Below are 540,895 nucleotides of genomic sequence, written 5' to 3' on the forward strand. Positions count from 1 at the left end.
TGGCATATTCTAACTGACCTAACCACCGACTTCTCCTAATGAAAGAAATAAAGACGTAAGTAACATAAGGTAAGTAAGTATCACGGAATTTCTTAAATCAGCCTTTGATAAAACTCTGTATGGGTTTGGTATCAAACGGTCGACCTTTTCTATTATCCCTACAGATAGTCAGATGGCGGCCGCCGTAGACGAAAGCGTTGGTGCGTGACTACCATTCGGAAATGCACAGGTTCGAAACCCCGCACAGGAAACACCATTTGGTAGAAAAAGTTGTTTCTAATAGCAATCGCCTCTCGCAGACAATGGCAAACCTTCGAGTGTATTTCGCTATGAAAAAGCTTCTCTGCCAATCGGAGGCGGCGTAAAGTCGCAACGTCAAGACGCACACTACCCATAGGAGCTTGGCCTAAAAACCGCCAATTATATATGGTGAAAAGGTGTGGTCGAAATCGTTATCCGGCTCTCAGAGAATTTAAAAAAATTAGCTGATTGGCTGACGTAACCGAGGTCATGATAGCGATTTGTTTACGAAAACACTGAGTTTTTGTTGGTGATATACGAAAAAAGTTCTACTGAACAACGGCTGATTGAATGCATTGAACTGATTGAATACGTGTGCAATGAGCGGCCGGAGTTCTGCTGCCGAGTCCCCGGTGATGTGGCAGCCAAAGTTACTTCCACAATTTTGTTTTTCCCCATAGGTGATGGTCAAACCTGATAAAGTATCATCCTTGGCTCGTCAAATAGTTGACTGCTTAATAATTAGGAGTTCAGCTGCCCTCACTTTCGGTAGGGAATCTAAATGAGTGTTTAGGTGTTCAGAAATCAACCTGTAGTTTTATTGTAATTGACATTTTTTTGTCATTGCGATAGTATGAATTGCAGGGGGATTTTTAGTTCGGAATTAAATTATTGATAGATTGCAGGCATTTGTGTTTTAGTTATAGCATTTTTATTTACCTCTTTTATTTTCATTTTTTATAAAGATATGGTTCATGCTACAACAAAAATCATATAACTTAAAGTTTAAAACCTTGCAAAAAATTTCAAGCTTTTTTGTCAGGACGGCCCTCGGTGTATTCGAGAGGAAGATTCTGCGGAGAATTTATGAACCTTTGCGCGTTAGCGACGGCACAGATGATAGGACGAGACGTACATATGTATGATAAATAAATATGTATGTATATATGGACATAGCACAGCGAATTGAGAATCAGCGGAACCGCTGGCTATGTCACGCCGTACGAATCGACACAAACGCAAAAGCTCTCTGTTTCGGAGGACTAAGTGGACAAGGACTTGGTTTCAGTTGACATTTCTAATTGGCGTCGATTGGCACCTGAAATAAACCGGTTGAACATGGCAAAAGCCACTTAGGCGGTTAGTGCGCCAATAAAGCAGAATCAGTTGTCACACACTTACACAGTTCTTTATATACCTACATATTTTGCTTGCACCACCCAACTTACTGCAAACAAATTAGTTACTAATTTCATAAAGTGCTGAAATTTGATAGTCTTCACGACAGCGTAAGTACATATTTTGATGTACATGACAGTTTCAAGGGATGAAACCAAATTATAAACTAAATTAAATTTGTTGAATATTTGCCTGTCAATCATTAAATGAAACCCTAACCTCTTAAGACATATGTACACAGGTATATGTATATCGCAGGCGAAATGAAATCCTTTCGCTAAACAACCGCTGATTTATTGAAATTTTTATTTTCACCATCCAACTGCGAAACCACAAATATACTTTCATATGTACATAAATACGCAGCTCAATAATGGCAGAGACAACAAAAAATATCACGCCAACTACCTCAACCTTCAGAAGGATAACAGGTGCAATCGCTGGGATTATTAGCCGCCCTTTTTGCTATTTACCACTAGAAAAAAAAAACAGTTAAGTATTAGAAAGTACAATTTTAATAATACTGCTGCGGTTAAAACCCATCAAAAATATGATTGCGTTCATCTTACTTTTGTAGTGTTGATCTTTTGAACTTTTGTTTTTCTAGTGACGTTAAAATTGGCGTTGTTTTTAGTAAAAAACTTTCTTCGCTTTGATGCGGTTTTTCGTTAAAAAAATTGATTCGCTTTAGGAAGCTCAAATTGAAAACGATTTCTGTGGAACTATGGTATTTTTTTGAGGTTATGGGCAGTTGGTTGGTGCGTGACTACCATTCGAAATTCACAGAGAGAACGTAGGTTCGAATCTCGGTGAAACACCAAATTAATAAAAAACATTTTTCTAATAGCGGCCGCCCCTCGGCAGACAATGGCAAACCCCCTAGTGTATTTCTGCCATGAAAAATCTCCTCATAAAAATATCTGCCGTTCGGAGACGGCTTGAAACTGTAGGTCCCTCCATTTGTGGAACAACATCAAGACGCACACCACAAATAGAAGGAGAAGCACGGCCAAACACCCAAAAAGGGTGTACGCGCCAATTAAGTATATATGTATATATATGAGCAGTTAAGGCCAAGGACTGTCAACCAAACACAGGATCTAAGCGCTAATTACATATATATATGTATATAGTATATTTTTACTCGTTTTTTCTATCTAATCTGTACAATCCTATATTCTATCATTCTTTATCGAAACTACCAAGCGTCAATCACATACAGTGGCCGACAGAAGTCTACATACACCCCTCCCTTTCGTTGTTTACAAAGTTGGCCGAGGATATAGCAACAAGTGTGTTCCTCCAAGAACAATTCAAAGAGCTCAGAACAAAAACGGTTTTGATAGTACAACACCGCGAAAAAAGCCTCTTATTTATGAAAAAAAAACCCGTAAACTTCGCCTGGAGTTCGCCAAAGCACACAGGGAAAAGGGGATGGATTTTTGGCAAAAAGTATATTCGGTAGCGATGGAAGACTAAAAGGGGGAAAAAATACTGCACTGAATCCGAAGAACTTGGTATCAACAATGAAGCATGGTGACGGCAATGTAATGGTTTGGGGAGCTGTTGCTGTATCTGGAGTTGGAAGATTAGTATTAGGTCAGTCCATTAGTTCGTGGGTATTTTACCCATAATTTCACTTTTGTACGATTTTCGCATACTAAAAATTCTTCGCGGAATATAACGGAACTATTTATATTTTCTTTGATATATTGTGCATTCAACAAGTGATTTTAATCGCGGATAGAAGCACGTGTTGTTAAAAACTAAAATGGAATCTTCGAACGCGTAAAAGAGGCATATTTTGTATTTTTTTATAAAAGTGGTAAAAATGCAACAACTGCTGCTGCAGAAATAAACACTGTCCACGGAGAGTATACCGTGAGTGTAAGGACTGCGCAGAAGTGGTTTTCAAAATTCCGAAGTGGTAACTGCGACTTGGAGGATGCCCCGCGCGCTGGTCGTCCCGAAGTCTTTAACTCCGACGCCTTGATCAAACTCGTGGAAGCTGAGCCAAATTTGACAGTCGATATGATAGCTCAGAGGTTAAATTCATCGCATGGGTTTCAAAGTTGGGAAAATGGGTCCCGCATAGACTTTCCGTCGCCAACCTTCAGCAGAGAGTGAATGTGTGTTCTCTGCTGCCGTATCGTTACTGGTGATGGGAAATGGGTCCTTTACAATAATTCTGTTCGCAAACGCCAATGTTTAGATACGTATGAAACACCAGAACCGACCCCTAGAGATGGCCTTCACCCTAAGAAGATTCTCCTGTCTATTTGGTGGGATATGGCCGGTATTGTTTATTATGAACTTCTGGAACCAAACCAGACGATAACTGATGATTATTATTCCCATCAGCTATCAAACCTTAATGAGGCACTTAAAAACAAATCGACCGTCTTTAGTGAATACACGCAAAGTTTTGTTTCTCCACGACAACGCAAGACCTCATACCGCAAGGCAAACATTAGGCAAGCTGAACGAGCAATGAGAGCTAATGCTACATCCACCATACTCTCCGGATATTGCACCTTCTGATTATCACCTTTTCCGTGGACTTCAATCTCAAATGAGTAACAAGAACTACTCCTCAAAAGAAGCTATAAAAAGGGATATCGAAGCGTATTTTGGTTCCAAGGACAAAAAATTGTTTGAGCAGGGAATTAAAAATTTGCCTAAGCGTTGGGAAGGCATTGTAAATAATGAAGGAAAATATATTATTGATTAATAAATACTTTTTTATTAATTTTGAAACCTCCTTTAAAAAACGCACGAACTTATGGACTGACCAGATATTTATTGAAGGTAATATGGATCGCTATATATAAAAATCACTATTGGAAGTCAATCTGAAATCTTCGGTAGATGATTTGGAGCTTCGTCCAGGTTGGATCTTTCAACAGCATAACGATCCAAAGCACGCAGCACACATTGTGAAGGATTGCCTGCTTTACCATGCTCCAAGGAAATTAAATACACAACTGCAAAGCCCAGATTTGAATATTATTGAACATGTCTGGGAAATTTTAGATCGAAAAATTAGAAAAAATCCGGTTTCAAACGTTTCAGTACTCAAAGAACGACTAAGCTTGGAACAATATAACTTCTACAGAGTTAACAAATGTAGTCACCTCGATGCCACGATGGCTTCAAGCTGTAATTGATGCTAATGGTGGACGAACTAAATACTAAGAAGCAATATTACTCAGAGTTAAGTGAAGTTTCTCACACTGGAGTAAGATATTTGTGTACTGTATGTGGACTTTTGTCAACGTTGGTTTTAGGTTTTTTTGCCATAGCTTTGCTATTTTATGTTAATGTGGATGGATTTTTTTAAGTTTATAATGATTAGAGAAAGCTTTCAAATAAAACTGTGTAAACACATTTTTCAGTGAAGTTTTTGAACTTTTAATCCAGTGGAAATGGGGGGTGTGTGTAGACTTTTGTTGGTCACTGTATATATATAAAGCATATTTTTACTCGTTTTTCCTATTTAATCTGTACAATCCTATACTCTATCATTCTTTATCGAAACTACAGTGCCAATCAAAATAGTAGCAGCGCGACACCTTGCAAAGTTTTGACTGCGTATTCATTTTCTAATTAATTGTTTTCGTTTTTTAGTTCACACTACATATAACAAAAACCATACAGCTCAAGTTTCACGCTTTGTACACGTTTTTGCATATCGATTTTTTGCTAAAATTTTTTATGACTTTTAAGCAACATTGAAGCTCTACTTTCACAATTTCGCGCCGAATGTTATCTTTCAAAGTTGCAATTGCCTTTTGTTAATTCATATAAATTCTATCTTTGATTTGGTTTCACCAAAAATAGCCAAACGATCTTGAAGGCCTTGTTGTTATATAATATGATATTCTGAAATTATTGTTGGGTATGGGGATAAGTTTCCGTCCTTTCTTAGCCAAAGATATGAATTATTTAAGCAATTAAAAAGTACATGATATTATGTGAAACAAGTGCCATTGGAAGCTACAACTTTACTCCATCTTTCAGGCAGCATACGGATTCCTCTGACGAAAAATTCGAGTTCTTTTGATTTGATCCAAGTGAACCGCTCTCCAATAAGGGCTGACTGCATTGATCAGTACATATAGTATTCCGAGGGTGCAATGACTGGGGAATACGGCGGGTGGTGCAAGATTTCCCAATTCAGTCCCTCTAAATATTTCTGGACCTATTTAGCAACGTGTGGCCTGGCGTTGTCATGCAGCAAAATCAGTTTGTCATGTCTACCGTCTACTGTAGATGGCACCCTTCTGATCCCACCCGAGGCACAACATAACCTTTGAATTATGAATATTTTCTTTCGCTGTCGATGGACCTGGTTAACCTGGCAGGCTCCAACATTTTCGGCGCTTAGGGTTATCATAATAAAGGCTATACCAATAACAGGTGTTAGGTGTTAAGCAGGAGAGATGAATAACGATTTTTTATAGTCGCAATTAGATGGTATTGATCTGGACAACGTTTATGTTTAACAAGATGGCGCTACGTGCCACACAAGCAACGAAACCATTGATCTTTTACGGGAATAGTTTCCGGACCGTGTTATCTCTCGAAGAGGTGATCACAATTGGCCACCGAGATCTTGTGATTTAACACCTTGTGACATTTTTCTTTGGGGCCACGTGAAAGAGAAGGTCTACGCCAACAGCCCAGTGTCGATTCAAGACAGACAGTGTGAACTTAAGCTATGAAAATATGGGCATTGTCTACTCATTTATTTTTCAATTTCTTTGCTCAATTTGTGCATGACGGTTTCAATAACAAACGAAAGACCTGCCCCCCAAATGAGGCGTCCTCGTAAAGTCGTATCTGACCGAACGCTACTTTCGTGTTAAACAAGGAAATGAATACTCTAACCTGGAATAAATAAATACTGGTGTGTCGTGAGGAAGTATTTTTGGTCCGCTCTTATACCTTTTATACAGCAGACCCTTGCCGATACCCGAATAGCTGGATCGCCACTTTCACCGACGACACTTCTATTCTAGTAACTGGAAAAAAAGCTGAAGGAGCTGCAGCCAAACTTCAAATTGCAACAAATGCTATTGAAGAATGGACAAAGACTTGGCACATAAAATTGAACAATACCAAGTAAGTTCGTGTAAACTTTGCCACTTCTAAGTGCCGCAATACCACATACAAACACTGCATAATGCTCAGTGCTAAGTTTCGATGGGAGGAGCATATCATATAAAACTTAAACGGCATGAAATCCATCTGGTAATGGCTAATTGGACGAAGATCAAAGCTCTCCATACATAATAAAATAGTTATATATGTACTTATATAAGCACATTATAAAACCTGTGTGGTCCTATGGCACGCAATTATGAGGATGCACCAGTGAAAGTAACATAAGCAGACTTCAACGACTCAATTCGTTCGCAATGAGGATATTCATCGTGGCCTCAAGATCTGAAAGATCTACGCTGGCTGATGTCAATGTCAATCTTCCGATACACGCGAATGAGGAAGCTAGCAAACTCCTCAGCACCTCAGTCCTAGCCCAACAGCTCCACCGAATTAAACCACATGATCTAGCGTGATGGCTGCTAACTTACAAAAATTGTCTAATGAAAGACTCTTTATAAGCTTGATTTCTACAAGGATATTAATATGGTATACACCTCGCGGTAATCAATACAACATCAGCAGTTTTGCTAGTTTTGACTAGTTTTATTTTTTTTTTTTTTTGACAATTTCGTTTTTTATAAAAGTATAGCTCATGGTCAAACAAAAATTATACAAAGCCAACTTGCAGGCTTTATATACATCAAAATCAAATTTTTATTCCCATTCCACGATGTTTAATTAAAATTTCTATAACTAAAATTTCTATTTCTATATGTATATTTTAACACGTTGACTGCCAAGGCCATTTTCAGAAAACTGGCCAAAAATGACATTTTGATTTTTTCACATTATATTACTAAAAACTCTATTTCTAGATCATTGGTATCATCAAAAATCAAAAATGATGTTTTTTAAAGGAGAAAGAGGACCTACGAATTATCCCGTAGTTGGCGTCTGGCAAAGAACTCGCTACGAATTATCTCGTAGTAGGTAGGTCCTTTTTTTCCTAAAAAAAAAACATCATTTTTGCTTTCTATAGTATTTTGTTTATAGTTAATATTATTTATTATAATTATCACAATTTTATTATTATTTTCTTTCTTTTTAGATTTATAAACATTCTCTAAAATTACTGTTAATATATAATTATCAAGAACCCAATATGGATAAGAAAAGGTCACTGAATCAAAGTGAAATTGAGTACAACGCAAATCTAAGTGATTCAGAAGATGATTTTAGCGATGGTAGTAACGACATTTATGAGCCTTCTGAGAATACAAGTGATAATGAAGATGAAGTCATCTCCGAACCTGAAGACGTCTCCGAATCTGGTAATAATGACGATGATTTTCAAGCAACAACGTCAAATGAGAATGCTGATTTGTGGACAGAAGTTCAACACAATCCTGAATTATTTCTTTTCGAAGAAAATGTTGGTGTGAAATTAGATACATCAAATTTTACAGTGCAAACGCTGGTGGATTTATTTTTTTCGGATGAGTTTCTTGCTTTACTGGTAGAACAAACTAATTTATATGCTGCGCAAGAAATTGCAACATTGGAAAATGGGAATCAAAATGCTATAAAAAAATTTAAAAGGGTATCAAATTCGTAAGACGTAAGTGCTACAGAGATGAAAGTTTTTATTGCACTTTTATTGCAAATGGGACCTTGTACTTTTCCAACAATAGAACATTACTGGAACACAAACAAGCTATATAATGTAAACTTTTGGTGCACACATATGAGCCACAATCGATTCAAGTTGATACTTCGTTATTTTCATTTGGTTGATAACTCACAACCATCTACCGACAGATTATACAAGGTGAGACCAATCCTAAGTAATTTCAACGATGTTATGCGTGAAAACTATGTACCAAGTAAAAATATTTATATTGACGAATCCATGATGCTATGGCGGGGAAGATTGCTTTTCCGCCAATACATAAAAAATAAAAAACACAAATATGGTGTCAAACTATATGAACTATGTGAGTCCGACGGTCTTGTAATAAAAATAAAAATTTACAGCGGAAAATCTGAGGAAACTACCCATAATGTAGGTCACACTGCTGACGTTGTTTTACATTTACTTGAGGACTACCTCGATAAAGGCTACGCGCTTTACATGGATAATTTTTATAATTCAGTTAGTCTTACAAAACTGTTATATACACGAAAAACTTATGTGTATGGAACCCTACGAAGTAACAGAAAAGGAAACCCCAAAGATGTGGTAAATCGTAAACTAATAAGAGGGGAGTGTTTTTGGCAGTCAAATGGTCCTGTTACTGTATGCAAATGGAAAGACAAACGAGAAGTCCTTTCCATTTTAAACATGCACGCTATTGAAATGGTAGAGGTGCCCAATCGCAATGAAAGAATTTCTATGAAACCGAATATAATTCGAGATTATTGTACAATAATGGAATGTTTGGCATTGACCGATCAGATCAAATGATTTCGTACGACTCATCTCTAAGAAAGACTATTAGATGGCACAAGAAGGTTTCACTTCATATTATAGAGATATATATACAAAATGCTCACAGAATTTACCAAAAAGTAACTTCATCTAAAATAAAACTGATAAAGTTCAGAGAAGAATTCGTCTTGGCGTTGATTGGAGATTTTCAACCAGTTTTAAAAAAAAATAGATCTAAAGAGCTCCATTATTTAGAGTGTTTACCACCAACAAAAAAAAAAACAGCGTCCGACAAAGTCATGTCGTGTATGTACCCAAGAAAAAAAACGCCGAGAAACGCGTTACTTCTGTCCAGAGAAGCCAGCCCTTTGTGTGGAAAATTGTTTTCAAAACTTCCACAAACAATAATATATTACTTTATTTCTTGTATTTGAGTTAATTTTTCCATTATATTGAAGGAATTTTTGCATTATATTGAATGAATTTTTTTTTAATGAAAAAAAGCTCACGGAAGCCACACCCAATTTTTTTTTTCTTTTCCCAGAAGCCATTTATCGATACTAACACTATTATAATACGGTTTTACTCGTAGCTACACAAAAAGTGGTAGTTTTAGGAGGTCGAGATAACTCGTAGTTGGCTTCCTGGCAGGGAAATCATACTACGAGTTATCTCATAGTTGGCAGTCAACGTGTTAATAGTTCAAGTTTCAAGTTACTTAAAACTCCCGTTGATTTTTTACCCGCATCATTTTTTCCTTGATAGTGTAGCACATTTTTTCCATATAGCAAATGCACGAATTTTCTTTATACATATATTCTCTTTCTATTTTTGTTTGTATAAAGTAAACCATTGTGGGACGCCTAAGTCTCGAAGCCGCGCCCATTATATTTATGTATGGATGTAGTATACATAACTATGTACGCACGTGTATAAGTAATGAATACATACAACTAATGGTATTGATTTTCGGATTTTGTATCATCTGATCTAGTTTTTTTCTTTTCTTGCAATATTCGCATTTTATTCTATCGCCGTATCGAAATTTAATATGTTTACACGATTAAATCGATGTCAAGACGGACAAATGTCTACATATTTACAATACTTGCACACAAGTACATACCAAAATAACTTACTTTAGGGTGAAAACTTTGCTTAATCCTAGATATTGTTGCTTCTTAGTATTTAGTCGATCCACCGTTAGCATCAATAACCACTTGAAGCTGACGTGTCATCAAGCCAATTAAATTTGTCAGCTCTGTAGATGTTATACTCTTTCAGACTTCTATTACGCGCTCTTTGAGTAAACTGCGCTAGAAACGAGTTTTTTAATGCGTTTTGCGTTCCAAAATTTACCATAAATGTTCAATAATATTTACATAAATCTGAGGTTTGTGGCGGTGTTAAACACACCATAGTAGAGGTTGAATCGATTGCCCACTGAGGACCACACTCAGGCTCATAGCCTATTGTGATGCCGCGTGGGTAACTTGTCTTATCTCCCTTAAAACCACTGAGTGCTTTTCAAAAATTTTAGGAGATACCTGACTTCCTCAGTCCTGAGATATTCCCATTCAATAAATAATTGTCTACCTAAAATAGTAAATCTACATCTGGATAAGAGCAGGACAATGGCATAGGAAATGCGAGATCGTTCCTTCCACTTCCTTATCTCGACAGTTTCTGCAGAAGTTACGCCCCAAAGGATGGGTTTGTCTGCCTATTAGGCAGTACCCTATTATAACTGAAATCAGTGTGCCAAGACTATGCTTATTTTGTTCGTTAAGCATTGAGAGTCGGCCATAACTATCGGGCGATTGTACAGGTGGTTTCATTACGCCATCTTTCATTCGCTGCTCTTACAATTTCATCAAAGATAAGTAGCTTACATGTCTGTAAGGGTATGCCTATGTCATTGTCTGTGTACCTACTCAGTAAACTTGGTGCCAAGTTTCGTTAGTTCTGGGCCAGGAGCCCATGTTACCTTTAGGTGAAACGACTCAGCTATCTTGTTAGGGCATGTACTTCATTTCAAGGTTACCTTGAAGGTTGTCGTCTGTTTTGTGAAGGACCTTATCGCCGCCTGGGTAGCAGTGAAAATGTAGATATCAGCTCCAGGTATCGCATCACACTGCACCAGTGTCACGGCTTTTATTATTGCCATCAAACTGAAGAATCAGATGTTTGAAATATAGACCTCCGCCCACCCTGTCCTCGAGCCTTGAGCTATTATGTACTTAAATACATGGATAGACCTTCCCTGTCTTACATTGTCCCATTCCCACTCTTCCTTGAGAGTAAGAGTATTGTGAACGTTATAATGGCAAGCGCAGGCGAGAGTGCATAGTCCACCAGCATAGGAAGCCCTTTAAAATGCCAGTTGGGTTTTATCATGGCCGTATCCCGGCCATGGCGGCCGCCGTAGCCGAATAGGTTGGTGCGTGACTACCATTCGGAATTCACAGAGAGAACGTTGGTTCGAATTTCGGTGAAACACCAAAATTAAGAAAAACATTTTTCTAATAGCGGTCGCCCCTCGGCAGTCAATGGCAAACCTGCGAGTGTATTTCTGCCATGAAAAAGCTCGTCATAAAAATATCTGTCGTTCGGAGTCGGCAAATATCTATGTATATCGCGTGTTTGACCACTTACTTAAAGTGTTCCGCACGCTGTGCGGCAATATACATACAGGGTTTGATTGAAAAGTAATGAGCCGTATTTTTTTAAGCAGTTTTATTAAACCTTTTGGCTTATACAACTAATATTCTTCAAAATAGGACCCTTGAGCGTCAATACACCGCTAGTAGCGGTCCTTCCACTGCAGGAAACATTTTTAAAACTCATCCGCCGGAATCGCGTTCAATTCGGCTGTCACAGTTTTTTGGATCGCCTCGATAGAGTCGAAACGCCTCCCTTTCAGCTTTCTTTTCAGGCGCGGCAACAAGAAGAAGTCCGGAGGGGACAGGTCTGGGATGTAGGGATGGTGGGGAAGCACCGGAACCCCCATCTTGGCCAATGCAGAGGTGCAGAGGAAGGCGGTGTGCGCCTGTTTGCGTCGTCGAAGGCCTTCCAGATCGCTGTTCGTCTTCGACGTCCTCCCGGCCTTCCTTGAACGACTTGTGCCACCGTTTTAGCTGGGTACTGGACAAAGATTGGTCCCCGTAAGCCTCCTTGAGTAGCCCAATGGTTTCGGTACTCGTTTTGTTTAGCTTTACGCAAAATTTGATCGAGTAACGTTGCTCCAACGATCGCTGCATTTTCGCCACTGCAAAATCCTAACACACTTTTAAAACAGCTTTCACGCGCGGACTGGGCGGATGTTGACTGCACCTCTGTTGCCAGCCGGTCCCAGAGTTTCTAGTAGAAGGGGAAGGTCCAACGACCATTTTCCCCCACCAGCCGATTCGGTTGATCGCTTGGCAGACGCTCCGCGCGGGAAGGCTCATTACTTTTCAATCAAACCCTGTAGTATATATAAACTAAGTTCGAACGAAATTTTGATTATCTCTTCCTCCTAATTATTTCTCCACAATACTAACTAAAAATAAACAAGTAAGCAGCCGAAAGCAATTGCTGGGCATCGACCGCGGCCCAGTACTATGCCAAAACGTATTAATTTCACACTAATATACAGCTGCCATACTTCCACTTCCACTTTTTTAGTGTCCTAACCACTATTTCAGCTGTACTCTATGTGCACCAACTGATGGCGACCCAAGGAAATCCATCTCATAAATTATGCATTAGCTTTTATTTCATAACATTTTTCAACATACGAAAATATAATTTTTGTTCATGTTACGAGTATAATGCGTGCTACATTGTGGATGGAAGATTGTCAAACATACCTTTTTCGTTTTCGTTGTGCAGTGAAGCAACGCTGCCAAAGAAACGTTTATCCAAGATTTGTAGCAATTGCAGAGCGGTCGAATGCACTTCAACGCGTGGACAACCGGTCATTAGAAGTGTGACTGTGATGACAGATGTGTAGTGGTCACATGGATATTCTCTGTAATAAAATAAAATAAAAAAACAAGTTATATAAAATGCACTCAAACCTACTACTTTGATACTAATAAGTACTTAAAATAAAAAAATAATGCAATAGAAGTTGCAAGCAGAGGTACTTAAAGCGATTAAGTGGGAACGATGGAATACAGGCATCCTCGGTGCAGAAAAATATTCCACAGCGTCATTTTCAATAACTCAATACGTTCGATACGTTCAGGTTTTCATCAACGATTATGGCCTAATATACGCGCGTATTAGAACCAGCCGTTGCCGGATCGGAAGCCATCGCTATGTGCGTCAGTAAATGAGTTGAAAAGTAGTCACAGGTAGCGAAATCGGAACTCTGGTGGCAGCCGTAGGCAAATGGTATGGTGCATGACCTTTTGAAAGTGCTCAGGTTTGAATCTCCATGCATCCAAACATCAAATGAAAAAAAAGGAAACGTTTTTTCCAATAGAGGTCGCCTCTCGGTAGGCAATGGCAAACCTCGAGTGTATTTTTGAACTGAAAAAGCTCCTCATAAAAAATCATATGCTGTTCGGAGGCGGCGTAAAACTCTTGAGCCACCATTACTCGTACATTCCAAAAAGTCACCGTGTGTTGTGATTGCAAGACTCGGCCATCAAAAAACTATACTCTTAAGATGGCTAAAAGATGGAACTAGCATAACTGTCCACAATGAGCGCTGCCCACATAAACAATTCCAGCAAGACGGTGCAGCATGGCATTCGTTTTTTTGGGCGTACGTCAAGTTACTGATATAAACTAATATAAACGACTTGGAAGTCAAAATTCGGTGTGTTATTGGTGAGATAAGGTCGGCAAAAAAAGCTTTTAGTAATCGATTACATGCTAAAAGATTTGCAATGAACGGCCAGTAATGAGCTCATTCATTCATTTCAAGTGTACTGGCAGCGAAGTGATGTTACAGTTCACAACTTTCGTCTTGCAAAGGGGGTCCTAAAAGCTGTGGAATTCACAGAAAATAGCCCCACTCACCCTGCAGTCCAAGACTGGCAATCACGAACACGAGGATTTTCGGGCGGCAATCAGACGAAGGCGGCCTAGAAAACCGTTTCGAAGATAATTCTAAGGATTTTTTTGTCAGTAATATATAGTGCTTTACGATGTGAAAAAATTGATTTTAATTAAATGGATTATATTGGAAAATATAAAATGTAACATCATACTTCGCGTTCATTAAATACTTTAGACCGCGAACTTATCAGCCGGCACTCTTATATTGCGAACCAAGAAGCTTAACTCAACACCAAACAACTTTTCGCTTTCTCTTCTTAACTGATAACCTATTGTCAGTGAATGAACTGCGCGTACAGCACTCCAATGCTCCTCGGGATTAGATTGGTGAAGGATTGTTTACGATGTTGTTGCTTATGACGTTATAGTACAGTAACGTAGAAAGGAGGTTTAGATATAGACATAGACATTGTATAATTCAAATGCTCAGAATGATGAGAGGAATCGATTTAATCATGTCAGTCCGTTCTTGCGCACAATAACTCAAGCCCAAACTAATGCATTTCAATGAAATTTGTTACACATATTGCAGATTGGTCAAGGTGTTGTTTAGGTTTGGATTGAAAATAGGCGAAAGAGTGGGTTAGTACGAATGATGAACTCAAAAATGAAAAATCAATACAAGACAAGTTAAAAAAATGAGCGGTGCCACGCCCGCGTATATCTCGATAAGTGGGTAATAAAACGCGCCCAAACTTATTGAACTTATTGCACGTATTGCTATTGTTCCTCACCTAAATTAGATCCAACATTTAGAAATATTATTACAATCGGTCAAAAACTGCTTGTATGTTAATTTTCGTATGTTCGTCTGAGTCCAAATGTGAACAGCCCTTCCAAATTTTACTAAATTTAGTAAACAGTTCGCAGATATATGTTTCAAGTTCGGTCCGAATCGAATTTACATTTCCTTCTTTGTTTTCTTTCGAAGTAACGGCAAGCAATTAAAAACAATTCAGCGAGCATGAAAACTGACTATCTATGAAATCACATGTGTGCTCGTACGTACGAGGGCTGTATGTTAAGTGTCTGGCCGTGATACACAAAAACAATTTTTTGTTCAACATAATCCCCTTCCAGCTTGATACTCATAGACCAACGTTTTCCTATCTTTTGTATCACCTCTAAAAAATATGATTCCTGTAACCCTTCACAACACACATTAGCGTCAGCAATGACCTCATCGGTTTTTCATATTTGATAATACTCACGATCTCAGCAATCTCAAGCACTTTCACTCTGCGATCGTTTATCACAATATTGTGAATTTTTTTTTTTTAATTTTTAATTGGTAACCTCATTTGTAGGCCAGGTAATTATCACACAGCCCTCATACATACAGTTTATCTCATAACTCTTTTGACAATGAAATATTGTAAGTAGCATTATTTTCTCATTAGATTCAATTATGGCATAACACATGCGCTTAAAAGTCCCAGGTCTAACAAAGAAAACACGTTTTCTTTCTTTTGTTCAAAATTAGCTTTATTCATCAACGTAATTTTCATTCAGAAAAACGCAATCATTCCAGCGCCGCTCTAGCATTAAATACCACCTTTGTAGAACGATTTATCTTTTGCCTCAAATTAGGCCTCAGTTTCAGCAATAACCTCTTCAGTCGAGCGAAATTTCTTACCGGCGAGCATTTTTTTTAGTCTGCCAACAGCCAGTAGTCGCTGGGAGCCAAATTTGGCGAATACGGTGGATGTGGGAGCGATTCGAAGTTCAATTCCTGTAGTTTTGTCATTGGTTTACCATCATCAACACGTCCGTAAGCAAACGCAGCATCCACATTGTACAGAGCTTTCTCATAGTCAAATGCTCATGCAATATAAAGCCAACACTTTCTTTTGATATTTTTAGGATGTCAGCTAACTCATGCAATTTCACTTTCAGATCATTCAAAACGATTATGTGGATTTTGATGTTTTCTGGTGTTACTGCCTCGTGTGGGCGTCCACTGCGTGGTGCATCATCGATGGCAACGATTGAGTCCTCATAACACTTTTAAGCAGTGTAAAATCAAAACAAGAAACTATTTTTGATTGTTTTGAAAATAACAAAAGTGGCGTCACCTTTTAGGGCAATAATTCACGAACTAATGAATAGAACATCATGAAATAATTATGAAATATCATTTGAATAGCTGTTTTTTTTTTGAGGTTTGTATTAAGAAGTACTGAAAAAGCGGTGTATGGAATAAGCCAAGTGCCATCTATGTGTTAGGCCCGGGACTTTTCAGCCCATGTGTTATTACTTTGAATTCCTTTTTTTCTAGCAGAACACTTTGTTAACACCTTCTATTGGATCCTATAAATAAAATGTTATTTGAAAAGATTTGGAAGCCCGCCAGTGTGTGAAAGTAGGTCACGAAAAACAGAAGAGTTCTCTTAAACTCAAATATTCGTCAAAATGTGCAAGAAAAAAGTCAGTACTATCGCATGTTCATGTTGGCAAACTACTTTCTTTTGCTCTAACTCACGCTTCGCATTCAGTGAAAATAATGAAGAAATTCGTTATATTTTGAAATTTTTGTATAAATAAAAAATAATTTAAAAAAACTAAAAAACACGCTTTTATTGATGATTGTAATATTTACTATATCAAGCATCCCTTGCTATTACTTCATTATAGGTCTCTTTGTCATTAAAATTTATTTTCTACTTTTTAGTTCGATTAGCAATAAAAGTGTGTTTTTTAGTTTTTTTAAACTATTTTTTATTTTCTACTTTTTAGTTCGATTAGCAAAAAAGCGTTTTTTTTAGTTTCTTTTTTTTTAAACTATTTTTTATTATGAATGAAAATTATTGTTATCATTGCAGTCAGTGAATTAATGATTCGATATATTCGTGTTATATTTGATTCCTTTCTTATCGACTGTGAGTCTAAAGCTATGCAGTTATCGGCCGTGATAAAGAAGTAATCGGGATGAAGAACTTATTCCGTGGAGGGAGCCTGAGAAACGGCTACCCCACACCATTGGCCAGTTTTTTTCGATTTAAAAGACCAGAATTATGGGCCAACAACTCTTGGTTTTTGCATCACGATAATGCACCGTCTCACACTGCCGTCCTTGATAGGTGTGCAAAATTCCAAGTCGATCAGATTTTTAGAAGCCAGTGAAAATTAAGCTCAAAGACATACATACATACATACATACAACCCGACCTAATAAAAGTGTGTTAAAAAGGGAAGAATGCCACGCAAGCCACCAACGAAATTTGTGAAGTTTACGGAGACGATGCTGTATCAGTTCGTGTAGCACAACAATGGTTCGCTCGCTTCCGTTCTGGAAATTTCGATGGGAAAGATGCACCTTGCTCCGGCCGACCTATCATTGAAAAATTCCGATGAAATTATGGAAAAGATTGACCAGGACCGTCACATAAGCTGCCATGACATCGCCAAGGCACTAAACATTCATCATCAAACGGTTTTGAACCATTTAAAAAAGGCTGGTTACAAAAAGAAATCAAAATGTTTGGGTACCCCATGAATTGTCTGTGAAAAATTGAATGGACCGAATTAACATCTGCGATTCTTTGCTGAAACGAAATGAAATCGAACCATTTCTGAACCGAATGGTAACAAGAGACGAAAGGTGGATCAAATACGACAATAATGTGCGAAAATGATCATGGTGCAAGGGTGGTGAAGCTCAACAAATGGTCGCGAAGCCAGGATTGAAGCCTCGAAAGGTTATGCTGTGTGTTTGGTGGGATTGGAAAGGAATCATTCACTATGAGCAGCTCCAGACTGCTCGGAACGATTGATTCTATACTTTAAAATAAAGGGCGTCGTCTTCCATCAGGACAACGCTAGGCCACACATCTTTGATGACTCGCCAAAAACTGGGAGAGCTTGGCTGGGAAGTTTTGATGCATCCACCATATAGCCCTGACCTTGCACCATCGGACTACCATTTGTTTCGGTCAATGCAGAACTCCCTTAATGGAGTAAAGTTGGCTTCAAGAGAAGCCTGTGAAAATTACTTGTCGCAGTTTTTCGCCGAGAAACCACAAAGTTTTTCACTGATGGAATAATGTCTCTAGAAGAAAAATGGCAAAAGGTGGTCGACCAAAATGTTACATATTTGGTTTATTAAAGTTCATTATAAATATAAAAAAAAGTAGTTGAAGTTTGAGTAGAAATACGAAAAGACTTTTTCGACTACCCAATATTATGGACCTGTATTTGGGGCAAAGATGTGGAATTAAAATTATTGAAGACTATTTGGACATTTTACGTAACAAATTGAAAGGAAGTGGGCAAAAATTTGGACTCACTGATCCAGAAAATCCAAATACATTGTTATTCAAATTGTACTAAGATGATGTATAAATAGCACGAGTCTTACAAATGCAGGCTTTGGTTGCTACATAATTGCTCAAAAGCGCTAGATATTACTGCCCAAAGCCCAATTATCAACCCAATTGAAAATTCATTGTCGCATTTGAAAAAGAATGTGGCAAACAAAAACAACTTGATACGATGCATTAAAAAGAAATGGGAAAAAATTTTACAGGAATATGACCTAAAAATACTAATTTCATCAATACCCACATTTACCATTGTCAAATATTTTCCTATGAAGAAATGTATGAGAAACTGTATGTATCTAGTGGCATAGGTATGTAAATTTGTGGTCATTAGCCAGTACGAAAAGTTAGGCGAAGGAGAGGATAAAACCTTTTGGGAAATCCATTGAGATGTAAAGGAATTTTAATTTGAAAGAAGCAATCACGTTCACAGATATTACTACAGTTTATGGAATCACATGCACATACATAATATACATGTGTACATGTCAGCATATGTAAATGGCCACATGATGCATATGCAGATTCCTTTTCAAGCAAATCATTTTTAGATTCCAAAAAGATTATACTTGAACTTATGTCCTTACATATGTATGTATGTATTTTTCAAAGCAAATCCCGTAGTTGGAGCCTAGCTGAATTTATTTGTACCAAATTTAACACACATCGGCTAGTCAAACATTTGTTTATCCAGTCTGGCCCAATTGAAAACAAAAAGATAGGTCTTCACACCCATCTCATTGCTTCATTACTTGACAGATTTACATACATTTTACTCTTGTAGTACCAGCCCTTCAGGCGTTGTGGTTTTCGAAGTTGTTCAGACTTTACTAGCGTTGTAGGCGTGTGGCAGCGAATTTTACTCGCACGATCTTAACGAATATTAGCTTAAGCTAATTCGCGCGAGTGAGGTGGTTTTAGTGCACGGATTCTATTCGCGTATAATAGCCTTCTATGAACTTTTAACTTGCTTGCGCCAAGCAGTTGACTTTTAAAAAGTGCCGTCTTTGGAATATTAATAATGTCGGAAACTGAACTATTTTTATTGGAAAACGTTCCCGGAACAACCGTCAGGTGACGCTCTAAGTCAACTAATTTGAGTTCTGTTTTTGTTTTTGTTAGGTAACCATATCAGTGAATTACATTCCTGCCAAAATTTATCACCATGGCTTAAAAACATTTGTAAAAGTTACCTTCAACATGCGGCATGGAACTCAACACCCTCGCTCACTAAGCGATAATACACACAAGTATCTCTGGTGGTTAAAGATAAATTAAAAGAAAAACTATTAAATGGGCTAAATCAGATCTCGAAAAAGCACACACATTTGCTCGGCACTTATCCCGAATTTTCACACCACTCGCTAAGCACTGGTCAAAAATTCAAAGACTCCATTGAACTAATTTTCCTAATAGGTCCACGCATAAAAAAATTTCAAAGAAAGAAGTAAAAGCGGCAATAAAAAAGCTTAATACAAAGAAAGCCTCCAGATATGGTCTCATCACAGGAGAAGTACTTAAACAACTGCCAGAAGAAGATTTCCAATTCAATCAATTCGGCTTCAGAAAGATACACGACAGGCGCACACACTCGCAAATAGTATTCACAAAACTTTTGAGCAGAAAAAGTATTGTAAAGCCGTATTTCTCGACATATCCTCAGCCTTTGACCACGTTTGTGCCCATTTACACAGGGAAACATTTGGAAGGGAAACATTTTGTTCCGGGTTGAAGGACAGCCGCGGAAGAGAGAAGGGAATTTGTCTCCCGTACTGGCGACACGCTTTGTGCTTCTTATTCGTAATTCCAATCTTAGAGGAAGTTTTGACAGTTGCCTCATTTGTTTTCTTCTTTTGTGGGAGAAAGTTCTGAGTTATGTGTTGGTTTTCAATCAAACGGAAGATATCTACGATGACAAACATCCAAACGCTGCTTGGGAAGTGCAGGATTATTTTTGCTAGAAAAGTAGGTATAATTTAAAAAAGTTATGGGACATGTTTATGTTGAATTCTAATGTTTCCCCCCATTTCTAGATACTCAAGTTAATTTCATTGAAATATTTAAGAAATTGTTGACGAACGTTTTCCGCTTTACATGTTAGCGGGTTGTAGAATATATTCGAACCACAAGATGCTAAAGTGTTACAGTATTAAAGAGAATTTCCAGTGTTTCCCTTCCAGATGTCTCCGTATGTAATTCGGCACTATGGCATGACGAATTGCTAAGCAAAATAAAAACGAGGTTACCCATAAATTGTTACACTTTGTCAAGCAAAAAGAAGAACACTCTGAACTTTGTGAAAATGTAGCTGGTGTACCCCCGGGCAGTATGATGGGCCCAATCCTATACTTGCTCTACGCAGTTTTCGCAATTGACTCTAATCTCCAGAAGGATTCCTTTAAACTCCAAAAATTACTTGATATTTTAACTCAATGGTTGGAATATTGGATAATAAAATCCAAAGAGGCAAAATCAGTTCAAGTATCTTTTACTCTCAATCGAAGCATTTGCCCTCACGTGAAACTCAACAATGTAATCATACCCCAAAATAATGTATCGAAATATCTTGGTATGCACTTCGATAGTTTACATACAAGATTACATGGAAACCTCATAATTTCACTAAACATAAAGCACTTGGAATCAAACTCCGAAATCTGGTACTTAATCGAAATTCTCATGTTTCTCTCAAAAGCTCTTACTCTACTCAGCCATCTAAAACCTAATATGGACCTATGGCATATAACTCTGGGACACTGCAGCTAACTTTAACATCCAAGTACTCCAAAGATTCCAGTCAAAAAACCTAAGAATGATTACAAACGCACCATATTACATCACAAATGCCCAAATACATCTGGGTATCAAATTTCTCACAATAGCTGAATAAATAAAAAAGTTTACCACATCACTCAATATAAGACTCCAATCGCACCCGAACTCTTCAATTACAGAAATAACTTTCACGACGATCTCTTTTAACAGACTGAAGAGGAAGTCAACAACAGACTCATTATGCTAATAAGCAAAAATCTATAAATGGTTGCATCACTGGGTGCTTTCCATGCATGTCTAGTAAAATGTCCTAGTTTTAAATAAAAGTATTGCTAAATGTTAAAAAACAGATAGTAATAAATAAATGGATTCAAAAACAAAAGAAAGTTATAGCTCCTGGTGACGCTTAAGCATGGATGTCCAGTAGCTTATATGTATGCCATAAGTAAATCTACCTCTTGCACGTGTTTTCGATTTTTCAATCATTTTTTTTTTAGCAAAAAAGTTATTCAAAAAAAAATTAGATATGTCAAACACTAAATTTTCTTATTTAATATTACGAAGAAAGTTGGATTTATTTATTTTATGTTCGTCACACGCACTTCCAGACTAATTTATGGTATAAGTGTTCTACAATTGCAAATTGTAGATAAAATATCGGAACATAAACAAGGAATGATAATCTACGTTATGTTGAATATGGGAAACGAGAAAAAAAGGTTCTCAACAACATCGCTTCATTCCGTGTGAAAAAATGAAGCACAAAGAACATTTTTGTTTATTTTTTATTTTATTTTATTATTTTATTTTTTCGATTTGTTTTGCTTTTTCAATAAATATACAAACCATGAAGACCGTTCGCTCAATTCGTCGGTTGTTTTTTTTTTATAGGTTTCTCAGCATTATGAGGCTTTTCACTAGAGAGCATGAGCATGCAAATGTCAAAAATTTGCGTGATTGATTTTGAATCTTTGTATGCCATTTCCAAAGAATAACAAATTGAATAACCTACAGTTATATAAATACCGCAATAAAAAATGTAGAAAATCATCACATAATTGTTCAAGCCATTTGTTTTTTCCCCCCAAAGGATACTTCACATTCTTTATATATGAACGTACATATGTACAGGGTTGCCCATATTCGACGGACCCGACGGATTTCGATGACTCTTTGGGCCCATTCGAATCGACAAGGCTTATCCCCAGGCAACAATCTTTGCGTCAATTGAATCTTATACGGGAATAAATGCAAATCAATGCGGATAATTCGTTGTAAAGTGGTCCGAGCAATGCCCAACTGCTGAGAAGGGCGATTTTGGGATGTCCTTGACGGCGCCTTGGTCGGTTTTGATTTGACCTCTTTGGATTAGAAAGAGCATCACCAGTCGAAAACCTTTCGTACAAACGTTTAATGGTGTTCTTAGAAAGCGCACTTTTCACATTATTTAATTTTTTATATGCACGTTGAGTTTTTACAATTGACTTCTTTTGTTGAATGTAAATTTCAACAATTTGGGAGCGCTCACGTGGCGTGTACTGTTCCATGGTAAAAATCTGCTTGGACTGACGCTTCCAACGCGATATGTCATTAAGCGATCTGACGTCTCTGTCAAAAAATACAGGGTTGCCAGATGGGTCCGTCGAATATTGGCAACCCTGTACAGTTTGTCAAGAATATCTTTGCATAGTGAAGAACAATTTTAAATTTTAGCTTTGATCGAGAATTCCAACAACAAATAAAAAAGCATATCAAAAAATGTATACACACATTCCATTACTGTACTTGTCTACGACTATTAGACGCCAACAATTATTAATAAACTCACACATTACAAAAACAACAACACAAAAAGATGTTTACTCTATTTAAAAAGTGTCAAAAAAACTTTGCATAACTGATGAAAACAACAAAAAATGCAGTTATTTTCCGCAAATTTCATTTGTTTTGGTTTTTTTTTCCAAATGGTATGGAATGTGAAAGGGGTAAGAAATTTTATTTATTTTATTTAATATATGAAAAAATAACAATAAATTATTATTTTACAATAAAAGGAGCACTAGCTGCCAGGGCTTACGGCTCACTATTCTAATAAGAATATTTTTACTACAAAAGTTAAGCTATTAGAAAGTAAATTTTCTGGAAACGATTATTAGGCACTATCAACATAAGAATTAAAGAAATTAAGTTATGTGAAAGATAAATTCATAGGATATACATAGATGTTTAAGTAAAGAGACTTATGGTTTAAATCAATTTTCTCAGATCCGCTCTAATTAAGTAATCTGTCATTTTCTCAATGTTTTCCTGAGAAGGAGTCTTTAGTATTTCCGATGGAAGATGGTTGTTGAAACTTGTGTTCCTGAGATTCATAAAATGCGTGCAGTCGTCCAACAGGTGTTTAACTGTTAATGTTGACAGGGTGCAGTAGGGGCAGGAAGGTGGCCTCTCACCAATTAAAATGTGGGAGTGTGTACCGATTGTGTGTCCAATACGGAGTCGGATGAATGCAGTGATGTCCTTGGTACGGCATATGGCTTGATAGTTGGGTTTAGCGCCAGTTGTATTTAAGCTTGCATAATGGTGTTGCACTGTTCTCCATGCCTCAGTTCTTTTTGCTTCCAAATATTTATTATATTAATTAGTCCGCAGATGTCCTTCTTAAGAATACAGTCAAATGTGTGCAACGGTTCCATTGCTGCAGCCTTAGCTTTTTGGTCGGCAAATTCGTTCCCTTTAATACCAACGTGGCCAGGAATCCACATAATTTTGATTTTATATTGATGCTCAATTAATATGTTCCGTATGCTTGAAATAAGGGGTGATTTGTTTCTTATGTTCATGATGCCTGATATTGTAGACTTGCTATCCGAACAAATGATTGTTTTTTCATTAGTTTTTGTTGCAACTATTATGGCATTGTATATTGCTATAGCTTCTGCTGTGTACACAGAACAGTAGTAAGGTAGTTGACCCTTCGTTATTGTTTCACCATCAGCATTCACTACTGCAAACGCGGTGTGGTCTAGAGTTTTTGAACCATCAGTGTAAATCATTTTCCATTCAGGTCTAAATGGTGCGACGTATTCTCCAAACCTACGCTGGTATTCTAATGAACTGGTGTTGGATTTGGGAAATGCAGCTAAACCAAAAAGGACTGAAGACTTTCTCAAATGCCAAGGCGGTGAGCTAATTGGGGGCCTTAATTGTGGACGTGAGGTTATTCCCAGTTTGTTAGCATATTCCAGTGCTCTTAGTATAGTTGACTTGCGATTTTGCACTTTCCTTGCAGTAAATAGTGATGAGGTGGCCTCATGTAGAATGTTATTGTTGCAAGACAAATCATCCAGAAAAATCGCCGATATGTTCTCCCTCAAAATTAGAACTGTATATAATATAATAAACCGTGCTGAAAATGAAGAAAGACTCGAGTTGAAAGGGTCTACAGGCAGACCAAAAAAAGTGACGCAGCGAATTGAACGTAAAGTTATTAAAACTATTTATAATAGCCCTCTCAAGCGGAAAAAGACTACGGGTTAAGGGGGGAAGCTGGTCTAGAATTTTGAAAAAATCGAAAAATTTTTTTTTGTCTTAAAAGGTGCTTTAGGGTCTTAGAAATAATATACCAAATGAGGGATGCCAGCAAAAATGTCTAAATGCCCAAATTTTTCATTCGACGGCAGTGCCTCGCAGGTATGCCCCGAACGCTACTTACAACTTTAAACGCGTTTTTCTCGAAATCACTTTTTTTAAACTGGCCGAAGACATAACTCGAACAAATCTTTACCGATTCTTACGAAATTTTGACAATACATTCGAAATACCTTTCTCCGGAGACGTACGTAGGATTTTTTATTTATATTACATAGTTTTTTTTTTAATCAACAATTTTATGTCGTTCTTTATAGTGAAAATTGTAACTTTTTGTTCAAACGTGCACCATTTCGCGAAAAAACAAAATATCGAAAAAATCCTACGTACGTCTCTTTCTGTTGTTATATAGAAACTAAAAAAATTTTATTTTTTGATCCAGGACAAAAATTAAGGAGTTTACGTCTTCGGCAATGGACCCACTAGAAAAAAGGCGCCTTAGGAGAACTGCTGGACAGCGGCCATTTTGAAATTAATTCAGACGAAAAATTTTGTATTTGTACCATGAAAGCTATATTATTAAACCTATTTCACAGATTTTCGATTGATTCCTTTGTTGAGTCAAAATAAATTCATAAAATATGCCCATTTTTTGCGCTCTAGACCAGCTTCCCCCCTTAAGAGTTTCTCATGAAACTGTTCGAAAAGTGTTGCAAAAACACCAATCGCACCCTAAATACAAAAGGGTCACAACTCAAAATTTTCCACACTCGAGCTTGACTTGTTTACAGTAGCACAGAAAACAAACTATGTGACATATCACGCTGAAATTTGCCATGTAAGCTTATAACAGTCCTACCAAAAAACAAAAAAATTATTTTTGCCATATGTCATTCGCGGACCGTTTTATTGATAACGTCTCGTTCATATTTGAGCAGAAGGAACATTTTGAGTTGTGACCCTTTTGTATTTAGGGTGCGAAATATTCTTCAAGAGTGGCTAGGAAAAAACCCTGTTATCAGCACAAAACGTTGATAAAAGATTGCGATTTGCCACCGAGCACATATCACTTCCCACAGAGTACTGGGATGACGTTATTTTCTCAGATGAGACAAAAATGATGCTCGCCTACCATGGTAGACCCCAGAGAGTTTGGCGTAAGCCATATCGAACTTTGTTATCATTTAAATTTAATTTTGATTTCCACGATTTTTTTAAACATTATTTGCAAAAATTTATTTTATTTGGGCATCTTGCGTTTGGAAATGCTATGAAAGCTAAATTCTCTACTTTTTTCATGCTCCCATAAATGCATTCGAATGAAATGAAAAATAAATGAAATAATATTTTTTTTATTATAAATATGCACGCGAAACTATCATAAATGCAGTAATTTGGCAGTTTCAAAGAAACAGAAACGCAAAACAAAAATAATCGTAAAGCTAAATACACACCAGGCAACCGTTGCAGCAACACGGCCATGTTGAAGCAACCGTTGCCTCGTGTGTAACTGTGTTGCCAATTGATTTTCGTGTTGCTGCAACTGTTGCCTGAAATATCAAATAAATTTGATTTTTGGGATAGGTTGCTGCAACCGTTGCTTCGTGTGTATCATTGTTTACTGCTTTTACTGAACGAGTTCGTTGAACATAAGCGAAGAAAAAAGTTCGTGCGGAGTAAAATAAAGTGAAAAAGGAAAAAATGGCAATTGAAAATAATGAAAATTATGTTAATTTTATTAACGAATATAAAAATTTGAGAGAGCTGTGGGATATATGTAAGTAGTGAAAAATATAAAAATAAAAATTTTAGAAAAAAAGCATACGAACAATTAAAAAATGAATACAATAAAATTGATAAACATTTGAAGTCCGCAAAAGAGTTTCCTGTTGCAAGATACCGCAAAGTTATTGCCAGTCTAATTTCTGCTGATATTGCCTCTCTCATTATGGTATCTTGTTTCGTTATTGTGGCCTTTACGAAGTCCAACAATTTTCTAAACAGGGCTTCGTCCATCCTCATGTAATTTTTATAGTCCGCTGGCTCATTTTCCTTCAGTTCTTTCAGCAGCCTCTCGTTCGAAAATTCGATTTTTTTTAAAAGCCAATTTTTGGACCAGATTTTTTTTCTCTTCTTTTGTTGCATCTCTTCTTCCTCATTTTCGTACAAAAGTTCGTCAATTATAATAAGAGAAGTAATTTTACGCATTTTGTCGATCATTTAAAAAATTTAATTTTACGTATCTTCCGCTTGTACCTTTCCTGCACCACAGTTATACACAATACTGAGATTAAAGCAACGGTCGCAACGTGTTTCAGCTTACTGCAAAAGAAGCGGTTATGTTACACATAAACATAGTTATATGCAAGCATGCCATATATACATGTGGCTAAACTCTACACGAAAATGGCTTAAAATTGTATAGGTCTATGTAGTTCAATTTTCTGTCGGTATATTATTGGTTTGTTCGAAGGACCAATAATTCTCAATATTTATTATTAATTTTTTTTTTTCATTTCATTTATGTGGCTGCCACGGCTGTCTTCGCAATAGCCGGCATTAACAACAGGTATTTGTGCAAAATTCGCATCAGGCTCATGCGTTAAATATTGAGTTATTCAGATCGATGCCAGTCCCATTTTTTACTCAATCTTGCACGGTGAGTGCCTCATTTTAGCCAACACTTCCTTTCGATAAAGGCACTGTTGGGGCTACATAACATTAACTTGGGAAAAAAGCCTGTTTGTAGACATTTGTCAAAACATTCCATAAAAGTTAGAGTGTGATTTTTATACCAATAAGTAACCAATTTTATAAACATTTGTTGGCATTAAATAAGTAAAATAAGTAAATTATAATTAAGTAAAATACTTCTTAAGCTAATAAAAATCTGCAAATCAATGATGTGAAAGAAATAGGTGATTTAGTGAAAAATGCGCTGATATTTACTTATGCAATAATAGACACATACCTTGCACTAAATATTGATGCCAAAGCCAAAAAGCAAGCATCCGCTTCACGCGGGGTTGATGTGTAGCAACGATCAATAACCCATTCAAGTAGCACACCACTGTCCGGATTCGACTCAAGCAATAAAACGACTGTATCACGAGCCATCAAATATATCTATGAATAAGGAAGAATAACGTTTTAATTTTAATACAAATGCCCAAACTAAATAATTATGTAAACACTAATTTTGTTATAGACATAACGTGGCATAACATTTAATAACTTTAATATAACATAAGTATATATAGTACATAAGAACATAGAATTCCATAAAATAGTGTTATTTGCTTAGATTCACCACTTCTCTGCTCGCCAAACGAACCATTTTTATATGAAAGCAACAACAGTTTAGCGATTTCCAAACAAGTTTGTGCTCAGCGATCTCCGACATGCTCAAGTAATTGATTCTAAGTATCCATAAGTAGGGATATTTTACGGATTATGCTTATTCTTACCAGATTTAATTGTTCATTGTCTACTTGTATAATTTTAGATGAATTCTGTCTCGTTTACTTCTCTTTGATCACAACAAATTGCTTTCAAATTGTTTTCTATACAAGCTGTGAAAACAAAAATAATGCAGTGCTGCCAAATCATATGCAACGCTGAGTTCAAAGAAAATTTGTTGGTTCGTTCACTACGCGATAGGTGATAGATGAATTGAAAGCAGCTAGCACAAAGAACATAACACCGTATTTACTTACCTTTTCATCTTTGGATGTCAGCAACATATCCAGCCATTCGTAAATAATACCATAATCTGAGAGATATGGTGGGTGAAATATATGTCCGCAGCAAAGTAGAGCAGATAGTGCCTGTTAGATAAAAATATGTTGAGAAAAAATATTAATATAAATTAATGAATAAACTTAGTAACAGATGAATCATAAATAAAAAATAATTATTCGCAACACTATTCTTTAAATTTCATCGGCAATTTGTTCTTGACTCAAATTTTATGTGAACAAGGGTTGTTATTTTAGTATATATACTCAACCATGTTGATCTTCCTGATATTCAGGTTAATGAATTATTTATACATAGGTAATATATGTTAATGAATTATGTGTATGCAAAGGAATCCATATTGTTATTGTTGTTGCAGTATAAAACATTCTCCGTAATTTCTTGACGAATGTTGTTGAATTGACTGTCCTAGAACAGATATAAATTCAGGTCGTTCCACCAGCGTATAACTTACTATCAAGGGGTGATTGAATATGTTGATTTAAGAGTACAAGTGAAGAGGGAGCAAGCAACATAGGAACCCCTTTAAATGCAGAGCATTTGTTGAGTACGTCGGGGTATTCATATAATATGGATAAGAAGTTTAACCTGTTCAAGTATGCAGAAAGTACTGTGCTAGGTCTTCATCTACAATAAGTGTTGGTTGGCCCCCAATGTCGGATCTTTAGAATAAATGACATGAGTGAATTGCCTCCAGTGGGCGTTAATAAACTCAAAGATATGCCTTCTAACTTTAGTCTGAAAAGCGACTTGGCTTATGGTCGAAACTGGTGGTCTCTATAGTAGAACCTGTTTACAGAATCATTCATATTCGAGTGGATATCAATTTCACTACGGATGAATTTACGTGACCGTCATCTATACTATCACGACTTTATAAGTAGATCTCCAAGAATAATACTTGCATTTTGGTTAGGAAGAACAAAAATATTTTTAAATTTGAGCGGATTCTACCTTCTTCTTAATAATTTGTCCTCTAGTCGGTGTGGACAATTGAATAACAGCTCCTCTTTACCTCTTACCACTGGCGGCGCAAAGTATAAAAATATCAGTATACTGTGAGATGATATTTTAAATCTAATATTGTATTTCTATATAGCTCTTTATATAAAAAAAAATCATATACTATTTCATTATTCTAATCCCACATCAACATAAATTTGCTAAACAAGGTTGGACAAAAATGATGTCATTATGTGAATGTGCCTTAATTTCTGTGAATTGTGTAAAATGTTATTATGCTTTGATATCTACATTGTATCAGGTCAGTCCATAAGTTCGTGCGTATTTTACCCATAATTTCACTTTTGTACGATTTTTGCATACAAAAAATTCTTCGCGGAATATAACGGAACTATTTATATTTTCTTTGATATATTGTGCATTCAACAAGTGATTTTGTTAAAAAATAAAATGGAGCTTTGGAATGCTTATAAGAGGCATATTTTGTATTTTTTTATAAAAGTGGTAAAAATGCAACAACTGCTGCTGCAGAAATAAACACTGTCCACGGAGAGTATACCGTGAGTGTAAGGACTGCGCAGAAGTGGTTTTCAAAATTCCGAAGTGGTAACTGCGACTTGGAGGATGCCCCGCGCGCTGGTCGTCCCGAAGTCTTTAACTCCGACGCCTTGCTCGAACTCGTGGAAGCTGAGCCAAATTTGACAGTCGATATGATAGCTCAGTGGTTAAATTCATCGGAGAGTGAACAACAGAGAGTGAATGTGTGTTCTCAGCTGCTACAACGGCTTGAAAATTAAAGTTTTTTGAACCGTATCGTTACTGGTGATGAAAAATGGAAATAAGGATTTGGAAGATCTTTGGTTTTAGTAGGATGGCCACATTCCCTATGGTACAATGGATATTTTGCGCGCTAAACTCGCTAATCGTATTATTAACCGTCTCGGCGATGTTAATTGGTCACCTCTGAGATACGATTGGCGCCGTTAAAATGTTTTTGGTGGTGGTGTGCCGTGAAGGACTGATGTGATGCAAACAAGCTATTAACGATTCATTTAGGGTGAGTGTCGAACCAGCTGTTCATTAGATAGAACCAGAAACCGTTACTAAGATTTTGGAAAACTGGATTAACAGATTACACTACATACTGCGAGGCCAATCGAGGCAACTATATGATTCAAATCGGTTTCTATAAATAATTTAGATATTTGTTATTTCGAATAAATCAGTAATATAGCGCAGAAAATTAATTTATGTTAATTTTTTTGAATTAAAAAAAATACTATAAACAAGGTGAAGTCCAAAATAAACAAGAATGAGGTAAAATAGAAACGGCAGGAGCTTTGTTCTGATAACTTCGAGTATATTTATTCGAAATAATCCCCTCTGACCTCGATACACTGCTTTGCGCAATCTATAAGCTCTTCGAAAGAGTGTTTCCGGCCGTTGGCCGGACCATAATAGAAAATTGCATTGACGGTTTGGCCAGTTGGCACGAACTCCTTGTAGACAATTCCCTTGAAATCGTAAAAACAAATGAGCATAGACTTGATTTTTGACTGCTCTAAACGATTTTTTGGGTAGTGGCTCGTCTGGGACCTTCAATGTTGTAAAGGAAGTTCTCACCTTTTCTCGCCTCTTTAATTACGTTTTTCGAATGTGGAATTCTGAGCAATTTTTGGTCCTGAGTTAAATTGTGCGGACTGAAACCTTTCGTAAGCCCAAATTATCAGTTAAAATTCAATTCCGATTCCATTGATTTCAACGATCATTTTTCATAAATTTACGAACAAATTTGATGAAGTTTTCGGTGACTACTGGAAGTCAGCTAGGGATATAACTTCCAACACATTTGCTCATTAAAAAGATGGCGCCATCAAAACCATTTTTATGACGCCAGTCTTGTTTATTTTGGACTTCACCTTGTAGGCCACCCTACAATGTTTGGGAAAATGCTAGCAAACTTTATTATATTATTAACATTTAACTGTGGAGGTGAATTTATTGTGCATAATCTGCGACCTAGTTGCAAATTTTACCACTAAACGTAGATTTTTGAAAATTATTTGTTCCTTGACGTTTCTAAATGAATATACAATATACATACTTTAATATTCGCAAAAATTATTAAAAACATGCCAAAACCTTTATCGAAATTTATTAGCAACAGTGGAATCAGTATTAAATATTAATTTGGTAAATTTTAAACATTTCTGCATAACTATTTTGCTACCGTATTGAAAAACTGAATGTTGAATGAATGGTTGACTATTGTGCGTTTTCTTGTCCTATTTTGTTTAGGGCAATTCAATTTTTATTCATTGCTAATATATTGAATTGAAATAAATATAATATATCAAACTCAAATCTAATAAAAAAATTATTTATTTCAAATTTTATTTAAGCATAATTCAAATTCACGACCTTATAATAAAAAACCGAATATTAAAGTTACCCACTATATCTACAAATTTAATTTTTGTAATTTTAAGTTCAACAAAATTCACACTTTTTTTATTTTTTTTTTTTTAATACATCATAAATTTATAAAAATAAAAATTCTAAAATATAAATAAAACCAAAACTTAAAGCCGTCCAAATATACAGTCACTCACATCTTATTTGACGCAGATCCTATTTTTTTGTAAGGTGCTGTTACATGTTATTATATTTTGTGAAAATGGAAAAACAGAGTATGCAGACATCTTATTTATTTTGCTTTATTTCACTTCTCAACATAAAATACAAAAAGTGTGCACAAAACATAGAGAGTTCACGCCACAGCCTAAATTATGCAGTTAAAAGTAAGTACCGTTATTTCCGACACAAGTTTCAATAAACGAAAAACACGAACAGGAGTTGCCTACATATATGCCGTTATGTCTGAATTTGGTGTCCCTGCAAAACTAATACGGCTATGCTGCAATACCACCAGCGCCGTCAGAATTGGGAAGGACCTCTCCTAGCTGTATGATACCAAACGAGGTTTCAGACAGGGTCAGTGCAGTCGTCTGACTTCCTTAACTTCCTTACTTCCTTGGAAAAGATCGTGCCTGCGCAGAACTTAAACGCTCAGGCACAATTTTTTATAAGAGCGTACAATTGTTGGTGTATGCCGCTAATATTGACATCTCCAAACTGGATAAAGAAGCAAAGCGAATGGGTCTGGTGGTGAACGAGGGCAAAACGAAGTACCTCCTGTCATCAAACAAATAGTCGGCGCACTCACGTATCGGCACCCACGTCACTGCTGACAAATATGGTTTCGAGGTTGTAAAAGACTTTGTTTAACTAGTAACCAGCATTAACACCGATAACAACGTCAGCCTGCAATCTAAACAAGAATATCTCTTGCCAACAAGTGCTACGTTGAACTAAGTAGGCAATTGAGTACTAAAAACCTCGGTTAGCATGAGAAAGAAACGACTGGCGCTTTGTTAAACTCGGCCAAAATCGCGTAAGCGCTTATCACGCCAATCAAGAAGAAGAAGTTTCAACAAACGTATTAGTATGCAAGAGTTTTTAAGGTAAGTTTAACATAAAGCATTATTAAATTTTAAGTACGCTTGTTTTTTTAACCATAGGACCGCGTTTTTCAATAGAAAAGCGTGAGTTAGTTTTATTTTTCCTTAAAAAATAAATCTGTTCGCGAAGTTCATATTAGCGGAGTGTTGAAGAAGACGCCGAAATGTCGATTCGTCGTTGCGCTCAACTTGTTGCTCAAGGATCTTGGCTTACGTGCCTATGAAATACAGCTCGCATAAGAATTAACCATCGTTTGCGTAGCCATTTTTCAGATTGGACTCATTTAGATTTATTGAACAAAGCAGTCAAAATTGGATTGGTCGAATGGACCAGGCAACTCGTAGCCGCAGCAGGTGGCATATGCATAACATACGAGTATTCAAAAAATAAATACCCTGAAATTATTTACCAGATTATAATAAACAAATCATTTCAACAATATTTCTGTTTTGTGTTATCATTATAAGTTCTCAAGCTCTTAAAAAACGTTAGATAATACACTTTACACTTTTTTCCACAGATTTGAACCAAATGCAATTAAAAAACTAAAGCTAACATTACCTGCAAAGCGCTAAATTGTAGTTTTTCCTCATCTGGAGTATGACCAATCTGTGATGTGAAACCCAATGGTTTTGAAAATGATCCGCACCAAGTGGCGAGCAAATTGAAGAGACTCCTCTTTAGCTCGCGCGTCAGAAGTGTGCCACACGATTCCACTAAAATGAATTTTAAAGTGTTAAGATAAACAAAAAATACATTTTTTTAGAAATGTATGTACATAAATCTCTACAATAAAAGGACTTTTGCCGACTGACCGTTCATTCCAAATAAATTCAAATATGAACACATAAAACAAAACTGGTGGGAAATTATGTTTTTATTGAGCAACCCAATATTTATGTCATGGCTAAGAAAGTGCATATGGTGAAAAGGGATGGTAAATTACATGTACCTATGTGCACCGCAAACACTTGAGATGAATTTTAAAAGTGTAAATTTATGTGCATATACCCTAATACATTCGAGTTTCGGCCAGTCGGAGATGCAAATTTCTTGTAAGATAGAAATAATTTACAGTGAGAAAACTTACGAGAAAAGTTTTTAATCATTTTGCGTATGAAATTGCAAAAATGCGCTTTCACTTCTCGAATGCTGGTATTGTCCTTATCTGTTTCAGCTAATAGATACTGAATGGCTCCCTCAATGTATTCCACAAACGTAGGATGTAAGGACATAGTATCCCGTTCCAACACACACGTACTGCATATAAAAATATATATACGCATATATTTATTTAACATTTTCAATTCAGCATTACTTGCAACATATTTTTACATGCGGCCATATAATCTTGAAAGTACTGCACTTTTATTGAACAAAGATTATAACACCAAAGTCAAACAAATTTTTATTTCACAAGTAAAAGTGTAAGAAGCTGATTTCTAGTAGGATAGTTTTTGAGGAACATTTCAACTATCTAGTTTCTCTTTTCATGGGTCAATTTGAACTTTTTTTTAAGAAAAGCATAAAAAGTCTTTTGAAATCCGCCATGCGAGGACTAAAATATTTTACAAAAATATTTGTCAGAAAATCTTAGTTGAGATTACCGAAAACACAAAAGCCGTCAATATAAACGTTTACTCATAATTGATAGAAATACTCGACTACAGATTTGCATTTATATATTGATTTCAATGCTTTGTTTCCCATATTAAAGAAATAAGCCTGGAATTATAACTTCAAATATTACCGTAATTTGTGTTTAATATAGTTGAATATTTCACCTAATTATAGGTAAATTCTTATATTAACGACAAAAATGTTAAAAAAAAATTCGTGAAACTCAAATATTATATTTAAAAAAAATTTTTTGAGTTTAGTTTAATTTAATTTAGTTTTATAAAGAGTCGAATTGGCACCCAAAAAGGCAAGTTAAGTGGTTAAGATACTCCAAGAAAATGAGCCTCGTGTAATTCTACCGCACACTTACACACCAGTATAACAATATTATAATATGGTATAGCAATTACATAACATACAATATAATATTTAAATCAGAAATCGACCCATTACACATGAAATAAATTTGTGTGACTAAAATTTTGACACACTGTAAACAACTTTTGTTCTGCTCAAATGATCTACTTATGACTTGCTTTCAGGATTAATGGCCACTTTTCTGTTCCAATCAAAACATCTTAGTTTTTTGTACTGCGTAATCACGCATATTTGTAACAATTACTGTGGCCGTCTCCTTCAAAACCACTTGCCTTACTCCAAATGTTCCATTTTCTGCAATTTTTTCCAAAACACGTACAAGTTGCAAGCGTAAAGCATCTCGGCGACGTCGACGTCGCATGTTTTCTTGTTTTCTATCAACTGCTTCGCGTATATAGACAACCAGCTCTTCCATTAAATCCCTGTTGAAAGTTAATCGAAAATAAAATGTAAATCAAAAGTTAATTATGCAGTTATTTTTTTAATGAAAATGTGCGTGCTTTGACATAGGTAATTTAAATTTCACGCCTCTATAAATGTTAAATATCATATACTAACAACTAAAACGTCCCAACTCAATATCGTTAATATTTTAGAACAAATCATGATAAAATGACTTCTAGTGGGTAGTTTCAGTTAGCTCTCTAGCAAAACGTTCGAAAAGTTGAAACTATTCTATTTGTGGTCAAACTGAGAATATGTTTATATAAAAAGCTTTCCAAATTATTCCAAGCTATTATTGAAGAAAATATATACTTTGCTACGAAAAATCGAATTTCTTCCAATCAGCATAGATCTGTAACAGGTAGGTCCAGGTCAACTGTTTCCAACCTGGCCCCGGCTGTCTCGGCTTTCACTCGGTTTTCCTTCTATAATTAAAATCGTATCTAAGTGAAAGGAGTTGTCTTGTTGCTATAGAGCGTGAAACTTCTGCTCCCCTCATTGCAACTTCTGGGGTAACTCCAGGTAGTGTTTTGGGTTCTCTACTTTTCGTCTTATTTATCGATAATATTAACAGATACTTTTAATTTTCCAGGCACCTATTATATGCAGAAATCCTAAGAATACGAACTGGGATTTTTACAGGGATATACTATCAAAAACACCAATAATACCCCGGAAATACAAGTCAAACATCGCGCTTGAGAAAGGGGTTGAATTGTTTACAACTACTCTTGACAAAGCCTTTAAAAGATCCTGCCCTCCAACACGTAATAGACGTAAGGTGAAGCCTCCTTGGTGGAACAGGGAATTAGGAGCACAAAGGTGTAGAGTACATGAATTCTATAGATTAGCCAAAGTGGCTGACGATGAGTTCTGTTGGAAAGAGTATAAGGATCTGCTAAAAGTATACAAGAAAGAGATACGTAAAGCCAAGAGAGAATCTTGGAAAGACTTCTGTAGCAGTATGGAAGACACTAACGATGTGGCTAGACTTAGGAAACTGTTATCCAAGAATCCGTCTACGCCAAGAACAATACGAAAAACTAACGGGGAGTGGGCTGACAGCTGTGAGGACTCTCTAGAAGACCTAGTCAGTACACACTTTCCAGGGTGTGCGGATACTGCAGATCTCGAACCTAGAGGAGATATTGTGCACGAAATCCCGACGAACATAATTACAAACAACAAAATAGAATGGGCTATACAAAGTTTCGACCCATATAAATCGCCAGGACTGGATGGAATCTTCCCACCATGCTCCAAAAGGCAAGCCATCTTGTAGTACCATGGTTAAGAACGATATTCAGGGGATGCCTGAGGTTCCTGTATTGTGGAGAGAAGCGAGAGTTGTGTTTATTCCAAAAGCGGGAAAAAGCAACCGTCTATACTCAAAGGAATACAGGTCCATTAGTCTGACCTCATTTCTCCTGAAAACGTTAGAGAAGATTTTAGATACATACATTAGAGACCCAATTGCGCCGGACGAATTATCCAAGGCGCAGCATGCTTACACTAAAGGCAGATCCACTGAAACTGCACTTCACTCACTTATACTAAACATAGAAAAGGCGTTAGAATATAAGGAGTATGCTCTAGGAGTATTTCTAGATATATCAGGAGCCTTTAACAACGTGACAAAAGATGCTATTTTAAATAGCATAGAGTCACTTAATGTGCAACCCGCGGTTTATCTATGGATAAGGCAGCTATTAGCTAGCAGAAAGATAAAAGCGGAGTGGAACGATGCGAGCGTCACCAAATATGCATGCAGAGGTACTCCGCAAGGTGGGGTACTATCACCGCTATTATGGTTACTTGTAGCAAATGAAATTCTTAAGAAACTTGACGGAGGGGCACCTAAACTAGTGGCATATGCCGATGACATAGCTATAGTAGTTACGGGACACCGTCAGTAATGTGATGAACAACACTCTCAAAACGATACACCAATGGGCATCTCGCGCAGGGCTAGGGATAAACGCCGGAAAAACGGACATGGTACTTTTTACCAGGAAGTACAAAGTTCCGGCGTGGAACCTACCGAAGCTAGGCAACAACGAACTACTTCTCAAAGACTATGCGAGGTACCTCGGAGTAATACTGGACAGCAAATTGCTGTGCAAGCACAACGTTGAGGCGAGGGTGAAGAAGGCCAGTAATGCATTGTACGCATGTAAAAGAATGCTGGGCGTTACTTGGGGTCTATCACCCTCTCTAGTGCATTGGTGCTACACAGCAGTAGTCAGACCGATATTGCTGTATGGAACCTTAGTATGGTGGACTGCGACAAAAAAACTGACATACTTAATGCCGCTAGAAAGGATTCAACGCTTCGCTGCTCTGTGCATAACAGGAGCGATGAAGACCACTCCAACGGCGGCGCTGGAAATGATACTCAGCATGCCACCTATTGACCTTATGGCGGAAAACCTGGCAGCGAAATCCGCGAGGAGGCTAATGGCTGCGGGGGTATTCACCTGCAGAACCTTCGGTCACAGCTCAATAGGAAAGTGGAGCTCAGGTGGCACGGACTACGTGACTCCGTACTTTAATTAGGAGAGAAGGTTTCGCACTACAATTGAAGTGGAGGGATGGCACAAAGGCATGAAGCCTGGCCATAGAACTTTTCACATCTATACAGACGGCTCGAAAACTCCAGACGGAGTGGGAGCGGGTATTTACTGCTCAAAACTAGGAATAAGGCAGCCTATCAAGTTGCCAGACCACAGCAGTATTTCCCAAGCGGAAGTTTTTGCTGTGGGGAAGGCCGCGGAGCTAGCCTACCCTAGAACAAGAAAGAACTCAACAATTAATATATACGTGGACAGTCAAGAAGCAATAAGAGCAATAAGCTCATATTGTATTAAGTCCAAAAATGTTCGACGGAACAGGGAGGCCATAGAAAGGCTAGCCGGAAACAATAGGCTGCATATCTACTGGGTACCTGGTCACAAAGGCATTATGGGGAACGAAATAGTAGATGAGATAGCAAAAAGTGCTGTGAGACTACCATTTGAACAAGAGAACGACATACCAAAACCGCTAAACACAATATACAACGAAATGGACGACCACATGAAAAGGCAAGTGGAAGCTAGGTGGAATAACTTGACCACATGCAAAACAGCAAAAGTCATGTGTAGAACTAACGACAAAAAACTGACTCCATTCGTACTTACGCTCTCGCGAAAGGAATGCAGAACTATCATAGGTATGCTAACAGGCCACAATCTATTGGCTGCATATGCGTACAAGATAGGGATTGCTAACACGGACAAATGCAGAAAATGCAGAGAGGATGTTGAGGAGACTTTAGAACACCTTCTGTGCGCTTGTCCGGCATTATTAAAAACGCGACTAAAATGCCTGGGAGCCCCACTGTTTGAGGGTCTGGAAGACGTCTCAAAAGCGGAGCTCCTAGCCCTAATTAGATTCGCCAAAAGCGCTGACATCCTACATGATGTCTACTTCAGGTATTCATAGAGGTCGGTCTCCATCTGGTATCGCTAGGGACCAAAAGGTCTATGCGCGGGTTATTGCCAACCAGGCTAACCTAACCTAACCTATTATATGCAGGCGACTAATAAATGTTTGCCTTAATAAGAAGCCCTTAGGCTGACCTTAATGAGCTTGCTTCTTGTGTGATCAATTTAGGGGTATTGAAAATGAAATTGAAATAAAATGAAGAAAATTCAAATTGATTGGGCAATGTTTATCATTTTTGTGTAGAACCGTTCATAACATTTATTTTTTTAGATAATCCCTTTCAAATGTTAGCCGCAAATGTGGCGTAATTCGGCCACCCGTAAACACCAATTTTGAATGGCTCGCTGGAGGACTTCGGTTGGTATCTCGTTAATAACTTTAATAATGTTGGCTTCCAATCACTCAATGGAAACTGGTTTATCCACAAAGCATTTAGGCTTTAAACACCCACACAAACAAAAGGTGTGATATCACACGCCAATCCAACCAAATGTTGTGGAGATCACGAACTTCAATTTCTGGCGTGATAGCGTTCGCCAGCCTCGTGTTTGAAGAAATATGAGCCGATCACATCTCCAGCCCATAGGCCGCACCAAACGGTTGTTTTCAATGGATGTTATGGCTACTCTTGAGTGACTACGGGTTGCTCTTCAGCCAAAATGGATCTCATCGCTGTGCACCATAAGTTGGCCTGAGCCAGCGATGAACACTTTTCACAGTACGTCGATTGTCCTAATACGAATTAAAAATTGTACGATTTCTAATCGTTGTTCAGACGTAAGGTCTCCATGATGAAATGTCAATGAATACTGAAAAAAAATTTTTATTTAATTTGACAGCAGTCACGCGAGAACTGTCAAACACAATTGGGAAAAGTAGCTCCAATCTGATCCCCCTTTATAAAGCCCTGCGATGTATTCATACTTGATGCAGCACACACCGCCCAAATATGTACCGAGATTTAAAAGAAAGGCACTACGAAAAGCATATGTTCCCTTTTGACGAGGTGACGGATCATATCGAATCAGATATAATGACGAGCTCGATCCAATGATAAAAAACAGTCAAAGAAAAAGATGGTTAGGGCGTATGTACAGAATGTCTAAAAACAGAGCTGGCCTGCAGAATTGCGAATCACAAATTCGAAAGAGGAGCGATCGAAGTAGAAAGTTATAATTGCAAAAACAATTGTCTGCACAAAGCTGTAATGCTGCAATGCCCAGAAGTGTAAAAAAGTAAATTTAATACTTAAGCTTCAAGCGATTTGAATTTTAGTTACTATACTGGATATTGCACTCAGATGTTACCAAATTTGAAACCTTTTGCCAAAGATACGAATGAATTTAGTAAGAAAATAAGTTTACATAGACCAGCGAACACTAAGTGATTGTTGTTTATTAATGTAAAGAAAATTTATACCAAACAAAAAGTTGGTGTGCTCGAGTGTGGCTATCCTAAATCAAAAACACGCTGCGGGTGGAGCCGTAGATAGGTTACATACAAAGTTGAGCTCTCCCGAAATCTTTATTGTTCTTGAAATTCAACATGAACGCGGATGTAACAGTCGGTATTAATAACCTTTTCAGACCCATGGCTAAAGTAGCTGTAATTTTACAATTTTTGGCCAATAAATTTTTTTATGAACTTGAAACAAAATTAGACTCTTAATTAGGTCTGTCGTCATCCTTTATAATATTTGAGGGCTACTAAAATTTTCGCATTTTATAAAAGTTCACAAGAAAATTACAATAATTTTTTTTTTTTTCAATAAATATAATAATTTTAATTTAAAATATAGTTTTTATTACAATGATTCACATCTAAATTTAGAATTTATAAAAAATATCTCAACTTACTTGCATGCCACATTTTCACAAAAACCAGGATGATGTAAAAAAATTGTGAAGTAGAGGTACTTTAATGATCGAAATGGCGTATTTAAGATATAATACTGTCAAAAAATATCAGGAATTGTTCATTGAAAAAAGGCGCGTTATAAAGGGTGATTTTTTAGCTATTATCTTTTTGAACAGTTGGTTTAAATAGCTTACGCATGTTTCGTTTTATCAAAAACACGGGTCTATGAGTGGTATAAGGCTTTTGCAGAGGGCCGAGAAGTCGTAGAAGATTTGGTCGCCCATCAATATCTTCAACGGATGAAAACGTCGACAAAGTCAAAAGAAATGTTAGCGTGTCTCACGAATTAATTCGCAACAATTTACACCATCAATTGGGCATTAGACGCGTGGCTGTGCGAATCGTTCAAAGAGAGTTGAATTTCTTTTAAAAAAATTCATCGGAGGAGGTGTTTTAAGACATGCTTGAGTTCGGACCCAACGTTTATCCAGCGCATCATAATAGGTGATGAGAAGTAGGTATATGAGTTTGACATGCAAACCACTCGTTTTACTCGTTTTCTTTGATTATCATGGTATTGTGCACTCGAAATTCGTTCCAAATGATTCTATGGCAAATAAAGAATATTATTCGGAAGTTATGCGACGTTTGAGAGAGAATGTGCGTAGGAAACTGCCCAATTTGTGGAAAGAAAACTTATGGATCTTGCGTCATGATAACACATCGTCTCATATTGTGAGCACTTTTTTGACCAAAAACTCGACAAATATCATCGAACAACTACCGTATGCACCGGATTTAATCCCCTGCGACTTTTTCCTTTCGACAAAACTTAAATTGGTATATCGAATGGAGCCTATTTTGAAGGAGACAAAATAATTTTTGATGATTAAACAATTATTTTGTGTTTTATTGAACAATTCCCGGTACTTTTTTGACAGAATGTATAGGGAAAGAAACGCACAATCGACTAAGATCGGTCATACTTTTCGACTTTACATACAAACAAATTTGTAACAAATTCAAACACAATTGCTACTTCAAGACCGACTGAAAGGGATACAAGTATTGCGAATTTAACTTCATGTCAAAAAGCCCAGTCTTTATATTGTTACCTCCTTTTAAATATTTTTATGACATATTTTGAGTTATGTCATTCTTGGCAGCATTTACTACAAAGCTTATTAAATTCAAATTTTACTTACTTCAGGGCTTCGTGATTTATCATTCCAAGTGCATTTACGGCCGCATCACGCACGTCAGCCACCTCGCAACGCAGCAGAGGCACAACCAGCTTATAGAGCGCTTGAGGCGATGCTGAACCCATAACAGATTTATCACTACGGTCGGCGTTTAACGAATCAGGGGATGAGCTGAAAGAGCACGTGCGGAGAAACGAAAAATGATTTAAATAGCATTAGCTAATATTTATATGATTTTATATTAAGTCTATATATGTATTGAATCTTCTTCCTGCTTCGTTTAAATCGGTGGCAAAAAAACTGTCCAAATGATTTTTTTTTAACTGGAACCAAACGAGTAGCTTTAAAGGCATTTTATTATTTTATCTTTTTATTTTTTTAAGGCAAACGTTCATACTAGTTTTAGCGCATTGGAATAATCACTAAACTCAGCTAACTAAAATGCAGCGATTCAATTGAATTTAAGACAACCAAAAATTCTTAAAAATTAACACGAAATCGGCGATTCCAAAAATTAATTAACCAAGTTTGCCACTACTTGAGCAGTTTGTATATTATAATTATTATAAGAAAGCATAATATCGTAACAAGAATAATTCTTCCAAGAAAAAGTAAAACTATTGTACATTTTAATTATTAAGTAAGTGCGTAGAGTAGGGCGTGAGTGTGGAAGCACAGAAAGCTTTTAATATAAATACTGGTCAACTACTTTGACAACAACTATTATTCTACTCAATTATTACATGCTAATAAGTATAAAGGGTTTATTTTTTCGAAAAAGTACCAAACTAAAAAAGGAGAAAGCAAACCATATTTCACAAGCCTTAAAACAAGTATACTCTTCTTAATAGTTGTTAAAAGTAGGAAAGTTTATAAAGTTCAATTCATATACAAGGTGAAGTCCAAAAAAACAAGAATGAGCTAAAATAGACACGACAGGAGCTTTGTTGTGATAACTTCGAGTTTATTTAATCAAAATAGTCCCCTCTGGCTTCGATACACTGTTTTGCGCGATCTAAAAGCTTTTCGAAAGAGTGTTTCAGGTCATTGATCAGAATCCGGAATGTCCTTCAGGATGTCGGTACAAGCCTTTTAGATGGCCTCTACGGACACAAAACGTTTTCCTTTTTAATGGCCAAATGCAACATTCCGAATAGGTAGAAATCACAGGGAGCCATATCAGGGGAATACGGTGAGTGATTGATGGTTAAAACGCCACTTATATTCAGTCACAAGAGTGGATCGATGAGATGGCGCATTATCATGCAATAAGCGCCAGCTTCCTCCTTCGCGGTATTCAGGGCGAATTCGACGAATGTGATGCAACGAACGCTTCAAAACGCCAAGATAGAAAATTGCATTGACGGTTTGGCCCGTCGGCACGAACTCCTTGTGGACAATTCCCTTGGAATCTCAAAAACAAATGAGCATCGACTTGATTCTTGACTTCTACAAACGCGATTTTTTGGGTGGTGACTCGACTGGGATCTTCCAATCCACACTTTGACGATTAGTTTCAGGTTCATGTTGGAAACACCACGTTTCATCACCAGTTACAATATTGTAAAGGAAGTTCTTGTCTTTTCTCGTCGCTTTAATGAGGTCTTTCGAATGTTGAATTCTGAGCAATTTTTGGTCCTCAGTTAACTTGTGCGGAATGAAACGTGCACAGACCTTTCGTAAGCCCAAATGATCAGTTAAAATGTAATAAATTGATGTTTTGGAGATATTCAACTCCGATTCCATGAATGTCAACGAGGATTTCGGTTCATTCTTGATAAATTTACAAACAATTTCGATGGATTTTCGGTGATTACTGATTTTCGGCGGCCCGTATGTTCATTGTCATTTATGTTCTCACAACCATCTCTGAAATGTGTAAACCACTCATGAACACTGGCACGAGATAGACAATCATCGAGATAGACAATCATCGCCATTTTTTCAGCAATTCAAATGTTTCGGTAAACGTTTTACCGATTTTAAAACAAAATTTGATATTAACCCTTTGGTCGAAACTCATTTTTGTACCGATGACACAAACATACTGACACTTTAGACGCAATAATTACGCTTCCACTGAACCGAATGCTACCAAGGTTTCACTAGAAGTCAGCTAGAGATGTAACTTCCAACGCACTAACTCATTAAAAAGATGGCACCAGTCTTGTTTATTTTGGACTTCACCTTGTATAAGGATATATGACATATAAATGACTAACATAGTCCTAGACATATCTTATTTACTATAACAATTGTCTTAGGCATAAGTTTTCATTCGTTGATGCTTCAATAAGCGCGACAAAAAAAATCGTAACTGAAACATTGAGGCAGCCAGTTGTAACGATAGCAGGATTAGCAGGTCTTTAACGTTAACTGGTGCCTGAAATTATATTTCGAGTACGATGAAACACAGGATGATCCACATAGGTTCTAAACTAATTTTTTTTTTTCAGTATATTCTTAGTTTATTCGAAGGAGCGAACATTCACATTATTCTCGGCTTGACATCGCCGAAACGGCTGATAACACGATTGCCGATCTTGGCGCGTAAAAGATCGATAGTGGCATCGGTTGTATGGCATAGCGCGCATTCCTGCTGAAATCAAATATCGTCCAAGTCTACATCTGCAATATCCGATCCCAAAAATCATTTATCATGCCTCTGAAGCGCTCACGGTTGACCGAAATGGTGTTTCCAGTAACATTTTCAAAGAAAAATGTGCCAATGATGCCACCGCTCTAACCGCTATAAACTTTCATCCTCTGAGAATGCAATGGCTTCTCGACGCTCATGTTCAGGTCTTCTAGGAACATCATCTGGATACTACTTTAATGCCTTCCGGAGCAATTACTAAGCAGCAGATATACAAATTGAAATCTTCAAGGGTCGAACTCTGCTTTTTTTGATTATGCGATGGAATTATGAATTTCCTTTCCTGTTTACAGAATTCAGCTGAGTATACGAAAATATAACATGCAGTGACAATTGACAGGGCTTGGGAAACACAATTTTTAGGTGGAAATATTCAACCGTTTATTGTTGATATGCAAGGGCACAATTCCAACCGAGGAAACGCATGGATTGCCATTATGCTTTGGCCTGAAACAATTGTTTAGCATACTATCAGTTTAACAGCTGTGAATTTTAGAAAATATCTTTTGGAAAACTACTAAATAATTGCCTGTGGACGAGCTAATTTTGAGAGGACTAACCCTGATAGATACTTGTCAAGACAAACAGACAGAATGCGAAGCTAGTGCTCAACCAGCTATGTAAATGTTTCAAGAACTTAATCATTGATTATCAGTTCGGTATATAAATAAGTGGTTAGCGATTAACGAAAATAATAAGCTCCTATTGACACCTGCAAAACACCCAAGTATTTTTCGAAAAGGCCTGACAGGGTGATAACAAAATACCTTCTCAGGTACAGGAGTCTTGATAAAACTAATTACAAGTCACAGTTCATGGGGTCAACATATGGTCACCATAGGCATCATTGATGACCCACTGTGTACACCTTGTTTCGAAGATAGAGATAGCTTAGAGCTGCCCGGCTTTCGCCAGACTAATATGGTATATTTTTGGGTATTCGCATTCGGCGGAAATTAGCAGAAACTAAAAGCAATTAGCTTCAGATAAAGCGATCAGCTAGCCAGTCTTAAACTACGGGCTCCGATTTGGTCTGCGAGAGCTAGTCGAACGTAGTGGAAGATTCTTCGTATGCCTCAGAAAATTGCAGTTTCGTTGTCGCCACCACCCCCGCAACGAAACTCTTATGCTTCCCATCAAAGAACATAATATAATGTTATGCAATTAGTTTATATTGACATCTACCGGAAGTCGAGCCATCCCTAGCTACCTCCTTGAGCTAAAAAACGAAGTTCAGTTATATGTGGGCAAACCGTCAAACTATCAGCGGCATGCATTGAGAGTCAATTATCATCTACATCAACCCTCGTCCCATGAATACCAGAATCGGATACTAACACCCAGCCATTACAGACGACGAGCTCGAATTACCTTGCAAAACCGACGTAAGTCTGCCAAACTTACATTTCAAATATTGTACCAGATGAAAGTCCTACCTATCCAGAATGGACCACAGCATAAATACTAAAAGAATAGACTCCGAACCCTTCCCATGTCCACCCAAACCAAACTCATGTAACATCTCCCTCCGTCTTGGCCGAGCCGGTCGAAACAGAACATATTCTCGTACCACAGTTAAATTTACACCATGACTACCCATGAGGATCATCGCCCTACAAGAACATTGAGAATGCAGAAGTGGTTTATTGAAAGCGGTATCGACCGATCTTCCGTATAAGTAAATATGCCTTAGAACTGACATCGACAAAAAACTCGTCCTACCGCTGCATCCCTTATCTGAAATGCTGATTCAGTGGAATGCACAAAAAATAACTTCAAAAAGGCAAGCTTCACAACATATAAATATATTTAAAAAGAACTATAACTTATAAACACTTGCTAAGGGCATGCTAGAAAGCAGAAATATATGGTAATCGTTAGTTGACATAATAGAAGACACCATGAGGAGGCTAGTTCGAAATGTTACGGCTTAACTGCAGTAACAATGTTTGAAAAACTGCTAACATAGCAGAAACAGCACTGGAAAATATCCTTTTTCAAAAACTTTTGTGGCTTTGCTTTGTCTACAGCTAACTCGCATCTCAGCTGAAATGTGAGTTTCAATTTGCTGTTCTGTAGTCTTGACTGTGAAATTTTAAACAGTTTAGTGGGAGCGCATTTTCAAATTCTCGTTACGATTCGTACGTGCTGTTACTTTAACGGCCAAAGCTATGTATGTAGGAACAGCAGAGCACAGTTTTTTTAATTACTGCAGTTACTTTTCGAGCATACATTCACATGGCAGCTGTTGATAGCTGTTCAGAAATCTGAACAAAAGCAAAGCGACAGCAGAAGCAACAGTGGAATTTTCTTACTTTCCTTTTGCTGTTGCTGCGTTTTTGTATTGCGCAGATCTTCACAGCACAGCAACGTAGCATTTTTTCATGCCGCTATCGCACTGCTACCATCTTGGCAGCAAATGGACAGCTTCATTTTTCTGTTTACTTTCGCGTGTTAGTGTTGGATTTGATCATTTCCGCAGCCGTAGCAAAATTTAGTGGGTCCCACTATTGGGACCAACATGTCCATATGATTTTCAGTAAAATCATCTGCTCCTTCAACTTCGTTCTAATCTAGCCATTGACGCTTGCGCACAGTAACTCATTAGCTCGTCTTGCGACAATCCGTGAGGGTCGCACTTTGCATGCAGTGTACAGTGGTACATACGCGCTTGCTTAGCTGGTGCAATGTGAGCTACTCGCCTGTGCTCTGCAGCTCTTGTGATAGATGCGAAGTAAATACCGCATGTACTGCAGCATATTTTCTCTAAATCATCACGTATACTTGGGAAATAGAGATCATAAGGCGTGCTGATAAAGGCATTCAGCGGTTGAATCGGTAGGCGTATTAGAAATAGAGCAAATGACTTTCCGTCAACCTTAGTGATAGGGTATGGAGGTGGCAGAAAACGGTCGTGAAGAATCATATGCAGATCATTCCGGCGTGGGCTGCAGCAGTTCTGATAATCGCATTTCACAACCTAAAAAAATTAAAAACAATTTCCCTTTGTAACTCTTAATAAAAATTTGTTGACATTCGCGCTCGTTAAAAAACTAAAAAAATAATAAAATAGGCACGCATAAAAATTTGATATGAATCAACTGCAATGTACCTGGAGTAAATATTGGCTCTCTCTAAACAAAGAAGGTTGGAACCTGTCCGATTGTCGCTGCCACTCAGCTCGTACGCTCTTGTTCATCGAGTCGCGCGTTCGGCTGATAGAGGCGCGAAAACAAACGACGGGCTGCACTGTACCGTAAATTCAGATTAAATTGAGATATTTGGTATAAGACAAATATGGTGGTTTGACAGTAGTAATGTATAATGTCGAAGTATGAATGAAATTATTTTCTTTCGAACGAATTAGTGAATGATCTTAATCATACTACGATTACGCTTAAGATTAAATCTTAAGCATGTACAATCTGGATAATGGACCAAAATAGTATAATTTTTTTTGTTTCAATCAGAAAAAAAAATTGCGTCATATTTGCCGAGACCGCCCCCTCTCTCCAACGTAAGATTAGATGAGATTTGATTCGACCCCCTCCCCCCTTAAACATCTCACGTAATTTATGGACGCCCCCTAATTGATTTCAAGCAATTAGTGCTCAGAAGTACATATGAAGCTATCAATACCATTTATTTGACTAGCATTTTCTTCTTTTTTCTATAGCATTATTTGACATACGATTTTTTTTAAACAAATACGAGAATTCCAACTATAAGCACATTCGCATAAGCAGCGGCATCACACACACACATATATTGTATTAAGCAAGGTTTAAAATAATTTTACAATTTCTTCTCTCAAACACAAGACTAGCATTGAAAACTTACTATTACACATAAAATACGTTGTTTAAAATGCAATAAGAATTTACTACAATACTAAGTTATTACTAAAACTAACAATTAGATACTTGGGCTTTTTAGAACATTTAATAATAACAAAAAAAAAAATCTAATTACTTATTATATTGGAAATTTACTAAAGAAATCAACTATAAACATTTACATGTCCATCGAAACTAAAGGCAAAGACTCCCTTACAGGAAGAAAATTTAGTTTTTTTTTCTCTATAGTGTGTATTTTACCCAAGTCGTTTCTGTCGTGCCTCCTTACGGCCATAAGATAGCGGCAGTGTAAAGCGTGTAACAATCCCTTCTGGTCCAAACACGTTCGACGGTATGTTATCCAAGGAATCGGATAGAGACCGTGAGTCCGATTGATCTTGTAGACTAAAATTATTAATGAATTGATTTGTTGAGGCTTTTTTTTTTGTTTGTACATGGACATGAAGAGTCTTCATGCCGAAAGACTGTCGTGTTTGTTATAAAAAAAAAACATGAAATGCTGCGGCACTTCTTTAAAATGAAGGGAATCATTGATTAATGACGATGTTATGTGTACAACTTGTATCGAGTTTGCCCTTAGAGCACAAGTATGTTCGGGTCATGTTTCATGGTAGAATGCAACGATAGGGAATTTATTTATGTATCTAATTTATACCGAACATATTACATAGAATACAAGTAGTGTGAGAAAAAGCAAATTAAGTTATAATATTAAATAAAGTCTTAAAGCTTGAATTACAAAATCCCAACATTAAGTGGAAATGTATGAAGTGAGTAAAACTTAATTGCTAAGTGCCAAAAAGATATATTTATACATTGATAAAGCAACAGATAATAATATAAAATTTTACTCATGCCCAAGAGATGAATTAGAAAAGTATAATTAATAATAAAAATAATTAAATTGTAAAAATTTATGGAAATGTCTGAGTGAGGTCAAAACCAGACTTTATAGGTACACATAGCCGGTGAATATTTTTGTATATGTAACGTAAGTGAGGTGGAATTATACACGAATTACATTAAAATATATGCAAGTATTTTGCCAGCCTACACCTAAGGCTGTGCAAATTTGGCGTATTTTGAAATACCTATTATATGGGGAGAAACCATGATTATTCGACTTCGTTATTTTTCAAATTATTAGACGAAACCAAAAGTCATGCATGTACCTATTTTGATTTAAATAAAGTAGTTTTTAAAAAACACAAATATATTTCAAAATTAAAATTTAATTTGTTCATTTTCAAAATTTTTTAGAGAATCCACTTTTTTTTGTGTTAATTATACTTTAAACCAATATATAGTAATTTCTCCTTATAGATTATTGAAATATAAAATTTTGCTCAATTTCTTAAACGAAAATAATGTGTAAAAAAGTATGGTTATTGACCGATTTTGCCCATTTTAAATTGCAAACTATTTATACTTTACATTGTACAGGGTGGGCTATATAGCGTTTGCTTTTTGAACCACCGATTTTTTTTTAAATGGTAACACAAATGACATGTCAAATGTGTTCATAATTTACTTAAAGGTTTGACATTTACGAAATGGGACGCTATACGCTTGAACAAAATTGGGAAATATTGAAAACCTATTTCCAAAGTGGTGAGTCTTCTTCTTCTTTTCCGATGAAGCTCATTTTAACATCGGTGACTACGTCAATAAGCAAAATTGACGGATTTGGGGATCAGAAAATGCACACGTTACTGTAGAGAAGCAAATGCGTCCACAACGAGTCACTGTTTGATGCGGTTTTTGGTCTGGCGGCATCGGCGGGCCATTTTTTTTCGAAAATGAGCGAGGAGGCGCGGTTACAGCAAGTGGTGAGCGTTACCGTGACATGCTCAACGAGTTTTTGTTTCCAAAAATTTAAGAGGATGACATGGACGACATTTGGTTTCAACAGAACGGTGCAACTTGTCACACTGCCAAAGTTACACTCGAACTTTTGGCTACCGTTTTGGAAAACCGAATAATCAGCCGAAATTCCGATATCAATTGGCCGCCTCGGAGCTGTGATTTAAGCCCGTTGGACTATTTTTTGTGAGGAGCCGTTAAGGACAAATGCTATGCGAACCATCTAGAGACGATTGATGCTTTAAAACACGAAATCGAAGTTACCATTCATGAAATTGGAGCCCAAACAATCGAAAATGTGCTTAAAAATTGGGTTGATCGAATGGCCTACTGTAAAGCCAGTCGTGGCAGTCATTTGAAAGGTATTATTTTTCATTCATAAATGACAATGTTCAATCTTCAAAATAAAAACAAAAAGTTTGAAAAAATATTGATTAGTTTTTTTTTTTATAGCCGATTCAAATAGCAAATGTTACATGGCCCACCCTATACATTGAGAAAAAAGCGATTGCCACAATTTTCATTAGTTGCTAAAATAAAAACTTGTGTACACATCTCAAATCTATCGATATATGAAAGGCGTTAGTGATCAACGACTTTTTTTGCCTATTTTAACCAAGAGCAACTTGAATACCTAGCTTCCTTTGACGAATCTTTTCTTAATTAGAAATATGTGACTTCAATGACGTCAACGATGATTTAGATGTGCTTAAAAGGTTCATAACTGGTGGCGAATCATGGGTATATGGTTATGGCATCGACCCCAAAGCCCAATCGTCTCAGTGAAGGAGTCGATAGCAGAAAATCGCCGCCCACGCAAAACACTTGTCTTATTTATGCCACTCACAAACAAACTAAACATTATATTGCTAAAGTCGTGAACATATCTTCGAGACGAGTGTACCAACATGGAATGTACGTAGCCCGAGAAATTTGAAAATTTAACTTATTTTTTTAACAGACCTCGTACGTGTTTTTAGCTGATTAAATTTATTTTAAATAGCAACCCTCCCTATATCTCGATTTTCACTCAAGTTATCTCTTGCACAGACGGACGGATAGACAGCAGCTTAGTTCACTCATCTTCCCCGGTATAAAACATTATTGAAAACGCTAAATCAGCATAAGTAACATATGTAGGTATAATAAAATAATACACCTCTTAACTTTTATGTGATTCTAAAAGCATATTTCCACCGTTCCTTAATTTGTAGGTTACGCCTAAATGTGGGTTAGCAGCACTTTTAAAAGTTCAAATTCCAGTGGAAGTTTTGTTGTACCGAAACTTTATTTCAAAATAGAGTTGATTCAACTTTGTTGGTGCAGCAGAAAATGTTATGTTAAAAAAGATAGCCGTGCCACAAATTTTAACATTTTTAAAAGATGTTCCAGTTGCACCCAGATCCGCAGTTATACAAAATTATACAAACAAAAGATGGATAACTCCAAATATTTCAAAAAAATTGTGAATTTTTTTTATTAAAAGATGCTCTAATATCTATGTAAATACTATTTTTAATTTTAGTGCATCTTCTCTAAGTGCGATGCGTACCGTACCGAAGGTTTTCGTTTTGATGCGTTTTTATCGAAACTATATTTTTCAAATCATAAGAAGAATAAATTTGACTATACATTCACAATTATATTTTGCATGGAAATACGATATTTTTCAACACAATCAAAGTTATTGTTGTTGTTGTGGCAGCTTACTAAGCCCAGTCAATGCGATGTGATTACCGGTCGTCTTCATCTAAGGGTAGACCCAGGAAACGTACTGTTTCGACAGGTTGGGTCCAGAGGGAAAGGAGTTTTAGGTGAGTAGGTTTGATGAGGCATGTAAAAAGGTGGTTAATGTCGTGCGATGTGCCTTGCTGGGTCCAGAGGTTAAGTGGTTAAGAGGTGTTAAGTGAGTAGGTTTGGTGGGCCATGTGAAAACGTGGTTAGTGTTGTGCGGAGTGCCTTCACATGTTGGACATTTGTTGGGTATGTCGGGGTCGATTTTAGAGATGTACGAGTTTAACCTGCTACCACGGGTCTCACGGGGCGGCTGAAGCTCTTCGTATGTAATAGGTGGTGGTTGGACTTCGATGACGGCACTCAGAGGTCGGCAGTTTAGGAAGTTGGTAAGTGCCTCCCGATGAATGTCGTTTAGTGTTTGTCTGTATACTGTCTGGTCCAGTAGTTGTAAATGCTTTTTGTCCTGAATCTTGTCACACTAGTTGAAGAGATGCTTCCTGACGTGCCTGAGAGGCGACTCAGGTTCTAGTAAGTGTCTGCAGAGGCGACACCCTCGCTAACACCCAAGGAGAAACCGCTTGCTTAGCATTTTATTGCGCTTCTTGACGGAGAGCATTAATGCCTCACTGTGTAGGTATATTGCAATATTTTGACATGTCTGTAGCTAGCTCTATCTGGTGCACCGTACCTAATACAAAGATCTCTTTAAATCTGCTGTTTGAGTAGACTCTATTTCGACGACATGATATTTGAAATTAAATTGGTGGAAATAGGCTATAACCTTTGTAACTCGTTTGTTTTTTTTTTTTTTGCTTTAAAAACTTATAAAGTTTGATGTCGTGTTAAAAGCACTGTATACACACGTTTTGGATCCACCAAAAGTTTAAAAAACAATTTAACTACATCTTACATTCAAAATATACAGCATAAAAAATTACATAGACGTGCACAAATGAAATGGTGAAGAGAATGAATCTTGTTTTTCTATGCACACAAATAAAATCCAACAAAAATAATGTTTAGTTATGTATGTTTATGTGAACAAAAAATTTAAAATTAAAAATAACCGCACATTGAAATTAAATGCATAAAAAACGTACAGGACGATCAACCACTGGTTATGTTACGATGTTACGAGAGATAATCAGACAACAGTACTTTGATTTATGATTAAAAACAAAGGCCAATTGATATCTTACCTCAAACTTAAATCAGGCGATGCACAGCGCACCGCTACACTAGGAATTTGTGGTACCAGACGCATAGCATAAGCAACTTGATTGCGCCACAATTTTAAATAAAGATCCTTTTGACTTTCGGTGGGCATTTTCTTTGTTGGCGCTGAGCTGCGCAGCAAGGAAGCGCGATTGTCACTAACAGGTCTGCAAAAAGAAAAGGAAAAGTATAAAAGCAAGAATTACCAAAGAGAACGTATTTAAGCCAAAGCCACTCACGTGGGATCGATCACACTGTAGAGTGTGGTCAAACGAGCGTAGCAGATAGGCCAGGCTTGCGCAACGGCGGAGGGGCACTGCTGTAAGATACGATTACGCTCCAAGAAACCAAACAGCACCACAGACCAGGGATCAAATTGTTGCTGCTGATGTACAGATGTACTGCCCTGTGACAGGTTGAGCGTTGAAGTGGATGATTTTGATGTATCTAATAAAACTAAATATTTACCAACTTAGCAAACGTTTAAAAATTATTAGCAAAAATTAATAATTTACCATCTGTAAGTCCCGCCAACCATACGCCACTCGTACGTTCTGCAATCCATTGCAAATCAATAGCATTCGCGTTTAGAATTGCTGTCTTCTCCGATGGTGGCAAATGTGGTAAGCACTTCTCAAGAACCTATAAACATGAAATTAAGTATAATGGCAGTAGTATGCTTATAGGCAAACTCTCTAACTCACCTGTGGACAAGACTTGTCAATTACATCGATAACCGGTGGTTCGGTCTCCGGTATACCAAGCGCTTTCATAAGATTTTTCACTTCTTTAAGAATCATTGCAGCTAACTTTCGCAAGAATGGACGATAGTTACATAGCAGAACCAGTGCAAATCCCTCTACAAAGTGCAGCGTGGTAACCAACGGTATTTCATTTTTCTTAGCAGCGTCACCAATATTTATGACAGTTGTTTGCGTGATACTAGACATGCCACTGGAAGTTATACTCGAAGCACCACTTGAATTCGTATTTACGCTCTTTACATTACTAGCGCTGGAAAGCTGACTAGTGGCAGTGTCTTTACTAGCAATCGTGGCACTTAAGCCAGTTGCCACTGGTACGCCACCGACACCAACACTACTACTGGCAACACCGGCGGGCGCATTTGCAACACCGACAGTGATCATTGTGGTTTTGAGCGCATTCGTGCTGGAATTTCCATTGCCATTGACATTTATTGCACAACGCCAAATGTTCAGAAATACAAATAGCATTCTGGTACAATTTTCCAATAACTGCGGATAAGTGTCGGTGACATCGCGCACTAGGAACTGTGTGTACCCGTGCACGACATCCTGACGCCAATCCGGAAAGTCAATTACCAATGTTTGCAACGACTGATGTGTCAATATACGCAACTCCTCGTCCATATGCACGGTCAGGCGAGAAAGCAAGTCCACCAACTCCTGTGCCGTCATTGTTTCTGGTATAAGACGAGGTACAGCTGCGACGCAGGTACGAAATAAATCAATGCGTGGTTTACGCTCACCCGATAGAATTTCGTCGGGCTCTTTATTTTGATTTTGCGTGTTAGTCATCATCAATGGGCGACCGTAATGTACGTCCAATGCTCGCAAAATGTCCACAAAAACACGACGTACGTGCGGAAAATAAGTCGACATGCCAATGCTGCGGGCAGTATCATCCGTGAGCATTTTGTTAATGTAGGTTTTCTTCACCCTCAGTGTATTACCGGAGGGCAACACTGGCACAGTGCGTGGCATCGGTGGTTCGCCGTCTTTTTGTTGCAAAGAATCGGCCACAACCAGAAATGCGCGTAGGCCAATGCTCATGCGTTCCGGATTTAGAATCAACTAAAATTAATCAAGCAAAGGGAATAAGAATTATTTAAAATATTAGCCAGCAATTAACGGCGCTACTCACCTTAATTGAACGTCCTACGCATAGTAAATCATAAACAATCTCGCGCATGGCGAAATCCAAACGCTCTTGTGCAATAAACTGTATGATCTTCACAAAAATGTTCAGTGGAGTATCACGTGGCACGACACCTTTCGAGCCTCTGTGGAATGAAATGATTCAAATACATTTGTTGTGTGAAATCGTTACTTTTTTTTCAAAGTCCAGCACTTACTTTGGAAATAGTGAATTTACAATACTTTGTAGTCTCGAATGTGTCGCCGAGTTGGATTCGCATTTGATGCGAATCATGTACACCCATAATAGACGATAAAGCGACTCCAGTGCTACCCGGCTCATTTTCGAATCACGATTTTTTAAATTGCTCAGACACATGGCCAAAAAGTAATGCCAATTTGAAAGGAAAAATGTTTTCTGCGAGACACATAGCAAACAAGTGACTAAAGGAAATAAAGCTAGGCGGTGTTTCGACTTTGTTGAAGCATCCAATGTTTGTACGTATAGCAGCTCAACGAAATTTTTCACGCAGGGGACATTAACTTCATTTTTCACAGCCTATAAGATTTTGAAAAATTAAGAAAATAATTAAATTTGTATTTAATAACTTTAACCAAACCCATAACTCTCAAAGCAACATGTTGAAAAACAAGTAAATGATCGCTGATTTTACGAAACATTTGATTAATTTTTGATAGCATCTTTTCACAGATTTCATAAAATATGTAATATTACAGTAAAATAATTGGTGGCATTGTACAATTATTTTTGATAGCAGTTGAACCACAGCAGGCCACGACAAATCTCGGCCGTTCAGCGGCGCCACATCAGGACGCAAATCACAAATTGGCGGGGAAATTCGGATATACGCCCACATTATATACACCGTATATTCATCATCTACTATATACTATGAAGGTGACAACACCGAATGACGTAAAAAATTTTTTACATTCATATTTTCCCAAAATGCTATAAAGTTTCTCACACAAATGTCTTGAATGTAAATCACTACCCCACACAGTGGAAGTGTGCTGTCGTAGTAATGGTCCCAAAACCAAACAAACCTGAAAATAACGTCAAGTCCTACCGCCCCATTAGTTTGCTCGTAACATTCTCTAAGATATTCGAAAGAATATTTTTGAAAAGAATGTTACCTGTAATTGAGGATCAAAATATCATTCCTGAACATCAGTTTGGGTTTAGAGTTGGGCATGACACACCAGAACAATGCCACAGAATTGTGAATGTTATTACAGATGCGATTGAAAGAAAAGAATACTGTTCTGCAACCTTTCTTGACGTACAACAAGCATTCGACAGAGTTTGGCATATGGGACTACTCTTTAAAATTAAAAAACTTTTACCAGCACATTTTTACTTAGTGCTTAAATCTTATCTAAGCGACAGGCACTTTTATGTAAAGCACCAAGATGCGTCATCTGAAATATATAGTATCAACGCAGGTGTGCCTCAGGGTAGCGTTTTAGGGCCAGTCTTGTATACGATATTTACTTACGACATGCCGACAACAGAAAAGGTAGAAGTGGCGACTTTTGCTGATGATACAGCTTTCTTCGCATCTAGTGAGTGCCCTGCAGAGGCCTCCTCCCTGCTACAAAATCACTTACACACTTTGGGAACTTGGCTCAATAAATGGAAAATTAATATTAATCATGAAAAGTCTACTTATGTTACATTTACACTAAGAAGAGAACAATGTCCTCCAGTGTATTTAAATGGTCATCAAATTCCTACTAGCGACACAGTCAAGTACTTGGAAATGCATCTTGATCGACGCCTTACATGGAAAAATCATATTAAAGCTAAGCATCTATACAGCTTTGGGGAACTGCTAGTAAGTCCAATGTGAAGATTTTACAACGCTACCAGTCAAAGACCTTGCGAACACTTGTTAATGCACCTTGGTTTATCACAAACGAAGCCATACACATGGATCTAGGTATTCCATTTGTTAAGAGAGAAATCTCAGTATATTCTAAGAGATACATTGAACGATTGTCAAATCATGTAAACACAAATGCTATTTGCTTGTTGGACACAACCAATGAAATTAGACGAGTAAAGCGCATTCATGTCTTAGACTTGCCATTCCTTTAAATTTGTCAATTTAATAATAATAATAAAAAAAAAAAAAAAAAATGAGCTAAATATGAAATTGTTAAAATGATCCAATAAATTTTTAAATTCTACTATAAGTTATACATAAAGTAAGTTATACAATTTTCGCGTAAAAATTAAATCTAATAACATAAAATATGCATAAGAATTGTAAAAAGAAAAAATTCTATAGTTTTCTATGTAGTTTTGCACCAGTGTAAATACTATGCTGTCATTAGGTAATAAGATCTCTTTTGCTGAATATCTGTATTCTAAGATAGATTGCAAATAAAGTATTTCCATTTAAAAAAAATATTTTCACCCAATGAAGGTTATATGCATGTTTTTATGATGGAACTCCCTTCCCACAGCGCCCAGGCCGCGCCTCCACTCTCATTCGTCACTAATAATCGAATATTTGCTTAAATTGAATCTAAAAAATCTTAATTTTTCCTATTTCCCACTATTTATTGCACACTCTAGACTTTATAACCCGCATAAGCTGTTCAACTATGACCCAAATGCAAAGTTCAAAAACGGTTTGAGATAGAAAATTAATAAAAATAATTTTGCTTGCTATTTTTCTGATTGGCTGTTTTGATTTTATTCAACGAGGCATAGCAACGGATTGTAATATTATGGTTATTAATAAAAAATTATTTTCTATGAAATTGTTTGTAATGGTTTTATCTACATATCCTAAATCCCTCAAAACTACCACTATGCGAGCGGGGCCGCGGGTTAAAGCTAGTATCATATTATATATACATCATATTCATCGATATCAAGGAACTAGATCGGAATGTTCCAGCAAGGGACCATTCACATTTTGTTAGGGTTATAATTTTTAAAGGAAATTATAAATCAATTTCTAGCGCAAATTTAAACTCCCTATCCATTTTGCTTTCATTGGTAAAATAATTTCCATGCCCAACATAAAATTTGTATTTTTGTCATATTTGAACCGTTATCTGGAATTTTTGCTGAAATGTATTATGAATATACTCGTATTATGTGAGATATACACTTTGATCTAAAAATATCTAGTGCCCTCTTCTCTATGGGGGCATTAGATTGTACCGAATGTAAAGAGTAATCAGATTGGCGCTACTTTTTCCAATAGGGGTCCGTCCATATTTCTTCAAAGACAAGACTGCACCATTGTAACAGTGAATGGCGAACGCTATCGCGCCATGATAAAATATTTTTTGATGCCCGAAATTGAGGTCCGTAATCTCAACAACATTTGGTTCCAACAAGACGGCGCTACTTGCCATACAGCTCGTGAAACAATGGATTTACTGTCCCGTCGTTTCGGTGAGCTATTTATCTCTCGTCTCGGAGCAGGGGATAGGTCACCCAAATCGTGTGATATCACACCTGATTTATAACTACAGGAAGCTTCTTTTCGCTAACCATTAGCAAATGGCGAATAGATGAAGCAAATATTATAAAAGAGCATATTTCGGCAACGCTGGAATAGAGCTGCCTCAAATTACATGTGTTTGTAAAATAGTGAGTTATACCAGTTTTATGAGGTATAACCATACTTGCTAGCTTCAAACCTTGCTCACATGTAAGTTTTTCTTCGATTGAGCCGAGCAGAGAAATGGCGAATAGAAGAGGCCTTATATCTAGTGGCGTTAGTTCAAGGATCGCCACTATCCCAGCCATGGGGGATGTGTGCATTGCTTACATAATGCACACGTATGCTAGCCGTTGAAATTGTGCGAGTAATTACCTCACTGTGAATATCGCCAAGCAACCGGTCCATCCATTATTTAGTATAGTATGGTATATAGCATAAGAAATGACTGTGGACTTGGAAGGGTTAATGTTGACGCCAACAGTAACATACCATCTTCTCGTCAACAAAGAGTGCAACAACAGAAGTTAGTTGCTATTATTAACACTATTGTATAACACAAAAATATACCTCTTGATTACACAACAAAAAAATAATTAAGGCAAATAAAGTTTGTTTCCCATGCATTTTTCAATATTTATAATACTTGCCGCCGCTACTGGTACTATAATCTCCACAAACAGGCCCGCCAACGCATGTTTGATGTCCTTATCTTTAACTTCGAGAAAATACTGCCCACATTCGTGCATGAATTGAAAGGAAGCCTCGAACTCCTCAATAGGTACCATCTACATATTAACATAAAAGAAAAATCCATAATTCCATTACATTTATTTACATATTTAGTAATGTTTTACCTTGACGCGAAAAAATTTCATACCCATCAGCAGGCTTATAATGCTCTGCGTTGTCGTATTTGAAGCCTCCTTAGCTCGCAACTCCTTCAATTCACTCATGAACCGCTTGCGCACTGACGCAAAACGACTCTGGGCCAAAACTCCAATCACTTCCGCATACAAATCGGCTATCATATGAATATTGTGCGCATTGGGATTATTTTGTAAACCTTCCTTGTACTTAAAATGCTTGAAAGCTAAATTTTCAATATTTCGAATGAGATCCTCATGTCCGGGATGAAAGGGCAATTGTTTGAGTATTTCAATCAGAGCTAAACAAAATATGAATTCGACGGCAGCTTCTCGGCGTTGTAATTGAAATTCCAAATCAATTGCGGGCTTAGGTGTAGCATTCTTCTCCATGCGTTTGAGATCATTTTTAATTTCGCCATCTGAGAGTTGGCGGCGATGCCAGGCTAGTAATGTGTGCAACAGCGAGGGCAGGCAGTGTTCGGCCACTGATCCAAGCGCCGATAGCAACTGATCGAACTGTTGATCCTCACCACGTTGTAATAGTTTTGATAATTGTTTTTCGGCACTCTCCAGCATAACCAATTCGATCTTTTTCTCCGCTTGCACCGTAAAATCACTAAACAAATTTCGCATAACAATTTCTCCTGGCCTTGGCGGCGCCGATATCTCATTGCCGCATGACATTTGTGACCCACTCTGCGACAACGGCATGTCTAGAGCTTGCGTGTATGGTATTACGTTAATAATTGACGTACGCGAATGGGTACCCCAAGGAAGGAGTGCTTGTCGTGGTGGTATAACGATTGGCACTGAACCGCCAAGTGTAGTATTTGTCGTCGCAGTTGTTGCCACTGAAGGCGTTGATGTTATGATTGGAGGCGTTTGGGGAGCGCGCCCACTACCGTTGTTATCATTCCCAGTATTACTTGCACTAACGCTATTATTATTGCTATTGTTGATAGCACTATTATTTGTATTATCTATATAGACACCATCAGCGGAATTATGCTGTGACTCGTTTATGGCACTACAATCAATATTGAAGTGTTGTATCGGTGTGTTCTCGTCATTGATCGGCTGATTGCTGGCAATGTTTATGGGTGAATTCGCACCGCCGCCACTGCCTCCCGCACCAACACCGCACGTGCGTGTGGATTTCGGTGTTGATGTGTATTCGTTTGGCGAATTTGTAGAGTGCCGTTGGGTTTGGGAATCGATGTTGGCACATCCAACTCCGCTTGCGCTTTGATGTGTGTTACTAGTATTGTTATCGTTTGTTGACTGCTGCTGTTGTTGTTGTTGCTGCTGATAACCATCGTCAAAGAGCTTTTGGGTAGAAATAGCTACAGTTGGACTATTTCCCGGAGAATTCAGGATGCAAGTAGCGTTCGACTGTGCTGACGTCAAGGCTACATTTTCATCTGAATGTTGATTAGCACCTAAAATAAATGCAAAATATAATTTCGAATGAATTACTGAAAACGTCGAAATTTAGTCGAATATCTCGGAATTGAACATAAAATGTTTTTTGAGCTAGATTTTTATATACAGTGACTAGCAAAAGTGAGTCCATTATTATTTTTTTTTTTTATATTTGTAATTTTTTTTGGGTTGGAATTTTTTTGTTATTTTTATAAATATTGCTCATTCAGCACTTCAATTGTATTCAAACTGTATACCTAATTTAGAAAGATTCAAAAAATGTTCATCTCAATTAAAAAGTTTTAATCTGAATTCTTAGAAAAATCCTGTTTTATAAGACAAAAGTAATAAAAATTGTATAGGTGTAGGTGTTTAGCCGAGCACCTCGTCGTATTTGTGGCGTGCCTACAATTTTAAATCGATTCCGTACGGCAGTTTTTTTTTTGTATGAGGAGCTTTTTCATGGCGGAAATGCACTCAGAAGTGTGTCATTGCCTGCCGAGGGGCGGCCGCTATTAGAATAAACTTGTTCCATCATTTTGCTGTTTCATGCACGGAGACTCGAATTTTGGTATAATAAAGTGAAACTTTTATAACTGAAGAATCGCGTTAATTGAAAAAAAAAATTTGTTAACGATTTTTGCGTTTTTTTTTTGCCTATGTATAAAAAGTGCAATTTTATAAAAACTGGTGCCTTTGGTGCTAGTTGCATTAATTGCATTAATAATAAATAATATAGTAATTTCTACCCATATTTGAGGTAAATAAACAAATAAATTTAAAAACGAAACTGGAGTTTATTTTGTTTAATTTGCTTGTCAACTTTTCTGAGCATTTTTTTCCACACGTTCATTTAAAAAAAAAAAATTAAAAATTCAATCAGTTTCGTGGTCATGCAACGCGTAGCTGAAAATTTTCTAAAGATTCAGATTAAAGTGTTCAAAATTTAGATATAAATTTGTTGAACTTTTCTAAACTTTGTGTAAAGTTTAATGTGTATGGTTTTGATTCAAGAATGAACGATATTTAAGCAAAAAATAAAAATGCTTCCAACTCGAGAAACATTGAAAATATTAAAAAAATCATCAAGCGTTCAGTTATGCTCGTCACTGTAGGTGTGATGAAATGCATCGTTGCAATCTCTTATCAGACATATAAAATGCTATTATCCAATTGCGACGCTAATAAAAATTTTGATGAATTAAATATTTAAAATCATTTTTTCGTTGTTATTCCATTAGTTTTATTAACCCTCGCTTAGACAGCCTACCAAATTTTACTATATATAATACAAGAAGTTATCTCAAGCAGGGTGAGGAAGCAACATACAACGTTATGAAGTCTATTTTTCATCTTTAAAACAAACAAATGAAGTCAATTTTAATTTTTATTTCACTTCCTTTGCACTCGACATATGAAAATTGTAAATTGTGATACACGTTGAAGTTCTCAATGATATTGCCACCGTCACTATGTCGAGGGCTTTTGATTTGTCCTGCAATACTAAAATCGTTTTACCACAATATTGTACTTACCCATAAAGAAGGCACAGAAAGAAGAGTTCAAAGAGAATTTTTTTTCATCAAATCCGGTTTCAGAGACATTGCACAACAAAGCTTAAACACACGTGACTTAAGTGTAATTTCAGGTGAAACTAAATATAATTGAAGTTAAAAATTTTGATTTCTTTCATCCCGAAGGAAATGAAGGTGCGGATTGAATCGAAGCAAATTCTCTCCAGGCATGAAAGACCAAATAAGATGACAAGTTTTTTCTAATAGCGGTCGCCCCTCGGCAGGCAATGGCAAACCTCCGAGTGTATTTCTGCCATGAAAAAGCTCCTCATAAAAAACTTTCTGCCGTTCGGTGGCGGCATAAGCTATAGGTCCCTCTATTTGTGGAAAAGACATGAAGACGGACGCCACAAATAGGAAGAAGAGCCAATTATATCTATATAAAGGGTTTTTCAATAAGGGTGGGTAGATGTTGAAATGGAATAAAATGGCGTTTGCTGTGTGGCACGTAGCGCCGTCCTGCTGGAACCACATGTCGTCTAGGTCCATATGGTTCAATATGGGCCATAAGAAATTGGAAGGGCCACCACGTCTACCGAAAAATGGGCGCAATGCGCGCAACGTTTGCGTTAATGAACACTCATTTTGATAATAAAGTTGTATCATTTGAACGTGCTGTTCAATCGTGCAACTTGCCATGATGATTTGGCATAAACAACTGAATTATAAACAAAAGATTTGACAGATGTCCCCAAAACAAAATGGATGCCACAAGGCGCCAAAATCGACCCGCGCCAATTGAAAAACCCTTTATATACTTCTCCAGGTCATACTTAAACAACATTTGGTGGTTTTTCTTCATTTAGCGCAGTTTTTGACCAATTTTGCCTCTTTTAAATTAAAATAACCTACCTTATATCAAGACTAACTCCTTCAGATATCTTAAATTTTACTCCACTGGTTATTTGCATGAACAGAACTTCAGATTTCACACGCCCTTTTAAACGTATATGATTCGAGCTTTATATTCTGCGATCTTAAAGAAATGTTGTGCATTTGAGCGCAAAAACAAAAAACATAAAAATTGAGTAGGTCAAAGAAGATAGTGATAGAGCGCCAAACTGCGAACTAGAATATGCTATACCATATATGCCGATATTGAGTTACTGAGCCCCAATGGCCAAAAGGTCGATGACAGCCGCATTCCTGCACAAGAGATCCGCATTTGAGGGATCAGATATTCATACAAAGTGCGTTGAAAAGTCTCAATACTCTCGCGACGTAACATTCTGTATCAGATATGGACGTCGTCGATTATAATATGCGCTAAGTCAACCCAGATGGCGGCCGCCGTAGCCGAATGGGTTGGTGCGCGACTATCATTCGGAATTCACAGAGAGAACGTCGGTTCGAATCTCGGTGAAAACACCAAAATTAAAAAAAAAAACATTTTTCTAATAGCGGTCGCCCCTCGGCAGGCAATGGCAAACCTCCGAGTGTATTTCTGCCATGAAAAAGCTCCTCATAAAAATATCTGCCGTTCGGAGTCGGCTTGAAACTGTAGGTCCCTCCATTTGTGGAACAACATCAAGACGCACACCACAAATACGAGGAGAAGCTCGGCCAAACACCCAAAAGGGTGTACGCGCCAATTATATATATTATATATACCTATATAAGTCAACCCAGAAGCTCAGAAGCTTGGACGATGACAACATTCGATGAGGCGTCCCTTGGAAGAGAAAGAAGCCAGCCCAAAAAAGTCGGTTTAAGTTATTTCTACTAAGGGCATATTCAAAACTCTTTTCCTGCCTCAGGTCCACAATCACACTTACTTAGTGCTTAATCCGTACTGAGTATGCTCGCTCATTTATTAGTATCTTAGACGTAGACCACTTACGACCTGGAGGGCGACGGATGAACCGCCTCTTATCAGCTCGTCAGCACCTTGTTTTTGCCGCGCTAACACGGCAAAGATACAGTTTCTTGCCATAACCTGAAGAATGTCATAGATCTCCTGGCTATCTGAATAATAGCGATAAATTCATCTTTTACACCATTTGAAGGTTTTAAACTGAAATAGTTGGATATTCAGATTGAAACACGATAACCCACATACACTTATCAGTTCCCGTTCTCTCGTAATTTTTTAACCCATCATCAAGATCAAGAATAGGGATCAATATCAAGTTTACAACTTATTCGGTCTAGAAATCTGACTAAGAAATCTGCCTGCCCGTTTAGTTATTCGTAGTTGTAACTCCCTCAAAGCTGTTGTTCCTCGTAAAAAAATTTGAAAAAGGATCAATCCTAAAAGGGCATGTTGCATTGCTCTCTTCGATCAACCACGGAGCAAAAACATTACAATTACAATCATTATGTAAATCGGGATTTAAATTGCACTTTATGTAACTTAAATGAATTAGAAGACATCACACATTTTTTAGGAAAATGCCCGATACTTAAAAGAATTCGTCAAAGATTTTTTGGAAAATTTAGTTTAAACCGAGATGAAATCATAGACATTTTAAATGGTGTTGGCCCTTCTGGATATAATAATTTATTTAAGTTCATCACTGGTGCTATAGAATATAGAAAATTAATTTTAAGCGAATTCAATATATAGTACCATAGTAACATATGTAAAATGTAAGATTTTTTTTTTTTTTTTTTTCTTTTTTCTTCCGACAAACGACCTAGAGTCACTGTCGTACGTTCTAATGTTAATGATTAAAAATGAAATGTAATGAAATGTAAAAGTCGAACAATTAATAATAATAATAAAATAATAATAAAATAATCATTATGTAAATCGATAATATAAATTTTGAATTCAGAGCACATGCGTTACCAAAAATTATTCTGCAGGCCCAGAGCACTCGTGTGGCTTTGTTTACTTTGTGAAGTCTTATAATCAACTGGGTGTCTAGCAGGCTTTATGCTCACTTAATTAACGATCTCGTCAGTTTATTTCAACTCTAACTTAGACAATCATTTACCACTAGCTTCAATCTTAGTTTTTTCTTTGTACATCCCCCCTAAAAATTTTAAATTAATAAAAGTATGTGTAAACAATTTTTTTTTTTAGGAAACATTTATACTCAGGTAATTGAATAAATTGATCCAGTAGAATCCGTTCTCAACTAGAAAATGCATATTGATTATTGCTCTGACAACTCTGACAAGACAGCTGTGAAACTTGATGAGGCACTTAATGAGTTTGGAATAGGATGCAAAAAAATCACGTTATAGCGAACTGAAATTGACAAATCATCCCATGATTTCAAAACATTATATGAATTGATTAGTTTTGTAAGTTTGTATAAGATATATTGCAAAGATGAGAAATAAGATTTCGCAATGTACTTAAATTCATTTAGAATATAGACGAGTTGGTCAGAATGAAGATGGTACTCTATGAGTGCATTAACTACGTATACATTCTGTCAAAAAGTACCGGGAATTGTTTAATAAAACGCAAAATAATTGTTTAGTCATCGTGCGCTTTTCAAATGAACAATTCCCAATATTTTTTGACAGAATGTAGACACTTCTTTTGAATGAAGTTCTGGTGTCGGACTTGGTTCTTTACGATTGATATTCGGCAGTTCTCGTGCTTATACCTGAAATAGTTGGTACCGTAGTGAATCAATAGTATCTGGAAATTAGCGCAGATAGCATTGTCAGCTCAAATAAAAGATTTTCCTTGGTATACAAGCATATTTTAAAGGCACTCATATTAATTTCCCGCAATAGTTTTCATTGTTGTGTAAAAGTAAATATAGGGTGTTCAACAAAACAATTTTGTTTGCTCGAAAACCCACCACGACAATCGAAAAAAAAAGTTTAATTTATTTTTTCCGAACTGGAAGAGTCTTATAGGCTTGCTAAATGGGTTAGTGATTTGTGTTTCAAAAAGATTTGAAAATGAAAACGTTATAAGTACAAACTCTTGGCTTTGATTAGTTCATAGGAGCATTTTGGGCGATGTTCTGTCGCAATCCGAAGAAGTTTTTTTGCCATTTCGTAACCATGAACGAAACATGGATTCATCCCGCTCGTGATACACCGGCAACCAAGGGATGGTCGATAAAGCTGGTTTATTTACTAAATTGAAGCCGGCTTTCATCGGTTGACCAACAAGCGTCAGTTTTTTGGTAAGCGGGTAGTGTCATTCACATCCAATGTCTGGATGACTTTTTCTCGACATGCTACATATCATTAACCCTAGCATAATGTAGCTACGCTCCAGTGAACTGTTTTAGAGCTGTAAAAAAGTTTGAAACAGAAGAACGCCTACAACAGGGGGTCGGGAAGATCCTTAGCACATAAGACCACACATGGATTGGGATTGAATTGCTCATTTTGATGTAGTAATTATTATTAAATTATCAAACCCAACTGTTACACTCCCCCCGCCCAGCCGACACGAGGGGCATAGTACGCATGACGGACGGTTCATTTTTGTTTTCATGTAGGGCCAAAAAAAGACAGAAGTTTGTTAAACGGACGGTTCATTTTTGTTTCCATGTTGGGCCAAAAAAAGACAGGAGTTTGTTAAACGTCCACATCTAACAATATTCTAGTACAGAGAACAAATTCATCAGCTGAATAAAAAGTTTGAGATATACGGTAAAAAGCGGGACCGATAAATCAAAAATGCTGGAATGAAAATGCTTCATTAAGCTGGCAATTTCCTTTACATGGTTTTAAAAACTAGATCTGAAGTGCATTGTCGTTCGAGTAAAGCAAGAACACCAATGATTCGAATATCTTATGCTTCAGTTACGCACTGACTGGCTGCTCACAAGCATAAACTAAAGTAAGTTAGAAGGGCTCACTTCCGCCCGAACTTTATTACCCACTCACATTTTAGTAAAATTTAATTAGGGTTGGCTATTGATTTTTGAAATCAATCAAACACCATTTTTCTAAATTTTACTTGCGCTGTATTTCTATTTTTTAAAGTTCATGCTTTATGCTGTTTTGAAAATAACGAACAGACATTATTAAACCGATGTGACTGTAATGTTACAATTAACCGTTATGTGAACAAAATTATAATACCTTTGAGTACACGTACCCGGGTATAAAAAGTAGCTGGCATAGGATGAATTTTTTAAAATACTCATTTTTCGTCCTTGCACTTGATTAATTTTTTCATTTCATTTGGGCGACTCTTTTCAGTATAATTTTATTTAGAAGCTGGTTAAAATATCTATTATTTACTAAAATATAAAACTTCATCTTAAGTTAAAATTTGGTTTTAATTAAAGTATATGGCGCTCTTTCTCTCTGTTTACCAGCTCTTTCACTTCATTACTTACTTGCTGGACTGCGGCTCATGGCGCGCGGCTCCAAACGGTTGGAAACTCAATATGAACACGCAGATGTTTGTATCTATGTAAATTAGCTATTGCGGATTCCAGACAATCCAGTTATATTTCAGTAAAGAGTTGTAAAAAGCCCTTTAGTAGCTTATGGACCATTGAATTCTTCTGGCCACCGTTTTATAATTGCACCTGTTGCTTTATTAATTGTGGCATTACTATGCAGGTTTAAATCAAGTTAGGTATCCATTATAGGCGGCCGCCGTAGCCGAATAGGTTGGCTACTTTTCAGAGTACGTAGGTTCGAATCTTCGCGAAACACCAAAATGAAGAAAAAGGACATCGCAATGTAAAAAATCTGAGTTACTCATATGGAAAAAATGCAGTCGCCTGACTAGTTGGGTCAGTGGCTTACACTAGTTCTGAAGTAGTTTCCAACTAGTATGTATGCATGTGTATAAGTAATAATTTCAACATCAATAATTGCGATCATTTAAAATCTGGCAAGCCTTTTCCATGTATTTGTTCTACGCAGTTCTCTTCATATAGCGATTTCATTCGTCATAGCCACCTTTCCCTTTATATTTGTTTCACTATAAAACGCGATTTGGCTTGCAAATACAGACGTAAACACGGGCAACGGAAATAAAGTTAGTAGAATGCGCAAAATATCCAAACGAAACTGCGAATGCTAAAATGGTAAAATCAATCAATAGATTTTTGTTTTTTCAAGTTCAATTATGGGCACGCTTTTGCTTCGTGCGTTATGCTTCGCATTTCTTCTCCTTGACGCCTTTTGACATCTACCTGACGGCAAGTCATTATCGCCTTCGTATGCATACATACTATGGAAATATTTGATTCCAACATTCGTTAGGGCTCTCTTTACAGCATATTTATTTATATAATAAAGGGTATGCACTAGGGCGCGTCGATTTAAAAATCGCTCATTGCTCTGTGAAAATCATATTTTAGGAATCAAAATAAGAAACCTTGCCGAAGGAACCATACCTCTAAAACGAATTCTGATGTCCCTCAATTTGGGTCGAACGAAAAATCCCACTTTGACCCATTTAGAGTGCTCCAATCGAGTCCAAATGTATGACCGACCCCCACTAACTTTGGACGGCCGATCCACCGATGCCAGTGGCACACTCCCTGGAACTCCCCTAGGGGGTTCCCCATACAATCATTTCAAAATATTACCATTTTTGGCCTTTACATGAGAAAAGAAACTAAAAAGTTCGACCCAAATTGGGTGACATCAGAATTCGTTTTGGAGGTATGGTTCCATCGGCAAGGTTTCTTATTTTGATCCCTAGAATATGATTTTCACAGAGCAATGGGCGATTTTTTTGCCTCTCCACAAATCGACCCGACCTAGTATGCACATTACATTGCATCACTCCCCATATAAAACAGAAATTGGTATTGTTTTTCCATCTGAACTATGAATTTTAATATATTTTAAGACTTACGCCAATATATTTCGGAAAATTGTTAAGATTTACGTGGCCTGGACCGATTTTAAAATACCTCCAAATCGACTTTTTTATAAATGAAATTAGCTTTTCAGAATATTTTTTCCAAATTAATCACCTCAGAGTTTATGCTTAAAAAGTTGCAATGTTTAAAAATTTTATCAACCAAAATATTGAGATTTTTGCCTTTTTAGAGAATAAGTTTAAAGATAACTCGGCCAAAACTCGACCAATTTAAACTTCTAAGGCATCAGTGAAAAAGTATTTCCATCATCCATTTCCTTTTTAGTAAAATTAATCAATTTACGTGGCAGAAAAGATTTTTCAGATCGCAATGCTTAATTCCCTCATAATAATAAACCAATTACGTGCCGAACTATTTTTCGCAAATATCAGCACACCTCCGATCCGTTGATAAAATTTGTAAACATTTTTTGAAGATCCTTTAATCTTACACGTTTCTATCATTTGTAGTAATTTTTTGGGAAAAAATTTTTTAACTTATTTTATTTAAAATAAAATTTTGCAGGTGTTTTCTATCGGTCTAGTTCACGTAAATCTTATAATTTTTCGGTAATATCTTGGCCGAAGGCTTAAGATATAATAAATTTCATATATCCGACCTTTGTTTCCGTGTGGCTCCCGAATGTACATACCTATTGTATGTAGAAAGTGAAGAAATTGGTTAACAAAACCCAAAAAAAATTAAATAAATATAGATAAAAACAAAAATCACAAAAGCTTGTCAGAAAACTGCGGCTATTGGAAAGATAGAAATGTAATATAATATATCAAAATTATTATTGCAGTAAAGATTAAGCAGAATCGCAGTAAGCAGAAAACAGCTGCGTTCTTAGACCAAAAATGGTTTGTCTTCCTTGCTGGGCCATCCGATATTCTCGAAGAATTCCATTAGAACCCTTACATAAACCCATAATATAGAAAAATAGTGTTCCCAATTGGGCAATATAGTTACAAAATAGATGAGAAATCGGTTCTTCGTCTTCTTTGAGATGGCCATATTTTGCCATCCAAGTTCCCCTGTCATGTAGCTTTCTTGTACGAGTATATAGCTCAGTCAAGGGGTTTAAAGAGAAGAACTTAGTTCTGTTAAGCCATCTTCTGTAGCGATCGCGAAAGTTCGCCGCAAGTCTAAAATAAAAACACAGCTGAGTGCAGAGCTTTAATTGCAGTCTGGCTGTTGTTTAATAGGACGGCATCTCTATGAAGTTCGTTTACGTGCTGCTCCATGATAGTTGAGACGAGCCAAACAATTTTAATTTTTTTTTTTTTTTTTTTGAACGGGAGGCGTATAGCAGAATGTGCTGCTCCAGCCATTATTGAGATTTTGCGATAAATCGTTTGGTTTATACTTAAAATTATATTGGTTACGTATGTAAAAAAAAATATCTGTAGTGTAATTGGAATGGGCGGTGGTACGAAAAGAACTTTGGTGGTAGAATTCCGAAACAGTTGGGGGAAGGAAGAGAAGTTGATAAAACCATCTCTTGATCTTTGAAACAAGAAAACAACATGCGTATATTTGCTAAAACACAAATGGAAGAGAAAGAAACCTCCGTTTGAAACATTTTCTCCAAATTAATATACTTGGAATTCAGCACACTCAACTTCTGATATCATAAACAGTTGAACACAGACGATTGAGCACAGGACGGGCCTTATAAAAAAGGGAGGCAGAAACTGGGAGAAGGCATCAAGTGGGTGAAGGCATCAAGTGGGTGAAGACATCAAGTGGGAGAAGACAAGTGTGACGAAAAATCACCTTATAGGCTAAGGTGCACCTTGTGACCCTAGCTCCAAACGATGCTGTCGAATATACTGAACAGAAAGGCATAAATTTGTGTAGCTAAAGACGTCTTGAAACTAAACAACTACTTTTTCAAATTTCGATTAATTTGTAAATATCTGTAAATATCCATAAGTTCGTGCGTTTTTAAAGGTGGTTTCAAAATTAATAAAAAAGATGTTTAAAGTATTTATTAATCAATAATATATTTTCCTTCATTATTTACAATGTCTTCCCAACGTTTAGGCAAATTTTTAATTCCCTGCTCAAAAACTTTTTTGTCCTTGGAGCCAAATTACGCCTTTTTATAGCTTCTTCTGAGGAGTAGTTCTTGTTACTCATATGGGATTGAAGTCCACGGAAAAGGTGATAATCACAAGTTGCAATATCCGGAGAGAATGGTGGATGCGGCAATAGCTCCCATCCGAGCTCGTTCAGCTTGCCTAATGTTTGCCTTGCGGTATGAGGTCTTGCGTTGTCGTGGTGAAACAAAACTTTGCGTCTATTCATTAAAAACGGTATATTTTTTTTTAGTGCCTCATTCAGGTTTGATAGCTGATGGGAATAATAATCATCAGTTATCGTCTGGTTTGGTTCCAGAAGTTCATAATAGACCAAATAGACAGGAGAATCTTCTTAGGGTGAAGGCCATCTCTAGGGGTCGGTTCTGGTGTTTCATCTTTATCTAACCATTGGCGTTTGCGAACAGAATTATTGTAAATGACCCGTTTTTCATCAGCAGTAACGATACGGCAGCAGAGAACACACATTCACTCTCTGCTGAAGGTTGGCGACGGAAAGTCTATGCGGGACCCATTTTCCCAGCTTTAAAACCTTTCCCAACTGAACCAGGTGCCTGTGAACTGAATTTAACCTCTAAACTATCATATCGACTGTCAAATTTGGCTCAGCTTTCACGAGTTCGAGCAAGGCGTCGGAGTTAAAGACTCCAGGACGACCAGCACGCGGGGCATCCTCCACGTCGCAGTTACCCCTTCGGAATTTTGAAAACCACTTTTGCGCATTTTTACCACTTTTATAAAAAAATACAAAATATGCCTCTTATACGCAACCCGGTGATGATCAAACATTTTGATACCTTTCAAAAAGAAGATTTCTGGAGGCGTTCAAAATATGCCTCTCTTTCCTCAATGGCCTCAAAATTCAACGTGAATTTTTTCCCTTGAAGGAATCTCTTAATTTATAGAAATAAAAATTAGCCGTTGGGAGCCAGGGGTTGAGAATACGGACTAGTGGTTCGGGGAGGGTAAGTCACACAGCCATCACGCGGTTAACAGTTTCACAACTGGATGTTATTGGCGTATTAAATCAACATGCCTCTGGTCTCTGTCATTTCACGCAACTTAACTTTTAGGTAAATGTAAAACAATCTTTTGAACTATTTTAATATTTCCGAATCCAGAGTGAGGTCCTTAAAAGGACGCCCGCATTGTTCAACATCTGCAATTGTTGCGAAGTCGCGTAATTTATTTTAAGTTATTTGTTGCGGAGTCCCACTTATTTTAATTACGTAGCTGTTGTATAAGCTGTGTTCTTTTGTATACGAGTTGAAAAATAACACTCGTTTAAAAGTCGAATTATATACAAAGCCCTTCGTATGCGTTATTTGTGTATGATTTTCTTTTACGCGTTTTGTTTTGAGCGAGTTGAGTTTCTTTGATGGTTGATTTGACAGCAAAGGGATATCTGTATCTCTACAAAGAAGAAAATGTGAACCCATTAGATGACATTATATATAGCCCGTGCTTATGTCACATAAGTGAAACAACTGTAAAAGTACGTTCACATATGCATTAATTACCAATAAATCCACAAAATTAATCTACCCGTTCACATATTGCAGATTACCTGCAAAATTGACAATCAGCTGTCAATACTGTTTTGAAAGGTTTTTCTTCATAGAAATTGCTTTAGTGGATATTTGGAGTTTTGGCTTTGTTTAATTATTATTAACGATATGAAGAAAATACAAGAAGATAGCTAATATAATTATACAATTGGCTACTAGTAATAAATAGTTAAAGGAAATCCGTAAACGACGTTTACTGAGGTTACAAAAAATTATGGCAGCCATACACCTATTGAAATTCGATATTACATTTTGTAATAAATAATAAGTGGGCAAAGCGTTTTTGGACACACGTTTTTATCTGTCATATGAATACATAGTTAATAACACATTACAAAAATTTTATTAACCTGGCTTTTTGCCGGCATCCATTTTATTTAGTTTTTACTTTGCCATTCGTAAAAATAATTATCTATGGAAAAAAGTATGGTAATAATCTAGGATTATTTTATAATTTCAGATTTTGGGAGAGTTATTTTGTATGGGTAATCTCGCTTTCTAAATACGGATTGGGAGTTAAGCACGAAATAGTAGATAATCTATGTTCTCATATGTGAACGTATTAATAGATGAAATAGTAACCCATGGGAATAATTTGAAGAGGGTATAGAGCTCGATAAATTTTACGAAGCCGCATTAGAGTACATCTCAGATTATATTATTAAGAGACTTAATTTAAACCCAAATTCCGGACGAGATTGGATGCTCAGATGGGGAGAAATTTGATCCAATTTGAACCAAAGGCAAGTTAACGGAAACACAAAAGCAATACAAAAAATATTACTGTAAATAAAAAACTTTATGAAATAACTACGTAAGCTAGTGAGTTTTATTTCAAACATATTTTTTACATTAATTTAATTTTAATTGAAATATACATAATACATGATATTCTTAGGTACTTTCACCCCATTGGCTTCCTATGGGTTAATGGAAGCAAACTACCAACACATATAAAGTACATTCCAATATGAATTGTCAAATAAGCATGTCGTCAATGGCTGGCTCACTGTGTACACGGTGCTATGTTTATTAATGATTATTAATTAAAACTTTACACCCGTATATTTTAGGAAGCTGGCCTGGTTATTACCACCACAAATACAGATTCAATTAGAAACAATATCTGATTACTGGGTAGTCTGATAAAAAAAAAAAATAAATAAAGAATTGGCGCGTACACTTCTGTTAGGTGTTTGGCCGAGCTCCTCCTCCTATTTGTGGTGTGCGTCTTGATGTTGTTCCACAAATGGAGGGACCTAAAGTTTCAAGCCGACTCCGAACGGCAGATATTTTTATGAGGAGCTTTTTCATGGCAGAAATACACTCGGAGGTTTGCCATTGCCTGCCGAGGGACGACCGCTATTAGAAAAATGTTTTTTATTAATTTTGCTTTCACCGAGATTCGAACCAACGACCTCTCTGTGAACTCCGAATGGTAATCACGCACCAACCCATTCGGCTACGGCGACGGTCTGATAAAGGTAGCTGTAAAACACAAACTAACTGACGCAGCACGTTCAAATTTTGACAGGAGTCAACTAACAGATGCCTGTTACCAGGAGCAGTATTTCTTTTTCAGTAAAGAGGTCACGGACTTATTGACCCGCCCTCGTAGCAGTGCTATATCTCGAACTTGCATGAACATTAGTATATAAGAGTGTATTTCTACCATGAAAAGTCGCTTATAAAAAATCACTTGCCTCATAAAAAAACAGTAGGTTCCTCCATTTGTGAAACAACAGCAAGACGTTTGCCACAAGTAGGAGGAGGAGCTCGGCCAAACACTCCACAGAAGTGTGCGCACCAATTATATACTTGTTTTTATAAAGATTAGTTTAGTATCGAGATTTTTTCAAAATTAGGAAGTTTTTCATAGGAGATTTTTCAAAAAACACGAGAGAACTGATTATTTTAGGAGGGTTCTAAAAGGATTCAGAAGATGTGATATGGATCAGCTTAGAGAAGGGTGTATTAATAACACACAGAATGATTTCAAAATTGTAGAGCTCATTAAATAAGAACTCAAGCAAACAATACCAAGGCTGACATTGGCGTTGGAGATTTCAGTACGACTTTTGATGTCAAAATCGCCTGCGGCAGCAAAAAGTTAGAGACGATTCCAAATTTATGCAATGAGCTTTTCAGCGATGTGTTATAGGGAGGTAACAGGGTTTTGGAAAGCTCGCTCTAATAATGTAAATAGAACAGTAAACACAGCTAATTACCAACAGATATTAACTTGGGCCAAATTTAATATTTTAACTTGAAGAAGAATTTTGCAAATAAACGAGAAAAACCATATTGCCAAAACGGTGGTTATACACTTTTACGCATGTTTACAGCTCCTTTATTTTTTGTTTCACCCGATATAACGCCATAGAAGCAGAAGTAATGCAGAATCTATTGATTGACATATATCAGACATGGGCCTGTCACCCCAGGAGCATTACCTAAACATTTGTGGTGAAGTTTTATGCTTTTACAACAACCACAACAATAAAATCTATTAAATGTCGGCGCATACAAAGCCGTTAAAAAGTAATGGAGGCTCTACAAATTATGCGGTTTGGTGGTTTTAGAATATCTAATATCTTAATAACCTAAGACGATTTTCTAATGTTATTAGAAACAAAATTCTGTAAATAAAAATTTATTTACTACTTAAAATACTTGTTATTTACTGCTATTCACTATTTAAATAAAATAACACTAGTTTTATTTATCTGGATTTCAATGTTCGCAACTGTATATGGCAATTGAATTCAATTGTTGTTGCAACAACATTAAACATTCCCAATGAACTTTTGAGGAATGCGGCTGGAGTGGCTGTCCTTGACCGCTGTGGATACGATAACGTACGAACGTGGAAATTGAATTTTTACATAGTTTCAGTCAGAGCGACGTTATCAACGCTTTTAGTGCAACTGAGTTTGCGCCAAATTTGCCTACATGATTATTTTAATTTTTTTCAATTTTATTGTCATTAGGTCATAGCCTGGCAACACTTCATCTTAGACGAAGCGTTACAAAACCTTAACACTTTTATGAGTTGGGTATGAAAACAAAGCAAAAAATCGAAAAAAAAACAGGAGCGAAAATAAAACTGTATTAATTAGCGCGCGCGCACTGAGTCAAATAAGACTTTGCTGCGTGCCGCTGCTTTACATAAAATTTTGAGCTCAGCGAGAGACAAAAATATGACGCGTTCCACCACACATCGCACCGACGCACCCGCATTGTCGTCCAACTGACTTCAATTCGGAGCATTCAAATACACGACAGGCAAACTGGCGTAAACTATTCATACATACATACATATGTACCTATGTATGTAAATTTTATATGAACCTGGCTACAACAACAAGGCTTAAATCACAAAAAAAAACCAAAACAAAAATAATCATCTCCAGTAATAGACATTTTTGACGCAAATGTAAATTATAAACAATTCGGACCACAAATTCGAAAATACACATACATATGAAGTTAATTACATACAAAGAAAACTTACGTACATATGTAACTGTATATTTAGATAAGTATGTGTGTATAGGGTAGTCTAAATACAGGTTTATTTTTAAATCATATGTTCTTTTGGCTTTTTCCCGCTCAAAACTTTCAGCCAGTATCATATCTCCATAGAACGAAATGAGTCGCTTTACGCTTGAACTACATCAATGAATATTGCAAGCCCATTTCCGAAGTGAGTGCTCGGTGGGTTAATTGAAAGAAGGCTTTGGACGTTGCGCATTTTAAACTCAGCGATTTTTAGCATAGAAAAATCCGCACGTGATTTTCTAGAAGCTAACACATTCACAAAGCGGCAGTTTGTTGTGAATTTTGGAATGTGAGCATCACTTCAATAATTTTTTCCTCAAAATAAGGATGAAAATACCATTTCGGTCCACGATGAACGACTCCAATCATGGCTGGCCGAGTCTTCGTGGACTGAAACTGAAGATATCAATTTGGACGATAATTGGTGTCAGCAGAATGGTGCTCCATATCAAACAATCCATCAAATAATTGATGATTTGCGCCTTAAGTTCGGTAATCGTGTTATCAAAAGTACTTTGCCATTGACTTGTTTGCTGTTGTTGTTGTCGAAGCAGTTTTCTAAACCCTGCCAGGGCGTGTTAGTCACCGATCATCATCGTCTAACTCATCTAACAGTAGGCAGAAACTGCTAACAAGGCTTGATAGGATTTGGTGGACAAGATGAACTACTGCGAAAGCAACCGGTGTAGCCACTTATAGAAAAACGTTTATTTTTAATAAAGTCATCATTTATCTGAAAAATTTGAGTTTTGCGTATTTTATTTCATTTTTATGAACATATACATACATATATAGAGTTGGAATATTCTTTTCACTTATATTGTATTACACTAATTACTTCTACTTTCACTCCAAGAAATCTAATTTTGTAATTGTTTTCATTCACAGGAGTTGTGCAATAAAATTTTGATTCGATAATTTTAAAATCACTTCGCAACACTCAAAACAAATCGTAATTACTTCTATTTATGCATATATGTGCATATATATGTATGTCTGCACCATCAATAATGTTGTGTGTTATTCAAGTTTCGTCACAACAATTTTTTCGATGAGAATAATTCATAATACAAATTTTCTACACGAACCCGTTCACGACATGCAAATGCGACCACAGCTAATGATAAACTGCTGCCGCTAAAATGAGCTAAAATAAAAGTCAAACCTTTGGAGAGCAAAAAAATCGTTTTTTTTTCCTATAGGCAGCAAAAACGAACAAGCAAAGCAAACCAAAAATAATTTCAAAACGTACTAACACAAAAACATAAAAACAAAATACTACATACGTTAAAAGCAGCGATAGAACAAAGAGCAAAAAAACGTAAATTATTATTAACACCAGCCAGCCAGCCAACCAAACATTCAGTGGGCTAACCACTCACATGTAAAACACGTACATATATACATTCATATGTAAGCGGCGGGTGCGATAATGCGAAATCCAAAAGCATTTTCATTCCGATAAATAGCCACACACCCTCTTCTTTCCTATCCACTGCAACAACACCGGCACTAGTTTTCCGGTACACGAACGAAAATTCTATTACATACATATGTATATGAAAAATGAAATGGGAGAAGAGAAAGCGGAAAGCGGATACAAAACAAGTGGTCATCAAACATTCGATCAGCTGTTTGTGTAATGTTTACGAGTAATTGCATTACGTGTTTCATGTATGCGCTGTTTCTTGTGAGTTCTCTATTGAAATGCTAATAGAACACTTCTTAGTTTTGATTGGATTTTCAATAAGGAAAAAATACGTTTAACAAAATAAAAAAATTACCCCGGCATTAAAAATAAATTCATATTTTCATAGATTCTGATAATTCAATTTACATGTAAGCCTAACTTTTCTAATATTTGCAGAGAGTTACTTACATACATATATCATAGGTACTTTATAAATTATATATGTACGTACATATACATGTATGTATACGAACGTATATAAACGTACATTCTTCGCAAAAGATCTTCCTTCAATACTTGAAAATATTTTGTAAATTACACAATAATAACTGAAGTCGAAGCAAGCAAACTTGTAATATAAACAAGTATTAATGTTTCTAGACCCCTACGAGAAAGAATGCGCTTGATATGATTCTAGATACTCAGTTCGCAAGAAAGCGGATAGCAGATGCTTCACCAGCATTAATTTGAATGCATAAAGTGGGTAAGTGTGTTTTAAGCCAAATAAAATGGTCGAAGCAGATTTTTGCATACTTCCACAACTTAACTGCACATTGGAAGGGTTTGGCTTTTGTCCTTTTCAATCTCTGTCTTCTACTTACCCATATTTCGTTGGCATGGTTATTTCAACTAATCCTATCGCGGTTATTGTCTTTTTCTCGACACATCAGCGTCTTGCAAGCTGAAATTTAAGCCATCATGTACGCGTATACATAAGTAAGTCGTGATATAGTTTGAGACCGATCTGTTAGAATATCTCATCATCAATATCATCCATAATATCTTTATGAAAGATGAAGCTAAATGGTATTAACTGCAAATCGAATATCACCAAACTCTATATTATTATTGTGGTAGAAGAATAAAGCTTCACGGGCTTACGATACCAGAATGAGCAACGTGACACAAAAATGATAGGGAAAATGATTGATGCTACTACAACAACAACCAACCCAAAATTGTTTGAGAAAGTCTGGCGAATGGAAAGGGCACACTCGAGTGCTATAGCAACAATCAAAAAACTTTATATATGTATGTACATATGTAGGTACCAAACTAAAATCATAGTAAAAAAAAATCTTCTAAAATAGTCCTATGCTCTAATGGCAGATGTAATTGTGCAAAGTTATTTAATTCTTTACGCATCAATATAATATCACGTAATTAGTTCTCCACTTTGCTAACTTTGAAAATATTTAAGATTCTGTAAGTATCAAAAAATGGAAATTCTCTTTATGTACTTCTAAGGAAAATTTAAATGGCCGAAAAAAAAAATCACAAATACAAATAGTTTAGTTAGACGTTCTCACGACAGTTGGTATTTCATTACCGAAACAACAATAATATAGTTTTTTTTTCTTTGTTCACTCTGCTCGGGAGCATAATTTAATTTACTAACTGCTAAGTAGTTCGACCGCCTTAGCCGAATGGGTTGGTGCGCGACTACCATTCGGAATTCACAGAGAGAACGTTGGTTCGAATTTCGGTGAAACACCAAAATTACGAAAAACATTTTTCTAATAGCGGTCGCCCCTCGGCAGGCAATGCAAACCTCTGAGTGCCATGAAAAAGCTCCTCATAAAAATATCTGCCGTTCGGAGTCGGCTTGAAATTGTAGGTCCCTCCATTTGTGGAACAACATCAAGACGCATCCTAACGAGACTTAAACCGCCAATATATTCCAAAGGTTCTCAAACTCAAATTTTCTTTATATCTGAGCTGAAAAAATATCGGAGCAATGTTGTTTTGATATTGGGTTTTCCGTTTTACCAAATTTCTTTGCACCGAGGTTTCACTTTATGATTTAGTATCCGGACCAAGTTAATTTTAGGCATTCGTACAGCCAAGTATGGCCCTACGTGAGTTAGCGGCAATATCAAATTGAAGCGCTAATTGGCATTTCAATAAACACCAGCAAGCCGCAATGAATTAAATTTAAGTTGGCTCTTTCCTGAAATTAAGATTTTCACTGCCCGCAATACGCGTAAAATTGGGGTCATTAAGTATGCGCCCGTAGTAAAATGAGGGCAGTAGCACTGCAAAATTGCAGCTCATCTTGAGACTGTCCATTAAGATTTATTGTTTTAGCTATAAGCAATGCAGTATTTTCGAAATATCCAGAACGACATTTGTCCCATTTAAAATGTAATTAAATGCCAAAATAAGAGCTTCTAAACAAAGACTACTCACCTGAACACAATCGATCTTCTTCCTGAGATGCTTCAATGCCTTCCATTTCGATTAAGTTTTCTACATACAAATCAGCGTTATAAGCGAAAGAACTTGTGTAATTTTATTAGCCTCAAATTCTTCTAAAAACGTAATTAATCTGTAGAAAAGAGATTGCAAAATTTTTCCGTAGACCAAGTTGAAACAAACAAAGCAGCCATTTTTCTTTCCAATTTGACAGTTCATTACCTCTTCGCTGTCAATATATTGCTTTCTCTCTACAACCGCGTAAAGAACCAAACAAAACAAAATAAAAACCGGTGTGTTACAGCCATAAAGACGGACGAACTGATTGATGTCTTCTTTTTAGAAAACTGCTGGTTACCAAATACCTTTTCATAATATCGATCCTAGATTTTATTCGGGGCAAAAAACAGCCGAATCATGATTCAATTCCTGCATAGTTCACATAATTAATTTTGTTTACTCCCATTTTGTACCTACTCATTCGTAAATATTTACGAATAGTATAACGTAGCAAAGGGCAACTGGGAGAAAAATCGGTTTGTTCGTTTCCAGTTTGAAGGAAATTCACAATAGTTACGACTGAAATTTATTGTGAATTTGGCAGGTTTGCTGAGCTAGTTTTCTAGTAAATATTTGCAATATCGTTCAGTAAATAGTTCTATTCATGAACGCATTTGTAACATTTGCTCGTACAATCACATTACAGCAAACTACATAACTCTTAAATTCGAGGAGAAGTTGTAAGATTTAACTCGATATACTTTTCCGTGTAAGAATTGGCATTAAAAAAACAGTTATACCGAAGCATAAAAAATGCAAATAAAAAGCTTAATTTAGAAAATTTGTAGTCAAAAAACTTCAATAGAAACAAGTTAATTTAAAAATGGGTGCATATACTACCGTAAGATCGTAGTAAAATTGGCAATATTCTATTTTATATTTTAACTTTTGTGAATTACAAGCAAATTTTTACTTACGCCAAAGTGCATTTTCGTACTTTTGAAAGAGAAAAACTCTTCTTTGAAAGAGAAAAACTCTAAATTCTTAAAAAAATAGTTACTATTATATAGCTAAATAATCTCTCTGAAAGAGAAAAATATTTAAAATAGTAAATAATCAGCTTCTTTTTCCAATTTCTCTGTTTTGCTGGATATTTGCGGATGTCAACGCCAAAAGTTGACAATTTCAGAAATTTATCAAACATTAACCACATTAAAATTATGGAAATGGAAAGTTATGAAAACTTTCTGAGCTATCAAAAGTAAGGGGGAGTTGAAATACTATTCTTTTAAATACGTACATATATATTTCTTAATTTGTAGTCAAATCTTGCAATTTGCGTATTCGATTAAAGGGCAAAGTTTGCGAACATATAACTTGAAAACTCTTATTAACTGAATAGTGGTGGTGTTAATTTGCAAAATAAGCACTAAATCAATATTTTTTGGTAGTTTCATTGGAAAATTTATATTATTTTTCACAAAAAATCGAATGGGCCATCGTAAAAATAACTATCCTTTTTCAAAACTAAAATGAGCACATTAGTTACTTCGTTAATTACAAAATGTTAAAATATTTAAATATTGTGTGCCGAAACAGAAACTTAAACCAAAGTAATTGTACTTTCAATATTTCCAACGCCAAATTTTGCAAAAACCCACTTCGTTCTAATTTGAACTAAATCACAATGGGACACACCGTCTCTATTTTATGAATTCAATTATATCACAGGTTTTCTAATAAACTCTGTCAGTGTTCTTTAATTTATATACATATATATTATTGAACACATATTAACACCATTTATTGTGTATCCAAAGTGTGATGACAAGTTTTTGTCAAAATTATACGGCTGGCAACTCTTATCGGCTGTCAGGTTCTCAAATGGATCACAAAGGATAAAATACTGTGCTATCTGGTGAGGATTGTTGGTTAAAAATAAATGCAATTTCGTTTTTGATGCACACGGACAATTTGACCAGCGCCTGGGTTCATTTTCATCCTCAAGAGTAAAGCTTTAAAACAATTGCATTTAAACATGACGAAATTGCCTGGCTGTAAATTAGAATTTGTTCGCGAAGACGATTTCGTAGAGTATTTCGTTTTCCCATTATTGCCAGATAATTTAACAAATGTACAGGAAGAAAGTAAAGACCTGGAGCAACTGCGAACGCAATTATCCCTGTTTGAAAAACAATGCATGGAGTTCGTGAGTGGACGTGTTGAAAACTATGGCTATATTTGGCACAAAGATGAATTTCAATTACAAACACGTTCAGAGTGTGCGCAGGAGAGACTATTGAATGACGAGATTAACGATATTTCCCCTGGTTCTCCCAAGGGTGAGTGCGTAATATTCTTTGTCGTGCGGTCTATTTTTATTTTTCTGTCTACTTATAATTTAGCACATGCTAATATAAATCATAATGTATTTTAAATGTAGCGCTGCCTCTTCCACCACATCTGCATGGCGTTACACATTATGGCGACAATATCGAGGACGAGTGGTTCATAGTGCATCTCTTGCATGAGCTGACACGTGAGATTCCAGGATGCGTGGCACGTGTTATAGACTCAGATGGGGAATTTCTCTTAATTGAAGCTGCTGATGCGCTTCCTGATTGGGCCAATCCAGACAGTTGTGACCAACGAGTATGTATTCGGAACTATAATTTTTTAATTGATAATTAACCATAGTTTCTGTAGGTTTACATAGCCAATGGAGAGATACATTTGGTGCAAAATCCGCCATCTAATTCCGAAAAATTGTTACCAGTTACGACGGCCATTGAAAAAATTCGTAAAAATCACACCCTTTATCGAGTTTCCAAGGAAATTCAAGACAGCATAAATGAACGTATGAAAGAATTTAAAGGAAATACCAATACAGCGATACATCGCCAAATCGTACGTTTGCCTTTGGGTGTCGCAGGGCTGCTTAAAAAGCGTCCGTCGTTAATTTCATCAGCAGTGCGTGCTTTCTGCGACCGTGATGCTATTGATTTAAAGGCTTGTCGTTCAATGCGCTTTTTCCCACCGGAGCAGTGTGTTCGAACCAATATTCGATTCACTCGTTGTCTTTATGCTATGCTTACGCACACCCAATATAAGCCCGACAGGAAAGTTGGATGGGTACTAAGTGAGTCCAACTATAGTGAAGAATATAAGGAGCAGATATTAGGCATAAAAATTGCCTGCGGTTTTGAAATTTTGGCCTCTCAGGCTAAAAGTTCAAATCAGGAAGAAAATGGACCAGCCTGGCGCACTTATGTCAAAAGTTTAATATCAAAAGGCTATTTTCGAGATAATTTGGAAGGGTCGGAGGAGTATAAACGGCTTTGGAATGAAGCACGCACATATTTTACGAAATTTAACGAACGTTTTCGTACGATGCCATTAGTCGGACAAGAAATTTTGAATTTACTTCAAAGTATAGATACTTCGACCGATCATTTGTGTGATGACGAAAACAATTTAGAAGTAAGCAAAACTATTACATTTCCCTATTTGTTAATTTACTGTACGAATAACATTTTCAGCCAAGTGATTCTGACGACTGGCTAAATATTAGTGCAGATAATTTAGATGCCATGTTAATGGAACGTTATGGTCCTAAAAAACTGTATAAGTCGAATGGAGGCATCAATGCCGAAGAATTCACAAGAAACTTTACTGATTTTCTCGAAAAAGAATCAACATATGAAGGTATAGACAATGAAGGTGATGAAACAGATTCAGATTCTGATGAAATCGAATCAGGAGCAAGTGCTACTCGACAACAAAATAATGATTTAAAAACAAAGCTTAGAAAAAATCATTCCATGCGTCAAGCATGTAATCGAAACTCACTTATTAACGAAACTTTAATGACCAATCACAACAAAAAAGGCACAAACATAGAAGCTGAAGATAGCACACATGTACGAAACTTTTTAGATTTTGTTATCCCGGAAGATAAATGGGATTCTAATTCAGAAATGAGTGATTATGAAGATGATAACAATTTGGAGCACAATTTCGAATCGATGGCGAATAGTGACAAAAATATTGATGTTCATATAAAAAATTACATGGACCAAATGGACAAAGAACTGGCAAAAACTACGATTGGGCAATCGTTTGAAAATAAGAGCGCTTCTAATGTACCCAAAGGAACAGACGATGATTTTGATGACATTGAGTCATTCCAACCAATTAACATTAATGTTAACACATTAAAAAACATAGTCGATAGTTATAAATCGCAGTTGGGTGGACCGGGACCAGTTTCGAATTTGTTGAGTGCTATGGGTGTAGGTATGTCAACTGCAGCGACACTCGACAGCGATGATGATGAAGTCGCGGATGAATTGAAAGAATCTAGAGTATGAACGTCGTAAATTCATCCAACTCTTATATATACATATGAAGATTAGTTGGCATAAACTGTGTGTAACTATTTGCATCACAATGTAATTTTCACATACTTGTACTTATTTCAAAGTCATTGGCACTTGTGTTTAAATTAAGCATTTTTTCATTATAACTCTACCTAATGTATGCAAATATATACAGCCCATATATCAAAAATGCTTTCTTGCATTCGTGCAGTAATTATTTATTTTTCATATAATTAAAATCTTTACAGTTTTGGTGTAACAAACAACGTTGAATAAAACTAGCATAGTGTTTAATCCTTCGACGCAGGGACAAAGTTCCCATAGTCTCGCCTTATATCCATTGGCTTGTGAGGACGCTCCTCACGGCTATGGCCACCACGAAAGTTAACGTTGTAGGGTTCATTGTTTACTCGTCTTTTGTTATATCTGTATGATTGATTACCACCACCCTGGCAGTGCCTATCCTGGCCACGCTTATTCCATTTATATCGGCTATAGCTATTGCGTTGCCCACCCCCGCCACCTCGATGGCCGTAGCCTGCTCCCGAAAAGCCCCAATTTTCGATTATCGGAGGGTCCGGAAGCGGTTTTGAACAGTGATTAAAATATTCTGCATCTTCGTCTGTAAAACGATTTTCGAATTCATCTTGACATTCATCTAAAAATTCAATATCTTTTTCTGTAAGCCGATTGATTTTCCGATTTGGGTCCACCATGTTTATTTACTGATTATAATAAAAGTACTTATGTATTTTTTCGTGCTTTAAAAATTAAATTAAAATGTTAATCGTACTTCAAGGTAGATTGATAAACACTAAAGTAAAGGCGAGTCGAGAAATTTTAGTCGATTGCTCAATGTTTTGCTTGATGTTTTCTCTCATAGGCGAGTTGCCAGCCGCCAACAGTACAGATCTATTTTATGTATCGGGTTTATTAGAGATTAGATTAGATTACAATAAAAAAAATTATCTGTTTTGTATTATAATTTTTAAGTTCTCAAGAAAACGTTCTAAACAACGTCGCGAAGATAGGTATAAGCTTAATAATAATAATACGTCCACATATAAGTAGATTATCTATTTTTTCACGCTTAAAAAGCAAAATTTCCCAAATGAAATTTCTCACAAAATTTGAGATTATAAAATAATCCTAGATAATAACCATACTTTTTGACATACAACCCTGTGTTTTCTGTGTTATCGATAATTATTATTACGAATGTAAGGAGAAACATCAAAATAAAAACTAAATGAAATGGACGCCGGCAAAGAAGACAGGTCTGTAAGCATAATCCTACTAAATTTTTGTTAATATTATTAATTATGCATTAATTTTGCAGAAACGTCGCCTCAGTAAACGTCGCTTTCGGATTTTCTCCAACAAACCAAAAACACTGAAATATTCCGCCAAAATATTTGCTATGAGGAAACACCTTTCACAACAGTATTGACAGCGGATTGTCAATTTTGCAGGTAATCTGCCATATGTGAACAGGAAGATTAATTTTATGGATTTATTGGTAATTAATGCATATGCAAACGTACTTTAACTGTATTACCAATCTATCGAAACAGTTGATCTACCAGTCGCGTTTAGTGCGTAATTCCCAAGGAACGTAATTCGCTCTGTAAGTAATTCATGGATGACTTTTCTTGGTTTAATTAACGTTTTTTAGTGATAATTTGGTTTACCCATCCGTTCTGGCTCGACAGCTAATTTCAATAAACTCCGATAAAAATTAGGGTAGAGAACGTTTTGTTCCTAATAGGCCCGTTACAATGGGTTCGTTCTGTCTGTTGCGGCAACCAATTTGAATGATAGACATTCCTACGACAGTCGGTTCTACGGCTAGGCTTAACTAAGTAGTCCTGAAATGAATGTGCGTCCCGATCTCGAAGTTATGGTCGCACTCACTGTCTACGACTGCCATAAATTCTATTAAAACCATCTTTCGTTTTAATAAGCATTCATTTAAAATATATTTCACAACCAACAAAAACCTGTTTGTACAAAACGAAATATGATGAATGTTTTCGAAAAGAATATCTGTTGCTTTTTTGTTTCCATGCGGCAATACGGTCATTATGGTATAACATTACGTTTTACAAGTCTCGCCAGTCAACTGGAATTGAGAGTAGCCAAGGGCAAATTGAGGATCTTTTTGAGATATGCTACTCACAATGAATCTAGGTTTTTCAGCATCATCATGTTAATTCCTCTACGCAGTTCCTTCTGTTTAATGGCAAGAGGATCTGCGACAGTCGGTCGGACATGCCAGGTAACATCAGTTATGTCATGAGCTTCTCTCAGGCTGCCAAGCTCGCTTGTGGGTTGAAGTAACCCGAGAGCCAGAATGGGCTCCGGGCCAAAGAAGTTGTCTACAGAGCCCATCCTCTTTAGCTAGTCAGAGGTTTCGTTACCCGCGATACCCACGTAGTTACCGACATAGTTCAGACTGGATTTTCAGAACAGGGGGACCAGAGCTTACTCACAGCAGCGATGAAGTTGCAGATCTTCAGGTGTTACGCCCATTTGATCCGCTTATGCTGGGTAACCGCTGCCGAATCTCCAAATTGATCAGCCTGCTCGTGGTCACGCTCGTTTGTCCCGGATACTTCCAGTTGAGATAAAGTGAGCCCCAGCACCGATGATCGTCTTGCGGAATACGTCTTTGCCTACGCGCAAATCGGTGGGGATGGGAAGACCGACGAAGATTTCTTTGGTGAATTCCGCGAGCCCCGTCCAATTAACTTTGTTAAAGTGAACGTAGGAGCGGTAATTACCGCAAATGAAGCCGGTAGATTTTCAATCGGGACCAAGTTATGTGATTGATCAGGCCAGTGCTAGCAATTGTTAGGTCAGGCGAGTTGCTGCAATATCCCATTATCCTGGTGAGGTCGTTGTTTACTTTGCTGAATGTCGAATCGTCTATCTGATCTGCCAACAGCTGTCCCCTACGATCATTTAGCAAGCTTGAATGCCAAAGATCGTGGTGTCCATTGAAATCACCTACAACCAAACGATAAACGCTAAGCCCACCATTATCTCGCTTGCGATCTTTTCGGTGCACGTTGTAGCCCTCTCTGATAGTCAAAGAGGAACTGCCATGAAATTTTGTTCTTGGACCGCAGCTATTACAATACTATGTCGATTAGTAAAGCCGATTGCTTCGTCGATTTTACTCGCAATTGTAGGAGTTTGAAACTCTTCTGGATGAGAATCGCGATTCGGAGTGTGAGAGACGGATGGGTTTGTTTACGGTGGTCCTGTCGTACATGGCGCTGTTGTTATGGCCTGATGGTGCTATTCGGCCGCGCAACACTTGGCGATTGCAGGTGCAGAGCTCTACAGCAGAGGGTAACGTACTTACGAGTTCTGGGCAGGCCAGAGCATCTCCGAAAGTGGGATCAGTCAAAGCAGGAGTTGCACTTAGGTGATTTCAGGTTCCGAGGTACTCTGCTCTGACACACGGAACAGACTGTGTGGGTGTCCACGACGGGAATTGGAGCGAGAAGGTGGTTGGGGTGTAGAGGCGGAGAGTAGTGTTGCTCGTGGGAGCTCCGAGGAGCCCCATAAATTATATTTGTGGTCCTGGATGGTTGCATAAGCGCATTGCGGAATGTAGAAGCCGTGTGGGTTAAGGGCGCCAAATGGCGCGAGCAACATGTGCCCGCAAACAGTGTGGACCACTCTCTATGTCGTCTTAAGGTCTGAGCAGGTAAGACCTGGTGGCATCAATTGTTGTACTACTTGTATCTAACCGATGTGTAGTTTGGTCCACCCGAACAGCCCCGTGTTTAGCAAACACAGCAAGAATAGGCTTCGGTTCCAGGGTTAGGTTCTATGCCAACCCTAAGGAGAACCAGTGGGAGCAGTCTTGATACATGGAGCTACATCAGTGACGATAAACTAGGTGTGAGGCTCAGCGAACTAGACAGGGTTAGTTCCCAGGAGTGAAAGCCCTTGGTCGGGAAAAACCCGAGTCATTCTGCTAAGTAGTGTATTAGTAAAAAGTGATGCCATGGAAGTGTATTAGTAAAAAGGTGTGAATGTATTACTGTTGTATTTGAAAAACTGTCAAGTAATCCCAGAGTAATAATCTGCATTATATATACATATATAATTGACGCGTACACCCTTTTTGGGTGTTTGGTTGAGCTCCTCCTCCTATTTGTGGTGTGCGTCTTGATGTTGTCCCACAAATAGAGGGACCTACAGTTTTAAGCCGACTCCGAACGGCACATATTTTTATGAGGAGCTTTTTCATGGCAGAAATACAATCGGGGGCTTGCCATTGCCTGCCGAGGGGCGACCGCTATTAGAAAAATGTTTTTCTTAATTTTGGTGTTTCACCGAAATTCGAACCTACGTTCTCTCTGTGAATTCCGAATGGTAGTCACGCACCAAACCATTCGGCTACGTCGGCCGCATTAATCACCTATAAATCCACCAAATTAATCTACCCGTTCACATATGGCAGATTACTTGCAAGATTGGCAATCAGATGTCAATACTACTTTGAGAGGTTTTTCAGCATAGAAATTATTTTGGTGGAATATTCCGTGTTTTTGGTTTCTTTAATTATTATTAACGTTACGAAGAAAATATAAGGAGAAGAAATAGCTAATTTAATTGCGCAATTGGTTGATAATAATAAACAGTTGGCGGAAATCCGTATGTAACGTTTCCTGAGCTTGCAAAAAAGTATGGCAGCAATGTGCATGGGATATTCTATATTACATTTTATAATAAGTAATAAGAGGACAACATGTTTATGGACACACGCTTTTTTCTGTAAAATGAATCCATAATTAATAATATTTAACAAAAATTTTATTAGAATTATGTTTACCGACCTGTTTTCTTTGCCGGCAGCCATTTCATTTAGATTTTATTTTGGTGTTTCTCCTTACATTCGTAATAATAATTATCGAGAACACAGGGTTTATTTTATAATCTCAAATTTTGGAAGAGATATTATGTAAGAGAAATTGCGCTTTTTAATTACGGATTATGAGTTAAGCGCGAAAAAGTAGATCATCTACTTATATGTGAACGTATTACAACTTAACTTTCCATTTTTGTTATTCTTCGATTTTCGCTTCAGTCTACATAATCTTGTGTTCTATCAAGCTTGATTGATAGTAGCTACCATTTCATAACTATTGTGAACTTGTAATGCTTCATCTTTTATTTTGGATACACTAGTTGCTAAGTGCATTGCCATTGCTTAAATTGTGTAAAATGTACTGGTTTTTATAGGACAATGTAAAATTAATTAAAAAGCGCTTACTTGAAAATTACACTGAAAGAAACTGAGTGGTCTTTCAGTAAACACTGCAGTTTCAACACCGTGCAACCTCTATACCACTGTCATGCCTTTAGCATTATCTGGACCTGTCACCAGGAGCCCTTTGAATCCAGCCTATAGAAATATCACAAAACGGATTTCATCTATGCACCAACGTTTATACCGATTTCTTCATATACACCAATCTACTTCACCGTACGACCTACATTTGGCACAGTAACTAAAATGTCTGACAACATTGCGGTTCGGTGGTTGCGCCGCTACAAACTCTTCTTTTTCTTGGGTCTTCTAATACTAGCTCTACAGGTCTTTCTTGCCTATAAGTCTTTGAACCTATCTAATTCCAATGTGATCGCTGTAAATACAAATGCGTATTTGGAGACTAATGATGTGACTGAGACTAATCATGAAGGTAAAAAGCGTTCTATTGCTAATGGCGGTGCAAACCAGTATTCTGCCAGTGATGATGGGGACGCAAATGGTGGCTTACAAAATAGAAAAAAATCGGTTCGCCATATTGATGCCAATGTGCAGTGGCCGGAGATTGATCGCTTTGGCATTCAGCCTAAGTGTAATATATCTGCTAAGGAGGCTATCTCTGCATTACAACGAGCCAAAACTATAGATTGTCGTAAGCAAATTGCCCATATCGCATGTACCATCCAGGCAGGGAATTTTTATGCAGAGCATTTGGTCAGCCATTGTCCCGCTGGCAATCATACAGCAAATGCTTCCCTTGGTTGTTATCAGGACGAAAAAGAATATCGGCTGCTATCGGGTTACTTTATCAATTTCAAAACAACCAACTCTCCACAAAAATGCATACGATTGTGCCTTCAATCGGGATTCCCTTATGCTGGCGTTCAGTACGCTACAGAATGTTTCTGCGGCGCTAATCCGCCGCCTTTATCAGTCAAACTGCCTGATACTAGTTGTAATATGAAGTGCTCTGGTAACCCACGAGAGATTTGTGGAGGATATTTTAGTATTAACGTCTACGAAACAGGAATTGCCAGTAAGATTTCATAATTTATTTTTTCAGCAATGATTTGATATTTTTTCTTTTCAATCCATAGAATTCACACCGCATATCGCTGAAACTAAAATTACGAAACCAGAGATTGTGAGAGTCCGAATTGCATTCTTGTTGACTCTTAATGGGCGTGCTCTACGACAAGTGTATCGGTTAATTAAAACCCTCTACGCTCCTGATCATATATTTTACATACATGTGGATGCGGTAAGTAAGCTGTTAATATGCACAACTTCTTAAATTTCTTTAGTGATAATGTCACGAGTCGAAAAATCATCATTATACGATAACATCATTTGTTCGAAATAGTCTTAACACCAAATTTACCGAGTCACATACACAAATTTTCTTTAGTGCATGTGTAGTATGTAAGTATTTTTTTATTTTAACTAGGGCAAAGTTGTGGTTGTAACAGCATAAGAAATTTAAGTAACAATCATGATGAAATTATTGTATATTTATACTATATAGCAGACTTGTTTACCATTTACGTCTGTTTTTATCTTTTTTCAAGCGTCAAACATACCTGTACCGCAAGTTGCTGGAATTAGAATCCAAGTTTCCAAATATTCGTCTAGGCCGAAAACGCTTTTCTACCATCTGGGGCGGCGCCTCTTTACTAACAATGCTACTGCAATGCATGGAAGATCTATTGGCTAAAGAATGGCAATGGGATTTTGTTATAAATCTTAGTGAAAGTGATTTTCCAGTAAAAACACTAGATAAACTTGCTGACTTTCTTACCGCGAACAAGGGATATAATTTTGTGAAGAGTCACGGACGTGAAACTCAGCGATTTGTGCAGAAACAAGGTTTGGATAAGACATTTGTGGAATGCGATACACATATGTGGCGTATAGGTGACCGACAGTTACCCAGTGGCATTCAAATCGATGGAGGTAGTGACTGGGTGGCACTATCACGACCATTCGTGCAGTACGTAATAACTGAGTCCCAGTTTGATCCCCTATTGCAAGGGCTTCTAACAATTTTTCGCCACACATTACTGCCAGCTGAATCATTCTTTCACACAGTCCTCCGCAACTCGCGCTTTTGCAACACATACATAGATAACAACCTTCATGTGACGAATTGGAAACGAAAACTCGGCTGTAAATGCCAATACAAGCATGTAGTCGATTGGTGTGGCTGTAGTCCGAACGATTTCAAGCCGGAAGATTGGCCGCGGCTGCAAAGTACCGAGAATAAGATGCTTTTTTTTGCACGAAAATTCGAACCGATAATAAATCAGGCCGTCCTAGTTCAATTAGAGGAGTGGCTTTTCGGCCCACATAATAAAGAAGTAGTCAATTTACATGGCTACTGGCAGTCATTTTATGATTCTCTTGATCCGCCGACTACAGAAGACGATTTAATGCGTACCATTGGCGATAGTTTAGTTCGTATAGCATCACATCATATACAGAGACGGCCTGGTCGTCTATTAGAATTAACGCACTACTTACTCAAAGATGAATATAAGGGTTTCTTACTGCACTATCAAGCTACAGAGAGCTTGCATAACCTCACACTCGCGTTTGAAACCCGAATTAGGCCAGCAGTGTACGTAAAATATGCGAAGAATTCCAAGCTGGCAAAGAGACTACGTAATTTCGAAGTTAGTTCTGATTTCGATCTGAAAGAACAAGTCGCCCGTAATTTTGCCAAAATGTTAGGCCCATTCTCTGAGCCTGTAGTAAGTTTTACATTAACCGGTGCTGGTTCGATGGCGCATAACGATGCAGCACATTCGTACAACCTAACGCTACTGTGGATTGATCCGCTGGGCCGTTTGCAGGACTTTAACGAACTGCATATAGAAGACTCGCATACGGACGCTATTAATTACTCTAAGGCTGTCCTAAAGCACCCACTAATGCCTGGCGTGTGGACTGCCAAGTTAATTGGGCGTACCGCAATATATGCACAAACCAAATTTCTTGTTGTGCCATTGTCAAATGCACGTGGTAAGCCTATCAAGCCAGAGCGAGCAAAAATTGTAAATGGTGGGTCTGAGTCATCATTGACTGCAGATTTCGAAATACCAGCCGAATGGCGTCAAAATTTGCCAACACCAATGGATAATCAGAGGCTCAATAAGGAGCTCGCAAAGGCGCAACGAAATGGTGAAGAACTCCGATTTTGGATTGACGAGCTGGTGGGTAAATTTTTCTTTTTGCGGGAAACTTGCGTTGCTGAAGAGGGTGCGCTTCAAATGAGCCAGGAGCCTCCACATTTGTGCCGGGACACACCATGGAGTTCTCTGGCACCCGATCCGAAAAGTAATGTTTATACTTTGCTCAAAAGTTGATGAACGTATGCGTTTACGTTAATCTAAGTTTTTTTTTTTTTAATATACTATATTTAGTGTTTTGCATTTAAAGCAGCTTGTAATTCATAAAAGATATGTACATATTATTTAAAAATATATTTAGTATGATCGCCACATTAATGCCATATACCAAATAGTATATATCTGTCCTTTTGTAATCAAACCAAAGGTTGCGATAATTGCAAATTCAATGATTCATAATCAACAATTGCTTCAAATGTTTTTGTTATAGTTTTGTAATTTTAAATTGCATATAAATAAGTGTAAATGTATTTATATATTTTCGAGCACGTCTTTTAAAAATATAGTTAATTAGCCAATTTTTTTTTTCAAACTCGAAACGCATAATTTTATAGAAAATATATAGTTGAGAGATTGCAACATATTAGGGTGGTACATGGTGTTATAAACTCAGTCTTGGTAAAAAATACGTACATACATATGTAATATGAATACTATTAATGTAACATTTAAGTCGTTTAGAAGTTTACGTATTGTGATACAAAAGTTCGTTACTCAATCTAAATACATCTTTGCAGAAGGTTCTCATATTTGCACTTTTTTATTATTGTAATATAAGAGCACGTTTTAAATTATGCACCTATACACATATCTTTAAACATACATACATATATATGCCTATGTATTTTCGTCATTTTAACCTACATACACTAGATATATCAGAAAATAGTATTCAGTCTATGCTTTTCTGACTTCAAACACTCGAAATACAAATATGTACGTATTTTACTACGTCTACTCACTGTCGACCACATCCTTTCATTTACCAACTTTGAGCAGTTTTATTTTATATGTTTACTTATCATTTCAATATAGGAAAAATATATTTGAAAAAATGTTAATGTCGAAAATATGCGATACTTTTTACTAATTTTTGAAAATAAACTATTGATAGCCAAACAAAATTTGTAATTTATATACTCCATTGGGTATCCTTTGGTTGGGTCCAAAGTGCTTTATAAAACAGATGTATATTAGTAGAATTCCATCCTAAGCTGAAAGTCACCATTTAACACGAAACAAAAGTTTTTATAATTTTAGAATTTATTTTATAAACATATAAAAACTCACACTGACTTTGAAATAATACAACACCGTACGGCATTCCCCGAACCTTTTCGTTTATCAAGTATTTTTCTAATATTTGTTACACATTTCAACGCAACACCAGGGAATACTTTATAAAACCATATGTGACCTGGTTTATGAAAAGGTACCTTACGTGTCAAAAAATCATTTTGCACTTTTTTGTTGATTCGAATAGTGTGTGAAAGGCTCTTTAAAATGTTGAAAAGCAGAAAGTCATAATTTGTTTAAAAGTTTGTTAAAAGTAAAAAAAAAAAGAAAAGTGCAAATACGAAAAAGACTGATTTTTTTGTCATGATACAAATTAGAATAACAAATACAATAACTTTTTTTTATTCATTTATATATAAAAAAAATGTTTTTCACTGCTTCTGTGATTTTATTGATACAGTGATCTATGCTGAAGAAAATAAGCCAAACCGGATTGAAAAATATTAATATTTAAAAAAGTTGCAAGGGTTTTTAGAAGTTTAAACTTTAACTGCTGTTTTCTCGAAAACTTGTTTTCGCACGTAAGGTACCTTTTCGTAGACCAGGTCATGATTCAATGATAAAAGGTTTGCTCAGTAAGCAGCTTTCTCGTTCTCTCTTGACAAATCGGCTCCCTTAGCAAGACATTGGGTTGCTAGCTCTAGAAATTTTGAAAGAAAGTGGAGGAAAAGTAAAATTTGTAGAAAAAGCATTTCATTTTCAAAATGGTCTGCTTACGAGCAGCCACTCGCTCAAGAGTTTTTATCGGTATGTTCAGGACTATGGTAGTATGACATGGAATACATACCGCTTAAGTTAGGACATGATAGACTATTTGACATAATCCAAGATCGATGAGTGGAGAATTTACAAAGCTTTATTTCTTGTGATGTGTTGATTTAGAAGGAATTCATGTTTTGCTAGCATTTCCCAAAGAATTACGACAGGGAGAATAATTGGATAGTCCCGACGCGACCGATAGCATTGCATACTTCACTATAAAAAGTTAGGATTGACGGAGCTTGTTTCCAAATAGCCCACCTTACCATAAATGAATGAAGTGTCCAGAGGAGGCTTAGTAGAGCACAGTACCAGAATGAAAAAGCTACTTATAAAAAACCATCTGCCAGAACCGTCTTAAAACTGTAGGTCCTTCCATTTGTGGAACAACATCAAGACACGCGTTTCAAATAGGAGAAGGATTTCGTCCAACCTAACATAATTGTACGTACCAATTATTTATTTATTTTTAACAAAACAGTTTCATATTGGCGAAGCTTCGCAACTTCGCGATCGCTTTTAAATTTAATAATAAATTCACAAAATAAAATCTTGGATTAAGTGAAATAATTTCTTGTTTTAATATTTGACGCAATTTCCGCTTATAACTTCTGTTTGTACCGTTATTTACATTCAAATATTAATTAAAATTAATTTTTTAAAGCGTTCGCAGTTTATTTCCATTTAAGCAAGAAAATACTGTTTTGCTACCATTTTTACCAAAAAGGGTTTAATTTGTTCCACTTTATTCACATTTTTAAATACAACCTTTTGTAAGGGAGTGTCAAAAATCGAATGTCACTAGTGAGCAAACCTTTAATAATTGAATCATGGACCAGGTCACATATAAAGAAAAAAATGTATGTATTTCTGAATATTTGCTTCATTATAAAATTGTGTTTATTCTATTATAATTTTTGGTAGCTTATATGAAGCACACTTACTCTTTCTTTAGCTAATTAATAAATAATAAATTTAGGAACAGTTTATATGCAGAGATCTTCATCTGGATCTTCCTCATCATCATAATCGTCTGCAGCATCGGGTGTGTATATAATTGAGCTTTCTTCTGTTTCAGATGTTCTAAAATAATACAAATGAAGTGTATTAAATATTTGTACACGCATAGAGGCACAGATATTGAAACATACTTTTCGTAAGGCATCTTAAGTGTATTGCGTGCAACCATTTCATCTTCATTTAATTCAATTTTGAAAGTACCACCAGCTGGGCTTGTTTTTGGGGGTGAAGCTTTGGCCTGCACATCTAAGTTTTGCACTGGCTCAACTAGAAACTCCTTTTTAGTTTTTGTGTATGTGTATCGTTTGTTAGTGACACCACCACCTGGCTTACGCGTAATGATGGTTAAAATATTGGATGTTTCTAAGTGTACATATAAGTCAGCCATATATTCGAAAGCTGATATCAAATATTCTGCACGTGGATATGTAAGATTAGCTGGTGTTATCCAGAGAAAGAGACGTTGCACCTTTTCGCAAATTCGGAGTTTATGTACAAATTTAATGATCTTAGCGACGCTTTGATAGCATATTAGATCGGAAAGCGAGGGCAACAACACATTGCATTTTTCTTCCTTCGAGCATTTCTTTGCGAAATTAGTAAATGTCGTCCAATCTTTTAACTCTGAACTGAGAGGTAGAGTTTTCACTACTAATTTTTCGTTTTTTTCCTGTTCTCCTAGAAATTGGTAGAGTATGCGATGTGATATCTTTTCCAGGCCGGTTTCATCTAAAATTAGTTTGCATTATATATAACATTTTAAATGAACACCATCTTTACTTACCGATAATAACCACAAAATGTTGTTTGGTAATTATCAGATTTGAAAGCATTTTTGAACCGAAAAATATAGAAAGCAAAGGAAATAACAAACTTGCTGCAACACGCCAATTTTTATATATTTATAAAACTGTAATATTCTTCTTCTAACTACGAATACAAGTAACAATAGCTTAGTTTTGAGGTGACCAAATTTAGTGAATTATGAATGTAAGTATTATCATTGACAAGCAATCAACTGTTTAGTTTTACATTTCTTATCGAAATATCGAAAACAAATTATTGTATATCGGGGAACAGGAAGATGCTTGTGAAGAAGCTTGCGGGAAAAAAGCTACCACCGCAGACGAATGATTAGTGAGTGAATACCGTTGGGAAGTGCAGAGGTGCACAGGTTCGAAGCCCCGCGTAAGAAGTACCAATTGATAGAAAAAATTTGTATGTTGTTGTTGTTGTTGTTGTAGCAATAACTTTGCGCTGTCAGTGTAGTGTAATCACCGGTCGTCTTCGTCTAGCTCATCTAACGGTAGGCCCAGGCAACTAGTTGTTTCGACAGGTTAGGTCCAGAAGTTTAGATGAGTGGGTTTGATGGGGCATGTGAAAAGGTGGTTAGAGTCGTGTAGGTGTTGCATTGGGCACATTATAAGACATCCTGTCGCGTCCTTATGACAGTGTTTTGGTAGGTTTGTAGCTTCGTCCACTGCGTATCACTGGTTCCAGGTGCCCAGACAGGCGCAGCATAATTTAGAAACGGTCGGCCGGTTGTCGAAAGTCGACAGCTACATCTCTGTGTCTTTGCCCCAAGTGCTGCCGGCAAGCGATTTGAGGACCTTGTTGTGATTCTGTACTTTAGTTGCAATAGCGGTAGTATGCGCTGAGAAGGAGAGCAAGCTGTCAAAGCTAACTCCCAATATTCTGGGGTTGTTTACCGTCGGAATTGGTGTGTCATCGACTTTCACCTTAAGTTGCAGCTTGGCCCCCTTTGTCCAGGTGGTGAAGAGGGCGCCGTGGAATTATTGGGGGGAAGTTGTAAGTTCCTCGCAGTGAAGAAGTGAGAAAGGCAGGCGAGGTAGTTGTTAACCTTGGAGCACAGGCCATCAATGTCATTGCCCGACTTAATTATCGTGCAGTCGTCGGCGTAGGCGACCAGGGAGACTCCCTTTGGTGGCTGGGGAAGTTTCGAGATGTAGAGCTCCTTGCCTTATTTTTCTCTGTTTGGATGTTTGGTTTCGAAATATCACCGACGACTGCCGACCACTCAGTTAGTTCGCAGTCCACCTCTTCAGCCCTGGCGGGAGTGTCGACTGTAAAATGTCATCTAGTAGCGTGGCGTGCCTGACTGTGTCGAAAGCCTTTTTTAGATCCAACGCTACTAGGGCAGTCCTCTCGCAGGGGCGGGTTTGGTTGAGGCCGCGGTTTATATATATATATGATATATATATATATGATATAATTGGCGCATACACACTTTTTGAGTGTTTGTCCAAGCTCCTCCTCGTATTTGTGGCGTGCGTCCTGTTGTTGTTCCACAAATGGAGGGACTTACAGTTTCAAGCCGACTCCGAACGGCAGATATTTATGAGGAGCTTTTTCATGGCAGAAATACACTCGGAGGTTTGAAATTGCCTGCCGAGGGCGACGGCTATTAGAAAAATGTTTTTCTTAATCTCTGTGAATTCCAAATGGTAGTCACGCACCAACCCATTCGGCTACGGAGTCCGCGGTTTACGCGGTGAGACTGGGGTCAGATGTTTCGTAAAGAGTGGGAGTAGAAGGTCTTCAAGAGTCTTCACTACTGAGGAAAGGAGAGTTATAAGACGATAGGACTCCCCTTGGTTGGCGGGTCTCAGTAGTGGGACCACTCTCCCTGATTTCCACTTGTCAACAATGATGGGAGTGGCCATAGACAAATGGACCCCGCTTTCTCAACATCAGCTTGTTTAGTCCGTCAGGGCCAATAGCCCCCTGAACTTAATCGCTGGAGAAAGCAAGTGGCGCACTGTGGTATGTCAGTTTGTGCATCCGTCTGGTGGCACTACGTTTGGATCTGTCGGCCGGAGGATGCAGAATGAATTTCCTGGTTAAAAAAGCTCGCGCATCCACCTTGTCGTTGTGCTTCGTCGGGTTCGACAGGGACCTTACGGTGGATCAGAGCTTGCTCACACCAGAAGTGAAGTTGCAGGACTTCAGATGCTCTTCCCATTTAGTCCGATTATGTTGGGCTACCAGTTGCCGGATCTCCAAATTGAGATCCTTTATGCGAGGATCACCGGGATCGGCCTGGCGTAGGAGATCACGCTCTTTCGCCAGAGCAGCTGCTTCAGCTGGGAAATTAGGACGTATGTCCCGGATCCTTCCAGCAGGTATGAAGCGAGTCACGCAGGCTGTGATTACCGTGCGGAATGTGCGTTCGTCTGCGCCCACATCAGTGGGAATGGGGAGAGTGGCGAAGGTGTCTTCAGTAAATTCCGTGAATCTGGTCCAATCAGCTTTGTTAAAGTTGATATATGACCAGTGACCCGCGGAAACAAAATCGGCAGGTTTCTCGATCGAGATGATAATGGGCAAGTGGTCTGATGCAAGCGATGGCATAGGTCGCCAAGTTATGCTATTTATCAGATCTGCGCTAGCAATTGTGATGTCAGGCGAGCTGTGCAATTGCCCACTACCCTAGTGGGGGCGTCATCGTTTACTGTGCTGAATGTCGAATCGTATATCTGCTTTGCCATAAATGTCCCCTGCGATCATTTGGTAGGCTTGAATGCCAAAGACCGTGATGCACATTAAATTCACCTACTACCAATTGGTTTTCACCTCTGATGAGCGCACCTATGTCAGGGTGATATCCTGCCGGGCAGCAGGTGACGGGGGGTATGTAGTATAATATCTAATATTTCGAGCTCGGCATCGCCTGACCGGACAGCTATACCTTGACATTCTGTCCCTGCGGTCGATGCCTTCATCAATGAAACGATACTGCACTGTGTGGTGGACTATGAACGCTAGGCCACCACCGTTGTCTCGCTCGCGATCTTTTCTGTGCACGTTGAAGCCGTCCCTGGCGTGCAGTTTTGTCTCTTGGACCGCAGCTATCTTGATACCTTGTCGGTTCATGAAGTCGACTATCTCGCCAATCTTACTCGTAAGTCCGTCGCAGTTAAATTGTAAAAGTCTAAAACTCTTCGGGAGTATGGTCGTAACCCCGCGGGGGCAACGTAGTCGCGTGCCCTTTCACGGGTGGTGCATCCGTGCAAGAATTGCACTGGACTGTTGTCAGGTTCCGAGGAACTCTGGTCTGACACACGGAACAGACTGTATGTGGGACCAAGAGCTGCTGGTTTGTCCCCGCACTGGGATAGGAGCAGGAGGGTTGTGGGTCAGTAGGGGAGTTGTGTTGCACCTGTGGGCTCCTTGTCGTTAAGGTATGATTTGTGGCGGCAGTTTGACGTGCCGGCACTGAGGACGGTATAGCCGATGAGGTAGGGGCCGCCCACTCCCTGTGAGTCTTAAGGCCTGAACAGGTCTTAAGATGGCACCACCCGTTGCACTTATTGCACCTAATCGAGGTGGAGCCGTTTGTGGCAAATGCAGCAGTAAAATACCTCTGGTCCAGGGTTGGGTTCGATGCCAGCCCTGACGATAAGTATTTGGAGCAAACGTGCTGCGAGGGATTGCTGCTGTGACGAAAGATTGGGGGGTGGGATACGGGTCACTAGACAGGGCTAGTTAACTGGGGCGGCAGCCCTTGGTCGGGTAAAACCCAAGTCTTTCCGGTAACGTAGAATCGGCTGCCATAAGAATGAAAAAAATGTCTAATAGCGGTCGCTTCTAGGCAAGCAAAGGCTCCTAAAAAAACATCTGCCGTTCAGATGCGACCTAAAGCAGTAGGTCCCTCCATTTGTGGAACATCATCAAAACATAAACCACAAGTTGGAGGCCCAATACCCAATAAAGAATGCTAACGCCAAATACATATTTATACCATTAACCTGAAGTACTTTTCGATAGTAAGTAAATAAAAATACCCAGAGGTACAACAACGTAAAATATCTAAATTCATACCTGAAATCGAAAAATTAGCTGACTTAAGTCTTTTTTGGCAACTTTCTTACCACCTAGCCATTCTTCTTCACAAAACTGGAGAATATGATGGAAGCGGAATCAGACAATTTTGTTGTTGCTATTGAATGACATCACGAGCATTTCAACATTCTCATGGCTGCCGATTTAAGTACTGGAATGGCTCGTTTTTTTGCCGACCAAGGCCTGTGATCCAGTAAACTAGCGCGCTGAACCTTATCTCTTACCTGTCGTCACACTGTAATTAGTGCAATTGGTGGTGCCATCTTAAGAGCTTTTCGTTTAATGCGCTGGTGCCTCCAACTAGCACCACAAAAAGAGCCTCCACAGTTCCTCGGCGCTCATCCGAACAACATCACTTCCTCCAGCAACATACGTCCCCATTTCCCAGTTGGAACAGCTGTTCTAGAGAACGAGCCTGACCACTTATCACAGACCGGCTTGCTGATATGCTATAACAAAAACAACGAGTACATATGAATGTACATATATCAAAGTCATAACTCTGTTTGACGGCTCAAATTTACGACAAAAAGTCAATTGTTCCTTGCGTGTTGCGATAAATCCATGTTCCATCCATAATTTTGTTCTAGATTGTGAACAAAAGCGATATTTAGATAAATTTTTTATCGATAATTTATGTTATACATAGTCCAGTTATACATAGTCAATGGCGAAGTGTCTCTATAATACATTGCAAGCTTGCCTTGCTCCACATGTTTTTTTGTTTCAATGTTTCCCTTTCCTATGAAAAAGTTCATTGATTTTTTTTCCAAGAACAAAACTATTTCACAGATCAATCAGAAGATTATGTTCTTTTGAAACATTTTTCTTGACAGTCAAATATTGTAGAATTTGAGGTGCATTGATATCTGTTTTAATTTCTAGTTTCTAAATAATTGAACCACCTTCGTTTTTTCGGAGTGTAAAGGTCACATACATACAAATAAATGAGGGTTGCTTAATATTTCGTTTAAATCTAATTTTGGTTAACCGTGAGCATTCCGTCCACTTGCTGTTTCATATGTGTAGAAACTTGGGAGAGGATGCAATTCAAAGAGAATACTTGTTGATTCCATTTCCTGCGGGAAGCAAAGGGCTAAAGAGAGCCTCTTGTAAATGCTTATGTATGTAAATATGTACGGATATACGTATTAACTCAACGAGCAAGCGCAATACTTTTGCAAGTGAAAGTTCTTGAAAGGGTTTCCAAATTAAAGAAAATAATCCTCCTAATAGTGAACGTACATTCTCGTACATGCATTTGAATCTCAGTGTATATACATACATATGTATATACTTGTATTGTATGCATGTTTTCACACCTGACTAGTAAGCTTTGTATAGATAACACCGTGTGACAGGAAAAGTTACCCAGGAAACACTTCATACGTGCATATGCATAGCGAAATATTCGATTTTTGTCGCTGGGTGTAATTAATGTGCAAATATATGAGCAGTTAGTTAAATTTATTTATTTAGTAAATTGTTAATTACACAGGCCGACAGCATCTCAGACCCAGAAACCGGACTATATATTTTCGAAGGATTTTGATGCGATGAATCGAAATCTGGCCTCAAAATTGCTCTATCAGCTCTGGTTTTCGATATATCCTAACCTAAAAGTGCAAAAAACACCTATTTTGCCCATATTTGAGGTTATATAGCCTTGCAGATGTTTTCTTTCACCAAAAAAATAGGCTGGCATCTTTAAGTACAAGTCTTCTTCTTTCAAATGGCGTTTTGTTTGCTTTTTTTTTACAATTTTGTCTCACACCATAAGTGTGCTAACTCACCAAACCCCTACACTATCTAGGGTCAGGTGGCTTAAATTGTTTGTGGTTTGGTAGGGATGGTTTCTAGGGATTAGGAGATACGTGGGGGTTGGTGGATTAGGAGTTAAATGGTTAAGCCTACTTGTGTTATGAGACATCAAGAAAAGTAAGATTTTTTTGAAGAAAGATATGTGACTAAACTCACTGTCTCCAGGGTTAAGTGGGTTAGCCTGCTTGCGGTATGGTAGAGGTGGTTTCTAGGGGTTAGGGCTGTGTGTGACTAGGTACCCAAAGGTTAGATAGTGTAGGGGTGTGGTGAGTCAGCACACTTATGGTGTGAGACAAAATTTTACGAAAAATAAGACTCAATTCAAGAAAATTAGTAATCGACTATATCATGTCTATGTTATCTCAATCGATTTTCAGGTGTAGGAAAATTTAGAAACATGAAAATTTCAAAATGCGATATCCCATTTGAAAAAAGAAGGCTTGTATTTAAAGATGCCATCCTTTAATTCTGGTGAAAGAAAACATCTGCAAGGCTACATAACCTCAAATATGGGCAAAAACGGTGTTTTTTGTACTTTTACGTTAGGATATCTCGACAACCAGAGCTGATAGAGCGATTCTGAGGCCAGATTTGGATTCAGCGCATCATAAACCTTCGGAAATATATAGTCTGGTTTCTGGGTCTGAATGTTGGTTTAATTTTGTCGGCCTGTGTTATTAATTTAATTTTATTTTGTTATTACAACTAAATTTTTAATGATAAATAATTTAAATTAAATATAGTAATTTAATAAATTATTTAAATTTTTCATTAAGTATTAAATTCAATGAAAATCTTTAAAATGAAATAGGCTGTTTTTTACTTTTAACGAGGAAATACTAAAATATTTTATTAAATTTGAAATTTTATTATTTATTTATTTATTTATTTTAGAATACTAATTATGTATGTACTTTTCACATACTAGTAAAAAATACAGATTAAATCTACCCTAACCCTTAACGGACCAATGCCACCATATAAACGGCATAGCAGTGTTACTTACTGAATCCAGTGCTGCGTGTACGACGGGATATATTATATCATTTTATTATGTTTATCACTCTTATTGTTGTCATATAATGTTTTTATTTATTTATTTATAAAAAGAGAATCAATTATAAATATTTGCTACACTTAAATTTAAAGCACTGGCTGCCAGGGCTGTCGGCTAGTGTTATCATATTATATTTGCAATTAGCGCGTTAGGCATTGCATCAGACCACTTCTGTAAATTTCGTTTTCAGTTGTTATCTCATTCCGTTATCTTTTGCAAAAGAACTTAAAAATACTACATTAAATGTCCGTATCAAAAAGCTTCGAGAAGACGAAAAACAAAAATTGTTTAACTATATTTTCACTCTCAAGCCAAGTGATACTCGACAATTCCGAGAGTGCTTCAAAAGATACAAGGTTCCTCTTAGTACGAAAAATAGCTTGAGCCTTTTGAGAAGTAAACTGGAAATTTTTAAATTAAAATTTAGTTTAAGATTTCTAGACCTTGCCATCGGCCCATTAAATGCACAGCTTTGTGCAACAAAATGAGACAAATAAATAAATTAATTAATCCATGATGCCTCTTAGAATTGTTCTGATAGGTTATTGTTTGTTTCATTTTATGACAGATCAACGTTCAAATTCCTCTTTTTATAAGAAAAATCAGCTTAATAAGTAGTTTCTGTTTTATAAGCAAACTGAAAAAATTTTCCCCATGTGTAAAATGGTACTACTTACTTTGCGATGATTTCGTAAAATACGTAAATTAACATAAACTAATAAAATTATGAATTTTAAAATTTACTTTTCAAATTAGAGATTACGAAGAAAAACTGGTTGTTGTTGTAGTCGCATAAACATTTGCCATACATGCACGGGGAAAGCTGCTTTAGTGACAGTCCTTGCCCTAATATAAATCCGGGTGGTTCCAGTAACGTAGAACCGACTATTGTCGGAACGTAGAAAAATTGGTCAGTGAGTCCGAAAGTTCTCATCATCTTTTTTCTGCATGTTACTTTTGAGATGTCGCAGCAAAAAAAAGGTATATGTTGAAAATTTCTAATATCTGGAGTCTATTCAGTTTTATAATACTCTTGGACAGACGTAAATGTAGCCTTAGCCATGTTTGCCTAGCAATTTCACAGGTGTTAACGCTAATCTATCTTTGATTTGCAGACCTGATTAATGCGTCCTTAATGAGAAGCTTACAAGTTGCGAGAGGTATCTCCATAAAATTACTTATGTCTGGCATACAGGTACCTTCTCTTGCAAGTTGGTCTGCCCTACAGTTCCCTGGTATATCTCTGTGGCCTGGAACCCAGCATAAGATTATACGATATTGTTTGGCCATCTCATTTAGAGATTGGCGACAACGTAAGACACTCCTTGATATTGTTTTGAATGCATCCAGGGTTCGTAGGGCAGCTTGGCTGTTTGATAGAATGCAGATATCCGTTTATCTTTAGCAATTTTAAGGCTTCATGAATAGCGTTTATTTCCGCTTGAAAAACACTGCAGTGGTCCGGTAGTTTAAAGGATTTACTAATAGAAAGCTCTTCGCAAAATAACCCTGATCCTACACCGGTGTCCATTTTAGACCCGTCCGTGTAGATCTTAACGGGTGTGTTGGGTGTTGGATCTTCTTCAAACCATTCCAGTCTAGAAGGGATTTTCATTAGGAAATTCCTTTCGAAGCAGAGAATGGGAGGGTGATAATCACAGTCACTGGGTATATCCGAGTAGGAGTCTAAGATGGTTGAAGGTCCATGTGTGACAGTCCAAATTACTTACGGTAATAAATTTTAAAAACTACATTTGAAAAACTTTTCTGTCTTTTAAGCACAATACAAATTTACGTAAATTTTTTTTTTTTTTATAAAACCTCATGTATTTTCAAAAGATATAAGGCACAAATGAAAAACTTCATAAATATAAAAATTCCAGCACGGCACTTTTCTCGCTCATGAGGAACCAATAGCAATTGCTCATCATTCCTTCGCCTCAGAAACCTTTAAACGTCATGCGTTACCTTCATTAATTGGTGGAATCTTTCGGCATGCTCATTACCTTCATCTCCAGGAATTCCATATTTACCCCTGCAAATCATAACACTGAGTTTATATTCAACCAATAATAATTTTTTCTTACCTTTCTTCAATTATAACAATTATGCTGTGTGCTTTTCTTATGGCCAAGGAACCAGTTACTACTACTACATTCCCATGGCAGCCGGTTCTACGTTACCGGAATTACTCGGGATTTTCCCGACCAAGGGCTGCCTCCCCTGTAAACTAGCCCTGTCTAGTGAACAGTATATCACTCTAACCCTTACGTCACATGAGTAACTCCTCGCAGCAACCTTGTTCCAAATACTTCTTCTCAGGGCTGGTATTGAATCCAACCCTGGACCAGAGCTATTCTATAGCTGCGTATACCATAAACGGCTCCACCCGAACTCCACCTAGTAGGTCGTAAGTGAATTTAATGCGCATCACGATTCAAGGCATTCAACGTTCCAAACGATCGTAGGGAACAGGTACTGGCAGAGCAGGGTAGTGGGCAATTGCAGCAGCTCGCCTGACATAACAATCGCTAGCGCTGGTCTGATAAATAGCATAACCTGGCGACCTATGCTATCGCTTGCATCAGACCACTTGCTCATTATCGTCTCGATTGAGAGACCTGCCGACTTCGTTTCCGCGAATCACCGATCCTATATTAACTTTAACAAAGCTAATTGGGCCGGCTTCGCGGAATTCGAATACACCTTCGCCGCTCTTCCCTTCTCCACCGATGTGGGCGCAGGCGAACGCGCATTCCGCAAGGTGCTCACAGCTGCTGCGGCACGCTCATCCCCGCTGGAAGGCTCAAGCACATTCGTCCTAATTTCCGAGCCGAAGCAGCCAGATTGGCAAACGAGCGTGACCACCTTCGCCAGGTCGATCCCGGGGATCCCCGCATAAGCTATCTCAATTTGGAGATCCGGCTACTCGTAGACCTGCAACCTCACCACTGGTGTGAGTAAGCTCTGGTTCACCGTAAGGTCTCTGTCGAACCCGACGAAGCACAACGACAAGGTGCCTATCACCTTCAACGGTTGCACTTCGTCGGACCCGAAGAGATGCACGAGCTGTCTCAGCCGACTTTTTATACTGCATCCTCCGATCAATGGAGCCAAGCGTCATGCTTCCAGAAGGCTGCACAAACTGCCATTGGCCCTGACGGACTGAACGCGCTGATTTTGAAGCACCTGGGATCATAGGGAGTAGGATTTCTCATTAAGGTTTTCAATTTGTCCTTGGCCACTCTCAATATCCCTGACAAGTGGGAAAGTGGTCCCACTACTGAAACCTGGGAAACCCGCCAACCGAGGGGAATCTTATCGTTCGATAACTCTCCTTTCCCCAGTAGTGGAGACACTTGAAGCCTTCCTACTCCCACTCTTCACAAAACACCAGGCGCCAGCCCCAGCCCCACATCAACACGGTTTCCGACGAGTGCATAGCACCACCACAGCACTCACCGCCATAAACGCCCAGATAAACCGCGGGCTTAACCAAAACTGCCCCTGCGAGAGGACTGTCTTAGCAGCGTAGGACCTAAAGAAAGCTTTCGATACAGTCAGCCATTCTATGCTGCTAGATGATATTTATCGGTCGACACTCCCACCAGGGCTGAAGAGGTAGTCCGCAAACTACCTGAGCGGTCGTCACTCGTCAGTGATTTTTTGATATCAAATATCAAAGCAGAGGAAGATTAAGCAAGATGTACCGCAGGGTGGTGTCCTTTCGCCGTTCAACTTCTACATCTCGAAGCTCCCCCAATCACCAGAGGCGACAGTGTAAGAAGTAATGTAAAGATGAAAATTTTGGAAAAGAAAATTTGAAAATGAAGCCGCAAATCTTGTTCCCCCTTATAATTTAGAACAAACTCACTCGAACATCGGAGGCAAAAGTCTAGGCAGGAGTGTTGAACCGAACGAAGTGATGTGGCTCAGGTGAACTACGATGAGTCGTACAGATTCCTCTTGCGGTGCTAGATGGTTGCATCAGCAAATTACGCGAGGTAGAGGCAGTGGGGGCTAAATGCGCTTGATGGCGGGATCAACATGTTACCACAAACCGTGTAGAACATTCCCTATGTGTCTTAAGGAGACACATGGGGGACTCACTAATACCGACCGTTAATAACCCCATAATTTTGGGTGTCTCCTTCGATAGTTTGCTCTGCTGTTGTTGTTGCAGCAGCATAAACATTCCCCATGCATATACGAGGAATGCTGTGAAGTGACAGTACTTGGCCGGATATAAATCCGGTCGTTCCGGTTACCGACTGTCGTAGCGCATAAAACCGCAATCACCACTAAGGCAAAGACAGCCATCATTGGAGTCCAACCGCTACCCATTGCAGACGAAGAGCTTCAGCTGCCTCGTGAGACCCGTGTAACTTTGGCTCAATTGCAGCAGGTTCAACTTTTACTTGTCCAGAATCGACCCCGACATACTTAATAAATGTCCGACCTGTGAAGGTACCCCGCACGATACCAACCCCCTATTCACATGCTCTCTCAAAGTCACTCTCCTAACACCCCTCTCCCTCTCTGGATCCAACCTATCGAAACAGCATGTTTCCTGGGCCTACCGTTCGATCAGTGACTACATCGGTCTGGTGGGGCCTAGCGAACTCCTACAACAACACCAGCACCAACATAAGTACTAAGACAAATTCAGTCACGGATTGGAATAGTCTTTCTGTTAAAAATTTCATGTCTCTCATTTTTTATTTTAAAGAACCGAAACCGCCGCAAAAGAAATGAAAATTGATTTTTTTTTTTTCAAAAATGTATAACTTGTTTTGATTGAATAGCCAGCTGTAGAGTTCATTTTTACAATAAGTAAATAAAAAACGAGTTCGAAACTGAACAGAGTATTTGTTTTGCAGAACACTAAAACTAGATTCACTCGTATTTTAGTTAATTTTCAATTCACTTTCACTCGTATTCCAGAACTTGCCTGAATACATTATATGATATTTCATAATATCTTAAAGCGATAAAAACTCAAAGCTAATGATTTTATAATAATAATTTCCCCTATTTCCCCCCTTGGATCCCCCCAGCCTTGTACATATGTATGTATTTTCAATTTTATGCAACTAATAAATACTTATTTCTTATTTAGCGCATATTTTTAATTTTGTAATACTTATTTTTCATGCGTACTTATTTTCGAGATAGTCAATATTAAAGATTCTCTTTGTAGTGGGACATTCCAACTTTATTTGAATATGTAAATGGAGTCATTGTTTTTTCGCATCAGCACACCCTCGCTTTCATGATCCATATGGTACACATGCACTTGCATATTTGAACATCCACATCGATCCAATTTCTGCTGGAGCAAAGAGCTCAACTAATAGTAAGAACATAAACAACGGAACATTAACATGATTGCCGAAAGATTGCTTGAACAGAATTTAGTCAAATTGTTTTCAGTCCAAACCAATTAAAATATGTATGGTATATGCATATGTATATACATATTTTTAAATGTAGATATGCATATAGTATGTGTGTTGCGCGGTATAATATACAATCAACAACGTGTCAGCGCCAACCAAAGAGCGGCCGCTTGGTTCGTCATCCACACAGCATTTATTTCATTCAACTACCTAACAGTAGAACATTCGTTTGAACTCTTTGGTTGTGCGCGCAAGCCGTGAACTTTTTCTCTCCTTAATTATATTTCGTTTATAGCTTTTTATTTATTGTTTATATTATATTTTGCGTCTGTTTTGACGAAGCGATCTCATTTAAATTTTGTGGATCGATACTATTTTATAATTGAATTTTTAATATTTAAAATTTGTATGCACTCACAAAAGCGTTTTATTTATTTAGCAAATATTTTTTCTAATATGAATAACACAAAGGAAATGAAAACAATTGTTTAAACAAATAGAGAGCGAAACAATTGCGGTTAACATCTGGACTGTAACTTGTAACCAATACAACTTTATTAAACGTTGGTGGCAGCGAAGTGACAAATCACACTTGCGGTAAGTTTACCTTTAGATTCTCATGGCAGTGATCTAATTACATTGTAGCCACGTAGATTACTTACAGTTAAGTAGTTTTGGTTTGCAAATTTAATTGTCCGTGGAAACGGTTTGTGAGAGAGAGGTACTACAATCAGTGTTGTCGCGTCTTGTGTATATGTTTTTTATGCATTGCATAAATCGGTATAAGTTTCGAGATAAAATATCTAAATCAGTCAAGTAAAGAACTTTGTGATGCTGCCAATCATATAGTTATGGATTTTCACAAGTTTGAGTTTGCAAAAAATAAAATAAAGGTGCATATATGAAATTTTTTTATAAAGAGTTAGAAATATGAATGCGAAATTAGCTGTCTGCGGCCACCGTAACCGCACTTACTGTGGGCATGATAGAAAAGGTTTTTAGAGTAGCGGTCGCTCTTTGACAAACAAGACAAAGCCCAGAGTGTATATCTACTATGAAAATGCTTTTCATAAAAACCATCTCCCATTTGCAGGCGGCATAAAATTGTAGGTCCCTCCATTTGAGGAACAACATCAGTATGCACACCACAAATCGGAGGAAGAGCTCGGCCAAACCTCCAAATAAGGATGTACATACTAATTATATACTTTATATATAAATATCAAACGATTTTAATTGCTTATCGAATGCTTATACGGATTATATAATTTATGGGAGGTACGACATTTATTAGCTTTCATATTTCATTTACTTCTTAGGAAAGGATAAATGCGAACTTTTTCGAAAATTTTTTATTTTAAATTTTATTTATTTATATTTATTATTACATTTTATTTATACACGTAAAGTAATGCAATAATATATTGTAATGAAATTTCAAAATGCGTTATTGAATTAAGGACAGAATATAATGACACAACTATAACATAAAATAAATATATTTATTTAAAACAAATAAGAAAAAAATTTGTTTTTCAGATGTTATGAGAATATGTCATGACCCACATATTCTCAAGCATCGGTCGAGTACGTAGAGAGCATGATTGCCACTGTGGTAATTAGTTAACAAAATTGGATACATTCATTTCGTAACTTTTCAAATAAGAAGGTTAATTTAGTTTTGTTCTGCAAGTAATTAATAGTAATTATTAAAAGATTTAAAATGAATTAATATAAAGGTTACTTTATTGTATTTTTTCTATGTAAACATTTCTATATATAATATTTATCAGCATTGAGGCGAAGCATATGAACTGACGTGTTTTTTGAAACGTTAATGAATTACGTACGCCGTCTTGTTTACTGTACTCTTAACTCCTTGAAAATGAACAAAATGTGATTAAACAATACTACTCAGGCCCTATGAGATATTGGCGCGAGAAAGAATTTCGAAAATTACCAGATTTGTAGTTTTTGACAAAACAACACCCTCAACTGTTATGACAACTCATAACTTTCTTCTGCTTTTAAAGCTAAATTTAAATATGTTTAATATAATATTTAATATATATATTTATATATTTTAAATACATTTACGCATTTGAATTTAGGAAGAACTGTTCTTTAAGTATGAATATGTATATGTATGTACTTGTGTATATGTATATTCTCAGAAATGTAAGTATACGCTACATTTTTTGCATTTTAAGCCTTTAAAAATTTTTGAGCCATGCCTTTATAATGCCAAGCACCAACTATTTCTGCTTGAATTTAATACAGTGGCTTTTAAGACACATATAATATGTATATAAATATTATTACTTAAATATATATTAATTATTTGGCTGCCGAAGTATGTGTTTGTTTGCATTTTTAAACGATTTTAATATTTATTAGTACGTTTATATTTCTAGGTAACTTTTAGCAGAAGGGGTCGATGGTTTCAAGAATTTTTTAAAAATATGTTTCCGTAATTGTAGAAATCGTCTTAATTGTGATTTATACAAAAATTTGGTATTTTTCCATTTATTTTAATATAATTTTGTAAAAAAAAAAGAATATAATTACCAATATTTCTTAAGTAGGAATGGATGGCTTGAAGTCATTTTGCAATGCCTAAATGATAATACAATCTTAGGGAAGAAATTTGTAATGGATTTGAAGGAATAGATGGCTTGAGCCTAACTCCGTCGTATACAGCGTCGTATGCGAAATTCGAAACATTTTGGGGAAACTTCGTTTAAATTTAATTATAGGAAATCCAGTCAATGGGGCACTGCTTTCGAAGAAGTTAAAGTGTTTGAGTAGAGAGTGCCTCTTCATGGGATGAAGTATTAGCTTAATGCTTGCATTGGAAGACAGGAAGGAACTAATTGGGTCACTCAACATAGTGTCTAGATAGTCTAAAACTAGCTGAAGAAGGATGAGTAGATATTTTTAAGCATTTTACAGAGAACATATAACATAATTTTTGCAAATATAGCAAAAGTTATTGAAATCAATCTTTGCTTACTAGGGCCAAAAGCCCCAACAGAAAGAGTTTTATCTGTGCTTAATAAAGTTTGGACGCATGAGCAGCCGCAGATGAAGATATATACATACATATGTACAATTAAATGTATTTGAATAGCAATATGTAATTATGATCTCACTTGCTTAGAGTTTAAATAGTACTTAGAAAAAAGACATAATCTGACAAAACACATTCATTCTGTTGTAGCATATCAAAATATGTAGAGTTGATCTCTAGAAAACGTTGTTGGCCACTACTTTATTTTGCTTTGATCTGCTTTTAGTAAATGGTGTAATCTGTATGTAAGTGCACGGAAGTGTGTAAACTGAATATTCAAAAACTTATTATCGGTTTGTTTAATTTTACCCATGATTTCACATATACATATGTATTAATTATATTTGTGTATGCAAATCTTCAATTTAAACTTTGAAAATAGCTTATATATATCATGTTTTGACGGTAACATATTGAACCGCTCTATTTTATGGCTATTCTGTTCTTTTGACATTAAAAATATATTTACCATATAAATAGATCAACTTTAGACAAATTAATATCTAAAGAAATGTTTAAAACATTTGAAAAATAACATTTTTCACTCAGCACTTTCTAAAATTAAAACTGCATAAAAGGAATTTCTGGGCTTCTTTTCTCAGATATCTACTTGTTTTCGTACCTATGTATGTATATCAAATCGCTATCTATTCAATGAGGTACCACACAAAGGTGCATAAATACAACACTGATAAGTTCTCACATCGATATACGCTTGTGCTCGTGCTTCTGTTTGTACATACATACATATATTTTATCTGCCTAAACATGACAAAGAGCAACACAGGGCAGTTTATTTTTGTTTCACAGCTGCTCTTAAAAAGCAAAAAGCTCAATTGTTTGCTATTACATCGTTGGTTCTCTTTGTCGCTCGAGCGTTTAACTCCAACTTTTATTGGGGGTACGAAGCGAATAAAACATCAATATGTTACAAAATCGTGGGAGTACATAATTTTGTTGTTGATGAAAATTCATTGCGTGGCCTCAGAAACTTCTCGCTTCCGCATCCTTTTAGTTTAAAACATAGATTTTGTGTCACCAGTTGTGAAATAAATCGCTGCTATCAAACAGTACAAAGATTTTTTTGTGAATAAATATAAAAATACAAACAAGATATAATAAAGTCAAACACTTTTTAACATAATTGTATATACATATATGTAAATATGTACATGTGAAGTGTACGCAACTTATCATCTGTTTCAGTGTGATTTGCAAAGCGTATTGTTATTAATGGCTGGAATTATTAATACAGTTTAAATTCGCACAAACAAAGAGAAAGATAAGCAGGGTTCAGCTTTAAAAAAAAACAGGCACACAGTGAGGCTGTGCACAAATTACAACCATGAAAATCCCAATTTTCGTTATAGGCAAGTCAGATGAATTGTACTTAATCTTATACCTATATACATATATAGTATCTACTTGTTTGAATGTATTATATTCATATATAATATATTATAGAAATGTAAATGTTTGTTTGTAGTTTATATACTCATCCAGTGCGATGAAATTTTTAGTTATGGGCAATATTCTTTTTGTATGGCACAATATTCTTTAAAAAGTCTGGCAGTAAAAATTCAGTATTTTCAGATTCTACTTGATACAATTTTTTGTTGCGAGGTGATGTAATGTTACCTATGATGTTTCTTCATTACATTAGATATGTATGTAAATATCGATATTCAAACATTTGCAACTCGTATCTGTCTCGATTGAGAGACGTTAGCCCCCCGCAAGGTAACATATGTGACAGTGTTTTGACTTATAGCGTTGTTTTAATTTATAATAATGAAGGGAGTGATAGGAACACCCCGATATAGGGTGGGCCATATAGCGTTTGCTTTTTGAACCACCTATTTTTTTGAGAATGGTAACACAAATGACATGTCAAGTGTGTTCATAATTTACTTAAAGGTTTGACATTTACGAAATGGGACGCTATACGCTTGAACAAAATTGGGAAATATTGAAAACCTATTTCTAAAGTGGTGAGTCTTCTTCTTCTTCCGCGGTTACAGTAAATGGCGAGCGTTACCGTGACATGCTCAACGAGTTTTTGTTTCCAAAAATTGAAGAGGACACACTGCCAAAGTTACACTCGAACTTTTGGCTACCGTTTTTGCATTTCGATATCAATTGGCCGCCTCGGAGCTGTGATTTAAGCCCGTTGGACTATTTTTTTGTGGGAAGCCGTTAAGGAAAAATGCTATGCGAACCATCCAGAGACGATTGATGCTTTAAAACACGAAATCGAAGTTGCCATTCATGAAATTGGAGCCCAAACAATCGAAAATGTGCTTAAAAATAGGGTTGATTGAATGGCCTACTGTAAAGCCAGTCGTGGCGGTCATTTGAACGATATTATTTTTCATTCATAAATGACAATGTTCAATCTTTAAAATAAAAAAAAAAGTTTGAAAAAATATTGATTAATTTTTTTTTTATAGCCCATTCAAAAAGCAAATTTTACATGGCCCACCCTATATTATTGTTAAAGTGCTAATTATTTTCACTCCTTTTTGAGTTTTTTTTTATAAAACTAATTTTTCCATTGAAAATATAACATAAAATATTTTTTTACAGTACTTTTAAAATACAGAATTATGGCCCAAAATACATATTTTTGTGGTATAACCCTGAATATTAATTCAACGTTATTTTGTTTCTACAGAATTTTGAAAATGCAAAATTATGACCCAAATGAATCCAGAATGTTTAGAATTCGTTTCACATTTTTTCCATAATTTTTACCCAAATGATTATTGTAATGCAGAATTTAGGACCATTCCGTTCGTGAGCATGTCTGGTCACGAACCCTCTAGCTGGTGTTGGGGTCGTGATATTCTGAAAGTTCGTATATGTACAATATATGGTTTGTTTTATCAAAGCACGGCGGTTTGAAGCCTACATATATACTTCAAAGAAACTCCAATACTTAACTGATTTCTGGATCTAGTCCAGTTGAGCCACAGAAAAAATGTGATTAATTTATTGCCATTGGCGTAGAAAAAGGGCATTGCAGGTGCTTTTGTTATTGAAAGCTTCTACATTTAGACTCATAGTTATCCAGTAGGCATCATGGAGTTTGTTGTTGATATTTTGTCAATCCAGCTTATTCTCATAATTTTTCTATAGCCCCACATTTCGAAGGCTTTTAGTCGGTGTATGCTTATGGAGTTCAACGTCCAGGCTTCGCATCCATATAAGAGTTTTGACCATACATAACATCTTAAAAATCTTGTATTTAATTCAACTGGTATGTCCCGACGTGCCAGTATTGTTTTAATCTTCATGAAGATCGCTCTAGCCATTTCTACTCTGCCTCTTATTTCATGGTCATGGTTTGTTTGTTTGTTTGTTAACAGTACTAAACGCCCCGCTAGTGTAGGGCATATCACCGGTCTTCTTCATCTAGCTCGTGTAAAGGTAGGCCCAGGAAACATGCTGTTTCGGCGGGTTAGGTCTAGAGGGAGAGGGCTGTTAGATGAGTCGGTTTTAGAGGGCATGTGAAAAGGTGATTAGTGTCGTGCGGGGTGCGTTCACATGCGGGACATATGTTTGGTATATCGGGGTCGATTCTGGATAAGTCGGAGTTTAACCTGCTACAGTATCCAGAACATAATTATGCCAGTGTTACACGTGTCTTACGGGGAAGCTGGAGCTCTTCATCAGCTATAGGTGGTGGTTGGACTCCGATTACGGCATTCACAAGACGGTAGTTTAAGAAGGTGGTGACGGTCGCCAGGTGAATGTCGTTTTTTCATGGTCCCATAGGTACTTCAGCCATACTCCTAGATATTTGAAGTTATTTACTTTCTCTATTGTTTTGCCCGATATGATTAGTCTCGCATAGGAATTGTCTCTACTGCTTTTATTTACAATAATAAATTTGATTCTACCAATATTTACATATATTTAGCCCGAAGTCTTTGCTGTGTTTTTCCACTTTGCTTACAATAGTTCGGAGATCCTGGATATTGTTTGTTAGTAACGATGTTATTGTATATCACATTAACTTTAAAACCTATTTCTGCGTCATTTAATGCTTCTACAAATATTTTTTTCTGCGTAAACGTTAAATAATAGTGGCGATGGTATGCAACCTTGTCTCACTCCTCTGCATATTTTTGTCTCACTTGTGGTGTTGTCTCCGAGTCTAATTTCTGCAGGCTGATTCCGATATAAGTTTTGTATACATTTGACGTCGTATTTGTTTATGTCCAAATGTTTCATTATTTTAATTAGCTGGTTATGTTGTATTTTGTCAAAGGCTTTCTCGTAGTCTATGAAACACATGCAGATATCTTGATTGGCGTCCTGTGATTTTTGTGTAAGCATTTGGTTCTCTGGTTCCAAGCCCTTTTTAAAGCCAAATTATGTTGTTCCCATAGCGGCCTCTCATTTTTTATAAATTCTGTTATGAATGATTTTTAGAAAAATGTTTAGTGTATGGCTGATTAGACTTATTAGCCGACAATCCTTGCATTGTTTTGCATTGGTCTTTTGTGGTATCACAGTAAACGTGAACTTTAACCGTGAGCTTCGATATTTAACAGCTTCATATGTGGTTAAACATTTGCATCTGTTATCTATAAGTATGATAACATCAGCTGAGATTTCGTCACAACCTGGTGCTTTTTTGGTTTAGATAATTTTATCACATTTTTTATTTCAGACTAGTTATTTTAAGTAATGAATGATCTGTTGAGTCATTTATAGTATGCTAACATTTTCATTTCCTAAATCCTCTTTGAACAATTCATAAATACTTATGAATTATGCATAAATACTCACATTCAAATAAAACATAAAAAGTTTTTCTTGAGAGAGATAGCATTCCACGACTACTACGTAATTGTTACACTTTGTGGAAGAAGAAAAATGAAGAAAAAGTTTTTTGTAATAGAAAAAGCCCTTCATAAAAAAAAATGCCGTTCGGAGGCGGTTTGAAACTGTAGGTCCCTCCATTTGTGGAACAACATCAAGACGCACGCCACAAATAGTAGGAGGAGCTCTCGGTCAAACACCCAAAAAGAGTGTACGCGCCAATTATATATATATGTATATATTCAATTAAACTATAGTTCATTCTTTAGCAAAAGCCATATACATAAATCGAAATTTCAAACTTTGTACAAAATTCAAAAAAATTCATCAACTTTTCAACTTTTGTATAGCCCATTCAATTTTAATAAAACAATTTTAAATAAACAAAATTTCTCTGCCAAAATCTGGGATTATAAAATAGTTCTAGATAATAACCATACTTTTTCACATACAACCCCGTGTTATCGATAATTATTACTACGAATGTAAGGATAAACATCAAAATAAAAACTAAATGAAATGGACTCCGGCAAAGAAGATAGGTCTGTAGAAATAATTTTAATAAAATTTGTGTTAGGAATTATTAATAATGCATTCATATTACAGAAAAAACGTGTGCTCTTAAGCGTATTTTCCTCTAAATCTATACTAATATTATTAAGAGGAAAACTTTGTTTGTTTGTTTGTTTGGTTGTAATGAATAGGCTCAAAAACTACTAGACCGATTTTAAAAATTCTTTCACCATTCGAAAGCTACATTATCCCCGAGTAACATGGATTATATCTTATTTTGGAAATAGGGCTCGAGATATAGGTCAAAACGTGGACCCGGGTAACCTTCGCACGTGTATGTACAATATGGGTATCAAATGGAAGCTGTTGGTGAATGCTTTAGTTCAGAGTATATTTCATGCCGCTCCGTGACTAGGGTCTCGAGGTAGAGACCAAAACGTGGACCCTAGAATGAGTTTGTACAATATGGACATCGAATTGAAGCTGTTGGTGAATGCTTTAGTACAGAGTATTTTTCATGCCGCTCCGTGACTGGGGTCTCGAGATATAGCTCAAAACGTGGACCCGGGTAACCTTTGGTTGTGTATGTACAATATGGGTATCAAATGAAAGCTGTTGATAAGTGCTTTAATACGGGGTAATTTTCATACCTATTGATGACTAGGGTCTCGAAATATATGCCAAAACGTGGACCCACCGTGTCTTTGCACCGAATTAAACCAAACTTACGCACATTGTTAAGTATGTTAGTATTAAAAATGGGTTTCGTAAAGTTTGGTTGTATTTCGGAGCACTGGCAACGGGTACAGCTTTCTTTTGAACCAGCCATAATGTCGCTTAGTTTTTTAACGCTTGGGGCGGAACTGAACTGTCAATGACTTACAATGTGTCAATATTTCTTTCTGATTTGGATGCCATAAGGAAAAAACGTAAAATTGTTTGTGAATTTTTTTGGAGTGGATTTTTGGAATAGTTTCTTACGAAATTTGAGAATTTAATGTGAAGTCCGAATGAAATTATGTGTTCGTGAAAAAAAAAAAATTTTCGTTTTTTTTTTTGAAAAATATAAATGGATAATGGTTAAAAAAGTTCCAATACTTAATAAAACATATAAATTGAAACGAAAAATTCATGGATGATCAGGAAAAAAGACGATTGTTTCTTAGTTATTCATATGCGTTGATTTGAAATTTAAAAACAATCTTCTTTTTTCCTGATTTTCAATTTATATTTTATATTGGAGGTTGAATTAGTTTTAAAGGTGACACACAGATGGCGCTATTTATCACTTTATCGCGTTGGCAATACTGAATATATATTCATGACAAAGCCTCATCCCTAGGCTTTGTTTATCAGTATCTGTCATTTCGCTGAAGTATAAACAACGCAGTGTTTTCGTGCTCCGAGTATGTCAACTTTCGTGCCGTCGAAACGCAATTTGCGGGAAGCTTTGCTTTTCTGCTTCAATTTTTCAATTTGAAAAAAAAATACAGCCCAAGCCCGTGAATTGCTGCAGGAGGCCTACCCAGACCATACTCCGTCGATTTCAACATGTGAGTACTGGTTTCGACGATTCAAAAGTGGTGATTTTCACACCGAAGACAAGGAGCGTCTTGGCCAGCCCAAAAAGTTCGAGGACGCGGAATTGGGGGAATTGGTAAACGAGGACTCGTGCCAAACCCAAGAAGAGCTTGCTGAATCATTGGGCGTTGATAAATCAACCGGTTGCAAGCGTCTAAAAGCGATGGGAATGATCCAAAAGCAAGGACATTGGGTCCCGTACGAGTTGAAGCTGCGCGACGTCGAACGGCGATTTTTTACGTGCGAATTGCTGATCGAGCGACAACATCGGAAGGGTTTTTTGCATCGGGTGGTGATTGGCGACGAAAAATGGATCCATTACGATAACCCAAAACGCAAAAAATCATGGGGTTTGCCCGGCCACGCATCAACGTCGACGGCCAAGCAGAATATTCACGGCAAGAAAATCATGCTCTGCATTTGGTGGGATCAGGTCGGCGTCGTATATTTTGAGCTGCTCCAACCGGGCGAAACAATCACAGGGGATCGTTACCGACTGCAATTGATGCGTTTAAGCCGGGCATTGAAAGAAAAACGGCCGGAAACGGTAAAAAGGCACGACAAGGTTATTTTGCAACATAACAGCGCTCGGCCGCATGTTGCTCAACCTGTCAAAAAATACCTTGGAACGCTTGGCTGGGAAGTGTTACCCCACCCGCCGTATAGTCCAGACATAGCTCCCTCCGATTATCATATCACCAGCGGTTCTCCTCGTACGAGGCTACCAAAATATGGGTTGAGTCATGGATAGCCAAGCAGCGGTCAGAATTTTGCAGAAACGGCATCCGGAAATTGCCCGAAAGATGGGCGAAAGTTGTAGCTAGCGATGGCCAATACTTCAAATAAAATATTTTGTACCGTTTTTTCACAATAAAGCCCCAAATCTTCGAAAAAAACCTTTAAAACTAATTCAACCTCCAAAACCATATATTTTCTGTTCTAAACCATATCTATTCTATTTTAGTGTGCCCAGCGAAGGGGGCTGGGTTTGCTAGCACTTATTATAAAATGTTATATCGAATGTCGCGTGCATATTGCTGCCATAATTTTTTGAAACCTCAGTAAACGTCGTTTACAGATTTCCTCCAACTGTTTATTATTAGCAGCCAAATGCGCAATTAAATTAGCTATTCTTTCTCCTTGTCTTTTCTTCATATCGTTAATAATAATGAAACAAACCAAAAACACCGAAATATTTCACCAAAATAATTGAGTTCACCAAATGTGAACGAGTATATTAATTTTGTGGATTTATTTGTAATTAATGCATATGTGAACGTACTTTTTTTCCAGTTACTCGTTCGACTTTGACATAAAGTAAAACAATTAAAGTAAAGTAAGTATAAAAGTTAGAAAGAAATACCATAATGATAACCGCACAAAAACAAAAAACATGAATTGCATACTGCACTCAATGATAAATTAATTTGCGCAAAGTACTTGTTTAAATACAGTCTGGATGCCTCGAGTAAATACAATGTTGCTCAGTATTTGGTGTGGTTCACTAAACTCACAGTGTTTTACCTTAAATTTTTTAACACTTTGAGAAACAGTGTATCACACATACACGTTCTTATGGGTTTTATGAATATCAACAAAGCGTATCTTCAGGGTTGATGCTCTGCACATCGCTATTTTACACAACTTGATTGATTTAAATTTGTTTCAAAAAGGTTTATACTATGTTTACAGACTGCTACGTTACGTTAACTATCAGATGATGATTATTTTTGTATTTTCTTCTTGAATTCAAGTAGCATGAGTTTATCAATTTTTCCTTAGATATTTTTAGTGAGTCATATCTCCCTTGGAAAAAGTTTTTTTTTAAGTTTGGTGTTTAGTGAAGCCAGTTGTGTGATACAGCGCTCCGAAACTGAGGTAAAGAGAAAATTCGATCAATTTTTCAAATTTATGCCCCCTGTAAAAAGTTAAAGCATGCGGCAAAAAAAATTGTTCTGATTATGAACTCAGTATCGAATTGTTAAATAGTTATAAATGAATGTTAAAGGACTTTAACTATTTAAATAACTCCCTCTATAATACCTATATTCATAACATGGAACTGAACATTAAATCCAATTCCAAAACCTTCTGGAATTACATAAAATCTTGTTGGAGTAGTGCCAGTGTCTCCACCGGCATCATTTTAGATAATAGCCAAACGTGAGTAATAGTCAAAATACTTGAGAGTTTTTAAGTCGAATTTGGTTGATGAATAACTTGATCATCCGTGCGACTTTTCCACTGACTTAAACTACGCCTGGAACTTTGGAGCTCTATGTCTTTCTCAGGAGGATATTAGTAATTCTTTACTTGAACTGAATCTTCCTCTTAAACTGATGCTGATAGACTTTCAGCAGTTTTGATAAAAAATTATCCGTCCTTGGTCTATTCGCGGAAATTAATATTCAACAAATCTTTATCGTCAGGTAGTTTCATTGGCGCATGGAAGCTCTCTGCCCTTCTTTATGGCGATAAAAATGACATTAAAAATGATAGGCCTATTTAACAGCTATCGACTTTTTCCAAAATGTTTGAGCACGCGTTCAATGCAAAAATGACCTCTGTGGTTAAATCTTTATTGAGTTTGTTGACAATAGATATACAGTATTCCGTCTTTCTTGGCTGGTTTCCAGGCTGACTGTATTTACACAGACTTTTCGAAAGCTTTCGACAAAGTTTCTCACAGAGTCTTAATTAAAAAATTAGCTTATTTCGGTTTTCGTTCTACTTTCCTGCAATGGATAATCTCTTATTTGTGCAATAGACTTTCGCTGTAACAATTGATGGTACTTCATCTACCCCTTTGTTGCCAACTCTGGTGTTTCGCAAGGATGTATCTGGGACCGCTCTTATTTGTGTTATTTATTAATCATACCCAAAGTTGTTTCTCATTTGCAAAATTTTTGCTTTATGCTGATGACCTTAAGATCTTCTCAGTGTTCAAAACTCAAGAGGATGCCGTTAATCTTCAAACCGATATTGATCGGCTTTATTAGTGGTGACAGCAATCATGTCTTTCGCCGAACTTGTCCAAGAGCTTTTGAATGTTCTTCTCGAAAATATCTAACATTGTGCACACTAAGCACAATATCTGGATTTGTGTACTTCGTCAGACGGAATGCCACTAAGTTCTTAGATCCCTATACCAACAAGTTCATCTATACATTAATCCTGTTTTTATTTGGATAGCATGTAGTCAGCGAGCTATCAATAGAATCAAACGCGTGCAATTTTTTCTCAAATATGCCCTTCGGTCTCTGAATTTTATTGAACCCATGCCATCATAGGTATTCTGCTCGTCTCATGCTTATAAGTCTCAAGTTCTTAGAAATTCGTAGGTCAATACTGTGTTTGTCCTTTACTTATAATATGATTACTGGAGTCATAGATTGTCCTTACTTGCTGAAAAGGGATCGATTAAATGTTCCCCAGCGATCTCTTTGGAACCTCTACCCTTTTTATGGGGAAAACTTTAAAACTAAGTATGCCAGTCATGCTCCCATTGTTCGCGATTTACTTGAATTAAATTCCATTTGTGGAACAACATCAACACGCACACCACAAATAGGAGGAGGAGCTCGGCCAAGCACCTAACAGAAGTGTACGCGCCAATTATTTAATTTATTTTTTAAATTCCATTAATAAAGGCGTTGTTTTTGATTTTTAGCTTACACGAGGTGCTTTTTTAAATTTTTTGAATCCTATATTATATGTAGTTGTTTTTAAATATATATAATAAATGTATCCATAGTTTCATCTAAGTGACTTTTGCATCATAGTCTGTAAAAATCGAAGTTCAGATTTAAATAAATAAGTAAAAAAATAAATAAATAAATAAAAAATCTAGGGTCTGTCAGACTCACGCACGGTAGAAGTGAAACTTCTAAGTTGGTTGTTCCATGCATGGGAGCCCCGGTTTAGATCTCTCCCCCCTCTCTCGTGTTAAATTCAGGTTTTCATTTGATATATTTATTTGATATATTTACTTAATATATATTTACCTTGGATTGCCATGTATTTCATCAGGCATATTGGAGGCAACTATCTGTTGATGAGTCGCATCTGATGCGCAAGTTTGCGTCACATCAGTCTCACTCTGACTCATTTTGCCCGTAACTTAATTGTTCACCAACACACACTGAATTTCCTTCGATTTAGCGATATTGTTAAAAACTATTAAGAATATCGCTTCGTTCAGTGCGAATCACAGGTCAACGCAATATTCTAACCTCGCTTCACACTTACTGAACGGCTGATGCACGGCGTGGGTAGTTTGCTATAGAGCAGTGCTGTCCATCCCTTACATCAATTGATGACACGTATTCTTACTCTCCATCGTTCAGTCGTTAGCAAACCAGCAACGAATAAACAACACGTTTGTCCTCGACGCTTAATGTATGCAATACAATGTATTGTGAGAACTTTTTTATGCTAGAAAGTGCCTTTGGCGACTTGCAATGCCTTTTATGTTACAAGTCGTTCAAAGGAAGCTATAGATGTAATATCAAAAGGCATTTCGATTCCTCCCACAAAAATTTTCTACTCCAATCCAATATTTATTTATTTTGGTTTAACTTTCCCACTGGGCTGCTCCCATTCTCTCGTTCTCACTTATACACTCACATTTTTCATTTTGGACAGCACTGCTATAGAGCAAACGGGAGAGAAAGAAAGGCATTCGAGAGAGAAGGGGAGAGACGGCGTGTCTCGGTGGCTCCCTCACATCGTTCAGCGCTTGCGATGCGAGAGAGCGACAGAGAGAGCGAATAGGCGAGAGTGGGAAGGAGCAGCTGCTCCTTGGCCCCGCCCATTTGACGGATTTCGGTAACGCTCCGAACTTACCGTTTCACTCGCCTATTTTCAATCTGCCTTGGGGCCCCGACGTGCCTAAAGAAGTTTCACTTCAATAAATAAACAAATAAATAAATAAATAAACAAATCAAGCCAATTGGCTACTTTTTTAGGGTATTAAAGTCAGCCATTGGAAATTTGAAAAGTACGTAGTGTAATATATCTGCTAAGTGACCACCTACATTTTAATCACTTTGAAGAAATTTTCGATGACATTTTGGCACAGTGCCTGCTCAATTCAACAATCCAATTTCTATCTCGTTTTTTGATTCAATAATTAATTTTTTGCCATTGGCTCTTACCCATTCGGTAGTGAATTTAAGAGTGTATACTTGATCAATTTGTTTCCAGCCCTCGGCCTCTGTCTACTCCGTTATGGCTGTTTATAGCACAAGGCAAAGTTGTCGGTTAAAGGGTTAACAAATGCAATTGCACAAATACCGGTAAACATTCGAACGTGTACTCGTACATATTTACGTACTTAGATACATAAAAATACATACACATGTATATAGGTAAGTAATAATTTTTACGAATGCAAATAAAAAAAGAAAAACAATGAAATCTCGGTACATATTTATACATACGTATGCATGTATTTAGTTCTTGACGGCAATCATATTGATTGACTAACTGGTTACCGTGAATCATTAAAATTCAAAACAGGTGTAACCGTGGCTGGCATTCTATGCACATATTAAACATATATAAGTACGTAGTATATATGTATGTATATACTAAAATCAGCAAAATGGTATTCAAATCAATTGCCACAAAGTTTCAATTGTTAGATTCCATATTGGTAGAGTTCTTTTGTACTCTTTTGTTTAGTTTTCAAAAAATTTACTATCGCAATTTGGAATTCACTTCGAGATCATATCAACTTCCTGATACTTTGTGTCTCAAAATGGTATGAAATGTAAGATGTACATACTTACATAAATTCATAATATAAAAAATTTCAGTTATCGGAATTGGGCGTGGTTGCTAATTCATTTCACTTGTTGTTTTTACTTGCGATCCACGAGCACGGAGAAAAGATGCTTCTACATAAATTTTAATTAAAGATTTCTGGAAACGGTTCCCCATTTAGATCACCCATTTTGACATTTAGGTAGTTGCATACGAACATGATTTAGTTATTATAGATGCTAGAGAAATTCGTCTGAAGGTTAATCTCTACCGAACCGAACTAGTATGTTTTAAGAGACACCTTAAAATAGACATCTTCAGCACCCCATCACTTTTTGCCGAGGTCTAGAGGCCCACTGTCCTGTGCGAACAGGGGGCATAGCTGAGCTCCAAGCTGTCGGGGGGGTCGGCAGATTGCGGATAGCAGGAAGGCCAACTACAGGTTAGTTGTGAATAAGTCTTGACAAATAAGCAACCCTCGACAAGGAGCGCCAGAGGAGGAGGAAGCGGTATCTCCGTTGATACCTCTGCGACAAGGGAACTAAACACCGTATTTAAAAAGATGCCCTTCGCGAGGGCGCTATGATCAAAAAAATCCAGGAGCGTCGGACTCAAATTGAGCGGTTCTCCTGGTCAGCGTCTGTTCTCCATAGCAGGAGCGGCTGATTAGAACAAGTTAGCCTGGCCTTTGGGTCATCAGGATTGATACCAGTAAGATTCTGATTATGGCATACTGGTTTGGAAGTCTAATAAATAAAAAACAACGGAAACATTAATTCCGAAGCTGAAGAAGCCTTTAAGCGGAGCACCGTTGTAAGAAAGTCCCCTCCACAGGAAACAGGAACAACCAAACAAAAAACGGAGGACAACGCACCGACGCTTGTAGCGAGCCAACGCCGTACAAGCAGAAGCGGCACTCCGTCCCCTCCTGCACCGACTCCGACGACCGGTGCATTATGTGAGCTGGTAGAGCGTCTATGAAAGGAAATCGACGGATTACTGTCATATGTCGAACAGCGGAAAAATGCACACGGTGACATCAGAAAAATGTGTGGCATAATAAAACGCGCACACACTGACTTAATCACACAGCTCGAAGTCGAAGAGCGAAGAGCCAGGCTAATATCGACACCGGTGCGGATAACCCAAGCATAACTACAAACAAGTGTGAAACTATCCGCTAAAAGAGCCAGGGATAGAGATAGCCCTAAAAGTGTCACAGTGCAGATAGCAACAAAGTCTCCATCTGCTAAAAAAAGTAAAGACGACAGCTACCCGCATGCATTGATTCCTCCCGGGACCAAGGAAGAATGGACGAAAGTCCCAAGAAAAAAGAAACCTAGGAGGGATAAAAAAAGGTGGCAGATATATTAGACCCATGCCTGATGCGATCATCATCGAAAAAAAGGCGGATAGTATGACATACGCGGACATGCTGCGTTTGGTGAAAAATAGCGTAGAGCTCAAAGACCTCAGCGACAAGGTAAAAACCATGCGGTCTACACAAAAAGGTGAACTTGCGATCGAACTAAAGAGGAGCAAGGCTTTTGGAGCACCAAGCTGTCGTGCGACCATAGAAAAAACCCTAGAAAATATGGCAACGGTCAACCTCAAGACGCACAATATTACAATTCACTGCAGAGGACTTATTCCGGATCTGAGCACAGGAAGCGGAAAATGCCCCCGATATCAAGAGGCGATGCGCAAACTTAAAGCATGGAGATATTGCAGCTCAACACCAACCACTGTCGACCAAGGCAGAATTACACTCGGAGGTTTGTCATTGACTGCCGAGGGGCTACCGCTATTAGAAAAATGTTTTTCTTAATTTTGGTGTTTCTCCGAGACTCGAACCAACGTTCTCTCTGTGAATTCCGAATGGTAATCACGCACCAACCCATTCGGCTACGGCGGCCGCTCGTCAGAGTTTCCAATCTTTAATGAGTCAATGGTTGCCTTTCTGTTCGTGTAATTGACTTGAATTGTTTTGTCGCCATTAATTGCTATGTTCCATTTTTTGAACCAGTTCAGTGTTTTGTTAAGGTCGTTTTATAAATTTGTTTGTTCTATTTTCGGGTCTCTATGAGATGCCGTTAATACAGTGTCATCTGCAAACGTCGCAATCATGCTATTTGCTAAAGACAGTTCCGGTAAATCTGCGGTGTGGATAAGATACAAAGTGGGTCCTAATACACTGCCTTGGGGAATTCCTGCGCTTGTTCCTGTAGCTTGTCACATCTTTATTGGGCTTTGGGATCGCAATGATTTCGGAAATTTTCCATGTCTTTGGGAAGTATTTGAGCTTGATAGCAGCATTAAAAACGTTCCTGAGATAAATTATTGCTCTGCACTCACAATAGTACCAAACTGAAGACAACACAATAGTTTGTGAGTATCGGACTATTGAATATTCTCCTACGTTTCATTCCCCCCACAACCGCTTTCGAAGACAGTGGGAGGAGTGAATACTATCAATGGTCTCTTGTGTCAATAGACATAAACGCGGCTCCACCTTGAAGAAATGCTAACGCGGTTCCAGGGTGGAAATCAGCCGAGGAGGAGTATTGTTATAGTGTTAGTGTGGCATGCTCCATATACCATTGGTGTGATGGCACCTTTGATGATGTTTTACATATTTTGATTTACACCTCCTGACTAAAAAAAAATGGTACAAATAAAAAATTACTGAATTTGGCAAAATTTCTTAGAGTTGTTCTGGACTTTCCTGGACAAGAAATATCGTTGAAAGTTGATGAATATAGCTTAATGCGCTTTACTTCTATAGTATAAACAGCGGGGAAAGGCTGCGGTTCGGTCGGAGTTAAAAAGTATGTGTTATCAAATACTATCTAGACACATCTTAGACATATTTTTGAAGTATTTTGAACTTATGAGTGCTTCAGGTATGCCGGGGAAATTACCATGCCTTCAGCTTAAATAGAACCGCAGAGGAAGATAATTGGGTGGGAATCGGATATCTTTATAACTGATGACAAGTTTTCCATCTCTCCATTCGATTTAAAATCAATATTTGAAATAGATCAGTGAGAAAACCCAGAAACTTTCACTGCTTACAGACCTTCATTCGACCGTATTCACTTGATGTACTTCTACTACACTCGATGAACGAACAATACGGAGCTTACCTAACGCTTACTGAAACTCTTAAAATCGATCAAATGGATTCTCACGTGACTCAGGGGTGCATTGCGCTGTTGGCTATAGTGTCGTAAGAGGGCGGCGACCGACCCGTAACCGAATGGGTAGGTGAGTGACTACCTTTCGGGAGTACGTGGGTTCGAATCTCCTTTCATGAACATCAAATAATAGAAAAAGGCAATGGCAAATCTCCGAGTGTATTTCTGCAATGAAAAAGCTCCTCATACAAACAATTTGCCATTCAGAGTAGGCTTAAAACTGTAGGCCTTTCCATTTGTGGAATAATGTCCATACACACACCACCAATAGGATTATTATTATATTATTATTTATTTATTTTATTGTGAGAGGAAATAGATATAGATAAATTAGTGCTTGCCTCATAAAATGTGTAAAATTAGTTTTGCAGTTTTAAGCAGCGAACTATGTATTAATGTATTTACAAAGAAGATATTCGTTATATTCCGCGAATAAATGTTTGCATGCAAAAATCGTACAAAAGTAAAATTATGGACAAAATAGGCACGAACTTATGGACTGACCTGATAGATACCAGCAAGGGCAAACCCGGATTTATGGCATATTGCTTATTTTTAAGTAACTTCAATACATCTTTTTTTGGATAGGCTATGGAATATGTTCATATGTATACGAGTATGTAGCGTATCATGCCATCGCCTATGATGTTCGCCATCCGCTAGTAATTTGCTTTCCGTAAAGTTGTTCACAGAACCTTCCTCTCGGAAACTCCAAAGGCCGTTTCTTCGGTTGCTGTCACGGTTTCGTGGAGTCTATGTGCCACAGGTGCCATCGATCCAATATTCAGGATTTTGATTTGATTATAGTTTATTCACTGATCCGATTGCGATGAAATTTTGGTGTGTTAGCATGCTCACCCTGGAATATTTATCTAGTTTGTTTAGAATCAATATACCGGCCACCAATATTTATAGAAATCAAATACATAAAACTTTAAACTCATTAGCCGATTTGATTTATATTGCAATTTTGAAAAGTTCAGCTTAAAAAACAAGAGACATGAAAATGCATTCGCATCAGTTTGTAAGCTTGATCTTTAGAGAAATAAGAATTGGTTTCCTTTAAACAGAATTGCAATGTTATACAAAATCTGTCGTAACTGACCACGGACTGCCTTCATATCTTATCAACCAGTGGCGTCATTTATTATCCATCATGGATTTTGACATTAAGCTTAATGGAAGCCGATTTATTGCGTATAATCTGACAGTGATTTAGGATTATCGGTCTTGAAATGAATTAAAAACAAAAAAAAAACAAAAATATTAAATTTAGTTTGCAACTCGGTAAAAAGACGTCCGAGACGTATCAAATGATCTAAAAAGGTCATAGTGATGTGTGTTTATCTCGTACCACTGAGTGATACCTTTGAGTGGTTTAAAAATTTTTACGAAAATCGAGAAGTTGAGACCGTCCGTCGTCCAAAATCTGCTGTGAAGGAAAATGTGCATGGAAGAAGTCGAAATCTTTATTGCGTTACATGGAAAGGTTAATGCTGTGTTCCATCTCTGTGTTATGCTGTCATCCGTCCGCCCTGTTCGACCAGAATACTGTGAAAATGGAAGTTGACGCTTATTGTGCGATCATCGATGATAATACTCAGATCACCGTTAAACTTAAAACACTCTTTGGCCAAAAATGCAATTCTCTCTATTAATCACGCCCCGTATTTATCTCATTTAGCACAGGGTGACTTCTTTCTGTTTGGAGCAGTTAGTCACTAAAGGAATTCGATATGTAGACATTGAAGGCATTCAAAAGTCGACGACCGTCATACTGAATAAGATTTGTAAAAACGAGTTGAGTAGGTTCTTCCTGACCGTTCATAGAGTTGTAAAGTTGAAATAAATTTGAATAAACTAAATCAATTATGCCAGAATTCTTTTTAATTTTCCCAATTTTGCACTCGTCCGGAAACTTTTGTAACAGGCCCTAGATTGACGATACAGAAAACTATCCATACAGAAAACTATCTATATTATTTTTGTAGTTGAATTAAAATAAAATTTAAAATGCCGGAAGGTTACGCCGGAAAAGAGTACGTTTACATAGATGACCAGAGAATACTAAGCAAAGATTGCATTCATTTAGATTCAGGGATGTAAAGACAATCTTTGTTGGACTAAAGAACCACAGGGTGAGGTGTGTTAGATAAGTGGGTTTGATGGGGCATGTGAAAAGGTGGTTAGTGTCGTGAGGGGTGCCTTCACATGCCGGACATATGTTTGGTATGTCGGAGTCAATTCTGGATAGGTAGGAGTTTAACCTGCTACAATATTCAGAACGTAGTTGTGCCAAGGTTACGCAGATCTCTCAGGGTAGTTGCAGCTTTTCATCTGCTGTGGTTGGACTCGGGAGCTTAAGAAGGTGGTAAGGGCTTTCCGATGAATGTCGTTTATTGTCTGTCTAAACACTGTCCGATTCAGGAGTTGTCGATTCGTTTTGTCCTGAATCTCGTCGGCGTAGTTGAAGAGGTGCCTCCTAATGTATCTGGGAGATGGCTCTGGCTTTGCGGTAGCACCCTAGCAGAAACTGTTTGCTGAGCAGTTTGTTGTTCTCCTTTACAGGTAGCTTTTGTGCCTTTTTATGTCGGTGTTGTAGAGAGGACATCAGGAGGCAACCCGTCGCTGTCCGAATAACAGTGACTTGGCATGTCTCAAGCTTTATCCACTGGCGACCAGACAGGCACAGCGTAGTTGAGAACCTGCGGCCAATTGCCTTAAATGCCCATGGCAGCCGGTTCTACGACCAAGGGTTGCCGTCCCAATAAACTAGCCTTGTCTAATGCACCGTATCTAACTAAATAACAATCCATTGTATGGGTGTTTCAAGACGAGTCAAATCAAATAAAAATGTTCGCGCACGTAAAACTTCGAAGCAAATTAGCGCTTGTTTCCTCGGAATAATTGTACGGTAAATTCTGTAAGATATTGAACTATCTGCGCGCCAGAAGTGTTTAGAAAAATACGGGAAATAAATCACAAAAATCGAATCATTCTCCACCACGGCAATGCAAGCACTCACACAAAGGAGTTTTTGAGCACTCGATACATCTTTTTGATGGAAGTTTTCTGTTGCCCTCAATCGCGGTTGTTGTGGTCTTCATGAACAATATTTTGAAAATATTCATTTGTACTCGTCTAAGTGTCTCAAAATTGACGTAGCATTCCCTAAGTATTAATACTTAAATCTACGTGGTATAAAGAATTTGAAAAAAATTAATGGGTTTTAAATGAAAAATTAATTACCTGGGTTAATCAAAAATTATTTAAAAAGCGTTTCTATTTTTACGGCCTGATGCTGTATTTGCCAGAGGCATTGAACGGCGGGTAGACACACGGTTAGTGGTTGAGCTGTTAACGGCTATCGCTTTTGGCTTGTGCGAGCTTCATGCCTAAACAGCGACAGCTACCCGATTCAGTCGCTGGAAAACCATCAAAACGCTGTGTTGGTTCGCGTGGCAGTTTGCACCATCATAAATTTTCGTATTTTTATAGCAACACGTTGAACAATTCAAATATAGTTTTCACAGTTTATTTTCAAATCGATTGCCTATATTACGTGTGTGCATAGACCATTTGCGTTGGTTAATTTAAGAGAACGTAAAAAAAATAAATAAATTAAGTAAAACAGAAGGCGCTGGATATGCATTAATTGCTATAGTTCATTGTTATTGTTTTTAGTGTGTTGTTGTCGTGGTTGCACAAAGTGTTGTCGGCAATTAGTGTGCAGTGGAGAATTGCGTGCGACATACAAAGCAAAAGCGTTGCACAAAACGATTAAAAGCTAAAAGCTGAAACAAAAAAGTTTAAAAATCGAATTAAGTGGAATTTATAGAAATCATGCCGTCCGAAAACGAAAAAGATATTGAAATCGGCAACAAAGTCGAAAATGTTGGTGCCAGCGACAATATGGAAAGCGTTAGCACTCCCACCACCCCCGCCAATGCCGCTCCCTCTGATACAGCAGCACCAAGTGCAGTTGTTGTTGTGTCCGTTAAGCCAGCTATGGAGGAATCGGCTCCAGCCGATAACATTACGAATGGCAACTCGAATGCGATAAGTGCGGCGACGGACGTAGCATTAAACAGGGAGGCAGCAGCTTCTCAATCGCAAGAGCAGCCGCCGAAACACGAATCCACCGCCATGCAGGCAAATCTGCACCCGGTCATGCAACCAATGCAACAATCTATCGCAGGTAAATGTGCACTCGCTTGGTATGTTACCACTCATTACTTGCCGCGACCGCCGCCCCCTTGACATTTGGCTATTAGCAGCAGCAACAAGTACATTTGACGGCGGCTGTGGCAGTAAAAGTTGTTTTGCCGGCCTGTACATATCTATACACCACACACACATACACGCACACACAATTCATTTATGTACCGTAATGTATACATATGTTTGTGTTTATGCTAACATGTATTTTTTTGTATGCGGTATGTATGCACGAATACACGTAAGAGTATAAGTATGTGCAACGCCGTCAAAGTTGGCTCGGCGCATTAAATGTGGCTGGGCGCCTCTGGAGCAGCGGCGTTCGTGTTTGCGCTCAATTTCACTTTTTTCACTTTGGTAGTTTACAAGTTATTCGTGTTAAAGTGAATTTTCCATGAATTTCCAATGTTAACTTTTATGTGAGTCTATGCCACCTCAGCATAAGCAAAGCGTTGTTCGTCTCAAGTAAAAGTAATTAGCGTCTGTAACCCGATCGCCTTGCCCTTTGTTGAGTGGCTTAATTAATTATAATATTATTAATGGGGCAAATATCTGAAGTGTCGAGTAAATGCATATCCAGTTTACAAACATTCCATCCTATATCAATATATACATATATATATATATATATATATACCCTTCGACTTTTTGTGGGGTACAGTGAAGGACCTGCTATGCTATGCGAACAAGTCATCAATGCTTCAGGACCCTAAAGCGAGTATCGTGCACGCCATTCGTGAGATGACCCCAGAAACCGTCATCAAGATCTTGGAAAACCAGGGTCATAGGGTGCACTTTAGCCAACCGAGACAGCCGCATGAATGAAATCGTTTTCCATTGATAATGGGAAAGTTTATTGATTTTGGATTAAAAAATGCGAAGCAACTATATGGATCCCCTTGTGGTTGTTGTTTTAGTATAATAAAGACTCCTCATACATGCACGGGGAATGATGTTGAAGTGACAGATCTTGGTCGGTTATAAATCCGGGTAATTCCGGTAACGCAGAACCGACTGTCGTGGGGACGTGTCGTAACCGATTGGGTTGGTGTGTGACTACCATTCGGAATTTACAGAGAGAACGAAAGTTCGATTCTCGGTGAAACACCAAATTAAGAAAAACATTTTTCTAATAGCGGTTGCCCCTCGGCAGCCAATGGCAAACATCCGAGTGTATTTCTGCCATGAAAAAGCTCCTCATAAAAAAATCTGCCGTTCGGAGTCGGCTTGAAGCTGTAGGTCCCTCCATTTGTGGAACAACATCAAGACGCACACCACAAATAGGGAGAGGAGCTCGGCCAAACACCCAAAAAGGGTGTACGCGTCAATTATATATACATTAGACCGGGTCGATTTGTGGGGAGGCAAAAAAATCGCCCATTGCTCTGTGAAAATCATATTCGAGGGATCAAAATAAGAAACTTTGCGGAAGGAGCCATACCTCTAAAACGAATTCTGATGTTCCCCAATTTGGGTCGAACTTTTTAGTTTCTTTTCTATAACTCACTTAAATTAATTTTTTCATTTACATATGTTCTGACTAAATAAATTTCTTAAGCAAAAAAATAGATATTATTATAAATAAATAATAAATATTATTATAAATATGTAAATAAAAATAAAGAAAAAACATAGCCATTTAGCTGATTTTTTCATGTAAAGGCCAAAAATAGTGATATTTTTAAATTGGGGGACATCAGAATTCGTTTTAGAGGTATGGTTCCTTCGGCAAAGTTTCTTATTTTGATCCCTAGAATACGATTTTCAAAGAGCAATGAGCGATTTTTAAATCGACCCTCCCTAATATTCATATATAATCGTAGTGCAAAAATGAGTTAATCGGATTAATCTAGCCAAAAAGTAATCTTAAGTGAACAAAAAAACCATGAAAATCTATAAATATCTTAAAGCGGTTTACAAAGAAACTAAATTATTTTTTGCATGCATTGGTAGCACTAAAATATTTCGTAATTAGTTGGCAAAGAAAAGAGCTGTGAAGAAACATATAGTGCACAGTGGAACACGTGTGGTCAATAATAGTAAAACTGAGACTAGTTAGACTAAGTTTAATATTTTGCTGAGGACCGATCATAAATACTTCACTAAAAAGAGAACTAAAAATTCCTCACAATATCCTGTTTTCAATATAAAAATTCGTTCCTAAAGGTAGAAGTTAAAAAAAATGTCTTTTTTTTCGAAAATTACTCCTTTTGTAAGTTGTCTTTAGAAGGCTGTAACTTTTTTATGTATGAATCAATTTTCTGTAATCAACTCTGAATATGCTTACCTCAGTTTCTGAGTATCAATTCATAAAAGGCATTAGGTGCAAATAAAGGAAAGGAGCAAATGAAAACTTCGACAACAAAAATAAAAGCACAAACTTGTGCACGAAGTTTAAATATTGCCATCTGTTTGAGTATAGGTGTCGCAAAATTTATCATCCAAGTTGGTTTTTAAATAACTTTTTACTAACTATTTTTTAGTTGACCTTTAAGCGCTTCATTGCTTGTCTGTTTGTATACTGCAGCTATTTAGTTCATAATTTGCAAAAATTATAAATTTCCGATTGAGAGATTAATTTTGTATTATAAATCAAAGTAATTTTCAATGGCTATTATTGATTTTTATTGTGGCGCCTGCCTTAAAATTTTTTGAATTGATAGAAGCCTAATTTAAAAAACTTTAAGAGCTAAGCGAAGATCGGAAAAAGTTTGCGAGCATGCGTTTTTTTTCAAAGCTACGAGAGTGTAGACGTAATTGCGAATTTTTTGGGAAAAGGGATGGCAATTGGCTCCAAGCCACAGTTGATGTTTTCAGATTTGAACCCTTGATTTTGAAAGTGGTATGAGTCAAAAATTTTAAAAATCTAGTTCATCAGCTATTTCATATCAAATCCTAATAAAATAACATAATCTGAAGAGATTAGCAGTATGCCATGAAAATTAAGTCGATAAAATGTGTTTATTTTTTGGTTGGTAAACAAAATACGGTTACTGTTTTTTTAATAGTGGTATAAGTCAGTCTGTTCACAAAGTTTGGCAAAATATTTAGTAATTTTGTCATGTCTTCAGATAACGGTTCAGGTCAGGTTCAGGATCAAGTAATCTGTACTGTTTATAGTGAATTGTAGACATAGGTATACGGCGAAGAAGTATAAGTAAAGCTGCCAAAAAATCGAAACGAATAAGACTAATATCGTCTTCAGATGAATCAGTTCAAACTTTAAAAGTGAATTCGGAACCCTTACACATGGAAGAAAGCAACATGAAATCAAGAAAGAGAATACGAAATCAACGTAATTAAGCAAAAAATATAAGAAAAATTAAGATAAATAGTGAAGAGCAATATGAAACAAAAGAGTCTAAGCATGTGAGGGGTAAACTTTTCGAAAATAAAGATTGTCTTCGTTCCAAAAAATGTACTCGTATAAATGGAATCGGATATGAAGACCGGAAAGCTAATTTTCATTCTTTTTGGAAATTAGCCAGTTTCGAAAAACAGAATTTGTTTCTGTATCCAAAACTTTCTGTTTGGGTAGCTTATTATAAGCGCAACATGTATGTATACAATTTAGGGTTTCATAATTTCCACAATGAAAATGTTAAAATGTATGCATGGGATGAAACAATCGCCTCAAGAGGTGCACAGGAAGTTGCGTCCTGCATCTTAAAGCACATTCGGTATATTACTATTCAAAAGCATGTCATAGCATACAGTGATGCCTGCTCAGGACAATATCGTATCATTAACATAGCTTTAATTTGGTTAAAAAATGTTCAGTCATCTGATAATAATGTTGAAACAAATGATCATAAATTTATAGCATCCGGCTTTTGCCAAATGATCGCGATTTTGGTTTGATAGAAACTAAAATTAAAAAATCGAATTATTTATACATATCTGAGTATTATTACAATTTAATAGAAGTATGTATTGTAAAAAGAAGAACCCATTTTTGGTAGTACAAATGACTCAGAAACATTTCATTTCGACAAAACAACTAAAATAATCAATGAATAATAGAAAGAAAAACACCAATGGGCAAGCTGTGCCTTGGCTAAAAATACAATGGATCAGATAACTAAAAAATGCTGCACATAAGATGTTTTATAAAACTTTCTTGGATGACAATTCCGAATTCAAAGTATTAAACGTCTCACCTAAAAGAGGAAGACCTTGAATATACGAAAATATTGATTTGCTCCCATTATACACAACAATTAGACCAATAATAGAAGAAAAACGTAAAGATATGATGGGTTTACTACCCTATATCCCATCAATTTTTCACAAACACTTTATTTCCCTAAATACTATATTAATGAATAATTTACTTAGTTACTGTGAAATGAGTTTGAATAAAATGTTAATTACTAATAAAAATATTTCCTTGATGGTATAAGTCATTTATAAAGTCATGCAGTTAATTTTGAAAGTGGTATAAGTCATTTCAACCTTTCAAAACCACATTTCCTTCTGAAAATGGTTATAAATTTCGGAATCATAATAAATACTTGTTTGTTGGCACTACTTTACTGTCGAAAAATCATATTTCGTAATACAAAAATATTTTTAGTCCTTTAAAATGCAAAAATCTAAATATTTCAAAATCAAGGGCTCATTTATGCGTTTATAGAAAAAGCAAACGTAAAAACTAAATTACTCAAAAACGAATTCTTTTTAACACTTCCGCCCATAAGTGTGGGAGGCGTAACCAAAAAGCAATATTTCATATTTCTTTTTTTCTAAATGAAAGCAGACAATAAACGAAGTTTCATTAAAATGGGAGCATGTTTACTATTTGTGGCCGCCATTTATATGGTGACGTGACACTGTGCAACGAGAGCGAAAAACAGTAAATAATACAGAAAAATATATACAGAAAATGAATGACTGAATGTTTAACGATTTGTAAGCAAAAATGTATTCGAGTCACCCAATAATTACCGCAATATTGCAATCCTGTTACTGCTTGCTTGCTATTCTGTTGCTGTTGGTTCGCTGCTGCAGAAGTTATTTTGATTACAACGTGATATTTAAAAGAGTTGAAAAGAACTATGGATAATTAAATCTATATATACAGGGTAGGCCAGGTAAAATTTGCTTTTTGAATCGGCTATAAAAAAAAACTAATCAATATTTTTTCAAACTGTTTATTTTATTTTGAAGATCGAACATTGTCATTTATGAATAAAAAATAATATCGTTCAAATGACTGCCACGACTATCTTTACAGTAGGCCATTCGATCAACCCAATTTTTAAGCACATTTTCGATTGTTTGGGCTCCAATTTCATGAATGGCAACTTCGATTACGTGTTTTAAAGCATCAATCGTCTCTGGATGGTTTGCATAGCATTTGTCCTTAACGGCTCCCCACAAAAAATAGTCCAACGGGCTTAAATCACAGCTCCGAGGCGGCCAATTGATATCGGAATTTCGGCTGATTATTCGGTTTTCCAAAACGGTAGCCAAAAGTTCGAGTGTAATTTTGGCAGTGTGCCAAGTTGCACCGTCCTGTTGAAACCAAATGTCGTCCATGTCATCCTCTTCAATTTTTGGAAACAAAAACTCGTTGAGCATGTCGCGGCAACGCTCGCCATTTACTATAACCGCGGAAGAAGAAGAAGACTCACCACTGTAGAAATAGGTTTTCAATATTTCCCAATTTTGTTCTTGCGTATAGCGTCCCATTTCGTAAATGTCAAACCTTTAAGTAAATTATGAACACATTTGACATGTCATTTGTGTTACCATTCTCAAAAAAATAGGTGGTTCAAAAAGCAAACGCTATATGGCCCACCCTGTATAATAAAGTACGAGAATATTGCCTACCATAATTTATGCACACTGTGTTTGTTTTGTTAGTGATAAGCAACAGGTTGTCGACGTGTGTGTTGCAATTTTATACAAGTTTTTGATTATAAGATGATGCTTTCTTATAAAAAGCAATACTGCCGCAATTATTGAAGTTCTTATATACCCTAAATATGTTCTTGTTTGCAATTCTGCATATACATTTTTCACAATAATTAAAATTCGTATATCCGTTTATATACATATCTGTTTAAGCAAGTTCATTACAAGCTAATTTTTTGTTGCTTATTTTTTCTTTTACAAAACTCGTGGAGAAGTTTTTCATTAAGCGATCAGAGCAGTGGCGATATTTTGGATTTTCCAGCAGGTTAAAGTCCTACTTATCCAACAGGAACAACTCCTCGCAGCAATCTTGCTCCAAATACTTCTCCTCAACCCTCAATCGTATCCAACCCTGGGCCAGAAGTATTCTATTGCTGTGTATGCCATAAACGGGTCCACCCGGACTCCACCTTTGTTAGGTGCAACAAGTGCAACGGGTGGAGCCACCTTAAGACCCGTTCAGGCCTTAAGTCTCACAGGGAGAGGTCCACACTGTATGTGGCCACGTGTTGCTCCCGTCAGTAGGCGTCCGTTGCCTCAACGGCTAAATGTCAACGACAACGTTGGGGTTCTTTCTTTGGAGTTATTTGAAAGAAAAGGAGTACGTCGATAAGCCAGCAACAATTTAAGAGCTAAAGGATGAGATGATTCGGCACATTAACGGCATAGAACCCCAATTATGCCTCAGCGTCATCGAAAATTTGGACCATCGGATGGAGGTGTGCCGCCGAGGCCTCGGCAGCCATTTGGCTGATATTTTGTTCCATACGTAATTGAGCTATTGAGCCAATCATAATATCATAATAAAGAGAAATGACAATAATTTCCTATAAAAGTTGTATTTTATTCAAAATCAACGCCAGCCTTTGAAACTTAACCGCCCTTTATATATAAATTCTACATACCCCCTGTCTCCTGCTGCCCGGCAGAATATCACCGACTGGTCGTAGGTGAATTTAATGCGCATTACGATTCAAGGCATTCAAGCCTGCTAAACGATCGTAGAGAACAGCTAATGGCAGAACAGATAGACGATTCGACATTCAGCAATGTGAACAACGACGCCCCCACCAGGGTAGTGGGCAATTGCAGCAACTCGCCTGACATAACAATCGATAAAGCTGGTCTGATAAATAGCATAACCTGGCGACCTATGCTATTGCTTGCATAAGACCACTTGCCCATTATCATCTCGATTGAGAGATCTGCAGACTTCGTTTCCGCGAATCGCCGATCCTATATTAACTTTAACAAAGCTAATTGGGCCGGCTTCGCGGAATTCCCCGAAGACACCTTCGCCGCTCTTCCCGTCCTTACTTATGTGTGCGCAGACGAACGCGAGTTCCGCAAGGCGCTCACGGCTGCTGCGGCCGGCTTCATCGCCGCTGAAAGGCTTAAAGACATCCGTCGCAATTTCCCAGCCGAAGCAGCCAGTTTAGCAAACGAGCGTGACCACCTACGCCAGGTCGATCCCGGGGATCGCCGCATAAGGGATCTGAATTTGGAGATCCAGCAACTGGTATACCAACATAAGCGGACCAAATGGGTTGAGCATCTGAAGACCTGCAATTTCACCACTGATGTGAGTAAGCTCTGGTCCACCGTTAGATTTCTGTCGAACCCGACGAAGCACAATGAAAAGGTGGCAATCACCTTCAACGGTTGTACTTCGTCGGACCCGAAGAGATGCGCGAGTTATTTTAGCCGACTTTTTACACTGCATCGTCCGGCCGACAGAACCAAGCGCCGTGCCACCAGACGGCTGCACAAACTGAAGAACGACAGTGCGGCGAGGTTCAGGGGGCCATTAACAAAGCAAAATCATCTAAATCCATTGGCCGGCTAGTGCATAGCACCCCCACTCACTCGCCGTCATAAACGCTCAGATAAACCGCGGGCTTAACTAAAACCGCCCCTGCGAGAGGACTGTCCTAGAAGTGTTGGATGGAGCTACTAGATGACATTTATCAGTCGACACTCCCGCCAGGGCTGGCCCGCAAACTACCTGAGCGGTCGTCACTCATCAGTGATTTTTCGAGATCAAATATTAAAGCAGAGGAAGATTAAGCAGGGGGCTGTCATTTCACCCTTGCTGTTCAACTTCTCCAACTCCCCCAACCATCAGAGGGAGTCTCCCTGGTCACATATGCTGACGACTGAATGATAATGGCGACGGGCAATGACATCGATGGTCTGTGTTCCAAAGTGAACAAATACCTCACTGACCTTTCTCGATTTTTCACTGCGAGGAATCTCTAACTTTCTCCCACTAAGCCCACGGCGACCCTCTTTACCAACTGGGCAAAGGAGGTCAAACAGCTTCTCAAGGTAAAAGTCGATGACACACCAATTGCGACGGAAAACAATCCCAAAATTTTGGGTGTAATCTTCGACAGTTTGCTCTCCTTCTCTGCGCACACAACTGCAATTGCCACTAAAGTCCAAAATCGCAACAAGGTCCTTAAATCGCTTGCCGGCAACACTTGGGGCAAAGACAAATAATTGTTGCTATCGACATTTAAGGCAACTGGTCGCCTGAAACCAGTGAAATGCAGTGGATAAAGCTCCAGACATGCCAAAACACTGCCATTCGGACAGCGACGGGCTGCCTCCTGATGTCCCCAACACAACACCTTCACAACAAGGCCGATATGTTACCTGTTAAAGATTATTACAAACTGCTCAGAAAGCAGTTCCTGTTAGGGTGCTACCGTAGGTTGTCTGTGCTTGAGCCTGAGCCGCCTCCCAGGTACGTCAGGAGACACCTACTACACTACGCCGACGAGATCTAGGACAAAACAAACGGACACCTACTAGGCCAGACAGTGTTAAGGCAGACATTAAACGGCATTCACCGGGAGACTGTTACTACCTTCATAAGCTCCCGTCCAGTGAATGTAGTAATCGGAGTCCAACCACCACCCGTGGCAGATGAAGAGCTCCAGCTTCCCCATGAGACCCGCGTAACACTGGCACAAGTACGTTCTGGATATTGTAGCATGTTAAACTCCTATTTATCCAGAATTGACCCCGAAATACCAAACTTATGTCCGGCATGTGAAGATACCCCGCACCAGAGAGAACGTTGGTTCGAATCTCGGTGAAAACACCAAAATTAAGAAAAACATTTTTCTAATAGCGGTCGCCCCTGGGCAGGCAATGGCAAGCCTCCGAGTGTATTTCTGCCATGAAAAAGCTCCTCATAAAAATATCTGCCGTTCGGCTTGAAACTGTAGGTCCCTCCATTTGTGGAACAATATCAAGACGCACACCACAAATACGAGGAGGAGCTCGGCCAAACACCAAAAAAGGGTGTACGCGCCAATTAAATAGTATATACATACATACAGGTATACATAAGTGAGTAGTGTGATGGGAGTGTTTCCATTGTAGTCGGTTCTACGTTACCTGAACGACCCGGATTTATATCCGGTCAAGGATTGGCACTCCAGCAGTGTTCCCCATACATCTACGGGGAATGTTTATGCTGCTACAATACCAAAAACATGGGTCTGTTTTCTCTTCAAGTTGGTACGACTGTACCGAATTTTTGTAAATCAGTGGATGATGGTTTCAGTTGTCAAGAAAGAGTTTTTAAGCTTCTTAACCTAGTGGTTGGTATGGAATTAAAAAAAAAACTATTTGACAAGATAAGACAACTAGTTCAGCTTCAACATTATAGACGTGCCAATTATTAAAGGACCTCATAAAGAGCCAAAACAAGCAGATGATTGATTCCATCTACATACATTTACATATATTCGTCTAATCTTTCTGGCGATCATCCTTAAATTTTAAAGTAATAAAATAATACATCTTTTGCATAAACCTTTAACTAGCCATTTTGCAACTGGTCTCTCCCGAACTAGTATAACTTACCTCTTTATAAACCAGCTTATGAGCTAGAAGGTTTGCTGATTAGTTTGGCTTTTAATGCTACATAGAATATCATTTCTAAAAATTGGCCAAAGTACAATGGCTGAGAACAACAACATTTGAGTTAAAAATAATAATAAGACAAAATTACTCCCACGCAATTAAAGCCAAGTTCTTGATAACCTTGATTTTTTGGCGCTTGTTGCGTTAATTTGCATGTTGGTACATACAAAGACATGTATATGCATACATCAGTATCCATTAGGTTGGTCGAAAAGTAACTAATATGATAACTAAAAAAATAAGTTTTCCTTTCGCTACCCCCTAAATTTATGCTATGGCCAAAAAACTGAGGCACCTGTTTTTTTATTTTATGATATATTTTATTTAATATATACCCGTCCTGCTGACCTTTTGAAAATTACTATTGAACTCCCTTAGCAGAATGCACTACTTTTACTATTTTACTTTTTTTATACGGTACCCGAAGTCCCCCCAACATTTCAAAAACAATTTTAATTAAAAAACCAAAAACATTTACTCCGTAGTTTCTTACTTTTAGTACCATTATTTTGACGTTTGTGAAGAGAATTTGAAAGAGGAGATTAAATAATATAATATAAATAAATAAACTGTTTATAACAAATTAACGGAATAGTACATTCCCCCACAGGAAACCATTGGTAATTTTTAAAGCGTTCGTGACAAATATTAAATAAAAATAAATAAAAATAATAGTGGTCATATAAAAAATGTAGGAGGTAGCATCAAGAAACATATATTGATTTTTTTTGGCCGTCCTAATATGCATGTACATACATACATACTCTGTAATCTATATATGTATATAAATGTGAAAATCTGTCCCTATATTCGCTTAAAACTCGCGAACGGGCTCACCTATCCAAACCAAATTTTTAGGCTTTGTTTGGACTATTCAGTAGATGGTTTGTGTTTTAAAATTTTAAGAATCGGATACCAGGGTCTCGAGAAATAGGCCAAAACGTGAACCCGGGTAACCCTAGGATGTGTTTGTACAATATGGGTAGCAAATGGAAGCTGTTGATGATTCTATAGTATAGAGTATTTTTGATGCCGCTCCGTAACTAGGGTCTCGAGATATCGCCCAAAATGTGGACCCCGATAACTTAAGGATGTGTTCGTACAATATGGGTAGCAAATGGGAGCTGTTGATGATTTCTATAGTATAGAGTATTTTTCATACCGTTCCGTGACTAGGGTCTCGAGATATAATCCAAAACGTGAAACCGGGTAACCCTAGGATGTGTTTGTACAATATGGGTAGCAAATGGAAGCTGCTGATGATTCTATAGTATAGAGTATTTTTGATGCCGCTCCGTGGCTAGGGTCTCGAGATATCGCCCAAAATGTGGACCCCGTTAACTTAAGGATGTGTTTGAACCGGTACCTTACCTGTATATAGGTGACCACCACAATCAAATTTTAAAAAAGTACAGAAAAGGCTATTGTGACATCTTTAGAAAGTATGTTGAATGAAAAAAATCAACTAATTCAACTGTTTAAACATTTTACGAGTTCTATAAAGAAAACTTAATATGAAAAATTTCTTGCGATATAAAACAAACATTTTATGTATGGTGGTGCGAAGCCCACTGGGTGATGCTAGTATTTCTATATACATACTTTATACACAGTTTTACGCATACCCACTACATGTCTACATCGATACTGGCATGCATATACATATGTATACATGCATACGTACTCAATTGTTTGACTACATATTTATATGGTGAGTGAAGAATAATAATACTATATCTCCATTTTTCAATTATTCATTTACATTCCCATATTGCCTCGGAATAATCACAATTATGCATGCCAACACGATAAAAAAGTTTAAATATGTTCAGGCAAATATGGCCATAAAAAATGCTTGGCACAAAAAATGCATTTTAAAAAATTTAAAATGAATAATAGAATAAAATGTTAAAGGTTGCTGGTGCATATTATCGGCCAACGAGTTTTTTTATCGGCGATTGCACCATATCAGACCATGGAAAATATATGAAATATTATGGCATTAAGGGTAGTCAGATGCCCGAAAAAATGATGATTTTCAATAAATTTTTTTTGCTAGTCAATCGCTTTATTTTCCAAAAATAAAAACATAGCATTAATACATAATGTTTCGACTTGAGTTTAGCAAAATTAAAAAAAAATTAATAATTGTAAAAGTTATCGCTGTTTGCTCTGTCTGCCCGTTTCTCCAAAAGTCCCTTGCGGTGATCATCACAAGTCCTTAGAGATTCATCTAAAATCGCTCGGACAACAGAAATTAGTTTTATTAATAGATAATCTTGTGCCTGATGAAAGTTTCTTTTTTTCAAAATTTACAATATGGCGGCCTCAGGAAATATTTTTCAGATTTTCGAGAAAAAAAAACCGACAATTAATTATTTAAAAAAATCGAAATTTTGAAAAAAACAAATTCTTCGATCAGGCGCGAGTTTTTTATGTTTTTCAAAAGCAATATAAATTTTATTGAAATTTACCAAACGGTCTTTAAGTTACAGTGATCACCAGTTCAAAAAACATAGTTTTGAGAAAAACGCATTTAAAGTTTTTGTTTGTTTTTGCCCGAGCGCCTTTTGTTAATTATTGAATAACTCGAAAAGTATTTATCGGATTCAGTTCAAATTTTCACACAATATTTTTAATATTTTATACTTGAAGAAAATGCAACAAAAAATCTATTTTCAATTCTGACTACACCTAACCCTTTATGAGGAGACACTTGACGGTGAGATAAAAGTGTAAGAGCTGCCCTTTGTAGAACAGCGTTATGTCGCACTACATAAATTAGAGGGAAAATAGCCACCCTTCACCGTTGTATGCGTAAACCTATATACTTACATACATACATATTTACATAGGAAATTTGGTTGCAGGTGGTATTATAAATTTGAGTTCAACGAGAAACATCTTTCAAAAAAGTCTAATTTCTGACTGATGGGCTACATAGCAAACTGGGAGTAAAGTAGTTGAAAAGCAGTAGGTTTGGCTGCAGTACCCTCCAACAAATTTAGCGACTAATCTCTAAAACGAGTATTCCGGAATAAGTCTCCGTGGGGTATAACTGGGTATTAATTCAACAATTTCGAATCATTTCTTGGATTCAAGATTGAGAATGAAACTTAAATAACCACTGCACCAACACTTGACGACAGCTTAACATTCAGAAGACTCCGGTTCGTGTTCACTCTCGGGCATGTGAATTTTTCAAATCAAAAATTACAGTAAATTACTTGTAGTAGTTGAATAAAAAAACTCAAATATTAAAATTTCAAAGCATCTATGTAGAACGGCAAAAAATTGTAAACAAGTTTGTTTTTGTCTGTGCTAAGATTTGTACTCTGGACCTGAAGTGTGATGCGTCAATGTTATAAATTTCTGGCTATTGCTTTGCCATACATGTTTATGTTTGTATATAAATTATGAATTTTGAGGCCGACTAGTTTCACTTTATACATACATATTTGGGAACAAAAGGGGACAATTATGCTAAGTTCCTAAGTTCCTACGGCACATAATTCGATCTCTCATTTGTAATTCGTTTTTTAATTCGTGTCACGTCGAGGTACTGCACACTTAAAACGAACATCTTCGTTTTCACCAATACACAAGTCCTTGGTTCAGCAATTCCTGCACCATTTCTAAAAGGATATGGGTATATTTCGACAGCTACACTGCTTGTCCCATACCCTATTAGTGCCTTTCGCCGGCCTTCTGCTATTTGTTGGCGCTATTTCTTATAGCTGTAATATGAAGGGAGTAAATTAATTAAATCTTCGCTATAAAATAAAATAAAATCTTAGTTTAAACTTACCCGTTTTCGCCATCATCTATATGCGTAGCAAATAATAGTAATAAAAAGCTAAGAACAAGAACAAGCAGGAGAGCTACTAAGTGCCTTTCGAATACGCCGTGGAAATAGTGTAGTTCGCGAATTACTTAGGTGTGAATTACGTGCCATGTGAACGAAACATTTTGTCCTCACAGCACATGTTTAATCAAACGGGAACTGTTAATTTCATATAAACAGAATAAAAGTGGCAGCAGTCGCATTTTTGGGAGGGTAGGTTTACTTACATACATAAACTATTTTTTCGCACGAATCGTGATACAAAAACAAAACGTAATAACTTTTTTTCTAATCAATGTATTTAACTTTTTGTTTTTTTATTGTATAGATAATTCAATTTTATTTTATGTAACTAATTAGTTTTGAAAATAATAGAACGTAAATGACCTCCATGCTCATTCACGCATATGCGACACCTGATGAGAAAATTGTTCATTGCGCACTGAAGGGTTGAAGTCGGGATCGCCTCAATTATTGTTGTGATGGACTGCTTCAATTCAGTCAAATTACTTGGTTTTGCTTTATACACCTCTTGTTTGAGATAACCCCATAAAAAAAAAATCTGGTGCAGTGAGGTCAGGTGACCTTGGGGGCCAGCGGAAAGTGGAATTTCTGGATATCAATTTATTTCTAAATTTTCGTTGAAGCTCCTCCATAACCGGTCTGGCTATATGTGCAGTTGCTCCATCTTGCTGGAACCAAATGCTGTTAAAAGGGATACGTCTTCGCCGCAGTTCTGGATAAAAAAACTCCTTCAACATGTTTAAATAACGGTCCCCATTTACAGTCGCTGTTACACCGTTTTCTTCGAAGAAGTATGGCCCGACAATGCACCTTGATGAAACTGCGCACCACACTGTGACTCGTTCTGGGTGCAATTCCATCTCATGGAGTATTTGCGGATTTGATTGACTCCATATACGGCAATTTTGCTTGTTTACATTGCCGTTTAGATCAAAATGGGCCTCATCAGACATAAACAAGCAATTTATGAAGTTGTTGTCTTCTTCGGCCATTTCAATAATTTTTTGGCAAAATTCCAGGTGAATAGGCAAATCCAGAGGGTTTAATTTGCTTGTGATTTGAACTTTGTACGGAAACAAGTTTAAATCATCATGAACTATCCACTGCAATGACCGTCTGCTAACTCCAATTTGCGCCGACAAGTTACGAGTCGAAACTCTTGGATTTGCCTGAATTGACGATGCTACAGCCGCGATTGTGGCTTCGACCCGAACATGGGGATCTCGATGGTACGGTCTGCGTGCGATGCTTCCAGATTCAGCAAACATGTTCCCCAGCCTCATAATGGTCCATCTGCTCGGGGGAGTGCCGCCAAACTCCCGCCTAAATTCCCTTTGGACGGAAATGATGGACTGCAAAGCATGGTACCGCTGCACTATCCAAATCCTCTTTTCGGTATCCCAAGCCTCCATTTTTTGTAAATCTAAATACTAATCTGCAAAATAAAAAAAAAAAAAGCCGATTTCTATCACACGAGCTTACTCATATTGAATGGAACCTTGGTTATTTTTACACTTTTAACGTTTTTAATATTTCTCGCAGTTGTAAGTGCAAAGTGATGTTCATAGAAGATTGAAGACTTATTAAATTTTCTTTTTCATTAGCGGGAAAGCAGTTGAGCGAACACTCTTGGTATAGATATGTGAATGTACCTGTTTTTGCAAAAAAATAAGTATACCGGTAATTTGTCTTCCTCAAGTATCCTCTGGAGAGCAACCAAACTCTAATTGTGTGAGCTAATTGTGGGAAGGCAAGTCCTTGGGGCTACTCTGAAGTGCTCGTTTTAATTGCTCATCCGTGCCTGCAAATGTTCATGTATAAGTATACATACATATGTGCACATACAGTGACACAGTAAAGTCTACATACCCCATTGAAAAGCGAGGTTTGGAGATTTCTGTGAACATTGTAGCATTAGAATATATTCCAAACAAATCCAATATAACAACAAGCAATAAATTTTAACAAAAAAATTTTAATCCAAAAATATTTATTAACAAAAACAAACAAAATTCATTTTCCAAACACAGAAAAGTCTGCATACGGCTTTGTAGTGGAGTACACAAAATGCAGTTCTGTACTCAAACAGTGCTACCAATCACTTCAGGCGTCTTTACTAGATACCGTTAGTTAGAAAGAAGTTTAGTTCTTCGATATTAATATTTTAGCTGTGTTAATTTAACCAAAATGGGTAAAGAAATCTGTGTTAAAGTACGTGAGCTAATTGTGAAATATTATAAGGAAAAAAAATCTTTAAGAGAGATTGGAGAACTGGTCGGACATCCAAAATCAAGCATTCAAACAATTATTCGGAAATATAATCACACTAATAGTGTAGAAAACAAACCAAGAAGTGGCCGCCCACCTAAACTGACTCCTCGTGCTAAGCGAAAAATATTGTTAGACGTGCAAGAAAATCCAAGAATAACAGCAATAGAAATTGCAAAAACCCTGAAAAATCAGGATATTGCTTCAGTGCATCCAGAAACGGTGAGACATTTATTGAGAAGCAATGCAATCCACAACCGTGTGCCTCGAAAGAAGCCATTCATCAGCAAAATAAATATAGAGAAACGAGTCGAATTTGCTAAGAAATATATTGATGCATACGAAGATTTTTGGGCTAATGTTTTATTTAGTGACGAAAGCAAGTTCAACTTGTTGGGCTATGATGGCAAACAAAAAGTATGGCGTCGAAATAATGAAGCATTATTGCCCAAAAACTTGCTTCCTACGGTGAAGCACGGTGGTGGCTCCATAATGGTTTGGGGCTGCATGTCAGCGGCTGGGGTGGGTAATTTAACAATTATTGATATTAATATGGATCGCATAGTATATTTGGACATTCTCAAAGATAATTTGAAGCAATCCGCGAGTAAACTGGGTCTTATGGCGGGTTGGTACTTTCAGCAAGATAACGACCCAAAACATACTGCTGGTGTTGTCTAAGAATGGCTACTATATAATGTGCCCCACCCCAGTCACCGGATTTGAACCCCATAGAGAATTTATGGGATGAATTGGATCGTCGCATTAGGAAAAGGACAATTAAAAAAAACAGGACCTCAAAAATACTTTACTTGAAGAGTGGAATTTAATTTCGAATAATTACACAAAAGTATTGGTAAATTCCATGCAAAATAGATTAAATGCTGTTCTAGAAAGTCGTGGCGGACCCACCAAGTATTAATTCGGTTGTCTTTTTATTTCCTTTTAAGTGAAACACATTCTTTTTACAAAGTATGCAGACTTTTCTGTGTTTGGAAAATGAATTTTGTTTGTTTTTGTTAATAAATATTTTTGGATTAAAATTTTTTTGTTAAAATTTATTGTTTGTTGTTAGATTGGATTTGTTTGGAATATATTCTAATGCTACAATGTTCACAGAAATCTCCAAACCTCGCTTTTCAATGGGGTATGAAGACTTTACTGTGCCACTGTACATATAGATTCATATTAACGGTAATGTTTCCAGATGTGAGATAGCACCAGGTATGAGGGAATATATCGAAAATTTTCATATTTTTGCGAAAAACGCCCATTTTTTAACTTTGTAAATATCTCGAAAATTTTATATACGTATATATGAGCGAAAAATAGTAAATGTAAGTGCTTTTTATTTAATATATTAGTGATTAAAGAATTTGTATCTTAATTCACAACCGTTATGTGTCTGTACCTCGAAAACTAATATACATGAAAAACTTACATAGAAATTGGATGGTCTGGTGCGTGGGTAATTATTAATTATTTGTAAACCTGCGATATTAAAAAGTCTAAAATCAATAGTTCGCAATTTTTAATTAATAATTTTAATTAGTGCACGTAAAATGACTTCTGTACAGTGAATATTTAATAAATATATAAGAAATAAAATAAAGCTTATAGTTTATAAAAAAGCAGTATTTTTAGAAACAGCCTTCAACTTTTTACCACAATTCTTAAAATGTTGATCAACATTACAAAATCAGATTTTCAAGGAAATTTTTGGGTAAGTCGTGTTGTAGCACATATTACGGTGCAAGTTTGAATTTTATGATAACTTCTAAATTGTTGAAATGAAATTGAAATTTGAAAAGTCGTATTAAAGATTTGGAAAGTGTTAGGATAGATAGTCAAGGAGGGAAGCAGAGAAGTAAAAGAAAGAAAAATATAGGATAGAATAGAGATCTGGCTAGACCTGTGAGAATTTTCCCGATTCTCTGGTATATCTGAAAATATCCTCCGGTTTGAGAGAACGAATTTTAATCATTCTCATGACATCGAAACCCACAGGGGAACTCACATCCTTGCTCTAGCAAATGCAGGAATTTTCACAGAGAAAATGCTTAGTACTATCCGCCTCCTCTAACCAAGTCAGACAAATCGGGTCCTCAATGACTCCAGTGGTGGTCATTTGTTGACCCCATGGGTTGTGTTCTGTAATAATACCGACCATCAACCTAACGTCTTTCCTTTCAAGTTTTAGTAGAAAGTTTGACAGTTTTCTGTTCGGACTTGTCACAAACACTTTGCATTTCTGCAGCGTTCTAGACCGCACCATCGCTCTTTATGTAAATTGCTTCATAATCGCTCAACTTCATGATTCCCGCAGCACTGATTCTGATTACTGGCTCTGGTCACAGTTGGCTAATCCATCGGCAATTTCATTCCCTTGAATACCGCAGTGTTCGTTCTGCCTTGCAACGAAATTAAGCTTCTTCTTATATTCTTGAACAATTTGTGAGGTTTGCTTTGCGTTCTCCAGAGCCTTTAGTGCAGCCGGACTAAAGACTTCAATCTGTTTCTCTTCTAAATTGTTAACATTGTTGATTTTTTTTTTAAATTTTATATTTACATAAATATATGATAAATTACAAAACAAGTAAACATTTCAAAAAGAAAGTGCACGATTTTCAGTGGCACTTACTGTAAATTAACATGACATTCCAAATTGTTGTTGCCAACATATCACTCCCTTCGTTTTAAAATTTAATGTGTTAACAAGTGGCAAGCAGGTGAAATTCGGAATATATTATCAGTTGCATTAGTAAATATAATAATTATGTTTTATGATATGTTTGCTCTGTCACTTAGTACCAAAACATTTATTGACTTATTGAAGGTATGTTGGCCTAGTTTTTGTTAGTGTGTTAATATTGACATTATTATTGGTTATGCTCCAGCGGAAGTCAACCAACAAACAATTTATGGATTCCATCTCGGAAATGGTCATCTTTGGGTGTATTCAGTGATCAGGTCCAATTTTGATACTTTTATAAGAATCAAAGCGCTCTTCAGAAAAGGCTGAAATTCGGAATATGTTATCAGTTGCATTAGTAAATATTATATAATAATTATGTTTTATGTTAATTGTAATTGTAACTGTTAGTACTATGTTGTCTGTAAGAAATTTTGTACTTATAGATATACTAAATGAATAAATAAATCCGCTAGACAATGCTTACCTTCACTTAATGGATAGAAGAGGATAGAAAATGCCACTAATTCGCCTGGTGCGAGTGCAACATTTTGAGAAAATAACACGTAACCTCGATGAATACGAGTATGCTTGAAAAATTTGACAGTTCTGGTACAGGGCAGAGTAAATGTAATGCTATCACGAGAAAAGCAAAAGCTGTGTAAACGATGTATGAGGCCGTATGGCTGCTGAAGGTGTCGGTGAAAAGTGATTTAACTCAAGGTGTGGTGCCATAAGTATAGCCGAATGTGCAAAGCTTGTACGCGGCATACCCAGACGATTGCTGCTGTTATCAAAGTAAAGGGTGGACCTTCTAAATATTAACATTTGCATCAATAATTCCTTTTATTTGTACTGATTTAATAGTAAAAAATCATTAATTCGCTTTTTAAAACGTAAAATTGAGTAATTAAGAGTGCCAATGGTGTATATGAAAGCTGTTAGTGAATTTACATAGATGTATTTTTTTTATGGATTAATCGTACATGTACACAGTTTTCTTGTATTCGAACTTCTGCTAATGATTATTAAATTTTCTTGCATTACAGGTAAAATGGATGAGGACGCCACTCTCACTAATTTCAAGGTGTTGTACATCTTGACGCAGCTATGTGGCGTAACGATGATTATTTTAGTTGGCTGTTGGGTTGGCATACATTTCGGCGGCGTTGGCGGCACCGCCAATCCCAAACTGGAATTCAACTGGCATCCGCTATTTATGACAATCGGCCTAATATTCTTATATGGCAATTGTAAGTAACGAACCAACCCAAAATTTATAATGCATATATAATTACAAGTGTACAAATGAAGATATAATATGAAGCATATTTGTTCAAACATATGTATGTATGCACATAGGCGAACATAAATGTACATGCTGACTGTTATACAAACATACAACCTACATACATACATATATACATGTATGGAAAAAGAGTCGTAAATACCTACAGCCATACATACAAATGTACACACATATCTAGTTGCATATGAATATGTATGACTGTATGTACAGCTTTTAACAACTAAATGACATCGATGGCATAATGGAATATGTAAAGACTTTTTTATTAATGTCTAAGTAATTGATAACGGTTATGATAGTAACCATAAAATTTAAATTATTTATTGTGAGTTTCGAAATTGATGTGAGTTATATAGTTTCGAAAATTTTCGGAAAAGTGAGATAAATAGAGAATCCAACCGAACATTTTCAAGGGCCTAAGTAATAAATGGGACTGGCTTTTTAATCTACGTATAGATTATTTTTATATATACATACATGCTTATCTTTCAATCACATTAAATTTCAGCCAACAACATATACAATGTCTGTAAAAATAACAAAAAAAAATTTTTTTTTACATGTGTAGATGTATTTACTAATTACTAAATACTCATAGTTGAATCATTTTATTTTGTACTGTAAAAACAGTAGTTTAGCGGCGTTGCCACCTTGCAAGCGGCACCGTCTAGAAAGGTGTCTAAAAAATCATTACTTAAGCTATCATAAAATTTGCGATTCACCGGAAATAACTGCTAAAAACCATGCAAATTGCATTGCCATGAGATATGCGTGAATTTTAGTGTGTACCTCACGGTAAAGTAGTACTCAGTTCTCGCTGTGAAAATGCCGCGCAATATGATATCAGCAACATTTTTTCACATCTATTTAAAATGCACATTTCAGTGAAAATTGGGCGAAAACTGACAATTCGTTTGCGAATGAAATGCCTGAGTTGGAATATTCCGAAGCTATGGCATTTTTAGGGGAAACGTCTATGCAAAGAGTGTTAGTAAATCTTCTTTACTTTTTTTGTAACAATAAAGAATATAGATACATATGTGTGTTAATTTGTTTAAAAACACTTTTCTTGCTAAAATTTGCCAATTGCTTCTGAGGCGATGCTCATAAATTTTGCATTTCTTCCCATTCTCATTAATGTTGCTAACAACATTTCACGGGAAGCCAAATGCATCTTGCTGGCGGAATTTCACGGCTCTGAAGTTAACATTAGCCTTTAATGAAAAATAATGATTTCCAATATTATTACAGCAAATTATATCGTTATCATCTATTTCTATCCCAAATCTGTTTTGAATGTTTTCTAAAGGAATAAAAAGTAAAAATGTTCGGGCAAAATTTAACTTTTTGCCCAAAGCGGAACCGATGTCAAAGAAAACTTTGTAAAAGTACCACACATGATATTAACCACTTAACCATACGCCCTCTTAAATCCAGTCACCGAACACCCACTCACCTAACACCCACTCTCGCTCTGCACCAGCCCGTTGAAACCGCATGCCTTCTGGGCCTACCGTTAGATGCGCTAGACGATGACGATCACTAAGACGCCGAACTGGCAGTCTTTGATGAACTGCTGCAACAACAACAACTGAACTTTTGTGGCTGAACATGGCCGAAACCGAATTTCGGTCGGCCTTTAGAATTAACGAATTGATTACTATTCGCAAGTTGTATAACTTTGATTCCGCCATTTTTCTCACGAAATTTAGAGCGTTATTTTGAACAAGGGATTTCTTACATATTTATTTCAAAGTATTTTGCATCGATTGCCACTATTTTTTCCACATTTCGGGTAGCGAGGGAATTCCCCAACGAAAGACGATCTTATGAGACAATTCGTTAATTTTTTCAAGTCAGTTGCAATAGAAATGTTAGATGGTGACAAACAATTTTAGAAGTGCCTAAGGCCAGAAACACAAATAGCAACCCTCTTACAAAACGATGTAGAAGAGCTTTCCGTATTTGCCTTTGTATCGACAAGCGAAGAACCAACTTTGCAGATCTCTCGGCTTCAACTCATACGGAACATACCCATTGAACCACTGCCATGACTTTGAGATATGAGGATTGTTGGGCCACTTCTAATGATTTTGCCAACTTTTTATTATTTGACGGTAGTTCTGTATGGATGTGAAACATGGAACTTAACAACAAGCATATCACAATCATTGCAATCCTTCCTAAACCGTTGCCTACGAAAGATAATGCGGATATTCTGGCCTGATATTATAAGCAACGATGACCTTTGGGCGGCTACCGGGCAAACACCACTTCACATAGAAATTATGCGTCACAAGTGGAAATAGATCGGACACACTTTGCGCAAACCACGGGATGACTTTGCAAGGACAGCGCTAGACTAGAATCCCCAAGGAATCCATAGGTGAGGGAGACCAGCCAACACATGGAGGCGACAAGAGCCCGCAGCAGAGGCGGACAGAGAAGGCCGTTCTTGGAGTCAAATAAAACATCTAGCTCTGAATTTTATTTGAGGCCCTATGTTTCATCTAGGAACTATGGGAAAAATATATATATAAAGGGTGGTTAAGTTTCAAGGGCCGGTATTGATTTTGAATAAAATACAATTTTTTTAGAAAATTATTGTTATTTCTCTTCATTATGATAATATTGGCTTAATAGCTCAATTAAGTATGGAACAAAATATAAGTCATATGGCTGCCAAGGCCTCGGCGGCACACCTCCATCCGATGGTCCAAATTTTCAATGACGCTGAGGCATAATTGAGGTTCTATGCCGTTAATGTGCCGAATCATCTCATCCTTTAGCTCTTGCATTGTTGCTGGCTTATCGACGTACACCTTTTCTTTCAAATAATCTCAAAGAAAGAAGTCCAACGGTGTCAAATCACATGATCTTGGCGGCCAATTGACATCGCCGCGACATGTGATTATTCGGCCATCAAATTTTTCGCGCAAACGAGCCATTGTTTCGTTAGCTGCGTGACAAGCGGCACCGTCCTGTTGAAACCACATATCGTCCACATGCATATCTTCCAATTCGGGCCATAAAAAGATCGTTAACATCCCACGAAAGCGAACACTGTGGAAAAAATACGGCCCAATGATGCCGCCGGCCCATAAACCGCACCATACAGTCACTTTTTGTGGCTGCATTGGTTTTTCGGCAATCACACTTTCACTTATCATTCGCCCAAATGCGGCAATTCATCTTATTGACGTATCCACTGAGGTGAAAATGTGCCTCATCACTGAAGATGATTTGCTTCGAAAATTGGTAGTTCACTGTTGGCATTTCCTGCCACCATTCTGACCATTGACGACGCTTGAAATGGTCAAGAGGCTCTAGTTCTTGAGTCAATTGCACCTTGTAAGCGTGTAAATGCAAGTCTTTATGCATAATGTTCATCAACGACGAGCGGGAAAGGTGCAATCGTTGGGCACGACGGCGAGTTGAGGTGGACGGCTCTTCAACCATACTATCGCGAACAGCGATTTTTCTGCAGTACGAGCTGTACGAGCATGCACTGGTGTTTTTACATCTCCTACGGACCCGGTTTGCTCACTATTTGCACAATTTTTCCGATTGTAAGCACATTTGGACGATTAAATTGACCGAAAAAATCCCGAAGTGCGCGATATGCACTTTGATTTGAACGCCCGTTTTCACAATAAGCCTGAATAACTTTAACGCGTTGCTCGATTGTGTATCTTTCCATGGTTATTGAGTTAGTCTGAAATTGAAAAATGTCAAATGAAATGCAGAAAAAAACTTGAAGTTTAACCACCCTTTATATTTATTATTTATTAACTAAGTTAATATATTATTAACTACATTCCCACCATAAGTATTTAAGACCTATCGATAAACCTCTGCCGTTCGAAAAAAGTAGAAAATAAAAACTTCCCCTAAGTTATAAATGTTTTTTTTCTGCGTTTGTCATCACGTTGTCAAGCATTTCGGGTTTTATAGCGTCGATTTCGGTTGTTTCGGTGTAAAGCGACCCAAGGTTGAAATTGTACTGAATTGACGTATCGAAAACATGTACATATGTTGAAGTCAATCGGTTGGTAAATGACAAAGTTATTCAGGGCTTACATACGGACATAAAAGATGGCGCCCCCTGTATTTACTTCGACCAGCGTTTACCACTACACCCATCTATCAAAAACAGCGGTAGCAAATACTACTGTGATCAATTGGAAAGATTATTTTGATTATTTCATATACTTATATACATATATTCTTTCAAATCTATTTCGTCTTCTTAATCGTAATATCCATCCAAATAATTCCTGAACTAGATTGGTCTTACCTCATTTCGACTATTGCAGAAGCTGCACGAAAGAATGGGAGGAAAAGTCTGTCTGGCATCAACTCTGTTACTGTCCCGCGTGGCATTCCACTATGTTTAGATACTTTGGCTCATTGTTCTTGAATGATACTGATATAAGGGCCATCCAGATCAATGGGTTTGCATTTAAAACAAAAGGGTTTAACGACCCTTTATAAAACGACCCCATATAAACTGCTGCTGTATTACAATGGATTGGCAACGGCCTAAGTGAGTTGGTATAGAGACCGACTGTCACTTCTACCTACCTATATCACCATTGTGTTTTTTTTGTTTAATATTTGATGGAATTATTTTACATACATACAAAAAAATTAGTTCACGTTTTTCTTTTAATCTAAATCACATTAATATTTGTTCAACGATTTGCAGCTATACTGGTATATCGTGGCTTCCGTAATGTCCGCAAGAAGACCCTCAAGCTATCACATGCTGGCATCCATTTGACAGCCTTTGTCCTGACTGTCATTGCTTTGATAACCGTCTTCGACTCGCACAACTTAGCCGATCCACCAATACCAAATATGTATTCGTTGCACTCTTGGCTCGGGCTTGGCGCCGTCATCGTATTCGGTTTGCAGTATGTAGCAGGATTTACAGCTTATCTCGCCCCAGGGTGGCGACAATCACTTAAGGTCGCCTACATGCCATTGCATATTTATTTTGGCCTATTTGGATTCGTTTTAGCCATCGCAAGTGCACTAATGGGTGTCACCGAAAAGGCTCTATTCGCTATGTGAGTAAATAATGTGAAAAAGTTAAAAAAAATAAATATTTTTAATAAACTGAAAATAAATATGTATATTCATATATTAACATGAAATTTTATATTTTTCAGTTCGGATTATTCATCGTTCTCAAATGCTGGAGTTATGGCCAACTGTATTGGTGTATTCTATGTGATTTTCGGTGCCTTGGTTGTGTACTTGGCCACTGAATCATCTTACAAACGCGAACCATTGCCTGAGGATGCTGTTCTATTGACGGGTGTAAATGAGTAAATGCTGACAAAACATGGGAAAGGGTGAAAAAGCGTGAAGATAGTCGAAAAATGAAAACCTTACGTTCGTTCTTACCGTTATATTTTTAACTTTCTACGCTATTTTGTTATGTGAGTAGCTAAGACTACGTTGCCAACTACAAATCTACTAAGGCAATGCAATTGCATACATTAATTGACTTTAAAAACATACATATACTTGTATTTATTTTCATATTGCATACTACATACATACATATATGTACTATATGAAGTAACTTGCGTACACAAACAAGCGCACATTCACAAAAAAATGCATATGGACATACATATAAAATGTATGGAAAATGTATGCATTTACGTTAGGTGCTTTATAAATTTGAAAATTTCGGTGCTTAACTTAAGTATTTTCTGTTTACTTATATGCTTTAAATATATACATACATAACATACATACATATATACACTTATATTTATATACACATTTACATACATCCACTACTATACTTATAACTGTTAACGACTTGGAGATGCCGAACATTGCACAATACCTGTGGTGCTTTTTAAGAGGTTTATAAACGCTTTATATAAAAACAAAAAAAAAATAAATAAATAAATTCACAGAAACAACGAGATAACCAATCAAGCATGCATTAAAAAAAATATTGAATTATATTATATTTGTTTAACTAATTAATTTTGTACGAAAAGATGTTCATTTTGGATCTACAAATATGTATTATTTTATTTAGTACGTGCATACTTGCTTATGTACACATAAAGATATAAAAATATAGAGTATGAATAAATATACATATAGTATATGTACATGCATATAAACAGGAAAAAAGACAAATATCCATAAGTGTTGTTGGATGTATTCATGAATTTATCGTAAGCATTCATATGTATGTACAATATATTCAAATTTATTGAATAAAGAAATATTTAAAGTTGATTTGAAATATCTGTTTCAGTTATAAATCACAATCCAATAGCTTAAACCTCTCCTGTTGGCTACCATTGCATTGTGGGGCCTTTATATAGAATGAGCATCTATTATTTATAGGTTATGAACCCTACAGTCAATCGGACTAGTTTTGAACTAGAGGGGGCCCTGTGGCAGAATTAGGATTTAAAAGCTAAATTTAAAAAAATGTTACTAATGATAAAAGATTATTTCAATAACTATAATAAGCGCAGATTTTTTTAATTTTTCTCTAAATATTGACCGTTACATTGCATACACTCTTGGAATCTGGTACTTCGTGCCACTCACTGGGGAAGTTTTTTTTTGTGTTTTTTTTTTTTAGTTCATAAATATTTACAAATGATTAACACGCAACTTAATTATGATAACATTACACAATTTTCACTCTACATGACAAAAAGCATTTCTATGGAGGTATGAGATCGCTAGGTTTAGTGCGTCTGAGCCTTCGTATTAATCCGTTGGTTTCAATTAAATTAAGTGCTTCTTCATTGATGTGGTTTAATAGTCTTTCTTTGTGGGCAACTGCAATCTTTGCGATTTCAGTGTTAACGGAGTTTATTTTAAGGTCGCGCTCAATGTCGGAACTTCTGCAGTACCATGGTGCTTTGACAATGCACCTAAGGACCTTATTTTGGAAGTGTTGGATTTCGTTTTTCGTACTTTGACTGGCGCATCCCATAGCTGCGCACCATAACTCCATACTGGCCTTAGTATCTGCTTGTGAAAACTACGTGTACAGATTTTGTTTGGTTAAGTTCAATTTTCCATGTATTAGTCCACTGGCAGATCTTATTTAACGCGGTTTGTAATGTGGCTGTCGATTCGTTTTCAGTTTTACCAACTGCAATCAAGGTGGTGTCATCTGCAAACGTTGCTGTGACGTAATTAGGATCAGACGGTAGGTCATGTGTAAATATAAGGTACAGCAGAGGCCCAAGAACGTTGTTTTGAGGTACTCCTGCATTTATTTGTCGAAGACTTGAATAAACATCATCTTGCTTGACTCGAAAATAGCGCTCTGATAAGTACGACTCCAAGATTTCGTAGTATTGCTTAGGAAGTATTAATTTTAGTTTAAAAAGCAAACCTGTGTGACAAACTTTATCGAATGCCTTTGCCACATCGAGGAATACGCCAGAACATACTTTTTTATTTTCGAGTGCGTTTTCTATTTCGTGCGTGATCCTGTGTACCTGGTCGATTGTAGAATGTTTAGTTCGAAAACCAAACTGATGTGTTGGAATTATTTTTTTTCGTTCTATTATTTTATTGAGTCTTTTAATCAACAGCTTTTCAAACAGCTTTGAGATCCCTGGTAGGAGTGATATAGGTATATACGATGAAACTTCGTGTCCAGGTTTGCCTGGTTTTTGGAGCATAATAACCTCCGCAGTTTTCCATAGAATAGGAACGTAATGAAACTTAAAAGATGCATTCATTATGCTAGTGAGAATTTGGATGCTTTTAGGGGGAAGCTGCTTGAGTATTTCTGCAGTGATTAGGAGGGGATTTTTTATTTTTTAGCATTTTATTTTCTCTTTTTAGTTCGGCGCTCGTGACTCGTGGAATTTCTTCAAACTCTTGGAGCACGGATGTAGACAGGCTTTCGGATGTTGCCTCATGAGGTGTAAAAATATCAGCTAGATAATCTGCATATAGTTCTGCTTTCTGGGAATTGTTATTAGCCCATTTTCCTTCTTTCACTCACTGGGGAAGTGATGTTGGGATTCCATTAACCTCGCGATCGATACTTTCTTTTAGTGCTGAAATGGGCACTGGGCTTATCAGTTTGTTAGGGGAAAAACCACGCCATGGACTCTCTTGGCCGTGTGTCGCGTGGAGCCATCTTGCTGAAACCATGTCTATGTGCTGAATGAAGGCTGTTCTCGTATTATTGGCAGAAAATAATCGTTCAGCTTGCGTCGATAAGCGACACGGCCCACAGAAATCACTTGCACTCGACGATTTTCGTAAAAATATGGTTCAATTAATGCACTGCTTGACAATGCACATCAAACCGTCATTTAGCACTGTGAAGTGCTGGTTAATATTTTAATAGTAGGTTCTGCCGTTTAAGTGACCAATAACGTCAGTTTTGCTTATTTACACTTCTATTTAAATGAAAATGGGCTTCATTACTACAAAAGATAGTCTCCAAGAAATGTTTACGCAAATTGTAATCGTTAGCTTTAAGCGCACGCACGATTTAAATTTTTAGGGTGCAAAGTCTAAGATCCTTCCTCAATATTTCCTACGCAATAGTGTTGGAAGTCCCAGGGGAGAGGATTATCGTGTAAACTTTTAGGGACGAATTCAATATTTTCATTTGCACTCAATGCCTGGCTGGGCCCCGGCCCTGGGCTAACTTATTGCCTAGAGCCTTTGCTCCCATGGACAAATCAAATCTTAACTTGGCCTATCTAGTTTGTCTTCTAAATTAATGCTCACAACTGCTATTTTTAACATGGCAAGAAACTACGGCATGCCAATTATCAGCCTCCACTGACTGAAAAAAGGAAAACCCACTACAACCAACACTTTCGGGGAATATCAAAATGGTAAAAAGGATAAAAAATGATATTCAATTTGGGAGAATTTTCTGGTATTAATACATATTTTATCTACTTAAAGAGATTATATTCGTATGCTTAGCTATCCGTAACTAATTGAATTAGCTAAAAACTTGGCATCTTCCTAGACTTCATCGGAGCAGTCTTCAGCGTTGTAATCATTTTTCGTAAAATATTGCAGCGATTTGGCGGACGTTTTCTGGACTTGTTTTCAAATTTTCTGTACTCAAATACATACAGTCACTCACACCTTATTTGACACAGGCACGATTTTTTTTTGGAAAGGGTTCTACATATATTTCGCAATATTTTGCGAAAATGGAAAAACAGAGTATGAAAACATCAAATAGTGAATGAATGAATGTAAGGATGTATTTCCGAATAAGCTGACGTCATTATATTTTAATTCATATCTCTAAAACTGTTTTTTAGCACGCACCTCCATATATGTACATGCTCTTGGGTAACTGTTAGTCCCCTCATCGAGAAAGGATTCATACAAATGAATATTTCCATATCGCTGTTTCAATCTCGTTTTTCATTAAATTCTTATTGACAAGTCTTGTTCCATTGTACAGTTTTGGCTGCTTCACGTTGTGCAACATGATTATCACCGAGCCGAGGAATTCAGTTGAATAGCTGGCGACTTCAATTGATTTAATTGTTATATACAAATCATCAACATCCTTATTCTTTGCTGCCAATAGCTCGTTCGCTCAAATAAATAAGGGTTCGGTATTTCGCACCGATATTTAGGAACACTTACTTTACTAATTCTTCTTTTATATCGCGAATTCATACAAATCAGGTGGAAACGAACAAAAATCAACCTGAATTTTGAAAATATGTAATAATTGTTTGTCATTTTGTCAGCTCCACAAAATCGACGACTTCAAGCAAGTATTTACTTCCACAAAAATAAATTTCATCACCAGCTGTTGATCTTGGAATTACTAGCAGCATTTGTCAAAAATCGTTGGCCAGCAGTATAATCGTACCTCGACGATCCCAGCCAGTTCTACGTTATCGGAACGAGTATGATTTATATCTGGCCAAGAACTGACACTCCAGCAGCACCGTACACGCATGAGAAATTTTTCTGCTCCTACAACAAAAATAACATAATCATACCTCCAATGAGGTTCTGAATATTGCGTAAATTTTTCAACCATCGGCCGAGTTTTTCTAATACTCGTCTGTGTGGCCGAATTTGATGCATCGCAGCCGAAAGCAATTTTTGTAACAGTAAAAATTGACTTCAAATAAGAATTTTAGCAATAATTTGACTCCAGACCCTTCTGCTGGGTAAATATTTTGCAAAAGTTGAAGTCTCGAATATGAACCAATTCGAACCATAACGGAGCACCGCTAAACTATTGGCTGTAATATCAATCTTACGTATATTACCAGAGCCCGAAATAAAACTCAATAAAATAGAGAAAATTTTAAAATTTATTGCAGAAATTGGACCCAGAGAAATGCTCTGAATCCATGAAGGGGCACAATAAACCCTTCAGGCAGCAGGGTTAAACTCCGTTTATAATATATTAATAATAACATTATTACTAAAAATGCCAAACTGGAATATCTGGTTAGGGTTACTGAGACATCCGCTGATATTGAATTGCAAGCTTTTTTGGCCATGACCACTAATATAAATAGTTTGTCACGTACAAAAATAAGTATTCGACCACGTTACCCTTAACGAGGGGGTGTGACAGCAGTTCAGCTCAAAGCTAGTAACACTCAGCGATTATGAATCCAGTAACGAATATATTTTCTCCATCTCACTGGTAGCGCTTCGTTTAGTTGTACAGATAGTACAGCGAACCACGTGATTTGCTGGCAAAACCTTCGGACTTCTGGTTTAAGTGTTTCAAGTCCATAATTCATGTATTACATAAATTAGACATTCTAAAATAGCAAAGAATAGAAGAAATAACTTCAGTAGCCACAAAATGGCTAGTAGACTCAAATTGGCATACTAATACTGTCCGAAGGTTATCCAAATTCCCTAAAACCCTCGAAATCTTTGAAGGCGGTTTGGAAATCGATGTTGCTAATTTTAAAGCATGCGCTGTGCAAACCAAAAAGATTTATCTAAAAAATTATCCCTCGTATTACGTGTAGGATTTGCTCGCTTGTGTAAATAGTACAGGTCATCCCCGTATAAAACGGGTGCCATTTCTAAAAATCGCCGTGTTATACGAAACAAAGGATTAGGCAAAGAGGGTTAGGTTTTAAAATTAAAAAAAAGCATGCTAGTACATTAGGTATGGGAATAAGTTTCCGTCCTCTCTTAGTCAAAGTTACGATTTTAAACAATTGAATAATACATGATATTATGTGAAGTAAGTGTCATTGGAGGCTACAACTTTGTTCCATCTTTCAGGCAGCATACGGATTCCTCTGACGAAAAGTTCGAGTTCTTTTGACTTGATCCATTCATTGAGCCAGTTTGGGATGCTCTCGTGTCACCGAGAGGGGCATTCGCTGGTTGACGTTCGAAAAGGGTAGTCGTCGGTTCGTTGAAGGTGCGAGTGGATGTTCCTGACATCTGTGTATTTCTTTTAATTAATTATAATTTATAAGTTTTTTTAAATATAAATTTTAACCAGAATAAATATAAATTGGCTATTCTTGACACTCGTAAGAAGTGAACAACTCTCCAATAAGGGCTGACTGCATTGATCGGAACAAATGGTAATTCGAGAGTGCAATGTTTGGAGAATACGGCAGGTGGGGCAAGATTTCCCAATTCAGTCCCTATAAATATTTCTGGACCAATTTAGCAATTCCACATTTGTGGAACAACATCAAGACGCACACCACGAATAGGAGGAGGAGCTCGGCCAAACACCTAAAAAGGGTGTACGCGCCAATTATATGTATATAGTATATATACCTATGTATGTAATTTAGCAACGAGTGGCCTGACGTTACCATGCAGCAAAATCAGTTTGTCATGTCTACCGTCCCAAGCCACAAGCCGGGAACAGCAGCAACACCAGAAATCGTACAAAAACTACATGATATCGTATTGGAAAATCGTCGAGTGACTGAAAGATATTTAGTAGAAGCCCTAGGCATCTCAATGCGCAGTGTAAGCGATATTTTGACTGAAGTTTCAGCAAACTGTGTGCACAATGGGTGCGGTAATCGCTAACAGTGGAACAAAAACGCATTTGAATGCGACTTTTTCAGCAACATTTAGAGCATTTTAGAAAGGTTAGAGTGGAGTTTTTGCGTCGATTCACCACTATGAATGAGATCTCGGTCTAGCAGCATGATCTTCTTTATCATCAAAACAAGAAGATAAAGGGTGGTGTGAAATTCCGAAATGAGTTTGAGTCCAGAAGTCAGAGTTAGCATCAGTTTTTTGGGATGGGAAGGAATTTTGTTAGTGGAACTGGTGAAACAATAAATTCTGAATATTATTGTAACCTTGTAGACCAACTGAAAAAAAATTCGTAAGAAAAGACCCAGTTTGCGAAAGAAAAAAATATTTTTCCAGAGGACAAGCATTTTGTCACATTGCATTTTGACAATGGCTAAAATCCATGAATTCAAGTTCGAATCGTTGGAGCATCTACCGTATTCACCAGATTTAGCCCCAAGCGACTTCCATCTGTTTCCAGACCTAAACAAATTCATTAGTGGAAAGCTTTTTTCATCAAATGTTGAGGCCATAACTGCTGTTGAAGCGTATTTTGCAGCCCTTCTAGATTCTAACTTCTCACAAGTGTATTGATGCTTAGGGAGACTATACTGAATAATATGTAAAGCTCATTTCAAGCCATAAAATTGTGTTTTTCTTATCGAACCGCAAAACTTATTAAACAACCTGGTAAGTACTGTTAGAATTGATGGCGATGCATTGCGGAGATAATTTTTATATCGCCAGCATGACCACTACGAAAGTAAACAACGAAAATGATGAATTTAAATTTGTAATGAGTTCACCGTTAGAATTTTATTGACAGATAATATTGAATAAATTGAATAAATAGGTGGAGCGCAGAATTATGATACCTAGTGTATATGCAAGTTGATTGCGCACTGCTAATAAACAATTTATTTTATATTTTCATCAATGCGTACGAAATTTAAAGACTCGTCAACATTAACAAAATACGTAGGAATGTGACCACGCCCTTTTACAAATGTATAACCTCGATAAGTACACTTCACATTGTAAGATTTTAATATTTTTGCAGTATTCTCAGTGACTTGTATGACACCTGCTTTACCCGTGGAATCCATACGCGAAGCCATATTCACGGCATTTCCCCAGATGTCATAATGGGGCTTATAGGAGCCCACGACACCCGCCATCACAGGACCATTTGAGATACCTTTGGTAAAGAGCAAACAAATAATTAGCAACGAAGCTATTTGCTGATATATTCATAATTACCAATACGCAAGGCACCTGTGTCCGCATCATTATTTTCGCATTGCAAGTTCTCGATGTTGAAAGACCGCATTGTTCGCATCAGTTCCAAGGCGAATTCTAGCATGACAAATACTACATCATTATACTCCTCCGATTTAGAATTGTTCTTATTGTGACCCTCGTACTCTTGCAGTCGTGTGTATTGTAAATCGCATTGGCTACTTGTTGTAGGCAATCCTTCCTCGCCTTGTGGCTCTTCCTCAATATCAAGCTGTCTGCTACCTACATTGAAATAGTTATTTAATAAAATACTTTTATTGAAATACCTCGATGGAATTTCTTACAATAGTGACTTCTCCGTCCATTGGGCAGCAGCGAGGAGCTGCGGTAAGCTGTTTGAGTTTTGCGGTGCTCTGACCGCTTTGGATCCAGACCACAAGCCGCCATATATGTCCAACCGGCTACTTTAATTTTTTCTATCTTTCTCGCGCCTCTATAAGTGCTCAACTGCAAAGAAAGCATGCGGAGTGGTGAGTATACTTAATTGGTATATACTATAGATATGTATGTAGATAATAAATAATAAAATGATAAAATAAATAATAACTTTTCCAGCTTTTAACCGATTTTTGAAAATAAGCATTCGTTTTACTTTTACTAAAAGTGTTTGTTTTTATAAAATCAGGGCTAGTATAGCTTCTTTATAAAATAGTGTATTGAGAAAAGGAGAAATAAATTAATTGCAAGGAAAAACACGCATATTTGTGTTTTAAGTTTTCTTAAGGGGACAGATACCTGTTCAATTTCGAAAAAAAAATTGTTTCATAAAATGTTGATATAATCTTTTAGAAATATGCCAAAAAATATTTAGAACGTAAATTTAAGTATATCGTATATTATAGATCGTCAACCGTGACGACTCTATTCTTCGCGTTCGAGCGCTGGGAGAGGTATAGTTACGTTGCCGACTTTAGACGCGTTTTTCTCAAAACTATATTTTTCGAATTGGCGTTCACGATAACTCGAAAAGTTATTAATCGATCTCCCTGAAATTTTGAACACATATTTTTTTATGACATTACTTTCTATGTGTATTTGAAGTTTTTGAAAATTTTGCGAAGAATAATTTTTTCGAAGCAAAAATAGTAAAAAATTCGCTCCAAAATTCATTTTTTTAAACATTTTATTCCGTGAATTTTTTCCCCCATTTTTGTTTAATTCATATAAAAATTATGACATTAATAAACAAAAAAAATTTTTGGTTTTTTGTATTCAGGCCACTGACCCCGATGCTATCATACAATGCCCGCCGATTGAGAAGCTCCGCTGCCACCTTCCTGGAAGAATTGAGTGTACATCCGCGATTTTAAATGATTAAAATAAAAAAAATTTATATTATTTTAATGTATAAATAAACTGTATGCCAATTTTCAAAAAAACATATTGACTTCTTCATTTTAAATAATTTTAATGAGAATCAGGGAAATTATGGCCGTTTACAGGTATCTGTCCCCTTAATATACATACATATACACCGTTATTCTTTCTAAGCCATGTAAGGAATTTAAGATCGATTGATAATCAAAAATATAAGTTATAGGCCTATAAGTGGGCTTATTATAAAGGTTTATTCTATAGACGCCAATAATCATGTAACTATCAACCATACGAGTATTGCTACTCTCCGCATTATCACTAAACAAATAAGCGAATTACAAGAATCTGTGTCTTATTTTCATTGACTATGAGAAAGCATTTGATCGACTAAAATAAAGTAATATATGGTGTGCCCCACTACGGAAAGGAGTCAATTAGAAGTTTCTCGGTTTAATCATCTTATCTGAACCCATACAAACTGAAGCCGGCGTGAGGCAGTGCTGCATTTTGTCACGCTTTTTTTCCTCGTCGTCATTGATGAAATTCTAGCCAGTTCAATTGAAAATATAGAAAGAAGGGGATTGTTGTGGCACCCTATTTCAGTGGAACATCTTGAAGTTTTAGATTTTACCGATTTTACCGGCTGCTTTTTCAGTGCAGATCAGATATGTAAAGCAAACTGAACGCCCCTGTAAAGCTTCAACACTGCTGAACTCAAAGTCAATGTAAATAAAACGAAATATTTGACGATAAAAGCGAGTGACACGTCCTTCAATATTGGAGAAAAAGGGACAAAGTCAGAGGCTTTCAATATCTTGAAAGGCAATTCACGGCAGATAAGCGATGCAAAAGTGATGTTTTCATAAGGCTGCAGAAAGCAAGAAACGCATTTGCTAGTCTCCGACCAGGGTGGCAGTCCAAATAAACCAGCGCGCACACCAAACTTGGAATCTTTAATTCAAATGTTAAGTCAGCCCTTCTCTATTCTTGTGTCTATCAGAAGAAACCGTTCAAAAGCTGGAAGTGTTTGTAAACCGCAGTCTGCTCATTTGGTGACCATACAGTTGGATATCGAACACGGACTTACTCGTACACTCAAAAATCACAGTCTTACACTAGAATCAGCGGAACCTAGGCAGTCCTAGGGACCCATGGCGCCGTTCCAGCGAAAGTGAAATAAAAGCTGTGAACAAAAAACTGACATGGCAGCAAGTAAAAGCAAAAGTAGGAAACAGAACGAAGTGAAAAAGTTTTGCTTCGACTCTATGCATTTGAAGCAATAAACATATCGCTTATTTACTTCAATAGTGTCATAACTCAAAAAACAAAATTATTCAGGAGAGCAATTTATAGATTTCAGCTTTCTTTTGTGGGTTAAATAAAAGGTAAAGTCGCAGATTTTCTATGCAAACTAGTGATATGTCATATGTAGTATACATTATAGAAGAAAATTCGACCGAAATGAGCGATTTCCTACTTTTTCTTGAACAAAAACTTTTCTGCTTTGAATTATGTCATTATTTCTGAAAATATATAGAAATTTCTCCGTCGTAAAGTAAATGTGTCATTATTGTTGAGAAATAAAATACAATATTTTTACATTTAGACATTTTATTTTCGAAGTTTTTTAACTAAAACATAAATTAAATAGAAAAATTCATAGCATTAAAACATATTTTTATATGAACTTCATTTTCAGTTTTTAAAAATGGTACTAATAATAAGTACAGGAAAATACAGGGAAAATTTAATCACAAATTGCTATAAAATTCTTGATAAAAACGTGGAATCAAGTTCTTTTTAATTAATTCGTTGATATCTTCTCTTTTATTATTCGGAATTCTGATTTTGGAGTGGTAGGCTTTTTGTAAAGCAATCGATGTGCTATGTTTCTTCTTCGATTTGATTATAGTGACTTCTCTGAACTTCTCCTCAGCGTATAATGTTTTGAAAAGCACAGAGTTGGGTGAACCTTCAAGATTTTCACTTCAGAGAGTTTAATTTCTCCCATATTCAATGGACCCATGTCATTAGAGAGTAATTTGATGTCAAAGAAGTCTCCATAAGACATTTCTTGCACTAAGAATGGGTGGCCTGTTTTCTTTGCTGATCGAATTATAGTAATGAATGAGTCAGTGGTGTATACTGGACCACTTTTAAGGATTCGTTTAGTTGCTCTCTCAATAAGGGAATGTGCTGAGTCACCTTCGTTTTGGGTATGACCTTTGATGATGTACTTGTGGGTGATGGGCTCTATACCCAAGTAGCGAACGGCATATAAATACAAGACAACCATGAACTTGTTTTTCTGTTGTCCAGCACAATTATCGGAATAAAATATTATTTCATCTTCATCAGTCTTTGCCAAACTTTTAATGTATTCAAAAACGCATGTTCCCTATTCGTTATTTACATTTATACCGGCAGCTCTCACCACAAGGAGGTTTAATTCCTCTTTTGTTTCGAATGATTTTTTTTAAGCTTACATAGTATTCACCACTATTTCTCTTGTTTTTGACAATGTTTTTCTTCCAATTTTCCGGCTGCTTCCTCTTTTTTTCCCCTTTCATCGCCGGACTAGCCAAAATGATGGGAGAATTGTTTTTGTTTGAAGTTGATGTGCTTGGCTGTAGATCAAAAGAGTTTTGTTTAGCTACTGGCGTGCATAATTCTAGATCTGGAGAATCTTCCTCGAAACAGTTATCATAAATTTGGCTGTTTACCGCGGTCGGATATGGCGGGTTATCTTCATCATTGCTGTAGTCAGTATCTCTGGAATCGTTAGCGGAACCTGGAAATTATGTCACGTCAGCTAAGGAATTGTCACTATCTTCTGACAACGATGATGAAGAAAATGCGCAATTATTTTTGGATAACGACATTTCCAAGTAAGCTAAAAAAAGTCGAAATTCGTCATTTATTATCAGCAAGAGCGTATCATTTTGCGTTATTAGAAGGTGTTTTACATTATAGCGGGTACAATTTTCGTAAATAATGACATATTTTTTATTAAAACAAAATCGCATTTTCTACAGAGCCCATTTTTTGACGAAAAAAACATCACAAAACAAAATATCTAATTACGCAATTAATTTGTTTTCAACAACAACGTCACATATTGTATTGCGCAAATTATGAGGAACTAACATTTTTCAGCAGTACAGTCACAACGCGAAATAATATAGTTTACATGAGAATTAGCATAAATCGCTGTAATTCAAAATATATCGTTTTTTTGGAAAAACTAATCAATTTTACACGACGACGACTGAAGTTAAACTGAAATGTGTCGATGCCGTTGTAAAAAAATAACGCGTCACAACAAGTGGAATAACGGCACATTTTCATCTCACGCGCTGAATTTTCTACTAATCACAAAGACTTTTTTATACAATATTAACCATGATATTGAGCACATTTTTTCGTATTTAACTAAAAAATCTTGTTTTTTGAGTTATGACACTGTTGAAGTAAATGAGCGATATGGTAACGTTTAGGCCAGTCATTAAAGCACCTTTTAAACACGTTTGAAGTGTTTTTCTTCAGCTCCTTCAGCGAATTCTCCGTAATGACCTCTATCGACTCAAAGCGGCGTCCGCGGAATGGCAATTTAAGTTTTGTGAAAAGAAAAAAGTCGCAGGGGGCTAAATCCGGTGAATATGGTGGTTGTTCGATGATGTTTGTCGAGTTTTTGGTCAAAAAAGTGTTCATAATATGAGCATTGTGAGATGGTGCGTTAACATCCAACTTTCAAATAATATTCTTTATTTACCGTAGAACCATTTGGAACGAATTCCGTGTGCACAACATGAAAGAAAACGCGCGCATGACTTTCACTTTTTACCGACTTTGACGAGGTTTTGTGGTTTTCGTCTCATGTGGATAGCGCCATTCAGCCGCCTGTTGACTGGTTTGTATGCCAAACTCATATACCCACATCTCATCACTTGTTATGATGTGCTGGATAAGCATTGGGTCCGAATTCACTTGCTCAAGCATTTCTTCAACCACCTTCTTCCGATGAATTTTTTGAAAGAGTCGAGCAGCCACGCGTCTCATGCCCAATTGATGGTGTAAAATGTTGCGAACTGATTCATGAGACACGCTAAGGTCACGAGCTACCTTCCTCAAACTTATATGAAGGTTTTCCAGCACCATTTCTTTGATTTTGTTGACGTTTTCATCCGTTGAAGACGTTGATGGGCGACCAGATCGGGACAAATCTTCCACGACTTCTCTGCCCTCTGTCTTATACCACTCATAGACGCCTTAGACCACTTTAGACATTTTAAATATCGATTCTTTTATGCTATTACATTCAACCATTACGTGAACAAAGCACCCTTGTGCGCAAGTGCGTTGGTATAAAAATTAGTAGTATTGCGAAAAACGTCATGGAATGTAATTCACTGGCCAATAGAAAAATAATACCGATATACCTCGTGACATTTGGGAAAGAACAGTGAAAAGCAGGTAAGTTCAACCTCTTCGATTTGTGTTGTAGCAGAAAATATAACCACAACAGCAATCACAAAAAAAATTCTAACGTCACATTCCTCTACAACATTTGCTCATTCTGCATTGCTCTTTCTGCGCGAAAAATTTCTTTCCCGCACATCACTTTTATATGCAAATATTTTATTACTTACCACTTCGTCAAAGTCGCAAATAATCTCATTCAAAACTCGTATGCCCACTTGCTCTGTGTCATAATTTCGAATTGTTGCAAACATAACGGCAACATTATCATACACTTCATAGTAGAGTTCACTCGTCATTTGTCGTGACATATAAATATCAGCTGTAATAAGGTAAAAAAATGCTCTGAAAACAGTTATTCTACGGTGTATAAAACTCTGTTTCACTCACCGACGTGCGATGGTAAAATATTGTTGATTAGAATGGAAATGGTCTCGTTCGTAACTTTAGCATCGTCCTGCTTTTTTAATAACTGACGTTTCCAGCTAAAAATAAAACACAGTACGGGTATTATCAAGAGTTTTAAATTAATATTAAATTTTAAAAAGTCCAAATACAAGCTTTTGGTTTTTTTTTTAATGAACTACTCGCAAATCGGGAGGCGGAGGAGCCGATTTTGTCGGATTTTGATCGAGTTCACTAAAACAGATATGTCAAGTCTGCTATCTCATCCTAATTGGCAAAAATCTCAATTATATATGGAATACGCGTTGATTTACTTTTATACGAGTATAGCTGAAAGTTGACGAAATGAAAATTCCCTTCGTCAGAAATATCGATTTTCGGGCGATCCCGACATTCGATGCCATCTGCTTTAAAGTTTTACTGAGAATCGATAGTGAAAAGGGAGGTATTTTCCTTTCAATTGGTGAATCAGTTGAACCTTATATGTATCTAATATATAATAAATGCTATTTTTTAATATACAGTGTGCCACTTAAGTCACCATAATCTTGTTATATTTGCACAAATCAGCCTGTAACTTGGCCAAATTTTTGTTAAATTTAAAAACGCGGCTACGGTGAGTGCAGTAATTCCTTGTGCAAAATGTTCAAGAGAATAGTGCGCTAAATGTCGAAATGTTGTGGTTCTTGGCCTGAGTTGCATTGGTACCCATCACAAAGTGATGCAGTGTTGTTATCCAGCAAAACTTGATTCCGGCCAAAACTTCACATTGTTTGAGCGACAAGTATCAACTCACCTTAGCATTGCAACAAGTTTGCAATATTACCTGTGGTTCTTCAAAAGATGGCAAGTTACTAATGGTTAATTAAAATACTGGATGTAGCTAGAAAGAGCTGCCAAAATCAAAAGCAGCTTGTATTTAGCCCACCCTGTACTTACTTATAATCAACTTTTGCAATGAACTCCGATTGCCTATCCATTAGCTGGAATATTCCCAATGTTATGCACATCACAAATATATGCGAACATTCTGGATATAGATGATCATTAGTTTTAAGGCTCTGACCATAGACGAACCTATATGAAAGTGTTACAAGGACTGTATAAAAAATTAGCGTGAAAACTCCAACACTCAATTTGAGAATAAACGGAATACGTGTGAATAGGAAGGTTATGCATATGCTCAGCATGAAGGATTCTGTGACGGCCTAAAATGAAGTAATGCGTTATACAAAGTTCATGAATCTTTATGTCTTTAACGAACCCAAGCATTGAAGGAATAAATTTCATCTTTGATATTATCAACTGCATTGCCCTCGTTACTGTTATTGCTATCTATCTGAAAGGAAAACATATTAGTTGCACACGCCACTACCAATCTAACTAGAAGTTTTTATTAATATATCGTGGGTTATCGTTCCTCATACCATTTGCAACAGAATGCCACTTGAGTTCAGAATAAGTATCACTAAATACATGGCGCTGCGCGCAATGACACTGCTTTGAATGCCATCTGAAAGTTTATAGAACCATTCACTGACTTTTTGCTTTGGTGTCGATGACTCCGTCTTGCTAATGAACATAATCCACAGCTTCTTGTACCACACCAATGCCAAGAATAATAACATTATAATATTGCTAACTCCAACCAGCACCCAAAAGTTAAACGTTTGACTATGTGAAATAGATAAACATTAATATTAATTCTTAGATATGTAAATTCAATTGCACTTTACTTACGATGAATTGACCGCCTGCATTAGGTTGGTACACAAGAGCGTTATGTAGGAAACAATCACACTGTATTTCAGCATAATGTCTGGCTGCTTCATGAACATAATCTCCCAGCGCCAGTCTTTGAAAAATAAAAATATCGACGTAATATTACTTCGAAACTTTTGTCCATCCATTTCGTTTTGGGTTAAACGATTATCATGGCCAAGGCATATTTTAGAAACCCTAGTAATTAGATAATCATTGAATTTACAGTTGCAGTCGGGAAATTGGGAGGTTTAAAAAATAAAATTTTCTCACTTATTTCGAGATTATAATATATTTATTGGATATGGGAATAAGTTTCCGCCCTCGTAAAGGAGGTGTCCTGTTGATACTATTTTTGTGTTCGCTCTAGTAATATACTGGTGATTTAAAGGTGTATATGTGAGGTCTCAATTGCAGTAGTTGACATTCGTTTGAAGCGTAAATATCCTTTTGACGTGATAACGTCTTACAATTCGATTTAGCCGGCTGCACGCACGAAAAAATGTGTCGTTACCTTGCTCATTGTTGTTACCTTGAATGAACTGCAAGCGAAAGCGCGGAACGAACGACAAAGCAAACAAAGCAAACGAACGGCAACGTTCGACATCTTGCTCTCTCCTACTTAAGTGAGCGTATATACAGTCCTGTGCAAAAGAAACCGGACAGCTAATTTACCCTATTTAAATTTCTATAGCTTGAGTATAAAGCTTCTTGGCGGTAAGTGGTTTTTTGTGTATAAATAGAACAGTTTTGAATTAATTTGTATCATAATTTAACCAATAAGTGAAATAGTTGATACGTGGCAAGTGTTAATATCAAAAATATGCCAAGATCGAAGCAAACGGGAGCTGTCGTTAAGGGGCAAATTATTGCACTATCATAGCAAAAATTGTCCGTACCGTCAAATTGCTGCTAAAGTAGGCTTCAGCAAATCATCTGTTGCCGATTTTTTAAAGAAATTTGCAGAAACGGCTTCAACGGAGCGAAAGAAAGGATCTGGACGACGAAAAAAGACGTCGCCTGCTGAAGACCGGATGATTAAGCGGATGTGTATCCAGGACCGTTTCAAATCTTCGGCAGACATCTGGAAGGAGTTCTTGGATGCAACTGGCGTCGAAATAGATTCATCTACTGTGCGTAGGAGAATGATAAATGCCGGTTTTGTAGGAAGACATCCCGCAAAAAAGCCGTTTTTGAACGAAAAAATGCGTCAAAAACGATATCGATGGGCCAAAACTCATGAAAACTGGACTGTCGAGCACTGGAAGAATGTGATTTTTTCGGATGCATCCAAGTTTAACCTCTTTGGATCGGATGGTATCCACCATGTGAGGCGCAGATCTGGCGAAGGATATAAAACTGGATGCATACTGCCTACTGTAAGACAGTCAGTTGGTAGAATGGTATGGGGCTGCTTCAGCTATGACGGAACGAAAACACTGACTCTTATTGATGGTCGGGTGAACGGAGATGCTTACATTTCAATTTTAAATAGGCATTTAATACCTGTCATTGAGGAGCAGTATTCTCTAAGAACGGACGTTATATTTCAGGATGATTCTGCGCCATGCCACCGATCTCACAAAGTAAGTTATGATTTTTGTTAAATCTCCCGAGTGTTTTGTTTAAATGTCGAATCAAAAAACCAATGATTTATTCCTTATTTGTTGCAGGTAAAAGAATTTATGGGAAAAAACGGAATTGTCCTATTGGAATGGCCGGGTAACAGTCCCGACCTAAACCCAATTGAGAACCTCTGGGCCATTGTAAAGAAGCAGGGAGCTGAAAAAAAGCCGAAGAACAAAACTGACCTGGATAACATTATAATGGACACTTGGCAGAACGATATTTCGGAGGAATTGTTGCAAACCCTGGTTACATCAATGCCGAGACGTATTAAAGCGGTAATTAAGGCGAAAGGCGGTGCGACCAAGTATTAAAACTTCAAATCATAACATTTATAATGAAATAATTAATTTTGTTTTGAATTAATTAGCTGTAAGATTATATAATAAGGATAAACTAATAATAAAACATTCGCTATTGACTATGCTAAAACAAATAAAGTATGAAAATATTAAAAACACGTATGAAATTTATTGATTTTATTTCATACTTTTGTATTAAAAACACAATGGAATATAACCACATTCAAACATATTTGATAAAATCCATACTACTTCAAAAAATGGAGTTTTCAGACTGTCCGGTTTTTTTTGCACAGGACTGTATGTATGTATATGCGCATATGTACATATATAAATTCACGTATTTGTACTTGAATATGCCTTCTTTTTGATTATTATTAATTTGATTTACTTGAAGAATTTAAAATAAAACCAAGTTTGTTAATAATACCTGTTGCCTTAATGTTATTAATATATATTAATTTTTTTATTATATATGAAGGAAAAAATTTATGGTAATATTTACCATATACCTTATAAGATATGTTGTATACCAATAATATATGCATATAAACATGCATATACATATACAATTTCGCGCAATTTTCAAAAAGAACAAATCCATATGTAAAGATGCATACAAGTCATATGGACATATCAAATATACGAATCTATTCCGTACGCAAGCAAATGTAAGCTAATATGCTTGAACTGCAAGCGAGAGCGCGGAACGAACGACAAAGAGCACAATCGGCCCCCGCGTTCGGCAACGTTCGACATCTGGCTCTGTCCTACTTGAGTGAGCATATATATGTATGTATATGCGCATATGTAGGTATATAAATTCACATACTTGTATTTGCATATGCCTTCTTCCTGTGTGCATGGTAATGAACCATTTCTCTGTTGAGAATAGGCCGATGATAGGAAAAGTAGGAAATGAAAGGGAGTGTTTCGAGTGTAAAGTGTCTTGAAAAAGGCAAATGGATGATGGTGCCTCTTAGTGTTGTTGACTTATTAACGTCTGATGCACAATCGAAATTGAAGATATCTTTCATGAATTTGATAAATTTTTCGTCATTTTTCACGTTTGTGTAAATGTATTGTAACTTGACCTATTCCATTGCAATTCCATTTACCTCCTCCTCTATATCCATACAAAATATCTATCAAACAAATAAAATTAAAATTTTGTTTTGAAAATTGCAACCATTCCATCAATATTTTCTTATGACGTTGTCACGTTAAACTATCGTCAGTAAACCAACTTTACAGACAACCTCTTTTTTTATCTGACGTCAAAGATGTCTACACTCGCCCCGAAAAAACAGCATTTGCGGGAAATCATTCTTCATTACTACCTTTTAAAGAAAAGTACAGCTGAAACGTTGATAAATATTTACGGTAATCACGCCCATCAAATACAATTTGTAAAGAGTGGTTTCGATGCTTCTAGAATGGTAATTTCGACGTGAGAGGTAAAGATCGCGAAGGGGAACCGAAAAAATTCGAAGATACTCAAGTACAACAATTATTGGATGAAGACGCATGTCGAACCCTTGATAATATATCTAAAGGTCCAGAAACCAGATAACTGAGTGCCTCATCAATTGAAGAAGAGGGATATCGAGACGCATTTGGTGACGTGTGAAATGCTTCTTGAACGGCAGAAAAGAAAAGGTTTTCTTCAACGGAGAGCGGTTCACTTCTTACGAGAGCATCGTAAACTGGCTCATTGAATGGATCAAGTCAAAGGAACTCGAACTTTTCATCAGAGGAATCCGTATGCTGCCTGAAAGATGGAGTAAAATTGTAGCTTCCAATGGCACTTACTTCACATAATATCATGTATTTTTTATTTGTTTAAATAATTCGTAACTTTGACTAAGAAAGGACGGAAACTTATTTCCATACCCAATAAATTAAACTATAAATATTTTAAACTAATATTTTTGTTCTCGTTGTAATATCGTATATGCTTGGTTGTCTTTGACCGGATATATATCTGGAGCATTCCGGTGACGTAGAACCGACTGTCGGGGGAAACGATTCAACAAAAAATAGCACAACTTAATTAATTAATTAATTATTAATTGGCACTTACACCCTTTTTGGGTTTGTTCCACAAATTGAGGGACGGTTTTAAGCCGACTCAGAACGGCAGATATTTTTTTATGAGGAGCTTTTTCAGGGCAGAAATACACTCGGAGGTGTACCATTGCCTGCCGAGGGGCGACCGCTATTAGAAAAAGAGTTTTCTTTATTCCGGATGGTAATCATGCACCAATCTATTTGACTACGGCGGCCGCAGGGAGTCATTAGGAGACCTCTAAGAATGCCGACGGAAAAATGTATCATCTAAGTTTGGTGAAAGCCGGACAATTGCAAAGAAAGTCCTCCGTATTTCGCCCATCCTCCAAGCAAAATGTACACAGTGAATCGTTGATAATGACTATGGTGAACATTTGCCGTATTTATGAAAAGTGCCTCATAATAAGTCCTATCAGGGCCCGTAACTCACTCCTCCTCTGTCTGATAAAGAATTTTGCTACCACCGTGTCAGGTCTTTTTAGGAAACACTTGGTTATTTTGCATTTGTCAGTACTGCAGCACCGGTTTCAAGTGCTTTATTAGTGAGAGCCTTGTTGTACTTGAATGTCGAGCTGGATGCTCCCAACAACCAAGGATGAAAGATTACAAAGTTTGATAATCCCAAGTAAAATTGTGAGAATAACTTCGGTCGCCGCGTAATAGCGTATTCGTTAACGGTCTGATGTTGGATGTTGTTTTGAATCTCTCCACTACTTTAAACAATCGCAGTTTGCCAATTCATCAGCGAGTTCGTAGCCTTGAAAACTGACGTAGTTCTAAACTAACTCCATCTTGCAACGGAGTTTAGCCTCAGATCACATTCCTGAACTATTTTTGATAATATGAGAATGGTTTCTAAGACCTCTAGAGCAGCTCGGTTGTTATTGCAGACTCTGACAACCAAGTCTTCGCCAAATGCCGTCCTGCTCCAGTACCACTTTCAGTCTTTGAAGCATCAATGAGGAAAGCTCTTAACGAACTCTTGAAGAGAGTGTCTGGATATCTCCGCGGTTTACTTGTAGGAATAACTCCCCGAATAAAATGTATAGAGCTAACCGGCAATTATATTGAAGTGCAAAAGTTTAAAGTTTAGGAGCTTATTGGTCCACCCTCGTGGATATATATGTATGAATTAGAGCTTATAAAGTGTAGTTCTTTTTAAAATAACTACTTACTGTATCCTGCCAATGGGCATATTGTCAACCTCTCGGCTCATCTCTAAAGTTGCTTGATTACGAATTTGATTATATTGACTTATGCTATTTTGCATAAAGTTCATTGAGATATCACTTCTGGATTCCTATTAATAAAGAGCGCATAAAAAACACTGATAAACGAATATTTATTTATACTTACCGCTCCCTGTTTCGGTTCCAAACGTTTTCGCATTGATGCTGTTGGACGTTTCATCGTTATGTAAGACGTTGACTGAAAAACACAATAACATTTTTTGTAGGTTTTAAAATTAACTACGATACTTAATTTAAGAATAAATTACATATACTAACTTTTGAGGATGGCGGTTTTATCAAAAAAGTACGAATCTGATATTTTTGAAGCACCGGATCATCACGTGCCTTCGCAGTGCCCTCCTCATACATCAGCTCACCATCCAATTGTTGCAATGTTTGCCCACTAACATGCACCCGGCCAGCCTCGCCTGTAGATTCCAAGCGATTGGCTATGTCAACATCTTTCGACCAAATATCAAACTGCCACTTATTTGCACCAATGACGCCAGATAAAATATTTCCTGAGTGTACGCCAATACGCATATCAATATCCAGCTTTCGTTTCATCCTTTGGGGGGAAAGTTTAATTCAAGTGTTGGGAAATCTATTTTTATTTCAAATACGTAGTTACATTATGCATATGGAGTTACCTTACATCGCGTATATCTTTGATCATACGTAAACCAAGGTAAGTGCACGATCTGGCATGGTACTCGTTGGGGATGGGAACGCCGGCCACGCAGTAATAGCAATCGCCCAAAAATTTAATACGCAAAACATCATACTCCTGCAAATGAAGTTTCTTGTGTGATTGCTCGTGGAAACGGGAACGACCCTATTATGTTTTCGTTTTTTTTTTACCTGTGATGCTGTGTCGAATTTGACAAATAAATCATGTAAAGTCTCCACTAAAGTTTTTACATCCAACGTCGTAGTCAGATAAGTGTAGTTGACAACATCCGCATATAAGATTGAGACATCATTGTGTGGCTCAATAAAGAGCTTTCTATGTTGACCAAAGTGCAGAAGATGTGGACAATATTGAAGACATTAGTTTAGTAAAAAATTTATACCTAATAATACATGGTTCTTGATAGAAAAGCTGTACGCAATCATGCAGCTGGAAATCGTAAAAAAATTATGGAATAAAACTATAACCATGACCCTAACTACGGAATAGCACTAACCAACGAAAGTCGGTTTTGATATATGTAATTTGAGAATTTTAAAAGTATCTTTCTAGAAACTGATAAATTGACACCATATCAAGGCGACAGGAACAATATCTCTGTTCACCAATCCTGTAGCCATAACACCAAGACTTCAGTAAGGGTAAGGCTAACACATATGAAGTACTATGAAGAGAAGAAGGCAAAATACATCTTAAGGCCACAGTTCATGCCTCAAATACATATCTATAATCTGCCACATAAATACTTTACTAACTTTAGCCGAATATAACAAAGTGTGCCAGTTGCTTATTATTATTGTTAATTAGAAACACCAGGTAAAGCCATTCCCTTTTTATCCACAGATTTCGCATTAAATACTTTACACGATCCATGTTGAATACTGAAGCGTTTCTATTCACTTGTAAACAATGTAGATGCCGAATCTTCACTCGATTGTTTTATCTTTGTAAAGTTCATGCAGCTCATCATTGTGTCGTCTAGAATACTCGGTGGAACCAAAGTGAAAAGATACGTCAATTCCCCAAATCGTCCAAACTATTATGCCGTGAAGAATAGGGAAGGCTTGATGAAGGGCTTATAAAGTGTGGATTTGACTCATCGAGTGAAGACTTTTGTCATGAACTCTTGGCAAGAAAGGTTGTCTGTTGGATTTTAAGGCTTATACGAGGTGTGTTCAAAAAGTATCGCGAATATTGAATTTCCGCAGGTTACGTACTATATATTCGAATTTCGATTTTTTTAATAATAACACAATTAGTTCCTAAAATTACACAAACCGAAATTGGTGTTTGCATTAAACTATACCAAACTCATAAATATTTCTGTATCAAGAATAGGTATATAAAGTTAAAATTTTAGTATTTAAATAAAAATGTTTACTTACTCGGTATCCAGCTGTCGCCATAATGGAGTTGGCGTAGAACTATGGAAAATCAAAAAGTTTAATTAGTACAAATTTTGAATACTCAGACCTGTCTCTATAAAGTTCACCAGCTGGTTTCTGGTACGACGACACGGTACATATCAAAAAGTGTGCTCCAAAAAGTATCAGAAGCTCATTATCTTCACACCGCTGTATGAAATTAATACTGCGGGAGCCAGTGGTCGATTTTGGACTGCGTTTTTACACCGTTAAATTCTTGACTATACTTGTGACTTAGCTGTCATGAATAACGAAAGTAAACGTCAGCTGGTGCACCCGCGGTGGGTGTGATTGTGGGAGGGTACGAAACGTGTCGAAAAAATATGTCTACCAACTCATTTTATACCGGCTGAATTTTTTTTCATGTATTGTTGACCTTTAGTAGAATAAAAAAACAATAGTCAGCTGCGCCGTAGAGGGGGGAAAATTCGTCAGCTGAACGCAATACATTCTTGCTTCGGCTGACGGCCTTCCCACCGCTATAAACGCAGCTGACCATCATTATTATATTTTCATGTGTGTCAAAAATTATGTAAAAAAAAATTCAATCGGCATAAGTAGTTTTACTTTTTAATTTATTTTACAAGTTCGCCTGTTCAGCTGACGTATTTTCCCTCCTCTACGGCGCAGCTGACTATTTTTTTTATTCTACTAAATGTCAACAATACACAAAAAATATTTCAGCCGGTATTAAATGAGTTGTTAAAAATTTTGTTTCGACACGTTTCGCAGCATTCGACCGACCGCTACTGGACCAGGTTGGTTTCGTCATCCATCGGATGGCGTCTGCCTTCAGTATTGAAATCAGTCGGCATGAAATGATGAGGCCAAAATGACCCCTGGCTCCCGGACTATAGCCGCTGTACACTTGAAAAAAATTAGAAATTTTACTGCATAAAAGTTTCGTTGGAGCATTTTCCTCTGGTGATCCACACATAATCAAAGAGTGGTAGTTTGATATCTAAGTATTTTGGAGTGGTGCCATTGTTGACCAATTTTCTTTTCGGAAATGCTTTTGGTAACGGCATTTCGTTTATGGAGCGTACCGTATGCAGTGAAAACCGAAGTAGCTGTTTGAATGAAGTTATACCTTACAAACAAAATTTAAGAATGGACCGAGATTTGTTTTTTTTTTGCATTTTAGAATGAAATCAGCCGATTACCCATTACATATGTACGAGGAGTGGCAGTTAAATTCCGGTAGTTTAATTAGAACTATTAAGAAGTTTGGTTTATTTTTTAGGCATGCTGTTTGGAAGTAAGTTTTTTAGTGATCAGCTTTCAGAGTGACGGCAGAGATGGGATGAGTTGAGTAATAAACAAAGAGGGTAGTGGATGAAAAAATGTGGTGAGTGGTTAACAAAAGTGAGCATGTACAATTTGCGCCTGACGGAAATGCATTTTTTTTTTCGATAGCCGTGACATCATTCAACGTGAATTTGCTTCTGCTGGACAGACATGTAGTGTACAAGTGTAAATACGCCTTCTATTCGTCCCTGCCCTGCTCGCTATTTCTATGCTCGATTAGCTTGACGAAAAATTTGCATATGAAAGCAACAACAAAGTTATAGAGCAAGATTTGCCTGTAGAAAGGTTACAACTACTTTATGGCGAATTGAGTAATGTAGGTGGCGCCATTAAAAAACAAACATTATTTTTCGCGATTTTGACAAGTCTGACGTCAGCTCCCTTCGCAATACAAAAGGAACGAACAAAACAAACAAAAGTAGGAAAAGTTGCATGTTTGTGAAAATTCAGTGAATGGCTTGGTAATATTGTGATTTGTAAGATTTAAACTAATCTAACTAATGAAAACGAAGTTCCGTGTGTTAAATTGTGAAAGCACAAATTAATATAAAACCTCTAAAGGCAGCTTTATTGCAGCGTTGCCAACATACGTGTTATGTATATATGTGTTGTAATATCAGTCGCCTCATCTATTCCCCATTTTCCTCATTTCTAAAGCTTGGCGAAAAGAAGACGCCTTATGTAGGTGCTCTAGAGCGGCTCGTATTTTCAACTTGCCGCGTGAAAGGCTCAATCTTGCACCACGGCAATGCAACGACCCACTCCTCTGTTCATTGTGGAAGAGTTTTTGGCGAAAAAACGCATTCCATTATAGCTGCGGTATCGCCCACTGGAAATTTTTTGATTGGTTTTTACGCGAATTAGTGAACAGCTATTTGCTCATACTAAAAATAATTACTTATTAAAAAAAATATATTGTAATATTACAATTTCTCAAACTGCTTCGAAATATCAAAACAATTAATGTAATTTCGAACGTGTTTGTGCAAACTAGCAGTGTATCTAGTTTTTTTGTTCTTATTTTTTTAAATTTTATTATTTTTCATTCACAATAGATTTTAACTGCCGTTTTTCGGCAGAGTTGCCATCAGAAATGCCCTTTATCCGCTTAAATTATAGGACTAAGTACAGTAGATAGATGATGTGGATTAGTTATACTTAATTCCTGAGATAATTCCGAATTAAGTCGTTAGTACCGATTATCGCCACCGTCTGTCTATTTTATAATATGAAGTCGCATCGCACGGCAACGCATTATCAAGGTGGCGTACATGAAGTCAACGAAGCTGTAACCGCATTGCTGTGCGAGATACCCTCGGAGGACTACAAATGGTTCATTCATTCATGGGACTAACGTTGGAATCATTGTGTAGAGTGAAGGGGAGAATATTTTGAAGATTGTTAATATAATTTTGCGGCCGTCGTAGCCGAAAGGGTTGGTGCGTGACTACCCTTCCGAATTCAGAGAGAACGTCGGTTCGAATCTCGGTGGAAGATCATAATGAAGAAAAATTCAAAAGGCAATGGCAAACCTCCGAGTGTATTTCTGACATGAAAAAGCTCCTCTTAAAAATATCTGCCGTTCGGAGTCGACTTGAAACTATAAGTCGCACTATTTGTGGAACAACATCAAGACGCACGCCACAAATAGGAGGCGGAGCTCGGCTAAACATCCAAAAGAGGGTGTATGCACCAATTATATATGGGCAAAAAGTAAGGTGAACTTATTTGTCAAACTTCGGGGGATTAAAATTTCGCTCTAGTTATTTTTTCATGAGTTGGTAGCACTGGGAGTTTCATGTGAATTTCATTATCAGTAATATATTTACGCTTGTGTTTACCAAACGACCAAGAGTGCATTTTTCGATTTTTACAATGTCTGATTTGATTGAGCAGAGAAGTGCCATCAAATTTTGTTTGCGGAATGAAATTTCAGCTGCGGAAACGTTTAGCATGTTGTAGAAGGCATTTGGTGATTCGACCATGTCGCAGAAAAATGTTTATAAGTGGTACAAAGACTTCAAAGAGGGTCGAGAACGTGTTGATGACTTGGAGCGCTCCGGACGACCATCGACGTCAACAGATGACCAACACGTCAAAAAAGTGAAGGAGTTAGTGCTCAAAAATCGTCGGTTGACTGTTAAAGACCTTACTGATATGATCGGAATATCAGAAGGATCTGTGAAAACCATTTTGAAAGACCATTTGGACCTACGAAAAGTCAAATCTCGTTTGGTACCGAAAACTCTAAATTTCTTGGAAAAAAGTCGTCGCGTTGATGTGTGTGAAACAATGCTTTCAGACTATCAGGACAAGCTCAAATGCATCATTACGGGAGATGAGACTTGGATTTATGCTTACGACCCTGAAACAACCGACCAATCAAGCGAATATCGTGCCAAAGGTGAGGCCAGACCGAAAAGAGCACGTCAAAGTCGTGCAAAAATAAAGGTCATGATGACAGTTTTTTTCGATTTTCGTGGTGTGGGGCACTATGAATTCCTTCCACCTGGCCAAACTGTTAATAAGGAATATTATTTGAGCGTGAAGCAATTCGTCTAAAAAGACCAGAATTATGGGCCAACAACTCTTGGTTTTTGCATTACGATAATGCACCGTCTCACACTGCACTCGTTCTTCGTGACCATTTCGCCAAAAATTGCACGCATATCGTTCCGCAACCACCGTATTCGCCTGATTTGGCTCCGTGTAACTTCTGGCTATTCCCAAAACTCAAGAGACCACTCCGGGGAACGCGTTTCGAGTCGATTGAGGAGATAAAAGCTGAATCGAAGAAGGTGCTGATGGCTATATCGGAAATGGACTATTTGGCATGTTTCGGGGATTGGAAAAATCGTTGGCATGAGTGTATTGCATCGAGAGGGGATTGTTTTGAAGGGGATGAAATTGATTTACAAGAATAAATAAAGAGTTTTCATTTTACAACCAAATTCCCCTTACTTTTTGCCCACATTCTTAATATAATTTTGCTCGTAACTTAATTTTCTTGTATTTTATTGACAAATTCCCGGAATTTAATTGCAACATCTCGTATATACATACATATGCCCATACATACCCCACATCATCGTTTGCTGATCGTCTATGGTTTTTATTTTCTTTCATATGTTCGATACGTATTTTCACGTCCTCTTCAATTTTATTAGCAATTTGTGCTGGTATAATACTCAAAAGTAGACTTTTCTAAAATATACCAAATGACATACTTCAAAATGTTTAGTAACGTACAATATACGAATACAGATCTATGAAACAAATTTACCTCTTGATCTCTAGCCGCTCGTAACACTAAAGTCTCTTCAACACATTGCCGCTTGTCGATAAATGTCGTACGAATAGTCACTTCACGTGTCAGACGAAAGAACAGACCAAACATATTGACACAGGCCAAGAAAATGCCTTCCGATATGATTTTTGGCAAATCAGTTTCTTTCAAACCATCAATCCGACGACGATATATCACGAACGTAAAAAGTATAATGTAGGATATTGATACAGTCACACCTAAAATAAAAGCATGTAAATCTTCGGCGATTGGCATAAATATGTAGATGGTATATATAATGAAACTGTAGTACGTCGGTACGGTAATGTTATAGTCTTTGACGGCGCGATAGATGGGTATAGATATATCTAAAAGTAAAGCAAAAATACATTTTAAATTTCGATTGAAGCCCCGTTCGAAACATGGCTCCTCACCCATCACTACAAGCGCAGAAACTGCCAAACAAACTGTTGTGAACGCCAGCCAATCATATCGTTTATTGGCGGCAAAACGAAAATTGATTAGCAACACAAAAAGGATAACTATTGTGCAGCCCATGTAAATTCCTACATCTAAGTAAATATCTCGTTGATCCTGGAAAAATATTATTTTTAGTTTTTTATCTCTTTGCATAATAAATATTAGGTTAAAAACGTACAGTTGTAGGAAACGATATTATAAGCAACAATGAATGCACCATTGCGGTAAGTATTAGAATAAATATGAAAATTCCCAGATGGCTTAAGCGCAGACGGTTCATGTAGGATATATAGTATTGTTCCAATTCCAGATTGCGGCATTTTTTCTGGAATCCCACAAGGAATATAATATTTATATTGTAGTATAGATAGATATATTATAGATATGTACACTAGAATATTGATTTTACCTTCAGGTAGCCCAGCTCCCATTTCTTTTGGTCCACCAAATTTGTTTCATGGCCTTCATCCTGAGCCCGATTAGCCTCGGTTGAGGATTCTAAAAACGAATTCATATTATCTGCCTTGTGTACTTAGTTATTTAGCATCAGTGTTCTAAAAATTAAAATATGTAAAATATTTAAATATCTGTTTAGACAAGGGAAAGAGATCTTTTAAAACAAATTATTATTATTGTATTTCTTGTGAGGGCATCTAACTGACAATTACATGCGTGAGATTGCGCAGATAACTCGTCGCATCTTGAAAAAGTTTGAGCGTAAGCACACCTTTTTTGGATCTTAAGCCATGCACCAGGCAGAGCTTGGTACGAAGCGAAGAAAATCTATTTGGCGACGATCTGCTGCAGTTGGAAATGCTGGAAAATTGGGCCGCTGAAGAAACGGGAGAAAAGGACGAGTTGGTGTGGCTGTCTTTGAATGACAACGAAATGGTTAACCCGTGCATGTTTACAGATGAGCTGAAAGATAATGGGTTCGTGTTTGGGTGTATTCTTCGTAAACTTCGTTTTGCAGACTTTGAAGCAACGTTTCCGGATTGGAGTAGACCGAAAAAATTTTTTTTTAGGATCGACTTCTAATAGTGCGGAAAAGTGGCACTGTTAGACTAATAAAATGTATGCCAAATTTCAGCCCAACCGAACGATATCTTATGTCGCCAGCCGAGGCCTCAAGTATTGAAATTTCAGTTGATATTCTGAAAAATTTTATTTTTTCAGGATGCTTTTCTTTTCTCTATGCATACATTCCGGAGCACATTTCATACCAAAAATAAGGACTATAAACTTATTAGACATACATTTATACCAGATTAAGCACCTGTACACTATAAAATAATAATAAAACGTTATTGATTGTGCAGTTTTTTCCTACTTTTTATTGCGAAAATACGAGTACATAAATATTTTTGTAGCCCAGAACCCGCCAGGTGGTGGTTGCTGCACTTTTTGTTCCTATTTTTTTTTAATTTTATTTATTTTATTTATTTATTTTTAACAGGGTTTGTTCTTTTTTCATGTTTGGTATTATTATAAAAAATAATAAAATAAAAGGTATTTCAAGAAAACACTTAAAGCAATAATTCATTTCATGTTTACCAACGTTTTTTCGTTTTGTCCACATTTTGTAATACGAGTATTGATAAAAAATTATAAAATAAAAAGTATTCCAAGAAACTCTGCGTTTTATAAACGTAAAGCAATAGTTCATTTCATATTTATCAAATCAGAGAGAGTATTGTGCTTTGTTGTCAAACTGAGGCATAGTGTCTAAGATTATGAAGTTATTTTAAACTATGTCATTTGAATTACCCTGTAGTTTTGTTTCCTTTGCTATTATCTATGCTTCTTTATTTTGCTGTTTACTGTTCGCCCATTTGTCGCTCTCTTTAATTTGGACTTTGAATAAAGTGGACGTGCAAATAAGCTGAGCTCCTGATTTTTACTAAGCATTTTTTGGTGCCTCCTGTGAGGAATGATAAATTCACTATAACATCAGCTTAATTCGCACGATTACGGTGCACAAAGGCTTCGCGTTGGATTAGGCCTGATTTCCTGGATAATTGCAGATAACTTATTCGAGGTTGGAACATGTCGGAGTTAAATCTACGCCAGTTCCATGCGGCCGCTATTTTGCGGATGTATGACCAAACGAAAGAGGCGAAGGCTGGTGACCTCAATGTCACTCAAATTGATCAGCGTATAAAATCTGCTGCCGTCCATTTTGATCGGATGCTCACAAATCATGAGGCGTTGGTTGGCGCAGCCAAGGAGGAGGACTTAGAGGTACACTCAGGATGGTGGGACTCCACCGAAGCTGCCTACATAGATTTGTGCGCAACGCTGAATCAACGACGAAGGGAGTTGGAGGGTGAATCTCTGCCTGCCAACAATTCGCACAAAGTTTCGCCAATGGAATTAAAATTAGAGCCGCTGTGTATACCATCGTTTGACGGATCCGCTTATAAGTGGCTTGCATTTAAGGATGCATTTGAGACATTGGTTCATCAGCGGGATTTGCCGGTGGCATACAAGTTGGGGAAATTGCGCCAGGCAGTTAAGGCAGAGGCGGTTCCGTTGGTTGGAAGTTTGTATTCGGGTGGCTATGAAGAAGTGTGGACGGCGCTGAAAAATCGATATGACAACCCTAAGCAATTAGCGGAGATCCACGTTGCTAGATTTCTGAACATGAAGTCACAGACTGAGGATACGTCCAGGGCGTTACTGGGTGTCGTTGATGGGGTAAACGAGTCCTTGCGAGCGTTAGCGGTAATGAAGTTACCTGTCGACAAATGGGATGCCCTTACCGTCCCCATTGTGGTTTCTAAACTCTCTACTCGCACACAGCGAGAATGGTGCATGAATTGCTCCCCTACCGAGCTATCCACTTTAAATGAGTTGCTGGCATTTTTAGAAAAACGAGCGCACAGTCTTTCGACAGAACTTTGCCCGGTAGCGGATCATCATGAAGTGCTGCATTCTCCGTCAAAGCAGAAAAACACACTCCGTCTTCTAAAGTCTAACCTCGCCACAACTGATGATGGCAACTGTCAACACTGTAGAGGATCACACAAGGTTATGCGTTGTCCGGTGATTCTAGCCTTGAAACCAGAGCAACGTTTTGAAGCTTTAAAGCGATCGAACCTATGCTTTAACTGTTTGCGGTCCGGGCATTCATCCAAGCTTTGTTCCTCTGGTAACTGTCGCCAGTGCGGCCACAGACATCATACTATTTTTTGCCGTCACAAATCACAACAACCTATTTCAAGCAACGAGGTAGATTCGTCTGTGGCTAGGCCAGACATAATATCCAATCCACCATCATTATGACTAGCAAGCAATACAATCGTTACTAGTGTCGAGAGGGGAAGCCAGACTGTTCTATTAGCTACAGCCCGTGCTAACGTCATCGGCAAGGATCTCAAGCAACGGGTGTCTCGTGTATTATGCGATCCCGGATCTCAAGTAAGCCTGATCTCGGAATGTTTGGCTAATGGGTTGGGTCTTTATAGGAGCAAGTGTGAGATTATGGTGGAGGGAATTAGTGGAGTTGCATGTTCGAGGACCAAGGGTAGCGTCCGATTTACGATAAAAAGCATTTTTTCTAAATTTGAACTGGACATTCATGCATTGGTTATTGGTTCGATCACTTCCGTTACACCAGCGGTTAGTGTCGATATTGGGCAATGGAGACATTTGGCAAATCTCCAATTGGCAGACCCACATTTTGGTACTCCGGGTCATGTTGATGTACTTCTTGGTGCTGATGTCTGGGGTTCGATTGTAGAAGGGGATGTCATACATGGAGGGTATGATGAACCTCACGCACAGCTTACCCGACTTGGTTGGGTTGTATTTGGGCCAGCGTCCGTTCCGGGCCATTCTAGTACAACAGTTGGCAATTATTGCGCGCAGATTAGAGACGAGTCTTACTTGGAGGATCTCATTTGTAATTTTTGGAAGCTCGAAGAAGTACCGGTGACAACTAAGAGCTCGGATGATGAATGCGAGCGGTTCTTTGCCACTACACACCAACGTATGGCCGACGGACGCTATGTTGTGAGATTGCCATTCCGTCAAGATGGTCAACCGTTAGGCGACTCTTACGTCAACGCTCGACGTCAGTTCTCGCGTTTGGAGCGACGTCTGGCTGCGGATCCGGACATGCATGCAAAATATATAGCGTTTATGAGGGAATATGAGTCCCTTGGCCATATGGAAAGAGTTGTTCAGCCAGTTGTTCAATCCGGATGCTATTATATTCCCCACCATGCTGTATTGGGAAAGTTTAGAGTGGTGTTCAATGCATCCGCTCCTACCTCCAACGGGCTTTCGCTTAACGATATCCAACTGGTTGGATCCCCCATTCAAGATTCGTTAATCAACATTATCCTCCGCTTCCGACGCTATGCCATCGCGATCACAGCCGATGTGGAGAAGATGTTTCGCCAGGTTCTCGTGGCAGCACAAGACAGAGACTTTCAGCGTATACTTTGGCGTGAATCTCCATCAGAGGAAGTAATTACTTACCGGCTGTCTACTGTCACGTATGGCATGGCATGCAGTCCTCATAATGCGATAAGGGCTATGCATCAGTGTGCGTACGACAGCTTCGACAAGATTCACGATCGCAATATGGGCATCCAAGCGCGAGAAGCCATTCTCTCATCATTCTACGTGGATGATTTCCTCACCAGTTGTAGCACCGTCGACAGTGCTATCACTTTAGCAACGAATATCGACACCATACTGACCGCTGGAGGCTTTAAGTTAAGGAAGTGGAATTCTAATGACGCCGCCGTATTGATTCCATTAGGGAAGGGCTTATCACCGACGGAATGCCCTATTGATGCACCAGTGGCCTCTGTGCTAGGTTTGCGATGGAGTCCAGTCGACGACATCCTGCTGTTCAACGTGGAACTCAAGCAACCCGGCGGTGTATACACCAAGCGCAGTGTGCTCAGCGAGGTGGCGAAGTTGTTTGACCCAACAGGATTCTTGTCACCCGTAGTGGTGGTGGGGAAGATATTTATTCAAACTCTTTGGTCCGCAGGTATTGATTGGGATACTGCTCTAACAACGGAATTACGAGAAATTTGGCTAACATTTCGCAATGACCTTACTGCTCTCAACATGCTTCGGATACCTCGTTGGCTTGGGATGAAGGAAGGGTCGACTACCACGCTTTATGGGTTCTGCGATGCCAGCCAAAAGGCATATGCTGCTGTGGTGTACGCTCGAACAACGAATTCTCAGGGGGACGTTCACGTAGCTTTAATTACGGCCCGAACCAAGGTGGCACCCCTAAGAGGAGCCACTATACCTCGCTTAGAGCTATGTGCGGCACAGTTACTAGCTGAGACTCTTCGAAACGTCCGAAGTGCATTAGGATTAGTCGACCAAGTAGCATCTTTGTGGTCAGACTCGACTATCACCCTCTGTTGGTTGCGAAAACAGCCTGAGACGCTTAAACCCTATGTATCAAATAGGGTCCGGCGAATACAAGAGTTAACTTTGAGGGATGAATGGCATTATGTACGTTCCTCGCAAAACCCCGCGGATTGCGCTAGTAGAGGCATATCTGCTTCAGAACTTTTGGACCACCATTTATGGTGGAGTGGTCCCAGTTGGCTACGGGATGACACAATAGATCCCACCTGTCACCCTAAACTACGTGATTGCGATGAAGCTGTAGTGAATAGCGAGAGAAGGGTACAGTGTTTAGCCGTCACAGTCACTAATTTAACATTGACAACGCGACGTTTAGACGGGGAAATTATTCCGCTTACAGATCGATTCAGCTCGTTAAAAAAACTTATACATACTACGGCGTTAATACTGAGGTGGCTTCCTAGAAGTCGGAGTTTTCGCCGTTCCACAATTGACCCCCAGGAGATGGAGACGGCGTTAGAATGGCTTATGAGGATCGATCAAATGAATGCGTTTCCGAAAGACATTAGGTGCATACAGGGTGGGTCGGCATTACCCACTGCTAGTAGTATACTCCCGTTAAATCCTTATCTAGATGACCACGGACTACTACGAGTTGGAGGCCGCATTTCGAAATCTGCGTTAATCGAGGCACATAGACACCCAATCATTCTTCCGAAGTCAACGGGGCTAGTCCGGCTGCTTATTACACAGGCACATATCGACACTCTTCACGGCGGAACTCAGCTGACTCTTCAAACTCTTCGATGTCGCTTTTGGATTATTCATGGGAGAGTAGCAGTACGTAGTCTGATCCTCAAATGTGTCATATGTCGTCGCAACCGGGGAGCTGTTTTAACACAACAAATGGCCTCGCTACCTCGGCATCGGGTTCAGGCAGCTCGACCCTTCATTGCGTCCGGTGTTGATTACTGTGGCCCGTTCAACTTGCGTATTGGGACCAAAAGATCGCGGACTACAGTGAAAACGTACTTGGCGATTTTTGTTTGTACGGCGACGAAGGCTGTTCATATTGAGGTTGCTGATGATCTCTCCACACAGGCTTTTTTGGACGTATTTACTCGGTTTGTTAGCCGGCGAGGTCCATGTAGGGACTTGTACAGCGACAACGGAACTGCGTTCGTTGGAGCTAACCGCGTTCTGAAGGAAGACTTAGCCGCCTGGTTTAAGGAACGGAGTATTCAGTCACTGGCTGATTTGGGTACCCGGTGGCATTTTATAACGCCGAGCGCTCCACATCAAGGAGGCCTATGGGAAGCAGCTGTGAAGTCTGCAAAGCGGCACTTAGTACGCGTAGTGGGTACGCAAGCACTTTGGTACTCTCAGCTACAGACGTTGGCGACTCGCATCGAGGCTTGTCTGAATTCTCGCCCACTCGTACCATTGCACGATGACCCGGATGACAAGTATGCATTAACTCCAGCCGACTTCTTAATAGGATCTCAAATAATAGCTATCCCAGAGCCAGACGTTTCAGAGATTCCTGCCAACCGAGTGAAGCACTGGCAATGGTTACGGCAGATGCATCAGCTCTTTTGGAAAAGATGGAATGAGGAGTATTTGGCAACTTTACAGGCGAGGACAAAGTGGCAACGACGGGTTCCTAACATAAGACTGGGTGACATCGTGGTAATACGCCACGAAAATCTACCACCTACTCATTGGAGACTAGCACGCGTCACTGAACTCCACCCAGGCACCGACGGAGCAGTCAGAAATGTTACACTGGCAACCGCACATGGTTCGTGCACCCGGGCCGTGCAGAAGCTATGCCTTCTTTTGGAGGATCACATTGAAACCAACGTTTCAACCGGGGAGGATGTCTAAGATTATGAAGTTATTTTAAACTATGTCATTTGAATTACCCTGTAGTTTTGTTTCCTTTGCTATTATCTATGCTTCTTTATTTTGCTGTTTACTGTTCGCCCATTTGTCGCTCTCTTTAATTTGGACTTTGAATAAAGTGGACGTGCAAATAAGCTGAGCTCCTGATTTTTACTAAGCACATAGTTTGACGGGAGGTTAAAGTACACCGAATGAATCCATCCCGAGCGTCACTTCCGCATACTTGAAGCGATGCTTCAGTAATGAGTTTCACCATTCACTCCACCGCAAGTGTGTGGTATGGATATTTAGAGAACGCCCAATTCTCATACACATTGTTGGATGATAAAATCTCCGTAAGAAGTTCATTTGTTACGTTCTTTAGAACGGGGAGAGATATTATATTTTCCGAAGACCAGTTTATCATTTTGCTATAATCATCAGCATCAAAATCGATATTGGGTAGAGTGCGACATGCATGTAGTAAACTGTTTCGCTCTTGCAAAATTTTTGCGAGAGCATCGAGGCGAATTTCTCGTCTCTAATCAGTCATCAGTCCGGATGTTTTCCGGAAGAGCATAATATGCTTTCCAGAAATAGAAACATTAACAACATCTAAATATTGTATTTAGGTGCGAGTTACCGAGTCCGTCTGATAGTTTCAAACAGGAACCTTGGCCCTTTTTCAAGAGAGCTATTATTTCGTATTTTAAACCACATTGGGACATAGACGGTCAGTAAATATTTTACAAGTATTCTGGACCACAGAATTTTTTATTTGTAATTTGCTTGGTCATCTCATCGTGGCGTCGTTGTCTTTACATAAGTTTCTTTGTTTTAGGTATGCCCACTATTCCGATACGGCTTATACGAGCCCTCTTTGGTCTGACAGAAAAGCTTGCTCTTTTTGAGGAGCTTTTTTTTCTCTTGGACATGAGCAATTTGTAAAATTTTGACTCTTACAAGTTGAAATATCAAAAAGTCAGCAGCACTTTTTTTCAAAGCAGGACTTCTATGTGCAGAATACAAACCCTTTACTCATTTATCATGTAATTCGTTTTTCAATAGGTGCGCTTCAACTTTTTTCCGATAGGGAGGGCGAACGACGCAATATTTTTTATTTTTCGCTTGTCATTTGTAAACTTCATTAGTATACATTTCATCATGGAACGCTACACACTTGAGCAACGATTGCAAATCGTGCAAATTTTTTATGAAAATAATCGTGCAAATTTTTTATGAAAATTTATAAATTTTCCAAAAAATCATCTTCAGTGATGAAGCTCACTTTTGGCTCAATGGCTTTGTCAACAAGCAAAGCAGAAAGCAATCCACACGTGATTTATGAGGCACCGTTGCATCCCGAAAAAATCACTGCGTAATTGGCCCATATTTTTTCGTTGACGAGAACGATCGCCACGTTACTGTGAATGGAAATCGATACCGCGACATGATAAACGATTATTTTTGGCCGCAAATGAATGGTATGGACTTAGACGACATGTGGCTTCAATAGGACGGGGCCACAAGCCACACAGCACACGCTACAATTCATTTGTTGAACAGTAAGTTCGATGAGCGCATTATTTCCAGAAATGGACCGGTCGAATGGCCGCCGCGCTCGTGTGATTTGACGCCTCTAGACTATTTTCTTTGGGGTTATGTGAAGTCATTGGTCTACAGTAACAAGCCGACGACGATTTGTGAGCTCAGAGCCAATATTGAACGCGAAATTGCTGGAATTTCGGCCGATTTATGCAAAAGAGTAGTCGAAAATTGGGTTCAACGATTGGACTTCGTAAAACGTGCACGCGGTGGTCATGCAAAAGAAATCGAATTTCATACTTAAATGTATATGTTCAAACTCGATAATAAAAAAAAAAAATAGTTAAAAAAGTCAAACCGTTTGTGTTTTATTCAAAAAAAAAGTTGAAGCGCTCTTACTGAAAAACGCTTTATATTACGCGTGAATGTGAAACTGTGGGAATAGAAGCTTTGTTATAAATACAAATGATTTTCTTGGCAACTTGTCCGGCTATGATCGAAAATGTCGGCTCTCTGTTTCCTCCTGACTCTACTCCCACTTCCCGTCTTTGAAAACAAGATCTCATTACATCTTCATAACTTGGTAGTTGATTGTCGACTTATAAACTTTTAATAAAAGATTATAATTAAATGCGTTTATACGAAACAATATCTTTCGAATAAAGCGGAAGAAAAAATAGACATAGTAATTGCTGTAACTTCAATTCAACTCGCAGTACAAGGACAAGCTACTGGGAGCTCCATAAACTTATTGCTTAATCAAACAAACAAAGTGGAGTGTAGGGAATTAAATTGTTTCGGTGGACCTTCTCATTTAAAATTTGTATTTAACATATACCGGTATGATAACAAATAGTATTGTATTTTCGAAAAAGTTAAAATTGTTCAGAATTTAAACTGAAATTTCAAAATTTGAGGCCTTTGCTGGCGACAGAAGATATCGTTCGATTGGGCTGAAATTTGGCACAAACTTTATTAGTCTAACAGTGGAACTTTGCCGCACTATTATAATTCGATCCTAAAAAAAATGTTTCGGCCCACTCTACCCTACATGCCAGAATATACACCTTCCCTCTACCTTCGCTTAAGCTGCTCAATTTTATTTTATATTGTTTTGTTATCTTAATAAACAACACTAATACAATAAAAAATTGCTATGCAAGGTTGTCAAAAAAGTCTTGCGGTATTTTTATTGAATTTTCAATTATTCATAAAATTGGTTAATTGGCGACTTAAGTCAAATATGCGTCGTTTTGTTCGATGACGAGTTCCCAACGAGATGCCAACTTCATAATGCCCCTCTTATAGCTCGCTTCCCTATTGTCAAAAAACTCGGAGAGCCAATTTTCACAGGACTCTCTTGTGGACAACTTCCGACTACCAAGCTCGTTCGCCATGGACAGAAATAGGTGGTAATCACTTGGTGCGAGATCCGGACTATACGGTGGATGCAAAAGAACCTCCCATCCGAGCTCCCGGAGCTTCTGGCGCGTCACCAAAGATGTGTGTGGCCTGGCGTTGTCCTGATGGAAGACAATTCGGCCTCTGTTGATCAAAGATGTCCTCTTCTGCATGAGTGCTGCATTCAAGCGGTCCAGTTATTGGCAGTACAGGTCCGAATTGAGCGTTTGGCCATAGGGGAGCAGCTTATAGTGGATGATTCCCTGCCAATCCCACCAAACACACAGAAGAACCTTCCTGGCCGTCAATCCAGGCTTGGCCACCGTCTGGGCAGCTTCACCGCTTTTCGACCACAACCGTTTGCGCTTCACGTTGTCGTAAGTGACCCACTTTTCATCGCCAGTCACCATCCGCTTCAAAAACGGGTCGATTTTGTTGCGATTCAGAAGCGATTCGCATGCATCCATACGGGTAAAAATGTTTTTTTGCGTCAAGTCGTGTGGCACCCATATATCGAGCTTCTTTTTGAATCCAAGCTTCTTCAAATGATTTATAACGATTTGATGACTCATGCCCAGCTCTTGGCCGATGCTACGGCTGCTACTATGCCGGTCTCTTTCGATCAATTCAGCGATTTTATCGCAATTTTCGACGACAGGCCTTCCGGACCGTGGCGCATCTTCGATCACCTCTGCACCAGAACGAAAACGTTGAAACCATCGTTGTGCGGTGGAAATGGAAACTGTATTGGGTCCATAAACTGCACAAATTTTATTGGCAGCATGAGATGCATTTTTGCCTTTATCGTAGTAGTACTGTAAAATATGCCGAAGTTTCTCTTTATTTTGCTCCATGTTTGCGACGCTACAACTCACGAACGACTAAAAGCAAACAACAATTAATCAAACACGTGCTAGCACGTGGAAAGAGCTTTCCAAAAAGCTCTAGCGTGAACCGATCCGACGAATACAACTAGAACTACGCGCTTGCAAAGACAAGCTTGCGGAAATACCGCAAGACTTTTTTGACAACCTATATATTATTTAATTTAATTTAAATTTCATTGTGGTGATATTCCTACGCAAATTCTGAAATTATTTTCACTCGCATGCTTGAAACGGGAAAAGTTTCTTAGGAATTCTTAAGGTAGTGTTAAGCCGTCTGAACTGCACGTCTTACGCCAAACAGTGGAGCAACCCATGTAAACTAGCCGCCACGGCATGATGGCGATGGGAACACTATTGTCATTGAGGCGTTGAACTACCTGACACCTGCTTGGAGGTGTGTTTCAACCAAGAAAATGCTAAGTGTAAGCACTTATGTAGTTGTGAAATCCCATCAGCGACTGTTATAGTAAGCGGCTGTTGGGTCAGCGTCTGACTCAGAAAGAGCGGCTGAACCACCCCGGAAGGTTGACTAAAAGTAGTCAAAACGGGTATTTGACGACTTCATACTACAACAACGGATACTGGATTCTGAGCCCAATAGGATTCTGGTATTATGTCACTGAAAACCGATTTGAATTGATTATGTGAGCTGGTAACTGTAGTGACTGTCCTATTAGTATGCGGATTGAAACCTCACAGAAACTGCGGTATAGATATTGCTACAATTGCCCCCATCCCGGTAAAACCGTGGCAGGCTTTGAGGTACGTTTCGTCGCCGTTAAGTATGGGGTACAGGTTAGGTTGAGCTTGCTCCCTATTAACGCTGTCAACCCTCGCGTCTGCCTCCCTGCTTTGCAAAGATAACCACGAGGTCTTAAAGGCGACTGTACGAACGAACCGGCAAAGCGACCTCAAGGGGGGACCCTTTAAGACAACCAAACAAGAGTAATCCTCTGAAGCAAACAACGGAGCACCTAACTAAAGGCATCGAGATACCGTCACCATTTCAAAAATGCACACAAACAGCGAGATCCCCAGTACGTGTAACCAAAATTAATCCAGAGATGGAGGTTATCATCGTGGATACACCGAATACGATTTCTGCCTCCACTAGATAATGCTACATACCGCCAAGGAGTACTCCCATTGACAGCTTTTTTGGGTCTGTTTCGGCTATGGACGACAGAGCTGAATTGGGCACACAACAAGATATGCAATCAGTAGGAGGTGCAGCTCTTATCCAACCGCAGACGGTGACCCAGCAGCCCCAATTCATGAAAGCACGCTTAATGTCTCTAGGAAGAGAACTTATTAAGTTGCAGATGTTCTGAACATCGCAGAGAAATATGCATAAAGGCGGTGTAGCATCATCAAACGACTTCATACTGAAGTCATGCTGCAGATGGCCCAAGAGAAAGGCGGAGGGGGTTGGATGAAAAGAATACTCCAACCCAAGAGATGAAGGCTCTCCTTGCTAGTACCCGTATACTACAAGCAGCAATACAGGGCGTACTTAGCGGATATTACCAGCAAGGAAGAGCTGTTGGATGCTCCAGAGACACAAGCTGAAGTCAGAAGGCCAGAAGACTCTGCAACAAGATTGCAGAAGACGCCAAGATGGTACTAGACCTGAAACATCTTCGGGAAAAATGGGTCCGGTGCTCGCTATCGCAAGCAACATCCCCGATTAAATGCTACAAATGTTGGGAGTATGGACATGTAGCTTCAAAATGTAAAAGAATTGATAGATCAAATCTTTGCTGAAGATGCGGCGAGGTTGGAACACAAAGTGTTCTAGATTCCAGGAGACAGCTCATAAAAAGCGTTCATGAGGATAGTACACATTAACCTCAACCATTGCAGAGCTGCTCAAGATATATTGTGGAGGGATATGAGCGAGCTTAAAGCTCACATCGCTCTAATCTCCGAAACATGTTCTGCTATTGACACCTATAACTGGTTAGCTGATAGCCAGGGCTGTGATCTAGACACCGGGAAATAAAGCGCTGCAACGCAAGCCAGATGGTCCACAGAAGGGATATGCATGGGCGCAAGTAGACGGCCTTTTCATTGTAAGCTGCAATGCATCACCCAGAATAACCTTAGATGAATTCGCGGATATGTTGACGCGGATAGCAACAGATTTCCAACACAGAAGACCTATCATCATTGCAGGTGACTTTAACGGGTGGTCGACCACGTGGGGAAGCCTACGGACCAACCCCAGAGGAAGAATACTAGAAGAAACGTTTGCTAGTCTGGACCTGACGCTTTTAAACACGGAATCTTTTCTAGCAATCTGGAGCGGGGCGTACTTTGCTGCTGAACCTCCAGAACTGCGAGCAAACCAAGTAGCAAAACGATTGGAAGAAGCCTGCGATGCAACGATACCAAGAAGCAGAGAAACTTCAAACCGGGAGCCTGTATATTGGTGGACAGACGAAATCGCGAAACTTCGAAAACGATGCAACAAAACTCGCAGAAGAGCTAAAAGAGCTTTCATAAAGAAGCCTGACACGCATTGCAACAAGCAATACAGCAAAGCAATTTCCGTTGCTTTATTGAGTTAAGAAACTTCGCAAATACTGACCCATGGGGTAAAGCATATAGCACAGTTATGAAGAAAGTGAGAGGACCAGAAACCTCCCAACCCACATGTCCTCTTGCTGGGAAAGGTGGCCCATTACCTATTTCTACCCCAGAGCCCTGTAAAGGTAATGGATTTTCATCCCTCTTCTCCCCCGCAGTCAGAAGAGTATACGGTCTCAAAAGAAGAGGTATTGGCCACTCTTTCGAGAATCAGCGACGCAAAAGCTCCAGGCTCAGATGGTGTCCCCAATATGGCTTTCAAAGCAGCGGTCCAAGCGAGTCCAGAAGCTTTTGCTGAACTCTACTCTGACTGTATCAAGTCTGGTATATTTCTCAGGCGACAACGTTTAGTGCTACTACTAAAACCAGGCAAATTGCCAAATGATCCATCAGCATACCGACCCTTATGTCTGTTAGATATAGTGGGGAAGGTACTAGAAATAATCATCTGTGGGCGGTTGCAGAAATACCTAGAGGGGCCAACAGGACTTGCAGAGTGACAATTTGGCATCAGGCGACCAAGATGCACTGTCGACGCCATTCGACTGGTGGTAGAAATAGCGAGCGAGGCTATTAACAGGACAGGTGGCGCATCCGGCTCTATGAAATATTGCGCTGTCATAACGTTGGACATAAAGAACACTTTCAACTCAGCAAATTTGACGCTAATTCTTTCAGCACTGAGTGGTCTTGGAGTGCCTTCGTATCTGCTTCGGATTATCCGGAGCTCTTTCGATGGCAGGATTCTTGAATACGACACAGACGACGGACCTCAGAAATACACAGTGACAAGCGGAGTACCGCAAGGCTCGGTTCTCGGTCCTTCTTTGTGGAATGCAAAATGGAGCTGCCCATTAATATAAGGGAGAGTTTGACGGTAAATGTCGGAGGTTTTACCATCCAGTGCAAGCCGGTTATGCAGTACTTAGGGGTTATGATTGTATCGCGCATGACCTTCAGAGAGGACGCGGTGAAAGTCAGTACGAAAGGCGCCGTAGTTGCAAATGCTCTAACACGGTTGCTGTCGAACATTGGGGGAGCCCAAGGTGCAGGAAGGAGACTTCTATCTACTGTTATATGCCGCTCCCATTTGGTCCCAAGCCCGAGAAATACACCTATGAAGGGCCAGGCAGGTTTATAGAGTGAGTGCTTAGCGAGTAGCCTGTGCATACTGGACAGGATCTGATGATGCAATTTGCGTGATTGCGGGAAAAATTCCACTAGTCATCCAAGCACGTTAACTAAACCGTCTCTATCCAAGGCAACTGGTAAAACCTACAAGGGACCAAAAATTAGCACAGCAAATGGTGTCACTTGACGAATGGCAGTGAATATCGGTTTATTCTTCTAAAGGCCGCTTGACGCACGAACTTATCCCTAACCTTAACACGTAGTTACGGCGAGAACTCGGAGAAGTGGATTAGTTCCTCTCCCAGATGCTGAGCGGACACGGGTGCTTTCAGTATTATCTGCATAGGTTTGGTCTCTCCGCTTCACCACTCTGCCCTACCTGCCCAGAGAATGTTGAAGACGCACGACACGTACTCTTCCACTGTCCAAGATTCCCAAGAGAACGTGAGGAGTTAGCCGCTATCCTTGGAAGACAGCCAAGTGAGACTAATTTAACTGGCAGTATGTGCATTTCAAAACGTTGCTGGGATGCTTCATGCAAGTTTTCCAAGAAAGTATTGCGTACGCTACATAAGCGACGAAGAAAGGCGAACGATAAAGCTGTTTGAGTACCGGCAGCTAGAACAAAATAATATTAATGTCCTGTGCCGCGTCTGATCAAACCAAACTTCCCGACAAGTGCTAAAGCTAAACAACAGTCGTCCTGCTCTGACTTAGACATACCTATCATTGGCGCGACGGCATCAATTGAATGTTTCTGACATTTTTATCCTTCAATCCCACAAAAACAAACAAAAATAGAATCCAATCTAAAAAGTCCATCCCGTCGAGTTAAGTAGTTATTGCCACTATTATGTGACCACAGATTATATATGTATATATATTAGGGTGTCCCAGGCTACAAGGGGGAATTTTTTTTTTCGGATTTTCAATACGCATACCCTTTATTTTTTTTCCATTTGACTTTAAAAACTTAAATATAAAATATTGTTGAGATCGGATGTCATTAACCCGTGCCGACTTGACGTCAAACTTTAAGTTTAAAAGTTAGTATAAAAGCTATAGGCTCACAATAGAGAAAAGTTTAATTGAATTTTTAGATTAAGTAAATAAGTAAAAATAAAACACATATTTCGTATTTATTTTCCCTTTTTTAAAAAGGACATCAATCATCGAATTGTCTTTTCAAAGTTTGCTTTTTATAGTCGGGATATACCTGTCTGTGTTCTTGTACGCAACGTAATAAAAATAGTTTTTGCTCCTCTTGAACAGTGACCAAACCATGGAAGTCTTGCATTAACTTAACCGCTCTTTCTGCCGTATCATTAACTGCTTTCGGTCCTAGCAGCTTCCTTTTAGCCTGCAGAAACGAATCATCATTTGACCACGAAGAGGGGCACTTGTTCAGAAAACTGTCATCAATCTGGAGTCGAACAGGAACTTGCTTTCGACAGAGACGAAGTCATCAATGTTTTTCTCTGAAATTAACACAGATAGATCAGTTATCAAATATACCTATTAGCAAACTTAGTAAAAGAACAAAATCAAAGCTTAATTAACGTACCAAAAAATGGGCCACAGAGTTCTTCTTTGGATGCAATGTAACGTTTATTGTGGACTGTTGGGTTTTCTCTAGTTAAGTTAGCAATCACTTTTACTTTAGTTTCTAGATCGACATCATCATCAAATAAAGCCAGAATAGATACTTCATCTGTCAAATACCACAAATGCTGGCAAAACTTCTGCAAAGCTGCTTTTGAAATGCTTTTGTCTATTGTTTCTTAATTTTTCAGGGCCTTCAAAAAACACAAATCCTGATACGGCGCCTTTACTGCCAAAATACATTGGAGCCAGGGTTTTACGTAGGATGTCACGATGAACAGACATACGTCCAACAGAGCTGCCTTATCCTTGTTTGAAATTCTGAATTGAGAGCTAAGTAACGATATTTTTAATAAATAAATGGCTCTCGCCAACCATCAAGCCTGGTGCATAGCACCTGGAGGCCGAATCTTAAATTCCTTCGCTGAATCTCCGCCATGAAATATAATTGAAAGCTCAATTATTTCGCGATAGTCATCTCTAACGATTTCTTTGGTTAATTCAGTTTTGCACAATTTTAGCAGTTTGTCAATTTCCGAAACATTAAAACAAGAGCTTTTCTGTACAGCTTTGTATTTTCTCGGGATCGCCTTTAAGTACTTATTCGTAAACGTGATGACGGCAAGCAAAAATAAGCACTTCTCTGCCCAGTTTTCTTCGAGAAGCACACATGCTCCATTTATGCGGCCTTTTTTAGAAGCAGTAGTATCACAACAGAGAATCTGCACTTTGTCTTCACGGTTCCAGTTCATAATAGCATCCCAAACTGCGTCTGCCTGTTCCCTTCCTGTCGAGCTATCCAATTTCGGAACAGCAATAATTTTTTCTTTATTATCGTATGTAATAACTACCGGTAGGCGTTCTTCTTTACTTTTACGTGAATCTAGAGCTGGCAACAGTTTTCCGTCCCAGTGAACAGTTACCGCGCCTCGGACCTTGTTTTGAAAATCAATTTTTATAGCTTCAGCCCGTTCTTTTCGCATTTCCGTACGCACTCTATGGATAGAGGACTTGCTTATAGGGAATTCATCCGTATTGTGCCCCAGAGCCTCAATAGTAGCTTCAATTATAAAGACAGAATCCCTCACACTTAACTGACACCTGTCTAATGCGGCAACTAACTTGGGAGTTATGATATTTTTCCGCATAGAAGTTTTATCGGGCTGAGAGGAGACTTCTCTTGCGCTGGGCCTATTTTCTTCTAATTCTATTATTTCAGAATCAGAAGATGACTTTTCTAGTGGTGGTTTGCAAGTTGATGTTGATAGTGCTAAGTATGAAAAATTTTTAGCACGTCGCTTTTCCTCCTCGATGATTCTAAGGCGCGTCCTTTCCTCTTTTTTTGTTAGTTTTTTGTCCACTCCGGCTAAGTGACCGGGCCGACCTGCTTCTCTTTGGCGCTGCAAGAAGATCTTATCTTCATTTATTTTAATCGATTGAAGAGCATTGGCATATGCGATGTCAAACAAATTGTTTAAGTTTGAAACAAACTCCTGTCGACGCTGTTCAAACACTTCTTGAGTTTTTTTCGCATTTTTTTGCAATTCTCTCCAAACTTGGTATAAGTTAACTAGTTTCTGAACACAGTTAGATATTGATCTGGTCGGTATACGTGCCTTTTCCCAATAAATAATACACTCACGAATTGTGAGATTTGCACTTTCATTGACACCTAAGTTCACTTCACGAATATTATAGAACAAAACGGCCAGTACTTGCCCGTTAGAGGGAAGTTTAGAACCGGTAATTTGATGTTTTACGTCCCCTATTAAAAATATCTCTTTTTTGGAACTTCGTAACTTCACTGACATGTTGACTACACGAAAAATCCGCGATTACTAATAAAACAAACAAGTAATTACACGCAATCAATCCGACAGTTCGCCCGCGCCGTACTATACAAGTACCGTTAGGTTTCCGCGCAACTCGGCACGGGTTGCCGTGATTCTAAATAGACGAAACTTTATTTTTAGATGTTTTGAGACCATTCAAACAAAATAAGAGGGTATGCGTTAAAAAAAAACACTTTAATTTTTTTGGGACACCCTAATATATATATATATATATATGTATATATAGTTGCAAATGTAAAATAATCAATAATCAAATGTACAATCATGATGAGATTCCTCGAAGGATATGATCCCCATAAATAGATTAGGCAATTGCTTTTGTACCTCATGCCACCAGAATTGAATATTTGGCCCGACCTCATAGCCAATGGTACTACCTACTTCCATTTTGCTTCAGACTGAGGGTCACCTCTCCCGATTTAGTTCGTTACACTAACTAATTACACACCTTTGCCGCCTAAAGACCTCGTTTGAAAAGTCCACCATAATCTCAGCATAACCACTAGCTTAAGAAACCCTACTAAAATTATACCATCTTTCAATCCATCTAATCCCCACACTCCGAAGATTCCCCTGCCCACCTTATCGCTGATTTGAAGAGCCAACAGCAAGAAACCCAGTGCTACAGAACTTTTTGGACATGCTTATCTCCATTGCATTTTTTTGTATAACATCGTTATCAGCATTAATTATTGTTTCCAATATTAATATTATTAATACATATTAATTTGAGTGCAAAAGTACGAGTGTGCTAACTATTTATTTAAGCACACTTGTCCTCGTTAATTACCAACGTACCACCTGTAAAATCATTTGAATGAAAATGGGATGTACATATGTAGCTTGTCAGGGACACAAAATCAAATACTGACTCTTTACATTACTATGTAGCTGGTATCATTTCAGCTCGCCTCGTTAACACTATAATCGATACCAGTCACCAAATGAGGAGCATCGAGAATGATATTATAAGACTTGCGTAACACTGGCAAGACTTCTTCGAATTTTGGTGCCACTCAAATAATAAAATTCTCTGCATTTAACCCAAGCCCTTTATTTTTATTTGAAAACAGAAAAAGTGCTGGTTGAAGTAGCAATTCGTAACTTAATTCATGTAATTTTGCCATTGGGAGGGTGGCTTGTACGGCGGTAATTTATATTTTCCTTACCAAATAAGTTTCTTAGTCTTTGATTGTTGTGATGAAAGTATGCTTCGTCCACGGTTACCAAACAGTGCATCAACTTTTTCGAATTCCGATTGAACATCGTCAAACACTCCTAACCTCTTCAAGTTCGAGTACCTTTACTTACCGTTCGTCTGTTACCATAGGTAGGTAGGTAAGATGGCAAGAGTACCCCAGGTACACTACAAGTAGCACCTACGTGCCGTTTTGATACCATAATGTGAACCACTACCTGTGAAGGGATTTAGGGAGGAGAGAAAACCGTCTACAGCCATCCAGTGCTGTTTATGTAGCGGAGGAGAAAAAAGGGATCTAGCCTGGAGAATTTCTTCAAGTCATCCCCAAAGGGCACGCTAAGGAATCTCAAGCGCCTAGCCGCCAGAGCCGGACATTTGCAGAGAAAGTGTTCCACAGTCTCTTTCTCTGCACGATCCCCACAGCTTCTGCAATAGGGGTTGTACGGAATTCCAAGCTTCTCCGCATGAGTGCCGATCACCCAGTGACCAGTGAACACCGCAATGAGTTTGGAAATTGAATGGCGGGGGATTCCCATCACCTTAAGCGTTCTGTTTCTATCGTATTGAGATGACGATGAGACAGACCTCCATCTGTCTTGTGCTTTTTTAGAAAGAAATTGTGTAGTTTCCCTTTAACGACGGCCAAGGGGATACCGATGTCTGAGAAGGGGACAGCTGCAACCGGTTCTGCCAACCCCTTCCTGGCAAGCTCATCGGCAATTTCATTTCCCTCTATATTCCTGTGCCCAGGAACCCAGATGAGGGAAATGTTCGAGACGTTTGAGTTCCTCCTCATAAAAATATCTGCCGTTCGAATTCGGCTTGAAACTGTTGGTCCCTCCATTTGTGGAAAAACATCAAGACGCACACCACAAACAGGAGGAAGAGCTCGGCCAAACACCCAAAAAGGGTGTACGCGCCAAATATAATAGGACTATGAATAAGTTCGTGCGGTTTTTTTTCGAAATTTGAAACTTTATTGACGTAAAATGGTTACAAATTTAATATTCAAAATATTGTCCATCGCTTACTACTACTTTTTCCCATCTTTCTGGCAATTCACGGATTCCCTTTGTGAAAAATTCGGTCGGTTTTGCCGCAATCCACGAATCGATCCATTTTTTGACTTCATCGTAATTACGGAAGTGCTGGTCAGCCAGGCCATGTTGCATCGATCGGAAGAGATAGTAATCGGATGGCGCAAGGTCTGGACTATACGGCGGGTGGGGTAGGACATCCCATTTGAGCGTTTCTAAGTATGTTTTGACCACTTGTGCAACATGTGGCCGAGCATTGTCATGTTGCAAAATAACTTTGTCGTGTCTATCGGCGTATTGCGGCCGTTTTTCTCGCAGTGCTCGGCTCAAACGCATCAATTGTCGTCGGTAGACATCCCCCGTAATCGTTTCATTCGGTTTCAGTAGCTCATAATACACAACACCCAGCTGGTCCCACCAGATACACAGCATAACCTTCAGGCCATGAATATTCTGCGCCGACGTCGATGTTGAAGCATGGCCAGGGTATCCATACGTTGCCCGACGTTTTGGATTGTCGTAATGGACCCACTTTTCATCGCCAGTCACAATTCGATGCAAAAAACCCTTTCTTTTGTGCCGTTGAAGCAGTTGTTCGCATGCCATAAAACGGCGTTCAACGTCTCTTGGCTTCAATTCATACGGCACCCAATGGCCTACCTTTCGGATCATTCCCATGGCTTTTAAACGTTTGGAAATGGTTGATTGATCAACTCCCAAAGTTTTTGCAACCTCTTCTTGCGTTTGAGCCGGATCTTGATCGAGCAATTCCTCCAATTCGGTATCCATGAACTTTGGCGGCGCACCCTCGCGTTCTTCGTCTTCCAAGCCAAAATCACCACTTTTAAAGCGTGCAAACCACTTCTGGCACGTTCGCTCAGATAGAGCATGCTCACCATAAACTTCCACCAAGATACGATGACTTTCGGCTGCTTTTTTCTTCATATTAAAATAATGAAGAAGAACTCCCCGCAAAAACACATTATTTGGCACGAAATTCGACATTTTCAAGTGTGGTAAAAATATTGTTGTTTACGCTTCAAATAAAAAACTTATACTGACGTTTGTGCCTTACGACAGTAGCTCTCCAATGAATGTTTGGAAATGTGGATCGATGGAATAATAATCAAGTTACGCCATCTGTTGTAAAACCGCACGAACTTATAAATAGACCTATTATATATTTAAAAATTGGCCTCAAGGCAAGCTTACAAAATGATCAGATCAAGTTGTATACCAATAAGAGCGAGGACTTTTCTCTTGATGGACGCGATAACCGCTAAAGCGATTTTGGCCAAGTTTAACAAAGCGAGCCGGTCGTGTCTTTCTCTTGCTAACCGGAGACAGCTGGAAACAATCAAGTGAAGCCAAATCTTTCTCCACCTGATCTCTCCAACGCAGAGGGGGCCTTCCTTTTCCTCTGCTACCACCAGCTGGTACCGCATTGAATACTTTCAGACCCGGAGCGTTTGTATCCGTTCGGACGACATGACCCAGCCAACGAAGTCGCTGGATCTTTATTCGCTGCACCATGTCTATATCGTCGTAAAGCTCATACATCTCATTGTTCCATCGCCTGCGATACTCGCCGTTGCTAACGTGCAAAGGTTCCGAAATCTTACGCAGAATCTTTCTCTCAAACACTCCAATGGATTCTTCATCAGATGCTGTCATCGTCTAGGCTTCTGCGCCATACGATAGGGCGAGCCTTTACTTCACTTATATTATTTTTAAGAAAAAATAGTTTTTATTAAGAGCGAAGAATTGAGTGAAGCCTGCAGCAACATTAAATATCCGGCTAGAGCGAAGCATGGAAAATAGTCTTGCTCCGAAGAAAAATCTAAAATATGAACTGCACACTTTTCCTGTACATAATCAAAGTATTATTTAGGGTGTTTCGAAACAATGCAAAACTTGTGCTGATATGTAAAAATGTATGCATGCGCTTTGCAACTTTCGAATAATTTGTCATATATGTCCATATGTTTGCATACCACTTTAATTTCTTATCATTTTAACCATAAACATTGTGTCAACAAAGATTTCTCAAACATCAATTACAAATAAGGCAGAAATATAAATATATTAAATGATTTTACCTATGTATTTCAGATTTCCAAATTTGGTAATATATGCCGTCGTTCAAAATCTTAGTTTTATAATTACTTCATAACAGAATGAGAAATAAATAATGATTAAAGTTTTAAATGATTCTTACTTGACATTTACACATACACATACATCACTCCATTGCCCTCATTACCGGTTTTTATAGGTCTTTATACAATGGTTTTTAAAGCAATCAATTGATCGCAAATCAACAAGTACACTGAATTTGCCAACCGGATGCAAAAAAAAATTTATTTTATTCAATTTGTATTGATTGTAATTACTTAAAAGTTGAACATTTAATTCCATGTGAATTATGAATACTGCCCGACATCCATATGTGCATATGTGCCAGCTGAGGCACGATCGTCAATATCAATAGCTCAATAAGTTGTATCATAAATTGCTTATCATGCTAATAAGCAGTTCGAACTCTTGATATATGGTTCTCTGCTTGTCAAAACACTGAAAGTGACACTGAACACTACCCCGCGATATACTGCTGGCGACAGTAATTTAATTTCAGTCCCGCTTGATTTCTTGAGCACCTTAACGATCTAAATTCGACGAGGCACTGAAATGTGTAACTCTTTAGTCAGAGACTGAGTTCTCCATCACCTTGGTGTTATCAGTTGCAGGTGAGAGTTTCTTTTGATTTGCCTAGATGGAGAGTATTCAGTTAACGAAGTATTTCTTCTAAGTAATAAAAAACAGTTGATAAAACGCTAAAAAATTATACTTGAGGTGGTAAAGGGTTTTCCAATAACAGTTGTTATCTATCGCTATCTAGAGATGATTAACGATTTTTTATGGCCGGAATTGGATGGTATTGATCTGGACAACGTTTATTTCCAACAAGACGGCGCTATCTACCACACAAGCAACAAAACCATTGATCTTTTACGGGAAAAGTTTCCGGACCGTATTATCTCTCGAAGAGGTGATCACAATTGGCCACCGAGATCTTGTGATTTAACACCTTGTGACTTTTTTCTTTGGGGCCACGTGAACTAGAAGGTCTACGCCAACAGCCCAGGGTCGATTAAAGACCTCAAAGATGAAATTCGTGAGGCTATCGAGGGCATAGGGCAGCCACTTTGCAATTCGGTTATGGAAAATTTCATGAAAAGGATATTGTCCTCTAAGCGTGGTCGTGGTGATCATTTGCCTGATGTTATTTTCCACTATTAACGGCATACCTTCCTGTTTATAATGAAATAAACATTCGATTATTTGTATTAAAAAATAACATTTTTGTTTGAATATTAAAATAACACCTCTTATTAGATAACCCTATATTATACACGTACATACATATGTACATGCGTGTACTTATACGACAAATATTATGGGATGAGCGTTTGATACCAATTTTCGATGACATGATTGAAAACCGTTAAGGGCGAAGATTTAAATGTAATTAAGTAGTATTTAATTAATACTTCAATGACTTTAGAAATGCTTCTTAGTTTTTTTACTGCAAAACTAATAACTAAATACACAGTACAACAAATTTAGATTTTCTGAAGTTCTACTATAGAACCTCTTCTTTTCGCCAAGCGAAGTGGCGAATAGATGAAGCAAATGGTATAAATGAACATGCATACAAATATTGGCAACGCGGGAAAAGAGCTGCCTTAAATGACATGTGATTGTAAGACAGCGAGTTATACCAGTGTAATGAGGTACAACCATACTCTCTAGCGGCGTATCTTGCTCGATAACTTTGTTGTTGCTTTCAGATGCACATTTTTCGTTAAGTTAATCGAGCATAGAAATGCGAGCGGGGAAATGGCGAATAGAAGGGACCTATAGAAACTGTAAAACATGACATGTTCTGTACTATAACTTTTTTACACAAATGCAAAATTAATCATTAATTTGATTTTTGAATACATTTTTTACTAAATACAGAACAAAATAGTGGATGTGTGAAAGTAGTAATTTTGAGTAGTAGCAATCTATATAACATTTTCAACCTTTACGAGCTCCATTGCTTGTCTGTTTGTATACTGCAGCTGTCGAGTTCGCTAGTCCCAAATATAATTGACTTACGACGCTATTTGTAGAAATTATAAATCATATAGAGTGATTAATTTTGCGCACCTTGCACATAAAATGTCTACTTGTCGTGTACCTTCACTGTTATATGGTTCCTTTCCTGTTCCAGACATATTGTTGGACATTGATGTTTGCTTTAACACTAGCGGCGGCAATTAAGCAGCTGAAAAATGATGGGAACGTATATGAGCATGCACCACTCAGGATAAAGAAGCATTAAATATAAAATACTAGCTTACATCTGAAAAGAGATAAAATGCAATTACGTGCCGAAACTTCAAGCCAATCAGAGCAAAGCTGAGTGAGTTATAGCACTTTTACTAAAAGCTTTTATGTTAAAGTTTCAGGTCAATCAGAGAAAAATTGAGGGAGTGACAGCATCTTTACGGAGGAGGTTTGACAGGTTTGCTGTTTTACAACAGATTCTCATGATTTTTTCATATTACAAAAAGCTGACGCTTCCGCAATTACGTGCCAAAATTTCAAGCCAATCATACCAAAGCTGAGCGAGTTATAGCACTTTTACTGAAATGTTGTATGTCAAAGTTTCAGGTCAATCAGAGCGAAATTCAGGGAGTTTCAGCATCTTTATGAAGGAGATTTCATTGTTTTGGTGATTAACAAACGATTTTCATAATGCTTGCATATTAGGAAAAGCTCCTGCTTCTTTAATAACGTGCCGGAATTTCGAGCCGATTAAAGAACACCTGAGCAGTTATTGCACTTTTACTGAAAGGTTTTATGTCAAAGTTTCAGGGCAATCAGAGAAAAATTGAGGGAGTTACCGCATCTTTACCGAGGAGATTTTACAATTTTGCTGTTTTACAACTGCTTTTCATGATTTTTGCATGTTTGTAAAGGCTGATGCTTAAGCAATTACGTGGCGAAATTTCAAACCAATTGGAGCTCAGCTGAGCGATATAACTCGCGAGTTATATCACTTCTACTGAAAGGTTTTCTGTCAAAGTTTCAGGCAAATCAGAGCGAAACTGAGGGAGCTGCAGGATCTTTAGGGAGAAGATTTCACTGTTTTTTTGTTTTACAACCGAGTTTCATGATTTTTTCATATTTAAAAAGCCAGACGCTTCCGCAACAAAGAGCCGAAATTTCAAGCCAATCAGAGCTCAGCTGAGCGAGTTATACCACTTTTACTGAAAGGTTATATGTCCAAGAGTCAGGGCTATCAGAGCAAAATTGGGCGAATTGCATTATCTTTGCTGAGGAGACTTGACAGTTTTGTTGTTTTACAACCGACTTTCATGATTTTTTCATATTAAGAGCTGACGCTTCCTCAGTTACGTGCCGAAATTTTAATCCAATCAAAGACAAGCTAAGCAAGTTAAAGCTTTCTTACTGAAGGCTGACGTATCCGCAATTACTTGCCGAAATTTCAAGACAATCAGCGTTCAGTTGAGCGAGTTATATCACTTTTACTGGAAGGTTTTATGTCAAAGTTCCGAGAAAATCAGAGCAAAATATAGGTAGTTGCAGCAACTTTACCGAAGAGATGTGACAATTTTATTGTTTTGCAACCGGTTTTCATGATTGATGATATTGCATATCTGAAAACGCAGATAGCACTTCCTCTGAAAGGTTTTATATCAATGTTTTAGGCCAATCAGAGCAAAATTGAGGGAGTTACAGCATCTTTAGGAAGGAGATTTCACTGTTTTGTTGTTTCACAACCGAGTTTCATGATTTTTCCATATTTAGGAAGGCAGACGCTTAAGCAATTACGTGCCGAAATATCAAGCGAATCAGAGCTCAGCTGAGCTAGTTATAGACCTTTTACTGAAAAGTTATTTGCTAAAGTTTCAGACCAATCAGAGCAAAAGAGGAGATTCGAGTTTACAGCATGTTAACCGAGGAGATTTGACAATTTTGTTGTTTTACAACCATTTTCATGATTTTTGCATATTTGGAAAGCTGACGCTTAAGCAATTACATGTCGAAGTTTCAAGCCACTCAGAGATCAGCTGAGCGAGGTATATTACTTTTACTGAAAGGTTATATGTCCAAGAGTCAGGGTTATCAGAGCAAAATTGGGCGAATTGCATCATCTTTGCTGAGGAGATTTAACAGTTTTGTTGTTTTACAACCGACTTTCATGATTTTTTCATATTAAGAAGAGCTGACGCTTCCTCAGTTACGTGCCGAAATTTTAATCCAATCAAAGACAAGCTAAGCAAGTTAAAGCTTTCTTACTGAAGGCTGACGTATCCGCAATTACTTGCCGAAATTTCAAGACAATCAGCGTTCAGTTGAGCGAGTTATATCACTTTTACTGAAAGCTTTTATGTCACAGCTTCAGGCCAAAATTGAGGGAGGTACAGCATCTTTAAGGTGGAGATTTCACTGTTTTGTTGTTTTACAACCGAGTTTCATGATACTTCTCTACCGAAGCGATTTGACAGTAATGTTGTTTCACAACCGAGTTTTATGATTTTTTCATATTTAGAAGAGCTGATGCTTCCTCAATTACGCGCCGAAATTTCAAGCCAATGAAAGACAAGCTAAGCAAGTTAAAGCACTCTTACTGAAGGCTGGCGCATCCGCAATTACGTGTCGAAATTTCAAGCCAATCAGAACTCAGCTGAGCGAGTTATATCACTTTTACTGGAAGGTTTTATGTCAAAATTTCAGGCCAATCGTAGCAAAATTGAGGGAGTTACAGCAACTTTACGGAGAGAAGTTATAGAGCTTTTACTGAAAGGTTTTATGTCTAAGTTTCAGGGCAATCAGAACGAAACTGAGGGAGTTTCGGGATCTTTACTGAGGAGATTTGACAATTTTGTTGTTTTACAACCGGTTTTAATGGCTGTTACATATTTAAAGAGTGCTTTTGTCAGTACAAAACAAACGACAAAACATACAAAACTAGAACACATAATATGGGTGTGAAAATTTAGTGACTGCGTTGGCAATATTGTGACTTGTGAGGTTTTAACTAAAAAAACTAATGAAAATGAGGTTCCGTGTGGTAAATTGTTAAAGCTACAGTTAATATAATGGCTCCAAATGCAGTCTTATGCGTTTTTTTATGGAAGACGCCGTAGCAAGAAAGTGTGAGTAGGTGCGTATAACTTCTTGCTTTAGGTAGCTTCTATTGCTTTCGGCTACTCTTTCTCTTTACAAACAAGTAATTCTCCTTTCTTTTGTTTGTTTATTCTTGGGTACCGACGAAACAGCGACTTCAGAAGGGGCACCCTTGTATTCTATCAAACTTGAGATGACAAGTAGCCAAGAATGATAGAAAGAAGATTGCGCCCATCAGAGCGTACGTGACGTCACGTTTGCAGAGTTGTGCAGTATTGCCAACCATTTTCTCTTCGCAATAAATTTAGTGCTTTTTTATACCGAAAATGCGACAATTTTTAAGTTTGGTGTTTGTTTCTTTTTGTTTTTAATTTAAGGCTACCGAGACTTTAGGTTGAAAAAAAACTGTATTATTACACAAAAGAAGTTTAAAAAAGGCCACTCTGAGAAGATTTTAGTGCTAATGAAAATTTTTTTACTCTTATAAAATTTGATAATATGAAAGTGTAAATTTAATTTTTGGCTCCATTTAAGGCTATGCAAAAATATTAAATGCCCCTCTCTCAACTCTTCTTAAGATTGAAAACCTTTTTACACATTTTAAAAAGCCTTTGAATTTATTGAATGCGAATTGAGACCATAGAGGTGTAATCGTTTCTTCCGGTCATCAATCCTTAGTGAGACATAGAGCATCATAGTAAAAATAAGCAACAAAATACCAGAAAATACTAAAGAAACCATACTGACATTTTTGCAAAAAGAGTACCTTACCTAGTGGCATAACTTCAAATATAGCAAAAAAGTCGTTCCCTTAACAAAAGAGTTTCGCTTAACAAAAAAAACTCATAAATTAAATTGTACATAAGCATAACACATTTATTTAAAAAAAACGCACATTCTACAGACAATTTGTCACGCATACAAAGTTCTTACTTAACACAATAAAAATTTCGTGTTTTATTTTCTTTAAATGGGCATTTAGTGCGTTTTTATATCCAAAGCTAGGCAATTCTGCAGTAGCGAGAGAGAGATTTGACTGCCGAAAGCAGAAGAACACCAACAACACCGGCAATCGCGGGCAATGCCACCAGATGTTAAAAAAAAGTAAAGCTAAATAAAACTGAGTGAATTATTTAAATAATTATTAAAAAATGTATATTTTACAAAATTATAAACATGACATTTTAATTAGAACAACTAGAAAAATGTCATGAAGAAAGAACTAAAACTCCGAGACACAAAATAATAAAAATAACAAAAAAAAAAATGATAAATCAAGTTACGAAAATGATAATCTGGCTATACTGGAGCTAAAATCACGTAACTAGTTGTCAAATTCGCTGAGCGCAAAGTAACGGGACCACGATGGGCGCCATCTCATTATTCTTTGCATCATGACAAGTAGCTAGAAGCAGAGATGCATGCGCCAAAAGTATTCAGGCTTAAGTTGAGAGTGTGAACCTGAAAACGTAAAGTACCTATATTAAGAGTTCAAATTAAATACAGCAATCAAGTTATTTTGTCATTAGTTTTGACTTCTATTTAGCAATTCAGTGATCGAATTCAGAAAAATTATAGATAGATGTTTTATTTGGAGAAAGTAAACTTTGTTTGAAATATGTTTGTTTGTTTTTTGCTAGTTGATCAATACGCTTTTATATTCACATCACCATAACGCATTATACTATTTGCTCTTTCTTTTTTATTGCCTCGATTTAAACTAATTAATCGCAACTTATTAAATAAAACGCGACGCTTTAGATTGTTTTTCTAAAACCATTTTAATATACTTATAAATATTGGAAAATTTTCCCAAACAAATCAAATATCAGCTTAAAATTCTTGCTGCAATTTCTTATGCAGCTGGTTCTATCGGGTGCTTATTTAAGAGCTTGAAAGCTTTTTTTTATTAATGCATCTTATACAATTTACAGAGACGTTATAATATTGCCACTAGCACGTAAATAATAATACTAAAAATCAGATTGAATGTAAATTTATAAGCCGTAAGCGTAGTATTCGGCTGAAGTAAGCTGGATTAAAATGATAATACAAAACAGATATTTAGTTGGAAAGATTTTCTCTTTTATTGTAATCTGGTAATTTTATTTATTATTAATATATTATTTTCTTTTAATATTATATCCAGCATATTCCCGCCGTGGCAACGATCAGTCCAAGTTTTGACTATTTTTCCAATAAATCTAAATGAGCCCAAACAGGAAACATACAACTTAAACGATAATCAATTGGTTTGAATTTTTGCACGAGCTGCATTTTATAGACACGTAAGCCGAGATCCTTCGTAAAATTTTCCACATAGTCGAATGGTAAAGGCTAACAACTGAATAATAGATTTTTTTTATTTCAAAGTAAATTCCCACAATTTGGAAGAGTTGTTCCTGGCATTAAACGATTTATAATGACCCGCCAATTCTTACTGAACAAAAATATCGCGCCGTGTTTGGTATAATGTAACATTGGCAATTGTAGGCAAAGTATAATGAATTATTTTATGAAGTTTGGTGGAAATATTAGGGGGTCGTTCAGAAACAACCTTCATAACTCCCAACTATTCCGGAAATAATAGTTTCGTAATCATTTGTCTGCAAAGTGCCTTCGGGAACTTCTCTATAGTTTGGCACATTATAATATATCATTTTCTAAACTTCACTAAAATTCTCAAAATATACACTCACGCGCGTGTTTGTACTCACTTTTATACTTCTATTCGAAGTGTTACAATGAAAATTAAATGTAAATGCATTTACCAATATCATGCATTCCAATTTTAAACTAGAATAACAATTCATTGGAATACATTGCCACAGTATAGTGTTGCCGGATGAATGTAAAAATATGAAAATGAGGGTTATTTTTTTGAACCGCGGCCAAAGGCCTCCTACGCAGAAAAAAATTCTATGCAAAAATTGTACAAATCTACAAAAAGCCTTCTAGCCGACGCTCCTGTATAATTCAATTTTATATGTTTATAATGCAAAATATTTCTCAGTTCTTAACTAAAGCAAAAAATACTGTATATTTACGAACAACCTTCCAGTGAACGTCTCTGCATGCGAATTTCGTTCTTATTTCAGGTGTCTGGCAACATCAACTTTTCGCAAAATTACACAACTTATAAGCCTGCGGAGGGTGCATTTTTAGTTTTAAGATAGGGATACACCCCTGTATGCCCCCATTACAAACATTTTTTTCAAAGCGTATTACACTATGCCAAAGATTTTCGAAAATGTCAAGACAGTTTGCCATTCGCAGCTGTCGAACGATATTTATCGATATCGATAGTTCTTACGCAAATAAAAAGCACCCTTTATTAAAAATATTTAGTAGTACTTCCAAATGGTACGGAAAAGGCCAACACTGATTGCCACAATTTTGACATTTGTCTGATTCCACCAGATGGTGAATTTACATTTTCAATGCATTTTTCTGCGTTCTACTATTCATTCCGTTTATGTTAGTCTGTTCTATGGTTGCGTTTTTGGTTTCGTTGAAAGAAAAGTTAGTGAATTTATATGTTATTGTAAATAAAGGCGAATGTTTAAACAAATCTCGGTTGAATGAGTACAACTAAAACTTAATGAAAAATTTAACATAATGGATAATAAGAAGGATATTTACAATTTGTGGGTGCAGTATACGACCAAGGCGAGTACAAAAACATAAGTGAACAAAAAACAAATAAATAATTCCCATAAAATGGGTAGTTGATTTGAAACTGTAAATTTTGTTCAAGTGTAACTTGTGGTTGTGTGCCACCGTATCAGCGGATCATTGTATCACAAATAATTGTTGGGCGTGTTTGAAGCATTAATCATCATCTGTAGTATCTCAGTAGGTGATTGGGGCTATTGGCCACATCGTAAGAATGGACAATCAAAATAAAATTGCATACGTCTAAAGCGGCTTTATAATTTGAACATAAATAAACATGAAATGGACTGTATATGCATGTTTTATCAATTTATCTGTTTATTATATATCTTTTCTTGATTGACTATAAGATTATATAATGCAGCACATTATGGATAAACATAATTTATATACTGATAACAAAACCACCCGGCCGCCCACTTACAAAAAATATTAGGCTCAAATTGCATTACAACGCTGTCGACTCATTCCACCCAGTAAATAAATAAACGCTTGCTCTCTTCGATTTCCATTTACGCTCATTCGACGCTAATTGTGCTCTCGTTATCTCTCTCTCCAAATCATGTTTTCAACTTTGTTTTTTTTCCGGCTTTTTTTTTTGTTTTGCATGAAAACAGAATGATGAGTCCTATTTTCGTGAATTCATTGAACGTTTTGTGAATATCTGGAAGAGTCAATTACCGGTAGATTTTACACGTGACGGTCTACCGCTTTGGCATGAGGTGCATCCGGATAATGGCCCACACCTGGGGCGCCTGCCGGATGAGTTGCTACCAGCAATAGGAAAATTTATTATAATCGCCCGCGATGCTAGCGAAAATGTATGTACGATGTATTGCACAATATATAAATTTGTTAAGAAATCGGAAGTTAGAGTATAGTTGTTTTTTATTCTATTTCAGGGCATCCTCGACGATGAACAGATACGTCAGATTGCAGTGTTGGTTGATTGCTTGGTGATAATATGTCGCCATTTTGATAACATTTTGGCGGTTATAAAATATGAGTATAAATCGAATTTAATCGCTATATTAACGAACACTTTCAAAGAGGTAAGCAAGGCAGATAAATACACTAGTAACAAGATAGATTTTATATTGTATTCATATTGGGAAATATGTATGTATTTATATTGCAAGTACATATCTCTTAAATGTAACTAAGAAATATCAATTTCACGTTCTTATCCCGCCTAAAGTTTTACTAAAAGCTAAATGTTACGTAGGCAACGACCACGGCAGTAGGATTACCGGAATTATATTTGACAAACCAATGTCAGTCCAGCCAAATGTCTTAATATTTATTGATCGTGTTTCAGGATAAAATGATGAATGAATGATGCTTCAGGATAAATATATGAAATATAATATATGCATTATATTTGGAAACAGTTACCCAGTCATAATACATTTCTTTATTGCACGCAATTTGAAGGTATCATGGGCCAGGTCCCTGAACGCGCTATTTACTACTAAGGTGTGGAAACTGGGACATAGAACTGAATGCGCAGTTATGCAAAGCCCAAATAACCTCTCACTGAGTTTCACGTTCAATAATCTCTTCTCAACTCAAATAATAAGCTCATCCAGCAATAATGAAGCTGTCAAGGAGACCCTGCTCATCATTTAAGGGGTTATACGCAGTTATGACTTTCAAAAAAATCGATTTTTTTATTGCATTTTTGTAATGTACATATATTCAAAAGTATACGCACGAAATTTGAAGTAGATCTAAGCAATACTTTCGGAGTTATACCTAAATATGTAAAGATGCCTCGGCACGTTTTAAGGTAGATATTGAAACTTTAAACGTGTTTTTTTCAAAACGGCATTTTTCAAGTCGGTGTACACGATATCTCGAAAACGGCTTGTTTGATCGGTCAACCGTTTTAACTCAATCTTTAAAGATACATTTTCTAGTAATTAATCGTTCCTTTTGTAAATCTGATACTTATTTTCCATTTTATAATCAATTTACGGCCAAATTTTAACGTAAAAATCGAAATCATTTCTTTTAAAAGCTGCCATTTTGTGAAAATTCACTATTTTGATTAGCCGATCGATTAATTACTAGATAATCTAATATATTAACAAAATTTGTTTGGTTTTTTGATTTCAGATAATCCAATCCTGAGTTACGATGTACACCGTAAATCGTCTTTTTTTAAAGGAGGTTCCAGAAATCGCCTGCAGCGCTCTCTATAACCAACATTTTCATAAATAAAAAATTTTGTTACGTTCTTGAAGGATGCTTTTATAACCGCTAAAAATTTTCAATTTAAAATATTCTGAAGTTTCTTCAGGATAAATCCTTGACAACCCGTCTTTTATTTGCTTCATAACTGCGTATAACCCCTTAAAAAATGTTCTTCAAGTTTATAATGAGCTACGATCATCGCATATATGAATATATTAAACAGTCGGGTGTACCTGGGAATAAACGTTCTTTTATTTTATTTGCTAAAAAAATTGCCACTTTTAAATGTTGAAGATTCAATTCAACCATTTTTATTAACAAATTCATAATAAGACATGCATGTCTTTGCTGTTAACTAAAGACGTAATAACATATGGAATATGCACATTGAGCAATCAGTAATGAATACACCAAGAAAGATAACAAAGAACCTGTATGTGTACGATAGTAGTGGTATGAATAATTGCCTGTAATCCAAAAGTGTAAAAAACAAAAAAAACAAAAATAAAAAAAACGGTTACCTGCGACGTGAGTGAAATATTAATACATATATATACAATAATTGGCGCGTACACCCATTTTGGGAGTTTGGTCGAACTCCTCTTCCTATTTGTGGCGTGCGTCTTTGCTGTTTTTCCACAAAGCTGAATCCGAACGGCAGATACCTTTTATAAGGGGCTTTTTCTTGGCATAAATACACTCGGAGGTTTGTCATTGCCTGCCAAGAGTCGGCCGTTATTAGAAGAAACTTTTTCTTCATTTTAGTGTTTCACGGAGATCCTACGCACTTCCGAATGGTAGAGTCACGCACCAACCCATTCGGCTACGGCAGCGGAAATATTAATAGGGGAATTTAATTTGACACGTTAAAATGACTATTTCTTACCAGTAGATAAGTACGTACATAATCCCTATGTTCTGTGGGATTTGTCTGTGGCTAGAAAGAAGTTTTATCTATAAAGTATTTTACATCCACATACATATTTTTCAATTTTCGTAATACAAATTAAGCAATGGTTTTTTTTTCTGCAGTGTATGTCCCGCCAACAAGCTTCCATAGAAGTAGTTCATCTCTTTTGCAGCTTCTCTCAATTTTTGGAAGTAATGTATGATCCATACTTGACTTGGCGTAGCTTCTTGCGCGGCGTTTATGCGGATTTTCACAAGATACCATACAAGCCACATACGGTGCATGTTGAAATTGTGCCTTTTATTTATGGTTTGCAAAATATTTATTTTAAATGTCTGAAATAATAAAAAAAAAACATTTTCTTGCAGATTGTTTCCAAAAAGATGAAATCACCAAATTTCCATCAATTGGAGAATGTTTGGTGAATGCTTTGGGTGCTGTCATATGTGGATCTCAGGTAGTATGAATGTTTATATAATATTATCTACTGAAATAAATACAGTGTAGAAAATCGTGTTTTAATTTTTATTTTTGTAAGCTTTTAGTCTAACATATGTATGTACATACATACATGCGCGTACATACATTGAAGGCTTTTTGGATTTGAAGTAAATTTTTGATTTTTGCTATCATGTACTATGCCTTTTTCAATATTATGCATAAAGATTAATTTGCAGTAAAGAAATTGTTAAATAGGCTTCTAACAAAAACTTTTCACATCAGCATACATAAATGTTTGTCTACTTATTTATTAATAAATTGGTCTTTATGCATATTTCTATTGCTTTGTTTGCTCTTGACATCAACATAACATTATTATTTTATTTTTTGTTATTAACCACCCTCATTGTAAATGCTTCTATTTCCTTATTTCATATTTAAATTTACTGTGATGTGCTTTTGTTGCAACTTAACAACTTGAATTTCAAATCCATTTGTACCTGTATGTATAAAACGAAAGCAAATTCTGTACAAACACACTTGCAGAAATCGCTAGCATCTTTCGCATCTAAAAGTACAACAAATTGTGGTGAAGGGCAAGAAATCTGTGATAATTTGGTGAGTGGTTCTACAAGAAACCTAAAGCAACACTGATTAATATTTGTACCTATTAGTTTTTTAACTTTGTATTTGTTAACAACTTTCTATCGCTTTATATTGCTATTACTTCAATTGTAATTGTATTTGTGCTAAAAATGTAATTACTGTAATGCTGTTCAAATTTCCTAATTGTAAATTGGAGAACGTTATTAATGGAAACCTTTCAGCTATACTTTCAAAAAAGTTTTATTTTTGTGACGAATGAATGGTGAAGTTTTAACAGTACGTCAGAAAAAATATTCAGTCTCAAACATGCAAATACCGAAGTTTCTGCTTATGTTGTAGTAATATGCGAGTAAAGTCGTACTCATTGTCGTGAGAAAGTTCCCATATCATTTTCTTCTTCTTTTTTGATTTTTTCCGTGAATCTTGCGTAACGCCTGTCGTTTAGATCCTAGTCATATTTTATTTTATTATTTATTATTTTATTTTTTTAGAATTCGCTCATCTCAACTATTATTTTTTCTCCCGGGTCTCCAGGACTCCTAGACCTATAGGACTTGTATAGACCGTATTCAGAAATTTTTTCCAATTTTAATCAGGGCTACACATTGACCTTAATGTTATCAATAGACGAAAAAAAGTAGTTTATTTTTTTATATCAATAATGTGAACGTTATGTGCTTAAGGGGTTACATGGGTTTCGTCGGGTAAAATAAAAAATAGTTTAAAAAAACTAAAAAACACGCTTTTATTGCTAATCGAACTAAAAAGTAGAAAATAAATTTTAATGACAAAGAGACCTATAATGAAGTAATAGCAAATCGAACGATCAGTCATAGTCAACTACCTCAGAACAGAATTATAACAAAAATTAAGATACAAATAGAGTAATTCAAATTAGAGTTAAACGCGTGGGATGCTTGATATAGTAAATATTACAATCATTCTATTGGCAACTACCTATGTACAGAGGGTTATGAAAGTGAAGCAAAATCGATTTGCTATTACTTCATTATAGGTCCCTTTGTCATTAAAATTTATTTTCTACTTTTTAGTTCGATTAGCAAACAAGCGTGTTTTTTAGTTATTTTTTTTAAACTATTTTTTATTATGAATGAAAATTATTGTTATCATTGCAGTCAGTGAATTAATGATTTGATATATTCGTGTTATATTTAATTCCTTTCTTATCAACTATGAGTCTAAAGCTATGCAGTTATCGGCCGTGATAAAGAAGTAATCGGGATGAAGAACTTATTTCGTGGAGGGAGCCTGAGAAACTGATTTACAAGAATAAAAAAAGATTTTTCATTTTACAACCAAATTCACCTTACTTTTTGCCCACAGGTAAAAAAAGAAAATATTAATCCTGGCAATCCTAATAAGGATAATGGAAAACTTTTATCAAATTATTGCATTGTCATCGGTCCTTGATACGTGTGCAAAATTTCAAGTCGATCAGATTTTTAGAAGCCAGTGAAAATTAAGCTCAAAGATTCCGTTACATCCATACATACATACATACATACAAACAACCCGACCTAATAAAAGTGTGTTAAAAAGGCCTCTTTTTAATATTTTTTTTTTCTATGTAAAAAATTATTTATTTAATTGAAACTTTTTTTCTGTCTTATAGATACATATTTAAAGAATAATTTTTGAAATTTTCAAAAAAAAAAGTTAAAACTCTCCATTGTGACGTCATTTCCGATGACCCCTCGAAAAAAAGATGCGTCCGCGTTGTCAGCATAACTCCTGATAGGCTCATCAAAAATGAAAAAAACAAAAATAAGTGTTTTAGTTAAGACCATAAACTCGTGCTTAAACGAAGGAAAGAAAAAAAGTTAAAATTGGAATTTTGGCAGACATTTTTCCAAAAAAATGAAAATGTCGGTCTAATCTGCTTGACATTTTGTTTTTTTTCAAATAGTTGTAATTGAAAAAAAAAAAAATCCTTCGTTCAAGCACGAGTAAATTGTATTTCGAACACCTGTGTAAAATTTCATCAAGATCGGTTGAGTAGTTTTCGAGAACATTTGACAACCGACTTTGAAAACCAGGTTCCGAGAAAAACGCGTTTAAAGTTTTGAGTAACAATAAAAGTGGCTTGGAGCGCACACATTCCAAAGGCTGTATCTCCGAATTTATTGTATTATTCGGATCGACTTGAAAATTTAGGATAATATTCCTGAGATGTAGAAATTAATACGCCAAAAAAAAATCGATTTTTTGAACCAACGAAACCCATGCAACCCCTTAACAAAAAACGATTTCGTTTTGCTGATTATCATAGAAATTCGTCAATAAAAATTGTGTTTTGTTGATTATCGAAAAAAATTATCAAAATGTGTTTGCTTTCTAGTTTTCCAATACTTTGCTTTGACAATCAAACGTACAGAACATTGTTGTTGGTGCCACCACCTTTAATAAATGCGCCTTGGGATATATACAATATAACCCTTTGTCAATTAGCTCACTGGCTACTAGGACCTTCGGTGATTGAAATAAAATGATACATTTTTTTTGTTCTTGATCATCAAAAAAAACAATTAATTTTTGCTTATTTTGTTTGATACATTGACATATACATACAAGTTAATTGAGTTGTCTTGAAGAAAAAATGCTCATTTAGAACTTTTCAAATAATTATAAAATCCATAATCTTCCCGAAACGGAAAACTTCAGCAAGAAAAGTAGTTAAGAATAAAAATTACTCATAATTTATATAATTACATTTTAAATTTGATGATCAGAACTAAAAATTTTACAAAAAACATAACAAAATTCGTTCAAAAATTAATAGATAAACATTGAAAAGAATTGTCATTTGAAACATTGTCAGCATTGAATAATTAATTTTTATTTTATTAAAATATCTGTTACCTTGATTATTTAAAAACTAAAATTCCAATTTTCGCATAAATTCTACAGAAATGGACAAAGAATCTTAAGTATCAGAAACATCGGTATATTTCGCGTAATTTAGCTAAGACTTATGGATTGTGTCCCACCCTTCCTTTATACCGGTTCAGTATCTACTTAAATGTAATCTGCTCGAATAAGTAATTTAAGAATGGTATACTTATTTTTTAACACGGCCATGAGTTTTGTTTTTTGGTTCGGGAGTTTTTTAATTCTTATAAGCAAAACCGCTTCTGCATTAGTGTAGATTGAAGATTATACATCAGACTTGTTGTTGATGTTGTGGTAGTAGCATAAACATTCCCCATCCTTTCTTACGGGGAATGCTGCTGGAGTGACAGTCCTTGGCCGGATATAAATCCGGGTCGTTTCGGTAACGTAGAACCGACTATCGTGGAAACGCCATACATCATCAACGCCATATATTTTTGCACAAGAAACAAAACAAAAAATACATAAATAGTTTAACTTATTTACTTACTTACTTTACCTATTTACTTTTGTTATCCTTTATACAAGGTGGCGCAAAATTAATAATCCGATCGGATACTTATGAACTTAGTAGTTGCAGTATACAAAGAGATAAGCCATGGAGCGCGTAAAGGTTAGAATAAGGATTTTGATTACACAAAACCTTTTTTTGTTTATTTACTGGAAAATTTGTTAAAAAAAAAGATAATTAGTTTGGCGCCACCTTGTGTATTATATTAATTTTCATCTAACTATAATGTCATTCGGCTTAATGAACATATTCTACCAATTATAAATTATTGAATAGCATACCACCAAAAAAAAAATTTAATTGCTACTGACAAAAATAATATGAAACCATTATTCGCTACAGCGTAATGGCATGCGTGCCATTTGCCCGGCTACCGTTTCAGTCATTATGAAGATTATTTCTCAATGGGAAAGTGCCAGCGAGCTGCGTGCAGTTGCATTGAAATGCTGTGCTCTAATGGCCATTGTATTACAAAAGTCTAGTCCTGAAGAAGTGAGTATTGCGACGAAAAGTGTTGGAAAATTTTCACAGTTAAAATTATTGTTGTTTACTTTTTTCATCTCCTACAGCGCCAAATAGATTTAGTTACTTTAATCCAACTTTACTGTGATGCTATACAAGCGCTATTAAATACCGATCATTTCACAAGCGGCAATGGTGCGGCATTTGAAATCGCTAGCGATGATGAAGCCAGCGATATGATTGTGGATGTGAATGCGCTTGCGGTTACAGTGGAAAATGTGTGTCTCTTTCTAGCCGATGGCCCGAAAGCGCAAATTATTTGTGAAACTATTGCGGAGACTGCGCTCGTGGATACGTTGATAAGCATTCCAAAGCAAATGAAGGTGAGATTTTCAAAAATATGAATTTTTTGCCTACTGTATTTTGAATTCCTTACAGGCCTGGAATATGGATTATACGCCAGTGCTTTGTGCTACTACAAAAGCATTGGCTGTGATTACACGCAATTCGCCGGCAATAGCCGAGCATTTGCGTGTGTACGATAAAATAGAGAAATTTTTTAAGAGTTTAAAAGTGTTAGTAGTGCCTACGGATAAACTTTTGGATGCCTGCTTCAATATGGCCTATAATGAGCAAACTAATCTGCTGGTACTACCGGAGGTTGTGGTCAAATTGATTGAATGGCTGCCGGAAATGAATGAGCGTGAACAAATCTATCTAAGCAATGTGATACTGTGCGGTTGTACCAGTAATTATGCGACGTACGTATAGCATACACACACAAAAATACATTTATTATATCTCACACATTTTCATAACGAACTATAACTTTTCACTTTCTCTAGTAAATCCGCCGCTTGTGACAATCGCACTATTAAAGCCGCTTGTGAGTGTTTACATCAGTATGAAAAACTCACCGAAACCTGCATTCAAAACTTCATTAAGCTCATTGAAGAACTAAGCAAAGTTAGCATAATTCCCATTGAGTTAAAACGAGTTTTTAGTCTTTTGCGTGAGGAGAGCGGCTTTCCACAGTCAAAGCAATTGCTACAAACGCTAGTCATCTGCTCGTTGCATAGTCTCAAAAGTAGCAATGTTTGTACACAGTTTTTTACAATCAGTGCACCGAGTGATGGCATTATGGTGCCCGATATCAAAAACTGGACCATGTCTGGTTCATATGGTTTCATTTTTCATATACTATTAAGGCTGCAAGAGAAGCCGAACAACAAATATGGCAAAAACGCAGCTAATACTGAGGCTACAAAGGATGGCGATCACCCGAATTGCCGACGCATGTTGCTCAAGTAAGCATTTAATATTTTTATTCTCTCTTACAGTTATTTGACTAATTTTGTTTTTAGTTTGCGCACTGCCAGTCACACTGGATTTGAAGTGTTCATACAGAATAGTGGCAATTTGGTGGTTGCTGCTTTAACGCGTCGCGAATATCTCACATCTGTAGTGCATACGAAAACATTGCTGGATGGTCAATGGCATTATGTTACTGTCGTGATCACACCACCAAAGCGCCCTTTTTCTTATAGCCAAATAAATGTTTACATTGATTTCATGCAAAAGCTAAGTGCCACACTCAAAGTGCAGGCTATCAATGAGGTATATATATATATATATATACATATGTAGCTGTAATACAATACACATTTACATAAACATATGTAGCTATAATATGATACATATTTACGTATATATTCATATTCACTTTTGTTGCCATCCAGCCTTTCAACTTTTGCTCAATCGGCTCTGCAGCTTTGCCACATCGCGGTCATCCTGTTCCACATCATACGTCCAGTGCTACCGGTTCTCCCTTGCCGCGCTCATCATCACAAGAGACGAGCAGTTCATATAAAGGTGTATTGCCTAGTCTGCTCGAACGCACACTGTCAACTAATGTAAGTCACTTTCAATTTACCTAATGTAGTTGTAGCGGCATACTCTGTTGAAGTGATAGGATTCTGACCCGGATTTGAAATCGGGTCGCCTCGGTATCTAAACCCGTCTGCTAAGGTACACAATTTTATAATAATCCCAAGAAAGCTGTTAAAAAGGCATATACTCCTCTATTTATTCAACATTTTACACAAGAAACTTCCGAATTAAAGTCCACATTTGCATAATTTGTATGAAGACGGAAAAAGAACTTGTGAACCGAAAGCATCTCGTTAGCACGAAACTCGATTCTACGCAACCGGAACGATCAGATTTAATCTGACCAAGGACTTTTACTGTAGAACCACTCTCCAAATACTCAGGGGGAATGTTTATGCTGTTACAATAATAACAACTACAATCTAGACGCCTGCATACTGCCCTCTTAATCGGATGCTCTCAGAGTTTCCTAAATAAGTTCCTATGATTGCCTTGGATTAGAAATTGTCAGATCATAAAAAAATTATTTAGGTACAAATATTAGTTGGGGTAAAATAATCCATTATTTTTGCATAACATTTTTGCGCAAATAGCTTAAGGCCGGCGGGCCAATTAGATGTCCTAAATTCAGTAGTTTTCGCGAAGCGTTGTAGGATGAGAAAAAAAAACAATTAGCCAAATGAAGTTTTGGGGATAGTTTAATATATATTTGAACTAAAAAAAAAAATTTGTACAATCTCCAACAATATATTGTAAGCCGAGTTATCAATAGATTCCCAGAGCGCCTTGCCACTGAAGTATCCAACTTCTGTACAAGATACAACTTGCAATTTTCATCTGAAAACAAAAAAAAAAAGATTATTAATTTTGATGTAATTATCTTCGATGTGAACTAAGAAAATTGGGAGAAACACGTAAAATTTTTGGGGAAGGTAGAAAAAAAAGTGGTTTTTCAAGGGGAAAAAAACTCTTCAACTGGGTAAAAAAGTCGCTTAAAAAAAGTTTTTGGATGTTTTTTTTTAGTTCACATAGAAGAGAAAACAATACTGAAGATAACGCATTTTGAATGAAATGGATAGCTCGTTTAGTTTTTTTGCAATCGTGTACATAAATTAGGTAAAATCGTGAAAATGAAAAGCCGAGAAAACGCGCTTCAAACTACAACAATAAGCGCACGGTTGCTCGACGCCGCACTACGCTCGGCTCTGTAGCTCTGCAAATACTTGGAATTTAACTCTGAAAATTTGTGTCTCATGTTCTTGAATATCTAAGCTATTGATTTCAGGAAAAAAAAATCTATTTTTTTGACCTTTTAATTGGCCCGCCGGCCTTAAAGCTGCTTTATGGCCGATCTTTAGCTTCTGGGCGATGCTACGACTACTAACAGCAACCTTCGGCTATTTCTCTGTTTTTATCAACATTTTCTTTAAAATCAAAAATGGCTGAACGGAATCGACGACACCAAAATTGCACGTAATTAGCTGTTACAGTAACAGCACCATAAACATCATTCACAATTTCATCGGTTGGGCTTGCATTTTCGGCTTTATCAAATAAAAACTGTAAAATGTCTGAATTTTATCTTTGTTGACTTCCACTGTTAACACCCTGTAATTCACAACTGAATGGAACAAAAAACAAAAAAAAAACAAAACAAAACAAAAACTATTTTGTTTTTAGTGTGAGAGCATAAATTTTAAATTGCCCTATCGATACTTTACGAGATATCGATCACTACAGCTATCTTCCGAGCAAATAATGGATTTCTTTTTCCCTTTTCTTTTATGTTATGCCTCTGTTGAAAACCTGATTAGTTATCTCTTACGTCAAAACAAACAGGAGCCTTTTTCATGTAAAACAGCAGCCAAATCGAAATGAGAAAAGTTTTTTTTTTTTTTTTTTTTTTTTTTTTTTTTTTTTTAGCAAGTGCAGCACTCAGACATTTATTGAGTCCATTGTACTACACTTGGATTCCCTCTTAATTTTCTTTAAATCTGCCCGATCTCCGAAGAAATCTGAGTAGATCTTGTGGTGCCAAGGATTCGCGCGAAGGCGGGGCAGACACACAGGGAGTGGTTCGCCGTCTCATCCTCTTCTTCACAAGCTGGGCAGAGTACACTGTCTGAGATGCCAAACCTTTTCATGTGCTTTGCCCACAGAAAGTGGCCCGTCATCACGAGAAATGTTAATATTATTGTATATATTTCAAAAATAAATGGTACAAATCCATTTTCAACATCCAGAAATAATATTAATTTTATTATACTCAAATAGTAGTCATTTATGTAGTAAAATTACATGCATATTCCTAAATTCCTTAAACAATTGCCAAACCTAGTACAATTAAATAATTGTTTTAACCAACTAAACCGTTAAAATTTTAATACCTCGATAGAAGAAAACGTCGACTTACATCACTTCACTGGTTCATGTAAATATCTAATACAAATCAATCCCTTCTCATTCCTTCTACTTCTCGCACAGGTTTCAAATTATTTCACACTACCACTCCGAACACAGAGTTCGTTCGATCCGAATGTTAAAAACTTTCCCATCGGCATGCAAGACACTGTGTTTGGCGAGCAAATTTGTCTGCGTGGTGAAGTGGGTGCTGTCCTCTTGGCAGAGCCCACCACAAATATTAAAACCATATTCGATGCGGGCATACATTTCCCTTCGATATTCTCGCAAGACAATGATTTGCTCGAGCTTACATCGCGTTTTGTATTCTGTTATGCACCTGGTGGTTACTGGAGCCAGAGTTGTCTAGATCTCATACCGAGCGGTCGATTCCCATCGCTAGTTCATGCACATCATTGTTCCATAGTAAAAATACAGGATACAATAAATAGTATAGGTGGCGTACAAGCTATATTACCGATATTGCATCGTCTCACAAAGCAACAGGACGATTTTTCATTGTCCAGCGCAGACGGCAATGATTCTTTGAGTAGCGGTGAACAGTTGCGTACACCGACCGCAGAGGAATTCTCCGACTGGGAAATGTTATCATCAAATTCCTATACTGGTACGTTGTGGTTATACATAATTATAATAGTTTACTTTTTAACTGCTTTTTAAACGTTTTCAGAATGGAAAATGATACAATTTCCTATCGCCAGCTTTATCTGTTTCCTACGATACCTCACCCATTGCCATGAAAACAACCAGGAGAATATGCTGAATAGTGAATGTCTGCCAATGATTGGCGCTATGCTGCGCAAGTGTTCGCCCAGCTTATTTGATGTGAATGCACTGATGGCAACGCATCTTTTCATTGAATCACTGCAAAATCAGAAGTCGGAGAGCGGCAATGCGCACGGAAATTCAACACTTTTGGACGTGCTATACACCGACATCGCTTTTAACTTTCACATTTGGGTGCGCATGAACTTCGAAATAACCTTGGGACATGTGCAATATCTTAGTGCTATGATTAAGAATGATCGCAAGTTCTTTCGGAAGAAATTCGGTATACAATTCTTTTTGGATGTTGTGCGCGATCATTATAGCACGCCGGATAGCATTACACCAGATGATGCGAAGACCATACGCTCTGCCATGTATGCGATTGTTTGCTTTTATCTGCAAAAAGATGTGAATATTAAAGAAGTTTCTACAATGATTTCATTTCTGGCATCGGTGCGACGGGAAAACGTTTTAATTGAATTTTTGGAGATGTTGACATTCCACGTAAATGGCAAAAACTGCAAAGATCAAATGATTTTATTACTCTATGAACCGCAAACGGCAAATTTGCTGTATAATTATTTTGTGGATAAAAGTTATAGCACAGAGGTGCAAGAGGCTGCTATAAGGGTTAGTTAAAAAACTGTTAAAAAATGAAGGATCATTTATCTAAATTTATTTATATTTAAATTTCACTTTTTTCTCTTAGTTCATTAACAGCTTGCTCAGGACTTTGTTCGTTAATCAGAAATACAAACAAATATTGCGACTACATGATAGTGCTACCGACAAGTCACTCTTTCCTGGCTTATTTTCCTACACCATACCTATGACGCTCAGCTCCACCATACTCTTTCATTTGGTTGACGAAATGTTGTGCGGTGAAGCTGATTACGCGGGCATTGTCTTCCTTGTGCATCATGTCAGCACCTGTGAGTTGCCTGTTAAGTTGGAAATTGCGAAACGTCTACTGCAAACCACATTTGTCAAACAGAACTCGCCGCAGGCCATAGCCAAACAATCGGGCTGGCAGGAGTCCATCGCACGTCTACTAATATACAAACCGATTACGAATATAAAACCTGATGAGGAGAAACGCAAGAGTTTTGGCATTAGTTTGGATGTGTTGTTGGAAGATAATGACGATTTTGCGAATCAATCGGATTTGATTAGTTTCTGTGAACAGCAAGTGGAATTAGATCAATTAGGAAAACACCCAGACGATGAGCAACCCGATGGTGGTTTAATATTGAACGAAATACAAGCGAGTGTCACTGAGGCAGCTAATGTGATTGAAAGTGAAATTAAAGGTAAGAAAATTGTGCACCCAGAAAATTCATCAACTATCACTATCGCAAAGTGAATTATGATAAAGAGAATAAGTTGCCGGAACATGTTAAGTGTCGCATCAGACTACTAATTCACAAGTACCATATAATTGTGAGCAGTGCACCTCCTACATATGCTAGCTTTAATTATTTTCCCTTTCAATGGACACCTGAATTGGATGATTCTATTTGCTGCGTCTGCACACGGTATGTGGCCACGTGTTGCTGCCGCCAGCAGGCGTCTGATGCCTCCACGGCTACTACTCCCCCTGATAGGGCGGCACTACCAACCGCCACCACAACTAGTACCTCTACGGTAAGGAGCCTATCGGAGCAACACCTCTCCCCTGACTTAACCCATCCCCTTCCCTCCTGCTCCAACCCCAGTGCGGGGACAAACCAGCAGCTCTTGGTCCCTCGCACAGTCTGTTCCGTGTGTCAGACGTGGAATGCCTCGGAATTTGGTATCAGTCAACTGCAATTCTTGCAATAGCTGGTGCCATTTTCGGAGATGTTCCGGCCTGCGACCCACCCGTGAGTGGACAACTGGCTACGTTGCCCCCCCTGCACCCGCAACAGCCACCGATGGCGCGGCCGCCTACCATAATCAGGCCGCAACAACTACAGCGGATTGCACAGCAGGCCCAACGTAGGTAACCCCAGGCGTCCCTCACCCCCCGAGTTACTACGACCATACCAAGAAGCTTCAAGCTTCTTCAATTCAACTGCAACGGACTTGCGAGCAAGGTCGATGAGAGAGTTGACTTCATTAACCCACACATGCCTAGCGTTTATAGTCCACCACACAGTGCAGTATCGCCTCATTGATGAAGGCATCGACTGCAGGGACAGCACCTTAGAATGTCAAGGCATAGCTGTCCGGCCAGGCGATTCCGAGCTCGAAATATATATAATGTTTACATACCCCCTGCCACCTGCTGCCCGGCAGGATATCAACTTGATATAGGTGCGCTCATCAGAGGTGAAAACCGATTGGTTGTAGGCGACTTCAATGCGCATCACGATCATAGGGGACAGCAATTGGCAGAGCAAATAGACGATTCGACATTCAGCACTGTGAACGACGACGCCCCTACCAGGGTAGTGGGCAATTGCAGCAGCTCGCCTGATCTACCAATAGGTAGCGCGGAACCCATGTTACCTTTAGGTGAAATGACTCAGCCATCTCGTTAAAAGATGTGCGGCATTTCATGGCCACCTTGAAGGTTATCGACTGTTTTGTGAGGGATGTTATCGTCGTCTGGTTATCAGTGAAAATGTAGATATCATTTCCAGATATCGCATCACATTCTTCCAGTGCCGCTCTACCAAAATCCCGTTGCCACTCTTCTCCCGAAGGTAGGAGGGTCGTGAACGTTGTAATGCAAGTGTAGGCGGGAGTGAATAGTCCACCGGTCCGCGAAGCTCCAGGAAGTTTAACCTGTTAAGTGATTATGTCGTATATATGCGTCAATTTCAAAAGTTCATTTTTTAGTTAATGTCGTATATGTGCGCCATGCCGAAAGAGGAAATTGCATTTGCTATAAAATTTCAAGTTAAGCAAAAAACGAAAATTTCCCTGTTATTTTGACATTATAAAGTAAGCATGAACACTAAATTTCCTGATAATCGTTATCATAATCGTTCAGCCAACCAACGCGCACGGTGAATCCAATATTTGGCTAAAAACCGGTTTTGCATCCTGGTCTTCGCTTGAAAGTAATTCAGCACAGTAAATCGAGCTGCCCAAGAAAAACAAATGGCTTAACAGGTTAATGTTGCATATAATGCTTTCGATGGTGTGCCAATTTTTGTGATGTTCACATCCTTCTGAAGGGCATGTCACCATATTACAATACCATAGAAGTACCAATGCAACGATAGAGCACGACAATGCACAGTGGCATACCACTCGCCTCATTTGCTGAATCATCTTGAGCTGTAGATGTTGTTGTTGTTTTAACAGCATAGGTAGCCCTGTCAGTGTAGGCATATCATCGGTCATCTTCGTTTAGCTCATCTAGGGGTAGGCCCAGGAAACATGCTGTTTCGACAGGTTGGGTCCAGAGGGAGAGGGGAGTTAGATGAGTCGGTTTAAGGGGGCATGTGAAGAGGTGGTTAGTGTCGTGCGGGGTACCTTCACTAGCCCTGTCTAGTGAACCGCATATCACCCCACCCCTTGAGCTGTAGATCTTCTATATCGCTGCTGAGGTTAAATCTGCGTAAAAAATAACCATATTTGAGTTCTTTGAAGCGATGGACGCGTTCTGAGAAGAAGACTCCTGTTTCGAATAACATGGGAGGTGAAGGTGATAATTCCATATTCGCGTTCGATGCCTTACCTCGACACACCTTGTGTACACAGGGTGGGGCAAAATTTATTTACAAATTGCATCGCGTCTCAATCATATTTGGCAATTGGACAGCTGCTGAATACAAACAGACAAGCAATGAAGTGCGGAAAGGTCAAAATAAAGATTTCCATAACCCAAAATCAAGTTTTTTATTTAGTAAAAAGTTGTTCAAAAACAAAATTAATTCAGAAGATGATGATGATGATGATTTATTTCCTTGGCAAAGCCTTCGCTTTGGAGTACTTTTCCAGTAACACTTGTACAAAACTTTTTTTTTTGTTTTATTAACGCATGCGAGCGTAGAGTCCACGAACTAAATCACTTAGGAGTTAAATAATAATTTATAATATATTAATATATGTAATTATTGTATAAATGAACTTGAAGCAAAGCGTCTAAAAATTTAATATGCCTATCTTTTTGTATACCAATTTATTTTACAGAGTTGGCCGAATCGGTTTCTGGTGCTGTTGTGGAAAACGTTTCATCTGTTTTTTCAGTACTACGCCAAACAACTCACGATATTCAAGATACTTTCGAGTCATTGACTTTAGGCGGTTCGGCTGACGCCGAAACAATGGTAATAAATAATAAAATACTTCACTGAATAATTTTCTTTATATGTGATTTTCTTATTTAGAGTCTTTCACGTCGGCGCACAGAATCTATAAGTTCAGATAGTTCAACACAATCGCCAAAACGCAACGTAAAGAAAATTGACGCAGAAGTAAGTATAATTTGTTCTTGCTGACGCTGTTGAATCTAATAGTTAAGTAAAAAATATCTTTTCTAAGAACAAAACGACTGATTTTGAATTTCCACCTGATGCCGATGTGGATGGTGAAGAACAGCTCGTGTACCTGGTTTCAAATATATTATTCACTGTTTTCTGGCGCGGCGTTAGCAATGACCATCCACAATGTTGGAAGGAACGCGGCCAAGTGTTGGGCTGTATAAATTTGCTGGCACTCAACAACGATCTAGTCACATCACATCTCTCGCTGCGGCTACGCATTCTGGAAATGGCTGTACAGGCATCACTATTTGATTTGTCAGAAAATGGCAATCAAACATTGATAAATCAAGAGGTGCGCAATATTAAATTATATACATTAGGATGGCCCGAAAAAAATGTCACTGTTTTTTAATAAATTTTTTTTTTTAATTTAGTCGCTATAAAAAATTATATAAATTATTTTTTTTAAACAAATCATATAAAATATCCTTTAACTTCGGGTAGAACGTAGTGCGAAGGCGAAGCTAGTGAAGTAGTTACGGCTATAAGCAAATTTTTTAAGATTATTCCAGTTGGTATTGGAGTTCCTTAGGTCGGCATCTGTCATACGTCGCTAGGAGGTCTTTTGTCCACCGCAGCTTCTTGTGCCTTGCAGATTCCGAGAAAGGACAGCGCTGCAGACTTCGCGCGTATCTTTGCGCAGTGTATGGCCTCTCCAACCAAATTACCTGCGTTTGATGGTTAGGTCGATGGGGAGTTCATTGCTCGATTCCAATAGGTCCGTATTAGGAATGATAGGAATGAAGCTTTTGTCTGTATCAGCTAAAATGTTAGCGCCCAAGACTCGCTACCATATATCAGCATGGACCTTATATTGGAACTGAAGATCCGAAGCTTTACTTATTTGCAACCGAGATAATAAAAACCCTTCTTGTGGTTGATTTCCCTCGGTTTTGTTTACATCAAGGCCAACTTAGATTGCACGTGCACTGAGCATGTCTCAATTATTTTTTATATCCGACCTTTTGGCAGCAAAACAAAGCATAGTGGGGCATTTTTTGGACAATCGTTAAGCGAAATTAAAAGAGGTGATGAAATAATATCGATCTGTAAACAAACTCAATGGCAATTTTCACATCGTTGGCAGCGCGGATAAACATTAACTGAAAAAGATAAGAAAATATGTCGCTTGTATTTAATCATAATACATCAACAAAAGAAATTTTGTTTGGCCATCCTAATATACATGTGAACACATACCAGTTTATACTAATACTTCTGTTTTTTCGTGTTTAGAACGCCTCACAAATTCTACGCATGGTCTACGATCTTGTGGTGCTCGGTTCGAATGAGGATGAATCAAAGAAATGTTCGACAAAGTTGTTAGATGGCGTTTTAGCTCTGTTGGATGCTTTAATGATATTTCAACAAGGCTCTTCGGACGATTGGTCAGACATGATACGTCTATGTTTGGGCTTGCTTCTGAAATGCTCATATCATCCTAATCCAGGTGTGGTTGCAATGGCTACGGCAAAGTTGCATGCAATTTTACAGAGCCGCAGCACAGAAGATCCCAGTGAACTGGCGTATTTGTTGTTCAGCATTAATCGTGCATTGGATAATGCAATTGAAGGTTTGAGCTTTGAATTATTTGCAAATTATTTCAATAATCTATTGCCGAATCATAACATTTGTGTCTCCTTTTTTTACCAATACTAAACACACTTCTTTTCGAGTACGTAATCTTGAATTAATATTCCGGAAAGAGTTTAATTCGATCATAAGTCATTCGGTTCACCATAATCATTTTCACTTTACTACTAATTCTCTTTTTACACGATAGATATGCTCTCAAAAATTTCGTGTAAAAAATCATGTAAAAAGAGAATTAGGTGAAAACAATATTAAGAAACTATTATGTTTTTAGAGTTCACTTAAGAATTCATTTCGTGCTTATACATTTTAATTCATTAAATATATTATAGAAAAATATTTAAAAAACCGCGAAAGGAAAATCTACCGAGTCTCAGAGACTTTTCTTGAGACTAATTTAAACATTTCGTACATGTGTCGAAAAATCTCATTCTATAGGGTTTTCCATACAGAGGTGTTATTTTGATATTCAAAGAAAAATGCTATGTTTTAATATAAATGATCGGATGTTTATTTCATTATAAAGCGGAAGGTATGCCGTTAAAAGTGGAAAATAATATAAGACAAATGACCACCACGACCACGCTTACAGGACAATATCCTTTTCATGAAATTTGCCATAACCGAATTGAATCGACCCTGGGCTGTTGGCGTAGACCTTCTCGTTCACGTGGCTCCAAAGAAAAAAGTCACAAGGTGTAAAATCACAAGATGTCGGTGGCCAATTGTGATCACCTCTTCGAGAGATGACACGACCCGGAAACTTTTCCCGTAAAAGATCAATGGTTTTGTTGCTTGTGTGGCACGGAGCGCCGTCTTGTTGAAAATAAACGTTGTCCAGATCAATACCATCCAATTCCGGCCCTAAAAATCGTTAATCAAATCTCGATAGCGCAATCCATTCACCAATAACACCTGTTATATGAAAACCCTATATTTGCTCTATGAGATTCAAGAAAAACTCATAAAATATTGAAAATTGAGTTAAAATAAAACAATTCGTGAAAAAAAAAAATTTTTTCTTTTTAACTCGTGTTTGTGTAAAGAGGGAATTAGATGTATTTTGTATCTAAATTACATTACTTTCTCGTTATATATATTCCAGTTGGCAATCCGGAGGAGTATTCATTTCTGATGCCAGTTATGAAAGCGTTACTCGAAAAATGCCGAAACGCTTTTAATTTGGACACAAATTTACCTGATTTACCGCCTACCTCTTCGGGCCCAGTTTTTTTCAACGATTTTCAAATGTACAGCACAAGCAAAAAGTGGCGGAATTTTATCGAACGCATCGTAAGTAGAAGCTCTAATACAAAACAACTAACTATAATTCTTATATAAATATTTAAATATTTTTATTAGTGCATAATTTACTTTAAAACCTAAAACATAAATTATAAATAGATAAAAATGTGGCGCAATACTCCTTTCTATGCTGTCACCAGCCGCATTAATTTTGTTTTAGAAATGGCGAAAGCTCGCCAATAAAGCAGTGAAACTAGTGAATGAATTAACTAAATTTGCGACTCAAATAACAAAACATACGAATTAAAAAAAGGAAACTGGTGAGTCGAAAGAAGGAGATTGGCCTGTGAAGAGACTCGCGAGCGGAGCTTTTTAGACTCACAAATAGGGTTTTCATAGTATACGCTTTACATACTCGTAGAATATACTACCAAGGGCAGCAAAATTCAGTATTTGATACGTATTTGATAAGTTATTAAAGTCAAATTCTAATTTAATTCTTATTTCTATTTTCCCCACCCATATACCGTACTCAAAAGAGTTTATGATTGCTTGGCAAACTCTTCACAAATGTTGCCAGATGTCGTTCGTAGTTATCGTTATGAGGGCTTTTGAAATAAGTCGTTTCAAATACACTTTTCGTTGTACGATGGGGTGCTGTTTCGTCTCTCGCAGAAACCTTTTGCCTCGTAACAGGAGGCGTACGTGTTGGCTGCCGCTGAGGATTCGAGCGCGTTCGGTACAAAGTCTGACCGTTTTCATTCGGTGTCATCGGAGTGCCACCGTAATAACTATACGAACGCGATTTATCTACCGATACTATTGTACGCTTCTCGCCTTTGTCATTTAATGGAGTCGTTTGGCGCGTGCTTGTAACTGTACTTGCAGGTGTATATTCCGCCATTGTTTGTTGTCGATTAGAGGTCCTAACAGCGTTAGGTCTACGCCCTTTTGGTCGTAACATGGTAGGGGTAGGTGTGGATGACGTTTGTCCTTTCACTGCTGGCAGGACTGTTGGTGTACTTCCACCACGGATACGTACTGGATTCCATGCAGTACTGACGTAACTATGGTCGTTCGCTGTATCTGGCGATATTGTGGGTAGAAAATAATTACCCTCGTTGCTGTTGGGTTGTGCACGCACTTGATTGGATTCATCGACATCAGCGTCCTTGTTTAGGGTAAACTGATTTTTATTTCGTTGACTTGCTTCGAATGCTTCTTCCAGCTCGGGTGTGTCTAAAATGTGCTTGGGAGTGCTGTTGCGCATATGTTTACGCTTGCTTGATGCTCTGCGCCCCTTTATGGTGCTGGAAGGAGGTACGTTGTCGCCGTTGTCTTGTTTCGGTGTATGTGTAGCGGGCGCAGTTACTGTTGGCACTGGTGAGGATCCCGATTGTGCGTGACCATTCATGTTGTGGCTTTCAAACGAGTGTGGTGGATAGGTTTCATGTTCCTCGTTGCTCGATGCCTCGAATGGTATTGGATCGTAAATAGGCACTTCATAACTTGACTTGGGGTAATTATATGCAGGCGGCATATAATTCGAATTTATGGGTAACTCTTCAGAGGGTGTTATGTAGTCGGGCTGAGGATATTCTGAGTGCGAAGCTGTACTGGTATAGTCCGCATCAGGCGGTTGTTTTGGAGACTCGGGTGCGCCATAAAACGGTGGTGGTTGCGTTTCAGGTACTTCAAAAGCACCTGATGGCGGATGTATAGGCGGCTCAGGCTCTTCATAAGATGGAGATGCAGGCGAATCAGGAACTTGGTAAGGTGGAGGTTCCTGCGATTCCGGAGCGTCATAAGATGGCTGATCTTGAGATTCAGGAGTTTCATAAGGTGGTGATGGATGTGGTTCATAGAAGTCATAAGATGGTGGCTCTGGTGGCTCAGGCTGGTTATATGAAGGCGGATCAGGTGATTGAGGTATTTGGTAGGTGGCTGGTGGATGTGCTGTAGTTTTGGGCACGCTATACGTAATTGGAGGATGTACTGGTGGCTCAGCAAAATTTCCGGATGTTGGGTGATAGTTTTCTATCAACGAAGGCTTTTGGTTGGATGGTGGTAAGTTGATTTCATAAGATGGCGAATATGTAATCTCGACATTTGTTTTAGCCGGCGGCTCGGCAAAGCTGTGATGACCTGAACTTTTGCTGGAACTGTAACCAGAGTTTGGTATTTTTTTATCATAAACATCGTAGCTATTCACCGTTGATGGATTTGGTGCGTGATAATCGGGTTGCTTTGTGGGTGGAGAAAAAAGTAACGGTATATTTAGATCCGGCACACCATACTTTGTAGCCGGTATATGAATATCGGAAGGAGAATTTGCTTCCGATGAAGTGAACTCGTAGAACTTGTTGCCATTTGCCGAGGAGGGCGTATCATAGCTGCCCATCGGGTGCATATCATAAACCTTTTCTGGTGGACTAAACGTGTGCGCTTCTTCAAAATCACTACTGCTAGATATTTCATATGCTCCACCATGCTGTTTCGGTGCATTTTTATGAAATGGCTTACTTTTTTTCGTTTTCGTTGTTGTGTACGAATAGGTGGGCACCTCCTTATCTGCGTCATAACTGCTGTATTCTATATGTGATACCTTCGGTAACTCTTGAAAAGCGTGACTGGCATGACTATAGAAATCCAAATCCATTGCTTGGGCCTCATAATGATTGCCGTTTGGTGGACGCACTTCATAATCGGCAGAATTAAAGTGATTTGTCAGATCCAATTCCTCGAAATGTGAATATTTCGGTGGATTTGAAATGTCTGGCAAATATTGCTTGGTTGGTTTATAGTAGGAGATCGGTTGACCGACATTGGAATGCGTTGAGCCATATTTATATTTAGGCCACTTGTAACGCCTACGCGATTTTGTGCCGCGCTTCGTTGGACGCACCACATGTCGGATAATGGTGAAAGGATGTTGACGGCGCTGGCGTACTAACTTAGCTGCCAACGCCGGCAAGGATACGTTTGTTGGTGTTGCTGTTGTTTCGAATGTGTTAACGAACGGTGTTGTAGTAATAGGCGCTATTGTTGTTGTGAAAAATTCTATGGAACTGGTTGTTGTTTCCGTGCAAACATCGCACACTGAGAGTATTGCAGAACAAATCTAAGGGAGAACAAGAAATTATTAAAATTAAAAGGTGTTTTTTAATGGCGCATAACTTTAAACTTCTAACACTGTTTTCTGTGGCAGTCGATTTGACCATTCTGAGGATAGTTTAGCCTTAGTGACGTTTGCAAATTATTCAAATTTGTTTCGAAAAAGTGGTCAACATTTGACGCGTTATAGGCGAAGTAGCGGCTGAAGGTACTATGAAAGATGTGTGAAAATTGGATCTGCCTGTGGAAGGGAAATGCGCAAAATCAGCCAGCCCATAACCCTATGGCAAGTAGCGACATCGTGTTGGAACCGTATCAAAAAGTTGTTTATCATGGCGCGATAGCGTTCGACACTCACTGTTACATAGGCGCCAACCTTGTCTTTGAAGAAATATGGGCCGGTGATTCCTCCAGCCCATATGCCGCACCAAACGGTTGTTTTCTATGAATGTTATGACTGTTCTTGAATGGCTTTGGGTTTCCCTTCAGCCAAAATACGTAATAACATAACATGATTCAATAATAAAAGGTTTGCTCAGTAGCTTTCTCATTCCCTCTTGACAAATTGGCTCCCTAAGCAAGACACTGGGTTGTTAACTCTAGAAATTTTTAGCAAAAGTGGAAGAAATGTAAAATTTGTAGGAAAACATTTCGTTTTCAAAAGGGTGTATAAGCACTTGCTCGGTATGTGAATAACCAAGACGATATGGAAAACATACTGACATACAGCTTAAATCAGGATATCACAAAGCATCTTTTTGGGGCAATGGATGTGAAAGATGGACGTTTTGACAATTTGAGTCCAATGCCTTTCAAATACAGGTGGGGGAAGTACTTACTACGTTACTTTAAAGATACATAAGTTACCAACAAGAGCTCATTTAGCAATATGTAACTAATCATAGCCTCCTGATGGCAGATGCCTTTTTTTGAGGAGTTTCTTCATGGCAGAAATACACTCGGAGGTGTGCCATTGCCTGTCGAGGAGCCTCTGCTATTACAAACAACATTTTCTATCATTGGTGTTTCATGCCCGTGGTAGTTTGTCAAGTAGTTAGGAATGAATAATCGCGACTTGGGGGTCAAAACTCCAAACTTACGTGGGCATAGCATAGTAAAGCAAGGCGCAAGGAATTCATTAGGGCCATACTGCTTAGGTAATATAATAGCTTCATATTGGTAAAACTTTCCAACTTCGTGATCAGTTTTCAATTTAAAAATTAATTCACAAAATAATTATCAATCTGGGTTCCACTTAATAACATTTTTTTTTAATATCATTCCTGGCAATTTCTGTTTGTACCTGTTATAATTTAAGTAAAAAGAAAACGTTTTTTGCTACCATTTTTACCTAAGAGGGATTTAATTTTTCCACTCTCTACGCCCTTCTTAAATGCGACCTTTTGTAAGGGAGTGTCAAAATTCTAATGTCACAAGTGAGCAAACCTTTAATAATTTAATCATGATAACATAACAGGTGTTTACTCAAAAATTCATTACTCAAAAACATCTGATTTTAGCAACTGAGCATGCAGCTCAATTGAAGTGTGAGGTACTCTCTTGATTTGGAAAAAGTTACAATAAAAGAAAGAAAAATACACTTTTTGAAATATTGAATTTCGAAAAAATATCACACTTTTTGTTTTTTTGCAAAATAAAAAGTTTTCAACTACTTTTTTACTATTGTTTGTACATGAAGTCGCTCGTGCAAGTAATGACGATCATTTTGAACGTAGAATCATTAAAATCGGTTCATTTTTGACGAAGTTATGAGCAATTAAAAAAAGTTTGTCTTATAAAATTAAAAAAATTGATTTTGAGTCGAAAAACAAATTGCTGATAAATCTTGAAAAGATTTTTTTTTTCGGGCGAACAAAAAAATACCTGTCTCACTATTTTGACCAGAGAGCAACATATTTGAGTTACATCGAAATCGAAGAACATGTCCCGAATAGCCCGGTTGAATTGAAATGGAAAGCATCAACTATATTGTAGACCTCTTTATGAACCTCCCATCCCCTATGTGTCGGAAACTGTCATGATATTAGACTTTGGCCCAACTGAAAAATTAAGTTCTTGTTGAAAATTGTGCTAAGAGAGCGAACATGGCGCACAGTAATCGATGCGTTCCGAGAGAAATCGAACCATTCTTAATATGCTGGAATTATCGATGTTTCACTGAATCACTTTTAATATTAGAAATAGCAACAAATTGTTAGAAGTGTCCTATCGCTTCCTCAAGTCACACAGAATTTGTCTAAACTTGCTCCTTCAAGCCATTACCATTTTATCAAGTCTGGCATATCTTACCATTTCTCAAATTTACTGCTATAATTTAAGGAATCATAAATTCGTTTAATCATATTCTGATAGAAGTTGATGCCAGCTCTTTGCCACCGGTTTTGGCTAGCTTGACACGCATTCCTTCAGTTCTCAAGACTTTTTTTAGGCTACATTACTTATCGCATTCATTGCATAATAGTTATTTATCGATGCCAACATAGAACTGTAAATGCTCCCATTTGTAGGGCAGCGTTAATATGCTCACTAGAAAATTGGATAGAAAGTTTCGATATCCAAACAACATCAAATATGAACTGCAACAGAAGTAGAATGTCAAATATAATTAAAAAAAAGTATGATTTTTTTGTTATTACTCAAAGACTTATAAGTTTTACGCACGTAATCTGAAGCTATTCATAATTAAATTTAACGTTCAGCTACGTGCAAATCGAAGTAAAATGTTGCGACAAGCAAATGTCATAACAATACAAAAATACAAATGAAATGAGTATTTCTTTTTTTCATATTTATAATTTTCATAATTTACCTCTGTATGAAAAAAACCGTTCGACTTTATTTTGATCGTATATTTTTAATACTACATGCACATGTCTGTATATATATTTATGTGCCATATACGCACAAAGGGTGAGTTGTGAGATATGGTATATTCATATCCAATATTTATTTACTTCCGATTATAGTTCAGTCCAACATTTTCGAGCTTTGGTCATAAAATTATATCGAATATGGCAATCGCAAGAAACTCAGTTTGTTAAAGATTATTCACTTACTGGAAAAAATTGTTAAATTGTTAAAATAAAATTGCTGCAAAGCGAGCAATTTTCATAGTATTCCATATACTCGTATGACACTCAAATAAGATGCAGAGCTTTCAGGCACTTTGTAATTTATTTTGAGTTTTCAAGGTGCAGCTCGTTCATTCCATTGCTTTCATTTCATTCCAATTCCTCCTATGTATTTCTTTTCTTTATTTTTATTGTATAATTTAACTTCTTTCGCTTAGGGCAGGCAATACGCACAGTTTGCAAAACGCGAACAGTCTTCTGATTGCTACGAAGATTGGTTCGATTCGAAATAATCCAAATGACCTGGGACATACTACTGTGGGCAAAAAGTAAGGTGAATTTGGTTATAAAATGAAAAATCTTTATTTATTCTTGTGACGAAATGGTCACGAAGAACGAGTGCAGTGTGAGACGGTGCATTATCGTGATGCAAAAACCAAGAGTTGTTGGCCCATAATTCTGGTCTTTTTAGACGAATTGCTTCACGTGAACGACGCATAACGCTCAAATAATATTCCTTATTAACAGCTTGGCCAGGTGGAAGGAATTCATAGTGCACCGCACCACGAAAACCGAAAAAAACTGTCATCATGACCCTTATTTTTGAACGACTTTGACGTGCTCTTTTCGGTCTGGCCTCGCCTTTATCACGATATTCGCTTGATTGGTTGGTTGTTTCAGGGTAGTAAGCATAAATCCAGGTCTCATCTCCCGTAATGATGAATTCGAGCTTGTCCTGATAGTCTGAAAGCATTGTTTCACACACATCAACGCGACGACTTTTTTCCAAGAAATTGATAGTTTTCGGTACCAAACGAGATTAGACTTTTCGTAGGCCCAAATGGTCTTTGAAAATGGTTTTCACAGATCCTTCTGATATTCCGATCATATCAGTAAGGTCTTTAACAGTCAACCGATGATTTTTAAGCACTACCTCCTTCACTTTATTGACGTGTTGGTCATCTGTTGACGTCGATGGTCGTCCGCTCCAAGTCATCAACACGTTCTCGACCCTCTTTGAAGTCTTTGTACCACTTATAAACATTTTTCTGCGACATGGTCGAATCACCAAATGCCTTCTGCATTCTAAAAGTTTCCGCAGCCGAAATTTCATTCCGCAAACAAAATTTGATGGCACTTCTCTGCTCAATCAAATCAGACATTGTAAAAATCGAAAAATGCACTCTTGGTCGTTTGGTAAACACAAGCGTAAATATATTACTAATAATGACATTCACATGAAAGTTGGCCCAGATGTTATTAACAGTGCTGCCAACTCATGAAAAAAATAACTAGAGCAAAATTTTAATCCCGCGAAGTTTGACAAAAAAATTTACCTTACTTTTTGCCCACAGTAGTATCACTCGTAGACTGTAAGGTCAGGATCAATAAACAAAATTTTGTTTATCTATTTATATTGCGGCTTTGTATTATTGGAATATGTATTTTTTAGTTTTTCCAATCGTATTTAAATAATGAATTTTTTTAAAAAGTTAATAGTGAGTTGTAAAAAACAAAATCCAATTAATTATAAAATATTTGCGCATGTCGAAGTAAAATGTGATTGGGAAGCTACTTGCAAGATCAAAAAATGTTCAAGTAATCTCTCCGCCCAGTTAAAAAAAAGTAGTTTCGAGAGAAACGAGTTTAAAAAGGTGCTGCCGAGGAAAGATTGAAAATTAAATCTTTACCATAAAATTCAAAACCTTTTCCAAAATCCTAGAGTTGTGTTACCGATCTAAGTAGCATGTGGACGATTATTGTAGTTTTGGAATTTAACATTGACATGTCTTTTTTCGGATTGTTCTCATTTTAGCGGCATAAACATTCCACATACATGGAGTGACAGTCCTTGGCCGTATATAAATTCGGGTCGTTCCGGTAACGTGGAACCGACTGCCATAGGTGCTAATACTATGCAAAAACCAGTTATGTTATTTATATTATATCATTAAGTTCATTTTAGATCATTCAATTGATTTTAAATGATGTAAAAAAAATGCTACGTCCTCCGCAATTAATCGACACATTTTTATTTCATCTCGCTCCAGTAGTGCGTCCTGGGCGTTTCTAAAATCAGCTGAAGCACGTCGGTTGCTGTTTGGTCGATTTCTTTCGTCACACCCTGTACTATATATGCATATATGCTTCATATATCGAATTTTCTATTGTGTAGTGCATCTGTCTATAATCGGTAGACAACATACACAGCTGTGTGTCGACGACTTCATCCATGCGAATGCGTGACAATGCAATACCAAAAGCTATAGATACACATATCTCACATACATATGAATGTATGTAATACCTGCATAAATATGGATCCAAATGGCCAAACAAATAAGACCATACATGACAAAATTGCAAATAAACAGATGTAAGCGGGATAACCACGATAAGTACATACATACATAAACCAGTTAAATGCAAACACGAAGATAAAAGCCAGAGATAAAATCGATTATTGCATGAGTAGTTTATTCTTTTGTGGTTACTCGCACGCACGTTTTTATACCCACAGAATCCCAGCTCCCGTGCATTAACTTTACACGTTTGCCTGTTCTGGTGGTCCTGGTTGTTGGCTCACCGCTGCATAGTTCCCACGCTTTTACAGCTGTTTTATAGCTGCGAATGCGCACACTTTTGAAATCAATTTTGGCGCTTTCACTTTTCGGCGACACAAGCGCTCATGCATTATATAAGTAGGTATTTATTTGCTTGAAGTATCGAAATTCAAGTATTTGATAGCATGGAAATTGAGTCATAAACTTGAATAGCTTGTTTGCAGCAACTTTTGTGTTGTTCCGCGCAGTTGGTGGATTGAATGCTACTGCATACATATTATGAGTTTGACTTACAGGTAATACATGAGTCAACTATTTTCCTAAAATTAGAAAAAATAGTCAAATATCCTTGAGCAGCCAACAAAAAGTGCGGAAATCTGCTGCAGTAGGCATTCGCAAAAAATGTTATTGCTAGCAGCTCTCGGATAATTTTCATCAATTATTTTTTCTAATTTCTAATTGGTGACATAGCTTTACCGATATAGTAATTTATTCGAGTTTAACAACGGGTGTGAATCGATTTCTCTGCATCCTGCCTTCTTTCTCAGTCAGTTGGGCCACATATTTATTCCTTGTCCACTCCGTCGTCGAAAGCTTCCACTGCGAATTTAAATATCGTGAACTGGGCTACACTTCTATGAGTGTTTCGAGCGCTTATGGAAGGTGGCGCTTGCCCACCCGTCCTCTGCCGTCGAGCGTGAATGCAGATTATGACGAGGGTCTTGTCCAACGCTGTGCATGGCAAAATTTGGCAACCAAGTCTCTGCCTTACCACAAATCCTAAATTTGCACCTCTTTTCTTACTGATGCACACAAAAACGAATACTAACGTCATTGGCCAGATGGGAGCTTACTAAAGTCAACAAATGAATAAATGATTCTTCACGAGTATACCAATCGACCATTGGAATATTTATAATATAACCATGTTTGGAACCCTGTTCTAAAAAGATAAAATTAAAGAAGTCCTCGTCCTTATTAGTAAAAAACAAATTTTACCCGAAAAATTTCACAAGCCTCAAGCAGTAATAATCACAAACAAATTTTGCAAATACCATAAAAAGTAAAGCGGAGCTTCTGGCGCGTTTTTAAAAAATTAAAAACAAAGAATCATCTTGAGTATTTGACTCGATACGATGTGGCATTGATTAAGTGATTTCTTTATATTAGATGTATTGAAATCAATACCAACGGTTTTTTGACTAATCTTCAGTTCCTGGATAAGTAAGTGACGAGACGTGGGACCGATTCCTCGATTTAAATGTGTCTACTAAATAGTGTCTATCTTCGACGTCCCTATTGCCAGAACGACAGAAGTGAAACATCGCTTTGCTGTTGCATCCCATACGGTATTGGGTCCATAAATAACAAACTTTCTGATATTTTATTATGTTGGTACACTCTTCATATGAACGTATGTAAAGTTTCATTTTAATCTGTCAATTCATTAGCCATTTTATATCGACGTGTCACAGCATTTTCTACAATGGGACAAATTAAGTATCGTGCAGTGATTGAATTTTTATTTTTGGAAGGCTTAAAAGCAAAGGAAATTCACAAATGAATATTGAAAGTGTATAAAGACTTTTCTCCATCAATTCTTACAGTATAAAGATGGGTTGCTGAATTTAATCGTGCTCGTACAAGTCTTCAAGACGATCCACGTCAAGTCTTGAAGACGCCCAAAAACGGCAACACCACCAGAAATCGTTGGAAAAATACAGGAAATCGTATAAGAATATCGTCGAGTAACTGAGAGAGATTTAGTAGAAGCTCTAGACATCTCATTGGGCAGTGTAAGCAATATTTTGACTGAAGTGTTGGGTTTCAGAAAGCTGTGAGCCCAATGGTTGTCGCATTAGTTAAGAATTGAACGAATGCGACTTCCTCAGCTACATTTAGAGCATTTTCGAAAGGATCAATTTAATTTGTGTGTCGATTCATCACTATGGATGAAAGTTGGGTCTATCACCATTATTCTAAATCAAAACCAGAGCTGGTGTGAACCTGGTTCCTCGGCTCCGAAACTAGTACGTGTCCAGAAATCGGTCAAAAAAGTGGTAGCATCAGTTTTTGGGGGCGCGAAAGAAATTTTATTTGTGATTTACTTGCAAACTGCAATCCGGGTAAAGGAGATTGGCCTCTGGAGGCAATCTCTGAAGGGACATGGTAGCATTTTCGAGCAGTGAACTCCATATTTCTCCGAACTTCGAACAGAACTCTCTATCCGCAAACTAGAGTTTGAGGATCGTGCTAGGGCAATCTTTCCAAATAGGCAGGATTGGGTCGAGGGGAAAATCTGCACCGAAGCTTGCACCTGTATCTTCTCTGATGGTTCCAAGATGGAATCGGGAGTCGGAGCAGGGGTTTTCTCTAAATCAGCCAATTTATCTATCGCCTTTAAACTGCCGAACACTGCTAGTGTTCTTCAAGCAGAAGTCTTTGCGATCCTGCAGGCATGCAAAATGCTTAGGGAACGCGAGAGGGAGGGAGAAATTATAATTTTCTCTGATAGTCAAGCCGCGGCTAAGGTTCTGACGACGCCATGGTGCATAACGAAATTAGTAAACTCCTGTAAGTAGGGGATCGAATCTCTTGGGTGTGCAGGTAACATTTGTCTGATATGGGTTCCAGGACATAGGAACATGGAGGAAAATGAAATTGCTGATTAGCTTGCCAGGAAGGTGACTGAATTGGCCTCAGAGCCGTCTTACCCGATCATCGGCATCCCCTGAGAGTTGTTAAAGGGGAACTGCACGAATTATTTCTCAGGAAAGCGCAGAAAAGTTGGAGCTCCATTTCTTCATGTGCTATTTCGAAAACCCTTTGGCCTCAATACGATACACGAAGGACCCCGAAAGTCCTTTGGACTCATCGCCATTCAATTTCCAAACTCGTAGCGGTGTTAGGGTTACCATTTAACCCCCATTGCAGAAGCTGTGAGGACCTTTCAGAGAAAGAGACTGTAGAGCATTTTCCCTGAAAATATCCGGGTTTGTCAGCTAGACGACTAAGGTCACTGGGCGCTCCTTTCTCCGACAGCCTGAGGAAGTGCGCCAACCTAAATCCAATCAATCTCCTCCATTATATCAACAGCTCTGGATGGCTGTAGATATCTGCCTGTTGTAATGGTATCAAAACGGCGCTTTAGTGCTACTTGAGGAGTACCAGACCGGTACTACAACTATTTCACCAACCTACCTACTTGCAAACTGATAAAACAATAAATTCTGAATGTTTGTGTAAAATTTTAGGTCAACTGAAGGGAAAAACCCAGTTTGCAAAAGAAAAAAACTCATTTTCATCACTTCTTATGCAACAGTTGTATACCGCCCCCGAACGGTTGGTAGTTTTTATGAGAAGCCTTTTTGTGACAGTACGCTGGGAGGTTTGCCATTCCGAGGACCGACCACTGCTATTAGCAAAATCTTTGAATCTTTTGATGCCCACCTCTTCAGGCCCACAACCGAGTGATAGTTATGCTCCAACTTTAGAGTGGTTCGGCCACCATGGTTTTTAAAGCTCACCGGTGTTTGTAATAATAGCAGCGCAATATATTGCAGTGATTTTACTTCTTTTCTTTTGAAGTTTGTTTCATAATCTTTGTACAAAATTAACAAAATTCAACAATTTTCAGAAAATTTCAAACCCTTTAACCTGAATTTTCCAAAAATTTTGAGTATGCAGTTTTATAACACATTGATTTTGGTGTAATAAAACACAAGTTTGAAGTGGATTAGAAATCGCGTTAGTTTTTAAAAAAATTTGTTGCTGGCGGTCTTGTGTGTTTTCGAGTATTCGTTATGTGGAAGAAAATGCAAAACACTGTCAACAAAAAAATGATCAAAAATCAGCGCGATTGTCGAGCCACTTCAAACTTGCACTTTATTGTACAAAAACTAAATGGGTTATAAAACAGAATACAAATTTTTTTTAGCTCTGACTAAAATATTTGAAATTTTAATGCACATGTTTTTAATTTTTAAAATTTTGTTCAAAGTTTGAAACTTTGAGTTCTATGATTTTTGTTGCAGTATGAACTATATCATATATAAAAAAAAAATAAAAAAAAAAAAAAAATTAAAAATAAATAAATTACCAATACTTTGCAATATGTCGCACTGCTATTATTGTGAGCGAAGGGTTAGATGTTTTTTGTTTTCTCACAGGCGAATGATTTGAGTTCAAACAAAATGGTTAAATCTACTTATTTCGGGTATTCGTTAATAATTATATTTCTATTTATTTTATTTATGTTTTAACTTTACTTCCTTTCAATATATTGTTGTTTTTTAATAATTTTAATGTTTGATTTGTTTAATTTTTTTATATTTATTTTATTTTCTTCAATATTTATTTTTGTTTTTTACTTTTATTTTGATTTTAATGATTTCATTTTATTGTTTTTATTTTATTGTATTATATTTACAATTTTTTTATTAAAAAAAAAATTTTAAATTTGAATATTATTGTTTTCACACGCATCTTTCCTTTTTATATTAGTTTAACTTCTTTTAATCCTGCTTTGTTTCACTTTTTTCAATTATCGTCTGTCCACTAATCGTGATTTCATTTTCCGCGTAGCTAACACTTTTTGAAATCAATTTTCGCGGAAGTGGGTAAGACTTTCACTGCAGGCTTAGGTATATTTTTTATCATTTATTTTCCATTCTTCTCATACTTGAATATATTTTTGACGGCGATCACTTCATGTAGCATATTTTCCTTACTAATTAGTTTTTCTATTTTATGCTACTATAAACATTAATTACAGTACGAATGTTAACTTCGTCACTTCTTCATATTTCGAAAACTATTTCATTTTTAATTGGGAGTGCCCAATGTTTATTATAATTTTTTATTAATTTTTGTGCTCAAGTTATATTTACAACAGATTATGTAACAACAGATGCATCCCACTTTTAAATCGTATTTTTTTTATGAACTTACGACGAGTATCCAAAGTCGCCGCATGATCACTAAATTCTGCTATGAACGCTACGAATGGCTCCTCTGCAATATAAATCACAGTTCTTCATTTAAACAGAAAATATTAAATGGGAACATTCATATGCTACTTCAGTGCGTTCGCCTCTAATTCACCATTGTTTTTCGTGAATGTGGAAAATCTTATTAATTTTTCGGCGGTGCGTTTACTCATTCGCGCTCATCACGTCTTTCACGTTGACTTTCTTTCAGCTACTAAACCCATCCCAAGAAAGTGGTCTTGTTTTTAATGAAAATGCAGGCAACTATCCAAATCGTGTTGCTGCTGCATTTGCTAAAACTAGCATATATGTATGTATGTATGTGTACATATACTTATAAACATATATGAGTATATTCATTTTGGAGTTGCTGCCTTTTTGCTCAGGTGCTGCTACCACTGCCAGGGCCATTGTTGCTTCTGGCGTGTTTGTGTTCGCCGCCTCTACTCCAACTGGCAACAATTGCTGTCGACTGCTCAACTGAGCAAGTTAGTGTATTTTCTGTGCTTTGTTTTGATTTCATTGAGTATTTCCCGGTTTTTCACGTGACGATGCGCTAAGGCAATTTTTCAAAAAATCGAAATGAGAGCAAAGGGGTATTGTGAGCTCTTTTTGAATTAAAATAAAAATAATAAGAAAAATTTGTAAATGGAGTTTATTGACAGTTATTTCATGTATTGGGGGTAGTACTGCCTTTTAAATTTTAAACAAAAATAGTCGAAAAATCAATAAGAAAAAGTTTTTTCACATAACTCTAACCGGGCTCTAATTCAAATATACAATTCAGTCTTGTTAATCCATCTGCATCTATCCACTGTCTTCAACGAATTACGAACGATACGTTAAAATTAAGTCACCTAATTGAAAACAATTTTTAAACGTATGTACATATAGATATTAAAATTTAATATTTTGTTTAGTTATCCTTTACTCATCAATGCGGTTCTTATCTTTTTAGCGAATTCCGCGCCATACACAATGCACTTTAATATTCAATATAGTTTCCCTGAACATGAATACACTTGTTCCAACGAGATTCCTATGTGAGTTCCATCCCTATGGTGAGAATTTGGAAGGGCTGCAAAATACGCTTCTACAGCTGTTATAATTTCATCGTTTAATGAAAAACGCGTTTAACGCATGAATTTTAGGTCTGGAAACAGATAGAAGTCACTAGGGGTCAAATCTGGTGAATACGATGGATGCTCCAACAATTCGAACTTTAATTCATGGATTTTAGCCTATCGAAAACCTCTTGTGACTCGGTGCATTGTCCTAATGAAAAAGATTTTTTTTCGTTTGCTAACTGAATCTTTTTCCACGATTTTTTCCTTCAGCTGGTCTAAAAGACCCAAGTCTCATCCATAGAGATGAATCAACACACAAAATCCACTTTACACTTTTGGAAACGCTCTAAATGTTGTTGAGAAAGTCGCATTCGAATGTGTTTTTGTTGCATTGGTAGGGAAGTCACACAGAAAACCCTACTTACAAATGATGCGTACAGAAGATAATTGGTTTTATTAAAAATTAAAAAAAAAAAAAACGATACTGAATTTCAAAATTAAGCATTTTGAAATTTTTATTTAAATATTTTGGAATTATATAAAAAATCCAAAAGAAATTAAATCACAGCACAGAAGAGTATACAATAAACTAGTTTTGAAATATTATCGCTGCCCAAGCCGATTCCCTACCACGTCCACAATTCCGCTTTGAAATCTGTAACAGTCTGGCCCGTGCCATTTAAATTTTTTTGTCTTAAAAAAAAAACTACTGTTTACATACTAAACGTTCAATAACTGAATTTTTCTACAAAAAAAATGTAATTGTGCTTATAAAGGGTGGCGCAAAATTGACCATTCAACATTTTACTAAAAAAAAAAATTATTTTGAATAACGGAAATCTTTATTTTGACCCTTACGTGCTCCATTGCTGTCTGTTTGTATGCTGCAGCTGTCTAGCTCACAAGTGTCAAATATGATTGCCGTAGGACGATATTTGCAAATATTATAAATCTTTCCATAATTGATTAATTTTGCGCCACCTGTTATCTACACTTGTTTACCACTGGGGTAGTTTATATATGCTGATCCGAAAGCATTCTTCGCTGAACGAAATATGTTTTCCTAGATCTGTCACTGCAAATATTGTATCAAATCATCTCTGAAGGTGGATGTTGTACCCTTGGAACAGCTCAAGCAGTGGTAAACCATTGTAAAGGGTAATTTACGATCTCCGTCATGGACTGGAAGCGTCTTTCAGCACTAAAGATAATCAGTTAAAATGGAAGTGTGGAGGTCTTCGTTGCTCCATTTGTCTTTATGCAGTTTCATCGTATAAAATCTGCTAATTTTGACTTCCGAGTTTTCCTTCAAAATATCGTGTCGCACATATGTGAACCAAAGGCTTCGGATTCATACTCGTGATACTCGTGACCAAAAAACTATTCTCTTTGTATCTATTGATATGCTGAAGCCACACTCTATTGTTGTTTTATCAGCATAGGCATTCCCCATATATTCCCATTCCCCCCGTTTATGTATGAGGAATGCTTCGGAAGTGATTGTCCTTGGTCGAATATAAGTAAATCCGGTTACTTAGAACTGACGGTCGTGGGAATGAGGCGACACGCTCTATTTGCTTTTATTTGATTTCATTCGATTTGATTAAGTATGATAAATATTTCACTATTCTGCTTCATAAAGTTTCAAAACATAATATAATATACTTGATGCGAATTATACACCCCTCTTATGAAAACTCTTATCTGCGACAGTGATGAAAAGCATGGCTCCGTAATTTTTCACTTAAGCACATCTTATTGGGAAAAATTGCCGTCATATAATTTTGACGCGCTACTGATCATCAATTCGTTTAGGAGCTGAGCAGCTGAGCTGCTTAAACTCAGCTAATGCAATACTCACGTCACATTCAAAGACACTTCACTTTTATTGCGCTGGTTGCGGTTGCGATTGCGCTACAGGTTATTAACGGCTTGCGCCGGCTTTTATTTAGGCATATATGTACATACTTATGCACATATGTGTCTCTGTAGCATGCTTTTAAGCTATGCACCTAGGAGTGTATTTATTATTATTATTTTTTATTAAACTTTTTAGATTGCCTCTGCGCCTCTTTTAGCGATGATTTTGTTGTGTTTAATTTTTTTTGTTTCTGTCTTTTGGTTAGCCCATTTTTGCTTTTATTTTTCTCTATATACTATTATTCAGATTTTCTTTTACCCTTGAAGATTTTGCTTCATACTTATTTTTACGAAATGTTTGCTATTTCCTCTTCTGTTTTTTTTTTCATGTGTTTTCACGAAATTTTTATTTACAAATAAATGAATTTACAATTGCAATATTTTGTGCTCAAAAATGCGGAACTATATGTACTTATACATATGTACATATACTTATCGTATACAACAACTTTTGCTTTCAACAGTTGGTGGCTCAGTTTGTTGCCTGACATTGGATAATTTACTGGCAAACTGAGTCGGAATTTACCACTATGCCTGAGTAAGCTTCAAGCTTCTACTTTGTTGTAAATACTATTATTGAAAAGAAAAGTGTCGTAAATTGTTTTCCAATTCCCAAATAGCTACTTGGTTTGGTAAAACTCAACTTAGCCTTGTCGAAATGTCTTAAAGGTTAGTTGAATATCACTTTTCCATGGTATCCATAAAATACTACTAATAGCCGCGAAAGCGACTTTTTTGCTGGCGCAGTGTTGGGCTTCCCGATCGCTGAACTTGAATTTTGTGATTTGTTAATGTTTGCTCTTTTCGTCCAACTTCACTATAAAAAACAAAAATAAAATATCAGACATTGGATATCCATTTGGCATGCAAAAGTTTGCCAGTACTTCCACGTCTACAATTTTCCTGCCCTGCTAAAGGGTGCTCCAAATACAAGTTTATTTTTAAAAATTGAATAAATTTAACAAGTAAATTACGAAATTTGCGAAAAATCGATCGAAATTTATGGCTTAATTAGAAAATATTTCCTGTTTTAAGTTCCACCTAACCAATGTGCTCTACGGTTAGTAACCCTGGCGATCTTTCTTGGTTTTAGGTTTGAATGTTTTTGCGCATAAAATCAGTATTTGAGAGATCGGCACAAAAGTTCGAACGGCATCAAATGACAGATCGGAGCTTGCACTTAATGCGCTAAAGATCGATTTTGCAGGGCTTACTGCTCAAGACTTCCATGTCGCATCACATAAGTTTAGCAATCGCATTCAGCCAGCGTAATTTCAGCAATTCAGAAAAGTATGCCATCATTAAAAATTCCACACTAACCTGCGAAAGCATGGCTCTTTGTGTAAGTACAATCGCGTAAGGTCCTCTGACTCTTAAATATGTCAAATTTAATTTGTTTTAAGGCCCAAATGGAGCCTCGATAGCGAAGCAGATGGTGATTTACTTTCTAAATGAAGGTAGCGAGCCAGTAGAATTTTTCACAGACTAGTCCATCTAATGTTGGGTTGCTGAGATTAGCGGCGTGTTAATGTTCTCGGGCTCATGCACGCACTATCAACAACAGCAACAATGTCCTTGATTCGAGCAATCGTCAATTGGCATGCCAGGTTATAGAAGCAGTGCGACTAATGGGGACCGTTAGTGCTGCTAATAACGAAGTGCTTCAACGGTCACACATGCGGCCGGCGCTGTGAGTGCTGCATTTCGCTCAAGTTTTTAATAAACGTGTTGAGCAACACAGTACTCAAACGAAAAAATATGTTTTCCACGTGATTCAAAAATAAACTTGTATTCGGACCACCCTATACGTAATTGTTTTCTTATATGCGTGGTTGCACACTTGATTTGTTCACAAACAATTCCTTACTTTTGCATGTACATTCATATGTATCTATGCATTGCACCTACTCTGCCTTCTCAGCTTAATTTGGTTTTTTGTTGTAACTGAAATAAACCAAATATTTATTTGTTATTCTTTGTTTGTGCATTTTTTTATATTGTCTTGGTGCGTCATTATCGCAACATTCATTTAACCGTCTGCCATTATAGTTTTCCGTCAGCTATTTTATATTCCACTTTTTTAATAATAAAGATAGATACAGTGATGAACAAAAGTCTACATATACCATTTCTGTTGATTGTTTCAAAGTTCACAAAGTTTATTGAACAATGTGCTGATACACTTTTATTTTAAACCTTTTTCTAATCACAATAAACTGAAAAAAATCATTCTTTAACATTAACTAACAAAGTTGTGCCTGAAAAACGCAGATACAGCGCTGACAAAAGTCTACCTACAAAGCGAAGTTTCTACTTGTACATGAGAACACTGTGGTGTGATAAAGGTAAAGTACTGTTTGTTTTTTGTTTCCTTTAATTTTGTTTGATGCTTTACTAATATTAAGTACAGTTGTAATTTGTACATTTAAGTATCAAAAATTGCTGCTCTTTCAGCATAGAAAAGATAAAAATTCATATGGCGAAATTTCAAAAATTTTAAACTGAGTCCACCAATTGTACAGACCAATGTAAAAAACGAAGGGTGAGATTCAGCGTATTAGACAGGGCTAGTTTACTGGTGCAAAAGCCCTTGGTCTGGAAAACTCCGAGTCATTTCGGTACGTAGAACCGGCTGCCATGTGGCCAAATATAACTGCAACTACTGGACCGGATAGTATATAGTCATACAAAAACGATATTCATCGGGAGACTCTCACCACCTTCCTAAACTGCCAACGCCCCAATGCCGTTATCGGAGTGCAGCCATCACCCATTGCAGACAAAAAAGCTTCAGCTACCTCTTGAGGCCCGCGTAACTTTGGTTCAATTATGGTCTGCATATTGTAGCAGGTTGATCCTTCCTATCCAGATGCGATCTACTCAAAAAATGTTCGGCATGTGGAGGTACACCACACGATACTAACCACCTATTTAGTGCATGTCCTCTTAAGCCAAGTCCTAGCACGTTTCCTGGCCCTACCGTTAAGTTAGACGACGACTATCACTGGTAGGGCCTAGTGCTACAACAGCAAACAGCAAAAACCATTTTACGAGTGAAAAACTTTAAAAATATTGGTTCTACGTGCAATGGCCGCCGGAGGAAACTATCTCCGAGACATAAGTTTCATCACGCAAAAAGCCTCTAATTTCTGAAAAACGAAAACTCTGTTCGGAGTTCTTCAAAGTACATAAAGAAAAGGGAATTGATTTTTGGCAAAAAGCTTTGTTGAGATGAGTCAAAGAAGGGCAAACATTTAGAATTTAGCATCAACTGTCAAGCATGGTGGTGGCAACGTAATAGTTTGGGGAGCTGTTACAGCGTCTGGAGGTGGAGGGATAGCATTTATTGAGGCTAACATAGATTGCGATAAATATAAACCTTTACTGGAATATAATTTGAAACCTTCGAATAATTTAGAACAGGGTAGGATTTTTCAGTGAGATAACGATCCAAAAAACACGGCAAAGTTGTAAAGGATTGGCTACTTTCCTATGCATTAAACCCAGTTTCAAATATTATGGATATGTATAAGAAATTTTGGTACACAAAATTAGAAAACAACTGGTTTCTAGCGTGCTATACTCAAAGAGCGCATAATAGAAACCTGGAACGGTATAACATCGGCAGAGCTGACTAATTTAGTTGTGTCTACCCCACGACGTCTATTAGCGGTAGGCCAACTAAATACTTAAAAGCAACATTATCTAGGATTAAGTAAAGTTTTCACACAAAAGTAAGTCATTTTTATACTGTATGCACGTTTTTGTCATCGGGGATTTTACTTGTAGGTTTTCTCGCATAACTTCTTTATCTGTCTTTATGTTAGAGAAAGGATTTTTTAGTTTATTAATAATACAAAAACATTTAAAATAAAAGAGTATCAATACATTTTCCACTAAACTTTCAAAACAACGGAAATGGGAGGAGGCCACCTTCTTCCTTTGCTACCACCAGCTGGTACCACATGGATTACTTTCTACTTATATTGGTAACATTAAATTGAATTTTTTCACAATAGCTCCACTTCCTTTTTTTACTGAAACGAAGATGTGGGCAATTAAGTGGGCTTAACTCCTGCGGTACTACATCGATAATGTTGCTTTAGCATCACTCCATACTTGCTTCTGAATAATGACTGCTGACTAAATTCGGCTAAAACTTGACTGGGTGGCGGCAAATAAATAGCTGTATCGTGTTTTTATGGCGGCCGCCGTAGCCGAATGGGTTGATGCGTGGCTACCATACAGTATACACAGACACCAAAATTAAAAAAAAAAACATTTTTCTAATAGCGGTCGCCCCTCGGCAGGCAATGGCAAACCTCTGAGTGTATTTCTGCCATGAAAAAGCTCCTCATAAAAATATCTGCCGTTCAAAGGCGGCTTGAAATTGTAGGTCCCTCCATTTGTGGAACAACATCAAGACGCACACCACAAATAGGAGGAGAAGCTCGGCCAAACACCCAAAAAGGGTGTGCGCGCCAATTATATATATACATAGAGAAATTGAAGTTGAAACTTTGCGCAAAGGTGCGCCAATTGCACCAATGCAATTACGAAATGCAGCTCTCTATTTAAGCTAAGCCCGATGTTTGACAATGAGGGCCTTCTACGACTAGGGGGTCGGATAGACTATGCCGCATGCGTACCAATGTCAACAAAGCGACCAATAATATTGCCAAGGGGTCATTCTATATCGCGTCTTGTAGCTAAGCATTATCACGAACTTTTTCATCACCACAACTTTGAATCAGCATTGTGCGCTATACGTCGAAAGTTTTGGATTCCTAGTGCGCGCCGATTATTGAGGTCAATTAAAGCTAAATGCCAGAAATGTAAAAATTTATCCGCTATTCCCGAATCACCACTTATGGGCCAAGTACCTAGCGATCGAGTTACACCGTTCGTTCGCTCGTTCACATATTCAGGCGCTGACTACTTTGGGCCGTGTTAATAGCCATAGGCCGTCGTCAGGAAAAAAGTTGGGTTGCATTTTCCACATGTCTAACTATTAGAGCCATTCACCTGGAACTAGCTAGGGACCTATCAACAGATGCTGCCATAATTGTTTGCCGTAACTTTGTAAACAGAAGAGGTGTACCGAAGCGACATGGGGACACATTTTGTCGGCGCAAGCAAAGAAGATTGGGTAAACGTTCAAGCGATATGCAATCAGAGTGATCTTCGAGGTGTAGAGTGGGTTTTCAATGCACCTGCCAACCCATCTGTCGGGGCATATGGGAAAGAATGGTAGGAAGCGTAAAACGAGTTTTGATGGTCACACTGAAGGAACGAGCGCCACTGTTGGAGACCCTCCAAAGTCTCCTGATTGAAGCAGAAAATTTAATAAATTCGCGTCCATTAACACTGCCGGTAGAAAGTGCCGACGCCGAGCCTCTGTCACCCAGTCATTTTTTGCTAGGCTGCGCGAATGATGTACAAACTCCTGCGCTGTCAGAGAAGATATGATTACGCAAGCAGTGGCACATAGCACAACAGCTGAATCAGACTTTTTGGAAGAGGTGGATACTGGAGTATCTCCCTACCTTGGCCCGGCGTACGAAATGGCTTAAGAGGGTGAAGTCGATAGCTGTAGGTGACATCGTTATAGTTTGCGACGGCAACGTGAGCCGAGGCCATTGGAAACGGGGTATCATAGCAGAACCAAAGCCAGGCCCAGATGGTCAAGTCAGATCTGTTATAGTCAAGGCGTCAACAGGAATTTTACGGAGACCAGCGTCTAAAATTGCAGTGCTCGACGTTGGTAGTTATTCTCTCACCAGTGATGCGAACCACGGGTTACCGATTAATATTACAATTCCATATAAAAATTGGAAAAATAATTAAAAGAAAACTGTATTCAAATACTAAACTTGAATTATCGCTTTGTACTAAAAATTTCTTTCGTAATATTTTTACGAAAAAATGCAACTATGCCTAAACTGTAAACGCCCTTGAATTGGCCGAAGCGTGCTTTAAAAGTCTAGTTGCTTACGGGAATTCAGACGCGTCTCTGACGCCATTATTAGACATCCTTTAATTTTCTTTAAAGTACTACGATAAAGCATACGAACACGTGTTTTTGCAAAATATATTTCGTTTTTTCCACCAGTTTGGGTAGAAGACTTTATTGCCGCCTTTAGGCGACCCGATCATTTTCAGTGTCCAGGACTATTTTTTATTGAGTTCAATATATTTAATTATGAACACAATGTTTTCGGCTATTTCAATATTTTTGCAACATTTAATCCCGACCTCAAGCGGCTTTCTAAAAATTTCTTCACAATAAATTTTCTATTTGCGCATTAAACAATAAAATCGCCAAATTGCAACCAATAATTTGACACATAACGGTTATTTGTTTGTTAAATGTTGTTTACATTGTTATGATATGCGTTGATCTGTACGTGAAAATTGAAATGATTTAACCATAGCAGTCCGTTGAGCTCAGCCTATTTTGAGCAATTCCCGACTCTTGAAATAAAAAAGTTAAAAGTAAACCGATGTTAACACCAGCCAATACTGAGACATAAAGTTCGCTTTGGATTATATGGCATTCACTGAATATTTTCTGATGAAAAGAAGTTTCAACGGGATAATCCAGATGTACTTGCCTACTATTACATAGTACTACTTTTACGCACTAAAGAAGGGATATTCAGTAAGTGCTAATCTGGTTAGTGGTGGGTCTGCAATGGTGCGTTGTGCCTTTGGGTACTTGAAAAAAATGTCCCCTGTCATTCATTACAACAAAATATCAAGAGATGGTCAACTCTAATGTGGTTATGAGTGCGTTGGTTTACGCAGGTAATTTCAACAATACAGCAGTCCGACGTTCGCTGATTTAAAGCAGTGTAGCCATGATGAAGGAAGTGGTTTGGGAAAACATTCCACAGTTTAAAATCAAAGTATTGTTTGATAGCCTTCCACGTTATCGCGTTATATGATGCCTGTATCAGCAAAACTATGATTTTTTAGATGAAAATAGTAGTTGGCGCTAAAATTGCTCGTACATCAAAGGAAAAATTTAGATAAATCAACAATAAATAATAATTTTTAGAAAATGCTTATTGGGAAGTAGGTGATAATGTTCATTAGAATAGACTAAAAAGCAGAACGAAATCTTTATTTTACTCAGGCAAAAATTTTTTCGCCCACTGTATGTATGTATGCGTTTGTGATGCTCTTCCTAATGTTGCATTACAATTACTTGTCTGCGCGTGCAAACTCGTGTAGGTTTTTAATAAGTTTCTGTCGCTGTTACAATTGTGATTATGTTAGCTTTGTGTTGTTGTTGTTGTAGCATTTTAGTTTAGCAATGAATGACATAACACGGCATAAAATGCATTTAACTTGTTAAGCATAATTTTTGCAAGTGATTCACTTGTCTCGTTTGCAATTGACGTTGGGATGTTGTTGTTCCTGTCTGCGCTAACAAACGAGAGTAGATCATTGTCGCAATAAGCAACAGCCGACATAAAAAGATGCACTTTTGTGTAGGTGATGTGTTGAAAATTACTACTGCTTACATACATACATACATGGCACACCCTGACAGAATATTCGAAAAATTTATAGCAAGCTTTGAAGGGTCATAAATACTAAAAAGTCTTTTGATGTAATGTACGTAATACTTGTAAATATGTATGCTAAAGCACTAATAAGAGACTCAAGACTTTGGTATCCCGCAAAATCAGTTTGGAAAAGGTCATTTAATTTAAAAACATAAAAAACGCATTCTTTTTTGGAGAAATAATCGGTTCAAAAAGGGCGTGCGGTGGGATGGTATTTGTGTAAAATAACTGTGGCGTAAAAATTTTGAGATATTCTCGAAAACACTAAAATTAGGAAGATATGCGTATTTTCTTTTCGGACTTCTTTAATAATTGCAGTGATACCAGGCAGATAGAAGAAATGGAAAGTATACGTCATGCCCACCCCGGGATCATAAGAAGAAGAACAACTAAGCGTGTGTGCGAACGTTTTTTAGTATTAGGTGTACCGTCTTCTCCTGCCTCGCTTTACTGATTTTCACGCAGCTGATAAAACTCAACTCATATTTTAAAATTTAATTTTTATTGAATTCGAACTTTGGGTTAGTACATTATATTTTCTCTTATGACAAGAAGTCCCCTCACATCATTTGAATGATTTTTATACTTCAAATTAGACCTAATTACTTTACTATATATCGAGATAATTATTTGACAATGGTGCAGTTTACGCCAGTAACAAAAATTACACCTCACAATGTCTCTACCTTAATATGCTTGTGTTAATTAATGCCGAAAATTCACGGGTAATGCTTACCAGAGCAGAGTCTTGCTGAAGGATGTGGCAGTCACCGCATACAGTATAAATCTAGGGTTTCACTATTGTCTCTAGAACCTCGATATATGCAGCAGAATCCACTCAAAATCCTTGAGTAAAGAAGTGTGGTGGTGTGACATGTCTTTTGTTACTAAGTGGCTGGATACTTCGTGTGCATGATTACAGAAACCTCTGCAGCATTGGAACGTAGCCATCTGTCATTTTGGTCATTTCTGCGTTTGGTCTTTGGGTATTGGTCAAAATTTGTTTTGTCAAAAAAAAAAAAGCCATAACATCTCAGGCTGACAGATCACAATATGGTGGCCGCAAATGCGCACAAAATAGGTATTGCTCGCATGGACAAATGCAAGAAATGCAGAGAGGAAGTAGAGGAAGCTTTAGAACACCTGTGCATTTGTCCGCCATTATCAAAACGCATTTAAAATGCCTGGGAGTCCCACTGTTTGAGGGTCTGGAGGACGTCTCAAAAGCGGATCTCCCAGCTCTGCTTAGATTCGCTAAAAGCGTTCACATCCTAAATGATGTCTACTTTCAGTTCTCATAGAGGTCGGTCTCCATCTGGTATCGCCAACCAGGCTAACCTAATCTAACCTAACATCTCAGGCGCTTCAGGATATTTAATTTTGTTTAGAAGTCGTTTTAATCGGATAACTAGTTGTTCTCGTGCTTGCTCCGACATAAACGGTCTTCTGCGCATAACGTAGATATATACCGGACAACTTCATGGACAACTCGACAGATAAGACCCTCAGAAACTTAAGCTCTGAGGGAGCAGATTGGCGACATCGCACCGAGCAACATAATCAGCAAAATGCTCGAACGTGCGGACAGCTGGAACGCGGTAAATGAATACATCGAGAACGTACTACGAAAAAAAAGATTGGGTGAATAGAATTGGTCCTTTATGGATGCCGTTCTGGGCCCTCCCGAAGTAATATAGGAAGCAGTTCTGGGAAGCGTGTCTCCCCAGAAGGAGAGGAGGGATCGTTTTAGTGGCCACACCACACGACGCAGTAGACGAAGGTCGCTGTAAGTGCGAAGGCATTTTGAACCCCACCTCACCCACCAACAAAACAAAAAAAAAAGGCTTTCTGCGTTGTCTCGCTCGCGATCCTTTCTGTGCACGTTGCATCCATCCCTGGTAATCAGGGAAGAGCTAGCGTGCAGTTTTGTCTCTTTGACCGCAGCTATCTTGATTCCATGACGGCTCATGAGGTCGACTATCTCGTCTATCTTGCGCATGAGTCCGTTACAGTTCAGTTGGAGGAGCTTAAAAATCCTCGGGAGTATGGTCGTAACACGGGGTGTGAAGGACGCGTGAGGTTGTCTGCGTTGGTCCTGCTGTGCGTTCCGCAGTGGTTGTTGCGGCCTGATGTTGACGGGCGCCCGCGCCATGGGGGGCGGTTGCGGGTGCAGAGTTCTGCAGCAGGGGGCAACGTAGTCGCGTGTCCCTTCACGGGTAGTGCGCAGGCTAGAGCTCCTCCAAAAATGGCACCAGCCATTGAAAGAATTGCACTTAACTGTTGTCAAGTTCCGAGGAACTCTGGTCTGAAACACGGAACAGACTGTGCGGGCGACGAAGAGCGGCTGGTTTGTTGTTCAGAAGGGTTGTGGGTCAGTGAGGGAGTTGTGTTGCACCTGTGGGCTCCTAACCATTGAGGTTTGATTAGTGGCGGCAATTTGACGTGCCGGCACATTCGATGATGTAGCCGTTGAGGCCGGGGCCCCCTGCTGGCGGGAGCAGAACGTAGCAACGCACCGTGTGGACCACTCCCTGTGTGTCTTAAGGCCAGAGCAAGTCTTAAGATGGCACCACCCGTTGAACTTATTGCACCTATCCGAGGTGGAGTTCGGGTGGAACCGTTTGTGGCATATGCAGCAATAGAATACTTCTGTTCCAGGGTTGGGTTCAATAGCAGTATCATATTTGGAGCAGACGTGGTGGGATACGGTGCACTAGACAGGGCTAGTTTACTGGGGCGGCAGTCCTTGGTCGAGTAAAACCCGAGTCATTCCTTTAACGTAGAACCGGCTGCCATGGAAATGCTCATCAATGGTGCTTCCACTTGTTGAATAAATTCTGCAGATTGCACAGTGTCTCGTATTTTTTGCGTTTTGCAACATATTCTGCTGCGCCGCCTGTTGTTCCCAACTCCTTTCGACTAATAACGCGTTTAAAAAATTTGAGATTTTTAAATCGAAGTGATTTGCACATATATGTATGTAGGTACGATAACTGCGTGTCATTTCTTAAGTTAAGTTCTAGTACGCCTTGTCTTATCTGAAAAAGGGCAAAAAGAAAAATATTGGTTTCGGGAAGTTATAGCCTCAACTACCGTATGCACTCTAACCTATTGTTTGGGGCACATCCATTATATTTGCGCAAATGGTTTAAAACTGTTTTATGGTCGATCTTTAGCTCCTGGGCGATGCTACGACTACTAAAAAGCCGGTCAACTTCAATTATTAGTGTCGATCTCGTAAAGTATCGATCAAATAATTTAAGTTTATGCTCGTTGTCAAGGTGACATTTCACACTAAATAAATTATTTTGCTGTTTTTTGTTTATTCCATTCAATTGTGAGTTACAGGGTGTCATTCCGATTCCGTCATCCGAGTTGGTTCCGAGTTGGTTCATTTACTTTGTCGTCAATCACAACATGCATCAGTTTCTGTAATAGCAACATAGCAACATTGCTGTTAGGAATATTTTGTTTTAAGCCCCGCTAATATCAAAATAACTGTATTTTCTGCAAACAATTCCATTTAAATACTTTACCTGTTTAAATATTATTATATTTTTAATATCTTTTATTCACCTTCATTCATCGCATTTCTAGGTCAAACCCTTACATGATGTCTATCAGCGTGAAATCGAACTAACCCTTTGGGAGCCCATTAATCGTTACTGGGCCGAATGCTATGAAGCCTGCAAGGCAGCCTCAAAGCGGCGCTGCACATACCAAGCTGAAAATCGACGAATTTTCAATGTAAATTTAATAACTTATCAAATGTTTCATAATTTGCAAATAATTCATTAAATGAAATGCTTATCAATTATAGCAAAAAATTGTCATGCCCTGGAAAGTACGTCAAGTCGAAGAGATGACACGTCTTAATACCGCTGCGCTAGCACAAAAAACAACAAACAGTCACATCAAGAAGCGTTGGAAAACGGCCAAACGATTTTTGTACGGACCGCGTGGACCGTGGTTTACGGGGTAAGTGAAAACCGCTCCAAAAGTGTGTGTATTAGTAATTAATAGTGGGCAGCATTTGCCAATTGAAGAGTTAGTCAATGCAGAACCACCACGCGCATTTTGCATTACATGCACTCGAACGCGTCATGACATAATCGCGACTAGCAGTGATTGCACGCCTTTTCCTTTTCGCTTGCGATTTAATCGTGGAATTCACATACGAGTACATAATTTGTACTAAGTACAAGTTGTATTTTCACTTTATGATTACTTATTTTTGGCTGTCGCTTTGCCGTGGCATGTTGAATTTAATAGTGCAAACATGCCAACGAACTACCTGTAGCGGTTATAAAAGCCACGCTTTTATTTTCAGTTGTCTTTGCTGCAACTAAGGTTTACTCAAATTACGAATTTACTAATTCGCCAACGAATTTTATATGTTTTGCTTTTACCTGCTTTTTGCACGTTTTTTATTTCTCTGCTGCGGCGCTCATTTCATTTCAAATGGTAATTAAAACTTGGCTAATGAATTAAGAGTAGCGTGTTTAAAAGGTGTGGAAGCATTTCAATTGGTATAAGCAAAACAAAGGTAAAAAATAAAAACAAATCTGAAAAGCATCATTAATAGAAGTAGTGAAGTAGCATTGGAATTATACAGCGAATCAAAGTGACTCTATTTTTGATTGCGATTACATTTTTGCTATAATTTCCTTTCTATTTAAAACACGAAGGAAATCCACATAAACCGCTCCTAATTACCTTTTCGTAAGTGAAATCGCTCTTGAAATAACCGATTATTAAATTTTTAATTGCTGTCATGGCAATTTCAATACATCCATTAACTCTCCGTTTGGCAGATGAGTCTGATAAGACATTATTATTGATTTCAAATGTAAATATGAATGTATATTTCTATGGTCATGGAATGTTATAGGCCATCCTAAAATTTTATTATATACATTTTGTCAAAAAAATATCGGAAATTATTCATTTAAAATCATGTCAATCAATGTCTAAATTTTTTTTGTTGATATGTTGGTACAACTGTCCTCTATAGTGTCGCAAAGTTTGAGCGTGATCTGTCAATTAGCTTGTTTTTGGCATTTAGTTATATCAGTCAACAGCAGGAGTGCTCTGCGATTTTCACTATGGATAAGAATAGCGAACAGAGAATTTATCGTAACTTTTGTGTTTGGAACGAGATTTCGTGTGCCGAATCGTTGAAAATGTTGCAGAGAGCCTATGGCGAGTGTGCTTTATCAAAAACAGGGGTCTATGAGTGATATAAGGCTTTTGCTGAGGGCGGAGAAGTCGTAAAAGATTTGCCCCAATCTGGTCGCCCATCAACGTCTTCAACAGATAAAAACGTACACAAAATCAAAGAAATGGTGCTGAAAAACCATCATTTAAGTTTGAGGAAGGTAGCTCGTGACCGTAGCGTATCTCATGAATCAGTTCGCAACATTTTACACCATCAATTGGGCATGACTCGGCTGCTCGACTCTTTCAAAAAATTCATCGGAAGAAGGTGGTTGAATAAATGCTTGAGCAAGTGAATTCGGACCCAATGCTTATCCAGCACATCATAACAGGTGATGAGACGTGGCTATATGAGTTTGACATGCAAACCAGTCAACAGGCGGCTGAATGGTGCTATCCACATGAGACGAAAACCAAAGAACCTCGTCAAAGTCGGTCAAAAGTGAAAGTCATGCGCGCGTTTTCTTTGATTATCATGATGTTGTGCACTCCTAATTCGTTCCAAATGGTTCTACGGTAAATAAAGAATATTAATTGGAAGTTATGCGACGTTTGAAAGAGAATGTGCGTAGGAAACGGCCCAATTTGACGAAAGAAAGCTCATGGATCTTGCACCATGATAACGCACCGTCTCACAAGGCTCATATTGTGTACTCTTTTTTGACCAAAAAGTCGACAAATTTCATCGAACAACCACCGTATTCACCGGATTTAGCCCCTTGTGACTTTTTACTTTTCCCAAAACTTAAATTCCCACTCCGCGGACGCCGCCTTGAGCCGATAGAGGCCATTAGGGGAATCCGCTGAAGGAGCTGAAGAAGATCTCTTCAAACGCGTTTAAGAAGTGCTGTGATGACTGGACTAATTGTTGGCATATGTGTATAGCTTCGAATGGAGCCTATTTTGAAGGCGATAAAATAAATTTTCATTATTAAACAATTATTTTGCGTTTTATTGAATAATTCCTGACAGAATGTACTTCGAAAAAATGAAATATTATATTATTAATAACAAATAAATAAATTCTTGTGGTTTTAAATTATTTTCTAATCTTTTTAAAAAAGAGTTTTTAAATCTGGTCAGACTCATTACGTGCGAATGTAACTACTATAACATCTGGCAAACGGAGGGTTAAGTACGTATGTATATGCGACTGCAATATTTTTGCCTCTACTCGAAATAGCCTGCTTTCTCTGCTCCTTCGATATTCGATTTGCAGCTTTGATATCGATATTATGTGAAAAGTTCGATTTGGAGTTGGATTTTCAAACAGTCAATGTGCTGTAAGCGTTCCTCCTAGTTGTGTGATCAGCTCCATAAGAAGCAGAGTTTCGGTGATTCACTTAGGTATATTTATCGCTGAATATTTTTTTCCTTCTACATATATTTATATACGTATAAACATATATTATGTATAAACTCATTCGGTTGCGGCTAAACTTAACTACTTATAATAAACATCTTAAAGATTCTTTAAAGCTAAGATTTATAATCTAAGGTTTTTTTTCGAATAAAGTATTATATATATATAATTGGCGCGCACACCCTTTCTGGGGTTTGGCCGAGCTCCTCCTCCTATTTGTGGTGTGCGTCTTGATGTTGTTCCACAAATGGAGGGACCTACAGTTTCAAGCCGGCTCCGAACGGCAGATATTTTTATGAGAAGCTTTTTCATGGCAGTAATACACTCGGAGGTTTGCCATTGCCTGCCGAGGAGCGACCGCTATTAGAAAAATGTTTTTATTAATTTAGCTTTCACCGAGATTCGAACCAACGTTCTCTCTGTGGATTCCGATTTTATTACGGAATTACGTCTCTTAAAAATATGAACTTAGGTACCAAGTAGTAGGGTACATTTGCGCTATGATTTATGTACTTTTTTGTAATTGTTCGGTATTTTTTAAAACAAAAGTGCGGCTTCATTTCGGACGTTGTGGGGACTCAAGTTTCTGGTGCAATGCAGGATTACTTTACTGGCTTTGCATATTTTGTTTTGCTTCGAAACTTGAAATCGCTGCCAGCGCGTAAAATAAAATTAGCATTTAACGCAAGGATGATATATCTGCCAGGTTTGGCCTTCAGCTATGGTGAAAAACAAAATTCAGCGGTAATCTCGCCTGCCACGTCACCAGCAAGAACGATAGAATAAGAGATTGCGCCTTCCGAATTCGCTGTCTCGCCAGGCTCCGAGAATATACAAACAAACGAAGGAAGAGTAGGCGAAAGCAATAAAAACTATCAAGCACAAAAAATTATACACACACAAACTTTCTCGCTACGGCGTCATCGACGTAAAAACGCTGAAAAATTCCATTCGCTGAAATTTTTACAATTCGAGCTTTCTCAATTTAATACGCAGCCATTCAATGAATTTTTACAAACATATAACTTTTCCCGCTTTTGTTTGTTATGTCCCTTTATTTTGTATTATTAAGATACCTGACGTCGCACTTGTCAAAATCGCGAAAAATAAAGTAACGGTTTTGGGAAGACGTCACCTTCTGTATTCAATTCTACTTGATCAGTCGTTTAGACGGCAATGAAGTAACACGAGCGAAAGCTGTGCCGATTTTTTTCATATATCACCAACATAATTTCAGTTTTTACGTAAACAAATCGCTGTCAAGATCCCGGCTACATCAGCCATTCAACTGATTCTTTCAAATTCGCTGCGAGCCGGCTAAAGGTCTGATATTGGCCACACCTTCTGAACTTTTTTCACCATGCATTTAACAAACTTTCATATATTATATTCATATCATATATTTCAATTATTTTTTGATTATTTTTACTTTGCTTAAGCGTGCATTGCACTTGCACGTTTTCCTGGTTATGCTCCAAAAGATAATGCGTCATTATTTGAACGCTTTGAATTAAACATGGCGAATTTGGTGTGAGAGACAACTTAGAAAGTTCGAAGAGACAGAACAATTTTAAAATTCATGTGAATCCGCAGGCTCTTGTAGGCCCATTTACTTTTACATGCAAGCCATTTCGAAACAATTGAAAGTACAAGGAGTGATTCAAAATCAAGGAAATTGAGTCAAGAGGTTTCAGCAAAAGAAAAGTGAATACACTACCGTAATCACAACTAAAAAAATGAACTCACGGTTCAAAGGTTAGGCTCTATATTTTGTAGGATTAAGGCGCTGTCATCTATTAAGAATTGCTAGGGAAATTGAAAATTAGCTCACTTCATAAATTATCTCAAAAACCAGGTAGTTCTTTCGACAAGAAAAGCCAGAATTGTGCGACTGTAATAGCTAGTGTTGGACAAAACTTTTTTGAATAAGGCAATTTGTTCACAGATAAAAAAACTAAGGCTTTTTTTGTGCACATTGTGCTAAAACTTCAAATGCTTTGATGAAAAAAATTGTACTTGACTGGCAATGGCAAATAATCAATATTCGGATTAAGCTATAAAATTTAATGTAAAATACCTTCACAATTTCATTGACATTGCACACGTTGTGAATGCGTGCAAGTCAAATTCGTAGAATTGTCAGTATCGAGACTTATTGCTGCAGCAAGTGTCCTCGAACCAACGAATCGAGTTCTGGGCTGAGCAAGTAAATGCCATGTTAGACCAAATCCGATAAATTGAAATGCAGCACACTTTTCGTTCATTCACATCGCATGCGTACCGAAATCCGTTTTGCTGCAAAAGGTGGGGTGCGTCCACTAATTGCTTTTAATAAATTATATTCAAAAAACCAAAGGTACCTACATACAAATGCACAAAATCTCGTTTGCACATGCTTGGCTACGTATGTGGGTATGTTAATTAGAAAAAAAATGAATTGCACTTGATCTAATTTAACTGGACAGAAAACGCAACCAAACGCACAACTCAAACCAGTGGTTTGCATGCGACAAATTTTGTGTTTTATTTATTACTCTTCATTACATACTTAAACACTTTTTATTGTCTGCTTATATACTTTTTGTTATTTATTATGTATATATGTATATGTACATTTATGTGGATATGTGTGTTTGTTATTCATCGTTTCCCTGCAGGGAAAAATGCTGATTGTGAACTAGAATACTACCAGTTAACTTCGCAGCTCAACCATTTCATTTGGTATCTTTCGAACACCTTGAGAATAAAGGAGGCAAGACTTATGGGTCTAAAGTCTTTGGCCAAGACGTGACCGCTCCTTCCTACCTTAGGAATGAAGACCACCTTGGTTTTCTTCCAGCTTGCAGGAATGTGGTTTAGCGAGATACCCTCCAGAAAGATCTTTTGAAGAACGGGAACCACCAAGGTTTTAGTCTTCTGAAGCATTACTGGCATGATGCCATCGATACCTGGAGATTTGAAAGGCGAAAAGCTATCGATTGCCCAGTTTATTCTGTTGGCGGACAGGACAGATGACAGGGACATCGCATGTAACCCCTCTTGCCGATGCGCGCCTTCGATACAGACTGGAGCAATAGAATTTTCCGGAAAATGGGCATCAACAAGGACGTTTGAAGATTCGCCTGCAGATTCAGTCCACTCCCCATTCTCTCTTTTGACAAGAGTCTTACAAGGGTGGTCCTTGGAGAAGACCCTGCTGAGTCTGGCCGATCTTTCGCAGATTCAATGGATTCGCAGTACTCTTTCTAAGAGTTGCGCTTGCATCTCTAATGGCTGTATTATACTCTCTCAAAATTACTCGGTAATCTTGAAAGTTATCAAATATAATATTTATTGAAGACTCCTTGAAGACTTCTCTTTTAAGTCGGTCAGCGTGTTACTCCACCAGAACGGAAAGTCTTTCTTGGTGGTTTTTTTTTTTTGTTAAGTGTCTAACTTGGATGTCCAGTTGTTCCCTAGTAGTAGTCAAAAACTTACTCTTGTTCAGCTTCTTCCAGAAAACCTTGTGGAAAAGAGACCAATCAGTTCTCTAAGGGTTCCTACGGGGTATCAAGGTTTCCCGACCGAAATCGATTTCGAAGAGGATCAGCCTGTAGTTCGAAAATGAATTCTTCTGGGAGGCCGTCCAATTTTCAACCCTAACAGAAGAAGAGTTTGTCGAAAGAGAAATATCAAGAACTTCCTCCCAAACTCTTGATGTTTCCGATGCCATGAAATCAAAAGTTGGAGTGTTTCCCTTGTTCCAGATAAGTAAATTACGGCTAAATATAAAACCAAATAGAGCCTCACCCCGTTCATTGTTGTCGCTGCTGCCCCAAATGGTGTGTCTGGCACTCGCGCCGCATTCGATTAGGATGTTCCCTTTCTTGGGCTGGAGAGTATCCCCCTAATGATGCATCTCCTCTGGAGGGGCCGATCTGTAATGGGCCATGTAGGCAGACACCAAGCAGAAGCAACTGCCACTGGATGGTTCCACCCTGACCACCGTCACATCCGGTGAACTGAAATTTGATAGCAAAAAGGCATTAATTGCGTTCCCATCTAGGATACAGGCCCTAGGCTTACCATCAGTTGGGACATAAAATAGGTCATAGGATCTATCCTTCAGTCCCATGATTTTTGCTGCCAGATGCAAGGTTCCTATATCAGGCAGACATCGATGTCATCCTCACGGTGGGTGACTCGTGGGTTATCGGTGGGTAGTTTAGAGTGATGAAGGTTAATTTTAACTACTTTTAACAAACTGATCAAAAGTGTTGCTTACCTTTACGACTGCTCCTCCTGTTCAGAATCTGCGTCCGTCCCAGACAACCGCAGATCATCGAGCAGTTTCTTTGTGACGGCCCCCAATTTCTGCAAGTCGTCATCCAGGGCAACAGTGGCGGGAAAGACCTTCACTTTGGCCAACCTGAGCCCAAAGCGAAGTTTAAACTGGTGTTTTCCGAGTGCCTCCAGGGACTCGTTGTTAATCAGCGGTAATACGGCGGAGCTGTGTTGCTGATGTTCTTCCTTGATGACAGACCAGTCATCCATCGGTACCTCAGAATTTTGCACCTTGAGACACTGGACAATTTCCAAACTATCCAGCCCCATTTTCGGCAATCAAATTCGAGCTTGTGGTCGCCCTGGAATTTCTGAAGCAGGGATGAGCTTTAGCGAAAGCCCTTCCCAGGCGTTACTAACCGTAGCAAAACTCCTCTCCAGAATCTCCTTCGAGAGCGGATTGGCACATTTACTACCCGGCAACCTCGACAGATTTCACCGAGTCGAAGAGAGGTGCTTGTTCTTTATTATCTATGAGGTGTCTGACCACCATACTTGATAGACTTCCACTATTGGTTTTTGCGTCCACGAGGGCAACTTGGAGAGGATCTCTGGCCACCTCACTGTAAGCTGCCCTCGTTGCCGCTGCTGCCGCACTGGTTGAAGGGCCCTCAGTTCCCTGGGCTGAGGAGTATTTGCTCTTCTTGGCTTCGCGTCCGAAGCTCACATCCTGTGAGCGGTTACGCTTCGCCGAGCTCCGTGCCGATTTAGGCTGTTGATGTTGTTGTTGTTGTGGCAGATTAAGTTTTGCTGCGGTCGCGGCCTCAGACTTAGCACGGTTCTCGATGTCCCGCTCGTGCGCTTTACCGGCTTGTTCATTTTTGGCAATCTTTGCAAGAATGAATTTCGCCTTCAGGTAACGCGCCTTGAGCAGCACACCAGATGACTTTTTATTTTTCCTTTTTGGTGACGTTCGCAGTGGTCACCGGGACATCATTGCCTGGGGTAGCCTTGGCAGCCTTACCAGAGGCCCCCTTGGAAACCTTTCCAGAGGCCGCCTTGACCAACTCACCAGAGGTCGTCTTGGAGGCCGATTGAAGTCGGTTTGGCTTAAGAAGCGGAGTGCTGTGTCGTGCACCCCTCGCCGTACATGGTTCGACAATCGCGCCCTGGCTGGAGGCCAGTAGGTCGTCCTCTGCATGCCCTGCACACTCTCAGTTTTATCATTCACTTCTTCTTCTTCTTTTCCTTTATTTGTATTTGAATCCATTAGCTATTTGATCTCACGAGTAGGCACGGAAGGGGTGGTCCGCCACAGCAGAGCCAGCATACCGCGGTAAGGCACTTTATACAACCGACCTTGCCTGGGCATCGAAAGGAACTGCTAAAGACAGGTTATTTAGACAATACCAGCTATACAGCTCTCGGCACGGATATCTCGATACCTTAGCTTAAAGTGCTGACAAGGTTATACCGCCTTGGCACCGGTCGACAGAGCCTCGTTAGCGAAGACAGGGAGTTCCAAGTCTTGGGCAGTGGGTAGAGGTTGCCATTTGGAGAGGAGTGGCTATATTGTTCGCACCACTTTCCCATCTAACCCCCCAATTGACGGGTATTAACAATACATTGAAAGTGCATTAGCTGATGTAATACAAGTAACCGCTTACGCAGATTTTGAATCCGCATGTCATTACAACTATTCGATGCAGTAATAAAGATTTTATGTTTGCCACAAAACAAACTTTAATACATTAATACTCAATTCATTAAGGGGGCAGCTCCTCCAGACAACATTTTTTGCGAAAAACTGAGAGTCTTACCTTAAAATAAATTACATATTAATATTCATGCTTAAATTAATGCACAAAAATTTATTTTCATTAAAAAATTAAGAAAATGGAGGCTGCTCAAACGTGGCTTCTTTAATTTGCGCCGTGGAATGTGCAGCCTCCTGCCAGACAAAAATGTTTCATCAAAATAATTTATTGCGCATTGCACTTACCTATTTTTAACAAAAAAAATATTAAACTTGAAGTGGAAAAGAAAATAATTAAACTTTTTTTATAAACAAATTGTTAAAGAATATCGCTGTAAAATTTTAAGTCGATATCTTGATTGCTTTTTCAGTTATATTCCATAGCGCGGAAGAAAACGTAAAAACGGAAAATTTGAAAGTGCTGGAGGAGCTGTCCCGTTAGTCAATGTTTATCTGTTTTTTACTTCTTATTACATATAGTAATATAAGGAATTCCGATTCGAAGAGAATATCTACTTGACTTCCAGCCCCCAGCGTTTGCTTGTTTGACATTAGCTTTTGTTTCTACATACTAGTTTGTTCATTGACCTAAGGTCATCGAGTGAAAATTCAGGCCCACTTCTATAAAGTAAAGGCTCCATAAGCATAAAATAAAGAAAGGCTTAAAGTCTTTCACTGTAATTGAATAATTTTAATGCGCAGGGCTTACTTTATTAGGAAGAGCGAGAAAGTTCATTATTTTTCAGGTAGTGCGAGTATTAATTAGATTACGAGTCATGAAGCAATAATTAAAGGTGATGTAAGTAGCCTAATTTTCACCCTGTGTTAGCCATCTTGAAGCTACTTAATAAATCCGTGTTGTCCTCTTGGAAAAGCTACTTTTTATTTCAGAGCAAAATCTAAAGAAAAAGTACTCAAAAGCGTAGAAATTAAAATTTTTGCTGAAAAAGTTAGCAGGCAATACTGTTTTGCCTATTCCATTTTGCTTAGACTTTCGCATCTTTCAATTCTATTGAAAGTTCTGTGAAAATTATTTATTTTATCTATTTTTTTTATTTTTTAAAAGCTTAAATAACAATACAATTGCTAAATAAACAAAAAGATAACGCAGCGCTAGCAACGGAGGCTTTCAGCTGGCTGGTGAAGAATACCTGGTTTATATACGTCGTAGAAGATCAGAGTCCTTCAGAAATTTATAGATTTTTGAAATGTTGGAATCGGAAGGGCTAATTAATAGCGATAGTGCATCATGACCGTCAAAATTCTGCTGTCTTTGTCTATCTAGTCCAGGGCAAAATGCTAACAAGTGCAGGATACTGACTGGAGTATTACAAAATGGACACAGGCTTGGTTGCCTCCCTTGCAGTAGATATGCATTGGTGATTACACTGTGACCAATGCGTAGGCGAGTATATGGCGTAGTATAGTTAAATGGGAGGGATGATAGATAAGTTGGTTTAGTACGATTAGGATTAATCCTGGAGTAATGATGGCTATAGTGAAACCAGTCAGCTACTAGTTTGGTTTGCCTATGCTGCTTTATAAGTCGATAAACATCATTTTTACATAAAAGGTTTGATGTGATCGTAGGAGTAATGCTCATATCCTTGGCAGTATTATCAGCGATTGTATTGCCGTTGATGCATGAATGCCCTGGTACCCACATGATTTTGATATTATGAGGGTGATAAATCAGGATATTTCTTATGGTTCCAATAATGTGGTTGGAATTATTATAGTTCTTTATGGCCTGAAAACAGGACATACTGTCTGTGCATATAATGTATTTCCCCTTCGATTTTGACGAATATTCGCTTTAAAACAAACGCAAACAAAACGCAAATTAAAATTGACCAATTGTTCATGCAATGAGCCTACATTTACTTGGGTTGACACTTTATCTAAGGGCGGATTAGTTAAACCAAGCACCGAGTTCTTGGACAAAATTAAAATGTTGGAATCAGCGTTTAACCAGTTCAACGGCAGGGAGCTTTACGGTGGGATATCATTTTTACAAAAATTGTTCAGATTAATGAGCATTTGATAAGATAATTGTAAGTAAAGTATGCAATGCTTTGGGCGTCTACTTGTGTTTCTGCGTTTATATGAATTTATCTTTTTTTTAACACAGATTTTATACTTGTAACTTTGCAGGTAATCTCGTTAAAAAAATGTATGATTGGCGGACGTGACGAAATAAAAGTGGTTTTTCCTCGTTAAGAGTTTCCACTATTTTCAAGTTGTTTTATTATATTTATTACTTCAGTGTAGGTTTACAAATGGCACCTATAGATTCCAATCCGATGCATGGTCAAAATACATATATATATGACACAAATCCATGGGAATAGTTAAGTTAAAAATATAAATAATTAAGTACCACTTATAAAATAACATAAAATTATTCTATGGCTTACAACGACCTTTTTCAATTTTTTACTACATTTTCAGAAAGGGGATCAACTTATGCCCTTTTTTCCCTTGCTTCCAAATTGCATCAATGGATTAAGTAGCATCCGAAATCAGTTGTCAAACTTTACTTAACCTTGTATAATTGAATCATGATTACGAGTATAGTTATATTCATACACATATAATATGTATGTATGTATAATACTTGGCGTGTTCAAAAAATAAGGTGAATTTTATAATATATTGGACTTTCGATTATTATTATTTTTTATGTTGGTACTTTCGTCTCGAAGATATGTTCACAGTTTTAGCAATGTTTAATTTGTTTGTGAGAGGCAGAAATAAGACAAGTGTTTTACGATTTTCTGCTATCGACTCTTGGCTCTCCTGGACTCTTCCGTTGGGATGATTAGGCTTTGCTTTCGATGTCATACTCGCCTTATTTTTTGAACACACCTCGTACATTGTCAACGTACGATAAAATAGTTTTGGAAAAATGTTCAAAATAATAAAGAGAGAAGAGTAAAAGTTCGGACGGACCGACACTTTACATTCTTTCAAGAAAGAATAATCCAATTCTGTCTTTTCCGAGAGAGTTCTGTCATAGAGAGATCTTTAAGGCCGAAGCCGAAGGTCATTCTTTAATGCCAACAAATAAGCCAATAATTAAAAGATTTTTCATACGCATTTTCCGAATTCTATGTACTTCAGTTCGAATTATCTTTAATGTCTTCTACCGACTGGAAACGGGATGCCTGAGGTTGTAATTTAAGCATTGGTGGATATGAGGGTTGGTCTATGATATTTGTTGAGTTATTGGTCAAAAATCGTTTACAATGACAGCCTTGTAAAATTTTGCTTTATCGTGATGCAAATTCATTAAATTTGTTTTCCACAAATCTGGCATTTTCCGACAAATTTGCTCTTTCAAAAGCAACATAACTCTCAGATAATAAAAGGTGACACAAAATTAATAATATTTTTGAATAACTTTTGTAGGTGGCGCAAAATTAATCATCAATTTTTTCTTTTAATAACTTTTTACTAAATAAAAACAAACAAACAAATGATTTTGAATGATGAAAATCTTTATTTTGACCTTAACGCGCTGCACTGCTTGTCTGCTTGTACCATATAAGGTCTCAAGGGACCGAGAAATACATGGGCGACGTCAGGGTAAGGAACTTTCTACTCGCACACTTCCCAGGCAACAAACCGGTAGAGCTAATGACTTATCTAATAATGGGGGGCAATTAAATTTAAGGAATCAAATGGAATCAATTAGAAAATTGATAGCACTTTTGGTCCATATAGATCTCCGGGCCTAGATGGTATCAGTCTCACGTCTTTTCTTCTCAAAATTCTAGAAAGGATTGTGAATGAGTATTTACGGGGCATCATACCAATCAGCAGGTTCTCGCCGGTACAACACGCTTACATAAAAGGCAAATCTACAGAAACCGCTTTACATTCGCTTGTCGGGTTCGTGGAAAAGCGCCTGGCAGAAAAAGAGTTTGCTTCATTAGCTTTTGTAGACATTGAAGGACCTTTCAACAATATTAATGCAAGCGTCATAACGCCTGCGCTAGAAGATTTTGGAGTCAAATCTAATGTGCTACTCTTATCGAGAATAGACTTGTCAAAAGAAAAGTAAATATTAAAACTGAAATAATGGAGGGTGTGGAGATTCCTTTGAAAGAGAAAGTTATGGAAGTCCTGGTGGTTCGGCCACGCTTCTATACTTGAGTAGTTATAATCAAGAATTCGACTACTCTTTACCTAAACTCACCTGCGACTGGCTCTTTAAGCCTAACATCCAAACAGATCAAGAAGAGAGAAAATACTTGTGTTACAACCAGGCTAATTTGGCCGCAAATAGATGAAAAAAGAAAAAGTAAACTATCTTCCACTTCCACATTCGAAGGAAAATTGTCTAACTGACAACACAATTGTACCAGCTAATTTCACAAGCATTTTTACGCTCTTCCAATCAGTCATTGTTCCGACGACAACGATGCAACATTGCCAGTGACTGCATTGATTTTTTTTTTCGTATATCACCAACACAATCTCAGTTTTTAGCAACCTCTGTCGTAAAGAAACCGCTGTCATATTCCTTATTACGTCAGCAAATCAGTTGATTCCTCCGAATTCACTGAGAGCCGATTAATGGTTTGATGCTGGCCACACCGAGCTCAAAAGAGAAGTATTTATGCCATACAGCTGCCAGTCGTAATATGGTCCTACAAAAAACTGTATGGGCTAATTTTATGAGGTTTCCGAATGGCATATGGTTTTTATGAGAAGATTTTTCTTTACTTTGCTCACGGAAGCACCATCGAGTACTAACATAAATATATTTGAGAGTAATACAAGCTTATCAGTGTCAGAGAAGTCCCCCATTCCAGAGAACTTCCCCATTCCAGAGAACTGTCATTTTTAAAGTGATTCTGTATTCGGTTCGCAACCAACTGAATGATAGTCACCCACAAACCTCCTAAAACCTCAGTTATTGTCCCACATTGTAATACAAAAGAGATGTGTGTGTTTTTTTAAATTGCATACTTTGATACACTTTATTCGGTTTACATATGAGTATTAACATACAATAATTGTAATGTAGGTATTTATCGCGGTCAAACAGCCTTAAAATAACTAATAAAAAACGAGAGTTGTAACGAATAACGAATATAGGAGTAATATGAAGAGCATGGTAAAGCGCGTGAATGTGTAGTTATAAAATATTGAGATATGCAAGACATATACAAATATTTATAGAGATAAACAGCAAGCCAACGAAATAGCATAAGTAAGAAGTAAGTTGTTTGTCGTATGTCGTTTGTGTTGTGAATTGTCATTGTCCTTTCGCATAGAAACTCTAGAGGACAGAGAGTAGCCGAAGTTGAAATTCGAAGTGCGTTGTTTGGTGAGTACGAGTGTATGTGTAAATTACTACTACATTTCCAATGATGATACTTATTAATATGCATTCAGTAGAATTGTCTGCTACTGTACATGAACTCTTCAATCCGGCGAAAGCGGCTAGTTTTCGACTTCAAAACTAAGTAGACTGAGTTTAAAATGTAGAGGCACAGTTTCACTGCAACGGCATCGAATACCTGCCTTTGTGGGTTAATGATTGATTTTTTGTTGGCTTGCAGAGGACTAATTATGTTGTCATTCATTCATGGGTGATGGCAGCGGCAAGAGGTCGGCAACGGCAATATTTCACATTTTCTTATAGTATGTGAATTGACTAAGTATGAATTTCTTTCTTAATTGTTGACGATATGCTATTATCATTGCCTTCGCTTAGCCGTGGTAGGGCGAAAGAGGTCCAGGAAGAGCAAGCCCTGGTAGAGAGTGTAAAGCAGGCAATGCCGATATAGCTGGGACGGCCTTCGCTATGATAGGAGCGTGCAACAGCGGTGCTGGGGCGAGTACTTTGGCAATTGGTGCAACCGCCTTAACAGCGATTGGTTCACGGCGAACGATTGCGTTGAATCCGTGCACTGGGTCGGCGGTGTATTCGACGACACGTCGTGTGCCATCGGGTTCAATTAGAGAGTAGGCGCCCTGTACAACATCACCGCTTCGTGCTTCCTGTTGACTTTTCACATCGCCAGTTGTACCATCCTAAGGCGAAGAAAAGGAAAAGAAAATTAAATAAAGTATACCATCAAATGTACACTGTGCCGATGGCTATTTAATTGCAGGTTGCTTCACGATAACACTCACATGAACATCATAGCTGAAACTGTATTGTGGATTGGGATCATATGGCTCGGGCACCGCCACTTTTGCGACGGCAAGGGGTGCCGCAATCTTGGTAATGGCAGGCAGCACAGGTGCTGCAATTTTCGTCAAGGCTGGCAGTGCAGGCAGGGCTGGCAGTGGAGACAATGCGGGCAGCCCGGGAAGTCCATGTATTCCTGCAAGACCATGTACTCCTGCAAGACCAGGATATACCGGTCCTGGCAGTACGGCAACGGCGGAAGCGGCGGCTACCAAAGCGCTGAGAATGATCAACTGTAAATAAGAAACTCGTCAGTATAAAGTCTTTGGTTCTAGGCAACCTGGGAGTTAATTCCCAGGATTTGTGAATGGTTTAATCCTTATTGCACACACACACACACACTTGCCTTTTGTACCATGGTTGTTTGACTGTAGCGTTTGACAAATGAAATTACTCTGTGGTTCTTTGCAAGATCAACAATTGCTTTATATAGGAGCGGCGGCAACCATTTTTCTGCCACTTCTCAGAAAATGTGTGCATTGAAATTTACGCCCGCTTGTACTTTACCATTTGGCTGATGCAAGCGACAAGTATACAAGAGTAAAATTATACATACCTATATACAAATATTTATGCAAAAAAAGTGGCAACACCAACAAGTACACAAAGGCGTAGTAGACGATAAAAAAAACAGAATGAACGAAATTAAAATAATTCATTTTTCATCGTTGCTGTGGTGGCAGCAACTGCTGCTGCTACGCCAGCAACGCTCTTACAAACCATAACATGTAGCTAAGCTGAACGCTCTACGCAGTATGCTGAACGCGGAGGCGGCGGCATTCGCGATTTAGGCTTAGGTTAGGCGCTTAGGCCTATAACAACGCCGGCGAGGTGAATGCAATACTGCGACAGTAGAAAAAACAAGAACAACAATAACGAAAAATAAGAACAGAAAAATGACAAGAGCACGCACGCCGCCTTGGAACAATCCACACACACCCATTTAGTAACTGGTGCACCAGCATGCCCCACAGGCGTCGCCCAAATGCACACACACTTTGTAACTCTATGCGCACGCGCTTGCGCATGCAATATTTCTGCCTGGCCAACAGTCGTGCGGTGGCAGGGCAATTTTTTTTATCACTATAGGCTGGTTGCCGTGCCACGTAATCCGCAATTTAGGCCCATTAAAGCCATACTACACTGGACCGAACGCGTGTCGGGCAAGGCGAATAGTAAACAAAAAATGTAACAATTTAAAAATCCAGCGTCTAATGTACATACATACTTATGTAAGTATGTATGTATGTAAATACGTACTTCTTCGGCGACTCCTTTTCTTGTCACTGATTGTGCGTTGCATTGAATGCACCCCTTAATTCTGGTGTCTTCCGCATTAAAAGCTCGCCTTTAATTGACAAACTTTGAATTATTTCAATATTGTTAGTAAAAATCCGTATAATCAGACCGTATAAAATGCATATGTTATGTGTATATTGTATGTTTGTATGACTTCTTCAAAATAGTCACTTAGATTGCAAATTAGTGATGAGTGCCATAATTGAAGTGTTGGGATTAGGGCTCTATATACAATATGGCTCAAAATGAATCCTCCTATCGGAAGATTTATTAAATTTTCAAATGGCGTCGTACGCCAATCATATAAGACACTTGTGGGTTAGACAGCTGCAGTAAAGCAATGAAGCGCGTAGAGGTCGAACTGAGATTTCCGTCATTCAATGTAGTTTGTTTTTAACCACAAAAGTAATTAAGTGGCTATAAGAATAAATTTGTCAGCAAATGTATGTAAAGACAAAAGTAGTTAGAAAGTGATATCAATAAAAACGAACATAGACACACTTAGTGTCCCATTACCCGAACTTGACGTAGTACAAATCTTATGAATTCCATTAAAATTGAGTTCGCTGAAATATGTGTTAGAGCAGAAAACTTTTTTTGGTCCTTAGTTTGGCTCTACGTCCGCACAGCATCTCTGCTGCAAGGTGTTTGTCCTATGATTACCAACAACCGTTTCAGTTCAGTTAAAACCCCAGTCATTTCAGTATCTATTATCGACTGCATTGGAAGTAACAGCTAAAAGACGAGGTGCAGCAATAAATACACCAACCGCCGGGATTGGCGGTCTACTAACAGAAAATCAACGATATTTATCGGGAGCCAATTAACAACAATTCAAGAATGACCAATCACCCAGGTGCACAGGTAAGGAGCTTAGGATGCTTCGTGTTATAAGGGCAGGGCTTGCAAAATTACGATCCGAATATTCTGGCAACTTAAATTTTTACTTATCTCGATTAGGCGCTGGCGCACCAGATGCATATTTGATATGTGAAGAGATATTGCACGACACTAATTACACCTTCACTTGCCCACTTAAACAAACCTCTAGGTCCTTAGTCTCACCTGATCGAAGTGATACGCTATTCTTTATCCACCCTTTTTTACGCAGGTCTGAAACCTAATACCACAAACATTTCTTTCAAACTTCTTTTAGATTTTCTGCACTCAAAATTAGAAGTCACTGCAACCCTTACAGGACATTGGAAAGTAGGGGATCATGCAGCTAGACTCAATCTACCCTTCAATCCTATTTGTAGAAGTTGTCAAGCGGAAGGGGCGAAGGAAAGTCTGTTCCACTATTTATGTGAATGTCCGGGACTAGCCAGGGCACGACTCCGATCCTTCGGTAAGCCTTTCCTACAGCAAATTAAGGAGATCTCAGTCATCGAGAGAAAGGATTTGCTCCTATACTTGGACCTCACTAAATGGATCTGACTTGGAAACAAAACAAAAAAAAAAAAAATATCATCATCACACGAGATAGTGGTAGTAAAACGGTGCTGGCCACTAATTAGGAGCATTTCAGCTCAGAAATGTTCAACCACCTCAACAACAACAACAACAACAAAATTAGAAGAGAAAGCCAGACCAGATATTTGTATCAATGAATCTTAACAGCTACATTTGTAGGATTGGTTGCCCTGTTTCAGGCTGTGAATAAAGCATACGCATAAAAGAAACGTCCAAAAAAATCAAATAATGTAATATATATGTAAGTATGTATAATGAATGATGTGTGAAATTTACACATAATAATAATAATAAGAATTTTGTTCTGGAGTGTGCCCAATGGCCGACACTTCGACCTAAAAGATCTTTTGTGTCCTACTACATACATGTTTTTGAAGTAGTTAATACTAGTCATATTGGGCACTACTACCTTAAATGCATTACATCAGGTTCTATTTAACCTAGACGTTCCCTACCTCAGGTTGGGAATTGGTTGAAAGCCAAATTCAGTAAATTTTCCACCTTGCGGACAAATTTCAGAATATCTGCAACAAGAGCATTCTTAATTTCATTCGAATCCATTTGATTTCGATGAAAGATGTGCGGTCTTGTCTTTACCAAGGCAATCCAGTCGCACAAGATATGCTCGGTGATATCATCCTCCAGACCCATTCCCAATGTGAATTTTTGAGAGATGGCAATTTAAGTAATAGTGACCTGTCGCAATACCAACTATTTTTTCTTATGTCTACCTTTCGCATGTTATGCAGGACCCTATTGTAGGTAAAATATCTTATAATACCTTTGTTTTGACGGAGTTCCCTATGGGTTAAATTCTTTGAGCATTCTCCAAACTATTTACCCTGCAAATGTCAGCATATACATACAATGGTATGAAAACCTGTCTTCTGTAGTTTTATTAGGAGATCATCAAGTCCTCAGAAGTGGTGACAAAACTCTTTCTTGTGGACAGCCTTTCATTGCCTTGATTGACTACACATCCATTATCGTATTATATATTTTATTTATTTTTTATTTGTTTCGATTAGTTGATTTATTTAAGTTAAATAATATAATATTATATAATATATTGGAATCTAAAAACTAGTTACGGGTAAGGGTCTGGGAGGATATATCGAGTTTAATAATGTCGAAGAGAAATAGTTAGAAAACTAAGTCTGCCTATATGTATGTCCGATGCCACCGACGTTGTAATAATAGAGATATTTTAAAATGTTTTCAATAAGTAAGACCAAATTTTTGTTCGATATTTTGCTTTTTGGTCGTCCATTTTTATTTCGGCACGATACGATTTCGACATTTTCCGCGTCGGGAAGACATCATTTCGACATTTTAAAAGTTTATGCCTATTATAGTATTCTACTTAGAAGAATTCACTTGTTCGGCTAAGGAATGACTTTTGAGTGGTATCTTTACAAAACAGCATATTGAAGGTGGTCAATCTAACCTAAGAGTGATCCGAACCGAATTTGGGCGCTCTAATGTAGAGAAAAACCTTGTCTTATCTGTCCGTTACATGTAACAACGCGGGCAGTGGAGCATACGTTTTCTGACCCTATAACTTAAGAATATGAAAAGCTAACTGTTATAAACAACTTGCATTTAAGCGAGACCACTGATCGATTTCATATAAAGTGCGTTGAATATCAGCTAAAAGAATTAATTAATCCTATACTACGGGCCTTTATGCTTTACATATATTAAACAGCGTTGGGCATTGTTAAATAAGGGTTTCATTATCACTAAATTTTCAGTGTTTTAACTATTCCCTTATTGCATTATTTAGTTAGTGTTCTATGCCCAATCCTCATATTAATATTCTACATGTTTTCTATTGCTTTACTCCAGCTTGAGCGTTTCCAGATTTTTATTTCATTTTTTTCTCTTGCACTTTCTTGGCGTTAATTGGTTTTTCCAAGCGCGTGTGCGTAAATGCCAAATGTATAACCAATTAACTGGCTGGCTAAATATTTCGAACGCCATTTTCCGAACAATCTGTTTGATACTTATTTTTCTGATTTTTTTTTAAATTTTTTATTGTTAAAATACCTATTAAAATTTTGCCTGCTATTAATACATTTTTCAGTTGCTAAAGCGATTACACCGTTGTCAACATTATTCCAATTTATTGTTTACTGTCTATGTGATTTATCTTTTTTTTTTAAGTTTTTCTTCTTTTCTTTTTTTATTTCAACAGGTAGTATTTGACTTATATGGTTAGCTTATGCAGATATTTGTGGCAATTTTCTTGGCATGCCGCTTGTGTGAATGCAATTAGGTTCGAACTATGTAATATTTTAGCAACGGCATCTACCATAAATTGTCGCAGTGTGCGTGTGCGCGTTTCAACGTAGTGATTACATGCACGAATACAAATGCGATGAATTTCGATAAGATTACCTTTGCTATGATGCATTGATTATTATTTCTCTTCTTGTAGTTGTGAATTGCGTCTGAGGAATTCATTTGAATTGCAAATGCAAATATGAATTACGGAAGGAATTGAATTCCTATATTTTCCGCGAGTTTATTGATTAAGGATAATTAAACTTGCATTTGTATGGACATGAAAGTACTACTCTAGTAAAGCGTTAGAATGCATACTCGTATAGATTATATATATATAATTGGCGCTTGCACATTTTTGGGTGTTTGGCCGAGCTCTTCCTCATATTTGTGGTGTTCGTCTTGATGTTGTTCCACAAATGGAGGGACCTACAGTTTCAAGCCGACCCTGAATGGCAAATATTTTTATGATGAGCTTTTTCATAGCAGAAATACTCTCGGAGGTTTGCCATGGCATGTCGAGGGGCGACCGCTATTAGAAAAAAAACTTTTTCTTAGTTTTTGTGTTTCACCGAGATTCGAGCCTACGTTCTCTCTGTGAGTAGTCACGCACCAACCCATTCGGCTACGGCGGCCGCCGCCCATTTGAAAATCGATAGAAGCAGCGCTACGTATGTATATTATGCGGGCTACAAACACGCAACAAATCATAGCAGCCGGTTGAAATTCGTTTCGCCCCACAATGTGGATCGGTTCACAATTTTAATTTCACGATGTTCGCCGCCGAAAACTGGTAGTGTTTTTCAGGCAGAAGTCTTTGCGATCCTGCAGGTATGCAAAATACTTAGGGAACGTGAGACCGAGGGAGAGTGAGAGATATTAAGGTTTGACGATGCCATATTGTAAATCCAAATTAGTCAACTCTTATAAAGACTGTAAGGAGGAGATCAAATATCTTGGGTTTCAGGTAACATTTCCCTTATCTGGGTTCCATGGCATAGGAACATAGAGGGAGCCTGTTGTTGATGTTAAAAGGGAATGTCAGCTCTCTCTCTCCTTTCCCTCTACGTTATATCTTTTTTCTCTCTCGCGTAACGAAAATGCCCGTTTTCATGTCCTTGAAGTTTTACTCTCCATTCTCGCTCGTCCATCGACGCCTAAGAAGTTTCACTTCAAAAACAAATCTGATGGGGTTGTTGTTCAAAACTGACAAACAAAAATGCTTTTCCCAATATTTTTTCCAATTAAAAAAAAATAAAAATCTGAGGAGTGTGTTTTTCAAAATTGATAAACAAAATTTTATCAATTTGTTTTGTTTTTTAAATTTTGGATGGCTGATAACCGACTTACCTACCAAAATAAAAATTTAACTAAAACCTGTTTCACGGTGCCAGTTTTTTATCAGCAGATTTATCACAGTATTGCCTCCGTATCTCCAGTGTACCCTGGATGCTTGCTACCAAATTCCCACATTCCCGTATGAGGCGGCTCGACCAATCTACAATTTGTGATCAATGACTAACGGTTTTTGGTTTGGTATTACATTTCATACTCAATTTTGCATTATTCTTATTTTAGACGCACTTGAGTAAGCAAATGAGATTTGTGCTCAAAAAAAATTTTAGAAACAGTAACTGTTTGGTTATAGCAGCAAATTTTAAACGTTATAAATTTTTAATTAACTAAATTTTAGGTATAGATTACATAGTATTGAATGAAATAAGCAAACTTGGCCGCCAAGCATTTTACGGAAGAAGAAGTCAGATTAATGAAAAATTTAAGAAAAGAAGGATAAACGATGGACTTAATAGCAGAATTCATGAAAGAATAACCGAATTAATCAAAGAAAAAAGGGTTTAAAGCTATTCGTAACGTAGCAAAAGTGCAAAAGCTGAAACTCGAGGGAGGAAATGTAAAATTCTGGAAAGAGGAAACATAAAACTCATATGTTATAACGAAATTTCTGGTTTTTCTTGTCATCAAACGAGCTTAAAACTGAGATAAATTTGCAAATTACAAGTCGGACAGTTCGATATAGGTTGGTAGAAGCCGGGTTAATAAAAAAGACCTCAATTTGCAAAAAAAATATATCTTCCGTCCAAACTGGAAAAATGTGCTAACAAATGTGATAAACAAAAGTACATATACATGGATCTGACTCAACAAAAAACATCATTTCATTCCAGATATACGAAAAAAAAACATTAGAATACGGTGTTTTCGAATTGCCGTGCATGAAACAGCAAAATGATAGAAAAATTTGTTTCTAATAGCAGTCACCCCTCGGCAGGCAATGGCAAACCTCCGAGTGAATTTCTGTCATGAAAAAAACTTCTCGTAAAAAAACATTTCACGTTCGTAGTCGGCTTAAAATTGTAGGTGGAACAACGACAAGTCGCACGCCATAAAGAGAAGGAGGAGCTCGGACAAACACCTAACAGATGTGCATGTGCCAATTATTTATTTATTTGTATTTAAAAAGAAAACGTGAAAGTGAAAGTATGAAAATGGCCGTCGCAGTCTTTTGACTCCCAATTGAGCATCTTTGGGCAGAACGGAAAAAGATAAACGGGACTGTCAAAGCCACAAATAGGGAAGAAATGCGTAATCAAATGCAAAAGTCTTGGTACTCTATTTTTCTGGATAAATATGCAAATTTAGTAAACTCAATGTATTAAAGGTGTACTACAAAATACTAAATTAATTCTCCATATATAAGCATTTATTTTTAATTCTGATTTTTTGTGGTTAAACCTTTTGTTTCTATTATTTTTTTTTGGGGAACGTTTCTTAAACTCGATGAAATTTTAGTATGTTGTAGAATATTTGGAAAAGAGGTTTTTTATTTTCTTCATTATTATCTATTAATTGTTCGAAAATATTCGTAGTTTCCAAAAAAAATCGTCAAAAATTTCATGAAAACAAATAAATGAAATAATTATAGTTTAACAGTGTACATTCGCTTTCAGATCGTGAAGTAAATAAGGGTTTGGCAACATTTCATATTAAATAATAATTTGTTATTCTACATTACGATTTTTTGCATAGTTTATGACACTTTTCAATTGAAAATGATTTACGCATTTCGTATGACAGTGCCAATGTCTGCAATAATATATCTTGTTTTTTGATTTTTTTTTTTGTTTCAAATTCTCCAAAATTTCATATATGAGTTTGCCGGTCAATGCGTGTGAGATTCGGCTGGGTGTAATTTGAGACCGTTCCACTGGTCGTATGCGCAATTGACATACACAAAAGTAAAATAAACGCGTTGGGTTGTTTTAACAAGAGAAAATAAGCCAAAGCATACAAAAACATTTGTTTGATTTCGATATCAATAGTGTTGCTGAGTGATTTATTACTACAAAAATAACCAATAAAATTACACACAAAAAAGTACTACGCACACAAATGCATATACCTATAGTTGGTATGTGAAGTGCTTAGTGCGACTATAGCCTAAATAATGTACTTACATACATGTATGTATGTGAGTGTATATGTTTGTGTTTTTTAAATGTAGTTAATAATTATGTAATAATTTAATTCTATTATGAGCTACAAAACAACAAAGCAAAAATTAATTAAATTGACTTTTAACAATACCAACAAGAACGCAAAGACCTACCAGCCAAGTATTTGTAGGGTTGATTAACTAATTGACTAATGATCAGACTGCTTGACTAGCATGCTAAATAATTGATGAGTGATGATAGGTTAATAGCACAGTGCTTAGGCGTCTAATGCTACAAAAAACTCAGCTGACAAGCTCTCGCCATCTCTCTATTCAGCCCTGGATGAAGCGTGCCGGCAGCGGCACTGGAGCAACAGGCAAAACGCGCTTGGCAGCCACTACAGGAACCGGACCACGTTGAACGACGGCATTGAAGCCATTGATGGGATCAGCGGTGTAGAATACTGTGCGAAGTGTACCATCAGCGTCCAGAACAGAGTAGGAACCCTTCACAACATCACCATCGCGCACTTCCTGTTGGCTCTTGCTGTCGCCGGTGACAGCATCCTGCACATTGTAAGCGAAAGCATATTGTGGATGTGGGTCAATCTCTGTGTTGATTGGCACAACCGGTGCAGGAGCAGCGCGCAAAAGTGCGCATTGGCTGACGGAAATGAGGGCCAGGTAGACGACAATTGTGTACTAAAAGAGAAAAAAAAAATAGTTTGATGTAGAATACCGCACTTGGTACTAGCCCCGAGGAGAGTGTGCCGAGGACACTCGCACTCGCAATAAATATGTTGTATAAACAATAATAATCCACAAAATTGGCTGATGCGAAGTAATCCAATAATCAGTTAAAGTTTTGTAAAGTTAATCCTGTATTTGTTTGACCAACCTTGAGGAAAGCCATTTTACTGCTTTATTTGCTGTTGATTTGTGCGCAAAGAGTTTGTCGGTAGTACTTAGTGTTTGATTACTTTCGTTGGAATGATGTTATCAGGCTAAGCTGTCAGGCTTATAAACAAACTACGCCACCCAGGCAAGTTGGCAACGATGTTGTGTTTTGAAACCAATATGGATAGGCTGAATTGTGAAATTGTTGCCAGAAAAGTACAGACTTTAGTGGCATAATAGCCACGACGCCCTCTTTGTGTCTTAACAAAAGTCGCAGTACAAATATCTAGGTAAAATTATAAACGCAGCAATTATGGGTACTATATGTTGCAATGATTAGTTTGGCGAATGCGCGACACTCGCATTTGCTTCAGAAGACGTGCCAACTGTTTGGCCACAGGGCTTACCCAACTCAACAACGGCATAGCGACGCATAAATGGTCGATTTTCAACCATAATTGAACAGTTATAACAATTTCATATATAATATGTATGCGGATGAGTAATTTGGTTTCACGCCCACTGCCCAAAGTTAATAACTAATTCATACACACATATGTATATATGATATATCATACGTGCATACATACATATTTTTCAGTTCCTCTATGCGGATCAATGCCCATGTCTCATACGTTCCACAAATCGCGCATTAGTCATCAAGAGCTAATAAATGCATGTACGCTTTGTTTTCATTTTTAGTATTGTGGAATGTATGTCTGTATGTATGTGCATACATACTTGCAATTATTATTGGCTGTCAACGTACCCAAATGTGTCAGGCGGTGCAATTAACTATTTTGTGAACAAACAAAAAATATGCTATAGCATTGATTATAAGTATTCTTATATACATATACATATACATACATATATGCAGAGAACTCCAGCAGTGACTCTGGCCACTACTCCAAATCGAACAAACAAAGTTTAATTCTTAAATACTTAACAGTCGTTGTTTTGAAATGTTTTAAGTTAATATACCTGAAAAGTAATAAAACCAAAGTCCATTTCAGACAAAAGTAACAAAAATATTACATAATTTTATACCGGATGCATAGTTCATACCCATACTTTGTGTATCTCCCCTTAAATTGTTTTCAATCTTCTAGCACCATTGGTAGCCGCACGTTAATTGCGGTTCCTCCATATTTCAAAATAATCTTGACATAATCTGAAAGCAAGGACACCCCTGACCGATTTATTTTAGTCTCATCGAATAGCATCTTTTTCTGGTATTTTAAGCTCTGGTCTACGTACTATTTAAAAAAAAAATCTTATGTTTTGATAATTCTTGACGCTTGTCAATACTCGTCTTACTGTCTCTGCAGAATATTTCTTCACTGTAAATTATGTGGGGGGGTTTTGATATTTCATCTTCTTATGCCTCCGATGGGTTTGTGCGTGACTACTATTTAGTAACGAACGGAACATCAAATAATATCAAAGACTTTTTCTTATAGTAAACGTCCCTCGGCAGGCAATAGCAAACCTCCGAGAGTATTTCTGCCATAAAAGGCTCCTCATAAAAAATATCTTCCGTTCGGAGTCGGCTTGAAACTGTAGTTTCCTCCATTTGTGGAACAACATCAGAAGGGTATACGCGCCAATTATATATATTTATATACAATAAAAATTGTATATATGTAATTATATAAGTATACTGAATAAAAAAATTTATTTCGATCTTTTTCTTATCGAACCATAACACTTTTTAAACAACCTAGTATGCCTCTGAACAACCTTTTGATTTATAATTAGAAATATAACACACATTTGGCGAAAATACGAATATTAATGATAGCCGAAGCAGCAAAGTTTTTGTTGTTAATTAGCCGCAAGTAAATTTTGATCCAAACTGTAGCATATTTATGAACTGTAAATAAAATTGCATTTTAGCGTGTGGTCAGATCAACTGCCATCAACGTGTCTGCGTAACGATTGGGCGGATACGTTGAGGTGTATGAGAATAGCATAGGTGCGTACCAATATGAATGATTGTATGAGAAAATAAATATGTATATACGAATATATATGTGTATATTAGCAAGGTGGCGCAAAATTAATATTCTTCTTTATTTGCAATTCGTTACCGAATGTAAGCGATCATGTATAAAATATAATGTAACTACTCGTATAAAATTCTATGCATACAAAATGAAATGAATACAATAAAGCTTAACAAATATGCTCACAAAATTAAAAACATTTTTATAAATTTTTTATAATATTTGAAAAAGCGTCTCGGTTTCGGGCTAATTCCAAAAGATGCCCGATCCATTGACGTACATTTTGCAACCAGGATAATTTTTTTCTTCCGATGCCTCGTCTTCCTTCAATTTTTCCTTGCAGTATAAGTTGCAGGAGATTATACTTATGATTTCGGCATATAAGACCCAGGTAGGCTGTTTTTTGCGTTTAATGCACCGTAGAAGCTCTCTTTCACTATTTACTCTTCGAATCACTTCAGAGTTTGAGACACGGTCGGTCTACGGAATTTTAAGTATTCTCCTTAGTATCCACATTTCGAATGCTTCTATGCGATTCATATCAGAAACTTTCATCGTCCAAGTTTTCATGCCATACAACAAAACTGACAAAACATATATTAACATCTAACAAAACGTATTTTTAAGTTTAAAATAAAATTATGATTTTTTAGAACGCTGCTGTATTTATAAAAAGCAGCGCTAGCCACTTCTTTGCGGCATTTAATTTCCATTGAATCATCACATGTACCATTAATATATCGGCCAAGGTACTTAAATTTACTAACCCGTTCAATCGGCATGTTATTATTTGTCAGTGTGAGATTATTGTAGACATTCTTATGACTGATTGACATAAATTTTGTCTTATTGACATTGATTTTCAAACCATATATAGTATTTGGCTTTGTCTTGTCACATTATCGACCAATCGTTGGAGTCCTTCCATGCTGTCCGATATTAAAGTTGTGTCATCAGCGTATCTTATGTTGTTTATATATACGCCATTAACTTTAATCACCCAATCATATTTGACAGTTGGTAACCAAAACAGACAAGCAATGGAGCGTGTAAAGGTCAAAATAAAGATTTTCATCACTTAAATCCTTGCTTTATTTAGTTAAAAAGTTGTTTAAAAACAAAACTGGATAATTAACTTTGCGCCACCTTGTACATACATATGTATGTTTGTAGGTGCAGGTATTTGTTATAGAAAATTTTCTGAGATACACTATCTCACACATGCCACTACATTGTGGCATGCTGCTTGACCACCTGATGTTGGCCACGATGTGTTTTTGTGCGGCTGTGTTGCGCCGTTGAAAATTGATACACTGACATGATAGACGCTTATAGTAAATCACTATCGATTTAATTGTGTTGATTTTACAAGCCAACGCTTGAGATAACTTTTATTTATTATTATTTATGTATATATGTATACATTTTGCATATATACATATGCATGTAATTATATTTTTTTGGCTCACAGCAAAATTGACGAATGATAAATTTGATTTCGCTTCCATTTGTTTGATGTAGGGGTCAAGAGTTCGGGAAAACTACACATGAGTTATTATTTAATTAATAGAAATAATTTTAGCATTCGTAGGTAGATACTTGTGAGATATAAATAAGTAGTAAATTTGTGCATTAGAGTAACCCGGTTTTATAATGGCATTTATGTTCTGAAGAAATTTGTATCTCCCGTACCTTTTTCCTTATCTCTATAATCTTGGAGTTGAAATACAAAAAACTCGTTCGGTTTGAACTGAAGGAAAAGAACTAAATATATGGAAAAAGGAAGAAGGGGCTTTGGAAGATGACGACCAACAGTGGCGAATTACGTTTGTATCAACCGTTTCATACTACTGATGAAATTCACTAGATGTTTGATATTTAAACCGGCAATGTCCGCAGGGGTAGCGAAAAGGTTAGAGGACAGCTGAGAAGATAAAACTTGAAGCAATCCCAAGTCTCACCGCATGGACACCTAACGGACAATCTCCGGTAACGATATCTACGAAATTTGAGAGCTGCGGCTTTGTTATTCTTAAAAGTTCCCTCGAGCGCCCCCGATCTACCCGTGGCCAGAACGATCTCGCGACTTTGCACGTTTGCTCACTAGCTCAGCGATCGCTGAGTTGAGCTGAGGAGACTCAAATAACTAAGATGCTAAGATGCTTGATATGGGGCCTAGTAAAATGTTCTTAGACCGAAGTAAGTGAAGGAATTTTAAGATCAAAATTTTTTCTTGGATATCAACAAGTATTTGCAGAGATTCTGTTTCCATGGCATAATCAGATATTATGATTGCATATCTTATCATCAGTATACCTCTGGTTTTAGGCTACCACGATTTTTCCTTCCCATTCACTCACCTCTTTCGGTTTGTGTAGGTTCAAGTTTAGTTTGTAGGTTACGTTTGTAAAATATATCGCCTGGCATCTGCATCTCTAGGTGTTTAAATCACGAAGCCATTAGTGAAGTTTTAAATATTCGGAGTAGCACTACTAAAGGTCCACCCTTTTTTAATTATAATCGAAATTTGTACTAGTGGATTATTTGTCACTGGAAGCTCAGGGGGTGCAAGGTATTAATCACTTAATCGTAATGATGACTGTCTATCTATTAATATTAATTAATTATTACTTAAATCTTTTACATCTTTTACACCCAAAAAATGTTGCCGTTTTCTAAAATGAGGCTATTTTTGAGGGTAAGTTTTTAATAGAGAAAATCTGATCACCTCAGTCTGTATCATTAAGTATTTTATTCTGTATTCCGTCTCCGGTATAAAGGTCATAGCTCATAGGCAGAGGCACCTACTTCTTTCAGTTCGCGGTATATTAAATTTGTTTAACACATTAGAGCCACGCTCATTCCCTCGAAGAGTACAGACATGTTGTGGGAAATTCAGAAACATTTTGAAATAAGCTTAATGCGTAACTATAAAAGGGAAGCAAAAAATATCTAAATTTTTTTCCAATTTATGAATTTATGAGATTCCAAATTATGAATTTCATCCCTGAAGTGAGAATCTCGAAGGGCTGCAAAATACGCTTCGACAGCTGTTATGACCTCATCATTTTATAAAAAACGCTTTCCACGTATAATTCTTTTCAGGTTTGGAAACAGATATAAGTCGCTCGGGGTTAAATCTGGTGAATAAGGTGGATGCTCCAACAATTCAAAAATGTCATTGTCAAAATACTCTTGTGGAACAGTGCGTTATCTTGATGAAACAAAATGAAGAGCAAACGCGCCACCTAATTCTAACAGAGCTTTCTCATGTACATATTATATTATAAAGCCAAGTCGTTCTTTGATATCTTTACGATATCAGCTAGTTTACTGAACTTCACTTTTCGAACACTCAAAACGGTTTTGTGGATTTTTTTAGTGTTACGCCTTCTTTATCAATTACTCTACCATAAATGGTTTCGAAACTACTTATAATAGGTAATTGGTAATTGGTTTATATGCGGAAGGCCACGCCTACCTTACCGATGCCGCCCACTTTTCTGAATCGTTAAGGTATTAGGCACTAATGGTTCTGAAAATATGTAATATTAAAAAATTGGTTTGTATGGGCCTATATCCTTCCGGCAGGTGCAAGCAATAAGTTGATGAAGTTTCATTATAATCCGATGTTTGGTTTGGCATCTTTTAAAATACATACGTAAAAACAAACAAATATTCATTTTTTTATATGTAAGATATTCTCTCTCAACCATTTTTGTCAATGATATTTCAATTATTCTGCTACTTGTAAACATTTATCACATTTGCTGAATGTTAACATGACAGATTGCAAATAAAGAAAGTAAGTAAAAAAAAAAAAAATATTTCAATAATTTCATGCTATATTTTTAATGATTCTAGGGAAATTCTTCCAAATACTGTAGCATAGCTTGTTATTGAATTGTTAACGAATGGGTCACTAGTTTTCCAAGAGCTTTTTCATGTGTAAATAATGAAGTACTCGTTCATCTGAGATGTCTATGGTATCAGCAATTTCACGCTTAACCGAACTGGGATCTTCACGGACACTGTATCATACACTTGCTTAAGGGGGTAGTATGGTATTTTTTTTTTTTTAAATTATTCTATAACATCTTAAGATTATTGTGTGAAAGTTTGAAGTGCATTAGAGTAAAATTGACAAAGACACAAAGGATTAAGTATCTACCTCTCCAACCGGATTTCACGCTGCCGAAAATCTTTAAACGCGTTTTTCTCACACTTGCCTTTTTTACGGTCGGTGTCCACTGTAGATTCATATCTACTGCACCGATTCTTTTCAAATTTGGTTTTTTTGTTTCTTTACTTTATTCACGAGGTAATGACGTCGAGTTTTTTTTTTTTAAATTTTGTCATATTTTAAAACAACAAAGTTTTCAAGTTTTTTTTATGAAAAATCGGTGTTTTGACTTCAAAGCGCTTTAAAAAATTAAAAAAAAAAAAAAAAAATTCGACGTTGTTACCTGCGAAACTTTATTAGCTGATGAAATCAATTTGGTTTTTTGATTTTAGTTGATCCAGTAATGAGTTCTGAGGGACACCGCAATAAAACTTTTTTATGAGACGTCCGCGAAGATTCGCTGCCACCAACTCATTTCTTCATAAAAATCAATGAAAATTTCACACAATATTCTCTAAATATGACTTTATAATGAAGTAATTTTAAAGTTTTGAATAAATCAACTGTGTCGACAAAAAAAATTTCGAAAAATATGCTTGTTTTACACCGAATTCACCATACTACCCCCTTAATGATTTTTGGTGTTGTTGCGTTTTTTGGATATCCACTGCGTTCATTTTCAACACCTTCACGACCCCATTTAAACTCTGAAGCCCATTGATGTACAGTTTGAAAAAAAAATGAGCAGATCTCTTTAACATACTGACCTTTTTTTATAAATTTCGGTTGCTGATAAATCTTGCACCAAATGTCTTATTTTGTATATCCTGGCGAAATTTTACTATTAAGTAAAAAAAATACAGAAGCAATATTTCTCCCAAAAATTCTTTAATTTGCTTCGAATCATTGCAGAAGGAATTCACAAAATTGCATTTGCTTATTCACTGCGCAATAGTCTTTAAGGTCCGGCTCCTCCTTCACACATATTTTAATACATATGAACAAACATAAATATATATAAAATAGCAATTGGCTGAAAAAACTGTTCACACAATTGTTGTCATGTCACGCCTTTGCCACAACTTTTGTCCTATTGCAATTGCAATACGTATACTAATAGGCCCAATTGCTGACTTGTACAATTAATGATCACCACGTTGACCTAGTGAGCCCAGTGTGTAGTAGCGGCAAAAGTAACATATGTATGTATGCTCGGCCTAAAGCCACATGCACATATTCATATACGCACACAAGTTGCATACATAAATTAACAACTCCGTTGGCTACAACAGTAGCCATCAACAACAGAAAGACATCAATCGAGCAATAACCAAAATTCACTAAAATAAAACGACAAAAATGTGCTGCGAGACCAGTTGCCATTTATGGCTGCGAAACTGCGAAACTACGAAATAGTGAAATAAATGGATAAATAAAATGCATGGAATTGGGTGTTTTTGTACTGAATTCTTTATTTCAGTAAGTGCACAAGCTAATACACGAGACTGTTTATTGAGATTTCCACTTAGCCAAGTACTAAGCACATCCATATACCTGGCATACATATGCATGTAGGTGGGTATGGATGCTTGTATGCGTGTAGGCAAATTGGAAATCACTGCCATATTGCTCTATTTAAAAAACAAATTAAAACAATTAAAATATTTAATAATGCTAAAGGAATTGATTAGATGTACAACAGTTGAGATGAATGAGAATGATTCGTAGGTGAACATGCAACAACAGAAGCAGCCGGTAGTCAAACGGGTAGACTGTAGCGCGACTTTATGAGTCACGTGCCACACAGTCACAGTCGCTTGATAGAGCGAGGATGTACGCTAGAGAGGCGTATTCGAGAGTGTTTTTTTGGTTGTTGGTTTGTTTGTTTGCTTGTTAAAATTGATGCTAAAAAGTGTTACTATACATTGTGTGTTGACTTTGTTGTTTTCCGCTTGCAGAGATGCACTCTGCTAAGACTATAAGTATTCATAAGTTAACAAGTAATTTGTTTAGTTAAATATACATAAGTATTTATGTTGTTTAGATGCGTTCATTTGTTCGGTTCAGAAGTCATAAGTCCATAAATCAGCAGACCGGTCAGCAGCACAAAACAATTTTGATAAATGCTCTTCCACAACCTCAGCAAAAATGTGAGGTACTCAACCGCTACCCTTTAGTGGTGGCCGTAGTGTAGAGCTGGGGCAGCGTAGGCCACCTTGGCTATAGCAGGTGCAGCATATGCGACCTTAGTAATAGCAGGTACAGCCGCAACGGCAACTGCTGGCTTGGCCACTACTGCTACCGGGACGGGGCCACCTTGCTTTTCCACAACAGCATTGAATCCGTTAATCTTGTCCGCTGTGTAGGTGACCTTGCGTACAGAGCCATCGGGTTCTGTTAACGAATAACTGCCGTGTACTACGCCATCGACGAGTGACTCTTCAGCCGACTTGGAATCGCCAGTTTCATGATCTGTTACGCCATACGAGAAACTATATTGTGGATTCGGATCATATGGCTCGGGTTCGATTACTTTGGCTACGGCTACAGCTGGTGCTGCCTTAATGATCGTTGGCGCAGGAGCAACGGCAATGGCGGGCGCTGCGTGTGCGATAATAGATGGCGCTGGGGCGTGTATCACCTGGTGGCTAATGGCTGGAGCGGCAGCAAGGATCTTGGGCGCAGAGTAAGAAATGGCCGGTGCTAAAATCTTAGCGGGTGCGGCATATGAAATGGGCGCAGACAATTCGTATCCCCCATGACCGTAAGCATCAATGGGTGCGGCAACGGCTAGCGAGAGGCCGAAGCAGAGGACCAACGCCACCTGCAAAGGAATAGTAAAGAATTCAAATAAGTGCACGAGTTAAATTATAAATAGCATGATGAGTCGATTTTCTGCTATGCGTCAGGATCGTCGTCAGTTATGCCATGCTGGCGTGGCAAATACGTCCGTTTGTTATTGATCGTTATGCAGCAATTTACAAGTTACCTTAGTGATCATATTGCAGCTTTGTGTGCTTGTTACGATGTGTGCTTAGAAAAATACGATTTTGGTTTGAGATAAATACCCCAAGTAACCTGCACTTTTATAATCGATTGTGAAGAATTTCTAAAGCTGTTCGCTATTCAATCGGAGATGGAGTTGCAACGCCAGCTGCTGCGTACCTATATTTTACAACCGACCGACGTTACTGCGACACATACCATCATCATGAACACCAACAACATAACATCGCAACAATAACACAAATAAGTGCAACAGCTGTAAAAAAGTGTAGCAGCATCAGTGTTTTGGCGTTTACTTTCAATGTGATTGGCATTGCAGAAGTAGCAACTAATTGGTTACCATTGCATTGCATTGCATTGCGTCGCGCGAGTCGCATGCGTGCAATCCACACTTGCTGCTGCCCATTACAATCATCTAGTTTAAAGGCAGCATGCCACAAATTTATGGTCAGAATTTCGATTTCATCACAGAGATTTGTGCACTCACTGCATTTTCTCAATGAATGTGCTACGATTCGGCATCGTGGTGAGCTGAAGCGGCCTGCAGTGACGTGGACCTGGACGTTCAGCTAACCATACGAAAGCGTAAACCAAACGCCTGAGCATCTATTTCATAGCCCACTTGTACTTGCCGTATGTTCGAAAAATTTAACTGCCGTCTGAACAAACACATACTGTAAAAGTTTTATTTTTGTTTTACATTTCCATTGGTTTTTATTTGACATAATAAAAATGGTTCATTTTTCAAAATACGCACATTTTATCAGTGTTTTTTAATACGCACTTGAAGTGCGCTTGGCGTCACTGACCAAATTCCCACCAAATGGACTACTACAACAAAAATCTATATACTTATGCACGCCCTGTAAGAAAAATAAGTGTTTCGCGCTGATGTGGTATATACCCTGTAATTAGTCATTTTGAACCTCACGACGAACAGGACAGCTGTGTGCATATATAATATGAGACATTCTTCGTCAACACGGCCATCTTTTCGCCCAAACATTGATTTAGATTTCAATTATCTGCCATTGTCTTAACACTTATTTAAAAAGTTTACTTTTTAATGCCGAGTGACGTAAGCGAGAGAGCCAGTAAGGCGGACGAATTTTTTTTTAATTCATCGGATATTTTTCGGATCACTGAATACTAGGCCGGGTCGATTTGTGGGGAGGCAAAAAAATCGCTCATTGCTCTGTGAAAATCATATTCTAGGGATCAGAATAAGAAACTTTGCCGAAGGAACCATACCTCTAAACCGAATTCTGATGTCCCCCAATTTGGGTCGAACTTTTAGTGTCTTTTGTGGGCAGGCAAAAAAATCGCCCATTGCTCTGTGGAAATCATATTCTAGGGATCAAAATAAGAAACTTTGCCGAAGGAACCATACCTCTAAAACGAATTCTGATGTCCCCCAATTTGGGTCGAACTTTTTAGTTTCTTTTCTCATGTAAAGGTCAAAAATGGTGATAGTTTGAAATGATTTTATGGGGAACCCCCCAGGGGAGTTCCAGGGGATGTGCCACTGGCATGGGTGGATCGGCCGTCCAAAGTTAGTGGGGGTCGGTCATACATTTGGACTCGATTGGAGCACTCTAAATGGGTCAAAGTGGGATTTTTCGTTCAACTCAAATTGGGGAACATCAGAATTCGTTTTAGAGGTATGGTTCCTTCGGCAAAGTTTCTTATTTTGATCCCTAGAATACGATTTTCACAGAGCAATGAGCGATTTTTAAATCGACTCGCCCTACTGAATACATATATGATGAAATATTTTTAAAATATGAAATAAATGAATACAATAAGCAGAAAAATATACACAACATCGATTTACTATGACAACTTTCCTGGTGGCTTTCAATATAGAAATATTTTTTGTAAAAGCGGCTGTTGCACGGCAGGCAATAACAAACCTCTAAATTTATCAAAAGCCTTGCAATTTTACTATTAATATTATAAAGTAAGCCATTCGTAAGTACTCTGAAAAAGATTATTAGTAACAATTTTGCCCCAGCGCCTCAGCGCTTCATAATATAATGAAAAAAAGCGGCTAGATATTGAATTAACTAATTGTTGCCTGCAACACTGGGCCACATCAGCAATTATCCCAATATAACGTCCAGTTTCTGGTCTACCATTCCTTTTGTTTAGTTTCAGAACCAACCTTTGAATTTCCGACGCATTCGGACGATTATTTGCACAAAAAAAAAAAAAATACGTATTTTGCGATGTGTTGTTTTTAAAGATCGATAATTTTCATAATAAGTTTCAATAATTTCAACGCATTGTTCGATTGTACAGCTGTCTACTTGACAAATGTGAAATACGCTTTATATATTTATGTATTTCTGCCATGAAAAAACTCCCCATAAAAACAAGATCCTTCCATTTGTGAAACAATATCAAGACGTACAACACAAATAGAAGAGCTCCTTCTTCAAACACCTAACAGAAGTTTACGCTCGAATTATTATTATTTTTTGGTTTATAGACGCTAGTTAGTAAGACGCTAGTTTATGTTGATTTCAATATACAGCCCTCATCTTTTTCTCATGACTCTCAATGCGAATCCATTGTTCGAAACAGTTCTGAAAATCTACTTTGCTCAACTTCTTCAGAATATCTTCTCCTTCACACTTTTAACGCGCTCAAATTTTATAGCTTTTAATGCAGACTTCATCCTAGGAAACAGATGGAAGTCACACGGTGCAAGATCTGGCAAATAAAACAAATATTCTATCATGCTATGCTAAAATTACTTGGCTAGAAATCTTTGAATACACAATGTGTAATGAGCCGAGTTTTGCTTTATTGCTAGAATTAAAATTTTACCGACAAACCAACTAAAAAAATATATGTAACTCGAAAGAGGGCTATAGTGGCTGATTGTTGTTTTTTTTCCTTTACAATAAATTGAATTTAAAAAATTATGTAACGTTACAATTTATTGTCGTTTTTAGTCAGAAAACAGTGTCTCCGTTTCCGGGGTATTTTGGTTGACGGCTGGACTACCATATCTGAAAGGCATTCACCTATCCACCTGTTGGGGATGCGCCTTCTAGGGACCGTCTAGAGACTCCTCCGAGATAACCATACTAATTTACATTCGTTAAACAGCTGGCACTCGCTGGGTATACGCACTTCTATAGCAGTGTCAGTCTTGCTAATTAAAAGCCATATTTGCTTATCATCGTCATCAACTTCGTCCACAATTTTTCTCCATGCATCTCGGTCCATAGCCGTACTGCGGTAGTTGGTCGCTCCTATGCTTCTCAGATCGTCCTCAACGTCGTCTAACCATATCTTTTCCGCTGTCGACCTTTTCGCTTTTCACCAAACATGCGTGCATCCAAAATTTTGCGATATATTCTTTCATCTGACATTCTTCAAACGTGTCATTGACATCGGATGCGCTAGAATTTAACGAACCGCACGACGTTTTCGCCTTGTGCGAATACCTCTAGCTCATTCTTTATTATATCTGATGCGATAGAGCCCATTTTCTTCTCTGTAGTACTGAACCCAGTATTCTTCTTTCCAGTATGCTTAATTTTGTAATTCTATATCTAATGTGTCCACGTTTCACATATTGCCACTGCTCGAATCAGTGTTTTATATTATATATTTTGATTTTTGTTGTTCTACTCATTAATGTCGGCAAAATATGCTCTGTTTGCAGTCTGCACACGGTGTGGGATAGCAATCGTTGTTTCATCCGATCTACTGAGAAGTAATCGTAGATATTTTATTTGATCCATGCTTTCAAATTTATTATCACCAATATAAAGATCTCGCGCTTTTCTCAACGTGTTAAGTCCTGCGAAGTATTTTGTTTTTCATTCATTGAACTTAAATTTCGTTGATTTTTTTGGAGTGCTTGAAATTCTTCCTTTGGAACATTCATATTTCTCGCGAAAATGACCAGGCCATCAGCAAAGTTTTGGTTTATATATTTTGGTGAATATAGTCTCTGATGGATCAACATCTTTAATTACATAGTCAAGGATCAGATTGAACACAAACGTAGACAACGCGTCTGCATGCTTTATTCCTGCTTCAACTCTGAATAAATCAGACGCTTTGCCTTGTAAGACCACTTTGGAATAGGTCTCAGCGAGGATTAGACTTACTAGCGAAGCCAATTTTTCAGTATTCCTTGCACGTATTCAAATTTGCCTCTTTCAATACTATTAAACCCTTTCAGAAAATCTATAAAGAGGGCATTCGGATTGATTTTATGCACACTAAACTTTTCAAAAATTTAACAAATTACAAAGCTTTGATCGGTCGTCCACCTTCCACTCCTAAAACGACATTGGTACTCGATTAATATTTGTCCAATATCTGGTGTAGAAAGCCATACCTCTTACAAACTTCTAATTATAAGAGAAACTTTCCTTATTCCATAAATCAGAAAGTGGAAGCCATTGGTGCAGACCTTTTGGTTGGTAAAGAAATCTGATTGCGAAAGCAGGTTAAGTAAGTTTAGTTAGCATCACAACAAATTTGCAATGAATGCTTCGGCAATTAATGTAAACTAGAAATATTTGTTTCTTTTATTAAAAATTTACCTACTGGGTATTTCCCTATACTAACTAGTTTATGAGGCTAGTAGTCTAGTACAGCTTTCTGGACTTGTTTTCCGCTCTTTGTATTGAACTTAAAAATACTTTGTAACCGTTAAGCAATGCATATGTATCAACTGGCAACTATCTATTTGTGTGTTTTGTATTACTGTGGCAGTAACTACGTGCGAAACAGTGTTCAAATGTTGCCACAAAAATTATGCTGACGTAATACTTAGTTGCACGCGTCATTGCAAGCGGTGGCATATATTTCATATTGTACAAACATTAAAACGCAGTTTTAAATCGTCGACTGACCGACAGGCTGGCTGGTCGGCTGACTGGCTACGCATATTTCCACGAAGCCTTCGACGAAACCTTAAGTCAAAACACTTGAGGAGCTGCAACCATGCATGCAAGTACAAGTACATATTTATATCAGGTCAGTTCATAAGTTTGTGCGTTTTTTAAAGGTGGTTTTAAAATTAATAAAAAATATGTTTAAAGTATTTATTAATCAATAATATATTTTCCTTCATTATTTACAAAGTCTTCCCAACGTTGAGGAAAATGTTTAATGCCCTGCTCAAAAAATTTGTTGTCCTTGGAGCCAAAATACGCTTCGATATCCCTTTTTATAGCTTCTTTTGAGGAGTAGTTCTTGTTACTCATATGGGATTGAAGTCCACGGAAAAGGTGATAATCACAAGTTGCAATATCCGGAGAGAGAGGTGGTTGCGGTATTAGCTCCCATCCGAGCACGTTCAGCTTGCCTAATGTTTGCCTTGCGGTATGAGGTCTTGCGTTGTCGTGGTGAAATAAAACTTGGCGTCTATCCACTAAAGACGGTCGATTTTTTTTAAGTGCCTCATTCAGGTTTGATAGCTGATGGGAATAATAATCAGCATTTATCGTCTGGTTTGGTTCCGGAAGTTCATAATAAACAATACCGGTCATATCCAATCAAATAGACAGGAGAATCTTCTTGGGGTGAAGGCCATCTCTATGGGTCGGTGCTGGTGTTTCATCTTTATCTTACCGTTGGCGTTTGCGAACAGGATTATTGTAAAGGACCCATTTTTCATCACCAACTTTCATTTTCAAGCTGTTGTAGCAGCTGAGAACACACATTCACTCTCTGCTGAAGGTTGGCGACGGAAAGTCTGTGCGGAACCCATTTTCCCAGCTTTGAAACCTTTCCCAACTGAACCAGGTGCCTGTGAACTGTTCCATACGATGAATTTAACCTCTGAGCTATCATATCGAGTGTCAAATTTGGCTCAGCTTCCACGAGTTCGAGCAAGGCGTCGGAGTTAAAGACTTCAGGACGACCAGCGCGCGGGTCATCCTCCACGTCGCTGTTACCACTTCGAAATTTTGAAAACCACTTTTGCGCAATCCTTGCACTAACGGTATAGGTACTCTCCGTGAACAGTGTTTATTTCTGCAGCAGCAGTTGTTGAATTTTTACCACTTTTATAAAAAAAATACAAAATTTGCCTCTTATACGCGTTCGAAGATTCCATTTAATTTTTTAACAACACGTGCTTCTATCCGCGATTAAAATCACTTGTTGAATGCACAATATATCAAAAACAATATATAGTAAATAGTTCCGTTATATTCCGCGAATAACTTTTTGTATGCAAAAATCGTACAAAAGTGAAATTATGGGTAAAATACGCACGAACTTATGGACTGACCTGATACTACTACGAGTAACATGTGTCAGTGATAGTTGCAAATGCAAGGCAATGTTCGTGCGGTTATGTGCTATTAGCTGCGCTACATGCGGAGCGTTTTATGTTGGTTTAATTAATTTGTACGTTTGAAGCGTATCAAAATTCGCGACTTGATTTGGAGCACTTTGAAATGCTCGGAAATGTTGTAAAAATACCTTCAAATGAATATGAAAATCTTAATATATTGGCTGAAATAGACAATGGTCTGACGTATTAATTCGTTGGCGTTGCCGCCCGCATATCTGTACATATGTATGTAGAATCACGCATAGAATTCATTTTTCATTGTGTTTATTGAACAATTGAGGGGCACATTTGTCGTAGTGAATTGGATCCAGATATGCGTTCATATGTAGAAGTTTTCGAGCGAGAATCGAGCTCGACTCCTGGGTATCTAATTCATTAGTACATACTGCTTTCACTGCTCTAGGGCTAATAAATCTTTGAAAATATATATTTTTCAACCACCTTATCACAAATTTTACATACGCTTTGAATATAATATATGCAACTCTCATTTGGGGAATGCTGCTGAATTGACAGTCCTTCGGCGGATATAAATCCGTGCTGTTCCGTTAGCGTAGTAGTCGGTTGACTGCCATAAGACCATCCACCACCAACGTCATATATTTGCATCCTTGTCTAACTTGGAGATCAGTATGTTGTCAGCCATCATAACGGATGTAGTCGCTGTGTTTACCGTCATAATCAGTTATGCCATAGCCTAAGTTATGTCTTGTCGGAAAGCCGAAAATGAGATTGTGTGTGACGTAATATACTATTTTCGGCCCACCTGATCATCAATACATACACGGGAATTTGAACACCTTTTGTAAGCCATCTAATTTTCGAAGCAATAGTTCTCCCCGAGACGTCTGATTGCTCTAAAGACTTCAACCACAAGAATGATAGAAACAAGATTGCGCCCATCAGAGCGTACGTGACGTCACGTTTGCTGAGTTGTGCAGTATTGCCAACCATTTGCTCTTCGCAATAAATTTAGTGCTTTTTTATACCGAAAATGCGAAAATTTTGAAGTTTCGTGTTTATTTCTTTTTTTAAATTTAAAGCTACCAAAACTTTAAGTTGAAAAACAAACTATATTATTAAACAAAAAAAAGGTTAAAAAAGGTCACTCTGAGAAGATTTTTGTGCTAATGAAAATTTTTTTACTCTTATAAAATTTGATAATTTGAAAGTGCAAATTTAATTTTTGGCTCCATTTAAGGTTATGCAAAAATATTAAATGCCCCTCTCTCAACTCTTCTTAAGATTGAAAACCTTTTTACACATTTTAAAAAGCCTTTGAATTTATTGAATGCGAATTAAAACCATAGAGGTGTAATCGTTTCTTCCGGTCATCAATCCTTAGTGAGACATAGGACATTAAGAGTTATATTTATTGTAAAAATAAACAAGAAAATACCAGAAAATACTAAAGAAACCATACTGACATTTTTACAAAAAGAGTACCTTATCTAGTTACATAACTTCAAATATAGCAAAAAAGTCGTTCATTTAACAAAAGAGTCTCGCTTAACAAAAAAACCCCATAAATTTAATTGTACATTAGCATGACACATTTATTTAAAAAAAACGCACATTTTAAAGACAATTTGTCACGCATACAAAGTTCTTTAAGTGATTCAATAAAAATTTGTTGGGTTATTTTCTTTGAATGGACATTTTAATGCGTTTTTATACCCAAAACTAGGCAACACTGCAGTAGCGTGAGAGAGATTTGACTGCCGAAAGCAGAAGAACACCAACAACACCTGCACTCGCGGGCAATGCCACCAGATGTTAAAAAAAGTAAAGCTAAATAAAACTGAGTGAATTGTTTAAATATTTATTACAAAATTTATATTTTACAAAATTATAAACATGACATTTTAATTAGAATAGCTAGAAAAATGTCATGAAGAAAGAACTAAAACTCCGAGACAAAAAATAATAAAAATAACAAAAAAAAAAATGCTAAATGAAGTTACGAAAATGGTAATCTGGCCATACTGGAGCTAAAATCACGTAACTAGTTGTCAAATTCGCTGAGCGCAAAGTAACGGGACCACGATAGGCGCCATCTCATTATTCTTTCCATCATGCTTCAACCATATAAATCAAGATATAGCGATGAATAAGTTGACGGGACTTTCTATTATTCGCGTTTATATCGGGTTTTTTTTTTTAGCTGAATTAGAACTATCGATATTGATAACTAACAGCTCAGAATGGCAAACTGTGTTGACATTTCTGTTCAGTAAGATTTGGCAAGTCATCACGAATCGTTTAACGCTAGAGTATAGCTTTCTACATAGTTGTGGAAAATTACTAAAAAAATAAATCTGTTCGCGAAGTCCATAGAGTGAAGAAGACACCAAAACGTACCCTCAACAGTCGGTTCTACGCTACCGGAACGACCCGGATTTATATCCGGCCAAGGATATTCAGCAACACTTTAGCTCCAGCAGCATTCCTCGTACATGTATGGGTAGTGATTATGCTAATAAAGCAACAATAAAACCAATGCCGAAATGTAGATCCGTCGTCCTTCTCGACTTATTGGTCTTTGTCCTTCGACTACGTGAAAAAAATTTTACGTCACTATCTGGGCTTACGTGCTCGTGCGAGAATTAAAGCCAAATGACCATGGTTTGCGTCGCTTTTTTGCTGATTGGGCTCATTTGGATTTATTATTTAGATTTTTTGGAAGAAAGAGCCAAAAATTGAACTGATCGAATAGGCTATGAAACTCGTAGCCGCGGCGGTCGTACGCCGGATATCAGACTCAAAAACTAATACCAGATTATAATAAAAAAACCATTCCAGCAATATTACTGTTTTGTATTATAATTTTAAGTTCTCAAGTTCTTAAAAAAATACCCAATAGAGCACGGCTAGTGCTAATCACATTCTGTCGTTTCTCATCCTTTTCCAAATTTCCTGGCTTACGGGGATGTTGGTCTTCATTTTATTGAACGCTAGACAGAAGTAAATATTCTACCTTTTGAAGTTCCAAGCTCTATAGGTGCTCACCTTTCTCAACAAAACTTTTTTTTATGAGAAGTGAGAATGTTCATTAACGCAATTCTGCATTAACAATTGGTTTTTGTTGTCTAACGGGCCAGGCCCACTAGTGGAACCGTAAATAGTTCTCACCCCACACGAACGAATCCAGGTCACCCCTCTCCATTACAATCGCCAACAAAACAAATTACCAAACTATCAATGTTTTTATTCTTTTTTTTTGAATTTCTCAAGTTTACACTAAACTAAATTGAAATAAAGGAGTTTCAAAAGTACTTTTCGGACAGAAAAACTGTCATAACTCAATTTGGCTTAAGGGGGGGGGGGGGGGGGGGGGGGGGGTCACAAAATCGAAATTTTTTTTCTTCACTCATCTTATAGTAAATCATTTCAAGAATGTTGTGTCAAAATTTTAAGTGGATCGGAGCAGAACTCTCAAAGTTATAGCCTTTGTAGGCACTCTACCTCGAATGCGGAGTATCGATAATTTCTCAGAGTCATTTTTTCAAACGCGTTTTTCCCGAAACGACTTCTTAAAAGTCGGTGCCAATCACAACTCCGAAACTATTCAACCGATTCTTTTCAAATTTGGCACACGTTTTCTAAATCAAAAATACCTCCCCCCCTACACTGTTTTTTTTTTATTTTTATTTTTTTTTTAAGGTTGTTTTTCACTTACAAATATGGCGAAATTTTTCGCCAAAAATGCTCGTTTTACGTTTTTTTGCCACCAAAACTACAAAAATGAAAAAAAAAAAAATTTTATTAATGTAGGGGGGAGCATTACGTCATACTTTAACTGAAAAATTCGACTTTTTTAGTTTCAGATGATTCTACGACGAATGCCGATTGGCACCGCAGAGCACCTCTCGAAAAACATATCTCCAAAAAAACTCTGTCATGGGCTTATTTGTCAATATTTTATTATTAATATTTTTTAAAAACTTATTGAAAAGATGTACAATAACATGCAACTGATTTTATTAAAGTATCTTAAGCCATATTTCTGTAAAAAATTCAAAAAAACCCTACCCCCCCCTTAAACTTCAGAACAGATTTTTCATTTAATTACCAATTAAAAGGCACTTTGCGTTATCTCAACAACAAACCACGTTTTTTGAAAGCTGATTCGTAAGGGAAAATACACACATATGCAAAGGCATACAAACAATTGCTAGCATTCCCGATACAATCGCTGTTGTTGTTTTATTTTCTGCACAAATGTTACGTTTAGGCCATGTTATTGTGCGTGACAATTTTAACAAAACAAACGACCTTGTGTTGTGTTGGCCAAATACCAAAGTACATCGGGACTATGATGTATTACATTGTTTGTTCAGGCATATCTATGTATGTATAAATGTATGCACGAGTGCGTAAATAAATATTATGTACACTTTAACATAGTTTATGCTATACAACTAAATATACATATGTTTCGTACTTAATCATCCATTCGGTTTCGGTGTCGGGTACGGGCAGAGTTTTCCAATACCATTTTTTGGCCTCGGAAACTTGCATACTTTGCAAAATGCGAAATAAAGGCAGAATACTGCAAAAAATTAGCATAACTACGCTTAACGCCTAACCTATGTATTTGAAGATGTCTCGTTCAGGACTATTATTTCCCAAAGTTAAAAAAAAAATTAAACGCTAATTGCATATTGATTACTTTTTGACGGGCACACACTTTAAATGTAAAGAAACTATATTTGGAATCTGAAAGATTCTTTAGCAAAATTGGTTTTAATTATAATACGTAGGTCTGGGTTAAGGCCGAAATATACACGAGTATGATAATAATTATTTTTTTTTTTATATAAAATACAATTGTCACGTTAAACGTTTCTCCATTTGCCATTTGCCCACGCTATCGCTAGTTTGTCGATGGTAGGTATAAACTCTCCGTCACTGTCCATGGTGCCCGCTATCTATAGTTTGAAACCTCTAACCAGGTGCACTTTTCTCAATTAAAGACTGAACTTCCATGCAATTTGTTGTCTGTCTCTATGGAGATCGATTAGGTCAATAAATGTTTGCATAAAATTATCGGCGAGAAAATTGAGGTACCGGAATTCGTTTCGGTTATAATAATGTCATAAGATGGTAATAAAATTGTATTAAAAAGTAAAAAACAAAATTATATATTATGTGGGGGGTATACAAATACAATGATAGCTATTGAAAAAATTAACCAAATTCAAAAGGTATATTTTATGTATGCCGTGAATGTTCTTTTAAAAATCACACACAGGCCAGCACAACTGTTTGCACTTATAACGTGCGTGTCATTTTTGGCGCGCGACATTTTTCTGGCCGCATTGCGTTGTTTTATCACGCTGCTCGCTTAACGCTGGCGGAAATGTCGCTACGATCTAGATTGAGATTTAGTTTTAACGATTTTAAAGCGTCTAATGTAAGCGCACATTTGTACTTTCAGCATATAAATGCCTGCCTGATGTGTGTATTAGGCTGGAGCGATATTATATGGATGTTTTTTAGCTTTGTTTTGTAATGGCATAGCAATGAAAATTCGCAATTATAAGTATTGTCTTCCTAGGATAATATTTTGAGGTGCCTCCAGCCTAATTAAATTTGGAAAGCATTTGTGAAAATCAATTTGCTTCAAAATCTGGCACAACTTAAGTTGCAATTAGTGGTGCCGTACCATAGCCATAATCGTAACCATAGCAATCAGCTGTTCTGATCATACATATTAGCATCACTGTAAATGATTATAGCATCACTGTAAACGATTATAGCTTCCGCACCGTAATTTACATTTGATTTGATATTTGCGATCAAAATTTGAATATTAGAAATGAATGACTTAGGGCCGGCGGGCCAATTAGATGTCCTAAATTCAGTAGTTTTCGCGAAGCGTTGTAGGATGAGTAAAAAAACAATTAGCCAAATGAAGTTTTGGGGATAGTTTAATATATATTTGAACTAAAAAAAAAACAATGTGTACAATCTCCAACAATATATTGTAAGCCGAGTTATCAATAGATTCCCAGAGCGCCTTGCCACTGAAGTATCCAACTTCTGTACAAGATACAACTTGCAATTTTCATCTGAAAACAAAAAAAAAAAAAGATTATTAATTTTGATGTAATTATCTTCGATGTGAACTAAGAAAATTGGGAGAAATACGTAAAATTCGAATTTTTGAGGAAGGTAGAAAAAAAAGTGGTTTTTCAAGGAAAAAAAACTCTTCAACTGGGTAAAAAAGTCGCTTAAAAAAAATTTTTGTATGTTTTTTATAGTTCACATAGAAGAGGAAACAATACTGAAGATAACGCATTTTGAATGAAATGGATAGCTCGTTTAGTTTTTTTGCAATCGTGTACATAAATTAGGTAAAATCGTGAAAATGAAAAGCCGAGAAAACGCGCTTCAAACTACAACAATAAGCGCACGGTTGCTCGACGCCGCACTACGCTTGGCTCTGTAGCTCTGCAAATACTTGGAATTTAACTCTGAAAATTTGTGTCTCATGTTCTTGAATATCTAAGCTATTGATTTCAGGAAAAAAAAATTCGATTTTTTTGACCTTTTAATTGGCCCGCCGGCCTTAGTGCAATGAATTGTCTTATAGCAAAGCTATCCGTGTTTTTATAAGGCAATGCTAATGTTGTCATTAGTTCTACTTCAATATCAGCTGTTTATAGTTACGGCATGACTAATCGACAAATGCTGTAATGGGCGGATGTGGTTCTGGTTACGGCTATGTCGTTATGGATACAGCACCACTAATTGCAGCTTTATCATTCACAATGACGGTTTTTATACAGGGAAACTGTTGTTGCTTAAATTTTGCGAACTGTTTTGGTGTTGTCCATGTCTCCGTTGCTTGCAATTGCTTTAATTTTTAGTCTACAGCCACCAATATTGATAAGAATGAAATCTCAAAGCGAGTTACCCGAGCAGGAGCAACTCAGTGTCCCCTCTCTTTTCCTCGTCTCCCCTTCTTCGACAAGTTACGAGTTGCTTAAACAAAAGTTGTCATTGTCAATATATATATATATAATTGGCGCGTACACCCTTTTTGGGTGCTTGGCCGAGCTCCTCCTCCTATTTGTGTGCCTGCCGAGGGGAGGCTGCTATTAGAAAAATGTTTTCTTTGTTAATTTTGGTTTCACCGAGATTCGAACCAACGTTCTATCTGTGAATGGAAATCACGCACGAACCCATTTGACTACGACGGCCGCCGTCATTGTCAAAAGTCAAAAGTCATTTCATGTTCATCATAACTCGCAGCAGATTCATTTAAAACAGAAAAATTAAAATACATTTGTCAAAGGAGATGCTTCTCGTAGTATTGCTGAGAAGATTTTTTCCAATTTTTCGTAGCACTTGAAAGTCAAAAACCGATTTTCGCAAATTTTTTGTTGTAAGATTAATACTCGTAACACTGCGCTGCTTGTTTTGTCATACATTAAAAAAGTGTAATGTATAACTACTTTTTAGATTACTATGTTATCTGTGACATTGTAGATCTGGTCAAGTAGAACACAAAAATATGTCTAAAATTTTCCATGTATCCCCAAAATTTGTATATATTGTTAAAAATCCAAATTATAACTTCGCTTTTTTTCGACCCTTTTAGGATTTTGACGCTATTATGAAGAGGAAGACTTAAGCTTTCGCATCATACTCACATATCTAGGGGTTTCTTCAGTAAGAAGGAAATTATTAATAAATAGTAGGTATTCAAAGTTGGAAAAAATGTAATAAAGGCAAACGGTTTGAAATTCATCCAAACACTGCAAATGTATGTACATAAATACGGGATGTACAAATGAAAAGGTTGAGTTGGCACGTTGTTTTTTTTTCTAATGAAATTTGGGCGGTGTCATCTTTTAACATACGATGAGGCAAATAATATTGTGCATCCTTTTTTCGGGGTTAGAAAGACAGCTTTCTGCAAGTCTGCCAAAACAGATTTAAATAAACCAAATCTCACTCCACCCTAGTATGTATGTGCATATGTATGTAAGTATGCTCTACTTGTGTTACATACAAATGTTTGACTTGTGCTTACGCGCACGCTCGCCTTACCCTTTTAAGCGGTTAACTGCTGTTACTCTAGCAAATGAATTAATAACTAAATTTACTAAATACAAAAAAAGAGCAAAAACGAACAAAAAATAAATAAAAGGAATATGTAATTGCACAATATTTGGTAGAGCCAAAAAGTTTTGGAAACGCCCGACTGCGGCTGCTGTTCTCATTTGGCTTTGGTCTGCGTATCTCAATGTACAATCAGCCGCCGTGGCCATTTGCCATTCACTTTTGTCGCACTTTTATTTGTTTCGACGCAGTGGCAGTTTTGTTCTGCGACCGTATGGTATTTGTCGTTGTCGCTTAGTGTTCAGTCCCCTGTGCTCTGGTGTGACCAAATTGCCACATTATTAAAAATGCATCAATTAGACATGGATTGTATAACCTGTTCGCGAAATGAATTAAAAGGTGTACCCAACTCCTCACGTTATGGTGTGGGCCATTGCGTTTATACCTATGCTTGGGTGTACGCAATTTTCTAAGTCACTGTCTGCTGAAGTTGGCTTCGTTTTCAATAGGTGCCTTTTTTGCGCAAATGCAGAATCCCTAATTTAACGGTTTTCCTATGATTGTAAATGTATGTACACAACAACAAAATATAAATAATTCAACCTTAAATTGGAATTTTATTTGTATTTTTTAATTGCTTCAAATGACCAATTAATTTTTGCTACGAGTACTATTTTTATACCAATGTCATTTAATTTCAAATTTTATTTAATTAATTGGATTTATTCATATTTTCTTCTTCTACGAAATCCATGCCAGCCGGATGAAGCTGAGCGTGGCTCTTGCGGTGCTTTTAAGAGGAGTGCGTTGCCATTATTTCTCCTAGGTATAGTAGTCCACTTCCTACGTCTTTCACAACCAAATCGGGACTAGTTAAGCATTGCATAACTGTTTTGAACAACGTCTGAAATCAGCTTATGGTACACTAAGTTTCAGTTTCAAGTCCTCTAAACGTCCCTTACAATGTGTGCACCGATGAGTTAGCTGAAAATAGTAACATCTTCAGCAATGAGGCCAAAGATGTACGTTGTCCGGTTGCAGGTCGCCGATCTTACTGAACATTGAAGTATTAAAACTCACACCAGATTTCTCGGTATACCAATGATTACTTCTGAAGCTATGACTGGAAATGAATAGAACACAGCTGAATATTCTCTGTGTTAATGCCCGTCCTTATTGGGGAAACAGAAGACAACTATGGGCATTTGTTCAATCATAACCTCTTTCCTTCTTATACATTGTCAGGTTTATTAGCTGCGCTCGTTGGTTTTAACGTCGTCATTTCATGGACTAATTGGCCCGTTTCGTCCATTGTGGCAACCAATTTTACTGACAAAAAAATAGATTATGTGTCTTTGAGTCGAAGGCGCCACATACGTACCGTACGTCATCGTCGCCAACCCAACTTAACCCAACCCACTACCTTAGCCCACTACAGACCTGAACCATTAAATGATAGAAAAACCTTTTTCTGCCAAGAAAAGGCTTCTTATATAATCCATCTACTGTTCGGAGTAAACGTGGGCCCCTTTGGAAGATCTGAAGCAGATTTTTACAGTGCGAGTGTATTTCTTCTTCTTCAAAATGTTTCAACGCCTTCTACTGCCTCCATCAAATACATTTAAAATACACTCCCTATGATCAGGAAGTACCGGGAATGTTTACATAAAACAAAACTGAGTTAAATTTCAGGCAAATTTATTTTATCTACTTCAAAATATGACCCGTCTGAAGCAACACACACGTGCCAACGTTTAATCCATCCACCCCTGGTAGGCCGACGAATGGATGGCCTTCAACTCCTTCGTCGCATTCTCTTTCACCTCCTCTATCGACTGAAATTTCCTTCCACGAAGTGGTAACTTCAACTTGAGAAACAAAAAGAAATCACATGGGGCCATATCAGGTGATTACGGTGCTTGCACGATGGTATTTAGTTGGTGTTTGGTCAAATAATCCAGCATGATTTGGACTCGGTGCGATGGCGCGTTATCATCATGCAAAATCCAAGAATTGTTTGCCCACATTTCCGGCCGTTTGCAACGTACACCATCTCTCAAACGCTTCAAAACGGATAAATAATATTCTTTATTGACTGTCTGGCCCGATGGAAACTATGTACTCATGGTGCACTATGCCTTGGCAATCGAAGAAAACAGTCAATTAAACATTCCCGTTACTCTTTAATCATTTTACCTTCGGAGGTAACATTAAAAAGTTCACAAATCCACCTTGTATGTTGGTGGCACAATATACATCTGCAACGGTTTTAGATCTTTTTATAAAATGAAAGAGATCCTTTTGCATAAGCAACATTTGTTGTAATCCCATTTGTTGTTGAAGCTACTTTTCTACGGTACGGTACCTAAGATAATATCGAGTAACATTTCTCTGAAACTCCAGCAAATTCATTTTAGATTCATTGTAGTAATAAAAAGCTTCCATTGTCAAATGCAGCATCGATGTAAAAAGCGGCAAAAATAATGAAATTTAACATTTTAGTAAGAAGAGATTCATGTTTTTCAGTACCCAAGCGAATATAATGGAAATAATGGGGCTAATATAGAGGCTTATCCCAATTTTCTATTTCTATAATGATCCTACATTTTGAGAAGTGTGCACGGTTTCAATAAATTAACACTAAGGTTTGTCCTTCAACACAATGGACAAAACTATATCACAGTGTCTTAAAAATGTAAAATAAATGAAGAACTACTTACAAAATCAGTCCATCCAACAGTGGTGAAGTTATCTCTCCGCCATATTTCAAAAAAGAAATTTCGAAAAACCGGTTACGAGCAGCTCATTGGTGCTGAAGCAAAAATGTGAATTTAACGTAATAAAAAGTAATTTCCTCCAACAATTTTGTAACAAATCTGCATTTTTAGTTTTTGATCAACACTTCCGAAGATTTTTTTAAGGTACTCAAAGTTTTATTTATTTTAATAATATATGATACAATACAAATTACCTTACAGACTAGGCAAAAATGTAAAGAAAATCAAGCCATATTCGACACCTGCAATGCATTTAATATTCAATACCAATTAATATTCAATAATCAAAATATGTACAATATTAAGTAACTAAATTTAAATTTTTTACAAAATTAAATCTAGATAAAGAGAAATCAAGCAGGAAGTGCATGAACTGCACCTATTGTTACTCGCAAATTTAGTCTTAAAGTTTTCCCCATAAAAAGGGTAAAAGTTCGCGAAGACTTTTTTGTGAAACATTTAAACATTTCCGCTCAAATGGGACTATCCTTCTCTTTTCTAGAGATTCTAAATTAATTAACTTTATCCGAAGGTTATAGAATTGAATAAGGGACTCAAATCGTAGGGAACGTAATGCCTGCTTAAGAAAAAATTTTTGAACGCGTAAGGTTCCAAACGATAACTGCGTACTCAGATGAGATGTGCAGATTGCCAAAATTTAGTGATGAAGATATCTCGGATGAAAAGTCAGCGGACATCTCATCAACCGAGACATAAATGACATAAAAAAGTTTGCAAATAAGTTAGCAGCTTCGGCAGGTGCACTTACAAATTTATCATCCAACATCATCGAAGCATGTACTTTAGGCCGGGTCGATTTGTGGGGAGGCAAAAAAATCGCCCATTCTCTTCTTCTTCTTCTTAATTGGCGCGATAACCGCTTACGCGATTTTGGCCGAGCTTAACAAAGCGCGCCAGCCCTTTTTTCTCGTGCTAACCGGCGCCCGTTGGATACACCAAGTAAAGCCAAGTCCTTCTCCACCTGATCTTTCCAACGCAGAGGAGGCCTTCCTCTTCCTCTGCTACCACCAGCTGGTACCGCATCGAATACTTTCAAAGCCGGAGCGTTTGTATCCATTCGGACGACATGACCCAGCCAACGAAGCCGCTGGATCTTTATTCGCTGCGCTATGTCTATGTCGCCGTAAAGCTCATACTGCTCATCGTTCCATCGCCTGCGATATTCGCCGTTGCCAACGTGCAAAGGTCCAAAAATCTTACGCAGAATCTTTCTCTCGAACACTCCAAGCGTCGCTTCATCGGATGTTGTCATCGTCCACGCTTCTGCACCGTACGTTAGGACGGGCATGATGAAAGCCTTGTAGAGTGTTAGTTTTGTTCGTCGAGAGAGGACTTTACTGCTCAGTTGCCTACTTAGTCCAAAGTAGCACTTGTTGGCAAGAGAGATTCTACGTTGGATTTCAAGGCTGACATTGTTATCGGTGTTAATGCTGGTTCTTAAATAAACGAAGTCCTTTAGAACCTCGAAATTATAACTGTCTACAGTGACGTGGGTGCCGATACGCGAATGCGCCGACTGTTTGTTTGAAGACAGGAGGTACTTCGTTTTTTCCTCGTTCACCACCAAACCCATTCGTTTTGCCTCTTTATCCAGTTTGGAGAAGGCAGAACTAACAGCGCGGTTGTTAAGGCCGATGATGTCAATCGCCCATTGCTCTGTGAAAATCATATTCTAGGGATCAAAATAAGAAACTTTGCCAAAGGAACCATACCTCTAAAACGAGTTCTGATGTCCCCCAATTTGGGTCGAACTTTTTAGTTTATTTTCTCATGTAAAGACCAAAAATGGTGATATTTTGAAATGATTGTATGGGGAACCCCCCAGGGGAGTTACAGGGGGTGCGCCACTAGCATGGGTGGATCGGCCGTCCAAAGTTAGTGGGGGTCGGTCATACATTTGGACTCGATTGGAGCACTCTAAATGGGTCTAAGTGGGATTTTCAGAATTCGTTTTAGAGATATGGTTCGTTCGGCAAAGTTTCTTATTTTGATCCCTAGAATCCGATTTTCACAGAGAAATGAGCGATTTTTAAATCGACCCGTCCTAATGTACTTGTATACTCGAACGCGACTTTATAGATTTTACAAAATTCCAAAATGACTTCGGATTAGCTTTGATGTTCCGCTCAGTATTAAGTATTAAGGTTTTGAAAAGCAGATTGTATAAGAAATCCAGAATTGGAAAAATTATTGTAAATCTTCTAATTACGGTAATTAAATTAAAAATGTTTTGCGTTTAAAATTTTCTATTCCTAATTCATACGTAAAATTTCCTTTGCTATTTTTATCCCTCAATACTATACCACCTTTTGCCTTGACTATAGCCTTCAAACGGGCAAAAAATGAGTTGCATGCTGCACGAATGTGATCTTGTCTTTGAAATCAATTTTGTCTTTGAAATCAATAAAAGCTAATTTCACACAAAAAATTTATGATGTTTTGAATATTATTCATCGTTCACCCTGTATATTAAAACTACACAATCGTAAAGCAAAGCTTAACGAGTCAGTTGGCACTTTTGATGTTTAGAGTCACTATCCCAGATTAAGTGTGCACTAGTTATTAATTTCAGATATTATTTCGCAGAGCGATTTAAAAAACACGTCCGTTCACACTTACATACAATGAAAATCGGTTTAATTAATTAAATTTAATATTTTAATATTCATTTATTGTATTCTTATCGAAACATGTCAACAGTGTTTTGCCGTTTGTCAATACGAGACAATTTGATTGGCTGCCGGCGTCTAAAATTTAGATATATTATACTTATACATACCCATACAAATGACTTACAGTTCAAACAAAATTTCCATCTAGAACGCAGTGCAAACAGTTGACAATTCCCTCAAACCTAAAACCGTCAAACCCAGCGTTCGCGTTTGGTGGAAATGTATTATAAGCAAAAAAGCATCGATTTCTCCAAAATTGAGTTGTGTTTTAGCTTTATGTGAGTGACTTAAACGTGCGGTATGCTAATGAAAACGCAGCCCACACAGCTAAATATCGTAATGGGAACATAAAGTACTAAAGCGAAAAGTGCCAAAAAAGTTATATTTGCACAAAAATACAGAGTATTTAGCAATTCTTAAGTAGATTCCTCTTTCGCACTATTTAACACATTTTCTACGACATCGAATGGGGCTTGCATTCTTTTAAGTACTTATTTTTATTATATATACTTTTGTTTTAAATTTTCGCACTTAAAATTCCGTCAAGCATGCACCTTATGTACAAAACGTATCAAACATTTCGCATTTAAACGAATTGCGTTTGAGATATTAGCAAAAATAAAAAAAAATTGTTGGTTGGTACATCTAGTGGCTCCTCGATACGTGTATTTGCAAGTAAATAGTTCGTACGTTTTTCACGAAGCAGATAGTTTTTTTTTACTCGGATGCCTTTTTCGAGTTTGTTCCTTGATATCGATATTTTTTTGCAATATTTAGTTATATATATATGCGAGGGGTGCCTTTTATATTTCGGGATTTGGCAACACTGGTGTTGCAATCTGGCAACTGACAGCTGTATCGCAAAGTTTGACACTTTTTGGCTTTTACGTACTCAGAACGTTTTGGAATACCAGCGCTATTTGTGTTGTTTACAGTAACTTAAAAGATTCATCTCGGTCCAAAAATGGAATTAAATCGTGAACATTTTCGTGCGATTATTTTTTACAACTTTCGACGTGGATTAACTCAGCAACATTGCATGGATGAACTTAATTCATTTTTTGGCGATGAAGCTCCATCAAGGACCAGTGTTTATCGATGGTATGGTGAATTCAATCGTGGTCGTAGTTCACTCCAAGACGGATTTCGTGAAGGTCGTCCAAAATCAGTTGTTGTTCCGAAAACCATTGATGCTGTGCGCGAACTGATATTGCAAGATCGTCATGTGACCTATCGCGAGATTGAGACAATCTTAGGCATTAGTGGGACCAGCATACATTCAATATTGCTCTAAAAAAGGCTCGTGTCGATTGGTCGAAGGAAATGCTCAAAAAATACGATCGCGGAGCTTCGAAACACGTCTATGACATCGTGACAAGTGATGAATCATGGATTTACGCGTATGAGCCCGAAAGTAAGTCGACTGTATGGGTGTTTCAAGATGAGTAAAATCCAACAAAAGTTGTTCGCGCACGAAGCACTTCCAAGCAAATGGTCGCCTGTTTTTTCGGAAAAACTGGACATGTCGCAACCGTACCACTAGAACAACGCAGAACAGTAAATTCTGAGTGATACACAACCATTTTTTCGCCAGTTGTCTTCCAAGAAATTAGGAAAACCAATCGCCAAAGACGGATCACTCTTCACCAGGACAATGCGAGCTCTCACACATCGGCTCAAACAACTGCATTTTTGAGCACCCAAAACATCGAATTAATAGGTCATCCGCCGTATAGTCCTGACTTGGAACCGAATGACTTCTTTTTATTCCCGTACGTAAAAAACAAATTGAGAGGTCAACGTTTTTCGACACCTCATTCAGAGTGGCAAAAGTGCTTCGACAATTGGTTCAAACGCATGCGAAAGTTTATAGATCTTCATGGAGAATATTTTGAAAAACAATAAAGTGATTTTCGATGATTAAAATTTGTTTTTGTTCTCTAATCCCGACATATAAAAGGCACCCCTCGTAATACATTACCCAAGTTTTTTCCAGGCTGTTTTGTCATTTGTATAAGTTTTGATCTCGTTCCTACTTAGCTGGAATTTCTCCATTTCGATATCCAGCTGCCTTCTCCAACATTCGGTTCGAAAATTTTTAGTTTTGTACGGCGGGAATAACACGTGAGTTTCACATTTATGACAAAAACATTTTCTCAACGACTTATTGTAGATAATAAAGTGCTGTTGTTGTTGTAGCAGTATACTTAACCCTGTCAATGTAGTGCAAATTACCGGTCGTCTTCGTTTAGCTCATCTAACGGTAGGCCCAGGGAACTTGATGTTTCAACAGGTTGGGTCCAGAGGGAGAGGGGTGTTAATTGAGTGGTTTTGATGGGACATGTGAAAAGGTGGTTAGTGGTTTAGTATGTCGGGGTCAATTCTGGATAGGTAGGAGTTTAACCTGCTACAGTATCCAGAACGTAATTGTGCGAAGGTTACGCGGGTCTCTCTGGGTTACTGGAGCTCTTATCTGCTGTAGGTGGCGGTTGGACTCCGTTTACGGTATTCGGGGGTCGGGAGCTTAAGAAGGTGGTAAGTGTTATTCCCATGGAATGGCTCGGGGTTTTCCCGACCAACGGCTGCCGCCCCAGTAAACTAGCCCTGTTTAGTACACCGTACCTTAATGAAAAAGTGCTCGTTGCATTCGGTGTGAATTCGGAGAGCTTTAGTTTGGTCAACATTTATACGCAGTCCAACTTCCTCTCTGTTCATTGTAAAAGATTTGTATAGGCAGCAGTAAATATAATTGCACAGAAACGAAATATATACGCAAATATTTAGAGAATTTGGTTTACCTCAGTTAGTGAGATAGATTTTTTTTGGTTAATATGTTATGCCTATTAAAATTTTAATTCTCGTATGCTTCCCTTTGTAAAATTCAAATAAATATGAACAAATTAATGTCCGTTCAATAATAAAAATTAAAAAAAGTCTAATTTTTATTTATAATTTTAATTTTGTACTCAATACTCTAATATACGCGTTAGTGTTTACCCATATTTGTTGATCGAGTACTCTGTTACGATACCAGAAACAAGTAAAAGTGTCGTTACGAAGGTAGTATCGAATGATCACTGGGTACATCTCCATATCGTACAATGACATGGGAACGAGATTATTGTATTTGAGCGCCCGTTCCTCCAGGCCGGGTTTCTATAATTTGTTATGTTTTAAGTCCGTGTACGCCATAACTCGAAATCTACCAGACCAGTTTGTGAAATTTTGCACAGCACTTCTTCACATAACTCCTTAGGCATGCTTGAGAGCATTTTTTCATTAATTAAAAAAATCAGTGAATAAACTGGCAACATCTTTATCGCAAAAAAAATCTTAAAAGCGTCGTCTGCGCATCGGCGTCATCTGAGATAGCACCTGACATTGCTGTCTCGCTCGAATCGGTCCGTCGGGTGTGGATTTTTCCTGTTCCAACGACTCATGTTACCGCTTCGCTGAAATCCTGTTGAGACAATAAAGTAAAATTCGCAAAAACATCTGAAAGCGTTTTAAGAAACGGCCTGTAAAAAGTGTTTTGAAAATCGTAGAAATTGTTGGAAGATGGCTATTGATTACCAAACAGATTATTTTGACGGAAATAAAATAAGTATTAGGGAATAATTGAAAAGTTTTCATTTCATTGACAAATTCCGTGTACTTTTTGTGCTTGTGTTCATTATTCTTGTTTCTTGTGGTATTTCTGGTTCGAATTCAATATGTAGCTCGCCAAGGAGCTTTCCAATTTCTTACCACTCATTTCATTCGAAATTAGTGTACGATAAACCAAAATAATTGATTTAAATGCTAGAATTGAGCTCACGAAATCGTAGCGATTGAATGAAATCTGTCTATAGGCATTCCAATATTTTTTTTTAGTTTTTGTCAATTTGTAGTATTCACTGATTATAAGCATGTATGTAAATGTAGTTGTTAATGAAAAATATCATTCGTGGTTGCTTTATATATAGTAAAAACATTTCCACCAACAACAATGCGAAAACTCTCCAGGTTTGCTTGCATTGAATTGCAATTATTGATATGCGTTGGCGCTTTCGCGGTTGGTTCCAATAATAATTAGATTCCATTTATCACGTCACCGTTGCTGGGGCCACCATTGCAGAGGCCTTTGGAGTGGTTTGCTTACCAACCACGTGCACTGTGAGCCCAATGTTTTACCTATGCAATGAAATTTGCTTACACCCACACAACACCTGCATACATATTTATGCGCTTGCGTTGTGGTCTTACCCGATTTACGTGCACAGCATTTACTAGCGCAATTACAAAATGTACCTATGCATGTGGCTAGTCATTGGTAGTTGGTTTTCGTGTTTAGCTTCTTGAATTAACGCCACCCGCTCTTCATGTGCAGAGTGTCGCCGAAAATGAAGAGGTCATATATTCGCTTATATTGCTAAGCACTAAAAAAGATAAAAAATAAAATAAAACCAAAAAATTTAAAAACAATAAAATCACTGAGAGTGAATTTCAATACGGTCCGCAACACCTCAAGTAAATCATAGTACCATTGTTGGAAGGGGGTGGTGTATGTATTAAAGTGTGCTTCGACTGTAGCGTAAAAATTCAAATTTTTGAAAATTCGTCTTCTCTTCTTTAAGTCGTCGCGATAGTTTCAGTGAGCGACAATTTGAATTTTAGGGTATAAAAAGCTGCACGATTGTGGAAAAAGTATGTCAGTTTTATTTTAATCAACCGACAGTGAGAATCTAATCTGCTTAAGCACACAATGAGTCCATTTGTTGTAAGTATTTAGCGATTCACCGATAATTGCATCCTGCGGAATCAAAGACTTGGATTACGCGGTATACAGCTGCAAAGACCGGACGCCGAAAAGCGACTTGAGTTGAGTTCGTGTGATATGAGAGAATTTGGAATATTTTTTAAGTAATCCGATAATTACTGAAGACATCTTCACCACCAACTCAACAACAGTGCGCTTCAGTGCGCGTTGAGGATACAAGCCATTATACAAATTTGTCTTCTTCCACTTTTCAGATTATCGCTGTTCTGTCCACTTTGGCACTCTCAGCCAACGCTAGTCTTCTTGGCGCACCTGCACCACTTGCATACGCCGCGACACCAGCTGCCTACGCTAGCGGTCCAGTCTATGCTCGTTATGCCGCTGCCCCAGCTCCTTTAGTTGCCGCCGCTCCAGCTCCACTCGCCGCTGCTGCACCCATTGTGAAACCAATTGTTGCCAGGACTTATGCTGCCGCTCCAGCACCACTCCTTTCTTTTAGGTCTGTAGCTGCCCCAGTTGCTGCTCCTCTTGCCGCACCTGCACCAATTGTTGCCGCTAAAGCTTTGGCCGCCCCAGTCGCCGCTCCAGTTGCTGTTGCTGCCGACATTGTTGACCCACACCCCCAATATACCTATGCTTACAATGTACAGGATGCTTTGACCGGTGACTCGAAAACTCAAGAGGAGACTCGTGATGGTGACGTCGTTCGTGGCTCATACTCGCTCATCGAACCCGATGGTTCCCGTCGTATTGTCAACTACTATGCTGACCCCATCAACGGTTTCAACGCTGTCGTCCAAAAGGATGTGCCAGTGGCCGCAGTTGCTCCCGTCGTTGCTGCCAAAGCTGTTGCAGCCCCCATTGTGGCTGCTCCAGCACCAGTCGTTGCCAATTCCTTAGCCGCTCCAATTGTGGTCTAAACTAAGGGAATCAAACCGGATTGTTAACCATTGACCTATTGATTACCAACACACCGACACACTCTTGTCCAAATGTCAGCTAATTATTGAGTTTCTTGCATTGCCGAAAGTCTTGGGTGCGCTGTGCGTTCCAAATATGGGTGAGACAAGGCGATTCAACAGGGGACATCCATTTGTAAATAAACTAGAAAAACTCATTGTCTTGTTGAAACTTTCATCTTTAATAAAAAAAATTCAAAAACAAATACAATAGTTTAACTTTTAATATTACCTATATTTTAAAAAAAAAACTTCAATAAGAGTATTACAAAATTTGGCAGGTTTGGCCAAGTTGGAGAAATATTAAATACATATTTATTGTAAATTTTTTCTTCAGATCAAAACCGGATATGTAATACATAGTGTGCTCTTACATACCTGACTTATACAGCGATCTGCTCATTATAACTAAGAACCCTGCCAAATTGATATCCAAGCTAAAAATCACGGCCTTTTTCAAGTTGGCCAAGCGAATTCCTTAAGAGCACAAAAGAAGTCTGATCCAAGAATAAACTCACGAGCTCTCAAATATTTTACTATACTAGTTTGCCCCCTAAAACTTTTCCATATCAGTAAAGCATTCGCGAGCATCATTCACAAGCTCACCCTTCTTGAATATTCTCAATACCGTAAAATTTGTTTTAGAGAAAGTTCTTAAAATATTTCCTGTAACTGGTGGCCGTTAAAGCTTTTCGAACAGTCGACTTTTTACGATAACGCTGCCGTATGTGAGGCCGTACCCTTAGCTGTGGCTTGGATTAGCTACGATTTATTGCGAATGATGCCTTTCAATAGATTCTTGTTAACCGATCCTTGATCGTATATGCAGCTAAACCTCGATAATGCCTTTTATATGTATCGCTATCCAACAATGATAGAATACAGGAATACGCCGATAAGTGTCAGTCGGATAGGAATTTCATCCTTTTTTCTAAACGTGATCAAACGTGATTTTATCATCTACTTTTTTTTATGGGGATATTTAAAAGACAAAGTGTATCTTAATAAACCAGAGACTATTAGACAGCTGAAGCAAAATATTCGAGACGAAATACTGAGCCTTCAACCAAAAACATTATGTGGTGTAGTGGAAAACGCGTTAAAAAGAGCCAATCTTTGTATCGAGAAAAATGGTAGACATTTGTCTAATGTTATTGTATATTTCATACATAATTTCCATAAAATATTATCAATATATAAAAACAATTAACCAAATAAATGATTATTGCAAAAGTTACATTAGTAGGTCTTATTTGGCCCACCCTGTATAACTATGATTGACGACTATATTTTTTAGTTTCCTATGTAAAACCTACTGTTTATTACATTTGTATGTTTTAATAAAATTTCTCATATTTTTCACTTTCAGTAATTTGGGTGAGGAATATTGGATGTTGTCAAATCATGAGAATGTTGCACGCATGCGCCTCAAACTCGAACCGCAATTGTATCCGAATAAACACGAGAATGCGGCGAATTTGCGTGATAATGCCACAAATGCCTATGATCCAAGGTAAGGATAATGCGAAAAACACACTTTTTGTGTAATTATTTAAATATCTATAATTAATTCGAAAAAATGCTCTTCAGAGAAATCTCGGAATTCGATTCGACAATTAAAAATGCCGTTGTACGTGATTTCTTAGCGGATGATGAGAATCTCCAACTTGAAGAAGAGCTGCGTCAATCGATTGAGGCTCAATCGCAGCAGGATGTGCCACTAGAGAAATCAGTTATTTCGCAGGATTGTGAACTCATTACGTTGATGACAAAAGTTAAAGGTAAAATCGAGGTGAATCAAACGCTCTTTACCTTTATCGACTTGAGTCCGCCGTCGGAAGATGGCTCCAAGCATGATTTTCGGTAAGTAATGCAAAGAAATTTGCAGACATATACAGATGTGGACGTAAAAATGCGGGCAGCTAATAAGCTTGCAGTTGAAGTGTTAAAGGGCCTAAAGATAAAAAAAATGCCGCGGGTAGCCTACTATTTTACCATACATACAAACATTTTAATAAAATTATCGGAAACCGTAAGATCGAAAATGGAAAATTAGAAATAGGTAAATAAGCGCTGAACGTGAATAAAAGAAAAATAAGGCTTGGCAAGTCCGTTTTCGGATATTTCTTAAAAAATTAGTAGACGATCAAGCGGAGGACTGACTCGAGATGCACCAGAAAGGCTATAACTGTCTGCACCGTATCTGTAGAAGACTGCGACTAATTCTCGTAGTCGTTCGACGCAGACTTCAAGACGCTTATCGGATGCTACTCTAACAAAGTCAAGCTGCCCAAAACGATTTTATTGAGCCAAACAGGTCCAAATTTAACCTCTTTGCTTGCGATGATACCCGTACGTAAAGAGAATCGACGAGGGCCGAATGGACTGAAGGTGTTCTTCCCGTGGTGAGAAATTAAGGGTAACTGACAATAACATATGTATGTAACAGTAAACGCCATTAACTCATAAAGGCAGAGTTTTTTTTTTTTTTTTTGTTTTTATTATGCATTCTATTCAATTTGTTTGATGACGCACGGACATAACTAAAAATAACTTCCGAATGATCGCAAACAGAAAAAGCTTATTTTTTCTCAGTTACCATATTCTATATGTTTCGCCCATCTCACTCTCAAATCGCAATGAAGAGTTACACCTAGGCTGGCGATTTAAGTTTCTAACTAACATTAATTAGTTAGTGGGCGACGGCTACTTGAGGAAATTTTAACCCCATACATTTAATAGCACTATTCACAACCGAATGGCTTTATCAGTATTAGTTATACAAGCAAACTAATTTAGATATTCCATTAAGTGAAACCTCATTTTCTTTTTCGGGAGAAAAATTGTTTATCAGAAATATGCAATGGATTTATATAAAGAACAATCCAAAATTTGATTCACCCAATGACGGAGTGCAAAAACTCAAACTTTAGTACAACTAAAGGAAACTCGACTAAAGTGCTAGCCATTTCTTCCATATAAGAAAATTGTCGAACCTACTTTGTATGGAATAAAATACGTGACACTGTCAGCAAAACAAACAAAGGTCAAAAATCAACGCTATTTTGTAGCCACTCGCAACTTACGCTGAAATTAAATGAGCTATAAAACTAAAGGTACATACCAAAACTTATTTCCAGAATTCTCATTGAAAAGTATGAATTTGTTTGTGAAAATTTGCAGAATTTTCGCACAAAGTTTTTTTAAATAAACTTTATATGATTTTTGTAGTAAGTTAAACAATAGTAAAATAGCAAAAACTGATCAAAATGATTTTTTTTTTTGTTAGGTTAGCTTAGCCAGGTTGCTTGTCTAAAACAAGATACTCGGTGGCCCGAAGCCCCTTTGTGATACCTGCATTTGATTTTCATCCCTAATTAAGTTGCTTAAACTACTTAGATCTTTTTAAGATCCCTCCAGTGGGACATTTTGCAAATTTCCCAGGTCTTCAAAGTAATGATCGCCAAGATATTTGGCAAGGAAGGTGGCCAGGCCCACCAATAAAGTGTGGTGTTGTGTTGTTGGATAAGCGAGAGCGACCTCCTGCTTTCTTTAACACATTTTGAAATGATGTGCCCTAAGGCCAGTGCCCTGCTTGACTATCAACAAAAATGACTTCCAATCCTTGATTATAAATAAATTTAAATAAACATTCCATTGAAAACGCAAAATATTCGAAATTGGCACTTGTCTATCCACAACTAAAAATATACGGCATTTTTTAAGCAATCTTTAGCATGCTTCTTCACATAACTATTAACTAAAAAAGCTGTCAAAAATTCACATTTAAAAAAGTAATACCGTACTGCAACTTTTTAAGTGTCTAGATTATTATGTTCGCAGGCGTGTGTGTGTGTGTGTCATCTAGAAACTATTAATTATTTATACAAAATGTATTTATTGTTTTCAAGCTTCCCGATCAGTAAGATACGTGAAGTACATTTACGTAAATATAATTTGAGACGCAGCGCTTTAGAAATATTTTTAATAGATCAAACCAGCTATTTTTTGAATTTCATAACAAAGGTGAGCTTTTGGCATTGGAGTGAGTATACAGTACCTAACGCTTTTAATTTTGGCATCACTTTTTTTTTTAGACTCGCAACAAAGTTTTTACAAAAATTTTGAGCCTGCAACCACCAAACATTTTATATGGCTCAGGTCGTTCGCCGGGAGAATTGCTGCGCACTTCAGGACTCACGCAGAAATGGGTAAATCGTGAGATCTCAAATTTCGAATATCTTATGTACCTGAACACAATTGCAGGTAAGCTTTACGCATTTTTTTCTTTGTTATACTCCTAACTTGATTGTATTTTTTTTATTTATCGTAAACGGCAATTTATCGAAGTTTTTTTTTTGTTTTTTGTTTTTTTTTTGTTTTTGTAAATGCCTACGTAGGTGATAGGTACTAGTTTCAATGACTTACAAATGCATAGAGTCTGAATTTGTACCGTTAAGGCGAAAACGCAGAGTGAATTTGATAGTTTGCTTTGTTTACATTTTCACGAACAGGCAATTTTATCGTAAGCCGCATTGTGAGTTTAAGTCTCTTCTTTTTGAATTTTTCTTCAGCAGGGAGCTTCCTCATCGTCGGATTTGTGTGCGTCAGAAGTCTGCTTATGTGCCTTCGGCTCGCAGTTTGTATGGCTTCGTCAACTGTGTCGATGTTTAAGTCGCGGTGAATGTCAGCGTTTGGTATATACCATGGAGCATTTGTTATTGTCCTAAATATCGTCGACTGGGCACGTTGCAATATTGTCAAATTGGATTTAGAAGCTGTGCCCCAAACTTCTATACCGTACTTCCAAATTGGCGCAATTGTCGTTTTGTAAATTAAAGTTTTGTTTTGCAGCGAGAGCTTTGACTGAGGTCCTAGCAGCCAGTACAGTATTCGAAAACGTTTCTTAATTTCATTCTTTTTTTTTTTTTAATATATGGTTCTTCCAGTATAATTTTGAGTAAATTGTAATGCCTAAGTATTAAGCTTTCGTATCAGTTTTCGCGTCAGAGTTTCCAATCTTTACTGAGTCTGTTCGTGTAACTGACTTGATTAGTTTTGTCGCCATTAATTTCTATATTCCATTTTTTGAACCAGTCCAGTGTTTTGTTGAGGTCGTTTTGTAAATTTGTTTGTGCTATTTTCGGGTCTCAATGAGATGCCATTAGTGTCATCTGCAAACGTCGCAATCATGCTATTTCCTGTAGTCGGTCCCGGTAAATCTGCGGTGTAGATAAGATACAGAGTAGGTCCTAATACACTGCCTTGGGGAATTCCTGCGTTCATAGGTTCAATGTATGAACATGCGTCGTTATATTTATATTGGATGTAACTTTTTAACATTGGAAAGTAGTCATATGGCAACCAAGATTGGAGTTTGTGCAGTAATCCAGGGAGCCATACTTTGTCAAAGGAAAGGCTTTAGCTATGTCGAGATATACAGCCACGCCTACTTGTTTATTGTTGAAGTCTTTATTAATTTTGTGAGTGACGCTGTGCACTTGCTGGATTGGCGAATATTTTCGCCTAAATCCGGACTGATGTTGGGGAATTAAATTTATTTTTGTTATAATGGGCTCTATGCGATCAAAGAGTAGCTTCTCAAATATTTTTGATATTGCCGGTCGGTACGACGATGCAAACGTGGCGTCTTTATTGGGCTTTGGGATCGCAATGATTTCGGTCATTTTCCATGTATTTGGGAAGTATTTGAGTTTTATAGTAGCGTTGAAAACGTTCCTAAGAGAAATTATTGCACTGTCGGGCATATGCTTTACAATTTTCCCCGAGATGAGGTCATATTCAGGGGATTTGTTATTTTTAAAGTCGAAATTAATTGTTTTATCTCTCTTAGTGAGGTTTTTTTGATGATTTGCTCGTTGTATGCGTCAAATCGAAGTCGGTATTATTTTCATTTTGAATTATATTTTTACAATGTTGAGCTAAAATAGTCGCTTTTTCTGATGATGTTCGTCCATTGTCCATTTGTGGTTCTTATTGGTGGGAAGTGTATTGTAGCTCCGACCGTCTTTTTTGTCGCCTTCCACAATGAATAGTTTGTAGATTTTGTTGCGTCAATATTTTTAAGGTAATTGTTTAGTTTTTTGTCTTTTTTATGTTTCAATAGTTCTTTAATTTCTTTAGTTAATTTGTTAAGTTGTTTTTTGTTGTTTTAAGGAATGATTTCATTCACAAATAATAAATAAAAATAGATAAGTAAATTCTAAGTATAATCATACAGGGCTGAACAAATCCAAACATATTTTAAGAATACCAAAGGATAAACATATTCTAAGAATAACAAAAGATAAACATGTTTTAAGAAAAACAAAAGATAAATACATGTATTTTAAGAATAACAAGAAATAGACATGTTTTTCCTAATCAGCAAACAAGGAAACTTATATACAAGTCGTGTACCTAAAACAGTAAGATGAGGTACAAGTATAAATACGACTGTCAAATATGTTGGCAGTCAGTTCAGTATTAACATAGTGTTAAGAACTACCCTAAAATTAAATTAAAAAAAATAAAAAATTATATTTTTCCAAAGTCAAGCAAGTCCTTAACTATCTTCCAAGTCTTTAACTAGCTTCGAATACAATGGGCTTTTTAGCCTGTGTGTTTTGGGAGATCCAATTCTCTCGGTGCTTCTTGACTCGCCTTTTTCAAATTTCAATATTGTTTCTCATTTAAATGCACATAAAATATTGCCCATCCTGTAAAATTTGCCTTTCGTCACTTATGAGATAATCGCAAATAGGACTCGGATCTGTAAACAAGCTCATTTTGCCTCTTATTTCTTATATAGGGCGCTCCTACAACGATCTCAGCCAGTACCCTGTATTTCCTTGGATTTTATCTGACTACACGAGTGATGTTTTAGACTTAACTGATCCAAAATCTTTTCGCGATCTCTCCAAGCCCATTGGTGTGGTAAATATCATAATTAATTTTTATCTTGTTTTAATTATTTATATTATTACGTAATTATTAATATTTTCAAAATATTTTCAACATTAGATTAATCCCAAAAATGAAGCTGGTGTACGCACCAAATACGAATCATTTGAGGATCCTTCTGGCGCGATTCCGAAGTTTCATTATGGCACACATTATTCTAATTCAGGCGGTGTATTGCACTATTTGCTACGCGTGGAACCATTTACTTCGCTACATATTGAGCTGCAAAGTGGACGCTTTGATGTGGCGGATCGCCAATTTCATTCGATACCACAAACATGGAAATTATTAATGGACAATACGAATGATGTGAAGGAGTTGATACCGGAATTCTTTTATTTTCCTGAATTTCTCAAAAATATGAATAAGTAAGTGGATTATTATTATTAATTAGTCACTGTTATCATTTTCCAGTATAAAAAAAGAAAATGTATTCAAAAAAATAATGCGTGATAGATCTGTATCGGAAATTCAAAATTTTCCAAAAGTCACCAGCTGTCCTACAGGCCACGTAGATAACCTATGGCGCGCCATACTTATGTAGAAGCAAAAAATGCATCTCGAATTTCAGGAGAAGTTTGGTTTCATACATCAGCATGGCTTCCTACACTTAACCAAATGATCGCCATGAAAGGATTTTATGGTTATAAAAGAATTTTCGGTCTCTAGCAATGACCTGATGACTATTCCCAAAATTGAAACTGAAGTCGAGCTAAAAAATGTAAAAATAAAAGTTTAAGTGTGGCAGTATTACTCGATATAAATATCGCTGAAAAGCAACACAGATGATTTATCAAATTTTAATTTCAACATTTTTTGACGTTTCGAAACTATCAAAAATAGCATAATAAAGCGTTTTGGCTGGAGTGGTTATTGGAGTTGGCTACTTGTACCACGTAATTTGTAGGTTGAGTGGAATATACCCATAATCTCCATAAGAGAGAGGCGAGTGGCAGTGCCCTCTCTCCTAATTTGTCTGCCATACAATTCCCTTAATGCCAATGGATCTACGACAACCGGATGCCATCGTAAACACTATAGTCAATTCTATGTTACCAAAACTACCCTCCATTCCTCAAAAATGTATGCTGTTGTAACAACAAAAACTACAATATCCGATTTTTATGTGTATAATCTTCCAAGTATGGAATTTTTCGAATGCAACTCTGCGAATAAATTAAAAAACAACTTCAGTTATTCACTTGGTTTCAATTCTTGCACGGGCTGTATTTTACGTTCACGCAGGCCAAGATCCTTGCATAAAATTTCAACTTGTTCGAATGACGAAGTTGTTGGCCTTTGGAATGACGACGAATCGACATTTCGGCGTCTTTTCAACACTTCGTCCTATGAACTTCGCGAAGAGATTTTTATTTTTTTCAAAGTAAATTTCCACAATTTGGAAGCGTTGTTCTAGCGTTAAACGAATTGCGATGACTTGCGAAACTTTCCCGAACAAAAATGTCAACACATTTTGCCATTTTTAGCTGTCAAATCATAGTTATCGATATCGATAGTTCCCATGCAGATAAAAAACAGCCGGTATTTATTATATATATGTGTTTTTCCGTCGTTTCTGCGTTATTTACGGTTTTGAAATTACTTTTTGACAACTGCACGCGAGGTTAAGTTAGAAAAAAACCGCGATATTTTGACCAGTTCTGAATTTATTTATTTTATTTTTTTTAATTTCATTAATCTTTTATACAAATATACTTCAAGATTTATTAAACATCGTCAAATTTTCAAACTTTTGAATCGATGACTCAATATTCTCGTTGATTTTTGATAATTTATCCCCTAACGGGCTTGCCCACGGGCCTATGAACTAATTCATTAATATATTTTCAGATTCGATTTGGGCCACTTGCAAATAACAAAAGAAAAAGTAGACGATGTCATACTGCCACCTTGGGCCACCACACCCGAGGAGTTTATTGCCATCCACCGACGTGCTTTAGAATCAGAGTATGTGAGCCAAAATCTGCATCATTGGATCGATTTGATTTTTGGGTAGGTTGAAAAAACAAAATTAATTAAGTAAAATATAACATGAAATGTGTGATTTTAATAATAACTTCGCCTTATTTTGTCCTCTGGATAGCTACAAACAAAAGGGCCCCAAGGCTGTCGAAGCGCTCAACGTTTTTTACTACTGTTCATATGAAGGTGCCGTAGATCTCGATAAAATTACCAATCCCGTCGAACGTGAAGCTGTTGAGGGTATGATCAACAACTTCGGACAAGTGCCATCACAATTGTTGCGTGAACCACATCCGCGTCGTTTAACACAAGAGGAAACCGCTTTGAAATTGGTGCGTGCCGAATTGAAACGGCCAGATCTTATGCAATTTCTCGATAAGGTTGTGCAATACTATTGTGAGCTATCAACGCCAAAAGATCCAATTGTCTTCCTAAGCGCTCCCCGAAGTCCCCCGCGTTCATTTCTACAGCTCAGTCCAGATGTGCTCGTCAGCATTTCCAAATCGTGTATACTCGGTGCGAATTCGTGGATGTCATACGATAAGGAGCGGGGATTTTTGCTGGAAATTGATGCGACTACCACCAACTTGAAGTGAGCGAAACTTACCGATCATCTGTTTGGTGATGCTTACTTTTGTTATTTTTATTATTTCAGAAACCGTAAACGCATATTTGGTCCTTTCCATCCCTCGCAAAATCCGCACTCACAATTATTTGCGGTAAGCACAGATGGCAAATTGTTATATGTGGGTGGTATTTGGGATAACTCACTGCGTGTATATAATTTGCACAAGGGCAAAACGGTGGCATCTGTGACGCGTCACTTAGGTGAGTAGATGCTGCTAAAATGTATATATAATTGTATGCTTTCACCTTTGAATTAATTATTTGTTGTTATATTACTATCAGACATAATTACCTGTCTGGCGCTAGATAACTGTGGCTCCTATTTAGTGACCGGTTCACGTGATTGCACCTGCATCGTTTGGAGCATACAAAGTCAACAGTACGGCAGCACGCAGACCAGCACAAACATTCCAATGCATGCGCTTACAGGCCAGGCGCATTTGCAGACTGTCACGCAGTTAAATACGCAAAATGCTTTCTCACCTAAACCATTGACCACCCTCTATGGGCATGATGATGCTATATCGAGTGTTGCCATTTACACCGAATTGGATATGGTCATTTCAGGATCGCTGGTAAATTGCACTTAGTTGAATTGGTGTTTAAATGCGATTTTATAATTTGCATATTTGGTTGTTGTTTTTTCTTTGTAATTTATAGGACGGCACTGTCAATGTATATACCATACAGGATGGTCAATTTGTGCGCACACTTAGGCCAATTGGTTGTACTGAGACCTGCGTGCAAATTTCGTTCGTTACAGTTTCATATCATGGTAAGTCATAACATTTTTGTTTACTTGTGTTATTTACTTGGAAATATGGTAATTTAGAAAAGGTAATTTAATTAGTGCTCAGATTGTTCTCGCATATTTTTCAGCCTGAAAGTATGCCACAATTTTGTTTGTGAACGCTGAGCAAACTTGCTTCAATGTTAAATAGCGTAGCTATAACCAGAGAATGTTAATAGAATTCCATTAACATTCTCTGCTATAACTGGGCTACTGCAAACCTCTAACATGTTAAGACCATTAGATCCGAGCGCATCGGGGCAAATTGCGCTTAAATGTACACTTGTCAGAAAAAGTATCCGTACACAAAGAAATTATGCAAATATACATTAAAAAATTTGTTGTAAAAAAAAACTTAAACATTTAAACTTTTATGAGAAATGTTTGGCCAGTCATTTTTCTACAATTTCTATACATTTTTTCCGAAGTACATATTTATAAATTAAATTTCACAAAACTAAAAAAACTTTACTTCAACGAAGCAGAACAAGTTTCCGTACACATGAAAATAGGGATTCCCCGCAGTATGCAGTGGCATATTCATACCCAATAACGGTTGGTAATTGATTTTGCTGTTACTACATAACTTTGGAGTTATTTTAAAGTTTTTGTGTACAAGAAATAGCGATGGGCCTCAAAACTAAGGATATTAGTGTTGGCGAGAGAAAAATTATCCTGAATCTTAGAAATGAAGGCAAATCTTTCCGCGAAATTGGGCAAATCATAGGAAGAAGTCACTCTTCTGTGCAGTGTGTAATCCTACAATATAACTGATTTAATTGTGTTAAAGCCACATTCTGGTCGACCTAGCAAGCTGGCCGTACGTGAAAAATGAACCATATTGCAAACAGTGAAAAATAATCCTCGAATTACGGCTTCTCAAATATGGAAAAGCATTTCAAATTCCTTTGGCAAGCATGTGCTCGACGATATTGTACGTAAAATACTTAAAAAAGATGGGTATCGCGGACGTGTAGCACGTAGACAACCGTACATATCCGAAATCAACAGAACAAAACGCATGGATTTTGCAAACGAATATGTTAGCAATCTTTCAGAATTTTGGAAACGTGTTCTATTATCAAATGAAAGCAAATATTGGATATTTGTCATTAAAGGAAGGAAACTAGTGTGGCGTAAGAGCGATACTGCGCTCGAAAAAGAAAAGACTAGCATGATTCGAAGCGTTCAACAGTTGGAGCTTGGTGATGATTTCTGGTTTCAGCATGATAATAATTCCAAGCTCTGGTTGCTGTATACACAAATCACCAATTGCGCACCCCGCCGCAATCCCAGATCTCATCCCTTTGAGCATTTGTGGGATTTACTGGAGCGCAGGATCTGTCAGCACAGCATAACCTCCAAGGAAATACTTAAAAACGTAAGGATATTTCTAAATTGGTCAATTCTTTGCCACATCGACTTGCGGAGGTCCTCAAGAGGAAAGGTTATCCCACAAGTTACTAGCACCTTACTTTTGTTTTTTTTTTTTTGTTAAATATGAACACTTTAACCGTTATTGCAATGTACGAATACGTTTTCTGCTTCGTTGAAGTGAATTTTTTTGTTTTTGTTTTGTGAAATTTAATTTTTATAGATGTACTTAGGAAAAAATGTATAGAAATTGTAGAAAAATTACTGATTAAACATTTCTCATAAAAGATTAATGTTTTAATGTTTTTTGCAGTGAATATCTTTATATGTTACTTTAATTTCTAAGTGTACGGATACTTTTTCTGGCAAGTGTATATATTTAGCATCACAACAATTGCTCTTGTCTCACACTGTACAGTATACTAAAGGTGGCGTCTTCCGAAAACTGCTACTCTACTTTACGTGACTGACCGACTGACGTCATGCGATATAATACAGCGTTTTTCAATAGGTGCGCTTCAACTTTTTTCCGATAGGGAGGGCGAACGACGCAATATTTTTTATTTTTCGTTTGTCATTTGTAAACTTCATTAGTATACATTTCATCATGGAACGCTACACGCTTGCAAACCATTGAATTTTATTATAAAAATGCGTGTTCTGTTAAGAAAGTTTAAAGTCGAAAAATCATCTTCAGTGATGAAGCTCACTTTTGGCTTAATGGCTTTGTCAACAAGCAAAATATGCGTTACTGGGCAGAAAGCAATCCACACGTGATTCATGAGGCACCGTTGCATCCCGAAAAAATCACTGTTTGGTGCGGTTTACATGCCGGCGGCGTAATTGGCCCATATTTTTTCGTTGACGAGAACGATCGCCACGTTACTGTGAATGGAAATCGATACCGCGACATGATAAACGATTATTTTTGGCCGCAATTGAATGGTATGGACTTAGACGACATGTGGTTTCAACAGGACGGGGCCACAAGCCACACAGCACACGCTACAATTGATTTGTTGAAAAGTAAGTTCGACGAGCGCATTATTTCCAGAAATGGATCGGTCGAATGGCCGCCGCGCTCGTGTGATTTGACGCCTCTAGACTATTTTCTTTGGGGTTATGTGAAGTCATTGGTCTACAGTAACAATCCGGCGACGATTTGTGAGCTCAGAGCCAATATTGAACACGAAATTGCTGGAATTTCGGCCGATTTATGCAAAAGAGTAGTCGAAAATTGGTTTCAACGATTGGCCTTCGTAAAACGTGCACGCGGTGGTCATGCAAAAGAATTCGAATTTCATACTTAAATGTATATGTTCAAACTCGATAATAAAAAAAAAATAGTTAAAAAGGTCAAACCGTTTGTGTTTTATTCAAAAAAAGTTGAAGCGCTCTTACTGAAAAACGCTTTAGTAGACTACAAATAAGCAAAAAAAAAGCAAAGGGGAAAGATATTACTTGTTTGCAAGTATTCAGTGAATGGCTTCTTTATATTGTAATTTGAAGATTTTCGACTTAAAAAAAAAAAAAAACTGATGAAAACAAAGTGCCGCGAGATAAATTAAAAAACGCGCATTATAAAATTACCTCCAAGTGCGGGTTTTTCGTGTTTTAAGAGGAGGAAGTAATCAAAGGCTAACCCCGTCAGTGTGGCACTTTAACTTGAACCTCCCACCAATCAAGGTACCGATCCTCTCGGTATTACCATTAGGTTAAGCGCTAACCTCCACGTCCATTACGGTCCTTAGGCAACATGTCGAAACTAGCATCTGCTTGTTAACACCCACTGTTTAGGTCGTTTGATGAGAGAGCCACTCCTGTCGTACAGTAGTCCCCCACCCGCCATGTTCTTGTCCATAACATAGAAAGGTAAGTTTCTATGTCTGGTAACGTCAGTTTGACTGCAGCACTAATAATAAAAGCCGTTAATTACTACATCGTAGGACAAGCGTAGACTAATGGCTACGGGATTTATTTACATATATATGTATCCTAAATCATGAAGTCCGAAAACTGACAACTATTTAAAGAACCCCATACTTCTTTAGATTGTAGCATGTGTGTGTGCTTGTGTATATAATTTTTTGTGTTTTGTAGTTTCTATTGCTTTCGCCTACTCTTCCCTTCCTTTTTTCTATATTCTTCAGTGATGGCGCCGTAGCGAATTCGCTCATCTGGTATACGATCAGTCTTGCTCTTGACTGAATTGCCCTATTACATTTTTCTAGCTTTCCATTTCTTCTAAATGTTTCATAGGCTTAAATCTGGTATTTTTGAACTTTGGATGAAAATTATTTGAGGGCATAAAAGTTACTAATATTTTTGCAAAAACGTTAGCCCATAAACTATTTCCGGGATCTCGAAAAATTTTACTTATCGAATTAAAAGAAGTAAACACTTTTTATTATAAAATTTGATTACAATAAAAGCTTTTCATTTTCTATTAAACTTGAGTTAATTTACCTTTTGAAGCTTTTAAATTTAATAAGTGCGATATAGCGTTACACCTAGTGCTCGAAAAAATAAAACATACTATTTTTCCCTTAGGTATGATTTTAGTTTCCATAATTATTGAAAGAAAACCATGCCACTAATGTAAACGAAACAGAAAGTTGAAGGGAAAAGTTGCATAATTTATTAAATCAATCTATGCGAACTTCCTTAAATAGAAAAACTTACAGTTTACCCGATGCGCTAATAAGAGAATATCTTTTAATGGTGGAGACAGGAGTCATTATCTTGAATTCACTTATTACTACCGTATCAGCTCAACCGCCAGCTGTTGAGATCGTAAGATTTTTTCATCAACCGATTTTGTATGTAGCAGCTTCAAGACAAAATTAGAAGATTCCTCTTTAAATGATTTGCTGTTCTTATGTACACATATTAAAGGCAGTAATAATAATTAATTTTCATTTCCTTTATTTTATAGTTTTTTATGTGTCTTTTTTTATATTATTACTTTCAAAAGCATCTTATAAATTCATTCTTATTTGTTGCGTTCCTGAGTCAAACCTTAAATATGTTTGTATTAGTAAATATGTGATTTTTAAAATCAATTTATCTTAAACTTTAAATGGTTTTATGTTTATGTGTAAATGTTATATACATTTTCTTCTTCGATTTGTGAGATGCATATTTATGCTGTTGTACAAATAGGTAAACCTACAGTTTTGTGGCTTTATCTGTCAAAGGCCGAGACCGGAGTTGGAAAAAGCGATTTGCTGCTTTGTTTTTAATATCAGCACCCAAGAACGATCCCACGCTAGTCGGTTCTACGCCCCCAGAAATACCCGGATTTATATCCAGCAGCATTCCTCAAACATTTGTGGGCAATGTTCATGCTGTTACAATAACAACAAACCGAGTGCCGGCAGCCTGTGTGACACTTTCAGTCATAATAGATACCGGATTATTATTTTTATTCTATTTCTAATACACACATCGCTTCATATAGTTCCTCAGCTGTGTGCATTTACTTGTTACTCGTACACTTTTTGTGCTAATCAGCATTTAGTTTAGTCAAGAACATACACTAAGCTCTAAAGTCCGTGAACGCTTGTAATTAACATATCTGTACTAATATACTATTTAGTCAATGACCTATGTTAACATATTCAAAGATTGCTACATAGGACGGGAAGCGGCACTGATCATTCGAAATGTAGGCATGTTTTCTTATCAAGCCAACGAAATGCGATTTAATATTGTCTTTAGAGCAAATAAGCACTTGTTCTATGTATCACGTGATTGAATTATCTCGTGAATAGAGCACGTATGTGCTCACGTTATAAATTTATGTAAATATGCTTATATGAATGTATATACATACATAAGCATTCTTCTGTTGCATTGGTTTTTTTGTTTTTTTGGTCGGAGGTTTGAGTTAAGTGCAGTGTCAGAGTTTAATGTGGCAAGATGCGTCTACAAGATACAAATGCAATTGTAGATAATGGTGTTCCGATTTAATTTTTTAAAAATAATTTTGCCGCCTATCTTGCCAACCCTTAATTATGTAAACAATAATTAAATTATTACTTCCTGCCACCCTAACTGAAAGATTGCGACTGTACTTCCGATTGTTAAAAAAAATGTGTTCATATGTAGTCGTTTTGATTTTCATTCTTTTGAGTTTTTGTGTATTTTATTTATTTGCATGTCAATAAAAATAATTTATTATTTCCGTTTCAGTCTAGCTTTAGAGCAAAGCATAGCTGCTCGACTAGAATTTTTAAAATTCTTGGGAGCATGCAGATAAAATCTGCTAATATTATTATACCTACTAGGGAGTTTTCCCTAAAGCTTTTGACCGATTTAACCACGAACGACTATGCTCTAAACTGAAGAATTGCTTTGGGCTGGGTAAATTCGCAGTGCATCTAAAAAAACTTAAGGTGTCTGCGGTATACTTCAATGATTAATCGTTACACCAGTTTATTTAGCTTTAACCCTTTGCGATCGGCAAATTTCTCTGATGGGAATACCTAGCTAGTCGGAGCAAATTTAGTGGTTTAAAACAAAAAACAAAAAAATAATATATATATCTATACTATAAAGGTGAATGTCTGTACGTTGTCCAACAACACAAAATGACGTAAAAATTTTTATACATTCATATTTTCACCCAATGAAGGTTATAGGCATGTTTTTATGATGGAACTCCCTTCTCACAGCCCCCAGGCTGCACCACCACTCTCATTCGTCACTAATAATCGAATATTTGCTTAAATTTAATCTAAAAAATCTTAGTTTCTCCTATTTCCCACTATTTATAGCACACTCTAGACTTCATAATCCGCATAAGCTGTTCAACTATGACCCAAATGCAAAGTTCAAAAACGGTTTGAGATAGAAAATTAATAAAAATAATTTTGCTTGATATTTTTCTGTTTTGTTGTTTTGATTTTATTCAACGAGGCATAGCAACGGATGCCGGGTATTGTAATGTTATGGTTATTAATAAAAAAATTTTCTATGAAATTGTTTGTAATGCTTTTATATACATATCCTAAATCCCTCAAAACTACTCCTACGCGAGCGGGGCCGCGGGCTAAAGCTAGTATATACATAAATATAATTGGCGCGTTCACCCTTTTTGGGTGTTTGGCCGAGCTCCTCCTCCTATTTGTGGTGTGCGTCTTGATGTTGTTCCACAAATGGAGGGATCTACAGTTTCAAGCCGACTCCGAACAGCAGATATGTTTATGAGGAGCTTTTCCATGGCAGAAATACACTCGGAGGTTTGCCATTGCCTGCCGAGGGGCGACCGCTATTAGAAAAATGTTTTTCTTAATTTTGGTTTTCACCGAGATTCGAACCGACGTTCTCTCGGTGAATTCCGAATGGTAGTCATGCACCAACCCATTCGGCTACGGCGGCCGCCGTAAACATAATAATAATAATAAAACAATAGAAAACACAGTATTCGTTGAAACTGATTTATTGTGTTTAATTTTATATGCAGATATGCAGATGTGGCTAGCTTTCTACTGCTCTCAACCGAGGTAATCAAGGTAATCTTTCCTCTTAATGACATCTCGCCACCAGACTGGCAGCACTGACTTTTACGACGACTTGCGAATGCCTTGGATTGAACTCTGTGATAATGAATTAATATCTGTAACGCCTTGATCGTCAAAAAACTGTTTACTGATGTTTCGTTAGGGACAAATCCTATGTTATATTAATAGGTGTTATGTAGAAAACATCTTAACTCTACAGTTATTTCAACTTTTTATATTGACAATAAAAATCTTAAATTTGTTTCGAGAGTAACGAATCTTGGCTTTGATATTAGTTTTGGCCTCACTTTTGTCGACCATACAAATTCTATCATAAGCAAGGTGTAAAATATTTTAAGGAATTAACAACTATATTAATATTGCCAATTAAAGTTTTTGGCGATGCAGAAATCAATGAGGTCAGGAGTTTTGTTTTTGTCAGTTGGCTTACTAACAAAAACTTTAATTATTTTAATTATCAATTAATTACTGACAATTAAAAGTATTTTTGAGCTATCATCTGACCATTCTCCATTATTGCTTACGCAGCTATTTACACGGTGCGCAATATATAACAGCAAAACTGACTGGAAATCTTATAGAGAGTATATTGAAAAAAAAAAAACCTCAATTTAAATGTACCATTAAAAGGCGCTGAAAGCATTGAAAACTCTAAAATATATCTGAATGATGTCATACATGCAGCAGCCATAAAATCTACTCATGGTCCCAACTGTTGAACAGCAAATAAAGACAACAGCAAGAAGGCATTACTCCACCCTTCAAAAACACATTAACAATGAAGTTAATTTACTCCCAATAAAAAAACTCACATCAAAAAGTGGGCTGCAAAGAAATTGACCCATTGACAAATAAATTGGGGGGAAAAAAATATTGCCAATAATCTGCAGTCGATTTCATTATCGATCTGCTCATAAAATTTATGTAGTATTCAATCACGTATCAAGCTATGAGTTTTTGGGTTAGCAAAATATGATTATATTTTTGGCTGGGTACCTCGCCGAATAGTTTGTAAAATTTCTGTTTACATGGAAGCGAGAGAGAAACGGTATTTTTCTATACCGCCTTATGATGCATAAGACGCCTAACCATCTTTATGAAAAATTGTCTTTCTCAAAACAAGCTGCCTAAATGACTTGATTATAACCCAGGCGGCCGCCGTAGCCGAATGGGTTGGTGCGTGATTACCATTCGGAATTCACAGAGAGGTCGTTAGTTCGAATCTCGGTGAAAGCAAAATTAATAAAAACATTTTTCTAATAGCGGTCGCCCCTCGGCAGGCAATGGCAAACCTCCGAGTGTATTTCTGCCATGAAAAAGCTCCTCATAAAAATATCTGCCGTTCGAAGTCGGCTTGAAACTGTAGGTTCCTCCATTTGTGGAACAACATCAAGACGCACACCACAAATAGGAGGAGGAGCTCGGCCAAACACCTAACAGAAGTGTACGCGCCAATTATTTATTTTTTATTTTATAAATACTCAACCTCTGCAAGACTATTTTTCGTCAATGCTACTTGCCCTATTTAGAACTCCGTTCCATCCTCTATTCGCAACATCTTAAATACAAACAATTTTAACAATGTCTTGTGTTCATACGTATATTGCCTTTTATATTTTGCGCCTAATAATGAAAATACTGTGAAATAATAAAGAAAATAGCTTTATTGTTTTTCAAAATATTCTCATTGAAAGTTAATTAACGAGTTAATTTCAGCTTTTATGCGAAATATTACACAATTTTCAACTCACTGCAAAAAGAACAAATAAAGCTCACAAGTGAAAACGTTTTAAGTAAGTTTATGCTGAAAAATACCAAACGTTTTGATAAAAATATCGAATTACACTCATCACTCCGTAATGTTGCAAAGGCGCAAAACATAAAGGCAACCCTCATATTTTCGTTAATTTATACAAGCATTTAGTTGCAATACGAATTTCGCTATCAGCGTATATTTCAGTCCAATGTGTAAATTTATCATAAAGTTTTGTTCTTTATTATATTTGTTTTAATTTTATGTATGTATATCTCTTTCTGTCATCAGTTTTTATTATGAATTAAATACCTAGTAATATAAATAGTTTTCTTTGCGCATCATGTTTTTACATGTAGTTCGTCATAGTACATTCCACGCAAAAAAAAAAAAAAAATCATATCTACATCAAAATTTCCAACTTTTAAAACTTGGTAATTCGACGCACTGCTATTATTTTGAACACAGGTGTTGTTTATATGTGTATGTGTTTCTATTGGAGCTGTAGATACCAGCTCTAGACTCGCTCGAATTTCGTTCATTGCTTACTTTGAAATTTTCGAGCTTTTGAACAATGTGAGCAGCTAAATAAAAAATTGTCAATGTATTTTTTAGCAGTTGTTTTTTAGCTTACTCGTACAAGAGGATAAAAAATGATGTGGCAAATAAATATTATCAATATAAAAAAACGCAAAACAGTCAAAACAACTGCAGTGAAACCTCCCTTGCGCGTACACACATCTTCAGTCAACTTTTGTCCGTCCAAGAGAGGTTTCCGCTCAAGGAGATGATGGCTTATTTTAGAACATTTTAATTTTTAATTAATTAAATATTAAATATATCTTATTTGAATAAAAGATATTGATACGAGTATTATATCATTCAAACAGAAATGTGTATGTATTTTTTAGAAGTGTATGTATGTATATTTCATTTATGGCTGTTCGAAAAAGTGCGCGCAAAATCAAGGGCTAATAGCATTGACATTTGGCGGCATTAATCTGGATTGTAGTGTGGCAGACGGATATTACGCGTATTAGTGAACAACTGATATGTTTATTGGATAGTTTGGTCAGTAAAAGATAGACCACAATCAACAAATACGGATATTAGCTGTCCAAATAATAAAAAATTTATTTATTTAAAAAAAATCTTAAATTGCTATTTCTCAAACTGATCCGAAATATCAAAACAACTAACGTAATTGCGAACGTGTTAGTGCAAATTAGCATTGCATCCATACTATCTCAGGAAACAGAACAAAAAATCTGGAAAATTGTAAGTTTATATTCATGAAGGACCGGAATGTTAAATTTTGGGAGGAAGATGCGCGTAGAAAGGCTGCTCTTTTGAGCATCGCACTTGTAAAACTCGATATATCGTTCATAAACGTCGATGTTGAGACCCGCAAAACATCGATATATCGTTCATCTTGGTAAACTGAAACATCTGTTAATGTAGCTTAGATGATTGCTCAAGCCTTTACATTTCATCATATCACAAATTGGTGGCCGTAGTACGATTATGATAGCGCTATCTCCATGCCATTTGTGTCATCAGTATAATGCAAACAATACGAATGTTTTAAGTGTATAGCAACACTGCTAAGTGCTAAAGTGCTTCATTTCATCCGGCTGCCAAAGTCAAAGTATTCAATTATATATAAATATAAACAATGACGTAATGAGCATAATATATACGGTTACGGGAAATTAGTTCACTAAGGAATCTGAGACAACCAATTACTTGGACCGTGATATATGGTTACATATATTTGAATATCGATATTTTTCGATGATTATGAACGATACATGGATGTTTCTAATAAATTATTATATATATATATTTATATATAATTGGCATCCCATTCATCCAACACCAAATGAAAGAAAATTTGTTTTCTAATAGCGGTTGCCCCTCGGCAGACAATGGCAAACTTCCGAGTGCATATATGCCATGAAAAAGTTCCTCACAAAAAACCATCTGCCGTTCGGAGTCGGCCAAAAACTGTATGTCCCTCCAGGGCAGGCACGGCAGACGGTTTTTTGTGAGGAACTTTTTCATGGCAGAAATGCACTCGGAAATTTGCCATTGTCTGCCGATAGATAAGTCACCCCAAATAACCATAGGTGGTTAATCACTACAACTTATTTGGGTAAGACACCCTAACGTATGATACACTAATGTAATGTAATATATGTATATTATGGCGGGTTGATTTAAAAATCGCTCATTGCTCTGTGAAAATTGTATTCTAGGGATCAAAATAAGAAACTTTGCCGAAAGAACCATACCTCTAAAACGAATTCTGATGTCCCCCAATTTAAAAATATCACCATTTTTGGCCTTTACATGAAAAAATTAGCTAAATGGCTATGTTTTTTCTTTATTTTTATTTATTTATATTATAATAATATTTATTATTTATTTATAATAATATCTATTTTTTCTCCTAAGAAATTTATTTAGTCAGAACATATGTAAATGAAAAAATTAATTTAAGTGAGTTATAGAAAAGAAACTAAAAAGTTCGACCCAAATTGGGCGACATCAGGATTCGTTTTAGAGGTATGGTTCTTTCGGCAAAGTTTCTTATTTTGATCCCTAGAATACGATTTTCACAGATCAATGAGCGATTTTTTTGCCTCCCCACAAATCGACCCGGCCTAATGTATATACATACGTACATATATCCGAAAACGAATAACAAATGCGAAAATGGGGTAAATTAAAATTTTGTACAACTTTAATTATTAGTTCGGACATAGAAAAACTTTTTATCCTTAAACTTAAGCAGGTACCGCCGTACATGAAGGTTTTTTAATCATTTGCAAGTCTTCATATTTACGAACAAAAAAGAGACAAGATAAACATTACTGTATACAATGTGGGCGTAGCCATATAGAATAGAAAGGTAAACATTTAAATTTTATTGAGGTCGTACACACTAAATTTTCCGCAAAGGCACCTTCACTGCCAAACGTATTTGAGTATTGTCTAGCATTAGTATGTGTGACTAAATTTACAAACCTCTTCAACAGAAAGCAATAAATTTTTCTGGTCATGTGATAATGGGGCATTAAAATTCCATGTCGACACTAAAAAATACATACGAGGGTCATCTGACATGTTCGCGACTGAGGTGCTGAGCGATGACTCATCCTCCCGATACTAATAACGCTAATTGCGTGGCTCATTGTGGACTATTTTTTTTTGGCTCCTTAATATTTTTTATTCTTGGAATAAGCAACAAAAGCCATTCAATGGATCTGGAAATTCCCGAAATATATCGTCGGTTCTTGAGGATTCTGCACCTTCAATTACAACAATTACAATGGTCCTGTAACGATAGTGACCGAAGAAAATGTCAAAGAAATCGAAAAGTTAGTACTGGTCTGTCGACAAATTAAATTGAGGCAGATAACCGAAAAGCTACAAATTAACCAAAAACAAACTGGAAATATTTAATATAAGCATTTTCACATGAAAAAAATTAGTGCATGTTAGGTACAGCGAATGCTCATCTCCCTCGACCAGCAGATACGATTAGAGAGATGTAAAGATTTTGTGTGATTTAAACGGAATTTCCAATCATATTGTAACCGCTTATGAAACCTAGATTCGTCATTATTATGCGGAATTGAAGCAAGAGTCGGTAGAGTTGCTTGAACATTGAAAAATTAAAAAAAAATATATATAACCATACTTTTATTCATTAAGTACCTTATACCGCGAACTTATCAGCCTAACTCGTATATACTTATTAAAAGACTCAAATCTCAAAAAACAAATATAATAATTATAATGTCATCTTATTTTATTGTTTTCATAAGACGATGTATGTGTATGTATTGCGTTAGTATAACACATCGCTGGCAATAGCAAATGACGCGCCCCCTGGGCCAATTAAATACGTATAAATGAATGTGACCTATTAGAGCAACTTCTAAATAAATTTATCAAATTTAAATCGAAGTGAATAAAAAGTAAAGCATCCACAGCACTCAGTATTTACACATGCACATACAGGTGCAGGGTGGTCTAAACAGAGGAGTGTTTTTGAATCATAACACTGCAAAAAACGGGACTAGTTCGTTATGTGTCGTAAAGGAACATGCGACTACTGCCACTTTTCATTTCTTAATCTGGATTTATGATGACTTATTATTTATTATGTTAAATGCGGCCGCCTTGCCCGTGCTCGAAACCTCGGCCATGGAACACCAAATACTGTAAGATCTCTTTTTTAACTGGATTATTTTTATGCGATTTTGAAGTTGTGCGGTTTGTATTTCATCCAAAAATTTCTTCGGCAAACATATCGTACATAAGGACTTGTTTAGGAATACCGCATATAAACAGTCTCCAAAAATGGTAAAACGCTCAAAACTCACCATTTGTTCCACTGACATAAAACGTTTATGGATATAAAGGACAGCTAAATCTAACTTAACTCTTCACATCCAGATGTCAGTGATTTGTTTTAGAGTGAGCTTCTGCGATTCGGGGATTTCGGGGATACCATCGAGAAGTCGCTATTACATCATTCTGAGTTTCGCATTGAAAGGTGTAAACTGTAATGGTTTTGAAATTAAATTTTGTTTTAACGGGGGTTTGCATATTTTTATAATAAGTGGCGAGTTTAAATTTGATTGATTAGACAATTACGACACGTATCTCTAGTTTTTCAAAGCAAGTCAAGTCTTTTTAATGCGAATATTTTATATGCGATTTTCTGTAGAACGTATCCAACGCATAAAACGAGACCATAAAGTAATAGAAACGTGAAAGATAATCATGCGTAAACTAATAAAATATATCTTTGAACACTTATCACTTATTTTTTGCTAATTATCAGTCATTTTGGCTTATACACTAAATAAAAAAGAAATTTTAAGTGGCAAAGATGCATCTGATTATGTTCACGTCTTTAGCGCAAGATGATAATAAGTAAATCATTTTAGCTGGCTTCGGCTTATAAGAAAGCCGTTGATGTTCACATTGGCCCACATCTCATATATCAACAATTATTTTAACAGTAAAAAATAGTGAAGTATAAAACAGGGTCCCCTTTGAGTTCTAACAATAGTCAGTGCTGACACTCGGCTACGCCTCTACCGGCAGAGTATTGTAATTATTCGTTGAAAATGCAACTAGTTTGTTCAATATCTTGAACAGAGAGGTATCGGCAGTTCTTAACTCGTCATCAGTCTCCAAAGGAGCTGAAAGGATGCGGTGTCCGTCCAACCTGAGACGCGCCATTATGTTTTCTAATAAGGATATCATCGAATGTAAAATCTGTTAATAAAGGTTGAGCAATTGAGAGGTATCGGATTCTACATTGAAATAGAAAAATTTTGAATGACTCACTGGAGGACTTCGGTGGGTATCTCGTGAATAACATTAGTAATGTTGGCTTTCAATGCCTCAATCGCATAGCATTTAGACTTTACATACCGCCACATAAAAAAGTCCAAAAATGTGATATCACACGATCTTGGAGGCAAATCCACAGGTCCGAGACAGGAGATAAATTGCTCACGGAAACGACGACGTAGTAAATCCATTGCTTCGCGGGCTGTATGGCAAGTAGCGCCATCTTGTTGCAACCATATTGCAACAATATGTGCAACGATATTGTAACAACAAAAAGTCATTTATCATGGCGCGATAGCGTTCGCCGTTCACTGTTACATTGGCGCCAGCCTCGTCTTTGAAGAAAAATGGGCCGATCATTCCTCCAGACAATAGGCCGCAGGAACGATGTTTTCAATGGATGTAGGGCTATTCTGGAATGGGTTCGAGTTGCTATTCAGCCTACATACGACAATTTTGCTTATTGACGCAGCCATAAAGCCAAAAATGGTCTCAATGCTGAACACCATATGTTGGCTTGAGCGTGCGATGAACACTTGTCACAGAACGTCGATCTTCGTAATACAATTGAACGATTTGTAAACGTTGAGGCGTAAGTCTTTCTTATAAAATGAAGGTAGCGACGTGTGACTGTAAAATACCCCTATTCTTCTTCTTTCATAGCGTTACAACGCAGGGAGCGTCAAAGCTTCCTTCAAAATGCTCCTCCAAAGCGGTCTATCTTGAGCTGTTGCTTCGTGTTACGTATTCTCAGATTCTTAAGATCGTGTTCACCTGCGTCTATCCAACGGTTCCTCGGTCTGCCTTTGGCCTTCACGCCCATTAGCTTTCCTGTCAAGGCTTTCTTCACGCTACAGTCAACAGGCATACGGATCACATGACCTAGCCATTTTATGCGCTGCGCTTTAGCAAAACGCACAGCTGTCTCGTTCTGAGTTAGATCGTTCAGTTCCGAGTTCAATCGGATTCTATAGGTATCATCATCCATTCTTATTGGGCCAAAGATCTTAAAATTTTTCTTTCCATACGAGCAATCTGAGCACAATCATCAACCTTAAGAGTCCATACGGTAATACCACAGCGACGTGTATGCTTTACGAAAGGTCTGCGCAACGACTTAGATGTCCGAAACATGCAGCGACAGATTCCTGCTATTTAGGAAGAAAGAACGATACTTCGAAAGCGCATGCGTCAATTCGACGCAGACTATCTTTTAAGCCTTAAGGAAAACCAAGATGACTTTAATTGAATGTGCGGGGTGTATGCTATTGGGAAGAGGGAGAGTGTGAAATATACTAGTACATAGAGTCGTGATCCTTAGAAATAGAAAAAATAAAATAAATAAAAATAAATATAGTTTAGGCTTATTTTACTTCGTTCATTCATTTGAAAGAAACCTGTATGAGGACTACCCTATACATGTGTATGCATGCGTGTGCATATACCCTATGATCAAACAGTACCGGGAATGTTTAATTTAAACGAACCGCGCACGTGGGAACCGGCCCATATTTTTTTCTTATGTTGGTAGGCCAGATAGTTAATGAAGAATGTTATTTATCCGTTTGGAAGCGTTTAATTGATGCTGTACGTCGCAAACGGCCGGAAATGTGGGCAAACAATTCTTGGATTTTGCATGATGATAACGCGCCATCGCACCGAGCCCAAATTATGCTGGATTATTTGACCAAACACCAAGTAAATACCATCGTGCAAGCATCGCATTCACCTGATATGGCCCCGTGTGACTTCTTTTGGTTTCCCACTTTGAAGTTATTTTGAAGTTATCGCTTCGTGGAAGGAGATTTCAGTCGATAGAGGAGGTCAAAGAGAATGCGACGAGGGAGCTGAAGGCCATCCATTCGTCGGCCTACGAGGGGTGCATGGAGAACTGGGTTAAACGTTGGCACATGTGTGTTGCTTCAGACGGGTCATATTTTGAAGGAGATAAAATAAATTTGCCTGAAATTTAACTCTGTTTTGTTTTATTTAAACATTCCTGGTACTTTCTGATCATAGGGTATATCAAGATAGCAGGGCCTGTCATATGGATACGCAAAATTGCCGTACGAGTATAAGTGTAATTTGTGGGTATTGAATTGTATACACAAATTTACATACACATCTTATTACATTTATTTTATGTACCCACGAAAACTCACTTTACATTTTGTGCGGTTAATTTAGCTTATGCGTCGCAGATTTAATACTCGCAATCAGAGCTAAAGCACTCGGCTGTTGGAAACAAGAAAGCAAATTAAGCCTAAGCTCGAGTTGGCAGTTCTCACGGCAAATTCAATAAATTAATCAAACAAATTGTTATCAAAATTTTATGTATATATTTATGGATGTACATACATGTATATAAAAACATATGTGTGTATGTGAGTGAGTGTCGGGCAAGTAGTTTAATAAATTGTTCACTACTGCGTATTACAAAAAATTCCTATGATATGCTGTATCTACTATATACAATATACACACATTTTATTTGAAAGAATCGGCGCCTCAGAGGCGCAAGCAATGCTGTCAATTGTGACCAATTTCGGCAATATGAATGTGAATGAAATGTAGTGTACTCAAGCTCCACACCATCATAAGCTTTAGCGTAACCACCTCACACCGATCCATACTCTTTCTAGATGTGGATAATTTACTCGAGCCTACCTTATCGCGATAGTTTAGTATTTTTTGTTGGAAAATATAATTCATAATATACAGTGGCACAGTAAAGTCTACATACCCCATTGAAAAGCGAGGTTTGGAGATTTCTGTGAACATTGTAGCATTAGAATATATTCCAAAGAAATCCAATCTAACAACAAGCAATAAATTTTAACAAAAAAATTTTAATCCAAAAATATTTATTAACAAAAACAAACAAAATTCATTTTCCAAACACAGAAAAGTCTACATACGGCTTTGTAGTGGAGTACACAAAATGCAGCTCTGCACTCAAACAATGCTACCAATCACTTCAGGCGTCTTTACTAGATACCGTTAGTTAGAAAGAAGTTTAGTTCTTCGATATTAATATTGTTGCTGTGTTAATTTAACCAAAATGGGTAAAGAAATCTGTGTTAAAGTACGGGAGCTAATTGTGAAATATTATAAGGAAAAAAAATCTTTAAGAGAGATTGGAGAACTGGTCGGACATCCAAAATCAAGCATTCAAACAACTATTCGGAAACATAATCACACTAATAGTGTAGAAAACAATCCAAGAAGTGGTCGCCCACCTAAACTGACTCCTCGTGCTAAGCGAAAAATTTTGCTAGACGTGCAAGAAAATCCAAGAATAACAGCAATAGAAATTGCAAAAACCCTGAAAAATCAGGATATTGCTTCAGTGCATCCAGAAACGGTGAGACATTTATTGAGAAGCAATGGAATCCACAAACGTGTGCTTCGAAAGAAGTCATTCATCAGCAAAATAAATATGTAGAAACGAGTCGAATTTGCTAAGAAATATGTTGATGCATACGAAGATTTTTGGGCTAATGTTTTATTTAGTGACGAAAACAAGTTCAACCTGTTTGGCTATGAAGGCAAACAAAAAGTATGGCGTCGAAATAATGAAGCATTATTGCCCAAAAACTTGCTTCCTACGGTGAAGCACGGTGGTGGCTCCATAATGGTTTGGGGCTGCATGTCAGCGGCTGGGGTGGGTAATTTAACATTTATTGATATTAATATGGATCGCATGGTATAGTTGGGCATTCTCAAAGATAATTTGAAGCAATCCGCGAGTAAGCTGGGTCTTACGGCGGGTCGGTACTTTCAGCAAGATAACGACCCAAAACATACCGCTGGTGTTGTCAAAGAATGGGATGAATTGGATCGTCGCATTAGGAAAAAGACAATTAAAAATAAACAGGACCTCAAAAATGCTTTACTTGAAGAGTGGAATTTAATTTCGAATAATTACACAAAAGTATTGGTAAATTCCATGCAAAATAGATTAAATGCTGTTCTAGAAAGTCGTGGCGGACCCACCAAGTATTAATTCAGTTGTCTTTTTATTTCCTTTTAAGTGAAACACATTCTTTTTACAAAGTATGCAGACTTTTCTGTGTTTGGAAAATGAATTTTGTTTGTTTTTGTTAATAAATATTTTTGGATTAAAATTTTTTTGTTAAAATTTATTGTTTGTTGTTAGATTGGATTTCTTTGGAATATATTCTAATGCTACAATGTTCACAGAAATCTCCAAACCTCGCTTTTCAATGGGGTATGTAGACTTTACTGTGCCACTGTAGGTGTATGGTATAATATATATGTACATATGTATGTATGTGTGGCATGCATATGACGTTCTGCCCCGTGAGGAAATGAATCTGCCTTCAGACTAGCGCATTAGTAGTTCATAATAATAATACAAATCCACACTCAGTCCCGAGCAAACACATTTAACTTATGCTCTAAGCTATACCCGTAGCTCATCATCTATGTATTTGATGCTGTACTTTAATAATAATATTATCTTCGTTAATTCTGTTCGTCCATGAAACGGGTGGAGATTGGGTAATACTCTATGATAAGACCAGTCTAACCTCATTCGATCTGCAAACTCTGTTTTCGCATTTTAACGGATGGCCCCTGGATCGAGCACGGTTCCCGGCTCTGGTGTCTATGTGGAATCTAGCTGGAAAAAACACACGTTGCTCTTGGAATGTACGCATCTGTGTTTCAAGCGGAGGTGTATGCTGTTCAAGAAGAAATGAACTTTGTTGTGGAAAACAGGTAGAGAGGCAGATCTGTATGTGTCTGCAGCGACAGCAAAGCTGCGCTCATGGCCTTAGACAGACCTCCAACTACTTCAAAGGTAGTTGAGTCCTGTAAATCTAAACTGAACTATGTCGGCATAATATCCTGATGCTAACATGCTAGGATGGCTCTGAAGAAAACTTATTTGGCCTGGAGCCCGTTCTGCCACTCACTTCTGCAGCCATCAAAGCCACGGTTAGAAAACGGATTACTTCAACCCACAAGTGAGCTTGGCAGGCTGAGAGAGGCTGCAAATGGACAAAACTGATCTTACCTGTCATATCCGATAGACTGTCGCAGATTATCCTGTCATTAAACAGAAGGGACAGGGACTGTAGACAGCTGGCTGGATTGATAGGGGTCCACTTTCTGTGGGCGAAACACATGGAGATGCCTCAGACACTGCACTCTGCCCAGTTTGTGGAGAGAAGGATGAGACGGCGAACCACTTTCTGTGCGTCTGCCCGGCCTTTGCTCAAATCAGGTACGAGGTCTTTGGTACTGATGTGTTAAGAAGCCACCACTTTGGCTGCTTGGCACCACAAGTTCTACTCAGATTTCTTTGTTGATCCCGAGTGCAGTACAATGGGCTTAATGTTATATGAGTGTTGTACTTGCTAGTTGTCCTGACAAAACAACTCTGAAGAGTTAGCATGTGCCTTAGTGCAATTGTGTATAAGTGCAAAAGTATGTACATTTGTATGAACAAATAAATCAACACTTGAATAAAAAACCATAAGATAATTAATATCACGTATTCTTTGGACTTCCTTTATCAGCCGACTAATAATTAGTTTGCAGTTTGAACAAAATTTAATGAAACTTCACGAATCGTTTACACTACATTAACTTATGTTTTATATATTATATCTATAGGGTGTTTTTTTTAGAGGTTAGGTTTTCAAGATGAAATAAAACGTATATAATTTAATGTTATGGCCAAGAATTTAGCTTTATTATAAAGATAAGGGTTTGCCATTATGTTTTAAAAATGATTTCGGGCAAGTGGCCGCCGCGGCTGGCTCGAATAAATTCCAGCCGAGAGGCCCAATTTTCGACCACTTTTTGCAGCAATTGGGGACGTATGTCAGCAATAACGCGCCGAATATTCTCTTCCAAGACGTCAATCGTCTCGGGCTTATCTGCGTAGACAAGCGACTTCACATAGCCCCACAAGAAATAGTCCAGCGGTGTTATATCGCACGATCTTGGAGGCCACGCCACAGGCCCACGGCGCGAGATAATGCGCTCACCAAAAGTTTCCTTCAATAAATCTATTGTTGCGTTGGCTGTATGGCATGTAGCGCCGTCTTGTTGGAACCAAAGGTCGTCCACATCAACATCGTCCAATTCAGGCACGAAAAAGTCATTAATCATGGCTCTATAGCGCTCTCCATTGACTGTAACATTATGGCCGGCTTCATTTTTAAAGAAATATGGACCAATGATTCCCTCTGCCCATAGAGCATACCAAACAGTGACTTTTTGAGGATGTAACGGCGTCTCAGCAATGGCTTGTGGATTATGTTCACTCCAAATGAGACAATTTTGCTTATTGACATACCCATTCAACCAAAAGTGAGCTTCATCGCTGAACAAAATTTTCTTCGATGCGTCGCGCGAACCGAACCATTATTTTCGTAATAAATTTGCACGATTTGCAAACGTTGTTCAGGTGTAAGTCTATTCATTATGAAATGGCAAACCAAACTGAGCATAAATCAAGTGACAGCTGTCAAAAAGACCATCTACGAAAAAAGTAGTGCCAACTTGAAAACCTAACCTCTAAAAAAACACCCTTTATAAAATCATTCTATAAAATTTCCATTAGCTGCAATAACCTCCTCTCGATTCGAAAACTATTGCGTGCCCGAATCAAATGCTTCTTATTCATATTGACCATAAATGTATTGCGTGCAGCCTTTAGATAAGAAATGGTGTTATGAGGATGCTTATTGGTTTCTAGGTCTGGATTGGATTAAGGTCTGGAGAGTTAGGCGATTATAAGGTCGGTGTTATGTGGTCATAAAAATTTTCAGCCACGGATCAGAGTCTTGCTGAATGATGTATGGGTTGCCATGGCATAAATTATCAATCCAGGGTTTCACTACTGTCTCTAGAACCTCGATTTGTGTCATTCTATCATTCTGGTAATATCTGCGATTAGTCTTTTGATCTTGGTTAAAATTTGTTTCGTCGAAAAACCTCCCAAAACATCTCAGGCGCTTCAGGGTGTATAATATTTTGTTTTGAAGACGTTTCGATCAGTTAACAGTTAACGCTGTTCTCGTATTTGCTCTAACACTAACTGTCTTTTGCACATAATGTGTAGGATTTATACCGGAGATCTCTGTGGACAACTCGACGGATAAGACCCTAAAACATTAAGCTCCCTCGCAAGGGCACGCTGATATTGGAGGGCCCTTATCAATGATACCTTGCATTTGTTGAATAAATTGTTTAAGTTGTGGTGCTCCAAGTCTCATTTGAAAAAAAGCAAAAAGGAAAATTAATGGTTTCGGGAAGTTAGAGCCACATATACCTATGCATGCCGTCAAATAGCGTATGCTCCCTGTTGTAATTCCATTAAAAATGCTCGGAAACACTATTGTGTTGAACAAGCACAAGTGGATAAGATGTGATAAGTAATACGAGTATGCCGTAAGAATTTGTTCTTTACCAGGTATTTCACTTTCACGCTTTTGTTTGTTATGATGTCGGGTTGTAAGACTAGTCGTGTGTAAAGTTAAGTACTCGAGATGGTTTCAAGGATTATGTGCTTTATATGTACTTGTCTTATATATTTCGATGCGAAGGGGGAATGTCTTTATGGGCCTAAAGTTGAACCCCTCACTGATTTACGAGCTTTTCACAAATGAATATCTTAACATGCCGTGAGATTTAAAAAAAAACGGAAACAAATGGAAAATTGAAAACACAAAGTCAGGCGAGAGTGGTGTAGTAATAGCGTAAAAATGTGTAAAATGTAGATATAGTTTAAAAATATGTTGATGTTTCATTCGACTCGAATGAAGGATTCCACGGCTTTATGGCTACGGCTACTCTGCCACTGTACGCGTTATTCTCAGCCTTTAATATCGCCGATCTTTTCTACGGCATAACGACCATATCACCTTGTATGGTCCGTAAAATTTTGGCTTGAGCTTAAGTCCGGTTCTATACTGAGTGCGCTTTTTTTGTTTTTTCCCCCTTGTTCACTCCACTCAGGAGCTTAGGACCTCGACAAGACTCAGTCTTGCGTGGTTTCTTTAATATTTTTGATTTCTGACAGGCTAGGTGATTAGCCTGCCGCTACCAGTCCTAAGTAGTAGTCTTTCGTTCGTCTGTCAATTCCACATATATGTATATATTTAACATCTAACAATGTCGGCCTGGAAATCCAACGTAGAATATCTCTTGCCAACAAGTGCTACTTTGGACTAAGTAGGCAAATGAGTAGTAAAGTCCTCTCATCATGCCCGTCCTAACGTATGGCGTAGAAGCGTGGACGATGACAACATCCGATGAAGCGACACTGGGAGTGTTTGAAAGAAAGATTCTGCGCAAGATTTTTGGATCTTTGCACGTTGACAAAAGCGAATATCACAGGTGATAAAACGATGAGCTGTATGACGAAAAAAAGGATAAATGTTGTCAGCTGTTAAAATATATTAAACTTTTAACATATTCAGACTAAATAGAAGAAAAACAAACTAAGTGGTTTTAAAAGTAAATTTTCATTTCATTGAAGAAGTATATAAAAACAACTCTCATTTACGTATTAAAATTTATTATGAGTTGTCATTATGTGAGTTGCTTCGTTCATCGCTAGTCCACCCCCTTTTATCTCCTTCAAGAGAAAGCGACTACATTTTCCATAGACCAATTCAACACAGCGCTCCTGTCAAAATTGACGACAGAAAGTGGACTAAGACAAGCGAGGAAAAAACGAATCTATGAGAAAAAGCGTTTGAGCATTTGAGAAAAATGGAAGCCATTAAAGAAGTAGAACCTATTCAGAGGCCCAGGGCGGCATAATTGAATGAGTCCCTTCTTAGTGCAAAAAGATTTTGATTATGTATGGAATTTTGCTATTTGCGCGGTAAGGTAGTAATACATGGCTCGGGTTTTTTTTTATTTTTTTTTTCGAGACTATGTAGTCATAACTTCCGCTGTAATGACTGACAAAAATACATATTTACTTTTAACTTTTATAATTCAGGGAATTTTGCAATAAAATTGTGTAAATATACAGTCAGAAAATTTTACCCTCGTATGGTACATATAGTATGTATGTATGTATATACGTATTACAAGTTTGTTCATATGCATATAGCATCGCCAGCAAGTAACTCTGCAAATGTGTATGTATAAACTCTGATTCATCAAAATTACATTTTCGTATGCCATTGTCGTATGAATTTTTCTATGTAAATTCCCACTATTATGTGAATAACAGAATATTTGGTATTACATTTTAGAGGTGTAAAAGTAACGAAAAAAAGCAAACCCGTATATGTTCGTTACTATAACGATGAGTACTCGTTACTATCGTATCGTTACGTTACCTGTTACTTTTGATACCTTATCCATAACGCAACGAATCGAATATGTTGTATCGTATGGTACGCGTACAGTATGACGTTGCGACGTCACAAGAAAGTGTAGAACTGCAAATGAAGTATTGGCTGAATCTCCCAAATTATAATGAAAAAGCAACAAATAGGTGTCAAAAAGTATTTTTTGACAATAACATTTAAACTAGGGGTGTGCGAATATTCGAAATTTCGAACTATTCGAAGCGAATCGAATCCTAGGATTAGTTCAAACCATTCGAATATTTCGAACTATTCGAGTCGAATATCGAATAGTTCGAAATATTCGAATGGTTTGAACTATTCGAATAGTTCGAACTATTCGAATAATTCGAATAGTTTAAATAATTCAGATAATTCGAATATTTAACTGAGTGCATGCTTTTTTTTATTTTTGTAAACGATTTTTCTGAAGATTTCAGGTCTAATAAAAGCAAAATTAACATGGCTTAAAGTTCATTGTTTAATCTTCGGTTAGGATATCATTATTTTTATAGAATTAGTAGTTTTAAATAACTTGATATAGGTTTTTAAATGATATCGATTCTTCTAATCGTACGTATCGATCGACACATGAAATGATTTCTATCTTAGATGAATGGTTAATCACTAATCTCTTATGCATATTACAATTCTCCACTACAGTATTGTTCTTAAACCTGTTTTCTAATTTTAATGAGTGTACATTCAAGTTTATACTTGGAAGCTACATATATCTGCTTAGGAAAGGAAAAAATAATACTAAAGTTCATGAATAAAATACCATTAATTTCATATCAAAAAAATGCCGAATGCAATTGGCTTTTCCAAACATATAGTATTATTTTACATGACAAGTGTATCTACAGCCACTATCAACGAACTATTTGGTGGTTGATGGCAACTATACTTGGAGTCCTAACTTTGTCCCGGACTCCAAGGACTAGAATTATCAAGTCTGTGAATAGTATTTTAATAGTGTTTTTGAAAACGAACATGAAACTGTTGCTGAACCTCCTGTAATCAAACCCACCAAGTTTTGGGACTTCATGAAACAGCGACGAGCTAATAGAGAAGAAACAGTAACCTTGCGCCTTGAGAAAGTCATTGATCAAGAACTTATTCAATATTTGTATTCAGCAGATATTGATCCTTGGGATGATCCTATTCATTGGTGGAAAAAAGAATCAGTTAAATATCCTCTCTTATCAATGCTGGCTCGACGTTATTTGCCAATTCCATCTACGTCTGTTGAGAGTGAGAGGCTGTTTTCTACTGCTGGAGACATTGTGACTGAAAAGCGCAATTCATTATCACCTGATAATGTTGCTCGGTTGTTATTTTTAAATAAAAATATAACTCGTTATGTTTGATTGAATATTATATCGAAATTTTAAATAAAATAACGCTATTCTATTTAGACACGCGAGCAAACGTATTCTTAGAAAGAAATGTTTAATTAGAAAAGTTTATTAGCTTATAATTATTTATATTGTTCAAAATGTTATTGATAAATGTTATATTCAACGATAATTAAATGATAGAAAATTTATTTTATTTTTATTATGTAGAATTACTATAATAGAATAACCTGTTTAGGATTTTATTTCTTCGGATAATTCAAATCGCTCGAATTATTCGAATATTTCAAACTATTCGGAAATTCCGAACTATTCGAATATTTCGAATTATTCGAGTATTTCGAACTATTCGAATATTTCGAATTATTCGAATATTTCGAACTATTCGATATTCGACTCGAATATCGAATCGAATCCTAGGATTCGATTCGATTCGAATCGAATGGGATTCGCACACCCCTAATTTAAACAACAAAAATCTCTCGTTCCTGATCTAAAATCTTTTCCATTCCCTTTGGCTGAATAGAGCTGCGCTTCTCGGTTAATATTTGGCTCGATTTGGAAAAAGTCCTTTCAGATGGTACAGAAGAAGCCATAACTGATAAATATTTATCGGCCAAGCTCGAGAGCTCCGGGTATAGAATTGCCCGTGCTTGCCACCATTTCAAAGGATACTCATTTAGAGATATAATTCTTTCCTCTAAACATTGCCTCATAGTAATAATACTGCTGCTAACTACAGAGTTTGAAGCTGACACTGACGTCGTCACAGCGTCAAAATCTTTCCTAATTGAATCGTTATCAGCGTCAGTGTTGCTAGTTTTTCAGCTCAGTTTTCAATCTGTCGCAGACTCATAACTTGATAAATCAAACCTAAATGCCAGCTTCTTAAAACGCGGGTCTAATAGTGCTGCTTTAGATAACACAGGGTGCCTGTAACAATTCTGTAACTTTTATATTCCGTTAGTATTTTATTTGCCAGTTTCTTTCCTGTATCTGTTAATATATTTGTAGTTAAACTGACCAAAATTCTGGCCATACTTTCCGTTGAAGCCATGACCATTGAAATAGTCACCTTTTTTTCTGAATACATTTCTTCAGTGAGTTCTTTGAATGGCTTCAGAATTTTTATTATTTCTGACAGTGTTTGCCATTCGCCTTCTGAAAGAAATGAGCGTGCGCTTTACGCGCATGCGCAAATAAACGTACATCAGCAAACGTTTTTATACAGGTATAAACTTATTACCTACGTGAACTGAACTCATACATACTACAAAAAATGCGAGTAACGAAATATACTCGTGGGTAACGTTTCGTTACTCGGTACTAGAGAGCGCACCCGTTACTCAGTACCGAATACATACAGTTTGCTTCAGCTCTATTACATTTTGCACTTTTAGGGCTTCCCCAGCCTCTTGAGACATTAAAAACTTAACTAAACAAACGGCATGAAACGCATTTCATGTTGAAGTTTGGCCACCCTATACAACCTGAATCTTAGGCGTGCATTTTGCCATACAAAGTAGTCAATCCTAATGACACCTCGAAATAAGTTGTGTTAATTACGCCCTGCATGCACCAGGTGTGTCAAGTTTTCAGGTTATTTTCGCAGAATTTGATTTTTTTTTTCCTCAAAAAGTTACGCTTCGACCGAACAAAAAAAGGGAATTTCTCACTCTCGGTAAAACTTGAGTGTATGCGTTGTCCGGACAATTTAAGGCACCTTTCTATTCCAGAGACGTGAAAATTGAAGAAAAACAATCGGTATCAATTGAAAATCGTTTCTATTCATTAAATTCATTCTTTATTTACAGAAAAAAATCAATTTTTTCAATGACATTAATAAAAAAAATTGTTTTCCCTGACGTAACAAATGCCACTGGCTTAACTGATTGGGCTGCTCAGGTACATCTGAAAAAAAAATTCGGTCGATTATTCATCAGCAGATATGTATGTCGCTGTGGTGGGTAGCAGATTTACAAAAAAAAAATATTTTTTCCAAATATTTTATCTGTTTATTGGAAAAACAAAAAAAGCATTTTTTTCACGTTCTAGCTCTTGAAAAAAATAGAACAATTTGTTTTAGAATTATAATTCTGCTACCCGCGACAGCCACAAGTCTACTCAATAACGTATTAAAAATGCAAATTAATCGATTTAGTACTTTTTGAGAAATTACCAACGCCAACGCGAGAAAAACACGGTTAACGCGCTTATACAGGGTGGCTGATGAAAGCCGCTACCAAAAAAAATTGAATAACTTTTTTTCTTTTTAAGTTATCTGTTCCATTTTTGTTTTAATTTGCAGATTGATCTTTAAAATTTATTAAAATGGATAACTGGGACACCCAAACAAGAATTTGGATAGTCCGCCGCTATCACGCACTGGAGTCCGTAGTTTTGGTACAGAGAGAGTACAGGCGTACCAGTTCGGACGGAGGAAACGATCGCTGCTGTAGCTGCAGCTATACAAAGCAATCCAAGGGTTTCAACAAGAAGCTTATCTGCTCAACTTGGTGTCAGCCGACAGTCTTTGCAAACAATAATGCACAAAGATTTAGACTTATTTCCCTACAAAATTCAAATGGTTAACAAACTGAATGCAGCAGACTTGCCGATTCGCTTGGAATTTTGCCAGAAGATCCTGCAAATGGTGGAAGAAGACCAAAACATGTTAAACTGCCTTTTCATGTCTGATGAGGCCCATTTCGATTTAAACGGCAATGTGAACAAACAAAATTGTCGAATATGGAGTACTTCTAACCCACAGATACTCCACGAGACGGAATTGCATCCTCTTCGCGTGACAGTGTGGTGTGCGGTTTCTTCACGCTGTATTGTCGGGCCTTATTTTTTTGAAGAAAATGGTAACACCGTTACGGTTACTGGAGACCGTTATTTGAAAATGCTGAAAGAATTTTTCTATCCAGAACTACGCCGAAAGAGAATTCCTTTCAACTCTGTGTGGTTTCAACAAGATGGGGCAACGTCTCACATAGCCCAGACTGTTATGACAGAGTTGCGACGAAAATTTCCCAATAAACTGATTTCAAGAAACTCCGAATTTCGTTGGCCCCCCAGGTCGCCTGACCTTAATGCACCTGACTTTTTCTTGTGGGGTTTATGTAAACAAGAAGTTTATAAAACAAAGCCAACAAATTTGGATGAACTAAAACAATCCATTCGGGCAACAATTGCAGCTATTCCTGTCGCAACTCTCAAAGCAGCAATGAACAACTTTTTACTAAGATGCCGCACTTGTGTCAACAAGCATGGGGGGCATTTAAATTCAATTATTTTTAAAACTAGTTAAGCTACATTTAATAAAATTTAATGACCTTCAACTTGAAAAAAAATAAATGAATTCCATACACTAAAAAAAAAATTATTTGAGTTTCTTAATGTAGCAAAATTCATCAGCCACCCTGTACCTGGGCGTCGTACTCCAAACCGGTCTCGTTTTAAAGGACTGTAACGTCTGAAGCACAACGAATTTCAATATAAAAATTTGCAAGTACCTATATTTTTGAAAGTATAAACTAAATAACATGACAAAAAAATCGATTTTTTCGAAATTCTAGACCGGAAAGGTGCCTTAATTTGTTTTGCACAAGAGTTAGTTGTTTCTAAAACTTGTTCCCGGTGGAAATTTTGAGATATAATATATAATCTTTTACAATAAATGGAAATAAATCTTGAACCTTGTTGCGCTCAACACATTGCATTTTTAATGAGGTGATGACCTCATTAGTATCCTTATCTGAAAAAAATATTTAGGCATTAATATTTGGAATAAATTTACTGCCTATACAGTGAGAAGATTTGTAAGGTTTCTAATTTGTGCCATAGTAGAATTTTTCCTGTTATTTTCTCTTACAAAAAATGCAACATTTTACCAAACTTATCATAATTTTAATAACCATGTCATTTGAGATAAGTTTTGTGAATTCAACTTTATTTCAGAATTTAGATAGATTGAACTCTGTTATATAAATTACGCCGATTGACAAAAATTTAGTTTTAATTTGACACCGGCACTTTTTTGCTATTTCTTAATTTATTTGTACTCCCTAAGGTGGAAAAGAGGGGTTGGAGAAATTTGGCACCCATATTATTGTGTGACAGGTTAGGTTAGGTTGAAGCGGTTGTCCTATGGGGCACAGTTAGACTCATAGCCCATTGTGACGCCGCGTGAGGAACTTGTCCTTATCTCTCCTAAAACCACATCATTAAAAAATTGTCTACCAATATTAGTTGTCTGGATAGAGCAGGACAATGGCACAAAAGGTGCGAGATTGTCTTTTTCTCATCTAGACAGCTTCTGCAGAAGTCAGGGCGTGCCCACCTAATAGGCATTGCCCCGTTACAACTGAAATCAGTGGGCTAACACTGTACTTATTATAGCAGTGATTCTGTGCGTTTAGCGTTGAGAGTCGGCTACAACTGTCGGGCAATTCTGCACGTCGCGGTACGTCCTCTTTCTTTACCTGATTTTACGATTTCCTCAAAGATAAGTAGCTTACATCTTTGCAAGGTATGCCAGTGTACTCCTCGATCAATTTAATGCATCGGCTCCGCAGTTGTTTGTCGACTGATTTGTGAGAAATTTTATGCCCGCCTGACTATCAGTGAAAATGTAGATATCATCTATAGGTATCATATCACACAGTACCAGTATCGAGACTTTCATTATCGCCATCAGTTGAACCTGAAAGATACTACAGTAGTCGTGAAGCCGAAAACTGAAGGAGATTCGCAAATGTTCGGAATATATTCCTCCGCTCACCCTACCCTTGAGCTTTGAGCTATCTGTGTATGCATGGATGGACTCGCCGTGTCTTACATGGTCCCGTTCCCACTCTTCCCTTGAGGGTAGGACGGTTGTGCACGTTGTAGTAGTAAGTATGGGAAGCCCCGACAGAGCCTTTGTAATTTATAAAAAAACTCTGAGGCTTTATTTGAACTACGTGGTGGCGCAAAATTAGTCACGCTATAGAAGATTTATAATTTTCCCAAATGGTGTCATACGTCAATCATTTTTGACACTTGTGAAATAGAGCAATGCAGCGAGTAAAGGTGAAAATAAAGATTTCCATCCCTCAAAATCTTTTTTTTTATATTTAAAAAGAAAATGATTAATTTTGAGCCACTTGCAAAACTTGAAAATATGACACAACAAATTATGATTTTCTGGAGTAATTGACTTGCAAGCGTCCAGCAGAAATCTCCCACTATACGAGAATTCCTTTTGCCCTGGTAACATTTTTCCTTGCTGGAAATACCCTGATGTTCGTCGCTAGCGTCCACTAAATTTTCGGGTAAGAAGTTGAGATGGGAGCTTAAAAAGTGAGTTTTGAGTGGCATATAACAACCCAAAGTTTGATAGCTCGAACGTCATTATTCTATCAGATATTTGTAGTTACTGACTTTGCGGTTGGTCAAAATATTTTCCGCGACATTTTTAAAAGTTTTACATACAGATTTCTATACAAATTTTTCTAGAATATACTGTCTTTGAAAAATTCCCTGTTCTCCCAATTCTCTCAAGCCTCCTACCTTTTCTTTCAATTACATTAAACCTGAACCGTTGCGATGCATGGCTTCGACAACATTTTTAGGATGGTCGATTAATTTCCTCCTTAATTTACATATGCAAATATGCATGCCATACTCACAATTTGAAACCGTTTCAAAGGAAAACTTTAGTCAATTCGACACTATGTGCAGTACCATAGTGGAAAATACAGTAAAATCATAAGGAGCTGTCACACCAAATCTGTGGGTGACAGAACAGAGAGAGTTTATAACGAGAGTATGTAGTAAACTAATACTTAGCATACAGAATCCGTGTGACAAAAATATTGTCGATCAGTGTTATTGGTATTTATTATTTTTTTTTTTTTTAATTAGTGCAGAATAAAACAAATCTGCAAAAATAAAAGAGACTAGAAATCCTGCAAATGAAGTTTTTCTAACCAAATAGTACCATTAGAGGACCTTACGGGCTTGTTTTAAGCATTTTTGTGTTGGCACATCTTTTTCGTGTCTTTAAATTTAACAAAGTTGAGGGTTATAAATTTTTTTTTTTTTGTTTTTTGTTTTATTTCCATTATAAATTACGATCTGTTAATATTAACAATAAGTAATTGGTGTTAGGGTTTGGAATTAAAATGTCCCTTCCCTTTGAAAGAGAACATTATTGTCTTTGGTGGTATTTAGTTACAATTTTACTAATACATAGTTTTCTATAATTTTATATTATTATATTTTATTTTATATCACAGTACGGGCAAGATCTGTGGCTGTTTTGCGCTTTAGTCTTCTTGGTTTAAGTTCCATTTCCAGTATCAGTCTCATCTCATGGTTTTTGTGCTCTAATAGTCGCAAGATGTGCTTACTGCTGCTTCTTTTTACTGCTTCAGTGACAGTGTCTATGCCGAGGTCGCGGTGAATATCGTCATTTTTTATGTACCAATTTGCGTTTGTGATGGTCCTTAGCATCTTCTTAGATTGACTTCTCTGAATGATTTGTAGGTTTGATTTACTGGCAGTCCCCCAAATTTCTAGTCCGTAGGTCCATGTCGGTCTGATTATTGATTTGTATATCATTTGTTTATTAAGTAAGCTAAGGGTTGATTGTTTTCCTAGTAGCCAGTAGAGTTGTCGGAATTTGTTTTTCATCTCGTTTCTCTTGTTTAGTATGTGTTTTTTCCATGTGAGTTTTGAGTCAATCGTTATGCCTAAGTATTTTGCACTTGAGTGTATTTTTATGTCTTCCCCGTTAATTTGGATTGGATATCTTGCAGATTTTCTCTTCGCGTATATTACATGTTGTGTTTTGTCTTTATTGACCTCAATGCCCCATTTTTCAAACCAAAATGGTTTGTAGCTGATAGCGTATCTTGCAGTGTTTTTGTTGCTGCTTCTTCATTGTGGTTAGCTGACATTAAAACTGTGTCGTCTGCAAATGTAGCTATCATTGATCCTCGAGTAGTTGGCGTTGGTATATCTGCTGTGTATACTAAGTATAGTATGGGGCCCAGTACGCTTCCTTGAGGTACTCCAGCAGACGCCGTCAAGATAACAGAGCACTCATCGTCATATTTTATGAAGAAGTGTCTATCAGTCATGTAGCTTTTAAGGATATTAAATATGTTCATACTCTGTCAAAAGCTTTCGCGATGTCCAAATACACGGCAATGCAATATTTCTTCTTATCGAAGTCGTCTGTAATTTTGTTGACTACTTTGTGAATCTGTTGCACAGTTGAATGTTGTTTTCGGAAACCGAACTGGTGTGAGGGGATAACGTCTTTTTGTTTTAGAATCGGGGCAATTCTGTCAAGCAGTATTTTTTCAAACAATTTAGAGAGGATGGGCAGCAAGCTAATTGGTCTGTACGAGCTAGCAACAGTGGCGTTCTTGTTTGGCTTGGGGATCGCTATAACTTGTGCAACTTTCCATGCTTTTGGGAAGTATTGTAACCTAATTATTCCGTTGAAGAGGTCTCGTATGTATTTTATTATAGTATCGGGTAGTTCCTTTAGTATTTTCCCATTTATTTGGTCATATCCCGGTGTCTTTTTGCCTTTAAGTTTCTTTATATAATATTTGATTTCTTCTTTTGCGTGTTTTGTATTGTATGGTCTGCATTCTCAATTGTGTTCGGCAGATCAATGTCTTTATTATCCATGCTATTTGTAAATATTGTTTTAAAGTGGTCAGCTTATGTTTCAGCCTTTTGTTTGCTTGTTCTAGCCCATGTGCTGGAGTTTGTTTTTATTGGAGGCTTGTGTATGGTTGTTTTAGTGAGTTTTTTAGTTGCTTTCCCTAGGGAATAGTTGGTAGCTGTAGTTGTTTCGAGGCTGCTAAGGTACTTCTTCAGTTGGTTGTCATTATGTTCTTGGAGAATTTTTTTGAGTTCGTTTGATGATTTGTTTAGTTTAGCTTTATCGGTTGGGTGTTTGGAGCGTTGCCAGTCTTTCCTGAGTTTGCGTTTTTGCTTGATTTTGTCTAAAATAAAAGCAGGGATTTTCTTTGTTATTAAGGTGTCTAATATTGGTGTCGATTGTGTTACTGCTTTTATTATGTTATCGTTTAAGTATACGATTGCATTGTCCAGTTCGGAGGAGTAGGGTAATAAATAAAGATTATTATTTTCATAAAATAAATGTTAATCGTCGGAGTATGATAACTTTATTGCTCACTGTACATTAACAATTCTACTTTAATCGAAGTAGCTGAAAGTGAATCGCCACATTTGAAGCAATTATTGGCATATATTGCACGTCGCGTGTTTCCCTCGTCTGCGCCACTGCACCCACTGCAACACTGATAATTTACTCGAATTTCTGGCCTCACTTGTGTGGAAGTCGCGCGACAGTTAACTTTATCAGTGATCGGCGTATTCGTTTCAACGTTATGGGTTTTTTTTTTGTAATTTTCTATGTATGTCTACACAACGCACTTGTTTATTATCTTGACAAATGCCATCATGCCGAAATGAACTGCGCAAATTTATTAAACCTACATACGATTTCTCTTCAGGCCTCAATACTAAAACACAAAGAAACTAAAGATATGAGATGTAGAGGTTGCGTAAATTGAAATGCGAAACATATTTGAAATTAACCATTTGTTGTTTTAAGTGGTTTTAAATCCTTTCTACATATTGGCATGGACACAAAATACCTGAGAATGGGCTATGCAGTTCGGACGAAAAGTTTGGCCAGTATAGGGTGTAGCGCCAAACAATAGCAAATAAGCTGGATTTATTTTTTTCTTTGCAACAGCAACTGCAGCAATACTCTGGTTCTTCCTAATAAAGGTAGACTCAGTTATTTTTAATACCAAGAGCACAATCCTAGGCCTTTTTTCGTGTCAAAGCGAAGTAGTTGATCACACTATTCGATTATTTTCTGTGTAAGCAGCTCATTAATAACGCATATTAACGTTTATGACGATTTATGTAGGTATTTTTTCGAAAATTGAAAAATGTACAACCTGCCTAATGAAGCGTAACAGACAACATTCAAACTTAGAGTGTCATTAAAACAAACATTTAAATGCTGATAAATAGCACACCCTTTTCGCAAAACGCGATGTGCAATTTGTTAGCTTGGTGAGAATTTTAATGAGTTCTATTTAAAGCAGTGTTCTTATGCGCACACCCTGAAGATCCAAAAATGTCACATGCATATGCAGCAAAATATTTGAAGGAGTCTAAGAAAGGGCTTGGAAAAATACCCCTCCAAAGTAAGATCAAAAGATCATTGATTTGTTTGTCGGAAAGACGAACTTCTCGTTGCGTGAAGCTGAAGCACTTAAAAAAAAGTGATGTTAATGTATCCAAAGACACGAATTGAAGACGTTTACATGTAGTAGACCTCAAATAGCCAACCTTGGATTTTACAATAAGACAATGATCTTATGCATAGAAGGTGAGGGTATGTAGAGTGGAAACGGAAAAATAGGATTAAAATGTTCAATCGCCTGATACCAATCCTATTGGAAATGTTTGGGCAATAGTTGAGCAAAATATCGAAAGGATAACAAATATGAACAGTCAAACAGTTTTCAAGGCATTTTCGTCTGATTTGGAGCCAATTACCTCCATAACTTGCGCGGAAATTTACACAAAGTATGACTCAAAGGTGAGAATCCATTCAATTTAATAGTGGTCACTATACGTTTTATTGAATATATGGCGTATAATAAATGCATATTATAAGCCGTGCCATGGCAATATTTCCAAATAGACAGAATTGGAACAAGGGGAACATCTGCACCGAGCTGGTACCTCTACTTTCACTGACGACTCGAAGATAGAATTTGAAGTCAGATCAGGTGTTTTCTCCAACGTATTCATTCATTTCCTTAAAATTTCCGAATACTGCTAGTGTTCTTAAGGCAGAAGTATTTGTGATCCTGTAGGCATGCAAAGTGCGTACCGGTCCACAGTGCGGCCGATTCCCGAAAAACTGGCCAAAACTCAAAAAATTAAGTAATTGATTCAAAATTTCTTACTCGGGCGTTGTCGGGGTCGCTGATTACGAATTTGATCTTAAAATTTTGAAAATCCACCCCCTTCCACCCCTATTGGCCACCGCCTCACGTGAAATAGCGTATATTCAAGAACATAATCAAGATGCATGTAAATTTATGTATATATTTTCGGGGTCGGAAGGTAGCAAGTGGTAGCAGCTGAATATTGTTTTATTCAGTAACCATTACTTTTTTGAGACACCTTTAATAGGTTTCAAAGCAGCATATGACGGCGTTGTATTACTATACAATTTGAAAACTCAAATTTTATAAAAAAATTGCAAAAAATGTATCTACGTATTGCTGCAGCTAAAAATTTTGTGTCGAGGTATTGATATGTACTAAAGATTTCTCGTATTTTACTAACCTTCCGAAGATGATTCCATTTGGTTTTGTTCAATTTACTCCATTACAAAATCTTTCAAATGTGTACAACTTTCACTATTCATCGACAGTAATACGATGCTCAAACGAAGGCCACGTTGCGACTGAAAATACAGAGGATACTTAGGGTACAGGACGTTGCTATGAACGGTTTTCACTACTCAAGGCATTACTGCAGCCAACCCAAGACAAAAAAACTCTATCTAGTAACTTTTTTTTTCGACTTTTGGCCAGCTTTTTGGGAATCGACCGCACTGTGCGGAAATCAATTTGCTGATGGTTTGGCCGGGAAGGGGACCTCTTATCCGGTCATCGACATCCCCCCGACTTTTGTTTTAGGGGAATTGCACAACAACTTATTTACCAGGAAAGCGCAGAAAAGATGGAGCTCTATTTCTTCATGTGTTATTTCGAAAACTCTGTGACCCAGTACAATAGACGGAGGACTCAGAAAGTCCTGGAAACTCCACACCATTCAATTGCCAAACTCGTGGCTGTTACGGTCATTAGTCACGCGGGAAGGCTAAATTTACCATTTAATCCTTAGTGCATAAACTGTGGGCTTCTTTCACAGAAGGAGACTGTTGAGTACTTTCTCTGTAAATGTCCGGGCTTGGCAGCTAGAAGATTAAGGTCACTGTTCGCTTTCTTTAGTGCTACTTGGGGAGTGTCAGTGTGGTACTTCAACCAGTTTACCTACCAACCTAAGCATATAAAATGCAATTTATTAAGATCGAATTGGTGAAATAGTGTCTAAGTTATGGCGGTCACGCTTCTGTTAGACAGACTGTGAAAAATCAACATTTTGAATTATTAATGATGGAAATATTTCCTTCTTACATATTCGGAAATGCAATTTTTGGAAATGTTCCTAACAACAGAAAGTGCCATCAACATCATTACGCCAACTGATCCTACTAAGGGCTTCCCTATAGAATGAGGCGAATTCATTAGCTTTGCCTCGGTAGCCAGGCAGCCAAATAAGTTGAATAATGCTGGTATGTCTTATTTAAAGATTTACATCATTCGGTAAGGCTTTTGGTATTGTCTACGCATGCGTTTAACGCTTGCAGGTTCTGCTTGAATATCAGAGGAAATATGGATGTAATTCTCCTTCTACTAGGATCAAAATGTCGACGTTGCAACATAATGCATGTATAGTAAATTCTGTCATAAATCATTTTATGCAAAGATACATACATAAGTAATTATTAAGAAATTCGATTATTCAAATGCGTCTTCTTAATCTAATTTAATTACTTGAGTAAATTTACTTCTTGATTAAACAAAAATTAAAATTAATTAAGTAACTTGAAGTATGATTAACTAAAATTTTGAGTAATCAATTATTCGCACACCTCTAGTATTAAGTATTCCTGTACTCATATTTAAGAGCTCATCTCCTCTGTCTACTTAGCGGACGCTATTTAACGTATACCACTTGTTTCTTATCAGAAAGTACCTACTTATAATAATGATTAAATGCCAATGGTCACTTCCTCCGCAATGTTGCGCTCTTGCACCGCAGTCCCATTGGCCTATTGTCGTCATCCAATTAATAAATAATTACGAAATTGAAATATAAATTAGATTCACTGATAAATGTATTCATATATACTTATACATATAGTAGGTATACTGTAATAAAAAATACAAATGTGTGGATTTAAAATATATACATCGGTATGTTTGTACATACACAGTATGTTCAATAAATAACATAACTTTTCAGATGTAGAATAAAACACGTATCGTACTGTGTTTGAAAGTTATTTTTTATTCAAAATAGTCTCCATTTAACTCGATACAACGTTCAGAACGATCAACCAATTTCTGCATGGACTTTTTTATGTCATCTAAGGGAATGTTCTTTAACACCTGTGTCACGGCTGCTTGAATGGCTGGAATATCATCAAAAAACGCACCTTTCATGGCAGTTTTCAATTTAGGGAACAGAAAATAGTCGCATGGTGATAGATCAGGAGAATACAGAGGGCGGTCGATAACACAAATATGTTTTTGCATCAAAAATTCACGAACACTTTTGGTTTTGTGAGGTGGTGCATTATCATGCAATAAAAACAGCTGTTTCCCCTCTGGATATTCAGGTCTTACACGAACAATTCTTGACCACAAACGATGTAAAACTTGTAAATAGTATTATCCATTAATAGTTTGACCTTCTGCAACAAATTCCTTGTGTACAATACCCGTGGAATCGTAGAACGTGATCAACGTTGTTTTGATTTTTGACTTCTGAAAACGCAATTTCTTTGCTTTTGGCTCCCCTTTCGTCTTCCTTTCTGCGGATTGACGCTTAGTTTCAGGGTCATATTTGAAGCACCATGTTTCGTCACCAGTTATGATTGAATCAAGAAAATCTGGATTGTTTTCAGCTGTCTTTACAATGCTCTACAAGAGCGATTTTTTGATCTTCATTTAATTGGTGTGGAACAAAGCGTGCACAAACCTTTCTTTTACCCAAATCGTTAGTTAAAATTTTCCAAATAGTACCAGTAGATGAATTTAATTCTTCAGCCAACATTCTTACAGTGAAATTTCCGTCAACAGCAATGATTTTGCGGACTTTTTCCACCAATTCAGCACGATTACTTGCTTCTGGACGACCAGGTCTTTCATCATCATTCAAATCTTCACGACCATTTTTAAATCGTTTAAACCAATTATATACATTTCTACGAGCTAAACAATCAACACCATAAACTTTTTGCATCAATTCGTACGTCTCACTAAATGTTTTTCCAAGTTTAACACAGAATTTAATATTTGCTCTTTGCTCCATTGTATTTTTACGACACAAGCTCGAAACATACTGTCAATAAAAGGCGCGTAACTGTCAAACGGGTTACATGAAGTTGGCTGCGGTTGAAAGCTGACGCTTGTGCCTTTTCAATATGATCAAAGTATAATAGATAGCTCTACGTGTTCCATGATTTAAATAAAAAGTTTTGTTATTTATTGAACATACTGTGTATGTATTATATGCAAGTATTCATGTACATCTGTAATTTTGCTGTACGTATTGTGTTATGGTGATTTACTTTAGTGAGAATGCGATAGTAGATAATTTTGCTTCATAAAAATTGGGTGGGTATATGGAAATATTACCAATCAAATTATATCCAGACAGAGTTATAAATTATATAATATTATATTAGGACTATTTGTTTAAAGGCTTAAATGTCTTGTCGTTTCAAAAAAAAAAAACGTCCAAAAAAGCCACGACTCTGAAATCCGCACAATACCGTCACTATCTGCAGATCTACTTATTAGATACTCGACGGCAATTTAATTTATTCTCATAGTTACCGATATGAAAATGTGCCTCTGTTGATTTTTCGTCAAAAGCTTATTATTTTTTTTTTGTTTACGGTCAAAGCTGATGTGGCGGTTTGCCATGTGCTGATCTCGTAACCATAGCTTATTTTCGTTTATCAAAAAAAAAAATAATAATAATAATCGAAAGCCGAATGTACGTAGCACGCGAAATTTGAAAACTCACCTTATTTGTTTAGCACACCTCGTATTTCACCATTTACACGGGGCCCAGCACAAATGCTCTTCTGCAAAGCCTATACGGGCTTTCACGTGTTTCTTTGTCAGTAGCGATACTTTTCGTAGATTCCTTGCACATAATTTGTCTTGTCTTGTCCACACGTCTACGCACAGTTTTTGTACTAACTGGTCTAAAGTCGTCGCGGATGGGTCTGGTGATGCAAATTCCATTTCCAGCAACGTATTATACATATTGCGATCGTCTTTAGAGGATATTTTGTGCTTTCGTCCGCGAGTTTCATGCTTATTTGTATAATTTGTTACCATCTGAATAAAACATTCTATAGAGGCTTGAATTTGCGTTTTTCCCCCGTTTTCTTAGCCGTTTAATCTTTGCTCCCTTTTCCTGTGAACAGTGCTTTCCTCTACCCGACAAAAACCAGAACATACATAAATTGCATTCATCATCATAAATTCTTTTATCTCCCATTGAAACATAGGGCCTCTATGAAGTATTTCCACCTGGTCCTGTTTTTGGCTATTTTTTGTGCGTTCCCCGATATCCCGCACTCATTGGCTTCTTTTTGTAGCGATCTTCTCCATGTATAAAAAGTTTTATGTCTGTCCCTCTTGCGGCTTCCTTGGAGGTTCCAATCAATGGCTCGTCGACAGACTTCCGTTTCATCTTTTCGCAATGTGTGGCCTATCCATCTCTACTTTTGAAATTGTATACTATATGGTTGGCCATTGGCTGCAAGATGCAGTTTTGGTATAACTTATAGTTGCTGATGGCGTTTAGCCACCACCACCTTGAGAATACGCCGGAGAAATCTGTTTGCAAATGAATTTTTCCGGTTATATGGTCGATTAAAATCCAGGTCTCGCATCCATGGATCAGTACTGAGATGACATGTGATTTAAAAAGTCTCATTTTTGTTTATATTGTATATATATATATATAATTGGCGCTTACACCCTTTTTATGTGTTTGGCCGAGCTCCTCCTCCTATTTGTAGTGTGCGTGTTGATGTTGTTCCACAAATGGAGGGACCTACAGTTTCAAGCCGACTCCGAACGGCAGATATTTTTATGAGGAGATTTTTTCATGGCAGATATACACTCGGAGGTTTGCCATTGCCAGCCGAGGGGCGACCGCTGTTAGAAAAATGTTTTTCTTAATTTTGGTGTTTCAACGAGATTCGAACCGAGTCACGCACCAACCCATTCGGCTACGGCGGCCGTGATTTTTGTTTGGAAGGATATTTGTGATGAGTCAAGATTTGGCGGAGTTGAGCATATGCGCCAATTACTTAATTTATTCTGGCCAGGCTATCCTTTCCCGCACTATTCTCAGCTGATATTACATTGTTTAGGTAGGTAAACTCTTCGACTTGTTCAATTTCTTTGCCATGAAGCATAAAATTGTTGTCCTAAAATGACAACATCATTTTTATAGATTTCGTTTTGTCGGTGTTGACTTGAAGGCCAAATTTACCCGACTCGGCGCACAGAACGTCGAGTTTTGCTTGCAATAGTTTATTAAAATTGCTGGTGGGTTACTCACTTTTCAAATTTTGTGTACATATTTTTAAATTAAAACTTATTTTGATTAGAAAACCTAAGCACTCCTATTATTTTGTGCAAAGCAAAAACAATTGTCTCAGAAATAAAGTAATTATACTCTGAAATAACTACCACAGCAATAAAACTGTGCTTCACATTTTATTACTAGGGGCCCATTAGGTGTGCCGTTATGGTGCAGCGTCACTTACATTTGTTAAAAAAAGTTATACTTAAATTTTTATACCGATACTCCTATTATTTTATGGGCAACTGGTTATAACCAATAATTATTATTTCTTTTCTATAAGAAGTATGCAATCCCTGAAAAAAATCGCTTATCAAATATTTTTTTAAATACATGCAATTTACAGCTAAGTTGAAAGACAATCATTGGTCTGCATTCTTCTTCTTCCTCAATGATTGGCGCGATAAGCGATTTTGGCAGAATTTATCAAAGGGGGTCGTTTCTTTCTCATGCTAGCACACCAAGTGAAACCAGGTGCTTCTCCACCTGATCTTTCCAACACAAAGGAGGCCTTCCTCTTCCTCTGCTGCTACGAGCTGGTAGGAATGCTTTTAGAGTTGAGGCGTTTGCATCCACTCGGTCGATATGACCTACGAATTGCAGTTCAAATACAATTTCCATCAAACACGTAATGGAAAGAGTTGACAATTCTCTCAAACCAAAAGCCTGCAAATACTGGATTTGACAGAAAATGAAAAAAAGAAATCTGTTCGCAAAGTTCATAAAGCACCGGTTTTTATTTCTTTTAAAATGAGGAAGAAGTTGCCGTTACGGTGAATGGCGAGCGTCATCGAGCTATTTTGACTGACGTTTTGTTTTCAAAATGTAATCAGCTAAACATCGACGAAATTTGGTGTCAGCAAGACGGCGCAACTAACAATCGATTTATTGCAATAGTCCAGCCGTCATTGATGCCATACGGCCAGATTTATTGGAAAAATTAGTCAGGACTGATCGATTGGACCATGTAATTTGTAACCGCGGCGGACATATACCGAAAATCATTTTCAAAAAATATATGCCATGAAATTATCTACCAGATTATAATATAAAAAAAATTATTCCAACAATATTTCTGTATTGTATTGTATTATCATTTTAAGTTCTCAAATTCTTAAGAAACATTCGTTATAATTAAAGCTTATATTAAACGCTTAACAGATATTCGAAATTTTTTAATATGCCTTTATTCTTCAATATAAGAAATGGCTTGATTCATGTGTAAAAAAATCTTTTAGTATAATTATTGATAAACCAGTGTAATCTTTTTTTTTGTTTGATTAATTTTCACAAAGGCGGTCAATTGTATTTGATTATAAGTTTGTGCGTGCATATTTGTAGCAATGTTTGTACAAGTTTATGTGTCACAATTATTTAAGTCACTTATGTATGTGTGTAATACAAAATGTGTGATATACATTCACTGGCATACCACTCGAAAGGTGGTATTGTTGGTGGTCAAACTAACCACATCCAGTCGTAACCGACTCTCTTCTTATCCAGCTGGCACTTGTATTGAATATACCTACATTCATACATACATACATAGTGCATATCTGCAAAGGAAAATTGTTTGCGGTTAACAGGCCGTCCAGCAGACGGCTCGACTCTTAGCTATTGTAGATCTTGAAGATCTCGCGTGCCTGTAGGTTTCTCCGCATTCAAATGCATATTGTAAGCAGCTGGGCGTATGTACATATATATATTTATGCATTTAGATATATTTACGACATGGCAATCATTCAATCACTCCCAGTTTCTCACGTTTTTTGCTGTTGTGTTCTTTTGACTGCCTGGTCGAATTGGCCTACAATTGTTGTCGTTGCTCTTTTTGCTGGTCTTAATCAAGTTGCCAATTAGAAATACAGATGCCTACTGCTATTTCATAACCAGTGTATACAAGTAAGCGCAAGCTCGACAGCCTAGACATTCAAGTGATCGTAAAGTTGTTTAAATACACACATGCAGACATACGTATGTATTCTTTGTACATACCCTGCAGGGAAAAGCCAAACTAGTATGGAAACTGTCTAGTTCAGATACTGGCATTTAAAGAAATCATAATAGTTCGTTATTGGCTAGAATAATACCAATGGTAAAATGATAAATTTGTCGACATATTAGCTGATTTTGTTTAGAAAAGAAAGTTTAAGACTCGTATATTGAATAAAAACGAGTTTTCCAAAGAAGGACCAACGCAGCAATCGGGCACATAAAGTGTGAAAATTTAACTAGCATTAATATTTTTGTTTTCTTCCTAAACGGAATAGCTTATGAGAAAAAAATTCTATGTACACTTTTAATATGAAATAGAATATTTTGAAAAGTGAAAATTAAATGTGTATTTCCGTATTTTAATTAGTCTAAATCTGGTTATTTTAGAAACATATCTAACTAGCGTGTCTTTTAGTTAAATAAGAACCAGCAATATCGATAACTATGGTTTGACAGCCGATACTGGCAAACTGTGTTGACATTTCTCTATCAGATTTATTAGAAAAAGTAGTCAAAAATTGGACTGATCGAAAGAACCTGTAACTCGTAGAAGTGTCGAACATATGCCGGACATCAAATTCAAAAAATAAATGCCATGAAATTATCTTGAAAAGAATAATTCCAACAATATTTCTCTTTTGTATTATCATTTTGTGTATTCAAGCTCTTAAAAAACACCCGATATGAGCTGGTATTTTGCTGATGCATGGCTGTACAATTGAAATTTCGTAGGACATTGCAGGGTTAAAAATATGGCTTGCTAACATGGAGAAAAGATAAGACACGAACTATGTAGTTGAGCTGAAAAGTGAACTGGTACATGTACCCGAACACAAAGAACCCACTAAAAAAATGTACCGTGGTAAGGTAACCTCTTCAAGAGGTCGTAAGTGCAAGAAACTAGGATGTACTGGGTTGCCCATATTCGACGGACCCATGTGTTTTTTTTTTAAATCAAAGAAAACCAATTGTTTTTTATGTTAACAATAATAATCATTTTATTTGATTCAAGTAGATTTGTTGACATCACTTTTTGAATATGATATCTCTCAAATGACCCCCTGGAGCCTGTAAGGCGTATTGTGCCCGTTTTGCAGCATTTTCCATAGTTTTAGCTAACATTTCGGGTGGAATAGCGGCTATTTCCTCACGGATGTTGTTCTTGAGCTCTTCTATGGTCTTTGGCTTATTAATATAAAACTTTGATTTTAAATATCCCCACAAAAAAAAGACAGATGGCGTTAAATCGGGCAAACGCGGTGGCTAGTCAAAATTGCCATATTTCGACATCAAACGACGAGGAAATAATTTCTTCAAAAAATCGATTATGGTGCGAGCTGTGTGTGGTGAAGCGCCGTCTTGTTGAAACCAGAACTGCCTCATACGCTTTCGACGAATAATTGGCATCACAAAAGTGGTTATCATATCGCGATAACGCTCCTAATTGACGGTAACAGCTGGACCCTCTTCATTTTCGAAGAAAAACAGCCCAATAATCGTTTTCGCACTAACGCCGCACCAAACAGTAACTTTTTCGTCGTAAAGAGGTATCTCTTGAATTTCGTGAGGATTTTCGTGGCGTAAATACGGCAATTTTGCTTGCTTACCGTCCCATTCAATAAGAAATGAGCCTCATCGGACATGATGATTTTGTTCTTCTTCTTTTGACTTCTTTTGTTGAATGTAATTTTCAACAATTTGGTAAGACGAAAAAATTGGTGTAAGGTCACTCTTCCGCGAATCTTTTGGATTCATTGAAAAATCTTAAGAGGTCCGGAAGAGGAGAGTATAAACTTTCTAAATGACTTGACTAAATTACAGTCCTGAGTATTGTTTACAAGCGCGCGGAAGCATTTCGCTGAGAGTAAACGCGAAAAACCGAGATCAGTAATGGATTTCAAACGTAATGGTGTGATTGCATTATATTTGGCTGGAAAATCACAACCAGCTCGAGCACCTTAAAGTAAATAAAGTTTTTGTTTATCGTCCCATTACTCATTATAATGATACTGGTAGCATCGCGAATCGTCATGGAGGTGGTCATCAAATGACTGCAACGTCACGTGAAATGGTTCAAGATGTGAAGAAGCGACTTGAGCGATATTTCCGACGAAGTGCCAATCAAATGGCAAATGAAAATATCTGACCGTAGCATCTGCCGCATACTGAAAAATGATCTCAAAGTCAAGATCCAAAAGGCGCATGATCCCACACCAAAGCAGCAACAAGAAGGACGGAGTTGCCGCGTTTCCACGACAGTCGGTTCTACGGTACCGAAACGACCCGGATTTATATCCGGCCAAGGACTGTCACTTCAGCAGCATTCCCCGTATGTCAGCATGGAGAATGTTTACGCTGTTACAACAACAACAACAATGGAGTTGCTTCGCTTAGCCGAAAGCGATCGATTTCCGAATATTGTGTTTTCTGACGAGGAAAATTTTCAAATTGAGCAATTCGTAAACTCCCAAAACCATTGGGCTTATTTGACCACCGTTCCTACGAGAATTTGAGTAATCGATTGGCCACCAGGAGGCAGCATCCGCCACAAGTAATGGTTTGGGCCGCTATAACCGCAGATAGGCGCCCTCCAATCGTTTTCATCGAACCTGGCGTCAAGGTAAAGGCGAAATATTATCGGGAAAGTATTCTGGAGGTTGCTTTGAAGCCGTAGGCGGACAAACATTTCGGTGGCAGACCATGGGCGTTTCAATAGGACTCGGTACCGTCTCACAAACCTCGAGTGAACCAAGAATGTCTAAAAAACAACGTTTCGAACTTCATAACGTCCACACAATGTCTCTCAAATTCACTAGACGCAAATCGGATAGATTATTCTCTTTGGGCCATTTTGAAATGGTAGGTCCGAACCTCGTCTCGAGGCGCTGAAGAAAGTCATTGTCCGTGAGTGAGCCAAAATACCTGCAAGCCACATTCGGGCAGCTTGCGATTCGTTTCTGGACCGTCTCAAGGCCTTAGTGAAGGCAAAATATGGTCTTATAGAGCAAAAGTAAATTTATTCTTAATTTTGTATTATTTTCACACATTTTTTACTTTAACCCTCTACTGCATGGAAATGTTTAAAATAATGAAAATAAAAAAAACACCGTAAATTTATGTTGATTGAGGGTAATTTATTGCGTATTTAACAAAAATTAAAAAATTCACTTGGCGGTTTGGAAGAAAAAAAATGAAGCCATATATGGCCTTATATGCGTTAAGGGTTATTTTTGGGAAAAAAATGTATTGGGTGTGGAAACTTGTAAAATAGTTCCTTTTGTCGTTGTAGCACAAGAACACGTTGCACTTTTCTCAAAAAGTGTATGAGCGAAAAGAGCAATCATTTTGACAAAGTTGTCGGTTTTTCATCCATTTCGGGAAATGGCCTATTCCGTCCGTCCGCACAGAATTCAAGGGGAAATCCTGTCGATTTCTTCTTTACTGCTGGTAGGTATATTTTCTCTACTTGCCGATGGAGAGTTTGAGGGTGTGGATATAGGTCGTCCTCGTTTTTTCAATTTACCAACTTTGCAAAGATGTTCAGCTATTGCAAGCTTGAAGTCAAACAATGGCATACATTCTTTCGACTTTCGACGCCACAAAATCCAAGCATTGACAACGCACATATCAATCATATGAAAAAAAAATCTTTTTATACCATTTTTTGTCCTCAGTTGTATTCTATAAAGGCCTAGTAAAGAATCCAGTAAATCAACGCCACCCATAAAATAATTATATACATCAACTGCCCTAGGAGAATTGATTTCAATATACTTCTTCTCTCTTTTACAGTACCGTTTTTTCGTTGACATAGGGTGACATCCGACATAGGTTGAAAGAATATTTACCACTTTGTTGTCAAACCAAGTGACGAGACCAAGTTCAACTCCATCAATATCTGCTACTTTTTCAACCATACTTCACGGCCTAACTTTTTCATTTCTTTTTCGGTTGGCATCTTACAATTTGTTACATGATTTAACCTTACTGTGCCTAAAGGTAATATACCATTTTTCATTAGATACACCTGAAGCTTCGGACTGTTAAACCAATTATCAAAAAATAGTTGATAGTTTTTTCCTTTTGGTATTGTAGCTGCTAGTCTCGTTACAACATTTCCACTTACTCCTATATTTGGTGCTCCTTCCGGGAATGTATCGCTTTGAGCTCCGGCAAATATATCAAAATCGTAACTGAAACCTGAAACTCCGCTCAAGACAAAATTTTTGAATCCCCATTTGTGGGGCTTAGCTGGATTGTACTGTTTGAGGTGATGGCGGCACTTTGTGGGAATTATTTGTTCATCAACCACTAAATGTTCTTCTTTGGGTACAAGCAACAATCGAGCACGAATTTTGTCTAACAATGGTCGAATCTTAAAGAGCTTATCGAACCCGAGTTCACCAGGTGATCTTATTATTAAAGTGTATTATTGAAGTGTAAAAATCGTTTGATGTTTTCCCATCTGTTACATGTCATTGCGTTACGTACAAATTCTTGGCCAATGAATGTGTTCCAATAATGTCTGGATGATGGTAGTTTTATCAAAGACATGTATATTGTTATGCCTGAAATAATTTTTATAAGTAATTTTTTTAACTTTTTTACTTGAACTCACCTATAAACTGATCAATCTCGTTCCGAATAATATTGGCAGGTTTATTTATATCCATTTGTAATGCAATTAAATTCGATTGTTCTACAATAAAGTTCACCAAATCGTCATTGAAAATAAAATTAAACATATCTGCTGGTGTTTCCAGTTCCTCAATAAAGTCAGGAAGGTTTGAATCTCCTTGAAATGGAAAATTTTCACTGGAATAAGGAGGCAAACAAATTTCTTTCCAAATTGGAGCTCTAGGCTTTTTAGCAGATTTTGCATTTGATGTAGAAGGCTTGTTATAGTCATCTGAGTCATCGGTATAATCAGTCTCTGGTACATAAATATGCTCCTGTTCTGACGGCTTACTTATAAAGTCTTCTTCGTCGGTATCAGATATGTAGTCATCATCACTTTGATCACCTCTATTAGCTTCATAAACATACTTTAAGTTACCATAAAATGATCGTACATTCATTTCTAGGAAATTCCATTGCGATTTATCAAAAAACAAAACAGAAATATGTATACACATATGTGTTCATTATTTACCTTAGTGCATGAAACGCCATATATGGCTTCGTCAGTTTTTACAAAAAATCAAACACAAGATACTTACTTTTCATATAAATTATATTTTTATTCAAAAAATAACTTCACTTTCTATACAAATATATATTTTTTGCTGTAGTATTGCTTTTATTTTTTATGCAATAGTGCACATAAATCACTTCAAAATTTGCTTTTGTTCTCACACTTGAAGCACTCAAAAAAAGATTACGGAAAAGGTAGCTAAAACACTTGTTGACAATATTTAGTTTTGCGTATGAGAAGAAAACAAAGCATAGAATGTGATAATTATTATTCTCTATTGATTAAGTCCCGTTTTTATAAAAATACAACACAATCAAAGGTAAAAGCCATATTTGGCGTTATATGCGGTAGAGGGTTAAACTGAATAGAAGTCATTTTCCAGACTAAATTTATGGCCTTTTTAATTGGTTACACTTCGAGTGCCGGACCCTGTAAACTATCAGTCACAAATTTATAGTTCGTTCTGTGACAAGCAAAATTAATTTATCTGGCAATGCCACCTGTTCTAATTTTCAGAGGCTATTGACCCATTCTGTTGAAGAAGGCAAGGATCTTGATGTTATTTTCGATAAGCGTTTTGCATTTTCAAGTCATGTTAACTATGTTATTTCCAAAGTATACACCGTTTTAGGCTACATTATACAAATTGCATAGGTATATGAAATTACAAACCTTTAGACGCTCATACCCTTCAGTTATTATGTACTGCTTTTACTCGTTCTGTATTAGAGACCTCTTCCCCTAATTCCAATAGGTTGGGGAATAAGTTCGTGGCGTTTTTACCGAACACTTTTATTTAAACAAAAAACAATAAATGAATCAATAAGTTAATCAATTATAAATTCGCCGTTGCTGTTTATAACCTCTTCCCACCTCTCGACCAATTTATTAATCCCGTTCCACCAAAAATCGCCTGGTCTGGTGTCAAAGACGTTTTTGAGCCAGTTTTTAAGGACCTCTTTGTTATCGAAGGTGGCGATATTTATATAGCGACTTTCTCCATTGAATGAAACTGTATGTGAAATATAAATAGGCGCAATTTTATTTAAATAATCTTTAGTTATTAGTAGTCAATTTTTTACTTTTTTGAAATAAATAAACAAATAATTTTACTTTTTGATATTAAAACATCTCTTAAGACTTCGACACTTTTTTATTATTAGCCAATCTGTTGGATATTGTGAACATAGAGCTAGAATTTCACTACTAATCCCTACAGGGTAGGTGTACGAGTACATATGCACATTTAAATGTGTTTTTGTTTGTTTAATGGTTTCGTAATTTGCAAACAAAATGTTTGAATTGGTTTAATCATTTTCTTTGCCTTTTTTCCTCTAATTTATTTTATTTATCTTCAATTTCACTTAACTCTCTTTCTCTTTCTTTTTCTTAATAAATTAAAATTTTAATACTTTTATTCTGATTTGTTCCAGGTCACATTGCATTCAGTGCATTGGACGATACCTCGCATTCGGTGCATGTCTACAGCATCAACGGCACAAGTCTTGGTTCCAAATACGTATCCGGGCGTGTAACTGGCTTGGATACAGCTACCGATTATTTGGTGGTGGCGGACGATGCTGGTGATATCACCATGAGTCGTTTGCATGGGTAAGTAATAAACGAGCTGGCATTAACGCTACTTGTGTGTTGAATGTGTGTACATGTGTTTGGGGGGTAAATAGCGGTGAAGTTGTATGCCTTTGTGTCCACAAATTTTGCCGGCCGGCAAGCCGCTAATTTGCTCGGTCGGTAGGCCGTTCATAAAAATTATTTAAGTACGCAAGTATGTGTAAATGTTTGCCGGCAAGTTGTTGGGAAAGTCCAATTGTAAATTTTAATTTGGGGACAGGCAAGTAAAGTGAGTTTTTGTGCTCAAGCAGAGTGATTGAAAGTTAGTCCTTGAGCGTGTTGTCAGGTGACTGAATTTTTAGATTATGAAATAATACGGCATTTTTAAAAACCAACAAAAAAACAGTAAGCAAAAACCAAAAAAGTCGTTTCTTAAGCACTTGTAGAGAAACACTAATATAACTTGAAAGATGAAAAAACTGAGCTAATAAATACACTAAAAATATTACTTTAAATAGATAGAAAGGTGAGTAAGCAATGAAATCAGGAACATACACTAAGCTTCGAGAATTATGCTACTTACTTGGGAATCGGCTACACAGCATTCATAAACATGTACGAGTATGTCTGGACAGAAGGGAGCTTTAGTTCCAGTCGAGGTTTGTTTCGTGTTTGATGTACGTAGTTCATTTTTTCCGCCAATTCATGATTGGTTTGGCGACTGTTTTCCTTCAAAAGTGCTTTGAGACGTTCTTCATCGAATTCAGAAGGCCTTCCGCTGCCGGACGTGTCATCGACGTCAAAGTCGCCATTTTTGAACTTTGCAAACCATTGCCATGCTGAAGACTCGCCTATGACACCTTTTCCGAGTCGAAAATGTGTATTTTTGTCTCCTGGGTATTCCATTTCTAGGCCTCAAAGCTAATAAAATATTAAATTACTCAATACAATACAATTAACATAGAGCAGAAAGAGTTCTTCGAATAAATACTTACCCTTTGTCAAACAGCAAATAAAAAAATATAAAAACGCTATAAACTTATTAAAAATAAATAATTGGCGCGTACACTTCTGTTAGGTGTTGGGCCGAGCTCCTCCTCCTATTTGTGGTGTGCGTATTGATGTTGTTCCGCAAATGGAGGGAGCTACAGTTTCAAGCCGACTCCGAACGGCAGATATTTTTATGAGGAGCTTTTTCATGGCAGAAATACACTCGGAGGTTTGCCATTGCCTGCCGAGGGGCGACCGCTATTATAAAAATGTTTTTATTAATTTTGCTTTCACCGAGATTCGAACCAACGACCTCTCTGTGAATTCCGAATGGTAATCACGTACCAACCCATTCGGCTACAGTGGCCCAACCTAATATTTACATCTTTTACAGTAATTACAGAAGTAGGGAACCAATTCACTCCTTCCTTAATTGCGGCTACCCCACTTGGAAAATACTACTGTGGTCCGGAATTACAAATTTGAGCTTGATGAGGAGCTCCGCGCAGAATACCCAGTAATAAAATCATCTTACACATTTCTTGAAGAAAATTAATCTAAATGCAGCCAGGAACTTTTTCTTGTCTAAGGCCCGCAAATTTACGCCAGAATTTAGCCGCCCTTCTATACGTGTGCCAGCTAAGATCGCACAATAATTTTGATCCTAGCTGAACAGCCGATAAACCTCCAGCTCATCTGCGATCTTATTTTCTGAAATCACGCAACATTTGTTCTTACCAGAAGTTGAAGAATGCTATAATACTCCTTTAGAGCTTGGATATGAAACACTTTGACAATGAATGTATCAGACTGACAGATAATTCAAATGACTGAAGATAAAATTACTTAAGAATAAATTAAGATAAAATTTAATTACTTTTTTGTACTATCCCATGTGAATTTCAATGAAATCATGCGTCAAAGTGGTAAAGTTCGGTACCAGCCGAGCTTAGACTTGCAAATTGTTTTTATTAAAATTTTATATAGAGATAATTGACGTGCATACTGTTTCATTGTTTATTTGTCGTATTTATTTTTCACTTAATCTTATTTTAAATATATATATATATTTTTTTTTTCAGGCTAAAACCAGTGTTTGACATTCCACTCCATATTCCAGTACAAACGGTTGTGGTAACACCTGGAAACACACACATACTTGCACCTCTGCGAGACGGGCGATTGGCGGTGATTGCCGTGCAAGTGCCCTCTGGCAACAATAAAAAGCATTCCGTACTCAACGTTTAGTCAAATTCAGAAACTTGAAGTAAAAAAATTTAGTTAACAAAAGAAAAGAGTTGACTGAAATTTAGACTAGGCAGCCACAAATTCTGATATGTGTCAACAAAAAAATTGAGAGCTAAGAGATAGAAAAGCAACAAAAAATGTATATGTAAGAGAAACTAAAATGTTACGGTCCATATTTACACATTCACACATTTAAGCTCTGGTAAGCTGGATATTTTTTGTTTTTATTCAAAAAGCTTCTCCTTGCACACATCCATATGTTTATACTCAGCGCTGCAGAAACTAATTCATAAAACCAAAAAAAATTATTTACTGCTTATTCAATAGAATACAGCGTCAGCAAACCAACAAAATATAAAATTCATAGCAAAACAGTCATAAAAATTAGCAACAAAAAAATACAGTAGGTATCAAATAAGTGTCAGACCAGTATCAGAGGCATTCAATAATCAAAAGGGTAGAAATTCACATTAAACGCATTCACACACACATATGTACATACATAGAGTAACTTCGGGTATTGTGATGTAGGTAATCCTTTTTCTGCATTACTCCATAATTTCAAACTTTTATTGACTTACGAGTATTATTGCTTAATTCAGTGTATTGATGTATTGTGTAGCTAATTTTGATTTTGGCGTATTCCATTTCCAGCCAACCGGCAGATTTTCCACCGAAATCAAAAATAGTCGAAAAGGGAGGTTTGTAAAATTTGGCGGATAATGTGATATGGTCTATTCGGGTAAAGTGATATATACAAGGTGGCGCAAAAGTAACCTTGCGATGTTTTTTGGCTGTAATTAAAAAAAAAAAATGAAAAACTTTGATTCTTCTTGTGGATTATTTTTATTTGGGCTTTTAATTTTTTTTTATTGTACATCAAGTCGAGAATATGATGTCATGTAAATGGCCGCCGCCACAGTTGATTGCCATTTGAACCCTTTTTATGGCATTTTCCATCACTTTGGCCAAAACTTCCGGCGTTAGGTCCTCACATTCTTGACGGATATTGTCTTTAAGAGCTGCAAGAGTCTGAGGCTTGTTGACATAAACCCCCGACTTTAAAAAACCTCACAAAAAGAAGTCTGGAGCGGTCAAATCAGGCGATCTTGCTGGCCAGTGCAAATCGCCAAAACGTGAGATTAGGCGCCCGGGAAATGTATCCGTCAGCATATCGGTTGTGGCACGTGCAGTGTGTGCCGTTGCACAGTCCTGTTGAAACCACATATTTTCCAATCCCAATTCATCAAGTTGCGGCAAAAAGAACTCCTTGATCATTGCTCTGTAACGCTCACCATTCACAGTAACCGTTTGGAACGCAACGTCTTCGAAGAAAAAAGGTCCGATGACTCCCCCAGCGAAAACAGCACACCATACAGTGACTTTGAGCGGATGTAATGGCTTTTCGTGGGTTACACGCGTATTTTCAGTGCCCCAGAAGCGTAAATTTTGCTTATTTACGTACCCGCTAAGATGGAAATGGGCCCCATCACTCATGATTATTTTTGATGAAAAATCATCTTCCTCTTGGTGGTGATTAAGGATGGCTTGAGCGTATGTTAGACGCGATTGGCGGTCAGCAGCTAACAGCTGATGCACCGTCTGGACTTTGTACGGAAACATCTTCAAATCTTGTACCAAAATTCGTTGTAAAGACCGTCAACTGATACCCATTTGTGTGGCACTTCGTCTGGTCGATGTCGACGGCGCTTCCGTGACATCCTCGGCTACAGCAGCAATATTCTCTGCAGAACGGTTACTCCGGCTCCACCAGTCTCTTCGAGGCGAGCGGCTAAACGTCGCAGTGTTTCACCAGTAGGCGTTGGGCGGCGAGGAAATCTGCGACGAAATTCACGTTGTGCCAAAGTCACCGACCGATTATTGGTCAAATAAATAGTCAGCAATATTACGCGTTCTGGAGCAGTGTAGCGTAACATTGTTTATTAACGTTTATTTCGCATGTGTTTACTACACAAATGTCAAAACAGAACTGACATTAGGGGCCAATCGCATAATTTATAGCATTTTCTGATTACTTTAGCGCCACCTGTTATAATCCGTCTGCTTTGGTTCACTCAAGCCAAGCAAAGATTGAAAAAGTAGCTACAAAGTACTGTTATTTGAAAATTTCAGTTGGTAAATCGTCGTTGCTATTACATACATACATACATATGTACATCGGTCAGAGAACGTTAATTCATAGAGAAGGCTCATCTATGGCTTGGCCTTGGAAAAGTTAACATAAGAGAGTTAACATAGCGGAACGTAGTCAACAGAATTAAATAAAGCGTTTGCATTGAAATGTAAAATGCATTGTTTTCTTGCGAAAAACTAAAATTTGGAAATTTTGAGTTGTTACGCTTTAACGTAACAAGTGCGATATGTCCAGCATGTGAACGCACCCCGCACGACACTAACCTCCTTTTCACATGCCCTATTATACCCACTCATCTAACACCCCTCTCCCCCTGGACCCAACCCGTCGAAACAAACTAGCCTGGGCCTACCAGTAGATGAGCTAGACGAAGACGACCGGTGATTACGCTACACTGACAGGGCAAAGGTACTGCTACAACAAAACAACAACTTCGATTTTCCATTACTTCCTTGAGCCGATCAAGCAAACAAAAATCGCAGGGAGCCACATCAGGTGAATACAATGATTGTTGAATGGTATTCGTTTCGTTCTTTGCCAAAAATTCACGGATAATCATGTCACTGTGCGACAGTGTAAAATCCACTAGTTGTTTTTATAATTACAAATCCTTTATTTTTGGCGAATGTCTCATAATACCCAAATAAAAGTCCTTATATTATTAACTATCTGAACTTCTGGCGAAAATTCGTGGGTACAATACCGTTATAATCCATAAAACCCTTGAGAAACGACTTGTTTTTTATCGTGGTTCATTCAGAGCCCTTCACACGCCTGATGCCTGGATTGCGTGTAGTGCCCATAAACCCACGTCTTGGCTCCAATAATGACGCTTTTAATGAATGTTGGGTCGGATTCAGCCTTGGAGGTCAAGTCTTTGATGATATCAATACGACCCCGTTTTTGCATGCAATTCCGGTCCTTTGGAACCAACTTTGCAGCAAGGAGACACAAACCCAAATCATTAACTACAATGTCCTGCACGGATCCATAAGCAATGTTGAAGTCCTCTTCCACTTTATTGATGTTTTCATCAATTTTCGATATCGACGTCCTGCCACTACTTTCGCCATCCTCGATAAGCTCGCGATCTGTTCTGCAGGCTTCATGCCACTCGGCTCGATAAACGATTGTATCATAACGAGGGCATCATTAGCGAAACAGCTTCCCTACATTTCTAAGATTTTCGCACGTTTGAATCCATTTTTAACGCAATATACAATACTTCTTGTAAGTCAAATTCATTTTTAGAACTGTATAAAATAGAAAGCACGTGCAGAGGTTGATTTACTTAAGACGGATATGGTGACTTAACAAAAAAACAAAAACTTAAATCAGTTGACTTAGAGCGTCACCCGGCGGTTGTTCCGGGAACTTTTTGATCAAGGGGGTATGTTTGGGAACTCAAACGAGGTCTTGCCGCCGTTAGCATGTAAGTTTGATAAATAAGGCTCACAAGTAAGACCACATATTCACGTTTTTATGGTCGTACTTGCGGGCCTAAGGAGGGCGATGTCGATAGCGAATAATGAAATATTATCTGGTGTCGTTTGAAAGCGATTATGGTTGTTGATGAATATGCAATGTGTTGTCGTTTCTGTTGTCGAGGTTGATGGAACCGTTTATATATAATACGTTAAGGGGGGAAGCTGGTCTAGAGCGCGAAAAATGGGCATATTTTATGAATTTAGTTTGACTCAACAAAGGAATCAATCGAAAATCTGTGAAATAGGTTTAATAATATAGCTTTCATGGTACAAATACAAAATTTTTCGTGTGAATTAATTTCAAAATGGCCGCTGTCCAGCAGTTCTCCTAAGGCGCTTTTTTTTCTAGTGGGTCCATTGCCGAAGACGTAAACTCCTTAATTTTTGTCCTGGATCAAAAAAAAAATTTTTTTTAGTTTCTATATAACAACAGAAAGAGACGTACGTAGGATTTTTTCGATATTTTGTTCTTTCGCGAAATGGTGCACGTTTGAACAAAAAGTTACAATTTTCACTATAAAGAACGACATAAAATTGTTGATTAAAAAAAAAACTATGTAATATAAATAAAAATCCTACGTACGTCTCCGGAGAAAGGTATTTCGAATGTATTGTCAAAATTTCGTAAGAATCGGTAAAGATTTGTTCGAGTTATGTCTTCGGCCAGTTTAAAAAAAGTGATTTCGAGAAAAACGCGTTTAAAGTTGTAAGTAGCGTTCGGGGCATACCTGCGAGGCACTGCCGTCGAATGAAAAATTTGGGCATTTAGACATTTTTGCTGGCATCCCTCATTTGGGATATTATTTCTAAGACCCTAAAGCACCTTTTAAGACAAAAAAAAAAAATTTTCGATTTTTTCAAAATTCTAGACCAGCTTCCCCCCTTAAGTGGTGTTAATGCCTGGATTACTGGTATTTTAGTTGCCCGAGCAAGTATTGCACTTTGGGTGTTATGGTTCCGTGAAAGGCCAGTTGCCACTTAAAACCCCCGTGATCATTTCGTCTTCCTCCGGTTAATATTCTGCTGTCATCTTCCTTCTATTCAAGACTCTTTATCACCAATAAGTTTTGAGTTCATTAATTGCTCGATCTGCTCACCTATCATTGATTGTATTGGTTTTTTTGGTTCGTTTTTCATAATTTTCTGTGATCGCATGCGGCTTTTTCGCACAGTAATTGTTTTTATTTTCTTTCTTTTTTTTGTCATCTTTGCTTTCCATTTTGAAATACAACAACAAACATATGTATGTATGTACGTAAAAACATATCACATTTTAAAAAGTACGAAAAAAAGCTCTACGATATTCAATTTTGCGCGGGCAACTGTTTATGCTTCAGTTCGGCAAGAGCATCCAGATAAGGTCTTCAATATATTGTGCACCCAAATTCAATTAATAATGTTACCTATTACTTACTCAGCTACTAGAAATCACTTTTTTTATTTTTTTTTTAATTTGGATTCGGTCCGCTTTGAAAATGATTTATACATCAGTTTGCATGTCTGTGTTACACTTTGGCTCATTTCCACTCTCACTGGAACAAAAGAGTGAAAGTAGACGATAACAAAACTTCTCTCGCCCGATGATACGCAAAAACTACCTACTATGCGATTTTAATTTACATACAATAAAATCAAAGATCCTGCAAACAAAGGTTTAATTGAAGATGCCCCACTCTCCATTTAAGTATTGCTAAAGTCAATTTGGCAAAGCAGAGAAAAATTGTGAATGTCATGAAAAGAAAACTAGAAATATGTATTATAAGCATTAGCCGCATAAATAGATATTATAATATGATACATTCATGGTAAGGTAAATGCATCGTACGAGCATACCATATAATAAATAGTTATATAGTGACATAACAAAACATACAAAAGCGTACCATATTGTGCGATTGTATTGTGAGGTATTATATTACTTAATGTAGGTATTGTATTGTATCGATGGTATTCAAACTCTTACATTGCGATGTTGCAACAAACAATACGCATATATTATATATTATTTGTAGTAATGTAATGTAATTGATCGTTTAATGAAATTCTAAATATTAAAATGGGCGTACAAGTCATACACGAAAGCGAAAATATATAAATAAATGGGCATATTGATGTACATACATAATCCAAATATGATATATATATGTAAAATGGGTGAGTCTGTACAAGCATTATTTGAAACAAATTTCGAATGTTTCATATACTTGTGTGTGTTTGTATATAAAGGGTCTTTCAAAAGAGATGCCTAGATGTCAGTAGTGAATAATTCCTAGACGGTATTTTTTTATGTCATCTTTGACATTTGTCAAGTAGACAGATGCACAATTTTACACGATAGAATGCGTTAAAGTTATTGAAATTTTTTCTTTCAGAAGATCATATCGCAGAATTCTTATTTTTTTGGTGGCAATAGTTGTCCGAAAGGCTCGACAGCTCGAAGGTTGGTGAAAAAACTTCAAGGAACTTGTTCTGTCATGAATAGAAAAATTACTGAGGGACCAAAAACTGGACTTTCTGTTGAGAGAATTGCTGCTGTGGTCCAAAGTGTTGCTGAACAACCTTTAAAATCGATGACAATCGACTGTTTAGCGCATTTTACATAAGGATTTGTATTTGCACTCTTATGGTGCTCATACTCACCAACGTAAACGTGCGGCCGTACGCCCGTATCAGCTGACACGATGAAACAACGATCTACGATACTACGGTACGGAACGGTGGTGAGAATTCATTTACATGGGGCTCTCATTAGTTTAATGGTGTCAGCTGATATGGGCGTACGTTCACGTTGGTGAGTGTGAGAATCTTTGGAAAATTCAATGCAGAAATTTAATGAACTGGTTCTTTGAACATGATGGTGGTTTTTCACGCAAAGTCATCTTTAGTAATAAAACTCGTTTTATACTTGATGGATTTGTTAACAAACGAAAACGCCTCATCTGGCGAAAAGAAAATCCTCGAATAATTAAAAAAAAATTATTCTTCTTCTTAATTGGCACGATAACCGCTTATGCGATTTTGGCCGAGTTTAACAAAGTGCGCCAGTCATATCTTTCTCGTGCTAACCGGCGCCAGTTGGACACATCAAGTGAAGCCAAGTCCTTATCCACCTGATCTTTCCAATGCAGAGGAGGTCTTCCTCTTCCTCCACCAGCTGGTACCACATCGTATACTTGCAGAGCCGGAGCGTGTGTATCCATTCGGACAACTAACCCAGCCAACGTACCCGGTGCATCTTATACGCTGCGTTATGTCTATGGCATCGAAAAGCTCGTACAGCTCATCGTTCCATCGCCTGCGATATTCGCCGTCGCCAACGTGCAACGGTCAAAAATCTTGCGCAGAATCTTTTTCTCAAACACTCCAAGTGACCCTGTAGAGTGTTAGTTTGGTCGTCGAGGATGACTTTACTACTCAATTGCCTACTTAGTCCAAAGTAGCACTTGTTGGCAAGAGAGATTATTACATCCACTAAAATGTACTGATTGGTGTTCTTTTGTACTGGTCGAAAAACGTGCCAATTGTTTTTCGTAGAGGATAAAAATAAATGAGCTCTTACTGTCAATGGAAATTGCTACAGACAACTAACTGAAGTTTTTCTTGGCCTGAGCTTGAAAGAATAGACATGGCCGATCTTTATTTTCAACATAATGCAGCAACAAGTCACACAACACCGGAAAGCATTGCATTATTGCGATCTAAGTTTCCAGGTCGAATAAATTCACATAAAGATAACATAAACTGGTCACGTAGAGCACGCGAGCTAACTCCACTAGACTACTTTTTGTGGGGATTTTTCTGAAAGTAAAGTTTATGTGAATAAGCAAATAATGATTCCAGAACTGAAACACCACATTTGAATCGAGATTTCTGAACTCAGTGCGATGTGTGATCGAGTTGTTAAAAATTTTCATTCTCGTATTATAGTTTATTTTAAAGCAGCGTCTAGGCGCGTCTTTTGAAAGACCCTTTATATGTATATGTATATGCAAACGGGAATTTCCATCACGTCAAGCGCAACCACCGTGCCCATTTAAACTGAAAAAAACTGAATGTAGCGGGTTCTTTTTATATTAATAATCGCCTATAATTCATGCTAAAGCTGATTTTGGAAAATTTTTCGTTTTCCAGATAATTGCAAAAACCCAAGGCATTTACACAGGACAAAAACAGAAGTGGTTTTCGCGGTCAGCAATTGATACGTCGATATCAGAGATCGGGACTAATTTTAGAACTACCATTCCTCCACTAAAACGATCCCTCCTCTCCTTCTGGGGCGACACCCTTCCCGGAACTGCTTTCTATATTACTTCGGGAGGGCCCAGAACAGCATCCATAAAGGTCCAATTCTATTCACCCACGTCTGGGTCCACCAAATTTGTAGCCAGCTTTCATGCTATAGGCTCGTCTTCTTGTGTCTCTATCGGTGCGGCTTCACTTTGTTGCACTGTGTCGAGGTCAATCTTTTTTTTCGTAGTACGTTCTCGATGTATTTATTTACCGCGTTCCAGCTGTCCTCGCGTTCGAACATTTTGCTAATTATGTTGCCCGGTGCGATGTCGCCAATCTGCTCCCTCAGAGCATTTCTTTCCGCGAGCCATCTATTACAACTAAAAAAATGTGTGTTCAGCGTCATCGCTCGGTGCTTCGCAGTATATGCACTTGGAATCGGTTACCTTGCCCATGCAGTATAGATTTCTCCGGAAGTATCCGTGGCCCAAGAGGAACTGAGTTAAGAAGTAGTTCACTTCCCCGAAGTTCCTTTGGGCCCATTTGTCAATTAATGGAATAGGTTTCGCCGTTTATCTGCCGCTCGCCATAATTAGCTTCCTTTTGCTAGGTGTTGGCCCACCGATGTTTTTCCATTAATCTATTTAGCATACCCGAGACCTTTGTTGCGTTGGTAGCCACATGCCGTATCTGGGCCCAGGAAGTAAGCCTGCAGTCAAGTTGAATACCTAAGTATTTCACTACTTTTTGGGTCACTAAGGACATGTCGCTTATTTGCATGCTGACCTCGAGTGACATGTGACTTCGGGTCATAAGGATGACTTCGGTTTTATGTTTAGCGAGTTCCAGGCCGTGGTCCTCAAGCCATATTTGCGTCCTTATCATGACTTGGTTCAGCTTCCTTCTAGCGTCCTCAGTGTCCCGAGCTGGTATGACCGCCACAATATCGTCCGCGTATCCCACTAAATATTTATCTTCCGGCATTTCTATGCTCAATATCTCGTCGTAGCTCAGATTCCAGAGATCGGGGACGAGAATAGATCCTTGATCTGCGCCAGACGTAATCGCTATTGTTTCTTGACCATTTGGTGTGTCGTACAACAGTTCACGCTCACTCAGGTAGCTCTTGAGAATCCTTAACAGGTATGCAGGTATTCGAAACCTTTCTCGTAGTGCCTTTATAATGTCTCCATTGTAGGCTGTTAAAGGCGTTTCGTACATCAGGAGTTGCTAGGACGGTCATGCGGTTCGGGTAGTGGTGTTTGCGTTGAGCGCTGCTTACCACCTTCTCTATTGTGCCAAGTGTCAATTTTCCTCGTCGGAAACCGTGTTACCTTGCTGACAATCCTCCTGCTCTCTCAACAGACTCTGTAAGTCTACGCTGTATGAGTTTCTCAAACAATTTCCCGACGCTATTCAGCATGCAAAGCGGAGGCCAGGCTGACGGTATCGCTAGGTCACCCTTACCATTACTGATCAGAGTCAGTTTCTGTATTTGCCACAGGTTGGGGAAGATGCTTTGAGCAATGCATACATTGTAATCGATAAGAATCACATCCGGTCGGCTTTCAGTCACAAGCTTGAGAGCTTCGACTGGAATACCATCTGGGCCTGGAGCTTTGTTGCTTGCCGCGGTTTTAAGCGATTCCTCAGTGAAGGATGGAAGCATTTCGTCACCTTGGGCGTCTCAGTCCCCACACGGTATAGGGTGCGTGGGGAACAGTCTGCTCACTATTTCGCTGATAGCATCACTGTCTAGCCGTACGGCTGTGGAGTTGGCGTTTAGCTTCCGCGTTACAATTTTATAGCCCAGACCCCAAGGGCTGCTACTTAGAGCCCTTCGAAGTTCCTCCCATTTTGCCTTCTTACTGGCGATGATTGCTTGCTTCAACGCTTTTCGAGATTGCCTGAAGTTAGCAGCTTCCGCCTCTGCTTTTCTGTTTCGTCTGGCTCTGGTGTACCTTCTTCTATTACGGAAGCCGGTTCTTCTGAGATCTGTGATTTCTGATGTCCACCAGTACACAGGTCGTCTTCTTGAACGTAACTCTGTGCGAAAAATACCTTCAACTCTCTTTTTATGAGCAGTGAAAAACGTGGAAGACCGCCAAGAATACGGGCAGACGATGTTGAAATTTACGCCTCGTAAATGCTAGGAGAAGCGACGTAATGAACCGAGTCGTATGGAGCGCACACCCCGAGCTGTAATTGTAAAATGTTGTGCATTGCTGTCTCTTAAAAATGGTGTTGATTTTAGCCAAATATTATCCTTTTTTAATTAAATTTTACTCACTTAAAACAAATAAAACTAGTGTGAGAAATATATCGAAATGGGTTATGAATGCAAAAATTAAATTTGATAGTTTCCATATGAAAATAAACTAAAACAACGCAATTTTATTAGCTTTTAATATTTTGTCTGCAATTATTCTTCTGCCCTTTTGTGTGCGGACTTGTATGCCTATAATTGGTTAAACTACATAGTTTTTGAAATCTGCTGCATTAAAAAACAAGCACAAAATAAACATGTGCATACACGTATATGTATGAGTATATTCTAAGATGTGTTGCAAAGAAAAAATGTACGAAAGTGTCAAAAATAGAATAGAAATGTATAGAATTAACCCTACTGTATTGCATTGCGTTGTTTTACAATAATGTAATATGATTATGCATGTATGTATGTATATCGAATGTGTAATTTATAAAAGTGCAACAGCTGAGCAGAAGATAAATAAATTTATAAATAAAGCTATGCAAAAATATAAGAGGAACGTTATTTTATTATCAGTCCTTGTAATAATAAGTACATACAACTGGGAACATGAAAATAGCAGTACCTTTGAAAAATTATGTTGAAATCATTTATTCTCTATAAATCATGCAAAAGAAAAGTTCTATACCAAATGTCTACGAAGGCTTACGGGATTCCAGATTTGTAGGTTAGGTTAGGTTGGACATGGTCGATCCTGCAGATCGCACATACACCAGAAATTGATCCATAGTGATACAAAATGTTTGTATGGAGAGTTTAAGAAATTTATATTTTGTCTTTAATACGCAGTTTATATAATTTACGTAGGCTGCTAATTTTTAGATCTGCCACACTTTCTAAGGTGGAAAATTATGCAAAATCTAAGCAATTTATTCGTGTTTTGCTAAGTGCAGGGCAGGCGCAGAGTAGATGTTCCAGAATTCCTCTCGCGTTGACTTCGTTACATATTGTACGTGTATCGTTCTGCACTAGCTTCAGTTTGGTCGCGTACAATACCGTCAGACAGTGCCCCCGCATTGCGATTGTGTGGTAAAAGTGCTGAAAAAACTTTATAATTCGAAAATGTTTGCTTACCGCACCATCAATCGTTTTTCCCAAACGTCTGAAGTGACAGACAACATAAAGTGGTCGAACGTTCGTGCCTCGAACCAGGTAGCGATAAAAGCCGTTCGAGAAAGACTTCACAGAAATCTCTTTAGAAATTCATGTCCAGTGATGTGAATGTATCGACCAGATCCATGTTAAGACTAATTAGAGATGATCTCTACATGAAAGCCTTCCGTCGCTCAAATGGTCATTTTTGGACAACGCGCTTGAAGAAAATTAAATTCGACAGATGCAAGCAGCTTCTTCGTTGGCACGCGGTTAACGGGCATGAATATATTAGATGAGAACATTTTCACTGTTGAAGAAGTTTTTAATAAGCAAAATCTATGCTAAAACTTCTCAAGACGCAAAAAATGTTGTTCCAAGAGTTCAGCGTGACCACCATCCAGGAAATTAGAAGGCGTGGTGAAGCAGTTTAAAAGTACCCTCTTTAGTAAAAAGAGTTTGATCTTCTTTCGCTCCAGCCCAAAAGGTAAAAACCACCCAGCAGTCCCAACAGTGGCTAAAAAAAAATATTCCTGGGTTCATAGCGGCAAAAGAATGACCGTCTGGAAGTCCAGATCTAAATCCATTGGACAGTTTGCGGTCAGAATTGGAGAACATGGCCTCTCAAAGACCTCACTGAAATTTGGAGTGTCTCAAACAATATTTGGTTCGAGCAGCGACGTTAATATCTATGGAAGCCGTGCGTGCTACAATAGCTGAATGGCTTAATCGTTTGAAGATTTGTGTAAAAGCAAATGGTGACCATTTCGAATAAAAGTTAATCATTGTTTTTCATCTTTTCTTTTCTTAACATTTAAATAAAACTAGCTTCATTAAAAAAGTATTATAATTTAATATCTATAACGAACCTAACTTGTAACAGTATTTATGGCAAGACCAAATATATCCAGTCGTTTCCTTGTGGGCTGGAACTCAGTAGATGGTGGCTTGCTTCTCAGTTCCTAGCTCATCCATCCTGTTCCGGCATTATCGTAGGCAACGTGAGTTTATCAATACAGCTGCTATTTCATTTATCGCTACTTGGATGTCAATGTAAAAGTTTATTTGAGTGTTCTCTATGGCTAAGTATGATATTTTCACTGCTGCGTAGATCTCAGCTTGGGACACACTGCAGTAGTCCGGCAATTTGTATGACTTTCATTGCTTATTTTCGAACAGAATACTGCGGCTCCTGCACCTTCTGCTTTCTTTAGGTGTAAAGTTTATTTGAATAAATCTAGCAATCACGTAAAGAACGGTTTTTTTTTTGCGTCGCTGCCTTTTAAAGTGCAACATTGAAATAGCAGTGCCTTCAGTTTTTTGAGTTTCTGAAATTGAGAGGAGATGGAAGATCACAGAAATAGAAAATATTATTTGGTGTTCAGCATTAATGATCTTAAATGCAATCAAATTTGTGGAAAATCCGGAAAAAAGAGGAGGAAAACGATAAACTTTTCTGCAAGACGATCGTAGAATTGTAAAGTGCTCCAAGAGAATCCCATGAAGACTTACTTACTTAGGTGGCCATAACAACCCGTTACCGAGTTACGGCCGACCTTACTAGCTCTCTCCAGGCGCCTCTGCTCCGCGCGCGCCTTCTCCAATTTTGTACACCAAGCGAGCATAGGGTTTCCTCCACCTGGTCTTTCCACCGGAGCAATAGTCTTCTTCTGCGTCGGCTCCCTTGGACTTCGCCCTCGAACACCTTCTTTGCTGGAGCTTCTTCATCCATACGCACGACATGCCCTAGCCAACGCAGGCGTTGAATGGCGATGCGTTGAACTACATACGTCAATGTCGGCGTAGAGCTCATACAGCTCGTGGTTCATTCTTGAACGGTAGTCTTCGCCAACGCGCACAGGACCGAAGATCTTACGAAGAATTTTTCTCTCGAACACCCCAAGAGCGGCTGCATCGCTTTGTGACACTACCCATGCCTCTGCGCCATAAAGCAACACGGGTATTATGAGCGTCTTGTAAAGTGTCAGTTTGGTCATGCGAGAGAGGGCTCGACTACTCAATTGCTTACTTAGCCCATAGTAACACCTGATTCTCCGATTCTCCCATGAAGACGACCATACAAATTAAAGAAGAGGTGAACTTGCTTCTGACAGGACTGTGCGAAGTAGGCGGGAAGGTGGATAAACAGTTTCGCAGCCCACGAAAAAAGCCACTACTGACACCGAAACATTTGTAAGGCAAAACATTTGGAAGCTGCAAGAAAGCATGCATATGGCGCAATATTTTACCGACTGACGAGTCTAAAATAATTCTGTATGGCGGCACGGGTTTATGAAAATATGTTGAACGTCCACTTGGCATGGAAAATCAGCTACAATGCGCTCTTAAAACCATTTAACATGCGGACTCAAAAATAATGGTATGGGGCTCCAAATTGGTGACATAATTGACACCAATATTTATGTGAAAATAATGCAGAATACCATATTGCAGAGAGGAAATGCCAAAAATGGGTCTACCAGCAGGATAATGACCCTAACATACGGTGGGTTTCGTGAAAATAAAATTGAGGTTATGCAATGGTCAGCCCAGTTCCCCCACCTCAATCCTGTATAAATCTGAGGGGGATTTAAAAAGAGCAGTACACAATTCCAAACCGAATAAGAATCAACAGGAAATTCAATTGTAGGAAATTGTTAAAGATGCGTGGTTGAACATTCCGGAGAAGATGTTTTCTCATTGGATACTGCATAATTTGGCAATTGCCCAAAGAGGACTCGTGTCGTATGGTTTAAAGAAATGTTGAAAAAATTCAGCCGCGGTAGTTCAAAACAAGTCTACGACATCGTTACAGGTAACGATGTTTCAATAAGAGCTGGAAACAAAACAGTAATCGGCAGTAAGGGTGTTCCAAGATGAGTTTAATCCGATAAAAGGTGTTCGTGGATTAAGCTCCTTAAAGCAAATGATCGCCTACTGTTTTCGAAAATCTAGTCATGACATAACTGTACCACCAGATCAACTTAAAACAGTCTATTCTGAGTGGTACATAACCATTTGTTTGCAAAATGTTTCTGGAGAATTCAGAAAAATCAACCAAAGACGAATCGTCTTTTAGCCAAACAATGTGAACTCTCACGTACTATATGCTCACACAAGAGAGTTTTTGAGAACTGAAAATATCAAATTAATGGGTCATCCCCTTACAGACATGATTTGGCACCTAATGATTTGTTTTTTTACCCGATCAATTAAAATAAAATTCAAGATTAGCACCGTCAACGCCTGAAGAAGCTGTTAAAGCCTTCAAACAACTCGTTTTGAAGGTATCCACTTCTGTGTGGCAAAAATGCGTTGAAAATTGTTTCTAGCGATTGTAGAAGTGTATCGACTTTTAACCCATTTTCGGCAGTTGGTCGATTTTTCGACCACCAACTTCGGACTCCAATATCTCAGAAACTAAATGTAAATTTATTGATCAGTTTTCAGAAGTTTTAAATTTGGAATTTAGTTAATTTCTAGAGCATAATTTTTTAGGAAAAAAAGGTTCAGGGCAGATTTTTGTAAAAGAATGAAATTATCACTATTTTTACGTGTTTTTTGTGCAAATGAAAAAATAATGGAAAACAAAAAAAAACAAATAATTGTTACTAATTTATTGTGAAGAGAAAAGATGAAATTAAGAGAACCAAAAAAGTAACATATCGATATTGCAATAATTTTTACTGTTTCATGGACGTAAACTTTAGTGGTCGAGAAATCGACCGCTGGCCAGGAACTGGCATGTAGGATAGAACAAAATCTAGCAATATGTTTTTCTTATTGAAAGAGATGGAAGTGAGTATCTTTGTGGAAGAAATGTTTTCTGAAATTGGTAAGCAATCAATCCCTTTTGTATACGTATATATAACTGCACCATTTTGTAGGCTCAAAATACCCCTATGATCTCTTTACATTGTTTTTTGATAATAATATTATCACAAATATTACCACTTTCTCAAATGAGTATGCAAACCAACACAATGCTCCAATTAACATCACGCCAGTCGAAATACTTAGGTTTATTGGAATATTGTACCTATCGGGGTACCATACTTTGCCACACATTGACCACTACTGGTCTGTTCGACCGGACATGGGGGTTCCAATTGTGAAGCAGGCTATGAGTCGTAATCGGTTTAAAAAAATTAAGCAGTTTTTCCATCTCGCTGACAACACGAATTTAAACGCAACTGACCGTTTTGCGAAGGTTCGTCCTATTACTGACGCTCTCAACAAAAAGTGTATGCAGTTTAGAGTCTTTAGCCATAATCTCTCTATAGACGAACAGATGATTCCATACTTTGGACGCCACTCCTGCAAAATGTTTATCAAGGGAAAGCCAATCCGGTTTGGGTTTAAAACATGGTGCTTATGCTCTGAAAGTGGGTACCTATTTTCTAGTTCATTGTACGGGGGAGCAGCAACCCCTCACGGTAAAACTATTGGCCTAGGCGCACACACAGTCTTAGACTTGCTTGCCAACGTATCTGACCCTGAGTGCCACATCATTTTCTTTGATAATTTTTTCTCTTCATAGCATCTAATGTGCCTTCTGAACGAACGTCGATTTTTTGCAACTGGTACTATACGCGAAAATAGAATGGGCGATTCTCCTTTGAGAAATTTAAAAAAGGAAATACGAGGAACATTTGACCAACTACTTGATCACCAGCAAGAAATATTGACTGTTCGGTGGAATGATAACTAATAACTCCACAGTCAATCCAATTATTAGCACTAAAAGATATTGTCGGAAGAAAAAATAAACTATCACTATCCCGCAGCCAAAAGTTATTCAATAGTATAATCATGGCATGGGTGGTGTGGATTTCCATGATAATGCGGTGGCAAATTGTAGAATATGTATGAGAGGAAAAAAATGGTGGTGACCAATATGGACAAATGCTCTTGGTAACGCAATGGTCAATGCATGGAAACTTTATTGTATGATAGCAAAAATTGAAAAGATAAAACCGCTCTCACAATTTGATTTTCGTTCCAAAGTCGCAACAGAATTATTGAATTACGACAAGGACGAGGACGAATATGAAAACGAACATGGAGATGAAGGTCCATCGAACCTTCCTCGGATCAATGAAAGGGCACACGCCGTCATGAGAAGCATTGAAAACAAATTTCGGCGGTGTAAATTTTGCAAGAAACATACTATTTTTACTTGCAAAAAATGCAATATTCATTTACATACTAAATGTTTTGATAATTATCATAAAAATTTGTTAGCTGACTTTTCTATCAATAAAACAACAAAAAAATATTTGTATTTGAGATAAAATGAAATAAATTGACTTCATGTGCTAAATTTTTTTCATAAATGTTGTATTTTTTTTTAATATATTTAACGGTTTTTGGCCAGCGGTCGATTTTTCGACCAGTCCATGTCTGAAACACCAATGGTCAGAATTTTTTTTTTTTTTTTTAATTTTTCTTGATTATGGTCCTATAAGCACTGACTAAAAAGGATATGGGAAAATTATGTCGAATTCTTGTAGCGGCCGAAGATTCTTTAAGGGGGGGTAGGGTTAATTCCACTAAAAATATGCCCTTATTTAAGAATTTTTTTTGGAAAGATGATTCATGTAAATTTACTTATCCAATTAGTATACTGTAAACTCATATTTCAAAAATATTTTCAAAAAGTTTCACAAGAAAATATACAAAATTGCGCCGTTGACAGCAGATCTACGCAGACGTCTCGAAAAAAAGGCAATTTGCCGTGGACAGTTTTTCTCAGCATTGGATCATCTGAAATCAAAAAATCAAAGGGTTCTCATTAGGTAATTAATTGTCCGAGGTAACCCTGTCGAGTTTTTATTAAAAAAAAAATTTTTTTCAATTTTTTTTAACACTTGTAGTAGAAGTTCGATTTTTAGACGATAAATCGCATATATTGTTTATTGTAAAATAAATAAAAATTGAAAAAACAAAAAAACCTCCCAGGGTTACCTCGGTAATTATGTAGAGAAAGTGTGTACAAAATTTCAGGAAGATCGGCCGAGTAGATTCAGAGAAAAAGTGTCCACCGACTTCAAAAACGTCGTTTTCCAGAAAATCGATTTAAAGTTCGACCATAGCAGGTAGCCGAGTCGTAGCGGCCAACGGTTATAATGCTCTAACTTTGTGAGTTTTGCACCGATTGACTTAAAATTTGGACACACCATTCTTGAGATTATGTACATTCATTTTCTCAAATAAACCAAAATCGATTTTTTTTTACCCTAAAAACCCTACCCCCCCCTTAAGGGGAATATTTTGAAAAACAAAGCTTTTATGATCATTTTACTGTGTTTCGAAGATGGGAGATAAAAGAATCCCCTATCACTTTCATTGAATTCCACTATTTTCAGTTAAAAATATAAAAACTACAAATTCCACTTAATTTTCAATTTTATTCAATTTTTTTTCTTTGCTTGTTTATTGTATAGTTTTTTTGCACAATCTCAACACATATAATTTATGTTTTATTTAGATTTTAACAATTCTATTTCGTATTATTTAAAACATCAGTTTCGTATAAAACTATATTATACATAAATGTATTCAACTTAGTTAAGCATAAATTAGTTTAATAAGTTAATTAAAAAAAAACTTAAAATAAAGGCAACTTAAATATTTCAGTATATGTAGGTGAATTTTCTGGAATTACAAAATTAAATTTATGGAATCTGGAGTGCGGGTAAGTTGTTGCGGCATTTTATTATCTTCTGATGACCGACTATTGTAATGATTTATTTGGTAGGTTCAATAAATAAATTAATGCTTAATGATATGAATGGATTCTTGTACGTATTTTTAGATGTGCGCTTGTGTGTGTGTGGTTGTAAATCGAGATGTATGCAAATATTAATATTAGTTTCCAATTTCAGGAATAAATGTTGGCTATAGATTGGGCAAAATATATTGTCATTTTTTTTTTTTTTTTTTTTTTAATTAAGTGAAAATTAAGTACTACTGCCAAATTTCTTCTGTTTTTTCATAAAACTAAGGTAAACACACACATAAGTGACTGATCTTATTAAATTAATAAACTAATGACTAACACAAACTATAAACTATAAAACTAGTTTTAAGAAAAAATTATAAAATAAATATGAATAATTGGAATGAATTTGGTATGACTGTTATATACATATGTATGTATGTATGTTTGCTGCGAATGCATTCGAGACGAGCCAAATTCTGACTGAAAAAAAATAACATTAAAATGATTAAACCAAAATTTTGCTATTGTTTTTGCTTGTGCACTACCACTGGAGAATACCTTGAATGGCTTGAATAATTGCAAACAAATGTAAATATACGTAATTCAAAAGCCAGTATGTGTTTCTAAAAAAATAAAATTTTGAATTTAATTTAGGTGAAAAAGTTTACACTTACAAAGGAAAAACTATTTTATACGGTTTTGGCCCAAGTCGTGGTAACTATGTATGTGTGTATTGTATGTTGACTTGTAATAATTCGATGTGATCACTTGTTTGTATATGTAGCTATATATTACAATAAGCGCTATACTATTTTTTTCTATGTATGTACATCTGTACTTGTATGAATAATAAAGAGACTGAGCTGGTTACATTTCATTAGCATTTTTGTTTGTTTAAAAAATTACGCATTGCAGTATGTGCGTATCTTCAACTTGTGTATACTTTTCTTTTTTTACTTTAATAAAATAGCCTATCGTGATTTGGTATGTTCTTTTTTTGTATTTGTTTTAATTTTTTAAGACTTTTAAAACTTAATAATATTTAATTAATTTTTTTTCTTTTTTTGTAATATTTTATATTTTTGTTTTGGTTTCGGAAATTTTATAAGATTTTTTTTTGTTTTTTTTTTTTTTTGTGTTTTAATTTTTTAATTTTTCACTTCTGTGTTGTTTTGTTTTTTTTTAATATGCATTCGCAATATGGGGTAGCACCTTTGCAGGCATTTTAACTATCTATAATAAAACGTACAATACAATGGTATAATATTTCACTTTAGGAACCGTTTTTTCATGATCGTGTGCATTCATATACATACGTACATCTGCCTAGTGGCACATTAATATGGGCGTATTCTATGTGTGTTTACGAGCGTAAGGTGGATGGGGGATATTTTAATTTTTCCGCAGTTGGTTTATTTGTCCTCTTTCTGCAAAGGAAGAAAAAATAAAAACAAACATTTTTTTAATAAAATATTGATTTTTGCATCTGGGTAGTGCAGAAGTGGCTAAGAAAACTTGTTAAAGATGCCTGACTGTGTGAAATTAGTTTTTATACGTCCATACATGTTGTATATATATATATATATTAGGGCGGGTCGATTTAAAAATCGCTCATTGCGCTGTGAAAATCGTATTCTAGGGATCAAAATAAGAAACTTTGCCGAAGGAACCATACCTCTAAAACGAATTCTGATGTCTCCCAATTTGGGTTGAACGAAAAATCCCACTTTGACCCATTTAGAGTGCTCCAATCGAGTCCAAATGTATGACCGACCCCCACTAACTTTGGACGGCCGATCCACCCATGCCAGTGGCACACCCGCTGGAACTCCCCTGGGGGGTTCCCCATACAATCATTTCAAAATATCACCATTTTTGGCCTTTACATGAAAAAAGAAACTAAAAAGTTCGACCTAAATTGGGGGACATCAGAATTCGTTTTAGAGGTATGGTTCCTTCGGCAAAGTTTCTTATTTTGATCCCTAGAATATAATTTTCACAGAGCATTGGGCGATATTTTCATCGGATAAATATCACTAAACATTTCTGCATATTTATTAAAAAATGTTTTTTGTATTATGAGACTTTTGCAGAATTCGCCCATTTGCTGTACTATAACACTGCGTTACAAAAACGAACTTTTTTTCTGTCCTATGAACCGAATATACTTTTTCGGAAAGGGAAGAAAAATAAAAATACACGTGTATCGGCGATTTTCATGTACACGTCAGAATTTTGTTTTTTTATGTATAAAATATAGAGCTCGTAGTCCGCCTGTGTGAAAACTTTGGATCAATTTTAACCCTTTTTCCGTGATCCAATCGCGCTGAATTTCTGCAGGCAGACTCGTGGAAATGTTTTTATTATGTAAAATTAAAAAAATTATCAATTCTCAGATTTTCTTAAATTTTTTTTTCTAACAAAAAAATTTTTTTTCTAAATTTTCGGCATAACTTGAAGGGACTCCAAATTTTTAAACAAATTATTAACCTTTAATTTATTGTTTCATACAACACACTCTGTGGCGTTTGTGTGTTTGTTACAGTTCCGGAAGTTCCGATCATCTGGCAGTTGCGCTACTAGGAGACGTATACTTTGACAATTGTTTTAAGTTCTGTTGCGCGAAAACGTCTTTCTGTATGAAAAATGCAGTGCCCGACTCGAAATAACTTTTGTTACGTTTGTGGCTTATTCGCACCAAGTAAAAATTTTAAAAATATTACGAAAACAGTGGTTAATTAGTTTCAGAAAATATTCAAGACTGCTTATGTTCCTTACTTGTGGTATACTCCGGAAGTCGTGTGCGACTATTGCTATAGAAATTTATGCAAGTTTACTGATGGAAGGTCAACAATAAAGTACTCTGTACCAACAATTTGGCTACCACGTACGGAGCACTGCAGTGAACTGTGCTACTTTTGTGTAACTTTTACTCAAACTAAAGGGTACCAATACTTTCGCCGCAACAAAATTCGCTACGCTAATGTAGAATCGGTTATTCCAGCGGTTCTGTACTCACCAGAAGAACGTATAGCGGCTTCAATGGAGATTTTTGATGATGTTCCCGAATCAAGGGATGGAGAACCAACAGTAGCTCCAACAATGCTATCAACATTTCTTGCATCGAATGCGAGATGCGGGGAACCAGAAGTATCGGAATTGGTACCAACACCCAGTGAACTTAGGACCGCAGTGCCGCAATTATTTAGTAACACAAGCCGACTTCAATGACCTTGTACGAGAAGGAAATTTGTCAAAGAGAACAGCCGAACTCTTTGCATCACGCTTTAAGCAGTGGAATATAGTGGCAGCTGATTTTAAAATAACAGCCGCTCGTGATCGACGTAGCAGTACTGACACAAATGCTTACAAACGCAAAAATAAAAGGCCTAAATTTCTTTAAAAGCATTAAAATTTTGAATGCAACAATTTTTAGTTTTAATCTAATAAAATTAATTAAAAAAAAATCGGGGCTTTATATCTCTATTGTAATGCGGAGTGAAATACCTTTCTTTTGATACCCACATCGGCATATCTCATGCAATTTTTTTTTCAATTTCGAACAGGTGGCAACCCTGTGAAACATTGGCAGTGGCAACACCTAGGTGAAAAGTCTAGAAATGTGATACACTATCTGTGTGCCCAATTTCATTCAAATCCGTTAAGCTAATCCTGAGATCGTGTGGCTATACAGATATGCAACAAGAATTGCTCGTTTAAAGTTATAAAATATAAAAAAAAAAATTGTGACGTGTACATGAAAATCGCCGATACACGTGCATTTTTATTTTTTATCCCCTTTCCGAAAAAGTATATTTGGTTCATAGGACAGAATGTGTGTAACGCGGTGTAATAAAACCATAAAATCAGAATTATTTTGTTATAATAAATTTGTACGTCGTAAGCCTTTCTAGTATGGATTACTTCAGAATTCAAATCTTAAATACGATATGTTTAAGTGTCAGAAGAAAACTATTTTCCAAAGTTGTAGAGGCAGTTTGTTTTTTGGTAAACTTGGAATTGTGGATTCATTTTTTTCCTAAAAAATTGAAATGCAACTGCGATTGTGGGCAAAAAGTAAGGTGAATGTATTTGTCAAACTTCGCGGGATTAAAATTTCGCTCTAGTTATTTTTTTTCATAAGTTGGCAGCACTGTTAATAACATCTGGGCCAACTTTCATGTGAATGTCATTATCAGTAATATATTTACGCTTGTGTTTACCAAACGACCAAGAGTGCATTTTTCGATTTTTACAATGTCTGATTTGATTGGGCAGAGAAGTGCCATCAAATTTTGTTTGCGGAATGAAATTTCAGCTGCGGAAACGTTTAGCATGTTGCAGAAGGCATTTGGTGATTTGACCATGTCGCAGAAAAATGTTTATAAGTGGTACAAAGACTTCAAAGAGGGTCGAGAAGGTGTTGATGACTTGAAGCGCTCCGAACGACAATCGACGTCAACAGATGACCAACACGTCAATAAAGTGAAGGAGTTAGTGCTCAAAAATCGTCGGTTGACTGTTAAAGACCTTACTGATATGATCGGAATAACAGACGGATCTGTGAAAACCATTTTGAAATACCATTTGGGTCATGATGACAATTTTTTTCGATTTTCGTGGTATGGTGCATTATGAATTCCTTCCACCTGGCCAAACTGTTAATAAGGAATATTATTTGAGCATTATGCGTCGTTTACGTGAAGCAATTCGTCTACAAAGACCAGAATTATGGGCCAACAACTCTTGGTTTTTGCATCACGATAATGCACCGTCTCACACCGCACTCGTTCTTCGTGACCATTTCGCCAAAAATTCCACGCATATCGTTCCGCAACCACCGTATTCGCCTGATTTGGCTCCGTGTGACTTCTGGCTATTCCCGAAACTCAAGAGACCACTCCGGGGAACGCGTTTCGAGTCGATTGAGGAGATAAAAGCTGAATCGAAGAAGGTGCTGATGGCTATACCGGAAATGGACTATTTGGCATGTTTCGGGGGTTGGAAAAATCGTTGTCATAAGTGTATTTCATCGAGAGGGGATTATTTTTAAGGGGATGAAATTGATTTACAAGAATAAATGAAAGAGTTTTCATTTTACAACCAAATTCACCTTACTTTTTGCCCACAGTAGTATATGTATATAGGCTCGTTAAGTGTGAAGAGCTCAGTTACCTTCACTTTTAGTATTATGAGTCGACTTTATTTTAAAAATTTTATTGTCGAAACTCTGTAAAAAATTATGTCAACAATATTCGTTCCAAATACCAGTACTAAGCAATTTATGATTCAAGCTTAAAATCTCATTAGGAAAAATATTTTATGAACGAAAACTTTGTTCGGAAAGTTATAAATTTGTTATGTAATCTTAATTGAGAGAACGGAAACTCATTCTATTCTATTTATATTGATCAAGGAAGCCCTAGCAATTTTTTAATAAAATTTGAATTTTATTTAATATTAAAATTTACATTTTAATAAAAATTTGCCGTGCCTAAAATCAAACTGTACGGTAGCTGTGTTTCATTTACAAATTGCAATAACAAATTGAATAGTTGATACGCCTTTTCGAAATATTTGAAAATAGCACAAATAAACTAATTGTGTAAGAGAAAGCCCGTTACTTTTCTCTACATCCGAACCTAGCAACTATATCGAAAAATATTATGCATATTTTACTAAAATTTTTTAAATTTTTATTTAACATTGCAATGAGGTACGAGTTTTTTTTTACACTTTAAAGGAATTTCTTTCAGAGATCAAATTTATACATTTAGTTTTCTTCATAAAAAACATCATTACAATCAGATACTTACAAGTACTGGGTAGACAAAAGTGTCCGCAGTATCCTTGCCCAAAGCATTTCGTGCTATACACCTGTAAGCGCCCATATCTTCCCACTGGATATTGGAGATCAGCAAATCACCGTTAGGCAAAACTTTGAAACGATGATTTTGCTCAATCAACTTGCCCTCGCCATTCATCCAGAAGACCTCAGCACGTGGGCGCGCATGCACTTTGCATGGCAATAAAATATTCGAATCGACCAAATCCAGATGTAATTTTTCGTTATATACGATGCGAGGTTTTTGTGGGCCAGGGAATGGTTTATCGCGCACTTGTACCAAATCTTTCATATCCGGTTGTGGATAGACAATTGTTGAGCTGTAAATGGTCTTACCACCGGTGCGACCGACACACGTGTAGGTGCGTGCCTCACTCAACATATGATCGATAATATGCACAGAACGAACACGAACGATAGCGGTCGCTGGCGATTCGGATATGACATTGGATTCGATACTGTCGATCTATTTGAAATAAACAAGAGAGGAGGGGGAAAAAGAAAATTACATGAGTAAATTGGCTCCAAAAAGTCGGATTTAAAAATAATGTAAGCAAGCGCATTCTGCTGAGTTTTTCTTTTAATTCAAATTTTGAATATAATTTTATTTACTAATCGTAAATTTAGAATTATAAAGTAAGCAAAGCAATCTCCACATTACTCACCTCAGACAACGGCATATTTCCCACAACCCATTGCACAGTGGGCACTTGTGATCCCATCACTTCGCAGACGATCTCAATTGACTGGCCGAGAGTTTGCAGCAGCTTTGTTGGTGGCTTCTTAGCAAACTTAATCCAATCCTGTTCGAAGGGTCCACGCTGTGGATGCGTTTCCGTTTCACCACCACCTTCATTACCACCATTCTCAATGGAGTTGCCGACATTATCGATAGCTCTGCTTTGAATGCAGGCAGCAAAAAGCACAACCTGTGCTATTAATAACATATTTATATTCATTGTCTGTAATAGAGCGCAAGAAAAGAAAGATAAGCGATTACGATTGGTTTTAAAACCATGAAAGTTTAGTAAAAATTTTAAGTTGAAAAAAATGTAAGAAAAATCAAATGCAAAAAAAATGTTTAGAATAGGCATAAGAATGCGCATATACATACATATATACATATTTGCAGCATAAATAGGTCAATCAACCGCGATGCCATATTATTAATGAAATGTGATCATGTGTGCTATCCAAGCAATAAGAGCGGAAGGCACTCAGGATCAGTAATTAAAAACAGGAATTATAATTAATTGTTCGCTTTGTCAGTAAATTACGAGTGCCCAAAAATCCACAAGATAACGATACTACTTATAATATTCACTAAAGTCTTCACAGCCTGCAGAAGTTCACTTTTACTTATAACTGAATACTAATATACACATACATATGCACCACATATTATTAAAAAAATTACTATCAGGCCTACGTGACAGTCTAGTGAATATTTTATTAAATATTAAAAAAAAAAGCACTTGAAAGTTTCGAACCGATCGTGACATCGCCTCTACAAACATCGTAGGCACAGCTGTTTACTTGTGTGTGTGTGTGTTCCTAGCAACGCATTTATTGAACCAACCAATGCACGAATTTTGCATACTAAGGTTATCTTTAAATCAAGCTGCCGCTTTTGCTTATCTCATATTGTACACAAAAAATTATATGAATTAAATGAATAGTCGACAAACAAAGGCGAAGAAAAAATAAGTATAACACTTTTTACCTACTAAGAGCCATTAATCGTTGTAGAAAAAGCACAGTATGTGGTGTAGGTATATTTCTCAGTTGAATTGCTTTTTTCCAGATGCCTCTTAAGCTGGCGGTTTTAGGTGTTCATCGTACCGGTGCTAGTATCACACTAATTGTCATGCTAATTAGGCAAGACGAGCAACCGCTTGAATGGTGAGTTGAAAGCTTAAAGCATTTAACACATATCGGAACCACAAAATTAATTAAAAAAGTATTATAGAAATCATGTCATGCCATGAGTCATTCGTACGCCATATTAGCTTTGTTGGGATTCTTAAAAATGAATGCGAATCCACTCAAAAATATACATACATAAGTACACACACACGTACATAAACATTTCAATTTAAATGAGCTAATCAATCACATTTCTTTCATTTAACTACAGTCATATCAGTGTGTTTGATACACAAGTACTTTCAAATCCATTATTTCCGAACTGGTGCACATCTAGTGAATTCGTAAATATCTTATGGTTAGGTGATTCTCTTCGCTTTCTTCATACCAATTAAGTAGTTTTTTCAGTACTAACGAGCTCAAAACTATACCTTTTCCAAAAATACTTCGAAAGTTGGTAAATGTGCTGGAGAATGCATAAAAGTTATACTTCAGAAAGAGTAAAATTTGCTCTAGAATACAATTAAATGTACATACTAACGCTTTCTTAACTACAACTGACTATCCTGAAATATAATATAATTGTTTTATGCTGAAGTTTTATGAAGTACTGTTGAAAAATATTAAATTTAGTGCTTAAATCGGCAAATTAGGTCTGGTTCCAAAACACAAGTTTTTTACTAGATTTGCACAATTTCATTTTATCCTCAATCCTATGCTTAACTAGTGAAACTCCTATCACTATCTATCTAGTTCATATTTGCTGCAACAGCTATAGTAATAAATTAGTACAGTTGTAGCACAACTTTAGATTTTTCTTGCTGGGTATCTACAAATGCTATACGTAGATTTGCGCTTGGTTGTGCGCATAGGAACGGCTAAGCAAAATCATCGAGGTGTTTAATGTGCGCTATTAAATGCTCGTAAAAAGTGTGCTTTAATGTGTTAGCTAATAGATTTTTGAATTTATGTATTTATGTATTTGATTTAATATCACTTCTTGTAGTGATCGCCCGCATATTCAACGACTATTTAAAATCACTTAGAAATCGATGGTTTCACGAGTTTAATTGAGAGAACAATGCTAACTTTTTGCTGAAGATGACAATGCGTTTTCTTATCTAACTGATTTAGGTTAGGTGGTTGCCACTTTTCATGGGAATGTATAGTGACCTAATACACTTCGACAAACAATTGTAAAGTCCACACTTGGACGTTGATTAAATTGAAAGAAGCGACACTTGAGTTATTCAAAAGAAATATTTTGCTAGAAAATATGGAAATCGTTTTTCTTAACCGACGGTTAATAGTAAAAGGCAGGGATTAGGAAGGAATGAAATAATAGACACGCTCGTACTTCCGGAAATCAAGTTGTAGGTCTCGCTCGAATGGACTTCAGTACTCCACATTGTAAAAGCATTCGACGTGTGTTCTTTCTGCTGATGATAACAAAGAAAGTGTACAATTTCTTCGCCTTGGGAAAACCAAATAGCATGTATGAAGACTCATTTCGTTTTTTTTTTTAATTGGCGTGAGTTGTAGTCAGAAGGAATAAAAAACATCTGGCAAGCTTGTAACCCTTTGAAGTCATACAAATCGTTTAAACGGTTACAGCGCCAGTCACTTAGAATAAAATAAAGTTTCACAACTGTCTCCATCTAAAAGGCATCCATAGTATTAGCAGAGTATTTCAAAAATCGTGACATTTTCTGACGAAAGCTCAATATCTTTTTTTTTCTCCTCTAAACAAACACCTCGAAAATCGGTCAATGCCAGTAGAAAAATTATTACTATTATAATCTATAGTTGTATTTTAATTTTTTTATATTAAGAGAAACCACCGCCCAGAATTTTGAATAACATTGGTTTAGTAGGTTATCGAGTGGTGAAATTCGTTTACACTTTTTTTGGTCTAATATTATGTATATAGTAATTGATCCTTTTGTTACAAAAAAAAATTAATTTACCCAAACTTTATGCTTATTAAATATAGTTTTTAGCACATTTCAACTTTCATTCTACATAATTTCTCATATTCATATTTATTACATATGTATGTGCGTATAAAAAATACCTTAGTATAAATTATAAAATTAATGAATGAATGTATATATACACATATATGCATATACAAGTACATACACATATATATAAATTTAAAATGTACCATTTCCTTCAATGAGTAACATTCCCATCAAGGGTGTGCGATCGCCAAATGGTAGTCATAGACAACGACTAATTTCTTGGCCAAGGTGCCTACCAAGCGCCACGGATTTACACACAAATTTACTTTCAACAAAATAATACATGTGCATATATTATACTGGTATGTATGCGTGTAGTCATGTACATACATGATGACGTGAATTGCTTCATTTAACTTACAGAAAAAGTTGTGCTCATTTATATTTAGAAACAGTAACAGTGTAAAATATGTCCAACTCACATTGTAAATAGTATCTGTCTGAATAGCATTTTTGCTTTTTGTATTTATTGTATTTCTTTCCTTTTCTTTCTTTTTGTTGTTGCTGTGTGTAATACTACTGTAACGCTTCTGAATGTCTACTTCACTTTAAGTATGTGCTCTATTAAGCTCATTTATCTACACTTGAGGTGATCGCATACCTCGCCACTTTATAGCTCTTCATTTAAACGCCGTCTGTCTGACCACCTCATCGACTAACTGACTAATTGCAGCTTATATAAGTACTCATGTTGAGCAAACCATATATATGTACATACATACATACGTATGAAACCAGTGTCGTCAAGTTGCCAGTTTTGTCATTTATTCTGCTTCTTTTTGGTTTTATTTGAACAAATACTAGGCAAATGTTGCATCAGACAATTTTTTTATATTTGTATGTATATTTCTATATAAGAAATTAAATTTGTTGGAGAAATTAGCTGTGTAGAGAATTATAGAAAATTGTGTTCGTAATTTGGCATATAATTAAGAAATATGTCTGGGTTGGTAGGGCCAATTTCTTTCATGTATGTATGGAAAAGTAAAACATTATTTGCTATTCGAAATTATTTATTTTTTATGTAATATAATATTAAAAGACAATATTTCTGCACCTTTTAAATTAGTTTTTTGTTTTTACTTCCATAAAATGAATGCGTTCAATTGTGTGTGCAAATGTAGTCCCATCTGAAAATTCATTGACCCCAATTTTGTGCGTCACAAGGTTCAAAAACAAGAAGAAATAAAAATATCACGCGTTCAAGAGGCGACTAGAAATTTCGGCATGACAGCGGATGCGTAATGTTATTAAATATTTTAAAGAATCTGATCAGTGCAAGATCTGGCTGACGTTTCTAACCATAAAAATCCTTATTGTATTACATTTTATAAAATAATTATTATATTGTATTGATTGTTTTAATTATTTGCAATATATTCTATATATTTTTTTAGGTCAGAAACTTTTGAAACCTAAAGCTCGAAAGCTTTTTGCTTTAAATTTTCAAAATAATTTTGTGATATTTCTTATAATAATTAATAATATTTCTTATAATGTATTTTTACAAAGCAGACTTTTCCATTTTTAAAAGTCTTATAATGAAAACCTTTGAACAGAAAACAAGTATAATATTTTTTGAAAGACAAACTCTTTTTGCCGCCTCTAATATTAAACCCTATTTCTTTTTAACCACAACCATTTCCTTTCTACATATTAATCATGTTATACTCACATTAATTTTTTTCTTTTTCCTTCGGTTTTGAATGATTGCAAAATTTAAACTTTTTTCAAGGATAACTTGTTCAGGATAACTCTCCTCGTTTGCACCAAAATTTGGTTTCTCACTCTCTTTGTATGTGATGGGAAGGCAGGCGAAAAGCAGACGGGCAACAGCTAATTAGTACGTTCACAATATCTTTTATTTTCTTGCGAAACTTCCGAATTAACTGTGCTCGTGTTATGTTATGAATGAATTTATCACGTCTAGATTATGCTGAGTTCTTGACTGTTGATTTGAATTGATTTTCAATAATAACAATAGATAATTTTGTGCTGACATAGGTCCTCTGATGGACTCCGTTTTGGTAAAGTCTCTTCGCAATGTTAACGAAATTTTGCTGTCGTTTCTGCGGGCGCTGTGGATTCGTTGATGGAACTCGTTATGTCGCCTTTTCACAGACAAACAATTCTGAATAACTGATTTGCCGCTTATTTATTGGATCAGTGGTGCTATATAAAGCTGATGATTAGTTTTGGTTATCTCAACAGTATTTTGCAATCCCAGCAAAATATATAACATTCGTTGAAAAGTAGAACGCAGGGTTGTTTGACAAACTTTGTAAATTTGTATGCTTTTTATTAAGTTTTGTTGTTGTTGTTGCCAATTTGCAGCTTGATTTCAAAGTGGTTGCTTGCAAATATATTTTTTACAGGCTTTTCAAGAGTATTTGTTGTTCTTGACACTTTGTCACACGATACACGACACGTTTGATTGTCTTGCAGCAGCAATAAATGGACATTACAGATTATGTCGTGCGCAAAGAAATAATTGGGGAGCGATTTGATACAAACACGATTGTTAATTAAAAACAAACAGAATATTTAAACAATATATCGCACGAGATTTCCGATTGTAACTAAAACAGAATTGTTCTGTATAATACTTAATGTAGATAAAGAGCGAACGCTGGGACACGTTTGTAAGTTAAAAAATATAATAAGTTATGCTTCACAGCTGAAAACTGTAACAGAACTGATTGAATTTTCTACCTTCGTTGCAATTTATAGTGTTGCTCTCTGCCGTATTGCCGTATCGACGACGGCAGCGGCAGCGGCAGCGCAGTGCTGCCAGCTATTCTGCTGATCGTCATTCTCTCGCTCTTCTGACTCGAACGTGATTGGTTTACTATTCGGCAATTGAGTAAGAAGTTTGGTTTGCTGTGGTTTGAATTGACTTCGTGTGTTTGTCGTGGCGGGTTATAATGTGGGCATATACTGTCGGGTTGATCATACTATGTGACTAGTTGTCTAACCTCTATATCTATGAATGAAGCAATGTTGCCAACATTGCTAACAATTTTTGATCATAGTTAAAAACTACTGCAAAGTGGAAGTATTTGGAATGTGATTAAGATGCTTCGAACATTTTTGTAATTGAATGGCGTTTGTTTAGCGTTATGTGAGTTGATCGTGGAAGCTTCTGAGATTAACATAGCTGAAACTGTGAAAATGGTGAGGCCTTAAGTTGTCACTATCCGAAAGCAACCTATGTAATGTGACGGTAACGTGAAATTATCTCAGCATCTTCTTCGGGTTCTTCTTCTTCTCATATTTCTCGTGCTATTAACACACCCAACGAGGTTGCAAGGCGAATGTAATTAAATTGTATCCCTCAAATTATCAAATAGAAAAGCAATATTGCAAAATCAGATTTCGTTGCTGAGATGATGTTCATAAAACACCGGTTGTTTGCTAGACTTTCACGCCGCCTTCCCGTGTGTATCTGTAAATCGCATAAAACTTCAATGGTCTCAATCCAACATTATCCAACGTCACAGCGGAAATCCTTTTTAATATTACAATATATTTTGTACGCCACGGTCGTATATCTTAATTTTGTGGATTTGGAGTTAAAGTCAAAGCTAAAGGTGTGTAATATTTCGTTAATTATTTTTTTTTCATTTGGTGGTCGAATTTCTTATTTGCCACCTGAGGAATTTCATCACTTGAAATTTAAATTTTAATCGTTCATAACCCCTTCTTGCCTTTGTTATTCTTCCAGTACACAAGATATTGTAGAAATCCAAATTTATGAAAATATATGTATACATACATGTACATATATTTATGAGGATTACGCGCTCCTCCAAAGCACTTATAAATCTGATAAGACATTGCTCACTCTTCACATCGGCGACGGACTTTAAAATCTTAATGTATGTATTATATTTTAAGATATAAGTAGTTGTGGTCAGTGTTAGTTGGTTGTCTATTTGGCCCTCACTAGTTGAGAGTAGTCCAATCTTCACGAAAAAAATGTCATGATAAATGACAAAATGGTAGATGAAGTCAGGCATATCCAATTCATTGAAGAGAGCTTATCTCTGCCCAAGATAGATATGTATGTATGTACACATAATATATAGTTATTTGTGAGTGATCGTCTTCAGTTTCGTTTTGTATGCATATAATTGGCGCTTACACCCTCCTATTTGTGGCATGCGTGTTAATACAGTTCCACGGCAAATGGTTTTTTAGGAGAAGCTTTTCCATGGCAGAAATGCTCTCGAAGGTTTGTCATTGCCTGCCTAAGGTCGACCGCTATTAGAAAAAACTTTTTCTATCATTTGTTGTTTCATGCACGGAGACTCGAACCTGCACACTTCCGAATGGGAATCAACAACCCATTCCATAAAAGGGTTTCTTTATAAGAATTGAAAAAAATTAATAAAAATCTATTTTTTCGGTATATTTATGAAAGACGTTGTTATTCATTTCATTCATTAATGTATCTGCCTCAGCTGGCTTTGCAGTAGGGCATCCTCTTAACTAAGTTTTCCAAGATCTTGATGATAATTTCAGTCTCTATCTCATGAATGGATGGCTTGATATTAAGGGCCTGAACCATTAATGAATTGTTTGAATCCATAACAAAAGTCTAGCGGTGTCAAATTGCAGCTTCGAAGTGGCCAATTGGCATCGCCGAGACGGCTGATAGAACGATCTCCGAACTTGGCGTACAAAAGATCGATTATGGTATGTGCTGTGGGTATAATGCGCCATCCTGCTAAACCAAAAATTGCCCAAGCCCATATCTGCAATTTCCGACCACAAAAAAACTAACCTTTATCGCGCCTCTACAGTGATCACCGTTGAAGTAAATGGTGTTTCCAGCAGCATTTTCAAGCAAAAATGGGTTAATGACGCCACCGCTTCAAAATCCGCAACAAACTTTCACTCTCTGGGGATGTTTTAGCCTCCCGATGATCACGTGCGGTCTGATCTGACATCTACTGTATAAGAGGAGAACACATTTTGGGTAGAGGGTCTTTAAGTAAACAGAACTCATGGGCAAAGTTAAAGATATGGGAGCTGGTTAGAGATATGCAGAGGTTTGTTGACTCAAAGGTTTAGATTTAGGAGTTGCAGACCCATGTCGCCCAATTATAGTCTTACCATATGTATAGTGGCAAAGATGTGATGCTCATTGAAAGCGTGTAGCTTGCTCTAAAATCGAGCGCGAGTAAGGTAGTATACTAAAGCGATATGTTGCTTTGGGGCTTAAACTCACTGCCGCACATGAAGGGAACCATAAGGTAGGCAGGTACATATAAAGCTGTTATCGCGATACAATGGTTTCTATAACAAAAGTTAAGCCACGAGTTGTAAAGCCTTACTAAGCGCCTTCTTCGTAGGTACCCATGTTCAATATACAGGTGTATCTTTGTAAAGTACATCAACTGAGCTTTGAAACCATAAGCTCGGACAACATTGTACCGCAGTGTCTATCAATTACTTTATACATGCGCTTAAATATATAATTACATACCTCCTTAACTTACCTGATTGATTCTCTGTTCCAACATTTTATTGATTATGAATCAAGCCTTTCTCTAGAGGTACTTTCAATTAATCATATTGAGTTTAATTTAAGTAATTATCACATTTCTCGTTTTTAAAATTTTGCAACCAATTCGCAAAAGCTAATGTTCGTGTTCGCAGATACACATGAATACTTGTGCATATATTTACATATACAATATTTACTTTACATACATACAATACTGTGGCCAACCTAGACAGCACGGCGTACATGCAATTAGGTATACTGTGCTAGCTAATGAACAATCGGATCGACTAGTAACACCGCCACGATTCAGTTGTTGAACTGTGGGTATCACAATTCTGATGCTCGAAGATTATTAATTACACAGTTTGTAGCTTCACGAGGTGGAGTGGTTAGCCGGTAGACTAGAAGCAATATGCACACTTACATACCTACATCGTACATATGAAGGAAGCGGCATAGTTCATTTGGACGAAGCTTGTCACATTTTTTCTTTTTTTTTCATTTTTAATATCAGTTCAAATCAGTTTGAAAGACAGTTGCCAGTATGTCTGAGCAGACCGATTGCGAGCGCTCCGGCTGTGTGCGGATCAGTTGCGCTTTGATCTCAACCCAACCACCACACTGATGATATTTTTTTATACAAATTAAATGCAATGGAAGTACTTGTACTCGTATGAACGTAAGTATGTACATACATATGTACTTATATACAGGTGTATGAATATGTCTACATGTCAGTATGTATATGGATATGTATATGTATGTATGTATATGTAAGTAAATGTATGATTTAATGTAAAGGAAAATATGTGAACCACAATAGATGCACCTCCTACGAAAAACCCAGAAAACACATGATAGGGGGCCAGCGGTATCAGCAACGAAGCACCTAAGCGATCCCTTGCCTCGCACTGCACTCGATCATGCCACCAATTGTCGCAACCTGCACCACTAGACTGTATAAAGGCGCGTTGCGTTAGGCAAACATGGCAGACACAGTGGCAGCACGAAGCAATTTATTCTCATATCGCTAATCACACAAGCACACCGACAGACGTTCAGGCATATAATGGGTGAGACAACATGTGACTGGGTTGATCGTTTGACTCAGATAACTTTTTCGCGTTAAGAAATGAGACTACATGAAAGTATATAGTTCTAACGAGAAAATAAATGGGCTGCTAGTGTTTTAAAAATATTTCAAAATAAATGCATATTAAAGAAATTGGCAAGGTGTCGCAGTTTATAGCATTGGCCATAGCGATCGCATGTCGGAAACTTGACAAACTTTCGTTGCTCCGCTTCGAAAACAGGTTAAAAACTGGAATACCTCAGAAGAATGAGTGTGAGAACGATTTGGTCTAATCAGCATCCTCTTTTGGCAATACAGCTCTTTGTGAGCTTTGGTCTGCTGCACGTATAGTATAGGACTCTAGTTATAGTGGCAGCTTCACTAAAGGCAATACGGGTATTAAATGGCGGTGGGTGAAGCACTCTCTCATTGAGGGTAACGGCCGAATATGCTATTCCCGGAGTGAGACTGCAGACCATGTCCTAATTGGATGCATCAAGCTGACAAACCCAATGTATATGAAGCGCCCCAATGGCATTGCGAAAAGAATTCATCTGTAACTAGCACAAATTTGTATCTTTGACCAGAGCAAAATACCGTATTTCAAATATGACCCACAATCTGTGCGTGAAGGCCCCAACTTCTTGTTGTATGTATTACGACCAAACAATTTTAACGAATGCAACGAGAGACCATAATAGAGCAGGCATATGTCTTATAGATAAATCTAATAAGATGGCTTATTTAACTGATGTCGCTGTTCCCCTTAATAAGAACTTGCAAAAAACATACATATAATATGTAGAAAAGATATCAAAATATTATATTGTGACCTAGGTATCGATGTGAAACGCCAGTGGAAGCTAAGGAAGGTGTACATATTAGCCATTATCATCTCAGCGGGTGGTGTATCCTTAAAAATTGATTTGCATCCGTACTATGTAACAACTCACCCATTATTTCATTTGCAACAACATACACGCGACGGCTTTCAGGCAACTTATCTTGCTGACACTGGCAGTGACAGCTGAGATAGCGAATGTGGACGAGGAAAACACCGGATGGAAACACCGGACTTTTGTACATGAATACAGACACCAGCCGAGACAGGTCTGTTGCCAAGTTACCAATTGCTACTCCGCTCAGATCATTTTAGAATTTATCTGTGGCAAACTAGGCGGGCCGGCAGCAAACAGCAGCAGCAGTTATATGTATGTACCTATGTATGTGGTAGTGAGTAGTGCCAACTCGAATGATTCGATACAAGTATTAAACTCTTACGTTAACAAGTGATATATTACTACACTTGTGTATCCACTACATTTTTCCGCCGTCTGGCAGCGTGACAAAGTGTTATTCGTTTCCACTTTTCAAGTTTTTGCGAATAATTTAATAAGAATTATTTCTACCGGCTGTGAATGGGGTAAATGTCGGCAAGTACAAAGTGTTTTAAAAAATGCAGATTACAAACGAAAGATAAATGAGCACAGACTGAACTGAATGTATTACAATTGCATATACACCAATACACAAATGTAGGCATGTACATTTTTACACAGGCTAGTATGTATATTATAGGTATTACGTCTATACCGGGTGTTTTACTAGCCCTTATTGATGGCATAACAATTCTAATTGGAAGTTCCTTAAGAAAAAATTGCAAATAAAATTTAAGAAAAATGGTGCGGCCTCCCCGCTTCTTACATCCAAGCATATATTATATAGATACATACATATCTACGTAATTACAGGGCTGTGTAAGTATTTAGATTGCGTGGTAATGAACTGGTAATAAATACAGGGTGGGTCATGTAAAAGTTGCTTTTTGAATCGGGTATAAAAAAAAAAACGAATCAATATTTTTTCAAACTTTTTTTTTTTATTTTGAAGATTGAACATTGTCATTTATGAATGAAAAATAATATCGTTCAAATGACTGCCACGACTGGCTTTATAGTAGGCCATTCGATCAACCCAATTTTTAAGCACATTTTCGATTGTTAGGGCTCCAATTTCATGAATGGCAACTTCGATTTCGTGTTTTAAAGCATCAATCGTCTCTGGATGGTTCGCATAGCATTTTTCCTTAACGGCTCCCCACAAAAAATACAATAGAACGGGCTTAAATTACAGCTCCGAGGCGGCCAATTGATATTGGAATTTCGGCTGATTATTTGGTTTTCAAAAACGGTAGCCAAAAGTTCGAGTGTAACTTTGGCAGTGTGACAAGTTGCACCGTCCTGTTGAAACCACATGTCGTCCATGTCATCCTCTTCATTTTTTGGAAACAACTCGTTGAGCGTGTCACGGTAACGCTCGCCATTTACTGTAACCGCGGCTCCTCGCTCATTTTCGAAAAAAAATGGCCCGATGATGCCGCCAGACCAAAAACCGCACCAAACAGTGACTCGTTGTGGATGCATTTGCTTCTCTACAGTAACGTGTGGATTTTCTGAGCCCCAAATCCGACAATTTTGCTTATTGACGTAGCCACCGATGTGAAAATCAGAAAAGAAGACTCACCACTTGGGAATTCGGTTTTCAATATTTCCCAATTTTGTTCAAGCGTATAGCGTCCCATTTCGTAAATGTTAAACCTTTAAGTAAATTATGAACACATTTGACATGTCATTTGTGTTACTATTCTCAAAAAAATAGGTGGTTTAAAAAGCAAACGTTATATGGCCCACCCTGTATATGTACCGCTTGCCTTTTTAGCAGCATGAGAAGTATCGATATCGGTAACTATGGTTTGACAGCTGAGAACAGCAAACTGTGTTGATATTTCTATTTCGTAAGCTTTGGCAAGCCATCATGCATCGCGAAACGCCAGAACAACGCTGCCGAAGTATGGAAATTTATTGGGGAAAAAGCAATATGTTCGCGAAGTTCATAGAGCACTGGCGGTATCATCGGTCGATATTTCTAATTGGATTAGGAAGGAGCTGTCGTTTCGGTGAATGGCGAGCGCTATCGAGCCATGCTGACTGAATTCTTGTTTCCCCAAATTAATCAGCTAAACATCGACGACATTTGGTTCTAACAATACGGCGCAACTTATCGATTTATTGCAATATTCAAGCCGCTATTGACGCCATACGACCAGATTTATTGGAACAAGTAGTCAAAAAATGGACTGATCGAATAAAGCATGCAACTTTTAGCCGCGGCAGACGTATGCCGGATATCAGATTAAAAAAAATAAATGCACGGAATTATCTACCAGATAATAATAAAAAAATGCATTCCAACAATATTTCTGTGTTGTTTTATCATTTCCAGTTCACAAGCTTTAAAAAAACACTCCGTACTTGTAAATGAACCCATACCTGGATACAGCATTGTTCAAGAAACAGTCAACTTGTATTTTCTCTGTAAACAAGAAGTTCTTAGCTAATGAGGGAATTGAAAAAAAGAAGATGCTGAGTTGGTTGAGCTCACATTTGCAGCATGCCCGCGTTAAGGAAGCTTTTAAAACTTCTACAAATGGGCTAAACTGTTAATTGCATAAAAATCCATATAAATATTATTATATTGTTACTTGACTGCTAAACTCATTACCGACATTTGTTTCCTCAAATGGCGTGCGCATGAGCTTCGTTTGCGATCTTTTCTCAACAATACAACATACGAGTATGTGCATTTATCTATATGTATGTACCGTAGGTATTATGAGGTGTGTTTAAAAAGTATCTCGAATTTTGAACTTTCGCACGTTACGTATAGTATATTCGAATTTGTTTTTTTTTGTGGCGATATGTTGGTACGAGTACACATGTCTCTCACCAATGCCGACGAGTTCGGCCATTTTGAATGTTCAGTTAATTGTTGACAGCTGCTTTGCTTGCACGTGTTTCGGCTGGTCTTCGATTTTTACCTATTCTAATAAATGGGTCAAAGAACCTGTATCAAATTTTGTCTGAAAAAACGAAATTAAGTGCGCGGATGCATTCCGAATATTGACTATGTCATACGGAGAAGCTACTTTGAACCAAAGCAACGTTTATCGGTGTTAAAAAATGTTCTCAGAAGGTGGAGAAGATGTGATGGACGAAAATCGTGCCGGACACCCGAGCACTACAACAAACAGACGAAAAAATTGATGAAGTGAAGTCGAATCACTGTTAGAGAAGTTGCTGAGGACCTAGACATAGCGACTGGCTCGTGTCATTCGATTTTTTTCAATGATTTGGACATGAGACGGGTCGACGCGAAATTCGTAACAAAACTGTTCAACTACGACCAAAAGCAGTATCCCATGAACATTGCTAATGAGATGTCCTCGACGTCCCAAATTTGCTCCAGAGGGTCATAACTGGTGACGAATCGTGGGTTTATGGTTATGACGTCGGAATCAAAGCTCAATCATCTCAATGGAAGCTGCCGCACGAACCAAAACCGAAAAAAGCGCGCCAAGTTCGGTCAAATGTAAAAGTTTTGCTTACGGTTTTCTAAAACGGTCAATAAGGAATATTACCTGCAAGTTATGTGCAATTTGCGCTAAGCAATCCGCCAGAAATACCCGGATTTGTGGAAGGACAAAAAATTGGCTCTTGCATCACGATAACGTCCCTACTCACACATCGTTGCTTGTGCGCGACTTTTTGACCAAAAATAACACACTAATGATGCCACAGCCACCGTATTCCCCAGATCTGGCCCCCTGTGACTTTTTCTTGTTCCCCAAACTGAAGAGACCCATGAAAGGACGACGCTACGCAACGATTGACGAGATAAAGACGGCATCGAAGGAGGAGCTGAAAAAAATTATTTTGAAGTGCTTCGAAGATGGGAAAAAATGTTGGCACAAATCCATAATATCTCATGGGGATTACTTTGAAGGAGACAAAATAGATATTAATGAATAAATAAATAATTTTTGAAAAAACAAAAAATCCGGCATACTTTTTGAACACACCTCGTATACTGATGTAGTTGAATATGTGTGCACAGAATTGCATGTACATTTTCGCTTAACAAATCAAATTGTAGAAATGTCAAAATATCAAGGCCGAAAAAATGAGGAAACTTCACATTAAACGAAACGTACATTTGTTTTACTTTAAAGTATTGCACTGATGTAAGTGCAAATGTACCGGGTGGCATAAGTTTAAGGCATATTTTTGAAATATATATTGTATTATTTAGACACAAATTCGGCCGCGTGGGGTTGAGGAATGACTAGCATTTGGAAGTGCATAGGTTCGAATCTCCATGCACGAAACATCAAATGATAGAAAAAACGAAAATCATGTAACTGGGTAGGTCCGAAAGCCTTTTTCACAAAAAAATTTGCGTCAAGCCGTCAGCTTCAAGAAAGAAAGTAGCGCTGATTCGCTCTGTACAAACGTTGTCCTCTTTGTTGTCTATCTTTATTGTGAAAACACCGATTGATCGTCTGGCTGCGACTGAATAAAGCCCAGAAGATGTTGGTTTCAAAAGCGGCAACACTGAATCCATTCTGAGGATTACATGAGCACAATCAAATTGATTTCTTTTGCTATTATGAGCAGACGGAACTTGGCGCACTAACCATACGTTTTCTCTGATGCCTTTACGTGAATCGCGCCAGTGTAAGACCATTACATTTCGTTGAGTGTCGTTGACTGATACGCTAATGTATTCATAGCTCATAAGGTTTGCCTGTCACAAAAGAAATTCAGTCCTGTACATTTTGTTTAATTTCTAAAAAGATACTTGTATTTGAAGCACTCGGTACAGACATGCACATGTACGTATGTATGTCAGTTAGGCATTTATACATCCTACCAACTCCAATCACTATTCCAATCACACCGCTGCTATTACAAAAAAATTAAATAAATATTGCAAGCAATATTTAAATGCATGTACATAAAATAAATAATTTAATCTAATAATTGTTGTGCGCGGAAGCTTTGTTCGCGTCAGTATAGAAGTGCTACTGAATAAAGCTATTACATTTTAACCTAATATTGTATTAAGTGTCACATTTGCCTACAGTTCGTTTTAATTTTTATGCACATAAAAGTATATGAACTTATACATAATATCTATGTACATACTCGTATACATGGACACAGCCAAGGGAGGAAAGGGCCTTTGATACCTATAAAGGATGTTTTTTTGGTTTTTTTGTCGCGACAGACTAGTAAGTGCAGCACTCAGACACAATTAAATCCATTGAACTGCGCTCGGGTTCCCTTTTTAATTTTCTTTAAATCTACTTGACCTCCGAAGAAATCTGACTAGATCTTGTGGTTCGAAGGAGCCGAGGTAGTCGCTTCTTAACACATCAGTGGCAAAGACCTCAAGCCTGATTCGAGCGAAGGCGGGGAAGACGCACAGAAAGTGATCCACCGTCTCATCCTCCTCTCCACAAGCTCGGCAAAGTGCACTGTCTGAGATGCCCACCATTTCCATGTGCTTTGCCCATAGAAAGTTTTCCATCATCAGTCCAACCAGCCTCCTACAGTCCCCTCTGCTTAGTGACAGGAGGAACTGCGACAGTCGGTCGAACATGCCAGGTAACATCAGTTTTGTCCATCTGCAGCCTCTCTCAGCCTGCCAAGCTCGCTTGTGGGTTGAAGTAACCCGTTTGATTGATGGCTGCAGAAGGGAGTCGCAGAACGGGCTCCGGGCCAAAAAAGTTGGCCTCAGAGCCCAGTCTGGCTAAAGAGTCAGATATCTCGTTTCCCGCGATAGTCACGTGTCCCGGGACCCTTGTTAGCATCAGGATATTATGTCTACCGACATAGTTCAGCTTAGATTTACAGGACTCAACTACCTTTGAAGTAGTTGGAGGTCTGTCTGAGGCCATGAGCGCAGCTTTGCTGTCGCTGCAGACACATACAGATCTGCCTCTTCACCTGTTTTCCACAACAAAGTTCATTTCTTCTTGAACTGCATACACCTCCGCTGGAAACAAAGATGCATGCATTCCAAGATCAAAGCGCAGTTTTGTCCCGCTGGATTCCACGTACACCCCAGAGCCGTGCTCGGTCCTGGAGCTATCCGTGAAAATGCGAAAACAGTGTTTGCCAGGCTCATTTTCTGGGTTTGACCACAGTTGAACCTCTGGCAGCACCACACTGTATCACTTGTCAACCACGACTCTGGATGGTATGGAGTCAAGGGGCATTGCAAGTACCGTTAGATCGAAGTCCAGAGCTTCTCTGTTGCCCAGTGCCATACCAATTCCCATTGTGTTTCAGCCTGCAGACGGCCTTCAAGACCTCTCCTTGGATGAAAACATCAAGTGGTGGAAGTGGTGATAGACTAATCAGAGCATCTAATGTCGGGCCTGAAGTAGTCAGAAAAGCTCCGACGCAATAGATGGCCACATTGAGTTGTAGTCTCGATAAGGTCCTTCTGACTCCTACGAGAGAGAGAGTCTACTCTTTCAGACCACTGATGCATAGGTGATAATAGGTCTTATCATAGCCGTGTAGATAGGACCTTGCTATCAGAAAGACCCCACGTCTTTCCAGAAGGCTGTCAGTGCTTTGGATGTCTTTGTTTCAGCGTGTGATTTCCAGAGGAGCTTACTATCGAGGATTACTCCAAGATATTTAATTTCCTTGGATAGCTGGATTGTGGCTCCTTTAAGCTTAGGCAGAACGAGTCCATCAAGCTTCCTCCTTTTGGAGAAGACGACAATACCATTCGCACAGCACCAAGTGTCAATCATATCCACAGTTTTCTGTACTTTCCTTCAGATGATTATAAGCGAAGGGCTTGTTACCAAACAGGCAACATCGTCCGCACATTCTTGTGCGTAGACTCCCGAGTCGTTTAAGGTGGTGAGCAGAGGATCGATCATCATGCACCAGAGCAATGGAGACAGCACGCCGCCTGGGGGGTAACCTCTAGTAATCTCGGATGACACCAGCACATATGAGGAAGGGTCCAGAAAGCAGGTGACTTGGTGGCACATCAATTGAAGGAAAGGGATATAGAGATACGTTTGGTGACGTGCGAGATGCTTCTTGAACGGAAGAAAAGAAAAGGTTTTCTGCATCGCATCTTCACTAGCGATCTATTATGGAAAAATGGATCCATTATGATTACCCTAAGCGTCGAAAATGTTGGAGCCTGCCATGTGAACCAGGTCCATCGACCGCGAAAAAAAATATACATGCTTCAAAGGTTATGTTGTACATCTGATGGGAACAGAAGGGTTACATCTATTATGAACTCTTTAAACCATCTGAGACCATCACTGGCGATCGTTACCGACTGCAGCTAATGCGTTTGAATCCAGCTCTGAAAGAAAAGCGGCCGGAATGGGACGGTAAACCTGACAAACTCATTTTGCCGCATGTCACCGCCAGGCCACACGTTGTTAAATCGGTCCAGAAATATGTGGAGAGACTGAGCCGTATTCCCCTTTACACCTTCTGATTACCATCTGTTCCAATCAATGCAGTCAGCCTTATTGGAGAGCAGTTCACTTCTTACGAGAGCATCGCAAACTGGCTCAATGAATGGATCAAGTCAAAAGAACTCGATTTTTTCATCAGAGGAATCCGTAGGCTGCCTGAAAGATGGAGTAAAGTTGTAGCTTCCAATGGCACATACTTCATATACAATAATATCATGTATTATTTAATTTTTAAAGAAGAAGAAGAATTAAAACATGATATTTCAAATTAAAACTCATTCCATTAGGGCAGAATTTTTATATTAATATACATTTTAATTTAGACAACCAAGCTTAAGTCTTTAAAAAACAAAAAATTTCTAGCGAATGTGGCTATCAGTCTCATCATGCCTTTTTTGTCATATTTAAGAATATATAAATAAATTCACTTTTATTCATTTCAATTTAATAAGTACATGTACAAAATTTACTTCAGTTCATGTAATTTTATAAGCATATGTAAATAAATTAATTTTAATTCATTCTAGCCCTCCCGTCAGCATATTAATTAACCTCTCTTGTTGATTGCGGTGTGGGGATTGTCGGGGCGTATTGAAAGAATAGCTTGAAAATCATGCACCATTTAACAATAAATCATTTACCTTACATTTACCGATTTTATAAAACAATTTAATTATTTTTATTTATTATATGCCTTTATTTATTATATACCTCGGCAAAGCAAAGCATTCGTATAAATTTGTCACGAAAAATTGTCAACGCTGTGTTTCGTTCGGAATCAATAATACCGACTGGTAAAGAATTTTTCCGACGTTGCCATGTCGGAATCTCCGGCGGAATTAATAATAGGCCTGTATATATCCATATATATATAAATAAAAAAATAATTTAAAAGAGTGCAAAAAAATTTTTCATAAAATAAGATTGCATGATTAATTGTGTCACCTTATATAAAGATATATGGCGGCCGCCGTAGCCGAATGGGTTGGTGCGTGATTACCATTCGGAATTCACAGAGAGGTCATTGGTTCGAATCTCGGTGAAAGCAAAATTAATAAAAAACATTTTTCTAATAGCGGTCGCCCCTCGACAGACAATGGCAAACCTCCGAGTGTATTTCTGCCATGAAAAAGCTCCTCATAAAAATATCTGCCGTTCGGAGTCGGCTTGAAACTGTAGGTCCCTCCATTTGTGGAACAACATCAAGACGCACACCACAAATAGGAGGAGGAGCTCGGCCAAACACCTAACAGAAATGTACGCGCCAATTATTTATTTATTTTATATAAAGATATTTGGTGCTTACATTTCAACAGTCCTTGACTATTATTTAATTGTAGCATAAATTGCAGGAAAAAAATATGGGACGTGAATGAGTTTATTTTGAAATGGTTAAGAAAATATTTTTCTAACGACTCCTTAGAACTCAGTAGTGGGTGAGATTTGGCTTAGTTATTCAAGTTTTCCTTAAACCCATTAACCTTCGTTATAAAATTTTTTAACATTTTTATGCACAAGCTTTAATATTAAACTCGCTATCATCTGAGGTGATTTTTTGGGAAAAATATATGCAAAAATTAATTTTATAATAAAAAACTGAATTAAACGTAATCCATGCCAACAATTCAGAAACAGTACAGGCACTTAAATTCATTATTCTTAGCGCTCATTTTTTTTTATATTTAGAATTTTTAAAAGCAACCAACCATTTACCGAATAGTGCTTACATTGCAAATTTCAACAGGTCTCACAAATTTGGCACACCGCCCCAAACGTGCATGACATCGCGCCACTAAAAATCCCTTTCTTTAAAATCCCAATGTAAAACAAAAGTATATAAAAGCCACAAGTATTTTTGGCAATGTTGTCACTACGCGTCATCGCAGCTGACAATGACGAATTAACGATCCCCCAAATACAAGTCGGCACAGCTGTATTTCTCTACAAAAAAAATATAATAAAATAAAATGAATTTGATTCAGAAGCATTTGAATGTTTCGTATTTAAACAGGGTATTTCATGTTCAAATTTCTTTCTAGCATTGTTTCGCAGCATTTTTATGGCTGTCTACTACAGTTTTAAAGCATCTCTTTTGACCGAGGGTAAGTATTAAAATTACAATTTACTGAAATATGATGACTTCGATTCCGATCAGGAATGGTATACAAATAATTCATAGCTACTACGAAAATGGGGTGATGTTATTTACGTACGTTCGTTCCGACCTAAAGCTATATTTGAATATTCTCAAGTAAGTTTTAAGTAAGAAACCAATTTCACGTGTGTGCGTTTTTTTTATAGTCTTCTTGTTTTTTATTCTTTGAGGTAAGGTAACAAAAAAATAATATGTAAAAAAATATTGTCTGAGTCTAAAGTCAAATCAATAAATTGTCGCCGCCCCGGTAAAGGATGCTAACTCAACTTTTTGGTCAAAATAACATTTCGAAACTGACGAAGAAAATTACTAACTCCAAAAAATAATAATTTTTTCAGTGAAAAACTGCTAACTCCATAAATACTGATACAAGTTGGTTTTTGAATAACTTTTTTACTAAATAAAAAAAATGATTTTGAGTAATGCAGATCTTTATTTTAACCTTTTTCCGCTCCATTGCTTGCCTATTTGTATACAGCAGCTATCAAGTTCGCAAGTGCCAAATATGATTGAAATACGACGCCTTTTGCAAAAATTATAAATATTCGGAGCTTACAGCCTTTATTTGGTGTTTTATAATTCTTTATGTTATACAGTAGAGCGTCGATTATCCGAAAGCCGGTCATCCGAAACGTCGGTTAACCGAAAGGAAACATGTCGCCTTTTTCGGATATAAAGAATAAAAAAAGTATGTACAAATGAAATAGAAACGTTTAATAGAAATGGCTCAGAGAGCGATGCAAGGGAACGTCATGATTTTGACATTTTCCGTGTCTTCATCGATAGCATGTTCTATTTAGAACATGATTCATAGGTATTGACAGAGTTACACATATGTACATACTTGCTTTCTGTCACGCGCTTTATGAATTTAAGTTAGTATCGCAGTTCCTAAATATAACAGCGTCGGTGGTGTTATCGTGCCGCGAAACGAACGCGCATCGAACGCGCATCCGACGCCGACAGTTTTGTTTGGGCAATCTCTCATTAATTTCAGGACGAACACTCAAGTATTTATCGAGTAGTATGACGCTGTATTCATTCCAGAGGTTAAAAAACATAAGATAGAAACTGGAGACACTGGAAATGTTTTATTTGTGATTGATAAATCTCCAAGTAATCCCTCAAACCTTTCACTTGAGAGAGAAGATGGAAAATTTAAGGTGATTTTTTTGCCACCCAATGTTACCTCAGTCGTTCAACCTATGGAGCAGGGTGTGATCGAAGCCTTCCAACGTTACTACAGAAAAGCGTTGCTTCGTAGTGTACTAATCGGTCAAGAGGAAGATAAAACAATTCTTGAAATCTACAAAGGTATTAACTTGAAGGATGCTGTATACATGGCAGCAGAGGCGTGGGCTTATGTCAAAGCGACTACTCTAAAGAAATCCTGGAATAAGCTTTGTCCAGCAGTTGAATCCGAAGCTAGCCTTACATCTGAAGAACCAACAAATGAAAACTTTGTTTCAGAAATGGTTGAGTTGATGAAAGAGGTTTCATGATTTGAAGAATGTGACCAAGAAAACGTACATGAATGGCTAGAATTTGACGAGGATGATCCTGGCTACGAATTGTTGACAGACGACGGTATAATAGCACAGGTTCAAGTTCCTGAAGATGACGACGATGAAGACGAAATTAGTGATGGCATCGTCTCAGCTGAAAAATGTCCGTCCAATGAAGAAGCCTTTAAATGATTTGAGACTGCTATTAAATGGTTGGGACACCAAGGCGAAGCAAAAAAAACGAGTCTTAAAACTTAAGCAAACAAATATGCTCGACTTTTTTTTAGATTAGTTTTGTACTATTAAAAAATGTTTAGGCATATGTATTTATGTACCGTGTGTGCAATCCCTACTTAAATGTGATTATTCATAATATGTACTGTACTCTAGTGTATCATTAAAAAGCTTTACATACATAATATGTATTCCTAATCCAATGACATGTTTTATTACCCTACCCTCAACAAAGAACTGGAATTTCGCAAATGTTCGTTTATCCGAAAAATCGATTATCCGAACACCCTCTGCACCAATTGTTTCGGATAATCGGCGCTCTACTGTATTTATATTTATCTTCATTACTTGTATTTTCCTCTAGTAATAAAATTGTTTACAACAGATTTTGGTTTATTATAAAAACTTCCAACTCCAACTGCTTAATTTTTATTTTATTTTGATACGTTTATTTGACTACAATTTCATCATTACATCAACCTAAGTTTCAACTGTGTGGCAAATTTGAGTTATTTGTACATATTTCAAATTTATGAAAAAAAAATGTCATTCAATGGAATCGAAAACATTTTGCTACTTTTGATTTTGTATCGGATCAATTTTTTTAACAAACTAACCTGTGTCTGCTTTGCACATAGCAGAAAAGATATCCGTACCACTTTTTGCAGTTCCTAATGGGAATTAGTTCATTTGGCTTAACGTTCAACTTTCCTAGTTCCGCTTCAGGAGATATGTCGCCAACAACCATCCATAGCCATCGATAAGTCCAACGGGATAAGCAAGCTCTTCAGCTGGATATTCACATAGTAAAATGGTTTGTACCCACAGAAAAACATTCAAAACAAATACAAAAACACTTGAACTTTGCTAAAGAACAAATCGTGCTCTAAGTCAACATATTTCCTTAAGTGGCACTATAGCCTCCCAAGCGATTTTGGACAAATCCTGTTCATATTAATTAGCTAAACGGACGACTTAACCTAACAAATGAAGCCACCGCTTCGTGGCAGATCGCAAAAAGTCGTAAATTGCATAAATATTGGCTCTTCGGATTTTCGTACCCGTTTGCGTAAGCATTTAGGAACCCTTGGTGTAGCCTCCATCAATGTGAAGGACTAAAGCTTCTTCTGTTTGCTGGATAAGAAACTGGGGTGGGTCTGATTAAATTCATTTCTTAGTTTTTGTAGATGAATTGGGATCACTGTCCAGCATTGATACAACTTGCGTTACACCTCGCTATCCGGGAATTTGACCTACCTGTCCCTACCACACGACGCACTTTGCGCAAGGAGTTGCCCATCAAGTCTTACAAGGTTCAGTTGGTGAAATAGTTGCAGCCATATAGTATTCTCGACAATTTGTTAATTTCTTACTAGAAAAGCTGAGTTGTTTTGCTGAAAAAATTATCTTCTCAAACGAAGTTTTTTTGCATTTAAGCATTGGAAAACCCAAGTCAATATGTCGTTGGGAAACCTTTCTATTCCCTACTGTTTTTGTAAAAAGCGTTTTTTAGACCATTATTAAAGGTATGGATATTAACCACATTTGGTTTCAACAAGTACACAGCTCGAAAAACATGAATTTATTGCAAACGTAATTTCGGGAGCAATAACTTTATGATATTCTGTAAAAATTTCTGTGAAGCCATCTGGAATAAAGGGCTTATATGAATAAACAAGAAGTTATTGAAGCTTTTAAAGATAATATTCGGCGCGAAATTGCAGGTTGTCGAAATTGGCTTCTGTCATTGTGAATCGTAAATCTCATCTATCGTCGAAATCGTTGTTTAAAAGTAAATAAACAGTTAATTTAACATTTCTGCCAGTTGTATGGAAAGTCACTCGGAAGTGAATTACAGAACCTGAGCGAATGAAGTCGATTTTAATTTTAATTTAAAAACACGAAAATCGAAGTTTTAAAGACCCTGTATTTATGTATTGTATTTCATTCTGGATCGCACGTATTAACCTATCACAATCACAATAAGCCCAAATTCTACACCAAAACCCATTTATCAGAATATTTAACGAACTCAAGGTGTCCTCCATATACGCATTTTTTAACAAATCGCACATTTGAATATTATTTTATGTCTGCTGTATGCCTACGTATTCATGTTATATACATAGTAAATTGAGCTGTCTGCAGAATAAGGTGAACTAACCCATTTTTGATCACTACTAGTCCAATTAGATTTGGCTCCTCTTTGGAACAGCAAGCGGACATCAACTGAAAAATTAAATAAATTAAAATGTATACGAATTCCCAAAAGTGGTTGTTATCGCGATCGATTGTGTCCAATGCTGTCAGCTCGATCGATTATGTCATCCTCGCCCAAAACCTGATGCGCACATAGGTGGTTCGAGGCTTCGCGCTTGACGATGGGGTATACTTCATTGTTTAACAGATCAAATGGGGAAAATCAGATCAAATTTCATATTACCAATATTGGATATAGCCATTCCTATGATCGAGCATATGAGTGCTTTATAAATAAAATATTTAAAAGCTTCTTCATATTTTACTATAAATACTTGGTTTTATCGAGAATGTTAGACAAACAAGTTCCCACATCTTGATACCAGATACACACAGACGGATAAAATATGACCGAGGAAACTGGTGCGGGTAGTACACAGTTAACTTGCACACAACTTTTCATTGCAATGGAAAAATAGCTACCGTATTTCAGGCTGAAGTGCTAACAATTGCGAATTGTGCCGATAAAGGTCAACAGAATAATTTTTCAGAAATCTTTTGGCGTTCCTTTCCAAACTTATTAAGGCGTGAGATGGCCGTAAAAATAACTGTTTTTGTTGTCTTAGGTAATTGGCCACTGCGTGATCGTATTTGATCTACGAAGTCGCGGACGAACTGACCAGAACAGGATCAGCAAACGACTTTATAGCACCAGAACCAAAAAACTTCGTGGTTTTAGCTGGCTATCTTTCAGATCAACAATTACTTGCTAGATAGACGCACAAATGACTGAGCACTGTCGAGCAAAAGAGCACCTTAGGCAAGCGTAGCTACTTTGTTACTAGTTCGGAAGAAAGCTTATTAAGTGGTTAGATGGGAATAACATTAATTTGCTCACTGACTGCTACTCTGTCTTACAGATGATGACACGTCCGAGCATATTTTATGAAGAGGTCAGGCCGTGGAACGCCAGATATGTGTTTTATAGTTAGGGGTAGATTAGATTATAATTGTGGGGAGTTGGACAAGTCCAAGCACTCAGTCAGGAATACCATTGTACTACACCCGGATAGATTACAGTGGAAGGAATCAAGAGGTTAGATACAGTATGGATGGTAAGACGGAAAAATTGATTTGAGGTCACTATTCCGCAAATGTTTTAGATTCATTGATCAATCTTAAGAGATGCGGAAGAGTCATTCTCAAAACAAAGTAGGCATTTGGGGTCGCCAATAATTCAAATGGTTTCCATGTGCTGACCACAGGCGTTGTGCCCTGCCCACCACTCAAATCTTTTCTACTAAGCTTTAGGAGAAAGGTCGCTAATTTCCTGTTTGGTTCATTCACAAAGCACTTGGCTACTCTGCCGGAGCCCAACTCAGACCAACATATTCTATGGGTAGACGTTATGAAGTCGTCAATCCATTTGTTGAGTCCAACTTAATATTCGAGTAAAATAATTGCTTTGTTCTCCTACATACATGCATCGAATTTACCGCTTTTGTGAAATATGTTTTCATTATAAACACTTTAAGGTTTTTTTGTTATAATTTTCTATGAAAGTGGGCTTTGATTGAAAAGAAATAGGTATATAAAGGGAATATTGTGGAAAATAAATGCGAGAAAAATTGTAACTTTGCAATTGAAGCAGCAAATTTCATTATTGGACACAGGAATCTCCTCGCACATTAAGGGTACATGACTCTTCCCGCAACAGATTTATAGCCGCATACAGGATTCTCCCCGCAACATTTCATTACTGCAACATTATTGGACCTTCGAGCCGGATATAGTCGCTCCGCCTGCCTTTTGCATATAAGCATTCACTTGTGTACATATCATACATACGTAGCAAAAGGTTGAAAATCAATCCATTCTGCAGAGTCACCGGAGAATGTAGGTAACTCCGTTTTCAGTAAACGTATAGCCGCGGATGCAGGTGCCTTTGTGGAGCTAACTTGCGATTTAGTACGACAATTTTACACGCGGCTAAAGTTAACTGAAGTTGTAGAGTACCACGGATAAGCACTTTTTCTGCAATTTCCATAACAGCCAGCATTGTTAAATCCATGCAGAATTAACCCCTATAAAGGGTTCAGGGTCTAGTGGTATGCTTGCAGCAAACTCGTTCCCTGTAATTCCACAATGTCCAGACACCCAAATAAGACAAATTTTGTTGTGTTTTGCAACACTGTTCAGTTTTGTCTTACATTCACCGACTCTTCTGACAGAAGGGCTCTTAGTGTAGCTTGGCTGTCCCTACAAATTCCAATATTACTTCCCCGGCTTTTTTTCTCAATTAGCCAGTGTGCTACATCCAAGATGACATAGACTTCCGTTAAGAATACCGTACCCACCTGCCCTGTAGTGTAGGAGAACTTAATGTCTTCGTCTAAGTACCATCCAGATCCATTGCTATCACTGATTTTCGATTCGTCGATGTAGAAAGTGTGCTTAAATCCCGTTAATGAAAAGAAGTGTGCACCGCATCGACTACTGGTACATATCTGACAGTGGCCAGTGTCCTGTACGCCGCCTTCATCGCTTTCTTTCGAAGTTGCAAGTTCAGGATGGCATTAAGGGCATCACCAGATGTTGTACTCATAGCATTAGGCGTAACAGTCCGTTTCTCTTTGCAGAGATAAGCTTTTAAAATAACATAATTTAGTTGACTACATCGAAAAGCTGATGTTCTTAAATATACAAACGACCTAAGACATTGGAATGACAACCTTTTTTCGTAAAGCCATATTTAATTGTTATTCTGATCTCAGTGTGCAGTTATTTTGAAGTATAGTAAGTCCTAATAGTTAATAAATTGGTCACCAGACTTCTAAAGGATGATTTTTTACCTATTATCTTTTTAAACAGTTCGTTTAAAGAGCTGACGCACGTTTCGTGCTTTGTTTCACTGTCAAACATCTTCAGTTTGGTCTATAATTTAACCATGAATCGTCTTACAAACGAACAACGCTTGCAAATCATTGAATTTTATTATAAAAATGCGTGTTCTGTTAAGAAAGTTTAAAGTCGAAAAATTGTGTTCAGCGACGAAGCTCATTTTTGGATCAATGGGTACGTAAATAAGCAGAATTGTCGATTTTGGAGTGAAGATCAGCCAGAAGAATTGCAAGAGCTACCAATGTATCCAGAAAAGGTCACAGTTTGGTGCGCTTCATGGGCTGGAGGTATCATTGGACGGTACTTCTTCAAAGATGCTTCGAATCGTTATGTAACTGTGAATGGTGAGCGCTTCCGTGAAATGATATCCAACTTTTTTTTGCCCAAAATACAAGAGCTTGACTTGCATGACATGTGGTTTGAGCAAGACGGTGCCACATGCCACACAGCACGCGTAACAATGGACTTGTTGAGAGACGAGTTCGGTGAACATTTTATTTCACGTTCGGTACCTGTCAATTGGCCACCCAGATCGTGCGATATAACGCCTTTAGATTATTTTTTGTGGGGCTATGATAAAGCTCATGTCTATTCAGATAAGCCTGCTGCAATTAACGCATTGGAATACATCATTAAAACATTTATATGTAAGATACCGGCCGAAGCATTGGAAAGAGTATGCCAAAATTGGACTAAACGGATGGAACATTTGAAGCGCAGTCGCGGTCAACATTTGCATGAAATAATCTTCAAACATTAAATTATATGGACTGTACTATCGATTTAAATAAAACTTTCCTGCTATTTTCTGAATTTTACGTGTGTTTTTTTAAAAACTTTCCTATAGCTCTTAAAAAAGCACACTTTATATGAAAATAACCTCCTTCAACATTAGTACATATGCATACATGCACACATACATACACATATTCATGCTTGCATATGTATGAATATCAAAATATCGATACACTTTTCATCGGTATACGAGTGTAGCCACTTGTTAACAATACTCGCACCGTAAGTAAGGCAATGAAAAGTTTTGAGAGTGTGTGATAAATGATCACTGGCTTACGTGCCAAACCTAAGGCACACTCCGGATTCATGAGCAATGAATGCTCTTGCTATAGAATTAATGTAAATAGGAGTAGGGCACAAAGTGGAAACCATAGGAAAGTCGAACAATCGAACAAAAAACGTACAAGAAAATACTCTTACAATGGGCCAACAAATATAATTTACTTGGAAAACGAAAGCAATCTGGAAACTGCAACGTGATTTAAGGAAAAAGTAAAGGAATAAAAATTGTATCTTGTCACTAAGCAAAGAGGAAGACCTGCAGGAAAGTTAGAGCACGTTATCGTCACATTCCATTAAAATACTTCCATGAAATGCAGCTTGATTGCATTAAATGATTTACGTTCTTGGACGACTTATTATAAGAAGAGTCAGTCAAACAATTTGACCTCCTCAGTAGTCTGAATGTATTTGTTCATAGTAGAATTGATTTGCTCCGATATGAGTGCAGTCAATTATGAATGAGCCAATCAACTGGCATGCCTTCTTGGAAGTTATAACTAGGCTGATACGGCCACCCCGAGATATAGCACTTGCATTATACTATTGTATATATGTAGTAACCCTTCCGAGAATTTTGCGGCTAGATCAGTTAAGTGTCGATAAGTAAAGATGTATGTATTATGTGTCATACACGTAGACATTTATGTGCGTACATACGTGTCAGGATACGTCGAGATAAAAAAACACACTTGCAAATGAATGCTTAAAATTATACTTTATTGTAAGAAAATAATATGAATATGATATAGGTAAATACAAATGTTTGAGGCGCGTAGATCTGTTAGCGACCACCGTGTTCGTCGTTCGTTCGTTTACCGTAGCGTTACATCGCTATCATTCACGGTTGCCATGGGTTTACATACGTTTGCAGTTGGGTATGTTAGGAGCTTTCATAGTTTCAATATAAAATTCCTATATACAGTTGCATAGATTACAGCTCGTAACTAATCTAGTAAATATTATATGTTGAAAGGAAAACCGCTTCGGCGTGAATACAATATAAAGTAACAACAACATTAGGCGACCACTTTCATATGTCTTAAAGTATACGTTAGGCCACAAAGAAGTTAACATGAAGCAACATTAACGGCGGCAATGGAATCGCGCTCATTCATTAATAAATCGTTGGCCATCGTTGCTGTAGGCTAACGCATGTGCTGCGATCATCAAGCAGGTCGGTAGTCCAAAGCATGTATGTATGTATGTGCATGTACATAACATACATATGTATGTTATCAGAACGTTCGACTGAACGTTGAACACTTCGACAATCCAATTCGTTGCATTTGAGCAATTTTACTGAAGGAAACAAGTGTGAATGGAAAACCGAATAGCTGCTGTTGCTAACTGGTTTCGGCGCAGCCACCGGCGGGCATACATCCGCATATACATACATATGTACAAACATACATACATATATGCACATACTCGTATGTACATCCAAATATTTATTCAGTTGCTTAACGTTCGCTTGTTGCTATGTGCACCAACTGCTGCCACTCGTGACCACCTGGAGATAACCACTTACACCGGCAAGTAGTTATTGTACAAAACGTGAACGCATGCATGCATGTATGTTTGTATGTATGTATGTAGTATTGAAGGCTTTTGGCAATAGAGTTTGATCAGTACGGCGCATTGACAAGACGTTCAGCAGTGGCTTTTGTAACCAAATACCGACATGCATTTCTTCTCGTCATCCTGCCGCCAATCCATTGGCAGTCAATTTGAAGTCATTTGTCATGTGTACATGGATTAGTTTATGTATGGTACATGCATAGTTTCCTCGGTATGATGTGAGCTAACATTTAAGGCAATTAATTTCATTGATCAGCACATACCAATAAATATAATTTTCTTTCTTATGAATTGAAATTGTTTCAAATCATTTTTCTAAGAATATAAATACAAATTGCAGCAAATTCTTCGAAGTAAAGATTGAACGGAAATGTACATAGTAACTTCAACACTACTTTCTAGATGAGAAATTTATGTATGGGTATAACTGAGTTGGGTTGGATGTTGAGGAAATTTAAACTATTTTTCTGGTGACTGGTGGCAAAAAATTGGTGGTGGGCCAATTTGATGAACATATTCCACAAGACAGCACCTCTCGGGACTCCATAATACGGGGAGAACTATCTACACATACATATGTATATCCCGAATCAAAGAAAGAATTTGCGGCATGTGCGAAAAGAAACATGTCGGGCAGGAGACAGAGGACATATAAGTTTCGGGAAAAAGAAATCCATTATTTTCTCAGTAAATGTACGTAGAGGTCGATTATCTCGTAAAATATCGAACAAATGATTTATGCTCATTTTCAAGGTGACATTTCACACTAAAAAAAATAGTTTGCTGTTTTTTGTTTGTTCCATTCTGTTGTGAGTTACATGGGGTTAGCGATGGATGTCAACAAAGAGAAAATTCGGTACTTTTACAGTTTTTCTTTCATAAAGGTGAAAGAAAATGGAAGCCAGGCCATTGAAATTGTGAATGGTAAATGTAAAAGTTTTCTCTCGACTTTTGGAAGAACCAACTGCCATGGGAGCATGCGAAAGATTCTCATAAGACTCGCCTGACGTTCTGAGGCAACATAAAATTATGATTAGGCATGTTTTGTATGACAAAGTTACGTAACCCTCAATTGAAAGAAAATCTCAGCAATGCGTCAATTATATGGGTTGTTCAATAGGTGCGCTTCAACTTTTTTCCGATAGGGAGGGCGAACGACGCAATATTTTTTATTTTTCGCTTGTCATTTGTAAACTTCATTAGTATACATTTCATCATGGAACGCTACACACTTGAGCAACGATTGCAAATCGTGCAAATTTTTTATGAAAATAATCGTTCTGTTGCTGCTACTTGAAGAGCATTACGGCCATTTTACGGTCCATTTAACAAGCCGTCCCGTTTTGGGGTTATGTAAAGTCATTGGTCTACAGTAACAAGCCGGCGACGATTTGTGAGCTCAGAGCCAATATTGAACACGAAATTGCTGGAATTTCGGCCGATTTATGCAAAAGAGTGGTCGAAAATTGGGTTCAACGATAGGACTTCGTAAAACGTGCACGCGGTGGTCATGCAAAAGAAATCGAATTTCATACTTAAATGTAAATGTTCAAACTCGATAATAAAAAAAAAATAGTTAAAAAAGTCAAACCGTTTGTGTTTTATTCAAAAAAGTTCAAAAGTTGAAGCGCTCTTACTGAAAAACCCTATATCTGTGTACTTTTGTTAAAAGAAACACTTTCGACTCAAGTCACTTTTTCCTGTTAGGCACGGAATTGTTTATTTTTCTCGAAATATTTAATCAATTAATTATTTATAGCAATCAGTTATATTTTTTTTAATTATAAGGAACCATCAATAAAATATAAAATTTCTCTCCCACATGGTATTTTAAAATTTGTATCTCATTTGTCACCCTAATTTTTATTATATGGTTAACATAGTATCCCCATCAGTATTTTGATTATGAAAATTATGTTATTTTATGAACGAAATCGCACGCTGGGTTTTGTATGCTGGTATGACTAATCGAACCTCACAGAACTAAAACGCAAAGCTGTCGTGAATTTTAAAAGTGTTTAAGCACATTAAAATGCTAATATATGTATATACAATGTTTATATGTATGCATAATATGTAAAAGTTTCCGTGAAGACTTAACATTTCTCAGAAACAATAAACTTAATAACTTAGCCTTTCAAGAGTCATTGGCTAGCCTGCAATCGATACATATGAACATCATTACTTGTATGCATACATATGTACTATATGTGTCTTATACTAATTAGATGACTAGCGTGAAAATACCAAATTCTTCGTAATTTTAAATAGTATTCCCATTAAGGGGGTAGTATGGTATTTTTTTTTTTTTTCATTTTTTTTTTTTTTTTTTTTAAATTATTCTATAACATCTTAAGATTATTGTGTGAAAGTTTGAAGTGCATTAGAGTAAAATTGACAAAGACACAAAGGATTAAGTATCTACCTCTCCAACCGGATTTCACGCTGCCGAAAATCTTTAAACGCGTTTTTCTCACACTTGCCTTTTTTACGGTCGGTGTCCACTGTAGATTCATATCTACTGCACCGATTCTTTTCAAATTTGGTTTTTTTGTTTCTTTACTTTATTCACGAGGTAATGACGTCGAGTTTTTTTTTTTTTTAATTTTGTCATATTTTAAAACAACAAAGTTTTCAAGTTTTTTTTATGAAAAATCGGTGTTTTGACTTCAAAGCGCTTTAAAAAATTAAAAAAAAAAAAAAAAAAAAAAATTCGACGTTGTTACCTGCGAAACTTTATTAGCTGATGAAATCAATTTGGTTTTTTGATTTTAGTTGATCCAGTAATGAGTTCTGAGGGACCACCGCAATAAAACTTTTTTATGAGACGTCCGCGAAGATTCGCTGCCACCAACTCATTTCTTCATAAAAATCAATGAAAATTTCACACAATATTCTTTAAATATGACTTTATAATGAAGTAATTTTAAAATTTTGAATAAATCAACTGTGTCGACAAAAAAAATTTCGAAAAATATGCTTGTTTTACACCGAATTAACCATACTACCCCCTTAACTTATTAAATGTAAATCAATATGTCGTGATAAATAAAATATAAAATAATGATTGGCCAGCGCTGATATCGGTATCCGTATACATACAGTTTACGACAAAAACGTAACATTCAAGTTAAAACAGATAATATTTAATACATATGTATGTACATACATGGTGTCCTATCCATCTTCTACACGAATATCATTAATTCTTTTGAGAATGCAGCCTCACACGTTCCCTGATAGTTTTCCAAATTTTACTGTTGGTATAAAATTCCGCTGTAGTCGATTTGGTTGGTGCGTGACTACAATTCGCAGCCTTTTTAATAACAGTTGCTCCTCAATAGTCAGCCTGACCCGCGCGTATTTCTTCCATGAAAGAGCTGCTAATTAGAAACCATCTCCTGTTCGAAGGCGGCATAAAACTATAGGTCTCTCCATTGCTCAATACACACGCCACATATATAACATTCCTTTTTTCTAGAGTTGGGAGAGGTTTTCGACAAACCTCAAGCCTCATACGAGTACAATTGCTAAGATTTGCCAAGTTTGCCCCTCATTAAGCTAAAAGTGTGTGTACATACTGTTATATATATATACTGTCATATGCGTGCATAATGTCATATACATTCAAACATATTGTAAGAATCCCACTAAATTTTTTTTAATTTTGAAGGAATTTTATCGACTTCACGTAAACTTTTTAAAAAGGCTGTGTATTCATCGAATGGCGACGCAGTTGTATGGTGTAAATGTGGTTCCTCCACGGTCGCTCCCATGATATTTTTATGGAAAGCAGAAAACGTCAGTGTCTTGTTGATATCATATTTATTTGTATTTAGATATATATTGATCACAAGAATGATAGAAAGAAGATTGCGCCCATCAGAGCGTACGTGACGTCACGTTTGCTGAGTTGTGCAGTATTGCCAACCATTTGCTCTTCGCAATAAATTTAGTGCTTTTTTATACCCAAAATGCAAAAAATTTTAAGTTTCGTGTTTTTTTCTTTTTTTTAATTTAAAGCTACCGAAACTTTAAGTTAAAAAACAAACTATATTATTAAACAAAAAAAGGTTAAAAAAGGTCACTCTGAGAAGATTTTAGTGCTAATGAAAATTTTTTTACTCTTATAAAATTTGATAATTTGAAAGTGCAAATTAAATTTTTGGCTCCATTTAAGGTTATGCAAAAATATTAAATGCCCCTCTCTTAACTCTTCTTAAGATTGAAAACCTTTTTACACATTTTAAAAAGCCTTTGAATTTATTGAATGCGAATTAAAACCATAGAGGTGTAATCGTTTCTTCCGGTCATCAATCCTTAGTGAGACATAGGACATTAAGAGTTATATTCATTGTAAAAATAAACAAGAAAATACTAAAGAAACCATACTGACATTTTTACAAAAAGAGTACTTTATCTAGTTACATAACTTCAAATATAGCAAAAAAGTCGTTCCCTTAACAAAAGAGTCTCGCTTAACAAAAAAACCTTAAAAATTAAATTGTACATAAGCATAACACATTTATTTAAAAAAAACGCACATTTTAAAGACAATTTGTCACGCATACAAAGTTCTTTAAGTGATACAAAGTTCTTCAAGTGGGTTATTTTCTTTGAATGGGCATTTTATTGCGTTTTTATATCCAAAGATGGGCAACACTGCAGTAGCGAGAGAGAGATTTGTCTGCCGAAAGCAGAAGAACACCAACAACACCTGGCCATACTGGAGCTAAAATCACGTAACTAGTTGTCAAATTCGCTGAGCGCAAAGTAACGGGACCACGATAGGCGCCTTCTCATTATTCTTTCCATCATGTATTGATCATATATAAGGCGTTTTTCAATAGGTGCGCTTCAACTTTTTCCCGATAGGGAGGGCGAACGACGCAATATTTTTTATTTTTCGCTTGTCATTTGTAAACTTCATTAGTATACATTTCATTATGGAACGCTACACACTTGAGCAACGATTGCAAATCATGCAAATTTTTTATGAAAATTATCGTTCTGATGTTTTTATGAAAATATCGTTCTGTTCCAAAAAATCATCTTCAGTGATGAAGCTCACTTTTGGCTCAATGGCTTTGTCAACAAGCAAAATATGCGTTACTGGGCAGAAAGCAAACCACACGTGATTCATGAGGCACCGTTGCATCCCGAAAAAATCACTGTTTGGTGCGGTTTACATGCCGGCGGCGTAATTGGCCCATATTTTTTCGTTGACGAGAACGATCGCCACGTTACTGTGAATGGAAATCGATACCGCGGCATGATAAACGATTATTTTTGACCGCAATTGAATGGTATGGACTTAGACGACATGTGGTTTCAACAGGACGAGGCCACAAGCCACACAGCACACGCTACAATTGATTTGTTGAAAAGTAAGTTCGATGAGCGCATTATTTCCAGAAATGGACCGGTCGAATGACCGCCGCGCTCGTGTGATTTGACGCCTCTAGACTATTTTTTTGGGGTTATGTGAAGTCATTGGTCTACAGTAACAAGCCGGCGACGATTTGTAAGCTCAGAGCCAATATTGAATGCGAAATTGCTGGAATTTCGGCCGATTTATGCAAAAGAGTGGTCGAAAATTGGGTTCAAGGATTGGACTTCGTAAAACGTGCACGCGGTGGTCATGCAAAAGAAATCGAATTTCATACTTAAATGTATATGTTCAAACTCGATAATAAAAAAAAAAATTAGTTAAAAAAGTCAAACCGTTGTGTTTTATTAAAAAAAAAAGTTGAAGCGCTCTTACTGAAAAATGCTTTACAAAAATACCCTGAATTTATATTAGTCTGGCTGGCTGACTCCTCCTGATCCTCTCGTCTTCTATTTTGGAAGTGAAGTTAAATTTAAATGTTAAAACGAAAGTAACCTCGCCGAACAGCGTTTAACACAGTAAACGTTTTAACTGTTCGGCGGGGAAATGTTGAGGTTAACGGCCTTAACGTTGCAGCGACTGGAACCGGTGGTTGGCAACAGTCGGAACGGTAGGCGCAATTAACATTAGGGTGGCTAAAAATTTATAAGAATTTAGGGTGTGGCCTAAATAGTCTCGGACTATGACGATACACACAGTAAAAAAATTTCTTAAATGTCACTTAAAACACTTAATGTAGCTCACATATAATATGTATGTATAAGTATATTGGAATTATCATAGTATCATTTGCTGAAATTGGCTTGTACAAGTAAAATACAAATGAATATTACAAATTTACTCGCGCGCATCAAAAAAGTTCTTTTTCCATTCAAACAACCTTCAACCTTATTTCCCACTAGAAGAAATTACATCAGCCTTTTCTCACTGTTTTTATAAGTATAACAATGATTACCGGCAAGTAATTTTCCTATTAACTCATTGGCAGCACTTTAAATTGCTCACGTGACAGTGCTCTAATGGATAATCAAGTATTTGTGAGTAAACTATCAGCAGCAAAATCCCAAAGCGAATAATGACACCATGACTTTCAGTTTCAACCAATGCATGTACGTATTTCTGTTTGTATAATAATGCACCTCATGTAAAGAGCTAATTTTAAGCTGTGACGTACGCATGTACATACAGGGTTTGATTGAAAAGTAATGAGCCTTTTCTTTTTTAAGCAGTTTTATTAAACCTTTTGGCTTATACAACTAATATTCTTCAAAATAGGACCCTTGAGCGTCAATACACCGCTGGTAGCGGTCCTTCCACTCCAGGAAACATTTTTTAAACTCATCCGCCGGAATCGCGTTCAATTCGGCTATCACAGTTTTTTGGATCGCCTCGATGGAGTCGAAACGCCTCCCCTTCAGCTTTCTTTTCAGGCGCGGGCACAAGAAGAAGTCCGGAGGGGACAGGTCTGGGCTGTAGGGAGGGTGGTGAAGCACCGGGACCCCATCTTGGCCAATGCAGAGGTGCAGAGGAAGGCGGTGCGCGCCGGCGCATTGTCGTCATGAAGGGTCCAATTGTTGACGAGGTCGGGCCGAACCCGGGCCACGCGGTTTTTTAGCCGAAGAAGCATTTCTTTGTAAAATGCCGCGTTTACAGTGCTTCCTGGAGGTACAAACGGTTTAGCTTTACGCAAAATTTGATCGAGTAACGTTGCTCCAACGATCGCTGCATTTTCGCCACTGCAAAATCCTAACACACTTTTAAAACAGCTTTCCTGCGCAGAGCGATGTTGACTGCACCGCTATTGCCAGCGAACTGGGACCGGTTTCTAGTGGAAGGGGAAGGTCCAACGATCATTTTCCCCATCAGCCAATTCAGTTGATCGCTTGGCAGACGCTCCGCGCGGGAAGACTCATTACTTTTCAATCAAACCCTGTATGTGTATTTGCACATTCATATGTATTTCCGTATAATTCCCACAAATTCTATTGCTTGTTTTCACATACCGAATTGTTGTAGGTACTACATACATAAGTATGTTACTCATCCCCTGCTAAGACATTGTTTAAGACAGCCTGTAGCCATCTAAGCGAACTACATACGTAAATGCTTGTATGGCTCGTGGATTGACACTAGTGTTTAGAGGTCTGTGACATCTGCTATAATTCCGGTTTGGGATTACATCAGCCAATTCGGTAAAAGGAAAATATGTACAATTAAGCATGTATGTATGTACCAAAATACATATAAACCCGTACACGATCTTGAAATAAGCAGTGCATTTAACTAAAGCCCAATGTACGTACATTCTTATGTATAATGTTAATATATTTTTTTAGGTTTTATATTGTATGTCACAATGTATTCAAAATGTTGAAAATTAACCAGAAATAGAGAGCAAACAAAGCCGCCGACACTCTTGAAACCTGACCACCCGTAATGAGGGAGAAACACATACAAATAAAAACTACTTGTATAACAACTACAAATCATGTAGAGCAAACAATGAACGAACTAACTGAAGGTGACAACGCGAAAAATTCAAGGCATGGGTTGCAGTCGCAATGAAAGCCAAAAAATACATGCACAAAAATACCTACACACATACATAGGTATGTATGTTTCTACAATATCTGCATTGAGGAGAACATGAAGCAATGCTTGAGTCTCGGAGAAGTGTGTTGGAACTCATTTCGTATATATGTATGGATGTAGGTATGTATTTATTAATGTATGTATGTATGTGTATAGTGAGCACAGCTTTGGGAACCAAGGTGTGAAATTTTCAAAAGTCAACTTACTCCATTTATTTCGCTAAAAGAGTAATCGTTTACCTGGCTCAGAGTAGAAAACGACACACACATCCAAATATCCACTCATAGACGATCTTTCGGTTTGCCTCGACTAAGGTTTCAAATGGATCGGGGCGCATAAAAACCAGCGCATGGTTTGTGTACCGTAACTGTTTTAGCAACCGGTAGTAGATGACTAATCTTCAGTAAAAATTCATATGATCACATTCTCAAATGTGTGCATGTGAGTATTCATCGAGCATAAAGCGGTGGAATGTGCGCGAGAGATCGAGGTCAATGATAAAAGAAGGGTAAATAAAGTAGACGTCAGCGCACAGTGTTTAGTGGCAAAGAAATTAGTGATGAAAAATTAGTACATTGGTCTACCATTTACATACTTACATATACCATAAGTGCGTTCATATATGCATTAATTACCAATAAATCCTCAAAATTGATCTACCCGTTCAGATATTAATACTGCTGTGAAAGGTTTTTTTCATAGGAATTGGTTTGGTGGAATATTTCGGTGGTTTTGATTTGTTTAATTATTATGAACGATATGAAGAAAAGACAAGAAGAAGGAATAGTTAATTTAATTGCGCAATTGGCCGCTAATAATAAACAGTTGGAGGAAATCCGAAAACGACGTTTACTGGGGTTTTAAAAATTATGGCACCAATACGCATTCGAAATAAGATATTACATTTTATAATAAGTAATAAGAACACACACGTTTATGGACATACGGTTTTTTTCTGTTATATGAATGCATAGTTAATAATACCTAACAATAAATTATTAGAACTATGTCTACAAACCTGTTTTCTTTGCCAGCATCCAGTTTATTTAGTTTTTACTTTAATGCTTTTCTTTACACGCGTAAAAATAATGATCTATTACACAGAAAACACAGGGTTGTCTGCCAAAAAGTATTGTTATTATCTACGATTATTTTACAATCTCAAATTTTGAGAGAGAAATTTTGTATGGGAAATCTCGCTTTTTAATTACGGATTGGGAGTTAAGCACAAAAATGTAGATCTACTTATATGTATGTGAACGTATTATAAGTATGTAATGGGTATATCAACAAGACAGTGTAACATGTCGCTTGCGCAGTTGTAAGCATGGACATATACAGTAAGATCTTCTATAGGGGCCCGCCCATGTTTGCAGGGATTCGCTTCGGCTAAAGGATATGTCCACTTGTAACATAATCATTTGTGCCAAAACTACACCAAGAAATACCTTATTTGTTCGGTTGCAAGGGATACCCGTTTATGGAGTTTATACTGTATATTCATTGCATAGCTTCCACTGTGCAGTGCACATAACGATTGCGATGACGTTGTTATTATTGTACATTTGAAACACTACATAATCATAATTGGTCAAAAGGGGGCTTGTTGTTCATGTGTTCATGAACGTGGAACTCATACAACATGCATATGTATGTATGTACATACATACACACATAAATATATCAAAGTGAATCCAGTATGTATAAATTACTCAAATTGCACTGTCATGTTAATTGATCAACAGCAGCAGTTGAATGGCGTCATGAGCAGCAAAGCGAAATCGTCAAAGAAACAAGCTTTCGATAAAATATGCTATACTATCGTGAGCGTTGACGAAGCTGGAGTTGAGTCGCTGGAGAAGCACGACTATGTGGTGTACGATTGGGCTTGTGTATGCATGGGACAAATTTTTATATGACACATGCATGTGCAATGAGCATTCGAATTAGTAAAAAGAATGTTTTCACGATATACTCGTAAAGCTCCAAGTATGGACGTGCGTACTCACATACATATGTATACAGACGAAGCGTTGCTCTGCTCAATCAACGAACGAATTGATTTCGGGGGCTCGTCTCGCAGCATTTATACATGTGACCTCGTCAACCGTGCTGCTGCTACTGTCGATGTTATCGCCGCGCCTCCAATGCTGCGCTGCAGTAGCGCAATTGCTATACACATATTGTATTTTCATAAATATATTAACGATACCACGTGATTGTTTAATATGGCTTCTGTGATTTACAGTGGTCCACAAAATGTATGCTCTTTAACAAAGTATGATAATCAGTTACATTTTTTCTGTACTTATTTTTTTCTGTGCCTGTATATTCGAAGCTTTTTCATTTCGAATTGATAATTTCTGATAACATTTACTGTATATAGGTATATGTATATGTATATTTTTCAATGAAATGAATAAAAGGCATTAACTTAACAACAAACTTTCAAGACTCCATTTTCCATATAGCAAGAACCAAGAATTATCAGCAGTAGATGAAAACTCGGATATTTACATAAGAGCTTTTTGTATTTCTTATGTTATTATAATGAGTACTTGGTCGTTTGGAATAAAAGTAGTAAATGTTTTATATCATTTTTCTATTGTTTGATGGTTTTTTAATTTTTAGATTCAATCGTCCTATTTCCTGCTTCGGTAAATACATAAATATGGTAGATTTCAATAGGCGTGATCTAGTTCTGTTCTGTCATTGTGACTTTTATTATTCCGTTTTCCAGTGCTCGTTTCCACCAGTGTTCAGAAGCATTTGGCAAATGAGCGTGGATCGTTAAAAATCATTCAAATTACGCAATTCAAATACTTCTTCATACCTGTTGAACGTTTTAAGCTTTTTTATTGTGTTTAATATATACAATTTTCGACGTTTCAGCGAAAGAATAGAAAAATATTAAACTTATTTTAAACCGTATCTGTGATATGGTAGTTAGTTTTGTAGTGCATTGCAGAAGCCTTCGGTAACAAATTTATCTCCAAAGAAGGATCGGTACCCTAGAGATATGGCGCACCTGAACTTGTTATAGAGCACTATTCCACGCGAGTAAGCCAACGTTTAATGAATCCTTGGAAACCAACTTTTAATGCACTAATGAAATAATTTTTTTTTTTTTTGTTCAATTTGTGGTAATAAAAGCGTATTTTACCAACATAAAAAGTCAATACATATGAAATCATATGGAATAAGGCCGAAAGCTTCGTAGCTAGTATCGCTTTTTAATTAATTTATGCTGTCATTACTTGCGGTATAAATTGTTAAAATTAATTTATAAAATATGGAAAATTATTATCGTAGCTACAATATTGTGAATTACTGTTGGCTTAAATCTACATCTGTATGCGGGTGTGTGTGAAAACTTGCGTAACTTCGAATGTTTACATACCCGCGTATGTATGTGTGTATGTATGTAAATACGTATATATGCCTACATACAGGGTGCGCCATCTTTTATATCGGTATGAAAACATTGAATAACTTTGAAGAAAAAAATGAATTTGTATAAGTGCGGTATTATTTTTATTTGGTTTAGTTATTTGCAATTCATAAAACTATTTTTTTAATACAATATCAATCAAGTGGCCACCTTTATTAACTATCACAAACTGCTATTTTTTTTCTGCGTGCGTCATCACTTTGTCCAGCATTTCGGGTGTTATGGCGTCGATTTCGCGTTGTTTCCGTGTAAAGTGATGCATGGTTGAAACTGTACTGAATTGACATATCGAAAACATGTCTGCTGAAGTCGATCGGTTGGTAAATGACAAAGTTATTCAGCGTCTACCGACATAAAAGATGGCGCACCCTGTATATTCTCTTTGGTTATGTATAGTAGGCATTCCACCGAATTTCACATATTTTGTTAATTGAAGTATTTTGCTGGAAATAAACTACAGAATCGTTTTTGCTACAGAAACGAGTTGACTTACATTTGTCATTTGGCCGCGTTGACGACATTTGCGTGTATCCGTATACAAGCTTGTGTGTGTGTATTTTGGCGTGCGTGCGTTTTTGCACTGCTTGCACTGCAATTTGTCAATGGCAGCAAATTTAATATTAATATGCAGTAAATGCAAATTTGTGTAAAACTAAAAACACATACATAGATGAACATATGCATATATGAATATATGGACATAAATGTACTTAAATGTATGGGTTTGTCTAGATGGGTTGCAGCCACCCAGCACGTCCGTACATTCTATAAGTACGAGGTGTGTTCAAAAAGTATCGCGAGTTTTGAATTTTCGCAGGTTACGTATTATCAAATTTCTCTCGCTCATGCCGACGAGTTCGGCCATTTTGAATGTTCAGTTAATTGTTGACAGCTGCTTTGCTTGCACGTGTTTCGGCTCTTCTTTGATTTTTACCTATTCAAAAAAATGGGTCAAAGAACCTTTATCAAATTTTGTCTGAAAAACGAAATTAAGTACGCGGATGCATTCCGAATGTTGACTGTGTCATACGGTGAAGCTTCTTTGGATCAAAGCAACGTTTATCGGTGGTACAAAATGTTCCCGAAGACCGAGAAGATGCGAACGACGAAAATCGTGCCGGACGCCCGAGCACTTCAACAACAGACGAAAAAATTGATGAAGTGAAGAAAATGGTATTGGCCAATCGTCGAATCACCGTTAGAGAAGTTGCTGAGGACCTAGACATATCGATTGGCTCGTACCATTAGATTTTTTCAATGATTTGGGCATGAGACGGGTCGCCGCAAAACTGCTCAATTTCGACCAAAAGCAGCATCGGATGAACATTGCTAATGAGATGTTGGACTCTGTCCTCGACGGCCCAAATTTGCTCCAGAGGGTCATAACTGGTGACGAATCGTGGGTTTATGGTTATGACGTGGGAACCAAAGCTCAATCATCTCAATGGAAGCTGGCGCACGAACCAAGACCGAAAAAAGCGCGCCAAGTTCGGTCGAATGTAAAAGTTTTGCTTACCGTTTTCTTCGATTGCAGGGGCGTTGTGCATCATGAGTTCTTGCCACAGGGTAGAACGGTCAATAAGGAATATTACCTGCAAATTGGCTCTTGCATCACGATAACGCCCCTGCTCACACATCGTTGCTTGTGCGCGACTTTTTGGCCAAAAACAACACACTAATGATGCCACAGCCACCGCAGGCCCCAGATCTCGCCCCCTGTGACTTTTTCTTGTTCCCCAAACTGAAGAGACCCATGAAAGGACGGCGCTACGTAACGATTGACGAGATAAAGACGGCATCGAAGGAGGAGCTGAAAAAAATTATTTTGAAGTGCTTCGAAGATTGGAAAAAATGTTGGCACAAGTGCATAATATCTCATCGGGATTACTTTGAAGGGGACAAAATAGATATTAATGAATAAATAAATAATTTTTGAAAAAACACAAAATTCGAGATACTTTTTGAACACACCTCGTATACGCAATTATCTATTGATTGTTTGTACCGCCCCCAATCTAACTAGAAACATGTTTTAGTTGTACTAAATACTTGCATGTTGACTTTCATATGTAGACATCATATACATGGACATATATATGTGCTATGTAATTACAGTAACTCAAAGCTAGACTCGAACGGCAAGAAACTTAAATGTTCTTTTCTTGTAAATTTCAACAAAATACGGTCTTATAATAATAACAGTAACAGTAACCTGGAATCGGTATACTTTTCATCTCTGAAGGATATTGCTGACAGAAGTTTGAACTGTTCATTTAAACTCGCCAAGACATGTATCACGAACTATGTTTAACGCCAATAACACTGGTAACACGCGTGCCCAGATCAGCCGGATACACCTAACCTAACCTACTAAAAAGTCGAAAGGGGAATACAAAGACAAGAGAACAATATGGAGCTACGAAATTTTTTCGTTTTTAAAATGGATATAGTTTCAAAATGCTAAAATAGTAGAACTAAATGTAAATAATTTTTTTTCACAACAGGGGAATAATCAATCGTTAAAAGGAGTTTAGTGAAAAAGTGCATTCCCAAACAAGCAGAACTACTTACTCTCCTTAAAAATAATTTAAACTGCAGAAAAATTAGTAAATATGCTCTCATTAACAAACACAAGCAAGTAACAAAGCTGCATTTTTCAAAGAGGGTACGAAGGTTTTTCGTATTCATTTCATTTATTTCTATCGCCAAAAATCTTACAGACACTATTTATAAATAGTAAGTTACAAAAATTAAGTTAAGAGTACAATGATTTTTAGGATTTAACGATTTTAAATAACGAGAACTCAATATTAGAGGTGTTTTTTTATTTTTATACTTTATTAAATTCACGAAGAGTTTTAAGGACCTGGGCTCGAGCAAAATCGTTTGACTCCGTTGGATGCAATGAAACGTATAAAAATAAATAAATATTTAGCACACCTGTTTTTTGCCGAGCCCTCATTCTGTTTGTGGTGTGTAATACTTGATGTCGTTCCACAATTGGAGGGACCTAAATTTTTCTGCTGCTGCTTTTTATGGCAGAATACAATCAACGGTTTACCATTGCCTGCCAATAGACGACCGCTATTAGAAAAAACGTTTGCTATCAATTGGAATAGCGCGCTCGGGATTTCGAACCTGCGCACTTCTGAATGGTAGTCATACACCAACCCATTCGGCTAGGGTGGCAAGTTAATGTGACTAGCAAGGGTAAATCTCGAGTCAAACGGCACTTCAAGACCCACAAATTCATGAACAGTAAATTGTAAATCAAAGTTTAAGTATTTAGAAAAAGTGATGTGATATTATTTTTTGATACTAAGAACTAATTTAATTCTTCTACACCAATTAGCCAAGTCATTGAGATCAGCTTATACCTAAATACCAAATATCTGACATGCAAGAAATGTTTGAAACATTTTTTAAGTTGTCCGCAAATCAGTTAGTAACAAAATAAAAGTATTTATGTAGTGTTTCGCAAAGAAAATTGAACACTTTGGGTTTCGGTAGAATATCGTTAGGATAGATTATAGGATAGGATAGGATTATTTTTTACAACTTTCGACGTGGATTAACTCAGCAACATTGCATGGATGAACTTAATTCATTTTTTGGCGATGAAGCTCCATCAAGGACAAGTGTTTATCGATGGTATGTTGAATTCAATCGTGGTCGTAGTTCACTCCAAGACGAATTTCGTGAAGGTCGTCCAAAATCAGTTGTTGTTCCGAAAACAATTGATGCTGTGCGCGAACTGATATTGCAAGATCGTCATGTGACCTATCGTGAGATTGAGACAATCTTAGGCATTAGTGGGACCAGCATACATTCAATATTGTATAAACATTTGACTGTCAAAAAAATTTGTTCGCGTTGGCTCCCACACAATTTGTCAGTCGCTCAAAAAAAAGCTCGTGTCGATTGGTCGAAGGAAATGCTCAAAAAATACGATCGCGAGGCTTCGAAACACGTCTATGACATCGTGACAGGTGATGAATCATGGATTTACGCGTATGAGCCCGAAAGTAAACAGCAGTCGTCTGTATGGGTGCTTCAAGATGAGCCAAATCCAACAAAAGTTGTTCGCGCCCGAAGCACTTCCAAGCAAATGGTCGCCTGTTTTTTCGGAAAAACTGGACATGTCGCAACCGTACCACTAGAACAACGCAGAACAGTAAATTCGGAGTGGTACACAACCACTCAACCATTTGTTTGCCAGTTGTCTTCCAAGAAATCAGGAAAACCAATCGCCAAAGACGGATCACTCTTCACCAGGACAATGCGAGCTCTCACACATCGGCTCAAACAACTGCATTTTTGAGCACCCAAAACATCGAATTAATAGGTCATCCGCCGTATAGTCCTGACTTGGCACCGAATGACTTCTTTCTATTCCCGTACGTAAAAAACAAACTGTGAGGTCAACGTTTTTCGACACCTGAGGAAGCGGTTGCGGCATTCAGAATGCATGTTTTGGAGGTACCTCATTCAGAGTGGCAAAAGTGCTTCGACAATTGGTTCAAACGCATGCAAAAGTGTATAGATCTTCATGGAGAATATTTTGAAAAACAATAATCATTTCGAAGATTAAAATTTGTTTTTGTTCTCTAATCCCGACATATAAAAGGCACCCCTCGTATTGGTGTTTATTTTCAGCGGCTGGAGTGGGATAACTGCATTTTGCTGATAAAATATTAACCAAATAATATACCTTTTTAGTTTTATTCGTATTTGCATATCGTTCTCATATTAAAATGAAAATTATAAGTTTTTGTTTTATGTACGAATTCCGCTTTGCGCTACTGTAGCTAATACATATGTAGGCCTGCGTGCGCCGTGGCGCATTTGTTGATGCAATACCGACGCATTTGCTGTTAATATTGGTCACCTCTGAACCGGCAGCGTGACGATGGAAAACTCACGTAGTCACATAATCAATGTTACTCACAACCAGTAGAATTTTTCCTTCAAATAAGATAGATCATAGATGCTTAAATACAAATGTATGTATGTACTTATGCATGTATTTGTACTGATGTCAGTATAGAACATTGGCTGCTGGTTGGCATTGTCTCGTTTTTTATAACAAATTCCATTAAATGAGTATTTTAATTAATTGGCTGTCCGAATTGATTGGTTATTAAATGCCTTTGTTGGTATGTATTATTATCTTTGTTATTATCATAGATACTCAACTCAATCAAATCCAAATCGCATAATTAGACATGACATTTCAAAATAATAAATTTTGATTGTGCACACGCAGCTTATTGTTATAGTTAATATTTCTCTCAAGCTTAAACAGCATCGATAAAAGCGAAATTTTATATTCAGTTCGAGAACTAAAGCTATCATGTTGTCCTCCGCTGTGCGTGGAGGCACACTTTTGCCAGCTGGTTCATTATGCTTTACCTTCGCAAAAGGTAAGCCACCGAAAGGGCTAACACTAACGACTTATTATAGCCAGAATCTCGTGATATATCAGAACAGAGGTTTTTGTATCACCCTGTGCAACCAAAAATTCGTCACAAATTGTGCCAATGTACAATTCTAGTAGAGGGATGGGAGTAGATATTGAAAATAGGTAAAAAGGGGCCAAACGCTTACATGCAATATAACGGTAATTTTCAAAAATACGAAATATGTATTGTAGAATGTTGCAGTAGCCACCAAAGAAAATTTGGTAAAGTTTTTATGAGAAAACTTATTCTATCTTTAAAATCACTTTAACATTGTGTAAACTCTATTTGTGAATAGTAATCGCCTCTTGACAGGCAAAAACTAACTTTCGCGCGCATTTTGCCCTCTTGTATGTAGAGAACAAAAGAAGGAAAATCACAACTCCCAATATGTATTATAGTATAATCGGTTGAGATTAGAATTAGGAATTGATTTTAATTTTTCCTTTAATTTTCTTAAGGGGTTACATTGGTTTAGTCGGGTAAAAAAAGGCCTATTTTTAATATTTTTTTTTTATGTAAAAAAATATTATTTAACTCAAACTATTTTCTGTCTTATAGATACATATTTAAAGAATAATTTCTGAAATTTTCAAAAAAAAAAAAAATTAAAACTCCTCCATTGTGACGTCATTTTCGGGGACCCCTCGAAAAAAAGGTGCGTCCGCGTGTCAGCATAACTCCTGACAGGCTCATCAAAAATGAAAAAACAAAAATAATTAGTTAAGACCACAAACTCGTGCTTGAACGAAGGAAAGAAAAAAAAGTAAAAATTGGAATTTTGGCAGACATTTTTGCAAAAAAATTTAAATTTCGGTCAAATTTGCTTGACATTTTGTTTTTTTTAAATAGTTGTAATTCAAAACAAAAAAAAACAAAATCCTTTGTTCGAACACCTGTGTAAAATTTCATCAAAATCGGTTGAGTAGTTTTCGAGAAAATTTGACAACCGACTTTGAAAACACGGTTCCGAGAAAAACGCGTTTAAAGTTTTGAGTAACAATAAAATTGGCTTGGAGCGCACACATTCCAAAGGCTGTATCTCCGAATTTATTATTCGGATCGACTTGAAAATTTTGGATAATATTCCTGAGAAGTTGTAGAAATTAATAAAAAAAAAAAAAAATAAATCGATTTTTTGAACCAACGAAACCCATGTAACCCCTTAAACAAAAGATTTTTTAATATATCGCTTTGCTAGCCTTAAGTACTTAGAGCCACTTCGTGTACCTGAGTTTTCCTAATTCTTTTCAATTTTGTTAAAAATTCTATTTTTGCGCTAACTAAAGGCTGCGAAGCTTCTATTTGCGTTTCCAATTTTTTTTAATTTCTTTTAACGTTCAGCTTAAAAAAATTGAACTAATTGCCTTCTTCTCTTCTTAATTGGCGAAATAACCACTTACGAGATTTTGGCCGAGTTTAACAAAGCGCGATAGTCGTCTCTCTCGTGCTAACCGGGGCCAGTTGGACACACCAAGTGAATCCAAGTCCTTCTCCACTTGCTCTTTATAACGCAGTGGAGGTCTTCCTCTTCCTCTGCTACCAACAGCTGGTACCGCATCGAATACTTTCAGAGCCGGAGCGTTTTTATCCATTCGGACGACATGACCCAGCCAACGTAGCCGCTGCGTTATGTCTATGATGTCGTACAGCTCATACAGTTCATTGTTCCATCGCCTGCTATATTTGCAGTCGTCAACATGTAAAGGTCCAAAAGTCATCTGCAGAATCTCAGGTAATTAAATTTAAATTTAAATCCTTAGGTAAATAAATTTCGGCCTCCGTAGCCGAATGAGTTGGTGCGAATCTTCGTACATGAAACAAGGAGTGAGAGAAAAAGTTGTTTCTAATAGTGGTCTCCCCTTGGCAGGCAATGGCAAACCTCCAAGTGTAGTTCTGCCACGAAAAAGCTCTGCCGTTCAAAGTCGGCTTAAAACTGTAGATCGGTCCATTTGTGGAACAACATCAAACTGCACACCATAACTAGGAGGAGAAGCTCTGCGAAACACCCAAGCATGGTGTAAGCGCCAATTATATGTATGCATATACAGTAGTTTCTGTTTTTATGCGGTACATACGTTCCGCAAGAAACAGCATAAATAAAAGTGTGTTAAAAAAAAGATTCAAAGATTCAAATTCACCTTACTTTTTGCCCACAGGTAAAAACAGAAAATATTAATCCTGGCAATCCCAATAAGGATAATGGAAAACTTGTATCAAATTATTGCATTGTCATCGGTCCTTGATAGGTGTGCAAAATTTCAAGTCGATCAGATGTTTAGAAGCCAGTGAAAATTAAGCTCAAAGATTCCGTTACATACATACATACATACATACATACATACATACATACATACATACATACATACAACCCGACCTAATAAAAGTGTGTTAAAAAAGCTACCAGTTCTATAGTAAAACTATAGATAGGTTTCAAAAGTGCTAAAAACCCCATAAATCTGAAATAATGTAATAAAATCGCATAAAAAAGGGTACTAGTCCCATATTATAACTATAGATACGTTCCATAGACCGCATAAATCTGAAATAATTAAATAAAATCGCATAAACAAAAAATTGTATTTTTGAAAATTATATCTTTATTTAAGAAACGTCAGAATCGAAAAATAAATTTACATGGTCAGAAATAGAATCAGACAATATCCGCATGTTGCGCATTCGTTTAGGATTTGGCGTAAAATAACTTCCGTCACTTAACGAAATGTACACGTCTGATCTGGATGGTGATGCAGGCTGTTCCATACTTGTAGGGTTATATTACGTTTCCACCGCAGCCGGAGTTTGGGTTCTCTGCCGCTATCGTGTTTTTAGCGCAAACACTAAACAAAACACCTGTCAAATCCCATACAAAATTAAAACACAACTCCATACCTAAACCCATTTTTCAAAGTGTGTTTTGTTGGGTTTGCATCTAATTTAATTATTAAGTGGTGGCAATGTTGTTCATTTTCCTCATTTATTATTGCATTCTTATCGAAACATGGCAACAATGATTGCAATTTGTCAATATGACATTTGATTGACGTTTAATATTTTTCGTGTGGTAAGCGTTTGTGCGCGCAAAAAATAAAATTAAAGTTATTGATTTTAATGGAAAACCATTAAAATCAAAAACTATTTGGCTTCCTTCTGCGGACGAAGCATTTCTGGATATATGGGGTGAGAATGCAGCTGAATTGCGAGGCCCACGAAAGAACTCACATATATATGCGGAGCTGGCTCAGTCGCTGGGAGTTCTTGGACATAAGGTCCGTCCAATTGACATAAAATACAAAATACACAATTTCAAAATGAAATATAGGTAAGGCATATAATATATTATTTCATTAAAGTAAGTATTTCACAATGTCAACAAAAGACAGTTCAAACACAATTTCTCCCAAACTTCCGGTGGACACAGTTGACAGTTCTCCCAAACACAACTCCTGCAAACACGGTGTTCGCTTTTGGTGGAAACGTAATATTAGCATTTCTGATGTAATCTGTGATGAGTTTTTGCTTAGCTGGTTTAGAATCTTGTTTATACAATTCCCGATAGGTCGACATGAATTTTTTAAATTTTTTAAAAACCGCCCTATTTCTAAACCGCATAAAAACAGAATCTACTGTATAACTAAATTTTCCAGTTCCACCTTTTTTGTTGTTTTTTTTTCTTTTTTTTTTTGACTAACAGCTACATCACTAACAAAAATTTACAGCAGAAATAATAAATGTAAATCGGTAAATTAAAGCATACTTTTAGGGCTTCAAAACTGACAGATGACTACCAAGCGTTGGGAAACCAGACAATAAGAAGCCAAGTAGCAGTTTTGATGAAATAGTATTCAAAATTTATTTATAACAGCGATTTATGGCTAGATTTTCTTATAAAAATATTTTTAACACATTTTTGTGTTATCAGAAATTGTTAAAATTATTAGAAATTAATAATTCTTTAAGAAATTTTAATAGCAAGTGAAATTTGGAGACTTAATCAATTTTATTGATACTTGTTGGTAACAAAATATTAAAAATGTTAAAATTTAAAAAATATTGGAAATGCATTAAACGACTCATGTATGTATGTTCATAAGTACACGATTAATCACCCTATCGAAAGATTAATAGTTTTTACAGATGGCGTCGTACGTCAGTCATATTCGACACATGTAAATTGGACAACTGCTGTATGCAACCAGACAAGCAATGGAGCACATAAAGATCAATAAGATTTCAGAGATTTTCATCATTCAAAATCATTTTTTGTGTTTTTGAGTTTGGTAAAAAAGTTCTTCAAAAAAACCTAATTTCGCGCCACATTGTGTTTTACCGACGGTAACCATTGTGAACGAAAATCAAATAAAATTAGACTTTACTGCATAGACATACGAGTACAAATGATGAATAGAATACAAAAATTAATGTATGTGAATTAATTTTTCCAAAAAAATGTCACTGAATATAACTGCAGCGACTATTCGACTAATTCGCCCTCCAAGATGTGCATAAATTCGAAATATCAGGATGTGTAGGTCAGTTGAGTTCAATTCGAGACAAAGGAGAGACTTCCCTTATTTCATAATAATGATTCTGCTCCTCCAATTGAATAATGGCTATTTCAACACAACAGGCATTTTTCTCCCTCAGAAGCGCTGAGTTTATTTGAAAACGGCAAATCTCAATTTTTAGTTTAATAGAAAATATATAAAATTTCCAATTTCATTTTTTTGCATTACTTAGAGTTGCACAATAATTAATTAAATTCATTTGATAAATTTACATTTGGTTTTCTTGGTGAAGGATGGTCTTTAGATATCATCTAAGAATACTAAATTTCTCAAAGGTAGCTCTTCTTTGCATATCCAACTAATTCATTTACTTTCTGGAAGATCGTATTTTGAAAAACTTTCTTTATAAAACTAAGTACAAATTCCAATACCAAGCTATCTTGCTTTCTCGTTTCGGCATTTCATATTTTTTGGTGCTATAAATACTATAAAGGGTATTTCAAAAGAAGCGCTTAGACATGGGAAAACTTAGACTCATTGGCATTTTTATTCAAAATACGGCTCCTAATATTTATTATGTGTGAAAAATGATATTTTTTTTAATGTCTACCATGAGCACGTCAACAGGTAAAATCTGCCAAACAGGCGATTCATGAATGTCTACTTGTTGAAAACGTCGAGATATCGATGTGGAACATTGTTGAGCAATGCTTTACGCTACAGCAGTAATATTCTCAACGAACATCCAGTCTTTGACCTACCAGTTCTTTTTCTATCCTCTATAGAATCACTTGCGTCAAATTTTTTCACAAACCTTTGAGTTGCCGACTCATTCGGACCAAAAAAAAATAATTTTTTTTAAATTATAATAAAAAAAATCCATAAAAAATATTTAAGTACAAAGCATGAACGAAACCGAACTTGATTTACGCGGCGAATGCTCAAACTTCATCTAAGCCATATTTCTTCATTTAGTTGGTTAATTTTTCAAATAAGTTTTAGCATCGTTTTACCGCCCATTTTTCTCATTATATTACAGAAATATCTAATTTTTTAGTAAATTTGATAATCATCGCTATATGGAACGTGCAACTCACTTCATGCCAAGATCGTCAAGCATCTAACACACTTTCATTAAGATATCTCAAATTTTATTCATTGTAAGGCAGGAGAGGAAATCCAACTTTTTCCAAACCCAAAAATATATACATATTTGAAAATTTTTTAGTTCAGAGTGGCTTAGAAATTAAAACGAGAAATAACTTGACGAATATTGGCAAACATAAAAATCATAAGTCTCTTCGTGAGAAGAAAAATAGTAATATTCAAGAAAAATCAGCCTCCGAACACAAAAAAATAGTAAAAAAAACTCATAATATTGATTGCAGTTTTGTGGCAATGCGCGATTTTTAATACAAAATTTCACAGAATAATTATTTCTTCTGGCTCTTTTCGAAGCCTAAGGAATGAGCAAACGAGTAAACAACTGAAATACTTATGCCCCAACTGAGTATAAGAAAGAAAGACTTTTGAAAAAAAAAATAAGACAATACAACTTCATAAACATACCTGCATGCTGTCGGTTTTGTTGTTGTTTTTTCTTTTGGATAAATTTGTGATTTCAAGGTGTCAATCGAATCCTTAACGAGCTGTTCTAGTGGTGCGATATGAGGTTGATGTTTACTTTTCAGACGACACTCGATTGTCTGATTTTTGCGATTTGTTTATCGTTCGCTATTATTTTGTATAAACACTTGATAATATTTATCTGTATATTTTGGAGCGTAATAACAATCGTACGTTCCCAGAAAATTGTCACTTCACACTTTGCGCCTTCCTAAGCTCAACTGTTTTTTATAGTAAAGTTTTTTTTTGAACTTTTTTAGTAAACGATTTTTGCTAGCGCACTGTAGACCTCACATAGCACATCCTTTGCCGCGAAATTCTTAAAACGAATTGTGAATTGTGCTCCGGTGTTCCAGACTTTTATATCAGAATCAACAAGTATCCCCCCATACACAGCTACCGTTTGTCGGCGTAGGCAGCAGCGCAGCCTCCGTTGCTGCTGCCAGCTTTACCACCAAAATCAGCAGAGCCACGCAACACGTTCGTCCTCCTATTCGAGGCAGCGCAGCGTTGTCTGTTGCATGTATATGCACACATATCCGAGTTTTGAGGATGTGTATGTTTGTTTTATTGGAGTTCAATTATGGCCGCCTCATTTACTGTTGCGGCGACAATGGCGGCGACTCCGATGGCCGCGAAGCTGTTGTCAATGACGATGATGTCAGTGATTTCTCACCGTTTCTAACCCTCAACGCAATCTTCGTTGCTATCGGGGACGCTGTTTACAATTGGACTTCGTTGACGTAGTGGTGTTTGTATTGGTGTTGATGCTAACTCTACTGCTGGTGGTCTGACAGTCTGTCAGTAGGCGAATTACATGCGTGAGTATGTGAATATGTTACAATAGTTCGTAGGTATAGTTGGCTTTTCCGTTCCCTTTTTGGCGGTTAACATGCGCGATTTTGAGGAGCCTACTTCGACTTTTGCATACATATAAATTTTCTTACACATACATTCAGATGTATACATTTATTTATTTTTATTCATACATATGTGAAAGTGCGAAGCGATCGGAGCTGTTGCGAGTTTCGAACATACGCTCGAATTATATATGTATACATATGAACACGCTCAGTTTTAATTTAGTCGCTTCAGCTTTAAATTTTCTTTACAAACAACATTCTCTCGTTGTCCAGAATACCAGTAATGTTCGGTACTAATCACTAAGAAAATAAATTGGAAATTCGGAAATTAATAGTCGAGACATTATTTTTCAACTTAAGTATAATTTTAAATGAAATGTTTAACATACATTCTGTCAAAAAGGTACCGGTAATTAGTCAATAGAGTACAATATGTTTCTTGTCCTTTGAAACATTTTATTTCAAGCATGAAAACAATTTTCAATCGCTTTTTCTGGTATAGACTTCGGTACTCTCTACGAATTCTCTTTTTTTCTCTTCTATGGAAAATTGGTGTCTCAAAATATTAATTTTAGTTCTGGAAAGAAAACAGAAGTAGAAATTATATCAACTGAATAAAATGGTATATAGACCAAGTTTTTGGCCAATTGATTGTGAATAAAGTATAAATATTAAAATGGCGCAGAACGTAGTGCAAAAACCAATTATGAACAATAACTACTCGGTCCCCCTGACACAACTGTTCCGAGGAGACTTGGTCCTAAAACAGAAAGCATATAGCGGTTGGAAACTTTCAAAGAGAAAAAAACGTGGAAATACAATATATACAATGTATATATACATACATAATAGGACTATGAATAAGTTCGTGCGGTTTTACAACAGATGGCGTAACTTGATTATTATTCCATCGATCCACATTTCCAAACATTCATTGGAGAGCTACTGTCGTAAGGCACAAACGTCAGTATAAGTTTTTTATTTGAAGCGTAAACAACAATATTTTTACCACACTTGAAAATGTCGAATTTCGTGCCAAATAATGTGTTTTTGCGGGGAATTCTTCTTCATTATTTTAATATGAAGAAAAAAGCAGCCGAAAGTCATCGTATCTTGGTGGAAGTTTATGGTGAGCATGCTCTATCTGAGCGAACGTGCCAGAAGTGGTTTGCACGCTTTAAAAGTGGTGATTTTGGCTTGGAAGACGAAGAACGCGAGGGTGCGCCGCCAAAGTTCATGGATACCGAATTGGAGGAATTGCTCGATCAAGATCCGGCTCAAACGCAAGAAGAGGTTGCAAAAACTTTGGGAGTTGATCAATCAACCATTTCCAAACGTTTAAAAGCCATGGGAATGATCCGAAAGGTAGGCCATTGGGTGCCGTATGAATTTAAGCCAAGAGACGTTGAACGCCGTTTTATGGCATGCGAACAACTGCTTCAACGGCACAAAAGAAAGGGTTTTTTGCATCGAATTGTGACTGGCGATGAAAAGTGGGTCCATTACGACAATCCAAAACGTCGGGCAACGTATGGATACCCTGACCATGCTTCAACATCGACGTCGGCGCAGAATATTCATGGCCTGAAGGTTATGCTGTGTATCTGGTGGGACCAGCTGGGTGTTGTGTATTATGAGCTACTGAAACCGAATGAAACGATTACGGGGGATGTCTACCGACGACAATTGATGCGTTTGAGCCGAGCACTGCGAGAAAAACGGCCGCAATACGCCGATAGACACGACAAAGTTATTTTGCAACATGACAATGCTCGGCCACATGTTGCACAAGTGGTCAAAACATACTTAGAAACGCTCAAATGGGATGTCCTACCCCACCCGCCGTATAGTCCAGACCTTGCGCCATCCGATTACTATCTCTTCCGATCGATGCAACATGGCCTGGTTGACCAGCACTTCCGTAATTACGATGAAGTCAAAAAATGGATCGATTCGTGGATTGCGGCAAAACCGACCGAATTTTTCACAAAGGGAATCCGTGAATTGCCAGAAAGATGGGAAAAAGTAGTAGTAAGCGATGGACAATATTTTGAATATTAAATTTGTAACCATTTTACGTCAATAAAGTTTCAAATTTCGAAAAAAAACCGCACGAACTTATTCATAGTCCTATTATATATATGAGGCCGGGTCTATTTGTGGGGAGGCAAAAAATCGCCTATTGCTCTGTGAAAATCATATTCTAGGGATCAAAATAAGAAACTTTGCCGAAGGAACCATACCTCTAAAATGAATTCTGATGCCCCCCAATTTGGGTCGAACTTTTTGGGTAGGGGTTTTTGCAACCATTTCAACAATTAAGGTATCACTGGAATGCAATGCAAACGGTTAGATGATACCAATTTGTTAGCGTTTTCATTCGATGGCAGAAAAGATGATACTTTTACGATAGATAAAATTGATGATGATTTTTTCATGTAAAGCCCAAAAATGGTGATATTTTGAAATGATTGTATGGGGAACCCCCCATGGGAGTTCCACAGGGTGTGCCACTGGCATGGGTGGATCGGCCGTCCAAAGTTAGTGGGGGTCGGTCATACATTTGGACTCGATTGGAGCACTCTAAATGGGTCAAAGTGGGATTTTTCGTTCGACCCAAATTGGGGGACATCAGAATTCGTTTTAGAGGTATGGTTCCTTCGGCAAAGTTTCTTATTTTGATCCCTAGAATACGATTTTCACAGGGCAATGAGCGATTTTTAAATCGACCCGCCCTAATACATATATATAGGTAAAGCTAAATTACTCCAATTAGGTAGCGGTAACGATAACACGTTAACAAACCCGCCAATCTCCGTGCACGGATTGGTCCCCATTTTATTTCAATTCGGCATAAATATTTTTGAGATCGGACCAAAAATCACGCTCAATTTATATATGTTAAGACTAGATTTATGTCCATCCATCCCAAAATAAATTTTAGTAAAAAATGCTCTAAATTTCCTTCCGCCCATCTAATGTTACAAGCTATAGCTCTCATTGCCTTTGAGTGTTTTTAAGCTGTTTTTATTTTTATATATTTACTTTATCGGTATAGTAAGACATTAAGTCTTTTTATTAGACAAATTAAAGTAAATAAATTAAATTAATTTAATTAAACCCTCAAACTTAACTCAACAATACAAAAATAAAAATCATAAAAATTGAATATTTAAAGTAAAGGAAAAAGACAACCATCATTGGAAAACAGGAGAAAAGAAATCGAAAGGTTACTACTGTTCAAAGGTATTTGTAACTGCTTCCTTAAAGCATCGGGTAGATTGTATATTTTTAATTGACGTCGGTAACGAATTCTACATACTGACATTATGAAGAGCAATCTTGAGGCCGTTAAACTTTAACATTTTGCAGGGACAATATTGTCAGGAATGCGAGCTAACACAATATAATTTACCAAAAATATGTGCAGTTTGACGAGTTCAGAACTTACATCAAATAGAAACAGCAGATTACGAGCATTGAGATGGTTATCCAACGGCGTTACTTAAAACTAGGTTCAGTTTAATCCTTGATTCCCAGATCAGATTACCAATGCACCAATTCCAAATAAGATATGTATTTCTGGTACGATAAAGGTTTTGACTAATTTTAGTTTGGTAGTTGACGCTAATTGGATTTGTGCAAGTTAAGCGATTGTTCGTTTTAAAGCCCATCAATATTTCTTCAAAGGCGAGACCGGCGTCAATGTAACAGTGAATAGCGAACGTTATCGTGACATGACAAACGACTTTTTGTTGCCGGAAATGGATGCCCGCGATCTACAAAATATTTAATTCCAACAAGACGGCTACTCGCCATACAGTCCATAAAACAATGGATTTACTGTATCGTGGTTTCGGTGAGAAATTTATCTCTCTTCTCGGACCAGTGGATTGGCCACAAAGATAGTGTGATATCACAATTTTGGACTTTTATTTGTGGGCGTACGTAGAGTCCAAATGCTTTGTGGATAAACCAGCTTCGGTTGAGCCATTGAAAACCAACATAACTAAAGTTATTCACGAGTTACCGACCGAAGTCCTCCAGCGAATCATTCAAAATTGGAGTTTATATATATACATATATATAATTGGCGTTTACACCCTTTTTTGGGGTTTCGCAGAGCTTCTCCTCCTATTTGTAGTGTGTGTCTTGATGTTGTTTCACAAATGGAGGGACTTACAGTTTTAAGCCGACTCTATTTTTTTTTATGAGGAGCTTTTTCATGACAGAAATACACCCGGAGGTTTGCCATTGTGCGCAGAAGGGCGACCGCTATTAAAAAAACTTTTTCCTCATTTTGGTGTTTCACGAAGGTTCGAAACTACGCTCTCCGAATTCCGAATGGCAGCCAAGCACCAACCTTTTCTGCTACGGCGGCCGCCCGTGTTTACGGAAGGCCGAAATACAGCGCAGTTGCGACCAACATTTGAAAGGTCGTGAATGGTTCTACACAGAAATAATGTCAATCAATTCGAATTTTCTTAGTTTTATTTCAATTTAAAATTCGATATCTCTAAATTGATCACCCATTACGTCTTAGTAATATACAAGCGAGGGCCGGTTTCTTTGCTCCAGACCATTATTCTTTTTAGATCGTCATTCTGTCAAAAAAAAAAAAAAAATGGGCGGGAAAAATAAGTTTGCGTGTCATCAGCATACAAATGAATGGAAGCATCTTGACAACAATGAACAAAGCCGTTGAAAATAATAAAGGCCTGTATTGACCCAACGCCTTGACCCAAATGTGAATCGTTTCGACAGCAAAGGAATTCCCCCCATACAGAACTTGTTGATATTTATTCGAGAGGTAGCTTTTCAAAAATGTAATTGCTGAATCAAACAAAAATATTCCTAATTGTTTTTGTGAACCGGAATAACATTTGCGACCTTCCATCGATTTGGTAAAGTGGTGGTAAAAAAAAACATATGCAACAGGTTTATAATGTAAACTCTAATTAATCTCCAACGAGAGTAATGTTGTTTCTGTACTCACTCCTAGAAAAACATAAATTTATCACATTGGCATCGAGCATGCCGATTTTCATATACTTTGAGAAAACCCCAAACGATTTTTAATTCGCCACAATGCTTTGGCTGAAATATTAGCATTTAGTTTGGCTAGAAGATGGATTTTTCTAGAATGTCGTAATGATTATTTTACTTTCTACCTTTATTCTTATATGCAGCCCAACTTTTTGCAGTAGAATCGCGATTTCCAACAAACCTTATTGTGTTCTTTAATCGTTTTAAGAATAGCCTACGTGAAATAACGTTTTTTAATGTCTGTTATTTTTGCAGAAACATATTTCCCAAACAGATGATCAAAAAGCATAGTAAAGTGGTTTCATTTATCATCAACATTAGGAAGAAGTCAAATCCTGTTCCAGTCCAAGGTGATACCTCCTTCAAGAAGCGCTGTCAAGTTAATATCAAGGCGCGTTCATTAAAAGTGGTGGCGCTACACCAACAACAACCTTTTGTACATGGAAATATTACGACAAAGGAAAGTTGAAAAGAAAAAGAAAAGGACGAACTACGAAGTTGGAGCTGCTAATAGGTTCACATATAACTAGACAACCTATTTTTTCGATCTTAACTCTCCATCCGTAATTAAAAAGCGAGATTACACATACAAAATTTTTTCTCCCGAAATCCGAGATTATAAAATAATCTTAGATTATAAAGATGCTTTTTCTGTACAGCCATATTTTATCGATAATTATTATTACGGCCGCGGCCGTCATAGCCGAATGGATTGGTGCGCGACTACCATTCGGAATTCACAGAGAGAACGTCGGTTCGAATCTCGGTGAAAACACCAAAATTAAGAAAAACATTTTTCTAATAGCGGTCGCCCCTCCGCAGGCAATGGCAAACCTTCGAGTGTATTTCTGCCATGAAGAAGCTCCTCATAAAAAATATCTGCCGTTCGGAGTCGGCTTGAAACTGTAGGTCCCTCCATTTGTGGAACAACATCAAGGCGCACACCACAAATACGAGGAGGGGCTCGGTCAAACACCCAAAAAGGGTGTACGCGCCAATTATATATATATATATAAGGAGAATCATCAAGGTTGACCTGGTTGACCTGGTTGACTTGCAGTGATACATATGCCGGTTCGGTCTATACCGATACCAGATGGAGTTCATTAGTTATGCGTTTTGAAATAGTCCACCCGCATGGTTCCTGTTCCTATTGCAAATTTAAGGAGATATTTTCAACCCATTCCTAAGAACCTTCCAACCCGAGAAACTGTGCAGCCCCCATATATTTGAAGCGTGTTTTGAATTACGCGGTATATCAGCAATGGGGATGTTTGTTGTTGTTATAGCAGCATTATGATTCCCCATACATATAGGGCGAATCCTGCTGAAATGACGGTCCTTGGCCGGATATAAATCCGGGTCGTTCCGGTTACGTAGAACCGACTGTCGTAGAAACGCAAAGATGCACTTGAGTCCTACTTCCTACATTTCTGCATTCCTCGCCGTCCGAGATTTCTATATTATAATCATACGCTGCTATTGGGCCATGTCCCATCAGTACCCCTATCATACTTCTACAATCTCTTCATGTTAGTAATAGTATAAATCGAGTATGACTGTGATCGTCTTGTTAACACATGATTTTTACATTCCTGCAACAGATGCTCTCATCTTGTCCTGAATTTTCCAACCATGTTCGTCTAGTTCGTTGTATAATGTTTGTATTGACTTTGGTATTTCGTTAACAAGATCCGAAGATAGAGAGACTCCGTTTTTCACTATAGCGTCTACTATCTCGATCCGTTCAATGCCCTTATGGCCTGGAACCTAATAGCGAGGCTTTCTGCAAAAAGATATATCGGTGGTAAGTAAAGTATGTTTTCGAGGGCCGCCGTTGGAGTCGTTCTTAGCGCTCATGTGATACATAAAGCAGCTAATCACTGAATCTTTGTCATAGGCGCAATGTATGAAGATTTTCTTGTCACGGTCCACCACACCAGAGTACAACAGAGAAGTATTGGTCTGGCCACTGCTGTGTAACACCAATGCATTAAAGAGGTGGACAAACCCCAGGTAGCTTGCTGTCTAGTACTACCCCAATGTATTTTGTGTATTAAAATTTTTGTTAGATATTTTTAATTATACGTTCATATAACAGGAAAACAATGTGTATCCATAGACACTTTGTCCTGTTATTTCTTATTAATATATAAAATGTAATACAAAATTCGCATGCAAATTGTTGGCATAATTTTTTGCAACCTTATGTAGTAGACATCGTTTAAGCATTTCCTCCAACTGTCTATTACTAGCGCAATTAAATTGTGTATTACTTCTCTTTCCTTTCCTTCATATCGATAATAATAATTAAACTAACCAAAACTAATGGAAAGGTGGAGCTCGGCCAAATACCAAAAACTTAATTTTTTATAACATTCAGCAATGCTACAACGAAAGAAACATTGATTACGTGTTTTTCAAAGAAAAATTGTTTTCCACACCACCATTGAGGTTAGTATTTAGTGAACGGTAAACCAGTGGCCTTATATCACCCGCAAACACCTACATACGTATAATAAAATGCAATTATTATCCTTCGGTGCTCCTAGCATTCGCAATCAAAAGGTTAACATTAAAGTTGCCGCAAATAAGGGCATTCACATAAGGACCAATTCAGATATTTCAAGAAAAATTCGGTCAATACACATATAAGAGTTGTAGACACAGATGATTAGACACTTTTGTACGTTATCACTAAAGTCAACAAATAGACTTTTAATGGCATCTGAACAAACAACGAATACACACGACACGACATTCAGGGGGAACATTATCAAAAACTAACGAAATTTTTGAGCGACTTCAAACTTACACTTTGCTATAATAAAATTTAACGGGCTATGGAATTGTGTACCCAAATACAAAAAACAAAATTAGATTGAAAAGTGTGATGAAAATTTTTCGAATTTTTCTAGATATTCTACAAAGCTGAAAACTTCGATTGTTATTATGGTCTTTGTTATGGCATGAATAATATTTTAGTAAAAAAATAACTGAAATAAAAAATAGGTAAATAAATAGTCGAAGCTTGTCAATGTGTGGGGGTTTTATAATTTTGCAGCGGGGTATAACTACAATGGCAGGAATAAAAAGGAAAACATTATGGAATTAAAATTATTCATTTGAAGAAATTTTTTGCAGCAGCTACAATGCAATCGACACTTGTGCGACCGACTTCCCTTACTGCTTCACTATCAGAGCCAATAATGTCAAGTTAATTGCAGTTTATTATCTTCAACAAATAACAAAAAAATCAAAGTCTGCTCCTCAAACAAGGTAAACGCAATACAAAAATGATCGACGTGTGTGTGGTGAGGTTTACAAAAGACAAACAATTTTGTTCTTCTAGCAATCGATCATTTCTTTTGAGATTTAATGTGTACACTATTAAAGGAAACATGGGAGTATTAAGCAAAAAATTTACTGAAGAAACAAATAAACACAAAACATGACAATTATTTTCGTTCCGCTACTTGGCGGCAAACAACGTGAAATGAAAATTGTCAACCGACCCACAGTGAGTGGTCAAACAAAATTCAACCGATTGTTAGGATTTGTAGCGTACTCGTATTTGTAGTCCGCATAAGAGCAAATGCTCAATGAATCCTCGTACAAGAACTAACACGTGATTATCACTCGCTTAGGCGCCAACAGTGTTTTTTCTGAGAATCGATAATCTGTCAATTTTCCATTATACTTGTAACTGTTGCATGGCGTTCAGCGGAAACAAGATAATGTTCAATCTCATTTAAACAATAGGTGCCATCAGAAAGGTAAACTATTATATTCTGCTTGCCTAGAATACTCACTTCAAAGGAAAGGAGCCGCTGTGCTGCATACCTCCTAGGATATTTTTGAACTCTGGACTCCAGATTTAAATTGTAGCGTTAAAAGATGGGCATTTATATGTGTGTAAATTTGTATACAACATGTGTATGTATGTATGAACGTGCGAACATTCTATCTTTCAAATTTCTACGAATATCGTTCACCAAATATCGTTCAACGGGTTTGGATATCGGAAAAAACTTTCCAAATGTTCTCAAATTCACAAAAAAGTTGTTCTAATAGCACCAGATCATCGCCATACAATGACTAGCCTCAGAGTGCAGCAAATAAGTAGAAATTTTTAATAATAACCAAATTTTGTTCAACCAATGAAGAATTCATATTTTCCCGCAATATTGCAAATGTCGTATCAATTGGTACTTAATATATACCTACCACAACTAAAACCAAGCAGTAGGTCTAAATCACAATTACATTTTCGAAAAACAGCAAACTACAACAAGGTTGTCGAGGAAATGCGATAGGTGCTAACATCTTACTAAAAATGTATTTTCTCCATAACCATTTGAATTTCCTCGCGCCCATTCTTGGTGGTTTCGCCGTGCGACAAAAATCCAATGCTTTTGTTGTCCAGACAAAAAATTATATACTCGTACTTATACACGTGAAACCATACATTTTTTACACACCATCTGGATTAAAAATTTCCGGAAACAACTGCCAGCGACGCTCTAAGTCATATTATGGCCCTTATTATGAGCAACATTCGATCTTCGACTGTAGTCGAAAGTGCTAATCGAACGAATTTTCATTTGGTATTATGGTGCTCATTCGCTGGAGAATAGGACTATTGTGAATTTCAATCGCTCGACACATTTACAATAGATATTAATTTTTTTCTTAGCTGATACAGGAAATCAAAATAAAGGAAAAAGCGGTTGTTAACAACAATTTTAAAAGTTAAAAAAGTATTTTTTTGTGAAAATGAGTACAACGCAGTTGTGGTTCGACGATTCATCCCAAACAACATGCTAAAGTGAGAAGTATCATTGAGAGAACAATTGGAGTCTTGAAAAACCGATTTAGATGATTGTTGCAGGCAAGAGCTCGCCACTATTCTCCAAAAAAGCAACACAAATTATTAATGTGTGTGCAGCTTTGCACAACAGTTGTCTGCTTTATAATGCTCAATTCCGGATGAAGAGTTATCCGATGAGACCCTCAACGCTGATGCTGGAGATATTGAAGTGGAGTCAAATAACGGAAAAGCAGAAAACATAAGAAATGAAATTCTTAGAATATTATGAAAAAAACTATTTAAAAAGTATTAAATAAAAACCTTTACGCCATAGTTTCTTTTTTATTTTTGTTATAAACTTTCCTTATTCAAATATTCGTCATTCAGCAGCCCATACCTGCCAAGGGAAAATAAAAATGTATTTCTACAAACATCAGAAAAAAAACCATTATTAGCCTTAATCCATTTTGCTGCCGTTCTAACTGGTGGTCCCAATCAATTTAGCTCCGTTGTAAACTCCTCCCATTATTTTGCTGCTTGAACTTTTGTGCAAATCCCTTTTGCGAATTGTGGATTCTCTTCCATTAATGCAACCAGCCTTTTTAATTGCCCTTTGGTACTCACGACTTTCGACCTGCATAAAATTAAAAAAATTAGTATATGTTTATTATTTGGTTACTATAAAACAATAAATAATCGCAAACAACTTTACTTTGCTTACATTTTAACAAATTTTCCGACAATACGCTACACAATCGAAAGCAAAATTGCATTCGACTCTAAATTCGGTATACAACGAAAATTTCGACAGGTATGCACCGCTCATAATAAAAGGTGTTTTTTTTAGAGGTTAGGTTTTCAAGTTGGTAGATGGTCTTTTTGACAGCTGTCACTTGATTTATGCTCAGTTTGGTTTGCCATTTCATAATGAATAGACTTACACCTGAACAACGTTTGCAAATCGTGCAAATTTGGGCCCAAAACGAGATGGCCACCGATCCCGATTTTCACAAGAAAATTTTGTTCAGCGATGAAGCTCACTTTTGGTTGAATGGGTATGTCAATAAGCAAAATTGTCGCATTTGGAGTGAACATAATCCACAAGCCATTGCTGAGACGCCGTTACATCCTCAAAAAGTCACTGTTTGGTGTGCTCTATGGGCAGAGGGAATCAGTGGTCCATATTTCTTTAAAAATGAAGCCGGCCATAATGTTACAGTCAATGGAGAGCGCTATAGAGTTATGATTAATGACTTTTTCGTGCCGGAATTGGACGATGTTGATGTGGACGACCTTTGGTTCCAACAAGACGGCGCTACATGCCATACAGCCAACGCAACAATCGATTTATTGAAGGAAACTTTTGGTGAGCGCATTATCTCGCGCCGTGGACCTGTGGCGTGGCCTCCAAGATCTTGCGATATAAACCCGCTGGACTATTTCTTGCGGGGCTATGTGAAGTCGCTTGTCTACGCAGATAAGCCCGAGACGATTGACGTCTTGGAAGAGAATATTCGGCGCGTTATTGCTGACATACGGCCCAAATTGCTGCAAAAAGTGGTCGAAAATTGGGCCTCTCGGCTGGAATTTATTCGAGCCAGCCGCGTCGGCCACTTGCCCGAAATCATTTTTAAAACATAATGGCAAACCCTTATCTTTATAATAAAGCTAAATTCTTGGCCATAACATTAAATTATATACGTTTTATTTCATCTTGAAAACCTAACCTCTAAAAAAACTCTAAATTCACATTCGATTTTCGCTCTTCGACAACCATCGAATATCGAAGATCGAATCCAACTCATAATAGGGCCCTATGTATTTGAGTTCTGTTTTTTGTTTTGTTAGATTGCCACATCTATGATTAACATTCCAACTAAAATTGTATTGCTTAACATTTGTTTAAATTTAGGTCATCTAGAGTAAATCTACTTCTGCACGTGTTTTCGATCTTTTACAGTTTTAGAAATGAATTTAAATTTTCAATGAGTTTGTATTAAATTTTATATTAAAAATGGATTCAATAGTGTGAAAACCTTAGAAATGTTGGGAAACTGTTTAGGTAATGAGCCGAGTGGCATGAACGCCTCAGAAAATACCGTGAGCCCAGCGATGATGACGAACGGCTGCGTAAATGACCGTCGACATCGAAAACTGGTGCAAAGTTGATTTCCAAGACTGAATTAATTCATCAAATGCGTCATTACTGGAGACAAGACGTGGACTTATGAGTACGACATACAATCCAGACATCAAACGAGTTAGTGGGGAGTTCAGAATGAACCAAGACCATAAAAACCACGTCGTTTTCAGTTAAAAAAGAAAGCGATGCTTACGGTGTTTATGGATTGTAGATAACAACGAATACACCACGAATTTTTCCCACAAGGTCAGATAGTTAATAAGGGCTATTATTTGGGCGTGAGGCAATTCGTCAAAAAAGAAAGATTTGTGGGAAACCATTCATTCATTCACTAGCATAGCGTCGCAAAAAAAGCAAAGTTGTCACGCACCTTCGGAATAATAGAATAATGAGCATACATAGAGGCCAATAGAAAATAACACCAAGATTGCGAGTGTCATTGACTGAGACAAGAGTTACATTTGAAACATAATAAGTTGACGAATTGGGTTTCATGGACTTGGAAAACGTCGTGTGATATTACCAAATAGTTTGTTTGCATAGCCCAGCCATTTAGAGCATACAAGTCTTCCTATAATAATAATGTATCAGATAGAGAGGAGAATCTGCAAAATAGATAGATATCATATAGAATACTGGAAACAACGACCAACGTCATTAATGAAAAGTATAATCAAGATGGCACCTTGTATATAGTACTCCAGAAGTTGGCACAAATGTAAGGGATTTAGTACTCCCAATTTCAACAAATGAGATTCTATTTGACAGGTATGATTTCAGCCGTAAAAGGAAAGCCGAGTGGAATCCTTTTCAAGTTTCAAGAGGAGAAAAACAGCTAAATTTGTAACAGTAGATCTCCACCAACACACCCATACTGTTTTTTGATTCTCGTACGCAATTCTGGTACTATTTGAACCAAGTGCCTCCAATGAGTGCCAAATTTTATAAAATACATTTTTAGCAAGAAAGAAAGAAATTTTGTGTTTCCTCTTCGAAGTTTCGTTTGGATCCCAACGAGTTAATAGACAAAATGGAGGCATCCGAAGACCGAAAACCTAAAATGGATTTTAGAGAAGCTATTATTTCAACAGATAGTGACTTGAAACGTTATTTCAATTACGCCACAAAAAAATTAAATACTCGATATTCGTAGTATAAATTAGATACTCCTTTTATCAACAGTCTTGACGAAGACAAAGGCATTGCCGGATCTTCGACAAACTTGGGATATTGTTAAAGATCATAAGTAGAATCACAACATTAATAGGTGAAATAAGGCTCTTGCCTTTGTTGAAAAATTCATTCCGAGATCACTCATTGACCTCAGTCTTTAGAAATTAAATATTAACACTAAGCCGTTTAAAGAAATTCAAGGATTTATTTGGGATTCAACTACGTGTTTTCAGAAATTTATCTCTTCAGGGTTTTCTAATAAATATTTCTCTAATGTGAGCTCGTCAGTAGTGGTGCCTGACCTTTCCTCTCTATTTAAAAGTTTTTCAACTAAGACTGTCTTTCTACCACAAGCACTTCTACTTCAAAAAGTGAAAAATTAACTGTTTCATCTATTAAATACCAAGCTTATTTCGAAGAAAGTTCATTTGCAAGTATTTCGGTTTTCGTTTTCTATTTTGTGGAAAACAACAAGACGCACACCACAAATTCGAGGAGAAGCTCGAGCAAATACCCAATAAAGGGTGTAACCGCCAATTATATATGTGTGTATATATAATATAATACCTACTTATGTTTTATATTTGGGTTTTCATAGCTCTAATTGATTAAACATTTGGTCGTCGAATCTTAAAGAAAGTAACAATTATGCGCACTGCTAAATCGACTAGAGGCGCAATACTATGGCTAAGTCGCAATTTAGCCTCCTGCCACTTCGAACTGCATACGTGAACCGATGGTTCAACACATCATTAAATTGTAAGAAGATCGCGAAACAGACAATACCTTACAATTCATAAGAAATTAATATTCAAATGTCCTCAAATCACAAGAAAAATTACAATGAATAGAGCCAATTTTCATTTCATTTTTAAGGAAGTTATAAGTTCGTGATGGAAAAAATTAGTGTTGTTGTAAGGATTTGCAAACAAGATGATTGCGCGATTTGTTTGAATTTTTTTAATGAACTTTTTTTGGTAATTTTAGCTGATATAGAAAATTCCAAATTATTGTAAGTCTGTGTTGGCGGATAATTTTGGAGATTTCTATTTTTGAGAGCTATTTTCATATTAGATGGATGAGAAATGTTGGCATGGAAAACTTCTGCTTAAAACAAAACGGCGCGATATGCCACTATGCATGTGTAATAATTGGCTTTTTTCGTGGAACGTTCGCAGGGTACCACCCAAACTTTGTAGGGAGCCTAAAACAAAAGTTTTTCTGAGCATGAACTGTGCGCTAAGTAAGATGCGGTGGACTGGAAACCCACTATGATCACGAAACACCAAAAAAAAATATCTGCCGTTCGGATCAGGCTTGAAACTGTAGGTCCCACCATTTGTGAAACAACATCAATATTTTAATCCAGTATAAATCCATCAATCATCACGCATCAATCTTTAACTTAACTGTTTCAACGGCTGGCGAAAATTCTCCACTGAACCTTTCCCGAGGATGCCGGCTGGTAATAAGTACCACAGTTCCTATTTTCAGGAGGTACTTAGCTAAGTTAAGGATACTATGGTTAGTGCTCGATACTCCTCAATAGTACAGCACTACTCAAAGTACTTTTAAAGTGGCCGAGGGTGAAGGGCTGGATTACGGTGTGATGCGACCCGCGCTGAGAATTTGTCAGGCTTGGGGCCCTTTTTCATAAATAACCAAGTCTCGAATGGAGCTTACGGATACCTGGCGCCCTCTGTAAGAACTAGCCTTACCCCTTGTCGTTCGGAGCTATGCACGGGCGGACATCCCTTATCCGGCACTCGTGGGTCCAAAATGCAAAATCCTAATACAAAAACAACAAAAAAAGGAGATCGGTCCTTCTCAAAAGTCGACGAAGTGTCCCGAATGCCAAGTTGGGGGTCGTGGACAGGAAGGATATTCCGTCCAGGCCGCGAGCAAGGGGCTGGTTACCTTCAACTGTCGAAGACCCGGTAGAGATAATGAAGCTTATTCGGGTCCCAACTCAGGACTGGAGAAGTTAAAGCATTAAGTAACAAGAACAGCGCGGAAGAATCGAAAGAACACAAGGCCGCCACTATGCAGGCTCTCCTGCTCCTGACTGAAAACTCAATTGAACGGGTAGCAAAATGCGATGAGCAATTGAGATACGGTTTTGTAAGAGTAAAGCTTCACATCTACAAAACTTATACGGAGGCAATAGAGTTCCTCACCACTAAGGAAACGAACGTCGGTTCGAATCTCGGTGAAAGATTAAAAATTAGGAAAACGTATTTAATTGTTTAAATAATTCGTAACTTTGGCTAACAATGGGCGGAAACTTTGTATACCAATATTTCACTAAAAATTTAAGGTTAAATGGAATATGTAAATTTGTACCCAAACTGAAATTATCTGCTGTCTCTCATTGTCTAGGAGTTTGTTTAATTCCAAAAAATTAATGGGCTATTAAATTTTACTAAAATGTGCGCGGACCGAATTTAGCACCACCCTAATTGAGTTTTATCCGAGATGTTCGTTTGCCATCTCTTGAGTTAATAAGAAAAACTTGGTGCTCTGCAATCTTCGTGAATTGTTAACTATTCTTGTAGAAAAGCTATTTTTACTGTAATGTAACAAATTCTAAGAAAACCCTCATACAAAAAAAAGCAACAGTTTCAGTACAACAAGCCATTAAAGATGGTTCACTAGCAACCCACAAAAATGCACAAATTGAAGTATGAAAAAAACAATTTATGAGCAACATTTTTTTATAAAATTATTCTGTATATTTAATCGGATATACATACATATAAATAAGTACTTCCGCGCACACACTCATTCTTTAGGTGTTTAGCAGAGCTTTTCCTATAATTTGTAATGTACATACGTCTTGGTGTGGTTCCACAACAGAAAATACAAGAGTAATTTTCTTGAATTTGTAATCCCATAGTAATTGAGTATTTGCTATTTATTTAAAGAATTTTGCATATGAGTGTAGGCAGCAGTCTTCACTATCTAGGACATACAAAGGTATATAATGCATGACGTCGTGTAAGCAAATCATACATATGTACATTAAATACATGTGTATGTATGTAGGATACCTGTATATGTATGGTATGTGCATGATTGAAGTCATTTTCTTCATAAGGCTTCAGCCATTTCACCACAGCGTGATATCAATTGGTAGAAGTTTCATTCATTAGGTGGTTACCATTCAGTAATTCAGGCGATAGTCAGCAACAAGCGCTGGTATATGTTTGTCCTTCTTCTTCTTGATTGGCGCGATAACGTATGTTTAGTTAAGTAGCGTTTTTTTTTTTTTGGTTGCATTTATAGTTGGCAATTTAACTTTAACTCAGTTAGTCAATCAGTAACGCTTTGTGATAACATCACTCAATCAAACGGGTTATTGAGGACAATGATAATCCCTAAATTGGCATTTTAATTGTTCATGTGGCGACATAAATTGGCATACCAACGCATTTAAACACAACATAATTTCAGGAAATTAAGGTTTTTGAAATATTGTACACAAAGCCATTACAAGCATATCTGTATACATGCTTATAATCACAAATACATATCTATTATCTAATCAATGCGTCATTGTCATCGGCACATTTCATCAAATTTAGGACTCATAACATTTTTTTTTCATTCAGTACCGCAAACAACATAATATTGGAATATGGATTTGTCAAATTACGCATTTGTATGACGCAGGTTGGATAACATTTGAAATTACTAATGTCATATAATCCCGAAAATTATGCTTTTTTAAGTAAAAATAACCACTAGTTTTAATAGCTAGCCACAACAGGAATCACAAACACAGTTTTAGAATTGTAAACTAAAAGACGTAGTCAGTGGCGATCAAAACTGAGTGAGTAATAATTTTTTTTTATTTACAATGTTTTTCTAGTTAGAATTTGTACGTTATTTTTTAAATATTGTTCATTCCTTAATCATATAAATACAACTTTATTAAAAATTTATAAAAATTATACGAATTTCCATCAAAATTTTGAACTCTTTAACATGAACTAATCCCACGAACTAATCCATTTGTGGAACAACATCAAAACGCTCACCACAAATACTCCTATTTGCCAAACACCCAAAAAGGGTCTACGCGCTAATTATATATATGTATATATATATGAATGAGGCTTATGGATGAGGCTTTAGACCTGGAAAAGCTACAAACAATCAGATATTCACAATACGCCAAATCTTGGAAAAGACCCATGAAAGGAGAATCGATCCACATCACCTTCTTGTCGATTTTAAAGCTGCACTCGACAACACGAAAAGGATTTGCTTATATTTCGCAATGCCTGAATTTGGTATCTCCGCTAAACTAATGAGCCTATGCAAAATATCTTTGCTCAATGCCGGCCGAGCCTTCAGAATTGGGAAGGACCTCTCCGAGCCGTTTGATATCAAACGAGGTTTCAAACAGGGTGACTTCTTTAAGCTGATGTTGGAAAAGATCGTAAGAGCCGCAGAACTTAATTGCTCATGTACAACTTCATAAGAGCGTTCAAATGCTGGCATATGCCATCGGTCTTAACAACCGCACTATTAGTTCTGCCTTCTCCAAACTGGATAGAAAAGCAAAGCGAATGGGTATGGTTGTGAACGAGGACAAAACGAAGTACCTCCAGTCATCAAACAAACGGCGCACATATCGGGATGAACCAGCATTATATATCTTCTTCTTCTTCTTAATTGGCGCGATAACTGCTTACGCGATTTTGGCCGAGTTTAACAAAGCGCGCCAGTCGTTTCTTTCTCGTGCTAACTGGCGCCAATTGGACACACCAAGTGAAGCCAAGTCCTTCTCCACCTGATATTTCCAACGCAGAGGAGGCCTTCCTCTTCCTCTGCTACCACCAGCTAGTACCGCATCGAAAACTTTCAAAGCCGGAGCGTTTGTATCCATTCGGACGACATGGCCCGGCCAACGTAGCCGCTGGATCTTTATTCGCTGCGCTATGTCTATGTCGTCGTAAAGCTCATACAGCTCATCGTTCCATCGCCTGCGATATTCGCCGTTGCCAACGTGCAAAGGTCCAAAAATCTTAAGCAGAATCTTTCTCTCAAACACTCCAAGCGTCGCTTCATCGGATGTTGTCATCGCCCAAGTTTCTGCGCCATACGTTAGGACGGGCATGATGAGAGTCTTGTAGAGTGTTAGTTTTGTTCGTCGAGAGAGGACTTTACTGCTCAGTTGCCTACTTAGTCCAAAGTATCACTTGTTGGCAAGAGATATTCTACGTTGGATTTCAAGGCTGACATTGTTATCGGTGTTAATGCTGATTCCTGAATACACGAAGTCTTTTACAACCTCAAAATTATAACTGTCAACAGTGACGTGGGTGCCGATACACGAGTGCGCCGACTTTTTTTTTGCTTTGCCTCTTTATCCAGTTTGGGGAAGGCAGAACTAACAGCAAGGTTGTGAAGGCCGATGATGTTAGGTAATATCATCGGCATACGCCAACAATTGTACGCTCTTATAAAATATTGTGCCTGAGCGATTAAGTTCTGCGGCTCGTACGATGCTCTCCAACATCAGGTTAAAGACAGGGAGTCACCCTGTCTGAAACCTCGTTTGGTATCAAACGGCTCGGAGAGGTCCTTCCCAATTCTGACGGCGCTGCTGGTGTTGAGCAACGTCATCTTACATAGCCGTATTAGTTTTGCGGGGATACCAAATTCAGACATAGCGGCATACAGGTAACTCCTTTCCGTACTGTCGAATGCAGCTTTGAAGTCGACGAAAAGATGGTTTGTGTCGATTCTCCTTCCATGGGTCTTTTCCAAGATTTGGCGTATTTTAAATATTTGGTCGATGGTAGACTTTCCAGGTCTGAAGCCACACTGATAAGATCCAATCAGTTGGATCAGCCCACCGTCACTTCAGCCTTTCACACAATACGCTCGCTAGAACCTTATAGGCGATATTTAGAAGACTAATCCCGTGGTAATTGGCACAGATTGCAGGATCGCCCTGCTTATGGATTGCACAGAGCACACTTAAATTCCAATCGGCAGGCATGCTTTCCTCCGACCATATTTTGCATGGAAGCTGACGCATGCACCTTACCAGCTCCTCGCCGCCATGTTTGAGTAGTTCAGCGGCTTTGTTGTTCTTTAGCCGTGTTATTGCTATTCTCACCTCGTCATGGTCGGGTAGCGGAAAGACAATTCCGTCGTCAACGATTGGGGTAACGGGATCTTCACATTCTCAGTGACATGCGCAGCTATCACTGTTTAACAGGTTCTGGTTTGTTGGGCAGTGCTCTCTGAGAGCAGGAATGAGAGATTTTTAAGTGGCGGGTCCCAAACCCAGCGCACAACCAGCTATCCTGGAATGCTTCGCCTTCTCACGTTAGCTCACTCCCGAACGGGTGTTCGGAAGCTACCCAGAGGATACGTGGGCTAATCCCAGACGTTGTGAGCTGTTTGAACCATATGCAGAAGAATCGTCCTGGCCACTCCCAAGTGAATGGCGATCAGTAACTTTCTCCACTTGCGTGGACTTCTACACATGGAACCATCCTCCCAGCATTACATATACACATATATAATTGGCGCGTACATACTCTTTAGGAGTTTGGCGGAGCTCCTCCTCCTTTTTGTGGCGTGCGTCTTGATGTTGTGCTACAAATGGAACCAGCTTTAACACCGATTATAATGTCAGCTTTATAATCCAACGGAGAATCTCTCTTGCCAACAAGTGCTACTTTAGACTAAGTGGGTAATTGAGTTGTAAAATCCTCTCTCGACTAATAAAACTAACACTCTACAAGACTCTCATCATGCCCGTCCTAACGTATGGGATAGAAGCTTGTACGATGGCAATCATAGGCGGCCCTTGGACTGTTTGGGAGAAAGATTCCCCGGACGATTTTTCGACTTTTGCACGTTGGTGGTGGTGAGTATCGCAGGCGATGGAACAATGAGCTGTATGACCTTTACGACGACATAGACATAACGCTGCGACATAGATTCAGCGGCTACGTTGGCTGGGTCATGTCGTCCGAATGTATACAAACGCTCCGGCTCTGAAAGTATTCGATGCGATACCAGCTGTTGGTAGCAGAGGAGAAGGAAGGCCTCCTCTACGTTGGAAAGATCCGGCGAAAAAATACTTGGCTTCACTTGGTGTTTCCAATTGGCGCCGGTTAGCACGGTAAAGAAACAACTGGTGGGCTTTGTTAAACTCGGTCAATATCGCGTAAGCGGATATTGTACCAATCAAGAATAATTACAAACTTTAAGGGTTTTTTTAATTGATTTAGTTAATTTTTACTATTTTTTTTTTTTCTTTGCTGACGACTGTTGGCACTTTATTCCACATAAACACAAATTTCTTGTGGATGAAAACACACAAGATTGTTTGCAAAAAATATTTTTTTAAGGTAGCGCAAAATGAATCAACTTATAGAAAGATTTGTAGCTTTTGCAAATGGCGTCGTACGTCAATCATATTTGACAATTGTGAGTTTGACAGCTACAGTAGAGGAGGTGTGTTCAAAAACTAAGGTGAACGTTTCAAATTTCAGGGACTACGTGCATTCGACTTTCGATTATTATTTTTGTTTTTAGGTTGATACATTCGTCTCGAAGATATGTTTGCGGTTTCAGCAATATAGCATGTTTAGTTTGTTTGTGAGAGGCATAACTAAGACAAGTGTTTTGCGTGTTCGGTGATTTTCTGCTATCGAAAAAAATGGAAAAAAGGGGAAAAAGTTACATCAAATTCGGAAAATGGAATTAAGTGATTTTCGATTATTTTGCACGATTTTCTCTAACGGGTTCGAGTTTGTCACAATACACCCATCATTGTTTATTGTTTATCAAATCTCAGGAATTTTTACTCATAATTATCATTATCTTTTGATTTTAACTAGGGCTGTTCATTTATTGCAGTATGTTGTCGATTAAAGTTCTATATCGTCACATACGTATAAAGACTATACACTCACACATAGGCGTATATGGTACATATATTCGGTTGACTTTCAGTATTCTCACATCGCCATGGCGTTAATATTAACATTTTTCTTCCATTGAATGCCAATTTAAGTCATCATCACACACATTTAGCATTTCTCCGACTTTAACTCGTACCCAACGATAATTAATTCAATTGCAATCTTACGGTCGATGTGCAACTGTAATTACAATTTCAAATTATTGCTAAAGCGTTCCTTCTCTTTTGCGTTTTTTACTAGCTTTATCCAGTTTCCGAAATCCTTTTGCTTGGAAACCAAGCATTTATCGATGCTTATGCAAATCACATTTAAAATGTACTCGTCATGCATTTCGTAAAAAATATACTTATGTGTACATATAAATGTACTGCACAGGCACATGAATTTATGCATATGAGTGTAAAATGTACGCACATGTGGTAGGTATATCGATGCATTTCGTAGTTAAGTAATTCAGCTACTTAATAAATTTTCTGGAACATTGATTTGACTTCTGAAGCCGGTCAGTTAGATATATGGAGCAAAAATTGTATAACAGAAATGTGGAGACATACTAGGTACATACATACAAATATACGTATGTATATGTACGAGTACGTGCCATCCGTTCAAAAAGTACTCTGGATTTCATATTTAAACGAAGTTCGCTTGAAACATTAAACGTGCTTTTCAAATTTTCAGATGAAATATCGTTCTCTTCAAAATATGAATTATTTATAGATCCTACATCTTCAATGCTGTCATGCTCCAAACAACAGATGTTGTGAAGAATACCTATATCCACACATGTATGTTCTTAGCACTGCCATAAGTTCTGTTAAAAGTTAAATCCGTTATATTAAAAAATCAAAATTTTTAATTTTCATTTCAATTACGCTATTACGTGCAACTATTGCAGCACGCGTGGTTTCCATGAATATTGACGACAGTGCTCGAACCAAAGATTGAGAGAGACTCTCCGAATTTCTTGAGTTATTCGACAGGCCATGTTCTCCAATTCTGACCATAAACTGTGGTTCAATAGACTCAGATATGGACTTTCAAACGGACTGGACTTTCTGCCGCTGTGAACAGAGAAACATTGTTTTTTAGCCACTGTTGCTAATGCTGGGTGAGTTTTGCTGTAACATCCAACGCTCTTCATTGAAGAGATATCCTCCTGGTACACTTTTGCCCCGGTCTTGACCCCTTTTCCGCAGAAATGAAGAGATGTAACGCCTTTACAAGACACGCTCCACCAAACAATTACGACGGCTCGATGGTGGCCACGCTGAACTCTTGGAACAACATTTTTTACGTCTTTACAAGTTTTAGCATAGACTTGGTCGTTTTACTTATTGAAAACATCTGCAACAGTGAAAAGTTTCTCATTTGTGAAAAGAATATTTTCATGGCCGTTGGCCGCGTGCCACCGAAGAAACTGCTTGCATCTGTCGAGTCCATTTTCTTTCAAGCGCGTTGTCAAAAGCTGATCAGTTGAGCGACGAATTGGATTTCTGCGAATTCTTTCTCGAACTACTTTTATGATTACATGGTTCGGGCCACGCGGGAACGACCACCTTTTTTTCTCTCTGTCACTTCAGGTGTTTGGGAAAAACGATTGATCGTACGGTAAAAAAGCATCCTAGAAATATTAAGTTTTTTCAGCAACTCGTAATCTCACTTTTACCACACTTATTTAATGGAATCACTGCAATGCAATTTACCGTAGCTCCTCACTCTGCTGTTAAAAGCGAAATTTGCCACGAAACTGAATATAATTTATGAGTAGGCAATGCATACGAACAAAAGCAAAAATAACTGAATTTTTTCAGCGAATTTGTTCTCGCCATACGCACAGTAAAATTTGTCACAGAATTTATGACAAGACTAAGTAATATACAATTACATTCTGTCCAAAAAGTACCAGGGATTGTTCAATAAAACGTAAAATAATTGTTTAATCATCAACATTTATTTTGTCGCCATCAAAATAGTCTCCAATCGAAACAATACACATATGCCAACGATCAGTCCAGTCATCAAAGTACCTTTTAAACGCATTTGAAGAGATGTCCTTCTGCGAATTCCCCTAATGACCTCTATCGACGCAAAGCGGCGCCCGCGGAGTGGCAATTTATGTTTTGGGGAAAGTAAAAAGTCACAGGCGCTAAATCCGGCGAATACGGTGGTTGTTCCATGATATTTGTCGAGTTTTTGATCAAAAAAGTGTGCCTTGTGAGACGGTGCGTTATCATGATGCAAGATCCATGAGTTTTGTTTTCACAAAGTGGGCTATTTCCTACGCCCATTCTTTCTCAAAGGTCGCATAACTTCCATATAATATTCTTTATTTACCGTAGAACCATTTGGAATGAACTCCGAGTGCACAACATCATGATAATCAAAGAAAACGAGTAGCATGACTTTCACTTTTGGCTGACTTTGACGTGGGTTTTTGGGTTTCGGCTCATGCCATTCAGCCGCCTGTTGACTGGCTTGCATGTCAAACTCATATACCCACGTCTCATCACCTGTTATGATGCGCTGGATAAACTTTGGGTCCGAATTCACTTGCTCAAGCCTTCCCCTCTTCAGCCACCTTCTTCCGATTTTTGCAAGAAATTCAACATTCTTGGGACGACTCAAGCAGCCACGCGTCTCATGCCCAATTCTTCTTCTTCTTAATTGGCGCGATAACCGCTTACGCGATTTTGGCCGAGTTTAACAAAGCGCGCCAGTCGTTTCTTTCTCGTGCTAACCGGCGCCAATTGGACACACCAAGTGAAGCCAAGTCCTTCTCCACCTGATCTTTCCAACGCAGAGGAGGCCTTCCTCTTCCTCTACTACCACCAGCTGGTACCGCATCGAATACTTTCAAAGCCGGAGCGTTTGTATCCATTCGGACGACATGACCCAGCCAACGAAGCCGCTGGATCTTTATTCGCTGCGCTATGTCTATGTCGTCGTAAAGCTCATACAGCTCATCGTTCCATCGTCTGCGATATTCGCCGCTGCCAACGTGCAAAGGTCCAAAAATCTTACGCAGAATCTTTCTCTCGAACACTCCAACCGTCGCTTCATCGAATGTTGTCATCGTCCAAGCTTCTGCGCCATACGTTAGGACGGGCATGATGAGAGTCTTGTAGAGTGTTATATTAGTTTTGTTCGTCGAGAGAGGACTTTACTGCTCAGTTGCCTACTTAGTCCAAAGTAGCACTTGTTGGCAAGAGAGATTCTACGTTGGATTTCAAGGCTGACATTGTTATCGGTGTTAATGCTGGTTCCTAAATAAACGAAGTCTTTTACAACCTCAAAATTATAACTGTCAACAGTGACGTGAGTGCCGATACGCGAGTGCGCCGACTGTTTGTTTGAAGACAGGAGGTACTTCGTTTTGTCCTCGTTCACCACCAAACCCATTCGCTTTGCCTCTTTATCCAGTTTGGAGAAGGCAGAACTCACAGCGCGGTTGTTAAGGCCGATGATGTCAATATCATCGGCATACGCCAACAATTGTACGCTCTTATAAAATATTGTGCCTGAGCGATTAAGTTCTGCGGCTCGTACGATGCTCTCCAACATCAGGTTAAAGAAGTCACACGACAGCGAGTCACCCTGTCTGAAACCTCGTTTGGTATCAAAGGGCTCGGAGAGGTCCTTCCCAATTCTGACGGTGCTGCTGGTATTGAGCAACGTCATCTTACATAGCCGTATTAGTTTTGCGGGGATACCAAATTCAGACATAGCGGCATACAGGTAACTCCTTTCCGTACTGTCGAATGCAGCTTTGAAGTCGACGAAAAGATGGTGTGTGTCGATTCTCCTTTCATGGGTCTTTTCCAAGATTTGGCGTATTGTGAATATTTGGTCGATGGTAGACTTTCCAGGTCTGAAGCCACACTGATAAGGTCCAATCAGTTGGTTGACGGTGGGCTTCAGCCTTTCACACAATACGCTCGCTAGGACCTTATAGGCGATATTTAGAAGACTAATCCCGTGGTAATTGGCACAAATTGCAGGATCGCCCTTCTTATGGATTGGGCAGAGCACACTTAAATTCCAATCGGCAGGCATGCTTTCATCCGACCATATTTTGCATAGGAGCTGATGCATGCACCTTCCCAGCTCCTCGCCGCCATGTTTGAATAGCTCAGCCGGCAGTCCGTCGGCGCCCGCGGCTTTGTTGTTCTTTAGCCGTGATATTGCTATTCTCACCTCGTCATGGTCGGGTAACGGAACGACAATTCCGTTGTCAACGATTGGGGTATCGGGATCTTCACTTTCTCGGTGACATGCGCAGCTGTCACTGTTTAATAGGTTCGAGAAGTGTTCCCTCCATAATTTAAGATTGCTCTGTACGTCGGTCACCAGTTCGCCGTCTTTGTTCTTACAGGAAAACGCCCCGGTCTTAAAACCTTCTGTAAGCCGCCGAACTTTCTGGTAGAATTTTCGGGCGTTGTTCCTGTTGGCCAGCATCTCAAGCTCTTCGCACTCACGTATTTCGGCCTCTCGTTTCTTCTGTCGGATAATACGTCTCTCTTCCTTTTTCAGCTCTCTGTAGCGATCCCACATGGCTCGCGTTGCGCCCGATCGCAGCGTGGCTCTATAGGCAGCATCCTTTCTTTCTGCGGCAGCATGACATTCCTCGTCGTACCAATTGTTTTTTCGGGCTCGCCGGAATCCGATTTCTTCTTCGGCGGCGGTACGTAGGGAGCGAGAAATGTTGCTCCATTGCTCGCGCATGCCGGTTTGTTGGGCAGTGCTCTCCGAGAGCAGGAGTGAGAGTCGAGTGGCGAATCTTCTGGCTGTCTGTTGTGATTGCAGCTTTTCGATGTCGAACATTCTTTGCGCAGGTAGATGTACGTTTTTTGCTGCACAGAGGCGGGTGCGCAGTTTGGCTGCAACAAGGTAATGATCCGAGTCGATGTTGGGTCCTCGGATCGTACGTACATCTAATACACTAGAAGCGTGTCTTCCATCTATCACAACATGATCGATCTGGTTTCGCGTTTTTCGATCAGGAGACAGCCAGGTAGCTTGGTGGATTTTTTTATGCTGGAATCTGGTGCTGCAGACTACCATGTTTCGGGCCCCGGCGAAGTCGATCAGCCTCTGTCCGTTACCGGATGTTTCGTTGTGCAGGCTGAATTTTCCGACTGTGGGACCAAAAATTCCCTCCTTGCCCACCCTGGCGTTGAAGTCGCCAAGCACGATTTTTATGTCGTGGCGGGGGCAGCGCTCATAGGACCGTTCCAAGCGCTCATAGAAGGAGTCTTTGGTCGCATCGTCCTTCTCTTCCGTCGGGGCGTGGGCGCAAATTAGCGATATGTTAAAAAAACGCGCTTTGATGCGGATTGTTGCGAGACGCTCGTCCACCGGAGTGAACGACAGTACTTGGCGACGAAGTCTCTCTCCCACAACAAATCCGACACCGAATTTGCGCTCCTTTACATGGCAGCTGTAGTAGACGTCGCAAGGTCCTATGTTTTTCTTACCTTGCCCCGTCCATCGCATCTCTTGGATGGCAGTGATGTCAGCCTTTACTCTCACGAGGACATCAACCAGCCGGGCAGAGGCACCTTCCCCATTAAGGGACCGGACATTCCAGGTGCATGCCCTCAAATCATATTCCTTATTTCGTTTGCAGGGGTCGTCATCAGTAAGGGCAGTTCTCATCCGAGGCTTTGCAGTTCTTTTCATTGGGGGGATTTTTAAGTGGCGGGTCCCAAACCCAGCGCACAACCAGCTATCCTGGAATGTTTCGCCTTCTCACGTTAGCTCACTCCCGAACGGGTGTTCGGAAGCTACCCAGAGGATACGTGGGCTAATCCCGGCCGTTGTGAGCTGCTTGAACCATATGTAGAAGAATCGTCCTGGCCACTCCCAAGTGAATGGCGATCAGTATCATGCCCAATTGATGATGTAAAATATTGCAAATTGATTCGTGAGTTACACTCACTAGTGATGGTTTTTCAGGACCATTTCCTTGACTTTGTTCACGTTATCATCCGTTGAAGACGATGATGGGCGACCAGATCGGGGCAAATCTTCCACGACTTCTCGGCCCTCTGCAAAAGTCTTATACCACTCGTATACCTGTGTTTTTTGATAAAGCGCACTCACCATAGGCCTTTAGCAACATTTGCAATGATTCGGCAAACGAAACCCCGTTCAAAACACAAAATTTAGAACAAATTATTTTCTTTTCGATATTTTTATCCATAGTGAAAATCGCATAGCACACCTGCGGTTGACGGATATAATTAAATGCCAAAAACAAGCTAATTGACAAATCACGCTTAAACTCTGCGTGTACACTGTACCAACATTCCAGCAAAAAAAAATTTAACATATGTATGTGTAACGCACGCTTTTTAAATGAACAATTCCCGATATTTTTTGACAGAATGTATATTTAGTATTACTACTAAAACAGAAGTTGTATATCAGTACTGCCAACACCCCTACAAATTATCCAGATCGTTCGAGTGTGACACTGAACTGGGTAACCCAAAAGTAGGTTCACATATGCAGTGATTAGCAATAAATCCACACAAATTAGCTGTAAAAATGTGAGCTGTCAAGACTGGGTTCTCAAGAAAAGTTTCTCTTCAAAGAAAATGGTTTGGTGGAATATTTCAGTGCTTCATTAACGATATGAGGAAAAGGCAAAGAGAAGCAATAGTTAATTTATTTGCATAATTTGTTGGTAGTAATAGACATTTGGGAACACTTCTCGAACCTGTTAAACAGTGACAGCTGCGCATGTCACAGAGAATGTGAGGATCCCGATACTCCAATCGTTGACGACGCAATTGTCGTTCCGTTACCCGACCATGACGGGGTGAGAATAGCAATAACACGGCTAAAGAACAACAAAGCCACGGGCGCGCCGACGGACTGCCGGCTGAGCTATTCAAACATGGCGGCGAGGAGCTGGGAAGGTGCATGCATCAGCTCCTATGCAAAATATGGTCGGATGAAAGCATGCCTGCCGATTGGAATTTAAGTGTGCTCTGCCCAATCCATAAGAAGGGCGATCCTGCAATCTGTGCCAATTACCGCGGGATAAGTCTTCTAAATATCGCCTATAAGGTTCTAGCGAGCGTATTGTGTGAAAGGCTGAAGACCACGGTCAACCAACTGATTGGACCTTATCAGTGAGGCTTTAGACCTCGAAAGTCTACCATCGACCAAATATTTACAATACGCCAAATCTTGGAAAATACCCACTAAAGGAGAATCGACACACACCATCTTTTCGTCGATTTCAAAGCTGCATTCGACAGTACGGAAAGGAGTTATCTGTATGCCGCGATGTCTGTATTCGGTATCCCCATAAAACTAATACGGCTATGGAAGATGACGTTGCTCAACACCAGCAGCACCGTCAGAATTGGGAAGGACCTCTCCGAGCCGTTTGATACCAAACGAGGTTTCAGACAGGGTGACTCGCTGTCGTGTGATTTCTTTAACCTGATGTTGGAGGGCCACGTACGAGCCGCAGAACTTAATCGCTCAGGCACAATATTTTATAGGAGCGTACAATTGTTGGCGTATGCCGATGATATTAACATCATCGACCTTAACAACCTTGCTGTTAGTTCTGCCTTCCCCAAACTGGATAAAGAGGCAAAGCGAATGGGTTTCGTGGTGAACGAGGACAAAACGAAGTACCTCCTGTCTTGAAACACACAGTCGGCGCACTCGCGTATCGGCACCCACGTCACTGTACACAGTTATAATTTCGAGGTTGTAAAAGACTTCGTTTATTCAGGAACCAGCATTAACACCGATAACAATGTCAGCCTTGAAATCCAACGTAGAATCTCTTTGCCAACAAGTGATACTTTGGACTAAGTAGGCAACTGAGCAGTAAAGTCCTCTCTCAACGAACAAAACTAACACTCTACAAGACTCTCATCATGCCCGTACTAACGTATGGCGCAGAAGCTTGGACGATGACAACATCCGATGAAGCGACGGTTGGAGTGTTCGAGAGAAAGATTCTGCGTAAGATTTTTGGACCTTTGCACGTTGGCAACGGCGAATATCGCAGACGATGGAACGATGACCTGTATGAGCTTTACGACGAAATAGACATAGCGCAGCGAATAAAGATCCAGCGGCTACGTTGGCTGGGTCATGTCGTCCGAATGGATACAAACGCTCCGGCTTTGTAAGTACAGTAGGTTCTGTTTTTACGCGGTAGATACGTTCCGCAAGAAACAGCATAAAAAAAGCTACTAGTTCTATAGTAAAACTATAGATACGTTTCAAATGCTAAAACCGCACAAATCTGAAATAATGTAATAAAATCACATAAAAAGGGGTACTAGTCCCATATTATAACTATAGATACGTTCCATAGACCGCATAAATCTGAAATAATTAAATAAAATCGCATAAACAAAATATTGTATTTTTGAAAATTATATCTTTATTTAAGAAACGTCAGAATCGAAAAATAAATTTAAGTCAGAAATAGAATCAGACAATACCCACGTTCGATTAGGTTTTGGCGTAAAATCACTTTCGTCACTTTAGGAAATGTACACGTCTGATCTAGATAGTTATGCAGGCGGTTCCATACTTGTAGGGTTAGCATTTCTGATGTAATCTGTGATGAGTTTTTGCTTAGCTGGTTTAGAATCTTGTTTATATGTACAATTCCCGATAGGTCCACATGCATTTTGTAATTTAAAAAAAAACCGCACTATTTCAAAACCGCATAAAAAAAATCCGGATAAAAACAGAACCTACTGTATTCGTTACTGTACCAGCTGGTGGTAGCAGAGGAAGAGGAAGGCCTCCTCTGCGTTGGAAAGATCAGGTGGAGAAGGACTTGGCTTTACTGGGTGTGTCCAATTGGCGCCAGTTAACGCGACAGTTAACACGAAATATCTGTCAGTTGTTCACTTGACACTTTTGAGTTTGCTCTGTCAGCTAATAAGTTTGTTCAATAAGAAAATTATCCTTCAGTAGTCAGCAATACAAATCAAGAGCGTAAACAAGAATCCTCTCTCAAAAGCAAGAATATCAAAAAATATTAACGAACGCAAAATTTGGCATCAGCAACAAAAACAGAGTAGTAAACAATAAGTTTAATAGTTTGTTTTTCAGTAAAATCAAATTGAAAGTGTACATCATTGAAGGAAAAAGGAAGTTGGACGTTAATTGGATAGTAAAAATGGGTTCATGATATCGTTTTTGATTATAAATCGCAAATTGTAAAGTGCCACAGCAAACAGTCAAAAAGCACAATAATTCCAAGTGTCCAAAAACACAAATTTATTTACTTATTTCTGAAAAAACGAATCATATGCCTTTAGATCACAGATAAGTTTAGGTGAATAGGTAAGATGGTTGAAGTGCACCTGGCACTCCTCCTCAAGTAGCACTAAAGCGATACCATTATGCGACCTCGAACAGGCAGATATCAACAGCCAGCCAGAGCTGTTTTGTTTTTGTTTTATGTTCCATAATTCAAATTTTGGTCCCACGAGTATACACGGAAGGAAATGGTCCACCGCGGCAGAGCCGGTATACCGCGGTAAGGCACTTGCTACAACCGACCTTGTCTGGGCATCGGAGGGGACCGTTAACGACTGGTTGTTTAAGCACTACCAGTCATGCAGCTCTCGGCACGGGTACCTCAACACCTTAGCTTAAAGTGCTGACAAGGTTATACCGCCTTGACTCGGTAGACAGAGCCTTGTTTTGGTTAGGCTCCAAAAGAAAATGCATAAGAGCAGATTGAGTCTCTGCTATGTTAAACTCACTTGCACGTGGGGCCAACCCTAATTGCGGAATGACAACAAGCACGACAAGCAAATGTAATATTATATTATGCACTGCTAGGTGGTTGAACCGTTTCTGTCTCGCTCAGCCTCCTATCGTTGAGTTGACTCATAAACAACAGGCTGAGGCGTGGTTTTTAGTCGTCTCTTACGACAGGCATCCGTTACCTCGGGCAAATTCTACCCCCTAACGCGTGGTGGGTACACAGATAAGTTTTCTCGATGGATAACACTTGTTAGCGCACAGCTTTGTTATGTAGGTTTTATCGGCTTTTTGCAACTTACGCTGCTTTATCAAGCGCAAATATTGGAAGAAATATTAATAGAGGAGGCGTACTTTTATATAACACTCTTACAGGATTCTGGAACAATAGACACTTTTCTATGAATTAAAATCTTTTCTCTTCAGTAAATATTGATTTGATATTTGTTAAACAGTGATCTCATATATATTTCTTTTCCCGGCTATAGACAATTGTCGATGTGCGTTTTTTTTTTCTGTATGTAACGCACCTAAAATATACGAGTAATATCATGTACGAAAGCGTCGGGAACTTTAATGCGAGCCTACAAAGGCTTGGGGATGTCGCAGAATTTAATTGAGACCGTAATGTGGTTGATAATTTGCCTCGTCTCGGTCATTTATTTATATTTTAACGGAAACATCGAAAAAGTTAAGAAAATTACCCCCGAATATCGGCGTTTACTAAAGTGTTAATGAGATATTATCCAATATTAATGAGTCCTTCGGATCGGTGCAGAGTATTATTGTAACAAGATTTTAAAATTAAATAAAACAAATAATTTTAATGTAAGACATTAACAAATATTTTATTTTACGCTAGTAAACGTTTTACTATACTGTATCGTGGTTAAAGCTCAACCAACACTGTCAAATACATAATGCATACATTTTAGATGTTGACATTTGACGTGTGAACACGTCCTTAAGTTAATATACATTGAACGTATGCAAATAGCATAACTTATTAAAATTATACACGATGTTTTGTGAACGAGAGAGTTGCCGAGCGCTAAATTTTTTGTCAAAACAGCATCATGCTTTTGTCACTAAATAGATTTTTTCTTTGGTCCAAATGTTTTGTAATACATCATTATCGGGTATACAACATTAATATGGCATCGAAATAAACCAAAAATCATCAAAATCACGCTTTCCGATTGAACCAAAACAAAAAAATTTCGTTTTCTTTTATTTCCGTTTAGTGATTCTTTTCGAATCCCCTCCGGCAGATCAAAGGGTAAATAAGATACGAGTACATTGCGGCGGCCGCCGTAGCCGAATGGGTTGGTGCGTGATTACCATTCGGAATTCACAGAGAGGTCGTTGGTTCGAATCTCGGTGAAAGCAAAATTAATAAAAACATTTTTCTAATAGCGGTCGCCCCTCGGCAGGCAATGGCAAACCTCCGAGTGTATATCTGCCATGAAAAAGCTCCTCATAAAAATATCTGCCGTTCGGAGTCGTCTTGAAACTGTATGTCCCTCCATTTGCGGAACAACATCAAGATGCACGCCACAAATAGGAGGAGGAGCTCGGCCAAACACCTAACAGAAGTGTACGCGCCAATTATTTATTTATTTATTACATTGCGTGAGTTGCATTACTGAAGAGTTTGTGAGGAAATGCTTTTCGTAAAAATTACGAAATTGTAGACGAACTAATCTTACACTACTTACACACCTCTTGTTGTACATTAATACAATATTTGACCAAAAACCACGTTAATACCGTTCCACAAGCTCCGTATTCACCTAAACATGGTCCTGTGTGACTTTTTCTTGTTCCGCGATCTCAAGTGAAGGTAGATGAAAAGTGTTTTTAAGATTCGAGGAAGCATTAAAATATCATATATGTATTATTTATTAGATTATTTTTCATATCATAGAATAAAATAAATTTCTATATGCATTCCTATAATAATATGTAGTTTTAATTATCAATACTATCATTGTCTTAGGTTTAACAGCCGCATGAGTATTCTATTTTTTAAACTCTTTGTCATTTTATGTATATCTTATTTCTTTTTTACCCAACACACAGTGCGGCCGATTCCCAAAAAGCTGGCCAAAAGTCGAAAAATAAAGTTTCTAGATAGAGTTTTTTTGTCTTTGGGTTGGTTACAGTAATGCCTTGAGTAGTGGAAACCGTTCATAGCAACGTCCTGTACCCTATGTATCCTCTGTATTTTCAGTCGCAACGTAGCCTTCGTTTGAGCATCGTATTACTGTCGATGAATAGTGAAAGTTGTACACATTTGAAAGATTTTGTAATGGAGTAAATTGAACAAAACCAAATGGAATCATCTTCGGAAGGTTAGTAAAATACGAGAAATCTTTAGTACATATCAATACCTCGACACAAAATTTTTAGCTGCAGCAATACGTAGATACATTTTTTGCAATTTTTTTTATAAAATTTGAGTTTTCAAACTGTATAGTAATACAACGCCGTCATATGCTCCTTTGAAACCTATTAAAGGTTACTCAAAAAAGTAATGGTTTCTGAATAAAACAAGATTCAGCTGCTACCACTTGCTACCTTGCGACCCCGAAAACATATAAATTTACATGCATCTTGATTATGTTCTAGAATATACGTTATTTCACGTGAGGGGGTGGCCAATAGGGGTGGAAGGGGGTGGATTTTCAAAATTTTAAGATCAAATTCGTAATCAGCGACCCCGACAACCTCCGAGTAAGAAATTTTGAATCAATTACTTAATTTTTTGAGTTTTGGCCAGCTTTTCGGGAATCGGCCGCACTGTGCAACAGTTTAAAGCCTCTACAGTGCTAGTAGAATATTTACATATTTATAATTACATATTACAAATAAATTTCAAGGATTAATTAATAATTAACCTGACATTTTTTGTAATGAATTGCGAGTACTTTTTGAACACGGTTAATATCATAAATATATAGCACAATATTGTTGTACCCAACATAAAGTTTCTTCTGCAAATAATATCAGAATTCGCATCCAGCTTGCAGACGCAAAGCAACTTTGGAAACGGAAAAGCTTTTGCTTATGAGCTTTAGGTCGGATCGATATGCATGGAACGCAATTTTTACTCCTTCTGTATCACAGAGGCCGAACAAAAAATAATTTGGAAGTAGTTTTAATAGAATACTAGTACAATAAATAAATATATTATGGCATAATATTAAATATGAATATATAGTATATATATATATATGTATATATGTATTTGGATATGTTGTACCTCACAATGTGAAATAAAAATGAGGTAGTTGTAATTTTACCAAAAAAGTAGGTAGCAATATTTGGAGTATCTATGGAACTTATGACGGAAAGAGGACCCATCTGCACATCGAAGACGATAATAAATATAGTATTCTAAAGCTCACTAATAATATTTCATTGTTCCATAGAAACTAAATCTAAATATTGTATTATTTACTATTATATTCACATTTTTACATTCTTTAACAACCTCTCATTTACCGTTTTAGATATTCATTTTAAATGTAATTTAGTGAAAATTATAGCAAAGTAAAACCCAAAGGTGCCGTAGGAGATAAGGGTAGGAAATTTTGTTGTATAAAATATTACCTTCACCCTATTCGGTACAGAAGGTGTAAAAATTATGCTCCATACAAATCGATTTGCCTTAATACTCATAAGTATAGGTGCTCGCAATTTTCAAGCCTTTTAAACAGGGCCAAGCTTAAGTTGCATATTATACAACCAAAGAAATAGTTGCATGCAAGATTTCGAAAAGCATAAATTTCAAAAATTTTAAATATTCAAATCTTTTCTTTTAAGAACTCGAAGCAAAACTTATACATCTGCTACAATCTATGGTAAAAACGATAATGATTTTGAGGAATAATCAAGCTAATACAATAAAAAGAAACTGTTCAACTTTCTGAACCTCTCCCACAAAAGGAATTTGATGATAAAATATAGATACCGCTTAGGATTTGTCCCGATTAAAAAGTTACAATTACAAAAAACAAAATCCTTACTCCCGCTAACCTTAATATTCCACGTTATTTTTTTTAACTCTGCTCATAGACTATATTACATATATTAAATTTTATAGTTATTTGTTATAATTAATAATATTTTGACGTATAAATTTTATAGCATATTATACTGTGCGCGCTGACCATGCCGAACGCAAAGAAATATGTAAAGAGCAGAGCGTAAAAGTACTGATAATGAACGTCACAATCCGTAGTACTTGACATGGCGGTAAAGCTTTTAGTCGCTAATGAGTGATAAACAGAAAACAAGAGAACGTGAAGAAAGAAAAATGTATCAAAACAAAAGCTTAAACCTAACAGATAGCAAATAATTTCATTCAAATTAAAGCAAAAAATGTATTATATTGATGAAAAACAGAAAACAAGAGAACGTGAAGAAAGAGAGATATATCAAAGCAAAAGCTTAAACCTAACAGATAGCAAATAATAAATTAAAGCAAAAAATTTATTATATTGATGAAAATTTTCGCATAATATAAATGATCAACAAATTTATGTTTATGTGATTTTCAAGATAAAACCCAATATCTCTGACGATTTATTATTTATTATTGTAGAAACCACACACTTGCTAGAGTCAGGTAACTTTTAAGCAAAATATTCCTAAGCAAATTTATGTTGTTGTAAGCGACAGAGCTTTTGGTTGCCAAAGAGCGAAAAACAGGCAGATAGAGGAAGAGTAATAAAAATCAAGTGAAATCAAAGTTAATGCAGTAAAACTTAAGAGCGCTATTGATTGAACATCGGACAGCTTTTCAATGATAAAGCCGTAAAGAATAGTAATGTGTGTGACATAGCCAGAGAAGGAAAAGATACAAAGGCGCTATAAAAAACAAATGTAAAGTGCATTAATTTTACTAATAACAAATAGCAATACCAACAATAAAGAAAGGTGTATATGTAAAATAACATAGATATGATGCAAGCAATCTCGGGAAAATTGCCCATCGTGACTAGACGTTCCATGAGCCACAGCGCCATAGCTCGTACATTGCTAACTAGTCAAGCGCAGAGAGACAAACATGAGTAAGTAGCAAACAACTGTGGAAAAAATTAGAAATTAGTGTGAACACACACCATAGTGGTAGTTGTAGATAGGATCATATTAATATAATGACCCATACATTATATTGCAAAAACGTAATCGTCTGATAAAGCACGTTTATATTAAGTACAAAGTGTCACTGTAATATTTTACCATTTTAGCTACCAAACGTAAAGAGCACCACCAATGTGAATACCACTTAAAGCCCATTATGCAAGGCTTTAGCTAGAACTCCATGCCAGCCCTTTAAGGTGTTGCCACATACGTCACTTATACCGCTTATTAAAAGATAAATTAGTTCAACGCCGAGAAGTAGCAAAATTCGATACTTTTTACACAAGTTTCAGGGGTTGGTGGCAAACAGATGTTTCGAACAATAATTCTAGTTCGAGTGAATACAGCAACGATGTAATTGATATTTGTTTATACAAATTTTGTTCTCATTGGATTCATGTGTCTTAGTCGATAAATTACTTGTCTGATAACTCTTCTTTATTTTTTTTTGTCTTACACATACATACACATACACATTTTGGTTATTTGTACGCTTCCGTGTTTTATTATATTAGATACTAACGGACCCTCTGCCTGCTTCGCTAGGCATATCAAAATTAGAAATGAGTAATGAACACTCGATTTAAATTCACTCATGTGTATTTATTCTTTTTTTACAATATAAAATTAATGTTAATTTTAAACTTAAACTAACGCAAAGTCTTTTCGTAAACTACATTTTTTGTTTTGCCCTGAGTTGTGGTATAAATAAACAGAACTGATGGCTTTCCTACACGTGAACATGATACATACTCGTATAATTGTCCGTGGGAGAAGCATGGATATTCTAAGTCAATTCCGCATAATTCCAGCGATTGTCCTTGTGTTTTGTTTATGTGTTTGTTTTAATCTATCTTGCTCATTACGTTGTATACGTTCTTCAGGTGAATGGCCTGAACGTGATCTGGCCATACGTTCCCTTTGATTTTGGTTTTGAATTTCTCGCTCTTCTTGTGATTGATTTTGCCTTTCATTTGATCTATTTTGCGTTCTACGCGACCGACGACCAATATCATTTCTTCGCGGGCGTGGCATTTCTAAAATACAGCGATGAAAATATAAGTACTATAATTTTCTTTGTTCTATTGTTGAAATTAAATTTCTAATTCTTTTGGCCATATAAGTTGATTTCAAATAAGTTAAAACAAAATAATTGAAAAGTAATGAGTTTAATCAAGTAATGAGTTTTAAGTACAACACAATTTTCTGTACGCAAGGTTGCTCTTTAGCAAAAATAAAGTAATCTTTAGAAATCATAAAAATAGTTGCAAATTTTAGAGAAAATTCTTAAAGAAAAACTAATACATGCATTTACTTGAATAAGCAAACACTAAAAGTATACTAAAATGACTATTTAATGCGTTGTTTGATACAAATTTATATTATTGCTCAAAACCCTCTGCGCGCTGTCTTTTTGTTTCTATATCGCATCGCGGTGAATTCACGTTTTTCAGAAAGTTGCCAATAGAAGAAAATTGAAGAAAGTACATATTTTGCTCATATTTGCTATTTTAGTTGTTAAATGAAAATGTGTTTCAGGTATTTTTTAATGTTGCAACTATTCTTTGGCTTTTAAACTGCTTACACTCACAAAATAATCCAACTCTTTTAAACACACATACAAATATAATTATTTATTTTGGTTTTTCCACTCGTCAAAGCAGCACATAAGGTTGCATTATTTAATTATTACCTAATACAAACTTGTTCTCCTTTAACAATGATAATATTACTATGTGAAATCAAGTAAATATGCATTTTTGTATTATATCCTGAGCATTTGTCTTCAGCGCTATACCAATGCTCGAACACTTGGAGCATGAAATTTACAGAAGTATTGTAACAGAAATCCCTGAGAGCGCTATTCTAGTTATACCTGCTTTTAGGCATTTATCTCGTAAACGTACGTTTGCCCATATAAAATTGTCTACCTAAATGCATGAAAAAAGTGTTAGCATAACTTTTTCGAGTATATATACATACAGGAGGATTAATTTTTTACACTTGCTCGTCGGCTTTCGCGTTTTCTTTTCTTGGTTTTAGACTTTCACCACAAAAAAATTACGCAAACCTATGAACAAAGTTATACTAATAGAAACCTGATCTTAATACTCGAGCTACCATCAAATTAACACATTTTATTTTTTAAAAGAACATTTATGGCGACTGTCGATCCATATTCATGGATTTCAAAAAATGTACGGATTCAACCGCTGAATAATTTCATATATTTTAAATCCATCTAAACTTTTACATTTGCGCATTTATATACATATATGTATTTAACATTTAGTTTAAGTAAACGTTTCAATATTTGTCCAAAAACTTTGAACTTCGATACTTTGAACTTGAATATTGTACATGCTTATGGTTATTAATGGAATCAAATATATTTAACGAATTTTTATTTTATCTAAATCATAAAACGTTCAAATGAAGCTCAAAATATTTTTGATGCCGTGTCACGCATGCATAAAAAGGAAAGAAAAGAGAGGACAACTATTGCGTTACGAATAATACAGTCGCATACGTCACTTGACATCGAAACAATGTTATTCATGTCTGTGTATATTCTATTCATTTGCGTGTATTCTCATTCCGTATACGTAATGTCCGTTTAAGGGAAACACGCAAATATTGTATTTTTCATACTTACACAACGCACGCATACTTTTACCGATTTCTTTAAAACTTCACATAAACCATCTATGGGCCAATACCAATGATCTGTGAAAGTTTGATTGAAATCGGTGAATGCGTTTAGGCGTGAATCGGCGACTAACGAACACAAAACAACGTCTCCATTTTTATATATGTATAAGATTTAAGCGTTAAAAATAGAGAAAAGATTCAAATTATTATTAAATATGATATAACTAAAATGTAGCAAATGTGCAAAAGCTTATAACAAAAAACAAAAAAAATAAATTGATGTAATGTCTGCAAATATTCATTGTAAAACGTTAACATTGATAGTAAAAGTCACGTATGAAAATTTATTGTATTGAGTGGCACACTTCTTATGCCTGCAACGCCAGCAAAACCTGAACAATTTCGAAAGCCACAACGCCTGAAGGGACTGGTGTGACACTCTACCGTTAGAGCTCTGTTAGCCAAGACTTAGGTTTAGCTTAGCTTTCGTAGAAACTTAGAGATTGTTTTTCAACACGTTATCATGATTGCGCCAGCGATTTCTTTCATCGACCATGTTTACAATGTTTTATTTAGTTTGTTTGTTTGTTCGTTTGCTTTGTCTTTATTTTCGCTTTTACTCGTACGCGTTTACATATGTTTTACATTTGTACCAACAAATTCTTGGAGAAATATTATACAAAATATGTACATACATAAGTAAATGATATGGCGGTATATTTCTCTCACGGCTCTCAATTTATATAAAATACATAACTTAGGAATCTAAAACCTATAGCTCTCTCTATGTTTTCAAAGTTAAGTGGAGTTTAGGTTAGCCATAAACACGTATGTATGTTAGCTTGTCCTAAAAGCTGAGTTAGAGGAGCTTTAGCTGTAACCACATAAATCTGCTGATCGAACCAACCAATGGACAACACTGAAATCGTAGGTTAGGTCCTAGACCAATTGACCAACTTTTCGATGTAACCATAACCAGCTGATTATTGTAATATGCATTGTAATATGTAATGTCACTATATTTATGAATAAATAACTGATTTGTTGTTGTATCAGCATAAACATTCCAGATTCTTACATACGGGGAATGCTGCTGGAGTGGAATACCCTTGGCCGGATATAAATCCGGGTCGTTTCGGTATCGTAGAACCGACTGCCGTGAAAACGAAATAAATGTGATAACTGATTTCCTCGTCACTGCTTATGTTGTTATCTTTCGTGGACTTCGTAATTCACATATAAATAATAATATATGTTAATATTAGCTGTTTATGGCTATAGCACCAATAATAGATGACAGTACATATCGTTATGCTTAATACTACGGTTAAGGTTATGGCTTTATGATATGGTACCTATAAGTTATGTAAAATTATGTGTAAGTCTTGGCTAAAAGAGCTCTGTTTTTGAATATTTGGGATAATGGATGATGCGCGCTTGGTATCCCTTGTTGAGCCGAATATTTAAATTTTTTCTCCAGTTTTACAGTTGCAAAAAATCAACAACATAAATTTCAAAATAACAAATGAAAATAATTATACGCAAAACAAAGAGAAAAAGTATTGAATTACATACTGGGTAAACGGCGTTAATCTTCTGTATAAATCAATTCAAGTGGAAGTCTCGCATGTTCAGTCAATGCAGTCGATCTACCAAATTCCCCACAAGTGAAACAGTCATCGCAGAAATATAGAAAATGTATACACTGTTGTTGCAAGAGTGTTATAATCAAAAAACAATGTTTTTACATACCTACATATCGATGGTTTTCGAGAAAAGCGACTCAACTCAAAATTCGGAGTTTTGCCGTTAAAAGCAAAAATCAACTAAAGAGTTTATATATTTTTATCTGGAAAAGCGTCATAAGCGAATCTTGAAGCAATTCTGAGAGACGGCGTTAGTGTCGTTTTGTCAGGTAATCGAATTGGCGCGTTACTTATTTAGAAAACTAACCCAACTCAAAAAATCCGGCTTTATAGTCCTTAAAAACTTAGATGGAGACGTGTAAAAATAAATGATATTAGTATCTTCAGAGTGGAAAAAGAGTCTCCTTTTACAGTGTTTTATAAAACATCATTTTCCGAGACTGATTTTATGAAATTTGAAGAAAAAAAAAAGCCCGAACATCATCTACCCGTAGTAGTACTAGCAGTAATAGCGAATTAACAACTCTACCTGCGCTCAATCGCGCCTACAAGGCTAAACAGAAAGTTAAGGATAAAAAAAGGAAGGTTTATTAAAACTGATGGAGAAGAATATCATTCCAAAGTATTACTCTCAGTTCTACAATAACATCTAGGAGTTTTCTTACCATTATGCCTTAAAAAAAGTATTCTATTACCAAAGGATTTAATTGTTTTTGTTTTTGTTTTAATAGTTTATTCAGAGGAAGTTTGTAAATGTTGTGTTACAATTTCTATTTTGTAATAAAAATAATCAAAAATAAATTGCTTTTTTGCTTTTGGCCCTACAACTCTTCGAAATGTATCTCGAATTTTGAAAATATATATTAATATACATTTTTTAAATCTTTTCAGGAAAAATGACACATTTGCGAAAAACTTACAATATTTCTTTTTCAAATAAACTAAGAATGTAAAATATATTATTTCCACAAAGCACTGTTCTATTATGATTGCACAAAACCAGTAGAATTGGAAAATATGCATAATTGTAATCAAAAACTTAAATTATCTATTTGCGTAATTTTAAAATTGATTTTCTACAAAACTTGTATTTTTGAATTATGTCACTTTTCTCGAAAACCATCGATATGTACATATGTATACTTATATAAGTATACAGAGTGAGCACCAGCTCTTCGTTTATGCTGTATAAAAAGTGCGTGGCGATATCTATTAACAGTATCTCATTAGATGAAAATATGTCTTTGATTTTACTTAGGGAGGCATTGTAAGTCCACATTTTGGTTTTTTGGTGGACTGTCAAGCAAATGAGTGATAGATACTCCGATTTCAGTAAAGAATTTGACAGAGTATTCATTCGTAAAATCAATCTTCTTGCTTTTCAACTTGGTTTCCTCCATTGAATCTTTTCTTAAGGGGTTATACGCAGTTATGAAGCAAATAAAAGACGGGTTGTCAAGGATTTATCCTGAAGAAACTTCAGAATATTTTAATTTGAAAATTTTTGGCGGTTATATGGTAAAAGCATCCTTCAAGAACGTAACAAAATTTTTTATTTATGAAAATGTTGATTATAGAGCGCGCTGCAGGCGATTTCTGGAACCTCCTTTAAAAAAAGACGATTTACGGTGTACATCGTAACTCAGGATTGGATTATCTGAAATCAAAAAACCAAACAAATTTTGTTAATATATTAGATTATCTAGTAATTAATCGTTCGGCTAATCAAAATAGTGAATTTTCACAAAATGGCAGCTTTTAAAAGAAATGATTTCGATTTTTACGTTAAAATTTGGCCGTAAATTGATTATAAAATGGAAAATAAGTATCAAATTTACAAAAGGAACGATTAATTACTAGGAAATGTATCTTTAAAGATTGAGTTAAAACGGTTGACCGATCAAACAAACCGTTTTCGAGGTATCGTGTACACCGACTTGAAAAATGCCGTTTTGAAAAAAACACGTTTAAAGTTTCAATACCTACCTTAAAACGTGCCGAGGCATCTCTACATATTTAGGTATAACTCCGAAAGTATTGCTTAGATCTACTTCAAATTTCGTGCGTATACTTTTGAATATATGTACATTACAAAAATGCAATAAAAAAAATCAATTTTTTTGAAAGTCATAACTGCGTATAACCCCTTAACTCTATGAGAGTCATTTAGCACCACTGGCACTGACTACATGAAGGAGGGCAGTTCCTCCAGACAACGAGTTTTTCGATCATTTTTAGCGAAAAACTTAAAGCATTTATTATCTTAAAATAAATTATATATTCATATTCATGCTTAAATGAATGTACATACAAACGTTTTTTTTTTAATAAAAAAACAACTGCTATTCAAACGTGGCTCCTTTAATTTGCGCCGTGGAAGGTACAGCCCCTTGTAATCAACAAAAATCAATCAGACAAAAATTTTTTACTGAAATAAGTTATTCCGGTTTTTAACGAAACAAAATGTAAATTGGAAGTGAAAAAGAAAAAATTACATATTTTGTATAAACAAATTAATGAAAACAATATTTTTAATGATAATTAATACACAATTTGAAGAACATGCAAAGAGCAATATGTTAAAGAATATCCCTGTAAACTCTTAAGTTGATATCTTCAATACTTTTTGAGTTATATTGGACAGCGCGTTAAAAAACATATTTCGAGAAAAACGAGATTAAAGTGCAGATGGGAAAGAATAAACTATATTGACTTGTCAGAATTTTTTGTATAAAGTTTGCTTATAAAAACTAAATTTACAAAATATCTAATAATAAACTAGTTCATATTACACGTACCTACCTTGTTTATGTAGGTATGTAAAAAATGCATCCATCGAGCCTATGCTCTTCTTCACATAAAATTGGAAATCTTGGATCATATAAATTATGGAAATCTGCCAGGGATATGGGATCAATAGTAATTTCGAAATAGCTGCAACACTTTGATAAATCTTCGATGAATTTTTCTTACTCGTACTAAGCAGTAATTGAGTATTAATATTTGTTGTGCAAATATGTACATACGACCGCAAAGGGTTAAATCAGCCTCTACAATTTCATTACACTTATATTGGACTTACGTATGAATATTAATCGTTGAAATTTAATCCAAAATAAATGTAATGCTAGTATTAAATGCTTACAATAATTTATTATATTAAATATTTATTTCACCAAAAAATCAGTACAGTTAATTTGTTCTATCTGGATATGTACCTATGTAATCGAATGAAAATCTATTACCCAGTTGCCAAGTACTGATTATCGGTGGTGGTTCAGGCGGATGCGCTCTAGCGGCGAAGTTATCCTCGAAATTGGGGAAAAACAAAGTTACCGTTGTTGAGCCAGCGGAGGTAAGCAGATATTTAAAATTAATCCTTTTTAAATTTTTTACTAAATATTATCTATAGCATCACTACTACCAACCAATGTTCACACTAATTGGAGGTGGCATGAAACGACTGGAACAGTCCTTTAAACCTATGGCAGAAGTACTGCCTAAAAATATCAACTGGATTAAGTCGGAAGCGGTGGAATTTGATCCTAAAAACAATACTGTAAAAACGGCAAATGGTACTAATATCAAATATGACGTGTTACTTTTGGCAACTGGCCTGCAGTTAAACTACGATAAGGTAAATAGGTAGTGTACATTTAATCTTATCATGATAAAATACCCTTCACTTAAATGACTATCGAACATCTCTAAGTCAAAGCGAATTAGACAATCATAAAATCTAATTATATTGAATTGCCTATATAATATATATATGGTATACAGATATGCATACAATTGTGCTTAGGTAGGAGGATGGTGCCATGTGTAGAAGTGGGGAGTGGCTAGGACGATTCTTCTGCATATGGTTCAAGCAGCTCACAACTTCCGAGATTAGCCCAAGTACCCTCTAGGTAGCTTCCGACCACTGGTTCGAGAGTGAGCTAACGTGAGAAGGCGAAGCATTCCAGGATATCTGGTTGGGCGCTGGGTTTGGGATCCGCTACTTAAAAATCCCCCCAATGAAAAGATATACAAAGCCTCGGGTGAGAACTACCTGTATTGATGACGACCCCTGCAAACGAAATAAGGAATACGATTTGAGGGCATGCACCAGGAATGCCCTGTCCCTTAGTGGGGAAGGTTCCTCTGCCCGGCTGGTTGATGTCCTCGTGAGGGTAAAGGCTGACATCACTGTCACTCAAGAAATGCGATAGACGGGGCAAGGCAAGAAAAATATAGGTCCTTGCGACGTCTACTACAGCTCTACTACAGGTGCCATGTAAAGGAGCGCAAATTCGGTGTCGGATTTGTTGTGGGAGAGAGACTTCGTCGCCAAGTACTGTTGTTCACTCCGGTGGACGAGCGTCTCGCAATTATCCCCATCAAAGCCCGTTTTTTTAACATCTCGCTCATTTGCGCCCACGGCCCGATGGAAGGGAAGGACGATGCGACCAAAGATTTCTTTTATGAGCGCCTGGAACGTTCCTATAAGCGCTGCCCCCGCTACGACATAAAAATCGTGCTTGGTGATTTCAACGCTAGGACGGGAAAGGAAGGAATTTTTGGTCCCACAGTCGGAAAATTCAGCCTGAACAACGAAACATCCAGAAACGGGCAGAGGCTGATCGACTTCGCCGGGGCCCGAAACATGGCAGTGTGCAGGACCAGTTTCCAACATAAGAAGATACACCAAGCTACCTGGCTGTTTCCTGATCAAAAAACGCGAAACCAAATCGATCATGTTGTGATAGATGGAAGACACGCTTCTAGTGTATTAGATGTACGTACGATCCGAGAACTCAGCATTGACTCGGATCAAAACCTCGTTGCAGCTAAACTGCGCACACGCCCTGTGCAGCAACCAACTTACATCTACTTACGCAAAGAATGTTCAACATAGAAAAGCTGCAATCACAGCAGACATCCAGAAGATTGGCCACTCGACTCTCACTCCTGCTCTCAGAGAGTACTGCCCAAAAAACCGGCATACACGACCAATGGAGCAAAATTTCTCGTTTTCTACGTACCGCCGCCGAAGAAGAAATCTGATTCCGGCGAGCCCGATAAAACAGTTGGTACGACGAGTTATGTCATGCTGCCACAGAAAAAAAAAGATGCTGCCTATAGAGCCACGCTGCGATCGGGCGCAACGCGAGCCATTTGGGATCGCTACCGAGAGCTAAGAAAGAAAAAGAGCTACCGAGAGCTCAGAAAGAAGAAACGAGAGGCCAAAATACGTGGCCAATAGGAACAACGCCCGAAAATTCTACCAGAAAGTTCGACGGCTTACATAAGGTTTTAAGACCGGGACGTTTTCCTGTAAGAACAAAGACGGTGTCCTGGTGACTGACATCCAGAGCATACTTAAATTATGGAGAGAACAGTTCTCGAACCTTGACGACGGAATTGTCTTTCCGCTACTCGACCATTACGAGGTGAGAATAGCAATAACGCGGCTAAGAACAACAAAGCCGCAGGCGCCGACAAATTGCCGGCTGAGCTATTTAAACATGTCGGCGAGGAACTGGTAAGGTGCATGCATCAACTTTTATGCAAAATATGGTCCGATGAAAGAATGCCTGCCGATTGGACTTTAAGTGTGCTCTGCCCAATCCATAAGAAGGGCGATCCTGCAATCTGTGCCAATTACCACGGGATTAGTCTTCTAAATACCGCCTATAAGGTTCTAGCAAGCGTATTAAGAAATTTTATTATTGTATTATGTCTACAAGCCTGTATTCTTTGCCGGCGTCCATTTTATTTAGTTGACGTTTCTCTTTACATTCGTAAAAATAATTATCGATAACACAGGGTTGTATGTAAAAAAGTATGGTAATAATGTGGGATTATTTTATAACATCAGATTCCGGGAGAGACATTTGGTATGGGTAATCTCACTTTTTAATTACGGATTGTGAGTTAACCACGGAAAAGGAGATAATCTTCGTGTATGTGAATGTGTTATAATCGCAGGTCACTTAAGCATGTCGTTGGATATCCGGCTCAGAGCATCATTTTCAGAATAGGCAGAAAGAAAAACTTAAGCACCAGACTTAAAAAAAAGGGAATTCACATGTTTTATGTGAATACTGTTCGAATATCCTTTATATTTTATTCACGCAGATTCCAGGATTAGTTGAGGCACTCTCAATACCAAATGGCAAAGTCTGTTCAAATTACTCACCTAAATATGTCGATCGCACTTATGCTTGCCTGCAAAATATACAGGAAGGCAATGCCATCTTTACGTTTCCGCAATCACCCGTAAAATGCCCAGGAGCTCCGCAGAAAATCGTTTACATAGCTGAGCACTATTTCCGAAAGGTAAATAGGTTGGAGTTTTAGACATACATATATATGATACATTCAAATATATTTTTATTTATGAAGCTTAACAAACGCAACAAAATTACTATTACGTACAATACGTCATTACCAGTAATTTTTGGAGTAAAACATTATGCGGATGCTCTGTGGAAAGTTGTCAAAAAACGAGATATCAAAGTAAATCTGAAGAGAAACTTGATTGAAGTGCGACCAAATGAAGACATCGCTGTATTCCAGAATCTTGACAAACCAGAAGAGATTTTTGAAGAAAAAGTACGTATCCATAAAAATATGACAACGAATCGCCTTAATAACTTTATTTTTGTTCGTGTGGATTCTATGTAGTATTCCCTGTTGCATGTCACTCCGCCAATGAGCACTCCACCTGTGTTGGCACAATGTAAAGAATTGGTGAATGAGACTGGTTTCGTTGATGTGGACAAATCAACATTACAGCATCTCCGGTACAAGAATGTTTTTGCTATCGGCGATTGCTCGGCATCACCGAACTCGAAAACCGCTGCCTCAGCGGCAGCCCAATCGCCAGTCGTTTACCACAATATGAGAGCTGTACTAAAAGGCAAGGAATTGAAAAGCAGCTACGATGGTTATGCTTCCTGTCCCCTCGTTACGGGCTATCATAGCTGCATTCTGGCTGAATTCGATTACGATTTGAAGCCATTGGAAACATTCCCGATTGCACAGAATAAGGAACGCTATTCAATGTTCTTTTTGAAAAAGGCCTTAATGCCCACACTCTATTGGAAAGTAATGTTGACCGGCTATTGGAATGGTCCAGCTCTAATGCGAAAGGCCCTATCCATATTTGACTTTGGTAAAAAAGGAATACAAGGACGCAAAGAGGACAAATAAGTCATGGCTCAATAGTATACTTGTGAGAAGATAACCGCAATAAATGGTAAGAGAAATTTAAAATACCACCTTGATCAAAAAGTTACCGATATACATATATTCACAAATTGTAAACTGCAAGTTTATTCCTCAAAAATTATACTATCGCCTTTAAAGTACTCCCATCAGCAGCAACGCTCTAGATCCAGCTCTCGAATCATTTCTGGAATTCTATTTTTGGTAAAGCAATCAGAGCCGACTTCGATTTTTCATTACTTCCTTTCGGCTGTTAAAACGCGTTCCCATAGTAGTTTTTTTGACTCGATCAAGCAGAAAAACATCGTAGGGAGCCATATTAGGCGTATTCCATGGCTGTTGGGTGGTATTGGTTTAGTTCTTGGTCAAAAATTTACGAATAATTATGGCACTGTCCGACGGTCATTTATTATGATACAAAATCCACGAGTGGTTTTCCCTTAAACCCTTTCTTTTCTGGCGAATTGCTTCATGGAAATATCTCATAACGCCCTAATAATAGTCTTTGGATTTTTCCAAGGAATATTTTTATTTATTATTATAGGCAAATTTTAAGTGTATGTACAGGCAAATATTTTTTACACCATGAAATATTAATAAATGATAGAAATGTCTCTTTTAGCTGCGAACGATAAATAGCACCAACCAAACAACCAACTGCTATCGAATACAATCAAACTTCCACTAACTCTATCAACCTGCACGAACGCGAGGAACAAAAATACTAAAGCAACGTATACACGCTGCCTTTTTGTATCAACAATCCCTACGACCAGCACACACGCTGCGATTGTTGTATCAACGCGTTGTACAGTGCGTACATGCAATTACAGGCAATGCCCCACAAGTCTTTATTAATTGTCTAACCGTTTGAGAAAAACTCGTTGTGTACAATACCATTGTAATCCATAAAAATAGTGAGCATCGATTTTACAGAAAACGACATGGTTTACTAGTACTCATAAGCCCACGTCTCATCTCCTTTGTTCTAGACGGATCCAAAAACAATGCTTAAGTTCTCTGCCAGCTTTCTGATGGTTAACTTGCGGTTATTAATCAACTTTTCTATGTCTTCATTGCTGTTTTTATGAGTTTTCGATGCCGACATTACGCAGGCCATTCGTCATCCTCGATGGACTCACGATCTCTTCTGAAGCGTTCATACCACTCGTTAATGGCTGTTTTTTTAGGGTATCATTATCGAAACAATTTTCCAACATTTCTAAGGTTTTCGCGCCATTGAATCTGTTTTTAACACAAAATCTAATACAAACTCGTAAAAACTGTAAAAAATAGAAAACACGTGCAGAGGTAAATTTACTCAAGACAGCGTGACTTTTATAATACAAAAGTTAAGCAATGGCGACACAATTTTGGTAGCAATGTTAATTACAGATGTGGCCACCTGCATACCAAAAAAACAAACGAAACAGTACTCTGATCAGTTGACTTAGAGCGTCACCTGGCGGTTGTTCCGGGAATTTTTTGATCAAGATGGTATGTGTAAGTGCTTTTTTTTGGATATATAGATATATATAAAAAAAGGGTTTTCCAATAAGAGGTGTTATTTTGATATTCAAAGTAAAATGCTATTTTTTAATATAAATGATCGGATGTTTATTTTATTATAAGGAGTATGCCGTTAATAGTGGAAAATAATATAGGGCAAATGACCACCACGACCACGCTTACAGGACAATATCCTTTCCATAACCGAATTGCAAAGCGGCTGCCCTATGTCCTCGATAGCCTCACGATTTCCATCAATGAGGTCTTGAATCGACCCTGGGTTGTTGGAGTAGACCTTCTCTTTCACGTGGCCCCAAAGAACAAAGTCACAAGGTGTTAAGTGTCAAGATCTCGGTGGCCAATTGTGACCACCTCTTCGAGAGATAACACGATCCGGAAACTTTTACCGTAAAAGATTAATGGTTTCGTTGCTTGTGTGGCACGTAGCGCCGTCTTGTTCAAAATAAACGTTGTCCAGGTCAATACCATCCAATTCCGGCCATAAAAAAATCGTGAATCGTCTCTCGATAGCGATAGATAACACCTGTTATTGGAAACCCCTAATATATATAGACATATTTTTATCATTTCTATGTCCCACTAAGGATTGATGACCGGAAGAAACGATTACACCTCTATGGTTTTAATTCGCATTCAGTAAATTCAAACGCTTTTTAAAATGTGTAAAAAGGTTTTCAATGTTAAGAAGTGTTGAGAGAAGAACATTTAATATTCTTGCATTAACTTAAAAGGGGCAAAAAATTAAATTTTCACTTTTAAAATATCAAATTTTATAAGAACCAACAAATTTTCATTAACACTAAAATCTTCTCAGAGTGACCTTTTTTAACATTCTTTTGTTTAATACACAGTTTTTTTTTAACTTACAGTTTTGGAAGCTTAAAATTAAAAACAAAGAAACAAACACCAAACCTTTTGGGTATAAAAACACTAAATTTATTGCGAAGAGCTGGCAACACTGCACAACTCAACTAATGCGACGTCACTCCCTCTCTGATGGGCACAATCCTGTTTCTATTATTCTTGGATGGACCATTAAAACAGTCGCTTAAATCTGGTATCGAATCATCACATCAGCGAACGTATTTGAATTTTTGTTTCAAGTATTCAGTGGAGATTTTTTTTATTTTATAAGTGATCTTGGATTTTATTTGATTTACTTTTGTATTCTTTGCTATTTAAGCATTTATGACTGACGAAACATTTTTATGTGATAAATGCAACAAGTGACCATTAACGAAGTACATATTTGATAAAAATATAATAAATAAAAAATGAATTTGCATTAGTATTATCTTTTTATTTAGACTTAAGTATGGTACAAAGGCTTTCCATTTCACTTGAAAAGTATTTTGAAAACTATTTACCCACTTTTTTCAAAAATACTTCAACGGAATCCACAAAACCAAATTGCACGTAATTAGCCGTTACAGTATCGGCACCATTCACAATTGCAACGGCCTGGCTTGCATTTTCGCGTTTATCAAAGAAAAACTGGAACATGTACCAAATTTTCTCGTTGTTGACTTTCATTGTTAACACCCTGTAACTAACAACTGGGTGGAACAAAAAAAAAAGCAGCTAAAGAATTTTGTATGAATCTACCGAGAAAAAAATGAATTCTTTTTTCGCAAACTAATGTTTTATTATTAATTTACATTATATTTATTCCCCTTTATTCCTATTGGAGCGCGCCAAAACTTTATTTAAGTACATACAAAATCAGCACTGCTAAAAAGTATTTAGTGCTTTGAAAAAACTGACACTCGCAAAACGTAAATACATTTTTGTCAAAAATGTGTTGTAAAAGATATACAAAAACGCAAATGCCAATCATATTCATAAGAAAAATAAGAAACCAAAAAAGTTCTGCAGTGTCCTTTGTGCATCGGCATAAACAATTGCAAGTGTTATGTGTTGGTAAGCAAAATTTTTTTGTTGTATATTTTTCTTACTCGTATAATAAAGAGTTCAGAAACTATTTTCACACTGTTAGATTAATATCTGTTTTTTTTTTCTTTTTCATTTTATAGTGGCTGTAGGTGCAACGTATTTTGTGCCACCGGTTGCATTGTGCTGATCTCTTCAGCGATATTATTATTAATCTGTTTTGCAGAGTTTATCTACCACAAAAGCCCAGATGCCGACGAGGAGCATTCGATTGCAAAAGAATTGATAAACTTTATTTTAAGACCTCTTAATAGTTGATAACTTAAGTATACCTTTGGGAGAATAAGTGACATAAATAAATATGTTTAAATCAATTTTCTGCTTCACAACAAAAAAGATGTATTGGAACATTTGTTAAATACAAACTGTTCCGAAAAATAGTATTATTTGATTTAATAAAATTTAGTGCGTTTAGTGTGGTAAAACGGTTTTTTCCATGTTTTGGTGCTTTTTGAAAAGAAAGAAGGGAAATGCACAAACTGAGCGACACAAGAAGACAGTGGTCACACAATTTATTCGTACAACCTGCGTAGTAGAGGGTGTTTTTTTTACAGGTTAGGTTTTCAAGTTGGCACTACTTTTTTCGTAGATGATCTTTTTGACAGCTGTCACTTGATTTATGCTCAGTTTGATTTGCCATTTCATAATGAATAGACTTACACCTGAACAACGTTTGCAAATCGTGCAAATTTATTACGAAAATAATGGTTCGGTTCGCGCGACGCATCCCGATTTTCACAAGAAAATATTGTTCAGCGATGAAGCTCACTTTTGGTTGAATGGGTATGTCAATAAGCAAAATTGTCGCATTTGGAGTGAACATAATCCACAAGCCATTGCTGAGACGCCGTTACATCCTCAAAAAGTCACTGTTTGGTGTGCTCTATGGGCAGAGGGAATCATTGGTCCATATTTCTTTAAAAATGAAGCCGGCCATAATGTTACAGTCAATGGAGAGCGCTATAGAGCCATGATTAATGACTTTTTCGTGCCTGAATTGGACGATGTTGATGTGGACGACCTTTGGTTCCAACAAGACGGCGCTACATGCCAACCCAATTAAATGTTATTTCCCTCAACGTCAACTCTCTCATAAGTTTATGCAGGAGACTAGATTTAAGTGAATTTTTGAAAAACAAAAACCCAGACATATTATTACTTAATGAAACTAAACTAAACCCAAAGCACAAACTAAAATTTTCTGGATATAACTTGATAAGGAAAGATAGGTCGGCCGGCATGAGAGGTGGTGGCACAGCAATACTAATCAAAGAAAACATTAAATTCACCAAAGTCTTTAACCGCAAAATTGACCAGCTGTCATGCCTTGAAACTTGCATAGTTAAAATACATATGCCCCCGAATAACATTTTATATTTAATAGCAGCATATTACCCAGCAGGAAATAACAACGATGCATTTAAGACAGAGTTTAACACAGTTTTCGAAGCCTTAAATCTCGAGCAACTCAATCACTATTACATATTAGCAGGGGACCTTAACAGTAAACACATGGACTGGGGAAATGCCCAAGTTAATCCTAAGGGCAGAGCTTTAAAAGATTGGCTTACTACAAATGAGTTCAAATTTAGATGCAGTATGTATGCCTCTGTATCACCCTCATACATGAGTGCAAGCTCATTTTTGGATGTCTGCATTGCCGACCACAGATTAAATATACTAAAATCCAACGACACCGTCAACTGTTTGAAATGCCTTCACTATGACAGCGATCACAACGCCATAGAAATCGCAGAGTCGATAACTTTTTCACACTACTGGCCAACACAGAAGAAGGAACATTGGACTACAAAAAAACCAATTGGAAAAAATTCAAAAGCACCTTGACTTCTGAACTCCAGAAAGCAAACCGAACACCAGAGAACAGAAACCTAGCTAATATTGAGATCGACCACCACTTGGACAAGCTAAACAATATTATACTTACTGCCATAGAAAAGAGAGTCCCGAAAAGAAAAACTAGCAATATTACTCATAACCTAGCCAAAATACCGGTGTTAAAAACATTACTTCTAGAAAAAAGCAAAACTCTAACTAATATAAAAAAATATAACCGGTTACAACTACAGTGCTCTCTCAGCAACATACAACAAGAAAAGACAAAACTTAAATTAATCAAGAAACTTATCCAGGAAAATATCAAAATACATATAAACAATCAATTAGAACATAAACTCTCTCACATTAATACTAGCGATCCTTCAAAAATATCTACTGTTAAAAAATCGTTTCTCAAAAATCAAGATGAAACCATCAGTCACCTTTCTATTCCCTTTGCTTCATCCGAACTGATACAAGAATCGGGAATAGATAGCTCTTTAATTGAAAAGAATCTGGCAACCAACAGCTACATTATTAAAAACAACAAAGACGTAGTTGATGTGATTGGCGTCCACTTCGAAGCAATCCACTCTTCAAAACAGAATTTGCGTACTATCTAGTTCACTCACAAGTAGATGCATGCTTCAATGAGTTTTTAAGAACAAAAACTTTATTTGATAACATCGAATCGCAGAAAACAACATTTAGCAACGAAAAAAGAGCTAATGACCTTCACGAGGAACAGACTGAAAGCTTTTTCATTCTACCTAATGACCTCGCTAGGGTATTCGCAAATTTAAAAAGTAAATTGTCAGCAGGTTTAGATAAAATACCAAATATCATTCTAAAAAATCTTTCCTCAGAGATAATTTTAGAATATTGTACTCTATTTAACAACATGTTGAACAATGCATATTTCCCACCTTGTTGGAAAAAGGCTAAAATGATTGTTATACCCAAAAAAGACAAAGAAAAAAATAGTAATATATTAAAAATCTTAGGCCAATCAGCTTGCTTCCAAATATTAGCAAAGTCTTCGAAGTGGTAATAAATATGAACATCAATAGAATACTCGAAAATAACAACCTGATCAGCCATAAACAATTTGGCTTTAAATATAGACATTCGACTACTCATGCTATCAACCTTCTAGTCTCGGAAATAAACTAAACTGGAATAAAAAATACGTCACAGGAGCTTGCTTCCTAGATATCGAAAAAGCGTTTGACCAAGTATGGATAGAAGGACTTATAACAAAACTTATCGGATACGAATTTCCTCTCCATCTGATTATATTAATTTACAATATGCTCTGTAATAGAACATTCTCGGTATGGATAAATAATATAAAAAGCAGTCGAGATTACTATATAAAAAATGGACTACAGCAAGGAACTGTAAATGCCCCCACCCTCTTTAACATATACATACTAGACCTACTGCATAAAATTGACAATATAATAGCCTTCGCCGATGATGTTGTTATTTACCACTCAGACAATACAATTGCCAACATAAACACACATCTCCAACTTAAATACAATACTGTAGAAGAATATACAACGGACTGGCACCTCAAATTAAACACCAACAAATGTGAAAATATGCTATTCCGTCCCCCTATCAAAAAATGCAACACTAACATAAAAAAAAACTGGAAAAATTTCAAAATTAAATCTGAGAGCACAAATACCACAATTCAACAAACCGATAAAGTCAAATACCTCGGCATATACTTAGATAAGTTCTTGTACTACAATCACCACATTAACAACCAAATAAAGAAAACAACTAGAGCATATTATGTTTATAAGAAAATGTTCTCGACAAAATTTCTGCATAACAGGCTAAAATCAATTATGTATCAGGCATTGGTAAGACCTATACTCACATATGGGTGTCCTATTTGGTATAACTTGTCACCATCTTACATGGAAAGGATAAGAAAACTGGAAAGAAGGATTCTAAGATCATGCACTTCCTTATATAGGACAGCAAAAAGCAACTACACCAAATACGTAACGAATGCAAAAGTATATAACACAGCCAAAGTACCCAGAATCGACTGTCATATAATAAATCTAATTAGGAGACACATAATGCGCTGTCTTCACAATAATAATAACACTCTAATAAGGGCACCTTACCATGAAAGCGATGAATATTTCCTATCAACCATTAAAAAAGGATTTACACCACCGGAAACATTCCTCTATCTTGATAAGAACGGTTTTATACAAAATAAGGACCATATACCGATAATTTATCACATTCATAGAAGAGCCAACGTTAAAACAGTCACGTCAAAAGCCCTTAACAGAGAAAACCAACGTTTTGATACATACATCTCCCCCAGAGACAAAATAGAAGCCCTTGATATTAATAAAAAATGCTGGTGGCTAAACAATACACAAACATAAACACTATTTCATGCCGAATACCCGACATATCTTCCTTTTAAACCATTTTATCTTCTATTAAAAAAGCTAAGACTGCACTGTTTTTTACAGGTTTTTTTCTCTGCAATATAATCATAAAATATTATAAAAGCTTCAAATTAAAGCAGACACATCTAAAATACCATCAATTAATAAAATGTTACTATATATATCTATAAGAAGCTCGTCATGTACTTGAGAACTCGTCTAGAGTCATTGTATAATCATATCATATACTTAAAACTATTGTTTATTTTAGTACATAACATTATTAATACCAAATAAATAATCAATTTAAAAAAAAAAAAAAAAAAGGGTATGTCAATAAGCAAAATTGTCGCATTTGGAGTGAACATAATCCACAAGCCATTGCTGAGACGCCGTTACATCCTCAAAAAGTCACTGTTTGGTGTGCTCTATGGGCAGAGGGAATCATTGGTCCATATTTCTTTAAAAATGAAGCCGGCCATAATGTTACAGTCAATGGAGAGCGCTATAGAGCCATGATTAATGACTTTTTCGTGCCTGAATTGGACGATGTTGATGTGGACGACCTTTGGTTCCAACAAGACGGCGCTACATGCCATACAGCCAACGCAACAATCGATTTATTGAAGGAAACTTTTGGTGAGCGCATTATCTCGCGCCGTGGACCTGCGGCGTGACCTCCAAGATCGTGCGATATAACACCGCTGGACTATTTCTTGTGGGGCTATGTGAAGTCGCTTGTCTACGCAGATAAGCCCGAGACGATTGACGTCTTGGAAGAGAATATTCGGCGCGTTATTGCTGACATACGGCCCCAATTGCTGCAAAAAGTGGTCGAAAATTGGGCCTCTCGGCTGGAATTTTTTCGAGCCAGCCGCGGCGGCCACTTGCCCGAAATCATTTTTAAAACATAATGGCAAACCCTTATCTTTATAATAAAGCTAAATTCTTGGCCATAACATTAAATTATATACGTTTTATTTCATCTTGAAAACCTAACCTCTAAAAAAAACACCCTTTACGTACAAAACTTTAGCTTTGCGCAAAATATTTGCAGTGAGAATATATTTTTTTTGGGTCACGGTAAGAATGTTACATTCCTAATGAATTGCTGCAAACAAAACTCCCGTTTTTTCAACTAACCCTGAAGTAAGGCGAATTTATAATAAATCCACCTTGCCCTGAAGAGTTCCAAGGAAAGCAGGCAGACATAGCAAAATGCTGCAAAACATTTATCCGTATACTTTCAGCTCATGATATTGTTGCTGTAAATGTAACAGTCAAAACCGTTCGTGTTTTAACTAATATTGCTGAAAACGAAATAAGATTGGTTTTTCTTAGTTTTTATCGCCGATTCAGAGTCAGTTGTGCGTAATATCTCAATTGAATGGGACGAGGTCCGGATTTAGCATTAGAAATGCGCAGAATTGTTATTAAGTTGTACTTGGAAAACAAGTCTCGGCGCGAAATCGGCAAAGAAATTGACAAATCGCATTGTACGGTGGAATTTTTTTTTGCTATTTACGTTAATACTGGTAAATTGGAAGCTAATCATCATCAAGCCGGAAGGCAAAAAATATTGACTTCACGTGAGGAACGCTTCAGTCGCGCAAAATCCAAAAATAACCTCCACGATACTATGCCTAAATAATCAAGAGTCTTTGCATAAAAAAGTAAGCCCATAAACAGTAGGTAATTGTCTGTAAAACGCTGTTTATCATAGTAGAGTGGCACGCCGCAAGCCTTACATTTCAGATATTAACAGAAAGAAGATATTTGAGTTCGCCAAACGCTATATAAATGAGGCAGACTATTTCCGGATCAGATGACCCTCCAAAAGTTTGGCGAAAAGAAAATACAGAACTGAATGAAAAAATCGTATTCCTGCTGTTAAGCATGGAGGAGGAAATGCAGAAGTTGCATCTGGAGTAGGAAAAATAGTTTTTGGTGATGATAAAATGGACAAACATCTGTATTTAAACATTTTGAAGAATTATTTTCATGAAAGTACCGTTAAACTTGGACTGGACGCTAAAGGGTTCTTGTTTCAACAAGACAATGACCCAAAACGCTCATCTTATCTCGTGCAAGAATGGCTTATTTATCACTGTAAGCAGCTTAAAACTCCATCTCAATCCCCGGATCTGAATGCAATTGAGCATGTCTGGGAGCTCTTAGAGAGGAGAATCAGAAAGCACAAAATAACATGAAATGCGTAATTAAAGTTTTGAATGGGAGAAAATTGCAGCTAATGAACCAAGGTATTGGTAAAAAGTATGCATCGACTTTTGGAAGCAGTTGTTAAAGCTGAAGGCGGCCCAACAAAGAACTGAATACTCGTTTTTTCTATTATTTTTTTATCAAAATATTCTTTATATGGCTATGTACGAATAATATTTTTGCATGAAATTGTGCCTTATTTCGTTATTGTCTTAAGTTCTCTAGTTCCAGATATGAATTTGAAAGTTTTTGTTCATTAAATATAATTTTTTACGAATATGTCCAAATTTTGTTCTTTTGTATAAATCGTCCTAAGAGTATCAAGCATATCTGTTTATAAACTCTGAGTGTATGAATAAATTGTGCGACTACTGTATATCAGTCGGCTGTCAGGCATACAAATCGACAGGCCATTGTTTCACAGATGCTGGCAATATATGATTTCAAATCTATCATCACATGAATAGCCAAATTCATTAAATTTTCTGTATCGATTGGCCATTTTATTGAAATTTACTATTGAAAGAAATCAAAAATTTAGTGTCGAGACGTCTAATAGTCGACAGGCTACCTCATGCAAAGAAAAATCAAAATCATTGTGAATGGGCATTACGTGGAAATGTGTGTTTACCTAGTAAGTATCTTTATTTAAGGAGTTATAAAAAGTTAGAAGGCGTTTTCAGGGAATTATTATAAAGGGTTTTTCAATAAGGGCGGGTAGATGTTGCAATGGAATAAAATAACGTTTGCTGTGTGGCACGTAGCGCCGTCCTGCTGGAACCACATGTCGTCTAGGTCCATATAGTTCAATATGGGCCATAAGAAATTGGAAGGGCCACCACGTCTACCGAAAAATGAGCGCAACGTTTGCGTTAATGAACACTCATTTTGATAATAAAGTTTTATCATTTGAACGTACTGTTCAATCGTGTAACTTGCCATGATGATTTGGCATAAAGAACTGAATAATAAACAAAAGATTTGACAGATGTCACCAAAACAAAATGGCTGCCACAGGGCGCCAAAATAGACCCTATGTAAAGTGCTTTTCAAACTTTAAACGCGTTTTTCTTAAAATGGTGTCTTCAAAGCCAGTGACCAACATTCCTCGAAAACAGCTAAACCAATTAGTCTCAAATTTTAACACGAGCTTTGTAAATATATTTTTTAGGAAATAATCGAAGATTTTTCTCACCGAAAAACAAATTTTTTTAACAATTTAAGCCTGTAATTTGGGTCAAAAATCGATTTTTTTTTTTTGAGAAACCGTCGTTTTGTCAAAAAACCTATATTGCTTATTCCTTCGATTAATTCCTACATTCCTGCATTACTTTAACGAAATCTTTTTGGTTTTTTACTTTCAGAGGATCCAGTTCAGGGATATAGTGGTTACCGCAAAACGTCCTTTTTGCGAGGAGCTCCAGGAGATCAGCTGTAGCTCCTTTCCAAATAAATATTTTTATTAATTCTAAGGCTTAAAATACAGTTAAAACACAACAAAATATGTGACCAAATTCTTAGATCAATAAATTTAAAAGTTTTCTCAGAAAAAAATCTGGAAAATTCGCTTTTTTCGACCTTCTAACCCTATAAACTGCAAATAACTCCTTAAACTACATGGGGTGAGCTTATTAGGTAGTTTACCTTCGCATGGATAGTTTCGAAAAATTTTCTCATAGCATTTTAATTTAACCTGTACATTAGAATGTATTGAATTTCATATACATACATATCTGCTGCACATACTGAAATAGACGCCTCAGCGAAGTGTTTTTTGGATAGGCAATAAACTGTTTCTAACAAAAGCCCAGGTGCCCTGCATGTAGTTGCCTTGTTTGGAAATGATTTGAAGCTGCTCAGACAAATAAATTCCAAATGCGTTTTTGGATGAAAATGATTGAAATGCAAAAAATTCGATTTGAGCAAATCACACCAATCGTTTACGATTTCAACATGCCATATTTCATTGTTTTGTATGCCTTATTTATGTCTACCTCTAAAGAAAATCTTGCCTGTTATTATACAATGAATATCGAATTTCGCATGCGCATTGTTGGTATAATTTTTAGCAACGTCAGTAAACGTCGCTTACGGATTTCCTCCAGCCAACTGCGCAATTAAATTAACTATTCCTTCTCCTAAACAAACCAAAAACACCGAAATATTCCATCAAAATTATTTTTTGAAGAAAAACCTTTTACACCGGTATTGACAGCTGATAGTCAATTTTGCAGGCAGTAAGTCGTTATCATTCTTTAATAAACATTTTTAAATAATTTAAATTGAAGTCTTGTACCAGAGAATTTTAATGCATTACATTGTACAGTAAAGAAAATGTCAGCGGGCAAACTTTTAAGATCTGTCAGTTAGCAGCGATTTTGTTTTAAAATTTAAATATTCGCTTTCTTACTATCTAAGGGAAATTTCTTCCAAAGCTTAGTGTTGGGAAATTTCAGCTTTTACTTTCCTAAAAGTTGAAATCGGTGAGCTTTGGCGTGTTCAACTTGAACTTGTCATGAGCTTTTCAAAAAACTTGGGTGTGCTTTGCGCTATGTGTACAGGTGGCTATAAAATTATTATACTCAAATTCAGTTTAAGTAATTTATGTATGTAATTTTAGTGGAACAAAGGGCTGCAGTAGGGCCTCACTTTTTTTTGGTATTTATCTGGTCAAATAAATTCTCAAATTTTTCAGTTCATCTAAGTTGTCAATCTTTGTTTATAGATTTTGACAGTCTAGAGGGCAAAGCAAAAACAAAATATATTATGTACATTGCTTCTATTGCTTTTGCTCTACTGCTGCTATATGTGGCTTGGAATAAAATATTTGTTTAGAATTATTATTTATTTTATTTTATTTTATTTTATTTAATTTAATTTTATTTTATTTTATTTTATTGTATTTCTTTACTTACTCCTTTGGAGCATGGAATGGACGTAAATATAAAATAAAAATTCATTAGGAAACTTACTATTATTATTGTACATTAAATTAAATTAATTTAAGCTTAAAATAAACATAAAAACTATAAGCAAGGTTTCGATTTACTGTAAGATAATCATAAAAGGGGAAAAAGAAGTCACGCCTATAGTAGATGAAGGAAGACAGATGAGAAAAAGTAATTCTATCTTTTCAAAATCGTAATGAATACAACGGCGTAAAGTTATTATGTAATATGGCTTTGCAGTTACCTCTACTCGGTGAGTACAGACTTAACGAACTTAAACATTTTATTTCAGGCTACCACAGCATTTACGAAAAACTATCTCGACGACGACAAGGACAAATATATGAATTTGGGGTCAGTCAGATTGTGGCGTCGAGTAGAATTTGTCAAATTTAGCTTCTTATATTTCTATTTCCGTTTTTATAATTTATAAATAAGCCATTTCTAGCCCCTGAATTTTATTTTTCCACAGAGAAATGCGATTATACCTCACAAAACAAAAAAAAGGGGGAAAAATTGGGAAAAGTGTTTCTATTTTACTTAGATGTACTTCCTTGAATGCACAAGGTGGCGTAAATTACGTCACCCTAACCGCAGATTTATAATTTTTACAAATGACACCAAGGCGAATTTATTACAGGTGACAGCAAACACATATAAGTAAAACCCTACATGTATTTCTTGTTGCGTTTGGTGCAAGCATCATGTCAAAATCAGCAAGCAAATGTAAACATACGAATGTAAACATACCAATGCATACAAACAAAGCATATCATTTTGACGTAAGCCATACCTACGGCGAAAAATTCAGATGAGTGAATGCTGTCACCTTATTAAATCCACCTTGAATGACACCGAGCCTCAATCATATTCGGCCACGGCGAAAAGAGTTTTAATGGTGTGGCCAATATCAGACCGGCGAATTCGACAAAATCAATTGATGGACTGACGTAGCGGGGCAAAAAAACAAAAAATAAAAAGAAATAGATAGAAAAAATAGATGACAGCCGAAATTACCCTCACAAGTTTGCTTTGACGATAGGTATTGGCCAAACCTAGTAATATATCATCCTTCATATTTGGCATATGTGAACTAGACAGCTACAGTAGGCGAACAGAGAAGCAGTGGAGCGCCTTAAGGTGAAAATAAAGATTTCCATCACTCAAAATCACTTTTTTTTTATTTAGTAAAAAAGTGATTCAAAAACAAAATTGGGTGATTAAATTTGCGCCACTTTGTACTTATTTTTTCAATTTTTCTAACTCACTGGCTACACTTGCAAATAATGAAATGAAATAAAAATTCCATAATAGCTGGAATTTGCAACTAAATGCTTTACTAGCGATAATGCGACAGAAATAATGTTTATTTTAAGGGGCTAGGGGTAGTCAGAGACCCGAAAAAATTATGATTTTCAATAACAAAAAATAAAAATAAAAATAGAGCATTAATACATCATGTATCGACTTGACTTTGCTATAAATTAAAAAAAAAAAAGTTAATAATTGTAAAAGTTATCGCTGTTTATGTGGAGCTCGTTTCTCCAGAAGTCACTTGCCGTGATCAACACAAGTCCTTGGAGATTCATTTAAAATCAATCGGACAAGAGAAATTAGTTGTATTAATAGACAATCTTGTGCCTGATCGTAGCCTTTTTTCCAAAACTAGCAATATGGTGGCCTAAGGAAATATTTTTTAGATTTTCGATAAAAAAACCGACAATTAATTGTTTCAAAAAAATCAAAATTTTTGAAAAAAATCTTTCGATCAGTTTTTTAGGGTTTTCAAAAGCAGGATAAATTATATTTAAATCTACCAAGCGTTTTTAAAGTTACAGAAAAAAATTTTTTTTTTTTTTTCATAAAATGTTAACATAATCCTTTAAGAATATGTCAAAATACTTATAGATTTAAGTATTTCATATTATAGATCGTCAACCGTGACGACTCTATTCTTTGCGTTCGAGCGCTGGGAGAGGTATAGTTACGTTTTATTCAAACTTTAGACGCGTTTTTCTAAAACTATATTTTTCGAATTCACTCGAAAAGTGGTTGGCCAATCTCCCTGATATTTCGCACACATCTTTTTATGATATTACTTTCAATGTAAATTTACAAGTTTTCGAAAAAATAATTTTTTCGAAGCAAAAATAGTAGGAAAATTCGCCCCAAAATTCATTTTTTTCAAGCATTTTATTCCGCGATTTTTTCCCCATTTTTTTTTAATTCATATAGAAATTATGACATTAATAAACAAAAAAAATTTTGGTTTTTTGTATTCAGGTCACTGACGCCGATGCCACAATGCCCGCCGATTGAGAAGCCCTGCTGCGACCTTCCTGGAAGAATTGAGTGTACATCCGCCATTTTAAATGATTAAAATAAAAAAAAATTTGTTTGTATGGGGTGTTTTTTTTAGAGGTTAGGTTTTCAAGTTGGCACTACTTTTTTCGTAGATGGTCTTTTTGACAGCTGTCACTTGATTTATGCTCAGTTTGGTTTGCCATTTCATAATGAATAGACTTACACCTGAACAACGTTTGCAAATCGTGCAAATTTGGGCCCAAAACGAGATGGCCACCGATCCCGATTTTAACAAGAAAATTTTGTTCAGCGATGAAGCTCACTTTTGGTTGAATGGGTATGTCAATAAGCAAAATTGTCGCATTTGGAGTGAACATAATCCACAAGCCATTGCTGAGACGCCGTTACATCCTCAAAAAGTCACTGTTTGGTGTGCTCTATGGGCAGAGGGAATCATTGGTCCATATTTCTTTAAAAATGAAGCCGGCCGTAATGTTACAGTCAATGGAGAGCGCTATAGAGCCATGATTAATGACTTTTTCGTGCCTGAATTGGACGATGTTGATGTGGACGACCTTTGGTTCCAACAAGACATGCCATACAGCCAACGCAACAATCGATTTATTGAAGGAAACTTTTGGTGAGCGATATAACACCGCTGGACTATTTCTTGTGGGGCTAAGTGAAGTCGCTTATCTACGAGACGATTGCTGACATATTAAATAATTTTAATGAAAGTCAGGGAAAATATGACCGTTTACAGGTATTTGTCCCCTTAAGAAAATCCAAAAAATGAAAACCCTAACCCCTTACTGCCTTACATTTTTAGTAGAAAGTCATTTCTAATTTGATTAGAATTTCTGGTTAGGTTAGCCAACCTTTTACCACTGTATGAGCATAGACAACAACCGTAAACTGATTCATAAAACAGTTCACACAAAAGTAACTTTATTTTGTTTACTACCTGCCAAAGCTTCAAATATTTACTTGAACGGAAATTTTTATTTGCATACAAAGATGCATGAGCGATAATTTGAATGCGTATAATAAAAGATAGGCACTTGAACGAGATTAAAATTAGTATCTATGCGGGAGGAGCCATAAATTTGCAGGAAAAAGAACCATAAATCTGCAGGTTAAAGCGTGAAATTTATAAAAAAACGTGTAAGTGGGAAATTTTAAACTTTAATTGCTCTAAAACACAGTTAAAGGACCTCGAACACCGAGTCATCCAGTTTATATAACACAAAACCCGCTCGCTGCCCAATCTATTTAGGTTTAAACTCGCTAAATTGATTATTCCATGGACTTTTTCATCGAAGGCAGATATTTGATAGTGCAGCTACATCACTCAATGTTTTTTCAGGGGTTTCTTTTTATTAAATTGCTTACCTATTCATTACGGAAGTTCACGTAGAGTGGGCCCGTCAGATTAATGTTTTTTTTTTTATTTCCGCAGCAGTCACCTCTGCATTTTCGGACGAGTTCCATAAAATGCGTCAGTAATTTTTTTCATGGCAGCAGCATTTTTGTATACTAAACTTCATAATTTTTCCATACAAAGTTTCTTAGAAACACTCCAAGCGATAATCGAATACTGCCATCCTTCGTGCATCTGCGGCATGCAATAAATAAGGCCTCACAATAAGGGAGTGTGATTGTGGTTCGTCGTGTGAGGACTTCATTCTTAAGTTGCCTGATAAGTCCTAGGTACCAATTGTTTTGGAACGTGATTCTCAGTTTGAAAGAATAATAATTAATAAATAAAATTTCAAATTGTACCAAATTAGGCATAGCTGCACACAAACGATTGACTAAATTGGTCACTAAAAAGTTGGTGTTTGGCAAACAGCGGCATTTAACCCTTCAGTTCAAAGTCAACCACTGGTGATGAGAGTTAGAAAAATATTTTTGAATCTAAAATGATTCTGGAATTCGAATCTAAAATGATTCTAGGCTATGCTTTCAATGTTCCTCTGTTTGAAACCCATTTTTTATGGAAAAATATGCATTAATCTTACCTGTAAAATTTCAATCAGGAAAGGTGGTGTTTAAATTATATATTATAATGGTGCAGAGACGGTGAGAATATCCGATATCCCTTGAAGTGTTTGAGAAAAAGATTTTTCTACCTGTGCACAATGGAAGTGAAATGGAACAATGAGCCGCATGCTACGGCTACGTAAAGCCCATAACTTTTTTTGACTCTGTTTTGCTTGGGAATTGGGACGTTTAAAAGCTTTCCGATTTTTTTCTTAAAAAAATAGTTTTTAAATTTTTTCCAATTTGTTATTAATTTACTTTACCATCAAATGAATATAAAAAAATACTTGGTGCGTGTACTTCGCTTAGATGTTTGGACGAGCTCCTCCTCCTATTTGTGGTGTGCTTCTTGATGTTGTTCCACAAATGGACGGACCTACAGTTTTAAGCCGACTCTGAACGCCAAATGGTTTTTTATGAGAAGCTTTTTTCATGGCAGAATACACTCGGCGGTTTGTCACAGTCTTTTGAGGGACGATCGCTATTAGAAACAACTTTTCTATCTAGAAATTTTCTAGAAATTTTATTTATTCAGTTTGGCTTGAGAATTAAAGAGCTTAAAAGGCTTTACGATATTTTTTTTTCTTAAAAAACGAATTAAAAAAAAATTTAATATTTTTATTTACTTTTTAACATCAAATGGGGTTTAAAAGGCTTACGATCTTTTTTTCTTAAAAAATTAATAAAAAAAAAAAAGTATTATTTTTATTTTCTTTTTAACAAGGAGTAGGATTTAAAAACCAACAGCTTTTTTCGACTTAATTTGGCTTGAGAATTAGAGATTTTAAAAGGTTTTATGATCTTTGTTTTTTATTTAATTAAAAAAAAAAATTTTTTTAATATAATATTTTATTTATTTACTTTTCATCACAAAATTAACTTATATGTACATATGTATATATTGGCTTGAGAATTCAAGAGTTGTTAAACAACAATATTTTTTTCTTAAAAAAAAATTAATAATTTTAAGAAAAAAAATTTAGTATTTTTTTTATTTCTTATTTATTTACTTTTTGGGATCAAATGAAAATATATGTACAAGCTAAAGGAATTTACCTGAACCAAAAAAAGAAAAACAATTTCGACTCAGTTCGGCTTGAAAATTAGAGAGTTTGAAAGGCTTTACCATATTTTTTTCTTAAAAAATTAATTTAAAAACATTTTTTTGTTTTAAATATTTTATTTATTTCGTTTTTAACATAAAATGAACATATAAAGTACAAGGAGGTGGATTAAAAAAAGGGATTTTTTTGACCCAGTTTGTCTTAAGAAATAAAGAGTTTTCTACTTTTTTTTCTTAAAAAATTAATTAAATTTTTTTTATAATTTTTTTAATTTTTACCATTAAATGAACAAAGGGATTTAGCTCAAAAAACAAAAGTTTAAAAGAGTTTAAAAGGCTTTACTATCTTTTTTTCTTAAAAAATTAATTACATTTTTTTATAATCTTTTTTAATTTTTACCAAACAAAACAAAAAACATTTTTTCGGCTCAGTTTGGCTTGAAAATTTAGAGTTTAAAAGGCTTTACTTTCTTTTCTGTCTTAAAAAATTAATTAAAATTTTTTTTATATTTTACTTTTTTACTTTTTACCATTAAATGAAGGTATTTCTTTGAGAAAATTAGCTCAAAAACCCAAAAATAAAAAACACTTTTTTTCGGCTCAGCTTGGCTTGAAAATTACAATAAATTAAACAAAATTAAACAGACTTTAAAAGGCTTTACTATACTTTTTTCTTGAAAACTTAATTCCATTTTTTTTTTTATATTTTATATTTTTATTTTATTAAATGAATTAAATGAACATAAACGAGGAATTTAGTTCAAAAAAATAAATTTTTTCGGCGCAGTTCGGCTTGAAAATTCAAGAGCTTAATATATAATTCTTTAAGGTGTTTAATCAAAGAAAATTATAATTTGAAAATACAGAAGTTGTTTGAATTTAATTGAAAAAAACTAAAATAAAATTGCTTATTTAGAATTCAGTACATACATATGTACACCTACACACATACATATATGTATAGTACAATAGTATATGGGCAGCAAGATAAGTCTAGTCATATTACCAAGGCATTAGCCTCTTGGCATTGCGAAATGACAAACTAATCACAAATTTGATAAGCATCTGAAAATAGTTCGCCTTGAGAAAGTTTTTAGGCAGAGCGGAGAGCAAACATTTCTAATGAAATTTAAGCTAAGATACAACGAGGCAGATTAGAAGGAAAGTCGAAAGAAAAAATTTGGATGCCTTAAATAACTCATTAATAATAGGAGGAGTTAACAAAGGAGTTACGCTTAACAAAACTTTGAATGCCCGAATATTTAAGAATGCATTTTATGTCACGAATATTATTTGTTAAGCTTTTAACATTTTATTAAAAAAAAAAACGAATCAATTGTCAACTACAATGGCTCTCTCTGTATGTCGATTCAGACATCAACTACACTTAACTAATACAAATTAATATATAAAAGTTATTTTATTCGCAAAATTAATGCAAATTTCTACATCAAGTACGGCACGTGAAGCAAACTCAAATTAATACAAACGCATTTGTGCATATTTAAATTCAAAAATGTGAATAGGAAAAACATGAATGTATGTCTCTACGTATGTCTGTATGTATGTATAATAATTATTCCGTATATGTAAGTATATATGTACGCATGCGAGTATTACTAAAAACAAATTTTACATATACACCAAATTATGGTATCGTTCCAAAATTCTTTACGCTTAACATATTAACGTACATACACACACACATATATGTACACATCCGCACTACTAAATTAACACATCCACTTGTTGTTGTTGCTACCGTCGTCAAAAACTATACCAACACCATCGACACTGGCGATGACGATGCTTTGGGGAAGCGGCGCACTTGGCCGCACGCCGACTTGTTTCCACTGATAAATCGTCTACGTCGCTGTTGTCGGAATCCGCTGTGAGTCGCTTCGAGTAGCGTCGATTTGAGTTTATAACGAAAATTTTTGAAAAAATTCTAGCATTCAAACCGAGCTCCCAAATTACATGAAATTTGGCACCCACATACCGACCCCCTTCCTATTTGTATTGTGTGAATTTGAACAAAATCGGTCAAGTGGTTTCGGCGCAAAACGGGATTTTCCACAGCTCCCAAACGCGACCACCGATTTTGATGACCCAAACGAAATCTGATTCTACGCATTGAGACGAGTTCAACGATACCCATGGGTGTCGGTTTCGAGCTGGTTTAAGGGGTCAAATGATTTTTGGAAAATCATTTTAAATAAGTCGGCGAATGCGTAAACAAAATCCCCAGAAAAAGTCACTTTTACACGCTGTTTTCATAGCGGCATCGCGGCAATGTCAGCATGCGTTGGCATTAGTCCCGAGCGCCGCCCTGCCTCTTTGGCTCATCGAGTGGCTCACATAATATGTACAAACATGTTTTGTTGGCTCTTTCTTTTACGTGGGTTCGAAATAGTTGATAACTTGGGCTACTCTATTTGAGCAAGCCAGCTGATTAAGCTTTAGTGCGCCGCAATTGTATGTATGGAGGCATGTAAAGGTGTTGTGTTGTGATCTCTCGCGATCGAAAATACAAATTGTCGCTGAACTCTGTAGAGCGCCGCACAATCACGACTGTTCTGTTGTAGTTGTAGTTGCTGAGCATTCACCTTGCAATTTTACTGCGCACAAAACTATTTCCTCCAAATATATTATAGAAATTTCGTATTTCCTTTACTTATTTTAGTTTTGGCAAACTAGAAAATCTAGGATGACTAGAAGTCAAGAGGCCAATGGGTCATGGAGAGGTGAAGGTACATGCGTAACAGTGGCCGCAAATAAACGAGACAAAGACAAAATAACTGCTTAGTCTCTTAAGCGAGGATATCTCGAAGATCGTGGCTTAGATAACCGGTCATTGGGTATTTGGCGGGCATTCCTTGAAATAAGGAGTTTTCTACATGTAAAGGCACCCCGCACGACAGTAACCACCCGCAACCCACAACCCCTCATCTAACATCCCTCTCCCTCTGGACCCAACCTGTCGAAACAGCAAGTATCCTGGGCGTACCTTTAAAAGAGTTAGACGAAGATAACCGGTGATTTTCACTACACTGACAGGGTTTAGCATTGCTGCTAGAACAACAGCAACTAAGAGTTTTCTCCCATGAATATTGAAGAAGTTATAGAGTTGAGGAAGGTGAAGAAACAGTTGAGCACTTCCTTGGAAATAGTCCATCCAGCCTTAGCTAAAATCAGAGCAGGTTGTCTATATAAACACTTTTCAATTATCTCACAGAACTGCCTGGCGTGGGGATGGGATCAATCCTGCGCTTCATAAGAGCCACAAAATGGTTCCACGAAGAAAGGTGAATGAGGTGCTCGTGTCGCACAGTGGTATCACAACGGACCTGTAAGATATAAGTCAGTTAAAATTAGGACCCTAGCAGGGGCCCTCACAGGACATTGTCTAATAGGAAATCATGCAAGGAGATAAGGCGTTTACACGCATGATTTCTGTCGTAGCTGCAGGATTGAGGAGGAGTTGGAAATAATCCCACACCTTTTTTGCACATGCCCGGCTCGAGTCAGAAGCAGGATCCCATATTTAAGATCCTAATTCTTAATAAATATTGATAATCTATACACTTTAGGTATCAACAACCTTTTACGCTGCGTCAAAAGATCAGGATGCTTCAATATGGAAGGGGAAATGTAGCCCAGCCTTAGGCTCTCAATGGACCCATTTCGTGGTCTAAGTGGCATCGCTGCATCTATGTGCGATGCGGCTGCCAAACCTAACCTAGACTCACCTCTTAGTGAGTTGATGAGGTACGGTAACCCAGACAGTTTTAGTTTATTGGGGCGGCAGCTCTTTGTCGGGGAAAACCCGAGTCATAGCGGTAAAGTGGAACCGGCTGCCATTGGAATGACCGACGGCCACCATAACTTAACCTAATCTAGGAGTATTGTTGACCTTCTGCATTCGTAGCTAAATACGAAACTGCTGGTATTGTCTAGAGCCTGGCAGGACGAAAGAACTTCTTTCTCGTTTCCATGGCAAGCATTTATAACCGGCCAAGGACTGTCACTGCAGCAGCACTCCCGAAAAATTTACAGATAATTTTTAGAGTGCCTGATTTTCCTGTGTATTTTTAATGGGTGAGGAACATAGCCTTTGTGGAGTTCCTTAGTATATTTCTACAAAACCGATTTTATCATTTCTGCTTTCATTTCATGCTAATGCAGTTTATCCGGCTTGCACGGAGGTCGACAACCTTTTGAGTCGGAAGAGTCAAAAATTGCCAACATGTCTTGCCAACATTAAATAGCACTTGCAATTACATACCTTGTTTTTGGTATTTAATTATATTATATCAGTCAACCGCAGGTGTGCTCTGCGATTTTCACTATGGATAAAAATAACGAACAAAGAATTGGTCTTCAATTGTGTGTTTCGAACGGGATTTCGTATGCCGAATCGTTGAAAATGCTGCAAAAAGTCTAGGGCGAGTGTGCTTTTTGAAAAACACGGGTTTACGAGTGGTATAAGACTTTTGCAGAGGGCCGTGAAGTCGTGGAAGATTTGCCCCGATCTGGTCGCCCATCAAAGTCTTCAATGGATGAAAACGTCGAGAAAGTCAGGAAAATGGTGCTGGAAAACCATCATTTAAGTTTGAGGGAGGTAGCTCCTGACTTTAGCTTGTCTCTCGAATCATTTTGCAACATTATACATTATCAATTGGGCATGATACGCGTGGTTGCTCGACTCGTTCCAAGAGAGTTTAATTTCTTTCAAAAAATGCATCGGAAGAAGGTGGCTGAAGACATGCTTGAGCAACTGAATTCGGAGACAACGTTTATCCCAAGCATTATCACAGGTGATGAGACGTGGGTATAAACCAGTCAACAGGCGCTATCCACATGAGCCGAAACCCAAAAAAAACACCTCAAAGCCGGTCAAAAGTGACAGTTTTCTTTGATTATCATTTTGTTGTGCACCGAATTCATTCCAAATGGTTCTACGGTAAACGAAGAATATTATTTGGAAGTTATGCGACGTTTGAGAGAGATTGTGTGTAGGAAAAGGCCCAATTTGTGGAAAGAAAACTCATGAATCTCAAAACTTTAATTGCCACTCCGCGGACGCCGCTTTGAGTCGATAGAGGCCATTAAGGAGAATTCGCTGAAGGAGCTAAGGAAAATCTCTTCAAACGCGTTTAAAAGGTGCTTTGAATACTGGACTGATCGTTGGCATATGTGTGTTTTGCGTCGAATGGAGCCTAGTTTGAAGGTGAAAAAATAATCTTTGATGATTAAACAATTATTTTGCGTTTTATTGAACGATTCCCGGTACTTTTTTGACAAAATGTATGTGGCATTATTAGATAATTACTTTTGATAATTATTTAGATACTTTAGATAATTATTTTTATGTTTTTGTTTTTTATAAAATAAATAATATTTGCGTCGGGCTCGCTTGCCGACCCTTAATATCTACGGTCAGCCAAAAAAGTTTTGTCACAATATTCACAATGTTTTTCATGCTACATTTTTTTCGTTTCTGTCCCATCCTCCATTAAAATATCTCACTAATTTTTCTCCAGAAATCGAAGCTGGAGTAGAGCAATGCGACCAACAATCCCCTTTTTGATCGATAAGAAGTTACATACGAGCTACACCTTTGCTTGGAAACTAGAGTTACCTTCAAACGATCGAATAATACAGGTGGCTGTATAAAATGCGGTTTACTGACTTCGTCAGAGCTCGAAATATGAAAATCTAATTTTTATATGAAGCGGATGGCCTAACTAACTGCAGTGTGAAAGACGAGTTTTTATGGCTTCCGTTGACACACCGTAGCTTTTATTATCAATACACTTCCATTTTAAGCATAAAATAAATTAAATAAAATTTGCTTGACCCTCTTCTTTCTAAATAATCCAAGTCCATTCTGTTTAAAGTACTTTTTCAAGAGCTGTAGATGGTTTGGGGCATGCGGCAACTAAGCCTTTCAACTTTCCACCACTTTTTTCAGTGATGATAACTGCCAAGGCCTCAATAATTGTTGACTTGTGTGCATAAAACGCATTGAAGGTCTTCAAGTTCTCAATATAATCTTATCCCAGAGCAAATCCTTCATAAATCAGTGGTTTAACAGGCAGTATTGTAAATGGGCCTCTTCTGTTAAAAGCCAAAGGAGGTCGGAAACTTTTTTAACAAAAAGTCGTTAGCGCTTTTTTTTTGTGATTTGAAGAATGATGAAGCAGATGAATCCCGATTACGCGTCACACCAAGCATTGCATTTCGAAGGGGCATCGGTAGTCAAATGTGAATTAACGTAGATCTAAATCCTACATTTTTTTTGTCCACAAATCCATTAAATCAGAGGGGAGCCTTGACGCTCCAATCAGAATACACAGGTGTGGTTTAATAGAGTTGATTAAAAAATGTATTAAATTCTTTTTGTTGCTGAACTTGTAAGGGAACTCATTATGAATGTTTGATGTTGAAAAGTAGAGTTTGGGTTCTTTTATTATTTTACGCCATGTCTCAGAAAGATATTTTTCAGCTCCCAATTTGTCCGTTTTGTAGTTACATACTTATAAACTTGCTTTTAATATATAAGTATTAGTAAGGTAAAACTCGTTAACAGTTAACACGCGGAAGACACACTGGCGCGCTTTGTTGCAATCGGCCGGAATCGCTTAGGCGATTACCCCTTCAAGAAGGGGAATACGAAAAATAGCAGTAGAAGCTAATAAATAAATGCGCTTGGAATATAAGTATATGGGAAATATTATATTACCCCACCAGGTTAAAACGAGCACTTGACTGGTATTATCTACGAGGAATTGATTTCTTATCAGTTAGAAATCTTTAGAACATTTTTTATGATTTATTTTTTTTAAGGCATGACACAATAGGATGGGCTTGGTAGTGAATTTGCAAATTTACTTTGTTTAGGGATTGAAAACACAGTAAATGCACGTACAATAATTGATGATAACCCAGATGTACGATTAGGCCAAGACGTGACTGGAACCAACAAATGCAATAAACAATTTAACAACTAACTATTTTCAGCATATGAACATTTGTGTGCATGTAGATTTAGTAAAAGCGTGTAGGGTCGTCAATGATAAGGGGAAAAGTAAAATAATTTAAGCGTAATTACATTTACACATAGGTGTGCATATACACATATACACAAACAAACACATGCATATATATGTTTTTGCGTGCACTTATCTTAATATTTCACACAATTTGAAAGTTGTAAAATATCAACGCTTTTGTTGCTACTCGGATTTCTTAGACCATAAAAGTTGTTTGATGAGGAAAATGTTTGGGTTCAGCGGCGGAACATGTGAATAGTTTTCCATACTAGATTAAAAAAAAAGTAATTTTTTACTCAAGGCACATAGAACAGTTAGTGGCAATGTATCAAAAGCAATAGAGCCACTGAATTTTGTTTTTGCTTTTCGTCCCTAGAAAGTAAGAATCTGAAAACTAAGTCCTGCACTCAGACGTAAATCGTCTAAATGGAGTCAATCTCAATGAATATTGGTTCTAACGGGGGTTGTTGTTTTGTGTTTGTTGGAGTTCATCCAGCTTCCCAAGGGCGTCAATTTTATCTAACAGTAAGAAACATACAGGTTCGTTGCCATTATCGAGCAAAAGTTTGCAAATGGCATCAGTGAATCGCACTCTGGTGGTTTAAGAACTTCGACGAACAGAAGTTGAAAAAACACCACCCTGCGGCACCCCTTGCTTTATCCTCCTTGGGTTTGAGTTTTGATCTCGAAATATTATTGACTAGTGTCGTCCACAATGGTAGTTTGTGGACCACCTCTTCAGTCAGGGTGCCAAAATCGACTCTTGAAAATCATATAGTAGTGTAGATCGGCTAACTGTCCCGAAAGTCTTAGATAGGTGTAAGACTTCCCTGGTTTTGGCATTTTTTTTTTTATTTTACTGTATGCTTATGGCATTAATTACTACGCATTTAATGGAAACCATGCTGATGTGTAGCTGAGACCGCATGCTTCGCAGAAGAACGGGAATAGGAGGGCTTCAAGCCTATTCACTACTAGAGAAAGGAGAGTTATCAAGCGATAAGACTCCACTTGGCAGGTTCACCAAGTTTCAGTAGTGGGAGAACGCTCCCTATTTTCCACTTATCGCGGATGATGAGAGTGGCCATAGACAGATTGGAAGCAATTGTGATATGGGCTACTCCCCTCGGGTCCACATTCTTCAACATCAGCATGTTGATACCGTCAGGCAATGGTATTGACGCTGATAGCGAATCTGAAATTCAAATAAACGAATCCAAGTGGTGGACGGTGGTCATGTGAATATATTAAAATCCAGTAGAGAGGGAAATTAGTTCTCAGTAGTTCTTCCGTTAGCGAATTATGAATCTGAGGGCCGATTTCAACAATTCTAAATGAGGAGTCTTATATATTTAGTTGGTTGACAGTATCCAGCTTTTTATCGCGCTTCGTATAACCCAGAACTAATGCCGTGGACGTGGAGAGAATTTAGTTCCTTCCCTGTTTTTACTTCTATAACTTCTTTGGCCCGGAGACCGTTCGGCCACTCCCTTCTGCCGCCATCAAAGTCACGGTTAACAAACGGGTTACTTCAACCCACAAGCGAGCTTGTCAGGCTGAGAGAGGCTGCAGATGGGCAAAGCTTATGTTACCTGTAATGCCCGTCCGACTGCGGCAGATCCTCCTGCCATTAAGCAGAAGGGACTGTAGGCGGTAGAACTGATAACGGGCCACTTTCTATGGGGGAAACACATGGAAAAGGTAGGCATCTCAGATAGTGCACAATGTCTAGCATGTGGAGAGGAGGATGAGACGGTGGACCACTTTCTGTGCCAGGCTTGAGGCACTGATGTGTTAAGAGGCGACCTCCTTGGCACCACAAGATCTACTGAGATTTCTTCGGAAAATTAAAAAGGGAAGCCGAGTGCAGTACAATGGACTGAAAGTTGTCTGAGAGCTGTACTTGTTAGTTGTCCCCACAAAAAAACCTATACCCGCTCATTACATATGAAGTTGGCGGTCAGTTCATTCAGCGCGTGGGAAATGCGCACAGTGAAGAAGTTCAAAAATCTTTGTCCAAACCCTAATTGCGTCTGGACGAACAAAAGCTCTATGAACTGCGTAGAGAGACAGTAAAAAAATCTGAAACACATTTTCAGAGTTCACTAAACTATAAGCGGTTCCCCCACAAGGATCAGAGAAAATAATCGGAATCAGTTCCGCAGGAATCATGAATTGGATCAGCGATTAGGTAGGCAATCTACATAAAGAGCGATAGTCCGGTCTAGAACGCTGCAGAACTGCAAAGTGTTTTGTGACAAGTCCCAAAAATTCCAGAAAACTGTCAAACTTTCAACTAAAACTTAGAAGGAAAGACGTTTGGTTGATTGTCGGTATCATTACAAAACACAACCCATGGGGTCAGCATATGACTACCATTGGAATCATTGAGGACTTCCTTGGATGAGGCGGATAGCACTTTCTCTGTGAGTGTCCTGCCTTTGTTAGAGCAAGACTTCGAGTTTTGGGTTCCGATGTCGTGAGATTGAGTAGCATTCGTTCTCTAAAACTGGAGGACATTTATAGATTTACCACAGAATCTGGAAAATTCTCACAGGACTAACTACCTCTGCCTCTGTCTCTATTCTTTCCTATCTTTTTCTCTGATACTTTTCTCCTTGCTCCCTTGACTATTTACCATCTTTCCAGAGCTCTAAATACAATGGGTTTTTAGCCTGAGTGTTTTAGGAGGCATCAAATCTCTTGCTGCTCCTTGGCTGGACCAATTCAAATTTCAAAAAAACTATATTATTAAAGAAATATTTGGC

General features: G+C 37.2%; 17 protein-coding genes across 28 annotated transcripts; 8 read left to right on the forward strand and 9 right to left on the reverse strand.

Annotated features, from left to right (window-relative positions):
* Window positions 1–12,693: 12,693 nt before the first annotated feature.
* Window positions 12,694–80,581, reverse strand: LOC128859990 (protein furry-like). 3 transcript variants are annotated; one of them, XM_054097183.1, is made up of 17 exons: window positions 62,462–62,532; window positions 59,493–60,943; window positions 59,286–59,423; window positions 55,366–55,706; window positions 55,155–55,293; window positions 53,954–55,084; window positions 53,765–53,891; window positions 53,489–53,705; window positions 53,234–53,416; window positions 48,675–48,818; window positions 41,925–42,092; window positions 35,205–35,354; window positions 34,025–34,194; window positions 33,496–33,650; window positions 28,407–28,517; window positions 27,662–27,816; window positions 12,694–12,965 (listed from the first exon to the last, which is right to left on the reverse strand). In XM_054097183.1, the coding sequence occupies exons 1-17, from the start codon at window positions 62,463–62,465 to the stop codon at window positions 12,773–12,775; spliced, it is 4,977 nt and encodes a 1,658-aa protein (XP_053953158.1). In that variant the 5' UTR covers window positions 62,466–62,532; the 3' UTR covers window positions 12,694–12,772. The 3 variants fall into 3 exon arrangements, with proteins under 3 accessions (XP_053953158.1, XP_053953157.1, XP_053953159.1); XM_054097182.1 differs by lacking the exon at window positions 62,462–62,532 and adding an exon at window positions 80,370–80,581 and having other exon boundaries at window positions 12,695–12,965; XM_054097184.1 differs by lacking the exons at window positions 48,675–48,818; window positions 62,462–62,532 and adding an exon at window positions 80,370–80,581 and having other exon boundaries at window positions 12,696–12,965.
* A 1,653-nt stretch (window positions 80,582–82,234) lies between these two features.
* On the forward strand, window positions 82,235–84,956 carry LOC128859991 (protein ecdysoneless). The gene is made up of 4 exons (XM_054097186.1): window positions 82,235–82,717; window positions 82,819–83,027; window positions 83,082–83,855; window positions 83,915–84,956. Exons 1-4 carry the CDS (start codon window positions 82,414–82,416, stop codon window positions 84,743–84,745), a joined length of 2,118 nt encoding a protein of 705 aa, XP_053953161.1. The 5' UTR covers window positions 82,235–82,413; the 3' UTR covers window positions 84,746–84,956.
* LOC128859992 (RNA guanine-N7 methyltransferase activating subunit) lies at window positions 84,936–85,600 on the reverse strand. The gene has a single exon (XM_054097187.1). The coding sequence runs from the start codon at window positions 85,468–85,470 to the stop codon at window positions 85,045–85,047; it is 426 nt and encodes a 141-aa protein (XP_053953162.1). The 5' UTR covers window positions 85,471–85,600; the 3' UTR covers window positions 84,936–85,044.
* A 4,327-nt stretch (window positions 85,601–89,927) lies between these two features.
* On the forward strand, window positions 89,928–94,350 carry LOC128859993 (xylosyltransferase oxt). The gene is made up of 3 exons (XM_054097188.1): window positions 89,928–91,080; window positions 91,142–91,305; window positions 91,613–94,350. The coding sequence occupies exons 1-3, from the start codon at window positions 90,291–90,293 to the stop codon at window positions 93,407–93,409; spliced, it is 2,751 nt and encodes a 916-aa protein (XP_053953163.1). The 5' UTR covers window positions 89,928–90,290; the 3' UTR covers window positions 93,410–94,350.
* Window positions 94,351–96,132: 1,782 nt separating this feature from the next.
* LOC128859994 (elongator complex protein 5) lies at window positions 96,133–97,234 on the reverse strand. The gene is made up of 3 exons (XM_054097189.1): window positions 97,092–97,234; window positions 96,439–97,036; window positions 96,133–96,370 (listed from the first exon to the last, which is right to left on the reverse strand). The coding sequence occupies exons 1-3, from the start codon at window positions 97,138–97,140 to the stop codon at window positions 96,274–96,276; spliced, it is 744 nt and encodes a 247-aa protein (XP_053953164.1). The 5' UTR covers window positions 97,141–97,234; the 3' UTR covers window positions 96,133–96,273.
* Window positions 97,235–109,662: 12,428 nt separating this feature from the next.
* On the forward strand, window positions 109,663–158,893 carry LOC128859995 (plasma membrane ascorbate-dependent reductase CYBRD1). Of its 5 annotated transcripts, none has more exons than XM_054097193.1 (4): window positions 109,663–110,044; window positions 152,358–152,561; window positions 157,326–157,689; window positions 157,792–158,893. In XM_054097193.1, exons 2-4 carry the CDS (start codon window positions 152,363–152,365, stop codon window positions 157,952–157,954), a joined length of 726 nt encoding a protein of 241 aa, XP_053953168.1. In that variant the 5' UTR covers window positions 109,663–110,044; window positions 152,358–152,362; the 3' UTR covers window positions 157,955–158,893. The 5 variants fall into 5 exon arrangements, with proteins under 5 accessions (XP_053953168.1, XP_053953170.1, XP_053953169.1 ...); XM_054097195.1 differs by lacking the exon at window positions 109,663–110,044 and adding an exon at window positions 110,144–110,168; XM_054097194.1 differs by lacking the exon at window positions 109,663–110,044 and adding an exon at window positions 110,197–110,340.
* A 6,540-nt stretch (window positions 158,894–165,433) lies between these two features.
* Window positions 165,434–209,944, reverse strand: LOC128859997 (adenylyl cyclase X E-like). Of its 2 annotated transcripts, none has more exons than XM_054097196.1 (21): window positions 209,028–209,944; window positions 186,743–186,887; window positions 186,512–186,658; window positions 186,288–186,447; window positions 185,851–186,221; window positions 185,647–185,771; window positions 181,221–181,259; window positions 180,006–180,150; window positions 179,795–179,931; window positions 179,421–179,712; window positions 179,269–179,340; window positions 179,088–179,212; window positions 173,894–174,112; window positions 173,581–173,827; window positions 173,418–173,492; window positions 173,093–173,361; window positions 172,139–172,233; window positions 171,919–172,070; window positions 166,237–166,399; window positions 165,914–166,174; window positions 165,434–165,851 (listed from the first exon to the last, which is right to left on the reverse strand). In XM_054097196.1, exons 2-21 carry the CDS (start codon window positions 186,845–186,847, stop codon window positions 165,571–165,573), a joined length of 3,480 nt encoding a protein of 1,159 aa, XP_053953171.1. In that variant the 5' UTR covers window positions 186,848–186,887; window positions 209,028–209,944; the 3' UTR covers window positions 165,434–165,570. The 2 variants fall into 2 exon arrangements, with proteins under 2 accessions (XP_053953171.1, XP_053953172.1); XM_054097197.1 differs by lacking the exon at window positions 209,028–209,944 and adding an exon at window positions 208,909–209,012.
* LOC128861893 (uncharacterized) lies at window positions 188,380–189,618 on the forward strand. The gene has a single exon (XM_054100271.1). The coding sequence runs from the start codon at window positions 188,380–188,382 to the stop codon at window positions 189,616–189,618; it is 1,239 nt and encodes a 412-aa protein (XP_053956246.1).
* Window positions 189,817–193,566, forward strand: LOC128861894 (uncharacterized). Its single transcript, XM_054100272.1, has one exon. The coding sequence runs from the start codon at window positions 189,817–189,819 to the stop codon at window positions 193,564–193,566; it is 3,750 nt and encodes a 1,249-aa protein (XP_053956247.1).
* A 7,553-nt stretch (window positions 209,945–217,497) lies between the features above and the next one.
* On the forward strand, window positions 217,498–395,494 carry LOC128859998 (neurobeachin-like protein 1). Of its 3 annotated transcripts, XM_054097198.1 has the most exons (35): window positions 217,498–217,684; window positions 218,308–218,511; window positions 218,593–218,742; window positions 220,919–221,105; window positions 221,165–221,253; window positions 221,784–221,855; window positions 225,607–225,756; window positions 225,834–226,109; window positions 226,165–226,487; window positions 226,572–227,033; window positions 227,091–227,343; window positions 227,466–227,639; window positions 230,101–230,644; window positions 230,708–231,435; window positions 231,515–232,115; window positions 234,931–235,067; window positions 235,128–235,214; window positions 235,282–235,575; window positions 236,520–236,856; window positions 237,982–238,169; window positions 266,038–266,187; window positions 266,261–266,418; window positions 326,759–326,902; window positions 326,980–327,252; window positions 329,301–329,415; window positions 329,487–329,655; window positions 332,201–332,325; window positions 332,413–332,720; window positions 334,204–334,365; window positions 334,457–334,927; window positions 334,991–335,163; window positions 335,245–335,537; window positions 335,623–335,737; window positions 384,636–384,813; window positions 386,847–395,494. In XM_054097198.1, the coding sequence occupies exons 1-35, from the start codon at window positions 217,634–217,636 to the stop codon at window positions 387,010–387,012; spliced, it is 8,307 nt and encodes a 2,768-aa protein (XP_053953173.1). In that variant the 5' UTR covers window positions 217,498–217,633; the 3' UTR covers window positions 387,013–395,494. The 3 variants fall into 3 exon arrangements, with proteins under 3 accessions (XP_053953173.1, XP_053953175.1, XP_053953176.1); XM_054097200.1 differs by lacking the exon at window positions 221,784–221,855; XM_054097201.1 differs by lacking the exons at window positions 217,498–217,684; window positions 218,308–218,511; window positions 218,593–218,742 and adding an exon at window positions 220,427–220,592.
* Window positions 238,246–252,142, reverse strand: LOC128859999 (uncharacterized). Its single transcript, XM_054097202.1, has 2 exons — window positions 251,842–252,142; window positions 238,246–241,242 (listed from the first exon to the last, which is right to left on the reverse strand). The coding sequence occupies exons 1-2, from the start codon at window positions 251,863–251,865 to the stop codon at window positions 238,654–238,656; spliced, it is 2,613 nt and encodes an 870-aa protein (XP_053953177.1). The 5' UTR covers window positions 251,866–252,142; the 3' UTR covers window positions 238,246–238,653.
* LOC128860002 (larval cuticle protein A2B) lies at window positions 279,997–281,699 on the reverse strand. Its single transcript, XM_054097205.1, has 3 exons — window positions 281,594–281,699; window positions 281,190–281,480; window positions 279,997–281,087 (listed from the first exon to the last, which is right to left on the reverse strand). The coding sequence occupies exons 1-3, from the start codon at window positions 281,603–281,605 to the stop codon at window positions 280,764–280,766; spliced, it is 627 nt and encodes a 208-aa protein (XP_053953180.1). The 5' UTR covers window positions 281,606–281,699; the 3' UTR covers window positions 279,997–280,763.
* Window positions 289,745–290,759, reverse strand: LOC128860003 (larval cuticle protein A3A). Its single transcript, XM_054097206.1, has 2 exons — window positions 290,658–290,759; window positions 289,745–290,461 (listed from the first exon to the last, which is right to left on the reverse strand). The coding sequence occupies exons 1-2, from the start codon at window positions 290,670–290,672 to the stop codon at window positions 290,093–290,095; spliced, it is 384 nt and encodes a 127-aa protein (XP_053953181.1). The 5' UTR covers window positions 290,673–290,759; the 3' UTR covers window positions 289,745–290,092.
* On the reverse strand, window positions 298,243–299,841 carry LOC128860001 (larval cuticle protein A2B). The gene is made up of 2 exons (XM_054097204.1): window positions 299,778–299,841; window positions 298,243–299,612 (listed from the first exon to the last, which is right to left on the reverse strand). Exons 1-2 carry the CDS (start codon window positions 299,787–299,789, stop codon window positions 298,962–298,964), a joined length of 663 nt encoding a protein of 220 aa, XP_053953179.1. The 5' UTR covers window positions 299,790–299,841; the 3' UTR covers window positions 298,243–298,961.
* On the forward strand, window positions 324,344–325,380 carry LOC128860000 (larval cuticle protein A3A). The gene is made up of 2 exons (XM_054097203.1): window positions 324,344–324,430; window positions 324,685–325,380. The coding sequence occupies exons 1-2, from the start codon at window positions 324,416–324,418 to the stop codon at window positions 325,348–325,350; spliced, it is 681 nt and encodes a 226-aa protein (XP_053953178.1). The 5' UTR covers window positions 324,344–324,415; the 3' UTR covers window positions 325,351–325,380.
* A 9,681-nt stretch (window positions 395,495–405,175) lies between the features above and the next one.
* Window positions 405,176–464,642, reverse strand: LOC128860004 (neural/ectodermal development factor IMP-L2). Of its 3 annotated transcripts, none has more exons than XM_054097207.1 (4): window positions 464,271–464,642; window positions 411,483–411,779; window positions 410,789–411,283; window positions 405,176–406,399 (listed from the first exon to the last, which is right to left on the reverse strand). In XM_054097207.1, the coding sequence occupies exons 1-4, from the start codon at window positions 464,274–464,276 to the stop codon at window positions 406,385–406,387; spliced, it is 813 nt and encodes a 270-aa protein (XP_053953182.1). In that variant the 5' UTR covers window positions 464,277–464,642; the 3' UTR covers window positions 405,176–406,384. The 3 variants fall into 3 exon arrangements, with proteins under 3 accessions (XP_053953182.1, XP_053953183.1, XP_053953184.1); XM_054097208.1 differs by lacking the exon at window positions 464,271–464,642 and adding an exon at window positions 416,383–417,388; XM_054097209.1 differs by lacking the exon at window positions 464,271–464,642 and adding an exon at window positions 412,541–412,678.
* Window positions 464,643–500,750: 36,108 nt separating this feature from the next.
* Window positions 500,751–515,561, forward strand: LOC128860006 (sulfide:quinone oxidoreductase, mitochondrial). Its single transcript, XM_054097210.1, has 7 exons — window positions 500,751–501,160; window positions 508,781–508,886; window positions 508,944–509,168; window positions 511,655–511,855; window positions 511,922–512,131; window positions 512,204–512,777; window positions 515,146–515,561. The coding sequence occupies exons 1-6, from the start codon at window positions 501,051–501,053 to the stop codon at window positions 512,729–512,731; spliced, it is 1,380 nt and encodes a 459-aa protein (XP_053953185.1). The 5' UTR covers window positions 500,751–501,050; the 3' UTR covers window positions 512,732–512,777; window positions 515,146–515,561.
* The last annotated feature ends 25,334 nt before the right edge of the window (window positions 515,562–540,895 follow it).

Source organism: Anastrepha ludens, chromosome 4 (genome assembly GCF_028408465.1).
Source record: "Anastrepha ludens isolate Willacy chromosome 4, idAnaLude1.1, whole genome shotgun sequence".
NCBI lineage: Eukaryota > Metazoa > Arthropoda > Insecta > Diptera > Tephritidae > Anastrepha > Anastrepha ludens.

What these genes read in the sequence shown, in the direction of transcription:
- LOC128860002 (XM_054097205.1), bottom strand. An exon ending in GTTTCAGCTATGATGTTCAT is followed by an intron (nt 281,088 to 281,189) that starts GTGAGTGTTATC and finishes TCTTCGCCTTAG; the next exon opens with GATGGTACAACTGGCGATGT.
- LOC128859999 (XM_054097202.1), bottom strand. Translation starts at nt 251,865, where the DNA reads ATGCGGCGACTTTGGATACTCGTC. An exon ending in GGCGACTTTGGATACTCGTC is followed by an intron (nt 241,243 to 251,841) that starts GTAAGTTCATAA and finishes GTTCTCCCTTAG; the next exon opens with ATTTGTTCTGCAATACTCTC.
- LOC128859993 (XM_054097188.1), top strand. Translation starts at nt 90,291, where the DNA reads ATGTCTGACAACATTGCGGTTCGGTGGTTGCGCCGCTACAAACTCTTC. An exon ending in CTACGAAACAGGAATTGCCA is followed by an intron (nt 91,081 to 91,141) that starts GTAAGATTTCAT and finishes TTCAATCCATAG; the next exon opens with AATTCACACCGCATATCGCT. An exon ending in TTTACATACATGTGGATGCG is followed by an intron (nt 91,306 to 91,612) that starts GTAAGTAAGCTG and finishes TCTTTTTTCAAG; the next exon opens with CGTCAAACATACCTGTACCG.
- LOC128859994 (XM_054097189.1), bottom strand. Translation starts at nt 97,140, where the DNA reads ATGCTTTCAAATCTGATAATTACCAAACAACATTTTGTGGTTATTATC. An exon ending in ACATTTTGTGGTTATTATCG is followed by an intron (nt 97,037 to 97,091) that starts GTAAGTAAAGAT and finishes AACTAATTTTAG; the next exon opens with ATGAAACCGGCCTGGAAAAG. An exon ending in CTTAAGATGCCTTACGAAAA is followed by an intron (nt 96,371 to 96,438) that starts GTATGTTTCAAT and finishes GTATTATTTTAG; the next exon opens with AACATCTGAAACAGAAGAAA.
- LOC128859992 (XM_054097187.1), bottom strand. Translation starts at nt 85,470, where the DNA reads ATGGTGGACCCAAATCGGAAAATCAATCGGCTTACAGAAAAAGATATT.
- LOC128861894 (XM_054100272.1), top strand. Translation starts at nt 189,817, where the DNA reads ATGGTGGAGGGAATTAGTGGAGTTGCATGTTCGAGGACCAAGGGTAGC.
- LOC128860004 (XM_054097207.1), bottom strand. An exon ending in GAAATATGCCGTTGTCTGAG is followed by an intron (nt 411,284 to 411,482) that starts GTGAGTAATGTG and finishes TATTTCAAATAG; the next exon opens with ATCGACAGTATCGAATCCAA.
- LOC128859990 (XM_054097182.1), bottom strand. Translation starts at nt 80,415, where the DNA reads ATGGAAGGCATTGAAGCATCTCAGGAAGAAGATCGATTGTGTTCAG. An exon ending in AGAAGATCGATTGTGTTCAG is followed by an intron (nt 60,944 to 80,369) that starts GTGAGTAGTCTT and finishes CATTTATTTTAG; the next exon opens with GTGCTAATCAACATTCAGAT. An exon ending in TTATAGTACCAGTAGCGGCG is followed by an intron (nt 55,707 to 59,285) that starts GCAAGTATTATA and finishes AAAATCTTATAG; the next exon opens with GCTGTGAAAAATGAAGTTAA.
- LOC128859997 (XM_054097196.1), bottom strand. Translation starts at nt 186,847, where the DNA reads ATGAATTCGTTTTTAGAATCCTCAACCGAGGCTAATCGGGCTCAGGAT. An exon ending in TGGAACCGAAACAGGGAGCG is followed by an intron (nt 179,213 to 179,268) that starts GTAAGTATAAAT and finishes CTTTATTAATAG; the next exon opens with GAATCCAGAAGTGATATCTC. An exon ending in ATTGCAAAAGTTGATTATAA is followed by an intron (nt 172,234 to 173,092) that starts GTAAGTACAGGG and finishes TTTTATTTTTAG; the next exon opens with CTGGAAACGTCAGTTATTAA.
- LOC128861893 (XM_054100271.1), top strand. Translation starts at nt 188,380, where the DNA reads ATGTCGGAGTTAAATCTACGCCAGTTCCATGCGGCCGCTATTTTGCGG.
- LOC128859995 (XM_054097191.1), top strand. Translation starts at nt 132,248, where the DNA reads ATGCCGTCCGAAAACGAAAAAGATATTGAAATCGGCAACAAAGTCGAA. An exon ending in AATGCAACAATCTATCGCAG is followed by an intron (nt 132,603 to 152,357) that starts GTAAATGTGCAC and finishes CTTGCATTACAG; the next exon opens with GTAAAATGGATGAGGACGCC. An exon ending in GAAAAGGCTCTATTCGCTAT is followed by an intron (nt 157,690 to 157,791) that starts GTGAGTAAATAA and finishes TATATTTTTCAG; the next exon opens with TTCGGATTATTCATCGTTCT.
- LOC128859998 (XM_054097198.1), top strand. Translation starts at nt 217,634, where the DNA reads ATGGATAATAAGAAGGATATTTACAATTTGTGGGTGCAGTATACGACC. An exon ending in AACGCACACTGTCAACTAAT is followed by an intron (nt 227,640 to 230,100) that starts GTAAGTCACTTT and finishes CTTCTCGCACAG; the next exon opens with GTTTCAAATTATTTCACACT. An exon ending in AAACATTGATAAATCAAGAG is followed by an intron (nt 235,576 to 236,519) that starts GTGCGCAATATT and finishes TTTCGTGTTTAG; the next exon opens with AACGCCTCACAAATTCTACG.
- LOC128859991 (XM_054097186.1), top strand. Translation starts at nt 82,414, where the DNA reads ATGACGAAATTGCCTGGCTGTAAATTAGAATTTGTTCGCGAAGACGAT. An exon ending in TTCCCCTGGTTCTCCCAAGG is followed by an intron (nt 82,718 to 82,818) that starts GTGAGTGCGTAA and finishes TTTTAAATGTAG; the next exon opens with CGCTGCCTCTTCCACCACAT. An exon ending in CAGACAGTTGTGACCAACGA is followed by an intron (nt 83,028 to 83,081) that starts GTATGTATTCGG and finishes TAGTTTCTGTAG; the next exon opens with GTTTACATAGCCAATGGAGA.
- LOC128860006 (XM_054097210.1), top strand. Translation starts at nt 501,051, where the DNA reads ATGATGCAAGCAATCTCGGGAAAATTGCCCATCGTGACTAGACGTTCC. An exon ending in CCGTTGTTGAGCCAGCGGAG is followed by an intron (nt 508,887 to 508,943) that starts GTAAGCAGATAT and finishes TATTATCTATAG; the next exon opens with CATCACTACTACCAACCAAT. An exon ending in CTGAGCACTATTTCCGAAAG is followed by an intron (nt 511,856 to 511,921) that starts GTAAATAGGTTG and finishes TTATTTATGAAG; the next exon opens with CTTAACAAACGCAACAAAAT.